General features: G+C 37.4%; 1 protein-coding gene across 3 annotated transcripts; it reads left to right on the forward strand.

Moving 5' to 3' along the window:
• The first annotated feature begins 14,791 nt into the window (after positions 1 to 14,791).
• Positions 14,792 to 437,553, forward strand: Ccn. Of its 3 annotated transcripts, XM_067791186.1 has the most exons (10): positions 14,792 to 15,221; positions 201,898 to 201,969; positions 262,593 to 262,692; positions 262,840 to 262,861; positions 299,476 to 299,555; positions 307,712 to 307,856; positions 317,517 to 317,962; positions 363,383 to 363,538; positions 363,784 to 363,990; positions 432,876 to 437,553. In XM_067791186.1, exons 3-10 carry the CDS (start codon positions 262,597 to 262,599, stop codon positions 434,256 to 434,258), a joined length of 2,535 nt encoding a protein of 844 aa, XP_067647287.1. In that variant the 5' UTR covers positions 14,792 to 15,221; positions 201,898 to 201,969; positions 262,593 to 262,596; the 3' UTR covers positions 434,259 to 437,553. The 3 variants fall into 3 exon arrangements, with proteins under 3 accessions (XP_067647287.1, XP_067647289.1, XP_067647288.1); XM_067791188.1 differs by lacking the exons at positions 14,792 to 15,221; positions 299,476 to 299,555 and having other exon boundaries at positions 201,955 to 201,969; XM_067791187.1 differs by lacking the exons at positions 14,792 to 15,221; positions 201,898 to 201,969; positions 262,593 to 262,692; positions 262,840 to 262,861 and adding an exon at positions 266,057 to 266,113.
• The last annotated feature ends 64,867 nt before the right edge of the window (positions 437,554 to 502,420 follow it).

Consider the following 502,420-nt stretch of genomic DNA (forward strand, 5'->3'; position numbering starts at 1 on the left):
TAATAAGCTTAGTGGATAATTTTGTGGGTGAAATGAGTCGGTAACGAGTAGAAATACTTCAACAATCGGCATGAATATGTACATGAGGATATGCGTCCTTAAGAATTATTTGTGTAACCATTCAGCAGTCGGCTATTATTTTTGATTTTTATGATTATTTTCAATATCAACATTTGCTTCCTGCTCCGTAGGAGATGCGGTAGTGCCGATTTTTGGGTTATGAAAGTTGGGAAGACAGCTCCAGAATGGATAGCGTCTGATTTATTAATAAAAAATGTAGTTTTAGGGGTGTCAAAAAGCTCACTTTAGCGATTTTTAACACAACTCTCTTAAAAGTCTAATACCTAGCACGAACTCGTGCAGACGAACTGAAACTGCCTTCTTATCTCAACCCTATCGAACAGGGAGACCGGTGTAGCCAAAAATTATACTCTGACGCACCGTCTCAGACCTGATCCCAGAGAAGGCAGAAAATTGTACTCTCTCTTATCCTCTTCAACTTAATTGAAAGTAACGCCAAAATGTGTCGATATGTCACAATCCCTGTTCCTGTTTTTACGAAGGTGAGACAGATGCATTGAAAAAGCGCCGCCTTCTCAACCTTCTTAAACAGCAACGTAGGGAGCCAGAAGTTGTAATGCTCACACAAACCATCGTAAATGATTCTAGATAAAGTAGGAAAAAGGCACAGAAATGTTCTATTCAGGAAGATAGTTAGGTATTGCGCTAACTAATAGTAAGATCGGAGAAGTCTGGTGATTTTTACGCCTTATCAAGGATTGTATCTCTCAGCACTGTCACTCGCAGGCCGGTTAGGTAAGATGAAACTGGGCGGACCGTGAGCATCTCACATGGGAAAAGTGCTTTCATAATGTAATGTAGCAGAAGTTTGCTCAAGGATTAAACTGAAAAAACGGTACCAGAAGTTAAGGGGAAGGAATTGTTGCTATACGTTTTTGTTGCCTGCATAATGTAAACTTGACACATTTCTATAATTAAAGGAATTGTAGCTTATTAGACCGTATGAAGACACAATTCAACAAACCAACTAATAGTAGTTCGGAAAATCAGCTATTACATTGAAAGATAGAAACGCGATGCCGCGGAATAAATCAGCCGCTTACTATAGCATATAACGCTATATCGTACTATGCGAAATACTGAAGCCCATAGTCAACAAGCTGGTTGGCACTTATCGGTGGGGCTTTAGACCTGTCATATCTACTATCGACCAGATCACAAAGTGCCAGATCCTGGAGAAAACTCACGATAAGTGAATCGACACTCACTATCTTTTCGTCAACTTCAAAGCGTGAACTTCCTACGCTGGTACGCTGGGAATGATACAATTCGATGGAGCTACCACCCGCCGTCGAATATGAGATTTTAAATGTGCTTTCGTACTTTATGCTGGAACCTGCTGGTGAACATATTAAGTCCGTGCCCATGTCGACCAACTTTTTTCTCGATTATCCTACTGCCTTGTCGCATCTATTGCACTTCCTGTATGACGCTGATGTCAGCCTTTCAGCATTCACGTGGATATCGACTAGCTTGGTTAAAAATAGAACTCTCATTTGAAATCACAAATATCCGTTTACCGAGAATAAAGAGAAACCGTCACAAAGTAAAACCCCGAATGAATTTTCGGACTAAAACATAATAAACGTAAGAAATAGAGCTTTTCATTCAAAAATTGTAAACAAAACTCGAGCGTGCGCAATATTTCCTAGAAGCCAACAACTCGGTAATATTACAACGGCGTAAGTTAGTGCTTTTTGAAAACATGAACAGCTGAATGTTGCACGGTAAAGCAAAGTGAATTCAGTTTGATTTTGACTAACGTCTAAAACGTTTGCGGTCGACGGTTAAACGCTAAATGTGGAACTATAAACTTAAAACATGTAAGCAATTGATTTGTTAGTGCAGAAGTGTGCGTGTAAAATAATACAAAATTACTGAAATCCTAAAACACCGGCTGAAACTAAAAAAATTGATTTGTCAAATAAGATAGGAGAAAACGTTTATATAAAAATTAAAATATTAATGTATTAAAAAAAAAACAATTGTGCTGCAAATAAAATATCTTTTTTTTATTTTCTCATAAATGGTATTAATATGCAATTGTCATTTTCTTGTTTTTTTAATTTCATTGAAGAAAAGTAGGTTAATTGGCTCATGTATACAAACATAAATCGGTGGTACCTGGCAGTTTATGAGTACCCACGCTCCACATGAATAGTACACACCAAAAACAGCACGTGAGTCATATACAAAGTAGTGAGCAGGTGGGTAGCCATGGCACAGTGACGGTGTGCGTTGTGAATGTTTATTATTTCATAGAGTCCTGCACGTTGAATGAATACAAGTGGACTGCGAATGTTTTTAAAGCGCCAATAAACATACAATTGAATAAAAATGATTTGTCAAGTTTATGGGCCTGTGAAAGTAAAAAAGAGTCGATACAAATCTGCCTTTAAAGTTAGTGGTTATTGAATTCTTTGAACAACTATAATTATAGGCAAACATATCCTTACCACCTGAAAAGACGGGTGCCGGTGCGTATGCGTAACATTTTTTTAATTGTAGTCCCACAAAATACAGGTATAAAGCCCGAGTTAAAGTTGACATAGTCATAACCATATTTTTACTTATCCATATCAAATTGGGATCAGTTATTGGTGCCTTAACCTAAAAATCATGAAAATTTCATAAAAATGAAAAAACGAAAAAAATTACAAACTTATACCACGAAAATCTAGTCGCTTAGTCAAAACGTATACAAAACAATAAATAAAATCTAAAAAAAGTTAACAAATATACCAGCTCAAATATTTTTAGGTTATGGATATGGCGAAATATCAAAAACCAATTAGTTGGATATGGTAAGGTTATGGCTTTAGCGTTATGGTATGGCCCCATTAATCGATTACATTGACTTCCATAAGATTGGTTCGATCAGTTTTTATACTCAGCTGAGCAGAGTTTACAGAGTATATTAACTTTGTTCGCATAACGGTAATCCGTAACGGCATAAACTAATCGAGATAGATATAGACTTCTATATATCAAAATGATCTCCGTCCGTCTGTAAACACGATAACATGAGTAACTTTAAAGGTATCTTTATGAAATTTGGTATGTAGATTCCTGGGCACTCATCTCAGATCGCTATTTAAAATGAAAGAAATCGGACTACAACCACGCCCACTTTTGCGATATCGAAAATTTCGAAAAACCGAAAAAGTGCGATAATTCATTACCAAAGACGGACAACGCGATGAAACTTGGTAGGTGCGTTGTCCTTATGACGCAAAATAGAAAATTAGAAAAATTTTGGACAACGGGCGTGGCTCCGCCCACTTTTAAAAGAAGGTAATTTAAAAGTTTTGCAAGCTGTAATTTGGCAGTCGTTGAAGATATCATGATGAAATTAGGCAGGAACGTTACTCCTATTACTATATATGTGCTTAATAAAAATTAGCGAAATCGGATGACAAACACGCCCACTTTTAAAAACAAATTTTTTTTTAAGTAAAATTTTAACAAAAAATTTAATATATTTACAGTATAAAAGTAAATTATGTCAATATTTGACTCCAGTAATGATATGGTGCAACAAATTAAAGATAAAAGAAAATTTCAAAATGGGCGTAACTCCGCCCTTTTTCATTTAATTCGTCTAGAATACTGTTAATGCCATAAGTCGAACAAAATTTTTCCAATCCTTGTGAAATTTAGTAGGGACATAGATCCTATGACGATAACTGTTTTCTGTGGAAATGGGCGAAATCGGTTGAAGCCACGCCCAGTTTTTATACACAGTCGACCGTCTGTCCTTCCGCTCGGCGGTTAACACGATAGCTTGACAAAAATAGATACATCTTTACTAAACTTAGTTCACGTACTTATCTGAATTCACTTTATCTTGGTATAAAATATGGCCGAAATCCGACTATGACCACGCCCACTTTTGCGATATCGAAAATCACGAAAAATGAAAAATATGTCATAATTCTGTACCAAATATGAAAAAAGAGCTGAAACATGGTAATTGGATTGGTTTATTGGCGCAAAATATAACTTTAGAATAAACTTTGTAAAATAGGTGTGACACCTACCATATTAAGTAGAAGAAAATGAAAAAGTTCTGCAGGGCGAAATCAAAAGCCTTTGGAATCTTGGCAGGAATACTGTTCGTGTTATTGTATATATAAATAAATTAGCGATACCCGACAGAAGATGTTCTGGGTCACCCTCGCCCACATTTTGGTCGATATCTCGAAAACTCCTTCACATATACAACTAAGGGCTACTCCCTTTTAAAACCCTCATTAGTACTTTTACTTTGATACCCATATCATACAAACACATTCTAGAGTCACCCCTGGTCCACCCTTATTGCGATATCTCGAAAAGGCGTCCACCTATAGAACTAAGGCCCACTACGTTTTAAATAATCATTAAAACCTTTAATTTGATACAAATGTCATACAAACACATTCCAGGGTTACCCTAGTTTCATTTTGCTCTCAGCTGAGTATGTAATGTTCGGTTACGAACTTAGCTTTCCTTACTTGTTTTATCTTATTATTGTTAAGTCACCCTTAACTGGCCCTTAAGGCTACTCAAAGTATACCTAAAATTTTTGGAAATTTGTTTCTGAAGGCTTCATCTATTTTTTATCTTATAAAACCAAGTGCTATCCATGAGTTAGTCATATGCTTTCTATGACGAAAAGAGGAAAAGTTCTCAAGTTAACGGATACTTTAAAACCTCTTGAAAGTTGTACTTCTTTAAACTAGAATACAATGGATTTAAAACCTATTGTTATTGTAATTAAAGCGCTTAACCATCTAAATGGTTATGACCATCCAACAAGGCGCGCCAGTCGCTCCGCCAACCGGCGCCAATTGAAGGGATGTGTCGAATAATGGTATACGACGAGTTACACCATTTTTCCATAAATCAACTAAATAAAAAGAGCACGATTACATACACATACCATATTAATCTTAGAAAATAATAGTGATATTTAACAAAGATATTAGCTTCATTTATGGAAAAACGGTATAACTCTCTAACAAAATTTTTCAGTAGTGAAGCATCGAAATGGTATGAAAATATATTCAATGTCGTAGACCAGAAAGAACTGAAAAATGATAGAATTGAAGTGGTTTCAAAAAAGACTAAGCAGACAGAGAACTCCATTGTTAAAAATAGAAAAATTTTTAAAATGATAAAAGTAGTAAAAAAAAATTGCTAAAAATAACAAACGGAATTAACAAATAGTTATAAGCACATCTAAATAATATAATATAATGTATTTAACAATGGCTATTAATGTATCTACTATTTTGTTAAATAAAGTACCTCAATCAAAACATTTGTTATTCGATCTATGGAATAACGCTATAACTAAAAAAAAGAAATCATAAATTTTCTAATAAAATTATGTATATATAAAATTTGTTACTTTTTCTTATCAAAGAATCATACTATCTAAAATCCTACCAAGTAGGATTATTATAAATATATTTTTACCAGCATTGTTAAGTTTTTTTTCACTTTTTCTCTTGAGTTATACCGTTATTCCACACATCCCCTCAATTGGTCACCCCAAGGGAGTTTAAATCGTTTTCCACCTGGTCCTTCCAACGGAGTGGGGGCCGCCCTCTACCTCTGCTTCCATAAGCGGGTTCCGATATAAACACTTTCTTGGCCGGAGCATCATATTTCATTCGCATAACATGGCCTAGCCAGCACAGCCGCTGCGTTTTAATTCGCTGGGCTATGTTGATGTCTCGTATAGCTCGTACAGCTCATCAAATCTTCTTGGGTACTCGCCATCGCCAACGCGTAGAGGTCCATAAATCTTTCGAAGAACTTTTCTCTCAAACACTCCCAAAGCCGCTTCATCTGCTGTTGTCATGGTCCATGCTTCTGCCCCATATAGAAGGACGGGTACGAAAAGTGACTTGTAGAGTATGATTTTCGTTCGCCGAGAGAGGACTTTACTTTTCAATTGCCTACCTAGTCCAAAGGAGCATTTATTGGCAAGATTGATTCTTCGCTGGATTCAGTGCTATTTCCCAAAGAAATGAAGCTTAGTATTTCGAAATTATGGCTGCCAACAGTAGCGTGGATGCCAAGGCGCATATGCGCTGACTCTTTGCTCGATGACAGCAGGTACTCCATTTTGTCCTCATTAACCATCAAACCCATCTTTACCGCTTCTTTTTCCAGTTTGCAGTAAGCAGAACTAACAGCGCGGGTGTTTAGGCCGATGATATCAATTTCATCAGCATATGCCAGTAATTGCACGCTTTTATAGAATATTATTCCAGTGCGGTTAAGTTCTGCAGCACGATAGGGGGTCACCCTGTCTGAAACCTCGTTTAGTTTAGAACCGCTAGGAGAGGTCCTTTCCCAATTCTGACTGAGCTGATGGTGTTGCTCAACGTCATTTTGCACAGCCGTATAAGTTTTGCGGGGAAACCAAATTCAGACATAGCGGCATATATGCAGCTCCTTTTCGTGCTGTCGAAGGCGGCTTTAAAATCAACGAAGAGGTGATGTGTTTCGATTCTCTTTTCCGGTTTTTTCCAAGATTTGGCGCATTGTGAAAATCTGGTCGATGGTAGATTTACCAGGTCTGAAGCCGCACTGATAAGGTCCAATCAGCCGGTTCACGGTGGGGTTCAATCTTTCGCACAATGCACTTGAAAGGACCTTATATGCGATATTAAGAAGGCTGATTCCACGATAGTTGATGCATTATGCAGTATCCCCCTTCTTGTTGACTGGGCAAACAACATTTAGATTCCAACCGTCGGGAATGCACTCGTCCTCCCATATTTTGCGAAGGAGCTGCTGCATGCGCCTTACCAACTCCTCGTCGCGTACTTGAATAGCTCCGCAGGCAATCCATCAGCGCCCACGGCCTTGTTGTTTTTCAATCTGGTTATTGCTATTCTAACTTCGTCATAATCGGGCGGGGGGACATATATTCCATCATCATCGATTGCGGGATCGGGTCCGTAATCTCTGCTCGGTGAATCTCGCTGTCTCCTTAGGAGAGCAGAGAAGCGTTCTCTCCATAATCTAAACACTCTCTGGATAACAGTTACAAAGTCGCCGTTTTCGTTCCTACAGGAGTTTGCCCCGGTCTTAAAACCTTGCTTCTGTCGCGATATTTTTTGGTAAAATTTTCGGGCGTTATTCCTGGTGGCTAGCAGCTTAAGCCCCTCGCACTCACGCCTTTCTGCTTCTGCTTGTTTCTTCCTGAAAAGGCGTCCCGCTTCCCTTTTCAACTCACTATAGCGTTCACACACTCCTCTTGTTTCGCTCGCTTTTAACGTACCCCTGTAGGCAGCGTAATTTCTTTCGGTTGCAACGCGGCATTTTTCATCGTACCAGTTGTTTTTTCGTGGCCGCCGCTGCAATAAAGCAATTAAATACAGATAATAATAGTGAACTGCAGAAGTACTGCGTATAAAAGCAGTGCTATTAACCCGATTCAATACTCAGCTCCCGAAGAAGAGAAGCTTGCCGATGAAGAAGTGAAATTCACAAACATGTCCTAGTAATCGACTTTTGCAAACTTTGTAATTTTTTTCTAATATCAATAACAAAATCAATTGTGTTAAGCAATGTGAGCATGTCTCGCTAATTAAAAAAAGCACGTTTCACTTGCTTGCGTGGAACACTAACACGTTACAGTTGTTAGCACTAGAGCGTTCTATTTTCTCGCGTGGAAGACTAACACTGTTCATTAAGGAAAGCTTTGTTATACCTTTCATGAAAACGAAATGGTATATTAATTTCGTCACGAAACCGAAAATTGTAAGTCCTTAAAGGAAAATAGATAGACCCACCATTAAGTATACCGAAATAATCAGGTTGAAGAGCCGAGTTGATTTAGCCATGTCCGTCTGTCCGTCTGTCTGTTTGTATGCAAACTAGTCCCTCAATTTTTGAGATATCTTGATAAAATTTGGTGAGCGAGTGTATTTGGGTGTCCGATTAGACATTTGTCGGAACCGACCGGATCGGACCACTATAGCATATATCCTCCATACAACCGATTTTTCAGAAAAAGAGGATTTTTGTAATATCTTACCCAATTTAACAGATTGAAGCTTCAAACTTCACCATATACTTTCGTATATTGCACATATTGTTGCCTGAAAAAATTTATGAGATCAGTCGTATATATAGTATATATCCCCCACAACCGATTGTTCAGATAATATATAGAGAATATATGATGGTATATATAGTATATATATATAGTATATATATATTTTTTTTACGATTTCGGCCCCATTTTAACAGTTATAAGCTTCAAATTTCACCGATTGCTTACGTATATAGCATATATTGTTGTCTGAAAAAATCATAGAGATCGGTTGTATATATAGTATATATCTCATACAACCGATTGTTCAGATAAGAAACTTTTCGCAATTTCTACCCCATTTTAACAACTAGAAGCTTCGAATTTCACCGATTGCTTACGTATATAGTATGTATTGTTTTGTCAAAAAATCATAGAGATCGGTGATATATATAATATATATATGATGGTATATATAGTATATATATATAGTATATATATTTTTTTTTACGATTTCGGCCCCATTTTAACAGCTAGAAGCTTCAAATTTCACCAAATGCTTACGTATATAGCATATATTGTTGTCTGAAAAAATCATAGAGATCGGTGGTATATATATTATATACTTCATATAAACTGTCATTTTGACCCCTTTTTTACGGCTAGAAGCTTCAAAATTCATCAAATTTCATCAAATAGTTACGTTTACGTCATATATTTTTGAAATACGTGATTCGTAGTCATAGTTTTTACATGCAGACCACAAAAAACGTGAAGCTTTGCATCCTCACACAGATTACTTACCTATTTTTATACTCAGTTGAGCAGAGCTCACAGAGTATATTAAGTTTGATTGGATAACGGTTGGTTGTACATATATAAAGGAATCGAGATAGATAAGACTTCCATATATCAAAATAATCAGGATCGAAAAAAAATTTGATTGAGCCATGTCCGTCCGTCCGTCCGTTCGTCCGTCCGTCCGTCCGTTAACACGATAACTTGAGTAAATTTTGAGTTATCTTGATGAAATTTGGTATGTAGGTTCCTGAGCACTCATCTCAGATCGCTATTTAAAATGAACGATATTGGACTATAACCACGCCCACTTTTTCGATATCGAAAATTTCGAAAAACCGAAAAAGTGCGATAATTCATTACAAAAGACAGATAAAGCGACAAAACTTGGTAGATGAGTTGAACTTATGACGCAAAATAGAAAATTAGTAAGATTTTGGACAATGGGCGTGGCACCGCCCACTTTTAAAAGAAGGTAATTTAAAATTTTTGCAAGCTGTAATTTGGCAGTCGTTGAAGATATTATGATGAAATTTGGCAGGAACGTTACTCCTATTACTATATGTACACTTAATAAAAATTAGCAAAATCGGAGAAGGACCACGCCCACTTTAAAAAAAAAAATTTTTTTAAGTAAAATTTTAACAAAAAATTTAATATCTTTACAGTATATAAGTAAATTACGTCAACATTCAACTCCAGTAATGATATGGTGCAACAAAATACAAAAATAAAAGAAAATTTCAAAAAGGGCGTGGCTCCGCCCTTTTTCATTTAATTTGTCTAGGATACTTTTAACGCCAAAAGTCGAACAAAAATTAACCAATCCTTTTGAAATTTGGTAGGAGCATAGATTTTATGACGTTAATTGTTTTCTGTGAAAATGGGCGAAATCGGTTGATGCCACGCCCAGTTTTTATACACAGTCGTCCGTCTGTCCTTCCGCATGGCCATTAACACGATAACTTGAGCAAAAGTCGACATATCTATAATGAACTTAGTTCACGTGCTTACCTAAACTCACTTTATCTTGGTATGAAAAATGAACGAAATCCGACTATGACCGCGCCCACTTTTTCGATATCGAAAATTACGAAAAATGAAAAAATGCCATAATTCTATACCAAATACGAAAAAAGGGATGAAACATGGTAAGGTAATTGGATTGTTTTATTGACGCGAAATATAACTTTAGAAAAAACTGTATAAAATGGTTGTGACACCTACCATATTAAGTAGAAGAAAATGAAAAATTTATGCAGGGCGAAATAAAAAACCCTTATAATCTTGGCAGGTATTACATATATAAATAAATTAGCGGTACCCAACAGATGATGTTCTGGGTCACCCTGGTACACATTTTGGTCGATATCTGGAAAACGCCTTCATACCACTCCCTTTTAAAACTCTCATTAATACCTTTAATTTGATACCCATATCGTACAAACTCATTCTAGAGTCACTCCTGTTCCACCTTTATTGCGATACCTCGAAAAGGCGTCCACATATAGAACTAAGGCCCACTCCCTTTTAAAATACTCATTAACTCCTTTCGTTTGATACCCATATTGCACAAACGAATTATAGAGTCACCCCTGGCCCACCTTTATGGCGATATCTCGAAACGGCGTCCACCTATGGAACTAAGGATTACCCCTTTTAAAATACTCATTAACACCATTCGTTTGATGCCCATATTGTACAAACAAATTCTAGGGTCACCCCTGCTCCACCTTTGTGGCGATATCTCGTAACGGCGTCCACCTTTGGAACTAAGGATTACTCCCTTTTAAAATACTCATTAACACCTTTCATTTGATACCCATATCGTACAAACGTATTCTAGAGTCAACCCTGATCCACCTTTATGGCTATATCCCTAAATGGCGTCCACCTATAGAACTATGGCCCACTCTCTCATAAAATACTCTTTAATGCCTTTCATTTGATACACATTCCAGGGTTTCCCTCGGTTCATTTTCCTACTTGGTTATTTTCCCTTATGTTGTCACCATAGCTCTCAACTTAGTATGTAATATTCGGTTACACCCGAACTTAGCCTTCCTTACTTGTTTATTTTATATTTATCTTAAAAATCGTTTAGATATGTTCAAATTTCACCAAATGCTTACGTGTATAGCATATATTGTTGTCTGAGGAAATCATAGATACCGGTGGTATATATATTATATACCCCATATAAACTGTAATTTTTGCCCCCTTTTTACGGCTAGAAGCTTCAAAATTCATCAAATTTCATCAAATAGTTACGTTTACGTCATATATTGTTGAAATACGTGATTCGTAGTCATAGTTTTTACACGCAGACCACAAAAAACCTGAAACTTTGCATCCTCACACAAATTACCTACCTGTTTTTTATTTTATATTTATCTTAAAAATAGTTAAGGTATGTAGATCTGTTCACTATATATTTCTTATCTTATACATCCGATTATTCGGAGATTACGAACGGGATAAGATTATTGTTCAGCCCCATTCATGAAAGGTATGAAGTCTTCGGCACAGCCGAAGACAGTCCCGTCCTTACTTGTTTTAGATTTGCAGGGTTATTTTGCTAAGCAAGCAGCACGGTAACACAAAGTTCACAATGGAAACCGAAAAAGACAGAAGTATCAAATATCTAGACCTGACGGTAAATATTGATAAAGTTGCCAATAGATTTGACTATGACATATATAGAAAGCCAACGGCTGCCGACGCAACAATACATAATAACTCAGCGGTACTGACGGATCTATAGGTAGCTGTAATGCAACCTCCGACAATTTGTTAGATACCAAGTTATGCGGCCATTTTCACTTACTTTTAAAAAAGTATTTAATTCAATATAAAAATTTTTATTTAAAGATTGCTTAAAAGCTTAATATTTTTTATAGAAACAATATAAATTTTAAGTCTATCGTGAAGAGTTTCGCCCAGAAGTGCTTCAGGGCAAGTTTGACAAATCTTAGGGCTCTTCAATGCCGAATTGTTTTCGACTTTGGATAAAAAGGGAAATATTCAAAAGATCATTTTCTTTAATTTATATGTATTCAAAATAGTTATACTCCACGAAATTGTTGATGTGTTTTTCTGTAAACCGACATTTTTGAGCCATGCTTATGAAACAATTATGCCGAAGCTGCAAATTTAACCTTATATTCAAATGACATGTAAATATTCTTATTTCTTAGCCGCTTTTCGATTCAGTTGTCCATAGTTTCGGAGAGCGTTTGTGGTGATGGTTTCCAAAAAAGTATAACATCAAACTTTTTGGAATAGCAACCTGTAATATTTTCTGACTTGGAAGCCAGACGCCTTATGTTGTTGGGTTAAAGATTTACGATTTCAAATAAATTTATATAGCATTTGAGTTGGACTTTAGTCCTCTAATAATATGTTGTAATATATTTAGTCATCAGATTCAAATCGTACCTTTTCTCGATGAAAGCCATGGCTCAGCAATTCCGATTCGAATTTTTGAAATGGCCTATTGTTGTTATTGTATTAATGACAAAGACACTCCCCGTTTTGGGGAGTGTTATCGATGTTAATGCTCCTTTGGCATAGATCCGGTACGTTGCGGGCACAAAGCACCATTAAGTTACTAGCCTCACCATCTTGGGAACGATTAATATGGCCACATTAAACCTTCTAGGCTATCCCGCCCCCACCCTCTAGCTGAATATATGTATGATACATTCATATTTGTAACAGGATTTCCCTTGCGTAGGTGAGGTTGACAATGCATTCCGGAAGCTCAGAAGCCACAAAATTTGTAATGCGCTTATAAACCCCTAGAATCTCTTTGAAATGGTCTGCCTATTTAAATACTGCTGCGGAACGTAATTCATCTCTGGAGACACCTCCACCTTAAGAAAGGAAAGGTATATGGTTTAATAAAATAAAGCAAAATTAGGATAAATGATCATATACATAATTTCTTTAATAACAGCATGGGACTAAGTCTACCGAAAATCCGAATGTGGCCATGATTCGGAGGGCAAAAATATGTGGCTATAAAACATATTTTTATAATGCAGTCCCAAAAGGATAGCCACGGACCGACTTAATACATAAGTTTTATTTATTAAGCGATTTCCTTTATGTTAATATTTGGAACTTTGTTTTTCAGGAAAGTTGACTAGGAAATGTCTTATTACTAAAACTTCAATTTGTGGTGCAATCTCTTGCTTACCGATCTCATAATTTTGACAGCTTTTTGAAGTAAACTCCCTGCAGCTTACAATAAGGCCAATGCAACTTATTAATATCAGCAATACTGTGGATGAAGACCATCAGCCAGCTGCTTTGCTTACACAGGAGCAGTAGGACTAATGGCATATTCAGATGTAGTACCATTTACATGTAATGCAAAACCTTCGCTTTATATGATTGTGTCTGCAAGTAGAGAAATTGGAGAGCTAAGTTAATGAATCCCTTTCCCTCTTACAGGTTTCGATGCTTTCAAGGATTCTGCAGGAAAATATCCTAAAGTACTTACATAGATTTTTATTGCACTTGAGCATACTGTGGGTAAAGTGCAATGAAATTGTGCTCAAAATAAAGTAAATTTAATATAAGAATACCGCTTGAAGAGTTTTATTTATTTTACTCTACAAAGAAAACATTAAAAATAAATAATTTGCATTTATTTAGTACGCGCATATGTGAATATTTGAGTTTGATATCAAATATCTCACTTCAGATAAAAACTCGAACTTTTGAAACGCTCGCTTGAAAACCTCTCAAAAATGATTTTACCTGTTCACTGCCACAAAACTCAGCATTCAAATATTTACATAACCCCCCTTTTCAATCTAGCATAATAGTAGGAGTAAAATAATAAATAACAAAGGTAACCCTGACAAGGAAAATGTGAATAAATATAAAATAAAGTGCACAAGCGAATAAATGAACAATATAAAATTTCAAAATCAGCAAATAAAGTGTTTACGAGCAAACGCTCATCAAAAGGCAAAAACAACACAAAAAATACATTAAATAAGAACAAACTAAAAACTTTCGAGGATGTGAACAACGCTGACTACACCAACAGCAGAACAGACAATTGAGTGTAGTGAATCTATAAACAAAATATAAGCTGAAAAAGGATGCAAAAAAATATAAATAAATAAATAAAGTGATAAAAAATACGCCTACAACAACAGGAATTTTAACAAGTCAGAAGTAGCAATACAATTTGTGTGTTTTTAATACTTTCACGAATCAAAAGTAGCAATAAAATGTGATTGTAGTGGTGTACGGCTACGAATATTGAAACACAGCGCTAAAAAGTGAAATTTTTTATGGTGGGGCGCTATTTTGTTTTTTTGCTTTTTTTTTTGTTTAATGGCTTACAATAAAAATCGCACAGATTGAAATAATAAAGCCTACACACCCGCTTAAGGCTAGGGCATACACTAATCACTCATCAACATTTATTATCCGGCACAGAGGCAGCTTCCTGTTCATTTTGCTCCTGCATCGCCTCAGTAGAACACTTTCTTACCGGGTGTCCAATTTTAGAGAGACAACGGCAAAAACACTTTGGTTCTTCAAACCCTTATACTTTTCTAAAAAACGCATCACACGCTAATGTAATCAAAATTTTCGATTTCGTATCAGAATGTTAACTTTTAAAATTCATATGAAACAGCTTTGATATATTCTAACATTAATATACATTCTTATGCACATACTAATTTACTATATACTTATCCAATAATATTATAACTTTATTTAGCTATATAATTTTTACTACTATTTCAAGTCGAGTCGATGGCCATAGCTGCTAGTACTCTATATATATTTAAGTTTTATATTTGTATATATTACTTAATAAATAATAATAATAATAATAAAGCCTACATAAAAACAAGAAAAAAAAACTTGTCGTGAGTATAAAGAGGAAAGCAAAAATAGTGCGAAGTGTGAACATATCTATTAACTGTATAGTAAAACCACATTCAATCACACATCGGCACATTTCTTTATTCAATAATTGTCCTGCCGCCAACTTGAACAGCAATTAACAACAACAGTGGCACTTTGTGTACCAACTTTCCTGTATTCGTATTGTGTAAATAGATTTTTACTTACATCGGTAGTAAATCGTGTGAAATTTTTCTTGTAATTATCGTGAAGTGAAATTTATCAAAAATGTAAAAAAAGTGAGGAAAAAGTCCTAATTGCTGAAACTTTCGAGACGAGAAGCACGAGAATGACCGTGAAACTTAAAAGGAATATGTGCCGCGTACAAAACTTTGTTTAAGAGAAAGAATTGCAATTGACAAAATTGGTAAGTGTTAGACACATTCTCTCTTTATTTATTTATTTACTTAGCCAATCAGTATTTGTCAAATCCTGCGGGCTAAGTAGAGGTATGTAGAGTAGGACTCGATCTAATTGCTAATTAAATGTCGATCATACTCAAGTTTGGATCGCACAAACGCCGAATATAGGAGCCTTAGTATATAAGTACACTGTTCAACAAAAAAATTGTAGATTATGTGATATTCGATTAATCGAATATTCGAATTATTCGAAAGCTGTAATATTTGATTTTCGGAGTTCGATTAGTTAAGATCGAATAATCGTACATCGTCGACTATTTGAATAATTACTGGTTGTCGGTTATCCGAATAATCGCTGCTGAACGATTAATCGAATGTTGAAATATACACGTATGTAGGTAAACTTTAAGCATTTTTCATTTTAAACAAACCTTTGCATTTGCTACTCCAGAGCAGCAGTAGCAACAAAAACCATGCTCTGATTCTGCTCCGGCTGTGAATATGAACATATTATAGACTCGAGACATTGCGTAAAAAGTGATAGCGATGGTCGGGGGATACATATGAGCTACGTCGTATTTTAGAGCGCAGAAAATAGAAAAGTAATAACTACTAAGCTTTTAATAAAAAGTTTTTTTTACCAGAGTTGTAGGATAGGTAGGGGTTTTTCTTCCATAAATATTTCGGGATCATTTTTGTCACTCTCAGAAGATTATTTTTCGTAACCAAATCGATAAAGTATTATGAGTCACACCAGGATGTTTGCAGTGACTTCGCGGGTGAGTTAGGATCTATTTGTGGTAATTTTGTGATGATCTGAGGACTATTTAATGATACTTCCAGGGTCATCTATCCATACATAGTACAGCTGCTGTTTTGTCAAGCGGCTTAGAAATTTTACCTACACTACTTATTTCTTCCAACTTGCAATATTTAAGGCTTTTTTGATCACAAGATATATGAGTTTACAATTCGGTTGTCTCTTACAAAACACAATTGGACTAGTACTGCATACAAGACTCAGCAATGGAGTGTAAATTTTCGTTACTATTTAATGGTAGGTAAGAAATATTTCAAGAAAGATTTATGGAATGGCGGAACTAAATCTTTTCGAAATATTTTCAAAATTTCTAGAAATAATATCGAAATAAAAATCATAAATACTGTCAAAAATGTCTGGTATTTAAACGCCATTAGCATATAATACCGAAAAATCGGAAAAAATATTCCGTAATATCCCAAAATTTATCGAAGTAGACTCGGAAAGTAATCTCGAAAGTAGCGGTGACATATCACTGAAACAAAATGCTTTAGTAGAATGTTATCGGCTATTTAAACTGCCACTCCATGGGACATATATAGTTTCTTGTCACTCAAGCTTGTATTCGTAAAAACCGTCTGAATTTTTGCGATTAATTAGTGGATTTAAATTGAATCCGATGTGCCATGAACAGAGTTATCTAAAATGGAATTTATATACTTTGATAACGTATCCTTGGAACCGATAAGTATACAAATAAGGGATACAATTTTTTGAGTTATGTGGAACCGTGTCTCCTGTAAGCCGATTTTCACTCATCACATCTCAAGATTACTTTTCATCGTAGAAAGATCAGGTATGATACTTTAGAAAAACTCGGATGCCTGTTCTGTTTTTTAAAGCCAAAGGTATTTGCGATGACCACAAAGAGACTCCCAAAAATTTTAAAAATGTAAATGTTTGACTTTCTTACCAAAATATTGATTTCCCCGAAAGTTTTGTATGCTGATATATGTTTTACTTTTCGAAATCGAAAAGTATAAAATATGCTTCTTGTAGGCACAATTTTTGAGATACACCATTCCAAAATTTCAATATCTACTAATCAATAAAATTAACAAAGATTCAATACCGAAGAAATATTTGGTACAAACACTGCATATACGTAACTTTTCATACAAAGTCGAAGTTCTATTTTAAAAATCGAAAATTCGTTGAGTTGCGGTTTTTCGAATAATGTAAAGAAACCAACTACAGGAATAGCGAAATTCAACTAATAAACAAAAATTTAAGATCGAATAATCAAATACTCGATTAATAGAATTATTCGAATATTTTTATGAGCTCTACAAATTAGTAACAAAGCTAGCATGCAATTTTTCTGAAACATGGCAGGGCACAGAAAATATTTTATTAACAAATTTATAGTACAGCTTGCGTACTTTACTTTTACATATTGCAGCATATAAAGGTTATACTGGTCACAAGGTGTTCTTCGGTCATGTGCGCATAATCCTTTAGGGTTTAAGCTTTGGTCTCTAAGGTATTTTGGGCCTTATAAAATAAGTAAAATTTCGTACTTACTTGAAAATACCATCATTTCTCATTGCAGTACTTTTTCCAATTTTTCCCGAAGGTATCAGTAGTTGTAACTTGGTTGGAGCATAGCAATAGGCATCAAAGTTGCACTCTTCGATATTTACTTCAACTTGACCAAAGGAAAGGCGGCTGCCGTGGTGTGATGGTAGCGTGCTCCGCCTACCACACCGAAGATCCTAGGTTCACGCCCCGGGCAAAGCAACCATCAAAATTTTAGAAACAAGGTTTTTCAATTAGAAGAAAATTTTTCTGAGCGGGGTCGCCCCTCGGCGGTGTTTGGAAAGCACTGCGAGTGAATTTCTGCCATGAAAGGCTCTCAGTGAAAACTCATCTGTCTTGCAGATACCGTTTGGAGTCGACATAAAACGAGTAGGTCCCGTCCCGCTAATTTGTAGGAAAACTTTAAAAGGAGCACAACTGAAATTGGAAGAGAAGCTCGACATAAAATCTCTTCGGAAGGTATCGCGCCTTACATTTGTTTTTTATGACCAAAGGAAAGATGTGCCGGACTATAGGAGTGTAATGAGATGTAGGGTCTCAGCAGAATGAATTGACGCAAAATTCCATAGTAGTAAAAATGAGAAAAATTCGGAATTTTTACCTGAGAAGAGCTTTGAGGTCTCCTTATCTGATACAGCCGATTTCAACAAGTTATTATAAAAAAATAATAATAATAAAAATAAAATAAAAACACCTATTACCTCCAATCTGCGTCGTGTTCCTCTTTAATATTTCCTATGAGTTGAAGGCACGGGGTATTTTTGTTTTATGCTGATTCTGCAAGGCAGATGGACTTTGAATAAAAACTTTTCCATAACAGAAATATACTGGGAGTATTTGCCAAGCCACTGCCAAGAGATTACGCTTTGCAAATCTTTTTTCGAGAACACTGAAATGTCAAGTAAAAGTTAGAGAACTGCCGCTTGTATCCATATCAGCTTTAACGTTCATACCAGTTACAAATGCTAAGCCGACGACTTTGTTTCTTGGGATCCAGATTTGACAGTTTAAGTAATGTCACTCGAACTACTGTAGATGTTCTGGTCCAGCTCATATTTCTAGCAAAACTAAATTTGGAAAAGAGGAAGGAATTGGCCTATGCTTATTTGAAAAAATATGCGAGGATTGACTCGCTTTTATTACAAGTTCACCTAGGGCATCAATGCAAGCTTAAATTGAGCAAGGTTTTAGCCCATTTAGCCGAAAGCAGCTAGGTTGAACTCGAACCTTCTGTCTTTTGTTGAATTATACTTAACTCCTTTTACTTATAATCTCAATTTCCTTGCATTTTCCCTATCTACGATCACCATCAAATTCAATGAAAGGGGCAAACTCGTTAAGTTCTTTCATAGAGGTGAGATAGTTCAAAGTTTGTCTTGATCATACTTCCTGGCTTGACTTTATTTAACAGTGGCAATCCAGTGTGATCTTCCGATTTTCTTGTCCGAAGATGTTTGCGAGTTTAACGAAAGATATCTTCCTTTGGTGAAAAACCGTCTGGTACGATCAAACACCAGCTCCCATACGCAGGAGCACGAAATCGTTCATAGACTCTTTTACTTTTTGTTAGATAGGTCAGTATTAAGAACGAAGCAGTTTTTAAGCCTGAAATGGCTTTTAATTGATATTATAGCAGAAACACAAACACTTTAAAATGTATTAATTAATATTTTATCGAATTTATTAAATTTTTAAATCCATTACATAATTACTTTTCAGTTGGGAAAGTAGAAGTATTAATTTAATTATAATGAACATAGCAAAATTGGCGTGACCATATTTCTAGTTACATAACCAAAAACACAGAAAATTAAATCTATGGTAAAATGTACGTAGCATGTGCGTCTCTCAGCAAAATTGTCTAATATGCAAATTTACATATGTATGTGAGTACACTTTACACTAATTGGGGTTACAGAAGAACTTGCAGAGAATATGTATATTAGGGTGGTGTTTAAAAATCCAATATAATAAGTTGTCCAGTTTTATTCATATATAAATATTGTGGTCGTTTGCATACGTTTTGGGTCGCATAGTTCAATATAAGAATTTCTCTGTGAAGACTCCAAATATCAAAATTCATTATTTTGTTTTCTAATACTCAAAATTGATATTACATATACATTTTGATTCCGATTGGAAACGGTTAAGACGTGTTGTACAGGAATCTCAGCTCATATTACCCTATGAGGACTCAATATATTAAAATTATGAACTTTAGCCGCTATGCGATACCACTTAGCCCTTTTTTATCGCATCCAAAATTTATATCGCAACTGTATTTATCTCAATTTCGGGTATTGGAACACAAAACTTCAGTTTAAAATTGTTGAGTTTCCGCTCTTAACCAGCGGTGGGTACCACTAATGTGTTAGTATTTACAAACGCGTAGCGAGCAATAAAGCAAAATATATTATTTATTTAGTTTGATTTTGGTGCTTGTGCAGTGAGCATTAGAGCTTCGGCTAATCGAGCTTTCGATTTTGGTTCTTTGTTTACTTAGATTATTCGAATAATCGCAACTCAACCATTATTCGATTTTCAAAATAGAACTTCGATTTTGTATGAAGTGTTCATACAAAAAAAGTTACGTATACGCAGTGTATGTACCAAATATTTCTTTGCTTTTGAATCTTTGTTGATTGATTAGTAGATAGAAGTAGATGAAGTTTGGAATGGTATGTCTCAAGAATAGTGTCCTCAAGACAAAATTTTCGTATTTTTCGATTCCGACAAGAAAAACATAATAAGCATACAAAACTTTCGAAAAGAATAATACGTTCAAAAATAGAAATCTTTTTGAAAATTTTGAGAATTTTTTTGTCGCCATCGCAAATATCTTTGGCTTTAAAAATAAATAAGGCGTCCGAACTTTTTCAACTCTTTCTAAGATGAAAAGTATGCTCGATATGTGATAAATAATAATCGGCTTACATGAGAGCTTTGAGCACCATATAACTCAAAAAAATTGATCTCATACTTTTATACCTTTTGGCTCCAAGAAATCCTCTTAATTAATCGCAAAAATGCAGACGGTTTTTCCGAATAATTACTTGAGTGACAATAAACTAAATATGGCCCATGGAGTGGCAGTTTAAATAGCCGATAACATTCTACTAATGCATTTTGTTTCAGTGATATGTCACCGCTACTTTCGTGATTACTTGCCGAGTCTTTCGATTAATTCTGCCATGTTATGGAATATTTTGGGGATTTTTCGGTATTACATGCTAATGGCGGTTCAATAACAGACATATTCGGCATTATTTATGATTTATTTTTTTTTAATATTGTTACGAATATTAGCAACACTAAGGGGTGCTGTCATCTCTAAGCGATGCTAAGCAGCGACTTGTATGCACATAAACAAATTAATCATTATGTCTACACATATGTACGTACACGCAGCGGAGAAGGAACGCACAAACCCATGTATATATCTTATCTGAGGTGCTCACAAGACAGGGCAATAATTTGTGCAAGTACTACTCACGCGCATATGAGAAGCCATAAACGTAGTTGTGGCTGGTGATTTTGTAGCTGATAACTAACTAGTAAGTTCTGGAATGGAAAAGCATAGAAGTATGCAACGAGGAAACCAGACAGTATAATAGGCGCAACAGTAGAGGCGCGAGAATCAGTTTCATTTAAGAAGTGACCTTGCGAGCAATAGTAGTGTTGTGAAGTACGTTATATTGTGAAGAAATTTAATAATGGCAATTTGACATTTTTGAATACTGGAGTAATTTATTCAACAGTTCAGTGATTCGAACGTTAGTAGAAGATTGCAAATAAGGGGAATTGCAGTAAATTCGTTACAATTGGTGTCAGAAGGGGAATTGTTGAATAAATTGCAGAGGACAACAAGGACATGGAAAAGTTCAGTGAATTGAAGATCCAGCAACTAAAGAAGGAGTTTGAGAGCCGTGGATTGAATACAACCGGCATTAAACTCGACCTTCAGGCACGACTACGAGAGGCAATGGAAAGAGAAGGAATTAACGTGGAAAAGTATGTCTTTCATCTTGATGTCGACGAGACAACAACAAAAATCGAAGAGAAAAATGAAACATCGCAGACAGTTACGAGCACAGACTTGAACATGATATTGGCCGCAATACCTGCTCAAAAATTGACAGCGGCATCTCAGCTGGAATCGCAGGAGACGCGTTTAACATCCAAGATGGAAGCACAGGAGGCACGCATTTCATCGCCAGAGACACGCATAACATCCAAGATGGAAAAACAACTAGGATGGGAGGAGAACGGTATAAAATCAAAGATTGAAGCACAAGAAACACGTATTTCAGAAATGTCGACACAGATAACAACCAATATGGAAACACAGTTAGCAGATCAGAAGACGTATATGGCTGAGCAGTTGAAAGCACAAGAAACTCGCATATCCTCGCAGCTGCAGGCACAGGAAGCAAGGGTATCATCAACACTTGAATCGCAGGATGAAAATATCGCCCAATTTCAGGCAGAAATCGATGATTTAAAAGGTCGCATGGAGCAATTACAACTAAATCGCCGGCTGTTTCAGCAAGCAATCCAAAGGTAAAGACACCTCCTTTGACGGTTCTGTTCCTTTCCAGGTCTTTAAGCTTCAATTTGAAAAGACATCATATGGATGCACCTGTGGAATATACTGAAAGGGTAGAGATTCAGAGCTTTGTAAATGGCATACGGGACGTCGAAACAAAGCGAGCTATATACGCAAACCCAAAGCCCATATTCGCAGAAACGGTGTCACAAGCTCTGATTCAGGAAATAGCGTCGCTTCTATGTAAGTCAGTTTGCAAAGCACGCCGTGTGGAAGTGGAAAGGCCGGAGTGGGTAGACGTAATATTGGAGGCGCTGAAAGGATCAGAAAAGCGGAGTGAGATACGGGCGCACCTCATTCCTTAATCGGATCTGACTTGGTAAATAGGAGAATAAAACCGTTACCTTGAGCAAGGTTGCGTACGGTCACAGACGAGTGTAACCAAGTCCAGGGAGAAGTGATATGTGAAGACTTAATTGGAAAGGTCATGGTTCTACACAAATTCATTATGGCAGAGATTTTTGATGAATTCATATTGGGAGGGAACTCCTTGGTTGACCATGACATCAAGATCGATATGCATAAAAGAGTGATGCATTATGAGAACCAGGATGTGCCACTTAACTTCAGTTTGGAAAAAGGGTTCAGTATTAATAGAGTACTGGTGTAGAAGAATCGACAAAGACCACAAAGGTCAAAGGCAGCAGATCGGGCAAAGGTTGTTGGGCACAATGGGCTAAATAAAGCGAAATCAAAAGTACCTACGAGAGAAATACTGGCATTGACAAAACCAAAGGTTCGCATGAAAACGAAGGAAAGAATTTCCCAGAAGGAATGCGGGGGTAGTTTCAAGCCAGGGCGCACCACTCTTGTGAAACGTGGGAACGATACTGATTATGCGAAGCCAATCCGTCAAGCGCAAGCTCTGCGAAGTAGTTCTTCATTGGCTAAAGAACAGAGTGTGAGGGAACGGCCCAGGGTTATGAGTAGTAAAGTGACACACTGGCATGACAAGAACTTTAATTCGGAAGGTTTCTTGGAGGGAGATTTGGTACTGCTATACAACCCTCATCGGCGCAAAGGTGTTCCATCCAAATATCGGTGCAGTTAGGAAGGCCCGTACAGAGGTATGAAGAGGATCAGTGATATCATCTACCGCACACAAACAGTTGGGAAACCACGAAATTGAAGGGTGGTTCATTTGGAGAGGCTAACAGCGGTTAGATTGAGAGATTTGTCTGATCGGGACGATTACTCGAATAACATGAGCTCCAGTGGGCATGTGTCACACGCACCCTTTGGTACTTTGTTTCAAAAATGCGAGCGACACTTCCTTGTTGTACGAGCATCGATGACAAACTAAATGAGTTTGTCATTGATTTATACCAAGTTTTCATTGTATTCTCGCTCATTGTGTACATCGTACGTATACCCGCATAGCAGATGCTAAGTTCATGCCAACCCCTTCTCTTACCTCTTAGTGTCATCCCTGAGTGACATTCTTTAACCACCGCCGGTCGGTACTAAAATTTGTATGTTCTATTTTTAACATACACAGGTATTATGATTTACAAGGATAACCCTAATGTAGAGATGTGCTTATATATTTAATACAAATATAACAAAAATAAAGTTAGCATATACGCATATCTTTGGGTGACACCATACATCTGTACTCCAAATTAATAAAGGTTGCGAGATTTAGAAAATTTAGCTAAGTTATACATTTTAATACCCACGTTTGTATACACATGTAAGTGAAAATAAATATACCCACAAGAAAAAGTGATAAGTACTTTCGGAGTAAGACTGAGTTCGATGAAAAGCAATATAAAACAAGTTATGAAATATCACTAAGTGATATAAAATCCTAAAATAACTTGGGGAAAAATCCTTGCAATAATTAAAAGAGCCTTCTGCAATGGCAAAAAAACTATGAGCAGCTTTCAAAACATCGTATAATTTAATCTTCCGAAAATTCCTGATTGTCAAATAGATATCTCTCCTGAAATTAGCTCGAATTGGTAAGAGCATAATCCAGAATAGTCGCGAAGTTTTCAAATTTAGTTCCGAAAACGAAAACAATAACGAAATAGTCCGAAATGGTTTTCAAGTGGTCTCCAAATAACATCATTAAAGGTATTTAATGGTTCCAACATAACTCCGAAATAGTTACGATATAAATCCGCTCACAACTTTGTAGCTAAATAAACCTTAATAATGCCACATATGGCGGCCACCGTGGTGTGATGGTAGCGTGCTCCGCATATCACACCGTATGCCCTGGGTTCAACTCCCGGGCAAAGCAACATCAAAATTTTAGAAATAAGGTTTTTCAATTAGAAGAAAATTTTTCTAAGCGGGGTCGCCCCTCGGCAGTGTTTGGCAAGCGCTCCGGGTGTATTTCTGCCATGAAAAGCTCTCAGTGAAAACTCATCTGCCTTGCAGATGCCGTTCGGAGTCGGCATAAAACATGTAGGTCCCGTCCGGTCAATTTGTAGGGAAAATCAAGAGGAGCACGACGCAAATTGGAAGAGAAGCTCGGCCTTAGATCTCTTCGGAGGTTATCGCGCCTTAAATTTATTTATTTATTAATGCCACATATATTTCGAGTTTATCTCGAAAGAGTTCCCCTATCGTAACAAAAAAGAAACTAGTACCGAAATGTTCAACTCAAATCCGTGCATGCGAAAACGGTAAAGCACTTCGTTAGTCCTGGTAAATAGTGAGTCCATAAACCTTGGTTTGTAGTAGAAAATATGACATTATGAATAAAAGGATTCATGCTTTCAAAGTAATTTATTGTATCTTTCGTGCTATATGTTGCAGAAACCTGGACCATAACAATATCAAATGAGGAGGCTCTGGGAGTGTTCCAGAGAAAAGTTCTTCGAAAGATGTACGAAAGATATACGAACTACTGCGCGTTGGAGACGGCTAGTATCGTCATCGATAATCTATCGAGTGAAGAAGAAGACGACGGCTCACCGATACTAAACCAATATCTTAAAGATAACAATCCGTTTCGATAACATGTCGATAATAAAATAATGTTTTGTCAGTATAGGCTGTTGCAGATGGGAAGCTGACGATGCTCTTCTCAGGAAGACCGAAATAATTTGTTATTTGTTTAGTTTGTTTAAGTTCAACCTCTGGGCGAAGTCTAGTTAACTAAAAAACATACATTCTTGTATTTCTTGAAGCTTGGTAGTACTATTCCACCGTTTCGTACGAAATTTTTAAATATCTCTCTCCGGGCGTCACATATTGTAGTTTCCTTCCTTTTTTATGCATTATCATTGGGTGCTCAATCACGGGTGTATAAAGTTTGTAGCTCAATTGGAAGTACCTCAAAACTTGATCGCAAGATTTCAGTTGAAAAGTTTTTCAAATATAATCCGTGTGAAAGCTAGGGAAATTTTTTGATTTATATGTTATAGTGACCAATGTTTTAATTTCAAGTCTCTAACTCGTCGAGAAGTTACCAAAAACTGATCCTAGGATTTTAAATTTCGTATGCCTTTGCAAAATAACTCGAACCGTGCTCTATCTAACGGAAACAATTTCTACTTTTGTTACATTTTCTCGTTGCTCTGAAAGAAGTATTAAAAATGGCAAATGAAAAAGTGAGATAAAGACTACGATTGTTTTTGTTTATAGAAAAAAAAAAAAAACAACACAATTATTACTATAAATAATATTGTTATAGGCCTTGTGCTCGAATTTGAGCCTGGATCCTTAAAATACTACATTTAGTGAACAGGAAAAAAATTAGCAATATTCTTTTCTTAAGAAAATTCACTTACTTACTTAATTAGCGCTTAACCGTCTAAACGGTTATGGCCGTCCAATAAGGCGCGCCAGTCGCTCCTTCGCTCCGCCAACCGGCGCCAATTGGTCACACCAAGGGAGTTTAAATCGTTTTCCACCCGGTCCTTCCAACGGAGTGGTGGCCGCCCTCTACCTCTGCTTCCATATACGGGTTCCGATAGAAACACTTTTTAACATTTCTCTAAGAAAATTTAGGTTTACTAAAAAACCTTTTCAAATAAGTAAGCGTTAAATTTAGCTATGCCCCGAAGTCATAGCTTTTTAGTTTACATTTCTTGCTCATTTCTCCACACACATAATTTTATTGCTTTATTATAAAAATATAGATTTGTTTTATTTTATTTTAGTATCTTTGCGTAATTTGTTTTTTAATGTGGTAACTCACTACTCTTTTACCGTTGTTTCCACACTCGCAGCTTGTAGTTTGACGAAATTTTTTGCTCAAGGACGCACTTTAATTTCCCTAGAAAGTGTATGATTTATATTCTCACAAGTACTACAGGCACTGTGAAGTACAGCTTTATGTTCTATATAACAAATGCGAGCATATTTACATTTTAATGCTTTCTGTTTTTCTTTTTTAAATCTCTTTTTATACTCAGTTGAGCAGAGCTCACAGAGTATATTAAGTTTGATTGGATAACGGTTGGTTGTACATATATAAAGGAATCGAGATAGATATAGACTTCCATATATCAAAATAATCAGGATCGAAAAAAAATTTGATTGAGCCATGTCCGTCCGTCCGTCCGTCCGTCCGTTAACACGATAACTTGAGTAAATTTTGAGGTATCTTGATGAAATTTGGTATGTAGGTTCCTGAGCACTCATCTCAGATCGCTATTTAAAATGAACGATATCGGACTATAACCACGCCCACTTTTTCGATATCGAAAATTTCGAAAAACCGAAAAAGTGCGATAATTCATTACAAAAGACCGATAAAGCGACGAAACTTGGTAGATGAGTTGAACTTATGACGCAGAATAGAAAATTAGTAAAATTTTGGACAATGGGCGTGGCACCGCCCACTTTTAAAAGAAGGTAATTTAAAACTTTTGCAAGGTGTAATTTGGCAGTCGTTGAAGATATCATGATGAAATTTGTCAGGAACGTTACTACTATTACTATATGTACGTTTAATAAAAATTAGCGAAATCGGGGAAGGACCACGCCCACTTTTAAAAAAATTTTTTTTTTAAAGTAAAATTTTTACAAAAAATTTAATATCTTTACAGTATATAAGTAAATTCTGTCAACATTCAACTCCAGTAATGATATGGTGCAACAAAATACAAAAATAAAAGAAAATTTCAAAATGGGCGTGGCTCCGCCCTTTTTCATTTAATTTGTCTAGGATACTTTTAACGCCATAAGTCGAACAAAAATTAACCAATCCTTTTGAAATTTGGTAGGGGAGTAGATTTTACGACGCTAACTGTTTTCTGTGAAAAAGGGCGAAATCGGTTGAAGCCACGCCCAGTTTTTATACACAGTCCACCGTCTGTCCTTCCGCTCGGCCGTTAACACAATAACTTGAGCAAAAATCGATATATCTTTACTAAACTTAGCACACGTATTTATCTGAACTCACTTTATCACGATATAAAAAATGGCCGAAATCCGACCATAACCACGCCCACTTTATCGATATCGAAAATTACGAAAAATAAAAAAATGCCATAATTCTATACCAAATACGAAAAAAGGGATGAAACATTGTAACTGGATTGGTTTATTGACGCAAAATATAACTTTGGAAAAAACTTTGTAAAATGGGTGTGACGCCTACCATATTAAGTAGAAGAAAATGAAAAAGTTCTACAAGGCGAAATCAACAGCCCTTGGAATCTTGGCAGGAATACTGTTAGTGGTATTCCATATATAAATAAATTAGCAGTACCCGACAGATGATTTTCTGGATCACCTGGTCCACATTTTGGTCGATATCCCGAGAACGCCTTCACATATACATCTAAGGGCCACTCGCTTTTAAAACCCTCATTAATACCTTTAATTTGATATCCATATCGTACAAACACATTCTAGAGTCACCCCTGGCCCACCCTAATGGCGATATCTCGAAAAGGCGTCCACCTATAGACCTAATGCCCACTCCCTATTAAAATGCTCAGTAACACCTTTCGTTTGATACCCATATCGTACAAACATTCTAGAGTCACCCCTGGCCCACCCTAATAGCGATATCTCGAAAAGGCGTCCACCTATAGACCTAATGCCCACTCCCTATTAAAATGCTCAGTAACACCTTTCGTTTGATACCCATATCGTACAAACATTCTAGAGTCACCCCTGGCCCACCCTAATGGCGGTATCTCGAAAAGCCGTCCACCTATAGACCTAATGTCCACTCCCTCTTAAAATGCTCAGTAACACCTTTCGTTTGATACCCATATCGTACAAACATTCTAGAGTCACCCCTGGCCCACCCTAATGGCGATATCTCGAAAAGGCGTCCACCTATAAACCTAATGTCCATTCCCTCTTAAAATGCTCAGTAACACCTTTCGTTTCATACCCATATCGTACAAACATTCTAGAGTCACCCCTGGCCCACCTTAATGGCGATATCTCGAAAAGGCGTCCACCTATATACCTAATGCCCACTCTCTCTTGAAATGCTCAGTAACACCTTTCGTTTGATACCCATATCGTACAAACATTCTAGAGTCACCCTTGGTCCACCTTTATGGCGATATCTCGAAAAGGCGACGACCTATTGAACTAAGGATTACTCCCTTTTAAAATACTCATTACCACCTTTCATTTGATACCCATATCGTACAAACACATTCTAGAGTCACCTCTGGCCCACCCTAATGGCGATATCTCGAAAAGGCGTCCACCTATAGACCTAATGCCCACTCCCTCTTAAAATGCTCAGTAACACCTTTCGTTTGATACCCATATCGTACAAACATTCTAGAGTCACCCCTGGCCCACCCTAATGGCGATTTCTCGAAAAGGCGTCCACCTATAGACCTAATGCCCACTCCCTCTTAAAATGCTCAGTAACACCTTTCGTTTGATACCCATATCGTACAAACACATTCTAGAGTCACCCCTGCCCACCCTAATGACGATATCTCGAAAAGGCGTCCACCTATAGACCTCATGCCCACTCCCTTTTAAAATGCTCAGTAACACCTTTCGTTTGATATGGCGATATCTCGAAACGGCGTCGACCTATGGAACTAAGGATCACTCCTTTTCAAAATACTCATTAACAGCTTTCATTCGATACCCATATCGTACAAACATATTCTAGAGTCACCCCTGGTCCACCTTTATGGCGATTTCTCGAAAAGGCGTTCACCTATAGAACTAAAGCCCATTCCCTTTTAAAATACTCATTACCACCTTTCATTTGATACCCATATCGTACAAACACATTCTAGAGTCACCCCTAGTCCACCTTAATGGCGATATCTCGAAAAGGCGTCCACCGATAGACCTAAGGCCCACTCCCTCTTAAAATGCTCAGTAACACCTTTCATTTGATACCCATATCGTACAAACAAATTCTAGATTCAGCCCTGGTCCACCTTTATGGCGATATCCCTAAATGGCGTCCATCAATAGAACTATGGCCTACTCTCTCTTAAAATACTCTTTAATACCTTCCATTTGATACACATGTCATACAACCACATTCCAGGGTTACCCTAGGTCCATTTTCCTACATGGTGATTTCCCTTATTTTGTCTCCATAGCTCTCAACTGAGTATGTAATGTTCGGTTGCACCCGAACTTAGCCTTCCTTACTTGTTTTTACTTTATTTTACTTTTTTATGCACTTTAATAATATTTAAATGCTCACACAAGCTCTAACAAATTCAAAAATTTTGCTTGCCGCAAAGCAATTTTATGTTTGATGGTACTTCAGTTCCTGACAAATTTCGTTTTATAATTGTTGTAAGATTTCACCTTTTGAGGGTAGAAATATTAAGTCAGTGCTTTGATGTTGAAATATAACTAGAGTACTAAAAAAATTAGTTTTACTTAGCAAAGCACATATGGAGTACAAACCTCATATATCGTATTTAGTAGACAAGTACCTCGAGTATATGTTTTATAGATGGATTAACATAACGAGTTTTGGGGGCCTATACAGATGAGTGAATATAAATACTCAATTTATAAATTTTTGATGGAATGCAGAATGAAGTGTAAGGTAATAATCAAGCAAATAAGCAGAGCTCTTTGCGTATCACTTTTTAAAACAACTTCGTACTTACTTAATTGGCGGCTAACCGTTTCAACAGCTATGGCCGTCCAATAAGACGTAGAGTAGTAGCTTTTTCGTTGGGTTTCATAAAGGAATTTTAAACATGCTTAACCTAGTTTTTCCAGCCAAGTGGGCCCCACTCTCTTCCTCTGCTTCTGTAGGCGGATTCCGATACGAATACCTTTTTAGCCAAACCAAAACCTTTCATTCGTATGACATGGCCTAGCCAGCATAGCTGCTATGTTTTAATTTGCTGGACTACGCTTATGTCTGCATAAAGCTCGTACAGCTCATCATTAAATTATCTTCGATACTCACCGACACGAATGCGTCTTTGGAAGACATTTACTCTCGAACACGACTAGAGAAATCCCATCAGATGTTGGCAGTATTCATGCTGCTGTACCATTTATAAGGACGTTTACGATAAGACTTGTAAAGCATGATTTTAGTTTCGATTTCAAGGCTCTTCACTGGGCTTCGAGGTTGTAATTGTTGTTTGTGTTAATGCTGGTTCACAAAGAATTTGAAGTCTTTTAATATTTTAAAATTATGTATCCCAACAGTGACGCGGTTGCCAAGGCACAAATGCGAAGACTCTTTGTTTAATGACAGCGGGTAACCGTCTACCCTCATTAACTATCCTCATTAACTATTGCACACATCTTTTTCACTTTGTGATTTTAGTTTGGAGTAAGCAGAACTTAAGGCACAGGAGTACAGATCAATGATATCAGCGCTATCAGTGTAGCATGATGATTAAATTTGGAATATTGTATTATTTTCTCTAACATCATATAATGGGTCACCCTGTCTGAAACTGCGTTAATTTTGAAAGGCTCGGAGAGATCCTTCCCAATTCTGACTGAGCCAATGGTGTAGCTCAACATCATTTTGTGCAGCCTTATAAATATTGCGCGGAAACCAAATTCAGACATAGCGGCATATAGACGGTTCTTTTTTGTGCTGCCTCAGATGGATATAAATTCACTTTTCGATGATGTTTTTTCTTCGCCAAGATTTGGCGTATAGTGAAAATCTGGTCAATAGTAGATACACCAGTTTCTAAGCTGCACTTATAAGCTCTAATCAGCCGATTCACGTTAGGCGTAAAAATTTTCCACAATTCAGCTCCCCCCCATTCTGCTCAATGGAACCTGGTTACCAAATTTTGAAAAATATCTTAAAATTTACTCAAGTTTTCGTCTACACAGATAAACGGACGAACAGGCGGACTTGGATAAATGAATTTTGAATTCCACCTGATTGTTTTTGGGTATATAAATCTACATTTATCTTGACTAATTTATGCCATTACAAGTGGGGGACAATTTTAGTCTGCTCTGTGGACATTTGCTCAGCTGGGTACAACCATTCTATGCTGTGTTGTTGTTGTGTTTGTACTCATAAGGACACTGCCTGGAGGTCTAGGGGAGTATTACGGATGTTGACGGTCCCTTGCCGGATGCAGATCCGGTAAGTTCCGGTACCAAGCCTGACCATCTCGGGAGTAATTTGTTATGACCACATGCTACCTTCTAGGCCATTCCGCCCTCCCACCCCTCATATCCATGAGGGGTTCGAGGTCGCCAGAGCCTCGGCTGTTAATGAAACGGGATTCGCCACGGATAGGTGAGGTTGACTGGCTTTGGAGAAGCTATATATTGCGCTGCCAACCTGAAAGGTTTGCGCTACACAAACCCCTAACCCGCTGGGGGATAGTATGTTGTCGCTTGAAAGAATGAAGTCAAGTTCCACAATTTATTGAATAATTTGGGAACATTTTAGACAACGTGACATCAGGACGGACAGCTGTTTCGATTATACCTTTGAACTCTCTTCAAGGCCTTTTCTCCCGGGAGAGGGATTTGAACCCGCACTACTACGATGGTCGAAGTGTTACAAATGTATTCAGCCACGTCAAGCCTAAGTTGTTCTTCCTTGCAGAACCATATAACATCTGACCCTTAAATTTCCTATGTAATCTAACCTTGCAAAAGTAGTATGTGGAACCAAATGATGTGTGGTCGATAAAAATATTTGCTAGGGTTTTCTTTAGATTTTTGTCTTTTGCGGAACACCATTCGCTTTTTCTCCCACTTGCGTATTATTATATTGTGACGAAGATTAGTGACACTAAGTGATACTCACATCACTAGTCTGATGCTAAGTAAATGAAGCCACAACAACAATAAAGCAGACAGTCACTTGTATCTACATAAAGAAATTAATCATTATGTCTAATCATATGTACGTACACGCAGCGGAGAAGCAACGCACAAACACATGCATATATCTGAGGTACTCCCGAAAGTATGCAATAATTCTGCAAGTATTACTCACACATACACGCGCATGGGTATGAGAGTAATTTTATAGCTGATAACTAAGTAGTAAATTCTAGATTAGAAAAGCCTAGAGGTATGCAACGAGGAGGCCAGAGAGTTTAATCAGTTTGATTTAAGACGCTATCTGGCGAGCAATAGTAGTGTTATTGTGAAGTACTTTAATAAAGGCCATTTTGCATTATTGAAAAGTGGAGTTATTTATTCAACAGTTTAGTGATTCGAACGTTCGCAGAAGATTGCAAATTAGAGAAGTTGCACTAAATTCGTTACAATTGGTGTCAGAAGATTGCGAGTACAACTTGGACATGGCAAAGTGGAGTGAATTGAAGATCCAGCAACTGAAGAAGGAGTTGGAGAGCCGTGGATTGAATACAACCGGCAATAAACTCGAATTTCAGGCGCTACTACGAGAGACTATGGAATTGGAAGGAATTAATGTGGACGAGTATGTCTTTTATCCTGATGTGGAAGAATCAACAACAAAAGTTGAAGAAAAAAACGCAACATCGCAGACAGTTACCATCACAGGCTTGAACATGATATTGGCTGCAATATCTGCAGAAACATCGACAGTAACATCAATGTCGTTGCAAATTGCGTCTCAACTGGAATCGCAGGAGACACACATGATGTTCAAGATTGAAGCACAGAAACGCGTATAACAGAAATATTATCACAAATGTCCACAAATATGTCATCACAACTGGAAGAGCAGAATACATATATGGCACCCCAACTGGAAGAGCAAAAGACATATATGATATCTCAGTTGGCTGAGCAGTTGAAAGCACAGGAGGCCCGCATATCCTCGCAGCTAGAGGCACAGAAGATAAGGGTAGCATCGTAGCTGGAGACCCAGGATACAACAATTTTACAGTTTGAGGAAAAAATCGAGGCCGATTTGGATGCTTTGAGAGGACGTATCGAAAGGTTGCACCTAAATCGCCCAGCAGTTTCAACGAGTAATCCAAAGGTAAAAACACTATCCTTTGATGGTTCTGTTCCTTTCCAGGTCTTTAAGCTACATTTTAAGAAGACCGCAACAGTGAACAACTGGAATGCGGAAGGTAAAGCTGCTGCACTGTTCATGGCATTGAAAGGGCCTGCAGCTGAGATTTTACAAACCATTCCAGAGGGCGAACGGAACTGTTATGAAGCGTTGATGGGCGCTCTAGAGAGACGATACGGAACTGAGCATAGGAGACAGATATATCAAGTGGAGTTACTGAACCGCTTCCAGAGGCCTGGTGAAACATTGCAAGAGTTTGCATCGGATGTTGAAAGGCTGGCACATTTAGCGAATACGGATGCACCCGCGGAATACACTGAAAGCGTAAAAATCCAGAGCTTTATAAATGGCATACGGGACGTGGAAACGAAAGGAGCGACATACGCAAACCCAAAACCTACATTCACAGAAACGGTATCACATGCTCTGATTCAGGCAACAGCATCGCTTCTGTGTAAGCCAGCGTTCAAAGCCCGCCGTGTGGAAGTAGAAAGGCCAGAGTGGGTAGACGCAATTTTAGAAGCTTTAAAAGGAACGCAACAGAAGAATAATGGTGCAATCAAATGTTTCAAGTGCGGTAACCCAGGTCACATTGCTCGTCATTGCAGCACCGGTCCTGGTAGTTCCAATTTGGGTAGCCGTACACGCAAAGCTGGAGGATATAAGCAAGAGCGAGCCAGATGTAAAGATCGAAAACTTGCTACAGCTATTAAATGCCCTGTAATATCTGTGTCGCAAATTGGAATGAAATCAAGCAGTCTTACCGTCAGAGGGAATGTGGGTGGCAAAGAACGTGTACTGACTGTAGATTCGGGCGCACCTCTTTCCATGATTCGATCTGATTTTTTCTACAGGAGAGTAAGGCCATTACCTGGAGCAAGGTTGCGTACGGTCACTGGCGAGTCTAACCAAGTCCAGGGAGAAGTGATATGTGAAGTCTTAATTGGAAAGGTCACAGGTTTACACAAATTTGTTGTGGCGGAGATCGTTGATGAAGTCATATTGGGAGTGGACTTCTTGGTTGACCATGACATCAAGATCGATATGCAGAGAAAGGTGTTGCGTTATGAGAATCAGAATGTGCCACTTAACTTCAGTTTGGAAAAAGGGTTCAGGTTTCTAGTGCTGGTGAAAGACATTCGGCAAAAACCACAAAAGTCAAAGGCAAACGTCTGGTGGATCGAATGGGCCAAATAAAGCGAAATGAAAAATACCTGCGAGAGAAACACTGGCATTGACAAAACCAAATGGAGGCACCAAAACAAAGAATAGAATTTTCCAGAAAGAATGCAAGAGTGATTTCAAGCGAGCGCTCTACTGTTGTGAAACGCCAAGATCAAGCTCTGCGAAGTAGTTCTTCATTGGCCAAACAACAGGGTGTGAGGGAATAGCCCAGGGTAATTAGGAGCAAGATGAAACACAGGTACGACAAGAAAAATAATGCGGAAGGTCTCCGGGAGGGAGATTTGGTACTGCTATATAACCCTCACCGGCGGAAAGGTATTCCATACGAATTTTGGTGCAGTTGGGAAGGCCCGTACAGAATTGTGAAGAGGATCAGTGATGTCATCTACCGCATACAAACAATTGGCAAACAACGAAACAGAAGGGCGGTTCATTTGGAGAGGCTAACATCGGTTAGATCGAGAGATTTGTCTGATCGGGACGATCAGACTTAGGTGGAGGGCAGTGTGACGAAGATTAGTGATACTAAGTGATACTCACATCACTAGTCTGATGCTAAGTAAATGATGCCACAACAACAATAAAGCAGGCAGTCACTTGTATCTACATAAACAAATTAATCTTTATGTCTACACATATGTACGTACACGCAGCGGATAAGCAATGCACAACCACATGCATATATCTGAGATACTCCCGAATGTGTGCAACAACTGTGCAAGTATTACTCACATATACACGTGCATGGGTATGAGAGAAGCTATAAAATCATGCATCTATCTGTAGTTACAGCTGAGTAATTTTATAGCTGATAACTAACTAGTATTCTAGAATAAAAAAGCCTAGAGGTATGCAACGAGGAGGTCAGACAGTATAAAAGGCAGCAACAGTAGGGGCACGACAATCAGTTTGATTAAGAAGCTATCTGGCGAGCAATAGTAGTGTTATTGTGAAGTACTTTAATAAAGCCCATTTTGGATTATTGAAAAGTGGAGTTATTTATTCAACAGTTTAGTGACTCGAACGTTAACAGAAGGTTGCAAATAAGAGGAATTGCACTAAATTCGTTACAATATAAAAATGTATATGTGCGTATAAAAATTACTAAGTGATGGGGACGCTGAAATGCAGCTACAGTGTTTGTATGTTTAAAATAATTAATTTACTCTTTTTTAGCTTTGTTTCTCCACATTGATAAAGTATTTTGCATTTTCATGTGTTTTACTTTCCATTCTTACTAAAAATTTCTTTTTCTCTGCTCTTTGAAATGTTTTTATATGTATGGGTGTTTTATTTAAATAAACAGATTTACAAGGTTAACTATAAACAATACTGGATATACAAATATATGATTATAAAACTTTATTAAAAGCAAATTACATAATATCAAATTTCCAACGTTAGTAGGTTTTTTTCTAAAAAAATAAAATTTATTTAATAAGTATATATTATTTCTCAACTAAAACAGTTTCTGTTTATTTCGCTGTACCTGCATTTATACTATTTTTCACAAGTAAATAAATAGTAAACTTATTCCACCATTACAAATTTTTTATACTTTTATAGTTTTTGTTTTTGTTTTTAACATCTCTCATTCATTACACGTTTGAACTCGAAACTCATTTGTTTTTACCCTTGGGTCACATACATTTCTTATTTTCTCATGGTCAACTTCCTGCAATTTGCCGCAACCTTTCTGGTTTCGTTTTGTGTTTTTGTATTATGTGAGAAGTGGCTTAAATTTCTCATTCTGCTTTGCTTTTCATTTTTATTTAGTTTATTCACTATTATGATATGTATGTATATGTGTAAGAGTTTTTCTTCATATGTGAGAAAATAATGATACGGAACCAGGGCTTAAATCATAACACTAAAATAAATATAAGACGCGATAACCTCCGGAGAGATTTTCGGCCGAGCTTCTCTTTCAATTTGCTTCGTGCTCCTCTTAATTTTTCATACAAATTGACGGGATTGGAAGGCAGATGAGTTTTCACTGAGAGATTTTCATGGCAGAAATACACTCGGAGTGTTTGCTTAGAAAATTTTCTTCTAATTGAAAAAACTTGTTTCAAATTTTTTTTTTTATGTTACTTTGCCCGGGACGTGAACCCAGGGTCGTCCGTGTGGATGGCGTAGCACGCTACCATTACACCACCGTGACCGCCTTAACTCATAGGAACTTGCAAATGGCAGATATAATTACATTTCTTTAACTGCTCGCACAATGGTCGAAAACTTAATCGTGGTAATAAGAGAATAATGATTGGCATTATTCAATATAAACTTAATCAGTTTGCTTTGATATACAGACGCGATTCATTTCCTTTGCATTGTGTCTAAATTATCAATTTGGCAAAAAATTTGAAATCTAAAAAGAAGGTTTTCGTAGGAATATACATACATACATACGTATTTCTTTATTACAGAAATAGGTACTACATACCCAGCAAAAATTGGCATAAGCAATTGTGAGCACTAAGGATTGATGGTGCAACTCCTAACAGATAAACCTTTAAATATTGTTACGAATGTTAGCAACACTAAGGGGTACTTCCATCTCTAGGCCTATGCTAAGCAGTGAATTCACATCAATAATTCAATCATTATGTCTACACATACGCTTGCACGCGGCGGAGAAACAGCGCACAAGCACATGCAGATATCTTATCTGAAATGCTCCTAAAGGTATGCAATTGTAATTGTGGAAGTGTCGCTCACACATACAAGCGCATGGGGTATGAGAGAAGCTATAAAAATTATACATCTGTAGTTGTAGCTGAGAAATATATAGCTAACTAGTAATTTCTGGAATTAGAAAGCCTAGAAATATGCAATGAGAAGGTCGGACAGTATAAAAGGGCGACAACAGTGGAGGCGAGAGTCAGTTTCATTTAAACTATCAGTCAGTTTGGTTATTAACTAAGCTAGTTGCAAAGTATAAGTGTTATTGTGAAGTACTTTAATAAAGGCCATTTTTCCATTATTCAATATTGGAGTTATTTATTCAACAGTTTAGTGATTCGAACTTAGCAGAAGATTGCAAATAAGAGCATTTGCAGTAAATTCGTTACAATATGTTAAATATAGTACTTCATAAGCCTTATAGTAATGCCTCACTTTAGGTCTATTTGTGATTAAAAAAACCTTATCATAAGCTTAAAGTAAACAAAACTAGTAAGTTCGTCATGGTTCCTGCCTCAGCGGTGTCTTTCTGCCATGAAAGGCTTCTCAGGGAAAATTCATCTGCACTGCAGACACCGCTCAGAATCGACATTAAATATCTCGGTCCCATTCCATGCCCTTGGGGGGAAATTAAAAAGAAACACGATGCAAACTAAAGGACAAGCCAAACCCATGAAATATATCGCATCCACTTAGCTAAATTATTAGTTGACAAAATCCAATGACACTTGGAATATAATCCTAGGTTGTTAAGGGTATTAAGTAAAATGTGTCCCGCGATAAGCGTGCCTACCGTAAAAAGCGACCTTTCGAACTTCTGAACCAAAAGTGACAGGAATGATTACAGATTAGTCTCGAGTACCCATCTCCGTTGAACTCACTAAGCCTACGGTTAAAACAACAACAACATACTTGGTATAAAAACAATGAAGGTTTTGCTTTATTGGGAAGTTTGCGATTGTTTCGGATCTTTTCAGTGCAATTTCGATATAAAATTATTGTAATTTCAGTGCTTATTACGAATTATCTCTGCATCACGCCCGAAATATTTTGAGAATAGTTGCAGGGTGTGAGGGAATGGCCCAGGGTAATGAGGAGTAAGATGAAACACAGTTACGACAAGAAAAATAATTCGGAAGGTTTCCGGGAGGGGATTTGGTACTTCTATACAGCCCACACCGGCGGAAAGGTGTTCCATCCGAATTTTGGTGCAGTTGGGAAGGCTCGTACAGAGTTGTGAAGAGGATCAGTAATGTCATCTACCGCATACAAAGAATTGGGAAACCATGAAACAGAAGGGTGGTTCATTTGGAGAGGCTAGCAGCGGTTAGATCGAGAGATTTGTCTGATCGGGACGATCAGACTTAGGTGGAGGGCAGTGTGACGAAGATTAGTGATACTAAGTGATACTCACATCACTAGTCTGATGCTAAGTAAATGATGCCACAACAATAATAAAGCAGGCAGTCACTTGTCTACATAAACAAATTAATCATTATGTCTACACATATGTACGTACACGCAGCGGAGAAGCAACGCACAACCACATGCATATATCTGAGATACTCCCGAAAGTGTTCAATAACTGTGCAAGTATTACTCACATATACACGTGCATGGGTATGAGAGAAGCTATAAAATCATGCATCTATAGTTACAGCTGAGTAATTTTATAGCTGATAACTGCCTACGGTTAAAACAACAACAACATACTTGGTATAAAAATAATGAAGATTTTGCTTTATTGGGAAGTTTGCGATTGTTTCGGATCTTTTCAGCGCAATTTCGATATAAAATTATTGTAATTTCAGTGCTTTTTACGAATTATCTCTGCATCACGCCCGAAATATTTTCGGAATAGTTGCAGGGCTATTTGTGATCTTTTTGGGACTCTCTCAGGCTAACTTTAGAATGGTTATTTGGGATGCTATCGGAAATGTACCGAGATAATATAAGGTAATTTTGTGATTGTTTTTGGATGCTTTAGGGGCTCTTCATAAGGGTTGATTGAGGATAATTTTTGTACCTTATTTGTATATTTTTTTAAGATTCGCAGTTGTGACAAAAAGAATATTTGGTATGAAGATTAGATCCACATAAATAAAATAAAATAAATGTAAGGGGCGATACTTCCGAAGAGATCTAAGGCCGAGCTTCTCTTCCAATTTGCGTCGTCCTCCTCTTGATTTTCCCTACAAATTGGCCGGACGGGACCTACACGTTTTTATGCTGACTCTGAACGGCATCTGCAAGGCAGATGAGTTTTCACTGAGAGCTTTTCATGGTAGAAATACACCCGGAGCGCTTTCCGAACACTGCCGAGGGGCGACCCCGCTTAGAAAAATTTTCTTCTGATTGAAAAACCTTATTTCTAAAATTTTGATGTTGCTTTGCCCGGGGTGTTCACCTAGGGCATACGGTGTGGTAGGCGGAGCACGCTACCATCACAGCGCGGTGGCCGTAACTTGATTAGATCTATATAGATCCAAGGAATTTCGCAAACGCTCAACATGTAATTAAAAATTTAATTGCTGTTCAAAAAAGTTTGATATTTTATTTTTGTTCCTAAAGAAGAAGTGGATAAAGTCATAATAATCATATCGCCTTAAAACCTTCTTCCACCAGACCCTACAGTTACTATGTAAAGTGATATACTTAAATCAAAACTTTATCTTGCACTTTAAACTTATTTCAGCAGCATGCAGAAAAATTATCTTAAATCAGTAAAGTTTGCACAATACTAACCGGAGGTTCTTTATAATATCAGATTTTCATACCAAATATTAAGTAAACACAAAGTTTTGTCCCACGTCGCATACGTACCCATTCTTATGCAACATTATTTTAGCCTTCTGCAATTATATAAATAAAGCTCCGAGCACTTTACAGACTATAACTAACAAAAAACAAGTAAGGAAGACTAAGTTCGGGTGTAACCGAACATTACATACTCAGTTGGGAGCTGTGGAGACAAAGTAAGGGAATTCACCATGTTGTAAAAGGAACCTAGGGTAACCCTGGAATGTGTTTGCATGACATGTGTAACAAATGGAAGGTATTAAAGAGTATTTTAAGAGGAAGTAGGCCGTAGATCTATAGATGGACGCCATTTAGGGATATCGCCATAAAGGTGGACCAGGCCTGACTCGAGAATTTTCTTGTACGATATGGGTATCAAATGAAATGTGTTAATGATAATTTTAAAAGGGAGTGGGCCTAAGTTCTATAGGTGGACGTCTTTTCGAGATATCGCCATAAAGGTGGACCAGGGGTGACTATATAATTTGTTTGTACGAAACTTAAGGTATAAATAAGCGTTTTAAAAGGGAGTGGCCCTTAGTTGTATATGTGAAGGCGTTTTCGAGATATCGACCAAAATGTGGACCAGGGTGACCCAGAACATCATATGGCGGGTACCGATAATTTATTTATATATGTAATACCACGAAGAGTATCTCTGCCACGATTCCAAGTGCTTTTGATTTCGCCCTGCAGAACATTTTCATTTTCTACTTAATATGGTAGGTGTCACACCCATTTTACAAAGTTTTTTCTAAAGTTATATCTTGCGTCAATAAACCAATCCAATTACCGTGTTTCATCCCTTCTTTCGTATTTCGTATAGAATTATGTGATTTTTTTTATTTTTCGAAATTTTCGATATCGATAACGTGGGCGTGGTCTTAGTCGGATTTCGGTCATTTTTTTTACCAAGATAAAGTGAGTTCAGGTAAGTATGTGAACTAAGTTTAGTAAAGATATATCGATTTTTGCTAAGGTTATCGTATTAACGGCCGAACAGAAGGATAGACGGGCGAATGTGTATAAAAACTGGGCGTGGCTTCAACCGATTTCGCCCATTTTCACAGAAAACAGTTACCGTCATAGAATATATACCCCTACCAAATTTCACAAGGAGTGGTATATTTTTGTTCGACTTATGGCATTAAATGTATTCTAGACAAATTAAATGATAAAGGGCGAAGCCACGCCCATTTTGAAATTTTATTTTTTGTATTTTGTTGCACCATATCGTTACTGGAGTTTAATTTTGACATAATTTACTTATATATTGTAAAGATATTAAATTTTTTGTTAAAATTCGACTTAAAATTTTTTTTTAATGTGGGCGTGTTCTTCATTTTGCTAGCTTTTATTTATCGCACATACAGTAATAGGAGTAACGTTCCTGCCAAATTTCATCATGATATCTTCAACGACTGCCAAATTACAACTTGCAAAACTTTTAAATTACCTTTTTTTTAAATTGGGTGGTGCCACGCCCATTGTCCAAAATTTTACTAATTTTCTGTTCTGCGTCTTAAGGTCAAGCCACCTACCAAGTTTGATCGCTTTGTCCGTCTTCGGTAATGAATTATCGCACTTTTTTAGTTTTTCGAAATTTTCGATATCGAAAAGTTATAGTCCGATTTCTTTCATTTTAAATGGCGATCTGAGATAAGTGCTCAGGAACCTACATTCCAAATTTCATCAAGATACCTCAAAATTTACTCAAGTTATCGTGTTTACGGACAGACGGACGGACGGACTGACATGGCTAAATGAATTTCTTTTTTCGCCCAGATCATTTTGATGTATAGAAATTTATATCTATCTCGATTAGTTTATGCCATTACGGATTACCGTTATGCGAACAAAGTAAATACACTATGTGAGCTCTGCTCAGCTGAGTATAAAAAATAGAAATAGTATAAAGCGCACGCACACAAGTTAATGTTGGAGTACACAGACATAAGGCACACACCTAAACAATAATTTACATTTCTATGTGTTCGTGCAGAACAATTGCTATTTAAACTTTTGCTTGAAGCGCCATTGCTGCATTACAACTTTGTTTGCGTAGCCATTTTCGTGCTGCAGCAACACAGCTTTTATACAAGATTTTTCTTTTCCCGTTTTTTTTTACGAAATCTTATACATTTTTTAGTAAATATTATATTTTTCCTGTGAATTTGAAATGTGCGACGTCGCCCTTTTGTTTATTCACTGTCATATCTTTTGTGTTGGTGCGCTTGTCTAAGGGAAATGTCGGTGAGTTGCTGCTACAGTAAAATGCAGTCGAGGCGTAATAATCATGTAATCTAACTAACACAACTACAATGAAAAACGGAAGCATTTTACTGGAACTAAAAATGTATGAGTACATGAATAATGTGAAAATGTCAAGGTGAGAGATAGAGATAGATGTGTAAAATTGTTTGAATGTTATTAAAGTGGCGAAAAAGTGGTGGAATAAATAGTCATCACACAGTACTTGGCTTCATAACTCGATCTGACGTAACATAAAAATAGAAAAAGCTTGAGTTTCAAGGAATCATGTGAGTCTTGCACACGTGTATTTAAATGGATTAAATTTTACTACTCGTAAGCTGCTTGTACTCCTCGAAGCTTGATTGGTATTGATATCAGGTTATCGTTAGTGCGACCATATTGACTATACTTAACTTCACTTGACTTGACATACCCTGACTTGACTTGGCTTGACTTGGCCCGACTTGACTTGACTCGACTTAATTTAATATCACACTTACTAGCATTACACTAGAAGATTGATGTTCAAGGGAGATGATAGAAAACTCGACAGTTGTGCAATTATCTAAGTTTTTATTTATACAATGCAATATAAGACATTTTGAGGCGTTAATGATATCCCCAAAGCACGACATACGGAAGCAAATAAGTACCCCTATTGAGCATTACAAACTTACGAGCTATACCCAATGAATGGACATCCCAGGGGGGGAAACTTTATTGGCTTTATGATTTAGCGAGGAAGTGATCTGCGCACATTCTTTTTGAGTGTCGCGCTTTCGCACGTATAACAGACGAAGAACGTCACTTCTTTAAAAAAAGGACAATAATAAAGCAGTCGAATTGTTTATTGAACGCCTCGAGCTAGGACAAATTACAGATTTTACTGTAGACACACGATATAGCGTAGGCAGATTTAATGAACGTCATCATGACAGACTGTCGGGCTGGTTTTAAGGAAACCGACGCTACAAATATCGTAGAAAATATAATATTATAGGCAACCAAGTTATTCGAGTCGTCCAATCTATAGTTCTTGATGGTGTGATATCTGCCATGAAGCAAATTGCTACTGATAGTCTTTTCTGGATGCCTTCCATATATTAATATACCGGAAGCTCGGCCAAACGTAGTTGAGGCTTTTCATTTCTGGAGCAGGCAAACTAGATAAACCACTATAAATATTATAGTTCAAAAGGCCTCCCTTCTTTTACCCTGATATTGAATGCGTTTTTTTAAAAACATCAAACAGTGGTCATCTGTAGAAAAATTGCACCGTATAGAACGCAGGACTCGTTACTTGCATGGATTGATTTTATGCATGGAAGTCTAATCGTTGGCTCAGTTCTTAGCTCAGGCTCCTTATAAAACTTTTTATGCCACCGCATTTATTTTGTGCAGTGCTTTTGCGCTTTGTTATGTCTTTGTTATTTCTGATCAGCTGTTCACCAATGCCTCCCAAACTGTACGTTACTATGCGTATTTGATTACCATTGAAAGAGCATTTATGCCTTTTTTCTCTCTGTGGCTTTTCTTTAATCATCTCGTTCGCCAGTTTGTTCCATCGGTTATTTATATATTTACGGAAACCCCCACTATCGATGCAGAGAACTTGGGATCATCAGCTATACATACGTTCTTTGTCAGTATTTTATGTGTTGCGCTCGGTAACTGGCTCTGCCTTTTGAGGTAGTTGTAATTGCTGCCAGTAAAATCCGCCTCATTTCTCACTTCGGCAGCGTTTGCAGCAAGCTTTCAGTTAGAAAGGCCAAATCGATTATAAAATATCGAAATTTCACGGAATAACTTCCGTCTGTATTGTTCCCCACTCGACGCCACTCGCATGAAGGTCTCACATATTGATGACTTAACCGGATAACTTATAATTGAACTTGAAATTATTATTTTTATTCTCTCTACACTCATACGTCAGTGATATTGGACCTTTCCTCTTCGATCCAATTTGAGTACCGAATAAATGCAACCCAGTTATCGATGTCATACTCCATAAATTGGCGTACATAATACAGGGATCTTTGCATATAGACTTTTTTGACAGGGTTGCTTGGATGTCCGAAACCCTGGAGTGATTGCCATCTTTCATCAGCTTGACGGTATAAGTGCTCTTTCAGCATAAGATTGCATGTGGCACGGCGTTCCTTATCAGAAAATATCTGCCTGGCGTTACCTTGCTTTGCGATTTTTTCTGAAATAAAGCTTCCCTCGATGTATTTATGCTCGGGGACCCATGTAAAGTTTACATGGTTCTGTTGAACCATCGTTTTAGGAGATAAGTTCAAAATTTATCGAGTAAAGACCGTCTGCCTGGTTGGTTCTGAAAATAAAGATTTCTTTGCCGATATAGTATGTTCCTCTCCTAACTGCGGCTTCGATGATGGTTGATATATCTGCTGGAAGACACTACAGTATTCGGGTAGTCTAAAGGCGAAATGAAGGTCTAGGTCCCTTGAATAGTTTCCTGGGGTATATGGAAATACTGCCGTCAGCAGCAGGAAACCAATTCGAATCCGTTCAATCATCCCTGCTAGGTATGTTTTCCATAGGAAGACTCTCTTAAACTCAATGCAACAGTAGAAATTTGATGTTTTTTCCACCTTAAAATAACAGCTAAAATTCCATAGGAAGACTCTCTTAAACTCAATGCAACAGTAGAAATTTGATGTTTTTTCCACCTTAAAATAACAGCTAAAATTTCTTAAATTTTTTTTTTTTGTCTGAGAGCAACATATATTTAAATGTGAATTATATTTTTTCCGTTCAATGGTAACAATTTAAAATAAATTTTCAACATATAATCTAATAATAAGGGTAAAAATGTCACATATTAATTTTGTGATTTACTAACAGTTAAAATAAAATTTATAATCAATTTCTATTTTCTATTTAAAATGTGAATTATGTTATTTTTATCTTATAATGAGATTTAAAATAAAATTTTTAATGTTGTGTCTAAAAAAAAAAGAATTTAAATATGACTAATTTTCCTTCTATCTTCTCATAACAGTAAAAATCGTAGTTATATTATTTTAGTTTATTGATAACAATTTGAGTTTTATTTATATTTTTGCATAAGATAGGAGTTAAAACGTGACATACTGTTATTGTATTTTAATAACAGTTAAACTGAAACTTATATTATTTCTCGTTTATAATGACAGTTCTGTAAGTATTATAATAACCATTAAAATATGGCGTAGATGTTTCTATGTGATAGAAAAACTTCTTCGATAATTTTTCTTGCTCTTTTCATTTTACCTCCCAAAGCATACATCCCTATGTATACCACTCTGCCACCGTGTCGCTAATGATGTTGATACGGCTTCGTTGTCTCGCTCATCGCCTTACTAATTGCAAACGCCAGAGGTCGGTTTACATCATCACAGCATCCAACATTAAAACCACTCAAAGCGCAAGCAGTCACTAAGGACACGACTAACTGTTTTACGCTGTTGTCACTGGCTATGTGATGAAGACTTCAAATCTTCAAAGCCTTAATAATTCGGCGACAGAGTTGTTATTGTTTTTATACCTAACTGCCGAGATTTATATATGTCTTCTATGTGATATTTAGCAGTAAAATCGTAGCGCTAATTAGTATGTCTTTTCAATGTTGTGCTGGTTTAATGTGCCTGCAGCTATGTTAGCTTAAGTTGAGAAAATCTTGGCTTTCAAGGTGGTTTGCATTTTGTATGCATGTATACTTGCACGTGTGTGTGTTTATAAATTTATGATCACACTTTGCTGTGTCATCGTGTCTGTTGATTATACTCATGTTTGTATGTGAGTTAATCTTTCATTATAGTGAAATATATGCTAGTTATATAATGACAAGCCAGCGATGACAGTGCAAGCTGTTTACGATGTTAATAATGATATTTTTGCCGTTGTTGTTGTTGTTATTTTATTAAGCAAACGATATTTGGATTGATGTTGACATCATAGCGCGCTATTGCTGATGATATATTCTTAAGTAGAGATATATACTTACTATTCTTCAAAGCCACTGTCTCTTCCACATCGTTGCAAATGCAAAATTTCGACACACACATACACATGCATAAGCAGTCATCTCACTCTTCTCTCATGCCTTAGATGCTGCTACTTTCATGACCTTCTTTTATATGTAATTCTCACATTTATGATTGTCACGCTAATGTTGATATTTGCCCTGTAGGAGCGTTTAGTCGGAAATTATAATTTAAATATGCCTTTTGCTATACTTAAGTTGATGTATGTGTAGGTTTATTCATTAGAGATTATTAATGTTGAAGTATGCCTTTGTGTTCTTGTGTGTGTGTATGTGCGCATGTTATGCAAGTTGTTTACAGTTGCACGTTTAAAGCAATACTCCTTTGATTGTCATTATATTTTAATGAACATAGTTAAGGTGTAAATGCAAGTGTGCAAGCTGCAGCAATTTCGTGTATTTAGTTGGTTGCGTTCGTGCCGAACAGACGTGTTTTATCTCGCTCTCTATTTTTTATTCTTTTCGTCCAATTTTTATTTATTTATTTTTCCTATTACGATATCTGGTGTAATGGATAAGTATTCTGCCAAGTACGACAAGCATTTTTCGCGTTCGGATACTATTATTGTGCCTTGTGGTGGCTTTTGTAAGAATGTCTACCATCGTTCTTGCTGTGAAGGCAACTTTTCAGAGTACGACGTGAATTTGCTTACGAAGAACCGCCACTTAAGTTATATGTGCGCGGATTGCCTAAATGCCTACGGCAAGCTTTGTAACGCCTATGACGCTGTGTTGGCATCCCATAAAGCTACATTGGAGTCCACAATGCTTGTCTTGGACCTTAAATTTAAGGAATTGTTTGCGGAGATGGCTGATATAAAAAATGTCATCAAAAAACATTTTAAAGATAATGAAAACGACTCTAACAAAAACAATGAAAGGTGTGTGGGGGTGATGGCTGATGGCATAAATAAAATAAAAAATGTTGTCAGCTCTATCAGTAACCCGAACTAGTTGAATAGTGGTAATATTAGTTGCGCGGTCAAACCTCATACTCTATCGATTTCACCTACACTAATGTAGCCATGTATACATTGCCATTTGCTCGCCCGATCAAATGTCTATGCAATTCTAATTTCTGCTGATAACAATAGTGAGCCTTTTTGTGTAAACTCAGCCACCCCCTCGCGTGATTTCAATACACAAATGTGTTATGCTAAACGATTGACAGCACCTGTTAATACTGCTGATATTCCCAATACAACTGTTAACCCCAGTGCAGCTGCTAACATTGCAATGTCTAGTAAAAACAAGACTCCAGCTTCGAAAAACAAAGCGAATGCTGTTGGGAACAGCACTAATTCTGTTAATGCTGATGATTCTGATGCTGTTAATGTTCCTGCTATTCAACCCAATTCTGGTAATGATTCGACTGCTGTAACAACAACCGCATTCGCAGCCGTAATCACAGCCCCTGTTTCTGAATGGGTATCTTTAGAACTTGGTGCTCCTAGGGAGGTGACTGCTGTTATGTCTTATCAAACGTCAATAATATTTCACTGAGCATATTTTATCAGAACGTTAGGGGGTTGAATACCAAACTAACGGAAATTTTTCTACTGAGTCTTGAGAGTTCTTATGATGTACTCGTTTTTACTGAGACTTGGCTAAAACCAACAGTTTTTAATGATGAAGTTTTATCGAGTTCGTTTCAAGTGTTTAGAAAAGACCGACCGGCCAGAGCTGGTGGAGGTGTGTTAATTGCCGTTCACACTAGGTTATCCGCGGAGGAACTTCATTTTCCTGACTTTGAGGATGCTGAGCTTCTTTGTGTGAGAGTAAAACTTTCCTCAACCTACAAATATTTTATAGCCAACTACATTCCCCCACAATCTCACATTTCCTTATATTTGAATCATTACTCAATAGTGAAATCTGTGTGCAGTACTGCCAGGGCCTGTGATTCTGTCACTGTACTTGGCGATTTTAATCTGCCATGTGTGTCATGGAGTCTTATCGACGGGAAGCTAGTCCCTACTTCTTCTCGCGCTATCCACTATGATTTCCTAAACGAGTTTGCAGATGTTGGACTTTTTCAAGTTAACAACATTCAGAATAAATTCGGTAAATGCTTGGATTTAATTTTCTCAGATGTTTCAAATTGTTTTGTAAATCGATGCGATCCCCTTGCCCTGCCTGAAGATGTGTATCATTCTGCTCTCGCGATGTTTATAGAATCTCATAATTTATCTGAGCGTTCCTCCAAGGTAGTGCGAAAGACCCCTCACCGATTTCTGTTTAGAAAAGCCAATAGATCTGAAGTAATACTCGAAGTATCGAGAATAAATTGGCTTGAGTACGACGGGGATATTGATGAGAGTATATCCTATTTTAATAATGTATTATACGGAATATTTAAAAAATGCATATCTACGTTCGAAACCACTGCTATATCATCATCGGCTTGGAGCACTAAAGAATTGAAACGCCTGAAAAATCAGAAGACGCGTTGCTCTTCCTCTCCTTCTAATTATTTCACTTCCGCTTCATCTTTATCTTCTGCCCTTGCTCTTGTTCTTCATTTTGCCCTTGGGCTATTTTTATTTACGTCTCTGTTGCTGTTGCTCCCGCCCTTGATTTTGCTCTTGCTCTTAGTTTTGCGTTTTCTATTTGCCCTTGCTGTTTCTAGTATTCTTGCGCTTGCTTTTGCTTTCCATTTTGATAGTGCCTTGCTTTTTCGCCCTTCCGCTAGCTACTTTTCCATCTCTTGTTCCTCTTCTTTTTGCTCACTTTAATGCTTTTGCGCTTAACCCTGCTCTACTTCTTCCTCTTGCTCTTGCTTGTGCTATTTTCCTTGACCTTCCTGGCACTCTTAGTTTTGCTCTTCTTCTTCCTTTTAATATTAATCTTCCTCTTGCCCTTCCGCTTGCTTTAGCTCTTGCTCTTGCATTTTCCTTTGCTATTGCCGTTCCTCTTCTTCCATTTCCTTTCGCTTCTCATCCCCTTCATGTTCTTCATCTCCCCCTCCTTCTAACTTTACGCTTCATTCTCTTTTTCCATCTAATTTCAAAACATTCAATAAAATATATCTGTTGATACGTACTGCTCAAGCACATTTTATGGTTGGGTTGGGTTGAGTGCCAGCCAGCACCCGCTCTCCAATTCCGATCCGACAGATCTCACTACCCTGAAAGGGGTAGCATCCGTACACCATTTGCAAAGATGCGTTCTACTGCTCTATGTTTACGTGAGCAGCCACAGATTCCCATTAGAACTGTGAATTTCCACATCATCCTCAGTCGCAGATGCTTCATTGTCCTATTGGCTATGCAATTTGAAGTCACACTCTCTTATTGCAGTGGCACTGCAGACTCTTCAACCGCCGTTTGCTTAATCCTATTCCGTCTCTTGGTTGGAAAACTTTACGCTGATCGGAAAGTTTAAACTTATCGCTACCGACAAACAGACTTTCACAAACCTTTCCGTCCAACTTTAGCCCATTCATTCAACTAGTTACCTAACCATCGCCTAAATGAGTCGTTTGATGTTCGTTGCCAAGGTTCAAGGCCAAGGTAGTTGTTTGCATACCAGTTAACATATTGTACCACCCTTTAAATGAACAATATAACTGCATATAAGTGTGCATGCAATCGTGCAGCTTTACTCTTGTTTCACATGCATTATTACCCCCTACACCAACAGCGATGTCCTTGCCACTGTGAAAACAATAAATAAATAAGTAAGTAACAGCTTTGGTGAAAACAATAGCAGCGTTCAGGCGTTGTGGCATTGTCTGCCAGTCATGCGTGTACAGTCAATTGCCTTATTTGTCTTTTTTGTATGTATGTAAAACTTTAATAAACTACCAAATTGTTGTTTATTGAATATTAGTTTTTTTAGGCTGCCGGTAAAATTGCTTCCATATTGCATAACTGCTCGAGTTAATATTGATTAGTTCGATTGATCCGCCATACATTTGCATGAAAATTATATTGAAATTGTTCCTGCGAAAATTTCAAGTTGCTTGTTGTTAAGAAACTACTAAACAAATACAACGAAACAAACAATGTAGATTGAATTCAAAAAAAATTAGGACAGATAAAATAAATTTTTTAGTAGTGATTGTTTTCAATTTGAAAAAGATATATCACTCTAATAAAATCATTAGCAGTAGAATATCTATGTATATATTTAGGCTCGGTGCGTATGCGCCTAAGTTTTAGGTACCTAAAATAATATTCTACTGGAACTTTTCAGCACTGCAATAAGTTTCGAAAAAGCTATAAAAACTGTACCAGTTCATTTGACAACCTAAGTTGTTTATTTCTGTTTGGAAAATAACAATAAAATGGCAAATTTCATAATTTCTACGCTTTTCCAATATCTATGTATGCTTAAACAGAGCAGGATTCAAGGAGGCTGCCGAGGCTTATGGCGGTGGCGCGCAGGCTCGTGACGTTGTGGGTCTTCGCTTAGCAGGAGTGAGCGCGGTCTAAAGCGTTGTAGAGCGGTTAAAACCAGCTTACCCACAATCCTCAAGCCACGGCTTCCTCCTATGAAGGAAACTGTCTCGCGATGGTTAAAACCGATACGCCTTTCAAATGCCCTTCAATTGCTGCTCAGGTGACAATCACAACTTCGCGTCCCGTTAGGTGAGATCCGTTAGCCTCGGTACAGTCACGTTGTGGCGTTTCACTCCGATTCACTTTTACTGCGATTTGCCGACGTACTTCTGCCGCGGTTGACGTTTGGCTGAGCGCGGGATCACGATGCTGTGGTGGACGTTTGCTTACAAGGTAGCGAGCGTGGTCTAAGGCGTTGTAGAGCGGTTAAAACCAGCTTACCCACAATTCTCAGTCAACGACTTTCTCCTATGAAACGCACTGGCTTGCAATGGTTAAAACCGATATGCCTCCAGAACGCTTTAGTAGTAGCTCTAGTCGCAACCACAACCGCGTGCTGACTGACTGTTGTCTTCTTGTGTTACCCTTTTCATAGCTAATACTTTAGATGTTGCTAGCTTAGTTCGTTGCATTGCCTTGGTTACGGTGTTGCTGTGGAGTGTTCCGGCAACTTGTTGTGCTAGTGATGTTTCAGAGACTTTTTTGTGTTTCGTGTTGCGTTGGCTATGTTGCTGATCGTGTTCTTCTGTAGAGCTTTTATTTGTGTTGCGTTCTCTGTGTTACTGATCCTGTGTTGTGTGGCGGTGGTTTTGTGTGGGCCAAATTAATGGTTTATATTTGGTCCTCACACTAGGTAATGCCAACAAGGGATTGCATATGTTAACAATTTTCACAAAATACTAAATCATTTCCTCGGTTTATTCTCAAAACTCTCTATCAGCAAATGCACAGTTTTTCAGGAAAAAAAAAACCATTTGCCAGCTTTACTATAAATTTCTTATAATATGAAGTACTCCATTTGGTCATGGGAAATCCCGTTGTATATTCAGAACAGTTATTTGTTCAAAGCTCTCTTTAATTGAGGTAATAAGAGAGCCTTTTGCTATTCGAACGAAAATTATTTCCATAAAACCATTGCTGATAGCGGAAAGAAAATATTAGAGTTTTTGTATGTAGTGTTTATGTTGAGTGATATTTTAAGCATTGTTGTCTTGATGCCTGTTGTTGTTGTTGTAGCAATATTGACACTCCCCGGGGGCCTTGGGGAATGTTATCGATGTTGATGGTCCTTTGCGGGATGCAGATCCGGTACGTTCCGGTACCACGCCCGACCATATCGGGAACGATCTTTTATGGCCACATGCGACCTTCTGGCCATTTCGCTCTCCCATCCCCTAGATCCATGAGGAGTTCGGGGTCTTCAGAGCCTCGGATGTTGATGAAGCAGGATTCGCCACGGATAGGCGAGGTTGAAAATTGGGTTTGGAGAAGCTATATATTGCGCTGGCAACCTGAAAGGGTTGCGCTACACAATTCCTTGAATAAATTTGGTATTTTAGTCGCTTCTTACGATAGACATATCTACCGCGGGTATATTCTAAGCCCCCTATCCCGCCTCGTTATAGTGGGTAAAGTGCTCCGCCGCCATATCAGAGAACATAGTGTTAATTATAATTATATTGATGATTGGAGCTGAATCAATGATGATGTAGACCGACCTCTTAACACCATGATGCCACAACGTTGTCCGATTGAAGCTTTAATAAAAATGCACAAACATAACAATTATTACTCTTTATCAAAGACGCTGATTTATATCCAAAGCAATCAAAATATTTACTTTATGCAGATCAGCTAGTACTGTATAGAAGAATCACGTGCGCAGGATGATTCAAATTCTTCTGATGAATGGACTAATAAATGTAGGCATAAGAAGTTTTCTAAATCTATGAGTGCTTTTTCGGCAACATACAATAACTCAAGTATAGCTCTTGCTTCGGCTAACGAATTTCGTAATCTTGGCGTAATTATGTATTTGTTAACCATGTTAACTATATGATACCGAATGCTAATGCTAATATGACTTTTTTACGGTCCATCAACTAGGAAAATCGTGTATAATTCTTTAATACAATCTAACTCAGAATATGTATCTGTTATTTGAAATGCCATTTACGCCACGCGCTGGGCAAGAAATTGAATTCATTCGATTTGCTCGCCAACCTCTCTATTTGGATTACTCCTTACCTCCCTATACTATTGGGTGCATGCTTAACAACATTTTGCCACACGAAGACAGATGCTCTGTTCAAAATATAATATTTGTCGTCGACACGAGCCATTCGGGTCGTAATGATGAGAAGCCACATAAACAATTTTTCATGTGAATGCAACAACAACGCTTTGAGTCCGATAAATTCACAAACCAGCATCAAATTTTTAGAAACACGTTTTTCCAATTAGAAGAAAATTTTTCTAAGCGGGGTCGCCTCTCGGCGGAGTTTGGCAAGCACTCGGAATGTATTTCGGCCATAAAAGCTTTCACATAAAACTCATCTGCCTTTCGGAGTCGGCATAAAATAAGTAGGTCCCGTTCCACCAATTTGAAGGAAACATTAAAAGGAGCAGGATACAATTTGGAAGAGGAGCTCGGCCTAAAATCTCTCCGCGTCTCACATAATTTTTTTTTTAAATTTAAATAGTTTGTATAGTTTCTTGCATTTGTTTGGAACACGCTACTTTTATTAAACCGACTTTTTTCAAAATAGATGACACTGACTAACCATTAGCCTTATGTGTGAAGTGAGACGCAACTGCCTATTAAAACGCATATGTACAAAAATTTCAGGTACCCTTCTTCTGAAGTCTCTCAATGATCTCTCCGCTTTTATAATATATTTTACATTCAAGTTCAGAAATTTAATTATCTTAACTTTTCCCCCCTCACTGGAGGGCGTCAAAAGTTTTATACGATATCTAGAAGAACCAGAAAAGGCGATGTCAAGACCCATGTTTAAGTTACGCAAATGTAGTTGTTACATTGACTTAATGAAAATATGAATATGTAAATATGAATATGAAAATTTTTGCTGATATAGAGTTTTGTAAAAATTTAAAAATTTGAAAAAATATTTCATTGCTGATAGTGAAATTTTCAAAAGTACCTTTTGAGCCTGGAATTAATGTCATATATGAAAGGTCAACGATCATTTTGCCACCTAAAACTCATTTTCGCTGAAATTGCTGATGGAAGGTATTGATTATGAGACAAAGATTTTAAAACTAATGAGTTTTGCAAGTAGTCCAACAAAAAACACGGTTAATATTTGTTAAGATATAAGATAAGGCGATCACACATCGCATGCAGAGCTTGAAGTTTTCGACGATTTTCGGAAGGATAATTGGTACGTTTTTATTTGTTATCCTCCTACCCGACTGTGAATGCGTTGGATTTGCCGTACCCCAGGCATTTTCTCAACCATGCAAGCTTTGACTTTCGTGATTGAAATAAAATCCTTAACAAGTCAATTCAAAAAACTATCAAATTTACTAAAATAAACTCCGGGAGAATGGCTATGGTCGAAAACTCTTATAAAAATAATTAAATGTAAGGCGCGATAAACTTCGAAGAGATTTTAGGCCGAGCTACTTTTCCAAATTTCATCGTGCTCCTTTTTTTAGTTTTTACTACAAATTGGCCGACTACAATTATGCCGACTCCGAACGGCATCTACCAGTTTTCACTGAAAAACTCGGAGTACTTGCCTCGGGGCGACTCCGCTTAGAAAACTTTTTTCAAATTAAAAAAACTTGTTTCTAAAATTTTGATGGTGCTTTGTTCAAGGCGAGAACCTAGCATCTTCGTGTGGTAAAAGGAGCACTCTACCGCCAGGGCCCCAAAAACCCCTTTGTCTTGAGCAAAATTTTACTTAAAATGAAATGATTAATCGATCATCTTGCACAATACTGTCAAACTTTCCTCTCCCACTAAACAACTTCAAATTTATTGGCGACCTTTTGTAAATTTTTCTTCGTTGAGTAACAGGTATTAATAGTACAAGTCTTACGTACATGTCTAGCTTTTGCTATAACATTAAGTGAATTATCAATGTCTGCTGCACACGCTTTGTTTACGCTAACGGCACAATGGGTGACCTAAATTTGGAAAATAGAAATAAAAAAAACATATTGCACTCTATCATTTGCTAATATTCAATTTTCATTTGAAAGCGCCTATAGACAGACACAAAGAAATGATAAAAGCGGAAGTTAGAGTAATCGCTTTTTCATTGTAGAATAGATAAAACTGTTGAAAAGTGAGGGAATACAAAATAGAACGTAGAGATTGATCTGCAATATTTATGTAAAACCACTGTGTTATTGACTTGCTCTAGACACCTTTGACATATGCAAGCAAAATCACGTAAATATATATGTACGTAGACATGATATGTACGTACATATATTGGCGTATAATGTGCAAATGAATGTATGTTGAATAAATTGGGAATGCTCGACTTAAATTTTCGTTAGGACGGTGAAATGCATTTAAGCGTTTAGTTTAGTTATTTTTCAAAATTCACTTTTTCCTCTTGCTTGAGTCTCTTTACTAATCGTGAATGGATCGATTTGCAAAAGACTCGTTGATATTTTACTTAACCAGGTATTAGTTTTTCATATAAACTTGCTTTAACCAGGTCCGCAGAAAGAAAACGAGTTGTCAAATTACGTAGAGCTAAAAATTAAAAAAGGTCTTGGTCGAGTCGACTGACAAATAATCCCGTAACAGTTGCGATATGAATCTAAATACAAACTCGAAATTGTCCTAAAAAAATTCAAAATAAGGAAGACTAAGTTCGGGTGTAACCGAAATTTACATACTCAGCTGAGAGCTTTGGAGACAAAATAAGGGAAAATAACCATTTAGCAAAATGAACTCAGGGTACCCCTGGAATGTGTTTGTATGACATTGGTTTCAAATGGAAGGTATTAAAGAGTATTTTAAAAGGGAGTGCACCATAGCTCTATAGGTGGACGCAATTTCAGATTATCGCCACAAAGGTCGACCAGGGGTGGCTCTAGAATGTGCTTGGACGACATGGGTATAAAATGAAAGGTGTTAATGAGTATTTTAAAAGGGAGTGGGCCTTAGTTCTATAGGTGGACGCCTTTTCGAGATAATGCCATAAAGGTGGACCAGGGGTGACTCTAGAATGCGTTTGTACGATATGGGTATCAAATGAAAGGTGCTAATGATTATTTAAAAGGCAGTGGGCCTTAGTTCTACAGGTGGACGACTTTTCGAGATAATGCCATAAAGGTGGACCAGTGCTGACTATATAATGTGTTTGTATGATATGGGTACCAAATTAAAGGTATTAATGAGGGTTTTAAAAGGGAGTGACCCTTAGTTGTATATGTGAAGGCGATTCGAGATATCGAACGAAATATGGATCAGGGTGACCCCGAACATCATCAGCCGGTATCGCTAATTTATTTATATATGTAATACCACGAACAGTAGTCCTGCCAAGATTCCAAGGGCTTTCGATTTCGCCCTGCAGAACTTTTTCATTTTCTTCTCCTTGATATGGTAGGTGTCACAACCATTTTACAAAGTTTTTTCTAAAGTTACATTTTGCGTCAATAAACCAATCCAATTACCATGTTTCATCTCCGTTTTCATATTTGGTATAGAATTATGGCATTTTTTTCATTTTTCGTAATTTTCGATATCGAAAAAGTGGGCGTGGTCATAGTCGGATTTATATAGCAAGATAAAGGAAATTCAGATAAGTACGTGTACTGAGTTTAGTAAAGATACATCAATTTTTGCTCAAGTTATCGTGTTAAGGATCGAGCGGAATGACAGACGGTCGACTGTGTATAAAACTGGGCGTGGCTTCAACCGATTTCGCCCATTGTCACAGAAAACAGTTATCGTCATAGAATCTATGCACACACCAAATTTCACAAGGATTGGTAAATTTTAGTTCGACTTATGGCCTTAAAAGTATTATAGACGAATTAAATGAAAAAGGGCGGAGCCACGCCCATTTTAAAATTTTGTTTTATTTTTTATATTTGGTTGCACCATATCATTATTTGAGTTGAATGTTGGCATAATTTACTTATATAGTGAAAAGATTTTAAATTTTTTGTTAAAATTTGACTTAAAAAAAATATTTTTAAAAGTGGGCGTGTTCGTCATCCGATTTCGCTAATTTTTATTCAGCACAAACATAGTAATAGGAGCAACGCGCCTGCCAAATTTCATTTTGATATCTTCAACGACTGCGAAATGACAGCTTGCAAAACTTTTAAATTACCTTCTTTTAAAATTGGGCGGTGCCACGCCCATTGTCCAAGAATTTACTAATTTTCTGTTTTGCGTCATAAGTTCAACACAGCTACCAAGTTTTATCGCTTTACCCGTCTTTGGTAATGAATTATCGCACTTTTTCGGTTTTTCGAAATTTCGATATCGAAAAAGTGGGCGTGGTTGTAGTCCGATTTCGTTCATTTTAAATAGCAATCTGAGATGAGCGGCCAGGAACCTACATGCCAAATTTCATCAAGATACCTTAAAATTTACTTAAGTTATCGTGTTTACAGACGGACGGACGGACGAACGGACGGACATGGCTATATGAATTTCTTTTTTCACCCAGATCATTTTGATATATAGAAGCCTATATCTATCTCGATTAGTTTATGCCGTTACGGGTTACCGTTATACGAACAAAGCTCTGCTCAGCTGAGTATAAAAATGCGAAAAGCTTCGGTGATAGCCATAAAATGATCCAGAGATGATTCCTAAGTGATAGCAAAATGGTACCGAAACAGTCAAGAAAATATTTGTAAGACTCTACCAAAATAAAATTTAAATCATTGGTGAATGGTTCCGAAAGTCCCGTTTTATTTTTAAATTAACCGGAAATAGCCCAAGGGCATTCGTAAAGCAATACCGAAATTAAATCGAAGTGATCTGTTAAATAATTCCAAAACTATTAAGAAATATTTCTAAACTATTTTTGGTTACGAAATTATGCTGACACAATATCGAAATAATCTCGAAATGGTCACGAAATTATATTAAAAGAGACCCAACACGACTCCAACATATAAACGAAAAACTAAACCAAAACTGCTTGGAATGCTCAAGGGATAATTTGGGTATATTTGGGGATCATTTTGAGACTAATTTAGAAAATTCTCTTGCATGATTTCATAACCATTCTATCTAGGGTTACGAAATTAATCCAACGAAATTTCGACAATATTTCGAAGTAGTCTTGAAATTATAAGTAGTCCCAAATTAATTAATATTATGTATTAGAACAAACCCAAAATTTCTCTGAGATAATTCCAAAAAAGTTCGCTATGATACCGAAAACAATTTAAAAATTATATTGAAATGCACCTACAATTACTACAAAAACCGTTTCATAATAATAAAATTATCTCTAATAGGTCTCGAGAAATTCACTTAACTTTTCCGAAAATAAACTCGAAGCAATCAAGAGTTACTATCGAAATGATATCGAAATATTTACTGCCTTGAATAATTCCGAATTTATCCAGAAAACAATTCCTAAATGGTTCCGAATTCAACTGCTGAATGGAGTATCTCCTTATCTCGGCTGCCATTTGAAAACTCCATGTAAAAAACACTTTTGAAAAACGCCTTCTTTCAAAATTAGTTTCAAAAAACTTCCAATCTCAAAACTTGGTTGAGCAATGCCCTATCCAACGTCAAAATATAAGGAAGTTTTAAATTTGCACAAATATAGGTTTTTGAAAACAATTCTGAGACAGGTGGTTCCGCCATCTAAGTTCGTGCTAGAGTATTGGAAACAAATGTTGAGAAATTGGGTATCCAATTAGCAGGGTCATATTCTACTTTGAAACCAAAATTAACGTGAAATAGTGCAAAAACTGTAGCAAGTACTCTGAGCTGAAGGTCGGTGTTGCAGTTAAACAAAAAATGTTTCCTAATCCAAGCATTCGGATTTGTATGATTCATACTCATTAAAAAAATATCGTTGGCGTGGGTCAAGTAGGTTCAGAGCTATACCGATTTAAAAAATACTGTTGCATGGTACGGTGCAATTTCGCCCAGCTTTACAAAATTAATTAGTTCTCAATTTATGTGACCAATAAACTAAGTATCAAACCTGTGAGCTCATACGCCCAATGTGTCTCCAGTACTGCTTCCGAATCAATAGCCGAACCATTACGAGCTAGAGTATTGTATGTTTAATATATAGCCAGAATTGATACAATCAATGTTGCCAGATGCACATGAAATTAAACATGCTACCAAGCCAGTAATGTTTTACACTCCTTCTTGATGTAAGATATTTCGGACTAAACTGTGCTGGTTTAATGCCGAAGCTTCATAAGTGCGATATTGAGTGAGAGTGTTGCAAATATTTTGGCTCCTACTTAGCCGCTGAGATAAGCATGTTGTGACAACTTGAAGGAGCACTGATTATAAAATGAAGGTAACATTTTCCCAAACCTGTGGAGAGTTTTCTTTTTATTTCGAAGTTTAGTAATTTCGTGCTAGTGGTGAGGGTACTAATCCTGCGATTACGGAATTGACACTTGAATTTAACACTCAGAGATGCTTGCTTAATCAGGTTGGGATTCAAATCAGATTCCAGCAGCACTTTCAAATGCCATTTAATAAAGAATTTCATATTTTTGAGGAGGTATCTATTTAGTTATTTAAAATAAAATATTTACTTACTTACTTACTTAATTGGCGCTTAACCGTCTAAACGGTTATGGCCGTCCAACAAGGCGCGCCAGTCGCTCCTTCGCTCCGCCAACCGGCGCCAATTGGTCACACCAAGGGAGTTTAAATCGTTTTCCACCTGGTCCTTCCAACGGAGTGGGGGCCGCCCTCTACCTCTGCTTCCATAGGCGGGTTCCGATAGAAACACTTTCTTGGCCGGAGCATCATCTTTCATTCGCATAACATGGCCTAGCCAGCGCAGCCGCTGCGTTTTAATTCGCTGGACTATGTTGATGTCTGCGTATAGCTCGTACAGCTCATCATTAAATCTTCTTCGGTACTCGCCATCGCCAACGCGTAGAGGTCCATAAATCTTTCGAAGAACTTTTCTCTCGAACACTCCCAAAGCCGCTTCATCTGCTGTTGTCATGGTCCATGCTTCTGCCCCATATAGCAGGACGGGTACGATAAGTGACTTGTAGAGTATGATTTTCGTTCGCCGAGAGAGGACTTTACTTTTCAATTGCCTACCTAGTACAAAGTAGCATTTATTGGCAAGATTGATTCTTCGCTGGATTTCAGTGCTGATGTTGTTGCTAATGTTGATGCTGGTTCCCAAATAAACGAAGTCTTTTACTATTTCGAAATTATGGCTGCCAACAGTAGCGTGGTTGCCAAGGCGCATATGCGCTGACTCTTTGCTCGATGACAGCAGGTACTTCGTTTTGTCCTCATTCACCATCAAACCCATCTTTACCGCTTCTTTTTCCAGCTTGGAGTAAGCAGAACTAACAGCGTGGGTGTTTAGGCCGATGATATCAATGTCATCAGCATATGCCAGTAATTGCACGCTTTTATAGTATATTGTTCCAGCGCGGTTAAGTTCTGCAGCTAGTATAATTTTCTCCAGCATCAAATTAAAGAAATCGCACGATAGGGGGTCACCCTGTCTGAAACCTCGTTTAGTTTCGAACGGCTAGGAGAGGTCCTTCCCAATTCTGACTGAGCTGATGGTGTTGCTCAACGTCATTTTGCACAGCCGTATAAGTTTTGCGGGGAAACCAAATTCAGACATAGCGGCATATAGGCAGCTCCTTTTCGTGCTGTCGAAGGCGGCTTTAAAGTCGACGAAGAGGTGATGTGTGTCGATTCTCTTTTCACGGGTTTTTTCCAAGATTTGGCGCATTGTGAAAATCAAAAAAATAAAAAATAAAATATTTAGTCTTGTAAAATACAAAATATTGAAATGAAGCGTCGTTGGCCCAACTCACTTTTATCGTAACTCTCAGATATGTGCAACCCTCATCACTGCCTTTTTGCACGACATTACATTAACACATTAACATATACCCACAGCACGTGACCTCAATTTGTAAACAAAATTTTCTTACAGACTTAAATTGTCAGATTGGATAGGTCGATAAATCAAAATTAGTTAAATATAACTCATACGCCATGGGTGGCCCAAAGTGATAAATCTAGTTGTACAAAAGTTACTATGTAACTTATATTTTGCGTACATGTACATAACCCACGTATATATATGTATATGTATATGTCAATAAACAGACTAATAGTTTACATACATGTTTATATGTAAGTATATATTCAAATAAATAGCCGACAAAACGCGTGTGCGTATGTAGTAAAAGGTTAACATATTGTAGTAGTCATAAAACATGTCTTGCCAAGTAAGTATAAATATGTAGCTTTAGTGAAAAATCAATACACTTACATATACACATGCATCGATTTGTAAAACCACAAAATGGCAGGATGGCATTCAAATGCAAAGCAATCAAGTCAAACTGTACATTCAGACAAAAATACATTCGTATATACAAACAAAGTACATACCGAATGCTCATTTGTCTACAAAACAGTTTTTTCTTTGTATTCTTGTGGTTCCTTTGTATGTATATTGGGGTGAGTGGGTATGTATGAGTGAGCTAACAAATAACAAATAAGAAATCATTTCAAACGCTTCATCGTTATCCCTGCCACAATGTTTCAATTCGCTTTTATAGCAAAGCAAAATAGGGATTTTCAAATCAAAAGACTTTAAAAAATAAAGAAGTGTTCTGTACAAATTCCAATGCAAATATGATGATAATGATGTGTAATATGCTAATATTGGATTTGTATGTAGTGGAAGAACTAGTAAATATATTATGCAAGCAAATGTTAATACAACAAGTAAGAAAGTCTAAGTTCGGGTGAAAGCGATTATTATATACCCAGCTGTACACTTGAAATGATGTTGTTGTTTGCTTTGCGTGGTTAATAGTGTTACAAGGCTGCGCAGTAATATATATATGGGTCTATTCTGAACTCATTTTCGTTTAAAAGAAACAAAAAGGATACAGAGGCTACCACTAATACACTAGAGCGGGTAAAATGCAGTTTAAGAGTTGTAGCTATCAACAAAACTTGAATGCCAAATTTCGTTCGGTTTGGAACTTTTGTTCTATATATGGCAATAAAAGTATTTTGTAAAGAGTAACCATAAAAGGGGCAGATCAAGCCCATTTTTGAAATTTGTTTAAGTTTTGTTCTAAGTTCAACCATACTACTACTCAAATAGAATATTAGTCAATTGTAGTTAAATACAATAGAGGTATTGCAAACTTTTTATACTCAGTTGAGCAGAGCTCACAGATTATATTAACTTTGATTGGATAACGGTTGGTTGTACAGGTATAAATGAATCGAGATAGATATATACTTCCATATATCAAAATCATCAGTATCGAAAAAAAATTTGATTGAGCCATGTCCGTCCGTCCATTACCACGATAACTTGAGTAAATTTTGAGGTATATTGATGAAATTTGGTACGTAGGTTCCTGGGCACTCATCTCAGATCGCTGTTTAAAAAGAACGATATCGGATTATAACCACGCCCACTTTTTCGATATCGAAAATTTCTAAAAACCGAAAAAGTGCGATAATTCATTGCCAAAGACGGATAAAGCGATGAAACTTGGTAGGCTGGTTGACCTTATGACGAAAAATAGAAAATTAGTAAAATTTTAGACAATGGACGTGGCACCGCCCACTTTTAAAAGAAGGTAATTTAAAAGTTTTGCAAGCTGTAATTTGGCAGTCATTGAAGATATCATGATGCAATTTGGCAGGAACGTTACTACTATTACTATATATGTGCTTAATAAAAATTAGAAAAATCGGAAGAAGAACACGCCCACTTTAAAAAAAAATGTTTTTAAAGTCATATTTAAACAAAAAATTGAATATCTTTACAGTATGTAAGTAAATTATGTTAACATTCAACTCCAGTAATGATATGGTGCAACAAAATACAAAAATAAAAGAAAATTTCAAAATGGGCGTGGTTTCGCCCTTTTTCATTTAGTTTGCCTAAAATACTTTCAATGCCATAAGTGGAAAAAAAAAATTTACCAATCCTTCTGAAATTTGGTAGAGGCATAGACTCTATGACGGTAACTGTTTTCTGTGAAAATGGGCGAAATCGGTTGAAGCCACGCCCAGTTTTTATACACAGTCGAGCGTACTTATCTGAACTCACTTTATCTTGGTACAAAAAATGGCCGAAATCCGACTATAACCGCGTCCACTTTTTCGAAATCGAAAATTACGAAAATGGAAAAAAACCATAATTCTATACCAAATATGAAAAAGGGATGAAACATGGTAATTTGATTGGTTTATTGACGCAAAAAATAACTTTAGAAAAAACTTTGTAAAATGGGTTTGACGCCTACCATATTAAGTAGAAAAAAATGAAAAAGTTTTGCAGGCCGCAATCAAAAGCCCTTGAAATCTTGGCAGGAATACTGCTCGTGGTATTACATATATAAATAAATTAGCGGTACCCGACAGATAACGTTGTGGGTCACCCTGGTCCACATTTTGGTCGATATCTCGAAAACGCCTTCACATATACAACTAAGGGCCACTTCCTTTTAAAACCCTCTTTAGTACCTTTAATTTGATACCCATATCGTACAAACACATTATAGAGTCACCCCTGGTCCACGTATATGGCGATATCTGGAAAAAGCGTCCACATATAGAACTAAGGCCCACTCCCTTTTAAAATACTCATTAACACCATTCATTTCATACCCATATCGTACAAACACATTCTAGAGTCACCCCTGGTTCATCTTTAGAACTATGGCCGACTCCGTTTTAAAATACTCTTTAATACCTTCCATTGATACCCATGTCATACAAGCACATTCCATGGTTATCCTAGGTTCATTTTCCTACATGGTGATTTGCCCTTATTTTGTCTCCAAAGCTCTCAGCTGGGTATGTAATGTTCGGATACACCCGAACTTAGCCTTGCTTACTTGCTTAAGGTTCGACTTTTAGGAAAAGTGGACACGTTCTTTAATCGATTTTGACTATCTTCACTAAATCTATATAATTTGGTAGTGTCTCTGCCAAATTTCAATGTAATATTTTTAACGACCTTTGATTTACGACTAGTTCAAATTCCAAATTTTCTTCTTCTAACTGTGGGTGGTGCCACGCCCATAGTCCAAAGTTTCTTATGAATTTATATTTTGCGCCATAAAACCAATCCAACTACCAATTTCATTAGCTTCTCCGTATTCGTTTTTGAATTATTTCGTTTTTTCCATTTTTTCTAAATTTTCGATATCGAAAAAGTGGTCGTGGTTATCGTCCGATTTCGCTCACATTTAATAACATCTATATATTCTGGGTCCGGATAAGTCCGTATACCGAATTCGGTGAAGATATCTCAATTTTTGCTCAAGATATTGTGTTAACGGACTGACAGACGGATGGACGGAAATGCTTAACCATTTTTTTTCGATACTGATGATTTTGATATATAGAAGTATATATCTATCTCGATTCCTTTATACCTTTACAGCCAACAGTTATCCAATCAAAGTAGGGACAAGTACAATTGGGTATAAAAATCGTTGAAACTTATTGCGGACTAACAGTGAGCAGATGGAAAGAGATAAGTTGTGTTGTGTGTATAATATTTATGAGGGTCTATAAATTTACTAAATATAATCACAGTTGTGTTGAAGGTACGGATATAAAAAAAATACCCTTTTAGTGATATATATTTATTTGTCTGTGTGAATTTGTTTGAATTTACATATGAGGCAATATTTTATTTACCAATTTATTGAAGTGCTTCTTTTTCAAAAGGTAAATTCCAGTATTGATTTCATGGCTATGAAGTTCTTTTGTTATTGCGAATATAAACAGTTGTGTACAATAACAGTTTTGTATAGAACAAGAAATCCTTACTATTTTTTGAGATGCCTCAACTTGTAAGTTGTAGCCTTTTTTTCAATCGTATTACGTGTGGAAAAAAGTGTTACGTTGTACAGTGAAATTCGCACTGGATTATTTCCAAAAGGAGCATTCATTGCATCACCTTCATTTCTGCGCTCCGATCCATCACGTTTGATATACTAATATCGAAATGGTCGTTTTATTAAATTTCACCCAACTTCAACCGAAGAATACTATTTTTCTCAGTCCCATGCTTCGAGGAAAAAAATCATTGTACATCGTTATAACACTTTGTCCTAGTGAGATATAGTAAGTAGCATTCTGATATCTTGAATTTAAGTTCTCTTCAATGTTGTAAAGCTTATGAATTTGGAAAATACCGCGAACTTCGTAAATATTGGCAAACTCTTCTTCAAGGTATTAGAAACCAAATCAGGCTTCGGAAAAGGCAACTCTTGTGACGTTTGTTTAGCTTAGCCTTGAGAAGATAGTTCCAGCAGTAGATCTCAAACCCAAAACCCATTTACTAGCGGGAAAAGCCTACAAAAGTTGGAGTGTGGTGGACACTGCTTTCCGGCGTTACATGTTTATAAGTAAGGTCTCGTTATAACAGTAGATGTAGGAAGTGCGAGCTGCAAGAGGAAACGGCTGAGAAAGTTGGATGTTCATGTCCTGCTCTCGCCAGGTCAAGGTTCCAGCTATTATGAGCGGCAGACTTACCACGTCTCCAATCAGCAATTAAGCTAGATAGTAGAAATCTTATAGTATTTGCCAAGTGGATGAAGTTATTGTATAACATAAGTCCCACAACTGGATTAGGTTCTTACCTTTGGTTGTCAAACAAATTATCGTAACACTATGGACACATTCAGTCTATGTTAGATCTTTATTGACGGACCAGTTACAATTTACCTAATTTGGCATGTGGTAATGATATTCTGAATCTCTGCCATGCCTGTCTTGGTTAATGTTGCGAAAATATGGGTTCTGCGGAGAACGAGGACAAGAAAAAGTTCTCACTGTTATTAACAGCAGAATCGATATATTTATGCATCTTTATTAGCCACGACGCTGGTGGCGTATATAAAATTGAAACATGTCGATTTAGGAACTAGAACCAAATGCTAGAATGGTGGAAGTTAATGATCCTGCTCTCTTCGAAAATGGTGTGAGTCGGATGAGATATGCATAATATTTTCATATTGCCACTGATTATGTAAAAAAAAACATTAAATTTTGGTGGAGCTTATTTTTAAATCATAATAGCTCTAAAAGGCAAGATCAAATTACTGGCATATGTCAACTAGCGAGTACGATTATTTGGTAGATACATAACTCATATAATTTTTTGAAATAATTTGGTCGCTTGAGTGAAAATGGGTTTCAGTCAGTGATCGTATCACATGAGATGGCGAGAGTAAGTGTAGCAGGGTTAAGATAAAAGAGGTGGCACTAGCAAAAGAGAGAAGGAAAAAAAAAGAGAGGTGAGAGAATAAAAAGCAAGAAAAAGAATTTATAAAGGGGAAAATAGAGAATGAGGATGAGAGAATGCGGGAAGAGGTTAAATGAGAAATTAAGTGGGCGAAAATTCTACGTTGGGAAGAATTCGAATGGGAAACGTAATGAAATTCTAAAGAAGGAAGTATTGCAAGAGAAACATTGGAGGAAGAAATAAGAGCACATAATATTAGCAAAAGGCGGGAACTAGGCCCGGAAGGAAAATTGCAATAGAAAGGAAAAGAATAAAGAAATAAAAAGTAAAAGTAAAATTGGGAGTTAGGAAAAGTGGAATGCGTGTAGAGAAACGGAAAAAACCTTACGAAAGTAGTACGACTTTTTTTTTACATATATTTCCTTGAATTATCTGAAATTGTATAGCCTTTGTAGTAAAGGAATTGAGTATTTTGGCAGTTGCTTAGCAACTTAGTTTTTATATGCATTTATTAAGTTGTCTATTTGGTCTGAGACATAAAGCAACGCTGCTCATTCTATCCCATTTTCAAAACCCGCATTCGTTTTGTACTGAAATCATCACGATATTGCGAATACGGGCAAGGGAATAGCCACGAGACAGGAAAGACCAGAAGGTGAGTAAAAAGGAAAATTAAAAGAAAAACTTAAAAATTCTAACCCAAATGGAGGCACATTTGTTAAGGCTATTTCAAAATAAATTGTTTTTTAGGACAAGCTTAAGAGTTTTACATTTTAATTTAAAATAAGAAAGCAAACTTTCAATTGAATTTATATTAATCTTGACAATATGTTTTATTTTCAGATTTAGGACCACGAAAAGAACAAAGAAAGTTAAAATGCTGCAATTAATACTTTTATGTCATTGGAATATTGTTAAAAATATTGTTTAAAAATTTTTGATATTGCTTTTCCCGGGACTTGAACCCGGGATCCTTGTTGTGTACATAAAAACAGGAACGTTGAATATGCTCCCCTTTTCCGGCAAAACTATAATTCTAAGGTATGAACTACTAGAAAGGTGTTGATATGTCTTCTCAAGGAGAATCTGGCCATCCAACAAGGCGTGCTCCAAGGGGCGCCCTCCTCCTCTGATTCCGTAGGCGTGTTTCGATAAAAATGCTTTCTTAGCCCAAGCATCATCTTCCAGTAACATGACGTAGCCAGCGTAGCCGCGGAGTTTTAATTTGCTAGACTATGTCGATGTATGCATAAAGCTCGCGAAGCTCATCATAAATCTTCTTCGGTACTCGCCGTCGCCAACGCGTAGAAGTACGTAAATCTTTCGAAGACATTTACTCTCGAAGACTCCCAGGGCCGTTTCATCTGATGTTGTTATGGTCCATGCTTCTGCACCATATAGCAGGACGGGTCCGATAAGTGACTTTTGGAGGGAGGAGACTTTACTTTTCAATTGCGAACCTAGTCCAAAGTAGCATCTATTGGCAAGAGTGATTTATCGCTATACTTCAGATCTGATGTTGTTGTTTGCGTCACTGTTTCGTCGTTAGGAGCTTTTATTTCCCCTCATCACTTCGGCGGTCTGCATTCGCTATCGCACAGACGGATTTTCATGATAGGTGAATTGAAAGACATTCTTTTAAGCACTGCAGCTAGTTTGACAGTCCACACTATGTGAAAACGACTTCGGAGCTCAAAAGGCATTCGAAGAAATATGGAGCTCCTTAAGATGATAATGATGGCATATTTATTTTAAGGCCTGGCTGTCGATTAACCAGATTACAATTAAAGGACAATTTCGACGGTAGCAAAATGTATCAAAAGCAACAAATACATATTGTAACGAAAACTAATAACACTAAACAACACATAACCAAATTAATCATTGTGTCTAAGCATATGTCCATACAAGCAGCGGAGAGCAACGCACAAACACATGCATATATCTGATATACTCCCAAAAGTAGGCAATAATTTGTGCAAGTTTCACTCACATATACACGCGCATGTGAGAAGCTATACACGTGCATCTGTAGTTATAATTTTATAGTTGGTAACTAATTAAATTCTGGAAACGACTAGAAGTATGGAACGAGGAAATCGAAGAGTATTAAAGAGCGTAATCTGAGAAATCAGCAATGAGTTTGATTGAAGCAATATATCTGTCGAGAAGTAGTAGTATTTTACTACTTAAGGCCATTTCACATTCTTGAATAGTGGAGTTATTTATTCAACAGTTTAGTGATTCGAACGTTAGTAGACGGTTGCAAATAAGAGGAATTTCAGTAAAATCGTTACAATTGGTGTCAGAAGAGAAATTGTTGAATAAATTCTGGCGATTTCGAATGCAATTTGGACATGGCAAAGTTAAGTGAATTAAGGATCCAGCAACTGAAAAAGGAATTGGAGAACCGTGGATTGAATACAACCGGCAATAAAATCGAACTTCAAGCACGGCTGCGAGAGGTATTGGAGTTGGAAGGAATTAATGTGGACGAGTATGTCTTTTATCCTGATGTGGAAATGCCAGCGACTAAAACGGAAGAGACTCCGAATCCATTGGCAAGTGTAGACACTAACGCGATACTGGCAGTGTTGAAGCAAATGTCGTCACAAATATCAACCGAAATGTCATCTCAACTGGAATAACAGGAGACGTATATGGTATCCCATCTGGAAGCACAGAAGAAACGTATAACATCTCAACTGTAAGAGCAGAAGACTTAGATATATTGGGATGCCATGCTGGAATCACAGGAGACACGTATTTCAGAAATGTCGACACAGATTACATCAAAGATGGAAACACAACTGAAAGAGCAAGAGGTATGCATAACAGTACAACTCGAAGTGCAAGAGGCGCGTATATCATCAAAACTCGGAGCGCGTGTGGAAGAGAAAATAAGGCAGTTTGAGGAAAAAATCGAAGCCGAGGTGGAAGCATTGAGAGGTCTTATACAGGAGTTGCAATTAAATCACCCAGCTGTTTCAGCAAGCAATACGAAGGTAAAAACTCCATCTTTTGACGCTTCTGTTCCTTTCCAGGTCTTTAAGCTACAGTTTGAGAAGACCAGAGCAGTGAACAACTGGAATGTGGAAGATAAAGTTGCTGCACTGTTCATGCCATTGAAAGGGCTTGCACCTGAAATTTTACAAACCATTCCAGAGGGCGAACGGAACTGTTATGAAGCATTGATCGGCGCTCTAGGGAGACGATACGGAACCGAGCATAGGAGACAGATATACCAAACGGAGTTACTGAACCGCTTCCAGAAGCCTGGTGAGATATTGCAAGAGTTTGCGTCGGATGTTGAAAGGCTGGCACATTTAGCGAACGCGGACGCACCCGTGGAATATACCGAAAGGGTAAAAACTCAGAGCTTTATTAATGGAATATGGGATATATAAACGAAGCGAGCGACATACGCAAACCCAAAACCTACATTCACAGAAACGGTATCACATGCTCTGATTCAGGAAACAGCATCGCTTCTGTGTAAGCCAGCGTTCAAAGAATGCCGTGTGGAGGTAGAAAGGCCAGACTGGGTGAACACAATATTGGAGGCGCTGAAAGGATCGCAAAAGCCGAGTGAAAGAGTTATCAAATGTTCAAATGCGGGAAGCCCGATCACATTGCACGCCATTGCGATCTTGATCCTAGTGGTTGCAACAGCATGGGCGGCCTTAATAACAAAGCTGGAGGGGATGAGCAAGAGCGAGTAAGATGGAGAGATCGAGAGCTATCTCCAGCTATTGAATATCCTGTGATATCTGTGTCAGAAATTGGAAGAAAATCAAGCAGTCTTACCGTCAGAGGGAATGTGGATGGCAAAGAACGTGTACTTACTGTAGAAAGGGGAGCATCTCATTCCTTAATCCCATCTAACTTGGTCAAGAGGAGAGTAAAACCGTTACCTGGAGCAAGGTTGCGTTCGGTCACAGGCGAGTATAACCAAGTCCAAGGAGAAGTGCTATGTGAGGTCTTAATTGGAAAGGTCATGGTTCTACACAAACTCATTGTGGCGGAGATTGTTGATGAAGTCATATTGGGAGTGGACTCCTTAGTTGACCATGACATCAGGATCGACATGCAAAGAAGGCATATGCGCTACAAGAAGCAGGATATACCACTTAACTTTAGTTTGGAGAAAGGGTTCAGCAGTAAGCGAGTGCTGGTGGAGGAGGTTCGACAGAGGAAAGTTGATAGGGCAAAGGTTGAAGGAACGAATGTGCCAAACAAATCAAAACCGAAGGTACCTGCGAGAGAAACACTGGCATTGAAAAACCCTAATGGACGCACTAAAATGAACGAAAGAATTTCCCAGAAAGAATGCTAGGGTGATTTCAAACCAGGGCGCACTACTGTTGGGAAAAGTCGGAACGATACTGAAGCCAATCCGTCAAGAGCAAGCTCTACAAAGTAGTCATTGGCCAAACAACAGAGTGTGAGGAAACGAGCCAGGATAATGAGTAGTAAGATGAAATGCATTTACTATAAGAAAAATAATTCCGAAGGTTTCTTGGAGGAAGATTTGGTACTGTTATACAACCCTCACCGGCAGAAATGGGTACCATCCAAATTTCGGTGCAGTTGGGAAGGCCCGTACAAAGTTGTGAAGAAGATCAGTGATACCATCTACCGCATACAAACCATTGGGAAACCACGAAAGAGAAGAGTGATTCATTTGGGGAAGCTAGTGGCGGTTTGATCAAGAAATTTGTCTAGTCGGTGCGATCAGGCTTAGGTGGAGGGCAGTGTGACGAAAACTAGCAACACTAAGGGATACTATTATCTTTAAGCCGATACTGAACAGTGACTTGTATGCACATAACCAAATTAACCATTATGTCTACACATATGTCCATACAAGCATCGGAGAGCAACGCACAAACACATGCATATATCTGAAATACTCCCAAAAGTATGCAATAATTTCTGCAAGTATAACTCACACATACACGCGCATATGTGAGGCTATACACGTGCATCTGTAGTTATAATTTTATAGTCGGTAACTAATTAAATTGGGGAAACGCCTAGAAGTATGTAACGAGGAAATCGAAGAGTATAAAAGAGCGCAATCTGAGCAGTCAGCAATGAGTTTGATTTAAGTACGCTATCTGTCGAGAAGTAGTAGTATTGTAAAGTACTTGAATAAAGGCCATTTCGCGTTCTTGAATAGTGGAGTTATTTATTCAACAGTTTAGTGATTGGAACGTTAGTAAAAGGTTGCAAATAAGTGGAATTTCAGTAAAATCATTACAATATTTTTCCTAGACTCAATCAACATAAGCTCCCAATTTAGCAGATTTCTGCATCTCTTTTAACGACCTATTCTATTAAACCGCCTGTTAGCGGTTTCTTTTCTTACACTTTTTGATCCTTTTTGCATAATTCAGTTCAGATTTCTTTAAGATTTCACACAAAATTGCTATCCCCTTGATTGATTAAAATCTTGAAAAATTTTGTATTTCTTAATTATGAATTTGAAATTATTTAAATTGCTTTAATATTTAAATTTTTACAATATAAAATACAAACAAAACTATTTATCGGTGAAATGCCAATTCATACATTACTTTAGACTTTACACAAATGGTCTTATGTTCATATTCATATACACACATACTTACACATGAACAAGCCATACATATTTATCTATACAATCATCAGACAACAATCGGCGGTGTCAAGCGCCAAGTGTCGCGCAGGCTGTCATTTGACTCGCTGACAAGGATCATTTTTGTTGTTGGCAAATTTACTATTCACGTATAATACCGATATTGACAACATTACCGCAATACATGAGCTTACACACCTTCACATATTTATCTATATGTACATGTGAGAGTAAACACTTGCGTACGATTACATATTTGCGTGCAATTGGGTGTATCGTTTGTCATGTGGGTATGTGTTTTTATGTGTGTACACGCCTTTCCCACCCATTGTGTGGGTGTGTTTGTTTACATTTGCGTATATGTGTCGTGCTTACGCATTGTGTACTCGTATGCAAATTTATGAGACAACTATTTCTATTCGCTTGTCCGTTACTAGAGTTGTGTGCGTCTATCGTTGCCATATCGTGTTACTTCGAAAAATGTAATAAGTACTGGGGTTGGGTATAATAATAGTAATTTGCCGAGTTAAACACGTTTACTTACCATAGAAAATATTTGCTGCTAATACTTGTGTGCTGCTTTGAAATGTTTCTGGTAAATAGGTGAGCTCTACAGTTTTGCTGGCGTCCCTGAACGCAATCTGCTCATGAATTTAAAGATTTGCTTTATACGCATTTAGTCTATGTGAGGTCACATTCAGTCTACGGACCGGCCAGCTCAAACATTGCTTCAAAGTATTGCAAAAACGCACTCGTAGCATGGGTTACCGCTGCCGAGGTGCGAGCCTGTTTCAAAGAACTTTTGACAGACTAGCACTATACCTCCATACTTTTCCATTTACCCGGGTCCTGAAATAAGATACTCCTTAAAATTTCAAAATTATTGGAAAGTGAAACTGCAGAAAAAGGAAGAGAAGAATGGATTTAACGGCGGGTGCAAGGTGAAATGCTGGTAATATTGAAAAAGAACAGGCGAATACAGAGGAGAAAGCCAAAACCCAACCCAAAACTGAAGAAAGATATCCGTTGAGCTTCCTTACAGTTACAATAGCAGATGCCGCTTCAGTTACTGTAACAAATGTTGTTATTTTAACAGCAAAGAAACCATCGACGTTTTCGTCTGATAACTCAAGGGTCGATTTGCCTGTCAGAAAAAGCGTTAAATGTGATCAACTCGTCACCGAATAGGTGCAGCGAAATTTCGATAAAACGTCTATGTTAAAAATTACCATCACTGGCAACCTTTTCTGAAATAAGACAAATGGCAATCGTTTTACAACACAAAGTCGATGCCGCAATTCTCTATATGAGATAGCCCAGCACCTCAATATCAGACTATTGCAAGCGATTATAAAGGTGACGAGCTGGTAAGGAGGGACACGACCTCCACATTCTTCCAAATTTTACAGGTATAGAAATATCTTTTTTTAAGCTCCGAGCGAGCACAAATACTATAAGCAGAACCAAGTGTCTCTGGTCAACACGTTATATAAAAGCGAGATATGAAAGCTAAATTACGTGTGCTCCCCCTACCACACCAAATATCCTGGGTTCAATTCCCGGGCAAAACAACATCAAAAATTAGGGACACTTTATTTAATTAGAAGAAAGTTTTTCTAAGCGGGGTCACCCCTCGGCAGTGATTTGGCAAAGCTCTCAGTTAAAATCATCTGCTTTATAGATGCCGTTCGTTGTTGGCTTAAATCATATAGGTCTAGTTCAGCCAACTTACAGGAAACATTAAAAGGATCACGAGACGAAGTGGAAGAGAAAATCGGCCTAAAATCTCTTCGGAGTTTATCGCACTTTGTATTTATTTATTTTATTTATGAAAAGGGACGCATAAACTTAGTTTTTTCACTAAATAAACCGGAGTTGTCCTTCCTAATAAGGATAATTTTTTCTGATAGCTTCTCACGTTGCTAAGATGAAAATCGGATCCCCCATTACTGTTGCAACAATACGGGTTTAAAGTAATGAAAGTTGGGCATTCTGCGTCAACCGTCTTTCAATGATATTACGAAGAGATCCAAGCGTTAAATTATGGCCTTTTAACCCAAACTTACGGCTGTTGTGAGGGTAATGGTTGGGACTATTTTTTATTTTATGGTTAAAGTGATGAAAATAGTTATTATGGGAAATATTGATTCACCGCGGCATCACGACTACATTTGTTTTTAATAAAACTTCTAAATCTTTTCAATGTCTTTTCTCCAAGGGATGAGATATGATCCGGCATTCCGGCTGTGATTGATTTGTGACAAACACACTCGGTTATCTATAATATTAAAATAAGTCGGGCTTTCCTTCCTGAGGCTATAACTCCAAAACGCACGGTAGTAAGTAGTAGTGCGCAGCTATGGCAGGTTGTCTGAAAAAAAAAAAAAAATTTCTACTTACTATTCCAAAAACAAAATACAATTTTTCTAATTTAGAAAAATTAAAAAATAACAATAATTTTCATTAGAAAAAAATTATTGTTCTGGCCTTGAGCTCGATTCGAACCTTGAATGATTTATCAATAGGCCGATAAAAACAAAAACAATTGACATGAATTAATAATACCCACATATGTATTACGTATGTAAATAGGATACGTCCTATTCGATTTGCCTGAAATTTGGTATACACATTTGCCTATATTAGTATTTACGATGCTTTTTTCAGGGAGTAGACCAGAGACGGACTGGGACTGGGATTAGGACTATTACTGGGACTGGGACTGAGACTGAGACTGAGACTGAGACTCGGGGTGGGACTGTGACTGAGACTCGGAATGGGACTGGAACAAAATACATACCACCCTCTGGGACTGGCAATAAGATATGAAGAAGAATGAGAGAAGAGAAAAGAGAGAAGGAGAAAGAGACTGAGAAAGAGACAGAATGAGACGAAGATGGAGATAGAAAAGACGGAGCGAGGAGCGAATACAAAGACTAGGAAAAAGTGTAGAGGGGAGAGGGCAGGGTTAGACGGAAAAAGCTTATTAAAATGTATGCAGATAGATTAAATTTAGGGCAGAACAACGTCTGCCGGGTCTGCTAGTAGGTTACTATAAAAGAATACGATGACGGTTCGATTACCCTTGAACATCTGTTCCGGCGGCGACCGTGGTGTGATGGTAGCGTGCTCCGACTACCACACCGTATGCCCTGGGTTCACACCCTGGAAAAAGCTACATCAAAATTTTAGAAATAAGACTTTTCAATTAGAAGAAAATTATTCTAAGCGGAGTCGCCCTTCGGCAGTGATTGGCAAGCGCTCCCAGTGTATTTCTGCCATGAAAAGCTCTTAGTGAAAGCTCTTCTGCCTTGCAGATGTTGTTCGGAGTCGGCATAAAACATCTAGGTCCCGTCCGGCCAATTTGTAGGGAAAACAAGAGGAGCACGACGCAAATTGGAAGAGAAGCTCGGCCTTAGATCCTTTCGGAGGCTATCGAGCCTTACATTTTTTTTTTATCTGTGCCGATTATGGATAAGGTAATAGAAGTGGTAACAGGTAGGATAAGATTATAGTTACGGTGAAAGTTATGGTAAATATTATGGTTATAAATATGTTTTATATGGATGTTCTTATAGTTATTCTTGAAGCTACATTTACAGTTTAGGCAACGCTTACAGTAATTATAACTTTTACATCAACGCTGCTCCCATTGTAGCGATTACGATTGTAATCCGATTACGCTTAAATATATGTGACGATTATGGATGGATACAGTAAAGATCGGTGGTAAAGTAATGAGGAGGTTATAGGTTATAGTGAAGATTATGGTATCGGTTATGAATACAGTAATAGTTTTGGTTAATATTGTTATGTTTATGATTGAAGTTGTAATTGTGGATATAGGTTTGATTACGGTGACAGTAATGTTTACAGCTACAGTTATAGTTAAGGTTATCGTAACGCTTATATTTTTTTTATATTGTGGTTACGGTAATGTTTAGTCCTATGGTTGCAATAACAGTTTTGTAATAACTGGAGCTACGTTTGTGGTAACCGCTATGATTACGGTTTAGGTCTCGGATATGTTTAGGATTACGGTTACAGTTAATCTTATGGTTACGATTCGGCTACTACGGCTGTGATTACGGATATGGTCACGGTTATCGTCCTGTTATGTACTGTTTAATACCACTCGAGACATAAATATTAACAAACTTTTACGCAAGGATATTGAGAGCAATAAGAACATGATAGCTAATACATACTTTTACACGAAATGAAGCATTTTCATATCTATGGTTAACAGATGTTAACACTTATTTACTCAGCCATGCATACATCTGGGCTCGCATATGACTAAAGAACTCATTTGTACGTTCACTTGTACGTTGGAGGTTTAACAAATGCGAATAGTTCCATACAAGCACGTCTGAATGAACTTATCTGTAAACAAACGCAAAACTAGAGCTTAGTGCGTCTGCGTCGGGACGCGATCAAAATTCGTGGGTCTATTCAAACAGATATTATTTGAGTCTGTTGTAATTTTCTATGTATATAATCACATACGTATGTGCTATCACACATATAAACGTATAACACAAGCTTAGAAATAATGTACATATATTTGTATTTGTGTTATTTTTTAAAATATGTATTTAAGGTTAGGTTATAATGCTTAAATTGCTTAGATTTGAAATAGAAAAAAGCTGAATAACATTTAATTAGTGAATACTATGGACACATTAAGTCTAAGTGAAGTTCTCGCTGACCGACCATTTTAAATTGGGCACCTTAATAAAAATTCTGAAGTGCACGTTTCAAGATCAATATTAACGGTGTGGTGTCCAAACTCTCCCCTCTCCTTGTACGAAAAGTTGTGTTTTTATTTAGTGGGTACTTGTGTGACCTATACTTGAGCCTCAGATGGCTGTGTAAGACATCAGCCTTCAACAAAATCTACTTCAAAATAACTATGGCACAAGTAGCGGTTACAGTAACGGGTATGAGGACATCTTCGCTGACTGTTGAGTTTAAGTTACTGTCAGAGCAATCTCACCAGTTGTGGTTACGAAATAAAAAGACAGGAAAGGAAAGAAAAAAAGAAGGGAAAAGGAAAAAAAAGAAAAGAAAAGACAAGAAAAGAAAAGAAAAGAAAAGAAAAGAAAAGAAAAGAAAAGAAAAAAAGAAAAGAAAATAAAATAAAAGAAAAGAAAATAAAAGGAAAATAAAGGAAAGAAACGGAAAGGATAAATAGGGATAAACAGAGAGGGAAGAGAAAGGAAAGATTTGTAAAAGCTATCGATTTTTTTAACCAAAAGTTATAGAATTTTTATAGAAATTTACCTATGTGTTATCAAAAATATATCAATTTGTTATCGGGTTGTTACCGATTTATTAACGGTGACTCGATATAGCTACAACATAAAATCGTTGGTGATAACAAGCTGACAACAAACTGAAAATTCGACGAAAAATGTATGGTTATGCCGATAACATCATGCCTACGTTGTAGCTGTACTTATGCTTGATTGGATAACGGTTGGTTGTACAGGTATAAAGGAATCGAGTTAGATATAGATCTACATATATCAAAATCATCAGTATCATCAGAAAAAAATTTGGTTAAGTCATTTCCGTCCGTACGTATGTCCGTCTGTCTATACGTTAACTTGATTACTTGAGAAGATATTGAGATACTTTCACCAAAATTGGTATACGGGCTTATCTAGTCCCACAATAGATTCGTATTGATATCGAAAATTTTCAACCATGGAAAAAATAAGATAGTTGAAAACGAATACCGCTAAGCTAATGAACTTTAATAGGTGGATTGGCTTTATAATGCTAAACATAAATTCCAAAAAATGTTGGAATATGGCCGTGGCACCTCCCACATTTAGAAAAAGAAAATTTGGAAGTTTAACAAGCCGTAAATCAAAATCCGTTAAAAATTTGGCAGAGGCACTATCCTTGCCAAATTTTATAGATTGAGTGAAGATAATTAAAATGGGTTAAAGACCATGCACACTTTTCCTAAAAGTCTAACGTTAACAAAGTTTGCAATAACTATATTGTATTTAACGACATTTGACTAATATTCTATCTGAATAGTGGTATGGTTGAGCTTCGAACAAAACTTAAACAAATTTCAAACATGGGTATGACCTGCTCCTTTTTTTTTACTCTCTTAAAATACTTTTAATGCTGTTTAGGCCACCAGCCTATATATTCACGACCACCCTAACTCAGGTTTATTTGTTATTTATTAGTTATTATTTCTCTTTTTGTTTCTTTTATTTGCGACGCATACCCCGATTTTACCGGGTCCAAATCCCCCCGCAAACAAGTGCCATAAATCGAACAAAAGACCCAATCCGAACAAAATTTTGCAAAAACATATTTTTCATAGCTACAACAGTTAAACTGCATTTTTACCCGCTCAAGTTCATTAGAGGTTGCCTCTGTAACCTTTTTGCTTCTGTTGAATGGAAATAAGTTCAGAATAGGGGCATATATCTATTTTTGCGCAGTGTGGAAACACTATTAACCACACAAAGCAAACAACAACAGCACTTCAAGTGCACAGTTGGGTATGTAATGTTCGGTTTCACTCGAACTTAGACTTTACTACGTATTTTGGTTGTTCTATGTGTCCTCTGATTTTTGGGTTGGAAATTTCGTGACCGATTTTTAATCAAAAGTGTTTGCCTATCACGATGAAGTTCCAAGGCTCATATTCGGCACGATGTATCAAAATGAAAGTCCTCTAAAAACGGAGTCTCGCCTTGCCAGTGGTTTGACGCTTCCTCCGAAAGTATTTCTTGTTGCTTTTTAATCAATTCCTTAAATTTTATGAAAATTCGAAGATAATTCGATTTGGATTTCTGTTTAAGGTTTACCGAGTCATCGATTTGCGTATATATATGCATACACTAACTTCCTTTTCTAACTTTTAGTCTACCTTGCGTTTTGATGCCAACTTTGAAATTTTTTTCCACTTTATTACACGCTCGTGTGCAGCAAAACAGACGCAAAATACAAACACAAAAGAGCAATGAACCGAAAGTATTTTATGTCTCCTTTTAGATACGTTTATATGAATGTTCAGAAAAAAAAGTGTTCCAACATAAAATTGTGTACGTTATAGCCGTAGTTTAACAACTTTGTTCAAAACTGCAGAGCTTGGAAACAGAAAAACTTAGCCTTACTTATATGAGATACGAACAAATTAAAAGAAAAAGTTCTGCTATCAACGATTGAGGAAATTTTTTTGATAAAAATAAATTTTGTTGCAAAATCTACTTTGCAGCTCTAAACATAATTGGATATCATTAGAAGCTTAAAAAATCGGAAGCATATAAGAGAGTTGTTTCAATTAAGTTATTACAATACTACTAAGAACAGGCCCGACGAGAGGCGAGGAGGAATGGGGGTTTTTGCGATCTGAAGAAGTCAACGGAATAATTCGTCGAAGTCATTAAAAGTGTCCTGTTATTTTTCCACGTGATTGTCATGACCAGGCGTTGCCTACCTCGTTGTTAAACAGAATCTTGCCAAATGGAAAGCAAGTGGAGCATGACTGCTTAGTGTTGAGTGCAAGTAGCAATGTTTTTTATTGCCTGCCATTTCGTCTGTTGAGCACCAAACTTAAAATCGACTTAAAATTTGTTGTCCAGGCGGATATTCGAAATTCCGGGTATGGAAGAAGATACGATAAACTACCATCACACGAAAATACTCAAGATCACATTAAATGTTATATTCAATGGCGATATTTACAAAATCTAATTCAAAAGGAGGCTACAATTGATACACTTATCAATGAACAGCTAATCACTGAAACTCAAAAGTGAATAGAAATTTCATATAGAATTTTGGTCACTATTATATTTTTGGGTGAAAGAGGCCTAGCTTTCAAAGGTGAAAGTATATATCTTGGTGAACGAAGCAATGGAAATTTTTTGGGCATTTGAGAACTCATAAGCCATTATGATCCGATACTTAGAGATTTTTTGGAGAAAGTTAGGATTTCACAACAGCAGCACAAACGTTTACAAATTCACTATCTTTCCCCAGACATTCAGAACGAGTTTATAGATATTTGTGCAAAGCACGTGAGGGAAACTAGTCACGATGACTATGGTCATTTTGCGCTAACTCCATTTCAATTCGAAAGCAACAGTTTTGGCTTTCCTGAATTGTAACCAAAAAACTGGTCAGAAAATCACTGATTTAATTTGCCATACTCTAGGTAAACATCAAATCACATTAAAAGATTGTCGTGCACAAGGGTACAATAACGGCGCCAATTGTAAAGAAGCTTACAACGGAGCACTACGTCACATTCTCGACAAAAACTCGAATGCTGATTACTCGCCTTGTGCAACCCGCAGTCTCAATTTATGTGGTGTTGATGCTGCAGAATGTTGTACGGCTACAATTACTTTCTTCAGAGTTGTACAAAAATGTTTTACTGTTTTCAGCAGCAGTCCACAACGATTTGACATCCTCAAAAAAAAAAATTCCTCTTCATAATCTTTCAGACAAAAGCCAAATTTGACTGCGCAAGCATACGGAGATTTTACCGGCATTCTCAAGTACATCAACAAGTTCGACTGTATTTTGCTGTCCTCAATTTGGTTCAAAATACTGACTACCATGAATGAAAGAAACATAGTCCTCCAAGCTAGAAAGGCCAACATAGATGCTAAGGTCCGACATAGATGCCTTATTAGCTGATTTGAAGTTGATCAGGAACCATGGGAGACAATTTTAAACGAATGCAAAACAGTTGCTACTCAATTGAACATCTCGCCAAAGTTTCCAGAATTTCGAAAGGGAAAACCCAAAAACCTTATGAAGATAATTTAAATGAGATGATTACGGATGATTCAGAGTCTGATTTTAAAACCAATACATTCCTGGTGGTTGTTGATTCGGTAATCACTGGCATTACTGAATGATTTTCAGCTATGAGGAATTTGAGCGAGACGTTTTCTTTTTGTGGCAATTTGAAGACATGGATTAAACTACGGTTCGGGCGAGCGCAGCAAAATTTTTCGAAAAATACAAGTCTGACATTTCTCAAAGCTTAGAATGCGAAATAATTCACTTGAAACACATTTACGAAGCAAATTTTGAAAAAGGTCTGCTACCATTGGAATTGCTAAATGCCATCTATGTATGTATGTTCAAAATCTGTATACAAGTTTCCCCAACATTTGTGTTGCTTTACGTATCTTTTTCACTATTCCTGTCACTGTAGCTAGTGCAGAACGTTCTTTCAGCGTCCTTGCAAGAATCAAAAACAATTTTATTTCTACGTTACAATAAATCAGCTTAATAATCAGCTCTTAATCCAAAAATCATTTAGTTGATGTGGTAAAATTTTGTTTATGTAATACATCATCACTGATTCATGAATGAGACGTCATTAATTCAAATTAATCAAATGTATTAATGGATTTTTTATAGGGGGCCCGTAAATTGTTTAGTCCCGAGCCCGGGTTTTCTCTCTACGGCCCTAACTAAGAAGTAATTCTTTGTACTCGAGCAAATTTGGAAATTGTGCAATAAAACAAGCGAAATAGAAATTTGTCAAATCAATTTATTAGGAATTTGTTTGGAGAAAGCTTTTTGTGGTTTTATATTTGATTGACATAGTTTTAAGAAAATACTGGAAATAAATTTACTAAATATTTAACAATTTTATTTAACGGTTAGCTCCCTAACTAAAGCAAGGGTGCCAGGTGTGAGGGCTTAAACGAACTGAACTGAGTGGTAAGCTTCATAGGAGTCGGAACGGCTGTAGCCAAAAACTGCCAACCTCAAAATCAAAAGTGTTATGCAGACCGCGCCGAATAAACGGCTTACAGCCAGGCTGTATTTTCGACTGTACTTGATTAGAGCTTTCCCGGTATCGTGCGGCCTCGAGAAGTAATGGTGGCTAAACCACAACAAAAAGTACTGTATGGAGACGTTTTTTAGTCCCCACCGCTGAGCTCACCTATACACCACATTTGCGACCAAGACTAATGCAGAAATTGCAGAGTTAAGGAAAAGTGAGATTGAAAAGGCGATAGCGGGGGAAGAGGAAATCTTTAATTATTAGGATGCTGATAGTGTGCAGTTAGTGCGCTAATTAAAGCAGCGGTCTGCAAGCTCAGATAAATAACAACAGTTATAACGGGAGCGGGACGTGGATTTTGTGAGAACCCTCTCACAATATCGCTCAGCATTAAGAACTTTGCAGCGCTTGGCTGCAGTTGTTGATCCGAATGACCACTTTAGCAAGCTTTTGGCATGCGTCCTTAAGAGATTGGTTGAATGGCGAAGACAGTTTACTTGCAAAGACTTTGCTACGAGCAATCATAAATTTTTCAAAACGGCGATCGGCGAGACCGACAATATTGCTTTAAGAGGCTGAAGTGCCAACACCACCGTCCCCGAACTAGGCAAAGCAAAGCGAAAAGGAAAGGATATGTACTGAAAAGCCATGTACCTCCAATGTTGAAATGAAAAAAGAGGATTGCAACAATGATATGAGAAGTACAGAAGAAAACATTAATAAGTTAAAGGGGTGTAGCGACCTGATCTCACCTTATTTGGCGATACTAATGGAAAGAAATAAATTGCTACCAGCCTTTGAAATACCTGGACCAATAACGCGATTTTGGGATGGCTGTAGGGATACTTTATCCAGACCTTCAAAAACAAGAAGGCGCAAGATTGAAGATGGTGAAAAGTGAACTGATATCGACTATACCGAAGGCAGAACAAAACCTCAATGGTGATGCAAGTTTTAAAAATAACAGAAAAACAAGTAAGAAAAGCTAAGTTCGGGTGTAACCGAACATTAAATACTCAGCTGAGAGCTTTGGAGACAAAATAAGGGAAAATAACCATGTAGGAAAATGAACCTAGGGTATCCCTGGAATGTGTTTGTATGACATGTGTATCAAATGGAAGGTATTAAAGAGTATTTTAAAAGGGAGTGGGCCATAGTTCTTATAGGTGGACGCCATTTCGGGATATCGCCATAAAGGTGGACCAGGGGTGACTCTAGTTCTGGAACTCTTCTTATTGGCTTTTTTTTTCGGTTTTAAAGATTTTACTATGATTTTTGATGAGGGGAAGGCTAATCATAACTACTCGTGTGCATCTGGCTTAGTCCCGTAGCTTCAGTTGTCGTGGATTCATAAAAAGTAGCTATGATATCCTCATCACTCTAAAAGACCAGTGAGTTTTAATCAGAAAAATTTGTATCCACACTAGGGTTAAACACTATCGCACTGATTTACATTACCGTACTTAGATATTTGTATTCGAAGAAAAAAAAACAAAGGAAACTCTCTGAGATTGGCGGCTATACTCGTGCGTTCTCTTAGCCGCTCTATACCCTCCCTCCATGACTTTTTTTGATGCTCATAAAAGTCCCAAATAAATAAACAACAACTGATTTTCAGACCAAATATGCCTTATTTAACAATTCATTTCTTTATTTAATTATACTGTAGCATACATTTTTCTTATACTTATAATATATTTCCATTTAAATCCAGAGCAAATTAAATTCCTTAACTACTCGTTAAAACAAGGGAGAATCAAAAAAAATTTTTTGCGTTGTAAATGTAAAGAGAGATTCCCATACGTATGTATGTATGTATGTAGAAGAAAAGTCAAAGAGACTCCTCTGATCGCAAATGAATTTCTGAGTAGGCAAATTTCTATAATTCTCAATAAATAAATATATTGCCGGATAGAAAATAAATTCTATGAAAAACAAAACTAGATTTATGTTTAACTAGCCTTTACCCGCGGCCCCGTCCGCAAGGAAAATTTTAAATATATGGGCTATTCGCGTTAGCCTGCTTATTATCTGTTTAAAATTTTGTTTTCTGTCTAATGCATTTTATTTTTGTAATTGAGTAAAAAAAAGAACTAAATGAGCTGATAACCTGATATGATCCCAAATGATCCCGAAATTATCCAGAAAAAGCTACGAAATGACCCCAACGCTATCGCGGACGGATCCCGAAAACCATCCAGAAATGCCCCGAAAGGGTCTCCAAAAGTTCCCCGAATAGTCCCAAAAAAACCCGAAATGAGAGCGACACGATTCTAGACGTATCCAGAGAACCACACAGAAATGATCCCTGAAGGTGTTCCAAAATGATCCCGAAAAGGTTCCGAAATGACCCTGACGGGCTCCCGGGCGGATCTCAAAAACCATCCAGAAAATATCCAGCAAGGATATCCCGACTAACTCCAGAAAAAGTTCCGAAATGGCTCCGAGGGGATCCACGACGGATCGCGAAAACAATACAGAAATGATTCCGGAAGGATTCCAAAATGATCTCGAAATAGTCCGGAATTGACCCAGATGGGATCCCGCACAGATCCAGAAATGATCCCGGAAGGGTGCAAAAACTATCCCGGAAAAGTAACAAAAAATCCCGAAATGACCCTGACGGGCTCCCTGGCGGATCTCAAAAACCATCCAGAAAATATCCAGCAAGGATATCCCGACTAACTCCAGAAAAAGTTCCGAAATGGCTGCGAGGGGATCCACGATGGATCGCGAAAACAATACAGAAATGATTCCGGAAGGATTCCAAAATGATCCCGAAATAGTCCGGAATTGACCCAGATGGGATCCCGCACAGATCCAGAAATGATCCCGGAAGGGTGCAAAAACTATCCCGGAAAAGTAACAAAAAATCCCGAAATGGCTCCTGCGGCATCCCGGACGGATCCAGATATGATCTCGGAAGGGTCCCCAAATGATCCGAAAATGGTCCCGAAATGACCCTGATGGATCCGGCAAACCATCAAGAAATTATGCCGAAAGGGTCCCAAAATGATCCCGAAATAATACAGAAAAAGTCACGAAAGGGCCCCTAGAGGATCCCCAAATGATGCCGTATTAGCCCCGAAAAGGTCCCGAAATAACCCCGACAGGATCCCGGACAAATCCCGAAAACCATCCAGAAATGATGCCGGAAGGAATCCCAAATGATTCCGTAAAAGTCCCGCATTGATTCCGACGGGATCCCGAACGGATACCGAAAATCATCCAGAAGTGATGCCGGAAAAGTCCTCAAATGATCACCTCATAGTCCCGAAATGACCCTTAAGGGGTCATGGACGGATCCCATAAACCATCCAGAAATGATCCCGATATAGTCCCGAAGAAGTCCCGAAATGACCCTGACGGGATCTCGAACGCACCCCTAAATGACCCTGACGGGATCCCGGACAGATCCCGAAATCCATCCAGAAATGATCTTGGGAGGGACCCCAAATGATCCCGAAAAAGTCCCGTAATGATTCTGAGGGGATCCTGATCGGATACCGAAAACCATCAAGAAGCGATGCCGGAAAGGTCCTCAAATGATCACCTAATACCAAAATGACCCTGACGGCATCCCGGACTGATCCCAAAATGCATCCAGAAATGACCTTGGGAAGGCCCCAAAATTATCCCGAAATAGTCTCGGAAAAGTTCAGAAATTACCCTGACGGGTTCCCGGACGAATCCTGAAATGACCCTGACTGGACCCCGAAAGGATCCCGAAAACTATACAGAAATGATGCCGGAAATGTCCTCAAATGATCACCTAATAGTTCCGAAAAGACCCTGACGGGATCCCGAACGGATCCCGACAACTATCTAGAAATGATGCCGAAAGGGCCCGCAAATGATCCCGTATTAGTCGAGAAAAAGTCCCGAAATTAACCCGACGGGATGCCGGACGAATCCCAAAAACCATCCAGAAATGATGCCGGAAGGGACACCAAATGATCCCGAAAAAGTCCCGCAATAATTCCGACGGGATCCTGAGCGGATACCGAAAATCATCCAGAAGTGATGCCGAAAAGGTCCTCAAATGATCACCTAATAGTCCCAAAATGACCCTGACGGCATCCCGGACAGATCCCGAAATCCATCCAGAAATGATCTTGGGAGGGTCCCAAAATTATCCCGAAATAGTCTGGGAAAAGTCCAGAAATTACCCTGACGGATCCCGGACGAATCCTGAAAACCAATCTTAAATGATGCCGAAAAAGTCCCGAAATGAACCTGATGGGACCCGGAAAGGATCCCGAAAAGTAACCAGAAATGATGCCGGAAAGGTTCTCAAATGATCTCCCAATAGTTCCGAAAAGACCCTGACGGGATCCCGAACGGATCCCGACAACTATCCAGAAGTGATACCGAAAGGGCCCGCAAATGATCCGGTATTAGTCGAGAAAAAGTCCCGAAATGACCCCGACGGGATGCCGGACGAATCCCACAAACCATCCAGAAATGATGTCGGAAGGGACCCCAATGATCCCGAAAAAGTCCCGCAATTATTCCGACGGGAATCTGAACGGATACCGAAAACCATCCAGAAGTAATGCCGGAACGGTCCTCAAATGCTCACCTAATAGTCCCAAAATGACCCTGAGGGCATCCCGGACAAATCCCGAAATCCATCCAGAAATGATCTTGGGAAGGTCCCAAAATGATCCCGAAATAGTCTCGGAAAAGTCCAGAAATTACCCTGACGGGTTCCCGAACGAATCCTGAAAGCCATCCTTAAATGATCCCGAAAAAGCCCAGAAATGACCCTGACTGGATCCCGAAAGGATTCCAAAAACTATCCAGAAATGATGCGAAAGGTCCTCAAATGATCCCCTAATAGTTCCGAAATGACCGTGACGGGATCCCGAACGGATCCCGACAACTATCCAGAAATTATGCCGAAAGGGTCCGCAAATGATCCCGTATTAGTCGAGAAAAAGTCCCGAAATGACGATATCCCGGAAGGATCCCGAAAACCATCCAGAAATGATGCCGGAAGAGCCCGCAAATGATCCCGAAAAAGTCCCCAAATGACCCCGACGAGATCCCGCACGGATCCCGAAAACCATCCAGAAATGATGCCGGAAGAGCCCCAAATGATCCCGAAAAAGTCCCCAAATGACCCCGACATACTCCAGAAAAGGTTCCGAAATGGCTCCGAGGGAATCAACGACGGATCGCGAAAACCATACAGAAATGATTCCGGAAGGATCCCAAAATGATCCCGAAATAGTCCGGAAATGACCCAGATGGGATCCCGCACAGATCCAGAAATGATCCCAGAAGGGTCCAAAAACTATCGCGGAAAAGTAACAAAAAATCCCGAAATGGCTCCTACGGCATCCCGGACGGATCCAGAAATGATCTCGGAAGGGTCCCCAAATGATCCCAAAATGGTCCCGAAATGACCCTGATGGATCCGGCAAACCATCAAGAAATTATGCCGGAAGGGTCCCCAAATGATCCCGAAATAAAACAGAAAAAGTCACGAAACGACCCCTAGAGGATCCCCAAATGATCCCGTATTAGCCCCGAAAAAGTCCCAAAATGACCCTGACGGGATCCCGAAAGGATTCCGAAAACAATACAGAAATGATGCCGGAAAGGTCCTCAAATGATCCCCTAATAGTCCCGAAATGACCGTGACGGGATCCCGACAACTATCCAGAAATGATGCCGAAAGGGTCCGCAAATGATCCCGTATTAGTCGAAAAAAGTCCCGAAAGGACCACGACGGGATCCCGGACGAATCCCAAAAACCATCCAGAAATGATGCCGGTAGGTATCCCAAATTATCCCGAAATAGTCCCGAAATGACCTCGTCGGCATCCCGGACGGATCCCGAAAATTATCCAGAAATGATGCCGGAAAGGTTCCCAAATGATCCCCTAATAGTCCCGAAATTACCCTAATGGGATCCCGGACGGATCCCGAAAACCATCCAGAAATGATGCCGAAAGGGTTCCCAAATGATCCCGTATTAGTCGCGAAAAAGTCCCGAAATGGCCCCGACGGGATCCCGGACGTATCCCGAAAACCATCCAGAAATGATGCCGAAAGGGTTCCGAAATGATCCCGTATTAGTTGCGAAAAAGTCCCGAAATGACCCCGACGGGATCCCGGACGGATCCCGAAAACCATCCAGAAATGATGCCGGATGAGCCCCAAAATGATCCCGAAAAAGTCCCCAAATGACCCCGACGAGATCCCGGACGGATCCCGAAAACCATCCAGAAATGATGACGGAAGAGCCCCCAAATGATCCCGAAAAAGTCCCCAAATGACCCCGACGATATCCCGGACGGATCCCGAAAACCATCCAGAAATGATGCCGGAAGAGCCCCCAAATTATCCCGAAAAAGTCCCCATATGACCCCGACGACATCCCGCACGGATCCCGAAAACCATCCAGAAATGATGCCGGAAGGGTCCCCAAATGATCGCGAAATAGTCCCGAAATGATTCCGGAATAGTCCCGAATATGTTCCAAAATAACCCCGACGGGATCCCGGACGGATCCCGTAAACTATACAGAAATGATCCCGGAAGGGTCCCAAAATGATCCCGAAATATTCCCGAAAAAGTCCCGAAATTACTCCGGCGTAATCCCGGACCGATCCCGAAAACCATCCAGAAATGATCCCGGAAGGGTCTCGATATGACCCCTACGGGATTACAAATAAGGTGAAGCTAATTATAAAACCATTTTAATAAGGCAGCAGGCGCATTGGAGCGAATAAAAAGTTAGATAGAAACATACAGGTAAAGCTAATAAAAGCGTGCTAATAAAAACAATTGATGGAGGGCGGATGGCGGGAGTAGAGGAGAGGACCACTGATCGTTCCTCCAAAATTGTCTAGATCTCGTTCTGTATGTACCAGATACCAAAAACTATTGATTTAGGAGAAAATTTATATTGAGTTATAACAATTTATAGATTTTACACCAGAGGGGGAGATAAAGGGGGGTGGGCGGGCGGAGGGTGTCACTGCTTACTTTGTAAGCCCTCGACTTATTTGACCCCTTGAGTCTGTGATATTGGTGAAGGCCAGTATACGTAAAGTTATAATGTGTAAAAATTATTGAAAAATAACTTCTCGAAGGGGTTGTGGGACCCCCACCCCTCTTTCCATGTTCGAAAAAAATTTCGCTAGTAGACTACTGTCTGTGTCCCAAATTTCATCAAAATCCGTGTAGCCATTCTGGCGTGATTCAGTCGCAAAGACGGAAAAATATAATAATTAAAATATAACTGTTCCTAGGGTACGGGGACCACGCCCCTTTTCAAAAATATATAGTTAGTAGATCCTTCTAGACTATTGGCTATATGTGTGCAAAATTTCATCCAAATCGGTCCAGCCGTTCTTGCGTGATTGAGTCACAAAGACAAACGTCTGGACAAACATCCAAACATCCAAACATCCAAACATCTTCACATCCAAACTTTGCCATTTATAATATACTAGCCTTTACCCGCGGCCCCGTCCGCAAGGAGAAATTTAAATATATATGGGCTATTCGCGTTAGCCTGCTTATTATCTGTTTAAAAATTTGTTTTCTGTCTAATGCATTTTATTTTTGTAGTTGAGTAAAAAAAAGAACTAAATGAGCTGATAACCTGATAGGATCCCAAATGATCCCGAAATTATCCAGAAAAAGCTACGAAATGACCCCCACGCTATCGCGGACGGGTCTCCCGAAAGGGTCTCCAAAAGTTCCCCGAATAGTCCCAAAAAACCCGAAATGACAGCGACACGATTCTAGACGTATCCAGAGAACCACACAGAAATGATCCCTGAAGGTGTTCCAAAATGATCCCGAAAAGGTTCCGAAATGACCCTGACGGGCTCCCGGGCGGATCTCAAAAACCGTCCAGAAAATATGCAGGAAGGGTCCCTAAATTATCCCGACATACTCCAGAAAAAGTTCCCAAATGGCTCCGAGGGGATCCACGACGGATCGCGAAAACCATACAGAAATGATTCCGGAAGGATCCCAGAATGATCCCGAAAAAGTCCGGAAATGACCCAGATGGGATCCTGCACAGATCCAGAAATGATCCCGGAAGGGTGCAAAAACTATCCCGGAAAAGTAACAAAAAATCCCGAAATGGCTCCTACGGCATCCCGGACGGATCCAGAAATGATCTCGGAAGGGTCCCCAAATGATCCCAAAATGGTCCCGAAATAACCCTGATGGATCCGGCAAACCATCAAGAAATTATGCCGAAAGGGTCCCAAAATGATCCCGAGTAATACAGAAAAAGTCACGAAACGACCCCTAGAGGATCCCCAAATGATCCCGTATTAGCCCTGAAAAGGTCCCGAAATAACCCCGACAAATCCCGAAAACCATCCAGAAGTGATGCCGGAAAGGTCCTCAAATGATCACCTAATAGTCCCGAAATGACCCTTAGGGGGTCATGGACGGATCCCATAAACCATCCAGAAATGATCCCGATATAGTCCCGAAGAAGTCCCGAAATGACCCTGACGGTATCTCGAACGCATCCCTAAATGACCCTGACGGGATCCCGGACAGATCCCGAAATCCATCCTGAAATGATCTTGTGAGGGTCCCAAAATTATCCCGAAATAGTTTTGGAAAATTCCAGAAATTACCCTGACGGGATCCCGGACGAATCCTGAAAACCAATCTTAAATGATGCCGAAAAAGTCCCGAAATGACCCTGATGGGACCCGGAAAGGATCCCGAAAACTATTCAGAAATGATGCCGGAAAGGTCCTCAAATGATCTCCCAATAGTTCCGAAAAGACCCTGACGGGATCCCGAACGGATCCCGACAACTATCCAGAAATGATACCGAAAGGGCCCGCAAATGATCCCGTATTAGTCGAGAAAAAGTCCCGAAATGACCCCGACGGGATGCCGAACGAATCCCAAAAACCATCCAGAAATGATGCCGGAAGGGACACCAAATGATCCCGAAAAAGTCCCGCAATTACTCTGACGGGATCCTGAACGGATACCGAAAACCATCCAGAAGTGATGCCGGAAAGGTCCTCAAATGATCACCTAATAGTCCCAAAATGACCCTGACGGCATCCCGGACGAATCCTGAAAACCAATCTAAAATGATGCCGAAAAAGCCCCGAAATGACCCTGATGGGACACGGAAAGGCTCCCGAAAACTAACCAGAAATGATGCCGGAAAGGTCCTCAAATGATCTCCCAATAGTTCCGAAAAGACGCTGACGGGATCCCGAACAGATCCCGACAACTATCCAGAAATTATACCGAAAGGGCCCGCAAATTATCCCGTATTAGTCGAGAAAAAGTCCCGAAATGACCCCGACGGGATGCCGGACGAATCCCAAAAACCATCCAGAAATGATGTCGGAAGGGACCCCAATGATCCCGAAAAAGTCCCGAAATTATTCCGACGGGATCCTGAACGGATACCGAAAACCATCCAGAAGTGATGCCGGAAAGGTCCTCAAATGCAAACCTAATAGCCCCAAAATTACCCTGACGGCATCCCGGACAAATCCCGAAATCCACCCAGAAATGATCTTGGGAAGGTCCCAAAATGATCCCGAAATAGTCTCGGAAAAGTCCAGAAATTACCCTGACGGGTTCCCGGACGAATCCTGAAAGACATCCTTAAATGATCCCGAAAAAACCCCGAAATGACCCTGACGGGATCCCGAAAGGATTCCGAAAACTATCCAGAAATGATGCCGGAAAGGTTCTCAAATGACCCCCTAATAGTCCCGAAATGACCGTGACGGGATCCCGAACGGATCCCGGCAACTATCCAGAAATGATGCCGAAAGGGTCCGCAAATGATCCCGTATTAGTCGAGAAAAAGTCCCGAAATAACCCCGACGGGATCCCGGACGAATCCCAAAAACCATCCAGAAATGATACCGGTAGGTATCCCAAATGATCCCGAAATAATCCCGAAACGACCTCGTCTGCATCCCGGACGGATACCGAAAATTATCCAGAAATGATGCCGGAAAGGTCCACAAATGAGCCCTAATATATCCGAAATTACCCTGATGGGATCCCGGACGGATCCCGAAAACTATCCAGAAATGATGTCGAAAGGGTCCCCAAATGATCCCGCATTAGTCGAGAAAAAGTCCCGAAATGACCCCGACGGGATCCCGGACGGATCCCGAAAACCATACAGAAATGATGCCGGAAGAGCCCCCAAATGATCCCGAAAAAGTCCCCAAATGACCCCGACATACTCCAGAAAAAGTTCCGAAATGGCTCCGAGGGAATCAACGACGGATCGCGAAAACCATACAGAAATGATTCCGGAAGGATCCCAAAATGATCCCGAAATAGTCGGGAAATGACCCAGATGGGATCCCGCACAGATCCAGAAATGATTCCGGAAGGATCCCCAAATGATCCCAAAATGGTCCCGAAATGACCCTGATGGATCCAACAAACCATAAAGAAATTATGCCGGAAGGGTCCCCAAATGATCCCGAAATAAAACAGAAAAAGTCACGAAACGACCCCTAGGGGATCCCCAAATGATCCCGTATTAGCCCCGAAATAGTCCCAAAATGACCCTGACGGGATCCCGAAAGGATTCCGAAAACAATCCAGAAATGATGCCGGAAAGGTCCTCAAATGATCCCCTAATAATCCCGAAATGACCGTGACGGGATCCCGACAACTATCCAGAAATGATGCCGAAAGGGTCCGCAAATGATCCCGTATTGGTCGAGAAAAAGTCCCGAAATGACCACGACGGGATCCCGGACGAATCCCAAAAATCATTCAGAAATGATGCCGGTAGGTATCCCAAATGATCCCGAAATAGTCCCGAAATGACCTCGTCGGCATCCCGGACGGATCCCGAAAATTATCCAGAAATGATGCCGGAAAGGTTACCAAATGATCTCCTAATAGTCCCGAAATTACCCTGATGGGATCCCGGACGGATCCCGAAAACCACCCAGAAATGATGCCGAAAGGGTTCCAAAATGATCCCGTATTAGTCGCGAAAAAGTCCCGAAATGACCCCGACGAGATCCCGGACGGATCCCGAAAACCATCCAGAAATGGTGCCGGAAGAGCCCCCAAATGATCCCGAAAAAGTCCCCAAATGACCCTGGCGAGATCCCGGACGGATCCCGAAAACCATCCAGAAATGATGCCGGAAGAGCCCCCAAATGATCCCGAAAAAGTCCTCAAATGACCCCGACGAGATCCCGGACGGATCCCGAAAACCATCCAGAAATGGTGCCGGAAGAGCCCCCAAATGATCCCGAAAAAGTCCCCAAATGACCCCGACGAGATCCCGGACGGATCCCGAAAACCATCCAGAAATGATGCCGAATGATCCCGTATTAGTCGCGAAAAAGTCCCGAAATGACCCCGACGGGATGCCGGACGAATCCCGAGGACCATCCAGAAATGATGCCTAAAGGGACCCAAAATAAACCCGAAAAAGTCCCGTAATGATCCCGGAAACCATCAAGAATTTATCTCTCGAAGTTACGCAAATGATCCCGAAAGTACACCGACGGGATCCCGGACGGATCCCGAAAACCATCCAGAAATGATGTCGGAAGGGTCCCCAAATGATCGCGAAATAGTCCCGAAATGATTCCGGAATAGTCCCGAAAATGTCCCAAAATAACCCCGACGGGATCCCGGACGGATCCCGAAAACTATACAGAAATGATCCCTGAAGGGTCCCAAAATGATCCCCAAATAGTCCCGAAAAAGTCCCGAAATTACCCCGGCGTAATCCCGGACCGATCCCGAAAACCATTAAGAAATCATCCCGGAAGGGTCTCGATATGACCCTTACGGGATTACAAATAAGGTGAAGCTAATTATAAAACCATGTTAATAAGGCAGCAGGAGCAAATAAAAAGTTACATAGAAACATACAGGTAAAGCTAATAAAAGCGTGCTAATAAAAACAATTGATGGAGGGCGGATGGCGGGAGTAGAGGAGAGTACCACTGATCGTTCCTCCAAAATTGTCTAGATCTCGTTCTGTATGTACCAGATATCAAAAACTATTGATTTAGGAGAAAATTTATATTGAGTTATAACAATTTATAGATTTTACACCAGAGGGGGAGATAAAGGGGGCGGGCGGAGGGTGTCACTGCTTACTTTGTAAGCCCTCGACTTATTTGACCCCTTGAGTCTGTGATATTGGTGAAGGCCAGTATACGTAAAGTTATAATGTGTAAAAATATATAATAATGAAAAATAATTTCTCGAAGGGGTCGTGGGACCCCACCCCTCTTTCCATGTTCGAACAAAATTTCGCTAGTAGACTACTGTCTGTGTCCCAAATTTCATCAAAATCCGTGTAGCCATTCTGGCGTGATTCAGTCGCAAAGACGAAAAAATATAATAATTAAATTATAACTGTTCCTAGGGGGCGGAGGCCACGCCCCTTTTGAAAAATATATAGCTAGTAGATCCTTCTAGACTATTGGCTATATGTGTGCAAAATTTCATCCAAATCGGTCCAGCCGTTCTTGCGTGATTGAGTCACAAAGACAAACGTCTGGACAAACATCCAAACATCCAAACATCCAAACATCCAAACATCCAAACATCTAAACATCCAAACATCCAAACATCTTCACATCCAAACTCTGCCATTTATAATATATATTAGATATTAGATATATTAGATTATTATCCAATTGACAGATTAATTAGTTTACACTAGTTATGGAGAAATCGTCGAGAAAAAAAAACATTGCCAACCGAAATACGAAATTATAGCAGGTTTAAATAAATAGAAAAATGATAAAATCACCACAACGACAACGATTAATACTTACAGAGATACTGGATCTGTTGAAGGGCTTCGTAGATTCCGCACACTGTAGATATGCCATTTTAAGCAAGTGGAAATTCGCTTATGTCGATGAGCTTATATTTTTGATAGTAACACCTATTTTGATTTTATCAAGTCGATTAAATTATTCCTGCACATTTAGTTAAAGCAAAAAAACCGCGCACACTGAGTTCTTAATTTCCTCTCGTTTGACCTTTCCCTCTCTCTTTTTTTTCTAAGAATTTATTACAATACTGTATTTACTTATGGAATTTCTTTTAACTTTGATTTTTCTTTTCGTTGATTACACAAAATTTTTCTTATAGTAATAACTTTAGTTTGAGCTCTCTTCTTTTCTGGTTTTTTTTTCTTCTTTTTTTTCTGTGAATACTTAAAATAATTATTTACAGATTTTTTTTTTTCTCATTCAAATACTCTTTTTCTCTATAAACTCATTTTCAACCACGATGGTTGACGTAACTATTTCTTAATATCTTTCCCACTTCACTTTTATTATTATTTAACTATTAATTAATTGATAGTTTAAATTAGGTAAACGCTGTACAGTCAGCTCAAAACTGAAATCTACTGTGTTTTCCAAGTGGTAAAAAAAATACTAAGTGAGTCGTTGGCTGACTCTCAAAATTTTGCAAAAAGTTCTTTCTTTTCTTTTTTTTTTTCTTTGATAGAAATTGTTTTTGTTTTTTTGGAACGTCAAACTGCCTGCATTCTTCAGTGTTCTTTTACTTAAAGAGTTTTCCCAAATACATATATATATAAAAAGTATTTTTATAAGCTAAATTATGCTTGTGGGCTTCCTCCTCTACAGCAAAAATGCTATTTCCGATGAAAATATGCATGGTGGATTATAGGCTCAAGAGCGAAATCCTCCACCTGCCTCCTCCAATATGCATGTTGTACAATTGGTATATTGATTTGATTCACAATAATTGAAACGTATCAGCTTTATTTATATAAAATTTAGTTATTTTAAAACTTTACTTGAGTTAAGTTTAAATTTTGAAAAAAATACTTTATCTCCAGGAATATACTTAAGATGAACTGCTCCTGATGATCGCCAAATCCAAAAAGGACTTTTAGAGCGAAGGAAAATGGCTACAAGCCCAAGTAGATACCTATCTTTGCCCATATAAAGCAACTCTGTTTTCAGCATTTCGCCCCTTTCGCCTAGAGTTGGCGCAAACATTAACATTGGGTTAGACAAGTCTTGAAATCTTTCGCATGATACCAAGCTATCCTACCATTTTCTTTATCTTGCAATTGATACATGTTGTTTCCCTTTTTATTAATAACTTTAGCTTTAATAAAAACTGGGGCAAATTTAGAATTGAATTTTTTTGGACGATCGCTAAGAACAAAGTTTCTACGATAAATATTTTCACCTACCGGAAACGTTTGCGACCTACTTCTGAGGTTGTATCTCTTCGCAGAGTTTTCAAAGCACGTTTGTATATTGTTCATGATTTCAGGGCGCCTATCATCTCGGTTCACTACACTCTAGAATGCGTTTTTTCGATATGGGTATCAAATGAAAGTGTTAATGATTATTTAAAAGGGAGTGGGCCTTAGTTCTATAGGTGGACGCCTTTTCGAGATATCGCCATAAACGTGGACCTAAGGTGACTCTAGAATATGTTTGTATGATATGGGTATGAAATGAATGGTGTTAAAGTGTATTTTAAAAGGGAGTGGCCCTTAGTTGTATATGTGAAGGCGTTTTCGAAATATCGACCAAAATGTGGACCAGTGTGACCCAGAACATCATTTGTCGGGTACCGCTAATTTATTTATATATGTAATACCACGAACAGTATTCCTTCCAAGATTCTAAGGGGTTTTGATTCCGCCATGCAGATCTTTTTCATTTTCTTCTACTTAATATGATAGGTGCCACAGCCATTTTACAAAGTTTTTCCTGAAGTTATATTTTGCGTCAATAAACCAACCCAATTACCATGTTTCATCCCTTCTTTCGTATTTGGTATAGAATTATGCCATTTTTTCTTTTTTCGTAATTTTCGATATCGAAAAAGTGAGCGTGGTCATAGTCAGATTTCGGCCATTTTTCATACCAAGATAAAGTGAGCTCCAATAAGTACTTGAACTAAGTTTAGTAAAGATATATCGATTTTTGCTCAAGTTATCGTGTTAACGGCCGAGCAGAAGGACAGACGGCCGACTGTGTATAAAAACTGGGCGTTACTTCAACCGATTTCGCCCTTTTCACCGAAAATAGTTACCGTCATAGAATCTATGCCCCTACCAAATTTTACAAGGATTGGTTAATTTTTGTTCGACTTATGGCATTAAAATTATCCTAGACAAATTAAATGAAAAAGGGCGGAGCCACGCCCATTTTGAAATTTTCTTTTATTTTTGTATTTTGTTGCACCATATCATTACTGGAGTTGAATGTTGACAAAATTTACTTATATACTGTAAAGATATTAAATTTGTTGTTAAAATTTGACTTTTAAAAATTTTGTTTTTGGGCGTGTTTGGGCGTGTTCTTCTTCCGATTTTGCTAATTTTCGTTTGGAACATATATATTAATAGGAGTAGCGTTCCTGCCAAATTTCATCATGATATCTTCAACTACTGCCAAATTACAGCTTGCAAAACTTTTAAATTACCTTATTTTAAAAGTGGGCGGTGTCACGCCCATTGTCCAAAGTTTTGCCAATTTTCCATTCTGCGTCATAAGTTCAACCCACCTACCAAGTTTCATCACTTTGTCCGTCTTTGGTAATGAATTATCGTATTTTTCCGGTTTTCTAAATTTTCGATATTGAAAAACTGGGCGTGGTTATAGTCCGATATCGTTAATTTTAAATAGCGATTAGATGAGTGCCCAGGAACCTACATACCAAATTTCATCAAGATACCTCAAAATTTACTCAAGTTATTGTGTTAACGGACAGACGGACGGACGGACGTGGCTCAATCAAATTTTTTTTCTATACTGATGATTTTGATATATGGAAGTCTATATCTATCTGGATTCCTCTATACCAGTACAACCAACCGTTATACAATCAAAGTTAATATACTCTGTTTGCAAAGCACGCTGAGTATAATTATAAAATCAAGGGTGTGAAAAGGCAGTAGCAGAAAATTACGGGGGTAAATCCAAAGAGGCCGAGGTGCTGCAAAAGGAAACACAGCTCATTAATGCTAAATCTTACAGCTTAGCCTTCATTGTAGTAAAGTGGCGCCGAGCAAGCTCCTTTTCAGTTTGAAGGAGGGATCGTTTATTGTGGCGCTGATAAAGGTGCCCTTGCTCCTTTCTAAAGAAAAGATTTTTGGACTTAACTCGCGAGGATTCAGCCGGAAAACAGGGCTGGAACTGCAATTGGGGTAAGGAAACACTTATAGTCGTGTACGCTGTCTTACTCCAGCACTGAAGACCTAGCGTTTTTATAGAGGGCGAAAAGAGTTGTCCCTTATCGTAATATAATGGTACGTGGTGCATAATGTGGAAGCCCCACCAGAAAAGTTCAAAAGCTAAAAGATCGGAAAGGGTGCAGTCAACAGCTTGTCAAAATATTATTCGTGAAGAAAATTGAAATCTTGTTATACGATAGGCAAGACATGCAGACAAAAATTTAAAATTTCTATATTTTTCAACATTGCGCTGTGCATTTTAATTTTTTTTTTAATTTTCTTGTTCTTTTAAATACATATGCTTACATACATATATACGTATGTACATAAACATTATTTTCCAGTTATTTTGTGGCTACAACGATGCGTCACTTGCACACTCGTTTACACATTAACGGGTTAATGACTCGGAAGTTCCTACCTGACTTACAACGAAATTCCGTTTGCATGTCACACCCACATAAACCATAAGAGAAGCAGTCTATGCACTATATTGATAGTAAAAACTATACATACTTATAAAAAGTAATTTTACTTAATGCTTCTTTAGTATACTTTTAGCACTAAAGCTTTTATTTTAACTTACAGGACTTTTATACATATTAAAGCTTGTATGTGGGTGTGAAACACATCCTTTTACTCTACCACTAGTGGTCGCATATGTATTTGTATACATATACATATATACCTACGGATCTACCGCCAACTTCTGTTCACATGCTAGGATATATGTATGTATGTATGTGTGTGGGTGCTGGTGTCAACACACCATTTAATCCGCATTTCGCACATAAATCTATATTTTCTTTTCACTTCCATTTCACTTTGGCATACATTTACAGCTTTTTAAGGCTTTCGGCCAAAATAGAAAGTCAAACTATAGATGGCTTAAGCTTTGTTTGCGCTTTCATACCTACATACATATGTCTGTTTATGGTCCAAAGCGTCGTGGGTGTTGATATTTGGCTTTAATTCTTGTCGAAACATTTACTAATTTTATGTTCGTTTTGTGTGTCTTTTTCATTCCATTATTTGCTATATTGCATTTTGTTTGTATTTTGCCGTTGTAGCTAATTTTGAATTTGTTTTTGTATTTTGTTCAACTCGAAGGTAATTTTTTTTTTATCTTCGTTCAGGGCTTCATATGGTTGAGTTTTTTCGGCACCGTTCGAAGCAGAATCGGATTCTACAGCAAATTCGTGAAACGAAGTCGGACACAATTTCGAGCCCTTATCTCCGCTCTTTCCTAATTGTTTGATATAATGAAACCCCTTTTAAGATATGGTATAAATAAAAATTGATGTGTATGTGTTCTATAGAGGCTTTAATTTCTCAACCGATTTTGACAAAGCTGACATGATAACTAAAATTTTTCAAAAGACGGCGGGGCGACAAAGTAAATTTATGCGAAAAAGCGAGGCGGAATGGGAGAGGTAGTGGAACTGAATAGGAGATAGAGGCCGGAAGTGGAAGCGATATGGAGAAAAAATATGAGAATGGGATCGTAAATGAAGAAATAAGAGTAGGACTGGCATACGAAGGAAAAAAGACAAAGTAGAAGATAACGAGAGGCGGAGCGACTAGCGTGAAAGAAAAGGCAAACCAATTTTCGGAGAAGACAACGTTTGTAAGATATGCTGATAGATAAAAAAAGAAAATACGGACAAGGGTCGATCGCTAGCTTATCTCTTCGCCATAGCACTAGCCTCAAAAATTTATATGTGCCTGATCTCCAGTCACGCTCAACTGAGGATATTTTGTTTTCTGATCACAATGGCAACGTATTCGTGTTATCCACAGCAGTGTTATACGTGCTGTCTCTGAAACTGCAGAGACTACTTAATCATTAATCCAAATTTTGTAGGTGGCTTTGAGTCTGTGAGTATCCCTCTATATAGTCAAAATTACTTATGGCATGATGTCGCATCGTATTTATACAAGAGGAACTTCCCTGGAAGCTATATTGCGCTGGAGGCGATTTTTAACCCCGCATGAAAACTTCAATTAAGTTCTTGTGCGCATACACTAAATGTAGTTTTGCTTTAGAGCGAATTCCTGTATGCTCATGCTGGAAACTATTCCCGTAGACCTATGTCGACTAGTTTATGCTACATTTTACATCTTCCTACAAAAAAACTGTTTATTAGAATACCAAAGTGACAAATCAATGGACCGATATCCCTACATTATTTCGTGTCCAATGCCTTCTGCACAGGCAACTTCGAATTTCCCAGAAATGCCGGTAGTCTTATCTAGTCAAAGGACCGCTTATTATAACAAACGGCAATCGGCGTCGTCCAGAGAATAAAGATTTTATCAATGGTAGCAATAGACTGCAGACCATATCTAAATGAACTGGCCTCTTGGTGCATCATAGCGGTGATATTTGTTCCAGATCTTAGAGCAGAACCGGGTAGCTGTGCTGTCTATGAGGTAGTGTGGAAGGCAAGTGAACAGAATGGGGGAATCAGTGGAGTGTCATTGCTTCCTCTATAGCTGCAAAATCTGACTGGTGTCTCTTTTCACGAAGTATGTTAACATAAGATGGACCCTGGAACACACATGTGTGATGTTCAGACAAACTTGGCCCCGCATAAATGAGAATCGAATGTATGTCCGCATTAATCTTAATAGTCTGTCGATATGATTGGGGTCCGTTGATATGAAGGGAAGACAAAAAGTGTTGATTATTTTCTTTGCAGGGGACCTTCTTACCGCTCTAGCCAGGACTCCTAAAAGCTGCATGAAAATACGTTAAGTCTTCTGGTTGGCGGATTTTGGCTGTCACGAAATAAATGGCATTTAGATATTGGCATTTAGATAAATTGGTATCACAATGCGCCAGCCAATTTAATTGTGCTCCTCTGCTTGCTGAGCGGAAACTACTTGAACCTTACCTAACCGTCGCTTCTTGCTTTATATTTATACAGCTATTAAAGTTCACTTACTGGCTTATGCGAATTCCTAATCGGAAATACTTATGCGATTATAATGAGTAAATTATAAAAACAAATAGCCATTTTAAAGGAGAGCGTTTCAAATGTGTTAAGAAATTGTTGCAATGCGTAATATACCCTCTCTGAGCTCTGTGTGCAAGACAATGTTTTGAGCTACCTTGATCCTATAAAAATCCACATTCCAAACACTAATCGATAAATGGAATTGCAAGTTCCTCATTTTCTCTTTTGGGCTCATAAAAGAGTGTAACTTAAAATTTTAGGTAGACCGATTAAGTTTCCTATTCGTGAGAGATCTTTTAATATATTTACTCACTTGCTCATTAAAAGCGTTTTTCAAAGCTGCGCAGGCTCAAATTAAACTTTAAAAAATTTTATGGAAAGTGTGAACCTGATTCAAATGGTGTCTCAAAATAAATTGAGCAACCGCTATGTCCATCTATTACTTACTTACTTACTTACTTAATTGGCGCTTAACCGTCTAAACGGTTATGGCCGTCCAACAAGGCGCGCCAGTCGCTCCTTCGCTCCGCCAACCGGCGCCAATTGGTCACACCAAGGGAGTTTAAATCGCTTTCCACCTGGTCCTTCGAACGGAGTGGGGGCCGCCCTCTACCTCTGCTTCCATAGGCGGGTTCCGATAGAAACACTTTCTTGGCCGGAGCATCATCTTTCATTCGCATAACATGGCCTAGCCAGCGCAGCCGCTGCGTTTTAATTCGCTGGACTATGTTGATGTCTGCGTATAGCTCGTACAGCTCATCATTAAATCTTCTTCGGTACTCGCCATCGCCAACGCGTAGAGGTTCATAAATCTTTCGAAGAACTTTTCTCTCGAACACTCCCAAAGCCGCTTCATCTGCTGTTGTCATGGTCCATGCTTCTGCCCCATATAGCAAGACGGGTACGATAAGTGACTTGTAGAGTATGATTTTCGTTCGCCGAGAGAGGACTTTACTTTTCAATTGCCTACCTAGTCCAAAGTAGCATTTATTGGCAAGATTGATTCTTCGCTGGATTTCAGTGCTGATGTTGTTGCTAATGTTGATGCTGGTTCCCAAATAAACGAAGTCTTTTGCTATTTCGAAATTATGGCTACCAACAGTAGCGTGGTTGCCAAGGGGCGTATGCGCTGACTCTTTGCTCGATGACAGCAGGTACTTCGTTTTGTCCTCATTCACCATCAAACCCATCTTTACCGCTTCTTTTTCCAGCTTGGAGTAAGCAGAACTAACAGCGCGGGTGTTTAGGCCGATGATATCAATGTCATCAGCATATGCCAGTAATTGCACGCTTTTATAGTATATTGTTCCAGTGCGGTTAAGTTCTGCAGCTAGTATAATTTTCTCCAGCATCAAATTAAAGAAATCGCACGATAGGGGGTCACCCTGTCTGAAACCTCGTTTAGTTTCGAACGGCTCGGAGAGGTCCTTCCCAATTCTGACTGAGCTGATGGTGTTGCTCAACGTCAATGTCCATCTATTAATACATTTAAAGAATATATACAACTAGCAAGGTACACGGCGTTGCTCAGGTTGGGCAGATACTAATCTAAATAACAATAATGACCAAACAAAAGTTCTGCACTTAAGTACGTACATGGCGTATGAGTAACTTTTGCTGGCTTACAATATTTTTCGCACCACCCAGTGGCGCACGTGAAATTGAAAAAAAAGCTAAATTTAAAATTCTTAGTTCTGAAATATGAAGAAACTTCGTCTTGATCGAAGGAACCTATAGCCAAAATTTGGGGATGATCGAAGTGTGGGAAATACGTTTCCATAGGGAATACGCACAAACACAGAATTTTTTTTTAATATTATAGATGTATGATCGTCTGTCTGTTCAATGTCAACCTTAACTATAATTTATGCGATTTTGCAGTCGACCACCACGAATTAGCAATTTTCAATTTCGTTGCACACTCAACTGGTTGCCTTTTACTTTTTATCTGCCAAATATCTCAATTGCCCCAAATTATATTTATATCGAAATTTCTGTATTTTTCTGCTTTGGCTTGTTATAAAAGCAACAAAAAATGTGGGGGTAAAGTATCAAGAAAGAAGCCTAAAATGGAGAGCGTAATTGTAAGTATTTATTTTTCTAAACGGAGATCTTATTTTGATTTGAACAAAACCAAAACAAAACTTTTTTTATCACAGAAACTGGTTCAAACTGTAGTCGGTTGGTTGAACTGGCCAAGACTGAAGGTGTCTGCAATGTGGGACCTCCTTCTAACTGAAAAACAGAAATAAAAGCTTGTTAGCCCAATGGCAGACTCGACTTTAAATTGAAATTCAACTAAACATGGCGAGAAGACGAGGTTAGAAGGAAATAATAAACTAAAAAAATTTGCTCCGCTAACATAAAATCCGGTTGAAGAAGAATATGCTGTCATTAATTTATTTTTGACTTTAAAAAGCTTTTTTAAAGAAATTAACTTGGTGCAATCTACCTCCTATAAGTTTTTGGCCGAGGTTCTCTAACAAATAGCGTGATGCTCCTTTTTAGTTTGATTTAAAAATTGGCGGGATGGCAACTACATATTTAAAACCGACTCCCAAATGCAGCTTTGAGGTAGAAGAATTTTCACAGATAACTTTTTAATGGCAGGAATGCACTCGGAGTGTTTACCAAACTACTGAAGAGGGCTGAAAAAGCTTGAAAAAACATCTTCCGCATTTAAAAACTTTCTACTAAACTTTTGATATTGCATTGCCCGGGACTTGAATCCAAAATTTTGGTATGGTGAGCAGAGCACGAGGCGAAGCATAAGACAAAGTTGAGTAAAGACTTGCCTACAAGTTTATCGGCTTAGCGCTACCGTCCAGCGATGGTTGAATGCATCTGACATCATATTACCTTAACTCTTACCTCTGCGATAAGTTACGCATCCAAACGGATTTTTACAAAATGCTTTGGGTTACTGCAATTCTAAATATAAAGGCCTGCTGCTGAAATTTATTGACCATTCCGGTGGACTTTTTTTTTTTGAAACATGTACTTTTCAAGATACGAGTACTTTTTCAGAACTGGGTTTTATAGAACCGGGTAAATTTTTGGAATCCGGTTTTTTAAGCTGGGTAGTTTAGCTTATCCAGGTACTTTTTTATAACCGGATACTTCATCTGGTCACTTTTCTAAACCTCGTCCTTATTCGAATCCGTGTACTTATTATATAAAGCCGGGTACTTTTTTAGTACCAGGTACTTTTTCACAACCGAGTACTTTTGTGGACACGTGTACTTTTTAAGACCGGAACATCTTTGGAAATCGCATACTAACGTACTTAAAATAGGTGGTGTAAACTAGCAGTAATCTGCCACTAGTTCTTAGTCCAAAGAAGTGCTACATACTCACAAACAAACATAAGTATGAAGCTTATACAAATGCTTTAGCATTTCGCTTACGAAGGAGAGTGGACAGTAAACTGTGAAAAAATCGAAATCTGGGAAAAGTATGGTGTGAAGTCATAGTTGCATTATCATTGAATCCTTGGACGTGCCAAACAACACAAAACAACCTTTTGCTTTGCAGACTACGTGGGCTTTACAGAGTGCTATTCGAAGTAATGTAGTGGCTTCTTCGTATAGGGTACTCGGTCAAAGGTTTCCAGGGATATATGGCTTATAAGAAAGTTAGGAAGGGCAGCGTTTATTGTTTCCATAGCGGATATTGCCAGTGGTATCAAAGAATATCGAGTTGTTCATATGAAATCCACATTGGAATAAAGAAAATCTTTGTAGAAAAAGAAGCGGATCAACTTGATTGGATGCCAACAATCGGTAGGGAGCTCGTATTTCGACAAGGTAGTGAAACCTAGAGGCAAAACTAGAATATTTCACAGAGCATAAACGGATAGAACCAAAACCCAAAAAAACGGTTGTCAACTTTACATACGAGACCACAGAAAGAGAAGTGAGGGTGGTTACTTATGAGAAAGAAAATTTTTATGGGAGACTCTTGTACGGTAATAAAACGTGTTAATCCCCCATAATGCCCACAATATGTTCATTAAAGTGATTTAACTTGTTGGAATATAAGATTAAAATGTGTCCCCAAATGTAAACTTTAAAGTCATGGGTAATTAAAAAAAAAATCCGTACAACCTGTAGAAAGAGCGAAATAAGACTTTTAGCAATGTTATTCCTTTCTTATTTACGATTTTTATAAACAGAGATGGTCTTTTTTTACTCAGATCAAAACACACGCATGATATATACATAAATCTCTTTCTACTTAATTTTAAATTTTTTACGTGCATGTATATACATAAGCGACTCCCATTGAATTACTATAAATCTGCTTCTTAGAAATTATTCAATTTAGTTAGGTTGGTTGAATGTTATGAAAAGTCGAACGCTGCCATGTACCAATGCTACAACAACAACAATGCTGTTAATATGAAGCAAATTGGCTTTATAATTTAATTTAAATTAGCAGAGGAAGAAAATTAAAATGTAAGACATTTTACAGGAGTAAAATAAGTTTACAAAATCAAAAAAGCGTAAGATGTCAGCGCGTACATAAATCTGGTGGAAGTCAGAAACGCTTGAATCTTATTAAATCGTAAAATGTGTGTCATTAAGTATTGCCTCCATATCCTTAAACTCCTTTAAATTGTGTGTACGTGCCTCAGCATAGGGCCGTAAGAAGTAACGATGCTACGAAAACGAAATTTGATGCGTAGGTCTGAAAAGATGCTAATTTAATTTTGTGTTAAGCTATAAAACCTAAGCCAAAAATATATGTCATGCGTCAGCATTAATGATAAAAAGCAAGAAATATATATATTTATATGTATGTAGAGATTTGGTAAGAAAGGAAGCTTCAAGTTGCTATCGTTGAATGAAGCAGCTAGCAAGTGAAATGTGATTTTAAGCAACTTAATTTATTACCCTGAAAAAAATTTACATGCTATTGAAGTACGTGATATTTTTGCTTCTAATATCCCTATGTATATAATTTACGGTTTTTATTTATGTCAACACAAATTCTAATATCCATTGTTGTCAAAAATCTGGTTAATGCTGTTATGCACAAAATAGAATTTTCACTGTGGTTTGTGTTGATATTTGTGTGCATATGATTCTACTTGTAGTGGTGCAAGGCAATAAAAGCATAAGTATATGATAAGAATAAAAGCATAGGAAAGCAGCTTTAAGATAAGTCTTAATTATATCACATGTTTATGTTCATTTTGTGTATGCCATGGCGTATACGCAACCGATTTCCATATAGACCTGACATTTTATTCTTTACTGAAATGTTTAATGGAACGTCTCAATCTAATAAAAAAAATAATAAAACTTTTGTCGGATCCGTAGGTCAACATTCCGATCATCGCAGTCATGCGGATGCATGTCTCTCTTCCGGGAGAAAATGCCTTGAAGAGAAGCAAGAGGTATAATCGAAAAGGCGGTCTGATGTCGCTTGTTTAAAATTTTCCCAAAATATTGGCTGGTACAAAAAATTCTGCCAATTGAAAAATACTTATAAGGAGCTAACAGCTACTTTGTTTGCACCTTTTTTTAGTCGCATTGAAACACATATTTAAACGAATGACAGGTAAGAAATTTTGTCATTTTATTCGTTGCTGTTCATATTACCGAACTTTTCTGGAGAGACCCGACATCAAGTTTTGTACAACTGTTTTATCCACTTTCTTTACTTATGTTGAACTGGTTACCTGGAAAGTTTCTTTCTTTCAAGTGCAAAGCCGTTTTGTTATAGCATAGCCCTATAAGTTTTAGCAACTTTGATATTGTGATTATTCGTCCAAATGTACACAATGTTTTTACGTAGCTTTTCCTTCTTACTCATTTTCCTCGTCGTTGACGGCTTGGCTTCAAAAGGTAGTATAGTTTGAAATTGTTGCGAACACCAATTCAGAAATAATGAATTCAAAGCCTACTGCTTCATTGCTGAAAAACTTATAGGGAGCTCTAAGTTTGTAGAGCTTTCTGTAACCGTCCTTATTTTATAAATTAAAATTTAAAAATTGCTTTGTAGTGTTCCTATACATAAAATAAAGCGTACTTTCCATTTAAGAATAGCAAATAATAAGCATATTGTTTCATTAAAAACCAAGCAATTATACACAAACCTTTCTGTACTACCTAAAAAGACGGATAACAGACACTGCATATTATTTTTTTAGGTTTCTATTTTTTATACTACTTGGTAAGGGAAAATGAAATTGGCATTAGCAGTGACCTCTACACTTCAATTTTGGAAGAAAATTAGTTTAAAGTCGGATGAGAGATTCCCCATTTGATTTAAATTTCCTAAACAGCTCAAAACATGCCCCATTTCGCAGAAGTTTTTTTCTTATTTGGCAATAAAGCCGAGATTTAAACATTGATCAAAATTTAAAGTTTAGCGGATAGCTTCTTTAGAACCGATTGCAAGATTCCAACTTTAGTTCGAATACTACCTATGCACCACATTCCCACAGAAGGAAGAATGTACCCGCAGCAGGTATGTCTGTCGTAAGAAGATACTAAAAACCAAATTGATTCTAGAAGTTTTGTGGCGCAACCCTTTCAAGGGTTTACCAGCGCACTTTATAGCTTATCTAACCCAATTCTCAACCTCACGTACCCGTGGCGAATCCTGCTATTCTTTTTAGCAGCCAAGGCTCTGGTGACTGCAATTTCCTCACGGATATAGGGAGTGGGAAGGTGGGATGGCCTAGAAAGTTGCATATGTTAATACTGAATCGTTCCCGAGATGGTCAAGCTACTACTTTCATGGCGCTTGTTACCGGAACGTACCGGATCTGCACAATCAACATCGATAACACTTCCCAAAACCTTCGGGGTGTGTACTAATCGCTACAAGAACCACAACAGCCATGTACCACTTAGAGGGCTACTATTACAACTCGGATTTTAACTAAGCTCTAAGCATATAGTATGTTGCCGAATGGAAATGATTTTGCAAACCAATTGAAAGAATAAACACGCTTGAATAGAAAGTAAGTGAACGAAATAATTTAAACCAAAAAATAAATAAAAACTTGGCGTAATTAACATTCGAGAAGATTAACGCCGAGGTTCGCTTCTAATTAGCGTTGCGAAATTTCTATAGATCGTTTTCAATTATAGTCCGTGCTGGATTTGTTTTTTACTTGTACGTAAATGTAAGGGTTTAACATGGTTAATTGGTGAATTTGAACAAAATAATAGTTACAACTTTGATGTATAAAGATGTTTTGTTCCTCACGGAAAGCTTAACACTTAGTGCTTTACCATTGGTCCTTTCGTTATTAATTTATCCAAGGAATTAAAAAACTCACTTTAAAATACCTTCGGAACAATTGAAATAGGAATGGTAGCATTTCGTTCAGCTGGAATGAAAAGTCAGTCATTTTTTTAAGAAATACTTATTTTATGTGCTTTTTGTAATTTTCTGATTTTGATCAGTTACTAATTTTGTATCTGATTGCCCCAATATCAACACAATGTTAATAATGGATCCCTCATCGGCGCTTATGTATTTTGTCAATTTACCGAAATTAATGTTAGTAAAATATTTTTCTTTTTTTCGCTTTTTTCTGTATTCAGTTTATCACTTTAATATTCAAACCAAAATTTGTTTTATCGTTATGCTGTTTCAGTTGTACTTTTTTCATTCTACCATACTTATCTAATTTCATTGTGTGACGATTGGCGTAATAATTTGATTGGAAGTCAATTCGAAATAATATCCATAGCATGCATAAATGTATATATGTCATAAACTGTGTTAAGTGTAATGGTATTGATGACGAAAATGGCATGTTTGATTTATGATTATCCAAGTATGTGGTCATATTTACGATTTATTTACAAGAATTGGTTATAATTTAAGGCGTAGACCGGAATCATGAGTTTAGATTTGGTAGTCATCAAAAAAGATTTTATTTTATATCCGAATATGAAAGAAGTAAGAAAAGATGGTAATGTAGGTTCATGATGGGTTTTCTGACTGAACACTGCCTTCTGGGGTCACATGCTTTTAAATGTGGCCTTATCTATGACAACTGATGAAGGAAGAGTGGGTTGGAAGAGGAAACGATTGAACACGTTTTGTGATCGTGCCATGCGCTTGTCAGGGTTAGGCGGCCGCTATTAGGAGTTATATAGCTGTCAGATCTAGAAGCAGCAAATGGCAAAGGTCCTAGAAAGCTTATAGAATTTATCAAGAGGACGGCGTTAGTTTATAACATAGGTCCTTGTTATTGAGAGAGTTTTTCAATTTGGTCGTAAAACAAGCTTCTGCTACCACCAGTCTATGTGAGGTCTTCATGGACGGGCCAGTTCAAACTATCATTGCACTATGAGTACTTTGCGTACAAAATTGGACCAGAAGACTGCTTCTCATTTTATATTTTTAAATACGATAAAGTATTGATAAACAAGTAAGGAAGGCTAAGTTCGGGTGTAACCGAACATTACATACTCAGTTGAGAGCTGTGGAGACAAAGTAAGGGAAAATCACCATGTTGTAAAAAGAACCTAGGGTAACCCTGGAATGTGTTGGTATTAAAGAGTATTTTAAGAGGAAGTGGGCCATAGTTTTATAGATGGACCCCATTTAGGGATATCGCCATAAAGGTGGACCAGGCCTGACTCTAGAATTTGTTTGTACGATATGGGTATCAAATGAAAGGTGTTAATGAGTATTTTAATAGGGAGTGGGCCTTAGTTCTATATGTGGAAGCCTTTTCGAGATATCGCCATAAAGGTGGACCAGGGGTGACTCTAGAATTTGTTTTTACGATATGAGTATCAAATGAAATGTGTTAATGATAATTTTAAAAGGGAGTGGGCCTAAGTTCTATAGGTGGACGCCTTTTCGAGATATCGCCATAAAGGTGGACCAGGGGTGACTCTAGAATTTGTTTGTACGATAAGTGTATCAAATGAAAGGTGTTAATGAGTACTTTAAAAGGGCGTGGGCCTAAGTTCTATAGATCGACGCCTTTTCGAGATATCACCATAAAGGTGGACCAGGGGTTACTCTAGAATTTGTTTGTACGATATGAGTATCAAATGAAAGGTGTTAATGAGTATTTTAAGAGGGCGTGGGCCTTAGTTCTATATGTGGACGCCTTTTCGAGATACCGCCATAAAGGTGGACCAGGGGTGACTCTAGAATTTGTTTTTACGATATGAGTATCAAATGAAATGTGTTAATGATAATTTTAAAAGGGAGTGGGCCTAAGTTCTATAGGTGGACGCCTTTTCGAGATATCGCCATAAAGGTGGACCAGGGGTGACTCTAGAATTTGTTTGTACGATATGTGTATCAAATGAAAGGTGCTAATGCGTATTTTAAGAGGGTGTGGGCCTTAGTTCTATATGTGGAAGCCTTTTCGAGATATCGCCATAAAGGTGGACCAGGGGTGACTCTAGAATTTGTTTTTACGATATGAGTATCAAATGAAATGTGTTAATGATAATTTTAAAAGGGAGTGGGCCTAAGTTCTATAGGTGGACGCCTTTTCGAGATATCGCCATAAAGGTGGACCAGGGGTGACTCTAGAATTTATTTTGAACGATATGGGTATCAAATGAAAGGTATTAATGAGTATTTTAAAAGGGCGTGGGCCTAAGTTCTATAGATGGACGCCTTTTCGAGATATCGCCAAAAAGATGGACCAGGGGTGACTCTAGAATTTGTTTTTACGATATGAGTATCAAACGAAAGGTGTTAATGGGTATTTTAAGAGGGCGTGGGCCTTAGTTCTATATGTGGACGCCTTTTCGAGATATCGCCATAAGGGTGAACCAGGGGTGACTCTAGAATTTGTTTGTACTATATGGGTATCAAATGATAGGCGTTAATGAGTATTTTAAAAGGGAGTGGGCCTTAGTTCTATAGGTGGACGCCTTTTCGGAATATCGTTATAAAAGTGGACCAGGGTTGACTCTAGAATGCTTTGTACAATGTGGGCCTTAGTTCAATAGGTGGATGCTTTTTCGAGATATCGCCATAAAGGTGGGCCAGGGGTGACTCTAGAATTTTTTTATACGATATGGGTATCAAATTAAAGGTATTAATGAGGGTTTTATAAGGGAGTGGCCCTTAGTTGTATATGTGAAGGCGTTTTCAAGATATCGACCAAAAGTGGATCAGGGTGATCCAGAACATCATCTGTCGGGTACCGCTAATTTATTTATATATGTAATACCACGAACAGTATTCCTTCCAAGATTCCAAGGGCTTTTGATTTCGCCCTGCAAAACTTTTTCATGTTCTTCTACTTAATATGGCAGGTATCACACCCATTTTACCAAGTTTTTTTTTAAAGTTATATTTTGCTTCAATAGACCAATACAATTACCATGTTTCATCCCTTTTTTCGTATTTGGTATATAATTATGGCATTTTTTCATTTTTCGTAATTTTCGATATCGAAAAAGTGGGCGTGGTTATTGTCCGATATCATTCATTTTAAGTGGCGATCTGAAATGAGTGCCCAGGAACCTACATACCAAATTTCATCAAGATACCTCAAAATTTATTCAAGTTATCGTGTTAACGGACAGACGGACGGACGGACGGACGGACATGGCTCAATCGAATTTTTTTCGATACTGATGATTTTGATATATGGAAGTCTATATCTATCTCGATTCCTTTATACCTGTACAACCAACCGTTATCCAATCAAAGTTAATATACTCTGTGAGCTCTGCTCAACTGAGTATAAAAAGAAATTTGGAACACTTTTCTAGCATCTGTTAATTTGGTTTGAAGATATACATATGTCTAACTTCTAAGCATTAGGTCATCTTCAGTGTACTTTTTTGTTGCCTAACACAGCTTTCGGATATAGAAGAAGCAAGTAGCATAGCTCCCGGAAAGCTCCTAGTGTTTTACAAGAGGACGGAGTTATTTTTAACATAGGTCCTAGTTTCTGATAGAGTTTTTTAGTTTAGTAATGTGGTCTTGGTCCGCTCTTTTCCCTTATTTGAAGGGCTGAATTCTGTTTTTGAGAAATTTAGTATAACAGCTGTTCTCAGAAAAAGAATTCAATCCTTCAAATAAGGGAAAAGAGCGGCACACGACCACATTTTTACTTTTTTAATTTGCTTAACGCGTTAACAAAAAAATAAAATAAAATTTCCAAATGTAGAATTTCTAAGTTAGGAAAACGGAGATACGACTTTTTATACTTAAGCCTCAATCTCCTCAAAAAAGTTGGTTTGGTACAATACCAAGAAAAAGTTGATTGTGTCGCATAGTGTAATTTATTCATACAAATATACAGCATTAGGTGAGTCTTTGAATTTCGATAAATAGAACAAAACAAAATACTTGTATCTTTGAAACCCACCTACAACAAAAAGCATAACTTTGACACATGACAATATCCGAAGTATGTACTTTGCAAAGAAGGCAATTGGGATAAGCTTACAACAACTAAGGCACGACGTGGCTGAATGAGTTTATAATACTTAAATTATCGTATTAGTGCGGGATCGAATTCCACTCTCAGAAGAACAAACTTTCAAGAGATTTAAAATATATAATCGAAACAGCTGCCGCCTAATCCATGCTGATGTCACATTGCCTAAATTGTTTCCAAATTATTAAACAAACTCAAAAGCATTTTCGAAAACATCCGATAATTCGAGCCAATTTTACGAAAATTTCGAAATTTTTAATTGGAGTTCGCTGACGTTTTTTGAGTATGAAGTTTTGAAGCAAAATCAATTTTATTCTAACAAAATAGAAGTAATAGGTCGCTTTAATTTTGCAATGATTCTCGGAAATTTTTTCACGAACTGTGTTTTGGATTTTTCACCATATAGAGTGTGAATTTTTCTTTTTATAATAATCTCAAATTTTCGAATATTTTCAAAACCGTGTTTAAGATACATATGTTGCGTAGTTCAGTTACGAATATGTATGTTTTTTTTTTTTTTTATATTGAAAGTCGTGTTATGTCAACCATATGACTTAACGACTGAAGAAACCGCACACGATCTTCATTAATTTTTCTTAGTAATTTTAAAACCCATTAGGATTGATACTCCGCCGACGTTAACGCAGTCACATTTTTGAATGATTAATGGATGGAAAAGTTTTTGAGATGCAAATTTAAAATTAACAGCGTACTCTTGTGCCAACATGAATTAATAATTTTACCTTTATATAGCTTTACTTATTCATTTATACGTGAGCATACATTTGCGCAACGCGGTTTTGGTAATATCAAATAATAACATCGCTTACGGTACACCATTCACTTTCATTAGCATTTGAGCATAATTTTGAACTTCGAGTGCCATGCAAGTATTTGAATGTGCATACAAGTACTATCAAAGCTCTCTTAACTTATGAATCAATTAGATATTCAAAGTGCGAAATATTTTCATAAATTTTTAGTTTGTTTCAGTATTGGCTTACGATATGTCCGTCCTTTTCCGGGTGTGCTGTAGTTTTCTACATAAAAACATTAATATGTATATGTACAGTCAAAGTTTTTCTGTTTGTAATGGCGCTTTAGCGCTGTAATATGGGTATAACTATATACACTGCTAATATTTTTTTAACCAAATACTTTTTGTTTGCGACTGAAGCAGCAAACTTTTAATATATAAGTTTCTTTTAAACGTAGAGACTAAATAAAGGATAAAATAAAAATTTGCAAAAAGGTAAACACATAATACAAATCAAAAACACTAATCACTTAATTAGTAAATTTTCAAACTAGCTTATAATCGCTATTAACCTCTATTCTCAATTTTTAAGCAGCCTTCATCAACTCATGCAATTTTTTTCCATAGTTAAAAAAAACGCAATTTACCTCGAAGGTAATATACCCAAGCTTTTTATCATACTGCCATTTTAATTTTTCCCCATAATTTGGCGGGATGGGACCTACATGTTTTTCGCCGACTCCAAATGCCATCTGAAAATAAGACGAGATTTCCCTGAGAAGCTTTTAATGGCAGAAATACATTTCGAGTGTTTGCCAATCCATTATTTCTAGAATTATAGGATGTTTTTGGAGCTATAAAAATAATGTAACGAATTTAAGAAAATTATTAATTATTTTGGACTTTTGTTATCGATAGAATTGCTGTATTGTCGAAAAAATAGCTCAAATATTCAACAAACCAAAACTTATTTACCACACTACTTTGGTAGTAGTACTTCACAACTTAATTATTCGCGTAATTCACTTATAACTGGTTAGAATCAAACTGATCAATTATTCCTTAGTTTGCGCTGCTTTTATATTCTCTATTGCCTCGTTCGCATAGTACTCCAAGGGTCTAGACTTTTTACGACATCCTTCTCGAACAGCTGCTTATTTATTTTTCTTATTTCTGCATCAGATATTCCCGTCTGTCTGCTAGTTATATGTGTGAGTAATAACTTTTGCTTTTAGGTGATGACTAAATGATTGTGATCGTGTGGTTGTTTCTTTTTCTTCTTCGGTCTTAGCTGCTAAATTCACGCTTGTAGTGAAATAATCTCTTCGCTTTTTCCCTCGCTGTTTACATGTATATGTGGGTGCTTGCTTTGCTGTTGTTGTGCAGCGTAGTGATGTATCGAAATGCTAATTTCCTCCATAAAATTTTTTTTCTTTTAACTAAATCGAACTCTAGGCTATTTCTATTTGGATTTTAAGTATTAAAATATGTAATGCTGCTGAAAGCAGTCCAACAGTTAGGGGTGTGAATATATTTGGTGCTATTGAATGTAATATTAGAGAGGAAATGCCCAATCGTATTGCATTTATTGAAAGTTGATTTTAATTAGTTGGCCATTAAAAACCATAACTCCTTTGTATTTCATTTATTATTCCCAATATTGCATTGATAGTTGATTACTCATCATTAATTGATTTACTCATCAATATTTATGTACAAAACTACCCACCGTGCAAGGTAAGATTGAACTAGCCAGTCCATGAGGACGTCACATAGACTGAATGAATATATTGTGTTACCAGAAGTTTGATTTAACGACCAAACTGAAAGAGCCTATCAAGCAGTAGGAGCTATGTTATAAAATAACTCCGTCCTCTTGGCAATGAGATTTTTAGAACCTATGTCACTTCCGGCTTCCAGATCTGACAGCTGTATGCCACCTAATGGCTGGAGTCTTACCCTTGGCTAGCGCTTGGCAGAGGACGAGCATAAAACGTACTCGATTGTTTCTTCCTCTAACTCGCACTTCCTACATCTGCTTTGACTGCCCAAGCCTTATTTAAAGGCATTTTACTCCAGAAGGCAGGGACTAGTCAGAATATCCGTCATTAGCCTACAGTTTTTGCTTTTTAATGATGGAAGTTACTTTGTTAATCTAAGGTGGGAGACCTATTAGTGATCGTCGATACTTAACAGCCCCGCGTTTGGACCCACGCCTATCCCGCTTGGTTGATCATGTGCACCTCTCGCCTTCTCTTTGTCCCGCCTAATTTAATTGGGACGTCTACGGCGCAAGCTTCGAGGGATGCGCCCTTTTAGGCTATCGGCTTTTGCATTTGCGTCCTTTCCCATATACACCGGGACCCAGTGAAGGTGTATGTTTCTCCCTGTCTCGATTCCGTCCAGGGACTGCTTACACTTTTAGTTGGCTGTCAAAATAAGAGTAGACATGGCTGCAGTTTAAGCTTTTTTCTTCCAGTGTTTCTACTGCTTAGGTTACGACTACTACTTCCGCCTGAAAAACGCTACATTGATCTGGTAGCTTGCAGGATCTGTTTGTTTCCGGATTAGCACAATATACCGCAACACCTACTCCTTCCATTACTTTGGAACCATCGGTGTATACGTGTATCGCTACGTCCGTTATTTTGGCACCCTTGTGCCAACCATTCACCTCTGCTGTCGCTCTAAGAGCCCCACAGTGCAAACAAGGTGCATTTGCAAATGAAGTGGTTTTGCGACAGAGGCTATTGGCACTAAAATTGGATTGCAGAGGCAATGAAATAAAAACTTCGCTTATGAATAAGTAAACCGTATAACAATAGAGCGGAAGTAACAAACAGAATAGCTACATAGAACAAAGTACCAAAGTTAGCTAAACTAGGGAATGAGAGAAAAGGTAGAAAAAACTGAAAAACAACAGCTGGCGAAAACGGAAATAGAATAAATAGACATTTAATATTTACTTTAGGAGTAAGGAAAAGTCATTACAAAAATGTGAACAACAGCTGGTATTTAGGTACTAGCGGTAGAAAAGAACATCTGTAAGCGAGGAAAAGGGAGATAAAAAGCACAAAATATGTACTAAAGCCACAAATATGTTTGCCATGATGGCGAGCAGGTAGTTAAATGTGTCATGACAGTGCTATTTTTCCCAAAATGAATATAGAACACACACACTAACACATACCAGCAACCACTAAAAGATGCTTAAAGTGTATACACTACGCATATTGTTTTGGTAACGTTTACTACGTGTAACAACATTAAACTACTTGCTCGTATAACAATTTTATGGTTCACAACATTACCACTTTCACACCAACCACAACTTGGTGTCAAGCGTTTCATATTTTTATGCGCCGACTTAATTAGTTTGTATTTATGTATTATTTATGATTACAGCATTATGGGAGAGTGAATTTTTGAAGCGTTGGTAATTAAATGGCGGGTTTTGCGAACAGCCGATGTGTGTGTATTTGTGTTGCTAATGTATACAAAATGTGCGTTAGAGCTGTGTCTGTGTGAAAGTGACCTTTTTACTATTTTCGCAACGGCTTTTAAAAATCACGTATGAGGCACGATTTGAACGCAGATGGTGCATGCGCCAAAAGAGCTTACGTCTATTTTTACTATAATATTAAAATAGACACTTACATCCTAAATATTTATGTTGGTACGATGTAAAGTTTGATGTATCAACAGACTGGCGTACGTCTAGAAAACTTATGCTTTAAGTTAACCAGAGCTCGTCCAAGGGTGGCAATTAAACCAAAACCGGACAACGTTAACAGAAGCAAACAGTTTCATGCTTTTAGAGCTTTTCTAGAGCTTGGTCGACTTTATATCTGTAACAACCAGATGAGCAGATCTCACAGAATATATTAATTTTGTTCGCATAACAGTACCACCTAACGGAATAAACTAATCGGAATAGATATAGACTTCTATACTTCAAAATGATCTGCGCGAAAAAAGAAATACGTTTAGCCATGTCCGTCCATCCGTCTATCCATGAACACGATAACTTGTGTAAATTTTGAGGTATCTTAATGAAATTTGGTATGTAAGTTCCTGGGCACTCATCTCAGATCGCTATTTAAAATTAACGAAATCGAACTATAACCACGCCCACATTTTCGATATCGAAAATTTCGAAAAATCGGAAAAGAGTGATAATTCAGTACCGAAGACGGATAAAGCGATGAAACTTGGTAGGTGGGTTGACCTTATGACGTAGAATAGAAAATTAGTAAAATTTAAATTTAAAAGTTTTGCAAGCTGTAATTTGGCAGTCATTGAAGATATCACACCCACTTCAAAAAAAAAAAAAATTTTAAAGTCAAATTTTAACAAAAAATTTAATATCTTTACTGTATATGTGACCCGGCCTATGAAAAGTTGACTTATGACTAAAAAAAAAAAGTTACAGTTGTTAACAGCTGTTTCTCACAAACAAAAAAAAAAAACCAGCTGTTAACAGCTGTTTCTTGAAATTTTTTATTTTTTTTGAGTCATAAGCCACCTATTCATAGAACGGGTCACATATAAGTAAATTATGTCAACATTCAACTCCAACTTTTGTCTCCAAAGCTCTCAGCTGAGTATGTAATATATGTTACACCTGAACTTAGCCTTCCTTACTTGTTTTACTATGATCTTAATATCGACAACGAACTATTATCGTTCGGTTATCGGTTTGTTATCGGCTTCTTTATGGTTTCTTAGCGGTTTGTTAAAGGATGGGTTACATATGTGTCATCTATTTTATATTGAAGTGTTATCGGTACATGTTTCATAACAAACCGATGAGTCGTCGATATCACGTATATAACAAATAAGTAACACTCTGATAAAAAGTCGATAACCTTTTAATTTTTCATTCATATGAGGTTGTTGATTTGTAACCAGCCTTTCATGATATCCAGCACTTGTGCTACTCTAAACCATCACGACAGTAATTTGGCGTGTGTCTGGCTTTATCGCAAGCCTTCCAACATCGCTGAAAAAACACTTCCCCTTCGAACTTTTCCTTTCAGTACAAGTATTTTCAGTGTACCTATGTCCGCACAGAATTTGGCAAACTTATTATTTTAACTCGCTAAAGCGTCTATTTCTCCATACTCTAACACTTGTGATGAGTTTATCAGTACATCTGCCCCGATGTTCATTTTTTCAGGAGTCTTGCTACAGCCTAAATGATTCCTCACTGCTTTCTTGATTAACTACTTTCATTAGCTCTAACCCTTTTTATGTTCAGCGCTAGAGGATCGAGATGAGTTGGCATAGGAGAGTACAGCATTCAATGAATCGACGGTTGATGTTCCAATCCGTTTGGGAGAAATTAGTATTGCCCAGGAGCTGCATATCATCCATCAACACGTAAAGGGCGTGGAGAGAAGCGCGCGTAAGTTCTACGATATTAGACCGATAAATATGCTTATATCTCTCAAACAGCGAAGCCTTAAGGCTCACAATATTAATTGGACGGTGCCCTCTTGCGTCACATGATAATAAGTTAGGCCTCGTCAGTAAAAGCAGATGTAGAAAGTGCGAGCTGTAGGTAGAAACGGTTGAGCGCGTTCATTGTTAATGTTCTGCGCCCCCAGGTTAAGACTGCAGCAACTAGGAGTGGCAGTGTTGCCTGATATCGAGGCAGATATAAAGCTATGTGCGCGAAAGCTTTCAGTATTCACCAAGGGGATGGAGTTATTTTATAACATAAGCCCTGGTACCTAATTGGAGGCTTTCCTCTAGGTCGTCAAACAAATTATGGTAACAATATGTACAAACTTAGTCTATGTGAGCTGTTTTTTGAGCTGCCAATTCATTCTCACCTAATCTTGATATAGTTCCCGATTACTATGACCTTGAACCATATAAAATATAGAATTGCATGAAAACGCATACAAAGAGCTAATCAACAATACAGAATGTATGAATTTAACCAATACTATCAATTTACGCTTTCAAAGTATCTAACTTAAACCTTTCACCTCGCTTCATTAAAATACCATCCATTATCAGCAAGCCATTCGTTATTCGTTAAACTAAAAGGAATTTCTACATTTACAGTCAAAGTTCACATACAATCTGGTGTGGTATGTTTTGTAAAAGCGTTAAACAAGTTGCAGTTACCACCAAAATTTTTTAAACAAAACCAGCAAACAAAAGTTGATCAGCAGCCATGCCTCAATTGACTACAACTTTTGTTTTAGCTTAAACAAACTCATCCATGTACTTTGGCTCTTTTAAAACAGCTAAAGCACACATGGGCGCATTACAACATACACACATGCTTACAATATACAAAGTTGTATGTGTGCAAATTTACTTTTGGCATTTTTGGTGAAGTCAGAAAATATTTTTTACCAGCGAAATGTTGAAAAGTTTTGCGTTGAATGAAAATGAAATGAGACTTTATTTTCTCCCAAAACTTTTTTCTCTATTTTATGTAAGTCATACACAAAGAAAAAAATGATTTTATGCAGCAGCCCTAAAAAACAACTTTTTTATTCTTTTTTTTTTTTTTGTGCTAAAAAATTTCACACCACACTTTGCATGAATTCTTTTTATACTCAGTTGACCAGAGCTCACAGAGTATATTAAGTTTGATTGGATAACGGTTGGTTGTACATATATAAAGGAATCGAGATAGATATAGACTTCCATATATCAAAATAATCAGGATCGAAAAAAAATTTGATTGAGCCATGTCCGTCCGTCCGTCCGTTAACACGATAACTTGAGTAAATTTTGAGGTATCTTGATGAAATTTGGTATGTATGTTCCTGGGCACTCATCTCAGATCGCTATTTAAAATGAACGATATCGGACTATAACCACGCCCACTTTTTCGATATCGAAAATCTCGAAAAACCGAAAAAGTGCGATAATTCATTACAGAAGACAGCTAAAGCGACGAAACTTGGTAGATGAGTTGAACTTATGACGCAGAATAGAAAATTAGTAAAATTTTGGACAATGGGCGTGGCACCGCCCACTTTTAAAATAAGGTAATTTAAAATTTTGCAAGCTGTAATTTGGCAGTCGTTGAAGATATCATGATGAAATTTGGCAGGAACGTTACTCCTATTACTATATGTACGCCTAATAAAAATTAGCAAAATCGGAGAGTCCTTCTCCACTTTTAAAAAAAAATTTTTTTTTAAGTAAAATTTTAACAAAAAATTTAATATCTTTACAGTATATAAGTAAATTATGTTAACATTCAACTCCAATAATGATATGGTGCAACAAAATACAAAAATAAAAGAAAATTTCAAAATGGGCGTGGCTCCGCCCTTTCTCATTTAATTTGTCTAGGATACTTTTAACGCCATAAGTCGAACAAAAATTAACCAATCCTTTTGAAATTTGGTAGGGGCATAGATTTTATGACGCTAACTGTTTTCTGTGAAAATGGGCGAAATCGGTTGATGCCACGCTCAGTTTTTATACACAGTCGTCCGTCTGTCCTTCCGCATGGCCGTTAACACAATAACTTGAGCAAACATCTATATATCTTTAATGAACTTAGTTCACGTGCTTACTTGAACTCACTTTATCTTGGTATGAAAAATGAACGAAATCCGACTATGACCACGCCCACTTTTTCGATATCGAAAATTACGAAAAATTAAAAAAATGCCATAATTCTATACCAAATACGATAAAAGGGATGAAACATGGTAAGGTAATTGGATTGTTTTATTGACGCGAAATATAACTTTAGAAAAAACTTTATAAAATGATTGTGACACCTACCATATTAAGTAGAAGAAAATGAAAAAGTTCTGCAGGGCGAAATAAAAAACCCTTAAAATCTTGACAGGTATTACATATATAAATAAATTAGCGGTATCCAACAGATGATGTTCTGGGTCACCCTGGTACACATTTTGGTCGATATCTGGAAAACGCCTTCACACCACTCCCTTTTAAAACTCTCATTAACACCTTTCATTTGATACCCATATTGTACAAACAAATTCTAGGGTCGCCCCTGGTACTCCCTTTTAAAATACTCATTAACACCTTTCATTTGATACCCATATTGTACACACGCATTCTAGAGTCAACCCTGATCCACCTTTATGGCTATATCCCTAAATGGCGTCCACCTATAGAACTATGGCCCACTCCCTCATAAAATACTCTTTAATGCCTTTCATTTGATACACATGTCATACAAACACATTCCAGGGTTTCCCTCGGTTCATTTTCCTACATGGTTATTTTCCCTTATGTTGTCACCATAGCTCTCAACTGAGTATGTAATGTTCGGTTACACCCGAACTTAACCTTCCTTACTTGTTTTTTTTATTTTTCTTTCTGAATATTGTTATAAATATGAATAGTCCATAGCATGTTGCTCTTTAAAGTTTCGCCAAAAAAAATCCTCATTTACAAATGGAACAATCGCCAAACAAATCAATCAAAAATGTTAATTTTACATAACTGAGAAGTCACAAAGCCAGTAATTGAATTGCGAAATAATTTATACACATATTTTAATCAATTTCCGGCAGAGCGTGAATTCATCAAAAAATGTTCGAAAGTTATCTACTTTTTCGCACTTTATGGCTTTTTAACTATGAAATAAATAAAATGGTGCAAATAAAACAAAGACAGAAAATGTACATGTAAGTGAAACGGTGGGGATGTATTTTCAACGGTAGAAGTGGGTAAAATTTGTAGCCGATTTGTCGGAAGTAAAATATAATATAATATATTACACAAACTTGATCAGAGGTCCCCCAAACACTCTTGGCAGTTGGATTCTACTAATTTTACCAAGTTAGTATTTACTAAAATATGTCGGCCGATATACTAGCCCCGCGGTAATCGGTATAGATCCAGAAGATGATGATCCGATTCGAGCCGGGTTTATATATTCTAAATTTCAATCCATAGCTATAACATTCCTCTTGTCTGAGTGGTCTGATTTTTGGGAAAAACAGCAACAGTGAGTTACAATTTTTTGTAACTATGTTTAGAATACCATTGTTTTAGCGAAACTTTTCGATAAATAAGGTATAATGCGACAATTTTGGTGTTCTTGTTGTGGGAATGACAAACACATTTCTCGAAAGTTTTCACTAGCGCTGCACAGGGAAAAATCCTTAGTTGGATATGACGTAAATACAAATTGTTCGTTTTAACAAAGGCCTGGTTAAATTTTTTTTGGGAACAAATCAAACATACATATATAATGGAAACATCAAAATATGGACGTATTAGTTTAGCACGGCCCTACTTATGGAAGCCAACACCAAAGATACCCAAATGATGAATCTTTGTAATTAAATGCAGTGAAGGTCCATCGATGTTCACCTAATAGTTAATGTGAAAAAAGTTTTATGACTAAGCAACTTACTATGTTTCGGGAGACATAACTCGAAGAAAAATTAAAAAAAATAAAAATAAATGTAAGGCGCGATAACCTCCGAAGAGATCTAAGGCCGAGCTTCTCTTCCAATTTGCGTCATGCTCCTCTTGCTTTTCCCTACAAATTGGCCGGACGGGACCTACACGATTTTATGCCGACTCCGAACGGCATCTGCAAGGCAGACGAGTTTTCACTGAGAGCTTTTCATGGCAGAAATACACCCGGAGCGCTTGCCAAACACTGCCGAGGGGCGACCCCGCTTAGAAAAATTTTCTTCTAATTAAAAAACCTTATTTCTAAAATTTTTGATGTTGCTTTGCCCGGGGTTTGAACCCAGGGCATCCGGTGTGGTAGGCGGAGCACGCTACCATCACACCACGGTGACCGCCGGAGAAAAATTAACAGATCGTAATAAAATTGGGTATACAAGTTTTCCCTATAGTAGAAAATAGTTCTAGTAAAAATGAACGGGATCGGTTAAAGACCACGGTAACTTATATATAAAACAAGTTTAAAAGGGTCGTAGACTAGAATAATGATATTTCACTTATCAAGCTTTATAGTAAGAGGAAATGGGGAGACATTTTTTTTTTAACGAGCGGTGCCACGTGTTATGTAGAAAAGTAATTTATCTGAAATGAAATGTTATACTGTTCGGTTACACCCGAACTTAGACACCTTTACTTGTTTAATTTGTGTTTTGCATTTTCTTCTTCACCCAAATTAACATATCCAAGTAATTCAGCATTAGGCTCTTTTGGAACAACTAAATGGGGTTCTTTTAACATATTTGTATGAAATTTCTCATTAATTTTCTCTAAAGTTAATTAATCATTTTTTCTGCCATCGATAGAAAATGCAGTTATGTTGGAATCTATGTATCGTTTACGAAGCACTTCATCTCATCTCTAGCTTTAATTTTTTCTCTTGCAACTTTAGATTTAACCATTATGACAAGTTCACCACGAATATCTCGAAAATGTATATCTTCGAAAAGGGCTGTTGCTAAACATGAATCAACTCTATCGGAAACACCGAATCTGGCACACATCATAGCAAAATTTATAGCATCGTATCGTTGAGTATAATGTCGCGTTTCATTGTAACATATACTTCTGCAACTGCTTCATTTGCAATTTGTGCTTCACCTGTTTCTTCCATATCTGTTACAAGTGGTTCGTATGTTCGATCATCACTAACTATTGGCATTGTTGGTATTGTTGTAGGTGTTTCTTCTACAATGTCACACATATATTCAGGTATTGTGAATTGTCTATCATTATGTTGGTCCATAATAAATTCATTTAAATGGTTTGGTATGAAACCACATGAGCATTCTCTTGTTTTTAACTTGCATTTACATTTTCCAATTAAAATAATTCATTTCTTGATTGTACGAATCCTGTAAGTACTTGAACCTTTTATCTGTGTTTAATGCTTTCGTGATATTTTTGAATTAAAACATTTAGTTTTCTTAGAATACTACGTCTACCAATTAGGTGTATATTCAATTTATTACAAATATCAACCAATTTATCAATTACATGAGGAGCTGAATTTTTATGCGAAAATATTTTACTTTGAATTTTAGCATGATCACTTTAAAAAAAAATATATAGTATTAAAATGTCACGACTAGACGGTCAATTCAGATTATTTAATTCACTTGATAAACCGAATGCAATAATATCATGTTCAAGTATATGTGATAAAATGGATTCAGACGATGTAGAAGGATTTGGTTCATCCATTTTAAATTTAAATACAAAAAGGTGTAAAGAAAAAAAATTTTTCATAAGAAATTTGTTAAAAATGACAATATGGTAGTTAAAATTTCATTTTAGTTTAGGATAATTTCTCATAAAATAAGCCTGATATCTCTACTAAAACTCAAAAACACTATAGATATTAATACAGTTTCTGAAATGTACGTAAAATACTTTTAAACTAAGCCCAATATGATATATTTCCTATAATTCTATTAAAAGCCATGAAGATTTTTTGGCCAGACCCTACATTCATATGGCAAAATATCTATTTTGCAACGTGGGGGACTCGAAATCAGACTTAGGGCTATGGTGTCTTCAGCACTTTTTCTTAGAATCATCTGCAGATTACGTTTTTGCTATACTCTTGATGGAAAAAAAATTTGACCCGCTCTAACGGACATGTTATTAAATTTTCTTTTATTTACTCTTAAAATGAATAAGTCAATCTTTTATTGCCAGCCGTTCATCTCATATTCTTTCGACAATGTCTTTCATTCTGAGTTATAAATCACCGTCGAGAGAGGACTTTACTTTTACACGTACAAGTAAGACAATTAGCATACAGGTATTTTCCTAAAACATCATCAAGCTTGCTACAAACGTAAGCTTCCGTCAGCCTACATAAGTTTTATCACCCGGGCACATGAAGGTAAAGGAATATTTCTGTTTTTTATTTTTAAAATTTTATATTTTTTGTAAAAAGGATTTGAAATTCGTATTTAATTATTTAAAAAAAATGGACGTGATTGACTGCGGCGGCTTGTAAAGCTTTGCCGATTTAACTTAAAATATTAATCAGTTGTCACCTGATCTAAAAATACGGCACCAGATCCACCTTATTCTTACAGTGCATTGGAAAAATTGAATAAGTTACCCAAATTCGCCAACAGACGCAAGGTTTAAAGCCAAGGTCCAATTTCTGTCAGAGTGTTGTCCTTGTAAATGGAGGTATGCATCACCCAATGGGGATAAGAAAATTCCACCCACTTGTCATTGTACTACGTGGCTGCCAATGTGGCGCTAAATATGAAATTAACACTAAAACACTTCCTCAGAAGGTTAAAGTTGAAGATATTTAGATATTTGAAATGGGAAATATATCCGCCACTGGAATATGTCAACATATTGTTATTATAGGATTTAAGCGTACTTAAAGTATTTTACCTGTTTAACATTTTGTCGAAATACTCAACTCTTTGGCAACGACAACGCTCAATGCTTGTATTTGGCACTCAGCTGCTCGGAGCTGGTTTTTAGTTCTGAATATTATATTTAAATTAAATTTCAAACAAATTCATGACTTTGTGCTTTAGTAAGAAAAAGTTTTAATAAAATAAACAAGCAAAGTTTTGCTTTTTTTTCGATTAAAGCATTATTTGTCGATAAACAAGTTCTACCCCAACTAAATTAGAAGTGTCAAAGTAGAAAATTTATTTACTACATCCACAACCTTTATATTTATCCGCATACTTACCTACGCACATTTATATATCCTGTGACGCTATTTCTTAGTTTTTGTTTATCCCATTCTTTGTCATCTTTACAGCCAATTTAAATTCTCTTTGAACTTGTGTTTATTTAATAATAAATATTTACCCAAGTTCATGTGAGCCTTTGGAAACACGTGCGCACAACACAAATAAACGCTTATACATATTTCTACCATTGAACATTTATACTCAATTATGCGCTGAAGCAGTCGACTTAAATTGACTAAAATTTTGACATCATCATTTTGCGGTTTAATGCAGTGCTGATGATTTAATGTTCGGAAAAACTTTCACTTTTCATTTTACGCCAAAAGCACCACACTCCTTTGTGTCACTTCTACCTTAATAAGCAATATTCAGCAGCGAGTACTTAGTTCTGTAGCCCTTTTTTACTGACTCACACAAACATATTAACATTCACAAATATATCAAATAATCATAAAATCAATTCATTTATTTAACATCAATGTTCACTTGATGGGCAGAAACTTTCCAAGTATTTGTGGTGTTTGTCGCTATTCAAAGTTGGTTGCTGCTTATAATGCTAATGAGAATGATAATTATGAAGCAGAAAGTTTCCAAAAATGTCACTGATACTATTCGCTACTCAGTTATATAGGCTTATTTCTGTCATTGTACGTAGTTCGATGATGAATGCCTCTTACGGCGCTTAAAAAGTTTTCAAGTAATTTGTAAGTTTCATAGGAAAACTGTTGTCTGCTCAAACGAAGGGTCATATGTGGTATGTTTAGGGTATGTCGAAAAAATTAGTTGACAGTTTGCTTGTTTATGTCGTTAGTAATGAATGATTTTCACGCTATTTTAGATATTTTTTAGAACTAATAAGATGAAATTACCCCATGCCGTATTGAGCACAGACATTTGTATATAAAAAAGGAGTGAGTTCCATGTATTTGTGAAGTCCGGTGTATACAGGATATTAAACCAGTAATGCTCTTAGCTGTTATTGGCTCGCCCAAAGCTAGCTCGTACACTCTATTGAAAAATGAAGGATTGTAGACCAAAGCATTCCAACATTCGTCTTAAAAAGTTTTGTCTGGTTACTGACATTCGCCGTGTTAATCGGAACTAAGTTCTTTCTGACAACAATATTAGAACAATTTTATACCAAAATTATTTCGCCTCTATAAGTGCAGGAGGAGACATTGGAAACATGTTCTTTCCAAAAAATATTGGCTGATCTATTTCGAGATGCCAGTTGCTATGCTGATCGGAATTTAATTGCTTTCCGTTAGCATATATATTAAGACTATATACTTAAGTATTGGAGTAGGGCAGGATTGGAAAGACGTCCTTTCCAAACTGCCTCCTTTCCAACTCTACGACTCATCTTTTGGATTTGCAAATATATGTGTTGTTCGAAAACTCCTGCATTCCGCTAGCTCGAAATTAGAAATAATATTAGTTTTTAAAAATGTATTAATTCACTGTAGTATTTTAAGTCTAAAGCTTTAAAAGCTGTAATAATAGACAAATAAATATATAAATAATGCTTTGAAATTGAAAGAGTTCGCACAGTATTCGAAGTTCAATCAAACAGTAGTTATTATGCGAAACATAATCGAACTAACTTTGCGGAACATCGAACCGTGGTAAAATGTGCGGCCTAGATTCACTTTTATGGCCATTATCTCAAGCAATTTTCAAGGTTTATCTGTCCGATAAGTTTTAATTTCGTTATTTTGAAAAAAAAAAAAAATGTTTTTAACAAAACATTTACGTTCATTAACTTTACGCTTATTAACCTCTCAACATAGCTGTCCTAATGTATAGATCAGAATCATGGATAGCTTCGAAATAAGATGAGATTTTTCTCGGAGTATTCGATAGAAAGGTTGTTATGAATTTTTCCGTGAGGTAAAAAGCGTATATCGGAAGAAATTTATCGATGATGAACTATATGAAATTGATGCAAAATCAACACAGTTCAATGGACGAAAGCACAATGCTTCGGCGTGTGGGGTCATATATGGAAGAAAGAGTCAGGCCCAGACATTTTTTATCGGTTTCGAATTTGCTAGAATGGAAACGGGAAGACCTCCCCTGAGTTGGGAGAAAAAGTATGTGAAAAGGTACCGAGTATCTATTGAAGATCCCATTAGGCATCATTTATTGCGAAATCGATATGGCTGCCGTATCTGTCTGAACAATATAACAATTAGAAATATGTAAAACATTTGTTTTCAGGCATTATTCTTTTTCCTCTCCTCCTTTCATAATTCTAACAACGTGCTAACTCACAGCTTAACTTTAGTTTAAATTTACCAGCAATGACAGAAATTGCTTTGTAAAACATGTCACAAGCAAAGTTTAATTAGATTTTGTTAAACAGTCTACAGTTCGACAGCTCCGACAGTAATCTCTTCTCTTTTCCTTTTCGCGCAAACGTAGCTGATGCTAATTATTTCAAAGTGCTTTATAAACTAAATTCATTTTGCCACCTAAATTACACAGAAGTGAAATAATTTATAAAGTATACGAAAGTGTAACTAACTTTGCCTCAAAATGAAAAAGCATTTATGGTAGACTTTAGAATTTTATGTTGGAAATATTCAAAATTAATTCCGTGAAGACAATAAGCACCTCTCATCATGCACGAAAATTCTTTAGCTGCAATTGTGCTAATTTTATTGAGAATTTGTAGAGGAGGTTTAGATATATGGATACGGTCTTATCTTAGCAATCAAGAAGCTCTGAATTCTTACTAAAATTTTCTCTGTTAAACGAGTCAGATATAAGCCATTAGTCACATGTGAGTCATGACATGTATGTGAGTCATGGGTCACATAGGAGTTTGAATCATATAAGATTCGTATCTCAATGGCGTGTTAAAGCACGATAATCTTAATTAATAAACTTAAGTACATATAATGCAATGTAATTATGGAGTTGTTAGTATGTATAGGTATAATTAAGTATATGAATAAATATGTGCGTGAGTGTTTATATTTATAAAGGAGTGTAAGTTCATTAGCACTTTGGAAAGCTATTTTATTTTGTATTGTATCCTATATTTCATTATAACAACACTTTAAGCTCATTTTAAATTTCTAGGTCATTTGGCACGCAGATAATTGATGCATAAATTCTGATTAATAAATTGCGATTTGTTGCTACAACAGTAATAGATACTTAATGACAAGATCTCAGGAACGACCGCATTGTACTCTTTTGCTGTACATAAAAAAACTCAGCAACTCGTAATTTTACTGAGACCTAAGATCGATCAATAGAAAAGCTGGAGATTAGATTAAAGAAGTAAATTTTTTATTTAAAGAGAAATATCGTTTCTTGGAAATTATCCTCAAAAGGCCATGACTCAGCGAAATCATTATAAATGAGCTTTGCTTGCAAGTCTATTGTTCTGAAAGGACAGATGCACGACAGAAATATAAAGTTTTTAAGTTAGCTTTTCTAGCCTAGGCGATGAACTTAATACATAAGAGAGGTAGTTTTGCCAAATATTTCGGTCTCTTTGAGAAGAGCGCCTCTGGCTTCTTATTGGTATCAACCGATACTGACAAGTTCTAGTTTTATTAACACCTTATTATAGATAGCGAATTACTATCGTAGAGTAACAGGTTTTGTTATCGTCGAGTCATTGGCTTCTAACTAGTTTATCTTTCCGGCTTGTCAAAATACATTTTACCGATGCGTCATCGTTTTAATATTGAAGTTTTATCGGTTTTTGTTTCATAACAATCCGATGAGTTGTCGATAACAAACCGGTAACACTCCTATAAGAAAATGAAAATTTTTGATATCGGATCGATAACTTTTTATAATGAATATACACTTGAAGATAACACATCGATACGTTTTCGATAATTTTTTGATTAATAGTTTAAATTTCTTCAGAAGTAAATGTATAACTTTTCGATAACTTATTGATAATAAGTCGATAAATCTTAGTATCATATCAATAACTTTTTTATAATTAATCGATATCTTTTGGACAAAATAGCGATAACATTTTAAACTAATCGATAAGTTTTTGATAACATATCGATAACTTTTGATAACAAATCGATACATTTCAACATAAATTCAGAAACACATTTTTTCAGAAAACATTAGTCAGAACCCTTTTTGCAGAAAGCCAATATCCAGAAGTTCAGAAACGAAAATTTAGAAATGAAGTCACAATTCGGAAGTAAAATTTCAGAAGTAAAATTTCAGAAGTCAAAACTCATTTGCTCAAAATTTAATGTTTTTTGCTGTCTGACTACTTTCTGAATTTTGACTTCTGAATTTTTTTTTCAGCCTGGAACACAGCAACGTCGAAAGAAGGCATTATATTCAATCGAATTATGGAATATGTATAATATCAGCTAACTGGGTGAAGTCCGTACAAATAATTCCATCGAAAGGTGGCACAACGTCATTCGAAGTGCATTTGGGGACACACCCTAACATATTTAATTGCATAAATAAAATAAAAAAAAAAAAAAAAAACAGGCAATAATAGAAACAAAACTGCAGCAATTTTCAACTGGAGGCGAGCCATATCGGAAACTCAAGAAAATATATAAAGACTTCGTTTTTTTAATACTGAAAATTCAGAAGATCGCGGGTACGAATCGAGCTCAAGCTCTAACAATAATTATTTCATCATTATTATTTTTATGATACATTTTTTCTTAATTGAAAAAATTTTAAATTAGAATATAAGAAAAAAAAATTTAGACAATTGCCAAAGCTCGTTGTATCTGATTTTGTGGGCGGCACCAGTCCTGATATAATCCTTTCAACAATCTCAGAATGGTTTCGAAAAACCAAAAAAACCTCCAGAAAGAGACCGAGAATAATCCAGAAATTTTGTCGAAACAATCCCCAAAGAATAATAAAAAAAAAATAAATGTAAGGCGCGATAACCTCCGAAGAGATCTAAGGCCGAGCTTCTCTTCCAATTTGCGTCGTGCTCCTCTTGATTTTTCCCTACAAATTGGCCGGACGGGACCTACATGTTTTATGCCGACTCCGAACGGCATCTGCAAGGCAGATGACTTTTCACTGAGAGCTTTTCATGGCAGAAATACAATCGGAGCGCTTGCCAGACACTGCCGAGGGGCGACTCCGCTTAGAAAAATTTCTTCTAATTGAAAAATCTTATTTCTGAAATTTTGATGTTGCTTTGCCCGGGAGTTGAACCCAGGGCATACGGTGTGATAGGCGGAGCACGCTACCATCACACCACGGTGGACAATCCCCAAAGATTCTATTAAAAAACAGTCCATTTATTATCCTTAAAATAATTTCAGAATGTGTTTGAAACGAGCTCGAAATTTTGTCTAAATATAATCGGAAAATTATCTTAAAAAAATTATTTTCAAATTATACTTTTTTCAAAATAGTTTCTCAATGTTCCCTAATACAAACATAATATTCTCCAGAAAACTATCATATAATAAGACTGCAAGCAATCAGAAAAGGTTTTAGCAAGAGTGGCCGAAATATTTTCGAAACAGCTATGAAATAGTTCCTAAATTACTCCAAGTTTCTTCCGAAACGGCCCTGAAATCGTTCAAAAACTGTCCCTTAAATAATCTCGTAAAAGTACTAAAACAATCTTAAAAAAGGTCCCTAAATAGACCTGTAAAATAATCCTTCAGAGATCTTTACGCTATATTGAAATTGTCCGGAGATGAGACAAAAATAATATAGAAATTATTGCGAGATGAACGTGCGGCAGACCTGAAGTGAACTCAAAACCTAAATATAATTTTTTCGAAATTCTTTATATGTATTAAACGGATCAGTTTACTCAGAGTTCGAGTGTTTAATTAAATAGTTAAACCCAAAAAATTCCCACTTTTCCCAAAAACGTAGTTAGAAAATAACTTTAGACTATTAGACTATATCTGCGTGCCAATTTCATTCAAATACGAATATTATAATCCCAGATATATACATATGTACCAATGGTTGTTTGCTCATTAAGGCCAAAACACTTACATACAAAAAATATCCAAAAAAAATTCGACAAAATGAAGGCGATAATCACCAGCTAAGCTAGTGAACATGAGTATAATACCAGCAAAAAACAACAACAAACATTTATTATGCGACAAGAATAAGCTGAAATGAAAGAAATAAAATAATAACAAGTAAGAAAGGTTAAGTTCGGGTGTAACCGAACATTACATACTCAGTTGAGAGCTATGGTGACAACATAAGGGAAAATAACCATGTAGGAAAATGAACCGAGGGAAACCCTGGAATGTGTTTGTATGACATTGGTTTCAAATGGAAGGTATTAAAGAGTATTTTATGAGGGAGTGGGCCATAGTTCTATAGGTGGATGCCATTTAGGGATATAGCCATAAAGGTGGATCAGGGTTGACTCTAGAATGCGTTTGTACGATATGGGTATCAAATTAAAGGTATTAATGAGTATTTTAAAAGGGAGTAATCCTTAGTCCCATAGGTGGACGCCGTTTCGAGATATCGCCATAAAGGTGGACCAGGGGTGACTCTAGAATGCGTTTGTACTATATGGGTATCAAATGAAAGGTGTTAATGAGTATTTTAAAAGGGAGTAATCCTTAGTCCCATAGGTGGACGCAGTTTCGAGATATCGCCATAAAGGTGGACCAGGGGTGACTCTAGAATGCGTTTGTACGATATGGGTATCAAATGAAAGGTGTTAATGAGTATTTTAAAAGGGAGTAATCCTTAGTCCCATAGGTGGACGCAGTTTCGAGATATCGCCATAAAGGTGGACCAGGGGTGACTCTAGAATGCGTTTGTACGATATGGGTATCAAATGAAAGGTATTAATGAGTATTTTAAAAGGGAGTAATCCTTAGTCCCATAGGTGGACGCCGTTTCGAGATATCGCCATAAAGGTGGAGCAGGGGTGACTCTAGAATGCGTTTGTACGATATGGGTATCAAATGAAAGGTGTTAATGAGTATTTTAAAAGGGAGTAATCCTTAGTCCCATAGGTGGACGCCGTTTCGAGATATCGCCATAAAGGTGGACCAGGGGTGACTCTAGAATGCGTTTGTACGATATGGGTATCAAATGAAAGGTGTTAATGAGTATTTTAAAAGGGAGTAATCCTTAGTCCCATAGGTGGACGCAGTTTCGAGATATCGCCACAAAGGTGGAACAGGGGTGATCCAAGAATTTGTTTGTACAATATGGGCATCAAACGAATGGTGTTAATGAGTATTTTAAAAGGGAGTGGGCCTTAGTTCTATTGGTGGACGCCGTTTCGAAATATCGCCATAAAGGTGGACCATGGGTGACCCTAGAATTTGTTTGTACAATATGGGCATCAAACGAAAGGTGTTAATGAGTGATTTAAAAGGGAGTGGGCCTTAATTCTATTGGTGGACGCCGTTTCGAAATATCGCCATAAAGGTGGACCAGGGGTGACTCTAGAATGCGTTTGTACGATATGGGTATCAAATGAAAGGTGTTAATGAGTATTTTAAAAGGGAGTAATCCTTAGTCCCATAGGTGGACGCCGTTTCGAGATATCGCCATAAAGGTGGACCATGGGTGACCCTAGAATTTGTTTGTACAATATGGGCATCAAACGAAAGGTGTTAATGAGTATTTTAAAAGGGAGTCGGCCTTAATTCTATTGGTGGACGCCGTTTCGAAATATGGCCTAAAGGTGGACCAGGGGTGACTCTAGAATGTGTTTGTACGACATGGGTATCAAATTAAAGGTATTAATGAGGGTTTTAAAAGGGAGTGGTGGTTGTTGTATAGGTGGTCGCATTTTCGAAATATCGTCATAAAGGTGGGCCAGGGTGACTCTAGAATTCGTTTGTGCAATATGGGTATCAAACGAAAGGAGTAAATGAGTATTTTAAACTACCACGTATATGTGAAGGCGTTTTCCAGATATCGACCAAAATGTGGACCAGGGTGACCCAGAACATCATATGTTGGATACCGCTAATTTATTTATATATGTAATACCTGCCAAGATTTTAAGGGTTTTTTATTTTGCCCTGCAGAAATTTTTCATTTTCTTCTACTTAATATGGTAGGTGTCACAACCATTTTATAAAGTTTTTTCTAAAGTTATATTTCGCTTCAATAAAACAGTCCAATTACCTTACCATGTTTCATCCCTTTTTCGTATTTGGTATAGAATTATGGCATTTTTTTCATTTTTCGTTATTTTCGATATCGAAAAAGTGGGCGTGGTCATAGGCGGATTTCGTTAATTTTTCATACCAAGATAAAGTGAGTTCAAGTAAGCACGTGAACTAAGTTCATTAAAGATATGTCGATTTTTGCTCAAGTTATCGTGTTAACGGCCGTGCGGAAGGACAGACGGACAACTGTGTATAAAAAATGGGCGTGGCATCAACCGATTTCGCCCATTTTCACAGAAAACGTTAACGTCATAAAATCTATGCCCCTACCAAATTTCAAAAGGATTGGTAAATATTTGTTCGACTTATGGCGTTAAAAGTATCCTAGACAAATTAAATGAAAAAGGGCGGAGCCACGCCCATTTTGAAATTTTCTTTTATTTTTGTATTTTGTTGCACTATATCATTACTGGAGTTGAATGTTGACATAATTTACTTATATACTGTAAAGTCATTAAATTTTTTGTTAAAATTTTACTTTAAAAAAATTTTTTTTTTTAAAGTGGGCGTGGTCCTCCCCCAATTTTGCTAATTTTTATTAAGCATACATATAGTAATAGGAGTAACGTTCCTGCCAAATTTCATCATGATATCTTCAACGACTGCCAAATTACAGCTTGCAAAACTTTTAAATTACCTTCTTTTAAAAGTGGGCGGTGCCACGCCCATTGTCCAAAATTTTACTAATTTTCTATTTTGCGTCATAAGTTTAACTCCTCTACCAAGTTTCGTCGCTTTATCTGTCTTTTGTAATGAATTATCGCAATTTTTCGGTTTTTCGAAATTTTCGATATCGAAAAAGTGGGCGTGGTTATAGCCCGATATCGTTCATTTTAAATAGCGATCTGAGATGAGTGCTCAGGAACCTGCATACCGAATTTCATCAAGATACCTCAAAATTTACTCAAGTTATCGTGTTAACGGACGGACGGGCGGACATGGCTCAATCAAATTTTTTTTCGATCCTGATTATTTTGATATATGGAAGTCTATATCTATCTCGATTCCTTTATATATGTACAACCAACCGTTATCCAATCAAACTTAATATACTCTGTGAGCTCTGCTCAACTGAGTATAAAAATTAATTGAAATTAGGTTCGTATTTGCAATAGTTGGCAGCCACGAAGCTGCTTTCACTCTCATTAGCTTTTGGTTAGGCTCACTCGCCACTTAAACTCCCACCCCCCTTTAACCATTGTCTGTTCTCTATCACGCCATAGCAAACTTGAATTCCCGACGATTTTAATGTTATTTATGATGATTACATCGGAAGTGGGCAGACTCTTTTTCTTTTTTTTTGTTTGCCCTTATAGCTTTTGTTGTGGATAATTTTCTGCTGTTGTTGCCATTTTTTGTTGTTTTCGTTAATGTTAATGTTTTGTAGATATTTACTAGATCAATTTGCTTAATTAATAAAAATGTGAGCCTCCGCTTAATCCTGGAATTAACTGCCACAGGCACCCAACCGCCATACTCAGCTAAGTAAAAAAAAAAATTATTTATTCTGTGTAAATACTTTGCAAGTAGATGAATAGTAAGTGCACAAGTAAAATATTTGAATTGATATTTGTAACTTGTACGCCCAGTATTGAGTTGGTTGTTAATATTAAATTTGTGTTGGGTGTTAGCAGGGATTGCAAGTAACTGCTTATTGCCGAAAATTAATCAAAAAAAAAAATATACTGAAGGAATAAAGCCTTCTGCAAGAGAATTTCAACAAAGAGAATTGCCACAAAGACTATCGATAATTTAATTGATTTTTAATTTTTTGTGTTTTAACATTTAAAAAAATAAATAACTAATTTTTGAGTTTTTTATTTCGCTGTGTAAGTAACTAAAAGTTTTTTTTATCATTTCTTCAGTCGGAAAATAAACAATTTTGTTTTGCTAGCAATTTATATTGCTTTGAAATAAAAAAAAATTGTATTTTCACTCAAAAAAAAAAAAAAAAAACAAGAAAAAAAAATTTAACTTGACTTTTTGTTTCGCTTAGAACACAAAAATTATGTTTACAGTTTTTTAGTTCGCTGCTCTAAAAATAGCTTAATGTCTTAAGTTTTTTCCTTTCGGTAAATTGTAATTCCTTTTTTTACTCCTTTTAAATAAAAGATGTTTTGAGTGTTTTATTTCGCTCGAAAAAGACTTAGTTTTTGAGGTTTTCATTTTGTCACAAATAACAACTTTTTGAGTTTTTTTTTTCGATCAGAAATTAAAGTTTTTTAGAGCTTTTTATTTCGCGTGAAAAAAAAAATAATTATTTTAGAACTTTTTTGTTCAGCTCGGAAGATAAAAGATTTATTTTTATTTTTCTATTTCGCTCGTAACTTAGTACTCATATTTCAATTTTTATTTCGTTCGGGTTTTTTTGAGTTTTTAAATTTACTCGCCTAATTACTTTTTGAGTTTTCTATTTCGCTTGGAGTTTTGTTTTCTACCGAAAATTTAAAGTTTTTTGAGTTCTCTATTTCGCCCGGAAAAAGTTTATTTTTTACGTTTTCTATTTCGCCTTAAAAATTATTTTATTTCTTGAATTTTTTATTTCGCTCAAAATAAAATTTTATTAATCAGCCTGCTTTGCACACAGAGTATATTAACTTTGATTGGATATATACCAAAATCATCAGTGTCCAAAAAAAATTTGACTGAGACATGTCCGTCCGTCCGTCCGTCTGCCCGTTAACACGATAACTTGAGCGAATATTGAGATATCTTCACCAAATTTGGTATACTTATCTGGACCCAGAATAGATTGGTATTGAAAATGAGTGAAATCGGATGATAACCACGCCAACTTTTTATATATATAACGTTTTGTAAAACACAAAAAACCTGATTATTTAGTAAATAATACACCTAGAATGTTGGAATTTGACGTGTGAACTGATATTGAGACTCTTGATAGAAATTTGAAAAAAAAAAATATTTAAATGGGCGTGGCACCGCCCACTTGTGGTAAAATCAATTTTACAAATATTATTAATAATAAATCAAAAATCGTTAAACATATCGTAACAAAATTCGGCAGAGAGGTTACCTTAGCTATAAGGAATGCTTTAAAAAAAATTAACGAAATCGGTTAAGGACCACGCCCACTTTTATATAAAAGATTTTTAAATGGGTCGTGGACGAACAAAGTAAGCTTTATCTTTGCAAAAAAGAGCTTTATATCAATGGTTTTTCATTTCCCAAGCGGATTTATAACAAAAAAAGGAAAACTTCAAATTTTAAAAAATGGGCGTGGCACCGCCCCTCTTTGAACCAAGCTATTTTATGTTTTTGGAGCCATAACTCAAAGAAAAATGAACGGATCGTAATAAAATTGGGTACACAAATTTTCCCTATAGCAAAAAAGAGCTCTGTATCAACAGAATTTTACTCTCTAAATTGAATTATAACACTAAATTGGAAAATACTAAATTTTTTGAAAATGGGTGTGGCATTTTCTATATTTCGGGAGCCATAACTCGAAGAAAAATTTACATATCGTAACAAAATTGTGTACACATATTTTCCTTATAGCAGAAAATATTTCTACTAAAAATGGACGGGATCGGTTAAAGACCACGGCAACTTAGATACAAAATAAATTTAAAAGGGTCGTAGACTAGAATGATAAGCTACAACTTAGCAAAAAATCGTTTTGAATTAATGATATTTCACTTATCAAGTTTTATTGTAAGAGGAAATGGGGAGACTTTTTTTTAAACGGGCGGTGCCACGTGTTATGCAGAAAAGTAATTTATCTGATATGAAATGTGCAATTGAAGCTCACGCTGAGTATATAATGATCGGCTACACCCGAACTTAGACACCCTTGCTTGTTTTTTTTTTTTTTAAATTTTTTATTTCGCTCTGAAAACAAAAGTTAATTTTTGAGTATTTTATTTCGTTCGAAAAATACATTTTCCTTATGAATTTTATTTTCGCGACTAAAAAATTTTTTTTAAGTTTTTTTATTTGACTTGAAAAGTTTGGTTTCGCTCGGAAAATAATAAATATTTCTTGAGTTTTGTATTTTACTCTGAAAATATTTAGGCTGTGTGCGAGTTTGCTTAAGTTGCTACCTAAATACACAAAAAAACCTAAATCATTGGAAACTGTCGACAAGGCAGTGCAAAAGAAAAAAATTCGAATTTTTTGAGCATACTTTTCAACCTAAATTGAAATGTCAAACTTGAGCAACAAAATCGAAATTGATTTTTATTTTTATTTATTTTTGTCGATATGCGCTTATGCGTATACCATGGCATGTACCGTATTGTTCGGTGGACGATGGCTGGTGCTTTATTTGGTGTGCCGACTGGGCTTCCAATAGAGTGTGGTGCTGTTGGCGGAGTCTCCAGAAGGGTTTCTGGTGGATGCTGTATTTAGAAGACTGCAAAATGAGGATCAAGCGCACATCACAATCTTCTCACAATGACAAGTGGACCTATAGTGTTAGTGAGATATAGTTCACATGCCGAGTGTAAGCAATATCGTGGTGGACATTCCTCTCCACCAGCTGGTAAAAATATGGACAACTTCCCCGGAACCGCTGAACTTTCTTATTTTCTATCTAGAGGTTATTTACCTGTCATTGGTCGTAGTGCTTCCTACCCTGTGCATGCATAAATATTGCAAACGGAAAAATTTTAAATTTTCTTATCATTTTCCTAGCATAAAAAATAATTTAGGTTGTCATTTTAACTCGCACAGTTCTAAAAGTTTTTAAATAAATTATTGCAGTGCTGGAAAGTTCCAGTGGAATATTAGTTTAGGTACCTAAAATTTAGACGAACTCGCACCCAGCCTTAATATATTTTACAAGTATTTTATTTCGCCTGGAAATTATCGTAATTCTTGCATTTTTAATTTTACTCTGATAATAAAAGTAAATTTTTGAATTTTCTATTTCCCTCTAAGAATAATCTACTTTATATTATAACCTTTTCGGAACCATTTAGACATAACACGGGTCAACACAAAATTTGACTTTGACTTCAAAGCATTAAATTTCAATTCTTTAGGTCATAATATGACGAAAAAAATATATGGCATGAAAAAGTTTGCTCTCCTATTTAGGAAAGAGCTTGAACGAAATTTTTCAAAATCTGTGGTCTTTGTTTTTACTTGAAAATGAAACAATTCGAATTAATATTTTTATTAAGTTTTAATATCGAAATAACTTACAAAAAAGTGGAAAATCATTTAAAAGTGAACACTTTTACTTTTTATTTTAAGTACGCTATCCCTCATTAAACCCCAAATATATCCCCCATCATGTTTTCATTATATTGGTGTTGATAATGTTGTTCGAAGAAGAGCCTAAAAGCTCTGCTTTACTTTTTGGTAAATTTAAAACTCAAATCAAATCATTAAAATCTTCTGTAGTGATGAATTGATGTTTTGGCTATTCTGGTGTCAGTAAAAACTCCTTATAGGCATTGCTTTTATAAGAACTAAGAGGTGAGCCACTTCTCTGCGATAATTTTTTCGATGTCTCTGGTACTGGTCATATCAGATCGTGTGCTACTGGAACGGAAGAATATTCAAGATCAGGGTATTCGATAGTCAGTCTTTAGCGTGGTCTTTTGATTCTCGCCAGATTCTTGGTGTTTCAAATTTCATAGCTCTTTTCTCACCTCGATACCAACCTAAAATATAGAAAGACAAATCATTATGTCTACTTTATTTATTTTACTATTTAAGATCGCGGGTTCGAATCGAGCTCAAGGCCTAACAATAATTTTGTATCATTATTATTGTTATGATAAATTTTTTCTTAATTGAAAAAATTTTTAAATTAGAATAGAAGGAAGAAAAAATTTAGACAACTGCCAAAGCTCGTTTTATAGATCCATTTCGGGAACTGCTAAATTCCTTCATCGGCAACGTTTAGGCGCCGCTGCTATAACCATTCAGCCACCACAGCGGTTTTGTGTTTGTCTTCATTAATCCTACTTCCTAAAATTTTTTCTTTCTTCTATTCTAATTTAAAAATTTTTTTAATTAAGAAAAAATTTATCATAACAATAATAATGATACAAAATTATTGTTAGGCCTTGAGCTCGATTCGAACCCGCGATCTTAAAATCAGTAGGCCGATATAACAACAAAAATTATTTTACTATTTAAATAAAAGTTTCTTACATTCCAAACATCTTTTACAATAACTAAAAGCAACATGTGGAGCCCATGTCTTGTCTTGATTCCAAACAGGACAGCCAAAATATGTTTCGTAGGCTTCACAGAGGATGAGAGATGTATTTAATTCATATTTTATATCTCGAACTTTAATAAATTTCCCACATATATAACAAAAAGCACCAGCTTCATATTTACACTTTCGCGATGACATTTTAGGTTATTCTAGATTTGTACAAAACATCTGTTATTTGTTAAGTTATCACTCTAGCGCGGTGAGCATTGTTAATATAACTATTACGAAAGCAAACCTTATACCGAAAAAATTTGTTAATAGTGTTAGTGATTTGTCCGAACATTTTCGGAGCTATTTCTATAATTCTTTGTATGTTGTTTTGGGATTGTTGATTTCGATACTTCTTCGTCATTGCTTTTGGAATCGTTAAGGGGAATATTTGAAATATTGTTCCGGACTCCAAAAAAATCCATTACAGGAAAGTTTCAGGATTGTATTCAGATTCATTTAAATATGTTTCCGGATTCTAAACGAAGCTATTTCATCACTCTTTTCAAAATCATTGCAAAAATGTTTTTTGAATATTTCGTGACTTTCTTGGGATCAGCTTAAGAACTAATTCAGGGTTCTCCTGAAGTAAATTCAGGTATTTCCAGAATAGCCCAACGAAAAATTTCTAGATCTTTCAGTGTGTATTTTAGGGATCATTTTGGAAATATTTTGGGATTATTTCGGAATAGTTCTGAGGTTAATTTGGGATCATTTAGGAATTATTCTTAGGATTATTTCGGGACTATTTTGATATAATTTTATTATGTGCTACCGGAGGACTACTTCCAAGCGTTCCGAAATTTTTTTCGATAATATCGGAATTCTTTGAAGATATGGCAGAATAATTATTTTAAGGTCCATTAGGGGTTATTCTCCGAACATTTAGGGATTTTTTTATTCACATACATAACTCTGAGGCTACCGTGGTGTGGTCGTGGCGTGCTTCGCCATAAAAAGCTTCTCAGTGAAAATTCATCTGCCTAGCAGATGCCGTTCGGAGTCGGCATACAACATGTAGACGGGACCGCTAATTTGTAGGGGAAATTAAAAAGTAGCACTGTGCAAATTGGAAAAGAAATTTGGCCTAGATTTCATCGGAGGTAAATCGCGCCAGGTATTTATTTGCTTTATTTGTTACTTTCCAAGTGGAAGAAAAAACTCAAAAAATAATTTATAATGATTTAATAACTTTTGCAGTCTCTGATTGTCTATATTGATGAGTTTACTTTCGTTGTCCCATTTTGAACTTTTGTTGTGTTTCTTTGTTTCGTACCTGTAACATTCTGATTTTCATGAAGTCACGCTACAAGTTTTTACATGAATTATTTTATTGATTGTCTTATTTAAATTTTTTTTTTTTTTTGCTTTAGCGTGCGAAAAACTTTCTTCTATAATTATTTTTATACTCAGTTGAGCAGAGCTCACAGAGAATATTAACTTTGATCGGATAACGGTTGGTTGTACAGGTATAAAGGAATCGAGATAGATATAGACTTCCATATATCAAAATCATCAGTATCGAAAAAAAATTTGATTGAGCCATGTCCGTCCGTCCGTCCGTCCGTCTGTCCGTTAACACGATAACTTGAGTAAATTTTGAGGTATCTTGATGAAATTTGGCATATAGGTTCCTGGGCACTCATCTCAGGTCTCTATTTAAAATGAACGATATCGGACTGTAACCACGCCCACTTTTTCGATATCGAATTCATTGCCAAAGACGGACAAAGCAATGAAACTTGGTAGGCGGGTTGAACTTATGACGCAGAATAGAAAATTAGTAAGATTTTGGACAATAGGCGTGGCACCGCTCACTTTTAAAAGAAGGTAATTTAAAAGTTTTGCAAGCTGTAATTTGGCAGTCGTTGAAGGTATCATGATGAAATTTGGCAGGAACGTTACTACTAATACTATATATGTGCTAAATAAAAATTAGCAAAAATCGGTTGAAGAACACGCCCACTTTTTAAAAAAAAATTTTTTAAAAGTGAAATTTTAACAAAAAATTTAATATCTTTACAGTATATAAGTAATTTATGTCAACATTCAACTCCAGTAATGATATGATGCAACAAAATACAAAAAAAAAAGAAAATTTCAAAATGGGCGTGGCTCCGCCCATTTTCATTTAGTGTGTCTAGAATACTTTTAATGCCATAAGTCGAACAAAAATCTACCAATCCTTTTGAAATTTGGTAGAAGCATAGATTCTGCGACGTTAACTGTTCTCTGTGAAAATGGGCGAAATCGGTGGAAGCCACGCCCAGTTTTTATACACAGTCCACCGTCTGTCCTTCCGCTCGGCCGTTAACACGATAACTTGAGCAAAAACCGATATATCTTTATTAAACTTAGTCCACTTACTTACCTGAACCCACTTTATCTTGGTATAAAAAATGGCCGAAATCCGACTATAACCACGCCCACTTTTTCGATATCTAAAATTACGAAAAATGAAAAAAAATCCATAACTCTATACCAAATACGAAAAAAGGGATGAAACATGGTAATTTGATTGGTTTATTGACGCAAAATATAACTTTAGAAAAAACTTTGGAAAATGGGTGTGACACCTACCATATTATATAGAAGAAAATGAAAAAGTTCTGCAGGGCGAAATCAACAGCCCTCGGAATCTTGGCAGGAATACTGTTCGTAGAATTGCATATATAAAAAAATTAGCAGTACCCGACAGATGATTTTCTGGATCACCCTGGTCCACATTTTGGTCGATATCGCGAAAACGCCTTCACATATACATCTCATTAATACCTCTAGTTTGATACCCATATCGCACAAACACATTATAGAGTCACCCCTGGTTCACCTTTATGGCGATATCTGGAAAAGGCGTCCACATATAGAACTAAGGCCCACTCCCTTTTAAAATACTCATTAACACCATTCATTTCACACCCATATCGTACAAACACATTCTAGAGTCATCCCTGGCCCACCTTAATGGCGATATCTCGAAAAGGCGTCCACTTATAGACCTAAGGCCCACTCTCTCTTAAAATGCTAAGTAACACCTTTCGTTTGATAACCATGTCGTACAAACATTCCAGAGTCACCCTTGGTCCACCTTTATGGCGATATCTCGAAACGGCGTCCACCTATGGAACTAAGGATAACTCACTCTCAAAATACTCATTAACACCTTTCATTTGATACCCATATCGTACAAGCATATTCCAAAGTCACCCCTGGTCCACCTTTATGTCCATATCTCGAAAAGGCGTCCACTTATAGACCTATGGTCCACTCCCTCTTAAAATGCTCAGTAACACCTTTCGTTTGATACCCATATCGTACAAACATATTCCAGAGTCACCCCTGGTCCACCTTTATGGCGATGTCTCGAAAAAGCATTCACCTATATAACTAAAGCCCATACCCTTTTAAAATACTCACTAACACCTTTCATTTGATACCCATATCGTACAAACACATTCTGGAGTCACCCCTGGCCCACCTTAATGCGATATCTCGAAAAGGCGTCCACTTATAGACCTAAGGCCCACTCCCTCTTAAAATGCTCAGTAACACCTTTCGTTTGATACCCATATCGTACAAACATTCTAGAGACACCCTTGGTCCATCTTTATGGCGATATCTCGAAACGGCGTCCACCTATGGAACTCCCTCTCAAAACACGCATCAACACCTTTCATTTGATACCCATATCGTACAAACATATTCCAGAGTCACCCCTGGTCCACCTTTATGGCGATATCTCGAAAAAGCGTTCACCTATATAACTAAAGCCCATACCCTTTTAAAACACTCATTAACACCTTTCATTTGATTCCCATATCGTACAAACACATTCTAGAGTCACACGTGGTCCACCTTTATGGCGATATCTCGAAACGGCGTCCACCTATGGAACTATGGCCCACTCCCTTTTAAAATACTCTTTAATACCTTCCATCGGATACACATTTCATACAACCACATTCTAGGGTTACCCTAGGTTCATTTTCCTACATGGTGATTTTCCCTTATTTTGTCTCCATAGCCTTCAACTGAGTATGTAATGTTCGGTTACACCCGAACTTAGCCTTCCTTACTTGTTGCTATTAATTTTCATCGTGGCGCAATCCGCATATTAAACCTCAAACAATCTTTATAAAACATTAACGCTTTAAGTGTGATTCATTAAGATGTTCTCAAACTTTTAGATTTAAGCGCTTTCATAAATTACTTACCTACTTTTCGGCATTTTCCATATAAAAAATACTTTAATTCTTATTATGCGGATTTATTTTCGCATTTCATCTTATGTTTTCTCATGCATGCTAGACACATTATTTACGTTGAGTGCGAGAAAATCAACAAGTTTGCTTAGTTTAAATCACTTACTTAACAAACAAACAAAAACTTCTTCTTGACTTTACTAATAAATAGGTATAAATTTGCCTGGAAGGGAATTATCACACTATTGTCAAAAATTATGTTGGTTGTTTACAGCCCCCAATGTTATATGTAAATTCGATTGCCACAAAAATCAATATACAGCAAGCAGTGCACACGAAAATAGCATTAGCAATTGACCGAATTTCTTTTTTTTATTTTTCATAATTTAAAAAAATCTTCAATAAATTCTAAATTCTGTGGCTTAAACTATACAAACCAATCTCAAAAATGTTTTTAAAAAAGATTGGAAAACTCGAAAAAATTATACTAAAATTTTGAACATCTTATTTGTGGTACTTTGCATTTTTTTGAGTATGCATTTTAGTAGCACTATTTAATTTATTCTGGTTAAGTATAGGTTATCCGTTTCACAAATTTCACATTGTTTTTTTCACAATTTTTTTTCGAAAGATGTTTCAGAATTTCTGCCATATTAAAATCTAGCTTTTTAGCATCCCATCCACCCTACCCTAGCCTTAATTCCGCGCGAGCTTCTGATAGAATATTCTGCTCAACTTGGCCGTCCATCTTGAATCCATCAGCGAACAGGTAGACCAGACTCCCGCCTAATATGAATTACCAATACCATTCCTTCTTTGAGGAAATCCAAATGACAAATCGAGCAACATTAAGAGTAGAGTCGAAATTTCTGAAGTAGGCCACTTTAAAATCGATTGTCTCGGTTTTCATTGATTAATACGGTTTTTAGTAAGTTTGGATGTAAAAACGGAATCTCCAAAATATTTTTGCCAAACTTTTTTTTTTACATTAGTTATTTACAATTACGTGAACGGTTTATCGAAACTCAACCTTTTCTACATCTGAATTCTCGCCAATTAATATACTTTGCCATAAAAAAAATTACAAATTATTATTTTGCTAAAAAAATCCTGCTTGTTTTAAATAATTAAAAATGAATAAAACTTCTCCGCCTGCGAGAAAATTTTGACACATTTCATTCAATTCTACTGTCCCTTAAACAAATGTTGGTGAAAATAAATGTCATTATTTTGCATTAGGTCAAAAGCTATACAAGTTTTTGTGACCGCACTCCTTCCTCCAGCGCTAGAGAGCATGTTTTGACGTTCGCGCGCTGAGTCATCGTGTGACCGAAATTTTGTGATTAAATTATACGGTTGGTAATCACCGGCAATTGAGCAGATGGCTGTGCACATGGGATATCTAGAAAATGGGTGTTAGTTTCAAAACTAAAGGATGTCTTACCGCCCGTCGACCAGCTTCCAACTTCATACCTTAACTATTCCAATGAAGCGGGATCGCTCGAAAGAACCAATCGCGTTTTTGTTCGTTATTATAGAAGCTTTAAAGAATCACTCTTACAAGTTTAAAATACCAAAACCACTACCAGTCGAAGCCACTTTCTGGTAGATGTGAGGTCACTTTTTATCAGAGAAGTTTTCAGTATGCAGGAACAATTTAAATTAAAAAGCAAGGAAGGTTAAGTTCGGGTGTAACCGAACATTACATACTCAGTTGAGAGCTATGGTGACAACATAAGGGAAAATAACCATGTAGGAAAATGAACCGGGGGTAATCCTGGAATGTGTTTGTATGACATGTGTATCAAATGAGAGGTATTAAAGAGTATTTTATGAAGGAGTGGGCCAGAGTTCTATAGGAGGACGCCATTTAGGGATATTGCCATAAAGGTGAATCAGGGTTGACTCTAGAATTTGTTTGTACGATATGGGTATCAAATGAAAGGGGTTAATGAACATTTTAAAAGGGAGTGGGCCTTAGTTCTATAGGTGGACGGCTTTTCGAGATATCACTATAAAGGTGGACCAGGGGTGACTCTAGAATGCGTTTGTACAATATGGGTATCAAACGAAAGGTGTTAATGAGTATTTCAAAAGGGCGTGGGGTTTAGTTCTATAGGTGGTCGCCTTTTCGAGATATCGGCATAAAGGTGGACCAGAGGTGACTCTAGAATGCGTTTGTACAATATTGGTATCAAACGAAAGGTGTTAATGAGTATTTCAAAAGGGCGTGGGGTTTAGTTCTATAGGTGGTCGCCTTTTCGAGATTTCGGCATAAAGGTGGACCAGGGGTGATTCTAGAATTTATTTTGTACGATATGGGTATCAAATGAAAGGTATTAATAAGTATTTTAAAAGGGCGTGGGCCTAAGTTCTATAGATGGACGCCTTTTCGAGATACCGCCATAAAGATGGACCAGGAGTGACTCTAGAATTTGTTTGTACGATATGAGTATCAAATGAAAGGTGTTAATGAGTATTTTAAGACGGCGTGGGCCTTAGTTCTATATATGGACGCCTTTTCGAGATATTGCCATAAAGGTGGACCAGGGGTGACTCTAGAATTTGTTTGTACTATATGGGTATCAAATTAAAGGTGTTAATGAGTGTTTTAAAAGGGAGTGGGCCTTAGTTCTATAGGTGGACGCCTTTTCGGAATATCGTTATAAAAGTGGACCAGGGTTGACTCTAGAATGCGTTTGTACAATATGGGTATCAAACGAAAGGTGTTAATAAGTGTTTTAAAAGGGAGTTGGCCTTAGTTCTATGGGTGGACGTCTTTTCGGGATATCGCCATAAACGTGGACCAGGGGTGACTCTAGAATGCGTTTGTATGATATGGGTATCAAATGAAAGGTGCTAATGAGCATTTTAAAAGGGCGTGGGCCTTAGTTCTATAGGTGGACGCCTTTTCGAGATATCGCCATAAAGGTGGACCAGGGGTGACTCTAGAATTTGTTTGTACGATATGGGTATCAAATGAAAGGTGTTAATACGTATTTTAAAAGGGAGTTGGCCTTAGTTATATAGGTGGGCGCCTTTTCGAGATATCGCCATAAAGGTGGACCAGGGATGACTCTAGAATTTGTTTGTACGATATGGGTATCAAATGAAAGGTGTTAATACGTATTTTAAAAGGGAGTTGGCCTTAGTTATATATGTGGACGCCTTTTCGAGATATCGCCATAAACGTGGACCAGGGGTGATTCTAGAATGTGTTTGTACGATATGGGTATCAAATTAAAGGTATTAATGAGGGTTTTAAAAGGGAGTGGCCCTTAGTTGTATATGTGAATGCGTTTTCGAGATATCGACCAAAATGTGGACCAGGGTGATCCAGAACATCATCTGTCGGGTACCGCTAATTTATTTATATATGTAATACCACGAACAGTATTCCTTCCAAGATTCCAAGGGCTTTTGATTTCGCCCTGCAAAACTTTTTCATTTTCTTCTACTTAATATGGTAGGTGTCACACCCATTTTACCAAGTTTTTTTCTAAAGTTATATTTTGCGTCAATAGACCAACACAATTACCATGTTTCATCCCTTTTTTCGTATTTGGTATATAATTAAGGCATTGTTTTCATTTTTCGTAATTTTCGATATCTAAAAAGTGGGCGTGGTCATGGTCGGATTTCGGCCATTTTTTACACCAATACAAAGTGAGTTCAGATAAGTACGTGAACTGAGTTTAGTAAAGATATATCGATTTTTGCTCAAGTTATCCTGTTAAAGGCGGAGCGGAAGGACAGACGGTCGACTGTGTACAAAAAAAGTGGCTTCAACCGATTTCGCCCTTTTTCACAGAAAACAGTTACCGTCCTAGAATCTAAGCCTCTACCAAATTTCACAAGGATTGGTAAATTTTTGTTCGACTTATGGCATTAAAAGTATCCTAGACAAATTAAATGAAAAAGGGCGGAGCCACGCCCATTTTGAAACTTTCTTTTAATTATGTATTTTGTTGCAACATATCATTACTGGAGTTGAATGTTGACATAATTTACTTATATACTGTAAAGATATTAACTTTTCTTTTAAAATTTGAATTTAAAAAAAAATTTTTGAAAAGTTGGCGTGGTCGTTCTCCGATTTTGCTAGTTTTTATTAACCAGGCATATAGTAATAAGAGTAATGTTCTTGCCAAATTTCATCATGATATCTTCAACGACTGCCAAATTACAGCTTGCAAACTTCTAAATTACCTTCTATTAAAAGTGGGCGATGCCACGCCCGTTGTCCAAAATTTTACTATTTTTCTATTTTACGTCGTAAGTTCAACTCACCTACCAAGTTTCATTGCTTTATCCGTATTTGGTAATGCATTATCGCACTTTTTCGATTTTTCGAAATTTTCGATATCGAAAAAGTGGGCGTGGTTATAGTCCGATATCTTTCATTTTAATTAGCGATCTGAGATGAGTGCCCGAGAACATACATACCAAATTTCATCAAGATACCTCAAAATTTACTCAAGTTATCGTGTTAACGGGCGGACGGACGGACTGGCGGACATGGCTCAATCGAATTTTTTTTCGATACTGATGATTTTGATATATGGAAGTCTATATCTATCTCGATTCCTTTATACCTGTACAACCAACCGTTATCCAATTGTTATGGAATCGCATTTACGTTGGAAGCAGTAAGGAAGGCGGTCGGCATGATGTGGTGGTGCACAGTGACTAGTCATTGTCGGCTGGGGCGGGTCCTTGCCAACCTTACTGTTCCTGCGCCATAAACAGAAAAAAATTCCTATCATGCCTATTCAAATCAATTGTCAAATTCAAAAAAAACCGACAGAAGCGCAGAGACCGACTCAAAACGCTTATAACTTCAAAATGAAACAACATCCGGCCGAACCGGATGTCACGGACAGACCGTTAACATTCAAAAATTTAAAAATTCAAAATTCAAAAAATTTACGCAAAAAAAATTACCGAACCGGACATGGCCGGTTACTAAAGCTGAAAGTCAAAAATCAAAAACGCTGAAAATTAAAAGGAAAAGAGCTGAAAAAGAAAAGGGAAATAGGCCGAATATATAGAGGGGCGCCGCGGGTGGTGTTGCGATGCCCGGTGCTTAGCCCACCCTCAAAATCCATGGCCGTCGGTATTTCGGTGGCCCCTTACCTGTTTCCCTGAGTGCATTCTAAATAAATGGCGATGCCAACATTCCCATTTTAATTACAATTTATTTATACATCTTTAAATTCAAGGCATTACCTAATATAATATACTGTTTCGAACATAAGTATGTCGTTTCAATAAGACCACGGAGCTCGTTTTATTTTCTATCCTTATGTTGACGTTTTTAATTTGGTTACAATAAATTCCATTTCATTTCGCTAATACGTAAGAGAATGCAAAGAAAATTGCCTTTAGTTAAATAAGTCAACTGGAACTACGCTCCAGTAGAGTTCGACTGCAGTGTCCTAAATGCGACAACGCTCGCCCGTGTGCATCAAATTTGTATGTACGCACTATTTATATATATATATATAACGACAATTCCGAAGGTAGCAAAACTAGAAGTAAGGGTTACTGAAGCGCAAGTGGAAGGAAAATAAAAGGAACCCAACCCCTTGGAATGCGAAACTTCTTAACTAAATGTTTAGGTACAACTTACAAATTTTAGTGGTCTAACCTAATCTTAGAATATTATCTGGAACTTCTATGATTGCATTTAAATTGCATACCAATGTTCTATGTTCTGAATGTAATACATACTTTATCTTTTTGCAAGTACAATTGCAGTAAATTCATTTTTATTTGTCTTATTTCAAGTCTATGGAAATTTGAATGCCACACCAATAGAAATGGTCGGGCAAAACTCTCGTAACAATTTAATAAGCTTTTATAGCTTTAGGCTTAGTTGGTACATACCAACTTGTGCCGTGTGATCATATAGAGATCATGCAGTTTATGAATTTTTAGGTAACGTTTCAGTCGCAACAGTATAGTGGAGCAGTAAAAAAATATTTCAAAAAAAATTATAGAACGAGTTTATTGGTTCATGATCACAAAGACATAAATCCTCTATCCCTTGTTGCGACTAGATTCTAATTTCTCGCGGAAAGGCATATGTCGCTAATGTGTAATGCATTACCCATTCACATGGCTTTCGCATGTATATATATATAAAAAAAATTACGGTTCAGAGTGACACATTCAAATATGTAAAGTACTATATATACTGGTGACACTATTCTGTGACTTGACTTGGATGAAATAATACGCAGAACTCGAACTTTTATAATTTTGGCTTTCTACTTCTTGACTGTATTCACTTTTCACAAGCTTTACAGAACAATGCTTCTTACTCGCAAGATTACGGTGTTCGGCTTTACATTGCCCATATCTGACGGGTCAATAGAGTTAAGAGCACCAAAATGTCCGAATTCATATACCGTATTTTCGAATCGAGTTACAGAAAAGGGTCTTTAGGTCCATTAGGTGTGTTTGGAGTGAATTACAAAATTTGAAACGATAATCTGTAAGTGACGAATTTTATCACTTCATATAAATACATACTATAATTTCCCCGAGTTGGAACGGACTCACCCGGTTTCAAACGTTGTTGTTGGTTGTGGTGCGCGGTCTTGGGCGCGCTGTGTTGGTACTGTTGATGGTTGTTGCGCTCTGGTCCGAGGTGATCAAGTGAACCTGGTGGCAATAAAACTTCGTGTTGACTTTTACGACCTGGATGATTTGGTGCTAATTTGGCGTTCATTGTATTTCGCTGCAGCGTACCGCTGGCCCTGGAGGCGGAGGTCTTGGTTTAAGAGTCTTCCAGCAATTTCGCTTGTGCTGGTACTATTATAACAATGGGTACTTGAATTCGGACTTATCGATGCTGTCGTATCAGCAAGATTCGTTAAATGTTTCTTAAATGTCCTTTTTGGTCCGCAGGAAATTGCAAAAACGAAGATTCCAGACTGTTCAATACTAGTTAAAAGCTTCGGCACAATTAGAAGGCGTAAAACTATTCACGAAAATTATTGTGCCAGTGTGCTGACCGGGTAGTTGGTTGATAAGTACGTGGGACTCAGTTAAACAGCAAGCAGTGTGCAATTACTAGGAGCACCTTACAATTCCGCATTGGTGGTTTTCACTGCTGTCGGCTTTATATCTCGTTTCTCTTCCTTTTTTTGGCGAATCAGCTTTTCCCTTTACAAATTAATGTTTCCTTGTCTTCTTCGTTTTTTTAAGCCCGGAAACGCATGGCTAACCTTTCTTTTTTTCTCTCTTTCAAAATTTTACGCATTCTTCTTACTTTTTATGCCGGAAACTCGTGGCATTTTTTCGCTAGTGATCGCCGGTCTTTTTTTTCTTGTTTCTCGATACTTTTGTATCCCAACTTTCGCCCCATCACCAGTCACTAGGTGTGTTCGCACGAAAACGCTCCCAAGTGGACCGTAACCGTAGACCATAATAGCAGATCGTAACAAACCTGCTTCGCTTTGAAGACCTGACGATGAAGCGAACAGGAAACCGGATCATCTGTGGGAAGCCACTGCCAGGGACCTCCGACGACAAGCAACGTGGGGCACGACTCACCCCTAAGATAAGAGTCTCAAAGTCCTACTACGAAGCTAGCCGGGCAACATAGGTCCATCAAAAAAAAATTAAGTCAAGTTGGGAAATAATTCTGTTTCCTAGTTTAAAAGGGCTTTGCGGAAATTAAACATTTGTTATGGAGAACTCGTCAAAACTCCGAAAGATGATTTCTAGTGGTTATCGCCCCCACAGAAAAGCAAAAGAAAAACAAAAAAGTGTAGACATTTTGATATGGAGAACTCGTCCAAACTCCGAAAGGCTAGTCCGACCTAAGCGTGGACTGCCAGGTGGTTCACGGTCCTCGGTGAGTACGCGTGTACATCTTATGAGGTCAATGCTCGGGGAGAATACTGGGCGAGATGTCCCCGACCGCCAAAACGCCCAGACAAAAAAAAAAGTCCGATTGGTAGGTAGATATAAAAAAAAATCAAATTGTAATTTGGCAAAGAAACGTTCTTTCTGGTTCATTGCGGACGAATATCCGAAGCGTGAAAGCGACCTATCAATTTCCCGTTTAGGTCTTCGAGATCATACAGTCCATTGCCTATTTTTCGAAGCACGCGACACTTCAGGTATTTTGGCAGGAATTTGGCGTTAATGCCCTGTTTGAAGTTACTTACGGCAAAGTTTTTCCGAAAAACTTCCTGACCTTCCTTATAGTTGACTTGCCTAGAGCGCTTGTTATAGGTGGTTACTCCCCTATCCTTGGCCTGATCTAAATTTCTACGGATCTGCTCACGAATATTAGTCAACTTGTCAGCTCTGCTTACTACCGTAACCTGGTCTTCCCGAAGGCTGCCGAGTTTCTCTAAAATGTTGTACGTTGAGGCATGTTGGACCATATTTTGGCCATATAATGCAAAGTATGGAGAACACTGAATCGCCGTATGAAAATCACTTCTCAAAACTGATAAAATCTCGGGTATATGCTTATCCCAATCGGTATGGTCAGGTTTATCTTTCAGGAAAATCCTAATCTTCGAAACAATTTCTCTATTAACGCGCTCGGATGCGTTTGCTTGGGGAGAATATAACCCCGTCCTCACGTGCGTCACCCCGTAATTTACAAAAAATTGGTTCATTTCCTTCGAGATAAACTGCTTACCATTGTCACTGTGAATGAACTTAGGGACCCCTACAGCCGGAAAAATTTCTGAAGCGAAGTAATTTATAACGTTAACAGTGGTGGCTCTCTGCATGGGCTTTAGCCAAACGTATTTTGAAAAATGGTCTAGTACTATGAAAAGGAATTGATTTCGCCGCTTAGATCTCGGATATGGCCCTAGAATGTCGCGATATAACCGCTGAAATGGCCTTTCGGATTCAAAGGTACTCCCTATAGATGGTCTCGACTGCTGATTGGTGGGTTTTACAGCTTTGCAGGTGTCACAACGCTGAACGTAGTCCCTGACATCCTTAGCCTGCTGCGGCTAAAAGAACTTCTGCCTAACACGTTCTAAGGTTTTCTGCCACCCGCCATGGTAACTCCGGTTAGCGTCATGTGCTAGTCTCACTGCTTCCTCAGTCAACCCTTTCGGCAACCATAATCGCCACAGCGAGTCTTCTTCCCCTTCCACCCCCTTACGAAATTTAACTCGTTTGAAAATTACCCCGTCCACCACTCGTAAATCCGGAAGCGATTCCTCGTTTTCGGTGACGGTCCGAATCAAGTCTAAATATTCGTTGCTGCTAAATTCGGGAGAGACTAAATCTATTTCCCCGGGTGTGGTAGTGAAAGTCAACTCATCGGCATCAAACCGCGAAAGTGCATCGGGAACTACATTCAGGGTACCCTTACGATGTTCCATTTTAAAATCGTATCTTTACAGTAAGAGCGACCACCTCCCCAACCTGCCGCTCAAGTCCTTTTGAGTCATTAACCACTTGAGACTGGAGTGGTCCGTGATAATCCGAAACGGTAATCCCTCAACATAGGGTCGGAAGCGCTTCACGCTGATTATGGCGGCGATACATTCCAGCTCGGTTACCGTATAATTACGTTGAGCATTATTCAGCTTTTTCGACACAAACGCGATCGGATGCTCAGCGCCCTCGTCATCGACCTAAAACAACACTTCGCCGACACCTATTTTGGAAGCGTCGCATTGTATTACGAATTCTCGGGAAAAATCAGGTTGGGCCAAGACAGGAGCGGAGCTCAAAGCTACTTTTAGTTTTTCGAAGGCCTCTATAGCTTCAGCGGTAAGCTTGTACGGGCCTGATGACTTACGGAGACAGTCCGTAAAGGGACCTGCCAAGTCAGCAAAATTGGTAATAAACGCCCTGTACCAATTCGCCATGCCCACAAACCTACGCACTTGCCGAGGGGATTTAGGGATCGGGAAGTTTTGCATTGCTTCTATTTTTCCCGGATCCACTTTCAAACATCCGCTGTCTATCAGGTACCCTAAGTAGCGTATTTCCTTCTGACAAAATTTGCTTTTCTTCACGTTTATTGTCAACCCTGCCTCGGTTAAGCACTTTGCCACTTCCGCCAGCAACTTCAGGTGATCCTCAAAATTAGTGCTACATACCATCAGGTCGTCCAGGTAGACAAAGACGTTCTCTCGCAGACGCGAAGGGATTGCCTTGTCCATCAGACTACTCATAGTCTGCGGTACATTGCACAGACCAAATGGCATTACCTTGAAGTGGTACAGAGGCCTCCCCGGAACTGCGAATGCTATTTTTTCCTTGGAGGACTCTGTTAATTTGATCTGGAAGAATGCGTCTTTCAGATCAATGCCACTAATAAAATGCGTATCCTTTAGTCTGCTCAATAAGCCGTTTATATGAGGAAGGGGGTATGAGTCCTTCTTAGTCACCGCGTTGACCTTCCTGGAATCTATGCACAGCCTAACTTTGCCTGGTTTCAGAACCAGTACCACAGGACTACACCACGGAGAGTTTGACTCTTCTATAACTCCTAATTCGAGTAACCTGTCTAGTTCGCTGAAAGCTTCGGCTTGCCTCGGTGGCGAAAGAGGGAAATGTTTGCTTTTTATGGGAACGGCGTCACCGGTGTCAATGTGGTGCTCTACTAATTTAGTTTGCCCTAGGCCTAACTTCTCGTACGAAGGAAACGTCTCGATGACCTTTCGTAATTCTAATTTCCGGTCTGGTGACAATTCATGGAGGTTAAGTTCTTCTTCCTTTTCAGGTCTAATCTCTATGCACTCTACGCTTGGTAATATTTCGGGAGCTAACGCAAATGCTCTCCAAAAATCTACCCCGAAGTAGGCTGCTTGGAGAAGTGAAGGGACAAGGTAAAAACGAATAACCTTTGTGATATTTTTAAAGGTGACCGGTAGAGATACTGAGCCAAAAATTGTTTGCTTGTTGCCGCCCGCGGTATATACGAACGCATGTAAGGGCTGATAATCGAAGCCGTTATCCTCTAGGAATTCTAATCCATTTTTTTCTAATATGGAGACGTTGGCTCCCGAGTCCAACAGCCCTACAAGAAAACTATCCTTAATCTTAGCCTTTACGGGGGGCCTTTCATCCTCTGTAAGCGTTAACGTGGTGGCTTGCAGTAGTCTACGCTCCTGTACTCTCCTGTGGTATATATTCCTGCACTTCAAAATATTGTCCGATACCAGGTATTGTTCAAAAATGGTATGTCTTATTTGCTCATACCTATGTTCCCTTTCTTCTAGGTTTGGTGAAAATTGCGTTTGGCAAGCGACATCCCTGTGCTGGCGTCGCAGAATCTTGATCGGCTCGCCCATCGCGGATGAGGACGTTTGACTCTCGGATTCAGAACTATTCGAATTGTCCGTACTGTCAGAGTAAGTTATTATTATGTTTGAGGGTTCTTCTGCCAGGGTACTACTGCACCTCGGAAGCTCACCACCTCCATGCCGAGATTCACCCTCTGGTTCGGTCCACGGGACGACATCTCGAGCACCGGCTGGTGTGGAAGCTATGAAGCCGAACGAGGTTCCCCCGCCTTCTCGCCCGGGTACTGATTTCCCTGCCTGCGATGGTCCCTAGGGCATTTTGGAGTTAATACTCCCCTATGGCCGCATTTGAAACAAAAAGGATTCCTAATGGGTTCCTCGCAGTATATGTATGAGTGGCCCTTTGCCTGGCAATTCCAGCATTGGATTCTCGAATGGTCCGGTCTCCTGTTGCGTCGATATTCCAGCGCCTCTATCTGCGGATCCAATTCGCAATCCTCGCCTTCCATCCTCATGTCCGGGGTTGTAACGCGTGCTTCGTTTACATGCCGTCCTGGGTAAGTGGCTCCCAACAGCTTGCTTTCGTTCAGCACTTGTTCCCCTCTGCGTGCTACATCGCGTAGATCATGAAGGGTCCTTACATCTGTGTTGAAAAGCAACAGCTTAAGGCTACTGTTGACGTTCCTTTTTATAATGTCGATCAATGAACCTCCGACATTGGCTCTCTTAAGCGCGAACTCAAGGAGATTATGTCCAAGTGGAACACGTCATAGCACTCACTTGCTTTTTGCTTCCGCATGGAGATCTCCATCATGATCTCGTGGTCAGTTTTCAAAGTGTCAAACTCTCTTTTCAATGAGTAGCACAAAAAGGCATATGTCGCATTTGGGTTTTGTTTCGTGAACAGCCAGTACCATTCTTCGGCCCGCCCGGAAAGAAACGGGTGGAAACTAGCTATTATGTGTTCGTCCGTGCATTGTGTGCGCTCACACAAGATGTTCAGCTTAAAAAGGAAATCTGCTACGCTCCCAGTGCCGTCGAACGAGATTTTCCACTCCTGTTGTTTCACTACTATGCTGCTCGGAGCAGGGTACATTAGTGGTACTACTGTTTGGAGCGGGTTACGGTCCATCCTATTTGCGTTCCGGTTCTGATGAATTGATTGCTGCGCAGATTCGAGAGCGGCGTTGAGCTGGTCCATATTGTTTCTGATTGACCCCATCTCTCTCCGCATTTCCTCCGAAGCCTGGAACAGCTGGTGTAGCACGTCCACCCACGAGCCTCCACGAGTAGCTTCGTCCTGCATTCCTGGGGTATTCGCCCAGTCCCCTGCAACTTATCTAAAGTTTCCAACTCCTTGTTGTAATGGTAAGGCACCAGCTCCATCCGGTGCATAGGTCGACACATTGGTCATTAGCCCCGAGATATCATGCGCGTTTAATAGGGCGCATTAAGATTACTGATGCTTACAGGTCTGTCCATTTTATCGCGAGGGTCATTCAGGTCCGAGCCCATGTTCATTACCGCGGGATCTCCGTATTGTCCCCCTACTGGGGTGTGCACCACCAAGGGACGCTTGGCTTTGGAGAAAGCCCCCCTATTATTACCGCCACGGTGCTGATTTCCCCGGAAATTCCCTGCACTCCCGAACGGAGTATTCCGGCCCGGATGCCCAAAAGACTGGTCACGCGACATAGTAAAAAAAATACAATTTGTAAAATCCTAGTGTTCAAACCACACTTCTGTTTCCAGACGATGGTTTGTTGAAGAAAAAAAAAATTATATATCTATATAAAAAAAAATGCACGAGACTAACTACAATGATTACTTCGATAAGCGTACCGAATAAAAAAAATTTCCAAAAGCTGAAAAAGGCGGTTATTTATATATATATATATAATATGTAAGCAATGGGAATGCTGGCATCCCCTTCCCTCCAGAAGACACACAGGCTACAGGAAAAAAAAAATTTTAACACAAAAAAAACAACACAAATCCATTCATACTTGTCCCTAGTGCTCCAAACCGCAATGCGAGGCCCCCCTCCGAGACTGGTTTGGGCCACTATGGTCACTCCAGGCACACACGGGTTGGTCTCAACACGCCCAGCCGCAACACAGGGGCAGTCTCCAGTGGCTTGCCCCTGGGACTGGTTGGGGTTGTTGAGGCCTCCCGTCCATTCACCCGGGACACCCCTCCTGCCTCCGCCGCAATGGGTGGGGCGGTTTCGGGACCGCTCCCCAGTCTAGTAAGACAGGAAGGAGTGTCACTCTGAATCCCAGCTCACCCCGTCACAGTCCAGGTGGTATTCTAAGCTACCACCTGGGACGTGGGATGAGCTGGGGTTCTTTCACAGCATACACACACGCACACAAGACAACACAAATTCGGTATAAGAAAACTAAAAAAATATTTTATATTACAAAAAAAATCCAATTAGCGGACAAAATTATTCCAAGCCGACTACGGACAACATCAGGCAAACTAAAGTCCCACTTACAAAAAAACTAAGTGCGTTCAGCACTGCCTCATCGGGTGAATGCAAAAATCCGGAGGACTTGACGTTCAGTCACATGGCTCCCTCGGCCACTGCCCCCGATGACCAGCCCGGACAACCTGGTCCGTCCAACCATCCCACCGAAACGTAGGTGGTAGCTCTTGTGGCTGCTCACTCGGACTGGTGGGATGGTCAACTTCACAGGTTGACCCGACTGACCCTCGCGACCAGCGCCTCAGGCGCCACGTTGGGCGCCATCTGTTATGGAGTCGCATTTACGTTGGAAGCAGTAAGGAAGGCGGTCGGCATGATGTGGTGGTACACAGTGACTAGTCATTGTCGACTGGGGCGGGTCCTTGCCAACCTTACTGTTCCTGCGCCATAAACAGAAAAAAATTCCTATCATGCCTATTCAAATCAATTGTCAAATTCAAAAAAAACCGACAGAAGCGCAGAGACCGACTCAAAACGCTTACAACTTCAAAATGAAACAACATCCGGCCGAACCGGATGTCACGAACAGACCGTTAACATTCAAAAATTTAAAAATTCAAAAAACTGACGCAAAAAAATTACCGAACCGGACATGGCCGGTTACTAAAGCTGAAAGTCAAAAATCAAAAACGCTGAAAATTAAAAGGAAAAGAGCTGAAAAAGAAAAGGAAAATAGGCCGAATATATAGAGGGGCGCCGCGGGTGGTGTTGCGACGCCCGGTGCTTAGCCCACCCTCAAAATCCATGGCCACCGACGCACCTGTATTTCGGTGGCCCCTTACCTGTTTCCCTAAGTGCCTTCTAAATAAATGGCGACGCCAGTATTCCCATTTTAATTACAATTTATTTATACATCTTTAAATTCAAGGCATTACCTAATATAATATACTGTTTCGAACATGAGTGTGTCGTTTCAATAAGGCCACGGAGCTCGTTTTATTTTCTATCCTTATGTTGACGTATTTAATTTGGTTACAATAAATTCCATTTCATTTCGCTAATACGTAAGAGAATGCAAAGAAAATTGCCTTTAGTTAAATAAGTCAACTGGAACTACGCTCCAGTAGAGTTCGACTGCAGTGTCCTAAATGCGACAACGCTCGCCCGTGTGCATCAAATTTGTATGTACGCACTATTTATATATATATATATATATATATAAAGACAATTCCGAAGGTAGCAAAACTAGAAGTAAGGGTTACTAAAGCGCAAGTGGAAGGAAAATAAAAGGAACCCAACCCTTTGGAATGCGAAACTTCTTAACTAAATGTTTAGGTACAACTTACAAATTTTACTGGTCTAACCTAATCTTAGAATATTATCTGGAACTTCTATGATTGCATTTAAATTGCATACCAATGTTCTATGTTCTGAATGTAATACATACTTTATCTTTTTGCAAGTACAATTGCAGTAAATTCATTTTTATTTGTCTTATTTCAAGTCTATGGAAATTTGAATGCCACACCAATAGAAATGGTCGGGCAAAACTCTCGTAACAATTTAATAAGCTTTTATAGCTTTAGGCTTAGTTGGTACATACCAACTTGTGCCGTGTGATCATATAGAGATCATGCAGTTTATGAATTTTTAGGTAACGTTTCAGTCGCAGCAGTATAGTGGAGCAGTAAAAAAATATTTCAAAAAAAATTATAGAACGAGTTAATTGGTTCATGATCACAAAGACATAAATCCTCTATCCCTTGTTGCGACTAGATTCTAATTTCTCGCGGAAAGGCATATGTCGCTAATGTGTAATGCATTACCCATTCACATGGCTTTCGCATGTATATATATATAAAAAAAATTACGGTTCAGAGTGACACATTCAAATATGTAAAGTACTATATATACTGGTGACACTATTCTGTGACTTGACTTGGATGAAATAATACGCAGAACTCGAACTTTTATAATTTTGGCTTTCTACTTCTTGACTGTATTCACTTTTCACAAGCTTTACAGAACAATGCTTCTTACTCGCAAGATTACGGTGTTCGGCTTTACATTGCCCATATCTGACGGGTCAATAGAGTTAAGAGCACCAAAATGTCCGAATTCATATACCGTATTTTCGAATCGAGTTACAGAAAAGGGTCTTTAGGTTTATTAGGTGTGTTTGGAGTGAATTACAAAATTTGAAACGATAATCTGTAAGTGACGAATTTTATCACTTCATATAAATACATACTATAATTTCCCCGAGTTGGAACGGACTCACCTGGTTTCAAACGTTGTTGTTGGTTGTGGTGCGCGGTCTTGGGCGCGCTGTGTTGGTACTGTTGGTGGTTGAGGTGATCGAGTGAACCTGGTGGCAATAAAACTTCGTGTTGACTTTTACGACCTGGATGATTTGGTGCTAATTTGGCGTTCGTTGTATTACGCTGCAGCGTACCGCTGGACCTGGAGGCGGAGGTCTTGGTTTAGGAGTCTTCCAGCAATTTCGCTTGTGCTGGTACTATTATAACAATGGGTACTTGAATTCGGATTTATCGATGCTGTCGTATCAGCAAGATTCGTTAAATGTTTCTTAAATGTCCTTTTTGGTCCGCAGGAAATTGCAAAAACGAAGATTCCACACTGTTCGATACTAGATAAAAGCTTCGCCACAATTAGAAGGCGTAAAACTATTCACGAAAATTATTGTGCCAGTGTGCTGACCGGGTAGTTGGTTGATAAGTACGTGTGACTCAGTTAAACAGCAAGCAGTGTGCAATTAATAGGAGCACCTTACAATTCCGCATTGGTGGTTTTCACTGCTGTCGGCTTTATATCTCGCTTCTCTTCCTTTTTTTTGGTGAATCAGCTTTTCTCTTTACAAATTAATGTTTCCTTGTCTTCTTCGTTTTTTTAAGCCCGGAAACGCATGGCTAACCTTTCTTTTTTTCGTTCTTTAAGAAGTTTACGCCTTCTTCTTACTTTTCATGCCGGACACTCATGGCAGTTTTTCACTAGTGATCGCCGGTCTTTTTTTTTCTTGTTTTTCGATACTTTTATATCGCAACTTTTGCCCCATCACCAGTCACTAGGTGTGTTCGCACGAAAACGCTCCCAAGTGGACCGTAACCGTAGACCATAACAGCAGACCGTAACACAATCAAAGTTAATATACTCTGTGAGCTCTGCTCAACTGAGTATAACAATACTAAATGTGTATGTAGTGTCATATAGTTTTTTATGTGGACGCTTATCGTGTTATACGAAATAATATGACATGATGTGTTGATGCTACCTCACTTGCAAAAGTTTCAAGTAAAAAAAGCTAGTAATGAAATATAATATGCCTATGTGCTCTAAAGTTTGAACATATGTATGCGGATAAGAGCTCGATGAAAAATGTATACCATCCGATATAATGTCACATGTGCGACGTAAAAACATATGTAATGTGATATGAAAAAATATCTTATTAAACGAAATAAGACAGCGCAATGTAGTATACAGTCTTATTTGCAAAAGTTGTAGACACAAAAAAGCTTTGTAGTATCAAATCCAAATATTGTGACGAATACTAGCAACAGTAAGTTATACTATAATCTTTAAGCCGATACTAAGCAGTTACTGGAATGTACATAAACAAATCAATCATTATGTCTACACATATGTACATACAAGCAGCGGAGAGATATGTACAAACACATGCATACATCTGAACTACTCTCAAAAGTATGCAATCATTGGTAGAGGTATTACTCATATATACACGCGCATATTGCTATGCGAGAAGCTATAAACGTGCATCTGTAGTTTATAGCTGGTACGTTTTTAGCTGGTAACCGAGTAGTAAATTCTAGAAGAAGAAACGCCTAGAAGTATGCGAACGAGGAAACGGAAGGGTATAAAAGCAGCGCAAGCTGAGGCATGAGCAATTCTGTTTGTTTTAAACACGCTATCAGTTGCGAAGTGAAGTTTAATTGTGAAGTACTTTCAAAGCAGTCGAATAGGGACCATTTTGTAATACAGAATATTGGAGTGTTTTATTCAACAGTTTAGCGATACGAACATTAGCAGAAGGTTGCAAATAAGCGGAATTTCACTAAATTCGTTACAAAGCTCCAAAACAAAACACAAAATTGTTTAAGTTATACGAGTTTTTATACGGTTTGTTATCTTATGATACGATAAGCTTAACATGATGTGTTGACACTATTTTATTTGCAAAAGTTTTAGACACAAAAGAAGCCGGGCAGATGAAACTTTATGGTGACTAAAGCATGTTGGATCTAAAGGTAGGTGTGTGTATTGATACAAAAAATAGACTACAGTTGTGATGTGATAACGTATGATAAAATATCATATCAGCTGAAATAATAACTTTATATCGCAAATTAGTTTGACAGGCATAAATTTGTCGTGAACCTACTTTTATTTTACATAATATACGTGTGATAATAATAGCACGATATAAGCCCAATTAGATTTAGGCCAAATTTTAGCTCAATTTTTAATATTGCACATGCTTGTTGTACAGCTAAAAATTTCGTATATCGTCCTAAGATGGAGAGATTCCCTTCCAATTTTTTTTGGACTATCTTTTTTTTTTTTTTTTTTTTTTTTTTGTTTTATCTAAAAATTTCAGAGCTCAGTAGTCGGTTCTTGTAAAATCACCGTAATGCATGTTATCGATTTTAAGGTCCAAAAAAACTTACCGGTTCGAGTAACTTTATTGATTTAATATAAAAACCGGTTTCAAAAACGCAATCGGTCTCCGTTAAAATAACCAGTTTCCAGAAATCCAGTTCCGAAACCAATTCTAAGAAAGTAATCGCTTCTCATTACTTATTATATTTCCAATAATGTAGTCAGCTCTACAAAGAATATGTCTGTAATTTCCGATAAAATAACCGGTTCTGAAAAATATCGGGTTCAAAATAACTAGCCTAGTATAAAATAGCACCTCTTTTCAAAATATTAAGAGGTTGTAAAAAATTACCGCTTCCATAAAAGTAACAGATCCCAAAACAAAAACTTGTTCCAAAAAGTAACCGCATACAAAAAGATAGTCGGCTCACAAAAGTAGCCTGTTTCATAAACAAACGGGATCCAACAAATAGCGGTTCGAAAAAGTTATCGCAAAAGTAGCCAGTTCCAAAAAGTACCGAGGTTCCAAAAAAAAATTAAGCAGTTTAAAAAACAACCGGTTCACAGAAAGAACAGGTTTCAACTGCTATCGTTACAGGAACCTGCGAAAGAAATTGCAAATTGTGAGTTGACTCGTTCGGACGTGTTTTGTCTTCGCTCCTAATTTCTTTTTTATAAACTGTATAATTCTAATAAGAAAGTGACTTCTTAAAATTACATTTTGCAACAGTTTGATGCTACCCAGCATTATGAGATAGAGACTCTTTATATCGTCATAAAACAATTAATTAATTCTATTCTATGATATGAAAGAATAAATCATTTCTATTGTTAACAACAAAAATGCCTTGTGTTTGCGGCCATAGAGTTGATAGAAATCAACCGAAAGTGCAGAAAGTGCAGTGTGCAAAGTGCAGTGAACTCTTTCACGTGAGTTGTGTTGGTATTCGTCCGACTGATGTCGAATTTTTGCAAAGCTCTGAGAAATGTTTTTTTTTGCAAAACTTGTGCTGCTCAGCGTCGGAATTCCCTCCGTTCACCTCCTCCACCTATCGCAAAGGAGAAATCATCTACTGCCAATAGTGCTGATATTGGTAATTCTTCTGTATCCAATGCTAAGAGTGACAATGATATTTCTCTTAGAAATGTAGATAACCAACAAGTGTCTTTAAAATCTTTGTTTAAGTTGATGGCATCTCTTCAAGCCGACAATATTCGTGTGTATAATTTGGTAGCTGATCTTAAAGCAGTTAATAACAAATTGGTGTTGGAATCTGCAAATATGAATTCGGCTCTTCAAAACATACATAGCAACCTACTTGAAAAAGATAATATGATTACTTCTCTCACTGCTGAAGTAAAGATACTGCGAGACTCTTTGAATGCCGCTCTTGATAGTTTCAAGCATAGAGCTAACAAGAAAGCTGACTACTCTTTGTTGCCCGCTAATAATTCGTCAACTTATGCTCCTACTACAATATCTGTCGTTGGTACACATTCATACGCACATATTGTCAATCCGAATAAGAGTTTCCCCACACCCACCCTGTCATCTACCATTACAAAATATAATGATGTTACTCATGCAAAAACAACGGATAGTTTAATGCAGTCAACGGTGTCATGCGCTGTGACGTCGACATTAACAGATGTTATTTCGTCGTTTGCTTCATCTCCTGTTCCTAATACTAGTGGTGTTAATGCATGTACGCTGATAGAAAATGCCAATGCTTGCGCTACCTCTACGGCTGCAGTGACTGCAGTACCAGCATCAGCTGCTTCTGTTTCTTCTCATTTGCGCTCCGCTGAGACAAATAATTTCGTTGATAATGCGCAGTGGGAGAAGGTGACGTACAAACGGACTAGCAACAATAATAAAACTCGCGCTGTTACGACTACAGTGACTGCGGCTACATTATCGGATGTTGCTGGTTCTGATATAATTACCGTGGATGATAAGCCCACAAATAATAATAATAATAACAATAATGCGCACGTTCGGATTAGAGGCACTAATGCAAGCACGGACCTGATTGTTGCTGACCGCTACAAATGGCTTCATCTGTCCTCCTTCTCGCCATCTGTCTCTGAAGATGATATCAAAGATTATGTGGCTAAACAAATCGGTTTGGATAAAACGTCATTATCATGCACTAAGCTGGTAAAAAAAGATGCCGTACTCTCATCGTTGCATAAGGTTAATTTCAAGTTGGGAGCCCCTGAGTCCTCCTTTGAAAAATTATTACGCCCGGAAATCTGGCCAACAAATGTTACAGTGAAGCCTTTTTAGAATTTTCGCAAGTCTCTGCGAAAACTATCGCGGACGTAGCTAGTACCAACCACACGCTCATTAATAATGATAATAGCACTAGTGCTATAAATAATAAGTTGTTAAGTATTTATTTTCAAAACATCTCGGGAATGCGTACAAAAGCTAGTGACGTATTTTTAACTTCGTCTCGCTGTGAGTTTGATGTTTATGTTATTGTGGAAACATGGTTGAACAGCAACTTCGCGGATGCTGAATTCTTCGATCCTAATATCTATAATATATATCGAAAAGATAGAGACGCAAATAAAACAAATTGCTTGAGAGGTGGAGGCGTTTTAATTGCGGTGAATCGGATGTTCCGTTCTTTTTCAGTCCATTTAGAAAATGATGATTCTCTCCTCGACCAGTTGTGTGTATGCATCTTTGGAAGTCTCGGTAAATTATTCATTTGTACTTCTTACATTCCACCTTCCAGCCCCGATTCTTTATATGCTGCTCATATAAACAATATTGTGAATCTTTATGAGAATCATGAAGAGTGTCATTTTTGTATTTTGGGTGATTTTAACCTCAATAAAATTGTATGGTCAAATTTACTTGATAATGGTATCTTAACACCAACAAGGGTGAATAGCTCGCACGAAATAAATTTTATAGATAGTCTTTTCAGCATTAACTTAACCCAAATTAATTCATTTTACAATGAGCTTAATAATATTTTAGATCTTATCTTTGTAGATGAAAACTTGATTTTTAGTGTTTCGGAGGCCACTTTCCCTATATGCAGGTGCGATATGCACCATGTCCCACTCTCCTTAACTCTGGAATTTTTTAATTTTGTATCAGGCCCGAGTATAATCTCCACTGCAAAGTTTGATTTTCGTGCCGCCGATTTTAATGCTTTAAATGAAAAAATTTTGGATTTAAATTGGAATTCAATTTTCGCCTCTAAAAGCGTAGCGGAATGTTACGATGCCTTTCTTCTTAATATACTCAAAATTTTCTCTGATAATCTACCCTTACTTCCCACGAGAACGCATAAACTTCCGTGGTATACGAAAAATCTAAAAAAGCTTAAGAATCTTAGAAATAAACATCTTAAACTCTATAAAGCTTCGAAGGATGTCTCCCATAAAGAAAAATATATTTATTATAGTAAAAGCTTTAATGTACTTGACAAATTTTTATACAAGCAATATATTTCTCGGTATGAAGTAGAGATGAAGGAAAACCCTAAGGCGTTCTGGAGATATATACGATCTAAAAAAGGTTGCTCTAATATCCCAAATTGTATGTCCTACGGCGGTATAGCTTCTGAGAGCTTATTGGATACTGTTAATCTTTTCGCAGATTTCTTTAAATCAAACTTCGTAACTAGCAACCCTGCTAATAATTTTTCCGCCGATGTCGAACAAATGGTTGACTTCGGATCCATGTTAGTCTCAGAGGAAGACGTTATGAAAGCCATCCTAGCTCTGGAAACATCTATAAAAAGCGATACTGACGGTCTTTCGTCGTTTATTCTAAAGAAATGTAGCACGTCGTTTTGCGTCCCATTAAGTTACATTTTCAATTTTTCCCTAGCAAGAGGTGAGTTTGTTGATAGGTGGAAAATAGCCTCGATTTCTCCTATCTTTAAATCTGGCAACAAAAACATAGTGACTAACTACAGACCCATCTCTAAACTGCCCACTTGCTCTAAGCTCTTTGAAAAAGTGGTAAAAGAGAAGCTATCCTTTGTAATAAAAGGTTCCATAGATGATTGTCAACACGGGTTTGTCAGTGGTCGCTCCACAGTTTCGAACCTAGCCTCATTTTCTCATTTTTGCATTTCGTCTTTCAAAAATGGACATCAAGTTGATGTTGTATATACTGACTTCGCGAAGGCATTTGATACTGTCACCCATAGCATACTATTAGGCAAGCTTGAACTATTGGGTTTCCATTCTACCTTTTTACGTTGGATTGGGTCCTATCTCACTAATAGAACCTCGTTCGTCGAAATTGAGAATACCAAGTCTTGTTCATTCATTGCCACATCTGGGGTACCTCAGGGTAGTATTCTCGGGCCAATTTTATTTCTTTTTTTTATAAATGATATAGGAACCTGTTTTAGGAGTTCAAAATACCTGCTCTACGCAGATAATCTAAAAGTTTTTAGAACAATTTCGAGCATGTCAGATGTGTGTCTTTTACAAGATGATCTAAATAGATTAGCTAATTGGAGCATTATAAATAATCTACGCCTTAATATAAAGAAATGTTTCTTTATGACGCTTTCGAGAAACCTCAATACGATTAATACCGCGTATTCAATTGCTGATGATAATCTCTCTAGCGTCAGGGAATTCGTTGATCTTGGAGTAATGTTTGACTCTGGTTTTACCTTCGCGAATCATATTAGCTCCATTCTTCCTAAAGCCTATTCCAATTTGGCTTTCCTGCGGCGATATGGGCGAGCTTTCAAAGATCCATACACCAGACAAATTTTATATAATTCTTTAGTTCTCTCAAAGCTGGAATATGCTTCCATAATTTGGAACCCAATTTATTCCTCTCATTCTCAAAGACTGGAAAGAGTACAGAAAAGTTTCACTCGATTCGCACTCCAACCGCTTAATTTTTTAGAACCAATACCTTCTTACCGTGCCCGCTGTGCCCTCATAAACATGAAGTCGCTTGCGGCCAGACGTTATATTCAATCTCTGCTGTTTGTGTATGATCTTATATGTGGTTGGGTTGCCTGCCCGGAAATACTAGCGCAAATTGGCTTGAACGTCCCGAGCAGAACCCTTCGTGCCCAATATCCGTTCCACGTGAAAGTTATCGGAGCTAACTATCACAATTTTGATCCAATCTCTAGGGCCCTCAGTGAATATAACAGGATCTTTTTTAGCCTCGAGCTTGACTTCGCTCTCCCGAGAGCGTCCTTTAGCGCTAAGCTTTACTCGTATTATGTATAAAATAATTTTATTAGCATTTAAGTTGAATGAATGTACATCTAGTCTATAAGATTATGAAATCATAGTCTAAAAAATAAATGAAATGAAAATGAAATGAAAGAAATGAGGTTGTTTTTAAAAGAAACCGGTCCAAAAAAAGTTCCCGCCTCCAAAACCTTACCGGTTACAAAACAATAGCCGGTTTGAAAAAGTACCCGTTCAAAAAAGAATTTCCGAATCCTTAATTTTTATCGGTTTCAAAAAGTTATGCAGTTCCATAAAAGCAACCGGTTAATACCTACTTTAATGGTACTAAATATATGTCTTCTATATATGAATGCTCGAAGACTGAATTTTTTTGCATCTTCTTTTAGTGCTTGTGTGCCCCTCATATCGAGTTGTTCGCTCAAGCGGGGGTTTATTGTATCGCGGCGAGACTGCATTTTGTTATTTATGCTTCGTGTTGATCTTGAAATCATCTAAGTTAAGGAGCCCAAGGACTAGGGCTCCAAAAAGTTAAAGTTGGGGGCCGCCCCGCGGCCCCATTGCAACCTGTAAAGATCCAAATAAAAATGTCTTTAGTCTGCTTAATAATATTTACAATTTATTTAAGTTCAATGTCAAAAACAGACTGACTTTATCATTAACTTAAACTAAGCTCTAAGCTTCTACATTAATCTAAGTGATTTCATAATTGCTGACACTGCACTTCCCACGATTGGCCAAAATAATATTTTACCGCTTGCGTGGCGAATCACACGACTTGCATTTTGTCCGCATATCATATCGCTTACGCTGCAGTTCCCATGGATTGCATTTTGTCTGCTTACGCAATATGATATCGGATCAATTACCTACGTTGGCTTTGCTTGTGTTTGTTGAAGTGTGGTGTCAGCACATTCTTACAAGTAAGTGCGTCTGCCCCCTTGCTAAGTACCCCCCCTTTAAACATCTGCGTCCCGCAGATGAGCTCCTTTTTCAGAAGGATACTTTGCATGGCTTGGCTGGTCCTGATCTGTGGTCTGATTTAGTCTAGGAAAGTTGATTGTAGTAGTGAGTTTTCTCCAGATAATGTAGCATACGGCTGCTAGAATGCCCAAGGCAAGAGCGTCAAAAATTAGCGAAAAGTGAAAATTATTGCCAAGTTGTTTAAGCTGATTAATATTTTCCATACTCAGGCCGTGAATGTAGTTAAAGTTCAATTTTAGTCCTTCGCTCGTGGTGTTTACCAAGGGCGGTGGCAGGGCCTGCGCTGTGCGTACTGATCTGCTGGTGAATGTTTGATTTCCCACCGTGACTGTTTCGTTGTTCAAAATAATGACGTACGTTCCATTTAGGGTTGTGGAGTAGTTCCTCCCTTGTAATAGGCCTTCAAAGTTTGTAACAAATATTGTTGAGTCTGTGATCATCTCGACGGTTTTGGTGTTGTCTGGTTCAAAGCGGCATTTGGCATCGCCACCTTTAACTAGCCTAGCTAGGCACCCGTTTTCCCGAAGTTTAGTCAGGGATTTGGGAGAACAAATTGTTGTATTGCTGATCGAAGGGCAATCCTCGTTCACCCCGAACGTTTCAACTTCGTTTATTAGCATTTTTTTATAGCTGAGGTCAACGTGTTGTCCTTTTATAACAGCGGCCCGTGTTATTAGAAGTCGGTAGCCATCTGGTTTTACCTTTGGCATTGAGAGTACGTACAAAAGTATGCTACCGTTTGAATACACGGAGGCCGACCCGTACTCTATGGCTTCAATGGTGTTCTGATATGGTAGGGAATCTTCCTCCATTATGAGCCTTCCAATCTCGCCTCTATCAAGAAGATTTGTGTTGATTACGCCATATTTTGCCATTTGGCACGCTTGGACGACTTCTGGCACCTGTTCCTTCAAGATAAGGACTTTGCTAAGGTCAAGAAGTTCGATATTCTCCTCGCTAATGTTTTTGCTTATAGCGTTAATGTGGAGCATCGCTTCGTTTGCTTTCTCGATTGCCTCGCGGGTACCGTTGAATAGTTTAGCTTTGACCCGGTACTGGTGATTGTTGTTTATTATAACGTCATTCATGCTTCGAAGAATATAGTCCCAATCCGCTGCATCTGGAGACCCAGCTATCCACTTCCATGCAGAGCCAATCCAGTCAATGGAACGTATCCTTCGTGATTTGCTTATTTGTAGTTCGTCGAGACGCAGCTTAGTTTGATTTAGGTGGAATTGTAACACAGTCCGCACAGCCCTGCTTGTAATATCGTGCTCTGTTGACTCCATCAATTTGACCAAAGCCGTGTTGAAGTAGTTTAGGTCGACCACGTGGACTAAACTGAAGTGTCCGTTCAGGGTCCAACCACGCCCGTGCTCAATAGTTACCAGTGGGGAGCCATAATTGTAGATGTTGAGGCCGTAAACGCCAGATATTAAAAATAAACTGTGTTCCATTATGGAGAGAAAAAACTCATTAGTGGTGGTAAGATTATTATTGACCATTTTTTGTTTTTAGGCACTTTTATTATTTATCCCAGGGGCGGTGAAGTAATAATAAATGGTTACATAATGTAAATCTTGTTTTCTTTTGTTTTTTTTTTCTTTTATTATTATTATTTAAAGAACATTCTATTATATAAAAAAAATCTTTCCACACTAAGAGAAAAATTGAAAAAATTAAATTTTTTGTGTGCTTTTTTGAATTGAACTGCAATTTATTTATGTGTTTTTTGTTGCATTTAAATGTATTCCTATATCCTACCACCGTCCCCGGCTACCCCTCGTGGTACTTGGAATGTCCACAGGATCCGAGAGCATGGATATGAAAGGGAGCTAGTTTGTAATTCTTTACTTTTGTTTGAAAGGTAGCGTTAAAGGTTACTACCCTTGGATCCTGCCGCCTTACAAAAACTCGTGGTAAAGAAGCTGAGGAAAGAGGATAATATTTCTAAGAATTACTGAAATATTTCTTTACTTCTTTAAAGTTTTTTATGTTTTTTTTTTGTTTTTTTTCCAATTTTTTTTTGTTTTGTCTAATTTGTCTTTTTAGTAAGCGCATAATTAGTTTTTTGTTGTGGGCAGATTTCTTCTTAAGAAAAAAATTTTTATTTTTTATTTTGCCTCTTTTATTAAGCGTGTAATTAATTTCTTGTGGGCAGATATTGCTTCATTCAATTTTTTAAACGAAAAATCATTTCCTCTGTTTTTTTTGTATTTTTTTTTTTTTTTGTTTGCAATATTTTATGTTGCCTCTTTAATCGCTTATGTGGTTTGTTATAGAAAAGATCTTTTATCTTGAAATTTGGCGGACCCCTTTTTTGCATCGTCTGTGCTATAGAATTTGAAATCTTTGTGGTCCCTTATTGGGACATCTTTTTGTTGTTGACTTCCCGTGGTGACCTTATTATATATTTTTTTTTATTTTTTTTTTTATTTTTTTTTTGTACCTTATGTTGGCGTATTTTTTATCTGCGCTTTATGAATCCTTTTGCCAGTGTCTGTGAGCAATGTCACTGTATTGTCTTTACCAACCGTTTCCTTTTTGTAAAGTGCCGTTTGTTTTGATTTTATCTGTTTATCCCTGACGTAAATCTCATCTCCTGGCCTAAATTCCTTAGCTCTTTTCCTTTTTTTATTCAATCGGAGATTTCTTAACTCCTTGTTTCTGTTGATTTGTTCCTTGATCTCCATGTGGACCTACTTTTGAAGTTGGTTAGGCCTTGGTAGTTAATTCTTTCGGTTCTGTTGAAAAATATGTCGCTAGGCTTCCTCTTCGTTACAGAGTGTATTCTTGTGTTGTAACGATCGACAGCAATATACACCAATTCCTTTGGTCTAGCGTTATTAATTTCTTTCCGGAGGCACCGATAAATCTCAATAATGGTAGAGTGAAATTTTTCGAGCTGGCCGTTTACTTCACTTCTTTAAATTGGAGTCTGATATAGTTCGATTCCCAAACCTCTTATGTAGTTACATACCAAGGGAGTCATAAATCCCCTCTCATTGTCGGTGACTATCATTTTAGCAGTTGTGAACTTTGGCTAGCTTAGCGCGGAGAGTGACGGATGCTTTATTTTTAATGTGAAAAAGCTTGGCAAATTTTGAAAATTTGTCTATGCAAGATAAAAATTTCTCCCCTTGAATTTCAAAAATGTCCACATGCACTATTTCGCATTGATATTTCGGCACTGGAGTCTCTTTTATCGGTGGTACTGCCGGATGCCTGTCATACTTGTTAGCAAGGCAGGTTTCACAGTTAGAAGTGAAATTTTTTATCTTACTAGCCATTTTGGGAAAATAATACTTTTCCAAGATTTGTTCCCTATTTTCTTTTGAGCTTCTATGGGCCCTCCTATGTTCTGTCTCTATTATACCGCAAATCCTATCCTCGTTGGCCACATCCTCGACCACCCTCTGAGTTATCTTAATTTTGTATAAAAGGAAATGTTCTATATATACTTCTTGTAGGAGTTGTAAGTAACTTTCTGGAATCTTTATTCCATTTATAAATGCCGGGTTTAGACGTTCCTTCAAGGCTTCGGTTAAGCTGGCCTTTTCAATTATATCTAGTCTCACATAATGACGAGTGAATCCTGGATGTGGGTTTTCAACACAAGTCATTGCATTCCCCTCCGTAAAAATTATTTGGTTTCGGAAAACGTTCAAAGGGACTTCTACGTGTGGAATAAGGTCGGAAGAATCCTGTTCAGCACTGTGAGCTGTCCCCTCGTCACTTCTAGCTTCTGTTGGTGCATCGTTGGGTTCCGACGGTACTGTCAAATGGTTTGCCTAGCATGGAATTCTGGAGAGAGCATCCGCCACGGCATTCGATTTACCAGGAGTGTAAATCAATTCGTGGTTATACTCTTCTATTCTAGCCTTCCACCTCTTCAACTTGGCGTTATAGTTTCGACTTTCTAACGCAAAAGTGAGAGGCTGGCGGTCAGGAAAATTCTAACTTTTTTCGCCCCATAGAGGTAGGATCTCAAGTTGTCTAGAGCCCAAACTATAGCCAACATTTCCTTCTCGTTTGTGGCATAGTTTTCCTCTGTTCTATTTAAAGATTTTGAGATGTAGGCAATGGGTCGATTTTCCCTGTTTCTCCTTGGGATAGCACCCCACCAATGGTATAGTTTGAGGCGTCGGTGGTAAGGTGGAATGGTTTTTCGAAATCTGGGAATGCGAGAATATCTGAGGAAACGAGTAGTTTTTTAGGGTATCGAAGGCCTGAAGGGCCTCGGAATTCATTTTGATACGCACTCTTCTAGATTGGTTTGCCTTGACCTGCGAATTCTCACCGCGTGTGAGATTGATCAAGGGTTTAGCAACTTTAGCGTAATCTCGAATGAACTTTCGGTAATACGACGTCATTCCCAAAAAGCTTTTTAGTTCCTTAAACGTTTCTGGGGGTGAGAGGTTCTCTATAGCTTGGACCTTTGAAGGATCTGCCTTCATCCCGTGGGATGTTATTACATATCCCAGAAATTCTACTTCCGTTCTCATAAACTTAGTTTTTTCCAAATTCACTCTCCAATTAGCATCCGCAAGCCGTTTAAACACTATCTCTAAATTTACTAAATGTTCGTCGGTACTTTTTCCAAAGACAATAATGTCGTCGATATACACGTAGCATATCCTCCCTATATACTCTTTAAGGACATCATCAATCATTCGCTGGAATATAGTCGGAGCGTTTTTTAACCCAAAAGGTAATCTCAGGAATTCGTACTTTCCATTCATGGTTGAAAACGCCGTTTTGGGTATATCTGTTTCTTTCATTGTGATTTGGTGAAACCCTGAGGTCAGATCTATGGTTGTAAAATATTTTGCGTTCCCTAAACTGACCAGCGTTGCATTAATATCTGGAATAGGATAGGCGTCCGGCACGGTGACTGCATTCAGACGTTTGAAGTCCACTACCATTCTATACTGCTTTTCACCAGAGGGTTTGGGTTTTTTCGGAACTACCCAAATAGGAGAATTGTACGGGCTTTTGGATGGTCGTCTAATTCCTTCTTCAAGCAACTCAGTAATTTGTTTTTCTACCTCTTCCCTCATGTTTGCAGGATATGGGTAACTTTTCGTGTATATGGGCTCATTCGTGGTAGTCTTTATCTCAGCTCGAACTGTGGTTTTAATATTTGTTTTGATGTTAAGTGGACCGAACAAATGAGAATATTTTTCTATCATGGCTTTTAGGGTTGGGAGAATTGCGTCGGGTATATCGTCAGTTTCGAAAAAATTTAGGCTTCCTACGACTTTGTTTTTGAGCGGAATTCTTATATTGGGATCTATTGTAAGGACATGTTTTTTCCTGTCTATAACGGCACCCAGTTCTTTGAGGGTGTCATCGCCTATTATCCCATCAAACGAGCTTAAACCAGGAAGTACGTAAAAGGTCACCATAGCTTCGTTACCAGCATTTTGGAAAAATCTCCCACTGATTTTTTTGTTTATTACTACAGGTCCTGCTACAGTGGTTACTGAGAAAGGTGGATTGACTGGGACTGTATTAGTTGCCAATTCAGGTCTTATAAAATTTTTATTTGCCCCTGTGTCAACTAAGAACTTTAGGGCTACTTTGTTTGGTGTCAAACAAGTGAGGTAGGGTATACTGGATTGCGCGGTAGTCCTCATATGAAATAGGCTGGTGGCCCGTCTGCCATAAAATTTACCTGCTGGAAGTTGTCTTCTGTCGATTCAGCATACGCCGAAGGTCCGCTTTCTACATCTGCGCTGTTGGCCTCCATGTTGTAGAGCCTCTGCTGTTTGGGCATCTTTTCAATCGATGATGTAGGTCCCCTTTTGAAGGCGTTGTTATTCGTCGGTCGGTTCATGTAGTTCACCTGTCTGGTTTGAACACTGTCGTCGACATCCATTCTTTCCGCAGGTTTTGGGGCTGCGGGTCTACCAGGAAGTTCGTCCCTTGATTGCATTGGAATCTGTTGTAGGATGACCGGCTATTCCCTTGAGTATTGTTCCGATTCGTCCAGTTGTATGTAGACCGTGAACGAGGAGGTAACGGTGGTCTATGAGTAACTTGCGACAGGGTATTGGTGGGGAAAACTACTCTATTTGGATTGTTTGCATGCACTATTGTGTTCCTTACCGTTAGGTTCTGGATGTCAAGGCAGGCCGAGTACGCTTCTGGCAGTGTTTTTGGCTTCTGCACTATAAGCATACGCGACAATTCTGGACTGAGACCCCGTATGAAAACATCGAGTGCCCTGTTACGGTATGTTTCCACAAGGATCGACACGGTTTCCTGGCTATAGTCATCGCACTTGATTTTGTTCACTATTAGAGAAAACTGATGATTGACCGTTGCGTAGAAATCATCTAGTTTTGAACCTCTCTGAGCTAGCTGATTCAGTTGGTGCTCTAAAGTCCTAATGTCCCTTTTGTCTGCGTAATGCAGCGATAATACCCTTTTTATTTCTACCCAATCGCTATCGAAAACATTATACGCTACCAGTGCTGCATCGGCAAAGCCACGGATTTTCTTCCTAATATGTTGCAGGATGGCACGATACAGAGGCCTTTCCTTGACGATATCGTAGTCCGACAGAATTCCTTCAACGCTGTGAACCCATGAGATGTATTGAGAAGGGCTGCCTTCAAAAACTTGCAGCTCCTTCACGCAGTCGGGAAGTCTGCCAATATCCTTTAGGTCTTGCTCCGACAGTGGTGTTCGCACCGCTGCCAATACCCCCTGTGGCTGCGTTCTTACGCCACCCTGTTCTACTCTTCCTAATCGCTCATCGATTCTGGCAAGATTTTGTTCTAAACTCGCGTTATTGCATTCAATTTCCCCTAGCCTAGAGTTCAGAGCAACACCGTTGCTTTCGATACCCCCAAGGCGTGTCTCAAGCCGCCTAATCTGCTCGAGGAGAGCATTGATGCCCCCATTAAGTTCATTAACTTTCGTGGCTAAAGCGTCCATTTCAGATTAAAAAAAAATTTTAGTTTGAGATTAAAAAATATATTTTTAAATTTTAATTTGGCACACGGTGGCTCTTTAAAAATTGTTTTTATTTTTTTTGTGTTACTTACTGGCGTTCGCGATCACCTGACGGGATATTCCTTATAGCACAGACGATTTGTTTGTTTTTTGTTTTAGTTTTAAGGTTGTCCTTACACTTTGCCAGTTTCCTGCAAAGAAAAAAAGGACTTTAGTTACATTTGTGAAACTTTTACCGTGTTCTTATGGCAACGGCGACATGTACCAAGTTGGAGTTTCACAGTACATTAGTCTTTAAATAATTATGGTTTTGGTTAGGGGAGGCTGTGTCATTCCTTTTTAGTCGTCGACAATCAGATTGAAGGCAACGTACTAAGGCACAGTTGCTCCACAACGCTCTGGACATATTGCAAATCTTTAGCGTGTTCTTATGGGTACGCTGAAAGTATCGCAAGTAACGAGTGGCCGTTTCCAGTGTGTGCTGATGTGTACCCTGGAAACTCCACAAAAGGATAAGCCGGCCCAAGTGTGTTCTTATGTGTACGCTCGGGTTAACTTTTAAAGCCGGCCCAAGTGTGTTCTTATGTGTACGCTCGGGTTAACTTTTTCAGAAGGAAATTTTTGCCGTATCCTGATGGGAGCGGCAAGTTGCATATTGCAAAAAAAAAATTTTTGTGTACATGACACGGTCACAGGAGTCGTTAACCATTTTTCGGCCTTTGGTATGGTGAGGTACGTCCTAGAAGTATAGGTATACGGACTCACCCAGCCAGTGTGATTATACGTGTACTTGGAATAGCAATAGTGCAGCCGTAGGATAATTCACTTATAAAATGTTTCAATTTTCTTGTTGAATTTTATTCGCGCGCCAGAGGATCACAGGGGTCACAGGCTCGCTTCTTTTGATATTATTCCTGTATAGCCCTCTAAGGGCTTTTAGGATTGGACGTAGTAATTTATTGCGTGTAGCATCACTTTTCACTCAACTTTTTGCTATTCACTTGTTTTTTTTTTTATTATTCGTTTTACCTCTCCTAGGGAGAGGAGCTTTTATACCCTGGAGGGTCCCGAAGGGAATCGCAGAGTTAAGCTATCATTATAACCGGAGGGTCCCTCGAAGGTGAATCTCGGTTTTGTTATTTTCGTTATTGGCTGTACAAGCCTTAAATTATCTAAGCTGAGGTCTTGCCTCTCTATATATTTTTTTATTCCTTTATCGGTAAAATTTCTATTTTTTTTCTTAGCACTCCACTATCACTATCACTTTGTCACTAATCACTATGGACCTCACATTTAAGGAGGTCCTTTTTGAAGCACTTGCCAGTGGGTCCCTGCTCGGGCGCCAGTTAAGGAACCCAAAGACTAGGGCTCCAAATTGCAACGGCCCCATTGCAACCTGTAAAGATCCAAATAAAAATAGTCTTTAGTCCGCTTAATAATATTTACCATTTATTTCCGCTCAATGTCAAAAACAGACTGACTTTATCATTAACTTAAACTAAGCTCTAAGCTTCTACATTAATCTAAGTGATTTCATAATTGCTGACACTGCACTTCCCACGATTGGCCAAAATAATATTTTATCGCTTGCGTGGCGAATCACACGACTTGCATTTTGTCCGCATATCATATCGCTTACGCTGCAGTTCCCATGGATTGCATTTTGTCTGCTTACGCAATATGATATCGGATCAATTACCTACGTTGGCTTTGCTTGTGTTTGTTGAAGTGTGGTGTCAGCACATTCTTACAAGTAAGTGTGTCTGCCCCCTTGTTAAGTTCTATGATGTTCAATTATATTAGATGCTATCCAAAGGCAGTTGTCTTGCCAGTAATTCGGTTATGTAGAGTTATCTCCTCTTAAATATGCGTAATTTCAATATGATTTTAACGGCAGTCAAGTTCGTCTAATCTACGCCGCGATGTGACCTCATCTATGCCGTGATGTGATATCATACACGCCATAGTATGATTTGATATCCACCTTTTATTTTTTCGCTTGCTTGCCAATAATTTGGCTATGTACAGTTATATACTGTCAAATATGCATGATTTAAGCGCCAGTAAAAATCATGACAGCTACAACGTGATCTCATCTACACCTATACATGATATGATATCATCTACGCTATGATAGTATTTAGTGTCCACATTTTTTTTGTCAAGAAATAAAGTTAAAAAAGTTTATGCAAATAATTTTTTTTTTCTTAAAGCTAAATGTCACAAACAAATCCCTGATTTTGTAATTTGCTAGAGAATTGACCGAAAAAAAATACAACTTTTTGACTTGCCACATTATCCAGTTATAAATTCGAGGAATAGCAAATGATTTTCTGGCCTCAATTAAATTTTTTTTTTTTTTCGAAGAATCATCGCTCACATAGATATTTCCCATTCAAATACATATGTATCTTCGTACTTTTTTGCATTTATTAACTTTTGCTTTCGACAAAGGAAAAAGAAGGAAAACGTACATAAACCTTAAAGCAAAGCGAGAAAATATTGCTTCATTTCTTTTACTTATTGTAGCTCATCATTTAATGCCACGCACGTGCGACTCACTTGCCAGCTTTTGCACAATTTCACTATCTCTCATTGGGCTTCGCTGTACATTTTCTCACACAGCTCGCCGGTCATTAAAGTTGTGTTGCACATGTTTAGAACAAGAAGTACAAAACAAACAAAAAATGCATGTTATCAAAGCACGTTTTGTACAACAAACTGTATTCAGCATTTTTTCGTTTTTGTTTTCTCATCATAATCCTGCATAAATATTCTCGCTGGAATGTTGCGCACCAGTGGGTATGAGTCATATTTTGTTAACATCATAGGCATTTCGCGCACGCTTTACAGCAAAAAGGTGGCAAAAGTATGTGCGAAAATGATAAGAAATCAAAGAATCACCTTGCGGCTATAAGCTATAATAGAAGTAATAAAAGTTTCAATCACACCAATTTTGTTTGTTTTTTCTGTATACTTACATACATCAAAAACCTAAAATAACAGGTGATGAGTATGACGCATGCCGTGGAAATGATGTGCCAAAAAAGTTTCTGTAATAAACTTGATACAAAAACTTGTCTACATATGTTGGCAACTGTTATATCATCAAATATTGTTGTAGATAATGGAATATGTTCTTCTTGAAAGTCAAGCTGAGGCTTTTAATATACATATTTATTTCATGTTGCTATCATTTTTGGGACGGAGGTAATGGCCAAGCATTTGCTTATCTCACTCGTGGTCTATCTTTTATTACTATTATTAATTTTAGGCCTCAATACAATGCGCTCTTTCAGCCTACTAGTTTATGTGGAGGCTTTTAATGTGATTAGGACTCACGCCACCTAGATGGGAAAACCTCTGCCTTGCAAGTGCGACGCATTTGCAGAAAAGATGAACCTGCGTTTCATCCTCCAGCTCACAAAAGTGACAGATTTTTACATCGGATAGATTATTGAGTTGATATCGTAGACTTATGTCTTCCGTTTAGTAGCCACTGGCGTTCGTAGGTCCTCTTTGTAAAGATTAACGAGTTTGGCCGATACTCTCGTTGCTGGGAGTTGCTTGGGCAGTCAATCCAGTAAGACAATATACTACTTTGTTTCGCAGCAAGTTATGGTCTCCAAAGATTGGCTTTGGACTATAGAATGCTATTTGGCTAGGTATACTGCTTCTTTGTTATATTGATGTCCTTATTCCCAGGAACTCATCTCAACACTGCTTCATTTTTGACTCCCATTTAGCACTCCACTGCATTCACCCACCAGCTTAAAGATAGTTGTGTAAAACTGCAAGACACGCAGTGAGCTGGACCTCTGAGCCAGAGTAATGTAGCCCACCTATACAGAAGCAGACTGCAGATAATCAACGGAAAACGAAACATATAATCATAAAATAATTCGATGCAATCGAAGGTGAGTTCAAGCACTATTTGGCTGTCTGAATAGATTTTTAACTCTCTGTCGGTAGTAGCACTGGATCGTATTCCTCCGTCTTTGACGACAGCCACTCCGCAAAGCGCTGAAGTGATCGGCCAGATTATGCTTACGGCTCAACATTGAGCTCTTGATGCAAAATTAAATGGAAGCACAGAGAGAATTATTAGAGAAGCTTGGCCTCAAATCTCTTCGGAGGCAATCGCGCCTTGCACCATGAGAACACAATCTTATGAAGCTAAAAAACACAAGCAGGTCCTCGGTGAACTCCTCAAGCTGGCGTCGGACCTCTATGTCACGGATTGCCCGGTGAATCCTGTACTCAAAGAACAATATCCAAAACTAGTAGAAGAAGAGCTCACTCTTCCTAGGGAAACGCGAGTCACCCTAGCTCAACTTCGATCTATATACTGTAACAGGTTAAGCTATTCCCTATCAAGAATCAACCCCGACGTACAATACATATGTCCTGCTTGTAATGTGTCCCCACATGACACCAACCATCACTTTAACTGTATTGTGGAATCAACGCCTCTAACACCCCTCTCATTATGTTGAAACAGCAAGTTTCCTTGGACTCCCGTTAGAGGATATTGATGACAATTTATGAACGGTCGTACTTACTGGATTGGGCGAAGCAATGCTACAAGAACAAAAACAACAAGACTCGATCGCTTTATCCCATGAGCCGCAATTCCTACATGTGCTATCACTGAGGAATGTGACGTCGGCAGGCAGTGTCCAGACAGTACATCTATCATGAGCTTACCGTTCTCTCTTTACAATTATAATAGTAACTTTGTTTATCTAAGGCTGTAAGACCTGCATATGATTTCCGATACTTTGCAATCGCGCACTTGGATCCGCGCCTTTCCTGCTTGGTCAATAATTGGCACCTCTTGCCTTCTTTTACTTTCGCCCAATCTAATTGGAAAATATAAGATACAAACTTCAAGCGATGCGCCTTGTTTTTTCATTTCCATGTGTTCCCATATGCCCAGGGACTCAATATATATGTATATTTTTCCCTATATAAATCTTTCCATGGATTGCTTACACTTTAGCACACTTCTAGATGTTGTGCTATGAAAGATCATAGCCTTAATTGCTGCTTGGCTGTGAATGTAAAAATTTAAGCGGCTGCTGTTTACGCTATTTTGCTCTAGTGTTTCTACTGCTTTGGGCACAGCTACTTCTCCCGTTTTGTTTATTTCCGGATCTGCTGACAATGCCGACCCTTCTCCTTCCATTATTTTGCCAAACAAACAACATAAATGCATATATCCATAAAGACAAAAATTTCCAATCAATCAACTCAATAAAATTGCAGCACTATTCCTCAACCCACTTAAACACCATACAAATAAAACAAAGTATGATAAAATATCGAATGGATGTGGGCATTTAAGTGAACTGGATTGAAGCTTTAAAACAGTGTGAACAAAAATCTGTGACTAAAGCAAAGCTATCCAAGGTTATACGTAAATGCTTTTGAGTCAACTTTTTAATCGATCGAGCGAACACACAAAAAAGAGCAAAGACAAAAATGCAAATAAGTGCAAAACAATCACTGAAGGATACGTTCGCTATTCAAGGTACTTGGTGTGTATGTGTAGGTGTAGGTCCATGTGTGTGATATGTTTTACTTGTAGAAACAACGCTGCGGGTAACATTTTTTCTTGAACAAAAAAGTGGTGGTCCTAGGTTAAATTTTAAATGCAAAACGAAAAGTGTTGGTTGAGGAAATTGTAAATATATTTAGTCCTGCATACAGTCCATTTGATAGACACTGCCATAGTGAAAGCGAAATTTCAGCAAGAACAGTATTGTATATGTATGTATATAGGCATGTAAAGATTAAAGACGAACGTTGATTGATTGACCGACATGCAGGGGAGAAAATTGTGGAAGAGACATAGATAATTATTGGAGCAGAATTAATTATTGCATACTTTCAGACGCATTGGCATGAAATGCACAGAGAACAAGTACAATTAGCAGCAGAAGAAAAAACTTAAGTGATGGAAAACGACAACGAAAGAGAAGAATAAGAATATTGAAAACAGGAAAACCTAGCAGCCGCACATACATATCTACACTCATCTACAAAAGTCATCATCACTCAGATTTTTCCAGTTTTTACTAAGTTTTGCTTCGGCCTTCATTATTTTCGATATTTTTATAAAAATATGTATTATTATATAACTTTAACAATCCAAATATACACTTAAGACTTTTTGAAAACTCGGGGAATTTTCCTGAATTTTCTAAAAAGTTTTAAGTTTCTATTTGGATATTCAGGCGACTTTTTGGCCGAAGTGTCAGCCGATATCAAAACTATGAAATAAAAGATTTATTTTTATGTGTGTATATCGTTTTTAACAGTAGGGCAATAGGATCACTTAACGTACGTTCTCAGATTTTTAGCACTAAGAAATAATTAACACAGCATTTTAAAACGGAGCCAGACATTGCTAAATTGACAAATAAGCAATTGAATAAGCAGGCCTGATACGTGATAAAAAATAAATAAATACAAATATGTGGCGGTGCAGTTCAAGTTTTCAGAACAAAAGTGTTGCTTAGCAACTAACATTTACATTTTATATTGTTCAACAAGTTTTCATAGTTGAGTCAGTCATTAAATATTTTTCATTGTGAAATAATAAAATACATTTATATTTAAATTTCAATAGGAAATATTTATTCTTTATTTTCCTATATTGGTGACCCCGATAAAAGATGAAGATCAGCTCGTTACCCTTCGCGTAGAAAATGAGGAGCTTCAACGACAAATCGACGAATTACGCCAGCAAGCGCAACAACAACATAACCGTCAATTGCAGCATCAGCAGCAGCAGCAGCCACCATCACCGCAACCACGACAACAGCAGCAGCAGTGGTATTATGATTTTGCCGCTAACTTCGCCGATCATCGCCCTGCAGTCCATCGTGTTTCAGTAAAACTGCGGCCTTTTTGGTCTGAAAAATCAAAATTATGGTTTTCACAGGCTGATTCGCAGTTTACGTTGTCGGATATCACAAATGAGGTAACAAAGATCCATTATGTTGTTTCGCAGCTGGACGCACGTATCGCATTGGAAATCGAGAACGTTATAGAAAATCCTCCTCTGCAGAATCCATACACATTTTTTCGCACAAAATTGATTGATCGTTTGTCTGCGTCTGAGGAACAACGAGTCCGCCAACTTATCAGTGAGGAAGAGCTCGGCGATCGCAACCCATCGCAGTTTCTCCGTCACTTACGCTCTCTCGCTGGTTCAACTACGTGCAGGATAATCTCCTTCGTCAACTCTGGCTTAAACGTCTTCCTTCCAACGTCCAGCCCATTCTGGCGACACAATCCGAATTGCAGCTCGACAACATTGCGGAGCTTGCTGACAAGATTGTCGAAGTCTCACCGAGCACACCGACTATTAAATACTATTGCTGATCTACAAAACAAGTGGCCGAATTGTCTGCTTTTCGTTCGTGCCCCATCATTCCCATAGTTCTTCCAACAGCTCTCGACGTCATAGTAAATCTCAAACTCGAAGCAACTCTAACCAACAAATTTGTTGGTACCAAAAAAAATTTCAGGACAAACAGAAAAAATGTGTAAGTCCCTGTAATTATTTGGAAAACAGAAAAAGCAATCTGTGAATGCGGCATCAGACTGCTTGTCAACCAGTTGCCGCCTTATTGTCACTGATAAGATATGAAAACATCGCTTTCTCGTCGATACTGGTTCTGACTTATGTTGCTTTCCTCGACGTCTATTACGTGATCGTCGTTCTCCTGTCAATTACGACTTGTGTGCTGCAAATGGAAGCAAAATCAAAACATATGGTTTTCTAACCTTGAATCTCAACTTAGGACTTCGTCGTGATTTTCCATGGAGATTTATCGTCGCTGACGTCGATCTACCAATAATTGGATCCGATTTTCTCGCTTATTATCACCTTTTACCGGATTGTCGTACAAAACGCATCGTCGACGTCACAACTGTTAAAGCAGTTCAGGACTCGTCGACTTTCGGTGCTCTTATTTCTCAATTTCCGGAAATTACTCGTCCACCTGGTTTACCTCGTAATATAAAATACGAGACTGTTCATCACATTCGTACAACTCCTGGACCACCGGTGACAAGCAAAGTCCGACGCTTAAATCCTGAGAATTTAAAAATAGCTAAACAAGAATTCGACGCTATGTTACAGGCTGGTACAACTCGTCCATCAGAGAGTTCTTGGTCATCGCCTTTACACTTGGCACTAAAAAGTGATTCAACTTGGCGCCCTTGTGGAGATTTTCGTGCATTGAATGCTCGAACTATCCCAGATCGGTATCCTGTCCGTCACATTCATGACGTCACTCACCATATCGATGGTTGTACAGTATTTTCGAAAATTGATCTTGTTAAAACTTATCAACAAATTCCTGTAGCCGAAGATGACATTTCCAAAACTGCTATTATTACTGCATTTGGCAGTTTTGAATTTCCATTCATGACGTTTGGACTTCGAAACGCTGGCCAGACCTTTCAAAGGTTCATGGATGAAGTTTTGCGAAGTTTAGATTTAGTTTTAGGTTTATATGGATGACATTCTGGTTTTCTCTCGTTCCAAAGAAGAGCACGAACGCCATCTTAAGATCATTTTTGAACGTCTAGCAAAATACGGATTGGTGATCAACGTCAAAAAGTGTACTTTTGGAGTTAATGAAATACCTTTTATTGGTTATATTATCTCTGCTGCTCTCTCAAGCTCCAGAAGAGCGCGTCCGGGTAATCAAGGACTTTCCATTGCCAAAAACAGCACAAGGTCTTCGACGTTTTCTTGGAATGTTGAACTTCTATAGCAGATTCATTCCGCATGTTTCTGAATACGAAGCTCCATTGAATAACGCAATCAGCAACCCACTCCTTAAAGGATCTCAACCAATCAACTGGACGTTTGAACTGGAAGAAGCTTTCAAAACCTGTAAAAACTGTATCTCTTCTGCTTAACTTCTGGTTCATCCTCGCATTGGTGCGCCCCTTGGTTTGTTTACAGATGCTTCGAACCATTCAGTCGGAGCATGTTTACAACAGCTTGTCGATGGTGTGTGGCAACCTCTTGCCTTCTTCTCGGAGAAAATGTCCTCAAAAGAATGCTCTTGGCCTGCTTTCTATCGTGAACTTCTTGCGATCTACGCTGCAATCAAGCACTTTCGTCATTTTTTGGAAGGACATTCATTCACGATTTACACCGATCATAAACCATTGATTTACGCTTGTCAACAAAAACGTGAAAAACTTCCACCGGTTCAACTTAGACAACTCTCGTTCATTGCGGAATTTTCAACTGATATCCAGCACATCAAAGGAGCCGATAATGTCGTTGCTGATACACTCTCACGAGTTGAAGCTGTTTATGCACCGTTGGATTACAAGTTACTGGTTGAATCTCAAGAAGAAGACGATGAACTTAAGAGAATTACTCAAGACAATTCTTCTCTCTGCATCGAGCGTGTGCCAATTCCTGGTTCATCACTTACTGTGTTTTGTGATACATCAACAGGAAAAGCTCGGCCTTTCATCACATCACCGTTTCGTCGTTCTCTTTTTGATCAGCTACATAACCTGAGCCATCCAGGCGCCAATACTTCGCTCAAGCTAATCAGCGGTCGTTTTGTGTGGCCGTCAATGAATAAAGACTGTCGAAATTGGGCTCGTGCTTGTAATGATTGTCAACGATCAAAAATCTCACGCCATGTTCATGCTTCACTTCAAAATTTTGAAACTCCAACAAAGAGATTTTCCCATATTCACATGATCTGATTGGTCCACTTCCACTTGCATGTTCGTTTCGATATTGCTTGACTGTCATCGATCGTTTTACTCGATGACCTGAGGTATATCCTTTGCAGAACATAACTGCAGTTAATGTGACTCATGCACTTTTGGATTGTTGGATATCTCGTTTTGGCGTTCCTGAAATTATAACCTCAGATCGTGGAGCTCAATTTTCTTCTAATCTTTTCGAAATTTTTGTTAAACAATTCGGAATTTGACATAATTTCACTACAAGTTGGCATCCTGCTGCAAATGGTTTAGTCGAACGATTACATCGTCACTTGAAAGCCGCAATCATGGCTCATTCCGACATGGCTTTGCCTCTAGTTCTACTTGGAATTCGCTCAGCTTTTAAAGAAGATATCAAGGCTACTTCCTCTGAAATGGTTTATGGTGAGACGATTCGTTTGCTATGTGAATTTCTTTCTTCGAGTTTTGGACATAAAATTTCCGATGATACAAGCAGTTTTCTTTCAAGTTTACGTGAATTTATGTCGCGCTTACGTCCACTTCCAGCATCAAGACACTGTCAACCTGGAGTTTTTGTTTTCAAGGAACTTTCGAAATGCAGTCACGCCTTTCTCAAAGTTGGACCATTTCTTAAAGCACTCCAGCCTCCATACACCGGGCCGTATGAAATAATTAATCGTGATAAAAAAACAGTCACACTCAAAATTCGAAATCAATCAACTAACGTCTCTACTGATCGTGTAAAACCAGCTTTTGTTATTCAAGATGACATTGTTTCAACACCTATTCCTACTTCTACATCAGATCCTGTTTCAACGTCTGTACCTGCTCCTGTTCCTACAAATGCACCAGTTCCAGAATGCACGACCCGGTCTGGCAGGAAAATTCGATTTCGAGAAATTTTGGATTTGTAGCCAAATTCTCTACCAAGGGGGGTAGTGTGGCGGTGCAGTTCAAGTTTTCAGAACAAAAGTGTTGCTTAGCAACTAACATTTACATTTTATATTGTTCAACAATTTTTCATAGTTGAGTCAGTCATTAAATATTTTTCATTGTGAAATAATAAAATACATTTATATTTAAATTTCAATAGGAAATATTTATTCTTTATTTTCCTATAAATATATACTTGGCGCGATTTATCTCAGAAAATCTTTAGGCTGAGCTTCTCTTCAAGTTTGCATCTTGCACCGTTTTAGTTTTTCCGACAAATATACGGGACGGGCTTTCATTTTTTATGCCGACTCCGAACGGCACCTGGAAGGCAGATCAATTTTCACTGAGAGGGTTCTTAATGGCAGAAACTTATCGGAGTGTTTGCCAAACCACTGTCGAGGGGCGACCCCGCTTAGAAATGCTTTTTTGTTATTGAATGAACTTTTTTCTTAAATTTTGATGTTGCTTTTGTTCGGGTATTGAACCCAGCACCCTAGATGTGGTAGGCTGAGTACGCTACCACTACACCACAGCGCCGCCAGAGTCTTGAACCTGCAAAAGCAATAAGTTAAACTTAAATTCCCGTTAAATAATTATAAGATGGAAATAACAAGTGTCCACTTTGTTTTGGGAAACCCTCATTTTTTATTGATATTGATGAGAAAGTTTATGTTTTTTGAAAAATTTACGCTTATCGTGAACTCTAAACAACCTCTTGGAAAGGATATCTTATTATTCCTTTTTTTTGGGTCGTGTATTGCAAGCTCGTATACAGGTTCTGAAACATTATAAATGTGTCACTTAGGCTAATTCACGACTATTTCTATTAGTCATCTTAGCTGAAAAATACTAAAAGTTTATCCACATTTAAGCAACTCTCCGCATTGTTCGTAAAGTACGACCCTCAACTTTCAAAGAATTTCTGCTGCATTAACCGAATTTCGGACCGGAGGAAGATAGGTTCCATCAACTACTAAGAGCTGCCCAAAGAACTATAGGTTGAATTAATTTTACATATTTTTTATCTTTATGTAGAATTATGTATAGTATAAGTCAGAGCGTGCCACAATTCCCAAAATAATGGAGATTTCCTGGCGTGAATGCATTACTGCTTCCAAATAGTAACACATTAACGCGATGTAGGGACTGAAATTCGCGAAGGCCTATATAAATAATTTTTGTGTGACATTTTAAAAATATTGGTCCTTCTTTTGTTTTTTCAAAAGGAAATTTTGCCCAGAAAAAAGATGTGGTGTGACAACCGTGATCATGAAATAGTGACCAAGGGTGCCAAATTTCAGCGAAGAGTACGCAATTCTTTCTTCAAATACCAGAATGGTACATTTTTTCTGCTGATTTTACCCACAGCGAGACAAACGGAAATTGGAAATGAATATATAGCTAAACCAAAGAGGATAAATATTAGAAGAGCCGACAGTCTGTTACGAGTAGCGAGTAACTCGCTGGAAATTTAAAAAATTGATGCCTAATGTTTTCTATGAGGGACATTCTTATATGGATGGATGATCTTATAGATTACGCATCATAAAAGCTGTGGCAGCCGCTTGCATATTGATGGCATTCAACCATACACACACACACACACACACACACATAAAAAAGACAAGCAAAATCGATTAAGGCGAATAATTTAAAATGTAAGCTAACATTGTGCAAGTAAATAAATAAATTGTTCTACAGGTAACAAAAATTCTTAGTCGTTGTTTTTCTTTTTTTGTTTATGTTGAAATAAATAGAAAAGCAATTGCATGTCTTGAACGAAAATGGAATAAAATTAAAAGAATTAAATGCAAGAATGACATGACCTTCCAATTGTAAATAGCGGAGTGAATTTGCTTGTTAGGTTAATAAAAGGCAAAAGACATAGAAGCAGGAAAAGACGTAGGGCAGGAAACTACTTTCGTACGATTCGATGGATCTTGTGGAATATGTTTTCCCAAAGCGCATGTAAATAAATAAATGAATAAATAAGCAACAACGTCAGATATAAAAGTTACTTTGAAAATACTGTGCCTTGTGGGGGGAGTGTGCAAGTGATGTTAAGGAAAAACTTATTTACAAGGGCGAATTTAAAATAATTTGTTAATCGCATGTTAACAAATTGAGATAAATTCAAATTATAAAATTCAACTCAATTTCGTTTAAGTTAACCCCCATTTAAATATATGAGGAAGGCTAGTTATTGTTCTGTGAAGTGATGAAAATAAGGGCCTGATTCTCTTTTACGAAACGAACATTCGTTTCGCCTCAGAGACAATTCGCTGATGTATTTGCACTATGTGAAACGATGGTAACATATAATTTGACAATTCCTTTGGCCTTCATGTTTGACATGAAGCAAGAAACGTAAAGACCGAATGAAAATGAAAAATAATACCATTGATAGACGAAATCCCTTGGAGGTAAATAGTTCGTCTAAGCTATAGTTTGCCATACAGAATGAAGCCCTAACAAAAATTCTAAACAAAAATTATATGCATTTTTCCCACAACAATAATTTCACCCAACATTAAATTTTGTAATATAGTTTTGTAAATCCCCACCTTAAAGCACAACTGATCAGTAGTGATATTTTGTAGTTGATAGAAATGACAAGTTACACGACTAACGATTAGAAATGTTATTTTTCACTGTTACGCCTTCGTCGCAGCGTTGTTTATACGTAAGTGTGGCCGAACAGTGATATAAGAGCACCTCGCAATCGAACAATAATCGAAATCACAGGTATGATAAAAAGATCTCGTGAAAACAAATCAATAAGTCCATGACTTAAGTTGCCATCTACTGCAAGTTGTCGCACTAACCTGAAATCTCCTACTCGCAGTGGAGGTTCACTATGACATCTAGTCAATTAGTCAGGTAGATTTTCTCAAATCAATAAATATGATATTTGCAAACACTACTATCTGGGTTTTATCTCAGGCCACAAGCGGGCTTTTTAACATCAGTCATTTCAACTTTCAAACTAAGAACTACAAAAAGATAGAGATATTTTTTTTACAACGCGTCCAAACGTTTGGAACACTATAACGTTTCAGTGATCCCAGAGCAATCACTGTCTCTAGTGAAATTGCTACTCTGCACTATTTTTGGTTTGTTGTTTTTGTTGTTGAATTGGTAAAATCACTCCCGAGGCTATAGGGGACCATCCCAATGCAGTGGAATATATACTACGTAGGAAGAAGGAGGTTTGTAGGAAAATACGATTGAGTAAGTTTCAATTCGACGTTAATTACAAACAGTTAAATCAAACAGTGTACCCAAAGTTTTGTATGTGGAAATGCTTTATCCACATTGGTCTTTTTTCATTGTAGTTACGAACAAGTGGCAATGAACTAAATTCCGACTAGTGTCTAATGACTCTACCGTAAAAACAACATTCTAATATACGGCATACTCCATTCCGCGTAAATTTTGACTGGGCTGCTATCACACAAAGTAGTGATATATCTTTAAATTGAATAAAGAGCCACGTTTTCCGCTATGACCTTTCCGAATTGTACTCCCTTCAAGCTTAAAATACCTTAAACTTTTGTATAAAGTCCTCAAGGGGTCAAAAGCAATGCCGAAAAAATACTACATACATTCTGCAACTCTTTACTGCCCCAAGTAATTAAAGCACTTATCGCCCTGGGTCGATGTACGACCCGAAGCATGAGTCAAGGCGCAAACAACAGGGGCTGTAAATGCAATTTATATCTACTTTATCCCAATTGTCAACTTCACTTTCCCGTAGCGAATCCTGTTTATCAACGTACTCATATTAAATCGTTCCCTTTATGGTTACGCTAGTATCTTAGTGGTGCTACTTTTCGGATCATAACGGATCTGTATCCGACTCTCTTTATTGACGCAAGAGGAAGAAAGGTGAAGGTGGATGTGAATATAGTCTTGAAGGTAAGAGTTAGGTTGAGCGATAGGAAGTGGGAGAAAGAGATGACGGAATGAAGAACCGGCAATAGTGAGAGGAAGAGACGGGGGCATAATAAGGTGGAAAGAAAAAATGATTAACAAAAAAAGAGAGAGAGAGAGCGGTAAATGGAAAGAAAGTGGAAGAAAATGTGCTGATCGGAGCTTCATAGTGAGTCCAGTAAATTATTAAAATTCTTCAAAAATTACTTTTTTTCCCAGAAAGTCGACCTTATATCTTTTTTTTTTCAAATAAAAAAAAAATAAAATAAATGTAAGGCGCGATAACCTCCGAAGAGATCTAAGGCCGAGCTTCTCTCCCAATTTGCGTCGTGCTCCTCTTGATTTTTCCCTACAAATTGGCCGGACGGGACCTACATGTTATATGCCGACTCCGAACGGCATCTGCAAGGCAGATGAGTTTTCACTGAGAGCTTTTCATGGCAGAAATACAATCGGAGCGCTTTCCAGATACTGCCGACGGGCGACCCCGATTAGAAAAATTGTCTTCTAATTGAAAAATCTTATTTCTAAAATTTTGATGTTGCTTTGCCGGGAGTTGAACCCAGGGCATACGGTATGATAGGCGGAGCACGCTACCATCACACCACGGTGGCCGCCACCGCCTAAATGCCTAGCATATTATTTAAGTTATTGCTATCGTTGCTGTTAGACGTTTTTCTATCTGAAAAAAGATTTTCCTACATTTAAAAAGTGCTCCGACCTCTTCTTTTTTTCTTCCTTTTCTGCTTCTCACACCTATCTGGTATTTATTTTATCTCTATTCTTTTTATATTCTTTTTCTGCCTCGCGCTCCTATATACATTGACATTCTCACTCACATTCCAAATCCCACTTCCAGTACTACACCTATACGCACACTATCCAACTCAATTTCCACTTCCATTCCCACCCTCACTCTGACTCTTGCTCTGAATAACACTTCCGGCTTTCTTCCACCCCGTTTTCCGCACTTTCGGGTTGGTGAAGCAGAAAGCGTATTAAAAAATATATATTTATGGTACGATTTGGTTGAGGAGTATGGAAGGGAAAAGAAGTAAAAGAGAAGGGTGAGGAAGATGAATAGGATGATCGGAAAATAGAGATGTGATTAAAGTGAGGAAAAATAGGAGGTAAGTTGGTGTAAAGAGTGAAATTGGTTAATAGATTAGGAGTGGAAAACTAAACAATAGAGGCTTTGTGAAATTCTATTATAGTGTTTCTGAGGAGAGTTCAAACACTTTAATCAAAGTTCAATGTAACAAAAATATGTATGTTTTAAGTACAACTGCTTACTGTAATTTATATTTCGCTGCTTAAGTAAGTTTCACAATTGCAGGAAGTCCATCGAAAAAAAAAATGAATATAGAAAATAAATAGGGAATCAATTGCAGTAAGTTTTTATGTTTTTCATGCTCCATTGAAATAAAATTTGTACAACTTATTTTGGAAGCTCATTTATGTTGCATTTGTAGCTAACGGCTTCTGTTTGTGCAACATTTAAATCCTTATGCATTCTGATTGCTGACACAAATTCTTGCACACTTATTTAACAACAACAACAACAACAGGCTTCTTTTTTGGACGGGCTACATTTATGAGCAACAACACACCTAACACTCTTTTACGCTTACACTTTAACACGCTTTAGGCTTTGAGGCTTGCACGTTATTACGTTCTTACGCTTGCACGCTTTCACGCTGCTACGCTTTCACCGACACGCCTTTACAGTAAGCGCTATTGCAATAATGTGTGTTTAATGTTGTGCCCAAATAACTATGCTTCATATCTTGAGTTAATAAGTTCCACTTCCCGCAAACGCTCATCGACAATAATAATGCGTTTATTCGCTGCTACGCTAATATCCTTACACTTTAAAGATTATATCCCTAGGCTTAAAGGCAGTTTGTTCTACTCTAATACCAGTTTACCCTTTTACGTTGATGTTATTAAGCTTTCGCTTTGAATTTGTATTCTTCTAAGAAAAATAACAGTCCAAATTTTTATTAATTTTCGCAGGAAATATACCTGAGACATCCATCGGACAAAAAGTTTCAAAAATCAATGTGAGTTTTTGGAGACCTATTACTTGTACTTTGTGTGACTAAAATTGATTGGACTACAAAACTGCATACTCCACAAAACTGAGAGAAAATTGTTAAAATTTCGAAAAAAATTTCAATTTTCACGAAAACATTTTTGAGGTTGTTTTGTAAAGCTTCAGATATAAACTTCATAGTAGTTTTTTTAAATATATAAAAACTCTACCTTTTTTAATTGAAGATATTTAAATGTAAATGCACAATTATTTTTTTTTTTTTTGCTTGTTGCTGTTTATAATTAAAAATGCTCACCCTTACTACGTAGACTAAGATATTTTAATGTACACCTTACAATTTTTCGAAATGCAAAAGTTTGTCATTAAAAAACTATCTCCAACATTTTAAATAACTCCTTTTCGTATGCATTTCGTAATGTGTGGTTTTAGAAAAGTACGTCAAATTGCACCACACGAAACACCGCACTTAGCTCCATCATATATGAATAGCATATTATCTTCCCTCTAAAAAACCAACCTTCTTATGCTCAATTTTTATATCTCAAGTAAAATAAAATCCTTGCCAATCCCGTAACTATATCCTGGAAGACAAAAGCATGAAACTACTTTTGGGTGCGCCAAAACAAAATTACCCTTTTGCAATGACAATAAGAAATGCCACGTCATCAGTTGCTGTGTTTTCATATGTATGTAATTGTTCATGTACTTATTAATGTAAATTAATCCTGCTCATTCGCTATTCCACGATGTAACAATAATAAATGAGTTGACTGCATATAAAATCATCTCATGCTATTAAAAATATAATAACTCATTAGTGTGTTTAGAAAACAAAGAACAAAATTGGAGTGTGTAATATATTTGATCGTTGTAGGTATGTATGAACACTATACTGCTTCAGGAAATTTATTTAATTTTTAACATGCATATATTATTTTCACTTGTTATAATGTATATATTTTATACCAAACTAGCAGACACGGCAGACATTGCTGTGCACTAGCCTTGGTCTGTCTGCATAACTTTTATACAGTTTTTACATCTTACTCTCAATCCCCCTCTCTACCCATTTTCTCTATCTTTTTATACCCTGTACCCTCTGCTTTTCCCTTTTTATGCGTCTCTTTCTCCCTCTCTTTTCTGCTCCATCTATACATACATATCTCTCTATCTTCGTCCAACTCAGTCTCTTTCTTCTTCCATCTTTTCTCTTCTCTCTAGTTCTTCTTGTTCTTCTCCATCCCTTTTTCCCAGTACCAGTCCCAGTTATAGTTTCAGTTCCTGTCCCAGTTTCGGTTCCAGTTCCAGTCCCATTGCAGTCTAAGACCAGTCTCAGTGCCGGCCCCAGTCCCTTCGCATTCTCTGTCCTTGTCCCAGTTCCAGTCCCAGTCGCTACCTGTTAAATTTCCCGAAAAAAGTGTCATAACTACTAATCTAGGCAAAGAGCGACCTATATGCCAATTTTATGTAAATCGAGCAAAGAACGGAATTTGTTCGAAAAGATCGGTTCTTGGTCCTCTTCCCGAAAAAAGTGTCGTAAATACTAATCTAGGCAAAGGACTACCTATATACCAAATTTCAGCCAAATCAAACTGTGAATAGAATTAGTTCGAATGGATCGGTCCCTTGTCCATTTCCCGGAAAGAAACTTCATAGGAACGCTATCCTATATTTCAAGTTGGATCAAACTGCACACGGTGCGCAAATTTTATTGGAACCGGTTCAGTAGCTTAGGAGTCCTTGCGGACAAACAACGTAACACGAAACTTATATATATTGTAACGAGTTTAGGGAAATTCCGATTATTTTCAACCTTCTACTTACGTTCGTATCGCTAAACTGTTGAATAAAACACTCCAATATTCTGTATTAAAAATTGTCTTTATTAAACTACTTTGAAAGTACTTCGCAATTAAAATTCACTTCGCAACTGTTAGCGTGCTTAAATCAAACTAATTACTGACTACTCACTTATCGCTGCTTTTATAGTATATGCCCAAATATCTAAACGTTTCCCCTGCTAGAAATTTCTACTTGGTTACCAACTATACGCGTCGCGTGTGTACCTGTAGTTTATAGCCTCTCGCATTGTCATATGCGCGTGTACATATATGTGGGTAATACTTCAACTGATGACTGTGTGTGAGTTATCTCTTCATTGCCTTGTATGTGTGTGGGTAAATGATGATTAATGTGTTTATGTAGCTTACTTTAATGTTTTTGTTGTTGTGCATTTACTTAGTACCAGCTTAGAGATGGTAATATTCGTCACACTGCCCTCCACCTAAGTCTGATCGTCTCGATCAGAAATATTTTCCGGTCTACACGCTGCTAGCCTTTCAAAATCAACCGCTTTAATTTTGTTTCGTGGTTTGCCAATGGTTTGTATGCGGTACACTACATCGTTGATTCGTTTTATAACTTTGTATAGGCCTTCCCAATTAAACTGCAATTTCGGGTACAAACCTTTTTTTCGTTGTGGGTTGTATAACGGCACCAAACCTCCTTCATGAAAACCTTCCAAATTAATTGCTTTATCGTAACTGGCTTTCATCTTGTCACTCATAATATTTGTTCGTTGCCTTAGAAGATCGTGTATTTCTCTCAGCTCTTCCTCCAAGACACCAGTGTATTTCTTGAAATTTCTCTCCGCTTCGGCATCTATTCCAAACTTCAAATCAGCTGGCAGTCGAAGGTCATTGCCAAAAATTACCTTTGCGGGAGTTTGGCCCGTTATCTCATGCACTGCCGATCGGTAAGCCATCAAGATTAATGATACGTGTGTATCCCACTTCTTATGGCATTTGTCTATTACTGTCCTTAAATGCTCTTCCAAGGTTCTATTGAAACGTTCCACCATACAATCGGACTGAGGATGCAATGCAGTTGTCCGTATTTTTCGAATGCACAACTTCTTACACATTTCTTGGAACACAGCTGATTCAAAATTTCTCCCTTGGTCAGAATGTAACTCCATTGGTACACCATACCTTGCAACCCAATCGTTTGTAACCACTTCTGCTACTGTTTCCGCTTCTTGGTTTGGGATTGGATATACCTCTGGCCCTTTACTGAAATAATCCATAACCAACAGTACGTATTTGTTTCCGCGGTTGCTAGTAGGAAATGGACCTGCGACGTCCATGGCGATCTTTCAAATGATGCACCTGAAATATACTACTTTATCTGGCCATGACTTCGTGTTTTGGGCCCTTTCGCTCTGTTGCAAACCTCGCAGTTGGCAATCCACTCGGTGACCGACTGAAGGCAACCAACCCAATAGAATCTCTGTTTAATCTTCTCGAGCGTCTTCGTGATTCCAATATGACCTCCGCTTAGACCGTCATGCAGCTCGCTGAGTACGTCAGGAATCCTTTTTCTGGGAACAACTATCAGTTTCTTCTTGCATTGACCATTCTCACTCTCCCGTACTCGTAGCTAGCAACCGGATATCATTTCTAAACTGTTCCACTGTGCTCAATATGAGTTCGCAATGGGACTCTCTTCTATTTGGTCTTTCGTTTCGTTCGATACCTTGCATAACATGTGACAGATCAGTATCATCTAGCTGACACTTCCGTAGTTGTTCCTTGTCACATTCATCCGTACATGTTATAGTCATTAGCCGGATATCTATAATGTTTTCTTTAGCTTTGGCCTTTGAACAGTGCTTGCATTCCAAACTACATGGCCTTCGTGACATTTCATGAGCATTTCCATCGGTACTACCTTTTCGATGCTCAATGGAAAAGTCATAGCTTCGTAGTCGCTCGATCCACCGTGCCAATTGTTCTTCTGGATTACGGAACTGCAAGAGCCATTTTAACTCTGCGTGATCTGTCCTGACGCGGAATCGCTGCTGTTAGAGATACTTGTGAAAATGTTTAATGCACTATACCAAAGCCAACAGCTCTTGCGTGTAACGCAATAGTTCCCCTCTGGTTTCCCAATTGATCGGCTGTAATAGGCAACTACCTTCTTCTGTCCATCGACCAGTTGTGATAAAACGCCTCCGATAGCATATCCGCTCATATACGCCAACATTGTGGCAGTGCACAAACGCTCTTTCAATGTTTGGAAAGCCACTTGTTGCTCCTTCCTCCATTCAAAATCTTTATTTTTTCTTGTAAGCTCGTGGAGGCTATGTGCTACGCTGGCAAAGTTTGGTACAAACCGGCGGTAATATGTGCATAGCCCAAGGAAACTTCTTAATTCATGCTTGTTCTTGTGACCCAAATAATTTACTTCCTTTTCAAACAGCGAACACTTTTTGGGACTTAGTTTCAGACCAGCGCCAGATATTCTCTGGAAAACTTCCTCCAAGTTCTTAAGATGTTCACTAAAGTTCTTGCCCAATACGATGATGTCGTCCAGGTACATCAAGCATGTTTTCCAATGTAATCCTTTCAGTACCTGGTCCATGAGTTTCTAAAAAGTAGCTGGTGCATTACAAAGTCCAGAAGGCATCACTGTAAATTGCCAAAGACCATCACTGATATTGAAGGCTGTTTTCTTTTTGTTTTCCTCCTTCACCTCCACTTGCCAGTAGTCACTTTTCAGTGTGGAAAACCATTTCGTACCAGATAGCGACTCTAGAGTATCGTCAATTTTTGATAATGGGTAGCTATCCTTTTTCGTAACTTCGTTCAACTTTCGATAGTCTACACAACCTCATTTTTCCATCCTTCTTCTTCACAAGTACCACAGGCGAGCTCCGTGGACTAGCTGATGGTTCGATGACGCCGCTGTCGCTTATTTCTTGTACGATTTGGCTCACAACTTCCCGCTTCGCCAGCGGAACACTACGAGGAGCTTGACGTATCGGCCTCGTATCTCCGGTGCCAATTTTATGTTTCACAACGTTGGTGCGGCCTGGTTTGAAGCCATCTTGCTCAAATATGTAGGCGTACTTTAGGAGCAGTTGTTTTTCCTTACTCTGATAGCCTCCGTCCATGCCATGATGTCATCTGAAATATCAATATTGCTAGTTGAGACGTCTTCCTGGAGCTGTTCACAATTGATTACTTCTTCAGCCTCTTGGCATCTTCCCAAAATAGCTCCTCTGAACAGTTTGAGTGGTGACTTGTACTTATTGAATACTCTTACCGGGATACGTCCGCCTTGTTTTGTTACAGCCATGGTTTTTCCTACAAGTACGTTCGTTGTTGATTTGTTTGCTGCTTCGACAACCCACAATTTATTTGTCCCACAATCTCCATCAACCTTTGCCGAGATGACTGCTTCTGATTTGGTGGTATTTTCTGACTCTTTTCCATCAGCACTCGTTTACTCCTGTAGCCTTTTACGTAGCCGAAATTAAGTGGCACATCCATGTTCCCATATCGCATCGCCTTGCTTTGCACATCGATCTTAATGCCTTGGTCGATTAAGAAGTCCACTCCATTTATTATTTCATCAACAATCTCTGCCACTATGAAATTGAGCAGTACCGTGACGTTCCCAACTGTTAATCCGATTGCTACTTCCCCAATTACCTGGGTGTCCTCTCCCGTTGCTGTATGTAATCTTGTTCCAAGCAATGGTCTTATCTTCTTGTTGACTAAATCTGATCGAATGATGGAATGAGATACACCCGCACCTGCAGTCACTAAATGCTCCTTTCCATCCCATGTAAGATTGCTTAACCTTCTTCCAATTTGCGAGATAGAAATTATGGGGCATTCAATTGCGGGAACCAGCTGTCGCTCCTTGCGGCTGACTCGGTTTAGTTTAACGATTGAGAAGATTTGAAGATTTGCTCACCTCCTTCAGCTCTGCGTTTACGGCCACCCACATTGTTGGAACTATTAGGGTTGGTACTGCCATAACGTGTAATGTGCCCTGGCTTTCCACATTTAAAGCAATTTACTGCACCATTATTCTTCTGCTGCGTTCCCTTCAATGCTTTTAAAATTGCGTCTACCGACTCTGGTCTTTCCAATTCCACACGATGGGCTTTCTAAGCTCGTTTACTCAATAGTGAGGCAGTTTCCAGAGTCGATGCATGTGATACCGTTTCTGCGAATGTTGGCTTTGGGCTTGCGTATGTGGCTCGCTTGGTTTCGACGCCATTTATAAAGCTCTGAATTTTTACCTTTTCTGTGTATTCCACGGGTACGTCGGCATTCTCCAAATGTGCAAGCCTTTCGATATCTGACGCAAACTCCTGCAAAGTCACATTAGCTTTTTGGTAGCGGTTTTGCAACTCTATTTGGTATATCTGTTTCCTGTATTCGTTTCCGTATCGCCCCTCTAGAGCGGTCACAGATGTTTCATAATTGTTCCGTTTGTCTGCAAGATTTCAGCTTCAGGTCTTTTCAATGCCACGAACAGTGGATCAACTTTACCTTCAGCATTCCAGTTGTTCACTGCTGTGGTCATCTCGAACTGTAGATTAAAAGCCTGCAAAGGAACAGAACTCGCTGAAGCAGCCGGGCTATTAAGTTGCAATTTCTTTATACGACCTCTAAAAACATCCACCTCTGCCTCGAATTTTTCTTCAAACTGCATTATTTTTTCGTCCATGCGAGCTTCGAGTTTTGATGATATACACACCTCTTTTACTTCTAGTTGTACTGTTATGCGTATCTCTTTTTCTTTCGGTTGAGTTGCCATATATGTCTTTTGTTCTTCCAGCTGTGATGAAATTTGTGTTTCCTGTGCTGAAATCTTGGCTGTTATACGTGTCTCTTTTGATTCCAGTTGGGATGCTATACTTGTCTTCTGATTTTCCAGTTGAGATGACATTCCTTTTGATATTTGTGATGACATTTGCTTCAACACTGCTAGTATCGCGTTAGTGTCAACACTTGCCAATGGATTCGGAGTCTCTATCTTCTCCTCCATTTTAGTCGCTGACTTTTCCACATCAGGATAAAAGACATAATCGTCCACATTAGTTCCTTCCAACTTTATTAATTCACTTAACTTTGCCATATCCAAGTTGTATTCGAAATCTTCCGAATTTATTCAATAATTCCTCTTCTGACACCAATTGTAATGAATTTGGGAAAAATTCCGCTTATTTACAACCTTTTGCTTACGTTCGTATCACTAAACTGTTGAATAAAACACTCCAATATTCTGTATTACAAAATGGTCTTTATTACCACTTTGAAAGTACTTCGCAATTAAACTTCACTTCGCAACTGACAGCGTGCTTAAATCAAACTGATTACTGACTAATCAGATTTCGCTGCTTTTATAGTCTGTGTCCAAATTTCAAGACGTTTCTTCTGCTAGAATTTTCTATTTGGTTACCAACTATACGTGTCGCGTGTGCATCTGTAGTTTATAGCCTCTCGCATAGCCATATGCGCGTGTACATATATGTGAGTAATACTTCAACTGATGACTGTGTGTGATCTGTGTTTGAGTTATCTCTTCGTTGCCTTGTATGTATGTGGGTAAATGATGATTAATGTGTTTATGTAGCTTGCTTTAATGTTTTTGTTGTTTTGCATTTACTTAGTACCAGCTTAGAGATGGTAATATTCGTTACAATAATAAGATAATAATATAAAATGTTACTTATACGCCGTGGTACCCTTTTTTCCGGTGGACCCATGCGCGTAATCGGTTGGTTTTTAATAAGAGTGTATTTATTTTCCAACAATTACAAAAGCTACCTTTTTGTTGAAACTAGTTAACTGTCTAAAAATTTACACGCTGTTGGTTCAATGATAATACTCCGTTACGCTTAAGATAATACCGGATTACATTACTACGCGTATATTGTTAAGTTTGTGGTAGACGTGAATTTTAACTTAATAAGAGATGATTTAAACTTTTGACGAAATTATTTTAAACTTTTTATGAAGTTATCTTAATCGATTTAAGAAGTGATGTTGAACTTTTTTAAAGATTTAATTTTCAACTTTTTAAGAAGTGATTTTAAAGGGCCGTTAATTTCCTGTTAGAGAGTCAGGTAAGCGACGGTGAGATATACTCGGACAGTGAAGCAGTTATGAAAGCGCTAGATGCACCACATACTTACGCTCTCTAAGTGCATTGATAACTGTAAAATGGCGCTACGCAAAGCTGCAAACCTTGCGGATATCAAACTCACTTTTGTAACTGTTCACAGGAGCATTGATGTCAATAAAAACGGATGACTTTGCATCATTTGCCATCTGTGGAGCAGCCACGGTACACCGACCAATTACCATCAAAAAATAGTGACATTTTTACAAATCTCAAGAAAACCGCAACTCGAAATCGGTACATTACGGATATCTGCAAAATCACCATGCAAAAATAACCTAACTACAACCAGAAAGAATATAGACACTGTTACAAGTCAGTGGCCGTTTGACTCACCCGTGGAAGGAGTGGGAGTCTCCTTAAACGACAAGTGCAGGAGATGTAGTGAGGATGATTGTAAGGAAACAATCACCCATTTTAGCTGCGCGTGCCCAACCACAGAGAGAAGTGGTCCCGAACCCTAAGCAATTTTGTGCTGCCTGACCTTGGTAGCATCAAACCAAATGGCTTCAGTAAACACACACAGGATACATTATGTGAGGGGTTCCAGGAAAATATGCATCAATATGGCGCCTAGAGAGCTACTTAGGACTGGTATCTCTGGCCGAAAAGCACATGAATCAACCACGCAGGCATTATATACTTCAAAAAACTTTCGGTGGGGGTGGTATAAAAGAAAATTGTGGGTCTTTACTCTAGAGCGAGGGTAATCAGGATATGGAACTAAACAACAACATTGTCAATAAAAAGTAAAACAACATCCTTCTCGGAAAGATAAAAAATAACTCGAATAAAATTAGTTTTGTTATTCTAAATTGTTTTGATGGTTGTTGGGGCCACTCTGAAGCTAAGTGATGTTGTTGGGAGTCAGACTGCGTACGGAGCCATTGTGATTACAAAATCCTTCTGAGATTAAAGTTAAACTTTACTTTATTGTTAGCTTATCAGAATTTATTTACGAGAATTTGGAGGAATATTTTTATAGAAAAAAGCCAGCCCGTAGACTGAGCGACCGTTACATCTGTGATTGCAAATCTTTGGAAACATAAGCGGAATGAAAATCGCACCCCGTTACAATAACAAAATAATTGCTGATATCTAATATAAATTTTCTTCCAAATTACAAACGGTTAAGGCATGTTGTACAGGGATTCGAACTCAGTTTGCTCCATTAAGAGCATAAAACATATAGTCCCGTCCCGCTAATTTATAGGAAAAATTAAAAAGGGAGCACGACGCAGATTGGAAGAGAAGCCCGGCCTAAAATTTCTTCGGAGGTTATTGCGCCCTGCATTTATTTATTTAATTTTTTAAGTATAGAGTTTTAAGTACCGTGCGATATTTTCGTCCTAGGTATTACCGTTCGAAGGGGTCAGACTGGAATCATAAGGACCACCCTAATTTACGTAGATATGTACGCATATCTCATTGCATGCAATATATAATTATTTCTACTTAAATATAAAGAATTTTTTATCTTGGTTACACCCTTAATAAAAGCTGTTCCATTCTAATTACAACCTTTTTAATGCTTCTTCTATTTTCTTTTTTGCAGCGCTGAGTGTTTAGTTGACTATTCTCATGCAAACTTCATCAAGAGGACGCCATTACACAGAAATATTACAACGTAAGTAATATCAAGTAACTAACGACGTACATTAAAGTAGTCGTGATTTAAGTTCGGTTAGGGTAAATTTTAGTCACGGCCACCGAGGTTGAAGCAGTTCAGTTCAGCAATATGAAGGTGCATGAAATACCTTCATATAGTGCAATCATAAACAGGATAGTGAAGCTCGTAGCGGATAGTGAAGATCGTAGAATTACCTTACTACCCTACTTAGGCTTCTAGATACTTTTCATCTCACATACCGATCAAATTGCTGAAAAAACAGTAAGAAATAACAGAAAAATAAATAACAAATAAAATATATGAAAGGTCAGGATGACATGGAAGCAAGATTCAGAGAGGCAGAGGAAATTAAAAGTCAGTGTTGCAAGAAGAGGTAAAAGCAAAGTGACAGAACATAAGACTGGGATAGGGCACAGTTGGGAAAGGGGTAAGAAGAAGATGGAAAAAGATTGAAGGGAACTATAACATTGATACCAAAAAGAATATAATAAATAGGAAAATTAATTGAATGAAATAGCTAGTCTAGTGGAAATGATGGGCGAGAGCAAAATCAGAGAATAGCGGAAAATTAAATTGAGAGAGGGGAAAACGGTGAATAAAAGGTAGAAGGGAGGGGCAGTTAGAGTTATAAAAAAGCAAAGGAAATTCAAAACAAGTAAAGGTGACTAAATTCGGGCGTAATCGAAAATTATATACTCAGCGTGAGCTTCAATTGTACATTTAATTTCAGGTAAATTACTTTTCTACATAACACGTGGCATCGCCCGTTTAAAAAAAATAGTTCCCCATTTCCTCTTACAATAAAACTTGATAAGTAAAATATCATTGATTCAAAACTATGTTTTGCTAAGTTATAGCTTATTATTTTAGTCTACTACCCTTTTAAACTTATTTTACATCTAAGTTCCCGTGGTCTTTGACCCATCCCGTCCATTTTTACTAGAAATATTTTCTGCTATAAGGAAAATATATATACACAATTTCATTACGATATGTAAATTTTTCTTCGAGTTATGGCTCCCGAAACATAGAAAATTGCTAAGTCATAAAAGGGGCGGTTCCATACCCATTTTCAAAAATTTTTGTGTTTTCCAATTTAATGTTATTTTTCAATTAAAAATTAAAATTCTGTTGATACAAAGCTCTTTTTCGCTAAGATATAGCTTATTGTTTTCATCTACGACCCTTTTAAACATCTTTTATATAAAAGTGTGCATGGTCCTTAACCGATTTCGTTAATTTTTCTTCAAAGCATTACTTATAATAAAGGCAACCTCTGCCGAATTTTTTACGATAGGTTTACCGATTTTTGATTTATGATTAATAATATTTGTAAAATTGATTTTATCACAAGTGGGCGGTGCCACGATCGTTTTAAAATATTTTTGCAAATTTTTATCAAGAGTCTCAATATCAGTCCACACGTCAAATTTCAACTTTCTAGGTGTATTATTTACTAAATAATCAGGTTTTTTGTGTTTTCCAAAATGTTATATATATAAAAATTGGGCGTGGTTTTCATCCGATTTCGCTCATTTTCAATACCAATCTATTCTGAGTCCAGGTAAGCTCGTGTACCGGACATTGCTCAATCAAATTTTTTTTTTCGATACTGATGATTTTGATATATGGAAGTCTATATCTATCTCGATTCCTTTATACCTGTACAACCAACCGATATCTAACCAAAGTTAATATACTCTGTGTGCAAAGCACGCTGAGTATAAAAAATAAAATTGGAAAGGAAATATAGAAATGTAGCGGAGAAATAGAGGAGGAGAGGAAGAAGAAATTATAAGAAGACGAGCAGTGAGTGTAAAGATCAAAGCACGCTGAGTATAAAAAATAAAATTGGAAAGGAAAGATATAAATGTAGCGGAGAAAGAGAGGAGGAGAGGAAGAAGAAATTATAAGAAGACGAGCAATGAGTGTAAAGATCAAATCACGCTGAGTATAAAAAATCAAATTGGAAAGGAAAGATAGAAATGTACCGGAGAAAGACAGGAGGAGAGGAAGAAGAAATTATAAGAAGACGAGCAGTGAGTGTAAAGATGAAAGATGGACGTGGCAAAGGGCAAAATCGATTGATATGATTATTGTGCCAAAACCTGGATTGCGTTAAAACTACTTTTGTACTAGAATAAGCAGAATATATATCTTAATAAATATATCATAAAATAATAGATATCATATTAGCTTAACGGGTGTATTGTGAATACATGTGACAAATCATTTGGAATTGGGAAATTCGACAACAGATAATTAATGTCAAACTTGTAACAGATGAGAGAATATAAGACCTCACATGACAACATATGATATGCATATGATATCGCATTGTTTCAAGGCAATATTAATGGCCAGTATAACGTGTTACAATGAGTAAATGAAAACCATTTTCACTCAAGCGATAACTGTGCAACTGTCAAACTATTTCTAAAAGTTATGATAAGGTATGTATCTAACGAGTACTACCACTAGTTCGCATATGCTATTAATCCGATCCACCATTTCACAGCTATTGTGTTTTAAAAAATGAGTTTCGATCACAGATCGTAACACGCAATACAGTCCAGTATAATTAAGAAACTGGCTATGCATCCAAATAAAAAATGTATTGTTATCATCCTGAAAAATAAAAACACAATTTTAATTTTTGTTTCCGCAAGATATTCATTTACCGTCATATCATACCAAAATACGTCTGTACTTTGACGTACGTAATTTGAAAACTGCAATTTCAAGTCGCATCTTTGCAGTTCGAAAGAGTGTCATTTCAATGTTAAATTTTAAGATTTGAGTTGTTTCCATGGTTTCCAATACAAAATTTGATTAAGCCATAGCACATACGGTGTATAAGAAACCTTGTGAACTGCCTAATTATATAATATTGTAACGAATTTTGGGGATTTCTAATTCTAACGTTCGTATCCCTGAACTATCGACAAATAACTCCAATGTTCAGTATTGCAATATGGTCTTCCTTTAGTCTACTTTGGGAGTAGTACAATTATATTTCGATATCACGTACTTCACAAAAGCGTGTTTAAATTAAACAGATTGCTGATTCCTCAGCTTGCGCTGATTTTATACTCTCTTTTTCTCGTTCACCCATTTCTCCTAAGGTCAAGTCGTTTCGCGAAAATCTGTTCGAGAACAGTTGTATCTCATGCTTGGTTACCAGCTATATACATGTATATTTGTAATTTATGCATTTCTACTAGCCATATGCGTGTGTATGTGTGAGTGACTACTTCAGCTGATGACTACATGTGTGTGTGTGTGAGATATCTCTTCGTTGCCTTGTACATAAGTGTCGCTGCTTGCTGTGTTTTGTTTTGCGATTATTGGCTAACAGCATAGTGATGTCAACATTCGCCACAATATGATATTACATTGTTTCAAAGTATTAATATAAACCTTTAAGAATACTTAAAGCAATAGCCGTATAGCTGAATTCTTAAAGTTACAGCTTTCAGCAACCTTCTGTACCCCTTAAAGTAAGCAACAAGTTTCAAACAATTTGTTCGACAACAAAAATGTTTCCTTAACCAATTTTTGCGCCATCTGGACCCAGCCCACAAACACTGCCATCAAAAAAATTCAAATTATTTAGTCAGTTCCATGCAAATGTCACTTTTAGTGCAATGTTAAAATATATTTTCTAGCGTTAATTTGCAGTTATCTTGAAAACAAGGTTCTGCTCTGCTCCACACATGCATACTTACACACGGCCGATATTTTCGCGCTCAAATGATTTCGTATCCAATATTTTTCATTTGCACAACCAACTCTTCTTCTTTTTTCACGTTTTCATTCATCACAGTGTATCTCGATTTTCTATTTGCTAGCTGCGGGCCATTAGATTGATAGTGCACAGAGTGAAAAAATATTCATGGAATACAACTCACGCTCTCGTGGCTAAGGCTTGCTTTAATGGTTTTCTACTCGCTCCCTCGTTCTTTTTTCCCTTCGAAGTTTTTCGCTGCTTTTGTTTTGCCATCGGAATTATTCCCACACATATTATACAAAAATACTTATATACACTTTTTTGTTTGTTCTATGTCTGTTCATTTGTTTATTTATTTGATTTCTTTTTTTTTTCATTTTCTGTTTTATGGTCACGTTTGGTTCTTTTTGTCTTTTTTTTTGTTTACTTGCATCATTTCAATTCAGTCATTCGTTTCTATTTTTAAATATTTCCACAGCATACCCTTGGCTTTCTCTTTAAATATATGCTTTCTGTAGTTGGTTTGTGTGTGCCCGCTTGTGGCTTTATCTTGTTTAACGTTTTCCCTATAGCGGTGTAACATCTGTTGGTAAATATTTTGTTGTTGTATTATTATACCTTCCATGAACATGAAATGGTATATTAACTTTGGTCCGATGTTTGTAAAGTTGAGAAATATAGAAGATAGACTCACCGTTAAGTATACCGAACTGATCAGGGCGTTGAACTGAGTTGATATAGCCATATCCGTCTGTCCGTCCGTCTGTCTGTTTGAACGCAACCTAGTCCATAAAATTTTGAGATATCTCAATGAAATTTTGCACAAGGATGTATTTTTGTATTATATTAAACATTTGTCGGATCCGGTAGGATCGGACCACTATAACATATATCTCCCATTCAGATAAGACGATTTTTTTTCATTCCTGTCGCAATTTACAAAGTATAAACGTGAAACTCCCTGATATATATTCTAATATACCATAGAAAATATCCCAAAAAAATCACTTTGATCGGGGCTATATATAGTTATATCCCATACAACCGATGGTTCAGATAGAAAGATTTTTGGCCATTTCTCCCTTAATTTAGAAAGTACAAACGTATAAGTCGGTGATATATATTTTAATATATCATTGAAGATTTTCTGTAAAAATAACTTTAATCGGAGCCATATATAGTATATATCCCATACAACCGATCGTTCAGATAGAAAGATTTTTGGCAACTTCTCCCTTAATTTCCAATATAAAACGTTAAACTTGGTGATATTTATTCTAATATATCATAGATTTCATGAAAAAATCATTTCGATCGGAGCTATATAATATATATCCCATACAACCGATCGTTCAGATAGAAAGATTTTTGGCAATTTCTCCCTTAATTTCCAATATAAAGCGTTAAACTTGGTGATATTTATTCTAATATATCATAGATTTCATGAAAAAATCATATCAATCGGAGCTATATATAATATATCCCATTCAACCGATCGTTCAAATAAGGGGGTTTTTTTGCCATTGTTTATTCTATATTTATCTTAAAAATCCTTTAGGTATGTACATCTGTTCACTATATATTTCTTATTTTATACATCGATTATTTAGAGATTACGAATGGGATAAGTTTATTTTTCAGCCCCATTCATGAAAGGTATGAAGTCTTCGGCACAGCCGAAGACAGTCCCGTCCTTACTTGTTTTTATTTGCCTTGCTTGGCTGGAACGCAATGCAGTTATTTATATGAGAATGGTGGTGGAACAAATATGAAAACATTTAAATTCAATGTTATCGCTGCTAAGTCGCCACGACTTGCGATTATCGCACTCTTTTTTAGATTTGTATCCGACTAATTTATTTATTTGCGTTACTGTGATATTTTCTAATTGAGTTTTTGTGATTCTGATCCTTTACCCAAACACTTGGCGAAATTTTGTGTATTTAAAGTATACAAATATTTATATATTTTCATATATTTTTGAGATAGATTCTGAAACTAATTACTTATATATTTGTAATTTGATATATTAACATAATTTGATCCAAAAGATGACTAAAGTTAATCTTTATCTTCAAAGAAATAATACGCTTTGTTCGCTGTATATTCGATTTAGTTAAGTTATGCAAGATTGGGGACGTACATGTACACATATAGATGAAGTTAATACTTCATGAAAAAAGGAAATTCCCTTTATCTCAAAAATATTTCCTAGGAGATATCGAATACATGCTGAGGCTACCTATATAAGTACGTATGAGTGTATGAGGAAGGAAAAAACAATATAAGAGAAGGTAGGAAAAGAGACAAAGAAGTAAAAAAAAGATACTGTATGGAAAGGCTAAGCCAGGTCAGTATTTAAAAAGACTTTGGTGTGATTAACCCAAATTCTTTACATTTATCGTGGAAATACTATTTAAAGTATATACCGATTAAAAGCATAGAGATAATTTTTATGAAGGAGATGATACCATGGGCAAGGTTAAATTGGATTTGAAAAGTTAAATGGAGAAACGAGAAAGCAAAAGGAAGAGGATAGCTGGAGGACAAGAGGGAGAGAAATAGCAAGGTGAAGGGAAGTGGTGCAGCTGGTCACCAGCTTCGTAAAACAAACCGGTTTTGGAAAATAACCGGTTAAAACTAAGAACAGGTTTTGAAAAGTAATTGGTTGAAAATAAAACGCAAGTTTTGAAATGGATATCGGCCCAAACTAAAAGGCAAGTTATGAAAAATAAAAAAATTTAAATAACGAAGCCAAATTCCAAAAAGACTATTGAAATTAAGGATCTATGTTTAAAAGGTAATCGGTAGAAACTAAGAAAATCTAACCGGCACATATTTAGTAGCCGTTAAAAAACTGAAAAGCCAGTTATAAAAAAGTAACCGGCTCAAACTAGGAACTCGGTTTTAAGAAAGTAGCTGTTTGAAATTAAGAAGCCGGTCTTTAAAACGATTGAAAATAACAAAACTATTTATAAAAGTAGCAGATTAAAAGAAATATAACTGGTTCAAATTAAGAAGTCTGTTCTTAAAAGTATTCAGTTCATAAGGAGTCGGTTTTAAATAGCAATCTGGTTTAAAAAATTTATCGTTTCCAAAATATTAGCCGGTCTAAAAACGTTACCCGTATTAGAGAAGAAACCGGCTTCAGAAAAGTATTCGGATTCGGCAGAGTAATTGGTTTGAGTAAGTGGTTTCGAAAAGAAATTAGTTCTATAAAAGTAATCGGTTCCAGAAAAATATTCCGATTCAGCGAAGTAACTGGTTTCGAAATATAACCGGTTTCAAAAATGCTACCTGTTCCAAATAATTGATTGGTTTCGACAAAGTATCCAGATCTAGAAATATAATAGGACCCAGAAAAGTTTCCAGATACAGAAAAGCATACGGATCCAGAGATGTATAAGTTTCGAGAAAAGAAACCGGTTCCAGAAAAGTAACCGGTTTCAGCAAGATATCTAGATCCAGAAACGTAACCTTTTCTAGAAAAGTAATGGGTATAAAAATGTAAAAAAAAATGATCGGGCCCGAAAAATTCATCAGCATGGCTTTAGAAAACTCCATAGCACCACCACCGCGCTAAATGCCATTAGCACCCAGATAAATTGCGAGTTAAATCAAAACCCCCACCATTGAACAGTACTTGTTGCGCTAGACCTATCAAAAGCTTTTGATACTGTAACGAATTTACTGCAATTCCCCTTATTTGCAATCTTCTGCCAACGTTCGTATCATTAAACTGTTGAATAAATAACTCCAATATTGAATAAAGGAAAAATGGCCTTTATTAAAGTACTTCACAATAACACTTATACTTTGCAACTAGCTTGCTTCACAACCAAACTGATTGATAGTTCAAATGAAACTCTACTATTTCCCGCCAGATTGCGTGCTTAATCAATAACTGCTTGATAGCTCAAATCAAACTGAATTCCAGCGCCTCTACATTTGCTGCCTTTCATACTCTCTGATTTCAACGTTCGCATCTTCTATGCGCTTCCAGAATCAACTAGCTCTCAAACTTCTCAGCTGTAACTACAATTACACGATCATATAGCTTCTATCATTGCATACTTTCAGGAGTATCTCAGATATATGCATGTGTTTGTGCATTGATTCTCCGCTGCTCGTATACGTACATGGTACATATGTGTAGACGCAATTATTGTTTCGTTTATGTAGATACATAATGATTGAATTACTGATGTGAATTCACGTCACTGCTTAGCATCGGGTTAGAGATAGCAGCACCCCTTAGTTTTGCTAATATTCGTAACACTGCTCTCCACCTAAGTCTGATCGTCCCGATCAGACAAATCTCTCGATCTATACGCTGCTAGCATCGCCAAATGTACCACTGTTCTATTTCGTGATTTCCCAATTGCTTGTATGCGGTAGATGACATCACTGATCGTCTTCACAACTCTGTACGGGCCTTCCCAACTACACCGATATTTGGATGGAGCAATTTTCCGCCGGTGAGGGTTGTATAGCAGTACCAAATCTCCCTCCCGGAAACCTTCCAAATTATTTTCCTTGTAGTACCTGTGTTTCATCTTACTACTCGTTATCCAGGATCGTTCGCTCGCACTCTGTTGCTTGGCCAATGAACTACTTCGTAGAGCTTGCGCTTGACGGATTGGCTTTGCATAATCAGTATCGTTCCCACGTTTCACAACAGTAGTGCGCTCTGGCTTGAAACTACCCTCGCATTCTTTCTCGGAAATTCGTTGCTTCGTTTTCCTGCGTCTTTTAGGTTTTGTCAATGCCAGTGTTTCTCTCGCAGGTACTTTTGATTTTGCTTTATTTGGCCCATTCGACCTATTAACCTTTGCCTTTGACTTCCGTGGTTTTTGTCGAGTCTTCTCCACCAGTACTCGATTACTACTGAACCTTTCCTGCAAACTGAAGTTAAGTCGTATATCCTGGTTCTTATAACGCATCACCCTTTCCTGCATATCGATCTTGATGTCATGGTCAACCAAGAAGTCCACTCCCAATATGACTTCTTCAACGATCTTCGCCACAACGAATTTGTGTTAAACTGTATCTTTCCAATCAAGACTTCACATATCACTTCTCCCTGGACTTGGTTATACTCGCCAGTGACCGCACGCAACCTTGCTGTAGGTAACGGTTTTACTCTCCTGTTGACCAAGTCAGATCGGATCAAGGAATGAGATGCGCCCGTATCTACAGTCAGTACACGTTCTTTGTCATCCACATTCCCTCTGATGGTAAGACTGCTCCATTTTCTACCAATTTGCGACACAGATATCACAGGACATTCAATAGCTGGGGCAAGTTTTCGTTCTTTACAACTGAGACGCTCTTGCTCATCTCCTCCAACTTTACGTTTACGACCACCCACATTGTTGGAACTATTAGGACCAAGATCACAATGACGTGCATTGTGACCGGACTTCCCGCATTTGAAGCATTTTATAACTTTTTCACTCCGCTTTTGCGATCTTTTCAGCGCCTCCAATATTGCGTCTACGCACTCTGGCCTTTCTTCTTCCGCACGGCGTGCTTTGAAAACTGGCTTACACAGAAGCGACGCCGTTTCCTGAATCAGAGCTTGTGACACCGTTTCTGCGAATGTTGGCTTTGGGTTGGCGTATGTAGCTCGCTTTGTTTCGGCGTCCCGTATGCCATTTATAAAGCTCTGAATCTTTACCCTTTCAGTGTATTCCACGGGTGCGTCCGCATTCGCTAAATGTGCTAGACTTTCAATATCCGACGCAAACTCTTGCAATGTTTCACCAAGCCTGTGGAAGCGGTTCAGCAACTCAATTTGGTATATCTGTCTCCTATGCTCAGTTCCGTATCGTCTCTCTAGAGCGCCCATGAACAGTGCAGCAACTTTATCTTCAGCATTCCATTTGTTCACTGCTGCGGTCTTCTCAAACTGAATCTTAAACACCTGGAAAGGAACAGAGCCGTCAAAAGATGGATCTTACCTTTGAATTACTCGTTGAAACTGCTGTGCGATTTAGTTGCAACTGCTCGATACGTCCTCTCAAAGCATCCACCTCGGCCTCGATTTTTTCTTCGAACTGTAAAATTTTTGTATCTTGTGCCTACAACTTCGAGGAAATACGTCCTTCTTGCTCTTCCAGTGGAGCAGAGATCTGCGATGATATCTGTGCTGAAATTTGCGCCGACATTTCGGATATTCGTGTCTCTTGTGCTTCAATCGTCGCTGTTATTTCAGATGACATTTCTGCAATACGTGAGTCCTGTGATTCCATCTTGGATACCATATATGTCTTCTGTTCCTTCAGTTGAGTTTCCATCTTGGATGTAATCTGTGTCGACATTTCTGACATACGCGTTTCTTGTGCTTCAATCTTCGATGTTATTCGTGCCTCTTGGGATTCCATCTGTAATGACATTGTCGATGTTTGAACAGATATTGCAGCCAAAATCATATTCAAGTCTGTGCTCGTAACTGTCTGCGATGTTTCGTTTTTCTCTTCAATTTTTGTTGTTGCCTTGTCCCCATCAGGATAAAAGACATACTCGTCCACATCAATTCCTTTTCTTCCATTGCCTCTCGTATCCGTGCCTGAAATTCAAGTTTAACGCCGCTTGTATTCAATCAACGGCTCTCCAACTCCTTCTTCAGTTGCTGGATCTTCAATTCACTGAACTTTGCCATGTCCTTGTTGTCCTGTGGAATTTATTCAACAATTCCTCTTCTGACACCAATTGTAACGAATTTACTGCAATTCCTCTTATTTGCAATCTTCTGCCAACGTTCGTGTCGCTAAACTGTTGAATAAATAACTCCAATATTGAATAATGGAAAAATGACCTTTATTAACGTACTTCACAATAACACGTATACTTTGCAACTAGCTTGCTTAACAACCAAACTGATTGATAGTTCAAATGAAACTCTACTATTGCCCGCCAGATTGCGTGCTTAATCAGTAACTGCTTGATAGCTCAAATCAAACTGAATTCCAGCGCCTCTACATTTGCTGCCTTTTATACTCTCGGATTTCAACGCTCGCATCTTCTAGGCGCTTCCAGAATCTACTAGTTACCATCAGCTCTCAAACTTCTCAGCTGTAACTACAATTGCACGATTTTATAGCTTCTCTCATTGCATAATTTCAGGAGTATCTCAGATATATGCATGTGTTTGTGCATTGATTCTCCGCTGCTCGTATACGTACATGGTACATATGTGTAGACGCAATTATTGTTTCGTTTATGTAGATACATAATGATTGAATTATTGATGTGAATTCACGTCACTGCTTAGCATCGGCTTAGAAATAGCACCACCCCTTAGTTTTGCTAATATTCGTAACAAAACTGTCAACCATGGCACGTTACTGCAAGACCTGGAAGGGTTTACCCTTCCCCCATGTCTTAAAAGTTGGACCGAAAATTATCTGGGTGGTCGGCAGGCATCGGTGCAATTTAAGAAAAGAAACATCAAAACCGAGAAGAATTAAATAATGTGTGTCGCAGGGTGGTGTCCTATTCCCACTTTTGTTTAACTTCTACATATCAAACCTACCTCTGCTACCAGAAGCAGTCACTATCGTTTTCTACGCCGATGACTGCACAATAATGGCCGCAGGCCCTGGCCCTAAGACCGATGAGCTTTGAAACAAAATAAACTGCTACCTCCCTGATCTCTCCAGTTTTGTGCCTCGCGAAACCTGGCATTATCACTCCCTAAATCATCCGCGACCTTATTTACAACAATGAGGTCCCAAATGGCGATCATTTTGAACGTCCACGTCGATAGCACTACGCTACCGACTGCCTTACACCCAAAAATCTTGGGTGTGACGTTGGTGAGCATGCAGCCGCAATTGTACCCAAAATACATAGCCGTAAGAAAATCCTCAAATCTCTTTCTGGCAGTATTTGAGGAAAAGATAAATAAACGCTCTTTACCACTTACAAAGTAATTGGCCAGCCGATTGCATGCTACGCGTCCCGGATATGGATGCCAAGCCTAAAGACTACTCACTGGAAGAAGCTACAGGCCTGCCAAAATACTGCCCTGTCTTCTTATGTCCCCAGAACACCATCTACATAATGAGGAGAGAATACTCCTCCTCAGCGAGAGAAATGAAATGCTAACCAAACAGTTCCTGTTGAATACCTAGAAACCTGGGCATCCCAACAGACATCTTATTAATGAGTCTACACCGCCAAGTGGCTTAAGGAGTCATCTTCGTAAGCATTATGAGGAAATACGGCACCTGAGAACCCAGCTGTATGAAGCCAAAAAACACAAGCAGGTCCTCAGTGAACTCCAAAAACAGGCGTCGGATCTCTATGTCAGGAATTGCCCGGTGAATCCTGTACTCAAAGAACAATACCCTAAACTTGCAGAAGGGGAACGCGCCTAGGGAAACGCGAGTCACTCTAGCTCAACTTCGATCTGGATACTGTAACAAGTTAAGCTCTTACCTATCTAGAATCAAACCTGACATACAAAATGCATGTTCTGCTTACAATGTGTCTCCACGTCACACCAACCATCTCTTCAATTGTAATGTGGAACCAACGCCTCTAACACCCTTCTCATTATGGTCCAACCCTGTTGAAACAGCTAGTTTCCTTGGACTCTCGTTAGAGGTTGTTGATGACAATTTGTGATCGGTCACACCTTTTGGATGGGACAAAGCACTGCTACAACAACAACAACAACATAAGCCTTGTAAGGCTCCTGATTAGCATTGAAGCGGAAGGAGAAGCAAAGTATAACAGGGCAAAAAGCCGGGGACGAACACGGAAAGAAATTTAGAGAGGAAATAGTCAAAAAATGAGAGGTCGTAACCTTTAAATAGGTTTAATTGACCCATTCACAGCTACTACACGCATACTAATTGTGTCCATTACGGTGGGCCAAACAAAAATTTTTCGTTTTTGTGTAGTGAACATATAATCCAGAACATCCACGACGACAGTTTGTAAAATGTCAGCTTTTTCATTTAACGTTTTAAGGTACATCAACGTGATTTGGAATTTTCCAAAAAAATCGTTTTGGAAATTTTCTACTTTTTACAAAATGTATACCAAAGCTCGTACTTAGTTCACAAACCACTAGCTATACATACTCTCATACACAAAAAAAATCATTAGAGATTTGTTGCTACGTTGCCTCCTCTGGTAGCTTATCGGATCGAAATTCGATCGTAAATTATACGATTTTACAGGCTATAAATATGGATGTCTGGAAAAAAATATTTTTTTAACCCGTTCTGTTGTCCATAGTATTTGTTATCACGAGTTTGTTTTACCACCAAACGGAAAAACTCTTTAAGAAAGTTATAAAATAACTCTCTTCACCCAGATGCTCACAAATATGAAAGGTGTGTGCGTTGCAAAGATTTAGTTCTGAAAAACCTGACTAAGGCATTACGTTTAAATTAAAGTGGTTCTACGATAACAAACATTTGATCCTTTTGGATCCGTCAGCTCAACCTAACTAAAGAACTTGGATTTAAGATATATCTCACAATTTTTCCAATTGCTGCGAGCACCAAGTAATTATGCTAATGAGCTTTTTTTCTAGTTAAGATTTAAATTTTATTATCAAATACAAATTGAGTTCAGACTTAAATTGCCGCCTTCCCGAAACACGTCTCGAAAAATATCAAATTTTTTCGTCTTCTATTTTAACCAATAAAATTTACGTATTATCGCTAAGCCAAAGCTTATGACAGATAATTAAATAAACAAACCCATAAGTTTTAATCTTTACCAGCCATCAATATTCAAACAAAAACAAATTCTAATATATGTGATACAAGGAAATTAAGCCTTAATTAAATTAATTGAACTTTTGTCGAACTAATCTGTCATGAAAGAATTTGTTGCAAAACTTGTCAACAATAAAAAAAACGGATTTTCAAGCATTGTCACACTTATGTAAAATTATGTATATATTTATTTACATATATATGTGTATGTTGAAGTGTATGACCGTTGTGATAAAGTAATATGGTGCTGGCATCAGATACTTCAAGTTGTGGGTTCAAGTCATATTTACCATAGTAGTTTTGTAATGGGGTGGCCTGCCTACCAAACAGGATATCTTAAGTTCAATTCCCGGGCAAAACAACATCAAAACTTTAGAAAAAAGCTGTTTCAAATGGAAACCCGTTTTTCTAAGTGGCATCGCCCCTCGGCAGTGATTTGGCAAGTACTCCGAGTATATATCTACCATGAAAAGCTTCCCAATGAAAACTTATCTGGCTTGCTGATGCCGTTCGGAGTCGGCATAAAACAAGTAAGTTCCGTCCCGCGAATTTGTAGAAAAAATTAAAGGGAGCACTGGATAGCTCTTTGGTGGCCTTTAGTAAACTTAAACACAGTTTTTTTCCTTTGTATATCAGAAATAAGCAAAAACCTTCTATTTCTCACTAACCTACTCAGAGATTCTCAATACAGCGCATTTTCATCCCAGTTAAACTGTCTCAAACATCTAACCATTACTGTAATTTTAGTAGCAATAGCATTTTAACTTGTTTGCTTCTAAATCTAATGTGCGATGGACTATTAAATTGGATGAAGGATTAGGTGCAGATATTTGATTTTGTGGGTGTGCTTTGCTGATATTTATTTAGGGACGTTGACCTGAAAATAAAATATAAGTAAATTTATGGCGGTTCAATTGTCACATAGGTGAAAAATGATAGATCATTCAAAAGTAATTTTATTTGACGTGATGAAAGTATGCGAAAATGAAAGTAAAATACAAAAATTTATTTATATTATGACAAATGTATGTATGGATGTAGAAAATTATTTTATTTATATCGACTACAATTGTTTTTGTTTTAGCGCCCTATTGATAAATGATTCAAGGTTCGATTCGAGCTCAAGGCCAGAACAATATTTTTTTTCCAATGATAATTATTGTTATATTTTAATTTTTCTATATTTGAAAAATTGTATTTTGTTTTTGGAATAGTAAGCAGAAAAATTTTCATACAACCTGCCATAGCTGCGAAGATAGATCCATTTCGAAGGGTGCTAAGCCTTCATCATCAGTACGCTTTAGGCCCGCTGCGCTAACCATTTAGCTATACAGCGGTGGTTTGTTTGACTGACTAATTGCTACTTCTATTCCTTCGTACCAACTATATTTATTCACCACCTTACTTTTCATAGTTTTGTAGGTAATCTTTTTGAAATCCATGTAACCTCGGCCAAAAAAGTTACAGGCCTTAAAGTTTATACTTACATTATATTTTGCTTTGGTTTATTAGATTCTTTTTATTGCTGTTCATTGGTTTTTTTTAATATCCCGCAATGACATTATCTGTTAGGTCAAGCTGTTTTGTAAAGTTGCCATGCTTTGACTGAATCTGCGATCATTAGGTAAGGTAACTTGCCGATCGGTGAGGACCGTACATAGACTGAAACAGTTCATGTTACTACTTATTTAACTTACTTAATTGGCGCTTAACCCTTTAAAGGGTTATGGCCGTCCAAAGAGGTGCACCAGCCACTTTTTCGCTCTGCCAACTGCCGACAACTGGTCCCACCAAGGGAGTTTAAATCGTTTTCCACCTGGTCCTTCCAGCGGACTGGAGGTCGCCCTTTTCCTCTGCTTCCATAGGCGGGTTCCGATAAAAATACTTTCGTATCCGCAGCATCATTCGCATAACATGACCTAGCCAGCGTAGCCGCTGCGATTCAATTCGCTGGACTATGTTGATATCTGTGTAAAGTTCGTGCAGCTCATCATTAAATCTTCTTCGGTATTTGCCATCGCCATCGCGTAATTTCGAAGAATTTTCGCTCCCAGAGCCACTTCATTTGATGTTGTCATAGTCCATTCTTCTGCACCATATAGCGGGACGGGTGGGATAAGCGACTTTGAGAACATGGTTTTCCTTTTCCGAGCGACGAATTAAATTTTCAATAGCCTACCTAGTCCAGAGTAGCGTTTATTGGTACGAGTGATTTTTGTTGGATTTCAGCTGATGTTGTTGTTGGTGTTAATGCTGGTTCCCAATTAAAACAAGTCTTTTACTTTTTCGAAAGTATGGCTGCTGTTGAGCAGCGTGGTTTCAAAGGCACATATGGGCTGACTCTTTGATCGATGACAGCAGGTACTTCGTTTTGTCTTCATTCACCATCAACCCCATCTTTACAGCTTCTGTTTCATGCTTGGAGTAAGCAGAATTAACGGCGCGGGTGCTTAGGCCGATGATATCAATGTCATTAACATATGCTAATAATTGCATGCTTTTATAGCATATTGTTCGCTTCCCAAGGCCGTCGGTTCTATGTACCGGAGCGACTTGGGATTGTTCCCGATCAAGGACTGCCATTTCAGTGTAACCCCATTTAATTTGTTGCGTCCCTCCCACAAATTGTCATCCTTTCAGCAGCTCCTTGCAGCGGGACTGCTCCATATTCTCTTGCTCCGGGAAGGTATCGAATCCAATCCGGGTCCGTATCCTGACGCCGGTCCTGAGAAATGGTTTTGCTGCATATGCCGGAAAAGAATCTTTTTAGGACGGTCATACTCTGTTCAGTGTGTCTCGTGTAAGGGATGGTTGCACCGAACAGGTTGTTCTGGGCTTGATCACAAAACCCGACGTCCACGTAACTTTTATGAATCTTTGGTGGCTCCTTGGTGTTCACGTCCAAGAGCGTCCCGTAGTCAACGTCTTATCGCCCCCCCCCCCCCACTACCTTCCAGCAGCCCCGCTGCTCAGCAAGCCACAACAAGTACCCGCTGTTGCTCGCGCCCCACGGCGCCCCCAACTCACACGGTTGCTCCCACTCATACCTACAATATCCGTAGTAGAGTCGGGAGCAATGCCGAGCATCAGCCCCTGAGCCCGTCTTCTTCCCCCTCTTTTCCGGCAGCAATTGTGTAGGTCAGGGAAACAGACTCTTAGACCCTACCTCCCTTTGCACCGTTTGTCAGCACAGAATATAAACGTTTGCGACATCCGCACAATGCAGCTCCTGTCATGGACGGTGCCACTTCCCTAGATGTTCTGCCAGGCCGCATACCCAAATACACCGGGTACCCCAATGCCTACCCAAGGACGCCTAGTCCGAGGGCCTCAACAGCAATCGCGTTCTGGATTTCCACAACCCAGGCGTAGTCACCCGTCACTTACTCCCAGAGTGACGACGTCTCCCCCTATGCACTTCAGAATTCTGCAGTTAAACTGTAATGGATTAAGTGGGAAGACCACGGAGATAGTCGACTTCATGAAGCGGCACAAAATCCACATTGCTGCCATTCAAGAGACTAAACTCACAGCAAGATCTGCATTGCAGACCTTTTCTGGGTATAATGTTCACAGAAAAGATCGCGAGAGCGGAAATGGAGGCGGCCTCGCATTTATCATACACCACACTGCAATATCATATATTTGATCCCGACATCGACCGCAGGGACAGTGTCTTAGAACGTCAAGGATTATCTGTCCGGTCGGGCGATGCAAATCTAGAAATCATCAACATCTACATCCCTCCTCTCATCTGTTGCCCCAGTGGGAAAGTGGGATGAATAAAAATTCTATACAGACAACCGCTTTGCTGCCCTCGCTATCCCAACTGAGGCCCGCCAAGGGGGCGTGCTTTCCGCAAGGTCATTAAATCCACCTCGGCTCGTTTCATTCCCGCCGGAAGAATTCCCGAAATTCGGCCCACTTCCTGGCAGAGTCCGCAAGTTTAGCGAGAGAACGTGACCTTATAAGACAGCTCGATCCCAGCGACTCCCAAATAAGGGACATAAACCAACGCATCAGATTGCTTGTGGATGAACACAAGCGGGTGAAATGGGAGGAGCACCTAAGCGGTTGTAACCTCTCTGCCGGTGTAGGTAAACTTTGGTCCACTGTAAAGTCCCTATCGAATCCGTCTAGGCACAATGACAAAGTTTCCATCGCCTTTGGCGACAAAGTGCTGTCGGATGCGAAAAAATGCTCGAGCGCTTTCTGCCGACAATACATAATGCATTCTACGGTCGACAAAAATAGACGGAGGGCCAACAGACGCGCACGTAAACATAAGTTCAGCGTGTCACCAATTACCATCACCGCCAAAGAGGTTGAGGATGTAATCGGTCATGCCAAACCATCCAAAGCAATGGGCCCATGCCGATGCTTAATAGCCTAGGGAAAGAGGGTTTCAAATATTTAGCACATTTCTTCAACCTGTCTCTTTCCAACTTTGTCATACCCGAAAAATGGAAAATGGCCAAGGTGGTCCCGCTACTAAAACCTGGAAAACCAGCTATCATAGGAGAGTCATATCGCCCGATATCTCTCCTATCGCCAGTAGGCAAGACGCCTGAAGCCATTTTGCTCCCCCATTTCAAAGCAAATTTGCAGCTAGCCTGCCATCAGCATGGCTTTAGAAAACTCCATAGCACCACCACCGCGCTAAATGCCACTAGCACCCAGATAAATTGTAGTCTAAATCAGAAGCCGCACCATAGAACAGTACTTGTAGCGATAGACATATCAATAGCTTTTGATACGGTCAACCATGGCACGTTACTGCAAGACTTGGAAGGGTCTACCCTTCCCCCATGTATTAAAAGGTGGACCGCAAATTATCTGGGTGGTCGGCAGGCATCGGTGCAATTCAGAAACGAAATATCAAAGCCAAGAAGAATTAAACAAGTGGTGCCTCAGGGTGGTGTCCTATCCCCACTTTTGTTTAATTTTTACATATCAAAACTATCTTCGCCACCAGAAGGAGTTACTATCGTTTCTTACGCCGATGACTGCACAATAATGGCCACAGGCCTGGGCCAAAGATCTATGAGCTTTGCAACAGAATAAGCGGCTACCTCCCTGATCTCACCATTTTTTCGCCTCGCGAAACCTGGCATTATCACCGACTAAATCATCCGCGACCCTATTTACAACTTGGACGTCCCAAATATCGACCATATTGAACATCCACGTCGATGGCACTACGCAACCGACTGTCCTACACCCCAAAATCTTGGGTGTGACGTTTGATCAGGATCTACATTTTGGTGCGCACGCAGCCGCAAGTGTTCCGAAAATCCAGAGCCATAATAAAATCTTCAAAACCCTTGCGGGCAGTACTTGGGGAAAAGACAAAGAGACAAAGAAACGCTCATTACCACATGCAAAACAATTGGCCAGCCGTTTGCGTGTTGCGCGTCCCCTATATGGTCGCCAAGCCTATAAACTACCCACTACAAGAAGCTACAGGCCTGCCAAAATACTGCGCTCAGGACTGCCACGGGTTGTATTCTAATTTCCCCAGAACACCATCTACATAATGAGGCGAGAATACTCCCCATCATGGAGAGGAATGAGATGCTAACCAAACAGTTCCTGTTGAATACCCAGAAACCTGGGCATCCCAACAGACATTTGATTGATGAGCCAGCACCGCCTAGGGACTTAAGGAGTCATCTCCGTAAGCATTTTGAAGAAATACGGCACCTGAGAACTCAGCCGTATGAAGCAAAATAACACAAGCAGGTCCTCGGTGAACTCCACAAACAGGCGTCGGACCTTTATGCCGGGAATTGCCCGGTAAATCCAGTACTCGGGGACAGTACACAAAACTTGCGGAAGACGAACGCATACTCCCCAGGGAAACGCGAGTCACTCTGGCTCAACTTCGTTCTAGATACTGTAACAGGTGAAACTCTTACATATCCAGAATCAACCCCGACATACAAAATGTATGCCCCGCTTGCAATGTGTCCCCACATGACACCAACCATCTATTTAATTGTAATGTGGAACCAACGCCTCTAACACACCTTTCATTATGGTCCACCCCTGTCGAAACAGCAAGTTTCCTTGGACTTCCGTTAGAGGATATTGATGACAATTTGTGATCGATCGCAGCTATTAGGTGGGGCGAAACATTGTTACAACAACATAGCATATTGTTCCAGAGCGGTTAAGTTCTGCTGGTATAATTTTCTCCAGCATCAAATTAAAGAAATCGCACGATAGGGGGTCGCCCTGTCTGAAACCTCGTCTAATTGCGAACGGCTCCGAAAGGTCCTTACCAATTCTGACTGAGCTGATGGTGTTGCTTAACGTTATTTTGTACAGACTTATTAGTTTTGCGGGGAAACAAAATTCAGATATAGCCGCATATAGGCAGCTCCTTTTCGTCCTATCAAAAGTGAATTTGAAACTGACGAGGAGGTGATGTGTTTAGATTCTTTTGGCACGGTTTTTTCCAAAATTTGACACAATCTGGTATATGGTAGATTTTCGAGGTCTGAAGCCGCACTGATATGGTCCAATCAGCCGATTGACGGTGGGCTTCAGTCTTTCGCACAATACACTTGACAGTACCTTATATGCGATATTAAAAAGGCTTATTCCGCGATAGTTTTTTTTTTTTACTTACGGAGTCCATCTGTTTGTGAGACGGTGCTACGTATGTACTTTCTCGGATAGTCAAGCAGCCCTTATATTGCCTAATGACCCATAAATTTTCTAAGGACGTCGGACGAACTTGCAAAGGCAGGGACACTAGTGGAGGCTATCGAGATGCATCGTCCACTCATATCAATCAAAGGAAGAAACAGATATTCCGATTTCCAGCTACAGATTTGAAATAAATCGATGTCTAGGTTAAAATTTATAGGTAACTGAATACTGCCTGATCTTCGTAAAGTTGTTAAATGCTTCTTCAAAAATATCAGCTGGTTAATTAATGGAACCAAATGATTTGAATGGAGTACGGTAGTCCTAGGAAAATCAGTATCAACTGCTCTGAGTAGGAAGTGCATCAAAATGGTACAAATGGGCAGAATCTCTGAGAAATTACATTTAACACCTAACCTAAATAACAAGGCGTATTATCTACTTGGCCTTGAAGGGCTGTTTAAGGTAATTTTTCATGGAACGGAACAACATTGCAGTATACCTCAATAAACTGAGTTTTATCATTCCTAACTTGGTTTTTTGGAGGTTATTATATATTATTATTATTTTATGCTCTTGTTCACAGAGTTCTCCATCCTTTTATCGCAAAAAGCCTTGTATGTTGTAAGTTTGGTCTTCTTGAGGACGACGTTATATTTTTTATATCTTCAGCCCTTTCCTTACATGCTATACTTTAATGACCTGGAACCGTGGGCAAATTCTCCCTACATTGAAGATTCCTCGAAGTTTTCTGATTATTCCAAACTGTCTTGGCTAAACTATTTGCCGCTACCGTCTCCAACTCTTTAGTAGAATTAAATTTTTGTCCGCAAAGCAGGGATCATATAGGAAATCAAATTGTATAAGTACGTGTGAGCGTTCCCCTCATGCATAAAGTACCAATGAGGCCTCCTCTGTCATCTAAAATAAATGAGGTTTCCCCGATTGAATGTTTAGTATGATTTCTTAATATTTGGTGCTATATTATTTTTTTTTCGAATAACACTTCCTAGATTTAACTCTAGATTCTAGAAACTACTGTATTCGCTAAAACTTCAAAACATTAAAAAAAAGCCACTAAGAAAGTTTGACGCGTGTGCCATAATTTCAAACTCTACAAATCTCTTTTTATCATATAATACTTATTTTGCAAGAATTTCAGTCGTAAAGTTTTTACATTTTTTTTGACACATAGTGTGTTTGTTAAAACAAAAAAAAAAAACAAATGCCATAATGCTTTTACTTGCAGATTCCATATCACAGAAAATTTGTTTGGATCACATTTACTTCTCAAATGCCTCCAAGTGGTTTCACCCCCAAAGATATCTTAATAATTTGGAGTATATAAATAGATGTTGTATTTTGATTGATATTTCAAAATTTGTTCAAACGCAGTGCTTTGATCAATCGATCTCATTTATCACCCACAACGACAATAATCTCAAAAAAAAAAAAAACCTGTGTCTTGTCAAAGCCAACGCCAGAAGAGTTACTACCCTTACCAGAAAATCTCTATATAAACCAGGAGCATATATCTCGAACTAACTTTATTGTCATGGGACAATTGATTGGTTGTCAATTTATGCGCCACTATAAGGTCATATACATATATGTATGGAAATTTTGGTTCGTTTGTATGGGCATCCTGTTGTTTGAAGATATTTAGTTTTGTAAGTATATCGTTCACATAGGTAAAATATTCACAAATTGTTCGCTTTATATGGCAGTCGCATTGGAGTAGGGGTTAGTCAGCAAAAGCAAATAAATTTAAAACTGTCAGTGGTTTGGAGGATCAGTTGAGTGCATTTCAACAAAGAAAAACTACGGGTGCTGGATTTTGACTTCCCTGACTTAAGGCCACTTTAAGTGGGAGAGAAAGCTAGAATGGTAGTGGGAAAGGGAGTGCGAGTGGGAGTTGGAGAAGGAGTTGGAATGGTAGTTTGTTTGAGGTTGGTAAGAGAATGAGATCAGAAGAAATTCATTGTCATAAATTTTCCCTTAACTTATTAAGCAATTTAGGCCTTTCGTATCAAATAAAGGCTGCTTTCAATGTTTATTGATAGCTGGGAGTACCCAGGGGATAAAAAGTGTTGCTTCACCTGCCTCTCGCTACTCATTTAAGGTCTCCCCTCACTCTGCTTTGAAACTGCGCTGTCGATTAAAATAGTTACTTGGCCGGAACGTCTTCGTGAATTCATATAACATGACCTAGCCACTGAAGCTCTTGGGCTTTTACTAGCTGCATTATCTCTATATCAGCGTAAAGCTCAATTAGCTTATCATTATAACTCATTTTCGGCATCATGGACATAAATCTTCCAGAGGACTTTTTTCTTGAACACTTCCGTAGCCATCTTATCATCTCTCAACACCGTCCATGATTCCTCCCGATATATCAGGAAAAGTTTGATGAGCGACTTGTAGGGCGTAATTTGTATGCGTCGAGAGAAGACTTAACTTTTCCATTGCCTTTTTTGTTCAAAGTAGCACTTGTTGGCCAGAGTTATTCTTCATTTGTTTTTTTGTTTTGCTGTTAATTTCTACGCTGTTAATGCTGGCTCCCATATAGACCCCAAATTTATTCCCAATCCTTACGTAGCTGGTGATACTGCTCAACGTCAGACAGAGCATTATTAATATTCCAGGGTGCTTAAGTTATCATGAGTTTTCTTTAGAATATATCACATAGTCAAGATCCGTTCGATAGTTGATTTATCAAGTAAGGTGCAATCAGTTCGCTGACTATGTGCTTGTGCTTGTGCGACTATGTTTGTCTTTCACACAGTATGCTAGATAGAATCTTATACGCGATATTGCTTTTGTTCCCAAATTCATAGTAATTCCTCGTTTAGGTTATAAATATATGCCAAAAACAGCTTCGTATACAACAGGTGATTGGTTGCAGTCATGCCCGGATACTAATAAATGGAGGCCAGTTAGCTCAGGGGGCTACATTTTGATTAAATTTTCATGAATTTATTGATATCCCCATTCTGTCGACAAACAAGCCAATCGGCCCGCTACTCGTGATTATGGCAGTGATCCTAAATATATGTTTTATTAACCAAATTAACAGTTCTCTGCTCTTTAGCTATCGTAAGTGGGCTAAATTTACCTCGTTATCCTGAAAGTGAGTTGTTGATACATACAGAATCCAGCAGTGCCCTTGTTCTTCTGCCTTCTTGTTGCCCGAAATGCTCTTGTGACAAGGAACTCACATTAGCGCTATGTTTTCGTAGCTAGCTGTGCCAATAAGCGAATTCTTGCAGCTACGGCCTTTGATGTAGTGATAGGAGAGATAAGCGTCATGAGGGCTACTTGGAGCGTACTGGCCTTCTCTTTACCCAGAAGATGGTAGCCGAGTCAGAAAAAGAGACTAACAGCGAAACCTTAAGTTACTCAGAGAAGACGCCAACTGCCTCTCTGAAGTACCTATGGGTGTCGTATGTGTAAATCAAAATTACATCTATAATATCCGTTATTAAAAAGCTGTGATAAGAGGGCAAACTCTCAGCTATGATCTGACATGATGCTTTGGACCGATTTTCCTACATACCGACATTAACTGATATATGTACCTTTTTGAGTTGCTATCACCAAGTTAAAGGCGGATTTTTTTGAGGCTCACGAAGGTAATATAAGAGTAATGGGCGCCTCCCAGAGCAAAGTTGAATTAAAATTCGTATATGTGACCCGGTCTATGAAAAGGTGGCTCATGACTAAAAAAAAAAGAAGAGCACAAATGTTCTGAAGAAATGCATTGTTTATCTTTAACAGCTGTTTCTCGCAATTTCTTGTTTGAGTCATAAGCCACCTTTTCATAGACCGGGTCACATATATTTAGTGCAAAGCGGTTGGAATGAACGCAGCTCGGAGCTGTGGAGTACATTCATAAAAGAGGGAGGAAGCATGCGCTTTCTTGGAGATAGACAACGATCCTTTTCAAAGTCACACTCCTGAAAAATTATTGTAGATCATATGTTTACATTATGCAACATAAGATTTACTACATACTAATACTTCTGTGACAGAAGATACACATAAAATCAAGTACGTTCAGTGAAACTGTGCAGCCAGACTTTAAATGATGGTATTAACATCTGAATTTTCTAAACTATTAGATAATATTAATACGGAACAATCAAAAAAATTACAAAAAATATTCTACTAGAAATCTTGGATCTCAATCCTCTCAGTTTTTGTGTTCAAGTACCACATCAGAACTGAAGAAATTTGCAAGAAATTTATTTATTTTAACTTTTTACAAAATGCATACTGTCGCCCTTTCCATAGGTATAGAATTCATAGCAATATTTACATATAAACAAATAAGACGAAATATGTGACAAAAGTTTCGTCAACAAATTTATATTAAAATTGACTTCTATGCACAAAAATTAGATTGAGTACTTGCTAGTTAGTATACTCAGCCAAATGTTTTCAATGTTACACATTACTTTGAAATCAGAATAACGTGCCTTGGCCATATGTATGTATGTAAGCGTATTTCTTATGGAATGGGTTCTAAAAAAGACAACCCTCATCTGCCGAAAATAACTTTAACAATCGAAAGTGTGTAGTTAAACATATCTTATTTAAGTCAGTAAAAAGGTTACTAATACGCCCCGTACCTACACCAATTGACTCCTTTGAAAATATTCACTATTACTTCAACATCAATAAATCATTTTAATGAAAGAGCTCATGACTCACAAGTAATGATGATTTAAAGTGCAAAAAATGCTTTTGTTGACATTATTAACATTGAGGGTAGAATACGAGTAAATTAAAATCTTATAAGTGATCAAACAAGACCATTCTGCAATTCATCCTTTCACACAGTCAACTAAAAAATATGTGACTTATCTTGTTTGGTTGATTTTCCGACAGGGTGGATAAATGATATATATTGGAACGATTTTCCGTCATCCCTTGTCAAATTTGGTTTTGAGACAAACCGGTTTCGGCGTTGTGCGTATGTCATCGCTTGCTAACATAAGCTAATTCATGTTGATTCGCTTTCATCGCAGCTGCTACAAAAACCACTTAAACTTAAATTGAACATAGACTCTCAAGTGGCACATATACATACATACATAAATACTTGCATGTACATAGTACACAATGAGAACAAGTGCAAGTGTTTGAAAAGTGCTACGATGATGGCGTATGAGTAACATATACATAATTGATTTGCATATTCACACATACATATATATGTACACATACATACTGAAATACTAACGCAAATATACACACATTTGTACGTGTCAAACGATTGGCTTTTCATTAAAAAGAAAAATGATGAAGAGGCAGGCAGGCAGCACCAAAAGCAGAATCAGTTATATTGCTTCACTTTGTTCGTTATGCGGAAGAAGTGCCACTCAAAGCTTATGCGAATCACTATGCACACATGCAAATATTTGTTTGTATGTATGCATGCATGTAGTCGTTTATGTATTTGAAAAGTAGAATGCAATAAGCGTTTTGTTAGTAGCTAACTTTTGTCGCTAAATGTTGATTGATTGTGGTTAGCGGTGGGGTAAAAGGTGACCCTTAGGTCACGATGTTGGATTTGTTGAGCAAAGTCTAGCAAGGTAGGTCTTTTAAATACTGACTTTGTTGATAAACCTGACAAAGTCAATTGGCGCAATGGGGTCGATTTGTGTGGAATGTAAGAAGAAAAAGCCTTTGTGCAAAAAGAAAATAACGATGAATAGCACAAAAGTGATTGATTGAAGTGAGCTCACTCGATTGGAAATTAAATTAGAAGAAAGATGTACTCATGAGTTAGCGAGTTTAATAAAAATGTGTTAACTCAATCATTTACTATTTGCTTCGATAAAACGCTAAAATCTGAAATAAGTTAATGGGATATACATAGGCATGAAAGCGCGATACTTATATTGGAACTACTCGTACTTTTTTTAGTACTAGTATAGCCGAAAAACGTCGTGCTTGACTATATTATGCAGTGGCCCTACGAAAACTTACACTGAAGGTGGAGCAATTCCGAAACCTATTTGAATCAAAAACAAATTTGATAAAGATGCCGGAAAATCATTCAGATATACATCAAGCACTCAATATTACTTATATTCCATGCACTACTTTATATTTCCATATCACTTCTTTCCCGGTATACCTCAAACTCCTACTCCAATATATCTTCCACACCCACTTCCAATTATAATTCTGATGTCACTTCCACTCCATTTCCCACTTAGAACCCCTTCTCGAACTCCCGCCCCCACCCTCACTCCCACTACCATTCCCATTCTAATTCCTAATTCAAACCACTCTTACCACAACTCCCTCTACCAATCCAACTCCCACTACCACTTCCACAGCCAATCGCACTCCAACCCCCCTCCACACTCCCGCAACCGGTTCCACTACTTTACTTATTTCCCTTATTATCTCTTGCCAAAGCAAGTGTCGGGTGGTGCAAAAATCCGTCCAACCAATAAACCATATACTTCTCCCTCTATGAACTCAAGTAGCAGCAAAATATCAAATTCCTTTACCTCCGTAAGCTAATTGCTGTTACCTGAAATATTGCAAAGAAAGTTCTTAATAAATCTAGCTCCTAATGTAGTCAGAACACCTATCAGATTACCTATCTACTATCACAAAAAATTGGTATAGACACGCAAAATTCAGTCTGCCTTTCTAGAAGATATCTTTAAGAAGTCAACACAAAGTCCCCCCAAGAAGTCCAGCTGCACCGAAGAAACTAGGAAAACTTTAAAAGGCAGGAACTTCCAGTCTGAATCTATTACCGACAAAGATAACCTTGATATTTAAAGACTTCAGGCTAATTTGTCTTAACTCTTTTCCTAAAAAAACTAGATAGACTTTTGGATGTGTATATTATATATCACATGAACATACGTATCCTTTCCTATTCACAAGGATCTTAGACCAAAAGAAATTTCATTGTAATACCTCTCCACGCTATCACACAAATGATATACGAAGTAATTTCTTTCCCGATGTTCACTTTGATATTGTCTTCTTGAAGACGTAATCGGATTTGCAATACATATGAGGCTATGAAGATCAATCTAAGAGACTCTTCCATGATGAAGCTTCCGCACAAAGGCACTTCAAGGAGATCAGCTGCCGTATTTTCTGTGAAACCTAACTTTCGAAGCTAGAAGGGACTAGTTTTCAAGAATTTTCTCATACGGAAAATAAAGCTGTAGAAGCAATCGTAAAATATTCTCAAGATCAAAGCAAGCTACTGCGTATAGTGCTACTCAGCGCAAAGGCCTGGTCTCGGGTGCCATGAAGCAGCATCTTTCAAGCCATAACTTTAAAATGGGATAAGGCTTCGCCACAGCCAAATACCTTTTGCGCTGTTTGAAACAGTTCGCAAAACTGATGAAAAGATATCAATTACGTATCTACAAGGATCATACCTTCCCACTATAATCCTATAGCAACAGATGGCCAAATGTGGGCTTTATATATACATAACAATTTTTGTCGAAAAAAAAAACATTTTTCTTAAGGACTGTATTAATTCAGTTCCTGCTGAGCTTTACGAAACCATAAAACGCTTTATACGAGGAGGTTCTCCAAATTGGCATTTTTTAACCGGATCTTGCAGAAAAAATTAACTAAGGAGGCACTTACTGACTTCGCAAAGACTCAAATATGGTCATGTGTAACACCAGGTTCCAGAATAAACTTGACCTCAAATTCACTAAATTTGCTGTTTCCAATTTCCGATTCGCCCCTGTAAGAGGTTAAGTATGCAATCAATCTTTAACGTTCTTATGAACAAACGAACGATTTCTCGGGTTCCCCCCACCAAACGGCAATGCTCACGTAAAATACAACGCACATACATTTTGACCCAGATTGGAGATTGTTAAAAACTTCGCACATGGGTTAAATTTAAAATTTCTTTATGGAAGTCCAAAAAATTTAGTTTTTTGTTTTTCTAATACACAAAACTGAAAGTTCTATAGTTGGCGATATCGAAAGCGTATTTTGGTCCTAAAAAGAATCTAAATTTTAGCCGCTGAGCACTCTTAGCGTTAATCGCTACCAATCGGGAACAGAATTTTCTTTTTTGACCTAGGAATTACCATCTGAAAGGGTCAGCCAGAAAAAATCGTTAATTTCGTGTATAAGGACCTTCTTAATGTGTAAAGTTCCTAGAAAGAATTTAAAAAATTTTGTTTGCCACCCTCAACAAAATTGATTTTTGCAAAACGGCTTAAATTCAATGTTGTTGCACTGCCATAAAAATGTCCAAAACTCTCAAAAATAAAACGAAAATTTGGCAAAAAATATACAAAACACAGAAGTGAGAAAATGCACAAACAGAAAAATTTCGCAAACGAATTAAGAAAGCGAAGTTAAAGGGACTGCCAAATGTCATACAATTTAGGCCAATTATATTGAGCACCAATTAAATCTGACAATCAAAAGGCACGGCATGGAAAAAACGTTGAAAACTGTGCCGTAGACTGTAAAAAATTTAACGATAACAAACGCCAAGCACAATGCTGGCCGGGAATTTAATTGACATTGAATGTCATCCATCTGAGCTCATAAAAAGCTTTGAAATTCCAAATAATTGATATTAGAGTAACGAAATTATGGACGGCCAAAGGGGGGCAACTCCAAATATATGCGAATGATATTCGATACACATTGTCGTATGAGGTTGATATACGGTGACACGCACTGAGCAGGCCAACAAACCTAAATTTGCTGAGAATAGTGCAGATATCTGATATGATCAAGATAGTGTTGCTCTAAGGACCAATCGAAGTTTTTCTGATCATATTTTATATCCTGTTCTTGGAGCTGGCAGGATACAAAGCAGCGGAAACGTCAGCCCTGCATTAAATAGAGTCGTGCATTTGGAGTGCTTACACCACAGAATACTTTTCTTCCACAAAGCACAGGCCTCTGTGCAACCAAAATATTTGAGTACAACAGCTTTCTCACAAATGTTCACAGCAGAGATGAATGGAGCGAGTTTGGTCTGTGCTTCGCTGGCAACGGCGGCTCTAAGCTAGACGGCGGGGTTGGAGAAGGGTTTCATTTAAACATGCGATACCTCACACTACCTGATCATTGCAGTGTCTTCTTGGTTGGAGTATCAGTTTTATGAAAGCTGCGGTTTTGATAGGCAAACCCACTATTCGCTAGCAAATTTCAATTTTTAGCGACAGCAAAACAGGTACGAAAAACCCCGAGTTTTACTCTTTCAATTTAGAACTAAAACTAAAGCGTCACCGATCTCTTTATGAGATCACCCAACAGAGACGTGTACACCTCAAATGATCCTCGAGGCATAAGACAACTGTATTGCAGACGAACTTTCTGGCAGCACATGATAAAAAAACTACTTAGGAGCTCCCTTTCTGGATAATGTTCGCCAGGACGTTAAGTACGACATCGAAGACTTGATGGTTTTAAGATTTTTTTTATGCTATCGCAATGTGCCTCGTAATACTTCAACCTTACATAGCCTCATGTGTCTATAGTTTTTACGGTGCATATAACTGTTTCTTCTCGCATCCGGGACATTGCTCAGTCTCATGCTAGCTTGAAACAATTTTAAGTAGTATATTTATTTATTAAATTAGCCGCCGTGGTGTGATGATAGCGTACTTCGCCTGCTATACTTAAGGTCCTGGGTTCACGGTCCGGGCAAAGCAACATCAAAATTTAAGAAACAAAGTTTTTCAATTAAATAAATTTCTAAGCGGGGTCGCCCCTCGGCAGTGTATTTTTGCCAAGCACAGCTCTCAGTGAAAACTCATCTGCCTTACAGACGCCGTTCGGAGTCAGCATAAAACAACTAAGTCCCGTCCCGCCAATTTGTAGCAGAAATTAAAGGGCGCGCGACGCAAATTGGAGGAGAAGCGCCTTACATGTATTTTTATTTATTTAACTTCAGAATTCTTATCCCCCAATAAGCTAGGAGAAAAATTTGGATAAGGATCAGAAAAAGATTTTCTAAGGGTAAGGAAAGATGTCCTCACCGGTGATATCTTCTGTTTTTTCCTGTATAAATAAAGACATTTTCTTAAGTATAGAGGATCTTCAATCGATATTTATGGTCACTTGTCGGTTATTGATCCGGAAAGCTTCTAAAAAAACACCATTAAGGTACTAGTCCGACAATCTTTGAAACGACTTGATCTGATCAAGTTGAACTTTATCGATCCACTAAGGTTATTTCACCGCCTTATTCCATGAGGAATTGACAGAGCCTCATGTGCTGAATGAAGAGCATTCGCAACGACTGGCTGAATTTCACAGTTGCGTTGAATAGGCTATAATTTCTGCTGTTCCTTGAGTGGACCGTATAATACATCAACTTCAATCCTTGTGTTGTGAGATCTATACGTATGACTAATTATTAAAATGATGTGCCCGAATTATACTAACACAGAATGACATCTACTGAACAAACGTATGGAAAGGTTTAAGTTAACCGAAGAAAACATATGTAGTCAAAAAGGAGCCAAAAATTAGGCCTTGTAAAGAGCTTTGACGTTCATTATGAGCTCATTTGGGATACCAACATGAGTGTAAATAACTTCTTGCGGAGGTCATCAGATATGAGCCCAATTTCGTACACCTTATTAGCCTAACTATCCGAAAATTTTTGAGAGGAATAAATTGTGCATGAAATATCGTATGCTTTAATTTAAATTAGTGGATCTGTTTTAAAAGTGAAACGCCCTGGACTCAAACATGTTTTTTTTTATTTCATCTAATAAAGCAACCAATTTATTTCAGGTATTTAAGGGCTTTTAAAACTCAGGCAATATACTTCCTTCCTTAGCCAAAACACAAAGTTATCTACATACAAAAATACAAACAAAAAAGCTATGTACAAATTCACACAAACATACTCGTATACCTCAACTCATTTACTTGCATGACAATAACAATTTTTTTGGATCGAAAGTGCTTTGCCTCACTGCAGGCCAGTGATTGCCCTAAAAAAGGTTAAATGCCTATTTATTTTATATATTTAACTTATGACACAGCAGGCAAAGTACAAATACGTAAACAACAACAATGGCGTCAATAATGCCATAAATGCTTTCTCATCACCCCAATATAGAAAATGAAACTCAAGTTTAGTATACCTTTTTGTTATCGCCTCTTATGTTTTATTGTATTTTTATTTATTTTTTTTTTATTTTTGGCTTTTATTGTGCTATTTTCATATATACTTACATTAATTTACCTTATTTTTACTTAGTTCATATTTGCAAAAATAAACAAATAAACACATTCTAGCGAATAACAATAAATTGCTTTTAGGTGTGTCAAATTTCAGTTTATTTATAAAATGATTAATTAAATATTTCATTAGCTATCAAAGTCTGATAGTATATGTTTATGTACCAATGACCATCTTCATTTTTTATACTCAGCTGAGCAGAGGTCACAGATTATATCAATTTTGTTCGCATAATGGCACCCCGTAACGGCACAAACTAATCGAGATAGATATAGACTTCTTCTATATATCAAAATGATCTGGGCGAAAAAAGAAGTTCATTTAGCCATGTCTGTCCGTCCGTCCGTCTGTCCGTAAACACGATAACTTGAGTAAATTTTGAGGTATCTTAATGAAATTTGGTATGTAAGTTCCTGGGCACCGACCTCACGACGCTGTTTAAAATGAACGAAATCGGACTATAACCACGCCCAATTTTTTGATATCGAAAATTTCGAAAAACGGAAAAAGTGCGTTAGTTCATTACCAAAGACGGATGAAGTGATGAACCTTGGTAGGTGGGTTGACCTTATGACGCAGAATAGAAAATTAGTAAAATTTTGGCCAAGGGGCGTGGCACCGCCGACTTTTAAAAGAAGGTAATTTAAAAGTTTTGCAAGCTGTAATTTGGCAGTCGTTGAAGATATCATGATGAAATTTGGCAGAACCGTTACCTCTATCACTGTGTGTGTGCTAAATAAATTTAGCAAAATCGGATGGCGAAGACGCCCACTTAAAAAAAGAGAAATTTAAAGTAAAATTTTAACAAAAAATTGAATATCCTTACAATATATAAGTAAACTGGAAGACCCGGCAACGTTGTCCTGCCCTAAATTTGGACTATCTGCAAGCAGTTTAATAAGCTTTTTTCGTCTGACTCTGCTCTCCCCCCCCCCTCACACTTTTTCCTAATCCTTTTATTCACTCCTCCCCCGTCTGTTTCGCTTCATCTATTTCCATTTTCATCTCATTCTATCTCTTTCTCAATCTCGTTCTCTCTTTTCTCTTTTCTCAATTTCTTCTCATTCTTCTGCATCCCTTATTGCCTGTCGCAGAGGGTGGTATGTATTTTATTCCAGTCCCAGTCCCAGTCCCACTCCGAGTCTCAGTCCCAGTCCTAGTCCTAATCCTAGTCCCAGTCCGTCTCTGGATAATATATTACTCTGTACTAAAGCACTCATCAACAGCTTTCATTTGATATCCATATTGTATAAACACTGTCTAGGCATTCACTAGCCCACGTTTTGGCCTATATCTCGAGACCTTAGTCACCCAGGGGTATGAAAATTACCCTCTACACAACTAAAGACTCTCCTGAATTAAAAAAATGTCATAGTACCTCTAAATCGCGGGCCCCTCAGAACGTAACATTTTATTATTACGTATAAACAAATAAAAAAAAATTGCAATAAAATAATATTGCGACTATAAACTGAAATATAACCTATCCTGTCTCTCAAGTTAGATCAAACTACACACGGAGTGCAAAACAAATTAAAAATCGGTTCAGTAGTTTTGGAGTCCATCGCGCCCAAAAAGTTTGTGACACGTGTTTTTTATATATTAAGATTATGTCAACATTCAACTCCAGTAATGATAAGGTGCAACACAATACAAAAATAAAAGAAAATTTCAAAATGGGCGTGGCTCCGCCATTTTTCATTTAATTTATCTAGAAAACTTTTAATGCCATAATTCAAAAAAAAATTTACCAATCCTTGTGAAATTTGGTAAGGCATAACCTCCATGACGATAACTGGTTTCTGTGAAAATGGGCGAAATCGGTTTAAGCCGCGCCCAGTTTTTACACACAGTCGACCGCCTGTCCTTCCGCTGGGCCGTTAACACGATAACTTGAGCAGAAAACGATATATCTTTACTAAACTTAGTTCACGTACTTATCTGAACTCAATTTATCTTGGTATTCAAAATGGGCGAAATCCGACTATGACCACGCCCACTTTTTCGATATCGAAACATGGTGATTGCATTGGTTTTTTGACGCAAAATATAACTTTAGAAAAAAACTATGTAAAATATGTGTCACACCTACCATATTAAGTAGAAGAAAATGAAAAAGTTCCGCATGGCGAAATCAAAAGCCCTTGTAATTATGGCAGGAATACTGTTCGTGGTATGACATATATCTATAAATTAGCGGTACCCGACAGATGATGTTCTGGGTTGCTGTGGTCCGCGATTTGGTCGATATCTCGAAAACGCCTACACATATCCAACTAAGGGCCACTCCCTTTTAAAACCCTCTTTAATACTTTTAATTTGATACTCATATCGTACAAACACATTCTGGAGCCACCCCTGATCCACCTTTATGGTGATTTCTCGAAAAGGTGTCCACCTATAGAACTATGGCCCACTCCCGTTTAAAGTACTCACTAATACCTTCCATGTGATACCCATGTTATACAAAAACATTTCAGGGTTACCCTAGGTTCATTTTCCTACTTTGTGATTTTCCCTTATTTTGACTCCAAAGTTCTCAGCTGGGTATGTAATGTTCGGTTACACCCGAACTTAGGCTTCCTTACTTATTTATAACAGTGTCTCTTTCCATCCAATAGGTGCGATCACATTCAATTGTCATCGATATCCTCTAACGCAACTCCAAGGAAATTTTCAATTTCAATATTGTTGCTTGCTTCATAGATGTCAGAGACGTTGGTGCCATTGAAAAGGTGGTTGGTGTCACGTGGAGACACATTACCTGCAGCATATACAATCTGCATATACATTGCATAGTCGGCTTTGATTCTGGATAAGTAAGAAACCACATTTTGTTGTTTCAACTTTCGCGCGGGAAGCTGTTGGACTCTGTGAACTCAGATCCCCCGCCATTTATCGACAAAGGACTTTGCCGACTCATCGCGAACGAAGCCTGTTTATGCCTATCTGATTCAAATAGCTAACTGAATTCATGCATGCCGGATTTCTTTATAGTGTATGAGGAGATGACTCCTTATGTCACTGGGATACGGAGCCTCTGCAATCAGATATTCGTTAGGATACCAGGTTGCTGACTATTTAACAGAAACTCCTTATTCGGCATTTCGTTTACATGCTTATCCCGTCTCACTGTGTAGATGACATTCTGACGACATAAGAAAACAGCCTGTGACACTATTGAGCGTGGTATTTATCTTAAGTTCGGTGACCATACCGGTGATGCATAGCACGGCTGACCTATTGCTGTATAGGTAGCTATAAGAGTTTAGATACTTAAAGATTTTGTTACCACTCCTAACGTTAGGTACAATTGCAGCCGCATAAAAAATAAACTACTGGTCGTTATTGAACATATACACAATATTTTTAGGTACATGATAACTTGCGGCGTAATACCGTCGACCTAAATGTCAATTATTTGCTACATTTGCCATGTTCACGTTGCAAATAAAGTCGACAGGGGCTTTTACTGTAATAGTGCAACGTTACGTGAGGCAAAGTAAACTGAAAACACTAGTGTGATAGTTGTTAATTTAATACCATAGCTCATCAATTGAAGGGTCAGAACATATTTCCATAATCTTGTTAGAAAGGAACTTCGATATGTAAAATAAAACAAAGGTGGGGATATCACACCCCGCTGCGGCATCCCTTGTTAAATTGGATTGGAATGAACCTATAACAGGCAACTGTTTGAAACCGACGTGCTTTCTGGCCAGTGGGGTGCCATAAAGTCAACGGCCAAATGGTCACTTGACGTTATGACTACTTCAAATGGCCATAAGATCAATTGGCCTTAGACCTCTTCGGCTACTTGAGAAAAATTTTTGTTGATTTTAGGACCATTTCGAAAGAGCACAATGGCCATATTGCCAATATCATTGAAGTTTTAACCATTTAAAATTTGACGTTGTGACCATTTCATATGGCCATAACCTCAACTAACTTGCCCTCAATCAACTTTCCTCCCAGACCGCGTGGGAAGACATTTGCTCAGCAACAAACGGCAATAATAAGTTTCCAGAGAGCCACCCGGAGGATGAAAAAATTTGGCAAAATTTTTATACAGGTTTAACACAGAGACTAACGAACTGAGTTATTTGCATTTGTGAAAATGCCAAAACCTTTTCTAATAGACTTGGCTTTTATCTGCTATCAATGATTAGCTTAACAGCAGCATTTCATGACATTCTATAGATCCCGCCTTCAGAGCTAATTGCCCAAAATGTCTAGTCGCAACTTTCGTGCAGGCCTTAAAGCAATAGCAGTATAGCGCCATCTTATATCGGGTAAACGGAATATATGTACCCGTGCCTGAGCTTCGAAAGGGATTTGGGGGCCAGAATTGAGCCCGAAGGTTTGCGTCGGGGCTCAGAAATGACAGAGCATGCTATACACAATAGACCAATGGTCGCAGTGCGATCCTCAATTAATTATCTACTGTACACGTGTATACCAATTGTTTGAAATTTTCGAAAGAGGTCGGGTCTGCTATTTACTATGTCGATCCAGAAATTATTACATTCTTCAGGTTGCCATATTACTGCAGTATCCTTTAGGCGGAAATTATATTCGGGAAGGAAGCATCAGAAATTCTGTAAGAAGCGAGCTTAAGCTGCAGTCGCTTCTGTGTATATATGTTGATGGTCAAGCGGCGATTAAAGTAATAATCTTACACAGTATTAAATCAAGAAGTGTGCTGGAGTGCAAGGGAGCATTGGGAAAACTTTGCTCATGCCGGACCATATATCCGTTCTGCGTTCCCAGTCATAAAGGGATCGAAGCAACGAAGGCTCTAGTTATTAGGGGCGGCATAGTTGACATATCTCAAGCCAGAAATGGAACTTGGTCCTATAAAATTTCCTGTTCTTACGTTTGGTCATCAAACAAATTCTGGTAACACTATGGACATATTCAGTCTACGAGTGGTCTTAATTAACGACCCAGTTAAACCCAACCTAAGCTTTTACCTTTCCACTTTGAGCTACATATATACCATATCTTTCATTGTCGTGCAGCAATAACAGTGGAAGGAGGAACTGAAAATTTCTTTAGACTTCCTTTAGGAGAACAATCTGAAGGCAATCAATGAAAAGGATAAAATAAATACTCAATTTCTGGCGGCCACCGTGGTGTGATGGTAGCGTGCTCCGCCTATAACACCGTATGCCCTGGGTTCAACTCCCGGGCAAAGCAACATCAAAATTTTAGAAATAAGATTTTTCAATTAGAAGAACATTTTTCTAAGCGGGGTCGCCCCTCGGCAGTGTCTGGCAAGCGCTCCGATTGTATTTCTGCCATGAAAAGCTCCCAGTGAAAACTCATCTGCCTTGCAGATGCCGTTCGGAGTCGGCATAAAACATGTAGGTCCCGTCCGGCCAGTTTGTAGGGAAAATCAAGAGGAGCACGACGCAAATTGGAAGAGAAGCTCGGCCTTAGATCTCTTCGGAGGTTATCGCGCCTTACATTTATTTTTTTTTTTTAAATACTCAATTTCTGTCAAGAGAAATTCTTAAAATCAATCGTTTTAATAGATGCTTAAATCTCTAGCTGGAACATCAAATACAAATTTTTTTGAACCTTAAATGCACGCAAGCATAAACCAATATTTATGTAATGGTACATGACTTCATAGCTAAATTTACTTTGAAGAAAGAAAAAAGTATGTAAAAAGATGTGTGCCGAATAGAGCCAATAAAATTTAAGACGAGCACCCGACATTGGTATAAAATATTTAAAAAAAAAATGATATCAGAAAAAGAAATCAAAAATATTTTAAACACGTTTGACCATTTTCAGCCAAAATTAGCATGAGATTTATGTATATTTTCTTCGACCCAAATTCTGTTCCATTACAGAAAACATTTTATCAAAACTGCTTTTAAAATGTTGTACGTGTGCATACGCACACATTTGAACAACTTAAAAGAACTTACCCTAGAATATCTCTGGCTAGTAAGAGCGAAAAAAGAAAAAAAATGCTCTTGTTTGTATGTCGTAGCAACATTACGTTTACTCTAAGCTGTCCAATCAAGCTTCCCAACAAACATTTAGGTTAGAAAACGATTAGAGAGCGAATCGAATTCTAACGTATTTCTCTATGGTAGAAGGTTAGAGGACGATTTGCGAAACTGTCGCGAAAATTAGAATTCTCGACAAAAAGGGAACTTCGATCTCGATATCGAGAAAAGGGTTAGAATTCTAGTCCAATTCTAACGTCAATTTCTAATGAGTTTATATTGAGAATTTTGAAGTGATGCGTAATTAAGTTCAATTATTTAAAATCAGCGGAATTTTCATTGCTTCATTATATCATGTACTTTTATTTGGTTACAAGCTTATGTATTAAGAATGAACATATTTCAAAGCCTTTTTCTATTATACTAAATTAAAACCGTACTTAAAGATTGAGCTCAGCGTTGGTTTGAGGTACGGATGAGGAAGTGTTTTCTTCATGCCATTCAAATAGCCACTTCAATAATCTGCTCGCTTTCATTTTTTATTTATTTTTTTTTTTTCACTTACTAGTGTTGATTATTATAAATAAAAAAATTATTTCGCTACTTATAGTATTTCCACACAACTTTTCACTATTTTTATTTTGTTTGTATAACACTAAGGATAAGTGATTATGTCGTGCAAATAATCGATAACTGTGACAGTGATAATAACATCTCATTTCTAGTGTTATTCGGATCGTTTCACAGTCGAATTCTAACCTAGTTCTCTAACCTAGTTTTCGAATCGAAATACAATAGAGAACTACATTAGAATTCTAATGTAAAATTACAATATTTTTCTAACGTCTGAAACTGTGTGTGCTGGGTTACTATGCTCGGTTTAGAAGTTGACGATTTATTGCTTATTCAAGTTTAATTTTTTTTTCGATGTCATATGGTAAATTCTCACCACAAAAAGTTTTATAATACGAATAAATAAATCATAAAAAGCATAGCATAGAAATACCAAACAAAAAAAAATGTTTGTTGGAAAATATACGGAATAAGAAATTGAAATGCTGAACTCGGTATTATGTTTTCACAACACGCTTTTGCATGTATGTATGTACATTTGAATGTGCGTGTGAATGTGTGCTATGGCAGAAAAATTAAAAAAATATTCCTTCAACCGTACGAATGGTTTATTAAAATACCATCCTTTATGTGTACGCATTTGCATAATTAACCTGTGAGTAGACATGTTGATTTCTCATTATATTTTGGCATAAATATGAATATTAATGTACTGCCAAAGACTGTGTGCTCTATAGATGAACCATCTAAATATACATTAGGCTGGGTCGAAAAGTTTGCCAACAATTCGCCCCCTAAATTTAAAGTTGTATTTTATAGCAGCCTGGATATCCGATATCTAATTTGCAGTGTAATCATTTTCAATTCAATTCAATTTATTTAAACTTTTTAAATACGCAGTTTTAGATGATATGGCTTCTGATATAAACCTTACAGCTATGGTATTATAAGTAATATATGGATTACAAAAAATTGAAGTTGATAAAAGGAAAAAAATCAAGCTTAGGAGAATTTAGCTTAGAAAAAGACCTTAGTAAGTATCATTTGCATCAAAGTTAATACTAACTATAAATACTATTCTTAAATATAGTACGAAGTTAAATTAAATGATAAACTAGGGGTTATTTAGATTGTAAATTAGTGGATTTGTAGATATATCACAGAGACGTTCAAATTTTTCAGTTTCAATACGGTCCGAAACGAGACTGATTTTGTTTCGTGTGTGCAAATTTGTAGTTGAAAAATGCCACGTCAAATCAAACATCATTTTCAACAACTTATTTTATTTAACTTGTATTTTTCTAATGTGCTTCTTGGCATCTGTACCCCAAACTAGGCACCCATATAAGATTATAGATTGAAAAATAACTTTAGCAATTGTGGCCTTATTTTCATTACTGAGCTTAGATTTTCGGTTTATTAACGGATACAGAAGTTTAAAAGCTATACGAATTTGAATATATTGGGTGTGATCTCTAAAAAGTAATTTTGTGTCACGTACAATTCCAAGATACTTGATATTGGTCGACGACTGCACCTCAGTATTGCATAGATTTGGTTGAGAGTTGGGATAGTAACAACAACTCATTTTTCTTGTGAAAAAGAGGGCTTGAGATTTGTTAACGTTGAACTTAACTTTCCATTTACACATAATGTTTAGAGAATATTGTAGTATTTCCTCAGACTTTTGACCGTACTGACGGGAATTAAAAATAACATTGTCATCCGCATACAATGCATAGTTACAACCAGGTAATGTTGGTATATCCGAGCAGTAGATAATATAGAGAATGGGGCCAATAACTGATCCTTGAGGAACCCCAGCAGGAATCATTTCAAGGTCATTAAACTCATTGCCAACTTGTACACAAAAATGTCGATTAGTTAAAGTTAATATTATAGTGAAGCGTGAAAATAAAAATCTATATATATAAAAAGAAAGGCTAAAATGTGTGTTAGTTGGTCGGTGTTTGAAGAGATGCGTCGGTCGATTTTGTTCAAGTTTTCACACAAGTTCCGTATACCTCACGAGGTGGTTATTACATAGCTCTGATTGCGAGCGACGTACAGGGTCTAGAGATATAGGCAGAAAAATAGACCCGGGTACCCCTAGAATGTGTGGGTAATATGGATATCAAATGAAAGCCGCTGCTGAGAGCTCTAAAGTAATTTTCATTGTGATATTCGAATTAGTCGCATCAAACTGTGTGATGAACTGATAAATATGCATGGGAATCCGAAACAAAGACATGAATTAATAATACCCACATACCTATTTACATACGTCTTATGCGATTTGCCTGAAATTTAGTATATAAATTTGCCTATATTAATATTTACGACCCTTTTATCCGGGAAGTAGACCGGAAACGGAATGGGACTGAGACTCGGAGTGGGACTGAGACTGAGAATCGGAGTGGGACTGGGACTGGTACTAGAAAAAAATACATACCACCCTCTGGGACAGGCAATAAGGGATGTAGAAGAATGAGAAGATGAAGCGAAAAAGACACAGGGTCTCGAGATAAAAACGCGGAATCGGTTACCCCTAGAATGTGTGTATATAATATGGATATCAAATGAAAGCTGTTGATGAGTGCTTTAGTAGAGGGTAATTTTCATACCCCTGGGTGACTAGGGTCTGGAAATATAGGCCACAACGAGGATCCGGGTAACCCTGGAATGTGTTTATAGGATATGGATATCAAATGAAAGCTGTTGATGAGTGCTTTAGTAGAGGGTAATTTTCATACCCCTGTGTGACTAGGGTCTCGAAATATAGGCCAAAACGTGGGCCCGTGAACGCCTATATAGTGTTTTTACATTATGGGTATAAAATTGAAGCTGTTGATGAGTGCTTTAGTGCAGAGTAAGTTTTATGCCGCTGGGTGACTAGGGTCTCGAGATATAGGCCAAAACGTGGACCCGGATACACCTAGAATGTGTTTTTACATTATAAGTATCAAATTGAAGCTGCTGATGTGTGCTTTAGTACAGAGTAAGTTTTACACCGCCGGGTGACTAGGGTCTGGAGTATAGGCCAAAACGTGGGCCCAGATACCCCTAGAATGTGTGTGTATTATGGATATCAAATGAAAGCTGTTGCTGAGAGCTTTAAAGTAATTTTCATTGTGATATTCGATTTATTCGCATCAACCTGGCAAAACTGAGAAATATGCATGCGAAGCCGAAATAAAGATTAATAATATCCACATACCTATTTACATACGTCCTATTCGATTTGCCTGAAACTTGGTATATAAATTTGCCTATATTAGTATTTACGATGCTTTTTTCCGGGAAGTAGACCAGAGACGGGCTGGGACTGGGATTAGGACTTGGACTAGGACTGGGACTGAGACTGAGACTGAGACTGAGACTGAGACTGAGATTGAGACTGAGACTAATACTGATACTCGGAGTGGGACTGGAACAAAATATATATCACCCTCTGGGACTGGCAATAAGATATGAAGAAGAATGAGAAACACTTGAGAGAAGAGAAACGAGAAAAGGAGACTGAGAAAGAGATAGAATGAGACGAAGATGGAGATATATGAAGCGAAAAATACGGAGGGAGGAGTGAATATAAAGATTAGGAAAAAGTGTAGAGGGGCGAGGGCAGAGTTAGACGGAAAAAACTTATTAAAATGTATGCAAAGTGATAGCAGATATAGGAAGTATGGGTTGGAGGAGGAAACGATCGAGCACGTTCTGTTCGTGTGCCCTGCACTTGCCAGGCTAAGACTCTAGCTATTAGGAGTGATGCAGCTGTTAGATCTAGAAGTAGCAAGTGGCTAAAGTTCTAGGAAGCTTCTAGTATTTGCCAAGAGGACGGAGTTATTTTATAACATAAGTCCTGGTTTTTGATAGGGTTTTTCAGCTTGGTCGTTAAAACAAACTTCTAGTAACACTACGGACTACAGTTCAACCTAACTTAACCTCAATATCAGTCCACACGTCAATTTTCAACATTATAGGTGTATTATTTACTACCTGATTGGGTTTTTTCTGTTTAGCAAAATGTTATATATATAAAAAGTGGGCGTGGTTATCATTTGATTCCGCTCATTTTCTACACCAATCTATTCTGGGGTCCAGATAAGCTCGCGTACCAAATTTGGTGAAGATATCTCAATATTTACTCAAGTTATCGTGTTAACGGGCGGACGGATGGACGGACATGACTCAATCAAATTTTTTTTCGATACTGATGATTTTGATATATGGAAGTCTATATCTATCTCGATTCCTTTATACCTGTACAACAAACCGTTGTCCAATCAAAGTTAATATACTCTGAGTGGAAAGCACGCTGAGTATAAAAATTTAGTTCCCAACTTGTAGTTCTCTAACTGGACTCAAATGTAAGATTTTACTATAGTATCACGAAAATAAAATAAAATATATAAAACTTAAGATTTTTTAAGAATTAATGAGCTTAACACCGATAAATGATAATTGTTATTCAATTATTATTTTTGGTTTTATTGGTTATTTGGTTTTAGTGGTTAGACGACCTTACTTTGCTATGCTGTTGCATATTTTAGAGACTCTTTTCCTTCATAGTTGAACGGCCTTGCCTGTATATAAGCTTTTCTCAAGTTTTGTTATTCGTAAGCCTTGATACTGCCATTCCAACTATTTCGTAAACGGATGGGAGAACGCATATTCCATGGGAGCTTATGGCAGGCAAAAATCTGTTTAAATATTACATTGCAAACAAATTAAGTTTACTCATCACAAAGTTGCTTTACTTTGTATTTGGCCAATACTTGATGCCTGGTTCATGCATTAGCTCCTGCTCTATCAAACTAGAAAACCAGTAACTTGGCAGGTTTGCACTCTAAGCCGCAGATATGATGTTCGCTGTGACTAAAGGTAGTGGGTTTCAAATGTAATATGACAACTCGGTGACATCGTGCGGTTGAAGATTGGTCTTAGTAAGCAAGTTTGAGTGTGGAAGTGGGAAAGGGTATGGCAGTGCGAACGGCATGGAATAAGGAAGTGAGAGTGAAAATGGGTTAATGCAAGTAGGAAGAAGAAGAAGAATTACAATTTTATTCAGTTAAATTAAATAAGATAAGGGCAGGAATAATAAAAACGGAAAATAAAGTAGACGAGGATGGGATAGAGAGTGAAGGTAGGAACAGAGGACCCCTCTCTTTCTGACAGGACAACGTCTGCCAGGTATGTTATTACTTTTATTATTATTATTTTTTTTTTTAACCTTGCCCTGATGCTGTGGAGGATAGCACCTGACAACAAGGTCCCGTTCTATTTACTAAACCGATACCGTTGCTCAGATTTGAGCTTCATTCCAAAGGACCTTTGCAGGGAACGGCTTAATTGGGGATTTTCTTTGCCCTTTCATCGTGTTTTCTAAATATTTGAGATGTCAACAATATCAACCTCATTGAATAGAACGCTGAAGGGAATATAAATATATCTCGACTGCCATTTCGAAAACAACCTTTCTGAGAAATCGGTTGAGTATCGCCCTATTTCAGAATAACTTCCAAAAACATTCTTTCTTAAGAAAACTGGAAGTTATTAAAGGCTTGATACTTACTAGCGGTTCCAAACCCAGTGCAACATCCGGGTATGGAAATTTGATTTAGGTAGCTTCATACTATTTGAACATCCTACAGCTGTTATAGCCTAGGCATATATAACATGCTGATTTCCACTTTTCTAACGGCTGCATACAAAAATTTCGGTATAATAGCGTTTACAGCATTCACGCTTACTACAAAGAAAATTCTCTATAATATTGTCTCTTTGAATACAAGCGCTAACAACAATCTCTATGTAGTTTACTGGGTACAACTTGCTTAGTGATACTCTGTTTATTTACTTTTTTTGGTTTGCTACATATTTATTTAAAAATAAATTGCAAATTTTTTGTGCACAAGCTGAGAATCGTAAAATCATTAATTTTAATGAGGCAACGACAGATATTGATAATGTTTTGCTACACAGATTTTACGAAACGTTGATGGCCGATGGCACTAATATGTATAATTTAATATTATGAAGCTTTTCATTTCATAGCAGCACATTGCGCAACGTTTTTTTTTTTTTTTTTGATGTCAAACAAATTTTAGTACTTGTCCTTTTATAGCCCAAAAAAAATATATGCATGCCTGTTTTCAAGGAGTGAGTGTGATTTTGTTTGCACACCCAACAGCCGCTAGCAGCTCATTTGCTAGCTTAAATCTCTTGGTAACAGCAAAATTTCATTGGTAGAAATCTTTGAGCCATTAGTCAATATAAGTAAATGGAAAAAGAGCAAGGCAGAAAAAATTTGCGCTGTAAAGATGACATGGAAAAAAATTATTATGCAAAATACCGGAAAAATATAGCATGACGGGTTATAGGATGATGAAGTGTGTAGTGAAAATTGTAACTCATTAAGATCAGCTTAGCTTACAGCAAGAGAAGTTAAACAAATGGAAAAATTCTGCTGCTCATAATAAATAGAAGAGAATATGGTTAGTAAGCAACAAGCGCTGTAATTGTGTATGTTTGTTTGTATTTAAAGCAAAGCTAAAGTCATTTTCTAGAAGAAATAGCAAGTGTAAAGTCAATCATAAACAAGCAAGGAAGTCTGAATTCGAATGAGTTCGATCGTTATATACGCAGGTGTGTGCTTGTCTATATACATATATAAATGCCAATGTCTGTATGTTATTACGTAGACGGAGGAGTAAATAAACGATAAGGAAAGGGGGAGAGAGGGGAAGGAGCGTATGAGGTCAACACTTCTTCAAAATTATGCAGATAGATCTAATGTATAGATCTAATAAATAAATATAAGTAATTCAAGAAAAGATGAGCGTTGTCCTCAGCTGATTTTGCCTAGATTCATTTGTTAAGACGAACAACGTCGCTGCCAAGTTTAAGCATGATAACATCGGTTTCGGGCTTACAGTTTGCACAACTCTTAAAAATCCGGATGAGATATGCAAAAGCAAACCAGATACAAGGATGCAACAATAATTCTGTATCACAAATCTGAAGAGCATCCAGCAATCTTACTCTCGGAGGAATTTGGACGGAAAGGATGCTTACTATGTGTAGATATGTATGCATCTTATTCCGCAATCCGATATTATTTGGTCGACATAAGACTAAAGCCAACGCATGAAGCAAAATTCCATACAGTCACAACCAAGTCTGCGGGGAAGTGGTATGTGAAGTCGTAATAGGGAAAGTCGCGGCTCTACAGAACTGAATCATGTCAGAGATTTTTGGTGAAGTCAAGTGCCGCCAACCTCTTAATCTACCGAGGAGAAATCAAAAAAGGTATAATAATGAGCTCAGAAGTAAACAAGTGCTGGTGGAGAAGAACTGATAAAATCACCAAAATCGGAGACAGTAGACAAAGCAGAAATTTGATAGAAAGTATAGGAGAAACAAATCAAAGCCGAATATACCTACAGGAAAAATACTGGCATTGGCAAAACCAAATGAACAAATCGCAAAGAAAGAAATAACTCCACCAAAAGAAGAAAAGGATATTTCCTAGCCAGGAGGCACTGCTGTTGTGAAATATCCAATGAACACTCATGAGGCAAGGCCACTTCGTCAAGCTCTTAGAAGTATTTCACTATCTGAACGGCAGAGTGTGAGACAATGCACTAGGATCAGGAGTAGTAAAATGGAAGGCAGATACGACAAAGACAAAAATTCAGCAAGCTGACTAGAGGGAAAAGATCCCCTCATAAAAACAATACCCTAGTTAAATTTTGCTCGACTTACGACTTTAAATATCTTTGAGTTTATCGTACTAAAGCCAACCATAGCATTGCTAAAGTCGTATATCCGTAAAATTTTGTCAAGTACTGAAAATAACCTAATTTATTCGTAAGGTTGGCCCTTTAAGTTTTCTCTTTCATTTTTAAAAAACCCCAAACCCTACTTTAGTAGCAAGCACAAAGCACCGGCCAAATATTTTAGAGGGATCTCGATGGATGGATTAACAGCTTGCGAAACTTTCAATTCTCTATTACGAAGCGTGTATCAAACCTGGTACTGGACGGAAGGACAGACGGATGGAGGGACGTGGCTAAATCAACACATTTTGCGACTCTATATCTCCTTCAATTTCATTTTTACCACTTTAATCTATAGCTATCCAATTAGTATGACATTATCTGTTAACAAGTGCAGCTGGGTATAATAATCGTAAATGCAAATCCAATTCTATACTTTCTACTTATGCTATATGGATAATATAAAAACTTCTTTAAGTATGAAAAGCGATAATATTGTTGTTGTTGCGGTAGTGAGCGCCCATACGACAGACTATTACAATAATGACATTCATTGAGCTTCCGTTTTGTAACTAATTTTTTTAGTTCTTCATGCAAACAAATACTGCATGAATATTAACAACAACAAAGCAAACAATAGCAATAATATGCATATCTATGAGGCAAACGAGAACTTTCCAAGTGAAAAAGTGCAGGAGAAACCACTAATAGCAATGATAGTGGATAACAATTAACTTTAGTTTGTGCCAGAGTTGAACGCTGCAGACGAGTTGATTAAAAAGCACTCATCCGCAGTGGTGTACCGCGAAGTGAACGAGACTGCGGTTAGGGAAATGAATGTATGCTAGCAGTAAAAGAAAGGGTGAAAACATGGTTTAACATTTTCATATTTTAATTAAACACAATTTTAATATTAAGTCACATCATTGTGCTCTTGTCAGAGTGATGTTGGGTGCTTTTTTTTTATACTCAGCGTGCTTCGCACACAGAGTATATTAACTTTGATCAGATAACGGTTGGTTGCACAGGTGTAAAGGAATCGAGATAGATATAGACTTCCATATATCAAAATCATCAGTGTCGAAAAAAATTAGATTGAGCCATGTCCGTCCGTCTGTCCGTTAATACGATAACATGAGTAAATATTGAGATATCTTCACCAAATTTGGTACACGAGCTTATCTGGACACAGAATGAATTGGTATTGAAAATGAGCGAAATCGGATGATAACCACGCCCACTTTTTATATATAAACCAAATTGTAAAACACAAAAAACCTGATTATTTAGTAAATAATACACTCAGAATGCTGAAATTTGACGTGTAGACTGATATTGAGACTCCTGATAAAATTTAGAACAAAAAAAAAATATAAAATAGGCATGGCACCGCCCACTTGTGATAAAATCAATTTTACGAATATTATTAATCATAAATCAAAAATCGTTCAACCTATCGAAACAAAATTCGGCGGAGAGGTTGCCTTAACTATTAGGAATGCTTTGAAGAAAAATTAACGAAATCGGTTAAGGACCACGCCCACTTTTATACAAAAGATTTTTAAAAAGGTCGTGGACGAATAAAGTAAGATATATCTTTGCAAAAAAGAGATTTATATCAACGGTATTTCATTTTCCAAGTGGATTTATAACAATAAATAGGAAAAACTTAAAATTAAAAAATGGTCGTGCCACCGCCCCTTTTGTGACTAAGCAATTTTCTATGTTTCGGGAGCCATAACTCGAAGAAAAATTAACGGATCGCAATAAAGTTGGGTACACAAATTTTCCCTATAATAGAAAATATTTCTACTAAAAATGGACGGGATCTTTTAAAGACCACGGCAACTTAGATATAAAACAAATTTCAAAGGGTCGTAGACTAGAACAATAAGTTATAATTTAGCAAAAATAGTTTTGAATCAATGATATTTCACTTATCAAGTTTTATTGTAAGAGGAAATGTGGAGATATTTTTTTTTTTAAACGGGCGGTGCCACGTGTTATGTAGAAAAGTAATTTATCTGAAATTAAATGTGCAATTGAAGCTCACACTGAGTATATATTGTTCGGTTATATCCGAACTTAGACACCTTCACTTGTTTACTGTTTTAATCACTGATAGCACTAAGGATAGCTACCAATAGCATTAACAGATCTAGATAGATATCGACAGCTGTGTTGAGTATCAGCTTATCTCCGCTGTCATAACAAAGAAGTCATATCTCAGAAAACATCAAAGTAACGTTTGCGCCAGATTTTTTTGGTATTTGTTTTGCAATCTTGGAAATTGCACACATTACTCAAAGAAGGCTTTGGAGAAGCTCCGGTATATAAAAGGGGCTATATCTTAATTTATATAAATTTCGTGTCACATTGTTTGTCCTCGATGGACTCCTAAGGTACTTAGCTGATTTCAATCAAATTTGCACACCGTGTGCAGATTTATCCAACTTGAAGATAGGATAGCGTTTCTGTGAAGTTACTTTCCGGTAGGTAGCCCTTTGCCTAGATCAGTATTTACTATACTTTTTTCCAGGAAGAGGACCAGGGACCGATATTTTCGAACAACTTCTGTTCTTGGTTCGATTTACGTGAAATTGGCCATATAGGAAGCTTTTTTTCTAGATAAGTACTTATGACACATTTTTCGGAAAATGGGGCAGGTACCGACTAGGACTAGGACTGGAACTTGGACTGGGAATGGCACTGAGACTGAGATTTAGACTAGGACTGGGACTGAAACTGGGACTGGGACTGGGACTGGGACTGGGGCTGGGACTGGGACTGGGACTGGGACTGGGACTGGGACTGGGACTGGGACTGAGACTGGGACTGGGACTGGGACTGGGACTGGGACTGGGACTGGGACTGGGACTGGGACTGGGACTGGGACTGGGACTGGGACTGGGACTGGGACTGGGACTGGGACTGGGACAAGGACTGGGACTGGGACTGGCAAGAGATAGAGATTAACAAGAAGAACTAGAGAGAAGACAGAAGAGAGAAAGAGGAACAGAAAGAGTTAAATGAATATATAGAGATAGGGATAGATGGAGCGGAATAGAAGTGACGGAAAAGACAGGGAGGGAGAGAGACGCAGAAAAAAAGGCAGAGCGAAGAGTGAATAAAAAGATTAGGAAAAGGGAGAGTGATAGGAAGGGAGAGTAAAAGCTAAAAATTGCTTAAAAGTTATGCAGATAGACCAAAGCTAGAGTAGAGCAGCATCTGACGGGTCTGTTAGTCTTATATATAAATATCTAGTGTCACAGTGTTTGCGGTTGAGCTCCTTCGAAACGGCTCGCTCATTTCTTGTGAAATTTTGTGAGTATATTGAGTAGGTCTGAGAATCAGCCAAAATCAGTTTTTCGTACCCCTCAATGGCAAGGGTGCTACACCTCTTTAACTTTTTTAAAAGAAATTTATTTTTTTTATTTTTTGATGAAACATTATAAAAAATATATACAACCCTCTAGGCATGGAACTGGAGGCCCAACCTACTATAAAAAAAGTAGTTTATGGTGCAGTTTGCTTGAAATTTGGTACAATGTTATAACCTTGACTAGCTTATTATTTTAAAAACTTTAATTCCCTTAAAGTGCACCAAAGCCCGATATATGTACTCTAATGAAAGGTATAAATGATGCGATTTGTTTGGAATTTATAATGAAGGCAGCATAACTAATAGATTAATATTTGGGATACTTATCTTGCCAGGAGATGGATCAGGCCAACCTTTTCTAAAAAGTTCTGTGGATGATCTGATTTTCTTAAAGCTATATGCATCGATAACGTGTTACTTAGGTCAACATTTCGGACTTTTCTTCTAGGAGGTGCACCACGGACCGAGCTATTCCATGGCGTTAGATGCAACATTTATTTATCTAAGGCTGTAAATAACAAATATTGTCAGCACCACTCTCACTCGGATATCTAGTCGCAATAATAATGACAGGAATGAAAAAGCGGATGAACTAACAAATGCCGGTACATCATTTGCCATTGCTGAGCTCTCACGGTCTTCAACCCAATAACATTTATAAAAAGAGGCATACTTACCAATCTTGAAAACCTCGCATTTCCAAATTAGTATACTACAGCCACCTATATTAACAAACCTAGCCTCACTAGAACCAGAAAATAACATGGAATATACTGAGTAAATCTAGAAAAAAATATCTGGGGTCACAGCCGTAATTACCGACACTGACTGCTCGGCTCACATGGGAAAAGACTGGAGATCTCCTTAAAAGAGAGCTGTAGGAGTTGCATCCAAGAGGGATGTAAAGAAACAGTCCTCCATTTCCACTGAAAGTGTCCAGCCTAAGCAAATATTAGGTGAAAATTATAAATAGTTTTCGGTCGCCCAATTTAAGGGTGGCATCGAAATATTTCAACAAATACATCAGCGGTTATATTCATTTTGCTACATGGTTTTAAGTAAATACACGTAGACGGTACTAACCCACTGTATAAATATTTTATTCCAGGAGAAAAAGCATCAACGTGGCTTCTAGAGCGCTAGTTGGGTTCAACCATTAGGTTGTAGGTCTGACTTGTAGACATACAAAAGAGCCGACTTTTCTCCTTTTTGAAAAAAACAGTAAAAAGCATTGCTATGCTTCTTGGGAAAGTCGCTAATATTAAAGGAAAACAAACTGATATACGGTATTTTCTGTACCGTCAAAAAAATCAACTGGCAACTTGCTCCTAAGTGTCTGTCGTATCGTCAGAAAAGTATCACTCACCATTGCATTTCTACGCTCCGCGGTCTTATCTGTACCACAAAAGCGATAAAAGTCACTACGAACTCCTTTAGTCTAAGTTCACTTGGGGAAAGGTTGACTTAGACTGTGATTATTTTTGTGTTATACCGACATCTGATATAGATTTTATAGTGAAAATTCAAAAATCCTTTAGGCTTTTCAGCAGCTGCTTATATGAGTATTCTTCATGCTCTCTAATATCCATCTATCTCTGAGAGGCCTTGCTAGCCAACGCTGGTCAAACTTTCTTGCATGATGCTAAACTGTTAAGTTTTTTTCACATACGTAAGGAGAAATAATGAGCGTTGTTTTACCTAAACTTTTGACGGCTACTGCCGCCTAGGACCAGATATTTCACTCTTATTACATGTGAAGTATTTATGACGTCGTAGGGTGGTATCTGGTACGCGATTCTGATCAAAACATTCCAATTTTGATGTACTTTAAGTTTATTTATCTCAAAGTTCTATTACAAATCATATATTAAAATAACTGATTTTATTTTTGTCGTTCCCAGAGAAGTAAGCCGATTCTTAGTTAATTTTTAAGCCTCGGCCCATCTTGGCTGCCATCACTCTCTCCTCCACGGTCCTCTTTTGCTCGCTTGGCTATCAATTCAGTACTTCCAATGTGAACATATGCACAGGAATGGGATCGTGGTAGGAAATTTGTTGCTATTGGCTAGGCCGCCCTATTTCCCCAAGCAATTTTTCTATATATAAGTTTAGGTCCAACAGCAATTACGAAACTCCATAACCGCCTTGGAGGTTAAGCGCCAATTAATTATGAGTGGTGACTATATTAAAGTTTAAGTAAGAAAAGAGCATCCAAATCGTATTCACCACCCAACAAAAACACATCAGCACTGCAGCGAATCTCATAATTAATGTCTGAATTATTTTTCATTAAACGAATTTGGTAGCTGAGGCCGCTGATTATCCTTGAGTGACTATTTTTCATTTGCAAAGCAAATCTTTTTAAATTAATGCTAACGCATTAAATACTTGCAACGAATGCTGTAATTGTGGTAGTTTGTGTGAACAGAAACACACCAGTTTTTTTATTTATTAACATTTTTTTTAAAGAGCCGCGAAGAAACTGACGCATTGCTAGACTTTTTTTTATTTTTTGTGATTCAAATGTGCATTTTCGTATTTAAATACATTTATATGTATGTGTGTGCGTACCGAGTTCCATTCCACGTTGACCTCATTCATTTGTGTAATTATTTTTTAAATACGTTGTTAACACAGTGTAATTAATTATTGGCAATGTATGAGCGTATTTATGGTTCTATGTGCTGATGAGATGTGCGGCTTAAGTGGTTTAGAGAAGTTATTACAAATATTTACACAGAAGCGCATATTGACATAAGGGTGAGCAGAAGAGCTGTTATGTTATATTATGGTATATTATGTTAAGTTACGTTGTGTTATGATATTTTGTGTTATTATATGTTATGTTATTTTATATTATGCTATGTTACGCTGTGTTAAGTTATGTTGCCGTTTTATAACTTATATTATGTTATGTCACGTTATGTTTTGTTGTGTTACGTTATATTGCGTCATGATAAATTATGTTAAGTTATATTCCCTTATGTTATGTTGTGTTACATTATGTTATGTTTTATGATGTTATGTTATGATGTGTTAAGTTATAGTATGTTATGTTACGTTCTGAAATTTTTTGTTTGTTTTTCTTGGATGTAAGAAATGAAAATGCACTGGCCGGGACATTCATGGCATCACTTCGAGAAATTTCCGAATGTACTACTCCCTTAAGTGCAAACTTCCAAGGGAGGCAAATCCTCGTACCTGGAACCGAATTAAGCATTAGGCACTTCGGGTTTGGGTGCGCAAATCACTCCTCGAAATTTTTTAAGTCCAAGTTCATCTCAAAATGCCTCACTTCTTCAAGCTAAATATATAAAAAAAAAAAAAACAATTTTACTTAAGGGGGAAATTCATTAAACCGAAATTCAGGGCAGAAGCTCGAAATGTTATACTTCAGGAACATCGGGAAGGGACCACCGACTTTGGTGTTTGGAGATATGCCAGTTGTTGTTTTAAATTGTTATTTTGCAGGCTTAAGACTATACAGGAAATAATTTTTTGGTCATTTTAAGACCACTTTGCCACTATTTTGACATACTTTTACATTTACGGAACATTTTTGGGAAAATTCAAGATTTATGCTGCGATCATTTTGGGGCATTCTCCGGATTATTTAAATATCGTTCTTGAGATCGCTTCTGGTATAATTTCGGAACTGTCTTCGATTCACTTTGGGATTGGTCCGGAGACATTTGTGGTGCTTTTTAGACTCTTTCGGCGTAACATTTGGATTATTTTCGAGTATGTTTCTGGGGTATGTCCGAATCATTTTGGTATTCACTCTTTTTATCTGCATTCAGGCAAAAAGTGGATCTGCTGGATACTTTGACCATTAATCGGGTTGAAATATGTTTTTTAACTTTTTCTATATACCAAAATAAACAAACTTACGGTTAATTGAATCGGATAAGTAACTTAAGTGTTACAGAGAAGTCTAGAACCTATAATTTATTTTTACCTGATAGCATAACATAATTGTATATCATGTCGTTTTGTGTTCAAATAAATCAGTATGCATTATCTGAGAACAGGGAACTTCGCTTGTCACCATCCTAATGTAAAGGCATGCAAATAGAAAAATACATATGTGTCAATGTGGTATTTATTGGTATTATACAAATGCTGTGCTAATCGCAAATAAATTTATTCCGTTTAACACTAATATGTTGACTATCCTTAATATGTGAATTGATGGACATACATTTTTCTGTATGTACATAAGAGTGGCCCTTATATTCCAAAGTTTTCCAATTCAACCACGAGAAATATTGAAATAGTCTTAGAATTTGTATGTGCACAATTTTTGGGCAAATCAATAAAGGTTGCGCAAGGAGTTTGAAGTCAGAAAATGGGTACATTTTTTATTTCCTAGATTCACACTAATTCATTTATTTTAAGCGGAATTGTATCTGAGTCAATCCATATAAAAACGTCTAATTCAAAAGCTGGCTAGTCTTGGATTTCGCCCAAACTTTGAGGGACACTTCTCTGGGGTCCTAAGGGAACAAAATGACACACATTATTTTTTATAACCACTGGATCGGGACTGGTCGATTTTCAAAGTTTGAACAACTTAATTTTTAGGCTTACCCTATTATAGCTGTAAAAAGGTTTCTATTAGAGATATCCTTACATTCGATATGGCGTTTTAAAGGTAAAAGACAGTAGTTTGTTCAAGAATAAATAATAATTCATATGGCGAGTGTCTAGAATTAAAAACCTGGTAATGAACATACGTAATTTTTATCCTTTTTTTGTCAACTTTAGCTGGCTCTGGCGTCTTCACTGTTTCAAGTAGCCACTCAAATTTTTTCAGAAATTAAGGGTACATATCCTAGAAGAAAATAACTCATCCATCGGCCAAAAAACCGCACTCCTTATAGATAAATTATTATCTCGAAATTTGTAAGTTTTCAAAAATCGTGTTTTTCAGACTCTAAAAAGAATGTGTTTCTCAAGATATAAAAATACGAATTTCTCATGGACTCCAGTCGTGACCCTTAGCTTTTAATACCTCAACATTTCGTTTTGTTATTTTACTGTTTATACGAACTATGTTTGAAAATTCATTTTATATGAAGTTCTGTGAAATAAAGAGATACTAATTTTCGGTTCTGAATATGTTGTGAATCAGTTTTGTCATTTGAAATCACAGGTTAATATATCGAGTATTCTAATTTCTTAAGTCGACTTAGGATGTTTTGACATGTGACCTCTTTTTTTTTTTTTTTGGAAAACAATGCTGTGATCCATTAAATATCCATAAAACTCCTATCAAAAAGTCACTTAGAGAAATTACCATAACATTTTGTGAAAAAAATGAAAATTTGAAACTCATACCGGGACGAGCAATTTGCTCACGCTGCATTGAAAACTCAAGCAAAGCACATTTTGAAGACATTAATTGTGAAGTGTCATTTGAACCCCCCTATGAGGCACTAAATTGACTGAACAAAATATGTTCAATTCTCGAGGAATCACCGATTCCGCCAATTCAAAAATTAGCTATGCTCCAAAGAAAACGAAAAATCGATGAAAAATTGTATCAAATATCAAGGAATATACGAAACAAGTTACACTCATTTTTTGAGATTGTTAGATGTGAAGAAAAGTTGAAGGCTAGTGACCATGATTGCCACAATTTAGACTATTTGGAGTTGATTGAAGAAATAAAAAATATCAAATTTTAACTTTATTACCAAGGAAGTGGATAATTTCAAAAATAAAGACAGAATTTGGGTTTAGTGAGTATCTCATCAAAAATGCTAAAAAAATTAGAGAAAGGTGCGGAGTATTAGGGAAGCCTCCAAAAAAAGAGAGTGGGCATCAATTGAAAAGTGAAACTGTGGAAAAAGTGAAACAATTTTATGAAGATTACGAAATAAGTAGATTAATGCCGGGACAAAGAGATTGTAAAAATGTACATGACGATAATAATGTAAGGTCTAAGGAACAAAAATGTTTGATCCTATTAAATCTTAAAGAAATATATGCAATATTTAAACAAATACATGCACTGCTAAAGATAGGATTCTCGTCATTTGCTTCACTACGTCCGAAGAACTGTGTATTAGCTGGGGCAAGTGGCACACATTCAGTGTGTGTTTGTTTGATCCATCAAAATATGAAGTTGGTGTTGATGGCATGCAAGGCTAATAAAATTTACAAAGAATTACTTAAAAAAATAGTTTGTGATGAATCGCGTGAAGATTGTATGTTATCTCGTTGTACAATATGCCCAGGCACTGATGTTATTGATTCTGACATATGCGAACAATGTGAACTTTCATCTGAAATACATTTTAAAAAATGGGTAACTACTGATCGCTGCAATTTGGTACCTGTAATAAAAACAACCGAGGAATTTAAGGATGATATAAAGGAACAGTTAATAGCTTTAAAGGCTCATCATTTTATTTAAAATAAACAATCTGAGTACCTAAAGAAACTCAAGAAAAATTTGAAAGATAATACAGAGTGCATAACATTAGTGGACTTTTCTGAAAACTATTCGTTTATGGTACAAGATGAGGTACAATCGTTTCATTGGACAAAAAATCAAGCTACTCTTCACCCTTTTGTGATATATTTTAAAGAAGACGGCGTACTTAAGACACAAACTTTCTGTGTGATAAGTGATTATCTAAACCACCATACTGTGTCTTTTTTTTTCATTGCAAAAATATTTTTGGACCATATTAAAATAAACTATCCACAGTTTAAAAAAATGTATTGCTTCAGTGACGACGTAGCTTCCCAGTACAAAGATAAAAAAAATTTTGTCAATGTGTGCCATTACAACGAGGATTTTGGATTGGAGGCAGAGTGGCATTTCTTCGCTACTCCTCACAGCAAAAGACCGCGTGATGGCGCAGAAGGTACAATCAAACGGACCGTAAGGAAAGCCAGCTTGCAGCGAACTGCAGAAGATCACATACTAACCCCAAAATCAATGTTTGACTTTTGTTCGAACGCAATTCAAGGTATAACATTTTCTTATGTAACTAGTTTGGACGTTGAAGCAGCTGAAATGTTTTTAACTTGTAGATTTAAAAACATTATCAGCATCAAAGACACGAGAAAATATCATAGCTTCGTTCCTTTATCCCAGCGGCAATTAAAATTACGAAAATACTCATATTCAGATAATTTTGATATTGTCATTATATAAATTGCAAATTATAACCGTATTTTCGTAAAAAAACTTAATCAGTTTTGAGTTAAATTATTGAAGTTTTACGAAGAAAATTAGAGATACTATGCCTCAAAAAATCCATCAGCAGCGGCCCTTAGTATGAAAATAACAAAACGAAATATTCAGGCATTAAAATCTAAGGGTCACGACTGGAGTCCGAAACACGTTCGTTTTAGGTCCTGAAAAACACGATTTTTGAAAACTTACAAATTTCGAGATAATAATTTATCTATAAGGAGTGTATTTTTTTGGCCGATGGATGAGTTCTTTTCTTCTAGGATATGTACCCTTAATTTCTGAAAAATTTGAGTGGCTACTTGAAACAGTGAAGACGCCAGAGCCAGCTACTTTTAAAATAACAAAAGTTGGTGAAATAATAGAAAAGTTATAAAATAGAAGAGGTCCCATGACTTCAATTGCACACCAAATTTTCAACTTTTTATTATTAATTTTTAGGAAATTTTTCGACTACGCAGGTTTGTAGCTCATTGAATTTGAATACGTTATCGACTTTTGTTTTATCTTGAGATTTTTTTTTTTTCTTTACCTGTGTTGGTTATTTTTAAACGGTTTTTTCTATACAATGAATGATTAAACACATTTTTTTCATTTTTATTAATATTCAAGGCTGTAAATTTATAACAGAATGAACCGATTTCTAAGATTGTTGTCATTATAAGAAACCAAGGAAATGAAGACATAAAAATTGCATTGAAAATGAGTAAACGTTTCTATGATAAAGGAAATATCTCAAAATCGTCCTTTATCAGGACTTAAAGTTCCTCGCGCAAACCTGTTAATCTTTATAGATTGGCATAAGAATTTGTTTATTTTTGCGCTATTTGCATTTTTCTAGGGTTGAGATCGAAAAATCAACTCTTTTTTTTCTTCTCCATACAACAAAGGCTCAGCCTAATGTACATAGGTAGATGTACATATGTAATACGAAGTAATAAAACGTTCAATTAAAGGGACATTAAATATATTTTTTTCTTTTTCTGGAAAAACAAATTTATGATTTTAGTATAAAAGAAAGTTGCAATCATTTTTGGAGACTTAGTAGTAGAGATTGCAATGGAAAAACCCTCGGCTTAAGCTATGTTCATATTGTTGAAAAAATTTAATATTAATTAAAAATTTTACATAAATGCAGTTTTGATAACCATTTTACCAAAAAGGTACAAAACCAAGTAAATCTATAATGCCACAATAATTTTTCACCAAAATGCACGTCAACAGATTTACTAAAAGCCAAAGCACTTTGTTATGCGAAAAAGTATTATTTTTAAGCAAAAACTCAGGCATTATTTGAAAAACAACAAAGCACAGAGCAAAAACTTCCTCAAAAAAGCTTAAAAATCGTAAATGAATTTCCTCTTGCAAATTGTCACCGACTCATGGCTTTACGGTGAGCCACGGCGTATGAGTGATGCATCGAGTGAATTAATATTCCGTTGAAGCATAAAGGAGCCGCATATTTTTATTTTTGTCCCTTTAAATACATATATGTATGTAAATACTATATACTTCTATGCTTTTCCCATAAATTGCATACAGGTTTTCAATATTCCGATTACACGTTTCCGCCATGTAAGGGACAGAAGTATTGGTCGGACAAAAATGTAATTATTGCTTTCGCTCATATTTATTAATTAAGAGCAAATGGAATGCAGGCTTACGCCAGTAGTTTTACATACGTATACAAATACACATATCTCTTTTACCTTAACAATAAATATTCCATTAATTTTTGTTAATAAATATTGAGAAAGCAGTAACATAAACAATGTCTGCTTACAGTTTCAGAGAAAAATTATACTAAGTTGACAATAAAATATACTTTGAACTAAGAAGCAGATTGAGAGGTAAAGGCTTTCTGCGTCATTCCATCATAAGCTTTTTACTATATGGTGGCGAAATCTGTATATGTACAACAACAGATTATACGATTCTGAAACTAGTACCCAAATGGCGTAAGGGACTAAGAATACTCCCACGGTAGGTGTTCCTGTCACAAGGGGCGATCCGAATGTTTGAAAGGTCAAAAAAGATCGTTCCCGTCGCAGTTGAACGAGAACTGTGGTGTACCGGATTCATATACGGCAAAGGCCAAGACAAGCTTGGGTAATGTTTTTGCAAATACAACGAAAATTCTGGGAGTACTCTTGACAAAAGTTCTATGAAAACGCATGATAGTGCAAAGGGAAAAAAAATATGTGAAAAAAATGAAACAGAGGAAGAGGAAAAAAAGAAGAGTATAATAAAAATATCGGTAGTGAGGCGGTTGAAAACAATGATGCAAGGAAAAAAGGAAATTAAAAGAAACAGTAGAAAGGAAAGAAAAAAGGGAGAGAGCGGAACATAACCGAAACCGAAACTGGGCCGCGTGTTATAAATTTGTTACAGTAATGTAAAAAAAAAGGTTTGTTATCGATAAGAATATAGGTTTTCTATAGACGTGATAAGTGCGTTTCATCCATCACGTAAAGACGAGTTATCGTATTGTAACCAAAGTGTTAAAAACTTGCTATTGATATTAAAAGTGATCGGTTTGTTATCGAAAATATGTCGGTGAATAATCCAAACCTTGTTTTATTGCTTATCGAAAAGAGATCGACATGTTATCTAAATGCTAACGATTCGTTATCGAAAAATTATCGATTTCTTATCAATTTGCTACCAATATGTTATACGCGTGTTATCGAAAAGCTAACGATATGTTACCAAGAACTGCCGATTTGTTATAGAAAATTTATTTATTTATATATCATAAATTCTATAACACTTCAATAATGTTTCGATAACAAACCAATAAGAAACCAACGAGAAACCCAAGATAAGGCAATTACAATCCGATAATATAGATTGATTTTGCCAAAAATATAGATCGATGTCGAAACTACAATTTTTTTTTTTTTTAACTACATAAATTGTCTGGAGAAATGGTCTGGTTTAGCTCGCTTGGAAATCATATCCTTAGACTATGAGTCTTCAAAATTTCAAATTATTGCGCTTTCACATACGCAATGAGAGCACAATTATGCTGCGGAATGAATCCCCCGACCTTAAACATTCAGGGACAATTTTCTTATCCTTTTCTTAATATCTCTCGATGAATTCGGCAATATTTGCGGATTTTCTCCCGATCAACAGGGCTATATTAGAGCATTTCGAAATTGGTGGGAGACCAAGCTTGGCTCAATTAAGCATTGTTTATTAGAATATTTCTGAAAAATTTTGACATAAGGTTTAATGTGGTCATATTAATCATTCCAGGGATGATCGGGCGGTGCTTTGTTACCGGAACGTACCAGATATATGTATATCCGGCAAAGGACCAAAAACATCGCTAACACTCCCCAAAACTTTCAGAGTGTGTCTTTATCGTTAATACAACAAAAACAACATCTTTTTGGGTCTGCTTTATAAAATATTTTGTAATCGAAGCATATCGGGTCAATCATGGTATCTCTTAAGGCTGAATTTCAGAACATTATCTTGATTTGTAGTTTTTTCCGAAATTTTCGTATTTGATGATTTATTTTCTTATTGAGCGCTCGTTCCAAAGATACAATTTTTTGGATATTTTCAGGGCTTTCTCGAGTTCATATCATGATTCGATTTGGGATCTTTTCTGGAGTATTTCGTGATTATCTGCAGGTCATTATTGATCAATTTGAGCTTAACTCGGAAACATTTACATACCGTTTATCTACAGAAACTATTTGGGAGATTTCCCTGGATCTGAAATATTTAGAAAAAACGTTGCAAATTTACTTAGCTAGGATGCTCGTGTTGGGTCCCATTTTTCTTAAATCTTTATAAAAATTGATTTTGGCATTGTATGTTAGTAGCTCCTATAGCAAAATCACATCACATGTAGAATTTAACATCACTAATGAAAATCGAAAGAAAGAAAAGACGTTTTAAGAAGTTAAGGTTAAAGAAAGTTGAAATTCGGAAGTTTAAAACACTAGTTCAAAAGCGATAGCAGTATCTTTAAAGTCAATTCTGTAAAAAAAAATAACATTTAAGCTCTGAAATTTCCCACAAAAACATGGTAATTTCTCCTTTTAGCAGACACTAAAATGTCCTTAATTAAATCCGCAATAACAAACATCAAAATATTTTAAAAAAAATGCGTTTTTACGACACTCATTCTGTTTACTCAAAATGATATGAAAAAGGCATGCATATCCTGCAAGCGAAGAAAATGGTTGACCTTTTTCGACGGCAGCTAACTGATTTATACTCACTACCATTAAAATAAAACTGACGCTTAAACGCTTTTTATTATTATTACATTTAAACAAAAAAAATTCAGCTGTTAATTTTCTTATTTCATTTTTTCCCTTTTTGCCTTTCTGACATTCAGGAAAATGCTGATATTGCTGCCGTTGTTGGTTGTGTTATTCAATGGATTCGCGATAGCGCATGGGGAGGCAAATTTAAGCTTAGAATTTACAGCCACAAGGGTAAGTTTTGGCTAGAATACTTATTTTATCTATATGTGCTTAATTTCGTTTATTAAATTGCTTCTAAAAGTGAAATGTTGAAAAATTTATTATTGATTTAAATGTTGCTTCTTTAACATGACATTTTTCTTATTAACTTAATTGCAGCTTTCAAGGCAACACAATCCAGGTAAATAAATTAAATTATGTGTATGGAATTTGTGTTGCATTGTAAGGGTTTCGTAACCAATACTTAATAAATTGAATGGTAATCTATGTAAAGAAGATGGAACCGCACATGTGGAAGGAAAACGACTGTTTTATAACAATGTCTTTAGTGATAACGTTTTCGAAGTCAAGGCATCCTTAAGTCAAATAAAATAATTAAAAAAATATTTAAGTTAAATGGTTTTATTGAAAACAATATTTACATGAAGTAGTAATAATTAGGTAGGTCCTAGGTACTAGTCATCACAGTCCTTATCAATCTAGGGCCTTGATCAGACAATTAAATAAAAGCGTTGGGCGCGTGAAATGTCTAAAAATGTGAGGCGTGCCATAACCTGATCAAGGTTCAGTTGGTCTTATATATGACTATCAATAGAAATTTAACGCGTCCAACGCTAGATTGATGAGGACTGTGATGATTAGTACCTAGGACCTACCTAACTATTTTCTACCTTTTAGTATTATTATTACTTCATGTAAGTGTTGTTTTCAATAAAACCCTTTAACTTAAAAATTTTTTTTAATTATTTTATTTTCAAGTTTTTAGTCTTTATTTCATTGCCTTTTATTTCTCATTCTATTTAGTTCATTTAGTGATTCATTATTACAAGAACTCTTTCCTGACAATTTTTTACAATCTAAGTGCTCAATACATAATCCTTCCAAATACTTTACTAGACTCAGCGCCACGTATGCTTGCCCTCCTCCAACTCCAAAATATTTTGATGTCACTTCTACCGGACTGTATGTAATATTTGTTCCAAATATGGGCCAAATCGGACATCATAGGTCACTTTCTATTCATGTATGTATTATGTGTTCCAAATATGGACCAAATCGGACCACAAATACGATTTTTTTGAATATTTCAATCCTTGCGCCACCTAGCGGTGATTTTTTTCATAGGTCGCTTTCTATTCATGTATGTATTATGTGTTCCAAATATGATCCAAATCGGACCACAAATACGATTTTTGTGAATATCTCGATCCTTGCGCCACCTAGCGGCGATTTTTTTCATAGGTCGCTTTCTATTCATGTATGTATTATGTGTTCCAAATATGAACCAAATCGGACGACAAATACGATTTTTGTGAATGTATCGATGCTTGCGCCACTTAGCGACGATTTTTTTCATAGGTCACTTTCTATTCTTGTATGTATAATGTGTTCCAAGTATGAGCCAAATCGGACCACAAATACGAATTCTTGATCCGTGCGCTACCTAGCGGTGATTTTTTTCATAGGTCGCTTTCTATTCTTGTATGTATTATGTGTTACAAATATGAGCCAAACCGGACTGCAAATACGATTTTTGTTAATATCTCGATCCTTGCGCCACCTAGCGGCGATCTTTTTCATACATTGCTTTCTATTCTTGTATGTTTTATGTGTTCCAAATATGAGCGAAATCGGACCATAAATACGATTTTTGTGAATATCTCGATCCTTGCGCCACCTAGCGGCGATTTTTTTCTTATTATTCCATTGCCATCGGGTTCTGAACTATATTCCAAGTTTCAAGCTTGTAGCTTATCGGGAAGTTACTTAAATTTCATTACAAAACTCGAGCCGGCCTTCTACCCTGTCAAGTCAAGCTAAATAAAACCGTTTAATAAAAGCAAGAAATTGAAGAAAGAGAAAAGGGAAACAAATACTTTGAAGTCAAAACCAATTATAGTGAGTTATCTATAAGTCATCGGTCTCCTATAGGTCTGTTATCGGCAAGGTAAATACGAGCTATCGATATGTTATTTAATTCTAATAAACTTGCTATCAATAACGATCATTTTCAATGAGTTATTTATTTCTTATAGATGAGCTATCGCTTTTTTTTATAAAAAATTTATCGAATGACTTTCGAAAAGTTATCGTTTAATTATCGATGTGTTAGTAAAATTTATCTAATTGTTTCAAACAAGATATCGATCTACTACTGCAAAGTTTTTGAATTTTTTTATAAGATATCAAAAAATTATCAATTTCCTACCAAAAACAATTTTTTGATTTTAGTTTTGCCACTTTGTTTCCGCATTTTATCGATTTGTAAATGAACAGTTTTTTATAGGAATATTAGCAGTTTATTATCCGCGTTTAATCGGTTTGTTATCAACGCCTCAACGGATTATTATGAAACCGACACCGATAAAACTTCACTATAAAATCGACGACAGATCTGTAACCCGGCTGTAACATACCGATAAGAAACCACTAAGAAGCTGATAACTCGGCGGTAATATTTCTCTATCGATAGTAAGCCGTTAGTTAAATAATAACTTGTTGGTATCGATTGTTACAAATAACAAGCTGAGGAAGCATCTTTCAAAAAGCCCGAAGCTATTTGTTTCTGCTAATGTAGCCTCTGTCTTAGCTCAACTTTAACACTTTGACGAGCTCTTGATAACTTAGAAAATTTTTTTTTCTAGACAAGCGCCTATATGTTCACAGCTCGAACTCAACGAGCGCTTGGTACTTACACCTTTTTTCATTCTTACAAAAATGCTTGCAGTTTTTGTACACTTCTATTTCAATATTGTTTTCAGGATCAGCACCGAACCGTTCGTCATAGTTTCCGAAAACCACAATTTACTCAACGTCACACAATTTCAAAATGATTTCAAAGTGGTGTCAACATAGTCCCAAAATTATGCGATCTGAACCCGATATACATTCCAAAGCTGTCTCAGAGGAGCCAGGGAATCTGCAAAGAAACTTCTCTTTAAGTTCAGCAATCATCGCGCTCACGTTTCCTTAAAAATTAACGTCCCCCGAAATAGTCCAAACGGATTATTAATCTCCAATTAACTTATCCCGAAAATATCTCGAAATCTCCATTTTTCAGCGGAACTGACGCTGACCACATCTGGAGGGGAGTGATACAAAAAAAAAGAGTCGCTATTTCTTTTTCTACATAAAAGAAGCTTACAAATAGCCGATTGGGCCCAATATCAAGGCATCAGCTTGATATCACATTAAACTCCATGCATGTATCAGCTTTAAAAAGATGGGACAAATCAAGCTGAAATCCAGAAAATCTTTTACAGGAAACTTAGGTTACCTGAACAAGCTACCACTGAAGGATAATGGTAGGAATTCAACCACATCGTAACCAAGACGTTATAAAGTTTGTGCAATGAGTCCGGCCATAAAAGTAGATCTCGTAGCAAAGCAAAATTGCTGGTGGAGTAAAACATCAAGGTTTCTTCATAAATAGGTGAGTCATGCTAAAATTATAGGACATTTGAGGACATAAAAACGTAAAGTTGGTAGAGCAAACAAATTCTCATGGAAAACTTACGTATATGACATTAAGTGCTCCTCTATAATAGGCAGGTAAAAAATATTTTCATCTAGGGGCGACAAAGTTCAGGAACTTATAAAAAATATAGTGGGATATGCACTAGAAAAGAGTGGTATGATTGTTGCACAGTTTTTCTGAAAGTAAGATACGTTGGACTGGATATAAGGTACTAACTTTCCAATTCTAGGGCGATTGCCAAGATGCGGGATTCAGGGAGTTGCGTAGCGTAAACCTTTCAAGGGGTTGCCAGCGCTTTGAGCGATTTGAATTCCTCATCGACATAAAAAACAACAACAACTGCAACAGTGCCAAGATAGAGTGGGAGATAACAAACAATTTCAGCTTAAGTCGGTGAATCCAGCTGGAGCATTACTCTTGAGTGGAAGCACTAAAGAATGTATCAAGATAGCCTTTGATGGGTACTTAGGATTGACATATAAGCCGAGGTCTTGCAAGACGAAATGTGTCGCCTCCTATCTCAAAAACTACAGACACACTAACATTGTAATTTTCCTATTCAAAACCCTTGAGCAGCTTATAAATCTAATTATAATGAAGAACATTAAAGAAGTTCTGCTTCTTGAGTAATGAAAGCGGTAGAAGCTGCACGGAATAGGGTAGCAATAATCTTATAGAAAGCCTTGTGATACAAGTACTGCGCCTTTGAAGTATTGCTACTGTCATGGAGCTCAACAGTTTCTCGAAATGTGTCTTAGTATATGGCATGCTAAGTTTCAGAAAGATTATTTCGTAATGATTACGAGATTATGCCGCAAAGCCAGTAAATGGGAGCATTCAGCAAGTCAGAATACTATCATATCTGCTGCGGACGAACGACTGGTTAAATTAACAACATACGCAGATAACGGCTCAATAATAGTTAGTGGAAAATGCCTGACAGCAAAGTATTAATGATAAATCACATGCTTAAGGATAAACTGTCAGGGCATTTTCCATATAAAAGTAAAGGCTAATAATATCGGGTAAAGAAATATATCGAGGTAAAATGGCTTGGGATACCTTCAAATCAAACCGTTCAGCGAAATTTAGAAATAAAGCGTCCTTTAACATTACACTAACAGACAACTTTCCATGTTAGGAAAATTACTAATTCAAAGCTGGTACACTTCTGGTCCATTCGGAACCACTTTTATTTCGCCTATATCTCTTTTCGATGCACTCAAATGAAGAATTTAATATGACGATGTCCTAGGCGGTGGAAGTTGTACCAGCTGAAGTAAAAAAGCGTAAAGTTTACAGATGAGATCTAGTTCTTTTCTTGGTACTATTTCGGTTTCTCCGAACCGGACCAAAATTCTACATGTTGCTTCCAGTATCATAATATCCCCATTTTCGGTAGTTCGGAACCGACGGGAAAGTGTGAGAAAAAGAAGCATACTCTTAGTCGATATCCTTAATGCTGTTAGCATTTTTTTTTTGTTGGTGGGGTATTTCTGCCTATGTTATAACTGTCTATATTATAAATGAAGAAAATCGAGTTACTAACAAAGTAGTATTTAGTGGACAAAGGCAAGTTTCGAGACAGAAATTGTTGTCAATAGTTTTAAATATGTGAATACAAAGGATTGGTTGAAACGCCGATGTGTAGCGTTAAATTGCGATTTTTGTTTGTTACCGAAATCCATTCCTATTTATACAAAAGTTCTTAACCTACACATAAATACTTACATGAATGTTTACATACTAAAAGTGCATGAATTAATAATGAATAATGGTTTGTCAGCAAATTATTGTATTGACCTACATATTGTCAATATGATCCGCGCGTAAGCTGGTTGGTATGACGAATGGTAAATGCTACTGAACTCATGGTGGTTATCTGGGTCAGTTAAATATGAACGATTTTTTGTATGTATATTTTTAACGTTAAGCGCATTCGAAGTGAGGTGAGTTCCACGCAACACTACACCATCGGCCTTTCAAGAGTGAGCGTATATAATTTTGTGGTTAATTATAGACGGTCACTCTGATTTCACTGTTATAAGTGTGCCGTGTTGTTTCATTTTACGTTAAATGACCCAGTCAACTTACTTGCGTGTTACCAAATTTCCAACTTTTGCATTCAGTTGTACTTTGTGTCATAGTGGTAACTTGATATTATAAGTAGTGAATTTTTTGTTTATGTGTTTTCTTGTTGCTTTTATTCGTTTGAATTTGCTTTACATACAGTGCCCGTTATGCTACCTTTCTCTTTTTTCATAACATTTTGACTTTTGTTATTCTTTTTTTGTATATTTATAATGATAACTAATGTTACATATTGAAAGTCGTTTTGCACAGCCGCGTTTAAGTGCATCGACTCACCCAAAAATCGGCTTGTGTTTACAAATTAACGCTTGTAAATTAATGGTAATTCGATACCAATATGAATTTTTAATTGTTTTTTTTTTTTTTGTTTACATTTACTTTACTTATGTATCTATGGTGCTGATTTTTGTTTGGTGAGTGAAGTGGAATGTTTTTGTTGAAATTTTTGTTAAACTATGTGAGTTAATAGCAGATTTTTTTGTTTACATTGGTATTTTCCTATTACGATTTTCTAATCTACTGGAAGTTGGAGTAAAAATATTGTTCCTATTAGTATTTTCTATTCTACTAGGGGCTAAAGAAAAATTTTGTTTCCTATAATTTAAAATTATGACCACAACAAAAAATATTTGTATTTATTTTATTTCCTTAAACTAAATCCGCATATTATTCCTATTAAATAAAAGGTGTTTTTTTTTTTTATTTATTTAGTTAAATCTGTAACTAATTGCATAGACATGAAATATTTGACTACAAACTTTTTCATTGTTTATTAAGTTCTATTAAGCTAAGAACATATAAAGCGAGAAATTTTTAATTAATTATACATTGAATTTAGGGGGTGTAATTGATGGAAGGGCTAGTGAGCGGAAGGAAGGTACAGTGGATGCAAACATTTTTCTATCCTTGAATTTTCTTTTCATATTTTTCAGCAGTATTTTTTTGATCTTATATGTCACGCGATTTCTGCGGCGACCACCAGAATCGTCATGATATTAATGAAAAATTATTTTTAGTTTTTACAGGGATTGTCCCACGCACAACCTCTTGGGATTATGCAATTATTAGATCATAGAGAACGTGGGTACCATTTTATTACAATTAAATTTGCTTTCTCTTGTAAAATTATATAATTTTTCACCAATTTGTCCCTCAGGACAACTGTGTTATTCGTTATGAATTTCAAGTCCTGGTTTGCTGGCATTTTTTGTATGCCTGATCGAATATTGTCCTAAGTCAATAACTTCCTCAACAATCTGGTTACTTGAAATCCTTTGTTTTCACATATTTCATGGCATATTCTTTTTTTCTAAAATAAAAATTCCTTTAGACTTTAACATTAAAAGTTTTTTCAATAAGACATTTTAATATTTCCTTTACTTATTTCACATTTTTCTTTAAATTTTAGTAAAACATAATTGGCTTAATTTAATAATTTGGGAAAAATTTAAACAACGGGACACAGGACGGACAAGGGGACAGCTGTTTCGATTATACCTCGTAAATCTCTTCAAAGCCTTTTCTCCTGGGGTGGGAGTCGAACCCGCACTCCTACGATAGTTGAAATGGTTACAAACGCATTCAGCTACGTCATGCCTTAGTTGTTTTAAAGTTTTTCCCAATTGTCTTCTTTCACATATATTATATTCTACACATCACATACTTCGTATGTAGTAATGTGTTGAAGTTATGCATGTTTGTAAGGCGGTTTTCAGAGAAACTTGCTATTGTTGCTGTTTTTGTTCTATCTATAGAACTACAACGAATTAACTAAATTTTGTCTACTTATATGAGTTAACCCCGGATTTTCCGTATCGCTTTAAATGTATGGAAACATTTATTTCAAGCAATTTTTAATTTTATAATTTATTTAGTAATTTAGGAAAAATTTAAACAACGTGACATCAGGACGGACAAGGCGACAGCTCCTTCGATTATACCTTGTAAATCTCTTCAAAATCTTTTCTCCCGGAGGTGGGAGTCAAAACCGCACCCCTACGATGGTTGAAATAGTTACATATATTATCTTCTACACATCACATACTTCGTATGTAGTTATGTGTTGAAATTATGCATGTTTGTAAGGCGGTTTTCGGAGAAACTTGCTATTGTTGCTCTTTTTATTATATCTATAGAACTACAACGAATTAACCAAATGTTGTCTACTTATATGAGTTAACCGGGGATTGCCCGTATCGCGTAAGCTGGTTGGTATGAAGAATCAATATATTGGGCGGTTTGGCAAATGCCAATGAACTCATGGTGGTTATCTGGGTCAGTTAAATATGAACGTTTGTTTGCATGTATATTTTTAACGTTAAGCGCATTCGAAGTGAGGTGAATTCCACGCAACACTACAAGTTACTGAATTCCCTTCAGGGTGATTAAATGCCTGCGCTGTGCTTTCAATAATTCTATCCAATTCTAACCTACCTAATGTAACAAAATATTTGAAAAATTGCTCTATATGGAAATCTCTCTATCATCATTAAATATGCATTAACTGTTCAAAAAAGCAAATGTTTGGCAATACTATAAAAGCAAAAATATTTAATAAACAGTTTTGGCAAAACATTGAAAGTACTACCACAGTACAAATGCAAACACACAAAAAAAATGCCAGCCATAATAACTTTAATAGTTAAATATTCAAAAATTTGCCAAACTAATATAATATTATAAAATTTGCATGAACACGTTAATTTAAATGAGCACTCGAGCGCACATAAATAAACGAAAATTCATATGCAGCATCATCCTTATACACGATTCAGATTGTACTCTAGAGTACACTCGTTTTTATATTTACCCTTGACCCGCTATATAAAAGTACGTGAGTTGTTTAAGCGGTCAGAAAAAAAACACCGAAATAAATATTTTGATTATGAAAACGAAATAAAATTTGCATGCAAAGTAAATCAACTCTAATTGTGGGTTTTTTATTTAAGTAAGTAAAAGTTGCTGAACTAAATTTTTTGTAATATTACTGATATTTTATGTGTGTTTGCAAACATATGTGCTTTACATAAGTGCGCAACTTTACTTATTTAATTTATTTCTTTTCATGGCCACTTGAGGTTGTGCAATTGTTGAAAATTAAAGAGGAGTACTGTTCTGTCAAGTTTGGTGCTATATGTATGGATTAATTTATATGCAGACTACAGCAACGCTGACTTACATCAGAATTTAAATTTAATTGTGAGTTTGATGAGTATTCATCTTTTTATATATAATTAAAATTGACTGAGTTATTCACATTTTTATGAAAACCAAATTGGAAAAATATATATATATATATAATTATATCGAAACGACTCAGAAATGTTTAATTTGCAATTGTTATCTTATATGACTGTAACATATGTAGTTTTTAACCGATTTTAACTTTTTTACCAGTTTTGTATAGAAAAGCCATTAGTCTTTAACCTTTTAGGATATATTATGATATTCGCGTGTAACAACCAGACAAACCACTTAAAACAAATTTGGTTTGTTGAGTGAATACTCACAAATCCAAACATATTCTAAAAAGTGTGTACAACATTTTAAGGAATCAATATAATTGTATAACCAAAACTGGTGAAAAACTTAAAATCGATTGAGAACTTCTTAAGTGACAGTTAACAATTGCCAAGTAAACATTTGTGAGTCGTTTCGATACAATTTTATATATATATATTTTTTTAAGTTTTGTTTTCATGAATGCAGTTTTCAATATATTTAAAATAAAATAATACTCATTGAACTCCCGAAATGCTTGCCAAATCACTGCCGATGGACTTTATTATAATTAAAAAACGTGTTTCAAGAATTTTTATGGCGCTTAGTCCGGGGTTTGAACCCAGAATCTTCGGTTTGGTAGGCGGAGCACGCTACCATCACACCACAGCGGCCGCAGTCCTGTAAAATTAACTATAAATAAATGCGAATTTTTAAATATCTTTGATTAAAAACAAAAATTTTTCGATAGCCCTTTTAGCTATGTAGAATGTTCTTTACCTTTAGTTAATGTAATTGAACTACAAACTGCTTACGTCTAAAATTCTGCTATATAAACAATAAAATTATAGGGGATATGTGCTTAAATATTCCAATTTTATTGAAGTTAAAAAATAGTTAATAAAATACTCTCTAAATTTTATGGGGATATCACAATAAATTAAGCAACTATGCAAAACTTAAGATATAACTTTACCTAAGCAGCTTGTATTTCCAATCTATTCAGCAAGGTTATTAGGTCCGATGGTGTTGCGATATCTCTCTGACTGGAATATACCGTTTCTACATCACAGCTCTTAACTTGACTAATATAAACCAATGATAAGAGGCTAAAATTGTTCAAAATTCCGATGGTAAACCCGTCACAGTATATTCATACCGTTGAGTTTAAGTATTTGAGAAGCTACCTAGTGATGGCAAGAAAAACTGGTTTCCAAGAAACTCTCTTCTCTTTTTGCCACTAATCTGGACCATAACACAATAGTAACGCCACCGTTTTAACAGTATCCGATGACTGCAATTGCAAAGGGTGTATTATATTCCACTCTCATCAGTGTAGGCAGGAAATTTATTACAAATCACATTCAAAAGTTTTGAGGGCGGGACTTTACCTAACTTATACTTGAACCACAGACAGATCGTTAAACTTTCCCTTAATAAAAATAATATCAATATAATGATACGTGGAATAATTTCTTAGCAAACCCATGATACAAGCTTTGGTCTAAAAACATGCTCGTAGCGGATAGTAGATCTCTATCATGCTCCACATTTAGCTTCCAACTCTGCACAAGTATGAGGAGAACTTTTAGCGAATCAGCCCTATTTGAAGGACTTAGCTCTTGACCATTATAAAAGGTTTATTAAAACTAAACTTTCCTAATAAAATAAAGAGTTCTGTTCTTGAATGTCTCACGTTAAGTTCTAACCTCTTCGTTGCCCTGTAATTTATGCACAATTCCGCTGATTACGTCAGAACACAAATCTGATACCATATACTAGTAACAAGTCTTCATCGTTTGCCTTTTTAACTTGAACGAGCTTACTGGCTACACCGAAAAGCCAGAGAGTTGTAAACTCCACAGTCTCCATTGTCGTGCTTATTAGCTCTCAGGTCAGATTAGCGCTGTTTATTCTGACCGATGGATCTATCCAAAGCAACTCAAAGTAATATCTTTAGCATTTAAGTCATAGAGCACAATTCGTATTGCTTCTAGTATAATAATATTAAATACATCTCTATTGCGTGAAAACCTTCACGTCGCACTTAAAAACAAATTATTCTTAAATAACCTTCTGGCCAGTTTGTTGAACTAATACCTTCGTTGATTATGTTGAGGAATTCAAAACGTATAAAATGGATACTGAAAGGAACTACCACGACCAGAAAATGACTGTTTAACAGCTTTACAGTTTCAGCCAAGGCAAATTCAGTGCCAGATGTTTCCAGCTGATTGTTCTTCTTGATTCTTTTCCATACAACAATATGTGAGTTAATCGAAATCAATGAAAATTATCTTTCACCTTGACATTCTTCTGCACGGCGAATTGGTTGAATTCGCTTTGCCAACACCTTATATAAATTCGCCTTGGTTTCAACGGTACATACGCTATCTAACTGTCTCTTTCAGCACCAGTTTCCCATAAAAATAAAGAAAAAGTCGTTGATTTGTTTACACTTGAGCTTCCTTCTTGGAAGTAAAAAACAACAAATTAATTTCGAATAAATAAATAAATATCGAAGTAGGACGATTTTTTTTGTTTCAATTTCTTATCGGGTTTCAGTTTTTCGGCTTTGAGTATTTGAAAAGTTTGCAATCTTATCCTTTTTGAGACTTTGTAAGACGTAAATATTTGCATTTTCGGTTTGAGTAAACGACGACCGTAAGTCAGTTGCTTTAAAAAAATGCAAATATTTTCTTATGATAAATTTAAGCTCGAATGTATAATAATTTACATTTTAGTTTTATTGTATGGGGCGTTTATAACATTATATTAGGCTATAACGTTTTCTCCTTTTATTAGTACCTAAAATTAAATTGAATATTGTTTAGGTTACTCAATTTTAACCATTGACATTTTTTTTCACCTATTTTAGGTTATTCCTTGATTTTGATACGAAACTAAGTTTCTCATAGCAGCTGTAACTAATAGGCGGAAAGTCATATGTCTCAGATTTTTGGAAGTAGTCAATAAGACTTTACTTTTCAGAACACCACATATGGGGGAGAGACCGAAGTCCAGACATCTCCGAAAGTTCAACAATTTTATTACGAGTTTCTAGAATACCTAGATACATGCACCACACGGCGGATCTCCTTTAGAGTTCGAAAAGATTTTTTAAAAAACTTGGATGATCCAGTTCATGCTGTGAGTTTCACGATCAGAGAACTCATGGGGCGAGGTGTCACCTTTGTTCGTTAGATCGTTTTAAGACTTCTTCTTTACTGTTTCGAGAACATTCCGGGTTAGCTTCAGAAATACTTGAAAAATATTTGAGAGTAATTTCAAAACTATTTCAAGATCACTTCTGGACTATGTTTGAAATCTTTCCAGAATATTTCGCGACAAATTTGGATCACATTTACGATTATTTCGGCTTTGTTTTAAAATTAGAATATTTCGAAACAATTTTAGGACTGCTGTATGATTCCTTCATGGCCATTTCCCAATTTTTAGTAGTTTCCTGATCAACTCAGGACTATTTTTCATGTATATCATTTCGAGAAACTTCTGGCTCATCTCGTGAATTTGTTCGAGATAATTTCTGCAGCGATTTGGGACTTTTTAAAATCACTTCAAACTTTCAATCATTACGGGACTATCTCGTGACCATCTTAGGACCGTTATAGAACCATTTCAGGGTTATTTTTGGTGTCATTTCAGGAAGTTTCAGCATTATTTTCAGAATATTTTGAAGTTGTCTCAAATGCTCCCTAAAATTACATAGAAGTGCTCGTATAGCAATTATAAAATGGTTCCGATGTGCCTCTGAGGTCATTCCGATACGTTGACGAAAAACTCTTAAAGTTGACCCACAATTTTCAATAAAAATTAAAACAAACTCAGCCGTATAAAATCACTGTGGAGCAGAGACCGCCGTGGTGTGATGGTAGCGTGCTCCACCTACCACACCGATGATCCTGGGCTCACGCCCCAGGCAAAGCAACATCAAAATTTAAGAAACAAGTTTTTTTTAATTAGAACAAATTTTTCTAAGCGGGGTCGCCTCTCTGCAGTATTTGGCAAGTACTTGTGTATTTCTGCCATGAAAAGCTCTCAGTGAAAATTAATATACTTTGCAGATGCCGCCCCTAGTCGGCATAAAACAAGTAGATGGAGAAGCTCTTTGGATCTTTCCTTTATTTAATATTTATCAGATTTTGTAATCACACCGATTGTAAGACCTATCCTTTTTTAAAGAGTCCTCATTTCAGCGATCAGTTTAATCTAAATTTTAGTCAATATTAATCATTGATCGATTTATAACTAAAAAGTACAACGACAAAAATGACAATATATAATAACAAACATCTTAAATTTCATAGGTTAAAAGTCAAGTTGTTAAATGAACTGTTCACTGTTCCCAGCGCACGTGAGGTCAAAACAAAATATCAACATAAGGATATCAAGTAAAAGTTTTGAAAGAACAATTGAAACTACGAAGCAATAGCGCAATAAACTGTGGCCCAAAATCGCAATGCAACAAGAGCATCTAGATAAATGAACATAAACACAAATGTATGCATATATATGTATGCCCTTCCACAAGAATAACAGCATATGTGTAATCATACATAGCTTTGCATGCCATAATATTTTATGAAATTTATATGAAAGCCTTTGGGGTGAAGAAGTTTTGTGCGCACGCAGGAAGGCAGCAGTTAAAGTTGTGTTGGCTTTTATGTTTTTGCAATTATGGAAAGACCATTACAATTATTTGCATCGTCATATAGTTTTGCAACAAATAATAAACTGCAATTTAACATTTGAAAACCTTGTAAAATTATGAGATTAATGAGTGAGATAAAAAGATTATAGGAAGCTGCAAATTATAATATTTTTGTTTATGAAAACCTACGATCTTTGCGATTGTTTTTCTAAGTACTTTCCTGAGGAGCTAAGGTCATTATAAGGAACGAATTTCAGGACTTGATGGCAGTGCAAAAAGAAAATTAAATAATTTCCTAGCTGACGCGCGGACTGTGGTGTATTGCAAGAAACTTCTCCCTATGCTGCCACCATTTATCGGCTCAGCAGTATTGCACAACATAAAGCTGCGAGAAAGCCAACTTAATTGATCTATCTGTTTTCAAGGCCTTGAAATATTTGGGTCAAAAGGGTATTATTCCTACGCAACTCGAAATATGTCTGAACATTTTCTGCCATTAGGTAATCAGATACTTGAGGAACTTGCTTAAGACACATTAAAAAAAACGTTTAAATAAATGCGCAATAAAATTCCGCGGAGATTAAGGCCAAGCTTCACTTACTATTAGCGTCGAACTTATTTTTAATTTATTTAAAATTATTATTAAAGCATATATACTTTTACTGAAAATGCCTATCATTTTCTGTGAAATTTCTCTGGCAAAATCTTAATCTAAAAATTCTTTCTACTTCGTCCTTTTCCGTAAATGCTTTTATGTGCATACAAATCAATAATTTGCTATTTTCGGATTATTTCTTTTGAAATTGAATGGCGAAAATCTCATTTCGTTAATGCTTATAAATTTGGCTTGCATTTCATGGGTTGACAGCGCGTATGAGTTACCAAAGTGCAGACACAAAATTACATTTACAGCAATACGTTTAAGCACATATATACATGGATGTATCTATTTAACACACATACATATGTACACATGTCAGTGCGGTTACAAACACCTTGCCTACTAACATTGATATAACCACGCTATTATATAATTCTCTGACACACATGTATACATATTGACATAATATCATGACTTAATACACACACATATATACTTATATAAAAATGCAATTTTCTAAATACATAGCAAAGAACTTTTATTCCAATTACTTTCACCTTGTCAGTTTTTTTTTTTTTACTTTTTCTTTTTTTGTCTTATTTTTTATTTACCAACTTTGTCACACTACTTTTTTCCAATGCATATTTGATCTACGTATGTGTATTCGTGTGCGCACATCGACATCCGCACATATGCACATCAAAACAAAAATTGCATTTAAAAATTTAGGAACAATTTTTTCTGAAGAAGAACGATTTTATATAATGGTTTAATATTTTTAGGATTGCTATGAAAATTAAAAACATTTGACTGTTATCTGAAGCATTTAAAAAACGTCTTCTGCTACGTCTGCAAGATATATTTTCTTCAAAGCAAATGCAACCGCTACAGCAATTTGGACGAAAAAGTGTATAGTTTCACTTCAATTGATCAAAAATCTTAATTAGTTTGTATTGCTTCCTAAAGCCGATGCTTTTTATCCTTAAGCTATGGGAATGAACAATGAAACGCGAACCCTTTTAAAGCGTAATTCAAATGACGTCTTAGACAAATCGATGTAAATATAACTCGCTAGATCATAAATTCAATTGATTGGTGAACACAGGGCTTGGCCACAACATGCTAAATACAAACTCCTCTGTTTAGGAAATTACTAAGTTGTTCTTTCATTTGCTATTTCCAAAAAAAAAAATTTATTTTAATAAAAAATTTCCTGAATATAAGATGTTATGTTCAAAATGAATTTAATTCTGTTATTTTTCAGAAAACTGTAATGCCTATCAGTTCTGCAGTTAGGGTCAAACAAAAAACAAGCCCGACGAAAATGTTTCCCAGGTTACGGCATTTTTACCGTCATTACAGCTGCGTAAAGAAACTTTTTAGTTCTTTAACATGCCTAAACTAATTAAACTAATTAGATTGTTAAGGTAATAAAGTTAGAAATTCCCTAGCAGTTTTCGTGAAAGCAACAATATTTCATAATATTAACAGTTTTATCCTTGAAGAAAAAATTTACGTAATTGCATTCAAAGGACAAATCACGCAAAATATGGAGCTGAACATTACAATGAATTATCCCTAAGGAGATATTGGATGAAATATATGTGGGCGACCACGAAACGCCATTGAACGCGTTGATAGGAACATCGTCATCAAACCTATTATGCATACATTTAAAACTGACTTAATAACTCCCGCGGAATTGGTCGATAGTATAAACATGAAATTAGTTTGATTGGTTCACCGTCATTTGAGGTAAAATTATTACATGGTCCCTAACTAGAACCAACTTGTTACCAAAAAAAACCGTCCACAACTAAGTTGGAACTGCGAAAACAGAAACTGGCCTCAGAACGACTCTCTAATTGGCTACCTTATAAACATTTCGCAAAAACGAACATTGCGATATACAGCCATTTAAGATCAACACAAAAACAAAAAACTTCCGAAGATTAGGTTTGACGCTTAGTTGAATATATTTCTCTTATATCTAGGGAATCGTGATCGGCCTAGCTTTTCGTCCAATTTCGCGCTTTGATAAAACCAGAATAACGAATAAAAATCTCTACCTTCCATTTAAATAACTTTATCTTATTTTAAAGAAATCCACACCGAACCAGTATTTTGACAATAAAAATATTGAATTATAGAAAAAAAGTGCTAATTTTTATGAAAAATTTTCTCTAAGCTTAAAAGCCGGAAAGGGTTTCCCGTGCTATTAATTTTCGCAATCCTTAGGAAAAAATTTATTAAGGACTTCAACCCGTTTTTTTATACTCAGTTGAGCAGAGCTCACAGAGTATATTAAGTTTGATTGGATAACGGTTGGTTGTACATATATAAAGGAATCGAGATAGATATAGACTTCCATATATCAAAATAATCAGGATCGAAAAAAAATTTGATTGAGCCATGTCCGTCCGTCCGTCCGTTAACACGATAACTTGAGTAAATTTTGAGGTATCTTGATGAAATTTGGTATGTACGTTCCTGAGCACTCATCTCAGATCGCTATTTAAAACGAACGATATCGGACTATAACCACGCCCACTTTTTCGATATCGAAAATTTCGAAAAACAGAAAAAGTGCGATAATTCATTACCAAAGACAGATACAGCAACGAAACTTGGTAGATGAGTTGAAACTATGACGCAGAATAGAAAATTAGTAAAATTTTGGACAATGGGCGTGGCACCGCCCACTTTTAAAAGAAGGTAACTTAAAACTTTTGCAAGCTGTAATTTGTCAGTCGTTGAAGATATCATGATGAAATTTGGCAGGGACGTTACTCCTATTACTATATGTACGCCTAATAAAAATTAGCAAGATCTGAGAAGGACCACGCCCACTTTTAAAAAAATTTTTTTATAAAGTAAAATTTTAACAAAAAATTTAATATCTTTACAGTATATAAGTAAATTATGTCAACATTCAACTACAGTAATGATATGGTGCAACAAAATACAAAAATAAAAGAAAATTTCAAAATGGGCGTGGCTCCGCCCTTTTTCATTTAATTTGTCTAGGATACTTTTAACGCCATAAGGCGAACAAAAATTAACCAATCCTTTTGAAATTTGGTAGGGGCATAGATTTTATGACATTAATCGGTTGATGCCACGCCCAGTTTTTATACACAGTCGTCCGTCTGTCCTTCCGCATGGCCGTTAACACGATAACTTGAGCAAAAAGCGACATATCTTTAATGAACTTAGTTCACGTGCTTACTTGAACTCACTTTATCTTGGTATGAAGAATGAACGAAATCCGCCTATGACCACGCCCACTTTTTCGATATCGAAAATTACGAAAAATGAAAAAAATTCCATAATTCTATACCAAATACGAAAAAGGGATGAAACATGGTAAGGTAATTGGACTGTTTTATTGAAGCGAAATATAACTTTAGAAAAAACTTTATAAAATGGTCGTGACACCTACCATATTAAGTAGAAGAAAATGAAAAATTTCTGCAGGGCGAAATAAAAAACCCTTAAAATCTTGGCAGGTATTACATATATAAATAAATTAGCGGTATCCAACAGATGATGTTCTGGGTCACCCTGGTCCACATTTTGGTCGATATCTGGAAAACGCCTTCACATATACAACTACCACCACTCCCTTTTAAAACTCTCATTAATACCTTTAATTTGATACCCATATCGTACAAACACATTCTAGAGTCACCCCTGGTCCACCTTTATGGCGATATTTCGAAACGGCGCCCACCTATAAAACTAAGGCCCATTCCCTTTTAAAATACTCATTAACACCTTTCGTTTGATGCCCATATTGTACAAACAAATTCTAGGGTCACCCCTGGTCCACCTTTATGGCGATATCTCGAAACGGCGTCCACCTATGGAACTAAGTATTACTCGCTTTTAAAATACTCATTAACACCTTTCATTTGATACCCATATCGCACAAACGCATTCTAGAGTCAACCCTGATCCATCTTTATGGCTATATCCCTAAATGGCGTCCACCTATAGAACTATGGCCCACTACCTCATAAAATAATCTTTAACACCTTTCATTTGATACCCATATTGTACAAACAAATTCTAGAGTCAACCCGGATCCACCTTTATGGCGATATCCCTAAATGGCATCCACCTATAGAACTATGGCCCACTCCTTCATAAAATACTCTTTAATGCCTTTCATTTGATACAAATGTCATACAAACACATTCCAGGGTTTCCCTCGGTTCATTTTTCTACATGGTTATTTTCCCTTATGTTGTCACCATCGCTCTCAACTGAGTATGTTATGTTCGGTTACACCCGAACTTAACCTTCCTTACTTGTTTTTATCTCTTTTCTAAGCACCTTAAACTCAAACCAAATAACACAACGAAACTTAAAATGTATGAAAACCTTAAAATGGGTGCACGACAAAAGCAAGAGCCTTTAAAGAATCCCCGTCACTACTGCACATATTGCACTTCTGGCCAAAAATATTACCACATGCTAATTCTCGTAAATCTGGCTGATATTGCTGAGGTCAATACACGACGCTTAGTTAGACTCACAAACTCAACGAAGTGGTTTGATTAGGAGCGTAGGAATAAATCCGTGTGGTTTCACAATGGGCATATAAAGGCCTAGGAGTGCCGCTCCGAAGCGGACGGCAGCCACTTGAACTTAACCTAATATAACCCAACCTAATTATCCAATATTTGAGAAGCTCCACCAAAAGTTTCATTGCCCAATCGGTCAGACACTCTGAAATTTCTTCATTTAAAAATATCTGAAGTTAGATGCTTTTGTTAAAGCAGAACAAATTTTAACGTATGAAAAAAAAATATGTGTTATAATTTCAGAGGACTTAAGTCCAAGTTACGTGGTTTTGTTGTGGCATGAAAAATTATTTTATATCAAATTCCAAAAACATGTCATTATCTAGGTGCTTAACTGTATATTTTAATAAATTAATCCAAAGCTAGGAATGAAAAATGTTAGCCCCTATACATAGAAAGCTCTAAAGTTTAGGCTATCCAAACAGATAAACGTCTTTGAAATAGATTGATATTTGTGAAAGATGGGGACTTCTACGCAAATCCCTAATTTCCCACAATGTTCCAAAATATAGTTGCATGTTTTTGTTTTATCACGGGAGAGTTTTTCTCATCTCAGAGAGGACATCATTAAATTAGTTTTTATCAATATTTTCACAGGAAAAGGAACGCCTCATCGAAACATTTGAAAAAAGAAAAATCGTTTCTCCAACAGTTGGTAAAATTGTAATACGGGGGATTGCTAATCAAAATAATTGACTTTATGACCACTTGAAAAAAAAAACAGTCAACTTTGTGACCATTTCGGAAAATCAGTACGGTCGTAAACCAATATTGTTGACAAGTGAGTCCAAATTCTGTACATTATTGGCATCAATGTAATGATGTCAGCTGGTTTGATATCTCTATGTAGACAGGCTTCTTTTCAGCTCTACTTTGTATACCGTCCCACTTAATAGTTACCCACATATTTACAAGTAAGACATTTTCGTGAAAGCGAAGAAAACTAACCGAACAACTTATTTGCGTATTATAAAAATAAGTAAATGCACGGCGCGATAACCTGCGAAATGATTTTGGGCCGAACTTTGCTTCCAATTTGAGTTGCGCTTTCGCTACGCTTTTCGTAGCAGAAATACACTTGAAGGGCTTGTTAAATCACTTACGTGGGTGCCTACCCCGCTTAGAAAAACTTTCTTTTAATTTAAATAACTTGTTTCTAAATTTTGATGTTGCTTTTCGCGGAGCGTGAACCCAGGGCGTTCGGTGTGATAGACAAAGCACCTTAACACCACAGCGACCATCACAACTTCCTCATTACTTACAAAAAAAGTAGGTAAGTGGTAAATGAAAGAGATTCAAAATATAAAGATAACTAATTTTGACAAACTGACAATCACTTCTCCTTTAGCGATACCTGTTGAGTGTTTTTACAAAAAAAAATCATTTTTCTCAAAAATTGTGATTATGAGGTTAACGAATAAACGGTCCAGTACGATCCAAGCGAAAGGCTCTAACACAAATTATAGTGAAGGAAAGCTGTCACTTCAATATTTTGTATATTATTTTGAACTCACAATCCATACGTGGAGTTTGGCAGCTCCAATATCAAAGCCAATTAATAAGAACTCCAAATCACATCGATATTTCAATTGGTTTTGAAGTTACGCCCAGGTTATGCTTCTACAATGCGCGAAGTAAAAAAAAATTCGAATGTTTCTTTAAGCTTCAAAATTTCTTCTTAGTTAAAATATAGCTTAAAACAGAAAACTATGACCGCTTCGCATTTATATATTTTAAAGGTTTCATTGCTTGTTTTGGTACTATAGGTTCCATCAAAATTCAGTACCTATGAGGAAGTTGATGAAATTTTAAGAGAAATTGGGAAGAAAGTGAAAAACTTAACACATAATAGATAAAATCAAACCGTTTGATAACACAAATCTGTTTTCGCATATTATTGACGTATAGAGTATTGATATTTTTGAAATAGTTACTCAAACGGTACCTTCAACCTAGGTTGCAATAAAGAGGGCGTATTCCTACTTCAATTTATAAAATTGGAGGAGCCTCGAAAAAATGTGAAAAAAATATTATTAACCGTCCGTGGTTTTTGTACATGTTGCTACTGGATTACTAAAAAATATATGTATAAACATTTTCGAACCATTGAACCGAACCGAAAAGCCGATTGAAAGTGCAAAATAAACGCTTCGAAGGACCAATTTTGGAAGTACAAAAACGGTTTGAACCACTGAATGTAACCGATTATATTTAACGCCATAAATGTGGATCAGGGCTGACTCCAGAATTTGTTTGTACGATATGGGTATCAAATTAAATGTGTTCACGAGTATTTTAAAAGGGCGTGGGCCTTAGTTCCATAGGCGTACGTCTTTTCGAGATATCGCCATAAAGGTGGACCAGGGGTGACTCTAGAACATCATCTGTCGGGTACCGCTAATTTATTTATATATGTAATACCACGAACAGTATTCCTGCAAAGATTCCAAGGGCTTTTGATTTCGCCCTGCAGAACTTTTTCATTTTCTTCTACTTAATATGATAGGTGTCGCACCCATTTTGCAAAGTTTTTTTCTAAAGTTATATTTTGCGTCAAAAAACCAACCCAATTACCATGTTTCATCCCTTCTTTCGTAATTGGTACAGAATTATGGCATTTTTTGTAATTTTTCTTAACTTTCGATATCGGAAAAGTGGGCGTGGTCATCGGATTTCGGCCATTTTTTACACCAAGATAAAGTGACTTCAGATAAGTACTTGAACTAAGTTTAGTTAAGATATATCGATTTTTGCTCAAGTTATCCTGTTAAAGGCCGAGCGGAAGGACAGACGGTCGACTGTGTATAAAAACTGGGCGTGACTTCAACCGATTTCGCCCTTTGTCACAGAAAACAGTTATCGGCCTAGAATCTAAGCCTCTACCAAATTTCAAAAGGATTGGTAAATTTTTGTTCGACTTATGGCATTAAACGTATTTTAGACAAATTAAATGAAAAAGGGCGGAGCCACGCCCATTTTGAAATTTTCTTTTATTTTTGTATTTTGTTGCACCATATCATTACTGTAGTTGAATGTTGACATAATTTACTTATATACTGTAAAGATATTAAATTTTTTGTTAAAATTTTACTTAAAAAAAAAAAATTTTTAAAAGTGGGCGTGGTCCTTCTCCGATTTTGCTAATTTTTATTAGGCGTACATATAGTAATAGGAGTAACGTCCCTGCCAAATTTCATCATGATATCTTCAACAACTGACAAATTACAGATTGCAAAAGTTTTAAATTACCTTCTTTTAAAAGTGGGCGGTGCCACGCCCATTGTCCAAAATTTTACTAATTTTCTATTCTGCTTCATAATTTCAACTCATCTACCAAGTTTCGTCGCTTTATCTGTCTTTGGTAATGAATTATCGCACTTTTTCTGTTTTTCGAAATTTTCGATATCGAAAAAGTGGGCGTGGTTATAGTCCGATATCGTTCGTTTTAAATAGCGATCTGAGATGAGTGCTCAGGAACTTACATACCAAATTTCATCAAGATACCTCAAAATTTACTCAAGTTATCGTGTTAACGGACGGACGGACGGACATGGCTCAATCAAATTTTTTTTCGATCCTGATTATTTTTATATATGGAAATCTATATATATCTCGATTTCTTTATACCTGTACAACCAACCGTTATCCAATTAAAGTTAATATACTCTGTGAGCTCTGCTCGACTGAGTATAAAAATACTTCCACTACAAGTATAATACTTTCGAAACTTTGTGCGAATTTAAGTAAAAGTTTGTAACAGCATACGATGAGCAATGTCTTGCGGTGTTTGAAATGCAGTTTTATGCCTGTATGCGTTATTGTATGGGAATTCATTTTCTTTTCCTTTTTCAATTTGTACACTTTTTTTACCTTCGCGTAAATTGAATGAGTGTTTAATTAAGCTTAAGCAAAAGTTACTTTTTAAGTACTCGCTTTGTGTGAAATTGTAATTTTAATGAAAAACAATTTATGAAAAATAACGACAAAAGTAATATGAAAGAAATTCTTTCGTTTTTGGTGTTATTGTAATCGCAAAAGCGTTTTTCTAAAGCTTGTGTCAGTGAAATATGTAGGTGGTTCTTTTCCGATTGCCTAGGGTGTGATTTTTTTTACGAAATGCTATTTGTTCCTGGGGAATACTAACAGAAATATTGCTATTCACCACATTGAATTACTCTTATGGTTCCTTTCTAGTATTCACATATAAAACAAAAATACAATAGCCACTGTAAATATAAAAACTAAACAGAAGGAGTTGGAAGAACGAATCCAAGAAAAACAAGCTTACAATATCACAACAACAATGTCTAGATATAAAACTGTTATAAGTGAAGAATAAAATACTGACTACAAACAAACCTTTAAAATAAGCTAACGGTATAACAAAAACACGACGAAAAACAATAATAATAACAAAATTTGTACGTTGTTTTTGGGCGTATGTTGTTTTTGAATGCACTTTTATGATTTGTTGTTAAACTTGGTATCAGTGGCGGATCTAGGATTGGACTTCGGGGAGGGTTTTTACTTTATTATTTTATGTCGCATATTTGAATGTACCATAATTTAGCCAGGGTGCATTTATTGAGATATGTAATGTATTTAAAAAAAATTCTTTATTTAACTTTAATATTAAATAATATAAAAATGTATTATTGATAAAACTCGATACACAACAAATATATCGAGCCTTTACCGCCAAATTGGTGTAAGGGACAAATAACAAATTATACAGGACGAGGTTTTTTTTTAATTATCTCTGTTAATAAGCAAAGAATTTGAACTAAATTTTGTACATGGCCCTAGTTGTGCTCTAAATACATAACGCAATCAATTTCAGTAGCTAAAATAAGTCACTCACCACCTGCTGCTGAAATGTTATGCTACTTACATCAAAATAATCATAAAGCTTTTTCACATATAAACTTTTATTTCATTCAAAGAACGTTACAGTATATTTTATAAAATTAAGAATAGTTCATTAAACGTAATTTAAGCATATCAGGAACCGTAAATAACAATTGCTAGCTAAAATTAAACCAAAAATCTGAAATTCACAAATTAACTTATTATTTGTTATTTAAAACCTAAAATGTATGTTCCTCGTCAGTTTCAGGTAACTCATCTGTAATTGTTGCGCTTTGTTGCATATTTAAAAACTCATTGTGAAACTGTTTTGGTATAGCGCCTTTTTCACAAAGTTTATTTAAATCGTTAAACTTTTTTAAAGAAATTTTCAAGGGCTTATCATACAGAGAAAGGGGTCCTTCGTTTCTAATGGAAATATTGCGTTTGGATTGGCGCATTGAAGCTAGATTGTATTCTTTATTGCAGTATCCATGCTTTAAAGTCATAAGAGAGGAATCCTTTTGGAACATAGCAGATCGAAGAGAGTTAAATTCTATTTTGGTTGAGGTAGGGAACATAGTACGCGCAAAGTTTTTCCAGTCTTTTAAATCGGAATATTCCATTATTATACACTCGTCATTTTTTGGGTTAGTTCTCGCATTGGAAATAACGGTATACCATTCGCTGGGAGCCCAAATATTTCTTTGGCGCGTAAATGAGTCTATCGTACTATGAATAGAGTGGACTGGCAAAATGGTATGGCAGAAAGGTTATTTTTAGGGTTTTTATATTTGTACAGGATTTAAAAAAAAGCGAACATAGCAAGCATGGCTCTGTTTCGATTTTGGCCTGCACAACTGTCACAGTAAAGGCTAATAGAGATATACGTTCCTTTTTTATCAAGGAGTTTTAAGTACTTAAAAATTACTGTGCATATCTCATTACATCCCCGTTTTCCATCCTTTTCGCCCACAAAAAGCAATAACCATTTCTTGTAACACTTTCATAAATGTTTTCATTGTAGTAGGCGTATTTTCTCGAGTAAAACAAATTTACACTTTTTGAATGGGGCGTATTAAGAACCTTTTGTAAATCAAAGCTCGCTAATAAGAATGAAGAATTTGTTCGACTTTGCTTTTGGTCATTTAAAAATACTTGTTTTGACGTTTCTTCATCCTTAAGGTGCTTTTGAAATTCTTCAGTTTGCCTTAAAAGAATCTGAGTTTCACTGTCCGAGTTCTTAAATTTTTCACATAAAGCACATTTATCCTTTTGGGCATATGGAAGCCAATGTGAAAGTCGGTATTAAAAATTTTTCTAAACACTCTTAAAGATAACTTAGATGATTCCTTATTAATGTGACTTAAATGACTTAAATAATACTTATACATAGTTGATATGTTTTGGAATTCTGATGGTAAATAAAGTTTACTGCTTTTATTACGACAGTAATGTGAAGGCACAGCAGGCAACTGGGTAATAAAAGATTTAAAAAGTGCTACTTTATTTTCATCAGACTTATTGTGTGGTTTTAATTTTTTTGTTAGCTTCTTTGGTTGTTTGTAGACACTGTGCATTATTTCTAGTATAGATTAGCATGTTTTGAGATACATTGAGAGTGTGAAGCAAAAACTTTTGGCATACTTTTGCTTTTATATTATTAAAACTTATTGTGTACTCAAAACTCCACTTCCTTTTAGTACTTTCGGATTTTCTTCTTTTAATACATTTACGTGTTGTACATGAAAGTATCCAGTCCCGCTGCCTTATTTTATTCCCCATACCCCAGAAGTGCTCGTTTATTGCCACACGATCTGATCCCGTAAATTTGTCCGCACATGAGTTTCCACAATTTAAATTCAAACAGGGGTTCGGTTTAATGCCAGTGGATTTCCTACTTTTGTTTTGCGGTTTTTTTCGGATAACTTTTGACTTTTTAAAGCCCCTATTACCAATACACCACTCATCATCAATGGAAATATTGGACTCACTTCCACTATAGGGGTCGAGAGCATGTAAACTAAAGAAAACAACGATAAACTCATTTATTACTAAGCCCTAAAAAGAAAGGTATAAATTTTCCTTTTGCTTGTAGCCAAAATAATTACCTCTGGTTCAAAAGCTTCCATTATTCGCACAAAGAACTATTTATTATGTTACTTTATATATAACTTATCTCCGTGAAGCGCATTTAGTTTATTAGAATTAAATATTTTTTGCTGCAAGCAACAAAGCACACTAGATATTTTTGTTGTAAGTAACAATGTGCGGTCATGGGAAAATATAAACAAAGTGTATTACGCATTTACACCAAAATTGTTTCTGCTATAACTTTATAACGGTAAAACATAGAACTATGGGATTTTCGAAGATGACAGATCAGGACAAACACTATCGACTCCGATAATAAAAAAAATCGATATTTTGTCCATTACACCAATTCGGCGGTAAAGGCTCGATATGTTATCTGCCTAAACCACAGAGCAGCGCTCAGCCTGCTTTATAACTGTATACTATGTATTCTGCTTTAAACGTCAGAGTTATCTTGAAGATGGCGCTTATTGTAAACATTGTGTAGCCTACGGAAATTTCCCGGTGGGGTAACTGGTGCAAAGTTGGGTCCACTTGTAACCAAACCATTTTGCAAATGGAAAAATGCGAAAGAAGTTTCCTTGACCAACATGAAAAAATACTACCATCAAAACCCCATGGTTGGAATCGAAAATTTAAGATCCATCACAGATGGCAAAACGAAAGCTGTGAACGACAAACTTGATTGTCAAAAAGAGAACGATTTGAAAGAATTTCAATTGAAATCAAAACCCATCGTTGGTACCATTCTTCTATGCCGGCGTCAAGGAATCGGTCTTCGAGGACACAGAGATGACGGATCTTTATTTGAAACAGGAGAAATAACGGAAAAATCTGGCAATCACCAATACCACAATGAGAGAAATTTTTGAGCAATTTTACGCTTCCGTGCAGAAAGCGACAATTGCTTAAAACAAAGTCTGATGCCCTCGACCAAAAATGCAAGTCACATCAGCAAGACGACCCAAAACGAAATTATCAATATTTTCCATTATTTGATTATATAAAAAATTTTAAATAGAGTGAACGAAGCAAAGTGTTTTGCTGACTTGGCAAAGGGTACCACAGATTCTGCTGGGATTTATCAATTATCGATTTGCGTCCGGTATGTGGATTTTTCAACAAATAAGCTTCGGGAGGACTTTTTGGGATTGGTAGAACTTCAAAACGCTTCTGGGAAAGATCTTGCAAAAACCATTAAAAAGTATCGTTTGGAAGTAGGTTTACATTGCTCTTATTTTAATGGCAAAATTATGATGGAGCTCCAGCGATGAGTGGAGAATTTCATGGTGCACAAGCATACATTCAATTGGACTGTGCGGTACATAGTTTTAATTTAGGGGTAAATGCATCTTGTGATGTAGCAAAACGTTTTCCAGAAAAAAATGTCGATTATACAAAAAGAAAGTTGAAGAAAAAAATTGCAAAGCATCTGTTCAACAGGATGGGCTCAATGTCATGAAGCGGTATTCACTTACATTGAACTCCAGCCAGCAATCTTCGAAGCCTTTGAAGAGATATCAGAAGGGAAAAAAAACTTCAGCACAAGCTTCACAGTTTCAGGCTGCTATTTCTGCCGCGCATTTCCAAAAGTCTTGCTATATAATGCAGTCTGCCATCATTTCGTCGTTTTGCCTTTGAGTAAGCAATTGCAATCAAAAATTTAAAATTTGTCCGAGGTCCTGAATTGTGCAAAACATGCTATCCTCAATTTCAAGAAATGGGATAAAACCTAGTAATATATTTTCACGAGGTTTTCGGGTTTGAACCCGAAACCCCTCCCATAAATCTGCCTGGTATTTTCCTTTTGAAGCGTATTACCCGGCTATTTTAGCAAAGTTGGCTTGTTTTCGAAAAGAAATCAATTAACTATCGAACCATTACCAATTATTCATAGGAAACTTATCGATATGTTATACAAAATTTATTGATTTTTTATCAAAAACTTATAGAATTTGTATGAAAAATTTATCGATTTGGTATCGAAAATCTATCAATTATTCATTAAAAAGTAAATTTTTATCACAATGTTCATCAATTTTAATCAAAAATTTATCGAACATTTATAGATTTTTCATAAAAATGTAAATGTTCGGTGTAAAGTTACCAATTATTTATCGGAGTGTTACCAATTGGTCATCGGCGTGCTATCGTATTGTTATCGACGACTCATGGGTTTGTTATGTAACAGATACTAATAAAACATAATAAAATAAAAAATAATATCAGTGACACATTTTTGACCCTTTCTTTAACAAGTCAATAAGAAAGTAATAAGAAGCCGATGAATCGGCCGTAATAAGCCGATAGCAAACCAAAAACTTGACAATAGTTCTCCACTATCGACAGTAAAACAGTAACTTTTCGCTATCGGTTATTATCGATAATAACCCGGAGAAGCTCTCCTCGAGAGGCCCGGAGTTACAACTGTTGTGGTTTAATTTGCAAGCTCTAGTTATCTTAAAAACATAAGCTTTCTAAACGTAAACGTCCATATTGACACATTGAGCTTCGGAGTATGCTGAAACAGGTAAACGCTTCTTACAGCTTACTTAATGGAACAGTCTATTTTTTGTACATTTCATGAAAATGAAATGGTATATTAGGTTTGTCACGAATCTCAAAACTGTAAATCATTAGAGGAGAAGAGAAAAGCCCACCATTAAGTATACCGAATTGATAAGGTTGACAATCTGGTTTGATTTTGCGGTGTGTGTCTGCCCGTCTGTCTATTCGAATGCAAACTTGTACGTCAATTTTTGAGTATCGTAATCAGCGTATAAATTTTAGTATCCCCATTAAAAGCAATTTTCCAAAAAGAAGGTTTTGTAGTATCTTCCTCAATTCATCAGCTAGAAGCCTTAAAGTTAACCAAATGCTTTCGTTTATGGTACGTATTGTTGTCTGCAAAAATCATAGCTATCGGTGGTATATATAACATATATCCCATACAACCGATTGTTCCGAAGAATTATTTTGTCCTTTCTGCATCATTATAGCAAACTTTTTTTTACTGTGTCTAAAATCGGCTTCTTTGGTGAAACTGGTTGCTGTTTTAGAACCGGATTCTTGCTAAGCAAACCCTTCCTTTTTCTGAAGGAGCTATTTTTCGGTTTATCTGTTGTTTGTTGAAACAATTTGCTGTATTTGAACCGGCTTATTTTATGAAACAGGTTAAGTTTTTTTAACCAGTTACTTTTTCGGAATTTCTTTGTCTTTTGGAGCAGGTTACTTCTTTGGAACTGGTTGTTTTTTTTTTTTAATTTTACTCTTTTACAACCCTAATTTTTAATATTTAGAACAGGTGACCTTTTTTGGGCGGCAAACTTTGAGAACCTGAACTTCTTGAAATAATATGACTAAGAAATTTGTAATATATGTAATGGTTTCAAAAACAATATATGTAATATAAATTAGAAAAATAAAAAGAAAGCAAAATTCGTCTCTTCGCAAACCAAAAATCTTCACTTAGGAGAATTTTTTTATCAAAACAATAAAAATCAAACAACAAAATAACTATTAAAATGTTTCATCGATTTAAGCACATGAAAACCTATATACAAACAAGTATTTCAAGCACGGGTAAAAATGTGTTACTCACAAATTTGCACGAAAACGTGAAAATTTGTATCCTCTCCCAAAGTAAAAATCTATTGTTAAACGGTTTCATTTAGCTTGACTTTGTGCAGCGGCCGGTCAGCCGTTGCTTACGAATTTTGTAGTTAAAAATTCAGAAACTTCGCGATAAGCTACAACCTTGAAACGTGGAATATAGTTCAGAACCCAATGACAATGCAATAATAAGAAAAAACTCCGATAAGTGGCGCATGGATCGAAATATTTCAAAAAATCGTATTTGTGGTCCGATTTGGCTTATATTTGGAACACATATTACATACAGAAATAGAAATCACTTCATGAAAAAAATCCCGCTAGATGCGGCAAGGATCGAGATATTAATAAAATAATTAAAAAAAACTTTTTAAGTTAAACGGCTTTATTGAAAACAATACTTACATGAAGTAATAATAGCTGTGTTTTTTAACACGCGTATACGTTTCGTTTGCGCGTGAAAAAAAACGCCTATCCTCGCTTAGATAATGCTTAGGAGACCCATCTAGCGGCTGTGGTTAAACAACTAGCTAGAGCAACAGGGTGTACCAAAAAGCGGAGACACAACCTCTGTTGTATTTCTGTGTATAACATATAGCTGGATCAGTTGTGATAAATAGTGGACGCGCATAGAATACATGGAATTAGTGCAGAGGGTGAAACATGGACACATATTTCAGTTACATCTGAGTATAATGCGTATTGAAATTTAGTAGTAGTAATTTTATACGTAGCAATTTCAGACGTGTATTTAAAGTTTGCCGCTTAGCAGTCCATATAAAGTTTAAGCGTAAACGTATATAGATGAGAAAAAAAAATACAGCTAATAATACTAAAAGCTATAAAATAATTCGGTAGGTCCTAGGTACTAGCCATCACACTCCTCATCAATCTAGGGCGTTGATCAGACAATCAAATAAAAGCGTTGGGCGCGTGAAATTTCTAAAAATGTGAGGCGTAGCATAACCTGATTAAGGTTCAGTTGGTCTTATATATGATTATCAATAGAAATTTGACACGTCCAACGCTTTTATTTAATTGTCTGATCAATGCCTTAGACTGATGAGGAGTATGATGACTAGTATTTAGGATCTACCTAATTAACAAAACCGGACCACAAATACAATTTTTTTCAATATCTGAGTCTTTGCGCCACCTAGCGGCGATTTTTTTTTGCATAGGTCGCTTTCTATTCTTGTATGTATTATTTGTTCCAAATATGAGCCAAATCGGACCACAAATACGTTTTTTGCGAATGTCTTGATCCTTGCGCCACCTAGTGGCGATTTTTTTCTTTTTATTGCATTGTCATCGGATTCTGAATTATATTCCAAGTTTCAAGCTTGTAGCTTATCGGAAAGTGACTTAAATTTCACTTACAAAATTCGTGCCAGCCAGCCACCAGCCTGTCAAGTCAAGCTAAATGAAACCGTTTAATAAAAATACTCGTATGTGGTCAGATTTGTCTCATATTTGGAACAAATATTACATATGGTCTGGTAGAAGTGACATCAAAATACTTTGGAGGTCGAGGAGGGACAAGAATACGTGGCGCTGAGTCGAGTAAAGCCTTTGGAAGGATTATGTATTGAGGACTTAGATTATAACAAATTGTCAGGAAAGAGTCCCTGTAATAATGAGTCACTAAATGAACTAAATAGAATGATGAATGAAATAATAGGCAATTAAATATAGACTAAAAACTTGAAAATAAAACAATTTAAAAAATTTTTTTAAGTTAAACGGTTTTATTGAAAACAATACATACATGAAGTAATAATAATACTAAAAGCTACAAAATAATTAGGTAGGTCCTAGGTACTAGTCATCACACACACTGACGAATGTTTTTAGTTATAAATGTTGTTGTTCCATGTTGTGTGTTGTTTACACCTTAATTTAATACTTTTTATGTAAGTTTGTCACCAATGTTTTATAGTGATTTATGTATGTATGTATGTTTTCAAAAAAATTAATTTTCTGCTTGTTTTTGTTGAAAATAAAGATTATGCCCCTGAGGGTGCCAAGGAGCTTGGCGAACGTAGGGTGATATTTTTTAGAAAAAGTACGAGTTTTTACTTGGACTAACTTGACCAGCAAAGCCTAATAAAATTCAACTTTTTAAATGGTTAATCGATATAAGCACATGAAAATCTATATACAAACAAATATTTCAAAAAAAAAAAAAGTAAATGTAAGGCGCGATAACTTCCGAAGAGATCTAAGGCCGAGCTTCTCTTCCAATTTGCGTCGTGCTCCTCTTGAATTTCCCTACAAATTGGCCGGACGGGACCTACATGTTTTACGCCGACTCCGAATGGCATCTGCAAGGCAGATGAGTTTTCACTGAGAGCTTTTCATGGCAGAAATACACCCGGAGCGCTTGCCAAACACTGCCGAGGGGCGAACTCGCTTTCTAATTTAAAAACCTTATTTTTAAAATTTTGATGTTGCTTTGCCCGGGGTGCGAACCCAGGACATACGGTGTGGTAAGTGGATCACGCTACCATCACACCACGGTGGCCGCCAAATATTTCAAGCACGGGTAAAAATGTGGCACTCACAAATGTTCACGAACTGCCTAAAGGCATAAATTGTACTACAATGTATTGCAACGAACTATAAAAGCGTAATGTTACATGTTAAACGAGATGGTGGCTAAAACGAATACACTTATATCAGTCGTAAAAACACATTTAAAGTCCAATATGCGATTGTTAATGCACTGTAAAATTTTGAAGTATTTTTAAAAGTAAGCAGTTACTTGAAGGATTTTTCAAAAGTCATATGAACTTAAGATAGTACATATGAATACATGCATATATATGTATATATTTTAAAACAGTTTTCTCTTATACATACATGTATAAAAGTGGGTATTCGTGTATACACGACTAAATTAAGGTGTTCTTGAAAAAGTGCTTTTCGGTCGCCGGATATGTGGCAACACATGATTTTTTTTTTTACCTTTTTTGTTGTTTTTTTTATTTCTTTAAAGTCACCTCAATTCACTCACAATTCACCACTCGCCATGGTTATTACATTTCAATGCTAACGTAAGTCTATAACGTGTAATAGTGAAGTGGCAGACAAGACCATACAGTTACCAAGTCAATTAGCCAGAACAAGTAGCAAAAGCTTAAGCTTAGACACAAAGAAATATATTCAACTAAGTAACTAACAAAGCAATATATACGAGTATATAAAAAAGTAGTGATGAAGAAAGTGAAAAGAAGAGTAGGGTAGCGGCATACTTAGGAACGAAAATAATGTAATGGTTTAGGAAAACATTGAGTTGTTAAGATAGTTTTGCAGTGGGCGATTGCAGGCCTTAGAAGACGAAGAAATTAAAAACATAAAGGTGAGTGCACATAAACACATATATACATATACCTTTAGAGAGTATCTATATTTACTATTTGGAGTTATTTATGAGGTATCGAAGTGAATGGTTTTACTGCTGATTGTCTTCAAACGTCTGAAGTCGCTTTGAATAAAAAGTTGACAATGATGGCTTTTGATATTGACGGAAGTAACAGTTTTCCAGATTATGGGATTGGTACAAATATCTTATCAAAATTAAAGAGGCGAACTGGAGAAACAAAAGGTTTTGGAGCTCAAACTACGAATCGAAAGGTTAATCTCTGCTCCCTTTTGGTAAAAACAACTGACTAAAGAGCCCACTTTTGCAATGCGCAAATTGAAAACTTTTGACTATTATTTCTATAGTTCGAAAACCCTGAATTGAATGTGTGTCAAGCAGCAAGCAAATATATATAAGATCAAAATAATCAATATTCAGTGAATATCTAAAGTACTTAAATGCTTCGGACAACTTCTCTAGGGAAGATGTTGTCACAAGGTGACCAAGCATTTCCAAGGTTAACACTTTAAAGCCAAAGTAAAATAAAGAAGTTACTTACTGCACTGTCAATTACTTAGTTACAGTTTGACCTTATTCGAAAGGAAATTGATCTTTTTATGAAAGTTAAGCAATCTCTCGACCAACAAAACTCACGCTTTACAAGTCGCTCATCATACGCATGCTGATGTATGGCTCAGAATTGTGAACGGTGTCGAGAGGAGATCAAATAGCTCTTGAAAAAAGGTTTTCCTTAAGATTTGTGGTCCAGTCCGTGATGCCTACAGTGAATATCGATGCTGGTATAATAATGAATTTGATGAATATATTAAGAAAGTCCAGCAAATAAAAGGCCAAAGGCTTCGCTGACTAAGTCGTGTTATGAGAATGGATGAACACGCTTTGGCCAAGCAACTACTTCAGTCAGGACCGAAGCTCGAAAGAAAATGTAGTGCAGAGTTTCAGTTAGCTAATAGAAGCAGTTGTTGGTATTACCAATCGATTTCATTTATTGCGGAATAAGGATAGCTGGCGTTATTTGCTCAGAAACGACCAACCCTACCATTTAGCTGAGAACCGTTGGTGTGTTTGGAAATAACAAACAGACAATTATTCCTGCTTTAATAACTATTATAAGTTTGCTGTCTGCAACCGTTGTGGTAGCACAGCGGTCGGTTCTTCGGAATTATTGAAGATAGTTCCAAAATCGTACAAAATAGCCACTGCTCATTGCAATTCACTCTCTTAGACCTCGCCCTAATATACTCACCACGCAAAAATTAATCCTCTAAGTCATACCTTCAGAGTTTTACCAATTTATAAAAAGGTTTCTTATGGGAAGATATGGGAGGGGGCGCAACTGCCCACTTTTTCACAAACTGATTTGACTGCAAGCTGTTTTACTATGAAACAAACTTTAATTATTCCAAATAAAGCGACTTTAAAAAAATACTGGAAGGTGGTTGCTCCAGTAGCAAGCATTATTCGTTTTTACAAAATTTCTTAGGCTAGGACAAACATATATACTTGATATCATTGATCTAGGTCATAGTTGATATCATTGATCTAGGTCATAGTTATAATGACTATTAAATAATCTAAAAACTACCGTTCCTAGGGACATAAGACCCATCCTCCTTTTTCTAAGTTAATAAGCAGTACACTCTTTCACGCTATTCATATGCTTTTCTAAATCTTGTCATATAAATCCGTTGAAAAAATATGAAGTGTTGAATGAAAGGAAGTTGCAGTCAAAAATTACATATTAATCGTAGTAATTATTTTTCCAATCAACAAGCCTTGATTGTTTAATTCCAACTACACTAAATTTCTAACGCAATCTGCCTACGTATGCTTGAAATAAGGCTTAAGTTTTGATTTATTTCCTCACAAAACAGTAAACCAGCTAAGCTGAAAAAATAATAAAATAAAATTTTACTTTATTGCTCCCTTGACATGCAACTGTGATCAATATTGTAAAGTTGTATGGGGTTGCAGCCACCGCCATAAGTAAACATTCAAATATAAGCAAAAAATGAATAAATTTAAAAAACAAACGTAGATATACAAATTTGCAATAGAAATGGATACACAAATGCAATGCAACACAATTTCATTTCGTTTTTGATAACAATGCAACAACTAGCACCAATGAACATTTTTATATTCAGTTGAGCAGAGCTCACAGAGCATATTAAGTTTGATTGGATAACGGTTGGTTGTACATATATAAAGGAATCGAGATAGATATAGACTTCCATATATCAAAATAATCAGGATCGAAAAAAAATTTGATTGAGCCATGTCCGTCCGTCCGTCCGTCCGTTAACACGATAACTTGAGTAAATTTTGAGGTATCTTGATAAAATTTGGTATGCAGGTTCCTGAGCACTCTTCTCAGTTAAAATCGAGATATCTTTAATGAACTTAGTTCACGTACTTACTTGAACTCACTTTATCTTGGTATGAAAAATGAACGAAATCCGACTATGACCACGCCCACTTTTTCGATATCGAAAATTACGAAAAATGAAAAAAATGCCATAATTCTATACCAAATACGAAAAAAGGGATGAAACATGGTAAGGTAATAGGATTGTTTTATTGACGCGAAATATAACTTTAGAAAAAACTTTATAAAATGGTTGTGACACCTACCATACTAAGTAGAAGAAAATTAAAAAGTTCTGCAGGGCGAAATAAAAAACCCTTAAAATCTTGGCAGGTATTACATATATAAATAAATTAGCGGTATCCAACAAATGATGTTCTGGGTCACCCTGCTCCACATTTTGGTCGATATCTGGAAAACGCCTTCACATATACAACTACCACCACTCCCTTTTAAAACTCTCATTAATACCTTTAATTTGATACCCATATCGTACAAACTCATTCTAGAGTCACCCCTGGTCCACCTTTATGGCGATATCTCGAAAAGGCGTCCATCTATAGAACTAAGCCCCACGCCCTTTTAAAATACTCATTAACACCTTTCATTTGATACCCATATCGTACAAACATATTCTAAAGTCATCCCTGGTCCACCTTTGTGGCGATATCTCGAAAAGGCGAACACCTATAGAACGAAGGCCCTCTCCCTTTTAAAAATACTCATTAACACCTTTCATTTGATATCCATATCGTACAAACAAAGTCTAGAGTCACCCCTGGTCCACCTTTGTTGCGATATCTCGACAAGGCGTCCACCTATAGCACTAAGGCCCACTCCCTTTGAAAATACTCATTAACTCCTTTCGTTTGATACCCATATTGCACAAACGAATCCCGAAACGAGTCACCCCTGCTCCACCTTTATGGCGATATCTCGAAACGGCGTCCACCTATGGAACTAAGGATTACTCCCTTTTAAAATACTCATTAACACCTTTCATTTGATACCCACATCGTACAAACGCATTCTAGAGTCACCCCTGGTCCACCTTTATGGCGTTATTTCGAAACGGCGTCCACCTATAGAACTAAGGCCAACTCCCTTTTAAAATACTCATTAGCACCTTTCGTTTGATGCCCATATTGTAGAAACAAATTCTAGGGTCACCCCTGGTCCACCTTTATGGTGATATCTCGAAACGGCGTCCACCTATGGAACTAAGGATTACTCCCTTTTAAAATACTCATTAACACCTTTCATTTGATACCCATATCGTACAAACACAATCTAGAGTCAACCCTGATCCACTTTTATGGCTATATCCCTAAATGGCGTTCACCTATAGAACTATGACCCACTCCCTCATAAAATACTCTTTAATGCCTTTCATTTGATACACATGTCATACAAACACATTCCAGGGTTTCCCTCGGTTCATTTTCCTACATGGTTATTTTCCCTTATGTTGTCACCATAGCTCTCAACTGAGTATGTAATGTTCGGTTACACCCGAACTTAACCTTCCTTACTTGTTTATATTTAAAATGTAGCAATTGTTGGTTCATTTTATTCACAACATCTTTAATACATATAAACATATGTACATTGTTGTTATGCTGAAAATCGAAAAACAAAAACTATACTTACTTTAGCATATATCTTCATTTGTTGTTATAAATTTCCTTTAACCTTTTTTTGCAACAATTCTCTATGCAACAACTCAACTCAACTGCGTCACTTCGCCCGCATGCACAAAATCGCACCAACGTCAACAAAATATCAACCAACAACAACTATAATGTTGTTTAACTCTTGTGGCTATCGCATTTGTATAACAGCAAATTGTACTGTTGGCAATACAACATATATACATGGACAGACATTTAAATTGGATTGTAAAACACAATGTGTCTGCGAGGTAAGTTAACGACGACAGAAAAAAATGCACAGAAATCACTGAAAAGGTTAAATATTTAAGAGGTGTCGAGTTTTGAAATTACAAAAAAATGGGTACAGAAATTTCTAAATTTGCAAACTTTGGAAGAAACCCAGTAAACCAATGTACATTGTGAGGTTTTCTTATTAATGCAACAGATATCTGTTTTTGAAATGTATATACTATATACGAAATGATCTTTGTAATATTTAGTCACGCAATTTAACTCCGCGATTGTTACAATTTTTTAAGTTAGGTTATCATGTAGCAGACCATAGATTTCGAAAAATTCTACGACGATTTCATTTTATTATATTTATTTTTTTATTTTATTTTATTTTATTTTTTCATTTTGTTCTATAATATATCATTTTATTTTACTTTATTTTATTTTATCTAAATTTATTTTGTTTTATTTTATTTTATTTTTATTTATTTTATTTTGATTTATTTTGTTTTTTATTTCATTTCATTTTATTTTATTTTAATTTATTTTGTTTTATTTTAATTTATTTTGTTTAATTTTATTTTATTTCGTTTAATTTAATTTAATTTTATTTTCTTTTGGTTTTTATTTAATTTTTGTATAATTTAGTTTTCTATTTTAAATTATTTTATTAAAATGTCTTTTCGTTTAATTTAATTTTATTTATTTTATTTTTTTTTTCACTTTTATTTTATTTATTTATTTTTTTTTTTTTATTAAATTTTTTTTTTTATATCTTGTTTTATTTTATTTTATGTTATTTTATTGTATTTTTAACTATTTTTTTGTTTTAATTAATTTTTTTTTCATTTCATTCTATTAAATTTAATTTTTTTTTTATTCTTTTTTTTTAATTATTTTACGTTTTATTTTTTTATTTTGTAAAATTTTTTTCATTTTACAAATTTTTTTTTTCATTTATTTTTATACTTATTTTATTTTAATTTGTTTTTGTGTTACATTCAAAAATTATTATTTTTTTTTTGTTTTGTCCTCTCGATGAACATTTCTCTCCTGTGATATCGTGCATTTGTGCATATGCCATAACACATCCTTCACTATCTATCTATGCATGTAGTGGAAAGAACAAATACCAAAGCATATTAGACTAAATTGAATTTATGTGACAATAGAATTTGCTTTTTATGTTTATGTTGTCGTATTTTATTTAAGGTGTTCATAGAGGTTATCTTAGATGTTAGAGTTGTGCGGGTGTATGTGAATGCTATGACGTCAAGTAAAAATAAATTGCATTGGGAAATGTTAAACTTCCATTTATCCAGTTAATAATAAAAAAATTCTAAGGTATTCGAACGAATTCATCAGGTAACACAATTTTATATTGTCACCAGGAATATTGCAAAAACGTTTGTGGCAAAGAACAAAATAAATGCATTCTTCTATATGAAAATATTTGGTGTGCAGGCTTATTTGAATAAACGAAAGAATGCTTATGGAGGTGCCTGCGTAAATATGTTGATTTATCGTTTTATGCTATAAGCCCAGGCAGACTAAGTTTTTGCAATTTTTCATTTAGTGATTTTTGCACTCGAAGCAAAAATGGCACTGATTTAAATAGATTTTTTTTTTAAAGATGTTGATAACACAATTTCATTAAATTTACCTTCTTCTCAGAATTCCATTTCGTAATTGTTTATAATAATTACTTTAATCTTCTGAACCACAACAAAATTATACTTATTTCATTCACTTTCACATCTCAAAATAATATCTACTATACCCCGTTTGGGACAGCACTGTGGTCTTACTCCCTTTACTTCAAGGCAAGTTCTTATCATGTTTTACTTCTTTTTCAAACACGATATATGCTCTCCTGTTAACCCTGCACCATCGTCTGACCGTCTTTTCTTCGATATTTTATAGTCCTATAACCTCCGGCTAATCTTTTCAAGTACCTTCCTCAATTTAGAGGAAATCGATCTTGTTACTGCTGCAACAATATCGTACCCATAAACTATTACCTTTATTTAACTTTTTCTACTTACTACGAAGAGTATCCTTTAAGATAGCCCACAATGGTGGAAAAAAACCGCACTTCAAGCATGATCCCTCATACAAGAGTACGGTATGTTGTCAGCGAACCCGTTTTAGCTTTAAAAATGCTCCCCTCCAGCGTCGATTGCATCCAATACCTTAAAAGGTTGTTAAGTTCTGCCTTCTGAAGAGCTTTGTTCTGACATCTTTTAAAATGAGCGCTCTTTTTCATAAAGAGTAAAGCCAAATACCACCTCACTACGTCTTTTTAAGGTGTTTATAATTTCTTGAAGTACATTTTAGGCTGACTTGCCTTTCATGTACGTGTTCTCTTATTGTTGACTTTTTGTCCAAAAGCGAGTCCAGAGTATGAAGGATGAATATATATATTTGACCTGCAATCATGAAATGGACCTATTTTGCGAAAGAAAGTTTTCGAGAAGAACACGTTTAAAATTATTGTTTAGCTTGACTCTATGTAGCGGCCGGCCGTTGTGAACGAATTTTGTAATAAAAATTTAAGTAACTTCCCGATAAGCTACAAGCTTGCAACTTTGAATATAGTTCATAACCCGATGACAATGCAATAAGAAGAAAAAAACTCCGATAGGTGGCGCATGGATCGAAATATTTCAAAAAATCGTATTTGTTGTCCCGGATTTAAAATCCAATTCGTGAAAAAATTCGATTGTGAAAAAATTAAGAAAGATAGAAAACTGCGGTTTGTTCCATAGGAAAGAGCGTTAAATTTCCTATAAGAATCAGTCAAAAAGTGACGAACGGTATTTTCGCACAATAGGTCCCTTTCATGATTCCAATCTATATATAATATATAGCTTTAGTTAATCTGTCCTTAGTAGGAATATTGCTGCAACTGTCTGCTAGCCCTGCAGCATGTACAATGGAATGATATTCGTTGTTTGGGCCGTTTACAGTCAGATAATCCAGTTTGGGAGCTTCATAAAAGAAATACTTCATTTCGTAACTCATCTTTTCCAAAGTTATTATAAACGTGTTCTATCCAATGCAGCTCCTGTGTGTTGATGCTGCCAGTCTAGGGCTCGGTTACACATTTGTAACATTAACTACTTCTCGCTTTCTGTAGCGAAGGGATCAACAAGAATCATCCACTTTAACTGAAAAAGATCCAGGAGTGGTCCCATAGAGAGGTTCAGTGCCAAATAGTTTATGGTTCGTTTTGTAGTGATCAGAATGAAAACAATTCAAATGGCATAGAGAAAGATTTCACAGCAATTTGCAACGCTATCACTTCACAGGCTCTCTAAACCGCTTTTTGGAACTCCATCACAACTAGGTCCTTTAGAGTAACCTGCATGAGACCACTTCGCTAACCCGCTTATTGAACTTCGTACTCCTCGGCTGGATCTATACCGCGTAAGAAGCGTATTTAAACATCTCCAGGGCCCACCACAACGGTATAATGACACAAGTAAGAATAATCTCAGGCCTCCAGTATTTGGTCTCGGTTTGAAAGTCCGTATCCATTCACTGACATAAGAAGTACTCTGTTTACCGAGAGGAAATATTAAAATAAAAGGCGCTAAGCCATAATCAAATCCAACGTTTAGGCATCGGGCCCAGGAAATTACTACTACTACATTTTCTTCTTCTTTTTCTTGTTCTTCTTTTTTGTCTCCTTCCTCTTGTAAAAGAAGACTCGCAGAAGGTTTTGATGGAATTTAATTGATATTGATGATTTTTGTTGGATTCAGATCCAGTACGTTGAGAAAAAGCACCACCCGACCATCTCAAAATCGATTTAATAGGACCATGCTAAACTTTTAGGTTAACCCAACCCCTACCCTTCTGTGCTTATCAAAGAAGAGTCACCTACTTAAAAAAGAAGATTCGTATCTTAGCAGGTTTGCTTTGCGATTTCCAAATTCTGGACTTGTACCCTTTCTACATCTAAGATTGGATTACTTCCACGAAGCTGACAAAATAATGAAGAACCAGTCCATGAGCAGCCAAGAAGTGTTAGGCAAAGAAAGTTGGCAGACACGGCAAAGGTGGCTAAAAGCAAATCTTCCCCACAGTTTAAACCACCTCTTGAGATTTTGGGTGAAATTGTGGGAGGCATCAGTAAGGATGAAAGGTAAAAATAAATCTTTTGCACATGGTCGTGGGTTATTATTACGACATCATCATTACCAATTCCTTATCGATTAGCTGCCTAATCGACTTCGAGCGTTTCGTAACGAGTCAATACAGCTTTCACTGACTGGACCACTAGTGGAGGTCAAGCTTTCCTCCACCAGCCTCTCTTAACTCAGTTGAAGGCCACCCCTTCCTCTATTTCCAAACTATGTTGGTGATTGATATACTTTCCTGGCCGGAGTGCCTTATTCCATTCGCATAAAATTACCTAGCCAGCTTCGCCGTCGGATTCACGGAAAAGATCATAAATCTTACTGAGAACTTTTCTCATCTTCCCTCGACACCGTCCATGATTCTGAGCCATAAATAGCGGGGCGACCCTGCTTAGAAAAGTTTTCTTCTAATTGAAAAAAACTTGTTTCTATAATTTTTGATGTTGCTTTACCCGGGGCATCTTCGGTGTGGTAGGTGGAGCACGCTACCATCACACCATGGCGGCCGCCTAGCAGTAAAACGCCATCTAATACCGGGCAAATAGAATATAGAGTCCTGTTACTGAGCTTTGAAAGAGATCTTGGTGCCACAATTGAGCCGGAGGGTTTATGGCAGGGTGCAGAAATGGCAGACCATACTAAAAACGTGTATAATTAACTGAAGGTGCTGGGCCTGCTATTTACTGTAACGATCAAAAAATAAGTAGATCCTGCCAGATTAATGCAGCATCTTTCAGACGGGAATTATACCCGTGAAGAAAGCGGTAGAAGCATGCTTGAGCTGCAGTCGCGTCAAGACATATATTGATTGTAAGTCGGCGATTAATGCAATAATCTCACACATTACTTGATCAAGAAGTATTCTGGAATGCAACGAAGCGTTGGAAAACTGCGCTCTGTTCGGAACATGCATCTACATATACTGGGTTCCCAGTCATAAAAGGATAGAATGTAACGAAACTACCCTTGATTTGGTAAAGGAGGGCGTAACACTCGCTGAATCGACCATAGACGTCCCAATCCCGTTTGGGAGAAATGAAGAGAAGAGAGGAGTTGCATGTGATGCAATAGACAGAGAAGCGTGGACACAAATGCGGAGCCAAAAAATTTCTAAGAAAATGAGAGAAGACTTAAGGCCCACGATGGGCATACTAACTGGATGCTATCTTCTAGCGTCACATGCTTATAAGTTAAGTCTCTTTAGTAGGAGCAGATTAAGGAAGTCTGAGCTGCAGGAAGAAATGGTTGAGCACGATCTGTGTTTATGTTCTGCGATTGCCAGGTCATGGCTCCAGTTATTAGGGGCGGCAGAGTTGCCAGATCGCGAGGCATTAATTGAGCTTCCAATATTTGCCAAGAGGATGGAGTTATTCTATAACAAAAACCCTGCCACATGATTGAGGTTCTTCGTTTTGGTTTTCAAACAAATTCTGGTAACACTGTGGACACATTCAGTCTATTTAATGTATTTAGTGATTCGTCGAGAGAGGACGTTACTTTCCAATTGCCCACTCAGTCCAAGCCGACTAGTGATGGGTCCAATGCAGAAAATTGCTTTCTTTCATAAAAACACTAGTATATATTAATGGTGAATTATTAAAATTATTAAAATGTGGCATAACGTAAGAATTTTCCAACTTATTCATATATACAAACGTACAGTAAACTACTAAATACTTTCGATATCAATTAACAGTTAAATATTGCTGTAATACATTATTAATAAAAACATATTTTCCATATTTATGTAATAACTGCAGGCATTTTCAATGAAAACATTATAAATGCAACCAACTCAACCAATTATTTTATTTACTTTTACTTTCGTTATTTGCATTGTCGCTTGATTTAACTCTATGGTCGCCAATGCGACCAATTCTTTTACAAGAGCTATTGTTAAAGTTTTTAATCAAAATTCAACAAGACTATGTCTTTATTAAAGGAAAAATTGCCTTCTATTATTTGGTCCATTTATATAAAGGTAGTCCTTAAAATTTTTTTATCATCTTTTTATACGCAGAGCTCACAGAGTATATTAATAAAATATATTTGTTCGCATAACGGCAATCCGTGACGGCATAAACTAATGGAGATGGATATAGACTTCTATATATCAAAATGATCTGGGCGGAAAACGAAATTTATTTAGCCATGTCCGTCCGTTCGTCCGTAGACACGATAACTTGAGTAAATTTTGAGATATCTTGATGAAATTTGGTATGTAGGTTCCTGGGCACTCATCTCAGATCGCTATTTAAAATTTTCGAAATCGGACTTTAACCACGCCCACTTTTTCGATATCGAAAATTTCAAAAAATCCAAAAAGTGCGATAATTCATTACCAGTGACGGATAAAGCGATGAAACTTGATAGGTGGGTTGACCTTATGACGAAGAATAGAAAACTAGTAAAGTTTTGGACAACGGGCGTGGCACCGCCAACTTTTACAAGAAGGTAATTTGAAAGTTTTGCAAGCCGTAATTTGGCAGTCGTTGAAGATAACAAGATGAAATTTGGCAGAAGCGTTACTACTGTTAGTGTATAAATGCTAAGTATAAATTAGCAAAATGGGATAAAGAACATGCCCACTGTACAGTATATAAGTAGCTTATGTCAACATTCAACACCAGTAATTATATGGTGCATCAAAATACAAAAATAAAAGAAAATTCCAAAATGGGCGTGGCTCCGCCCTTTTTCATTTAATTTGTCTAGAATACTTTTAATGCCATACGTCAAAAATCAGCCAATCCTTGAGAAAGTTGGTAAGAGCATAGACTCTATGACGGTAATTGTTTCCTGTGAAAATGGGCGAAATCGGTTCAAGCCACGCCCAGTTTTTATACACAGTCGACCGTCTGTCCTTCCGCTCGGCTCTTAACACGATAACTTGAACAAAAATCGATATATCTTTATTAAACTTAGTTCACGTACTTATCTGAACTCACTTCATCTTGGCATAAAAAATGGCCGAAATCCGATTATGACCACGCCCACTTTTTCGATATCGAAAATTACGAAAAATGAAAAAAATGCCATAATTCTATACCAGATATGAAAAAAGGGATGAAACATTGTAATTCGATTGGTTTATTGACGCAAAATATAACTTTAGGAAAAACTTTGTAAAATGGGTGTGACACCTCCCATATTATAAGTAGAATATAATGAAAAAGTTCTGCAGGGCGAAATCAAAAGCCCTTGGAATCTTGGCAGGAATACTGTTGGTGGTATTACACATAAAAATAAGTTAGCGGTACCCGAAAGATGATGTTCTGGGTCACCCTGGTCCACATTTTGGTCGATATCTCGAAAACGCTTTCACATGTACAACAACCCTCATTAATACCTTTAGTTTGATACCCATATCGTACAAACACATTCCAGAGTCACGCCTGGTAAACCTTTATGGCATTATCTCAAAAAGGCGTCGACCTATAGAACTATGGCGCACTCCCTTTTAAAATACTCTTTAATACCTTCCATTTGATATCAATTTCATACAAACACCTTCCAGGGTTACCCAAGGTTCATCTTCCTACATGGTGATTTTTCCTTATTTTGTCTCCAAAGCTCTCAGCTGAGTATGTAATGTTCTGTTAAACCCGAACTTAGCCTTCCTTACTTGTTCCATTTAATATTCCTTCATTTCACTTAAATACAAAACAATTATTTAATGCTTTTTCCTTTAATTATCTTTATTTGTTTACACTTCATTTAGTTACACGGCATTTATGTATATGTTTTTCCTTTTATATGTATGTGTACATAATAATCCTTCAATGTTTTAGCGCACAGACCCTTTTTATTCACTTCATTCTCCTCTTACACACAGTTCGTGCTCGTTATTAACCTTGATTTTACAAACATTTTCAGCTGCACTTGGAATAATCTTCACTCCTCTGTTTTCTTACATAGGAGATAATTGTCATTTTCGCTTATTATTCATTTCTTTCGCTTTTACATCATAATTTTGCCTCGTTAAGTAAATTTCACATAAGCATACTTACGTTGAGTGCTTCCGTTTGTTTTCTTTCATCTTACAGAATGGTCGTCATGCCTGCTCATCATTGTGTCCAAAGGAGCAATTGCCTGCGCCGGAGGATACGATTTCTTGCAGATCACCACGTCTGGTGGAGGTGCCAGGCCATTGCTGCAAAATGTGGCTGTGTGAGAATCCCACAGCTGATGGTAAGTGCTTTCATGGTTCATCAATGAAATTCATTGTGTTATTTGTTATTTAGGTGCAAATTATGAATAATGAAGCGTTTTTAATAAGTCGTTTTTTTCTTGTTAACAAAAATTCGTATAAAAGTATTCATTCACTCACTAAAGTACGACTGTAAACTTGAGAGCCTTACTGAATGTGAGGCCGAATGTAGGTCCTAAGTTGTTGTGATTTTGACGCTATACCAATACTCACAACTTTTTAGAATACATTATCAAATAGAGAGTGAATTAGAACATATCAAATATTTGTTTTTCATTGTAAAGAAAAAATTAATTGAACAACAGATGATTTGGCTGACCAACGCTGATGAGTAGCGTTGGATAGAAATTTGTTAATTGTCTTTATTGACGACATTCATTATTAATTATACGAAAGTTCTTAACCTATACATATATACATAAAAAAAAAAAAAAAAAAACATATATACATACTTACATTAATATTTACATACTAGAGGTGCAGGAATGCTTTGTCAGCGAATTATTATATTGACCTACATATTGTCAATATGATTCCTGCTTGAGCAGTTTGGTATGACGCATTAATACTGTTACGAATATTAGCAGCACTAAGGGGTATTGCCATCTCTAAGCTCATGCTAAACAGTGATTTGTACGCACATCAATAATTCAATCATTATGTCTACACATATGTACGTACACGCAGCGGAAAAGAGATGCACAAACCCATGCAGATATCTTATCTGAGATGCTCCCAAAAGTATGCAATTGTAATTGTGGAAGTTTCGCTCACAAATACACGCGCATCTGAGAAGCTATACACGTGCATCTGTAGTTATAATTATATGGCAGTAAATAAGTAAATTCTGGAAGCGCCTAGAAGATGCACGAGGAAATCATAGAGTATAAAAGCACCAACGGTAGAGACGCGGTAAGCAGTTTCAGTTAAGCAAGCTCTCTGTCGGGCAATAGATCAGTTTCATTTAAGCTATCAGTCAGTTTGGTAATTGTAAAGTATAAGTGTGATTGTGAAGTACTTTAAGAAAGGCCATTTTTCCATTATTCAATATTGGAGTTATTTATTCAACAGTTTAGTGATTCCAACCTTAGTAGAAGATTACAAATAAGGGAAATTGGAAGTAAATTTGTTACAATACATTAGGCGACTTGGCAAACGCGAATGAACTCATGGTAGTTATCTGGGTCAATGAACGAATGTTTGTAATGTTAAGCGTGTTTGAAGTGAGGTGAATTTCACGCGATACTACATCATTTACATAGGAGATAAACTAAATTCACAGTTATTTTGGTCCAAGAATAAAATGGATGGGAGGAAACCCGAAAAGAAAATTTGAAGGAGAGTCATACGGGAAATGGTAAAGGCAGATCTCAGAGGGAAAAAGGTAGGAAAAGAGAGAGAGTAAATACAAATAATATTACTAGGAAGATTCAAATCAACGATTTACATTGAAACATAGTAGCGTTCATACTCCTTATTCCTATCATATGTGGGATGCAAATATAGTAGTATTTTGAACAGTGATTATTATCACACATAAAAAATCACTGTTATTCAAAAACCAAAATTATTGTGACTTCTTTGTGATGGATGTTAATAAAATGATCGTTATCGAAGATTTTTTCATAGTGATTATCAAATCACCGTTTTTCACAGCGATTGAAATTGAGTATACGTTCAAAACCTTCTAATTCTTAACATATGTGACAATTAAAAAGGAATTTATTATACAGTGATTTTTATCAGCCATATAAGTAACAGGATTTTAAAATCACATCAGCAATCGGCCGCGATGTAATGAAGATGACATTTTTCTGATAGGTGTTCATCGTTATCGATGATCTCTTCTCAGCGAGTTTCTAATCACCGGTCTTACCAGCGGTTACAATTAAGGAGCGAATTGTGTATAATGTAACGGGGCATGTTTTTCTCTTGTGAATAAAAAATACTGCCATATAAGAGCATTCATTCACTTCAGTGAGTGACAGTAAACCTGAATGCCTTGAAGTTTTGGTATTATACGGTGGCGACTGTGAATACGAGGGACTGAGACGCAAAGGGTGACGACGTCATACATATTTGTATATAAGAAGCTACGCATAGGCTTCAAATTTTTATCATATGAGACATTAAAGTTAGGGCTGTTTTTAACAGTTAATCGTATCACCCATATAAACCACTGAGATTTGAAAATTTCACTAGTAATCGACTGCGACGTAATAATGATTACACTGGTATGACAGATGTTGACAAAATGTTCGTTCTTGGTTATTTGTTCACAGCAATTTTCAAATCACCATTCTTCAATGCTGAGTAAGCGGTCATAGAATTTTAGTATTTCTTTCATATGTCACATGTAAGCTAGGCATCTTTTAAATCAGTGACTCTTATCACCCATAAAAATCACTGTGATTTGAAAATCTCACCACCAATTGACAAAAATTAAATGATTATGACACTGTTGTGATAGGTGTCAACATTTATTAAACCATTTTTTTTCTCACCAATAGTAGTGATGACAATATTGTTGTTTAAAGGGTTGTCAATATTAATGATGACACTAATGATGGTAAGAATAAGTCCGCTGCCCCAATATTATATTTTTCTATTTTCCTCAGCAGATAACCCATCGAAGATTGGACAGAGTTTATAACCTTGTTTTTATCCATTTCGGAACCTTTTCAGCCTATTTCATTAAAAAATGAGTTCCATTCAATATTACCGTGCCCAGGGTACCATCAAAATGAAGCATTGAGACGAAGAAGGCAAATTGAACGAGCTTTTAGACAGTATGAAACTCACATAGACTAGAAACTTATCTACTTGAGTTTCAAGCAGTTAGTTTGATGCCAGGATCATTTCTGGGGTCAAAAACTTGCGCTCCGTTTCACTTAGTTATAAGTGGCCACTTTCTCATATGAGTGTTAAGGCTTATCCCCCGATAAACACAATTTTTGGGAATACAATTCATATTTATAGGGAAGATAAATTTTAAAGATCACACGAGAAAAGGGCTCTAAGTGAAGTGTTCTAAATACCCCTATCCACATTTTCCTTTTAAACAAACTTCACTATATACTTATACAAACTCTATCCATCTTTGCTTTTTTACCAAAAGACCGACAAAAACTCCTAATACCGACGGTGGTATCATGTTAATTTCCCTTAACTATTAACTACGTAAATGTCAACTCAATGGACATTGTGTGCTTAACAATAATAACGGCAACCAACAACAATAGCAATAAGATTCCTCCCAAAACACCATTCGTAGCAAAACCAAGTACAGCAACCGTTGAGGCGATCGTCTTGACTGCTTGAGGAGCAATAGTATGTACTGGCTTACCAAAGACAGCTGGGTAGGAATTTGTCTAAGGAACTGTGTAGCAGCTTAATGATTTTTAAAACGAATTAACAAGAGATATATGAATGTGTTTATGAGCACAAGACAGTTGCGAATAAATTTCGGCACTTCATCAGAAGAAAACATAACGGCATTGAGTGCAGATAAAACAAAAAACGAAAATGATAAAAGAAGCAGTAATTATTTATGCAAGGATAAGAGAATGAAACATGGCACAGTGATAAAAGCATACAAAGAAAAAAATTAATGGCCAACAAAATATTTCATTCAGAAGAAAAAAAAAGAAATCTACATTAATTTGATGAAAGCTGAAGATGATGACATGAATGGTCGTTGTTCGCTACTTTTTATAGAACAATATTCTAAAGTATAGTGTTTTATCGCGCTTAAAATAACTAATAATATTGTTGATAATAATTTAATCTTTAAGAGCCAAGATAGGCCGAAAAATTGCTAACAGTGTTGGAGGGAAAAATTGTTGTCAGCTAATAGGCTTTCGTATTTACCATCGCCAAAAATAAAAACAAAATTTCGTCACCTAATAATATACTTGATCTGATGATGACAACAAAGGTATCATTACGAAGAGCTTCGAATGATAACAGATAAAACTCATATCCAAATAATGGATATGACGATCGGATATCCGTCAAAGCGTATCTGTATAATAAAAAAATTTGATGGACTTAAAACCACCACCGAAGCATATTTTTTCAGTCGAAAATAGAACATTTCATTTATTTTTTCTATTTACTTAATTGGCATCTAACCGCTTAAACGATTATGGCTGTCAAGCAAAGCGCGCCAGTCGCTTCTTTCTTGGGTTAAAAATTTACTAGTATTAATTTCCAAAGGGACAGCAGCAGGCCAAAAACATTAGAACTTTCAGTATAATACCGCCCTTGTTGAAATATTTTAAAAGACTTATTGAACTTCGAAAGCGGTCTTGATATTACATCCCTTATTTCTGCATCAGCATTTCCACTATATAAAGAAATTAGTTGAGACGGGTTTATTCAACTTAGTTGGTCTTTATATTGATCAAGGCAAAATATGGATAAGCAAAGCCAAGCTGCGGACACCAAAGACGTTAGAGAAAATTTGGTAATGCTAATAACCTCTATCTCGATATTGAAAAATATAAGACCCGAGTGAATATGCTTTTTGAAAAAAGTTCTTAACTTGCCCCAACTCACTCTTATTATTCCCTAAAATAAAGAAAAACGTTTGGGCTCGCACAGTAACAATAGAGACCAGCATACCAATCATAGTCATATATACTGATATCTCTACTCCCAATATTTTTGGTAATTTTTATAGCCTTATACGTTTATGTTGTGTTAATTTTATGAGCTTGTAAAATAAAACACAATGTTTGATTTTGCATTGGGTTTTATTTTGTCGATATTTCGGCTTCAATCTGAAGTCATCTTCAGGAACATGTGATAATGCAATTTTAAACATTGTGTTTTATTTTACCTACTCCCAACAGCCATAAACAACCAATAAGCGAAGTTACTTATTTCCAAATTTGTGACAGGATATGCATAAGATTTATTCTAAAAACCTCTCGGAGTTTGAGAAATGTTCTTCATGTCTTCGACGGTATGCAGTGTACGAAACAACAAGATTCAGTTGAATTTAGAAAGAAAAAAGTATGGTCAAAAGAGAGAGCGGTGAGAGCCAATTACTCTCGAACCTTGATGTGTTAGATAGTTGTTTTATTTTGAAAAATAAGGAAGGTATATAAAATATCCGTAACGAAGGCATAAATTAAACGGTCGCTATTACCGTAACCATAAATATAAAGTTAGTGCTGTGGTAACCATCAACAAAAGTAACCATAACCGAATTCTTAACTATAAGCGTCAATATAAATATCCACCAATATAAATATCACCAAAAAATACGATTGGACCATCATTTGCCTTGCAACTTCGGTTAAAAACTCAACTTGTGTAAAAGAGTTTTGCCGCTCGACATAACACTACGGGGATTCACGGCCAAAGCTATCAACGATCCCATAAAAATAACAGTATTTCTACCTTTAGCGATGAAAGTAATGTGTAAAAGCAATTATACCTTAACCAAGGATTAAACCATAGTACCACTGACCGTCAATGCAACCGTAGCCCAGATGGCGATATGCCTCTTATGTTCTTATCAGTTTCATCATCTACTACTTTATGCCAGTCTTCATCTCCTGAATTATTTTCGTCATCATGAGCGTCTTCATTACTATATTCATCATAATTTTTATCATCACTATTATTAGCCTTATTCTATCTCGACCATCTTCTTTGATATTTTCTTTTCTGTTAATTTTCATTCTGCATTTCTTTTCTTAGTCCTCTATTTTTGCATCTCTTTTCTATAATAAGCTCAGGTTACGTGTATTATCATACTTACTGCAGGCCATTCAAATAGTGCAGATGTTGCCATCGATCATCTTCTATACTGCTCAAGTGTACACTGCTCTAGCAAAGCCTTGAAGTCGTAGACTTTATTGACAACATACGGCACAGAATACCGTTCGCAGAACTGCTACGGGATATTGCTTTATGTCGCCAAAAAATATCATCTACATAGGAAAGCACGGCGTAAAACAATTATGCCGACGGGGTTAGGATTAGAGTACATCCGCGAGTAAAATCCATCTTAATCCGTCCTCGACTTTGGGTTGGCAGTGTGCCTTCTTTCATTATCTCTTATCCTGTCTTAAGATCGGGTTCTTAGTCCTATTGTCAGATAATCAAGGGTTCTGTCAACGGACGAACATCTGCGTTTATGATACTGAGAAATATTTTTCGGTTTATATGTACGTTAAAATGACAAAAAACATTAAAAACAACATGACAACGGTACAGTGGACGCTTTGAACTTTTGTTTTCAAGTTTCACTTTGTAGTTCTCACCAGAAAAGGCGTACCTCTTGGACTCTCGCTGAATTTAGTGCGCCTCATGCTGAAAAGAGATTTCGTAATTTTCTCCAGCAGAGTGAAAAAAATACAACAAATCAGATGGCAGCTACTGCGTTAAAAGCAAGATTAATAGTATAAGTTAGTCCCGGAACAAAAACGAATTGCCAGAATTTGTTGAACTTGTCTAAAATCGTCTAAACGCCTATACGAAATGTGAATAAGTTATTTAAATGCAAACAAAATTGCATAATTGTGATAGCTCTATCAATAAGAATCATAAACCTAAATCCAATGAAAAAAATTTCGTATTAATTTTAAATATTTTTTCTTATTGAATTATTTTCTTCCGATCAGTATGACATATGTGGAGATTAAGTTTCCTTTAATCTATTCTGATCTATTTCGTTGTAGTGCGAATAAAAACAAGGTTTATTCCACCTTACGGCCCAACGTTTCGCCAAATTTCCTTGGCATCATCAGGGGCGTGATATTCTATTTATTATTATATAAAATAAAAACAACAAGAAATGCAAAAAGTTACAATACTAAAATTTTTAGGTGCTTATGAATATACATATATCCACAGACAAAACTCAGCGAAACAGATGACAAATACAACATACTTTTGAAAATCAACTTACTTCAGATGTGGCGGTAGACAAAATTACAAGATGAAAATAAATAAAATTTACAAAGACAACAACTATTTCACCTACAACGACAAAATATACACACAAACACATGGAATGCCGATGGGCAACCCCTCTCTCCAACCATCGCAGATATAGTCATGGACGATTTACTTAACTACACACACAAGAACTCACAGAACTCCAAAAACAATACAACATACAAATAAAGTTCCTTATAAAATACGTTGATGACATACTCGCCATAATCAAAAGAAAAGACGCAAATATAATTTTAAATACATTGAACAAATACCACAACAAATTGAAATCGACCATAGAAAAAGAAGAAAACGGCAGTAGGTATCCCTTTCTTAGACACCCGAATATATAGAAATAACAACGTTTTAATATTAGATTGGTATTCCAAACCAACTGCTTCTGGGCGCCTAATAAATTATTTTTCATCGCAACCTTTAAAATATAAAATAAATACTGCCAAGAACCTCATAAGCAAAATATTGACAATCAGCCATCAAACATTTCACGACGCTAATATAAGAAAAATCAAAATGACACTTAGAAAGAATAATTACCTCGACTACTTGATATCAAGCCTAATCATGCAAAAACAAATTGACATCAAAAATACTAGACTTCAAACAACAAACACAGGCAACAACAACCAAACAAAGCAATACTTCAGTGTCACGTATATTCCTAGGCTCACAGAAAACTTCGCGCGAGATCTTATAAAAACATCAAAGACATTGGCTTTTAAATCAAATTGCACTTTGGCGACTTATTTTAAAAAAACAAAAAGCCCTGTAGATCTACAACAACAAAGCAACGTAGTGTATCAAATACAATGCAAAGGAAACGACGAAGAAAAATGCAACAAAGTGTACATCGGGACGACAAAACGAGCTTTAGGCAAAGACAATAAATACAATAAGAGCCGTCACTCGTTATTTTGTGGCGAGTATCTCGCTGGAAATTGAAAAAATTGATGCCGAATGTTTTCTGAGAGGGACATTTTTAATTGTCTCGCATTTATCCATGCCGTGTAGGCCCCATGTGCAACTATGATTTTTGGAAATAGAATTAAATAAATTAATTAAATACAGTCGAAAAATAAACACAAATACCCCACGAGAATGTATAGAATACATTTATAAACATCTCGCCAAAAAAAAAGTAGCGACTACCTCTCAGTATACATCGAGTTAATGCCAAAAAAATAACGAGTAACGGCTCTTATTGTATTTATCCTCTTTGCTTTAGGTACGCGACTATCTGAACATGAAGCCGATATACGAAAAAAAAAACAAAGCACCGCATTAGCGCAGCATGCAATAACAAATAATCACAGAGCTGAATTTGCAGGCGCGAAAGTTTTAGAAAAAGAAATGAGAGAAAGAAAACGATACACTTTAGAGAGCCTACGAATACTGCAAAATAGAGAAAAGACAATCGACAGGAAGGAAGATACTGACAATATTGCCGCAGCTTATTTATTATGTTTATAGTGTTTAATGTGACAAAGTATACCACAACTCGATGGTATCGATTTTATATGTAATTAATGGTGTAATTTTTGTAAATTTTATTCATTTTCATCTTGTAATTTTGTCTACCGCCACATCTAAAGTAAGTTGGTTTTCAGAAGTATGTTGTATTTGGTCATCTATTTCGCTGAGTTTTGTCTGTGGATATATGTATATTCATAAGCATTTAAAAATTTTAGAATTGTAACTTTTTGCATTTCTTGTTGTTTTTATTTTATATAATAATAAATAGAATATCACGCCCCTGATGATGCCAAGGAAATTTGGCGAAACGTTGGGCGTAAGGTAGAATAAACCTTGTTTTTATTCGCACTACAACGAAATAGATCAGAATAGTTTAAAGGAAACTTAATCTCCACATATTTATTCTTAAGTTAATATACTGACTATTTTTTAATTATAAATTATGCTGGTATTTCAAGTTGTGTTTTTAATTGCCAAAAATCATGATTTTTATTTCATTTATCAATTTCCTTAAAAAAAAGCGCTTGCTCGAATAAGCTTCCTTTAAATTTAATAGCAAGACCTAAAGATTAATCGGTCATCATTAATAAAGTTATGTCTAAAAAATTATTGCGAGTAAAAAAACACGCGAAAGCTATGAAATTATATTTTTAAAATATTTTATACACACCACGTGGCCCTTATAAATGCCTCTCACCACTTCAAACGAAATATAAAACATATAAAATTTAATCCCGATTATAGGTGATTAAAGGCACATCGAAAAGGACCAGATTTCGCTTTTGGAACCAAACATTTCAAAGTTATTTGTTAGTTTATCATATACCCAAAATTCTTTACACTCTAGTTAAAACAAATTACATATCAATTTTGATCTAGATTGAAGTTGCTCTGCTTCGAATAATCTACACTTTTATCCCTATCCGACCAGCGCCAACCGTGGCTAAGAAGATTCAAAATATACTAGTGATATCCTTGATATTATTTTTGCCGTTTGAAGGAGTGCAACTAAATGAAAACCTTATTTTAATTTTATTTAAGGACCACCATAATGTACCTACATACGTATATACTAACAATCACCACTTCTTGAGTACTAACTACAATTTGATTACTTTACACTCTAAACAAAGTAAATTTCTTCTCTTTTCTTTATTTACATACATACATGCATACATACATCGATACTATGCCAGTATACGCCACCTGCCATAATGCCTCAACGAGTCCATGGACACCGTGCTCACAGCCCTGTGGCCTTGGCGTTTCGACGCGCTACACCAACACAAACACTGGCTGTCGGCAATTGAGCAGTTTGCGACTGTGTGAAAATCGCAAATGTGATCAAGACAATAACAGTAATAGCCATAGCAAATACAATAACAACAACAATAATAATAGTGCAAACAATAACACTAATAACGCTAACAACAACAGCAACTATTTACGAACACAAAATTCAACACTCAAACAGAAAACCACAGCAGCGCAACAACACCAAAAAAGCGCGCATGAACAATTACAACAAAAATTAATTAGCCATAATGCTGCAAACAATTTAGTTGTAAGTGAGCCTAAGGATATTAAGGATATAACAAATTACCATGCATCATTATACGAACACGAGGAGCATCGAATACGCGTAAGTTGAACAAAAATATTTAATTAATTTAATTTAATTAATTAATGAGTTATTGATTTAATAAATATATTGCACTGGAAAGAGTTAAGAAATATTTAAAGTTTTATACGTAAATGTACTTAAGAATTTGCTTAAATTTACCAACGGCAACAACCCGTCCCTATATAAATTCATTTTCTCAACCCTTGCTTAATACATACATAGATATGTATATAACAAGTAAAGTAGGCTAATTTCGGGTGTAGCCGAACATAACATACTCAGCTGAGAGCTTTGGATACCAAATAAGGGAAAATCACCATGTAGGAAAATGAACCTAGGGTAACCCTGGAATGTGTTGTTTGTACGATATGGGTATCAAATGAAAGGTGTTAATGAGTATTTTAAACGCGCGTGGGCCTTAGTTCTATAGGGGGACGCCTTTTCGAGATATCGTTATAAAGGTGGACCGGGGTTGACTCTAGAATGCGTTTGTACAGTATGGGTATCAAACGAAAGGTGTTAATGAGTATTTTAAAAGGGAGTGGGCCTTGGATCTATAGGTGGACGCCTTTTCGATATATCGCCATAAAGGTGGACCAGGGGTGACTACAACTTGTTTGTACGATATGGGTATCAAATGAAAGGTGATAATGAGTATTTTAAAAGGGAGTGGGCCTTAGATCTATGGGTGGACGCCTTTTCGAGATATCGCCATAAAGGTGGTCCAGGGGTGACTCTAGACTTTGTTTGTACGATATGGGTCTCAAATGAAAGGTGTTAATGAGTATTTTAAACGCGCGTGGGCCTTAGTTCTATAGGGGGACGCCTTTTCGAGATATCGTTATAAAGGTGGACCAGGGTTGACTCTAGAATGCGTTTGTACAGTATGGGTATCAAACGAAAGGTGTTAATGAGTATTTTAAAAGGGAGTGGGCTTTGGATCTATAGGTGGACACCTTTTCGAGATATCGCCATAAAGGTGGGCCAGGGGTGACTTCAACTTGTTTGTACAATATGGGTATCAAATGAAAGGTGATAATGAGTATTTTAAAAGGGAACCTTTTCGAGATATCGCCATAAAGGTGAACCAGGGGTGACTCTAGAATTTGTTTGTACGATATGGGTCTCAAATGAAAGGTGTTAATGAGTATTTTAAACGCGTCCTTAGTTGTACATGTGAAGGCGTTTTCGAGATATCGAACCAAATGTGGACCAGGGTAACCCAGAACATCATCTGTCGGGTACCGCTAATTTATTTATATATGTAATACCACGAACAGTATTCCTGCCAAGATTCCAAGGGCTTTTGATTTCGCCATGCAGAACTTTTTTATTTTCTTCTACTTAGTATGGTAGGTATCACAACCATTTTACAAAGTTTTTTCTACATTTATATTTTGCGTCAATAATCCCATCCAATTACCATGTTTCATACCTTTTTTCGTATTTGGTAAAGAATTATGGCATTTTTTTCATTTTTCGTAATTTTCGATATCGAAAAAGTGGGCGTGGTCATAGTCGGATTTCGACCATTTTTTACAACAATACAAAGTGAGTCCAGATAAGTATGTGAACTGAGTTTAGTAAAGATATATCTATTTTTGCTCAAGTTATCGTGTTAACAGCCGAGCGGAAGGACAGACGGTCGACTGCGTATAAAAACTGGGCGTGGCTTTATAAGATATCTACGGTTATCTTCTGCTACCCAAGAATTAGGTGGAGATTCATGCCGTACCCGGCCATGCACACACAAATATGATGGAAAAATAAGTGGGGTTACCTTCTACCCTTTAGGTTAGCGCGGAGGGCGCCGCCTCCAAACTGTTGGTTCTGTAGAGTTTATGATGATTGTCTAGGCGGTCTTTTCCACCAGGTACACATTAGAAATTAATTAAAACTCTACTTTTTTATTTTAAAATGTTAATTCACGTTTATTTAATAAACTTTTTGTGAGCACGTCCGACACGTATATTTGCCAAATTTATAATGATGGCGGTGAAACATGAAAGTGTCGATGTCACTCTTGCCAATCGTTTTTCATGTTTCACCCCACATATATCTGGTTCATTCTTACATACTACATTACAATATCTCATGACGTATTATGTTTATGTTTTATTCATTCTGTTTTAATATTCACAATTAAATATCATTGTGAGTAACAATGTTGAGATGTTGCCAGATGATTATTAAAAAGTTAATTCGGGGGATTTTATCCTTACATCACCCTTTTTGGGGAAAAGAAGAATTGACAAAGTGATCAATTTTGTCACATTCTTCTTTTGCCATAACATATAAAAATTGTTGCGAACAAACGAATATATAGTTATATTAGGGTGTACCTCCCCTTTTTAATTCGTTGGTTCGGAACCATTTTTATGACTGATTATTACAAATGAATGAATTTGATTTTAGTTTATTAAATTATGTTGTTTGTTCTTCTTTTTGTTGTAGATATTTACATTTTAATATATTTTAAATTTGTTAAAGTTTTACATTTTTAATCTTTGCTGCTTTTGAAATATGTTTTTTTCTGTTTTGTTTTTTTTTTTTTTGTTTGAACTTAAGAAATACGAACAATTTTCATGAAATAGGTTTTTTTGAATATACAAAATGTGTGTTATTTTACTTTTTTTTGTTTTAACAGTTTTTAAGCCCTCGTGGCTGCTTAAATGCTAGTAAGTAAATTTTGGATTTGTTTTTTTTTTTTTTCATCAAATTTAAAGTAAACGAATTGGAGTAATGTTAATTTACTTTACTTAGGCGGTTTTTGTGTACCACTTTTTCTTTGTTTTTGACTTCATCGAAAATAGTTACGTTAGGTTCGTTAATTTGAGTAATGATGAACGGATCTTGATAAATATTTTCGTGCTTATGATGTGGTTCTTTTTGTAAAAGTACTCTATCTCCGATTTTTACAATTAAAGGTCGTGCCGTTTTATCGTACAGATTTTTACTTTGTAATTTATTTTTATTAATTAGGTTTTGTGCCATTTTGTCCGTTTTCTGCATCCTAAACTTAACTTCTTTGGCGTAGTTTTCGACACTATAATTTGGGTCAATTATTTCTTTTGTCAATTCACTAGGCAAAGTTGCCTTTTTCTCAAAGAGTAATTCGTAAGGCGAAAATTGATTGTCGAAAACTGTGCTACTCGTAGTATTGTGTAGGAAAGTAAAGTATTTTAAATAAAACATCCCAATCAGAAAAATTGTCTTTTAAATATGCACGCAAGTATTCATTAAAAACTCTATGATTACGTTCAATCCTGCCAACAGTTTCATGATGGTATGAAGTTGAAAAATTATGTTGGATATTTAAAAGTTTAGTTAATTCTTCAAATAACACGTTTTTAAATTCAGTACCTAAATCTGATTTTATGGCATTCATTGTGCCGTATGTTAAAATGAATCCTTCAAAAATAGCTGAAGCGACTGTTTTTGCCGATTTGTCTGGTACAGCGACTGTTACCAGATATTTAGTCATGTCGCAAATCATGGTAATTGCGAACTTGTTACCATATTTGGACTCAGGTAGGGGTCCTATTGTGTCAATTACTAATATATCAAATGGTTTACAAGGAGTTGGTGTTAAAACAAGTTTTTCTTTTGTTTTAGGTTTAACCTTGTTTAAAAGAAAATCCTTACAATCTTTGATATATTTCGATATATCACGAGTCATGTTCTTCCAATAAAATTTTGTTCGCAATTTTGCGTAAAGTCTTTTCATTCCGCAATGTCCACCGGAAATGGGATCATTATGGTAGATTTTCATAAGTTTTAATTTTGTATCTTCATCTGTTACTGTCTCCACTGGATCTGTTAACATAATTTCTAAAGATTTTAAAATTTTATTTCCAATATTTTTGAAATTTGTAATTGTGTAATGTTCGAACATAATATCGTTTTTAGGCCATTCAATGTGCTTAATTTTGCGTTTGCCGGCTTCTGATTCAAGCCTCGAAAGTAATTTCTCTAAAGTCGTTATTTCGTTAACAAGCTCAAAACTAAGTAACTCGAGTTTCTTATGTTTAATATGCGCAAAGATTCTTAAATTTGTTGTTTTATTATTTTTATCGTACGTAATTGCAGATCTTATTCGTGGGACATTTTTCGAAAAATTAAATGAAAACTTGTCATAGACATGTAAAGTAAGTTGTTTTTCGTCGGTTTTGTCTGTTTTTCTATGTAAATTTTTGTCGCTTGCCTTTTTTGTCATGGATCTTGTCTGTACTGCCAAAATTTGTTTGTTAGCTTCTTTAATCTCATCGATTGTTATACGTGATAGTGCATCAGCACAAACGTTTGATTTACCTTTTATATATACAATAGTAAAGTTATATTCAGATAGTTCCAGTCTTATTCTTGAAAGTTTTGAAGATGAGTCTTTCATGTTGAATAAGTATACTAGAGGTCTATGGTCTGATTTTACAATGAAATGGGTACCATACACATATGGTCGAAATTGCTTGATTGCAAAGTAAATAGCTAAAAGCTCTAATTCTATAATAGGCTTTTTCTGTTCAGCTTTATTAAATGCTTTAGAAGCGAACCAAATTGGTAAATCACTACCTTGTTGTTCTTGACTCAAAATAGCGCCACATCCAGTTGTGGAAGCATCAACTGTAATAATGAATTGTTTAGTAAAATCTGGACATTGAAGTAATTTTGGTGAAAGTAACGCTGCTTTCAAAGATAAAAATGCTCTTTCGCACTCTACATCCCATACAAATTCAACTCTTTTTCTGCTTAATCGGTTCAGAGGCGCTGCCAGAGACGCAAAGTTAGGTATAAACCATCTGTAATAGTTTGCAAACGCGACGAATCGTCGTACCGCGTCTTTGTCAGTCGGTTTCGTATACTTTTTAATTGCGTTTATCTTAGAGTCATCTGGCAACAAACCTTTGGCTGAGCATTTATGACTTAAAAATGTAACTTCTGGTCGTAAAAAGTTGCATTTATTTGGGTTAAGTTTGAGATTAAAAGATCTACAAGTATCGAAGACTTTTGAAAGATTTTTAATGTGGTGTGCTTCGCTACATCCGACGACGATAATATCGTTCCCCCAGCGGGTTAGGGGACGTCAGAATATACCCGCGGTAGGTATGCCTGTCGTAAGAGGCGACTAAAATACCAGATTCAAGGGGCTGTGTAGCGCAACCCTACAGGATGCCAGCGCAACATATAGCTTCTCCAAACCCAATTGTCAACCTCACCTATCCGCGGCGAATCCTGTTTCACTAACAGACGAGGCTCTGGCGACCCTAAGCTCCTTATGGAACTTGGGGTTTGGGGAGGGAGGGGATGGCCTGAAGGTTTAATGTGGCCACATAAATCGAGATGGTCGGGCCAGCACCTTAATGGTGCTGTGGCACCGGAGCGTACCGGATCTGTATCCGGCAAAGGACCAGCACATCGATAACACTCCCCAAAGCCTTCGGGGAGCAACCTTATCGCTACAACAACAACAACAACAACGATAATATCATCGACGTACAAAAATGCGACATTGGGTGGTATACCCGAAAAAGCTATCGTCATCATTCGCGAGAATGAATTAGGTGCTATATTTAAGCCAAATGGAAGCACTTTCCATCTAAATGCGCCACCGTCAGTGCTGAAAGACGTAATGTCCCGAGAATCAGGATACAAGGGGATTTGATGAAATCCTGAAAAAAGATCTAATGTGGAAAAATATTTTGCTCTACCGAGATTGTCTAAAATATCGTCAACTCTAGGTAGTGGGAATTTATCAGCAATGAGTTTTTTGTTTACCGCGCGAAAATCTACGCACATACTATAAGCTTTTTGACCATTAGTATCTTTCTTTGGGACTACAATCAAAGGACTATTGTAATTCGAATAACTAGGTTCAATCAAATCATTGTCTAACAATTTATTTACTTGTCGATTTATTTCTTCGCGTTGAGAGTATGGCAATCTATAGTTTTTAACATATACCGGATCGTTGTCTGTCAATCTTAGTTTTTGCTCGTAAAAGTTATTTAAAGTCATTTTGTCCGTGTCAAGAGCGCAAATGTCGGCATAATCTATGCAAAGGTCAATTAATTTACTATGAGCATGTTGAGGTATTTGATTTTTTAAAATCGAAGTTAGTTTTTTCGTACGTTTGTCTTCTGTTTCTGTTTGTTAATTGTATAGACATTGTAGTTTGAAAGTTTTTCTATCCGAATACTTTTTCTTTTGACATACTTTATATCATCCGTGGTATTTATAACTTTAATAATTGGGTTACTGGAATTAACAATGCACCTAGCTGTGAAAACACCTTTTTCGATTTCCTGCGAGTCCACGAAAAGTGGCTCGGGTGAATCTCCTAAATCAAAAAGTCTGAATATTTCGCATCTTGGTGGAATGATACAACTGTCGCTTTCTGTTGCGTGTAGGATTGGTATCGCGACTTTTTCATTACCTACCCAAAAGGAAATACTATTTCTTTCATAATTAATAATGCATTTGTTAATTTTCAGAAAATCTTTACCCAGTATGCCATCGGATGGAACATTAAAGTCTTCATTCACTACATGTAAAGTATTTTTAATAGAAAAGTTTGAAAAATTTAAATTTGCTGTAATTTTACCTAAAGTAGAAACTGAATTGGAAGTGACACCGGTAATGTTAATAATGTCGTTCGTGTTTAAGGAAATATTTCTGTCTAGACATGATATTTTTATTAAAGAAATGTCGGCTTGAGTGTCTACTAGGAAAGAACAAAATTTTTGTGACTCGTTCAATTGTAATTCTATAAAATCAGAGTAATTTAAATTTAAACAATAGATGCCTATTGGTGAGGGAAGTTCGCTTACTGGCTTGGTTCGTCCTCCCTCAGTGTTCGCTCCTGAGGGGCGCTGGCGTTTAAAGCGCGAACGTTTGCGTTTCCACCTCTACCGTTTGAGGATCTTGAATTGTTGTTTCTATTGTTACTATTGTTTGGATTAGGGTTGGTATTTGGACGCGTATTATTATTGTGATTATTCTGATATCTATTTCCGTTATAATACCTATATCTTTGATTATTGTTACCGTTATAGTTACTATTGTATGAAAATGAATTATTGTTTCTATAACCAGTATAGCCACGGTTTGGGTAAAAACCTCGATAACTACCACGGGAATTTCTAAATGTACTGTTACCACGTGATCGAAAAGCTAAAACCTGACGCTCAGTTACTTCATTGTTTTGTTCTACAATTAATTTTGCTACTACGTCTTTCGGATCAGTAAATGCTGTTGAGGCTAGAATGGTTTTTACTAAATTTGATTTTGCATTTAGACGACACACGTTAACAGTTTGTTCGACTGCCATTTCATGAGCTTTCGCTTGAGTGATCCCTTCAATAATAAGAGACCGCTCAAGTGAGTCAGCTAAATCTTCAACTTGTTTGGCAAAATCTGTATAATTGTTTCCGTTAATATGTAACGCTGCAATTCTCCCTGCTACAACTTTCGAGTTGTCTGGTTTGATCCTATTACGTAGAGCTGTTTTAATTTCGTTGACTGAAGCTACTTGTGTTGGTATTGCTTCACGAGCTTTACCCTCTAATTTTGATTTTAAGAACGCTAAAAAAGTATCGGTTAAATCTGCAGTAGCGAATTATTCAAGTAATGCAATTTTGTCTATAAAAGAATCAAGTGCTAGTGGATCACCACTGTAGTTTTCTCTAATAGAATTAGCACATGTGTTAATAAAAATTCTTTTATCCTCTGGAGTTGCCATGACTTGATCGTTAAGATCTGGAGCTGAATTAGCAGAAGATGAGGGCACGTTTGTACTAATTGGATCGTTAAGATCTGATTTTAAAATAGAAGAAGTTAAAATTTCACTATTTGAATCGTTAAGATTTGAAACCAAATAAGAAGTTGGATTTTTAATGGAAGAATTTTCGAATCCTGGAAAATCTGTTGATAAAGAGAATCTAGTTTTCTGGTTTGTGACTTTTTCGGTCGAAGATGAAGCTAAACTTTCGTAGCTTGAGCCTGATTTATCTGAATCGGATTCTGAATCTGAAGTTTTTTGCACTTGTCTACCACTTCTAAGGTTGTACGTATGAAATTACTAAAGCACTTGTTTGAATGTTGAATTTATATTCGAGGTTAAATTGTTGAGGAAAAAGAGCGAAGGAAAAAGTTAAAGAAATATTTAACAATTTATTAGGAGAATTAATTGAAACTGCAGTAAATTTTTATGAAAAATTTGTCAAAAGTAATTTAATTCAAAATGGCTCAAAAGTATGTAAGTTTTAATTGGTAAAAGTCTTAAAATGTACTCACGGACGCACCGCTTTATTCAAAAAAATCTCTATTTGGTTTTTCACGGAACCACCGCATGTAATAAAAATTGAATTGGCTTTTCACGGAACCACCGCATGTAATAAAAAAAATTTGGTTTTTAACGGAACCACCGCATATTGTCAAAAAAAAATTACTTGGTTTTTAACGGAACCACCGCATGCACCGAAAAATTGATTGGTTTTTCCGAAAACCTCCGTATCTATCAAAAAAATTGATTGGTTTTTCTAACAAACCACCGTTTATCAAAATCCAAAATTTATATTGAATGCGAAATTAATTTAATTGGAATACGGAGACACCAAATTTAATATGAAATTTTAATTTTTAATACACATACATCTATAATTTTAAAGAAAAAGTACCCGTGGGCAAAAGAAATGTTTAATACATATAAGTATACTTATATTTGGTCACTGCTGCTGCTGCGCTGGCAGACCTGAATCGCTGCTGGTATTGTTGCTGCTGGTGTTGTTGCTGCTGCTGGCATGTGTCTTCGATGTTGTTGTTTTACGTCTTAAAGTTGGTGGTGGAAAATTTTGGGTGCCGTTAATTTCGCCGTTATGCGTGGCGTAGTGCGAGTGCCGTTTTGTAAAATTTATAGAATTTGTAAAATTTTGAGTTAAATTTTCATTATTAAATTGTATTTTAATTTTGTTGAATTTTGCTTTTGTTAAATGTTGATTAATAAAATTGTTCTTGTGGTTTATTAAATTCAATGTAGAAAATTTGTACTGCCGTTTATAAATTTAGTTTATAAAATTGAATCGTAGAATTGTTTAAAGTTGTATTAGAAAAACAGCTTGTAGATTTGTTAAATTTTATTTTAAGAAATTATATCGTAGTTTAGTAGAATTTTATTTAGAAAATTTTATATTTAGGTTTTATTGAATTTTACTTAGAAAATTGCATGGTAGTTTATTAAAAATTTATATTAAAAAATTATGTATTGGAATTTAGTTGAATTTTATTTAGAAAATTATATCGTAGATTAGTAAAATTTTAGTTAGCAAATTGGGTATTGTATTGCATTTTTATATATGTATTAGAATCTCATAATTTATTAGAAAATTGTATTATTAAATTTTGCACATTTTTCGCACCACACTCACTTTTACTTTTTTTCTCTTCTCCAAAAATACTGCTGTCCTCCGAAAAAAAAAAATTTTCCACTCACCGCTGCTGATGTGAGAACGTCCGGTTCGTTGCGTTGCCAAATTGAAAAACAAAGAACGAGACTCCAGACTCACGGTCGCCATATAAGATAACTACGGCTATCTTCTGCTACCCAAGAATTAGGTGGAGATTCATGCCGTACCCGGCCATGCACACACAAATATGATGGAAAAATAAGTGGGGTTACCTTCTACCCTTTAGGTTAGCGCGGAGGGCGCCGCCTCCAAACTGTTGGTTCTGTAGAGTTTATGATGATTGTCTGGGCGGTCTTTTCCGCCAGGTACACATTAGAAATTAATTAAAACTCTACTTTTTTATTTTAAAATGTTAATTCACGTTTATTTAGTAAACTTTTTGTGAGCACGTCCGACACGTATATTTGCCAAATTTATAATGTTGGCGGTGAAACATGAAAGTGTCGATGTCACTCTTGCCAATCGTTTTTCATGTTTCACCCCACATATATCTGGTTCATTCTTACATACTACATTACAATATCTCATGACGTATTATGTTTATGTTTTATTCATTCTGTTTTAATATTCACAATTAAATATCATTGTGAGAAACAATGTTGAGATGTTGCCAGATGATTATTAAAAAGTTAATTCGGGGGATTTTATCCTTACAGCTCCAACCGATTTCGCCCTTTTTCACAAAAAACAGTTCTCGCCGTAGAGTCTAAGCCCCAACCAAATTTCACAAGGATTGATAAATTTTTGTTCGACTTATGGCATTAAAAGTATCCTACGCCCATTTTGAAATTTTCTTTTATTTTTGTATTTGGTTGCACCATATCACTACTGGAGTTGAATGTTGACATAATTTACTTATATACTGTAAAGATATTAAATTTTTTGTTAAAATTCGACTTTAAACAATTTTTTTTTAAGTGGGCGTGGTCGTCCTCCGATTTTGCTAATTTTTATTAAGCATACATATAGTAATAAGAGTAATGTTCCTGCCAAATTTCATCATGATATCTTCAACGACTGCCAAATTACAGCTTGCAAAACTTTTAAATTACCTTCTTTTAAAAGTGGGCGGTGCCACGCCCATTGTCCAAAATTTTACAAACTTTCTATTCTGCACTTTATCCGTCTTTGATAATGAATTATCGCACTTTTTGGGTTTTTCCAAATTTTAGATATCGAAAAAGTGGGCGTGGTTATAGTCCGATTTCGTTCATTTTAAATAGCGATCTGAGATGAGTGCCCAGGAACCTACATAGCAAATTTCATCAAGATACCTCAAAAGTTACTCAAGTTAACACGATATAACGGGCGGACGGACGGACATTGCTCAATCAAATTTTTTTTCGATACTTATGATTTTGATATATGGAAGTCTATATCTACCTCGTTTCCTTTATACCTATACAACCAACCGTTATCTAATCAAAGTTATTATACTCTGTGAGCTCTGCTCAACTGAGTATAAAAGCAAACAGCGGCGAACACAAAAATACCAATGTCAATTTTTATCAAATTCCGTCGACTAAGTTCATCTTTTTTTATTTTGGACAAATTAGGAGAAAATTTTCCTGAATTTCGTAAAAAAAAGCTATGCAAATTAATGAAGAAAACGTTTTCGAAACAATTCAAAAAAATTTTCGAAAATTTCGAAGTTTTTATATAGATTTTAACTTTTCTTTTAAATAATGCATTTTTATGGCCCAATCAATTTTATCCCAAAAAAGGACAAGTTAAATATCCCTCGAAATTTGTATTGATTTTTGACCATTTTTTTTTCTCAAGGGAGTTTTAAATTTTCTTGCGTTTGTAATTCGCACAGCTTAATCTTTTATAAGAAAGAATATCGGAAACTTACTTACTAACTTAATTGGCGCTTAACCGTTTAAACGATCATGACCGTCGAACAAGGGGCGCCAGTCGCTTCTTCGCTCTGCTAACTGGCGGCAAATGGTCACACCAAGCGATTTTGAATCATTTTCCACCTGGTCCTTGCAGCGGAGTGGGAGCCGACCTCTTCCTTTGCTTCCATAGATGGGTTCCATTCTTATCGGAACTTTTTTAGCCGGAGCGTAATTTTTCATTCTCTTAACTAGGGCTAGCCGCTGGTCGTACAGCTCATTATGAAATCTTCTTCAGTACTCGCCGCCGCCTACGCGTAGATGTCCATAATTTTTTCGAAGAACCTTTCTGCTTCTGCGCCATATAGCAAAGCAGGTACGATAATGCAGAGTATGATTTTGGCTTGCATAGAGAGAAATTTACTTTTCAATTGCCTACCTAGTCCAAGGTAGCATTTATTGGCAAAAGTGACTCTTCGCTGGATTTCAGAGCTGATGTTGCTGTTTATGTTAATTTACAATCTAAAACACCTTTTAGAAAAAAAAAACTGACTGACTGGCGAGCATGGAATAACTTATGTACTTTGTTAGGTTAAATTAATTGGGCAACAAATCTGCATACTCGAAAGATTTAGAAATTTTCAGGGCAGAGGGAGCGAGGGCAGTGGCCTACGCCAACGACTTAGTGATTTGATCGCAGGAATACTCCTTCCAACGAATAGGGAGCTCACAGAAATGACATATTGCAGCATTTTGCAATGCGCAGGACAAAACGTGCTGGGGAAAGATCCAACAAAAACAGAACTTATTCTGTACACGTGGAAAATAAAAACGCCACTCTAAACTAAGCGAGGCTACAAAACGACACAACAATAAATCTCTATGTTGAAGCCAAATATCTTTGCCTGGTACTCCAAATTAAACTGGTAAAATACCATGGATGTGCGACCAAAGAAAGTTATGACAGCATACTACACCCATAAAGGGCCTTTCGCTAAAAACTGAGTACTGTCACCCCATATTACAATACAGTCATTCGACCGATACTAACGTATAAATCTCATGTTTGGTGGAAGGCGCTGGATCAACAGATCAATCAACATACCCCAGCGGGTTAGGGGTTTAGAATATACCCACGGTAGGTATTCCTGTCGTAATAGGCGACTAAAATACCAAATAGATTCAAGGAGTCAGCGCAATATATAGCTTCTCCAAACCCAATTGTCAACTCACCTATCCGAGACGAATCCTGTTTCATTAATAGACGAGACCCTAGCCAACCCGGACTCCTCATGGATCTAAGAGTGGGAGGGTGGTATGGCCTAGAAGGTCGCATGCGGTTATAACAAATCGTTCCCGAGATGGTCGGGCTTGGTACCGGAACGTACCGGATCTGCATCCGGCAAAGAACCATCAACATCGATAACACTCGCCAAAGCCCTCGGTGAGTGTCCTTATCGCTACAACAACAAAAACAAGAACATCAATCAATATAGGGTTTGGAAGGTGCAAAGGCTAGCATGCCTGGGAATGTCAGGCGCAGCTAGCAGCGCACTTGATGCCTCTACAAGTATTCGTGGTTTTGTGAGAGGATCCTATATGTGGGAATCCATTAAATAAGGGCATGTAACGATATTAGATGGTATGGAAAGGGGACGATAAAACGGAGATATACCTGACCTTAGTTCCGACAACGACCATATCACGTCAGTTTTTTACTTTCTGGTGGAGAATATGCCATTCTATAGGGGAACGGGCGGAAGGCCTAGACAGAGGTAGGGCCATTACAATCTATACGGACGACACGAAAATGGAAAAGGTACTCAAACTGGAATGTACTCAAAGCAACTTCAGGTGAAACAATGGTACCAACTTCCAGCGTCGTGCAGAATCTTCCAAACGGAGGTGTCTCAAAGTCTCTCTTAGTTGGGTCCCTGGGCACACCGATGTCTGAACGAATTTGCAGATAAGATGGCTAGATAGGGTTCCAAAATGAGCATAAGCTAGGCAAACAGTTTCATACAACCCGCGCTGAGTTATCTCCTGCTGGGTTATCTTCTGCGAAAAATTGGGAAGTATGAGATTAGGCCAACAGACTTTCTGTGGACCAATCATGTTGAGTGTGAGGTATCAAGATCATTATAATAGGCATAGAATAAGCTTTGTTTTCAAGCTAAATATTTTTGCAATGTGAGTACTTATGGGTGTCTTCAGAGATCACTGCGCTATTGCAACGATGCTCCTATGGTATGCGCATAACTCCCTTTGCATAAGCTGTCAGGATGAGGAGTTAATTTCATAATTTCTCTGCCCATGTTCAGTACTGCAAACTGGACGATACAAATTTCTGGGCGCCCAGTTTCTCGACAGTCTGGCAGGGGTTAAGAAGGTGGATCTTTCATTCGTTCTTAAATTCATCAAAGAAAGCGAGTGGTTCGTTCGGACTACTAGGCAGTAATCTGGTGGAACGAATGTGCCCCTATCCGCCACTTACTAAGGGTATTTACAATGGATACCTTCATTTCTTAAACTATCCTAAATTAACCTTTAACATTTTTTAAAATTGTTCTGGTTTTTTATTCTTAAATGATGGAAAATAAAAAACATACGAAAAGATTTTACCGTTAATCATTGTTTGGGAAAAACTTGAAATAGCTCGACATCAGGACGTATAAGATAACAGCTGTTTCGATTAAACCTGGTAAATCTCTCCAAAGCTATTTCTCCCGGGAGTGGGACTCGAAACCGCACTCCTGCGGTTAAAATTTAAATAATTGCTTGCAAACAAATGCGTGAGTGGATTTAAAAGCAAATGACCAGTCCCCGTTTTGCAATAACAACTAACTATCATGGGATACAAGGGGTTGATAAGCGCAATATAAAGCTTAATGGCTTCCACAACCCAATTGTGAACCTCACCTAATCGAGGGGAATCCTGTTACAAATATGAATGTATCATACACATATTAAGCAGGCGAGACTCTGGCGACCCCAAGTTCCTCATGGAACTAGGGGGTGGGGGCGGGATGGCCTACATGTTATGGTATATATGTGGTCATAAAAACCGTTACCGAGATGGTCGTGCTAGTACGTTAATGGTGCTTTGTTACCAGAACGTAAAGGATAGATATACGTCAAAGAACCATCAACATCGATAACCCTCTCCAAACTTTCGGGGAATGTCTTTGTCGTTAACACAAAAACAACAACAACTAACTATCATAGCTAGTTGTTTTTGCTCCTTCTCAAAAAAAAAAAGGACGTGTGGCACTCGGGGACTGCCGCGGTAAAGCTTTGCATATTATCAACTTATGCAATTATAATATTTATGCAACATTTTGTTTTTGCATATTAATTCAAGTTTTGTCTTTGATATTAATTCAAGTTAACCTTTTTAAGCGTGGTGACCCATAAGAAAACGAATTTTTTACTTTTATTGAATAAATGAGATGTTAATATATAACTTACACTTTAACTTTAACTTTAACTTTAACTGTAACTTTAACTTTAAATTTAACTTTAACTTTAACCTTAACTTTAACTTTAACTTTAACTTTAACTTTAACCTTAACTTTAACTTTAACATTAACTTTAACTTTAACTTTAACTTTAACTTTAACTTTAACTTTAACTTTAACTTTAACTTTAACTTTAACTTTAACTTTAACTTTAACTTTAACTTTAACTTTAACTTTAACTTTAACTTTAACTTTAACTTTAACTTTAACTTTAACTTTAACTTTAACATTAACTTTAACTTTAACTTTATGATCCGGGGTGGGCGTGAGCTTAGCACCTGGTAACAAGCCAACCTAATATAAACGCATGCATGTCATTTTCTGTCAAAAATGTCTCATGCACATACAACTTGTATGAGAGCAACTCAAATTGAATTTGCTGCGTGAAAACCTAACTCGATTTCCAATTTTTGTTCTGTGTGACATTTAGATTTGGCGTTTGCCCACATGCTTTACATTGTCACAACGCAGGCTTATTTGGGTTAGGGCAAAAAACGCCGGTTGTTTGCGTGCGCTAAAAAACGCAGTGCGGTTTTATTAGGTTGGCTTGTAAGCGACCATATATGTATACGATAAGCGATAGCACAATGGCTACTTCGAGAAAATCAACGACAGCTCTTTTAGTTTGATTTCGATGGTCGTACGGTGAGGAAGTGTCGCACGCGCGCTTAAAACAGACCAAAAAAGTGCGCGTGACACGTGCTCACAGTTCAAGCATTTAAATCAAACTAAATAAATAATTGATTTTGCTTTCATGCTCGCTACGCGTTCGTGTTTACTAACACATTCTCAATTTGGAAACCTGCCCACCGCTGATTATGATAGAGATCCAATATTATTTATTTGGCCTGTTGCTAACACCGAACCTTTACGAACCTTTTCGAATCTTTTCGAACCTTTTCGAGCCTTTTCGGATCTTTTTTGACAAATATCCGTTACGGTTTTTTTTGATTTAGTCGCCAAGCCCGCGATAAAATCTATGCAATAGCTAAAAAATTTTAATTGCCGAAATTTGATTACAATTGCCACTGCTATTTTCGTGTTAGCTACTGTATATATTTGCTTTACTTCATATTAAAAATATTTCCTTATATACTCAACTTCCTTAACAAAACAACAATAATAATAAAACAAAAGCTACCACAAGATAACAAATAAAATGAAACAAATTATTTCCCCAACTTATAAACAAAGAAATGGAAAAAGTTAGGCTATAGTCCTCTTTGTCTGGTACTCCCTCTCGTCTTTGGTCATAACATCCTGCTTGCTTACCAAATGTTTTCTTCTTCGGTCATAGCTTTATAGTCTTAAATTATTTTACTATGTATATATTTGTGTACTTATACAAAAGGTATGTATGTTTACGTTTGTCTTAAAAAATTTTTTGTATATTTCCCTGTTGGATATTTAGTTTATCCTTCTTTGAAAAACAAAGCATTGTAAGCACTTTAATCTTGTTGTTTTTGCATATCTTGAACATTGTCCACCAGTTGTGGTTGTTACTTTTTCTTGCTGATACTCCTTAAATTTGAGTACATTTTAATTCTTCAAAATTCCCTCAGGACAAAGCTGCATCAGATTAAAATAAATGAATTTAAGGTGATTTCGGAAAGAGAAAAATTTGTGAAAAAAACTATAAATATGTAGAACAGATATAAATTGTCATAAATAAAGGAGCACCAATCTTAGTAGCCCTAACATTAGCATATGCAGCGATCCTACTCAGATTGTTAGTGAACCTTTAAAACCTGGAACACAAAAATGAGCAAGACCATTTTTTTTTTAATTGAAAGTTGTGATAGCGCACTACTCTAACCCTTTCGCCGTGGAAACGAGGTTAGTGAAACATTACGTGTTCTACGCTTTCCCATTCGGAGGGACATTGTGGACCGAAAGGATCCTCCTCTATCCCACACTTATATAGATATTTCTTGAAGCCGCCGTACCCGCTCGATATCTCTGTGTGGTAGTAATTTAAATAGCCGTGTTTTCGTTCGTACCATTCCCCTATATTCCGAACTAACATGAAGGTCTGGCGCCCTTTTCTGGATTCTTCCCATCGTCCTTCCCACCTAACTATTGTTCGTGATAGTTGTTGTTGTTGTTGTTGCAGCAGTGCTTCGCCCCACCTAATAGTTGCGACCGATCACAAATTGTCATCAATATCCTCAAAGGGGAGTCCAAGGAAACTTGCTGTTTCAACAGGGATGGACCGTAATGAAAGGCGTGTTAGAGGCGTTGGTTCCACATTACAATTAAAGAGATGGTTGGTGTCACGTGGGGACACATTGCAAGTGGGGCATGCATTTTGTATGTCGGAGCTGATTCTGAATAGCTAAGAGTTTAACCTGTTACAGTATCCAGAACGAAGTTGAGCTAGAGTGACTCGCGTTTCCCTGTGGAGTATGCGTTCCTCTTCCGCAAGTTTGGGTACTGTTCTTTGAGTACTGGATTCACCGGGCAATTCCTGGCACAAAGGTCCGACGCCTGTTTGCGGAGTTCACCGAGGACCTTTTTGCTTCATACGGCTGAGTTCTCAGGTGCCGTTTTTCTTCAAAATGCTTACGGATGTGACTCCTTAAGTCTCTAGATGGCTGTTGGGATGCCCAGGTTTCTGGGTATTCAACAGGAACTGTTTTGTTAGCATCTCATTTCTCCCCTGATGGAGAGTATTCTCGCCCCATTATGTAGATGGTGTTCTGGGGACATAAGAAGACAGCCCGTGGCGGTTCTGAGAGCAGTATTTTCGCAGGCCTGTAGCTTCTTCCAGTGGGTAATTTTTAAGGTTGGCGACCATATAGAGGACGCATAGCACGCAATCGGCTGGCCAATTGTTTTGTATGTAGTAATGAGCGTTTCTTTGCCTTTCCCCAAGTACTGCCAGCAAGGGATTTGAGGACTTTATTACGGCTCTGGATTTTCGGAACAATTCCGGCTGCGTGCTCACCAAAATGTAGAGCCTGATAAAACGTCCCACCCAAGATCTGGGGTGTAGGACAGTCTGTAGCGTAGTGTCATCGACGTGGATGTTCAAAATGGTGGACATTTGGGACGTCCATGTTGTAAATAAGGTCGCGGAGGATTTAGTCGGTGATAATGCCAGGTTTCGCGAGGCGAAAAAACTGGAGAGATCAGAGAGGTAGCCGTTTATTCTGTTGCAAAGCCCATCGTTCTGTGGGCCTGGGCCTGTGGCCATTATTGTGCAGTCATCGGCGTAGGAAACGATAGTAGCGGGACCACCTTGGCCATTTTCCATTTTTCAGGTATGACAAAGGTGGAAAGAGACAGGTTGAAGACATGTTATAAATATTTGAAACCCTCTTTCCCTAGGCTTTTAAGCATCGGCATGGCTATGCCATCTGGGCCCACTGCTTTGGATGGTTAAGCATGACCGATGGCATCTTCGACCTCTTTGGTGGTAATGGTAAATAGTGATGCGCTGAATTTATGTTTATGTGTGTGTCTGTTGGCCCTCCGTCTAGCTTTGTCGACCGTATAATGCATTATATATTGTCGGCAGAAAGCGCTCGCGCATTTTTTCGCATCCAACAGCACTTTATCGCCAAAGGCGATGGAGACTTTGTCTTTGTGCCTAGACGGATTCGATAGGGACTTTGCGGTGCACCAAAGTTTACCCGCACCGGCAGAGAGGTTACAATCGCTAAGGTGCTCCTCCCATTTCGCCCGCTTGTGTTCATCTACAAGCAATCTGATGCGTTGGTTTATATACCTTATTTGGGGGTCGCCGGGATCGATCTGTCTTATAAGGTCACATTCTCTAGCTAAATTTGCGGCCTCCGCAGGGAAGTGGACCGAATTCCGGGAATTCTATCGGCAGGAATGAAACGTTCCGAGGCGGATTCAATGACCTTGCGGAAAGCGCGCTCCCCTTGGCGGGCATCAGTCGGGATAGGGAAGGCAGCAAAGCGGTTGTCTGTAAAGGATTTGTATTCGTCCCACTTTCCTTTTTTTAAATTTATGAAAGTGCGTTTTTCTGTGATGATGAAGTCGGCGGTACGTTCGAGCGAAATAAGCATAGGCAGGTGGTCGGATGCCAATGTTACCATCGGCTGCCAGTTGACGCAGTTTACGAGTTCTGCGCTCACGATTGAATTGTCCGGCGAACTGTGACAGCTTCCTACCATACGTGTGGGGGCGTCTCCGTTTATTGTGCAGAACGTCGTTTCTTCTATTTGATGCGCCAATATCTCACCCTTATTGTCCGCCCGCAAGTTTGAATGCCAAAGATCGCGATGGGCATTGAAATCGTCTAAGATAATGCGATTGCTGCTAGTGAGTAAGGCGCTGATATTAAGACGGTATCCACTGGGGCAACAGGTGGAAGGAGGGATGTAGATATTGGTGATTTCTAGGTTTGCATCGCCTGAACGGGCAGATAAGCCTTGACGCTCTAAGACTCTGTCCCTGCGGTCGATGCCGGTATCAAATATATGATATTGCACAGAGTGGTGTATGATAAACGCGAGGCCGCCTCCATTTCCGCTATCGCGATCTTTTCTGTGGACATTATACCCAGATCAGGTCTGCAGTGCAGATCTTGCTGTGAGTTTAATCTCTTGAATCGCAGCAATGCGAATGTTGTGCCGCTTCATGAAATCGACTATCTCCGTGATCTTCCCAGTTAATCCGTTAAAGTTTAACTGCATAATTCTGAAGTACATGGGGGGAGACGTCGCCACTCTGGGAGTAAATGACGGGTAACTACGCCTGGTTTGTGGAAGGCTAGGACGCAACTGCTATTGTGGCCCTGGGACTGGACGTCCTTGGGTAAGCATTGGGGTACCCGGTGTATTTGGGTATGCGGTCTGGCAACGTGGCGCAATGAAACCCGTCGGGGGTTGGCTTCGCGGAGACCAGAACATCTAGAAAAGTGGCACAGACCATGGCAGGAGCTGCATTGGGCGGGTGTCGCAAACATATATATTCTGTACTGGAAAAACGGTGCAAACGGAGGTAGGGACTAAGAGTTCATTTCCCTGACCTACACAATTGCTACCGGAAAAGAGGGGGGGGGGGGGGGAGAATACGGGGGCAGGGGTTGATGCTCGGCATTGCTCCCAACTCTACTACGGAGATTGTAGGTATGAGTTGTAATGTAACTGCCTGGTGCGGGAGAGGAGGAGTGGCGGGTTGGCATGGTAATAGCCCGGCTGCTGCTCGCCGGCTTTGAGGCGTGGTTCTTACCACTTCTCCTTTCCCAACCAGGCAGTTACATAGCAATGGCGCCCAACGTGGGGCCCTCTAGTTTTTACTTCATTTCCCATAACTTTCACTTATAACTCTTTTTTTTTCCTTTTAGCTGACTTTCCTATCAATCTATCTAACTTATCTTATTAATTTAATCCTATTAATCGTTCTTTTTTTATTTCCATGTTTCCGGACAGATTTAGGGTCATGAAAGCAACATCGCTTAATGTCAGCATTATGCGATATGTGCTTGAGTGACAACACTTTGGGGGAGTACTGGCTACGATTTCGGGGTTCCTTTCAAGAACTCCAACGTTTGTCAAAGTGGTATCCGAGATCTTTGTCAGCACTTTGAATCATGTATTTAGTTTTTATTGTTTGTTGATGCAACGTAAGCTACTATGCGTATGGTCCGGCACGGTACACATATGAGGCTTTTGTTTTTTTTTTGCATCGGGGGTAGATTTTTGTTTTTTTTTCGGTAAGGGAGATTTATGGCAGCCACTTCTTGAGCCAGAACATAAGATCATGTAGTGCCACATCTCGTAAAACAGGGATTAGTTGACTTAGACCTCGGACAGAAGACACTCCAACAACACTCAACTCACTGAGGCATTCAGGCGAGACAACACCCAGCAGGCACCAACAGTTAAACACATTTGATTAAAAAGGTATTTTTTGTCGCAGTTTAATTCAAACTCGTAAAGTTTCAAGGGTTATGCATTTTGGTTTGAATATAAAATTTCGATCGTTACACATATAAAAACGAATCGTAAAACGAATAAAAAATTTTGTTCTTGAACACACACCTTGAATTTGCTCCATTGCATTTAAGAATTGAATAAAACCTTGTTTTTATTTACCAATATATTTTATGTTTAATTTTTATGTTGAAATTTTTGAATTATTATATGCATACGTTTATATATAGGTATATTTAGCTATTATTACTATTTTTTTTGTGGTGAATTTTTCGATTCCTTTATTTTTGATTTGCACATATATTTTTTAAGTTACATACATACATGTTTTAGTTATCATTATTATTTTGTTGTTTTGAATTTTTTAATTCTCTGATAATTTTTAATTTAAATATATACACCCATTACTATAGTTTTTATTATTATTATTTTTTTTTTTTATGAAGTTTATTTGGCCTTGGATTTCTGCGATTTTTTGCGCATTTTTGTTGTGGATTTATATTTTTTTTTTTCAACATTTTATTAAAATTTTTTTTGTATAATTTCCACACATTCATGTTTATACATTAGCGCATTTAGTTAATATTAGTATATTTTAGTGGGGAATTTTTCAACTTTGTTATTTTTTTTGGAATTTGATCAAACATTGTTTCGGTAACTGATGAAGATGTTTTATTTACGATTTTAATTTCTTTTTTATTATTAGCGTTGTTTATCCATACGCACATTTTATCATTATTTAAATTTTTTGTTGTGAATTTTTCGATTCCGCTATACTTTTAATTTACATACGTACATACATATATTACATATGCAAATTTATTTAGAATTATTACTTTAGTTGTGTATTTTTAAACTTTTAAAATTTTTTGTTTGGATTCTCATACTTTTATATTGATACTTTGGTGTTATAATCTTATTTATTTTTGCTGAATTTTATTTGTCTTTTGGATTCTTATAATTTGCGTATTTTGTTGTCAAATTTTTTTTTTCCAAGTTCCTGCCAAATTTTTTTTTGGTTGTCAAGAACTTTTTAGGTTTCTGCGTCGCGGATTCCCTTTTGTTATTAGCCGTTTATTTTATGGAGAGTTTCAGGAATCAGGAAGCGATTCCAAAGCCAGGTCTGGGAATTTTAAATAATAATAGACGAGTTACCCGTAATTACGCTAGGCAGATAGAAAACCAGGTAGCAGGATCCTTGTTCACCCAAATAGATACCGGCATTGAACATCCAGTTGATTTCATCCCTATAGACCTCTTGAACCAGTGCACGGCTAGAGTTTTCGGTCAAAGACAGGAGTTCAGTCAGGGACTACTGCGGGCAGGGCTAAGAGCATTACAGCACCGCTGGCGGATATAATTGAGCAGCTGGGCCTGATGATGGAGGTGATGATGCAACAGAATGCAGAGATGACAGCTCATATGAATGAGGTGCGTAAGATGAGAGCTGATGTATCCAAATTGATCAATCGCGTTGCTGGCGTGGAAAATTCGATGCACAATCAAGCTGCACCACCCCCTCAAGCCGCGACGTCGACACCAGGGCAGATAAGGGAAAGTACGACAAACCATCGTAATATCAACAACAGTCATTCCCAAAGAGAAGGAGGATCGCACAACTACGCGCCAAGGAAGAAAATTGACCTAGACAAATGGCATCTCAAATTTGATGGATCGGCGAAGGGTATGACGGTGGAGAGCTTTGTCTTCCGCTTAGGGCGTATGCGAGTCCAACATAAACTTTCATTCGAACAAATTATCTCAAATTTTCATTGCCTAGTGACAGGCCCAGCTCTTAAGTGGTATTGGTAAATACTGGAGGACCATGCCGACGACGAGGATTTTGATTACTTCGGTTTAAAAAGGGAGATGTTTGCCCAATTCAAATCGGCAGGATCAGATTACGAGGTAATCCGGGAGATTATGGAGAGGAAGCAGCTGCCGCAGGAAAGTTTCGAGGAGTTCTACGCTGACGTCCACGATCTCACGTTTCGCCTCCGCAATAAGATAGCTGAGAAGGAGTTGGTGAAAATAATTAAGGGTAATCTTAAACCATATTTGGCGAACCTCACTTTTGCCACAAAGACCGACACATTAGCCGATTTGAAGTTAGAATGTAAGAGGGCTGAAAAGTTAATGAAAGATAATAGGTCAAGGGCAAGGCCAGTGAGCGAGGTAGGGGTCAATGGGGAGCCATGGGCAGAGTGCCAGGAAGAGGTAGTGCTGGAAGCCTTCAGCAAGGATAAGAACCGACCAGTTGCTCCAGGCACGCGAGACCAGCCAGAACCCACAGTTCCAACCCTTTCCAATCGTCCTAGTGTAGGTGTTTCATCTAATGTCCCTAATAAAAGTGTTAACCCCATCCAAAACCAAATGTTTTGTCCTTCCCCTTTCCACCTAATGTTGTGTTTTTCCTGTGGAATGCCGGTGGACTTTTACAGCAATAACCCGGCAGAAGCAGCGAATGACACTAAGTGTACATCGTCCTTCCACTTCATGAAATGTTTCGTGTGTGGCGGGGACTCGTCGTTTTGTGTCTTTAAGCCTGAAGCGGGAAACCGGGCACTGGCAGAGATGACCGGGCACTCTGTTCAGACTCTAAATCACCCGGGGGACGTTTAGATGGAGATAAGAATTTGACAATTTTAAAGAGAGATAGAGAGGTGAATTTGAGTGATGCAATTGTAAAGAAACGTGAGCCTGTAGGTGAAAGTCTACATGTGCGAAAAATTAAATATGATGAGGCACGTAGACGAATATTTTGCGAAGGGATTAAGGCTAGGAACAGTAATGGAAAGAATTTCAAAAAAATACAGAAAATGAGGGAAGAACATAAAAGGTTTCAACGTATACGACAGAAAATTATTGAAACTATTGTGACGATTAAGGGAGACAACAGGTTTTTTGCGAAAACAGAGATTGGTGGAAAGGAAGTGCTAGCGCTCTTAGATTCCGTGGCCGGGGCAAGCTGCTTCGGGAAGAATTCCGATAAGATCTTAGCAGGAAAGGAGCATTTGATTCTGCCGATTCAGGGACAAAATGTGAAGACAGCCAACGGTGGTGAAACCGCAGTCATAGGGGTTGTCAGTCTTCCAGTGTTGTGGGACAATGCCACTAAAGAGCTGGAGTTCCTTATAGTGCCTGGGCTACAACAGGAGGTCTACCTAGGGATCGACTTCTGGCAAGCCTTTCAGCTGAACGTAGTCAGCAGATGTCCGAGTATTACGTCTAATGGGTTGGTCATGTCAGAGCTTGCACCCGCCGAAGGGGACTTGTCATTCGATGCGGTGCAACGTGTGTTAAATTTTGATGAAACAACGACTTTAGACCGAGTTAAAGCGCAGTTCCCCTCATTCGCAGTCCTTGGGTTAGGTAAAATGGATGTCGAGCAGCATATCATCGAGGTTACGGATGAAAACCTTCCGGTTAAGCAGCGGCATTATCCGATTTCTCCGGCTATACAAAAGTTGATCTACGCAGAGTTGGACAGGATGTTGGAAATGGGCGTGATCAAAGAAAGCAACAGCTGCTGGAATTCCCCCGTCTCACTTGTAACTAAAGGAACGAAGAACCGATTGTGTTTGGATGCCAGAAAGTTAAATGAACGAACTATTAAAGATGCCTACCCCCCCCTAACATCGATGGAATACTAAGCCGTCTTCAGAATACCAGGTACATATCTGCCATTGATTTGAAGGACGCGTTTTGGCAGATACCCTTAGAGAGAAAGTCCAGGGAGAAAACTGCTTTCACTGTACCTGGTAGACCCTTGTATCATTTCACAGTCATGCCATTCGAGCTGTGCAACGCTGCACAGCGAATGTGCAGACTGATGGATAAGATGATACCTGCTTCCCTTCGAGAGTCTGTGTTCGTTTACTTAGATGATTTACTCGTATGCTCCGATGATATTTCGTCTCATTTGTATTTGTTGTCGGTGGTAGCCAAATGTCTTCGTGATACAAAATTGACGATAAACGTTGAAAAGAGCAAATTTTGTTTTAAGGAAGTGCGTTATCTCGGATACGTGGTTGGAGATGGATGCATCCGCACGGATGATAGCAAGGTGGCGGCAATGCGAGACTTTCCCGAACCACGAACCCCGAAACAGCTCAGAAGGTTCCTAGGGATGACAGGATGGTATAGACGTTTCATTCAGGATTATGCCACCATCGCAGCGCCCCTACACGACCGACTGACGAAAGACAACATAAAGAAATTTACGATGACAGAAGACGCCAGAAAGGCACTCGAGGCTTTGAAACAAAAGCTGATATCGGCACCAGTACTAGTGCATCCGGACTTTGACAGACATTTGTACATACAATGTGACGCATCAACGGACGGAGTGAGAGGAGTACTTTTCCAACTCGACGACGAAGGTAACGAACGACCAATTTCCTATCTTTCAGCCAAACTTAATAAAGCTCAGGAGAATTATAGTATAAAACTGAGCTAGAGTGTTACGCGGCTGTAATCAGTATAGAACGGTTCAGGCCTTATGTGGAGGGTCTACCCTTTACGGTGATAACGGATCACGCAAGCCTGAAGTGGTTTATGAACCAGAAGGATCTGGCTGGTCGACTGGCGAGATGGAGCTTGAAGCTACAAGGGTATAATTTCACGATCCAACACCGTAAAGGAACCTAAAACATAGTGCCTGACGTGCTATCAAGGATGAACATGGATGAGATTCTAACTGATGACGGAATGTTAGACATTGACCTTAAATCACCTTACTTCGAATCTGACGAATACGTTAAACTGCGGAAGACAGTGATAGACAACAAAGACCGATTACCAGAACTTTGCGAATCGGACGGATACGTGTACAAACGCTCACAGTTCAACAAAGGAGATGAGTTTCAAGAAGACCATGCCTGGAAACTCTGTGTTCCGACTGAGCTGCGGAGGGGTCTAATAGAAGCGTGTCATTCATCACCGTCTGCGGGTCACGGAGGCATCCATAAGACCCTGTCACATATTCGAGACAAATATTATTGGCCAGGCATGGTGGCTGACGTACTCGCGTATCTTAAAACGTGCAAAATATGTAAAGGCAACAAGATACAAAATGCCTTCAACAAGCCCAAAATGGGAAACCAACGTATCACTGAACGCCCTTTTCAACGTTTGTTCGTCGATTTTATGGGTCCTTACCCACGTACTCGTGATGGTAATGTTTATGTGTTTGTATGTGTCGATCATTTTTCTAAGTTTGTGTTTCTTAAGCCGATGCGAAAAGCCACGTCAGCAGATGTTGTAAAATATCTAGAAAGAGACGTATTTCACATTTTTGGAGTTCCCGAATATGTCCATTCGGGAGAAGTATGGCACAACACACGTTCGAACGGCATTTTATACACCACAAGCGAATGAGGCCGAAAGGGTTAACCGCTCCGTGTTGCAGATAGTTCGGTCATATATAAAGGAAAACCAAAAGAATTGGGACAGGTATGTGAGCGACGCTGCCTTTGCTCTACGCAGTGTGGCCCATGCTGCGATAAACCCTTCACCATATGCGGCAGTAATTGGTTTACCGATGATGCAACACGGAGCATCGTATGAACTGAGCCGGAAAATAAGCGTGCTGAAGGATGCAGATTACGAAGTAGTGCCAAGGGAAGATAGGCTGTAGATGCTCCGAAACAAGATCATGGTAGAATTGAAGTTAGCACACGAGAGAAGTCGAAAGATTTACGATACGCGAGCCAAGGATGTGGTTTTCAAAGTTGGTCAAACTGTTTGCCTGCGCAACTTCAAGCAGAGCTCGAAAATGGATAACTTCAACGCGAAACTGGCACCGAAGCAGGTGAAATGTATTGTATTGAAAGCGATAGGGAATGCTATGTACTAGCTCGGTGACGTCAATGGCAAGAAAATAGGGATATACCACGCCAAGGACTTGTTCGCATCGTAGCTGCATGTTATGTGTAGTCCTTGTCCTAGATGTTAAGTGTTGCGATTCCGTCGTTGCGTATATTGGGTACGGTTGTTTAGACGACCTACGATGTAGTGATGCATGCTTGATTATTTAGTAGACTTGACTATTGGATTTTCTTTTTGTAATTTATTGTTAATTTATTTTTTTTATTTATTTTGTTGATTTTATTTTCTTTTATTTTTTTATTTTTTTTTTGTAATTATACCAACCTTGTTTTTTTTGTGTACCCTTATTGACTAAATAACCTTTTGTTTTTTTACAAGTATCTGTGATATAGGTTTAGGAACAATAAACTGTGATATTAGCATTATAGTTATAGAAGATCTGTGATATTAGCGTAGTAAGCGACAACCCAGTGATAGATTTTAGCCCATTGACAGTGGTAAGTTCAAAATGTGTTAAATGTTAAGTGTGTTGCAAAAAAAAAAAAACAAAACAAAAACAATGCAGGAAGAGGATAAAGAAGCCCGGCTTAGGGAGTGGGTCGAGGCCACACGTGGGCCCAAAATACGCAAAACCAAACCCAAGGCTGCGTTATGAATTTCTTTTACGCACACGCTCCATGATGCAGGCACCATCGGCGGATGCGAGCCTGTAACGACATTCCTTTGTAGTCAACCCTAACGTTTATTTTTATTTTTATTTTTTTTTTACACAACCGGGTATATGAACAGGTGGTATGCAACGGCATACAGTAATTGTTCCCCTTTTTAGTTTTTAGCTTACACACACTTCGCCAAATACGCGCATATATTAGTGGTTGATTAGTTGGATACATATACGTGCATAGGTGCACCCGCTATGACGCCGATCACGATTAAGTTTGACCGTGGCTGGAAGGCTTTGCTGAACGGTGACCAGGAAAATGCCGCAAGGTAAAAAGGCATATAAAAGGGGGTCCGCTTCATAGTTTAATCATTAAAGTCGAAAGTCGCGGTCTGTGCTGCTTGCACCAAGTTAAAGTGTGTAAAGTGAAAAGTGCCAAGTGCCCAGGCAAAAGTGCGCGTTTTAAACTCGATTGTGTACAACAAAAAGTTTAAAGTTTTATTTTAAAGTGCGTGGTTTTCGAAAAGTTTCGCGTGGATAAAATTCAGTGGATAATCTAAATCCCTGGGAATTCTCCCTAAAGGATTACCGCCACCCTGCTGGCGCAACGAGCGCACCGAAGGAACGAACTGGTTGTCAGGTGAAATCAGGTAAGCCACTGTGTGTTTATTGTAATAAAAGAAGATGTTTTAAATGATTGGTGGTCGGTAGTGGGAAATGTGAGAATGGGGGCTTCTTAGAAGAATAGTTCTCGCATTTCCTACCATACAATTAAAAGAATGTGTTGGCCTAAGCGTGTCGACATGCTCATCGAGTTATCTGGCTAAGGACTATGTAGTTAGGTCAGATTCAGCTTTGTTTTGTTTATGTAATAAAGTAAACGCATATGACCACGTAACCAGATAACCTGATGAACACGCCGACGTGAATAGTGCACATATTTGTAGACATTTTTTTATTAGCTTTCCTTTATATTTGATGGGAAACATATTTTTAATATTTCAGATACCCGAGGCAGCCATGGGCCGCGACAAGTACAAAGAAGAAAAAAAGTTAAAGTTAACGGCAACTACAACAATTACCACAACGAGTAACAACAAAAATTCACGACAACACAGTTTCACATTATCGAAAGGATCCACATAACCTGGCACGAAATCCCACAACAACAACAGCAACTGAGCTAAAGGGTTGGGAATTGGAGGAGCTGCATCTGTGCTTTTTTTGCGTCCACTCAAGGATCAACAAAACAAAAAAAAAGGTATTTCTTCTGGGGCAGTAAATACAATAACCAACAAACACAACAATATTCGGCTGAACGAGAATACAACGAGTAGTCACCAATACACACGCACATACACCAAGGTAAAAGAAAACCCGAAACTAACACTACACACATTATCCACGAACCCGTACACACACACGCTACAAGGCAACATTTTTGGCAAACAATTTTGGCAACACACACAATCTAGCAACATTGGTAGGCAACACGCCACAAGAAACCTCAGTAGTCAAACATCCACCACACAGAATAATTTATACACGCAACACAACTCCCCAGAAACATCCGCCACGAAAGAGATCGTTAGCAACATCCACTAAGTGAGCGACCGGGAGAGTCGCTATCGTCGTTTTAGTTCTTGAGATGGCAGCTAGGCTCGGTCTGCTCGCACTCACTCTTAATTCCCGATATAACGTTATTTTCAGATAGCCTTCAGTCGACCGCTGCTGGATGGAGAGTTATAGGGGACCTCACCGAGAGCGGACACAAATACACCACTTTCCACCTGAACGATCACGTTCAAAGGCATCACATTGACATGGGCGCATCCAAGAGCGGTGCTGCCATGATTTGCACATCGTTAAGACGGAAAGCTAACAGCACCGAAGCAGCGGATGAGGGCGTTGAACAGACAACCGACAACTGTTGAAGCAACCAAATCGCGGCAAAAAATAAGCCCCAGACTGGCGAACCGTTCGCGTTGCTAGCCTGAGGATCTCGAAAAGTAGGAAGTAGACAAGTGAAAGAGTCTTTATTCAAGCTCTTTCGGGTTGTCAGGATTTCTGGATTCCGATTAAATAAAAACGCCGATTTATGTACATTAGCACATTATAACTAACAATTCATGTTTATTAAAGTTTAAAGTTAAATATATGAAAATATGTGTGTTTAAATGAAATTAGTTAAATGGTTTAATTTAATGAAAGTAAAATGAGTATTATAATGATTTCTCTGCCCGTGGCCGAACCGACGTCGTTCACGGCGCGTTGTTCAAATCTAAACTGCCCTTTTGTCGCTGACATTGAGTAAGGGTTGCCAATTGATTATTATTCCGTTCATGTGCAGAGATGATGTATTTCGTATGATTAATTATTATGATTACACCGTGGTGTGATGGTAGCGTGCTCCGCCTATCACACCGTATGCCCTGGGTTCAACTCCCGGGCAAACCAACATCAAAATTTTAGAAATAAGATTTTTCAATTAGAAGAAAATTTTTCTAAGCGGGGTCGCCCCTCGGCAGTGTCTGGCAAGCGCTCCGATTGTATTTCTGCCATGAAAAGCTCTCAGTGAAAACTGATATGCCTTGCAGATGCCGTTCGGAGTCGGCATAAAACATGTAGGTCCCGTCCGGCCAATTTGTAGGGAAAAATCAAGAGGAGCACGACGCAAATTGGAAGAAAAGCTCGGCCTTAGATCTCTTCGGAGGTTATCGCGCCTTACATTTATTTTTTTTTTTTTAATTACTAAGGTAGGGTCAGCCTAACCGTTGTATTATATTGACCATAGATTAGGTTGCCTTTATATTATATTGCTCGTATTCTTAGGATGACCTTACATTCGGCCAATCCTGATTACTGGAGTCGCCCTCGGCTCCGTCGTCGTCGTCGTCAAAACCATCAAAATTGGGTAAACTACACCATGGCTTCAAATTATCTGATGCAAAAATTTAAGTATAATGTCGCTGTTTACGTTTCGATCCAGGTATGTCTTCAATGAGATACCGGTCTTTACCTATAACCTTTGTTATCAAAAACGGCCCTTTGTACAGTGGCTCCAATTTGCGAGAACCACCAGTGCTCACCTATTCATTTTCGGCGAGAACAAGATCACCGACGTTGTACTGTGTTGGCTTACGATGTCTTTCGTCAAATTTAGATTTTGCCTTCTCTCTTTGCTGATTTATGCGATGCACGGCATCTGTTTGTATCTCTTTCATCTCGTCGTTGTTGATAGTTTTATCTTCATGTAATGCTAATATCAATTTGTTTTGTAAAATATCTCTAGGCTTATAACTGAATAAAAGTTCTTGGGGTGTTCGTTGTGTTGCTTTATTCTTCATCGTGTTAATAGCCCACTGTATACTTTGAATTTGTTCATCCCAGTTTTTGTCGTTTTCAGTTGATGGAAGTAACATACCAATAATAGTTCGATTTGTACGCTCGGCATGTCCATTTGCCCGTGGAGTTCGAACTGCGTTTAAAATCTGCTTGATGTCGTGATTGTTACAATAATTCTTAAAGTCATTTGATGTGAATGCTGTCCCTCGATCTGTTATGATACGTGTAGGTACTCCAAAATAACTTCTCACCTCATTCAATAGCGTCAATACATGTCGGGTTGTAGTACTCTTAACTGCTCGTACTACCGTAAATTTAGTAAAAGAATCTACTAAAACTATAATATGCTTTTCCCTTTTTATTACGGGGAAAAGGTCCAAGATGATCAATATGTATTGTTTTAAATGGTACAGGATCGATTTCATCGTAATGGTACGCCCCTTCTGTTTTACCACCCCGCTGCTTATTGTATGCACACTCGACGCATGATTGTATAAAAGATTTTATCAAATTTCGCATACGTGGAAACCAAAAGTATTTCTGTGTTTCTTCTAAAGTTTTCTCCGTGCTAAGGTGTTTAACTTTCTCATGTACGCTAGCTATAATTTTGTAACGCATTGATTTTGGTACTAACCATAATTTATTACTTTTCTGTTTTCGGTAAACCCGCCCATTTTCGATCTTATATTCTTCATTTGTAATTTTGTCACCTCTTTCTAATTTCTCAATAATAGAACGAATATTATTGTCTTGCTGTTGCATACTGTACATCCAATCTCCCATTTCTATTGTTGTTTTTGAAATTTTTAAAGATGCTGTATCTATATCTACGCTTTTTTCGTTTGGTGTTCTGCTTAGGAAATCAACATGTTCCATCCTTTTGCCTGGTCGATGTTCTAACTTAACAATAAAGTCCTGGATACGTAGCCACCAACGTGCAATTCTTGGTATCAACTCACGCTTCTGCATTGCTGTAGTAACTGCATTACAATCAGTCACCACTACAATTTCTTTACCTTGTACATAATATCTAAAACGCTCTAGACTACTAACCACTGCTAAAACTTCGAGTTCATAGCTGTGAAAATTACGTTCGCTATCTGTTGTGGATCTGCTATAATACGCAACTGGTTTCCAGTCACTGCCTTCTCGCTGTAAGAGCACACCTGCAATGCCAACAGAACTGGCATCGGTATGTATTTGATGATCTGCTTCAACGCGATAACCTGCCATCACCGGCTTCGATGTTAACGCTGTCTTCAACATCAAAAATGCTTTCTCTTGCCTATCAGTCCATTTAAACTGTTGATCTTTTCATAATAATTCACGCAATGGCTCACTTATAATCGAGTACCCTGGCACGAAGCGTCTAAAATATCCTCTAAGACCTAGAAAACGTCTTATATCGGTTATGGATTTTGGCACTGAAAAATTATTTACTGCCGCTGTCTTTATATTTCCTGGACTTACACTACCGGGGTGAAGTTCATGTCCTAAAAATTCTATTGTCTGCTTCATAAATTCGCATTTGTTGATATTTAAAGTAAGATTAAGTTGGCGTAAAGCTTCAAATACTCAATTCAACTTTTCGTACATATCGGATATATTGTTACTACCAACCAATATATCATCCATATAGTGAATTATGTCACCAGGTTGAGTCCTATCTTTAATGTTTTGCATTAAACGCTGGAATACCGCCGGCGCATTTCTAAGCCCGAATGGCATTCGCTTAAATTCAAATAAACCGTCTGTTGTTATGAACGCAGTGTATTTTCGAAACTCTTCTTCGATTGGTACCTGATAGTAACCACTATTTAAATCTAAGACTTAAAAATATTTGTATCTCATGGCTTCGCTCAGCCTTTCTTCTATGTTTGGTGTAGGGTAAATTTCTTTAGTTGTAAACTGGTTTAGTCGCCTGTAGTCAACGCAGAGGCGTTCACCGCCGTTTTTCTTCTTAACCAAAATAATTGGACTTGCGTATTCCGATTTCGATGGGCTAATTATGTGGCATGACAAAAGCTCATTAATCATTTCTGTTACAAAATGCTTTTTCGGCTCTGCAACCCTGTATGGTTTTTGAGCAATCGGTGTATTCGTTGTCAGTTCAATTCTCATTTTCGTCGCATTAGTTAAGCCGATGTCACAAAGCTTTTCTGCGAAAACGTCCCTATTATCTTCCAATAACGCCTGCAAATTTGAATTCTCGTCGTCTATAATACAATTAATGTTACTAAATTCGTTACTGGATTTTCCACGACTACCTTTTTCACCTGCGTAGAAAATGTAAAGTTGTCCGCTTTTATTTCTGCTACCATGCCGTCATTTCTAAAAATATCTTGGCCCAAAAGTACGTCCGTCGTTAAAATATCGTCATCGACCACAAATAAATTTGCTTTTAAATTTATCTCATCAACTGTCATGCATACGTTGACCTTATGCTTTAATGTACGTTTTCCACCGCATATACCTACTATTTCTGCAGCGCATGGATATATTTGGATTTTCAACTTTTCTACAGCTGATCGCTGGATCATACTACATTCACTTCCAGTGTCTACGAAAGCTACTAATGACTTACCATTTACAATGACTGGTTTTTGACAAAAATTTGTTGATTCTTGTAACTGAGAACGCTTGACAACAACTGCTTTTTTCCCGCAATTTTCTGCTTCATTATTTGGATGAAGTTTATTACAGTCTTTACATTTACGTTTCTGCTTCAATTTCGGACAACTTCGCGCGATATGTCCACCTTCTTTGCAATTGTAATATGTTACGCTTTTCGTTTCGACCGCGCTTCGATTCATATCTTTAGCACTTTCCTTATTGCGATTGTTTATGTATTCGTTTTTAAACTGTTTTGTTACCGACATATTTTGTATATAATCTTCAATTGTTTCGCGCATATCTTTAAGAGAATTAAACTTAATTGGAGCTATTGCTATTTGCAACTCACGATGCTTTAAACCGTCGCGAATGTATTTTATAATGGTACTTTCAGTCAAGCCATACCGTCGACCTAGTCCGCTCATTCGAAAACAATATTCATTAACTTTTTCATTTTGCATTCGCGTTGAACTTGCCATTTTATAATGAATTTGTGCGTCATTCAATTCAAAACTAAATTCACTTTTTAACGCACTTGCCAAATCAGGCCAATTAGAGTAAAATGTTGGTGCAGCATCTAACCACATTCGTGCAGCACCTTTTAATTTGCTGTACACTGCCAAAAGTAAACATTTCTCATCCCATTCGTATGCACTTATTGCACTGTCCACCCTATTAACAAATTGTGTCACTGTTAGAGAGCTTTCGTTCGTTGGGTTAAATTCTGGTATTGTCTCAGCAATTTCTTTTACACTGACATTTCTGCCCACCACTCTTATTGAACTTTGGGGTGACACAACTATACGCTCTTCATTTACACTAGAGCCACTATCATTCACTTCTTGTGCATTTGTCTGTTGACTTGGAACCAAACTTTGTATTTTTGTCATCATAATTTCCATCATTGCTCTTAAATCATTTACTTGCGTTTGTAAATTTATTTCAGAATTCTCGATTTGGATTTCATCACTACCTAAGAAATCACACAATCGTAACACTAGTTCAGCTTTTGTTCCCGTAGTTGAAAGATCATTATTACGCAGCTGCTCTTTCAGCTCGTCTACTTTCAACGTTGACACTTTTATTTTCATTTTGCTATTTTGTTTATTTCTTTTAAAACGAGTATTCTAATTAGAATTTGTTTATTTATTTATTTTGCTTCACTCGTCCTTTCGTTTGAGTTTTATGACACGTTGTCTCTTTTGTCTATTTATATTTTCATACACACGAATGGTCGCGTAAGCGAGATCGACACTTTGAAATTATTACAACAATGACATTAACGAACATTGTCGTATTCTTTACTCGTTAACTCGCATGCTCTACACGCAGACCGCAGAGTTAATAAAAAAAAATATTGTATTTATTACTTCAAATACAAAGTTCTGATTTCTATTTTCTATGTTCATCAACCGTTCGTACATTCGTACGCCCGATAAAACTATACTTTTTGCCACAATTATATTCGTACGCATATATGTAATTCACATTAATTTCTGCTTTCGTGCTTTTGCCTTTTTTCCCCCGCAAACCGCTCGTCCATACGTACGCGCGATAGGCAACAAATTTTGGGCAACAACTACAACACGTAATTTGAAATCAACCACCGAAATTCACTTGCTCTGTCTTACTTTTTATGTATCACCGACCGATCGTCCATTCGTACGCTCGTAGGCAAACACAACAACAAAACATATGTATGTACATCAACTTTCGGTTTGTGTCTTATGTACAGACTTTGAACATGTCCACACTTGTCAGAATGTTGCATGTATTCTGATGCAATCTTCCTGAAACGAACGAATCTTCTCAAGCATTCATTGTGTTACACACACACATATTTTGTTCTATTATATTTCAATATATGTAATTCACACTGTCACTGTGAGGCTATGCGGAGCATCTCACTTCTGAACTGAAAGAGTCTTTATTCAAGCTCTTTTGGGTTGTCAGGATTTCTGGATTCCGATTAAATAAAAACGCTGCCGATTTATGCACATTAGCACATTATAACTAACAATTCATGTTTATTAAAGTTTAAAGTTAAATATATGAAAATATGTGTGTTTAAATGAAATTAGTTAAATGGTTTAATTTAATGAAAGTAAAATGAGTATTATAATGATTTCTCTGCCCGTTGCCGAACCGACGTCGTTCACGGCGCGCTGTTCAAATCTAAACTGCCCTTTTGTCGCTGACATTGAGTAAGGGTTGCCAATTGATTATTATTCCGTTCATGTGCAGAGATGATGTATTTCGTAGGATTAATTACTAAGGTAGGGTCAGCCTAACCGTTGTATTATATTGACCATAGATTAGGTTGCCTTTATATTATATTGCTCGTATTCTTAGGATGACCTTACACAAGGTAGCTAAAAGAGTTCACAGTGTTGCCATTACGCAAACTAAACTTATTTACTCAAAGGCACTTTGCGAGGAAGTGGGTCACTATCCCTGGGGCTAAGGGTATAAAATTAAAAAAAGAAGTTCCATACACCAAATTGCTGAGCAGTGGTAACGTTCCCTTTCACGCCCAACCACCCGAGAGGATTTGCACGCTGCATTAAAAGACCGCCACGTGGTAGTATTCTATGAAGAAGAGCATAAAAGTTCCCTAAGCACTTTGAAACATGGAAAATAACCAGGGCCGTACGCTGGGATTCAAGGGGTTGTGTAGGGCAATATATAGCTTCTCCAACCCAATTTTCAACCTCACCTTCGAGCGGCGAATCCCGTTTCACTAACAGATGAGGCTCTGGCGACCCCAAGCTCCTTATGGAACTTGGGGGTGGGGAGGGAGGGATGGCCTGAAGGTTCAGTGTGGCCATATAAACCGTTCCCGAGATGGTAGGGCCAGCACCTTAATGGTGCTGTGTTACCGGAGCGTATCGGATCTGTATCCGACAAAGGACCATCACATCGATAACACTCCCCAAAGCCTTCAGGGAGAAACCTAATCGCTACAACAACAACAACAACAGGGCCGTACGCTTTACACGCAGAGGAAATAAAACTAGCTGCAAATTTCAGCCCAGAGCTAATGCTGCACACATGAAACAAATGCCGCCAAGAAGCACTTGCCCTACTAGATAATGTCACAGATACAGGGTGCTTCAAAAAATTCGTCAAAGTCGAAAATTTTTAGAAAAATGCAAAAACAAAATGTTTTCAGTAAAAAAATAAAAAAAAAATTAAATGAGATTTGTCTTATAATGACGTATTTAAGCATTAAATAAGATAACCTAATGATTTTGATAAGATAGCGTGGCACTACCCACTTATGATAAAAAGGTGTATCTAAGTAGTCACGTAATCAATAACTACCAAAATCGATAGACGTATTGATTTCTATAAAAATTTAATACTCGTTTGAAGGCGAAATGCCTAAGCTTTAAAATAAATTTGATAAACTTTAGATAAATGCAATAACGAAAAGTATATATTTATAAATTACTAAATTAATTAATTCTTTTATTTGAAATAAAAAATTAACTTGCACATATATATTTTATTTTTCAATAAAGTAACAAAATTTATTAGTAAATCTCTTTTTCATTGTTGTGATTAGAAGTGAGAAACTTATTTTATCTTAACATAGTCATCGTCACTGGAACATATATCTAACAAAGCAACCATTCCTGAGCTATACGCATCTGTAAAATCTTTTTGTGTTCTTACATACCACATAGATGATATGACTGGATCAGAAGAGATAGCTAACATGTTGAAAAAGTCTTCGCTTTGTCTAACTCGTGATACTTTGAAGGTGTTCATACATCTATATCTTTTGTAGTCCTTGTTCTTAAATTCTTCAGCTTCTTCAGACAATTCTCCTAATGGTAAGCACTGGTACCCTATTAAATCTTTTCCATGTGCTAAAATTTTATGTACCGTTGGTGTAAGTTTCTTCTCAGGATACTTTTGATTCCGCAACTCTATAGTTTTAGATGCATATTCTCCAAATTTGGGTCCATTAACTGCTTCATGGCAGTTTAAAATATTTAAAACTACTCCCAATCTTTTCACAATATCACTATCAACTCCTGTTATGCGGCCAGTCACTTCATCGTTTTCAAAAAATCTTCTTGAGGAGTTACCATCATTTGTATTTCCATATCCATGCTTTGGACAGTCAACTCTTTATAGAATGCATCCTGAATTATTTTTTTTTTCTCCTGTTTTGTTTCTCCTTGCATGTTGTATTGTCGTCGAAAACTTCTCCTGGTTGTGGTAGTGTATAAGTCAGCTTCAAAACAAATTCCATACATCTTATCCTAGCATGCAAAGGAGATATTTCATACTCATAATTTAGTTCGTCAGTTATTGAATCATCAAGATTTTCAAAGTCCTTTTGGCTTTTCTTACAAATTGGACATTTCATTGTAGATGTCGTATTTGTTATTAAGTTCAAAACTTTTCATCGACCATTGTTAGAAGAAAATCATACTTTATTGTAATAACATTCCCTCTTCAATTTCAATTATTGTTGATTCTAATTTGGCAAACTGATTTTTTATATCACTCACTGTAGCTTTTATGAGTTCCGAAGACTCCTTCTCGTATTTAAATAATATCGGGCGGCACAATATAGTTCATGACAGACGCGGATTTTTCCAATATTCTGAAGCTTCATCTTTTAGTCGTAATGGAACAATAGAAGCCATAAACATATTACTATCTCTAATTCTTTCATCGTCTCCATTCATTCTTTGTTTATATGCGCTTTGTCCTGATGATCCATCACAGCCCCACTTAGTTATCAATGCTAGCTCCTTTGGCAGTCATTTCAACTTTTCTTCAGTAAAACTTTGAAGGAGTCATGTAGACGTTTGATCCATTAGGTTTTGTAGCTCAATTTCAGCTGATACTTCGGTTATTTTTGGGACGTAGAGGAACTGCTTCTTTCTTGGCTTGAGTAATTTTTTTGTATCCAGGTAAAATATCGGCATCACGTTGCAGTAATGACTTACGCAATATAATATTTTTTTATACTCAGTTGAGCAGAGCTCACAGAGTATATTAACTTTGATTGGATAACGGTTGGTTGTACAGGTATAAAGGAATCGAGATAGATATAGACTTCCATATATCAAAATCATCAGTATCGAAAAAAAATTTGATTGAGCCATATCCGTCCGTCCGTCCGTCTGTCCGTTAACACGATAACTTGAGTAAATTTTGAGGTATCTTGATGAAATTTGGTATGTAGGTTCCTGGGCACTCATCTCAGATCGCTATTTAAAATGAACGATATCGGACAATAACCACGCCCACTTTTTCGATATCGAAAATTTCGAAACACCGAAAAAATGCGATAATTCATTGCCAAAAGCGGTTAAAGCGATGAAGCTTGGTAGATTGGTTGACGTTATGACGCAGAATAGAAAATTAGTAAGATTTTGGACAATGGGCGTGGCACCGCCCACTTTTACAAGAAGGTAATTTAAAAGTTTTGCAAGCTGTAATTTGGCAGTCGTTGAAGATATCATGATGAAATTTGGCAGAACCGTTACTACTATTACTATATATGTGCTAAATAAAAATTAACAAAATTGGATGAAGAACACGCCCACTTTTTAAAAAAAAAATTTTTTTAATTCAAATTTTAACAAAAAATGTAATATCTTTACTGTATATAAGTAAATTAAGTCAAAATTCAACTCCAGTAATGGTATGATGCAACAAAATACAAAAATAAAAGAAAATTTCAAAATGGGCGTGGCTACGCCCATTTTCATTTAGTTTGTCTAGAATACTTTTAATGCCATAAGTCGAACAAAAATTTACCAATTCTTCTCAAATTTGGTAGTGGCATAGATTCTATGACGGTAACTGTTCTCTGTGAAAATGGGCAAAAACGGTGGAAGCCACGCCCAGTTTTTATACACAGTCCACCGTCTGTCCTTCCGCTCGGCCGTTAACACAATAACTTGAGCAAAAACCTTTATATCTTTACTAAACTTAGCACGCGTATTTATCTGAACTCACTTTATCTTGGTATAAAAAATGGCCGAAATCCGACCATAACCACGCCCACTTTATCGATATCGAAAATTACGAAAAATGAAAAAAATGCCATAATTCTATACCAAATACGAAAAAAGGGATGAAACATGGTAACTGGATTGGTTTATTGACGCAAAATATAACTTTGGAAAAAACTTTGTAAAAAGGGTGTGACACCTACCATATTAAGTAGAAGAAAATGAAAAAGTTCTACAAGCCGAAATCAACAGCCCTTGGAATCTTGGCAGGAATACTGTTAGTGGTATTGCATATATAAATTAATTAGCAGTACCCGACAGATGATTTTCTGGATCACCTGGTCCACATTTTGGTCGATATCGCGAGAACGCCTTCACATATACATCTAAGGGCCACTCGCTTTTAATACCTTTAATTTGATATCCATATCGTACAAACACATTCTAGAGTCACCCCTGGCCCACCCTAATGGCGATATCTCGAAAAGGCGTCCACCTATAGACCTAATGCCCACTCCCTCTTAAAATGCTCAGTAACACCTTTCGTTTGATACCCATATCGTACAAACATTCTAGAGTCACCCCTGGCCCACCCTAATGGCGACATCTCGAAAAGGCGTCCACCTATAGACCTAATGCCCACTCCCTCTTAAAATGCTCAGTAACACCTTTCGTTTGATACCCATATCGTACAAACATTCTAGAGTCACCCCTGGCCCACCCTAATGGCGATATCTCGAAAGGCGTCCACCTATAGACCTAACGTCCACTCCCTCTTAAAATGCTCAGTAACACATTTCGTTTGATACCCATATCGTACAAACATTCTAGAGTCACCCCTGGCCCACCCTAATGGCGATATCTCGAAAAGGCGTCTACCTATAAACCTAATGCCCACTCCCTCTTAAAATGCTCAGTAACACCTTTCGTTTGATGCCCATATCGTACAAACATTCTAGAGTCACCCTTGGTCCACCTTTATGGCGATATCTCGAAAAGGCGTCCACCTATAGAACAAAGGATTACTCCCTTTTAAAATACTCATTTCCACCTTTCATTTGATACCCATATCGTACAAACACATTCTAGAGTCACCCTGGCCCACCCTAATGGCGATATCTCGAAAAGGCGTCCACCTATAGAACTAGGGATTACTCCCTTTTAAAATACTCATTACCACCTTTCGTTTGATAAACATATCGTACAAACACATTCTAGAGTCACCCTGGCCCACCCTAATGGCGATATCTCGAAAAGGCGTCCACCTATAGACCTAATGCCCACTCCCTCTTAAAATGCTCAGTAACACCTTTCGTTTGATACCCATATCGTACAAACATTCTAGAGTCACCCCTGGCCCACCCTAATGGCGATATCTCGAAAAGGCGTCCACCTATAGACCTAATGCCCACTCTCTCTTAAAATGCTCAGGAACACCTTTCGTTTGATACCCATATCGTACAAACATTCTAGAGTCACCCTTGGTCCACCTTTATGGCGATATCTCGAAAAGGCGTCCACCTATAGAACTAAGGATTACTCCCTTTTAAAATACTCATTACCACCTTTCGTTTGATAAACATATCGTACAAACACATTCTAGAGTCACCCTGGCCCACCCTAATGGCGATATCTCGAAAAGGCGTCCACCTATAGAACTAGGGATTACTCCCTTTTAAAATACTCATTACCACCTTTCGTTTGATAAACACATCGTACAAACACATTCTAGAGTCACCCTGGCCCACCCTAATGGCGATATCTCGAAAAGGCGTCCACCTATAGACCTAATGCCCACTCCCTCTTAAAATGCTCAGTAACACCTTTCGTTTGATACCCATATCGTACAAACATTCTAGAGTCACCCCTGGCCCACCCTAATGGCGATATCTCGAAAAGGCGTCCACCTATAGACCTAATGCCCACTCCCTCTTAAAATGCTCAGTAACACCTTTCGTTTGATACCCATATCGTACAAACATTCTAGAGTCACCCCTGGCCCACCCTAATGGCGATATCTCGAAAAGGCGTCCACCTATAGACCTAATGCCCACTCTCTCTTAAAATGCTCAGTTACACCTTTCGTTTGATACCCATATCGTACAAACATTCTAGAGTCACCCTTGGTCCACCTTTATGGCGATATCTCGAAAAGGCGTCCACCTATAGAACTAAGGATTACTCCCTTTTAAAATACTCATTACCACCTTTCGTTTGATAAACATATCGTACAAACACATTCTAGAGTCACCCTGGCCCACCCTAATGGCGATATCTCGAAAAGGCGTCCACCTATAGACCTAATGCCCACTCCCTCTTAAAATGCTCAGTAACACCTTTCGTTTGATACCCATATCGTACAAACATTCTAGAGTCACCCCTGGCCCACCCTAATGGCGACATCTCGAAAAGGCGTCCACCTATAGACCTAATGCCCACTCCCTCTTAAAATGCTCAGTAACACCTTTCGTTTGATACCCATATCGTACAAACACATTCTAGAGTCACCCCTGGTCCCCCTTATCCCTAAATGGCGTCCATCCATAGAACTATGGCCTACTCTCTCTTAAAATACTCTTTAATACCTTCCATTTGATACACATGTCATACAACCACATTCCAGGGTTACCCTAGGTTCATTTTCCTACATGGTGATTTTCCTTATTTTGTCTCCATAGCTCTCAACTGAGTATGTAATGTTCGGTTACACCCGAACTTAGCCTTCCTTACTTGTTTTTCTTTAAACCGAGATCTATAAACAGCGCCAAAGCTTCTTCGGGAGTGTATTTCCTAGGTAGCACATTTGGTGGTGTGGGAATGCTGTTTTTGATGCTCATCAGTCGCACTGGACTTGCTACCACAACTGCTTCTGTTATATGAGACTTCACGTTTTCTTCGTCTTTTTTATATTTAATAGCCAGTGCTTCTGAAAGATGAGTCGTGGCCATAGCTTTTGTGGTATCAGACAGCTTTCTTTTCCTTGCGTAGGTAGAACACTCTTCTATGGGTTTTGTTGGTCTACCTCTAGTTGGATTGGTTGACCTGCTAGGCGTTTCTTCGTCCAAAGAAGTTTTGTCAGCTAGCCACTTTTCATGCTTACTTAGAACTTTTGAATTGTTACGATAGACGTCCTTCCATTTTCTTTCTATCATAATGTATTGTAAACCAATTTTTTCTTCCAGGCCTTCCTTTTCTTTAATGCTTGTTTCACTCGCTAATTCTCTCATAATAGCCTCAACGAAGTCCCGTCTTGACTTTGTAGATTTAAGCACCGCAAATATTTTCGAGTTTTCTAGATACATATTAGAATTCGCTTCGAGTGTATCTGACTTAATATTAAACTGTGAACTATATTTGAAAATACTATTCACTTTATTTAAGTAAACAGAATACTTAGTTCCTTAATCTCCAAAAGACGAAAGATAATGTAAATTGTATGATGGATAGCTTTATATACCTACTCAAATTATTAAAATGAATTTCAGGTATATAATTCGTAACTAAAAAAATGTACGTTGTTAACAAGTTCCAACAGGCATGCTTAACCAACGAACCGATATCATTTCGTTACGATAATTAACGTTAATAAACGAAACAAAGTCATTTCGTTTCGTTTATTAACGTTAAGAACGTCAAATTAACGAAATGATTTCTTTACGTTATCTGCCATATCAAAACGAAATCAAATCGTTTATGTTGATTATTAAATTCAAACTATGCTGGCAAAGCTGATTGATGGCGGAGTCATTAAAGGTGAAAGCATTAGCCAAGCTGATTGCAACTTTTCTCATGAATTTTGACAGTACGAACATTTCTCAGAGTATTTTTGACATTACCACCAACGAATTACACAAACAAATTACATGGAGTTTGTGTGTGTATGTGCGCTCGTTGTTACCACCTTACGGCTTCACCATGGCTATAGCATTGCCAGCACAATTCAAACATAAAGTATCAAGTTTTTGTTAAGGTTTTTAACGTTAACGAAAGCTTTTAGTTTCGGTTAAAAACGAGATACAATTTATCTTGATAATTTCTTTATCGATAATATTTCGAAGTGTTTCAACGGAAACGGTGGAAATTTTTTGATAAACGATTAGCTTAACGTTAAGGTGCATCCCTGAGTTCCAATAACAAAAACGACCTTACGGCCGTACTGAATTATATATACCTGCTCAGGCGCGTATTTATGCCCAAGGTTGTTTAACTTTATTTGATGTAAAAAGTGAAGTTGCAGCTGGACGCAGGTAGACTTTATGAATTTAGGTAACGGAATATTTCACAAATAACTACTGTTAATTTGACGGAGCACATATTTTAACATTTTTTTATTTTTTCCATCAAAGTTTTAAAAGGGGCCTAAAAATAGGCATTTCGAAAAACAGGTATATCCGCCAACTTTTACAAAAAAAAACTATTTTTTTTATGTTTCAATCCTAAATTAAATTATCTTTAATAGCTATACAAGAAAACGACAACCGGCCTCCTTCTTTACTCACAAAACCATTTTAATTACAACGAAAAAAAGAAAATTTTCAAATTTTTCCCAATGTTGAAAATTGGTCAACTTTGAGCGGCTCTACCTGGTAAACTATAATTTTCTGTAAAAAAACAGTTGTATATTTATGTGTATTTGAAGTGTGTAACCATATGCGTGTGTATATGTGAGTACTACTTCGCTGATGATGACATGCGTTTCTTGTTATGTATGTGTTATGTATCTGTTATGTATGTGTGTACATGATGATTAATGTATTTAAGTAGTTTGCTTTAAGGTTTTTGTTATTGTGCATTTATTTAGTGATGTGAATATTCGTCACAATACTAAGCAATTTGGCTGGCTTCTGACTATGGAATACAAAAAAAATAATTAACATAATTATTTACTTCACTCCTCTGAGATGAATTGGAAATCGTTTTATCCCGCCCAAAAAACAACAAGCTGGTTAGAAACGACGGTGGCGAAGAGACGGTAAAGAGCAAGTTTGTAAGATGCTGGAGGTAAAGGCTTTCCTTCGTCGTCCGCATAATCTAGTACAAACATTTTCGAACCCTTTTTCATAAATTTGTTTGCAACGTTTCTTTATTTTACATCATTCTGAACCACCAAAAAATTACTGGACGAATGGCTTCTTCCTTTCCAAACACTTCACTTAATTCCAAAGATTTCTCCTTACGATGTATATTGGTGCGATTTTCCGTCATCCCCAAAAAGGACGCTGATGATGGCGCAACGCTGAAACCGTTTTGTCTCAAAACCAAATTTGGCAAAAGGATGACAGAAAATAGTTGAAATAAACAGCGGTCACACACCCTGTCGGAAAATCAACGAATCAAAACTAATCAGTTTCTCCATATTCCTTTTTCCACTCTATCCACTGTATTTTCCTCTACTCTTTTCCACATTTTTGTTGTTGCTGTTGTAGCGATAGGGACACTCCCTTAAGGTTTTGTGGAGTGTTATCGATATTCCCGTAACAGGCACCATTAACCACGACCATCTCGGGAACGATTTAGTAAGACCACATTAGACCATCAAGGCCACACCGCCCTTTTACCCCCTAGATCAAGAGGAACTTGGGGTGGCCAGTGCCGCAACTATTAAAGAAACACGATTCTCCACGCGTAGGTGAGGTTGACAGTTGGATTGAATAAGCTTCAAATTGCGCTGGCAACCCCTTGAAAGGGTTGCGCTTCACAATCTCTTGAATCAATCAAAACAGTGGCATTTTACACATCATATTGTAGTCTCTGCAAAAAAAAAATACAAAAAAACGTTTACTTCCTGCCTCTTCTCTCCATATTTAATCCTTGTCTCTCCTCCGTATCTACGCTATTTAGCCTTCTCGATGTTTCTCTCTTTTCTCCCACTTTCCTTCTTCTTCCACTATTCTACTTCATCTCAAGTAAATCGCAAGCAATCAAGTTTCTCAACTATAGTATTTGTCGAAGAACTACCCCTGTACCAAATTTCAAGCGAGTGTCACCACAAATAAGATTTTTTAGAATAGGTCGGCCCCTAGTCCATTTCCCGAATTGAGAAGTTCATCAAATATTATGTTTGTCAAATAGGTAACCCTGTACAGAATTTCAAACGATCCAAACCATAGATAACATATTGGAACAGGTCGGTCTCTGGTCCACTTTCCGGAAAGAAACCAAGCCTATTACCGTTCTGAGGGTAAAATACACGTCTGTGCGGGGTTCCATTTATATACAGAGATAATTATTTTAAAAGTATGCAAAAAAATCAAAAGTCATCCTTTTTATTTTTTATTAACAGAAAGGCCACGAATGTCGAAATATCCAACGTCTAGGCCCAGCGCGAGTTCGCTTAGGTGCGTGCATATCGAAAAAGCTTTATCGGCCGAAATTATGTGGACGATGCCATCAACATTCGGGCAAATGTTGTACCCCCTCCGTATCTACAACTATACAGGTAAACTTTATAAGTATCTGAGTTACAAGCTTAGTATTCCTACCAATGCGATTCGCTTCACAAGCCAACTTAAACTTAAAAACCAATCCTAAATGCCTAAGAATGCCAACATAACAACCCATTGATATCACCAAAAAATAGTAACAGTCAAATAAAACTATTTTCAATCAACTTACAACAATTACAAAATAAATAACAGAATGCTATTATATTTCCTTTAACCACTTCTATTCTCTTTTTAATAGGTGGAATTACTTTGTCCACTGAACGCTGATGATCCCATTAGCTTTGCTGAACAGCAACAACGGTCGGAAGGCCAAGCACCACTACAACTGTGGGATTCGCTATCACTTGAGCCAATCGATCAGGAATTTTTGCAATCACATCAAATACAAATTGAAAATAAATTCATTGCCGTTGAATGGATATTAAAGTGCGAGTGCAGCAAAGATGTGAGTATAACAAAAAATAGAAACTAGAAATAATACAGATTATGCTACTACAGTATTGAATGGGAGATTTTGAAGTAGGAAAACAAATTTCAAGCAGAGCATAACAAATATAATAGCCCATTGTGTTTTATTTGAATTTTTCCATTTACTAATGCACTCACCTATGGTTCTGTGATACTTGTTCATTCATTTAGAGAAATATTACAAGGATTCCAATTTAGAAATTGATGAATTTTCAGTGGGATGAATTGTTCCTAGGGTACTTATTGTGCGAAACTACCCATAGTCAAATAAAGGTTGAGATATAAGGCGGAGCAACCTAGAGTTCGGTATTAGGACCCGATCTCTGCACCATTACATACGAAACTCTTCTTTGATTGGACATGCCAGAAGGTATATTCCTAGCTGCCTTCGCGGAGGGCATATCACTGTCATAACAGCACGAATCTGCAAGCTGGCACAGCTTAAACTAAAGCAAGTCATGCCCAGTGTAAATAGATGGAGGGTTGATCACCGTGTTGAACTGGCAACCGCAAAAATAAAGGTCGTCATCCTTAATAATATTCGTATCATTAACATGACGGTAGGGGACCTTCAAATAGATATACGCGCTTCAACGAAATATCTAGGGGTGGAGCTGGACAGTAAGCTTACCTTCGTGGAGCACAGCCAGCGCAAGGGCTGTGCTCACAATAGCGAATTTGATTAAAAGGTAAACACAGGCGGTCAAAAGCTATGTACAAGGAAGCCTAGATCCATACCCCTTATGAAGTACAGAAATCTGGGCATACACAATGAAATACTGAAACAACCGAATCGTTTTTACCTCAGTCCAACGCAGAGGAGTGCTGCGACTTACCACACGGTCTCGTCGAAAGCATATACATATTTTCTCGCTTAGAAAAGAATATCGATATACGGCAGCAGATCGAAAGCGAGTAGAGCTGCTGTTGCCATACAGAAACAAGAAGAATCAATTCGACGCTGACAAGAATTACCGTAGGAAAGTCAACCAGGGAACTTATTTTAAACGGAGAGGTCGACATTTACTTGACCCTTTTTCTAAGCGGACACGGTTAATTCCTCAATTATCTTCATGGAATGGACAGTGTGAGGGGTAGAAGGGTACTTGTCGACCTATACATGGGTATTGTCATCAATAACCTGACCTGCGGAAGCGAAAGTCTAGATACGGTAACCACAAATGTAAGGCACATACTTTTCACAAAAAATCGATGTTCGCCTAGTCCATTTACGTGAGAGTAGTTATGGAACTCACGTCGCCGCACCCGCGATTCGATATATACAAAAAGTCGATAAGTTACCGGTATCAATTGTTACCGACAAATAGCAGACAAAGCCTTCGCCAAAATTATTGAACTACAGTTGTAATATCTGAAACAAAATTTTATTTTCCTGAAATTCTATTGTAGTTTTTAAATTTTAGCATTTATTTTCTGGACCACGGCTATAATTTCGTGAAATCTTGTTGAAACTTGCGTCATTTAGATTATCTGAAATTCAGTTGTAATTTCCTGAGCCTTGGTTGTATTTTTCTGAAACTCAGTAGTAATTTTGTGAATTTCGTTTGTTTTGTTTCTGAATTTGAGTTGTAAATTTTTGATAAACCCCATTGTAATTTTCTGAGTTTCATTACGAAGTTTCCTAAAACTCGGTTGTAATACTCTGAGCTTTAGTTTTAATTTTCAGAAATTCACTTGTATTTTCTGAACTTCAGTTGTGTTTCCTATCTTCAATTTTTTTTTTCAAGAGCTTCTGTTAGAATTTTCTGAAATTTTGTTGTAATTTTCTGAAACTCCGTTCTATTTTTCTAAATTTCAGCAGTTAGTTTCTGAAATTCAGTATTAATTTTCTGGAACTCGATTGTAATTTTCTGAAATTCGGTTATAGATCCTCAACTTCTGTTAGAACTTCCAGAATTAATTTGTAGTTTTCTTCACTTTAGTGGCATTTTTGTGAGTTTTAATTGCAACTTTCCTAACTTCGGTTATGATTTTCTTAGCTTCAGTTGTATTTTAAGATTTTTTTTTGCATATTTCTAAATTTAAGATATTAATGTTTTAAATCTCGGTTTTAATTTCACAAAAATTTTATTTTAGTTTTTGTAACTTTAATATCTTACAATTCCTTCACCCTTATAAAAGAGTATATGCTACTATTATCCTTTATCCCTCAATTGATTTATTGTTGTTGAAATTGTTTTTTCTTGTCATTTTAATCGCTTTTGCTTGACCCTAATGCCATCTGCAAACGCATTTCTAATTTCTCCTTGCTTTTTAATACTCATTCATTCATTCACCCTTTCAGCAATTCCGTATTGTTTTTAAAACATTCACATACGACTACAAGCATTTCTTTCACACAATTGCATTGGCTTTTCCATTTAGTATATACATATGTAGGTGAGATTTTTATTGTTTTGCTGTTGTTACGAGTATTATTGTTGATTTTTTTTTTCTCCAAAGTCTTTTTTCTTTTTTAATTCTCTTTTCATTTCATTCCCTTCCAAGCGTTTGTTTTGTGCGTTGCACACAGAGTATATTAATTTTGATTGGATAACGGTTGGTTGTAGAGGTATAAAGGAATCGAGATAGATATAGACTTCCATATATCAAAATAATCAGTATCGAAAAAAAATTTGATTGAGCCATGTCCGACCGTCCGTCCGCCTGTCCGTCTGTCCGTTAACACGATAACTTGAGTAAATATTGAGATATCTATTATATATATATGGATATATAAATGGATCTAGAATAGATTGGTATTGAAAATGATCAAAATCGGATGCAACCACGCCCACTTTTTATATATATAACATTTTGGAAAACACAAAAGACCTGATGATTTAGTAAATAATACACCGAGAATGATGGACTGATATTGAGACTCTTGATAAAAATTTTAAAAATTTGTTCAAAATGGGCGTGGCACCGCCCACTTGTGATAAAATCAACTTTACAAATATTATTAGCCATAGATCAAAAATCGTTAAACCTATCGTAACAAAATTCGGCAGAGAGGTTGCCTTTACTATAAGGAATGCTTGGAAGAAAAATTTACGAAATCGGTTAAGGACCGCTCCCACTTTTATATAAAAGATTTTTAAAAGGGTCGTGGACGAATAAAATAAGCTATATCTTTGCAAAAAAGAGCTTTATATCAATGGTATTTCATTTCCCAAGCGGATTTATAACAAAAAAAAAAGGAAAACTTCAAATTTTAAAAAATGGGCGTGGCACCGCCCCTCTTTGAACTAAGCTATTTTATATGTTTTTGGAGCCATAACTCGAAGAAAAATTAACGGATCGTAATAAAATTGGGTACACAAATTTTGCCTATAGCAGGAAATATTTCTAGGAAAAATGGACGAGATCGGTTAAAGACCACGGCAACTTAGATATAAAACAAGTTTAAAAGAGCCGTAGACTAGAATCATAAGCTATAACTTAGCAAATTTTTAGTTTTGAATCAATGATATTTCACTTATCAAGTTTTATTGTAAGACGAAATGTGGAGACATTTTTTTCTCAAACGTATTATTTAGAAAAGTAATTTATCTGAAATGAAATGTGCAACTGAGGCTCACGCTGAGTATATAATGTTCGATTACACCCGAACTTAGACACCTTTACTTGTTTTATTGTTTCTTTTTATACTCAGCTGAGCAGAGCTCACAGGGTATATTAATTTTGTTCGCATAATGGTACCCCGTAACGGCATAAACTAATCTAGATAGATAAAGACTTCTATATATTAAAATGATCTAGGCGAAAAAAGAAATTCATTTAGCCATGTCAGTCCGTCCGTCCGTTCGTCTGTTTCTCCTTGGACACGATAACTGGAGTAAATTTGGAGGAATCTTAATGAAATTTGGTATGTACCTTCCTGGGCAAGTCAAATTTTAACAAAAATTTAATATCTTTTTAGTATATAATTATGTCAACATTCAACTTTAGTAATGACATGGTGCAACAAAATACAAAAATAAAGGAAAATTTCAAAATGGGCGTGGCTCCGCCATTTTTCATTTAATTTGTCTAGAATACTTTTAATGCAATAAATCGAACAAAAATTTACCAATCCTTGTGAAATTTGATAGGGGCATAGATCCTATGACGATATATGTTTTCTGTGAAAATGGGCGAAATCGGTTGAAGCCACGCCCAGTGTTTATACACAGTCCACCGTCTGTCCTCCCATCGGCCGTGAACACGATAACTTGGGCAAAAATCGATATATCTTCACTAAACTCAATTCACGTGGTTATCTGAACTCACTTTATCTTGGTATTAAAAATGGACTAAATTCGAATATGACCACGCCCACTTTTTCGATATCGAATATTACGAAAATGAAAAAAATGCCATAATTCTATACCAAATATGAAAAAGGGATCAAACATGGTAATTGGATTGGTTTATTGACGCAAAATATAACTTTAGAAAAAACTTTGTAAAATGGATGTGACACCTACCATATTAAGTAGATGAAAATGAAAAAGTTTTGCAGAGCGAAATCAAAAGCCCTTGGAATATTGGAAGGAATACTGTTCGTGGTATGACATGTGCCAGTCCCTTTTAAAACACTCATTAATACCTTTAATTTTTATTTATTTATTTATTTAATTCATTCAGTCGCTTACAGACTAGTTAAAAATGGAAAACAATTCAAGCTTAAACTTATATAAGCTGTTATTAAAATTAAGAACACTACTGAATTGATTTGCTAGATGTATAGTCCTAGTTATAGGTTCATTAATAGCATAATTCGTTTTATTAGTTATTTAGATAAATAATATATTATGCCGAAGATCACGCATTGGAATATATGGAACGAACAAATTAGATAAATCGGGGCAATTCGTGCTAACATTTATTACATTATAGGCAAGCATGAGTGAGATTCAAGTTTTTCTGTCATGCAAAGCCTGAAGACCAAGCAATTTGCGCCTGCTGGTATACGATGGGAGGTCGTCTGTCCAGTGGAACATTCGTAAAGCAATTTTCGTAAAAACTTTTTGAGTTGTCTCGATTTTGTAGGAGTTAGATTCATAGAAAGGATTCCATATTATTGAATAATATTCAAGGCGACTTCTGACCAAGGTGTGCCTTCAACGTTATAAGGTCCTTAAAGTCACTGGTGTTTCGTGTAATGAACCCAACCATTGCAAATGACTTTGCAACAATGAAGTCAATATGACTGGAAAAAGAGAGTTTGGAGTCAAAAATTACACCCAAATCTTTAATCTCTTGACAACAATTAAGAGATTTAGTTAATAGTTAAAATATGTCGCAGTTGTCTTTTTGGAAGAAGACGCAACGCAACATTTGTTTGTATTTAAAAATATTTTATTGTCTGCGCACCAACCGGCAAAAGAGTCCAGATTAGATTGCTAGTTAGTGCAGTTAGAGCTATTACGGATCGTCAGAAATAGTTTGACATCGTCCGCAAACATCAAAAATTTTACGAATTTGAATTTCTGGGGCAAATCATTTATGAAAATTAAGAATAATAGAGGACCACAATGGGTACCTTGCGGAATACCTGACCAGGCGTTAATATGTAGAGATGACTTGTCGGCTCCAATTGCCACATTGAGCTTTCTGTTCCATAGAAAACTCATGAAGAATTTCAACAAGTTTCCATTGATTCCATACTTGGCTAATTTGCGTACTAGAATAGTATGATCAACCTTGTCAAATGCTTTCAAGAAGTCAGTGTATATGACGTCAAGTTGCTCAGAGTTCTCTAAAGCACTCACGATTTGATTAGTAACTAAAGCTAAATTTGTGGAAGTAGACCTACCTGGGAAAAATCCATGCTGACACTCCACTATAGCCTTGCCTACGTAATCGAACAATTTACGTTGAATTACATGTTCGAATATTTTTGCCAGAGTACTCTGTTTAACAATCGGTCTATAGTTGCAAATGTCATTGCGGTTACCAGACTTAAATATGGGATTTATGGAGCATAATTTCCACGAGTCCAAAAAAATTCCGCTGTTCAAGTAATTTTGAAAGAGATGAGCTAAGGGTTCTGCAAATGGAGTTTGCGCATATTTTGAAAAATATCGGAGAAAACCCCACAGTATCTGATTTTGCACTACTTGTCAATTTAGAGATTGACAGAAGAACATCATCTGCGGTAACAATGAAATTAGAAATTTAGCATTGGTACCCAGAGTGAAATATAGGATTAGGTGAAGAGGCCCACTCCCCTTTAAAATACTCATTAACACTTTTCGTTTGATACACATATCGTAAAAACAAATTCTATAGTCACCCCAGGTCCATCTTTATGTCGATATCTCGAAAAGGCGTCCACCTATAAAACTAAGGCCAACTCCCTTTTAAAATACTCATTAACACCTTTTATTTGATTCCCATATCGTACAAGCACATTCTAGATTCACCCCTGGTCTACCTTTGTGGCGATATCTCGAAAAGGCGTTCACGTACAGAACTAAGGCCCACGCCCTTTTAAAATAATCATTAACACCTTTCGTTTGATAACTATATCGTACAAACGCATTCTAGAGTCATCCCTGGTCCACCTTTATGGCGATATCTCGAAAAGGCGTCCACCTATAGAACTATGGCCCCTACCTTTTAAAATACTCTTTAATACCTTCCATTTGATACCCATGTCATACCAACACATTCCAGGATTACCCTAGGTTCATTTTCCTACATGGTGAGTTTCCCTTATTTTGTCTCCAAAGCAGGGACGGGAAATAATTCTTTTTTTTTCGGAGCGGAAAAAGTCCTTGTCAAAAAATTGTCCTAGGTGAAAATGTTCGAGTTCCCACGTATCCCTATAGAAGTATCATGTCGAATCATGCATCCTTTTTATTTTTCGAACTTTTTCCATAAAAGTCCACATATAAAAGTAAAATCTGTATTTTTATTTTTTGAGTCCGATTGAACTAGCGAAACTCGGAATTTTAAAAATAAAAGTCCGGAAATAAAAGTTAAATCCGGACTTTTATTTTTTAAGGCCAAAATAAAAGTTCGGCTTGATAGCAAAGAAACGGCTTATCCGAATTAAATTTTTTTTATTTATTTCTCTGTTATCAAGCCAGACTTTTGTTTTGGCCTTAAAAAATAAAAGTCCGGATTTAACTTTTATTTCCGGATTTTTTTGATTAAAAGTCCGAGTTAACTAATCCTATCGGACTCAGGTAATAAAAATCCGAAAATAACTTTTATCGTGATCCAAATATATTAAAAGTCCAAAATTAATAGTTTTGCAAGGAATTATGTTATAAAAGGAATAACAGTTTCTGCTCAAAGCTCTCATAATATTTCCTTACTTGTTTTATGTCATTTTAATTTTGTTGGTATTGCTAAGTTTGAAATTTTCATTTAAGTAACAATGTTTGTACTACGACTAAGTCACTAAGGTTGCCACCTTCTACGAGTGTACTTACCTATATGGGAACATATGTATTTATGTAGGTACAAAGTTTGTTACAAAATTATAAAACGTTACAAAAATGAAAAAAAAAATTAGTATTTTTGACACTTTATTCACATAAATGAATACGAACATTAAGATACCTCTGCCGTGAAATCCACGGCAACTCTATTTACGGCGTGGAAGGAACAATTGACGCAAATATTGGTCGTTCACGTCGATGGTGTTATGCTACCGACTGTCAGACACCAAAAGATATTAAGAGTGACTTTCGATAATACCCTCATCTTCAAGTCGCATGCCAACAAAATTGTATCCAAAACACAAAACCGCAACAAAATTCTCAAGTCGCGTGCCAGCAGCACTTGGGGAAAAAATAAAAAAAAAAGATTGCTAACCACGTATAAAGCAATTGACAGGCCGCTCGTATGCCCTTCGTCATCAACTTGCTCGCCTCATCTCAGAAACACATTCTGGAAAAGGCTGCAGGCCTGCCAAAATTCTGCGCTCAGAACTGTCACGGGATGTCTTGTTAGGACCCCTGAATAGCTATGTAGGTGAGGCCAAAGGGCTCAACATTAAAGAGGGCAACGAAATGCTGAATAGGCAGTTTTTGCTAAATCGTCATAAACCAGGACATCCTAGCAAACAACTGCTTGATCTAGCAACGCCTCCAAGAGGGTCAAGGGAATATCTCCCTAAACACTATGATGAGATCCGGCACCTGCCAACACAGACAAGCAAAAGCAGGCCTTAGAAAATCCACACAGAAGCGGTAAACAACTTTACCAGGATGCGTCCGATTATCAATATACAATATCCTACTCTTGCAGAAGAAAAATGTACACTACCAAAGGTGACACAAAGGTTAAACTTTTACTTGTCCAAAATCAATCCCGACATAAGTAACGTATGTCCTACATACGATGTGTCCCCACATAATACCAAATATCTTTTCAGTTGTAATGTGGAGCCTGAAAAGTCCACCGGTGTTGAAACAGCTAGTTTCTTGAACTTCCGTTAGAGATATTTGATGACAATTTGTGGGTGTTCGCACTCATTGAACGGGGCGAATTACTGCAAACACAACAACAACAAGAGGATATCTCTGCATAAAATTGTTGCATTTTTATACTCAACTTTATATACAACATAGAGTAGATAAATCTAGTTACTTGGTATCTCTGAAAATATTTTCGAAATTCGAAAAAATTAAAAACTCTATAAAATAAAGAAAAGAATATATTTTCTTTCTTTCTTTTTTTGCTTAACAATTAAAACAGTTTTGTTCTTTGCTTCTCAATAAAAATTTGTTTACAATTGCTTATGTTTTATCGGCCTATTGATAAAGGATTCAAGGCTCGCTTCGAGCTCAAAGCCATTTCCAATTACTCTTGCAAAAGCAAAACACAATTTTCAATTATAGAAAAATTAAAAAAAAAAAAAACAATTATCATTAAAAAAAATTATTTCTGGCCTTTTTATTTTTTAGTTTTCAATAAAATATATAAATATATATTTTTTTTTTGTCGAACAAAGTTTATAGCGAGTAATCCGTTAAAAAAATGTCTTTTGTCATATTTCTTAAATTGCTCATCTTGAATCGGCGTATTAAGAAATACGGAAAAATTTCATGAATTATAATTGATTGAATGAAAATTTGTTCAAACAAGTTCGAATTCTCGAATAGGCTAATGCGCAGATTTATAGCAGAGAACAGAAAAAATTGCAAATATTAAATTTCTTTTTATTTATTTTCGATATTTTACAAAATAGCTTCTACGAATCAAGTAACAAAACTATCCCAACCAATCTCAAAAACTTTTTTAAAAAAATTCAAAAGTTAGAGAAAATTTTCAAATATTTCGAGCTTTTTATTTGGAGTTCTCTGAATTTTTTCGAGTATGCAGTTTTGTTACCCAATCAATTTTAGTGATTGTTGAGATTGACTTGCATAGTTTCAGATAGAAACTTCATAGAATTTTTTTTTTTCAATATCGAAAAATTAAAAAGAAGAATTTAGTTGATAAATTTAAAAAAAAAATGTTTCCACTACAAATTTTCTGTTCGCTGTGTTGGATCTTGTTACATGAAATCTTTGATAGGCCACTTACGTACGTGCCTCGTCGTTTTGCCCAGCAGTAGTGGACAATTACATACGGGCATATCTATTTCCAATTCAACGTTTATGTATTTTATTTGTTACTTTATGTGGGCTAATACTTATTATTTATGCTCGAAATTTTCATCAAGAAGAAATTGATATTGCAATAACATTTTTATTGCTTATGTTTTCGATCTTCTTATAACGGGAATTCCCAAGAGTATGGAGTGGGTTTTTTATTGATATGATGGTAAAAATACCTACATACATATAATGAGAATTTGGTGTATTTGATATTTGAAATATCTGCAAACTGCTACAACAACAACAACAACAAGATATCTACAAGTTCAGGAAAAAAACCAATGAAATGGGACATGATTTCCGAGGGCTATATTCATTTGCATACGAACTGCCGAGAATTTGAAGTTATATTAGCTCCGCTTGAACATAGAACCCAGCAAAGACCAACTAAGCGGGTTAGGCAAAAGATTAAAGGCTTCTGATCTACAAATGCATAGGCTGGAATGAATAAAGATAGTGGGTTAACAATCGAGTGACGCCCAATCAAATCCTTCACTGAAGATAAACGTGAAAACAGTAGAGAAATCGTCTTGGCCGATCGAAAGCTGACTGAGAGTTATGTAGCTACGGCCACGGGTATGTCATATAGCAATACTTAATCGTTGCTAACCAATTAAATGTTAACCAACAAACAAAATGACATAAATTTCAATGAATTCCTATCCCATGATATCTTGCATCTGATGTGGTATGGTGGTAGCGTGCTTCGCCTACCCTACCGAAGATTCTGGGTTCAGGCCCCGGGCAAAGTAACAACGAAAATTAAGAAAAACGTTTTCTCAATTCGAAACATGTTTTCCTAAGCGCGATCGGCCCTCGAAAACACACTGACTGTATTTCTGTCACGAAAAGCTTCACAGTGAAAATTCATTAGCCTTCCAGATGCCGTTTGGAGTCAGCATAAAACCTGTACCTCTCGTCCCACCAATTTGTAGGAAAAATTAAGAGGAGCTCGACGATAATTTGGAAGAGAAGCTCGTTGCAAAATCACTTTGGAGGTTATGGCGCCTTGCATTTATTTATCTGGCAATATACAAGAAAGTCATAATGTAGCTGCATTTGTTGTAGTCACCTTTGCGGTGAGTCATTGGTTTATAAATTGAAGATTAGAAAATCTTGCTGATGTATGCAAAAGCCAAAACTAGTTTTATAAGCTGCGTAATTGCAGTGCTTAGCACTTCAAAGCTACAGCTTATAATCGAGTAAATTAGATGGATTGCAAATTGAGCAGTGATTTGATTAGAGAAATAAAGAGACTTGCTGATTTGCGTGAACGACAACTTGCATATCGGTTAAATGCATTTATTTTACCCAACATAAAATTGTGTGACTAGTCGCTAGCGTAAAATAAGTGTAAACTATTTATATAGCTGAACACAGAAAGTTATTCAGCTTTAGCTTGACTGTAAATAAAAATTGTATTTCTCTTGTTTTTAAGTGTGTTTCGCTTCCATAAGAGTGGCATTTTAAAGACACAGGGCTCATTTTGTATTTGAAAAAGAAACCAATTAGGCTTTTTGTAAAACAAACTTAAATAAAAGTGAGCTTTTAATTTAAGACGATATATAAAGCAAAGTTATTCTTTATTATCTTTAGTAATTATTTTCGGATGCTTCCCGCGTTCATTGCATTATTTACTGGGTAGTTACGCTTTATGGTATAATTAGTGTAATCAGCTATCCACGCACATACAAAGTTCGCATATCAACATTTGAAATGAACTTAGATTTCAGAAGTGAATAATGCGATTGTCATATCCGATAGCGTGTGCACATTTGCTGTGATTTCACTTTTGCGCTTTATAAACTTAACTTTTTCTTTGGCTTTATTAACTGAGGCAATCACAAATTGGAGTAAAATTTAACTACATAATTTTGATGGTAGGATTATAAAATAGGTAAATGTAGCGTTAGCCACTCGTTAAAGATATTTAATTTTTTACTATAATTGATGTGTAATCTGTTTTCCTGTAGCATGTGTATGAAAAATTTCAGAATTTATGTAAGCGTTTTCGGTGCGCTGAAATCGACGCAAAAATACAAGTATGTTATTCGCGTCAGTGTTGGCAGTGTATTTTGTTTTTGCAAACTGTGTTTAAAACTTAAACAGGTAAGCTGTAACTATGATCACCTGAATTTCCCAATTATAAGAAAATATTTGTAAACATTGAAATATTACAGAAACACAATAAAATGGCCTAACATTTGTTTAAATGAAATCAAGTTTCTTAATATTACTTTATACTCATTGTAGAATTTACAAAAATATTTAAATCCTTCGGCTTCTAAGTAAAATATCAATACCTCAGCTACCGTTTCGAAAATGGTCTAACTCAGAGATCTGTTGAAAACGCCTTCGCAAACAATGGCTCACCTCAGATTTTCGTTTAAAAATACCCCATTTCAGACGTCACTGCAAAAAAGTCCGATATGAGTATAAATCTGATACATTTGGAAGTTATATAGGGCATTTATCAACAAATTTTTAGATAGGGCTTTCTTCAAAACTAATGATTGCTCATAAAAAAGGAAATCGCACTCAAGTTATCTTATTTTTTTTATTTATTTATTTACTTGTTTTAAATATACACACTTACTTAACCGTTTAAACAGTTACGGTCCAAAAGGTCGCACCAGTCACTTCTTTTCTAGGTTAACTGGCGCCAACTGGTCACACCAAGTGAATTTAAGCTTTATTCGCGGTTGATATTCAAATACACCGAAGTGGGTGCCGCCCTCTTCCTTTGCTTCTATAGGTGGGTTCCGGTAAAGATAATTTCTTAGTCGGAGCGTCATCTTTCATTCGCCTAACATGACCTTGCCGGCGTAGCTATTGCATTAAAATTCGCTGATCTATGTTGACGTCAGCGAAATGCTCGTATAGCTAATCATTTAATCTTCTAAGATACACGCCGTCGCCAACGCGTAGAGGTCCGTCCGTAAATCTCTCGAATAACTTTTCTCTCGAAAACTGCCACAGCCGCTTCTTCTGATGTTGTCATGGTCCATTTCTGCACCATATAGCAGGACGGGCTATCGTACCCGTGACTTGTAGAGCATGACTTGTAGCTTGTAGAGAATCTTTTTCGTTTGCCGAGAGAGGCTTTTACTATTAATTTCCTACCTTAGGCCAAGTAGCATTTCGCTGGATTTCACAGCTGATGTTGTTGTTTGTGTTAATGCTGGTTCCCAGATATACATTCTTTAGAAGTAAAATATAATTTATATAAAAGTATTTTTTCGCAAAGGCAAAGATAATTCTATTCATCTGCGAACCTTTGAATACTCTTCGACATGGTCTTTATAATATTTCATTCAGCTTTTCCAGACTTATCCTTGTGGCAAGGTTAATTTATTTACCAAAGTTTGTGATGTTAACTTAACCTGCTCTTGATTTACCAATAATATAAATTAATTTTGTCAAACAACGGGTGGTGCCACGCCCCTTTTCAAAGTAAAAAAAAAATAATTAGTAGAGAATAATAATTCCAAACTTTGGTTATTATGGCTGCATTTTTTTTAATAGTCACGGTTTAACTATTTTCGAAAACTGTATGTACATATCTATAATATAAAAACAAGTAAGGACGAGACTGTCTTCGGCTGTGCCGAAGATTTCATACCTTTCATGAATGGGGCTGAACAATAATCTTATCCCGTTCGTAATATCCAAATAATCGGATGCATAATATAAGAAATATATAGTGAACAGATGTACATACCTAAACGATTTTTAAGAATAAACATAAAACAAAAAATGGCAAAAAACCCCCTATTTTGAACGATCGGTTGGTTGGGATATATACCATATATAGCTCCGATCGAAATGATTTTTACAGGAAATCTTCTATGATATATTTAACTATATATCACCGACTTTCACGTTTCTACTTTCTAAATTGCGGCAGGAATGACCAAAATCGACTTATCTGAACGATCGGTTGTATGGGAGATATATGCTATAGTGGTCCGATCTTACCGGATCCGACAAATATGTAATATAATTCAAAAATACATCCTTGTGCCAAATTTCATTGAGATATCTCAAAATTTGTGGGACTAGGTTGCGTTCAAACAGACAGACGGACGGACATGGCTATATCAACTCAGTTCGTCGCCCTGATCAATTCGGTATACTTAATGGTGAGTCCATCGTCTATATTTCTCAACGTTACAAGCATCGGACCAAAGTTAATATACAATTTCATGTTCATGAAAGATATAATAAGTCGGGTTTTCCTTCCCGACGCTATAAATCCAGAACGCAAGAACCGATTTCCACGGCTTTGCATTCGTTGGAAAGATCTCGAGCTCCGTGAGCCTTATAGCAGAAACTTCGGGATCGACGCACAGGGTCTCGAGATATAGGCCAAAACGTGAACCCGTGTACCCCTAGAATGTGTTTATAGAATATGGATAACAAATGAAATCTGTTGATGAGTGCTTTAGTAGAGCGTCATTTTCATACCCCTGGGTGACTAAGGTCTCGAAATGCAGGCCAAAATGTGGACCCGGTTCCCCTAGAATGTGATTATAGAATATGGATAACAAATGAAAGCTGTTGATCAGTGCTTTAGTACGGGGTAATTTTCATACCTATTGGTGACTAGGTGTTTTCCCTTTATATAAAGACACAAATCGCATTGAATATACTTATATTTTTTATTAATACAAATTCGCTCCGTGTACAACCGTCTCGATACGCAGTTCGCTCAATACTGACTTCACTCGCTTGAACATCCTCCGGCCTTGAAACTAGATGCCGATCGAGACTCAATAAGTTCTACGGACATTACCCATCTCCTTTGAACTAGAACGTTAATATGGATATTGCCGCTCCAAAGTGTCACTATGCGGCTTAGCCCATTCCTATCTAGATGCAAAGCCGTGACTCGAACAATTTTCGATAATGTCGTTGGTAAAGAGTCGGTTTTCGAAACCCCATGTCGCCTACCCCGGTGTTTTGTCTGATTGGTAGCCAGTTTTGACGCTGTTGCAAATCACCGATATCAATACTACTCTAAAGCCACTGCTTGGTTTTTTTGAAGAAATTTCCAATAGATGAGTCGGATCTGCGGCCATTCCACTGACATTAGAGTCAGCCAATATTCCTTTAATTTACCTTCATTGATTCTCCCAAACCCCGACGACACCACTGTGCAGGTAATTGGCGCCAGGAGACCATCATTGTACAGAGACATCTAGCATAATAAAGAGACATTTAGCGCATAAATGACTTTAAGTCGCCGCATCTCTGCTGATCATGGATACTTGCGTACCATAGGTACACTCAATATTATTCCTGTACTATTAAAAAACGCGCCTGAAATGTGCATATCAAGTTCTGTTTCAAATATGTGACTACGCCCTTGGTAGTGGTCGGTTGTGTATTATCGGCAAACTGTGATGAAAAGACAATGCTGAAAGCCATGCAGGCTTTGTTGTAATTCATTAACTGCTATTGCTGCTCTCCTTCTACGTCCTCTGTTACTGTAGCTAAAGTCAATGGGCGTGGGACCCTTTTGCCATTCGTTAATAGCTTTGAACCAATAACGCTGTTGTGAGGTCAGCTTGTACATCTTTGACAACCTTTGGCTAGGCAACTTTACACAATGTGCCCAATTTTCAAGTTGTTCTGGCAGAGTCCTAATTAGATAATCGATTTCAGCATTTCGTTTAATTCCAGGTCACCGATCGATGGCATGATCTGACGGACAATAAAATCAGGGATGATATTTGGATATCGCTGAACAGTTTATCCTTATACGTTGACTCATTTGTTGTCTTAAAACCATACGCATACCGTTGCGCGTAACTTTCAACATATTCCTAATTAATGCATGATTGAATTTTGGCCAAATGAGCAAGCTATAAATCGCAGAGCAATGTGCGGCGTGTCACCAATACTAATGATATGATGATATGCTGGGAACCATGTTTTCCAGCCCTCGACAAAGCTCTCTTCTCGTTAAGGCCAATAGCCCATGGCCATAGCAGCATCTTTTTTTACACAGCTTTGTAGGCGCCGGAGTCGTTGTAAGTTCGTGAGATGTGTATTTTGAAAAACATCCGCCGTAAAAATATCCCTGAATCCATTTTTTATGAGCGCCGCAAAAAATTGGTAATCGATCTGCTAAAGGCAGTTCTGCGAACTGCCGCTTATCTTTTGGCATAGCTCTGCGCGAACTACCACGTAAATATCTTCAACCCCTTGAGAGGCCTGGCTATCTATGGTATCGTCTACAGATGGCTCTACACTAATTGCCTGCCTGTCGCCTAGCATATCCATCTCCTGCCTTTCACCTGAAATATACAGAGAAATTTTACGGATTTTAAACCAGCATAATAGAATCTGTAAATCTTCTAATTCCATCAATATATCTTCTATCGCCAATACTAAATGTTTGTGCCAACGTTTATGAAAGTTACGGATCGGCAAACTACATTCGCTCAATTATCTTAAAACTGCGCTGAAATCTCCCATCGCAAATCTCTAATCGCAGAAACTCTTCACAGTCGCAGAAGTATCCATAACCGAAACACCCATACCACCGCATTTATTTATACATATACATATATACTTTATTAAAATAAGTCGCAGATAATTCCCTAATTCATCCCTCAACTTACATCTTCGACAAATCTAATAATAATTACAATTTACTATTTATTAATTATAACTTAGTTTTTACAATTAATTGTGCTCCATGTATAAGCAATGCATCTCCTCCAAAACTACATCAAGCCGCTGTTTCGCTTTGCATACGTGTTTAAAATTACGCCGAAAGTCGCAGCTTTACTCCAAAAGTTATATAGCTAATTCCAAAAATATATATATGATTCCACACCTATGCGCCGCTTATGTACGTGACAAGAAGTCACAGGTAAATTTTTATAACTATGCGCAATACATATAACACTATGAATATGTTAATAAACTTATCGCTGTGTCATGCAAACCTTTATACTCGGAAAACATATTACAAACATTCACAAATCGGTTTAATACAAGCGCCCAGATTCGGAGATATTTTGCAAATCTCACCTTAATTTCCTATACTTTGCCTAACTAGAACTAATCACGCACCATTGTGGTTTACTTCTTGTTTTTAATTTAGCGCTACGGGCCGTCGTTTTTTCCCTAAAACATACCAATAAAAGTTATGGCTTTTAAACCAGCATATTGGAATATGTAAGCCATGTAGTTCAACTCCTAAAAACTCTCTGCTTCGAAATGTATGCAACATACATGATCGTTGATAACACTGGCTAAATGTTCTTAACTTTGCTCTAATACCTTCGAGAACTTACTTCCCAATACAATTGTATTCTTACAAAAAAAGGTAATGTGCATAAGCAATTAACGGAATGTATAATCTTTTTTACGACAAGTCGCTGTTGTAAGTTAATTTCATATTTGCGATACCGCCTTAGGAAAGATGACGCTTGATTCACTGCCTCTTCCTCGTAGAATGGTCATACGCCGAAATCATTTATACCCTTATAATTATTTGTGAAACATAGTAAACATAACCTAAAGTCGCAGACAATTTCCTTATGGCGCTTGGCATACGAATATATTTGCTACCTAGGACTACGCTCACACCATTTTTCCAACTTTTTATTCCTTCCCTCCGTTCACTGTCGCGTTGCAGCTTTTTCTCGTCCTTTGACACTGGCCTCCTCTTCCCCGTTTCCATCAACTTCAGCATCCCTTTTAGACAATCAAAGGACTGCAAAAAATTCGCAGTTGATTACTGTTCTATTAATAGAATGATATTTTACAAATTTATGTCCGCTGAATGCGCAATTTTATGTCTTGAATGAACACGCTCCGAATGCCAATACTTGTCTGTATACCACGAGAATAAATATCTAGCATTAAGCAGACTTCGCTTTTAATTGACAAGCAAAATACGAGAACTAACGCATTTTTTTGTGAACAATTTCTATGGCCGCGCATTTTAATAAAATAGCCAACCATAATTATTGATTATTAGAATAAAACCTTGAGCATGGAATATTAAGCCGGAGTCATTGGTGCCGTATGTCGTATCGCTGTATCCGTATCCCTAACGTAAGCAGCTGTTTATCGTTACGACGGTAAACCAAAACCCAATTGGTTGGCTACGATACGGTTACGATCTTAGCGGCACCAATTTCTCCAGCTTTACTCAATGATAAACCAGAAGAAAATTTTCTGTCGCCGTTCAACGTATTTGCGCTCTGATTCCCTTTGTTGGAATAAGATCATCACATACAATACAACCAAAGCATACACAGCTGAAAATATTCTCAAGTTAATTAAGCCGGAATAGAAAGAGAATTCAGAATTGGCTCAACAGAGCAACAGCCATCACAAGAGGCAAACAAACACTGTGGCAAAGCAGTCATGTTGAGCTTTGTACAAAGCGCCACAATAAAACGCATACTACTCAAATGAAGAAACCGTCGATGTGTCGATTTTGTACGTATTCATCGCTGAGTTTTGTATAATAGTCTTCATTCTCATTTTCCCATATTAAGGAAGCGTCGCTGAAATGCTTTTATGTCGCCTAAGAGAAGAGCGTGCTGCTCAGATGAACGAATCGAGAACTATAATCTACATACTGTGTATGTATAATGCAACATTCGCCGATTTTTACCCAATTTTGCTGTTTTACTTTTTTCGAAGTAAGTCGCTCAAATATTCCAATTCTCCAAATAATTACAAAATAAAGCTCAACTACGCCTACTAAAGCCCAGCAACGCTGCGATGCTTACAAGTCACCGAAGTGATGAGCATCCTGCTCAAACAGTTAAACTGATGACCGGGACGGGTTAATCTGTATGCATAACACTCAACAGTACCCGCTGAGTTTTATACATGCTACCGTTTAGGTCCTATCCGACAAGTACAAACACAAGTCACAGTCACCTATATATCACCGAAGAGATGAGAGTACCGTTCGATTATCAAATTTCGCTGGATTAAATTCACCAAATGAACGCAAAATAATAAGTAATAACGCCGACGAAAGGGGGAGAATTTCAGCGGTTCTCATGAGTCAGCGATGTGATGAGCGCGCTGCACAACCGAATGCATGGAATATATATGTTCAAGTCGCTAATTGATTTACCCCAAAAAACTTAAAATTATTCCAAGGAATAGGGAGGCCTGAACTGAGAATGACTCGCTTAATTCATGAAAGTACTGCTCATATGACTGAACTGACAACTAAAATATCTACGTGCATATATCTCGCCGAATTCTGGCTGATTCTTTTTCTCAAAACAAACAACCCAAATTGCTATTACGCCGAAACAAAAGCACGAATTTATGAGCGCACTGCTCAAATACCGTAATTATCCCACACAAAATAATGGCGCAGCTACGCCGAAGAAAAGGCAGCAACGCTGCCTTGCTTTTAGATCACCCAAGCAATGAGCGCACTGCTCTAACGAATAACCCGACAACTGAAATATATAAGACACGCCGAATTAAATACCGAAATTCTAGCTTATTTTCCAAAATAAACACATACCAAAATCGCAACTACGCCATAGTAAAAGCAACACTGTTGAAATGCTTTTCTGTAACCGGAGCCATGAGCACACTACTCAAAAACACAATTCTCGCTGTTTTACTCTCCAAATACAAAATAATATCGCAACCTCACCGAAAAGAAGCCAGCTTGTAAATTGCCGAAGCTGTGAGCGCACTGCCAAACCGTCGCAATTTTCTTTGTTTATTTCTTTCAAAATTAAAACACACAAAATAATGTCGGGACTACGCCGAAGAAAACACAGCAACGCTACGCTGCTTGTAAGCCACTGAAGCTATTAATGGGCTGCTCAAATTCCGCAGTTCTCACTGCTTATTTATCCAAAATACAACAATGTCGCAGTCACGCCGAAGAAAAGACAGAACTTTGCGCCGCTCACAAGTCACCGAAGCTATGAGCGCACTGCTCAAATGCCAGTTTTTGCTGTCTATGTCCTTCAAATACAAACACGCAAAATAATGTCGCAACTACGTCGAAGAAAAGACAGCAACGCTACGATGCTTGTAAGTCGCGGAAGCTATGAGGACTCTGCTCAAATTCCACAGTACTCGGTGCTTATTTCTCGAAAATGCAAAACACAAAATAATGTCGCAACTACGACGCAGAAAAGGAAGCAACGCTACGCTGCTTGTAAGTCGCCGATGAGCGCTCTGCTCAAACTCCACAGGATAGGATAGGTTAGGTGGTAGCTTCCCTGATAAGGATAGCTCACTTGGACAACACGAAGGTCCGTTGTGATACCACATACACCAAAAATAACGGTGACCTAGATCCAGCTACTTAGAGAATCGTTGGGTAGCAACGATAAAGCTCCGAATGATACCGATCTCAACTTTGGATATATCCTCGGGAGATCCAAGTGAGTCGCGACCGAAGTACTTTCGCCTAATTCTGGCAAAAGCTGGACAATCAAGCATAAAGTGATTTGGTGATTCCACCTCATCATCCTCCATACAGCTGCAGCAGGATGGAGTTTCCAGTATATTGAGACGTACCGCATGGATACCCATGGGACAGTGCCCTGTCAAAACCCCAATGACCATTGATAGGTGAGCCTTAGTGAACCCAATTATTTCAGCAGACCTCCTGCCATCCACTTTCGGCCAGAAAGATCTTGCTACCCTGCAAGACGTGGTATCCGCCCAACGTTTGCTGAGCTGATTCGAGGCCCAGCTATGGAGGAGCAATCCACAGGTGGCCAGCGGGATCCCGAAGTCCCTACAGCCATCTTCATCCGGTTCAGTTGTACCGATGCGGGCTAAGAGATCCGCTTGACAGTTACCCGGGATATCACTATGGCCCGGGACCCAGATAATCTTAATTGTAAAATAATTCGATGCAATCGCAAGCGAGGTCAGGCACTCCCAGACCACCCTCGATCGCACTGTAGTTGAGCTCAAGGCCTTGATAGCCGATTGGCTATCAGAGTAGATGTTAAATTCCCTAACCGTGGTAGCACTGGATAGCATTCCATCCACCGCATCCTTAATCGCAGCAATTTCCGCTTGGAATACACTGCAGTGATCAGCCAACTTAAACTTGCGGCTTAAATTTAGCTCTTGACAAAAGACCCCCCCACCAACCTTTCCATCCAGCTTTGACCCATCCGTGAACAAGTTAACCGGTCCCATGCCCCAGATAATTCCTCTTCCCCAATCCTCTCTCTGGAATAACTGGGGTGAAGGTTGTATAGGGAGCTGTTATCGGCATACAGTAGTCCGTTCTGTCCGGGATGAAGTCGAAACTGGTAAGAAGGCTAGAGTGTCCGCGGTCAGAAAGTCTATATCCCATATCACGAAGCCTGACCAACGACCTTGCCGCGGCCGCCTTTCCCGCAATATCTACTGGGTATATGTTCAGCATGACGTTCAGTGCCAAGGTAGGCGTTGTTCTGAGAGCGCCACTGATACCGATCAGCGCCGTCCGTTGCACTGACACTAACATTTTGGAGGTGCTCGCCGTGTCCAGTGCTTTCCACCAGACCAGCACCCCATATAGCAGAATCGGTTTGACCACCATCTCATAAAGCCAGTGTACTATTCTTGGCGAGAGTCCCCATCTCTTTCCGATAGCTCCTCTGCAGCAGTACAAGGCAATGGCGGCCTTCCTGGCCCGATCTTCCGCATTGGGTCTCCAGGACAGTTTCTTGTCCAAAACAATCCCCAAATATTTAACCCTATCAGAAAGTACCAACGGTACCCCTGCAATCGAGGGAGTTCTGAAATCGGGCACCTTATATCTTCTTGTGAAAAGGACCAATTCCGTTTTTCCCGGGTTGACCGCCAATCCACATGATTCAGCCCACCTAGCCACAGTATCCAGGTAGCCCTGAAGAACATCGCGCAGGGCGCCCAGAAATTTGCCTCTGACTAGGATAGCGAGGTCATCTGCATAGGCAACCACCCGACAACCATTGGCTTCCAGCTCCACAAGAAGCTCGTTGACTACCACAACCCAGAGGAGAGGAGATAGGACACCCCCCTGTGGCGTGCCCCTGCACACCTTCCTCTTAATTATGGCCCCTCCCCACTCCGCTGCGACAATTCTGCCGCATAGAAGTTTGCTAATAAATTCAACCAGAGCCGCCTCGACTCCTAAACCCACCAGAGCTCTTTCGATTGACCCCGGTAAGACATTGTTAAAAGCTCCCTCAATGTCTAGAAAGGCACCCAGAGCATACTCTTTGTGTTCTAGGGACCCCTCTATTTGCTTTACAATCGAATGGAGAGCCGTTTCCGTCGATCTGCCCTTGCAGTACGCATGTTGTGAAGCCGACAGTAACCCCCGAGGTATCCTTTCCCGTAGGTACAGGTCAATCAACCGCTCAAACGTCTTAAGAAGAAACGACGAGAGACTGATTGGCCTGAAATCCTTAGGTGATACATGAGAGCTTCTGCCGGCCTTCGGAATGAAAATAACCCTAACCGTGTGCCAAGACTTCGGGATATAGTTAAGCCTGAGGCAGTTAGTATATATGATGGCCAACCAGCGGCAGGAAATCCCCAAAGACCTTTGAAGCTGCGCAGGAATGATTCCATCCGGGCCCGGAGACTTATAGGGCTTGAACGACCCTATAGCCCAGGTTATCTGACTTTCCCGTATTGGAATGGCAGGCACACACTCCACAGTACTCGCTGCATGTTTCTTCAAAATGCAAAACACAAAATAATATCGCAGATACGCCGAAGAAAAGACAGAACTTTGCGCTGCTGATAAATCGCCGAAGCTATGAGCGCCTGCACAAATGCCAGTTTTCGCTGTTAATTTCTTCGAGATATAAACACACAACGTAATATTGCAGCTACGCCGACGATAAGACAACACCGCCGAGCTGCTCACACTTCGCCGAAGTAATGAGCGCACTGCTAAAACTAACCAGCTGCCAATCAGCATGTGAACAATATTTACATACATACATATGTAAACGCACAGAAACATTGTCTCAATTTTATCTGAAAAACGACGCGGAATTGCTCACAATACGCCGAAGTAACGAGCGCATCCTTCGTGTGAACCAACTGAGTGATTGTATATACATATGTATGTATAACGCACAGAAGCATTCGCTAAACTTTGCATATTAATTTTTACTTTTCACATTTTAATTACTATTACTTTTTAATTTCGCTAAAATATAAGAAGCCCCACAGGACAGAATAAATGTACATAACGCGATGTAGCCATGAGCTTGCCGCTCGGCTGAACAAACTTCGCCTGCAATTTCTATAATACAATCTATAAATTTTTATTTGCGAAATGAACAGCTTTATGGATTTAATGAACAAGTTCAGAATGCGAAAAAAACTCATTGGTACATTAAAATGAAATATCGAATGCAAATCAAATTCGCTTTTAATTAGTATAACATGAACAATCTCAAATGGATGTGCATGTGCACATATACATATATTCTTGCTCTATTCTGTAGAATTCATTAGATTTGCGAATATCTCCGCTGAATATTATGACTCATACTTTCCTGAATTCTAGAATGTTCTTTACTCAGTGTAAAATGCAATGAAATTGAAAACACAACTCAATTTTATTCCTTCTCTTACAACTCTTCTTCTCAATAAGATCATCGCTCACAATTATACCCAATGGATACACGGCTGAAAATATACACAAACCAAAGTCGCCGCAACGCTGAAATATAAAGCAAACTCAGCAAATACAAAACACAACCCCACCAAAGTCGCAAGGCTCCGATGTAATTTATTAATTCAGAACAACATGCAAGTTGCCGAAGTGATGAGCGCACTGTTCAAGTGAGCTGACCAAATTCGCCGAAATGCTGAAATGTATAGTAAACGCAGAGCTGAGTGCAGCAAATACAAACACAACACAACAAAAGTCGCAAGGCGTCGTCGAGTTAGCTTTGCTGCCAACAGAAGTGTTCGCAATATTCGCCGCAATATAGAGTCAACTACGATGACGCAAACCAGCAACACAGAATAACGTGTAATTCGCCGACGTTATAAGCAATACGCTAAATGAGTGAACTTTGCTGACAACTGAACCGTGTATCTTCGGCTGTAAAAACACTCAATCTATTCGCCGAATTTTGCTATTACACTTTTTGCACATACATATGTATATATATAGCAATACACGCCGAATTTTACACCACAACTTTTTCTATTTTATGTTCCAAATTCACTGCCGATAGCGAGAAAAAAGTGTTTTGTAAGTACTAAACCCTTCGGCTCGTAGGACCAAATTATGTTTTCCCTTTATATAAAGACACAAATCGCATTGAATATACTTATATTTTTTCGATACGCAGTTCGCTCAATACTGACTTCACTCGCTTGAACACTAGGGTCTCGAGATATAGGCCAAAACGTGGACCCGTATAGATACACCTACAATGTGTTTTTACATTAATTACAAATTGAAGCTGTTGATGTGTGCTTTAGTACAGAGTAAGTTTTACACCGCTGGGTGACTAGGGTCTCGAGATATAGGCCAAAACATGGACCCGGATACTCCTAAAATGTGTTTTTACATTACGGGTATCAAAATTGAAGCTGTTGCTGTATGCTTTAGTACAGAGTAAGTTTTACACCGCTGGGTGACTAGAGTTTCGAGATATAGGCTAAAACATGGACCCCGATACACCTAGAATGTGTTTTTACATTATAGGTATCAAACTGAAACTGTTGATGTGTGCCTTAGCACAGAGTAAGTTTTACACCGCTGGGTGACTAGGATCTCGAGATATAGGCCAAGACATGGACCCGGATACCCCTAGAATGTTAGTGTATTATGGGTATCAAATGAAAGCTGTTGCTGAGAGCTTTAAAGTAATTTTCATTGCGATATTCGATTTAGTCTCATCAACCTGGCAAAACTGATACATATGCATGCGAAGCCGAAATAAAGACATGAACTAATAATACCCGCATACCTATTTACATACATCCTATTATATTTGCCTGAAATTTGGTATATACATTGGCCTATATTAGTATTATGATGCTTTTTTCCGGGAAGTAGACCAGAGACGGATTGGGACTGGGATTAGGACTAGGACTAGTACTGAGACTGAGACTGAGACTCGGAGTGTGACTCTGGGACTGGCAATAAGATATGAAGAAGAGTGAGCTTCCCAAGGCAGTCGGTTCTATGTACCGGAGCGACTCGGGATTTTTCCCGACCAAGGACTGTCATTTCAGTGTGACCCCATTTAATTTGTTTCGTCCCTCCCACAAATTGTCATCCTCCCAGCAGCTCCTTGCAGCAGGACTGCTACATATTCTCTTACTGCGGGAAGGTATCGAACCCAATCCGGGTCCGTCTCCTGACCCCGGTCCTGAGAAATGATTTTGCTGCATTTGCCAGAAAAGAATCTTTTTAGGACGGTAATACTCTGTTCAGTGTGTCTCGTGCAAGGGATGGTTGCATCGGACAGGTTGTTCTGGGCTTGATCCCAAAACCCGACGTCCACGTAACTTTTATAAATCTTTTGTGGCTCCTTGCTGCTCACGCCCAAGGGCGTCCCGTAGTCTACGCCTAAGCGTATCCCCACTACCTTCCAGCAGCTTCGCTGCTCAGCAAGCCACAACTAGTACCCGCTGCTGCTCGCGCCCCACGGCGCCAACAACTCAAACAGCTGATACCACTCATAACTATTACCTTCGTAGTAGAGCTGGTAGCAATGCTGAGCATCAGCCCCTGCCCCCGTCTTCTTCTCCCCCCCTCTTTTCTGGCAGCAATCGTGCAGGTCAGGGAAACAGACTCTTAGTCCCCGCCTCCGTTTGCACCGTCTGCCAGCACAGAATATATAGGTTTGCGACATCCGCTCAATGCAGCTCCTGCCTTGGGTGGTGCCACTTTCCTAGATGTTCTGGTCTCCGCGACGGCAACCCCTCGACGGGTTTCATCGCGCCATGTTGCCAGGTCGCAAACCCAAATCATCCGGGTACCCCAATGCTTGCCCAAGGGCGCCCAGTCCCAAGGCCACAACAGCAATTGCGTCCTGGCCTTCCAGAACCTAGGCGTAGTCACCCCTCACTTACCCCTAGAGTGGCGGCGTCACCCCTCATGCACTTCAGAATTCTGCAGTTCAACTGTAATGGACTAACTGGGAAGATTACGGAGATAGTCGATTTCATGAAGCGGCACAACATCCGCATTCCTGCGATTCAAGAGACTAAACTCACAGCAAGATCTGCATTGCAGACCTGCTCTGGTTATAATGTCCACAGGAAAGACCGCGAGAGCGGAAATGGAGGCGGCCTCGCGTTTATTATACACCACTCTGTGCAATATCATATATTTGATCCTGGCATCGACCGCAGTGACAATGTCTTAGAACGTCAAGGCCTATCTGTCCGGTCAGGCGATGCAAATCTAGAAATCATCAACATCTACATCCCTCCTGTCACCTGTTGCCCCAGTGGATACCGCCCTAATATCGAGGCCTTACTCACTGGCAACAATCGCATTATCTTAGGCGATTTCAATGCCCATCACGACCTATGGCATTCAAACTTGCGGGCGGACAGTAGGGGTGAGATGTTGGCGGATCAAATAGACGAAACGACGTTCTGCACAATAAACGGAGACGCCCCCACACGTATGGTAGGAAGCTGTCATAGCTCGCCAGATATCTCAATCGTGAGCGCAGAACTCGTAAACTGCGTCAACTGGCAGCCGATGGTAACATTGGCATCCGACCACCTGCCCATACTTACTTCGTTCGAGCGTACCGCCGACTTCATCGTCACCGAAAAACGCACTTTCATAAACTTCAAAAAAGGAAAGTGGGAAGAATATAAATCTGCAACAGACAGCAGCTTTGCTGCCCTCCCTATCCCGACTGATGCCCGCCAAGGGGAGCGTGCCTTCCGTAAGGTCATTGAATCCGCCTCGGCACATTTCATTCCCGCCGGGAGAATTCCCGAAATCCGGCCCCACTTCCCGGCGGAGGCCGCGAGCTTAGCGAGGGAACGCGACGTTATAAGACAGCTTGATCCAGGCGACCCCCAAATAAGGGATATAAACCAACGCATCAGATTGCTTGTGGACGAACACAAACGGTGTAGGTAAACTTTGGTCCACCGTAAAGACCCTATCGAATCCGACTAAGCACAAAGACAAAGTTTCCATCGCCTTTGGCGATAAGGTGCTGTCGGATGCGAAAAAATGCGCGAGCGCTTTCTGCCGACAATATATAATGCATCCTACGGTCGATAAAGATAGACGGAGAGCCAATAGACACGCACATAAACACAAACTCAGCGCGTCACCAATTACCATCACCGCTAGAGAGGTTGAGGACGCCATTGGTCGCGCTAAACCATCCAAAGCAGTGGGCCCAGACGGCATAGCCATGCCGATGCTTAAAAACCTAGGGAAAGAGGGTTTCAAATATTTAGCGCATGTCTTCAACCTGTCTCTTTCCACCTTTGTCATACCCGAGAAATGGAAAATGGCCAAGGTGGTCCCGCTACTAAAGCCTGGGAAACCAGCTAACGTAGGTGAGTCATATCGTCCGATATCTCTCCTATCGCCAGTGGCAAAGACGCTTGAAGCCATTTTGCTCCCTTATTTCCAAGCACATTTGCAGCTAGCCCCTCATCAGCATGGCTTCAGAAAACTCCATAGCACTACCTCCGCGCTAAATGTCATTAGCACACAGATAAATTGCGGTTTGAATCAATATCCCCACCATAGAACAGTACTCGTAGCGTTAGACCTATCAAAAGCTTTTGATACGGTCAACCATGGCTCGTTACTGCAAGACCTGGAAGGGTCTACCCTTCCCCCATGTCTTAAAAGGTGGACCGCAAATTATCTGGGTGGTCGGCAGGCATCGGTGAAATTCAGAAACGAAACATCAAAACAAAGGAGAATTAAATAAGGGGTGCCACAGGGTGGTGTCCTGTCCCCGCTTTTGTTTAATTTCTACATATCTAAGCTACCTTCACCACCGGAAGGAGTCACAATCGTTTCCTACGCCGATGACTGCACAATAATGGCCACAGGCCCAGGCCCAAAGATCGATGAGCTATGCAATAAAATAAACGGCTATCTCCCTGATCTCTCCAGTGTTTTCGCCTCGCGAAACCTGGCATTGTCACCGACTAAATCTTCCGCGACCTTATTTACAACATGGACGCCCCAAATGTCGACCATATTGAACATCCACGTCGATGGCACTACGCTACCGACTGTCCTACAACCCAAAATCTTGGGTGTGACGTTTGATCAGGATCTACATTTTGGTACGCACGCAACCGCAATTGTTCCAAGAATTCAGAGCCGTAATAAAATCCTCAAATCCCTTGCTGGCAGTACCTGGGGAAAAGATAAAGAAACGCTCTTGACCACATACAAAGCAATTAGCCAGCCGATTACGTGCTACGCGTCACCCATATGGTCGCCAAGCCTAAAAACCACCCACTGGAAGAAACTACAGGCCTGCCAAAATACTGCTCTCAGAATCGCCACGGGCTGTCTTCTTATGTCCCCAGAACACCATCTGCATAATGAGGCGAGAATACTCCCCATCAGGGAGAGAAATGAGATGCTGACCAAACAGTTTCTGTTGAATACCCAGAAACCTGGGCATCCCAACAGACATCTGATTGACGAACCAGCACCGCCTAGGGGCCTAAGGAGTCATCTCCGTAAGCATTTTGAGGAAATACGGCACCTGAGAACCCAGCCGTATGAAGCGGAAAAACACAAGCAGGTCCTTGGTGAACTCCATAGACAGGCGTCGGACCTTTATGTCGGGAATTGCCCGGTGAATCCAGTACTTGAAGAAAAATATCCAGAACTCGCAGAAGAGGAACGCATACTCCCCAGGGAAACGCGTGTCACTCTTGCTCAACTTCGTTCTGGATACTGTAACAGGTTAAACTCTTACCTATCCAGAATCAACCCCGACATACAAAATGTATGCCCTGCTTGCAATGTGTCCCCACATGACACCAACCATCTCTTTAATTGTAATGTGGAACCAACGCCTCTAACACCCCTTTCCTTATGGTCCACCCCTGTTGAAACGGCAAGTTTCCTTGGACTCCCGTTAGAGGATATTGATGACAATTTGTGATCGGTCGCGGCTATTAGGTGGGGCGAGCATTGCTACAACAACAACAACAACAAGAGTGAGAAAAACTTGAGAGAAGAGAAAAGAGAGAAGGAGACTGAGAAAGAGATAGTATGAGACGAAGATGAAGATAGATGAAGCGAAAAATACGGAGGACGGAGTGAATACAAAGATTAGGAAAAAGTGTAGAGGGGCGAGGGCAGAGTTAGACGGAAAAAGCTTATTAAAATATGTGCACATAGACCAAATTTAGGGCAGATCAACGTCTGACGGGTCTGCTAGTATATTTATATAAAGTGGTAATCGGAGATGACTGCCAATGAACCCACGTACGAAACTTCAAGAAGATATCTCAAAATTAACTGAAGCTATCGGGTTCACAGAGGGAAGGGTGGTCGTACGAACGAACATGGCTTAGTAAATTTTCACCCTGCTCATGTTGATCTATGGAAGCGTTAATATATCTGGATATCGGTCGCTCACAAACAAATGATCTTTGCCCTAATGCTGACTCCTGCCTATACTTATGAACATATACATATATTGAAGTAGATGCCGGATTAATCTACATCGTTTGCGTTAAATTTTATGATTCAAAGTTGTTACCCTACCAAATCCCCCTTTCTTACCCTTCTAGCTATGCCTTATAACTTATCAAATCGAGGTTTCACAAAAAGCTGACTTTTTCATATGGATCAATGGAGTCTTAAAGAAAGAGATGGAAACAATGAACAAAATTCTAAAATTTTTAAAACCACCTACAGACGTTATTATTTATTATATATAAAGATAACTTTCCAGTTCTCGTTCCCAATTCCTCTCTTTTGCCTTTTGATTTCCCTTCCACACTTACTATTAATTTTCGCTTTTCCAAAACCTTACACTTTTCCTTCTTTCTAACCATAAAATCCTTTTTGAAAAAGTGGTACTTGGGGAAGTCTTTTGATATACAGAATCCCAACTGATGCCTAAAGTTGTAAAATTTTATGTATTTTGGTTACTAAATACCTAAATACCGTAAACATATGTACATAATGCAAAGCGTGGAAACTGAGGTCAGAGAGAAAATATAATGTGTTCACATTGTAGATATGGCCAATCAATTTTTATGGTCCGTATGAGGATATACACAACGGTGCACAAGTACTTAGTGCATACATATTTAATTAAGAACAAGATACTTAAATTTGAATGATAGGTATAATTTTATACTCAGCGTGCTTTGCACACAGAGTATATTAACTTTGATTGGATAACGGTTGGTTGTACAGGTATAAAGGAATCGAGATATATATAGACTTCCATATATCAAAATTATCAGTATTGAAAAAAAATTTGATTGAGCCTTGTCCCTCCGTCCGTCCGTCCTTCCGTCTGTCCGTTAACACGATAACTAGAGTAAATTTTGAGGTATCCTGATGAAATTGTGTATGTAGGTTCCTGCGCACTCTTCTCAGATTGCTATTTAAAATGAACGATATCGGACTATAACCATGCCCACTTTTTCGATATCGAAAATTTTTAAAAACCGAAAAAGTGCAATAATTCATTACCAAAGACGAATAAAGCGATGAAACTTGGTAGGTGAGTTGAACTTATGACGCAGAATAAAAAATTAATAAAATTTTGGACAATGGGCGTGGAACCGCCCACTTTTAAAAGAAGGTAATTTAAATGTTTTGCAAGCTGTAATTTGGCAGTCGTTGAAGATATCATGATGAAATTTGGCAGGAACCTTACCACTATTACTGTATATGTGCTAAATGAAAATTAGCAACATCGGATGAAGAGCACGCCCAATTTAAAAAGTTTTTAAAAGTCAAATTTTAACAAAAAATTTAATATCTTTACAGTATATAAGTAAACTATATCAAGATTCAACTCCAGTAATGAAATGGTGCAATGAAATACAAAAATAAAAGAAATTTTTAAAATTGGCGTGGCTCCGCCCTTTTTTATTTAATTTGTCTAGAATACTTTAATGCCATAAGTCGAACAAACATTTACCAATTCTTTTGAAATTTGGTAGGGGTATAGATTCTATGACGATAACAGTTTTCTGTGAAAATGGGCGAAATCGGTTTGAAGCCACCCCAGTTTTTATACACAGTCGACCGTCTGTCCTTCCGCTCGGCCGTTAACACGATAACTTGAGCAAAAATCGATATATCTTTACTAAACTTAGTTCACGTACTTATCTGAACTGACTTTATCTTGGCATAAAAAATGGCCGAAATCTGACTATGACCACGCCCACTTTTTCGATATCGAAAATCACGAAAAATTAAAAAATGCCATAATTCTATACGAAATAAGAAAAAAGGGATAAAACATGGTAATTGGATTGGTTTATTGACGCAAAATATAACTTTAGAAAAAACTTTGCAAAATGGGCGTGAAAGTCGTCCGCCTATTAACTAGAAGAAAATGGAAAAGTTCTGGAGGGTGAAATCAAAAGCCCTTGGAATCTTGGCAGGAATAGTGTTCGTGGTATTACATATATAAATAAATTAGCGGTACCCGACAGATGAAGATCTGGATCACCCCGGTCCACATTTTGGTCGATATCTCGAAAACGACTTCACACATACAACTAAGGGCCATTCCCTTTCAAAACTCTCATTAATACCTTTAATTTGATACCCATATCGTACAAACACATTATAGAGTCACCCCTGGTCCACCTTAATGGCGATATCTCGAAAAGGCGTCCACCTATAGAACTAAGGGTCACTCCCTCTTAAATTACTCATTACCACCTTGGATTTGATACCCATATCCTACAAACACATTCTACCGTCACCCCTGGTCCAACTTTATGGCGACATCCTGAAATGACGTCCACCTATAAGAACTATGGCCCACTCCCTTTTAAAATACTCTTTAATACCTTCCATTTGATACCCATGTCATACAAACACATTCCAGGGTTATCCTAGGTTAATTTTCCTACATGGTGATTTTCCCTTATTTTGTCTCTAAAACTCTCAGTTGAGTATGTAGCATTTGGTTACACCCGAACTTAGCTTTCCTTACTTGATTCTTTTTATATTGGCCGCGTGGAATTTCCAAGCCATAGGGCTGCATTGAGAAAACTTGAAAGGATTTGAGGGAAACAAAAGCAAAGGCGGGGGCAGAGGCTGAAAATGAAGATTAAAGGAGGGAGGAAATAGAAAGACTTATAGTAAAGTGAGAAACGAAATCAAGAGTTAAAAAAAATAATGTTGTAAGTAAAAAAAAGCACACACACAAAATACAACCAGTTATGAAACCACTGAAAGGGAAAATGTCCAATAGAGCAAAGAAAATAGACACTAATAAACAATTAGAGAAAAAGAGTAGAGACGGAGCGCGAGACTTATAGTTCGTAGTAGAAGGCACGGTTGCCACTTTGGTCCATTTGGACCAAACATGGTCTTTTCCAACCCTATTTGGTCCGCTGGTCCATTTTTTTTTTTTCAATTTTGGTCCTTTTTAGGCTGTAATCAAGATTTTGGTACTTTTGCTTTTTTTACTGAGGTAAAAATGTTCAACACTGCACACAAAATTTTCTACGCCTTCATTAACCCTCATATAATTTTCAATTTACCTCAGTGGATTTCTTACGAAAAAACTGCTGTCATTGAAATGCACCAGAACAATGGCAATTCACCTAGCAGATAGTTTAGAAAAATGTTGGATCTTGAAGCAAACCAATTTTCATTAATTGTTGATGAAACAAGCGGCCAATCAAAAAATCTTGTTTTGGTGGCTAATTATTTCGATGGGTTATCAAACATTTTTCGTGATAGATATTTGTCACTTCTTGAGCTTAAAACAAGTAAGAACGGGACTGTCTTCGGCTGTGCCGAAGACTTCATACCTTTCATGAATGGGGCTGAACAATAATCTTATCCCGTTCGTAATCTCCGAATAATCGGATGTATAAGATAAGAAATATATAGTGAACAGATCTACATACCTCAACGATTTTTAAGATAAATATAAAATAAAAAACAGGTAGGTAATTTGTGTGAGGATGCAAAGTTTCAGGTTTTTTGTGGTCTGCGTGTAAAAACTATGACTACGAATCACGTATTTCAACAATATATAACGTAAACGTAACTATTTGATGAAATTTGATGAATTTTGAAGCTTCTAGCCGTAAAAAAGGGGTCAAAATGACAGTTTATATGAAGTATATAATATATATACCACCGATCTCTATGATTTTTTCAGACAACAATATATGCTATATACGTAACCATTTTGTGAAATTTGAAGCTTCTAGCTGTTAAAATAGGGCCGAAATCGTAAAAAAAATATATATACTATATATATATACTATATATACCATCATATATATATTATATATATCACCGATCTCTATGATTTTTTGACAAAACAATACATACTATATACGTAAGCAATCGGTGAAATTTGAAGCTTATAGCTGTTAAAATGGGGTAGAAATTGTGAAAAGTTTCTTATCTGAACAATCGGTTGTATGAGATATATACTATATATACAACCGATCTCTATGATTTTTTCAGACATCAATATATGCTATATACGTAAGTATTCGGTGAAATTTGAAGCTTCTAGCTGTTAAAATGGGGCTAAAATTTGCGAAAATATATATATATATATACTATATATATATACTATATATACCACCATATATATACTATATATACCACCGCTCTTTATGAATTTTTCAGACATCAATATATGCTATATATGTAAGCATTCGTTGAAATTTGAAGCCTCTAGCTCTTAAAATAGGGCAGTAATTACGAAAAGTTCCTTATCTGAACAATCGGTTGTGGGGGATATATACTATATATACGACCGATCTCATAAATTTTTTCAGGCAACAATATGTGCAATATACAAAAGTATATGGTGAAGTTTGAAGCTTCAATCTGTTAAATTGGGTAAGATATTACAAAAATCCTCTTTTTCTGAAAAATCGGTTGTATGGAGGATATATGCTATAGTGGTCCGATCCGGTCGATTCCGACAAATGTCTAATCGGACACCCAAATACACCCGCTCACCAAATTTTATCAAGATATCTCAAAAATTGAGGGACTAGTTTGCATACAAACCGACAGACGAACAGACGGATAGACGGACAGACGGACATGGCTAAATCAACTCAGCTCTTCAACCTGATTATTTCGGTATACTTAATGGTGGGTCTATCTATTTTCCTTTAAGGACTTACAATTTTCGGTTTCGTGACGAAATTAATATACCATTTCATTTTCATGAAATGTATAAAAAATAGGTAGGTAATCTGTGTGGGGATGCAAAGCTTCACGTTTTTTGTGGTCTGCATGTAAAAACTATGACTACGAATCACGTCTTTCAAAAATATATGACGTAAACGTAACTATTTGATGAAATTTGATGAATTTTGAAACTTCTAGCCGTAAAAAAGGGGCAAAAATGACAGTTTATATGAAGTATATAATATATATACCACCGATCTCTATGATTTTTTCAGACAACAATATATGCTATATACGTAAGCATTTTGTGAAATTTGAAGCTTCTAGCTGTTCAAACGGGGCAGAAATTGCGCAAAGTTTCTTATCTGAACAATCGGTTGTATGAGATATATACTATATATACAACCGATCTCTATGATTTTTTCAGACAACAATGTATGCTATATACGTAAGCAATCGGTGAAATTTGAAGCTTATAGCTGTTAAAATGGGGTAGAAATTGCGAAAAGTTTCTTATCTGAACAATCGGTTGTATGAGATATATACTACATATACAACCGATCTCTATGATTTTTTTAGACAACAATATATGCTATATACGTAAGCAATCGGTGAAATTTGAAGCTTATAGCTGTTAAAATGGGGTAGAAATTGCGAAAAGTTTCTTATCTGAACAATCGGTTGTATGAGATATATACTATATATACAACCGATCTCTATGATTTTTTCAGACAACAATGTATGCTATATACGTAAGCAATCGGTGAAATTTGAAGCTTATAGCTGTTAAAATGGGGTAGAAATTGCGAAAAGTTTCTTATCTGAACAATCGGTTGTATGAGATATATACTACATATATAACCGATCTCTATGATTTTTTTAGACAACAATATATGCTATATACGTAAGCAGTCGGTGAAATTTGAAGCTTATAGCTGTTAAAGTGGGGTAGAAATTGCGAAAAGTTTCTTATCTGAACAATCGGTTGTATGAGATATATACTATATATACAACCGATCTCTATGATTTTTTCAGACAACAATATATGCTATATACGTAAGTATTCTGTGAAATTTAAAGCTTCTAGCTGTTAAAATGGGGCTAAAATTTGCAAAAAAAAATATATATATATATATATACTTAATATATATACTATATATACCACCGTATATAAACTATATATACCACCATATATAAACTATATATACCTCCGATCTTTATGATTTTTTCAGACAACAATATATGCTATATATGTAAGCATTCGTTGAAATTTGAAGCCTCTAGCTCTTAAAATAGGGCAGTAATTACGAAAAGTTCCTTATCTGAACAATCGGTTGTGGGGGATATATACTATATATACGACCGATCTCATAAATTTTTTCAGGCAACAATATGTGCAATATACGAAAGTATATGGTGAAGTTTGAAGCTTCAATCTGTTAAATTGGGTAAGATATTACAAAAATCCTCTTTTTCTGAAAAATCGGTTGTATGGAGGATATATGCTATAGTGGTCCGATCCGGTCGGTTCCGACAAATGTCTAATCGGACACCCAAATACACCCGCTCACCAAATTTTATCAAGATATCTCAAAAATTGAGGGACTAGTTTGCATACAAACAGACAGACGGACAGACGGACAGACGGACAGACGGACATGGCTAAATCAACTCAGCTCTTCAACCTGATTATTTCGGTATACTTAATGGTGGGTCTATCTATTTTCCTTTAAGGACTTACAATTTTCGGTTTCGTGACGAAATTAATATACCATTTCATTTTCATGAAAGGTATAAAAACTTGATACATATGTACGAGCACCTCAAAGAAACTTGTCCGAGTTTACCACTGATGAAGCTATTCTTAAAATGAAAATTAAATCAAAGCATGAAACTAATTTTTTTATATAGTGCAAAGATTCCGATAAGTATTGATAGTTTGTGAAACAATATGTCGATACATGCATTAAAAAATGTGTACAAAGAAATCCTATGTAAAAATTTTGAAAGTGTTACTTTTCGTTTGAGATGTCAATATTTATATTTTTCTTACACAGCACAAAACAAACCAATGAATTTAAAGAATTCCAAGACTATTGCGTAAAGTGTCTTCATGCGCTGGAATTTAATGGCGTTTCTGCTATACACCTCTCATATTCAATATCAGTCACTGCATTAAAAGTTTATATATATTGTTATGAATATTAGCAACAGAAAGGGGTACTGCCATCTCCAGGCCGATGCTAAGCAGTGACGTGAATTCACATCAATAATTCAATCATTATGTATCTACATAAACGTATCAATAATTGCGTCTACACATATGTACGTATACGAGCAGCGGAGAACCAATGCACAAACACATGCATATATATTATCTGAGTTGTCATAAGAGAGGGCAATAATTTGTGCAAGTATTACTCAAACGAGAAGTTATAAACGTAGTTGTGGCTGGCGATTTTGTAGCTGAAACTAACTAGTAAGTTCTGGAATGGAAAAGCCTGGAAGTATGCAATGAGAAATCAAAAAGTATAAAAGTCGCGACAGTAGAGGCTAAGGGAGAGTTTTATTTGAGCTATCAATCAGTTTGGTTATTAAGCAAGCTATTCGTTGCAAAGTTTGAGTGTTATTGTGAAGTACTTTAATAAATGCCATTTTCCATTATTAAATATTGGAGTTATTTATTCAACAGTTTAGTGATTCGAACTTAGCAGAGGGTTGCAAATACGAGGATTTGCAAGTAAATTCGTTACAATATATTTCCGGCCTGTGCTAAAGAGTTAAATCAGAAAAAGTTTGGCTGTCGATATTATACCATCAATATGAAGCAAATTTTAACTAATTTTAGGCACAATGATTATATCCAAATATTTGATATTTAAAAAATTTCAGTGGACATAATTCTAGTATTCTATACTAAGTATTTTAACCAAAGGAATGTTTTTATTGGAAGTAAAGCAGAAATATATTTTGAAAGCGTTAACTTTACAAAGGCTCAACGTAAATCTGATATAAACGCTTTGTGCCAAATTATTCTCGTACCTAGAAAAATCTGATCAAAATTTCAATACTAGAGAGTTGATACTTTTAATGGTTAATCTGAGGACTGCGGCTAGATTCAATAAATGCGAGAAATCTACATTTTCCTCGAACACAAATTGTATGGAAAAAGGTGTACATTTGAAAATTCGCACTTACTGAATCTAGGCCATAGATGAGAAAACTGAAGCGCGAGGGTGCATTGGTAAACGGAAGCGTAAAGAATTAAATTAAAAAAAAAATTGGAACACCCAGCTTTTGGAAATATTTTTTCTAAGCTATTGCATAGATTTTATCGCGGGCTTGGCGACTAAATAAAAAAAACCGTAACGGATATTTGTCAAAAAAGTTTCGAAAAGGTTCGAAAAAGTTTCGGTGTTAGCAATAGGCCAAATACATAAAATTGGATTTCTATCATATAGTTAAAGTTAAAGTTATAGTTAAAGTTAAAGTTAAAGTTGAAGTTAAAGTTAAATTTAAAGTTAAAGTTAAAGTTAAAGTTTTAAAGTTAAAGTTAAAGTTAAGGTTAAAGTTAAAGTTAAAGTTAAAGCTAAAGTTAAATTTAAAGTTAAGTTAAAGTGAAAGTTAAAGTTAAAGTTAAAGCTAAAGTTAAATTTAAAGTTAAGTTAAAGTTAAAGTTAAAGTTAAATTTAAAGTTAAAGTTAAAGTTAAAGTTTTAAAGTTAAAGTTAAAGTTAAAGTTAAAGTTAAGGTTAAAGTTAAAGTTAAAGCTAAAGTTAAATATAAAGTTAAGTTAAAGTGAAAGTTAAAGTTAAAGCTAAAGTTAAATTTAAATTTAAGTTAAAGTGAAAGTTAAAGTTAAAGTTAAAGCTAAAGTTAAATTTAAAGTTAAGTTAAAGTTAAAGTGAAAGTTAAAGTTAAAGTTAAAGATAAAGTTAAATTTAAAGTTAAGTTAAAGTTAAAGTTAAAGTTTTAAAGTTAAGGTTTAAGTTAAAGTTAAAGTTAAAGTTAAGGTTAAAGTTAAAGTTAAAGTTAAAGCTAAAGTTAAATTTAAAGTTAAGTTAAAGTGAAAGTTAAAGGTTAAAGCTAAAGTCAAATTTAAAGTTAAGTTAAAGTTAAAGTTAAAGTTAAATTTAAAGTTAAAGTTAAAGTTTTAAAGTTAAAGTTAAAGTTAAAGTAAAAGTTAAAGTTTAAGTTAAAGTTTAAGTTAAAGTTAAGGTTAAAGTTAAAGTTAAAGCTAAAGTTAAATTTAAAGTTAAGTTAAAGTGAAAGTTAAAGTTAAAGTTTAAGTTAAAATTAAAGTTAAAGCTAAAGTTAAAGTTAAAGTTAAGTTAAAGTTAAAGTTAAAGTTAAAGGTCAAGTTAAAGTTAAATTTTTTTTTTTTTTGTTTCGTGGAAGGAGGAAATGCTTTATGCACTGACCGGGATATTTAAGCCTCACTGCGAGACTCTCCGAGTGTAGGACTCCCTTCTTCCATGAAGGCCTACCCACTAAAACCTAACCTCCCACGGCCCGCGCAAATCCCCGTACCTGGGACCGCGTTTAGCAATACTTCGGGTACGGGTGCGCGCTACGTGAGCTCTATGGCTACTCTCACGCTAATGGGCTAGGCATCCGTCTTCTCGTTTACTGGTAAGTATATGCCTCACATATGTGCTGACCGTATCCCATCTGTCTCTTCGACAGGTCATGTTATTAATGACACTGCCCGGGGATAGGTCGCCAAGTACCTCTTCTACCCTCCTTCGCTGATGGGAGAAGTGCATGCATTCGAAGAAGGTGTGGCGTACATCGTCTATTTTCCCACAGTACAGGCAGCTCGGGCTATTAACCTTACCAATTCTGTGTAGGTATTTGCGGAAGTAACCGTGTCCCGTTAGAAACTGGGCCAGGTAAAAGTCTACCTCTCCTTGCGGTCGCTTCAACCATGGATTCAGTTCAGGGATTAGTTCCCTAGTCCACTTTCCTACGATGCTGTTGCTCCACTGATCTTGCCAGCGTCGGATCGATTCTTCTCGCGCCTGCATGGCAACAGCAACTCTACTTGATTGCGATCCGTTGTCATATATTGTTTTTCTTTCCTCAACGAGAAGATATATCGGTATGGTTCCCGCAACGACCAGGACAGCTTCAGCTGATACCGTGCGGTAAGCCGAAGATATTCGCAGCGCCCCTCTGCGTTGGACCGAGGTGAGGGCGGCTCGGTTCTTCAGGTATTTCATTGCGTTCGCCCAAAATTCTGCACCATATAAGAGTATAGAATCCGAGGCTGGTGCAAGCAACTTCCTTGTGCATGGCTTTGGGCCACCTGTGTTTGCCATTAATCTGCTCAACTGCGCTATTATGCGCGCAGCTCTTTCGCAGGCTCCTCGTATGTGATCCGAGAAGTTGAGTTTGCTGTCTAACCTCACTCCAAGATATTTCGTTGAAGCGAGTGTTTCTATTGGCTGGTCCCCAACCATCATGTTCCTGGTAGTGGGAATACGTCTCTTTGTGAGGATGACGATCTCCGTTTTGGCTGTTGCTAACTGGAGACCGTGCTCAGCCATCCACATACATTACGCATGACCTGGTTTAATTTTAGCTGTGCCAGCTCGCAGCTTGGTGCTGTTATCACAGCTGCCGCGTCGTCTGCAAAGGCAACGAAGAAGGTGCTTTCTGGCATGTCTAATCGAAGAAGACTGTCGTAAGTTATATTTCAGAGATCGGGACCTAGTACCGAACCCTGGGCTGCTCCACCTGTTATCTTTACCTTTTTTTGACCGTGAGTACTTTCATATATTAGATACCTCTCTCTTAGGTAGTCCCTTAAAATTTCTAACAAATATTGCGGTACTTTGAAAGTGCTTTCTAGTGCCTCAAGCATGTCCTCCCACCTAGCTGAGTTAAAAGCGTTTTTGACGTCCAGCGTGACCAGCAACACTATAGGTCTTGCTCTGTGGCACGCTGTCTCAGCTTTCTTGACTGCGTCTATAACTTCTTCTATGGCATCGATTGTGGAGTGCCCTCTCCGAAAACCATGCTGTCTGGGCGACAGTCCTCCGGCGTCCTGTAACGCTCTGGTGAGGCGTTGCTTCAGGAGACTCTCCATCAATTTCCCTGCTGTGTCCAACATACATAGGGGAAGGTAGGATGATGGAAAGTTGGGATCTCCTTTCCCTTTTGGAATGAGAACCAGTCGTGCTGTCTTCCATATGGTGGGGAAAGTTCTTTCTTCTAGACATTTGTTGTACATGTGCAACATAAGTTCTGGGCAGTTTTTTGCAGCTAGCCTAATTGCCTCCGCGTGTATTCCGTCGGGCCCAGATGCGTTCCTAGGTTTCATAGTTCGCACGGCAGTTTTAAGCTCTTCTTCTTGGAATGGTTCCACGTTGCGATCTTCATGGGTAACGTACCCGCCCTCCCTAGGCAGTTGGGTGGGAAACAGACCATCCACAATGTTCCTTATTTGGTTTTCGTCCATCAGCTGGTTTGGCGGACGGAACTTCTTCATTACTATCTTATATCCCTGCCCCCCGGGGTCTCGATCCACTTCCTCGCAAAGCGCTTTCCAGCACTTAAGCTTGCTTTGCTTAATGGCAGCACTAAGAGCTTTCTTCGCTCCTTTATACGCTTCCGACTTTTCTAGAGCCTCAGGCCTGCCGCGCGCGCGAGTTGCTAGCCTTCGCATCCTGTGGCATATTTTCCGCAGCTCCGCGATTTCACTATTCCACCAGTATACCTGCTTTTTACCCCTCCACACTCCCCTTCGTGGCATAGAAAGGTTGCAAGCGTGGCGAAGACAGCTCATTGTCTTTTCAACCGTCTCTTCCGTCGGACTGAAGTTGTTGATTATCCGTCGGGCGTCCCCCAGTACTGATGCGGAGAACGTGGCAGAGTCGACCTTGGATGCGTCCCATGCTTTTGTTCTACGTGGCCCGTTCGGAATCTGCCTCTGACCGGGATCGTTTAAAGTTAAAGTTTAAGTTAAAGTTAAAGTTAAAGTTAAAGTTTTAAAGTTAAAGTTAAAGTTAAACTTAAAGTTAAATTTTAAAGTTAAAATTAAAGTTAAAGTTAAAGTTAAAGTTAAAGTTAAGGTTAAAGATAAAGTTAAAGTTAAAGTTAAAGTTAAATTTTAAAGTTAAAATTAAAGTTAAAGTTAAAAATAAAATTAAAGTTAAATTTTAAGACAAAACTTGAATTAATATCAAAGAAAACAAAACGTTGCATAAATATTATAATTGCATAAGTTGATAATATGCAATAGCTTTACCGCGACAGTCCCCGAGTGCCACACGTCCTTTTTTTCTTAACTTTTAGGACTGAAGTTATGATAAATTGATACAACCGAGCTCTGGAGAAATTTATTTTAAAAATAAGATTTTTTATGTCAATAAAACCGAACTAGTTTGGCTTGTGGTACGGGTTTTCCTTTAAGGTTTTTTGTTAAAATTAAAGTGTTTGGGACATTGCGTGATATTTACCACAACCTGAAATTAAATATTTTACAACGAGACATTTGTGAATTACCGAAGCCATTTAAATAATACAAAAATTTGGCCATTTCTTTTAGATTTGGTCCATTTTTCGATCAATTTTGGTCCCAAATGAAAATATGGTGTGGAAACCGTGCTAGAAGGTAGACATATGGATGTATAAAAGCAAAAAAAAACAAGTAATGAAGGCTAAGTTCGGGTGTAACCGAACATTACATACTCAGTTGAGAGCTGTGGAGACAAAGTAAGGGAAATCACCATGTTGTAAAAGGAACCTAGGGTAACCCTGGAATGTGTTTGTATGACATGTGTATCAAATGGAAGGTATTAAAGAGTATTTTAAGAGGAAGTGGGCCATAGATCTATAGATGGACGCCATTTAGGGATATTGCCATAAAGGTGGACCAGGCCTGACTCGAGAATTTATTTGTACGATATGGGTATCAAATGAAATGTGTTAATGATAATTTTAAAAGGGAGTGGGCCTAAGTTCTATAGGTGGACGTCTTTTCGAGATATCGCCATAAATGTGGACCAGGGGTGACTCTAGAATTTATTTTGTACGATATGGGTATCAAGTAAAAGGTATTAATGAGTACTAGTATCGCCCGTGGTCGAAATTCGACCAACTTATATTTTTTTCAACTGTGTTGGGGTAGTGCAATAATGCGGTAATAGTTGAGCAGTGAGTGGAAATATAGCAAACTGATCTATCTTACTTAAAGTTCTCATTAAAATTTTGAATTTGACCTAAGACGTTATAATCTTTGATTGTATTTTCTTAAATTTTCTACAAACTTTTCAAATGTAACTATAAGTTTTGGTATGGAGCTCCTTAAAAAAATATAACAAATATGTAAAATCAAATGAAATTTACATAGAATTGTGGTGAAATTACTTGAAATTGAATTGAAAATTTGCTTTTTCCACACCACCCGGGAGATACGCCGCTGGCGCCCTACCGAAGTTAGTTTTGGGTGCTCGGTTCCCCAGTAGGTCTATATCACCAATATAAACTACATATACATATATCGCCCATTTACTTCAAAAACACGAATTTTTAGTTAAGAACGAAGAAATGTGCTAAAGGAATTTTACCTATTTCACACCACCGGTTAGGTATGCAATCGGTGCTTTACTTTTACATATGTATTTATAATTAATTAAATAAAATTATAATTAATTAAATTAATTATAAATACATATTTAATATGTAAACGAAAACGCAATTTCGAATAGAATAGAGGATACCTTCATAAAAAATAAAATAAAAATATAAAAAAAGTATGTAATGGAAAACAAAAGCAGAGTTTTCTAAACAAATTTAAAATAAAAGCAAAAAAATAAAGTACTTAAAGTGCAAAAAAATTAAATGAAGGGAATAAGCAGTTCCATATCAAAACGCAATAAATGCACTTACATTTTTTCCGCGATTTAATGTTATCATTGTGGGAATATGAAGATTCCAATGCTCGGATATTTAATGTGAGAATTCCAATGTGGGGATGTCTAATTTGCAGATAGTAATATTGAGATGTTTTCTGATATTTTATTTTATTTTATTTTTAAAACCAAATGGTCTTACCTACTTAAAGTTTCCATTAAAAATTTGGTTTTGACCTAAGGCGTTATACTTTTTGATTGTATTTCCTTAAATTACATTTCAAATGTAATAATTACGTTTTGGTATGGAACTCCTTAAACAATTAAAAAATATGTAAAATCAAATGAAATTGACATTGAATTATGGTGAAATGCCTTGAAATTAAATTGAAAATTTGCTTTTTCCACACCACCCGGGAGGTACGCAGTTGGCGCGTTACCGAAGTTAGTTTTGGGTGCTCGGTTCCCCAGTAGGCCTATATCACCCATATAAACTACATATAAATATAATATATATATATATATATATATATATATATATATATATATGTGGGAATCGATAACCGCACAACCCGTAGTGGACAGACGTACTAGTACAGGATCGCACCTAACATACTTGCCAATACAACCCTGACGAATGACAACTAAAGAGACTAAGTGGAACGGACGAGAAATAATTCGGCCGCTAAGCTAAGAATCGGACGCTTGACCAATTTTGACCGCGACTAAATAATTTATTATTAATTAAAACTATTATATTACATGTTAACCGGTGTTGTTTTATTTACCAAACGGAGTAGAACCCACAAATTGGTGTCAGAAGCGGTGTGACTTCGCAGTGATTTATTTTTGCAGTAGTTATTTCATTAAAAAGAACACTTTGCAAAAGAAAAGTGCGTGCATATTCATACACATGCGGAGACGTGCATTTGAAAAAATTTAAAAGGCAATTGGCCAAACGAAAAAACATCGAAGTAAAAAATTTGAACTGCCCGAACATTAAATAGCAGAAATAAGTTATCGAAATAACAAAGTGCATAATTGGCGTAGCGAAAAGCAAGCTTTCAGTATATTATTTTATTTTATTTATCGTGACAGCAGCGAAGTTCGGAAACGGCTGAGCAGTAGCAAGCAGCGAAGTTGAAGACATCACAGCTAAGTTTTTATGTCTTGTATGTATTCATTTTGTTCAGATTTTTTTTTTGCAATATTAAAACAGTTTGATATTTGCACACAGTAGTGGCGGCGAAAAAAGGACACTTAAAAAAAACCAATTTCATACACTAATAGCTAATCAAAAATTTGCTTGAATATATATTGCTAGACATTGTCAAACTACAATAATAAAATTTTGAATTGTTATTTAATTTCGTTTGATAATCAAATAGTGTTCGCCACTGAGTTTAGATATAGACGTATATAATAATATTAATTCATATTTCATATACCATAATATTTTAAATAACCTTTTGTATCAAATCGTAAGACCATGAACCGCGAACAGATACTAGGCTTGACCGTAGACGGACTAAAAGAAACATTAGAAGAACTTGGGTTGGCGACTACTGGACGGAAGGCTACACTACAGGATAGGTTGTTGGAACACTTCGGCCTGAACTCTAACGAAGATTATGATGTCGAATCCGATGACGCAGGTAGTAGACGCAGTGCCCATTTTCCTATTACCGAGCGTTCAATATTTACTCTACGCGACGTTGAAGACTCTATGACGCAATTCAGCGGATCAGGGCACCCTAGTGTTGAGCAGTGGGTCCAGGATTTTGAAGAGAATGCAATAGCAGTACAATGGAGTGAGCTGCAAAAATACATCTATGCCAAGCAGTTACTAAAGGGAGCTGCGAAAATGTTCATACGAAGCCAGACAGGTGTTAGCAATTGGGGCTCACTCAAGGCAGCGCTGAAAGAAGAGTTCGGAACTGCAGTGTCATCTATCGAGGTAGATCGGGCCCTGAGAAATCGTCGTAAGCGTCATGGAGAAGACCTACGCGAATATTTGTATAGCTTGATGGAAATCGGGAAATGTATAAGCTTGGATGACCACAGCCTAATACAGTATTTTATCGACGGCATACCGGATGCGAAATCAAACAAAATCAACTTGTATCAAGCGAAGTCCATAGATGATCTCAAGTATCAAATTAAAGTTTACGAAAAGAGTTCAGCAAGGAAAACCTCAACCCTTTGCTCCCAGCTCGGTGCAGCCATCGTCATCAAACAAGGCAGTACCGAGTTACAGCTCCGGTGGGAGGAAATGTTTCCGATGCGGCGACAGTTCGCATATCGCCAGAAATTGTAAGCGTAGCAAAGTAAAATGTTTTAAATGCGGTGAAGAGGGCCACCGTGCAGCGGAATGCAAACCAGATGTAAAAGTGAAGTCGGACAAGGATAGTGTTAACACGATGACAGGTATCAGGGGTGGTCTGGTTTTTAAAGATTTGGTTTTCACGGCGCCGAATATGATGCCCCAAACTATGTCAGCGTTAATAGATACTGGTTCGGATTTGTGTCTAATGCGACATGATATGTTGGTGATGCTACGGTTGGACGTCGATCTAACTAAAGAAAAGCGGCGATTAGTAGGCATAGGCAACAGCGAGCTAGTAACCATAGGTAGTTTCACGCAACTTATGATCATTGACGATATTCCCTTGCACATAACATTCCACGTAGCCAATGAGCGAGATCTGGGTTATGCTATTGTGGTTGGCAACGATGTTCTTAAACAAGTTAACTTGACCGTTACAGAAGAAGGCGTTGAGTTTCACAGGAAGGGGTCTAAGCAGGAGAAGTTAACGACGGAATTGGTTGCGCAGCCACAGGTATGCGCACATACATCGGGCGACTCACGCGAAGAGCAGACCGAAGGGGCAGTAGGAGGGCATCAGCCGACCATATTGAAGCTCGCGAATGCAGTTGGTGAACTGCGTGGACACAGCCAGATGTCGGCATGTGTTGCGAAGAAAGGCAACGTGGGCGCTAGGGTGCGCGCGAATGCAGTTAGTGAACTGCGTGGGCACAGTCGTGTGTCAGTAACTGCTGCAGAGAAGGGCAGCGTAAGCGCTATGGCGCGCATGAATGAAGTTGGTGAACTGCTTGGGCAGAAGCAGGTGTCAGCATATGATTTGAAGAAGGGCGGCGTGAGCGCCGCGGAGCGCAGGTTTATTAAGTCAACAGTGACAGAGCGTCCTAGCGACGGGACGGCCGAACCCATATCATCGTCATCAAACAAAGATATCGGGGCAGGCGAAGCAGTTGCGGAGGAAAATGGTAATACACGCGATCAGGGAGAAGATAAAAACAGGATTCCTGAGCTGATAAGGGAGTTTGGCGACATGTGCCTGACGGTAGATGCGAGCAAATTATCCGTAGCAGAATTATCTCACCTTAGTAGCAACCAAGCAAGCAAGGTCAGACAACTAATAGATGCATACAAGCCAATGCGCGACGCTAAGGCGCCAGTTGAGATGAAAATAATCATGAAGGACGATGAGCCGGTGTATGAGCGACCAAGGCGAATGTCTTATGCGGATCAGTGTTTGGTGCAGGAGAAGGTAACTCAGTGGTTAAAGGAGGGGGTCATTAAACCCAGTACCTCAGAATATGCCTCACCAATTGTCCTCGTATCCAAGAAAAATGGCGAAAAAAGACTCTGTTTTGATTACAGAAGATTGAATGCCAAAATCGTGCGAGATAATTTTCCGATGCCAGTTATGGATGACGTCCTCGAACGCTTGCAGGGAGCCAAGGTTTTCACGACGCTTGACCTGAAAAACGGTTTCTTCCATGTCCCTTTAAATACAGAGTCCCGCAAATACACCGCATTCGTCACTTGGAGTGGTCAATTTGAGTTTTTATACGCGCCGTTCGGCATCTGTAATTCGCCGGCTGCATTTTCAAGATTTATATTTGCCGTTCTGAGAGATTTAATTACAGATGGAGTAGTCATAGCCTACATGGATGACTTAGTAATTCCCTCCAAGGATGAAACTGAAGGTATTCAAAAGTTGGAGTTGGTGTTGAAGACGGCTGCAGCAAATGGCTTGGAAATTCAGTGGAACAAGTGTCAATTTCTTTTACGTAGAGTCGAATTTCTGGGATACGTCATCGAGAACAATACGATTAAACCATCCGAGGTAAAAACGAACGCCATTAAGCATTTCCCTCTGCCTCGCGATCGCAAGTCTATGCAACGTTTTCTCGGCTTGACGTCCTATTTCAGAAGATTCATCGAAGGTTACGCAAACATAGCAAGGCCACTTTCAGATACGCTGAAGCAAGATGTAAGGTTCGCGTTGGGCGACGAACAGCTAGCTGCATTCCAGCAGCTCAAAGCCGCTCTAGTTAACGCACCAGTGCTAACATTGTACGACCCGAAAGCTGTGACTGAGGTGCACACAGACGCTTCCAAGCATGGATATGGTGCCGTGCTTTTGCAGAGAAACCCGGACGATCAACAGTTTCACCCTGTCCAATTTATGAGCAGGAAGACGAAACCGAGCGAGGAAACTTATCACTCTTACGAGCTAGAAGCGCTAGCCATCGTAGAAGCCCTAAAGAAATGGCGAGTGTACTTGATGGGCATCAAGTTCAAAATCATTACGGACTGCAATGCCTTTGCAATGACGATGAGAAAACGAGACGTACCAGTGAGAGTTTCTCGATGGGCAATGTACTTACAAGATTTCGACTACGAAATCGAACACAGAAGTGGCACCAAGATGAGGCATGTAGACGCCTTGAGCAGAGTTTCCTGTTTGCTTATGGAAGACGCATTGCACCATCGGTTAAAGCAAGCCCAAGAAAAAGACGATTGGGTAAGAGCTGTGCGTAAGATCCTTGAAAAGGACGAGTACGAAGATTTTTATATGAAGCATGGCGTGGTACACAAGGATCCCGTCAAGGAGTTGATTGTTGTCCCATCGCTCATGGAACAGGAGATAATCCGAACAGCACACAAGCAAGGTCATTTTTCCAGTAAAAGGACTCAAGAATTAGTTGAGAAATCGTTTTTTATTCCACAGCTAAAGTCAAAAGCAGCACGCGTTGTCGAAAGTTGTATTGTGTGCATCGTAACGGATAGTAAGATGGGGAAAAAGGAAGGGTTTCTTAAACCTATTAAAAAGGAAGACCGCCCTTTAGGTACATACCACATAGACCACGTCGGGCCCATGGAGCTGACAAACAAAGCGTACAACTACATATTGGTAATCGTGGACGCTTTTTCTAAATTCGTTTGGCTCTACGCGACTAAAAATACAGGTGCAGATGCGGTCGTCGACAGGCTTAGAAAACAATCAGCAGTATTTGGGAACCCTAAGCGTATCATCACCGACAGAGGCGCAGCTTTCACATCGAATCTCTTCAAAGAATATTGTGAAGGCGAAAGTATCCAGCATCTAATGATTGCTACAGGTGTACCGAGAGGGAATGGCCAGGTGGAGCGCATGCACAAAATCGTAGTTCCTATGATATCTAAACTCTGTAGTGAGAGTCCTGGTAGTTGGTATAAGCAGTTAGATCGAGTACAACAAACGATTAACAACACTCCACCCCGCAGTACAAAAATATCACCATTCAAAATTCTTACCGGGTTAGATATGCTCGTAAACGGTATTCCAGAACTTCAAGAACTCTTAGAAGATGTTGCCATAGAAGAAATCAATTCGGATCGCGAGCAAAGCCGCCATCAAGTGAGAGAAAATATTGCTACGATCCAGGACGAAAACCGAAGAACATATAACGCCAGTCGCAAAGCTGAAGTAGAGTACAACGCAAACGAGCTGGTAGCGATTAAACGTACACAGTATGGTTCTGGTCTAAAATTGAAGCCGAAGTACCTCGGACCTTATAAAATATTGGAAAAACTTGAACATGGCAGATATGAGGTTGCGAAAGTCGGAGATCACGAGGGGCCTGGACGAACTACTACAGTCGCGGAATTCATGAAGAAATGGGACCCTTCATTCGGGTCGAATGAACGCGCAGAATGGCCGAATGTGGGAATCGATAACCGCACAACCCGTAGTGGACAGACGTACTAGTACAGGATCGCACCTAACATACTTGCCAATACAACCCTGACGAATGACAACTAAAGAGACTAAGTGGAACGGACGAGAAATAATTCGGCCGCTAAGCTAAGAATCGGACGCTTGACCAATTTTGACCGCGACTAAATAATTTAGTGCTAATTAAAACTATTATATTACATGTTAACCGGTGTTGTTTTATTTACCAAACGGAGTAGAACCCACATATATATATATATATATATATATATATATATATATGACAAACATTTTAAATAAAATATTCCAGGTAAAATAAAGTGTAACAGGTAATTCACAAATAATAAAATAAGTAAATATAAATAAATTAAAAACTTAACACAACAACAAATATATACATATTTAACATTACTGGTCTCTTTTCGTCAGCATGATTATCAATTTATTTGTTTAAAAATTATTTGCGAAAAATATAACCACATAAGCAAATAACCTGATAAGCACGCTTTCGTGAATAGACCAAATGTAATTAAATAAAATTTTTAAGTGCATATATACACTTATCACCATGCCATATATAACTGCAATATGAAAAATTTAAAATATAATTTTACACAGTATTGAAGAATATCTTGATTTTAACTAACCTCGAGTACTGCCCATTTCGCAAGAATAAAAGGGAAAAAGAGTAAAGGAGAGACGCCATAAATCTATACTTAGATACATTACTTCGTCTACATGCAAATGTTTTAAAAACTTTTCTCAGTTAACGCGAATTTAAATTCATGGATTTGCAATGCTTACATTTAGCAGTTTGGATTTATAACTTCGGGGAAAACAATATTTTTCGTGAATACCCTTTCATCGCCAGCTAAGTGACCTTGATTATTATGTTCGCTTACATAAAACTTTAGACTGTCAAAGGACCTGACTCTACTTGCAGCTACGTATAATTGCCCATGTGTAAATACAGGCCGCCTCAACAAAATTCCAACTTTTTCAAACGTTTGACCTTGCGAATTATTTATGGTCATTGCGAAAGATGGTATTACTGGAAACTGGGTCCGTTGGAAATTAAAGGGTAATATGGTTCCTGAATAAGTTAGTTTGATGCGCGGAATAAGAATTCGTTTGCCTTTTGAATATCCGGTTAAAACTTCACAATCAATGGCGTTGTTGTGAAGGCACTTAACCCTCATTCGTGTCCCGTTCACTAAGGCATCCTTTGTTTTAAGGTTTCGAATGAGCAGCACGACGCAATTAAGCTTCAGTGAAAGCTTATGCGGTGGAAGTCCGCTCACATTGAGGGAATTCAGAAACTCAGTGAGATAATTATTGACTTCTCTTTCATCGTCGCAAATAATTTTATCAAAACTATTATATGTTTTGAATGAACCAGGTATGCGATTAAGTATATCATTATTAACCAGGGAGCAGTCCTCATTGGTTGCTGCTAAAATTACAGAACTCACAACTTGATCTGACAATAAATTTTCTTCAATATTTCCAAATACGTCAGCAATTAGGTCATCTTCATTTCCCACTAATTGCTGTGGTATTTCAATGACATTATCTCCAAACTGTGGATATAAAGGTGTTTGACCATCACCAATTTGCTTTAAAAATTCTACAAACTGCAGCTCATGTGGTAATGCTCTCATGTTTTGGTTTAATGTTTCATGATGAAAAGAAGCAAATTCATTCCAACTAGTAATACAGTTTTCAACCAAAACAGCACGTGATCCATGAGGAACAGCGGGTAGAATTTGTCTAAAATCGCCACAAAAAAGTATTGTTTTCCCAGCAAACAGCTTGCATTTATCATTTTCATCGGAACACAAATCACGCAGTAGTCTATCTATAGCTTTCAAAATTAAAAGTGGGCACATGGAAATTTCGTCAATTATTATCAGCGCAGCTGAATTTATATATCTTCCTTGAGCACTGTTTAGGGTGATATTCGGTACAGAATTTTCGACAACAGGAATGGGTAATTTAAACACATTGTGCACTGTTCTTCCACCAATCAAAAGAGTTGATGCTATGCCACTAAAAGCAGTCGCAATGCATGGAAGATTAAGTGAATTCAACCTGTGAATTAAAGCAGTTTGCATAAAAGTTTTACCGCAACCTGCATGAGCAGTAACGCAGAACACATTAGAACCAGTATCATGAGACTGTATTTCCTGGATAACGCGGTCTATTATTGTACGTTGCTCGTTGTTTGCTCGTGAGTAATAGTCTTCAAATAAAATTAGCTCATTTTCAGATTGAGGAACATCTGCATTTGTTACAGCCGGATTTGCTGTGGGCACTGGTAATCCAAGGCTGTGACATGTCACGTTATGACTAAGTAGCACATCTTCGATTTCTAATAGTGCACGATTAAATGAAAATGGTTCATCGCTTTCTCTCAGGAAATCTTCAGAAAGTGAATTTTTAAACTCATTCCACAGCGCCAAAGCATTTGCTGGAACATTTAGCGCACATATCACAGCAAATAAGTGACGCATTTGTTTAGGAGAATGAAATTGTCGCACTTCTTCTAAGCACTCGCGCCATTCGTTATCATTTGAGGCGATTCCCCTAGCACGACACGCTTCCAAAAATGTATTATATATAACCCCATTATATGTTCGAACGTCCACAAATGATTTTGGCCCAGTTACATGTAAAACGAGCAAACGTAAATGGAAGAGTTCAATATCCTTCGGCGACACTACATACATGCGAGCAATAGTTTTATCACCGCCTCGCTGTCTTTTTTTCCATTTCTTGGTTTTATCTTCCCAAGTATAATGCAATGGAATTTCTAAATATTTATATGAATTTGCCGAAGGATCTTCAATATTCAAATGAAAAAATGCCAACAACCTGGTTTTTCTCAAATTCTGAACAGCTCGTTGTGCCTGACCATTAGTAAACACAACGTTTTGTCTTTGCGGTAAGTGAACGTCAAGTCGCGTTATTGAATGGGACTGACAGTGCATAGGAATTGGAAAATTCGCCAAGCCGCTTCAGTGGAACCAACGTAACGTCCATTCAAAAAGTTTTGAATCTCGTCACAATTGTCTACTTCACCAGCATTAATGTGTTCAGTAGCTAACCTGACAGTTGCACTGTCATATCCTTTATATACATATTTATAAATGTATTTCACACTTCTAACCGTTGAGCAAACCACCACATTAATGTGGCAAGCAAATATGGATTATATGGTACAACATAACGGTTATCAAGAGACGCACCACGAATATCAACACTAACACCATTACCACGTCTTCTATACATTGGAAACCCATTCACCTCTGCTCGTGTGGACTCGCAAAAATTTTTGGGAAAACTCTTGGAACAATTACCATTTCTCATGCAAACTGCGTTAACATTCAAAGCACCACATGGCCCATGCATCATATGTTTCGAAACGTATACATGCAATTTTGGGGCTTATTTCAATGTCAGGAATTTCCGCACATACGGCTTTGTCTATATCACTAACACCTTCAAGTGTATCCCTTTCATGTAATGTTAGCAATATGTGCGCATGAGGCAAACCTCTCTTTTGAAATTCTATTGTATAAATATAAGCAGCAACAGTACCGAAAACTTTTTTTGTAGTTATTGTGCTTATTAAATCAAATAGTTTCGCACTGAACACGCGCACTATAATTTCTGGGTGATAATTTGGTGTTTCATTGAAATCAACACTCCTGGTAATTTCTGACCAATTTGGATTGCATGTCATTGTAATAAACAGAGATGGTTTACCAAAATGGCGGACTATATTCATAGCGTCGAAATAGTTTTGGTACATGTTTCTGGGAGAGCCGGTGAAAGAAGATGGCAGAATAATTCTTCTTCCAATATTTTCATGTCCATTACTATGAGGATTTGTGATCAGATAATCTGTTATGTTATACAAAACATCACACCTCAGGTTTTCTTATTAAGCCTTAAAAAGTTAAGTCTCGAACATACATATCTACAATCCACTGAAGATAAATCTTTTTAGAATGATGCAGAAGACTGAATTCGTCTCTGATCGCAAGTCGAAATGACGCGAACTCAAGCATAGTAGTTTTAATTCTAGCTCGACTTGAAGTGGACGTACTTCGTCTGCTATGCAATATATCAGGATGCCATCCCGCGTTTCCATTGGGAAATAGTAGTGGATAGGCCAGCGGATCCAAAGATGAATCTAAAACGGAAATATTCTTTACCGTACCACTCCTTTTATAAAATGATACCATCCTTTTTCAAATGGAGGTTCACCATCTGTTGTACTAAATATCACGGCAACATCTGTTGCAAGAGCATCATTAAATCTACCCATCTCTATATTCGGCATCTCACGATTAACCGTAATGAGTAAACACATTTCCTTATATATATTTTCGTGTCTACTACAGTGTTCTTTCATGGAAATAAAAGACCGAACAAAAGGGTTAACTTGATTCAATTGGGCAGATATTTCTGTCATCAAGCCTCTATCGCATAATGCATTTGATGGTTCTCTCAGTCTAAAAGTATTTGCGGTATCAACATCATAGAAATATAACTGAGCATAGCAGGGATTCGACCTAGCATTTTGCTCATGCGTTAAAGGGCCAGCTCTATGATAAAAGATATTGTGAATTTTAAAATAATAAGCACCTTGCGTAACATTCTCTGCTATTTCTGCGTCAGAACTAACCATCGCAAAAGATGAATTGAAACTACGTATATTTTCAAAGTAATTTGTTGATCTACGCTTTAAAACCAGGTTATTGGAGCGTAAACCCTCATATAAATTATTGAAAAACTGATTTTGTGTTAACGGTGCCAAAGTTACTTTTCCCTTTTGACAACACAACGAAAAGGAGTTTCTGCTTCTTGCAGTAATTTCTTTCTCGAAATGCATTGCATTACAATGCTCACAACGTAAATCCATATTTCCAATATCAAAGCTAATAAAATTAGGAGGTACATCGTTCAAAGCACCCTTAAAACTATCAACCAATGCGAGAGATGTGTTAACATTAGGACGTCTCTCCCTATTACTATCCCTGTCTCTTCTTCTTGTAAGTCGTGGCATTATATATGACTGAAAATAAATTAAGAAACAAAATTAATTTCAAAATGCCCATGAAAATATTTCAGAAATGATCATGAAAATAATTTCAAATAATCCGGTAATAATTGTTGAAAAACACAGTTCTATAATGGAGCCTAATCTGCAAAGGTAGTGAAAATTTTTACATGCTTCAGTTTTTAGTAATGCATTTATGAAAAATTCCATTCTTGGTAATGCATTCAAGTTATTTGAAAACATAATAATAAACATTTTCTAAAGCCTTTTTACTTGCCCTAGGATACGAACCTGGGATGTTGTTCCTGTAACAAAAAAAATTATTCCCCGAAGGTAGGCCTTTACCGAATACGAATCTGGTACGATCCGATACTTGCACCTTCTGGAATTAGGCAGGCGGGAACGAATTTTGGCCCCTTGAACCTACGGGTCTGTGGATTTTAGTAGCCTCTTACGACAGGCATGCCTGCCGCGGAAATTTTCTGAGCCCCTTAGCCCTCAGGGGGACGAACCTGGTATCTTCGGCCAGGGTTGTTGTTGTAACAACAAAACTTACTCCCGACATTTTACGGGAGTTTTACGTATACGGTACTTGCTCCTTCTGGTATTAGCCAGGCGGGAACGAATTTTTACCCCTTGATCCTCCGCGAAGGTTTAGGAGAGTTTTATGGATATGGGCAGGTCTTCTCTGGTATTAGCCCACTGGGAGTGGGAGCAGATATGGGCAGGTCTTTTTCGAATACGAATACGGTACACTCTAGTACTTGCTCCCTCTGGTATTAGCCCACTGGGAGTGGGAGTGGGGGTGATAGTGAGTGGGAATAATTGTAGAAGTGGGGGTGGGAGTTAGCAGTATAAGAAGGAATAGTAGTCATAAAGGAGGGGTGGGGCAGTAGTGGGAGCGCCCACATATGTACAAATATTTTAAATAAAAACAAATTTAAAAAATGCATGTGTATATAGATATAATGAAAATTCAACTTATATATGTAGGTATAAACCGGGTTGCATCCTAACGGTTTTACCGGTAGTTAGAGTAGAAGTAGGAATGGAAGTGGGGATAAAGAAAGGGGTGGCGGCAGTAGTTGGAGCGCCCATATAAACGTTTTAACCGATTATAAAGTGGGAGTGTGAAAAGGAGTAAAAGTGGGTGTGGCAGTGGCTAGGGGGGTGATAGAGTGGGGTAGGATTGGAATTGGGAGTGGGAGTAGCAGGAGTAGGAGTTGGAATAGTAGTAGGAGTGGGAGTGGGGGGTTGGTGTGGGGATGGGGGTAGTAGTAGTAGCAGTAGCAGGAGTGGGAGTGGGATTGGGAGTAGGAGTAGCAGGTATGGAAGGGAAATAGGAGTGGGGTAGGAATAGGAATAGGAGTTGGAGTAGCAGGATTGGTAGTAGAAATGTTAGTAGGAGTGGGAGTTTGATTGCGAGTAGGAGTAGAAGGGGGTGGGCATGGTAGTGAGAGTAGCAGGAGTTGCAGTTGGAGTGACGGTAGGAGTTCGAGTAGGAGTATAAGTGGTGATAAAGGAAGGGTGGGGCAGTAGTGGGAGCGCCCGTATATGTACAAATATTAAAAAAAAACACACACATTTAAAAAATGCATGTGCATATAGATATAATTGGTAGTGCTATTGGGAATGGGAGTAGAAGTGGTAGTAAGAGTGGGAATAGGAGTATCAGGAGTGGGAGTGGGGGTAGGAATAGGAGTGGGATTGGGAGAGGAACAGGAGTAGGAGTGGAGTGGGAGTAGGAGTAGCAGGAGTGGTAGTAGGAGTGGGATTGTAAGTGGGAGTAGGAGTACACGAAGTGGTAGGGGAATTGGAGTGGGGATAGGAGTGGGAGCAGAATAGGTGTAGTAAGAGTGGGAGTGGTGGTGAGGGTGAGAGTGGGGGTGGAAAAGAGTGGGAGTGGGAATAGGATTAGGAGTAGTGTGGGCAGGAGTGGGTGTTGTCAGGGCAAAGTAGGAGTATCATGGGATTAGCAGTGGGGGTAGGAGAGGAAGTAGCAATAGAAGTAGTAGTAGTTGTAGGAGTAGAAGTAGGAGGGAGTGGAATTGGGAGTTGGAGTAGCAGAAGTGGGAGGAGAATAGGAATGGGGGTAGGAGTGGGAGTGGGGATGGGAGTAGCAATAGTGGTAGAAGAAGTGGGGGAGTGGGAATAAGAGTGGGAGTGGGATTGGGAGTAGGAGTAGCGTGGGGTGGGCATGGTAGTGAGAGCAGCAGGAGTTGCACTGGGAGTGGCGGTGGGAGTGGGAGTTAGAGTAGGAATATAAGTGGGGCAGTAGTGGTAGCGCCCATATATGTCCAAATTAAAAAAATGCATGTGCATATAAATATAATTAAAATTCAACTTATGTGTGTAGGTATAAATCGGGTTGCATCCTAAACAGTTTGACCGATCATAAATTGGGAGTGGACAGCGAGTGGGTGTGAGAGTGGAAAAAGGAGTTGGAGTGGGGGTGGTATTGGGATTGGGAGTAGGAGTAGCAGGAGTTGGAGTGGGAAAAAGAGTGGGAGTGGGGTGGGATTGAGAGTCGAAATAGAAGTAGCAGAAGTTGGAGTTGGACTGGGAGTGTGATTCAGGAGGTAGGAGTAGGGGTAGTAGTATCAGGAGTGTGGGTAGTAGTGGGAGGAGGAATATGAATAGGAGTAGCAGGAGTGGTAGTAGGGATGGGAGTGGGATTGGGAGTAGGAGTAGCAGGGGATGGGCATGGTAGCGAGAATAGCAGGAGTTGCAGTGGGAGTGGCGGTGGGAGTGGGAGTTTGAGTAGGAGTATAAGTTGCGATAAAAAAGGGGTGGGGCAGTAGTGTGGGCGCCCGTATATATACAAATATTTTAAATAAAAACAAATTTAAAAAATGCAATTTTGAACCCGACCCCTTTAGAATTGACAGAAAGTTTTTCTTCTTTTTCTAGCTTATGAAAGACGTTTTTCAGAAGTTTTTAAAATTTTTTCATCCAACTCAAAAAAAGTTATGAATTTAAAAAAAAAACACCGTTTTTGTTTTCAAAATGCTATAACTTTTTCAAAAATTGACCGTTGTGGATCTTTTTTTTTTTTTTTTAATTTGTTTTTAAATGTACTTTTCGGAAAAAATTCCAAAAAATTTTAAAAGTTTTTTTTTTGTAATTTTTCAGTTTTTCGAGATTTTTCGAATTTCGCCCTTTTTTCTCATAAAAAACTTCAATCAATTCTGCAATCATCCCCACTAATCCCGGAGTGGGCCGAAAATTTTTTTTTTTTTTTATTTATTTAATAATTTGGGAAAAATTTAAACAACGTGACATCAGGACGGACAAGGCGACAGCTGTTTCGATTATACCTTGTAAATCTCTTCAAAGCCTTTTCTCCCGGGAGTGGGAGTCGAACTCGCACCCCTACGATAGTTGAAATGGTTGTAAACGCATTCAGCTACGTCATGCCTGTTGTGATGTCTTTCCCAATTGCCTTCTTTTTGCATATTTTAATCTTTTACACATTGCATACTTCGTATGCAATTATGTGTTAAAGCTATGCTTGGTACGGCGGTTTTCAAAGAAACTTTGGTTTTGTTGCTGTTTTCGTTCTATTTATAGAACTACAACGAATTAACCAATTTTGTCTGTATGTATGATTTTTTTTTTTTTTTTTTTTTTTTTTTTTTTTTAATAATCGGGGATTGCCCATATTGCTTTTTTTAAATGTATGAAAACATTTATTTGAAGCAATTTTTTAATTTTATAATTTATTTAATAATTTGGGAAAAATTTAAACAACGTGACATCAGGACGGACAAGGCGACAGCTGTTTCGATTATACCTTGTAAATCTCTTCAAAGCCTTTTCTCCCGGGAGTGGGAGTCGAACTCGCACCCCTACGATAGTTGAAATGGTTGTAAACGCATTCAGCTACGTCATGCCTGTTGTGAAGTCTTTCCCAATTGCCTTCTTTTTGCATATTTTAATCTTTTACACATTGCATACTTCGTATGCAATTATGTGTTAAAGCTATGCTTGGTACGGCGGTTTTCAAAGAAACTTTGGTTTTGTTGCTGTTTTCGTTCTATTTATAGAACTACAACGAATTAACCAATTTTGTCTGTATGTATGATTTTTTTTTTTTTTTTTTTAATAATCGGGGATTGCCCATATTGCTTTTTTTAAATGTATGAAAACATTTATTTGAAGCAATTTTTTAATTTTATAATTTATTTAATAATTTGGGAAAAATTTAAACAACGTGACATCAGGACGGACAAGGCCGAAAAGTACATTTAAAAACACATTTAAAAAAAATAAAAAATGATCCCAAATGGTAAATTTTTGAAAAAGCTATAGAATTTTGAAAAAAACACCGTTTTCCAACTCAAAATAAGTTTTAAATATTTTGAAAAAAAGGTATTTTTTCCAAATTCCTACAACTTTTTCAAAAATTGACCGTTTGGGATAATTTTTTTTTTTAAATATGTTTTTAAATGTACTTTTCGGAAAAAATACAAAAAAAAATTTAAAGTTTTTTTTTCAATTAAATAAAAAACAAAAAATTCTCGGCCCACTCTGGGATTAGTGGGGATGATTCCAGAATTGATTGAAGTTTTTTATGAGAAAAAAAGGGCGAAATTCGAAAAATCTCGAAAATCTGAAAAATTACAAAAAAAAAATTTTTAAAATTTTTTGGAATTTTTTCCGAAAAGTACATTTAAAAACAAATTTAAAAAAAAAAGATCCCAAACGGTCAATTTTTGAAAAAGTTATAGCATTTTGAAAACAAAAACGGTGTTTTTTTAAAAATTCATAACTTTTTTTGAGTTGGATGAAAAAATTTTAAAAACTTCTGAAAAACGTCTTTCATAAGCTAGAAAAAGAAGAAAAACTTGCAGTCAATTCTAAAGGGGTCGAGTTCAAAATTGGTCGAAATGGGATGGAATACCCCATATATATAATTGGTAGTGGTATTGGGAGTGGGAGTAGAAGTGGTAGTAAGAGTAGGAGTGGGGGTAGGAATGGGAGTGGGATTGGGAGAGGAACAGGAGTGGGGTGGCATTGAGAGTAGGAGTATCAAGGGAAAGGAGTGGGAGTAGGAGTAACAGGAGTGGGAGTAGGAATCGGAGTGGGAGGGGTGGGAGTAGGAGTGATAAAAGGAGTGGTAGTGGGAATAGGAGTATGGAGTGATGATAAGAGTGGGAGTTGGGGTGGTTTCCAATGTAAGTTGTTTGAACGGGTGGGATAAAATATAAACTTACCTGATGTTGATGATAATATAAATGATATAGAATAATGTATGCGTGTGTGATGTGCTTTTTTTTGCTTATCCTGAAAATATAAAAATTTTAAATTTTAAATTTCATTTAAATTTTTCAATATTTTACTTTCTTTTTACTCCTTCTCCTGGCACGAACTTTTTCGAAGTGAGGCAGCGGATGACGAAGGCCATAATTTAGCCGTTTATTTCATATTTTGAGTGTAACTCTCTCTTTATCACTTAAAACTCAGTAACGATATAGTTGAGTACTTTTAAATAAGTAAAAACCCAACATTCGTGTTGCCACCCCTTAAGATTTCGTAGAATATTTGATACTTTTGGGGGTCATAAAAGAACGCGGAATTTTTTGGTCTAATAGCACATCTCCACCTAGAGCTTTAACTCAGAAAATTAAATAAATCTCCTATTTAAACCTCCAATGTCTCCACTGTAGTTTTAAATTCCGTTTTTTTTTCGAATTAAAATTTATAAAGTGGGGCCACGTATACAGTTTCAACTTTTGTGAATTTTTTCAGCCAAAAATTTTACATTTTCGAATCAATGTAATGGGCATATTTTCGAATCAATGTAATGGGCATATTATAATCGAACAAAGTTAACCTAATAATAAATATAGTAGAGTAATATACGGCCTATGCAATATTTCGACCTAAAATCGAAAACGTTTTTGGGTTGTTTTTTTTTCGTTTAATATACAACGTGAAATTTTCCGATTCAATCAAGTTGCATTTAAATAATAATAAACTAAGTTGAAATAAAAGATAATATAATAAAATAAAATAAGAAATATTAAAATAAATTAGCATAAAAGACAATATACAAATTTTAATGTAATATCTTTGTAGCAAATTTAATATACAATGTGATAAAAGATAATACAATAAAATAAAATAAGAAATATCAAAATAAATTAGCATAAAAGACAATATACAAATTTTAATGTAATATCTTTGTAGCAAATTTATTTATTTTTTGTTCACTATAAGAGGTGCTATATCTAAAAAGAGTATAAAATATGGAAATGCAAAAAACATTTGGGTCAAATTTGCAATTAATTGTTATAAATAAATAAATTTAGTGAGTTTGAAGAAAAGTTGACTCATTATTTCTGATTTATTTTTTTTTAAAGCACCTAAAATGAAAAACAAAGAATCTGTTAAATAAAGACCTATGCTTTTACGTGTAAGTACAATTTGTCCAAAAAAATAGGCCGGTTAAGTTATTACTTCTCTTTAAAGTTTTTTTGTGAGCTAACAATTATTTTAGAACAATTTTTTAAAGATTTTGGTATAAACCAATATAGGTAATTGGAAACAATGGGAAACAATATTTTATTTCAACAGAAAATGAGCGAAGCAATAGTTCTCTCACTGTTTGGCGTGTACAAATATATAAATATGTAGAGATAAAACATTTGAGCAACGGAACAATTGAGAATTTGGAACTTGTACTCAGGGGGTTTGTGAACATAATGCGTCCTACAGATGGCAATTTCGATAGTTGCACAGATTTGCGAATTTACAAAAAACTTTTTCTATTAATTATAAACAAATAGAGTAATATTTGTTAACAAAAATAGGCCTAAGCACTGCGGCTGATCAATACGAATCAATTCATATAACTTTTATATGATTTTACGTATGCTAAGTATGCGAAACAGACTGTCAATTGATTGTATGGAAATTTTGTTAGCGTATTAATATATAGATTTTAAAAGAGCGTGGGCCTAAGTTCTATAGATGTACGCCTTTTCGAGATATCGCCATAAAGATGAACCAGGGGTGACTCTAGAATTTGTTTGTACGATATGAGTATCAAATGAAAGGTGTTAATGAGTATTTTAAGAGGGCGTGGGCCTTAGTTCTATATGTGGACGCCTTTTCGAGATATCGCCATAAAAGTGGACCAGGGGTGACTATAGAATTTGTTTGTACTATATGGGTATCAAATGAAAGGTGTTAATGAGTATTTTAAAAGGGAGTGGGCCTAAGTTCTATAGGTGGACGCATTTCGGAATATCGTTATAAAAGTGGACCTGGGTTGAGTCTAGAATGCGTTTGTACAATATGGGTGTCAAACGAAAAGTGTAATAAGTGTTTTAAAAGGGAGTGGGCCTTTGTTCTATGGGTGGACGCCTTTTCGGGATATCGCCATAAACGTGGACCAGGGGTGACTCTAGAATGCGTTTGTACAATATGGGTATCAAATGAAAGGTGCTAATGAGTATTTTGAAAGGGTGTGGGCCGTAGTTCTATAGGTTGACGCCTTTTCGAGATATCGCCATAAAGGTGGACCAGGGGTGACTATAGAATTTGTTTGTACTATATGGGTATCAAATGAAAGGTGTTAATGAGTATTTTAAAAGGGAGTGGGCCTAAGTGCTATAGGTGGACGCATTTCGGAATATCGTTATAAAAGTGGACCTGGGTTGACTCTAGAATGCGTTTGTACAATATGGGTGTCAAACGAAAAGTGTAATAAGTGTTTTAAAAGGGAGTGGGCCTTTGTTCTATGGGTGGACGCCTTTTCGGGATATCGCCATAAACGTGGACCAGGGGTGACTCTAGAATGCGTTTGTACAATATGGGTATCAAATGAAAGGTGTTAATGAGTATTTTAAAATGGCGTGGGTCTTAGTTCTATAGGTGGAAGCCTTTTCGAGATATCTCCATAAAGGTAGACCAGAGTGACTTTAGAATTTGTTTGTACGATATGGGTATCAAATGAAAGGTGTTAATGAGTATTTTAAGAAGGAGTGGGCCTGAGATCTATAGGTGGATGCCCTTTCGAGATATCGCCATAAAGGTGGGCCAGGGGTGACTCTAGAATTTTTGTGTACGATATGGGTATCAAATGAAAGGTGTTAATGAGTATTTTAAAAGGGTGTGGGCCTTAGTTCTATAGGTGGACGCCTTTTCGAGATATGGACATGAAGGTGGACCAGGGGTGACTCTAGAATTTGTTCGTATGATATGGATATCAAATGAAAGGTGTTAATGAGTATTTTAAAAAGGAGTGGGCCTTAGTTCTATATGTGGATGCCTTTTCGAGATATCGCCATAAACGTGGACCAGGGGTGACTCTAGAATGTGTTTGTACGATATGGGTATCAAATTAAAGGTATTAATGAGGGTTTTAAAAGGGAGTGGCCCTTAGTTGTATATGAGAAGGCGTTTTCGAGATATCTACCAAAATGTGGACCATGGTGATCCAGAACATCATCTGTCGAGTGCCGCAAATTGTGTATCAAATGAAAGGCATTAAAGAGTATTTTATGAAGGAGTGGGCCATAGTTCTATAGGTGGACGCCATTTAGGGATATCGCTATAAAGGTGGATCAGGGTTGACTCTAGAATTTGTTTGTACAATATGGGTATCAAATTAAAGGTGTTAAAGAGTATTTTATGAGGGAGTGGGCCATAGTTCTATAGGTGGACGCCATTTAGGGATATAGCCATAAAGGTGGATCAGGGTTGACTCTAGAATGTGTTTGTACGATATGGGTATCAAATGAAAGGTGTTAATGAGTATTTTAAAAGGGAGTAATCCTTAGTTCCATAGGTGGACGCCGTTTCGAGATATCGCCATAAAGGTGGACCAGGGGTGACCCTAGAATTTGTTTGTACGTTACGGGTATCAAATTAAAGGTATTAAGGAGGGTTTTAAAAGGGAGTGGTGGTAGTTATATAAAAAAAAAAAAAAATAAATGTAAGGCGCGATAACCTCCGAAGAGATCTAAGGCCGAGCTTCTCTTCCAATTTGCGTCGTGCTCCTCTTGATTTTTCCCTACAAATTGGCCGGACGGAACCTACATGTTTTATGCCGACTCCGAACGGCATCTGCAAGGCAGATGAGTTTTCACTGAGAGCTTTTCATGGCAGAAATACAATCGGAGCGCTTGCCAGACACTGCCGAGGGGCGACCCCGCTTAGAAAAATTTTCTTCTAATTGAAAAATCTTATTTCTAAAATTTTGATGTTGCTTTGCCCGGGAGTTGAACCCAGGGCATACGGCGTGATAGGCGGAGCACGCTACCATCACACCACGGTGGCCGCCTTTTCGAGATATCGCCATAAAGGTGGACCAGGGGTGGCTCTAGAATGCGTTTGTACAATATGGGTATCAAAAGAAAGGTGTTAATGAGTATTTTAAAAGGGAGTGATGCTTAGTTCCATAGGTGGACGCCGTTTCGAGATATCGCGATAAAGGTGGACAGGGGTGACCCTAGAATTTGTTTGTACAATATGGGTATCAAAAGAAAGGTGTTAATGAGTATTTTAAAAGGGAGTGATGCTTAGTTCTATAGGTGGACGCCGTTTCGAGATATCGCCATAAAGGTGGACCAGGGGTGACCCTAGAATTTGTTTGTACAATACGTGTATAAAACGAAAGATGCTAATGAGTATTTTAGTTCCATAGGTGGACGCCGTTTCGAGATATCGCCATAAATGTGGAATAGGGGTGACCCTAGAATTTGTTTGTACAATATGGGTATCAAAAGAAAGGTGTTAATGAGTATTTTAAAAGGGAGTGATGCTTAGTTCCACAGGAGGACGCCGTTTCGAGATATCGCCATAAAGGTGGACCAGGTGTGACCCTAGAATTTGTTTGTACAACATGGGTATCAAAAGAAAGGTGTTAATGAGGATTTTAAAAGGGAGTGGGCTTTAGTTCTATAGGTGGACGACGTTTCGAAATATCGCCATAAAGGTGGACCAGGGGTGACTCTAGAATGTGTTTGTACGATATGGGTATCAAACTAAAGGTATTAATGAGGGTTTTAAAAGGGAGTGGTGGTTGTTGTATAGGTGGTCGCCTTTTCGAGATATCGCCATAAAGGTGGACCAGGGGTGACCCTAGAATTTGTTTCTACAATATGGGTTTCAAAAGAAAGGTGTTAATGATTATTTTAAAAGGGAGTAATCCTTAGTTCCATAGATGGACGCCGTTTCGAGATATCGCCATAAAGGGGGACCAGGGGTGACCCTAGAATTTGTTTGTGCAATATGGGCATCAAACGAAAGGTGTTAATAAGTATTTTAAAAGGGAGTGGGCCTTAGTTCTATAGGTGGACGCCGTTTCGAAATATCGCCATAAGGGTGGACCAGGGGTGACTCTAGAATGTGTTTGTACGATATGGGTATCAAATTAAAGGCATTAATGAGAGTTTTAAAAGGGAGCGGTGGTAGTTGTATATGTGAAGGCGTTTTCCAGATATCGACCAAAATGTGGACCAGGGTGACCCAGAACATCATCTGTTGGATACCGCTAATTTATTTATATATATAATACCTGCCAAGATTTTAAGGGTTTTTTTATTTCGCCCTGCACAACTTTTTCAATTTTATAAAGTTTTTTCTAAAGTTATATTTCGCGTCAATAAACCAATCCAATTACCTCACCATGTTTCATCCCTTTTTTCGTATTTGGTATAGAATTATGGCATTTTTTTCATTTTTCGTAATTTTCGATATCGAAAAAGTGGGCGTGGTCATTGTCGAATTTCGTTCATTTTTCATACCAAGATAAAGTGAGTTCAAGTAAGTGCGTGAGCTAAGTTCATTAAAGATATGTCGATTTTTGCTCAAGTTATCGTGTTAACGGCCATGCGGAAGGACAGACGAAAGACTGTGTATAAAAACTGGGCGTAGCATCAACCGATTTCGCCCGTTTTCACAGAAAACAGTTAACATCATAAAATCTATGCCCCTACTAAATTTCAAAAGGATTGGTTAATTTTTGTTCGACTTATGGCGTTAAAAGTAGCCTAGACAAACTAAATGAAAAAGTGCGGAGCTACGCCCATTTTGAAATTGTCTTTTATTTTTGCATTTTGTTGCACCATATCATTACTGGAGTTGAATGTTGACATTATTTACTTATATACTGTAAAGATATTAAATTTTTTGTTAAAATTTTACTTTAAAAAAATTTTTTTTTTTAAAATGGGCGTGGTCCTTCTCCGATTTTGCTAATTTTTATTAGGCGTACATATCGTAATAGGAGTAACGTCCCTGCCAAATTTCATCATGATATCTTCAACGACTGACAAATTACAGCTTGGAAAAATTTTAAATTACCTTCTTTTAAAAGTGGGCGGTGCCACGCCCATTGTCCAAAATTTTACTAATTTTCTATTCTGCGTCATAAATTCAAGTCATCTACCAAGTTTCGTCGCTTTATCTGTCTTTTGTAATGAATATCGCACTTTTTCGGTTTTTCGAAATTTTCGATATCGAAAAAGTGGGCGTGGTTATAGTCCGATATCGTTCATTTTATATAGCGATCTGAGATGAGTGCTCAGGAACCCACGTACCAAATTTCATCAAGAATCAGTTACTGAATCTAATGGTATTAGGAGTTAGAAAAAGAAAGGCGATGAAAACAGAAAGATGTAAATAGGCCCTACGATAATATTAAGAATTTTGGAGCTATTTAGGGTAGATATATAATCAGCCCGAGCGACGCCTCTCACTATGGTTCACCCCTGTTGAAACTGCAAGTTTCCTTGAACTCACGTTAAAAGATATTGATGACAATTTGTGATCGGCGCGCCTATTGGATGGGGCGGAGCACTACTACAAGACAACAATAACTCCAAGTACCCTAATAACCTCATCTTATCTCATGAAAATTTGGATGCGAAGATGCTCGGACGTTTGTCTTCGAAGCACAATCACGTCCTTCAGATTCAATTACGATCCGCTGGCGAGGATTTGACGCGTTTGTAAGCAGCTATGAATTAGAGTCAATTTGTAAAGCGCTTCCTCATAGAAAATTGTTTAAATCAATATAATTCTGAGTTGCTGCTAGCTAGACTAATAATATTTACTATCTAGTCATATGATATCATAGTGATATCTAGGCAATTTTGGAAAAGTGAGCAGATCCAGCCGCTTTCCAATAGGAAGGGACATTCGGGGCTATTTTGAATGTGTTTAAGATTCATCACTTTTTAAACATTTCGGCATTGTTTTAAACATCGTATCGTTTTATATCCGTTCATTTCAGGATAAAATTGGGACTAATGGGATTTTTCTCGGGACTCTTTCAGAACTTTTTTCGAATGATTTTGGATAGTCTTTAAAATCATCTTGGGATTATTTTTGGTTATCGCCGGTATTATAAAAGGACTTTGAGGATTGATTGCGGAGGGATATCCTGATGATATCGGGCTTGGTTTTAAAACTATTTCAACATTATTTGTGTCTGTTTCCAAGTTATTTTCGGGATCATTTTAGAACTATTTTAAGCCATTTATAGGGCATTTCAATATGTTTTGCAGGATAGTTTTTGAGCTATTTGGACATCAGTTCTGTAGTGTTTCGGGATGATTTCGGGACTATCATGATACAATTTCCGAATAATTTAGATAATTTTTGAAAGACGTTTCGGGATTGTATTTCAGATAATTTTGGGACTATTTTTGAATAGTTCGGAAACAGTTTCGGAATGATCCTTCGAATTTCGATCCCATTAATGGAGGTATTTCAGGAATGCTTTAGGGATCATATAGTGTAATTTTTAAACCCTGTTGGGATTGCAATCTTAATGAATTCGATATTGTTTTGGGACTATTATGGGAATATTTTGGAGTAATTTCATTAGTATTTCTGGATTAACCCGGTATTGTTTTAAAATAATCTCGGGACCGCTTCGAATAATTTTAGGGCCATTACGGAAAATTTTTATACTCAGTTGAGCAGAGCTCACAGAGTATATTAACTTTGATTGGATAACGGTTGGTTGTACAGGATATAAATTTCCATATATCAAAATCATCAGTATCGAAAAAAAATTTGATTGAGCCATGTCCGTCCGTCCGTCCGTCCGTCTGCCCGTTAACACGATAACTTGAGTAAATTTTAAGGTATCTTGACGAAATTTGGTATATAGATTCCTGGGCACTCAACTCAGATCGCTATTTAAAATGAACGATATCGGACTATAACCACGCCCACTTTTTCGACATCGAAAATTTCGAAAAACCGAAAAAATGCGATAATTCATTGCCAAAGGCGGTTAAAGCGATGAAACTTGGTAGATGGGTTGACGTTATGACGCAGAATAGAAAATTAGTAAGATTTTGGACAATGGGCGTGGCACCGCCCACTTTTACAAGAAGGTAATTTAAAAGTTTTGCAGGCTGTAATTTGGCAGTCGTTGAAGACATCATGATGAAATTTGGCAGGAACGTTACTACTATTACTATATATGTGCTAAATAAAAATTTGCAAAATTGGATGAAGAACACGCCCACTTTTAAAAAAAAATTTTTTTTTTAATTTAAATTTTAACAAAAAATTTAATATCTTTACTGTATATAAGTAAATTAAGTCAAAATTCAACTCCAGTAATGATATGATGCAACAAAATACAAAAATAAAAGAAAATTTCAAAATGGGCGTGGCTCCGCCCATTTTCATTTAGTTTGTCTAGAATACTTTTAATGCCATAAGTCGAACAAAAATTTACCAATCCTTCTCAAATTTGGTAGGGGCATAGATTCTGTGACGGTAACTGTTCTCTGTGAAAATGGCCGAAATCGGTGGAAGCCACGCCCAGTTTTTATACACAGTCCACCGTCTGTCCTTCCGCTCGGCCTTTAACACATTAACTTGAGCAAAAACCGATATATCTTTACTAAACTTAGCCCACGTACTTATCTGAACTCACTTTATCTTGGCATAAAAAATGGCCGAAATCTGACCATAACCACGCCCACTTTATCGATATCGAAAATTACGAAAAATGAAAAAAAAAACCCATAATTATATACCAAATACGAAAAAAGGGATGAAACATGGTAACTGGATTGGTTTATTGACGCAAAATATAACTTTGGAAAAAACTTTGTAAAATGGGTGTGCTACCTACCATATTAAGTAGAAGAAAATGAAAAAGTTCTACAAGGCAAAATCAACAGCCCTTGGAATCTTGGCAGGAATACTGTTAGTGGTACTGCATATATTAGCAGTACCCGACAGATGATTTTCTGTATCACCTGGTCCACATTTTGGTCGATATCGCGAGAACGCCTTCACATATACATCTAAGGGCCACTCGCTTTTAAAACCCTCATTAATACCTTTAATTTGATATCCATATCGTACAAACACATTCTAGAGTCACCCCTGGCCCACCCTAATGGCGATATCTCGAAAAGGCGTCCACCTATAGACCTAATGCCCACTCCCTCTTAAAATGCTCAGTAACACCTTTTAATTTGATTCCCATATCGTACAAACAAATTCTAGAATCAACCCTGATCCACCTTTATGGCGATATCCCTAAATGGCGTCCATCCATAGAACTATGGCCTACTCTCTCTTAAAATACTATTTAATACCTTCCATTTGATACACATGTCATACAAACACATTCCAGGGTTTCCCTCGGTTCATTTTCCTACATGGTTATTTTCCCTTATGTTGTAACCATAGCTCTCAACTGAGTATGTAATGTTCGGTTACACCCGAACTTAGCCTTCCTTACTTGTTTGGATTGTCTCTGAATCATTTCGGCGTGTGTTTTTGGAATGAATTTAAGGACAATTTCGGGATTGTTTCAAATAGTTTTCAGGACTATATCGGGATTATTTCTTGGAAAATATCTGCCAAAAATATATACAAAAGAGTAACATATTTAATATAGAATAACTCTTTTTTCTAAACAATTTTTTTTCTTTCTATACTTTTCTCTTTTCTGGTTTCTATTGTCGCCACATTTTGGGTTGCCACAGGAAAATTGCAAGAATCAACAAAAATACAATACAACACCAACCATGATCAGCAACAGAATGGGCAATAATGGCAGTAACGGATACTATCATAACAATGTCACACATCAAAACAACAACAACAATAAAGCCAACAATAGTAACAAGTATAACAACAACAATAACGCGATCAACATCAATTGGTTTACAAGTACCACTATAGACAACCACAACAATAATACAAATCCGGCGACAAACATTATCAGCAACGCTGAACACAACTACAATCGAAATGCGTACAGCAACAACAACAATGATTATATAAGCAGTCAAAACAATAACAATGCAGACAGCAATAATGGCAAAGCATATAACGAGAAAAACATTTTCATGGACGATGACAGCGATAATCGCTATGTACGATTACAAAAGCAACAACAGGAAATAGTGCAACAGCAACAACAATCGTATATAATGGCATCGGGTGAATTGCAGCCTGACATAATACCTTATCCGACAATGTTGGCACAGCGCGGCAATAATCGATTTGAGGAAAAAAGTGCAACGAGGCAAGCGAGTGACGACAACAACAACAAGAGCAATAACAAGAAAAGGAGCAACCATGATGACCGGAAAATATTCGAGGAAACTAGCGATGATGACGATATACATGCAAGCACTGAGAGTGACAGTAACTATAATAACAACAATAATATGAAAAGTGTAAAAAGTGCTGTGATGTCGAATAAAAATAATTTTGTTGCTGGTTTTCGTTTTTACGGCCATGAAGAAGCTGATGGTAACAATAATGTTTACGAGAGCTCAACCGAAAGCGACGATTATGCGAAAAAATACGGAAGCGTACAGTGGAAGCAAGAGCTTGACACAGTTGCTAGGCACGAACAGGACGAAGAGGAGGAAGACGAAAAGATGGAGCAAGCAGAAGAGCAAATGGAAGAAGCAGCGCGTAAGCAACAACTGCGACAGCAACAACAACAACAGCAGCATCAAGAGTGGGAATTTGAGAAAAATTTGCATTATCAGCAGCTGCAAGAAACAACAACAACAGCTGCAGATACAATATCCACAGCAGCGACACCATTTAGATCACTTTCGCAACAGCAGCCACACTGGCATTATGAGCTTAAAAAACCTGAAGAACATGAAAGAGAAGAACAAATTTACTATCATCACCATCAACAGCACCACAATCACCAGCACATAAAAAATCATCACCATCAAAGACATCATCAACATCAACATCATTCACACCAACATCCTTTGCCACATCCGGTACAGGAACACCATCATTTGCTTCAGCAGATACGACAGCGTCATCAGCAACATGAAGAACAACAAGAGAAACAAAACGAACAGCACGCATCACAACAACGCCGACGCACATAGCAACGTAGACGTGCACCACAAACGCATCACCAATGTTGGCCGCCACTCAACGGACGAGGCAAAAGGAAAAAGAGCAAAGGCACAAAAGAGCGCATCAACAGCACGATAGCGGCAAAAATAGCAACAACAACAACAAAATATAGAATAGATGCTGATGGCAGTGAGGCGATGTCGATTTATGCCGTACAATAAGCGTTTACTTCATAAACAAATAAATGCGACAAACTGATAAAAAGAGTCAACGGTGTCAAAGGAACATAAATATGCAAGAGAAATGATAAAGCCGTGAAAAAAGTAACGCAGAAAGATAGGACTTTTTTATAGTAAAAGGCATAGCTTTTCCATAATGGAATCAAATTATTATGTTATTGTGTTATATTTTGTACATTAGGGTGACTTTTTTTTAACAATTTGTTTCACTCACCATCTAGCAGTGTTCTGAAGCGAATTTTTTTCCTGAAAATTTTGAACAAAACTTAAATGAAAAGAAACAGATTGGGTCCACTTAGCCCGATATTCTTTCAAATTTTTTTACCATAAAAATTTCCATAAACGTCCCTTTCAAGACTCAGCCGCATTCCACAATGATAAAAACAACCATATATATTCTTCAAACCTGAAGTGGGAGGTGTTTCCCATACAAAACCTTATCAGAGAGTACCAACGGTACCTCCAATCGGGGGAGTTCTAAGAGCGGGCATCTTATATCTCCTTGTAAATACAACCAGTTCCGTTTTTCTCGGATTGACTGCCAGTCCACATGATTCAGCCCACCTAGCCACAGTATCCCGGAAGCCCTGCAGATCATCACTCAGGGTGCCCAGAAATTTTCCCGCGACTATCATTATCAGGTTATCTGAGTAGGCAACCTCACGACAGTCATTGGCTTCCAGCTTCACAAGAAACTTTTTGACTACTACAATCCAGAACAGATGAGATATAACACCCCATACCCCTTCACACAATCCTGTCGATTACGGTCCCTCCCCGCTGCGTTGTGACAGCTCTGCTGAAGAGAAATTTGTTAATGAAATCAACCATAGCCGCTTTGACTACTAAACCAATCCGGGCCTCTTAGATGGCCCCAGGTAACAAGTGTTTAACCCTGCCTTCATGTCTTGAAAGGCACCCAGAGCAAACCCTTTTTGTCTAGAGTCCCCTCTATTTGCTTTATAATCGAATGGAGAGCCGCTTCCGTTAATCTGCCTTTCCCGTTATTACAGATCAATCAACATTTTAAGAAGACACGACGAGAGACTGCTTGGCCTGCAATCCTTAGGTAATACACGAGATCTTCTGCCGGAGTTTGGAATGAAGATAACCATGACCGTGTTCCAAAACTTAGAAATATAGCTAAGCGTAAGGCAGTTAGTGAAAATGATGGCCAACCAGCGGCAGAAAATCCCTAAAGAACATTGAAATTGCACAGAAATGATGATGATCCGGGCCTGGCGACTTACAGTGCTTGAACAAATTGATGGCACAAGCAATTTGACTTTCTCGTAGGGCAATGGGAGGCACTACTGCACAGTTAACAATTGTCAACAGTGCAGGCGAGGATTCCTGCGCAGCTGGGACAACGAGAAAAAGATTGTCCAATAGAAACTTTAGGCATTTCTCGCTATTCATCAACCAACACTCATTATCATTCTTTAGACACCCTATAGGGGCAGGATTCCTTCAGAGTATTTTTCTAAGCCTCGCCGCAATTAAGTAACATAAGTAACAGAATAGTCACTGCTGCATAAAAAACTTGGCGTGGTAGGGAAAAGGGGTACCGATGGGAGCTGGGGAATCAGGTTGTAAGGGGAGAAAACCTGACCTACCAGGTGTCACCACGAGAAGGCTCCAACCCAACATGTGAAGTAGGGTACAAGCACCTATGAAACGACGTTTTGTAATGACGCCGGTGTGGGCAAGGCGGGATATCCCCATTCTAGACAATGAAACAAAATGGACTGACTGTGCATGGATCGATTAGGTATACCATAATCATAAATTTTTTGAAAGAATCATTTATTGCAAATTTTTTAAAATGAAAACCAGTGATTAGAAGACGTGTTGGAATACACGAAGTAAAATTATTATAATATACAAAATTAGTATATTTTGTTACACAAATGTGAACGTGATAGTTCAGAATAATTAGAATCTAAACGAAATGTGGATAATTTAAGTATGAAGAAGGAAAACCCAAAACTATGTGAAAATAAACTTTAAAGGAGAAATTAAAATAAAAATTTTGGGTAAAAAAACTAAATTTGATATTAAGAAAAGTGCAAAAAAAAAATAGGAAGATAAATAAAAATATTTTTGCGAGCAAATATATACATGAAAAGTTATTGAAAAAGAACATACATACAAAATAAAAACTTTTTTAGAAAATATTTCTGCATTAAAAACACAATAAGGAACTAACGCATAAATTAACAAAAGGAATTATGTATTTAATTGAATAACAAAAATAAGATTAATTTGCAGATATTATATCTCTAGGCTAAATAATAGGAAAATAGCCTAAGCAGTTAAAAAAATTTTTGAAAAATTATAAAAATAAAATAATTTCTTTCTAGAACGCAAACAATTTGGATCTAAAAAAACCAGCACAAAGTGGATTGGCCTAATAGCTCGAACGTAAAAATATCTAAATTGTGAAAATAAAAAAAAAAAAATAAAAATTGTACATGCACGTAAACATAAACAAAAATCGCTGCTAAAAATAGTGTATAAATATTACTTAATAAAAATATATGTAATATATATTAATAAGCATTATAAATGAAAATTTGTATTGTGCAAATCAGCACTGAGGGCTTAATTTATGACATGTGAATTATACAAACACACAAAATATTTTACCCTAAGAAATACACAGCAGCGGAAAATTTGCGAAAAAATTTTGCATTCGAATATCATAAATATAAGTGGAATTCGTTAACAGTTCATCTAGAATGCTATGTATTTACATACATACATACATATGTATGTTTTACAACAAAATCTAAACTGCTACATATCTACGTATACATATTCTATATAATATATCTGTGTATTTATGTGTACTAACGGAATGCTTGGCATTCACATAGCGATTTTCGAATTTCATACGACCTAAAATAATGTACTTTTTAGTAAGAGAACATGCGATTTAAAAACTAAAAATTTGTGTTGTCTTTTGTATGCTTAAAAAATGCTTTACAATACCGCACAAAATTATTTGACAAAATATTATTTTCACTGTAGTTCACTTCTTTATATTTATTTGAGAAATTGTTAATAAATATTATAAAGTCAATAAAATTATTAAAAACATACATATATATTTTAAACTAAAAAAAACTTTTTTATTATTATACAAGTAAAAGTCTGTCAACAAGCGTAGAGGTAAGTAAGTAAAACCGTGGTACACTTAAATATTAGGGTGCCACCCCCTCGGGAGTGATAGTTGGAGTGGAAGTAAGAGTAGGAGTGGAAGTAGATGTCACGGGAATAGAAGATGATATCGGAAAAGGAACACGACTTCTTAAATTTAGAAAAAACAAGTAAGGAAGTCTAAGTTCGGGTGAAACCGAACATCACAAACCCAGCTGTACACTTGAAATGCTGTTGTTGTTTGTTTGTTTTGTGTGCTTAATGTTACAGCGCTGCGCAATATAATATATACATATTGTGCTATTCTGAACTTATTTTCGTACAAAAGAAGCAAAATGGATACAGAGGCGCTAACACCAATGACCTTGAACGGGTAATAATGCAGTTTTCCATCAGATATGTGGATTTCCCTACTGTTTACAGGTAAGTATATACAAAAAAAAAGTATAAAAGGGGCAGGGTTATTAACGAAATTTTCCAACTTTTACTATAAATAGCTTATTACATGCATGTACACATTTTTGCAAAATCTTTTATATAAAAGAAGGCGATTTAATCGATTTAGTCCATTTTTTTCCATTAAGTTAGGTGGTAGCTGCCCTGATAAGGAAACCTAACTTGAACAACACGAAGGTCCGTTGTAATACCACATACACCTAAAATAACGGTGACTTAGATCTAGCTACTAAGAGAATCATTAGGTAGCAACGATAAAGCTCCGAAAGATACCGATCTCAACTTTGGATAAATCTTCGGGAGATGCAAGTGAAGTACTTTCGCCTAGCTCTGGCAAAAGCTGGGCAATCAAGCATAAAATGATTTGGTGATTCCACCTCATCATCCTCCATACAGCTGCAGCAGGATGGAGTTTCCAGTATATTGAGACGAACCGCATGGATACCCATGGGACAGTGCCCTGTCAAAATCCCAATAACCATTGATAGGAGAGCCTTAGTGAACCCAATTATTTCAGCAGACCTCCTGCCATCCACATTCGGGCAGACAGATCTTGCTACCCTGCAAGAGCAAGACGTGGTGTCCGCCCAACCTTGGAGGAGCAATCCACAGGTGGCCAGCGGAATCCCGAAAGCCCTACAGCCATCTTCATCCGGTTCAGTTGTACCGATGCGGGCTAAGAGATCCGCTTGACAGTTACCCGGGATATCACTATGGCCCGGGACTCAGATAATCTTAATTGTAAAATAATTCGATGCAATCGCAAGCGAGGTCAGGCAAGGCATCAAGGCCTTGATAGCCGCTTGGTTATCAGAGTAGATGTTTAATTCCCTAACCGTAGTAGCACTGGATAGCATTTCATCCACCGCATCCTTAATCGCAGCAACTTCCGCTTGGAATACACTGCAGTGATCAGCCAACTTAAACTTGCGGCTTACATTTAGCTCTTGACAAAAGAGACCCCCCACCAACCTTTCCACCCAACTTCGACCCATCCGTGAACAAGTTAACCGGTCCCATGCCCCAGATAATTCCTCTTCCCCACTCCTCTCTCGATGGAATGGCTGGGGTGAAGGTTGTATAGGGAGCAGTTATCGGCATACAATAGTCCGTTCTGTCCGGTACAAAGTCGAAACTGGTAAGAAGTATAGAGTGTCCGAAGTCAGAAAGCCTATAGCCCATATCACGAAGCCTGACCAACGACCGGGCCGCAGCCGCCTTTCCTGCAATGTCTACTGGATATATGTTCAGCATTACGTTCAGTGCCAAGGTAGGTGTTGTTCTGAGAACGCCACTGATACCGATAGTAATGACAAATTTGATGTCGGCACGTTATCGATCGTTTATCAGTTTCTTATTAAAAATGTATAGGTTTGTTATCGACAGTGATTGATTTTTATCAAAAAGCTATCGATTTGTTATTGAAATGCTATCAATTATTTATCGAAAAAGTATCAGTATATTGTCAAAAAATTATCTATCTATTATCGAAAAGTTTTCGATTTGTTATCGGTTTATCGAGTTCTTAACGGAGTGCTATCGGCTCTAACGATCAGTATAAAATCGATGACACATTTTCAGCTCGTCGATAATAAGACAAAAAGAAACCAATAAGAATGGAACGACAAACCCATCAATAATATTTCGCCGGAATAATAAGCCGATAATAAAACCGTAACTTGGGCGTATCGGTTGTTGCCGATCAGAAGGCCCTCTCAACGGCCCAAAATTGTTTATAGTAAACTTACCTCTGTTTTGGTTTACACACTGGACGAGCTGTAATAACCTTGAGAATAATACCTTTAAAAATACGCGTCTTTGCACATAAGATTTAAAGACTCAATATATGTATGAATATATGAACTCTTTCTACTGTGCGGCACCCGTGAACTCAAATCGCGACAAAAACCAATGTGTGATTATTGGTGATTCCGGTCAATTTTCTTAAATTTATTGGAGTTAAGTAGGCTATTTGACCTATTTTGGTTTTCAGTGCAAATAAAACAATTTTACTTCACTGTCGCAGCTCGACGTTTCGTTAGTCACCCTAGCATCTTCAGGAGCGGGATCTATATTCAACAACAAAACCATTATACATATATTGCATTACGTTTTAAATTTTAACAATTAAACATTGAGTTATGGGCGTATGATTAATTTCTACTCCTCTCAACCCCTTAACTATAAAATAAACACTGCTAAAAACTTCATAAGTAAGGTTTTGTCCCTAAGCCATGAAAAGTTCCATAACAGCAACATCCACAAAATAATACAAACACTTAAAAGCAACAACTACCCTGATAGCACAATATCAAGTTTATTACAACAACAAACTATGAAAATAAACCAAAACCAACATCAAAAACAAACTGAAAACAAAACAAAGCAATATCACAGCGTAACATAAATACCGAAATTCACCGAACACATTCGCAAAAATATTTTAAAAAACAAAGAAAACATTGCTCTCGTATATAAATCGAACCACACTCTATCCAATATCTTCACACAAACAAAAAGCCCCATCGAACCCCTACAACAAAGCAACGTCATATACCAAATAACTTGCAAAGGAAAAGAGAACGAGGAATATAATAAGCTATACATCGGCACGCCTCGAAGGTCACTGAAAGTACGACTAGCAGAGCACAGAAAAACAAAAGCAACACCGCATTATCACAACACACAACAACCAGTGGACACACAGCTGATCTAACAAACACAAAAATATTGGACAAAAACAAACGAGGGAGAGCGAGATACACTTTGGAAAGCTTACGAATATTGCAACAAAGGGAAAACACAGTCAATAAAAAGGAAGATACAGCTGACATTGCCTCTGCGTACCTACTATGCCTATAAGCACTTTAGTATGACAATGATACCCAATGCGCGCGGTACTAATAATTAGTTAATTTTTTAGTTAATAATATAAACAAATAATGTAAGTTTTTTAGTTTTTGTTTTTTGTCATATGTAACTCAATGTTTAATTGTTAAAATTTAAAATGTAATGCAATATATGTATAATGATTTTGTTGTTGAATATAGATCCCGCTCCTGAAGATGCTAGGGTGACTAGCGAAACGTCGAGCTGCGACAGTGAAGTAAAATTGTTTTATTTGCACTGAAAACCAAAATAGGTCAAATAGCCTACTTAACTCCAATGTGTGATATTTTTTCCTTAGAATTACCATTGCTTAATATTATTCATCCCTGAATCTTTTCCCCCTTCTCAAATCAACAGCTAAGCGCAACAAATATTTTTCGCTCTTAGAAAAGTTAAGTCATTTTCCGTTTGGCTTCCTTAAGCTTCTCATTAATAATCTTTTTTGCCACCATTAATTTATCTAGCCACCCAATAAATAATTTTTATCTGCGAATATAATCTTGCCTAATGACATTTCATTTTAATTGACGTTTCGATTTATTTACTTTTACTTTTTGCTTCTCTCCTACATTCACGTGCTGGTTACATACTTAGATACATATACAAAAACCTTGGCCATTACTAATGCGATTTATTTGTGATAATTTCTTACCAAAACTTATTAAATATTAAGTAATGAAGTGGCAATGGGCAGCTTCTCTATTATGCGCTCTTCTTCTTCTACCACAATTTTGCACTTGTAATAAGGAAAATCCTCCTGATGTCCTTGTCAATCATTTCTCATTACAATTATTTTGCTTTGTGCGTATTTACATGGACCATTCAGTCATGCAATGTCCTTTCTGCCAGCCAATCTCTCCAACTCTATGCTGGTATCTAATCATTTATATTGGCAAATCATTACTTTGGCTTAGCAAATAATTTCCGTAGTTTCACTATTTAGAGACACTCGATATAAAGTTGGCATAGCCACAGTAAGTACGTAAGAACATAGCATAGCAATTCACATAATATTTTGTCGAACTAAACAAATATTTGCAGAGATTTTTATGTTCAGCAGACAATTCTTACTATAACAAAGCCAAACGCAATAAAAGTGAGTATAAAAGAAGGAGGCAACTGTGAGGTAAATGAGCCGAGCTAAGCAGGATAAGTACGGTGAATGGGTAAAGCAAATGACAAACAAAAGTGAGTTTACTGAGTGAATAATTGTTAAAGTAGTAATGGTCAATAAAGTAAATGAAATGTAGTCGAATGATATTTATTATGATGAATTGCTGACATCTTACTTATTTAGATTAATCAATCTAAACCTAGTAAATTGCTTAGTGAAAGCATTTAAGGTGAAATAATTGCAAGTATAATTTTCTTACAATTGGAAAGTGGGGAAAGCGTAAAATGCGTGATTAACAAGCGCTTTTCTAGTTGTTGTTGTTGTTATGATCGATGGCAATTTCAAATGTGTCAAATGTGGATTTCTCCCCTTCACCCTATATGAATTCGGCACACTCCAATAGCAGCACCTACTGGAACTAGCCCGACTTCTACGGCAACGATTTCTTGACACCTCAACTCTTGGATCTATGAGTCTGGATAAAATGCAAATAAAAGCTCTAGACTCTGATTCGGCTGTAAACTCTTGTATACCACAAAATTCGATTATAGAGAATGGACATTGTCCTTTGAATTCGCCAGCAAATTACCACTCTCGGAAAAATATTCGCATTTGCATTTAAACTCCCCTGCATTTAAGCTCCACGGGAAATTCTCAGACATCCTCACATCCTTTGCTGATTCATGCAAAAACTCGCTTTCAAATCCTACCCAAATATAGTTTAAGAATTTGGTTCTAAACGTCTTCCCTAAATTCGTAGACCAAATACTTTTAACTTTTTTTAGCAAATATGTAAATTTTTAATTAATTTCGTGAGTTACTAAGGCAAAATTGAAGGTGGAGCTAATGTCTTATGGAGCATTTCCAAAAATTCCGCTTCGAATTGGTTAAAACTTGTCTCCTCCTGCTTGCTTAACAACTCTTTTTCATACTCACTTATACCTTGGCCTTTTCCGTAAAATCCTTCGCACTGGTTTTTAAGCTCGCTTCCTTCCTTCTCCTTTGCATTTTCTTTTTCGGAAAAGGTTTAGAATCACCGTACAACCCCGACCATTTTGGTTACGATTTAATATGACCACTTTGAACTTTTCATGTCATCCACCGTCCCCCACCTCCCTACTGGAATCGCCACAACCTCGCCTGCGAAATATGTGTATGATACATACTTACGGTGAGGTTGACATATTAGTTTTAGACCCAATTTCGTTGTCCCTTCATTTTTCGATTTGGGTTTATGTTTGGTTTGTTTTTGATTTTAGTTTCGGTTCCATTTCCGTTCAGCTGTCGGTTTCCATTGGCGGCCACCGTGATTTGATGATAGCGTGCTTCGCCTACCACACCGCATGCCCTGGGTTCACACCCCGGGCAAAGCAACATCAAAAAATTTTAGAAATAAGGTTTTTCAGTTAGAAGAAAAATTTTCCAAGCGGAGTCGGCCCTCGGCAGTGTTTGACAAGCGCTGCGGGTGTATTTCTGCCATGAAAAGCTCTCAGTGAAAACTCATCTGCTTGCAGATGCCGTTCGGAGTCGGCATAAAATATGTAGGTCCCGTCCGGCGAATTTGTAGGGAAAATCAAGAGGAGCACGACGCAAATTGGAAGAGAAGCTTGGCTTTACATCTCTTCGGAGGTTATCGCGCCTTACTTTTATTTTTTTTTTTTTGTTGTCGGTTTCCATTTTTTCTGCAATTCCTGTATTGGTCTTGTGCCAATATCAATTTTGTTTGTGATTTGCATTCCCAACACTTTTGTGGTTGACCATATGCCTTCGGTTTTCATTCTCATTTCACCGCCCTTGTATCAGTTCCTTTTCCGATTTCTGTAGCCGCTTCAGCTCCAGTTCAAATTCGATTTGTGGCTTCTCTTTCGTATCTAATAGCGTTTATGGGTTTGGTTACGATTCCGTTTTAGGTGCAGTATTCTGTTTCGAACTCGGTTCGGTGTGTGCCAGTTTCTGCTTTGACTTTAGTCCCCATATCGATTATAGTTTTGGTATTTGTATTATTGTATTGGATAAGGGTGCTTCCTTAACTTTTTAATACAAAAGTTAATTTTTACGGAATATTTTTAGATAAAGTCAACAACTTTTTAATCACAGCAATTCGTGGATAACATGCTTCGGGACCCACATTTTCTTCATGAGACGGCTTTTGGGTACCCTTTAGTTAAGTTTCTGGACTTGGTTTAATAGTCTGATATTATAGCTTTGGTTCTGAACTTTGATTCTGATGTCGGTTCTGGTCTCAGTCCTGTTTCATCTCCTCTTCAAATTTGGACTCTTACTATGGTTCCGGTTTCGATTCCACCTCCGATCTAGGTTCCGTTTTCGGCCTCAATTTTATTTTGATTTAAGTTTGCTCCGGGGCGGCGGCGGGGCCGGCGAAAAAATCTAAACTGAATGGCTGGACTTCAGATTATAACATTGTCAACAACTAATGAATATGGAAACATACTGCAGACGTCAATGGTATGTTTGACAATTTGGAACAGTATCATAAAGTTGCGGATGAGTATCTGGGAGGCTTATAATAAGGCTTTGCTTATATGTATTTAAGGAAATCGACGTTTCGGCCATTGCGGAAAGATCCGGGGGTTTTGCCTCAAGATCTCGCGGATTGTTCAAAAAATTTCAGGATTAGCTCCTTTCGGAGGGAGGGAGAAATGTTTAAAATGGTCCCACTTTGTAGCGTAACCAAAGAGGATAAATACAATAAGAGCCGTCACTCGTTATTTTGTGGCGAGTCTGCCGAATGTTTTCTGAGAGGGATATTTTTAATTGTCTCGCATTTATCCATGCCGTGTAGGCCCCTTGTGCAACTGTGTTTTTGGAAAGAGAATTAAATAAATTAATTAAATACAGTCGAAAAATAAACACAAATACCCCACGAAAATGTATAGAAGACATTTATAAACATCTCGCCCAAAAAAAAAGTAGCGACTACCTCTCAGTATACATCGAGTAAATGCCAAAAAAATAACGAGTGACGGCTCTTATTGTATTTATCCTCTTTGGCGTAACTCTAATACTCGTTGTCGGCACGATTTCGTTAAATCATTTGAGGCTCCATGCTTGTCCCGCACGAAGGCGAATTGCTGTTGCTATCAATTATCTACTATTATTCATGACTCTCGTAGCACAGTTTTAATGATTAGCATCAATGCTGGCTTATTATTGATCGCGCCAAAGGGCGCCTCCAGTTTTTTCGGCTGTTTTTAAGAGCTACAATTCCCGACGTGCGAACAGTAGCAATCCCAACCACCAGTCCCTACCACGCCTCCTGGCTCTCAAACCATATGCATGCACAGAAGCTATAGGACTGCGACTTCGAACTCATATCTTCGTCAACGTCACTTTTCTAGAAGCTCTAGGTGTAGCTCCGAAAACTTTCTGGCTGAAAATCGTATAATCCTTTGCCCATCTAAAAAATTTAAACTTTATAAGGACCGTGGATAAAATTTTTAAAATGTAGACCAAAATTTGCAGACGTTTGTGTTCGAAACATTGACTTCAATAGTCAATTCCGGCCTTATGATATAATCGCCTTCAGTTCTCAGACTAGTTCGACTATATCCTAAGTTAGGTTATTAGAACACCCGGTTATTTGTTCGACTCTCTTGGGAAAGCTTGTGCTTCACCACTTTGAGTGTTCTTGCGAAGGACAAAGCCGAACCTTGTCAAAATATGTGCCTAGGTATTCACATTTGTAGCAGGAGCCGTAATGTGTAGGTGATATTTAAACACGGTTGATAGGCTATATCCAATGTGATTCACCCCAAGGGACTATTTGGTGGTAGGGCCGCCAACTTTAGGAAATGTTAAACCGGGAAATTTGGGTTTTGAATGATGAACTGTGAAAATCAAAATTAACATTTCAGACGCTATTTTGTAGTTAAGCAAATAAAGTGATTTTTCAAGCCCTTCTCATGCGTGCATATATCCTCAACTTAAGTATGAGCTGAGAATCATTTTAAAGGAGTATTTAAACCCCTGGAGCCTACTAAAGGATTTTTCATCACTAATTTCGCTTATTCTATCAGCCAATCGAGATATAGAATTTTCGAAAAAATCGGCACCTTTTTCGGGTAACTTGCTTTTTTTAACACCTTGAGGACAATTTTAAAACATGTTCCACTTATTTTAATTTATTAAAAATCATTTTTCTGTAATAACTTTTTGAAAAAATTATGCAAGGTGAGCATTTAAATTTATTATATAACTTTATTTTTTAAGTTGTAAAAACTTAGTGAATTCAGTGATGCAAAATCCGTATTAGCTGGCATTGAAAGCGCCTGTTTTATCAAATAACTTTTGAGCGGTAACAAAGTGTTAAATTTCACAATTAGATTTCATATATGTGGCAGTGATGTGCATCCCTTGATACCCATTTCGACCATATCGATATTTTTGACATTCGGCGGCGACGGCGTTTATCGGCGGTGTATATCTCTACCGCAAATAAACCAAAAATAAAGTAAAATATTTATTTGCTCAGCCAACAATTCGTCCATCCAATAAAAAAGCTCCTATCAAAACTTTATAACCCAATCAATGCATACAGGATTGTGAGTAAAATTTCTTGGTCACATACATACTTCCATAAATACATTTATTGCAATACAATGTTGGCGATGCTTTAACGATTAACGATTTCCGCATAACGATCGTTTGAAATGTCATAAAGAAAAATCTTGCAATAAAAAATTGAGAAATACCGAGTAATAACCTGTTGTACGAGGACCATTTTCCGCTTGACAAGCGCCACATTTACGCCCCGATTCTGAGCCTTACCGGTAAAATAGTACCCACAACATTATGTAACCAAATATCGTTACCAGTTCTTTTATCCGCAATTCTGGCCCAAGCGGTAACACTGTCATCACCGAAAAACTCATCAGTGTCTGTGGAGAAATTTGAAAGGTAGTTTTCTTCGCTTTCACGGTTGCCACTTTTGTCCATTTGGACCAAAAATGGTCCCTTCCAACCCCATTTGGTTCGCTGGTCCCTTTTCTTCTAATTTGGTCTTTTTTAGGCAGTAGCCACGATTGGTACTTTTCTTTCTTTTTCACTCAGGTAAAAATTCACAATATTGCCCAAAAATTCGCCGCACTTTCGTTAGCCCCCATATAATTTTGAATTTACTTCAATGGAACTCTGACCATAAAAAATTGATCAGTCAATAAAATGTACCAGAACAATAAAATTTCACCTAGGATATAATTTATGCCAGGGATTGTGTTGGCAAACACATTGTCGTTAATTGTTGATGAAATAACCGAATAATCAAAAAAAAAAAAAAAAGTAAGGAAGGCTAAGTTCGGGTGTAACCGAACATTGCATACTCAGTTGAGAGCTATGGAGACAAAATAAGGAAAATCACCATGTAGGAAAATGAACCTAGGGTAAACCTGGAATGTGGTTGTATGACATGTGTATCAAATGGAAGGTATTAAATAGTATTTTAAGAGAGAGTGGGCCATAGTTCTATGGATGGACGCCATTTAGGGATATCGCCATAAAGGTGGACCAGGGCTGACTCTAGAATTTGTTTGTACGATATGGGTGTCAAATGAAAGGTGTTACTGAGCATTTTAAGAGGGAGTGGGCCTTAGGTCTATCGGTGGACGCCTTTTCGAGATATCGCCATTAAGGTGGACCAGGGGTGACTCTAGAATGTGTTTGTACGATATGGGTATCAAACGAAATGTGGTAATGAGTATTTTAAAAGGGAGTAATCCTTAGTTCTATAGGTGGACGCCTTTTCGAGATATCGCCATAAAGGTGGACCAAGGGTGACTCTAGAATTTGTTTGTACGATATGGGCATCAAATGAAAGGTGTTACTGAGCATTTTAAGAGGGAGTGGGCCTTAGGTCTATCGGTGGACGCCTTTTCGAGATATCGCCATAAAGGTGGACCAGGGGTGACTCTAGAATGTGTTTGTACGATATGGGTATCAAATGAAAGGTGTTACTAAGCATTTTAAGAGGGAGTGGGCCTTAGGTCTATCGGTGGACGCCTTTTCGAGATATCGCCATTAAGGTGGACCAGGGCTGACTCTAGAATTTGTTTGTACGATATGGGTATCAAATGAAAGGTGTTACTGAGCATTTTAAGAGGGAGTGGGCCTTAGGTCTATCGGTGGACGCCTTTTCAAGATATCGCCATAAAGGTGGACCAAGGGTGACTCTAGAATATTTGTACGATATGGGTATCAAAGAAAAGGTGTTACTGAGCATTTTAAGAGGGAGTGGGCATTAGGTCTATAGGTGGACGCCTTTTCGAGATATCGCCATTAGGGTGGGCCAGGGTGACTCTAGAATTTGTTTGTACGATATGGGTATCAAATGAAAGGTGGTAATGAGTATTTTAAAAGGGAGTAATCCTTAGTTCTATAGGTGGACGCCTTTTCGAGATATCGCCATAAAGGTGGACCAAGGGTGACTCTAGAATGTTTGTACGATATGGGTATCAAACAAAAGGTGTTACTGAGCATTTTAAGATGGAGTGGGCATTAGGTCTATAGGTGGACGCCTTTTCGAGATATCGCCATTAGGGTGGGCCAGGGGTGACTCTAGAATGTTTGTACGATATGGGTATCAAACGAAAGGTGTTACTGAGCATTTTAAGAGGGAGTGGGCATTAGGTCTATAGGTGGACGCCTTTTCGAGATATCGCCATTAGGGTGGGCCAGGGGTGACTCTAGAATGTTTGTACGATATGGGTATCAAACGAAAGGTGTTACTGAGCATTTTAAGAGGGAGTGGACATTAGGTCTATAGGTGGATGCCTTTTCGAGATATCGCAATTAGGGTGGGCCAGGGGTGACTCTAGAATGTTTGTACGATATGGGTATCAAACGAAAGGTGTTACTGAGCATTTTAAGAGGGAGTGGGCATTAGGTCTATAGGTGGACGCCTTTTCGAGATATCGCCATTAGGGTGGGCCAGAGGGTGACTCTAGAACGTGTTTGTACGATATGCATATCAAATTAAAGGTATTAATGAGGGTTTTAAAAGCGAGTGGCCCTTAGATGTATATGTGAAGGCGTTCTCGCGATATCGACCAAAATGTGGACCAGGTGATCCAGAAAATCATCTGTCGGGTACTGCTAATTTATTTATATATGCAATACCACTAACAGTATTCCTGCCAAGATTCCAAGGGCTGTTGATTTCGGCTTGTAGAACTTTTTCATTTTCTTCTACTTAATATGGTAGGTGTCACACCCATTTTACAAAGTTTTTTCCAAAGTTATATTTTGCGTCAATAAACCAATCCAGTTACCATGTTTCATCCCTTTTTTCGTATTTGGTATAGAATTATGGCATTTTTTTTCATTTTTCGTAATTTTCGATATCGATAAAGTGGGCGTGGTTATGGTCGGATTTCGGCCAGTTTTTACACCAAGATAAAGTGAGTTCAGATAATTACGTGGGCTAAGTTTAGTAAAGATATATCAGTTTTTGCTCAAGTTATTGTGTTAACGGCCGAGCGGAAGGACAGACGGTGGACTGTGTATAAACACTGGGCGTGGCTTCCACCGATTTCGCCCATTTTCACAAGGAACAGTTACCGTCGTAGAATCTATGCCCCTACCAAATTTGAGAAGGATTGGTAAATTTTTGTTCGACTTATGGCATTAAAAGTATTCTAGACAAACTAAATGAAAATGGGCGGAGCCACGCCCATTTTGAAATTTTCTTCTATTTTTGTATTTTGTTGCATCATATCATTACCGCAGTTGAATTTTGACTTAATTTACTTTTATACAGTAAAGATATTAAATTTTTTGTTAAAATTTGAATTAAAAAAAATTTTTTTATTTAGCACATATATAGTAATAGTAGTAACGTTCCTGCCAAATTTCATCATGATATCTTCAACGACTGCCAAATTACAGCTTGCAAAACTTTTAAATTACCTTCTTGTAAAAGTGGGCGGTTCCACGCCCATTGTCCAAAATCTTACTAATTTTCTATTCTTCGTCATAACGTTAACCCATCTACCAAGTTTCATCGCTTTAACCGCCTTTGGAAATTAATTATCGCATTTTTTCGGTTTTTCGAAATTTTCGATATCGAAAAAGTGGGGTGGTTATAGTCCGATATCGTTCATTTTAAATAGCGATCTGAGATGAGTGCCCAGGAATCTACATACCAAATTTCATCAAGATACCTCAAAATTTACTCAAGTTACCGTGTTAACGGACAGACGGACGGACGGACGGACGGACATGGCTCAATCAAATTTTTTTTTCGATACTGATGATTTTGATATATGGAAGTCTATATCTATCTCGATTCCTTTATACCTGTACAACCAACCGTTATCCAATCAAAGTTAATATACTCTGTGAGCTCTGCTCAACTGAGTATAAAAATTGTTTTATAATAATATTAATAACGGCTAGATATTCCGATCGATTATATAGCACTATGTAAAATATATGAAAATAAAAGTTTCTTCTCGCCTAGCATAGCTTATAGGGAGCACTCTGCCGTGAGCCTAACACTTTCAAAACTTAGACAAAGAAATTCTATACATTACTTCTCGTTTGGTACGTTGATATTTAAATCTTTCTCACCGAGCTCAATGAGTTCAAGGAATTCCAGGACTATTGTGGTGTTAAGCCACGCAAGGTAATTGAAAACTAAGTACCTTGGCACAAGAAATATTTTAACTCGAAACAGAAGGATGCAAATGCAAAAGAGATTTGATTTCGGAAGAAATGTTTTGTATAAAATTATTCCCGTAGGTGCTAGCGGAATCCCTGGGGCTTGGGATCAAAACTCATACTTTCTGAATCTAGGCTCTGATATGAAGTTTGAACGTTAAGGGAAAGAGTAAGAATCTATAAAAATAGCACTAGCAAAATGGCGTAGTTTCATTTATGATTTACTGAGTTTCCCACATACATAGTTCGGCAACACCAGAACGCAAATTTTGAACCGTTTCTTACTAAAACCTAACGGTAATATACATTTTATTTCATTGAAATCAACAATATAATGCTAGAAAAAAGAGCTTTGTGACCAAAACTAGGTGCACAACGTTTGGTTGGTGAAAGACATAGACTTATCCTATGTCAAAATATAGTACCATTTTTGGCTGCATGCACATATATTTGTTTGTTCAGCTTGAATTAAAGGAGTATTCACTATGTGGAAACAGCTTAAAATTTTGTATTTTATACTAATAAAATAAAACAAAAATTTGGTCCTTTTTTCGATAAATTTTGGTCCCAAATGAAAACATGGTGTGGCAACCGTGCTCGCTTTACCTAAATGTTTCACTTGTAGATACGAGGTTAGCGAATAAACGAGACGATGTGTGTATGCATATTATGCATGATAAGTCTATGTAGAAACTTATTATACATTCAAGGTTCGAATCGAACTCAAGGCCAGAACAATAAACAATTTTCAAATTTAGAAAAATTAAAAAATAACAACAATTATCATTAGAAAAAAATTATTGTTCTGGCCTTGAGCTCGATTCGAACCTTGAATGGTTTATTAATAGGCCGATAAAAACAAAAACAATTGAAACTTATTATATATTGTAATTTATTCTTTAAAAGTACATAATGTAAACAAATATGTATAGCAAGAGGCAACACTTGTTTACTGTTATCTTTACTTATTTGCGCTTACAATTGTTTATTTTTCAAATTTGCCTTTTTCTAAACAACAGCTGTTGTGTGATTATTTCGATGTAACCACCTACTTTTATGGGTAAAAAAATATCCGGCTACTTTCGCGGGTAGAATACCAAAAGGGTGTAAAAGTTGTCACATGATTTCGTTACCGTGGTGAAGAATGTTTTTACCACACTAGAATCGGGCCGTTAATATCAATAATAATAAATACGCAGAATGTCATACCATTTGTTATTGCAATTATATGCTCCTTCTCTCTTTATTACACAACATTTGTTCGAAGTTTTTACGTCACGTTCATATGCGCACACACATATATGATATAGTTGCATGTGTATGTTCATAGCATGTGTAGGACCAGCCGAAATACAAACACGAAACGAAGTGTTTTAGTTGACAGTCATGCGGCAGTTACCCACCGACGTGTGCCGTACGTACGGACGTTTGTCGTACGAAACACGTTTGACCGAACCCTCAAGCCCGTAGGATTCAATGTGTGCGTCTGTGTACATGTACATAACATATTTGTGTGTGTATTGTTTACAGATAAGCACTGTTGCCATTGACCATTTTGCATGCATGCTTATGGTAACTTTTGCAATTTAATTTTTGATATTGTAAAAGGCCGGAATAAATATTAAATAAGTATAAATAGATTACATATTTATAATCTGCACTTTTACATAATTATTTCGAATTGTTTTCACAATTTTTCAAACTTTAATTAGGCGTTTTTGCATAAAAGTGCAAACGGTCAAAAATTAGCGCAAAAAAGTTGACTAGGCAACTCTGTCTAGTGAGAGAGCGATCAGCTGACACGTTCTTACGGAAAAAATCAAAATTGTTTTGATTTCTACGTTCCGGGCTACGTACGTACGGGCGTTGCACGTCGGTGAGTTTTCGTTTACATTGCACACTCATAAGATAGGTCGTGTCAGCTGACACGTTTTTTCTACGTACGTTCGTGAGTAACCACGGCTTCAAATAAAATCTGAATCTTTATTTTCAAATTCGGCTTTTAGTTGCCTGCGTCGTAACGATAATATTTCTCTCTATGTATTTCATGCAACATTTTGTTGCTTGCAAAATCTTCGTTCAACCGTCTATACATATGTGTTATATTATGACTCGCTCGGTGATACGAAATCTTGTGTACATTTATATTTATATGCGCAAGTGTGTGTTACTTATATTCTTACGACTAGGAAAGGGAAACATTTGTGAGTATATATCAGGCATTTGACGATCTTAACGTTAATAAACGAAACGAAGTGACTTCGTTCCGTTTATTAGCGTTGATTATCGTAACGAAATGATATCGTTTCGTTCGTTAAGCATGCCTGGTATATATATAATAAGTTCGGTAATTCTTTTGAGCATGCTTATTCGTACATGTGAGCGAGTTAACACCTTTAGACCCTAAGTAGATAGATATATACATATATACATATATACATACCAAACACACACATAATTATTGTTTACGAATTAAAATATCTGTAAGCAATAGCAATAACAATAACCTTTTTCCCTTCAAGAGGTAATGAAGAACAAATAAAGAAACATAATCTTGTTTGTCTCATAAGTAACAAAGCATTTTCATAACATTCACCCCTATTCTGCATTTCGATTACGTTCCCGTTCTACGCTCCGCTTTAATCGAAGTTTGGTATCCTGCATTACGACGGAATCGTAAAGAGAAGAGGAAGACCAAATGATTTTTCGAAATCAGCTGTTGGTACGGAATGTGTGAACATTGGAACAAAATAAATTAAAGAAAATTTGTAAAAAATGCTAAAAAAACGTTTATATTTTATTATCAACGCCATTTTGTACAAAAAAAAGCAATAGAAAATATTGCCGCAGTGTTATATTTTTTTGAGTGAAGTGCTTTCATAATTGTAAGTGTGTTTTTGTCGTTCTTTTGGCCAATTCCCTGCCGTGGCCACCAAGTTTTGTTAAACGGATTCCTGAACGAATATAGTTGACATTTTCTGAATTTTAAGGATGCTAATTTCATTGCACTGGCCTAAAATACTTTATAAAGGTTTATTTATTCTTTCCGCAAGGATTGTTTACGTTTTCGCTTCACCTTCCTCTACGCCGGCAGCTTGCTTTGGCATATAACTGGACCCAACGAACAGACACAAATTATAGCTGTCTATTATAATGGAATCAATAGCCGCGGCATTATTTATGGAGTTGGAAAGCAACGCATACGAAAACTGCCAGGCGAGAATGGAAAGGCAAATATTGCGAAATTTGTGTAATCCATTTGAGATGAGTGACGAATTGTAAGAAATTGAACTTAAAAGTGGTAAAGTTTAATGACTTATTTTCTTATTTAGGTTCAAAAAAACTTCCGACTTAACAAGGATGCTTTCAAGTATGTGATAGATACTTTTGCGGGGCAAATACGTCCAAGGACTTCGACATCGACATGTTGTTTTTGACCTGGAAACATATAAAAAAAACAATCATCATCAAGCCTTCTACGTTTCTTAACAAGTTTTACTTACATTTTTGTTAAAATTCTGTTACAAATTAATAAAAAAATAAAAAGAAAATATTTTTCCGCCAACTAATTTTCAACTTAGAAAAACGGAACTACGATCGAAATGCAGAATACAAAAAATCGAACGATTCGAAGTTGGATCGAAAGAGATTGGAACACAGAATACCAAAATTGCCAAATCGAAAAAATTCCAATCCAAGTCGAAATGCAGAATAGGGCTGATTATACTTAACATGTAAACATCTTTCGAATAACAACCTTGTCAATGAACAAACAATATTTAGAATTAGTATAAATAGAAGTAAACACAAAAATGTAGTCAGTTCTGAAAATAAACGAAGATTGAAAGAAGCTTCTGCTTATATTTTTATTTCAGCTTCCAACACGGACTCATAACTGGGGGCTCAACCGAACCTTAAGCCTTTTTTCTATTGAAAAAATCAATCCACGAGAAGAAAGACTTCCAACAGTCGTTTATTGAAAAAAGTGGATAAATAATAATAATAATAAAAAAAAAAAAAAGTCTCGGAAAAATTGAGACAAAAAAGGGAAGTGAAAATCTGGATACTTTACGGAGACTTCGGAGCGGAAAAAAGCAAAAATCCTACGACGAGCACAGAAACATAAATAAGTGTACAATGGAACAACAACTGGCCCAACTAAGTGCCCAGTTCACCGTACTGACGAACCAAATGCAACAACAAAAAACGGAATTCATGGAGAAAATTGCCTCACTAGAACAACGAAACGCTCCGGAAGCATTGGTTTTGTACGAAGAGGTAAAACTAAATATTACTGACGCCAAGGATATCGACCTTGAGCTTTTCAAATCCCTACCAAAATTTGACGGGGATATGGAACAATACCGATCATGGAGATCGCAAGTGTGGACATTCATGGAAGCTATAAAGATCTTACAAGACCACCCCAAATATTACAGTGCTCTGGGAATAATGCGCACAAAAATTACTGGACCCGCTGCTAACGTTCTGACGAACACAACACCCAATTGAATTTTTATTCAATCATTAATAGATTGGATTATACATATGCAGACCAACGCCCACTATATGTGCTTCTGGATGAAATGAAGCGAATCACACAGGGTAGAAAAACCCTTGCAGAATTCCATAGCGATGTTTCTAAGGCACTTAATTTAGCCCTATCAAAAAATGAGATGTCCAATGATCACAAGGGAATGATAGCATACGCTAATCAGGAGGCAATAAGGACGTTTATTCTTGGGTTAAACTCCAAATATACAAGCGGTACATTGTACAGCCATAACCCAGAAAATTTGGAATCGGCATATGCGATAGCTTCTTCCATTTTTCACGACAATGAGAATGCGGAATTCGAGACACGGCCCAGACTAGAAAGTAACAGCAGACGGCATCAAGACAGCACAAACCGAAACACCTACTCACAACATAAAGAGGAAAGATATTACAAGCCAAACGTAAGGATGCAGAATCACAACTACCAGGCAAGTAGTTTTAATCAACAACACCAACAACAACCACCACAGCGACAACAACAACCCACACCTACTACAATGGACATAGACCAATCCAGACAATTCACGCAGACAACCAAGTACAATAATGCCGTAAGTCAAAATCCTTTTAAATCAAACCATGTATATAAAAGAGATAGGGCATCTAGCTGCAATAACGCCACTTCTCCGCCAGATAGGAAGTTCCAAAGAATTAACCAATTAAATAGAGAAGATCTAGAGTCAGTGGATGTACCTAATTATGAGGAACAATTTGAAACAGGTAGTACTTTTTTAGGCGAATAAACGGGTTGCCTTGCTTACAAACAAAATGCGGCCTAACCGGCACACCCGTTACCTTATTAATTGACACAGGCTCCACTAACAATTACATTAATATAAATTGTAATATAGGAAAATCTATTAAATTAAAACCATTTAAAACCAAAACCTTACATGGTTACTCAATTGTAAATTCTAAAAAAGTTATAACGATGTACGGGCATCATTTAACGTTCTATGAAATAAGGGAACTAAACGACTTTGACATGATACTCGGAGAAGAGGGATTACGCCAAATGAATGCAGAAGTTAGGTTATTTGACTATAGCTTGAAGTATCAGAAGAAGAAGATCCTGGCAGCAGAACCAAGGATTAATTATACAATAAATAACGAAAAATTTAAAGATCAGGTGGAAGAGCTAATGAATAGAAATAATAATACAAATGGTAAATTGCCTTTTACAACCACAATACAAGCAGCTATCAAGACCGAATCGGAAGACCCTATATAGACAAAACAATACCCATATCCCATGTCCGATCACGACTTTGTCAAGAAAGTAATTGAGAAACTCTTAAACGACGGTATAATACAACCAAGCAAAAGCCCATATAATTCACCTATATGGACTGTACCAAAAAAGGGCACCGATGGCCAAGGCAAGCCCAAACGGAGAATGGTTGTTGACTTCCAAAAGATAAATTCTCATAGGATTACTGACAGATATCCAATTCCAGATATTAATATGACAATACAAAACCTCGGAAAAGCCAAGATTTTTTCGACAATAGATTTAGAAGCAGGGTTTCACCAGATTTTAATTAAAGAACCTGATCGAGAAAATACAGCATTCTCTGTCAACGGCGCAAAGTATGAATTTATCAGAATGCCATTCGGGTTAAAGAATTCACCCTCCATATTTCAACGATGCGTTGACGACATCCTTAGAGAGTATATCGGAAAGTTCGCGTATGTTTATATTGATGATGTACTAATTTATTCATCTACACCAGAAGAACACATGGAACACATCCGGATTATAATTAACGCACTTCATAATGCTAACATGAAAATTTCTGACGAAAAGTCAAATGTTTTCCAGGATTCAGTTGAATACCTTGGACACATTATAAAACATAATAGAATTACGGTAGACCCAAAAAAAATCGAAACTATAAAGAAATACCCAAAACCAAAAAATTTGAAAGAATTGAGATCTTTCCTAGGACTTGCTAGTTACTACAGGAAGTTTATAAAGGATTTTGCTAAAATCACGAAACCTTTAACGATTAATTTGAGAGGAGAATTAGGAATGGTATCAAAAAATCAAATTGCTAAAATACCAATACAATTAGATACAGCAGCCGAAGAAGCCTTGGAAAAAATAAAAAACGCTCTACAAGAGCAAGTTAAACTTTTCCAGCCTGATTTCTCTAAACCATTTAGTCTAACAACCGATGCTAGTAATTTCGCTATCGGGGCAGTTCTGTCACAAAATCGTCACCCGATCGCATTCATTTCACGCACTCTAAGTGAAACAGAACAAAACTATAGTACCAATGAAAAAGAACTACTAGCAATCGTTTGGTCCTTGCAAAAACTTAGAAATTATTTGTATGGTGTGGCAAACTTGACAATTTACACGGACCACCAATCGCTAATATTTTCAATTTCCGAAAAAAATCCGAATGCGAAATTAAAGTGTTGGAAAAACCTAATTGAAGAATACGGTGCCAAACTTGTATATAAACCTGGACACCAGAATGTCGTTGCAAATGCGCTTTCGCGACAACAAATAAATACTTCAACGAATTGTTCCGACCATTCGCAACAAAGTTCTCCTGTAGAAATTATGAAGAAAGTTAAACAACCACTTAACGCTTTCAGAAATCAAATAATTGTGTTACAAGATAATGAAAGGAATGAAGTCCTCAGTCAAACAATATTTCCTGGCCGATTTAGACATGCAATATTTTATAGAGAAACCCCGGACTTACTATCTAAACTAAAAGATGTACTTAACCCAAAAGTTACTAATGCGATAAAGATAGATGAGGAAATACTGTTTCACCTAAAACAAGAAATTGTCTCCGCCTTCCCTAATTATAACCTAGTGCTAGCCCAAAATAAGTTAAACGACGTAACTTCTCCAAACGAACAAAGAGAAATCATCACAAAAATACATAAACGTGCGCATAGGAACTACAAAAATAACACGCAAGAAATATTGTTGACTCAATACTGGCCCAATATTAAAGAAATGTGCCGTAAACTAGCAGTAGACTGTGAAATATGTCTACAGCATAAATACGAAAGACAACCAAATAAACAACCTATTGGAAAAAGTCCAATACCAACACAAGTAGGAGAGTATATACAGATGGATATTTTCCATATCAACAACAAACAATACCTTAGTTCTACAGGTATATATTCCAAATACTTCTTCTTACGAAAATTGGACAAAAAGACAAACTGCCACGAATACATAGAAGAAGTACTCACACAAGTCTACCCAAATGCCAAGTACCTCATGACTGATAACGAAAGTATATTTAAGAGCAACATAACGAAATTCTAGTACAACCGGCTACAAATAACACACCCAGTTACGCCTGTACATCATTCAACATCAAACGCTCAAGTTGAACGGATACATAGCACTCTAATTGAACTTTGCCAAAGTTTAGCTGCAGAAAATAATACTGCTCCCGGTGACGAATTATTCAACGCAGTTCGCCAATACAATAGGACGATACACTCCACAACAGGATATAAACCCGAAGAGGTTTTTTACAACCGAGACAAATATCCTAATATCAAGGACATACTTGTGGATAAACAAGAGAAACTCCTCAGGCACCATAATAAACAAGTAAGGAAGGCTAAGTTCGGGTGTAACCGAACATTACATACTCAGTTGAGAGCTATGGAGACAAAATAAGGAAAATCACCATGTAGGAAAATGAACCTAGGGTAACCTTGGAATGTGGTTGTATGACATGTGTATCAAATGGAAGGTATTAAAGAGTATTTTAAGAGAGAGTAGGCCATAGTTCTATGGATGGACGCCATTTAGGAATATCGCCATAAAGGTGGACCAGGGCTGACTCTAGAATTTGTTTGTACGATATGGGTATCAAATGAAAGGTGTTACTGAGCATTTTAAGAGGGAGTGGGCCTTAGGTCTATAGGTGGACGCCTTTTCGAGATATTGCCATTAGGGTGGGCCAGGGGTGACTCTAGAATGTTTGTACGATATGGGTATAAAACGAAAAGTGTTACTGAGCATTTTAAGAGGGAGTGGGCTTTAGTTCTATAGGTGAACGCCTTTTCGAGAAATCGCCATAAAGGTGGACCAGGGGTGACTCTAGAATATGTTTGTACGATATGGGTATCAAAGGAAAGCTGTTAATGAGTATTTTGAAAAGGAGTGATCCTTAGTCCATAGGTGGCCGCCGTTTCGAGATATCGCCATAAAGGTGGACCAGGGGTGTCTCTAGAATGTGTTTGTACGATATGGGAATCAAATGAAAGGTGTTACTGAGCATTTTAAGAGGGAGTGGGCATTAGGTCTATAGGTGGACGCCTTTTCGAGATATTGCCATTAGGGTGGGCCAGGGGTGACTCTAGAATGTTTGTACGATATGGGTATAAAACGAAAAGTGTTACTGAGCATTTTAAGAGGGAGTGGGCAATAGGTCTATAGGTGGACGCCTTTTCGAAATGTCGCCATTAGGGTGGGCCAGGGGTGACTCTAGAATGTGTTTGTATGATATGGGTATCAAATGAAAGATGGTAATGAGTATCTTAAAAGGGAGTAATCCTTAGTTCTATAGGTGGACGCCTTTTCGATATATCGCCATAAAGGTGGACCAAGGGTGACTCTAGAATGTTTGTAAGATATGGGTATCAAACGAAAGGTGTTACTGAGCATTTTAAGAGGGAGTGGGCATTAGGTCTATAAGTGGACGCCTTTTCGAGATATCGTCATTAGGGTGGGCCAGGGGTGACTCTAGAATGTGTTTGTACGATATGGGTATCAAACGAAAGGTGTTACTGAGCATTTTAAGAGGGAGTGGGCATTAGGTCTATAGGTGGACGTCTTTTCGAGATATCGCCATTAGTGTGGGCCAGGGGTGACTCTATAATGTTTGTGCGATATGGGTATCAAACGAAAGGTGTTACTGAGCATTTTAAGAGGGAGTGGGCATTAGGTCTATAGGTGGACGCCTTTTCGAGATATCGCCATTAGGGTGGGCCAGGGGTGACTCTAGAATGTGTTTGTACGATATGGGTATCAAATGAAAGGTGGTAATGAGTATTTTAAAAGGGAGTAATCCTTAGTTCTATATGTGGACGCCTTTTCGAGATATCGCCATAAAGGTGGACCAAGGGTGACTCTAGAATGTTTGTACGATATGGGTATCAAACGAAAGGTGTTACTGAGCATTTTAAGAGGGAGTGGGCATTAGGTCTATAGGTGGACGCCTTTTCGAGATATCGCCATAAAGGTGGACCAAGGGTGACTCTAGAATGTTTGTACGATATGGGTATCAAACGAAAGGTGTGACTGAGCATTTTAAGAGGGAGTGGGCATTAGGTCTATAGGTGGACGCCTTTTCGAGATATCGCCATTAGGGTGGGCCAGGGGGACTCTAGAATGTTTGTACGATATGGGTATCAAACGAAATGTGTTACTGAGCATTTTAAGAGGGAGTGGGCATTAGGTCTATAGGTGGCCTTTTCGAGACATCGCCAATAGGGTGGGCCAGGGGTGACTCTAGAATGTTTGTACGATATGGGTATCAAACGAAAGGTGTTACTGAGCATTTTAAGAGGGAGTGGACATTAGGTCTATAGGTGGACGCCTTTTCGAGATATCGCCATTAGGGTGGGCCAGAGGTGACTCTAGAATGTTTGTACGATATGGGTATCAAACGAAAGGTGTTACTGAGCATTTTAAGAGGGAGTGGGCATTAGGTCTATAGGTGGACGCCTTTTCGAGATATCGCCATTAGGGTGGGCCAGGGGTGACTCTAGAATGTGTTTGTACGATATGGATATCAAATTAAAGGTATTAATGAGGGTTTTAAAAGCGAGTGGCCCTTAGATGTATATGTGAAGGTGTTCTCGCGATATCGACCAAAATGTGGACCAGGTGATCCAGAAAATCATCTGTCGGGTACTGCTAATTTATTTATATATGCAATACCACTAACAGTATTCCTGCCAAGATTCCAAGGGCTGTTGATTTTGCCTTGTAGAACTTTTTCATTTTCTTCTACTTAATATGGTAGGTGTCACACCCATTTTACAAAATTTTTTCCAAAGTTATATTTTGCGTCAATAAACCAATCCAGTTACCATGTTTCATCCCTTTTTTCGTATTTGGTATAGAATTATGGCATTTTTTTCATTTTTCGTAATTTTCGATATCGATAAAGTGGGCGTGGTTATGGTCGGATTTCGGCTATTTTTTATACCGAGATAAAGTGAGTTCAGATAAGTAGGTGGGCTAAGTTTAGTAAAGATATATCGGTTTTTGCTCAAGTTATTGTGTTAACAGCCGAGCGGAAGGACAGACGGTGGACTGTGTATAAAAACTGGGCGTGGCTTCCACCGATTTCGGCCATTTTCACAGAGAACAGTTACCGTCATAGAATCTATGTACCTACCAAATTTGAGAAGGATTGGTAAATTTTTGTTCGACTTATGGCATTAAAAGTATTCTAGACAAACTAAATGAAAATGGGCGGAGCCACGCCCATTTTGAAATTTTCTTTTATTTTTGTATTTTGTTGCATCATATCATTACAGGAGTTGAATTTTGACTTAATTTACTTATATACAGTAAAGATATTAAATTTTTTGTTAAAATTTGAATTAAAAAAAATTTTTTTTTAAAAAGTGGGCGTGTTCTTCATCCAATTTTGCTAATTTTTATTTAGCACATATATAGTAATAGTAGCAGCGTTCCTGCCAAATTTCATCATGATATCTTCAACGACTGCCAAATTACAGCTTGCGAAACTTTTAAATTACCTTCTTGTAAAAGTGGGCGGTGCCACGCCCATTGTCCAAAATCTTACTAATTTTCTATTCTGCGTCATAACGTCAACCCATCTGCCAAGTTTCATCGCTTTAATTGCCTTTGGCAATGAATTATCGCATTTTTTCGGTTTTTCGAAATTTTCGATATCGAAAAAGTGGGCGTGGTTATAGTCCGATATCGTTCATTTTAAATAGCGATCTGAGATGAGTGCCCAGGAATCTACATACCAAATTTCATCAAGATAGCTCAAAATTTACTCAAGTTATCGTGTTAACGGACGGACGGACGGACATGGCTCAATCAAATTTTTTTTCGATCCTGATTATTTTGATATATGGAAGTCTATATCTATCTCGATTCCTTTATATATGTACAACCAACCGTTATCCAATCAAACTTAATATACTCTGTGAGCTCTGCTCAACTGAGTATAAAAAAGGAAAACAATTATATATAAACCAGGTGATACAATTTATAGCCGAACAGATCGGCGTAATAAACTTGCAACAAAGTGCAATAAACACAAAGTAAAAGAAGATCGTGGGGACACAATCCTAACAGCGAGGGGAAAAATCATTCACAAGGACAGTATACGGAAAACTAGTACACCATGCAACGAATAGGCTTCCTTGTTAAGAATATGTTCTTACAGAGTTAGATAGTGTATATACCTACGAGAGTTCATCCTACCTTTGCCATATATCGAACTTATCTATAATATTAGAACCGTATGAAAAAATTGTGCTAACTAGTTACGACTCAACTCAAAACGAAGAAAAAAATATATTAATTGAAAAAATAGAAGCTTTGAAGTCACAGTTAAAACCATCCGAGTATCGTGCCAAACGTGCCATATATTTTTTAGGATCAGTATTAAAATTTGTAACAGGAATACCAGATCATGATGATCTTGTATAAATTAAAACAGGACTTAACCAGCTTATTGAAAATAATAATCAGCAAAGGAAAATAAATTCCAGGTTTGAAAAAATTTTAGCAACACTAAATCCAGAATTAATTTTTGATCAGTCAGTACTTACAGAAATATATAACGAATTATTAAATATTACAAATACCATTAACTTTGGGAAAACAGGAAATTTCTTCTCTGGTACACTTAACTTTAGAGATATACAGCAAGTAATAAAAAACGAAATATATGATATTCCCATAATAAATGTACAAATATCCTGTAATAACCGAAAAATGTAAAATGTATAATCTTACTCCATTAGCCTTTAAATATGGAAAATATCAGCTTTATAATAGAATTGCTTTATGTAATAATAAATTCACCAACTTATCAAAATGTAAAAATTATTTAGGGACTTATATTTGTAAAAAAGAACCAAATTGTACCATTCCTTTATTATTAAAACAAAAAGCACATTGTAATATAATTCAAGAAAATAATATTCCCTTACAAGTAATAGACGACGGTAACATTATTATCGACTATGAACACACGTGGAACGGACTTAAAATAAATGGTCCACATTTAATCCAATTTAATTTAATAAAACGTATGTTAACCACAAACAAGAAATAAAAAATGCAATACATGCTCACCAGGATGAAATGGTCAATGTACTAAGAATTCTAAATTTCGAAACAGATTATAAGTTTACTAACATACAAAAAATGTATAAATTATTAATGCCAATTGAGGAACATCCTTGGAAATTTACTTTATATATGACCATAGCAGTATTTATATTAATTTTAATTACGTGCTCAATTATAAAATTTTATGCTTATCGGCAATTGCAATTAAATATTAACCGCCAAAGAAACCTCGAATTAGCTTATCTAACCGAATTACAACGAATACGAAACCTAAGCTGTTGAAATGAGGACATTTCATTTTCAACACAGGGGAGAGTTAACACCGTTAGACCCTAAGTAGATAGATATATACATATATACATATCAAACACACACATAATTATTGTTTACGAATTAGAATATCTGTAAGCAATAACAATAACAATAACCTTTTTCCCTTCAAGAGATAATGAAGAACAAACAAAGAAACATAATCTTGTTTGTCTCATAAGTAACAAAGCATTTTCATAACATTATACTTAACATGTAAACATCTTTCGAATAACAACCTTGTCAATAAACAAAAAATATTTAGAATTAGTATAAATAGAAGTAAACACAAAAATGTAGTCAGTTCTGAAAATAAACGAAGATTGAAAGAAGCTTCTGCTTATATTTTTATTTCAACTTCCAACACGGACTCATAACTAGCGCAACTTATATTCTTACACACTAGAGAGAACGAGCATTATATTGTCTATTCGTGAGTGGTGCGTCCTTTACGCTTTTATATATTTATATACAATTTTATATACATTGTTTACATGAGCATGAAAAGGAACGAACATGCTATCGTTTTTCTTAAATATATGTTGTGGAGCGGCACTTGCGCTTTTATATACATATGTGGTCTTAAATGGAGGGATTGGTGTGTAGGTATACATATTCATAGCTAACGGATAATTGTAATTATGTTTGCATACTTAGGCGAGTATGAACTTGCGCACATAGAAACGGCGCACGCCAAATTGGCTAATGCAATAACCCATGACGCCAATATATGTATTTACAAAGTTCAGCTGACCACAAATACAGTACACGCCGGTATGGCAGAGCCTTACTTTACAGTATGCGCTGCCATACAACGGACACTGCTATAATTCGGCCATCCTGACAAATGTGATCTCCCGATCACACGCTACATCTTGGGCTTTATTTGAGCTTTGAAAACAATCGAACCATGGTTTTAAATTTTCAACAGCCCACACACCTTTGTATGGTATTCGGGCTTGTTGGAATCCTTCTACATCTTCTAACACATACCTATCATTTCGTTATCGCTTTACTATTTTATATGGTCCCTTAAATTTGGGAATCAACTTCTTGTTTACGCCTGCAGTAGAATCAAAATTTTTAACCATAACATAATCATCTACCTCATACTCGATAGCTTTACGCCTTTTGCTATTTACATACTTTTCATTGTATATTTGTAATTGTTTTTCATTTTCAGACGCTTGCATACCTATTTCCTGGTGTGTTTTTATGGGTAAATTGTGCTCAACATCTGATACAAGTTTTTCCAATGAAATTTCCTCACCACCTTGCTTAATACCAAATAACATCACACTAGGGTATTGCTTTATGCTTCTGTGAATCGTGTTGTTTATGACGAACTCTACTTTTTCTAACACATTAAACCACTGAGTGCAGTTTTCTTGACTAGCTAGCTTTGCTATCATTGGTCCTAATGTTCTGTTGACCCTTTCAACTTGGCCATTCGCCTGAGGTGAGCCTGTTTCTATCTTCATATGGATGATATTATTTTCGCTTGTAAACTGTTCAAAGTCATTTGACGTGAAACAACTACCCCTGTCGGAAATAATAAACTTTGGTCGGCGATAACTTCTAAAATAATCTTTTAATGCTGCTATTACTTCTTTTGTATTTGTGGTTTTTGCAGCATACAGCCGCACAAATTTTGTGCACGCATCTATAATAACAATAATATGCTTTTTAGAACCTGAATTGCTTACTGGTCCAAAATGGCCGATATGTATCGTATGAAAAGGATTGTTATCTTTCGGTATATTGTGTAGAAGCCCCTCTTCTTTTCCGTGTTTCGAAGAATAAACTATACATTTCAAACAATTTTTTATGTGATGTGTAACCTTTTCCTTCATTTTCGGAAACCAATAGCTTTTTGATATTAAGTCTAACATCTTATCAGTCCCTACATGACCCATCTCATCGTGAAATTTATACATAATATGGCTTTCCATGCTTGTAGGTACATAGAATAAAATATTACCGTTCTTGTTTTTTCTGTAAACTATACCATTGCGCATTTCAAAAAAACTATGTTCATTATTTTGCATCATGTCCCTTAATTTTTGGATTTCCTCATCTTTACCTTGACATATTATGAGATTTTCCTCAAATGTATTAGAATCGACTATTAAAACGTTATTTCTGCTTAAAGAGTCGACATGCTGCATTCGTGTACCTGCCCTATGTTCTAATACATAAACGAAATTCTGCAACTCTAGAGCCCACCGTGCAATCCTAGGGTTAATTTCTTTTTTATTTAGGGTCAGAGTTGAAGAATTACAATCTGTAACTATTTTAAAATGTAAGCCTTGTAAGTAAATTCTAAATCTTTTAAGAGCATAAACTATCGCCAATGTCTCAAGCTCAAAACTGTGATAATTTGTTTCCGCTTTTGTTGTTCTTTTTGTAAAGTAAAAAATCGGATGCCATTTTTTATCCGACTTTTTCTGCAATAATATGGCACCAAGCCTTAATATACTTGCATCGCAATGCATTCCGTTTCGTTGTTCATATCATAAATTGCTAAAGTTGGTGCTTCTAATAATTTTTCTTTTAAGGTTTCGAAACATTTTAGTTTATCCGGCCTTTCCTATCTTTTTTGGTTTAACCATAAAGTGGTTTTGCTACAATAGAAAAATTTTTTATGAAACGTCGAAAATAGGAACATAGTCCAAGGAAACTTTGAACTGATCGCTACTAAACCTTTTTCATCTGCACTTATTCCTTCTTTCGTGATAGTGTAACCTAAATATTTAATAGTTGACTGTAAAAACTCACACTTATCTATTCTAAGTTCCAAATTGTTTTCTACTAATTTTTTAAAAACTTCACGTAAAATATCAAAATGCTCACTTAAAGTTTCTGTCGCAATCATTATATCATCTAGATATATTATAACTTTTTGTTCTCTAATCATGTCTGAAAATATTTTGTTAACAAATCTTTGGAATGCAGACGGTGCATTGCTTAGTCCAAACGGCATTCTCAAAAATTCGAATTGTCCAAGGGGAGTGACAAATGATTTATATTTTATGGAATCTGGATGCATAAAAACGTGAATAAACCCATTCTTTAAGTCTAATTTCGTAAAAAGGTGTTTGTTTGCTAATCTATCAAGTAAGTCGTCGATTAGCGGAATCGGGTAATTATCTTTTGCCGTGTATTTGTTAAGTGTGCGAAAATCTACCCACATTCTCAAATCATCCGTTTTTTTCTTCACAAGAACAATCGGCGAAGCGTATTCAGAATCACTTGGTCTAATGTAATTCTTCCTAAGATACTCGTCTAACAAAATTCGTAACTTATTTTTCTCGGTATATGATAACCGCCTAGATGGACAACTGAATGGCTTAACTTTTTCCAAAATTAATTTCATTTCAAACTTCAATTTTGGTTCGACACTCTTACTAGAGCTCAAATAAAACTTATCGAATAAACCATTTAGAAAGCGCCTATCTGCTTGCTTAATATCATCGCCCATTTTCAGATCAGAATCATTAACGTTTTCTAGTGTACAGAGGTTATGGTTACCTTGTTCATTTAAAAAACTATATGTTTCGCCGGCCTTTGATATGTGCGCATTTTCATTAAATATTTCAATTTTACTTTTTTCCCCACAATTTGATGTAATATTTTCAATTTCATTTTCTTCTTTGCTTTTGTACAAACTTTTGCTTTCTTCTCTTTCAGACAATATACTATGATTTAAAATTTTCATTTTCATTTCATCTTCTCTAACTAATTTATACTTACACATATCTAAAAAATTTCTTCCTAGAATAGCATTATAAGACATAGTTTTATCGTCAACGACAATGAATTTGATGTGAAACATTTTATTATCCAATATAATATTACATGCAGTTTTACCCAATGTGAGAACTTGTGTATTATTAATACCAAAATAAAAAGAATTTTTCAAATTTTCGATTTTTGTATTATGTGGCAAACACGACCTTTTTACTAAACTGACTGGACTTCCTGTGTCTATAATGCATTCTAGAGAGATAGAAATATATTTACTACCTGTGTAAAAACTAAAATAAAAAAATCTTACGTAATCATTTTTTGGTGCAAGTTTCCGTTCCGGACACTGTTAAACACGGTGTGATGTACTGCCACAAGCATAGCACGCACCCGGCTCACGTTTCGGTTTCGTACATTGATTGGCATAATGTCCCTTTGAATTGCAATTGTAGCACTTGTCTTCCGTTTTTATTGGTCTTGGTGACTTCAGCTGTATTTTGTTGAACGCCTTTAAAATGTCTGGCACTGAATTGAAACATTGAAGGTTTGCCTGCACTTTCTGCTGTTCGTCTGGTATTCCATCAATGATGTATTCTAACATTTCAGCGTCGTCGATTTGCAGTGGCATAGCAAGTATTTTTTTGTCGTTCACATAGTCTGCAAACATTTCACCTGCTGTCCACTTTCAGCTTTCAAAGTTTTTACGCATTACCAATTTGTTTTCATTTGTTTTGAACGTTGTGAGTAGTTCTGAGACTAGGTTTTGAATACCTATTACTGCAAAATCGGCTTTGGCATGCAGCCACGTAGCTGCTCTACCTTTCATCTTATTCGTAAATAGCACTAACTTCATTTTTTCGTCGACATCATAAGTTTGGGTGACCCTTTGAAATTGGCTTACCCACAACTCGCAGTTTGTGGTACCATCGAAATCGGTCAGCATGCTTTTTACCATGTCAATTGGTGGATTTACAGATAGGGTTGCACTTGACTGGGGTGACATAATCTGCGAGTTATTATCTTTGAGCTCCATCTGTGCCGTTTTCTTCAACAACTTGTTCTCTCTGCATAGCAGCTCCTTTTCACGTTGTAGCACAGCTATTTCGCGTTGAAGCAGTGTGATATGTCGTATATTCTCTGGCTCGCCTTCCGGTACCATCTGAAGCGCATCTTCGTCGTCCATACTTTCGTCGTCGTTTTCTTTCTGCAACGGATCTGGGGAGTTACTGAGTATACCCCCTGGACATTCGCCACGTTCACTCGGTGGCGCACTATTTAGGCGACAGATAAGCGAAGCTTTGGTACCACTTGTTGGTAAACCAAGTTGCCGCAACCATTCACGAAACTGTGTACCATTATAATCGTTCACTGACAACATTGTTTCTTTCAGTTTTTTTTCAGTTCTTTAATATCTTATATTTCTTACTTTTCACGCACTTTTCATTCTTACTTTTTTACACACTTTTATTTCGTACCTTTAATTGTCTTTCACATTAATTTATCAATATTTTTGGAAAAATAAAAAAAATCGGGTATTTTTTTCCACAAACGCGGCGCGCAACCCCACTTCTGAGGTGTAGAACTAGCCGAAATACAAAAATGAAACGAAGTGTCTTAGTTGACAGTCAAATAAAATCTGAATCTTTATTTTCAAATTCGGCTTTTAGTTGCCTGCGTCGTAACGATAATATTTCTCTCTATGTATTTCATGCAACATTTTGTTGCTTGCAAAATCTTTGTTCAACCGTCTATACATATGTGTTATATTATGACTCGCTCGGTGATACGAAATCTTGTGTACATTTATATTTATATGCGCAAGTGTGTGTTACTTATATTCTTACGACTTGGAAAGGGAAACATTTGTGAGTATATATATATAATAAGTTCGGTAATTCTTATGAGCATGCTTATTCGTACATGTGAGCGCAACTTATATTCTTACATACTAGAGAGAACGAACATTATATTGTCTATTCGTGAGTGGCCCGTCGTTTGCGCTTTTATATATTTATATACAATTTTATATACATTGTTTACATGAGCATGAAAAGGAACGAACATGCTATCGTTTTTCTTAAATATATGTTGTGGAGCGGCACTTGCGCTTTTATATACATATGTGGTCTTAAATGGAGGGATCGGTGTGTAGGTATACATATTCATAGCTAACGGATAACTGTAATTATGTTTGCATACTAAGGCGAGTATGAACTTGCGCACATAGAAACGGCGCACGCCAAATTGGCTAATGCAATAACCCATGACGCCAATATATGAATTTACAAAGTACAGCTGACCACAAATACAGTACACGCCAGTATGGCAGAACCTTATTTTACAGTATGCGCTGCCATACAACGGACACTGCTATACATGTATGTATGGTGCGTGCCAACAAATGGACATAAACTCATTTTTATGAGTCACATGCGTACAAATTCATGGACATACATTTTCACATTCATAAATTTTGATACTTGAAAGCTTAAAAGAGAGACATTCGTTGTTGTTATGTGCTACATAAACTTCGTTACTCGCGTACACGTTCAAGCGAGAAAACGGGCATGCAACAACAATTTTAAATGAACGAATGAATGTCTGTGACGGTAAATGTAGCTTTAACGTTTGTTGGGATGTTCTCTGGAGTTATTTGCGTTTATATTCTCATGTCATCAATCATACATAAAAGCGCTTTCTTTCCTTAAAAAAAAACTGAAGTTCTGTGAAAGACGAAAAAAAGTAAGTTAGAGCTTCAAAAAAACAAACAATTTTAAAACGTAATTATGGATTCCGCAAGGTTTGCCTCAGACGTAACTGCCATGTTTTAACCAAATTTTATATAACCGCCAAAATAGGGGGACTTTGCAATGAGCTGCGTGAATGCCTAATGTGTGATATGCCAAAAACTTTGCTCAAGATAAAGGGGAATCCTGAATGTAATCGTAAGGTGGATATGTGGAGAAGGTAAATACAGGCGTAGTGTATGGTATTGGTATGCTGTATGGGGTAGGAAAGGAAAGAAAAGGAAAGGAAGGAAAGGAAAGGAAGGGCAAAGAAAGAAAAGGAATCAACCTGAACCTGGAACCAAACCCGAGCCCGGAACCGAATCCGAAACTGGAACAAAACCTCAATCCGAACCGTAAACCAAAACCTGGCCAGGGCCAAATCCGTAACCTAACACGTAAGCGAAATCGGAACCGAAATCGGACAGCGTTTTATCAATTTTTTTATTTTTTGGCATTTTTTATTGATAATCGGTATCGGTTTGTTGTAGGCGTGCTATCGACGAAGATGTACGAGTTATCAATTAGTTATTGAAAAATTATCGATAAGCTTAAAAGGTGTAATCGATTTTTTATCGAAAATTTATGTTTTTGTAATCGATAAGTTATCGTAATGGTCCCAACTAGTGCGTCATTGACTTGTTATCGACAAATCATCGAATTTTTATCAAAAAATTATAGACTATTATCGAAAAGTTATCAATTTACTATCGAGAAGTTAAAGAAAATTAATCGAAAAGTATCGATTTTTTTCGAAAAGTTATTTACAAGTTTAAAAAAGTAATCAATTTTTTATCGAAAAGTTATGTTTGTGCAATCGAAAGGCTGTCGTTATTGACTTGTTATCGAAAAATTACTGATTTGTTATCAAAAAGTTATTGAATTTTTATTGGGGTGATACCAATTTACTATCGATGTGTAATCTAATTAGACGATGTCTCGGCGAAAACAATAATTTGTCGATGTTGGTTATTGCAGATAATAGGCCGCCAAATCTCCTTTCAAAAGTGATGGACTCACAATAATTCTAACTTCAAAAAAAAATCGAAAATCAAAATAATTCGCAACTCGGAAACAGTAACATTATTTAACTCAACCCACAACAATTATAACTACGAAAAAAAAAATTGGAAGATCTTAAATTCTCGAACTTTCAAAATAACTCGCTGCTCCTCAACATTTTTCAAAATCTTCGAAGAGTTAAAATTATTGAGTTTTAAATCCATGGACAAATTAATTCGATACAGAATTTTTGAATTGTAAAAAATTATGGACACATTATAATTACTAGAGTTCCCCCAGTGGTTGAAATTCAACCACATAAGCAGTTAAAATAATATATACAATTTTTATTGTTCATACTTAACGATATTTACCTTAGTAAGAAAAGGAGTTATTTAAAAACGTTAACATTTTTTTCAATATTAATATATCGCTAAATTTAACAATTTCAATACTGAACAAAACTTAAAAAACGATTACATTCAAAACTAACTAAAATTTTAATTTTTATTTATTTATTTATTCTAAGATGGCTTTAAAGTAGTTTTTGAACGTAATGTTTAAAAATATAAGAAACTACAGCTATTGATATCTAAGAAGCTATTTGTACTTATAACAAGTAAGGAAGGTTAAATTCGGGTGTAACCGAACATTACATACTCAGTTGAGAGCTATGGTGGCAACATAAGGGAAAATAACCATGTAGGAAAATGAACCGAGGGTAACCCTGGAATGTGTTTGTATGACATGTGTATCAAATGAAAGGTATTAAAGAGTATTTTAAGAGGGAGTGGGCCATAGTTCTGTAGGTGGACGCCATTAAGGATATCGCCATAAAGGTGGATCAGGGTTGACTCTAGAATTTGTTTGTACGATATGGGTATCAAACGAAAGGTATTAATGAGTATTTTAAGAGGGCGTGGGCCTTAGTTCTATACGTGGACGCCTTTTCGAGATATCGCCATAAAGGTGGACCAGGGGTGACTCTAGAATTTGTTTGTACGATATGGGTATCAAATGAAAGGTGTTAATTAGTATTTTAAAAGGGAGTGGGCCTTAGTTCTATAGGTGGACGCCTTTTCGGAATATCGTTATAAAAGTGGACCAGGGTATACTCTAGAATGCATTTGTACAATATGGGTATCAAACGAAAGGTGTTAATAAGTGTTTTAAAAGGGAGTGGGCCTTAGTTCTATGGGTGGACGCCTTTTCGGGATATCGCCATAAAGGTGGACCAGGGGTGACTCTAGAATATGTTTGTACGATATGGGTATCAAATGAAAGGTGCTAATGAGTATTTTAAAAGAGCGATGGCCTTAGTTCTATAGGTGGACGCCTTTTCGAGATATCGCCATAAAGGTGGACCAGGGGTGACTCTAGAATTTGTTTGTTCGATATGGGTATCAAATGAAAGGTGTTAATGAGTATTTTAAAAGGGAGTGGGCCTTAGTTCCATAGGTGGATGCCTTTTCGAGATATCGCCATAAAGGTGGGCCAGGGGTGACTCTAGAATTCTTTTGTACAATATGGGTATCAAATGAAAGGTGTTCATCAGTATTGTAAAAATGAGTGGGCCTTACTTCTATATGTGGACGCGTTTTCGAGATATCGCCATAAACGTGGACCAGGGGTGACTCTAGAATGTGTTTGTACGATATGGGTATCAAATTAAAGGTATTAATGAGGGTTTTAAAAGGGAGCGGTGGTAGTTGTATACGTGGTCACCTTTTCCAGATATCGACCAAAATGTGGACCAGGGTGACCCAGAACATCATCTGTTGGATACCGCTAATTTATTTATATATGTAATACCTGCCAAGATTTCAAGGGTTTTTATTTCGCCCTGCAGAACTTTTTCATTTTCTTCTACTTAATATGGTAGGTGTCACAACCATTTTACAAAGTTTTTTCTAAAGTTATATTTCGCGTCAATAAACCATCCAATTACCATGTTTCATCCCTTTTTTCGTATTTGGTATAGAATTATGGCATTTTTTCCATTTTTCGTAATATTCGATATCGAAAAAGTGGGCATGGTCATACTCGGATTTCGTTCATTTTTTATACCAAGATAAAGTGAGTTCAGATAAGTACGTGAACTAAGTTCAGTAAAGATATGTCGATTTTTGCTCAAGTTATCGTGTTAAAGGCCGAGCGGAAGGACAGACGGTCGACTGTGTATAAAAACTGGGCGCGGCTTCAACCGATTTCGCCCTTTTTCACAGAAAATAGTTATCGTCCTAGAATATAAGCCTCTACCAAATTTCACAAGGATTGGTAAATTTTTGTTCGACTTATGGCATTAAAAGTATCCTAGACAAATTAAATGAAAAAGGGCAGATCCACGCCCATTTTGAAATTTTCTTTTATTTTTGTATTTTGTTGCACCATATCATTACTGGAGTTGAATGTTGGCATAATTTACTTATATACTGTAAAGATATTAACTTTTCTTTTAAAATTTGAATTAAAAAAAATTTTTTTAAAAAGTGGGCGTAGTCGTTCTCCGATTATGCTATTTTTTAGTAAGCAGACATATAGTAATAAGAGTAACGTTCCTGCCAAAGGTCATCATGATATCTTCAACGACTGCCAAATAACATCTTGCAAAACTTCTAAATTACCTTCTTTTAAAAATGGGCAGTGCCACGCCCATTGTCCAAAATTTTACCATTTTTCTATTCTGCGTCATAAGTTCAAATAACTTACCAAGTTTCATCGCTTAATCCGTATTTGGTAATGAATTATCGCACTTTTTCGATTTTTCGAAATTTTCGATATCGAAAAAGTGGGCGTGGTTATTGTCCGATATCGTTCATTTTAAATAGCGATCTGAGATGAGTGTCCAGGAACCTAAATACAAAATTTCATCAAGATACCTCAAAATTTACTCAAGTTATCGTGTTAACGGGCAGACGGCCGGACGGACGGACGGACGGACATTTTTTTTCGATACTGATGATTTTGATATATGGAAGTCTATATCTATCTCGATTCCTTTATACCTGTACAACCAACCGTTATCCAATCAAAGTTAATATACTCTGTGAGCTCTGCTCAACTGAGTATAAAATGGTAACATTGCAAACCAAAATTCTCAAAAATACTACGGCTACTCTGAAAAAAAAAAATATTCCAACTTTGTTTGTAGCTAATAAAATGCTTAATGACTACGTAGAACTTCTTTATATACAATATTTTTTTATTATTATTTATATATTTTAATATAATTTGTCGTTTTAATATAATAATAGGAACATTCGATGGGTAATATAATGAATAAATAAGCTCAAATTAGGGAAATTTTATATTGCTCTGGCAGGAAGGGTATGATTTAATCAATCTGCTTCTCGTAAACAAAAGGTAGGAAAAGAAAAGGAAAGGTAAGGAAAGGAAAAGAAATTAAAGAAAAGAAAAGTAGAGGAAAGGAAGGAATATGAATGGAGGAGAAACGAAAGCAAAAGAAAGGAAATAAAAAGAAAATTAAAAGGAAGGAAAGAAAAATAAAGAAAAGGAAAGGAAAGGAAAGGAAAAGAAATGAAAGAAAAGAAAATTAGAGGAATGGAAAGGAAAGGAAAGGAAAAGAAAGGAAAGGAAAGGAAAAGAAAGGAAAAGTGTTGGAGACATGAGCTCCAATTTAATTGAATTATAATTTATCAATAAACACACTTACATACATACATATTTACACAAACAATGAATTACACACATATATATATATGTGAGATGGTTACCCTGAACACCGGTTCAAGCTGGCATCACCAAGCCAACTGTCAGTAGTAACTCGTGGGAAGAGAGACATTAGCTGAAGAAAAGTTGACAGAGACAGCCGCAAGTTTAACATCCACCTTCGTTAATTCATTTTTATATTCATTTTATAATTGAAATACATTTTCTTTATTAATTGAATCATTCTAATCAATATAAGCAATATTGAATACCAATATACTATTCATTGTTTACATATATATATATATATATATATTGATTAAAATACTCACCTTTGCTAAAATATTTACCTAATGAAATACCCTGCAAATGTGTTAAAATACTTACCTTAATGAACCACCCTGTAAACAAAGAATTTATAAATTTTTGCTTATTGTAATTACCGTGCACTCAGCTTGGTACATTACTTTTACACACATACTTACATATAAATAGTTACCGTTTCCTAGCTGCGAAGGAGGTCGAAAAATTTAGAGCTTAAGAATTAAGTTAGTTCGTTATCAACTACCGTCCGCTAATGTACATCATTTTAGTTCGAATTTTTTGGAGTGAAGTTATTAAAGTTCAATAAAGTAATTTTTTGGTAAAAAACAGTGCGTCTTCCTTTAAAAAAAGAGGGACAAAAAAATGAGGTGCAATTAGCGCCATAGATCCCCAAAACCCTACTTACCCGTTCTTATACATGGTCCATTGCGGCCATCAGTGAATCAGTGACCTATAAGAAAAAATAGAAAAACTTAAAACCTTAAATGCGAGGAAAAAAAGTGGAAAAAATAATAAGTGGAAAAAACCCCTAAGATATAAAAATATTGCAAAATATAAAAATTTATAAAATACTTACTTGCGAAAAAAGACCAAATAGTTCTTACTTACCTTAATACAAGTGTATACTTATGTACCTATGCTAGTGCAAAAAAAAAAAAAACAAAAAATAAAATTTCAAAAAACTAAAAGTAAAGTCAAATACTTACCCGGTACGTGCGCGCTAAAACAAACTGCAAATAAATAGAAACAAACAAAAAGGTGCAAATTGTAGAAAAAAATTACATTTACTTACTTAAAAATTACAAAGTGCTGAGAATAAAACAGGTTTAAAGTAAATAAAAATTGGAAAAAATTACCCGAAGAGCGAAAAATTTTGGAAAACAAGGTGCTGAAAAGAAAAGAAACAAATACAAAGTGCGGAAAGTGATACAAGTGCTAAGAAATAGAAATAAAAGAAATTTATATTGAAAATTAAACAAAAGGAATTTACCTAAAAAGAAAAAAATTATTATTAAAAAAAACGGTACACCCTAGTGAAAAAATTGTTTAGCATAATACGTGCAAAGTGTCAAAGTATATTTACAACAAATTTCAAATAAAAATTTGTTAAAATATATTTATTTTCTCCACGAGCAGTATACCTGCATAAGTGGACCAACAACAACAACATTTACAAAAACACTGTAGCAAACCTCCAACAACACAGGAAAATCGCCAGCACAGGAAAAGCAACAACATTATACGCAATCACGATAAAACAGGTGGTAATAAAACATAAACGGAATGCCAAAGTGAGTACATCCTGCACAAATAATTATACGTATATATCGATAAGTACAGCAAACTCCAAGCACCCCAATATCAGTACATTATACCCGTTGGTACAAAACACCAGAATCTGGATAAAAACCAAGTACAGTCTCGTCTAAACCCAGTAGTTCGTACATAGGTATATAGTTTAAAGCCCATAGCGGTTTCCCTCAAAAAGCTGTACTTATACCCATAATATATTTCACAAAAACGTATATATTACTTACCCATACCACATACACTCTCCCGTTAAATCACTTTCACTCAAAGTTAGTTGCTACCCAAAAAATTGCATTTGCATATATTTTTGCAACAAAAAAAAAAAAAAAAAAACGTTAAGAACTTCATTTATGTACTGGCTTATATAAGCTCCGCCCACATTTTTGCACTTTGCCTAACTCAGAACGCAATAAAACTAGTAAACCTTTTGACCCATGAAAATCCATACTAAAAATTGCACACCCTAATACCCAATTATTTAAAGCTGGACCTTTTCACTCAACACTCACTGAAAAGCAATTATAACTCCACCCACTTCTTTTTCTATTTTCCACTGTGATACTCTTTATACTTACACACACACTGGTACTTAGAAGCGCTAAGCCAAGTGAGATCCCAATCTCAATACAAAAGCCGGTCGTCACCACTTGTGTGAAACAAATTCCGCTACCCAAAATAGCACAGTGGGCCTGAGTTGATAAAATTACGAATAAAATTACAGTGGAATAAACACATAGAATCGCAGCAAATTTTATATTAAAAATTTTAATATGACTGAGAAACAGGAGAAACCCAAAACCCTACTGCCCCTGCCAGGAGTAATCACCCGGTCAAGATCACTGTCGGAAGGAGAACTCGGGCCTTTTGTGTAAAAGGTCTTCTTCGAGGTGACAAAATTACACAAATTCTGCGAGAAATGGTGGAACGTGACGGAGGCAGACCACTCCGAAACTAGTCTAAAAATATGTCTCGATGATCTAACCAAACGTGTAGACGCGGTGGAAACTGCATATGAAGAGGCACACTTCAACGTCACCGAGGAAAGGTCCAAGGCAGCGTGTGAGCAAGCATAAGACGGGGAAGTCTTAGTCCCCGCATGCGACACCGAGGTCTTCTGCGGTGGATATGAAGACTGGCCGTCGTTCCGAGATATGTTTACTGCCGTCTACATAAACCACCCTAAATTATCTCAGGCACAGAAACTTTATCACCTGAAAGCAAAAACCCGAGGCAATGCAGCTCTGGTCATTAAAAAATACCTCCTCAATGATCAAAATTTCGAATTTGCATGGGGAGCACTCAAATCCTGCTACGAGAATCGCAGGATTCTCGTAGATAATCAATTAAAGACTTTGTTTAATATGCAAGCAATTTTTTCGGAAAATAGTGAAAGAATTCAAGATGTTCAAACCACAATTAACAACTGCATCTCTATCTTAAATGCGAACGATATCTCAACCGCGAACTGGGACCCAATCCTCGTATATTTATGCTCCTCCAAACTCCCTGATGACCCTAGCTCTCTGGGAGTAGTCTCTAGACTCTAGAAAAGAACTCCCACTTTGGTCAGAAATGGACAAATTTCTCACCACACGATACGAAGTGGTAGAACTACTCGGAACATGTAGACCCAATAAACTCCGCAACCCTAAAACTAGCTTTGCTCAAAGATCGTCTACGCCCCAAAACCCATTTACGAATAAGACCCAAGCATTCCATGTAAACTCGAGACACCAATTCTCGTGTTAACTCTGCATTTCCAACCACTCGTTGATGAGTTGTATAAAATTCAGAGATCTATCGACCCAAGACCGAAACAAATTTGTGAGAGACAATAATTATTGCACAAATTGTTTAGCTTGCTCACATTTGGAAAAAGATTGTCGTAGCGATTTCACTTGTGTTTATTGCCAAAAGCGACACCACTCTCTACTCCATTTCCAATCAAAACCCTACAACCAAACTCAGCACAGCGGCCACAAAGGAGCAAGGCGTACACCACACCACACGTTGAAGACCCAGACACACCATCAACTTCAATGGATGCCAGTCGAACCCAATCAACACAAAACTCCAGCGTACATAACACAACATCGACCCACTTTGCGAGTAGTTCGGAAACTACTCTTTTACCAACCGCTTTAGTCACAGTGGCGGCTAACGGCGAATACCACACAGTTCGTGCGCTGATAGAACAAGGCTCCCAAAAAAACCTTTGTAGCCTCTAGGATACAAGCACTCTTGCAACTACCGACCAAAGATAGTCATTATAAAATATCCGGGATGGGTGGTTCGGTAGTTGAAAACTCAAACTTGCGAAATAACAATTTGCTCGTCTGATCGGAAAACACAAATTAATACCCATGTGATTTTACTGCCCAAGTTGACCCACTTCCCGCCGAGTTTTAAAGTTACGAACGTGATTTTAACGGAATTGTCAACATTGCCACTAGCTGACCCGCAATGCATGAGCCCCTCTAAAATCGACATGGTAATAGGCAGTGATCTAACTATATACCAATGTGAGTGGTTCCTTATTAGCCCAAAATACGATATTTGGGTGGATACTCAGCGGACCCGTTAAAGAGCAAGTGAACGCATTCCCTACCCACGTTCTCGAAAACTCCGACGATAACCTCAGCACATTGCTGCAGCAGTTTTGGCAACAAGAGGAATTACCCAGCACCCATGCCCTATCAGAAGAAGACAAAATTTGCGAGGAACCCTACTCCGAAATCACACACCGCCAGGAAGATGGCAGATATGTGGTATAATTGCCCTTTAAAACGGAATTTCCTGATACCCTTGCCCTTGAACACTCAAGAACAACAACAATACATCAGCTTAGGGAGATCCCTGGAAAGAAACCCCCACCTACGAGAAAAAAAACTCAGAAGTTCTGGAAGAATATATACCCCTAAATCATATGGAAGCAGCTTCATCTTGCGAAGTCATCGATAAGGGAAAATACCTTTCGTTTTATCTGCCTCACCATGCTGTCCTAAAACCGGACAGCAAAACAACAAAGGTGCGAGTAGTATTTAACGCATCTCGAACTACTCACTCGGGAAACTCCTTGAACGATGTTCTACACACAGGCCCCATACTCCAGAATGATTTAATGCTCGTTCTGCTAAAATGGCGATATCGAAAAGATGTACCGCCAAATACTCGTTTACCCGGAAGATCAGGGCCCCACATCTGCCCGATGGAGGATTTTAAATTGAAGACTGTCACTTTTGGCGTCAACTGTGCTCCGTATCTCGCCATACGCACACTACACCAAATCGCACAAGACACCATATCCACCCACCCCCGCGCCCATGACATATTACTACGAGAAACTTACGTAGACGATATACTTTCCGGCGAACATAATTTACAGTCCGCTGTAAGCTCTCTGCATCAAGTTATCGAAGCGTTAAAAACAGCCAGTTTTCCCCTTAAGAAAATTACGGAAAATCACCCTGGTACTCTGAAATTAGTCCCAAAATCTGATCTGTTTGATGAAGATGTCCTCAAATTCCACGACTCCAGTTCAAAAAAGACCCTCGGCATAAAATGGAACGCGATAACCGACTCTTTTTCTTACTCATATGACCCTCTTCCAGCAGCAAACTCAAATACAAAGCATCAGATATTATCGGCGGTTGCGAAATTGTTTGACCCGGCAGGATGGCTATCGCCAATAATGATATTAGCCAAGACTCTACTGCAGCAACTCTGGCTGGAAGGAACAGATTGGGATGAACAAGTGAAACCCGGCGCCTTCAGCAGATGAAACACGTTTCGCGAAAATCTCTCCGCGATAAACGAAATAAAAATTCCCCGATGGATAAATTTCTCCCCTGATAAACCCTTTCAGATGCACGGATTCTCAGATGCCTCAGAGAAAGCGTTCTGCGCATGTGTAAACCTGCGAGTGCGGAATAGTGAAAGCACTTTCTTCACTCATCTATTAGTGACAAAGAGCAAAGTCGCTCCTCTGTAACCCGTCTGGAACTTTGCGGAGCGGTATTACTCACCAAACTGATAAAGCAAATACGATCGCACTTAAATCTTACCCCCCATGAACTCTATCTCTGGTCAGACTCCGCCATCGTGCTAGCATGGCTGGAAAAACCCGCTCACACATGGAAGACCTACGTGGCAAATAGGACTTCGCAAATTTTGGAAAACGTTGGCAACGCCACCTGGCGTCATGTACCCGGTGTAGAAAATCCGGCAGATATCGGCACCCGTGGATGTACACCAAAGGATCTAGCAGACTGCCCCCTATGGTGGAAGGGCCCGGAGTGGTTATCGAAACTTTCGACGTCCTGGCCGAAAATTGTGAACCAAACCACAACTCCACCGGAGCAAAAGCGTACACAAGCATTCCATACTTTAGAAGCCCCAGATTTATTGGACCGTTTTACTTCATATCCCAGAGCTCTTCGAGTAGTGGCGTATCTGTACAGATTTATAAATAGAGCGAAGGAAGGTAATGTCCCAACAGCACTTACCCTAACATAAGAGGAAGTTCACCAGGCAAAGGTTCGTCTAATCGTGTTGACCCAGCTCAGATTTTACTCGGCTGAAATTGCGGACCTTCAATCGGGCAAAACCATTAGCAGGAAAAGTCCACTCTTGTCTCAGAACCCTAGGCTCAAGGAAACCGGTATAATGCGCGTCAATGGTGGGCTTGCATACGCCATTCTTACCTATAACGAGCGCTACCCTATTATTATTCCCGAGAGCTCGCATTTTTGCTCCCTTCTCCTTAATTTTATCCACTCAGAATTTTTGCATGCAGAAAAGCAGTTGATGATCCGCATAATACAACAAAAGTAATATGTCCCTCGACACAAGCAAAAGGTGAAGAAGTGCATCTTCCATTGTAAACCTTGCACTATATATAAGCAACAGGCCAAGTCTCAAATAATGGCCGCACTCCCCTATGAAAGGGCCACCTTTACTCTACCATCTTACACTACCGGCGTCGACTTTGCTGGACCTTTCTTAGTCAAAACCTCCATTCTCCGAAAAGCATCGTATGCAAAGGCATATGTCTGCGTGTTTGCCTGTTTTTCGACAAGAGCAGTACATCTCGAACTCTGTTCAGATTTGACGACAGCCATTTTCAAAGCAGCATTCTCGCGGTTTGGAAGTCGTCGTTGACTACCACATAAAGTTATGTCAGACAATGGCAAAACCTTCATTGGTGCCAGCCGCACAATTCAGAAGGAGCTCACGGCGGATCGAAGCAGTTCTCAACTCGGGACCACTTTCTCCAATGTGAGACGATCCAAATGATTTACTCGCTCTTACCCCTGGGCATTTTCTCCGTGGCGCTCCGTTACTCTCCCTACCTGAACCCAACTCTGAAAATCTGTCACTCACAAACAAATGGCAGAAACTGCAAATCCTACATCATCAGTTTAGTACGCGTTGGAAAAATGAATATCTTAAAGAATTCCATAAGCGCACCAAATGAAAGACTCAGCAGACAAACGTCAGAGAAGGTGATCTAGTTGTCGTCAACGATGTCCTTCTTCCGCCCAATGAATAGCGACTTGGACGCATCATTCGTCTCCACCCTGGCTCGGACGTTCGAGTAGTAGAGTCTGAACTCAAGACGGAATATGCAAACGCTGCCAGAAGCACTCGTTGCGGTATTGCCCCGCCTTTATGGCCATGACGCCGGAACAGCGATATGAGTCCGTTCGGGCTCATAAATACTGTATTAATTGTCTGGCAACCTCGCATGCCACAGGTGCACGTAATTCGCGTGACAGTTGCCAGCGATGCGGCCTTGCGCATCACACACTTATCCATAGGGAACAACAACGAGAAGCTCGCCCAAAGAATAGCATTCGACGTATGTCATCGAGGAAAAATGAGGTTTCCACCAATCGACGAGTCATCGTCAAACCGAAAGAGAGACGCCACAAACCTAAAGATACCCAGCGACGCTTGCGTGATCTTTTTTCAAAAGCAGCGAATACTTTCGAAGAGATGCAGGAGCTACTGCTTCCGCCATCGGAGCAGGCCAGCCGCCATGTTGGAGACATGAGCTCCAATTTAATTGAATTAATTTACACAAACAATGAATTACACACATATATATATATATATATATATATATATATATATATATATATATATATATATGTATTCAAAAATACTTACTATAATATATTATTACACTTACCCTTGATTAAAATACTCACCTTTGCTAAAATACTTACCTAACGAAATACCCTGCAAATGTGTTAAAATACTTACCTTAATGAACCACCCTGTAAACAAAGAATTTATAAATTTTTGCTTATTGTAATTACCGTGCACTCAACTTTGTACATTACTTTTACATACATACTTACATATAAATAGTTACCGTTTCCTAGCTGCGAAGGAGGCTGAAAAATTTAGAGCTTAAGAGTTAAGTTAGTTCGTTATCAACTACCGTCCGCTAATGTACATCATTTTAGTTCGAATTTTTTTGAGTGAAGTTATTAAAGTTCAATAAAGTAATTTTTCAGTAAAAAACAGTGCGTTTGAAAAAAAAAGGGACAAAAAAGTGAGGTGCAAGTAGCGCCACAGATCCCCAAAAACCCTACTTACCCGTTCTTATACAAAAAGAAAAGAAAGAAAAGAAAAGTAGAGTAATGGAAAGGAAAGGAAGGAAATAAAAAGAAAATTAAAAGAAAGGAAAGGAAAATAAAGAAAAGGAAAGGAAAGGAAAAGAAATGAACGAAAAGAAAAGTAGAGGATTGGAAAGGAAAGAAAGGAAAGGAAAATAAATGAAAGAAAAGAAAAGTAGAGGAATGGAAAGGAAAGCAAAGGAAAAGAAAGGAAAGGAAAGGAAAGAAAAGGAAAGGAAATCAAAGGAAAGGAAAGGAAAAGAAATGAAAGCAAAGAAAAGTAGAGGAATGGAAAGGAAAGGAAAGGAAAGGAAAGGAAAGGAAAGGAAAGGAAAGGAAAGGAAGGAAATAAAAAGAAAATTAAAAGAAAGGAAAGGAAAATAAAGAAAAGGGAAGGAAAGGAAATGAAAGGAAAGGAAAGGAAATGAAAGAAAAGAAAAGTAGAGTAATGGAAAGAAAAGGAAAGGAAAGGAAAGAAAGAAAGGAAAGGAGAGGAAAGGAAAGGAAAGGAAAGGAAAGGAAAGGAAAGGAAAGGAAAAGAAAGAAAGGGAAAGGAAAGGCAAGGAAAGTAAACAAAGGGAACGAAAATAAAAGAATAGAATGGAAAAGAAAGGAAAGCGAAGGAAAGAAAAGAAATAGAAAGCAAAGGATATCTGGACTTAATGCAAAGACATTAATGAAAATCACAAATTTTAATATAATAATTAAGAAATATTTTACTTACCTTCTGTAAACAGAATTATGACAGTTTTATTTTTAATTAAATTTTACTAACAAGACTTATAGCTTAAGTAAATCCTCGTTTTGTTTAATGTACTATTTACAGAGAGATAAAAGAGGATTGCACTTTGGCACACGTATCGGTAAACTAATTAAATAAGTTAATCTAAAGTGAAAGAACGTCAAAACCCCCTTTTGGTGCTGACAGTATAAAGTTGTGAAAAAATAGCAACAAAAATACAGTAATTTTTCGAATATATAGAAAACATACAAAACCAAAAACAAAGGCTACATTCGTACGCCGTTATTCTCTTGGAAATGATTTCGCTTTACTCATTCTCAATATAGGGTATACAAAAACAATACTAACTCCTACTTTCAGCATTTTCACCAACAATAAATTAGCATGCTTACTTTGTTTTGTTTTTATAAACACTTGATGCTTAATCAGCTATGTATTTTTGTTTCATTTTTATTGTTGTTTAATTATTCCCTACAAAGCAACTCCTCGGCCATGCTCACGATTCAGCATAGTACACAAAAAGCAAGTACACACACACACTGCATGTCTATAGTATGAATAAGTGCATGTGTAGTGGGGTGACTTTTACGTTAAATTTTTTATATTAAAATGATTTTGAAAATTTTTAACCTCTAAAAGAAGTTTCGAAATTTAAATATAATTCGTGCCTCGAAAACTGTTTGATTGCTTTACGTCTAATGAAATTTTTTTTCGAACACTTTTTGAAGTATGACCCACCTTCCGATTTCACAAAAACGATTTCTCAAATAACGAATTTACAAACAAAGCACAAACAAAACCAACAGTAAGAACATTAAAATGGAATTTACCTGACCAAAGCAATTTATGCCAATCATTAACGACATCAATACCGCTGCTTTTGATATTTTCCCATTCATTTCACCCATTCAACTTTCGTTGCTCTTGCATTTGTTCTTTCGAACTACAGTTCAACGTTTTTGTGATATGTCATCAAAATTGTACACTCCGCTGCAGCGAGTACTGAAAACATTGCTTTGCTTCGCCCATTGACATGCGCTTAGCTGTCAAGTGTCATTTACACCGCTTATCTAATAGTTGACACTAGAATTCAACATCATTATTTGTCCAACCCAAACATTTCGAATTTTCCTATTTGCTTGCCAAAGTCACAGCTTTTATCGAGTTTCAACTTTGAACTTTGCTGATCTGGACATTTACTGACACTTCAAACAATCAATAAATGCTTTAACGATTGTCGCCGCATTTTAAGCCTGATGAATTTCTATATGTATGTATGACTGTGTATGTGCAATGTATATATGTACATAGATGTGTCGCTAACATGGAACTCGCTACATTTTTGAATATAGTTGTTTGTCCACTGTGAATGCCCTCGTTGAGTTCCAGGGCTAGTTACATTCGAACAACCAAATTACTTTCTCATTTGAACTTATGCAGCGGTGAAAACTCCTTTCTGTAACCTGTGTAAGCCTATCGAAAAAATGGCTGCCCCCATCTTGACCACTCATGGAAAGGGAATTAATTAGTATATGCCATCGTTGAAGCAACGGCGGAAGACAACGGTAACAATATGATACTTATAAGTACTCCACCCGTATATTTGTTTAGTTAGGGAAGGTGTACCCTTTTTTCCTAACCCAACATGGACAACACAATCATTCTAGAAATTTGGTTGTTATAATAGTACATACCTTGATTTTCCTCACGAAATAAACTAGTTAAGATGGTTCGGTGATACCAGCGTCGTTTGCGTCCATTCCTGTACATATTATCAGCAAATGAATTCCATAGAATTTTTGATAATAATTAACAGGATTAAAATATCTTTAATCCAGCTCGCACGTCAATAATTACATTGGGATCTAAGACAGTACTGTCCTAAAGCAGTTTTGGCGTTATCGTTTTCTCCCTAGCAGACTTGCAGTGCAAGAGCCGAAGGTGTTGGTAAAACTGACTAGCCATCATACGATTGGATTACAGCTCAGGCTCAGCTCCCTCCTACAATTCTCAGCACCCTATGTAGACTATATCGCATCTACCACCATGTTAGCGGCTGTCCCACTCAAACCTAGAAGAATATGTAATGTTCTGTATTCGGAAATCTACAACATTCATGACTTATTAGGTGTCAGACGTAAATCTATTTTAAATAAATAAATAAATGTAAGGCGCGATAACCTCCAAAAAGTTTTTTAGGCCGATCTTCTTCCAATTTTCGTCGGGCTCCCTTTGTTTTTTCCTACAAATTGGCGGGACAGGACCTACTTGTTTTATGCCGACTCCGAACGGCATCTGCAAAGCAGATGAGTTTTCACTGGCTTTTCATGGCAGAAATACCCTCGGAGTGCTCTTCAACTACTACCGAGGGGCGACCCCGCTTAGAAAAAAGTTCTTCTAATTGAAAAAACTTCTTTATAAAATTTTGTTGTTGCTTCTCTCGGGACGTGAACCCAGGTTCTTCGGTGTGGATCGCCGAGCACGTTACCATCACACCACGGCGGCTGTCTATTTTAACATCATATAATACGCCTCTTGTAAAATCTTCTCCTCCTCTCTATTGTTCCTTGACCCTAGTTGACTGAAATTGTATTCGCTTAGTTCAAGAGCCTCCTTTGTGACCAAACCATGCGCGAACTCTTGCAGAGACATCAAGTGACGCGTGACATTTTACCCATTCACAAGACTAGATCGCCATCCGTTATTATCGGCCGAATAACTAGTATTGTACTTACCACAGCTATAGCAATAGTTCTTCCCTGATCCCATTCTACTACTGGCCATAGTTCTAAATCCACGCAACTTAAATTCCATGTCATTCGAGGCCATCTGGAGGACCCCCGTTTTAATATTATTGCGGCCACCTCCAACGATTGTTCGATGACGATAAATAAAAGGAAGAAATCTTTCCACTGTTAATAACAGCAATAACAAGAAATCTTTTTCGAGCTTGAGCCAGTATTTCACAGTTCCTAATAGCAATGTGTGGAACTTTATCCTACTCTGCATTCACGGATACTCTTTCATTCATTAGTTGTTGCTTTAGCGCCTAGGTCAATATGTCCGCCTATTAAGGGACCGAAGGAAGCTTAACTCTTTCTCCGCGTGCTACACCCTACTCATGGAAGGTATACTGCTCAGATGTATTTTGAACTCAATATCACCCAGTCGAGTTCTAACTATTCTGAGCCGCAGAGCAGACCGTACCCAGTTCGCAATATTTTCTTCAATTCACAGTTCATAAAAAGAGCATTATTTTGCTTCCATCCTGTGGGGAAAAGCTCTAGCTCAAAACAAGTGTGCTTCTAGTGCATTCCGAACTACTTTTAGTTCGCCCTTTTTCTCTTTTACTTGCTCTCAACTGGCGAATATACCATGGTGATGTACTAGCAATTTTTTGTTGGTGACCTATTTCTCAAATACTTACGATTTAATAACTGGATTAAATATAGCTACTAACGAACTAGTACTTATTTGGCACTTTAGGTTTAGTTCCGAACCAGAAATTTGTAAAAGTAGTTGCTGACTTTCCGTCAGGGCAGCTAGACATTATTGAAGGCCTCACTTTATCCAAGAACGAACTGTGAGAAAATAGCGAGAGAATGCAAGGCCCAGGAAAGAAAATATTTCAGTAGATTCACCCCTCGACACTGGTTTGGGAAACACTCCGAGTGTATTTCTGCTACGAAAAGCCTCTCGGCGAAAATTGATCTGCTTACAGATGCCTTTTGGAGTTGACATAAAACATGAAGATAGAAACAAGTGATAAGGAGTACGACTCAAATTGGAAAAGAAGCTCGGCTTTGATCTCCATCGACGGCCGCATCACCAAACGCTGTAGTGGAAATAACATCAAGGTTAAGTTATTGGTAAACAAAAACTAAAAACTAAAATTTTTAATTAGACGCAAAACGGTCTCTGCTTCAACTATAAAATCAAAATGGTTATTAAGAACGTTTTTAAACATCACTTTTACCAAATTATTAGTTCACGTAACGCTTACTGCACATTAAGTTACGAAAATTTTAAAAAATTTAACACACGCATGATCTCTCTCATTTAATTAATAACAGTCAAATACATTGATTGGCAGTGACATGAAACCTTTAAGTGCAGGCAACAAAATTTCATTAACAACAATATTATTATCATTACCAAACACATTAAATTACATAATAATTACCAACACATGCGTAGGTAAAGGACACGTGCATCATTCAAGTTTAGTGCCATGTAAGTGTGTTGACATTCACCCATCAACTATGTTTGTTTGCATGTGATGTAGCAATGCTTTTGGGGACAAATGGTCTGACGCGTCGCTACCAATGATGATTTTATCATGCGATAAATATCTTACGTTGCGTTCGTGGCTTAATTAAAGCGCGATTAAATGACGGCTTGGTAATGGTCTTTGCCATGGGGTATATGCAACAATAAATGCAGTTATACACACACATACAAGCGCATATATATATGAGTTACATAGTATAGAGCTTCTACGTGCACAAGCGCATGATGCTATGGTTACTTACATGCATTGTATCAAATGTTACGTATACGCAATGGGCATTTTATCATTAAATTTTAATTACTGTGGTCCAGACTACTTCCGAATTCTCTTTAAGCTCGTATAACTTAAATATTAATAATTACAAATTAATTTCTATTGATTTTTTTTTTTTTTTTGATATAAAAAGAGATTATCAGTCCATGAACAATGCCATTTTTTTTTACCACGGCTAGCGTTACAAACCTGAGCGGTTAAACGCTCTGCGTCTACTTCATTGCGCTTCATACGAAGGCGGCGGGATATCGGTGATCACATGATTTTTCGTCAGGGTTTATAATCGGTTTTTATGTGAACGGAACTCCTCCCTACCAAACTAACCCTGAAAGTCACGATGCCTTTTACCACGCTGTTGTTGCTGTTGCTTGTAGGTTGCTGTAAATTGCTGGGCTGTGATCACAAAATAGATGACAAGAAAGGATCAAACCAAAATTTATAACGGAGAAACTGCACAGGCCAAGCTTATTCATGAAATAGAGAAGTGTGCCAGTTAAACAAAGAGAGTTCGTGCTTTGCATGCACCCGCGATGTGCTGAATACAGATGCAGTAACCCAATTCAATAGGAAGAGGCCAAGGGCGGAAAGAAGATGTGTCGATTTGTTGAAGTAGACTTGCATTAGACCATTTGAAGGGGGAAAGCAAATAACTAGTTGCAGGACCATGATGTTCGCCAAGGTGAGTAATCTGCCTCGAAAGCTGCAGGTAAGGAGAACTATTGTGCCTCAAAAGATGAATGCCGATTAGGACGGGGATATGATGAGTGGTAATAACGCAAAAGAACCCAACGTCGGCATTCTTCTCTTCATAGAGGAGCCAAGCGACAGTATCACTACGCCTACGATATTCCGCGAGAGGATGAGAGGCATCACAAATTATGATATTTTTACATATAGAAGCTGCTTGGTGTCATGATCGAGAATATTTGGAACGAAGCGGGTAAACCGACTACATCTGCAATTTAGCGGGGCAGCATAATGGGCTTAAGCTGGTAAGGTTCTAATATATTGTGACCTATGGAGGAAAACTCGCGTTAATGGATGGAAGGCAACGGCATATGTATGTCAGTGGCATTTATGATGATTATTTTGATCGCTAAATAAACTTCTGGTAACATTACTGACTCATTCAGTCTACATGAGGTCCTCGTGGACCGGCCAGTTCAACCTAACCTACTATAGGGCTTTTCTAGAGTGGACCATTGTAATTGTTGGTTATTTGTTGGTACGGAATTCTTTCACAAGGGAAGGTTGGACAGGCTAATATTGCAGCTACTTTTTTTCCACTAAAAACTGGTCAGTCATGGTCAAGTTGATAGTGCACTCGACCTGCATTTGCACTAATGTCTTATGTTGGCATGTAGCAACCCCCGCATAGGCTTTGGGATAGCGACTCTTACTGGGAATGTACTTAAGAAGGGATAATATGATTAGCAACAAGGGAAACCGAGGGCAATAAGCGACAGAGAATGATCGAGTCAACAAATAGGGAGGCGCAAACTGCTCAGGCAACGTTGGTATAAGGGACCTCTTTTTCAACGGACGAAGAAAAGAGGCGTTGAAATGTATAGCTTGAGCCAACCGAACAGAACTGAAGTACTTCTAAGGAGCCAAAATTACCCGCATACTTGACGTGGAGCGAAGGGACATGAGAACTGGGTGTACAGAAAGTTCTGCATACTCAATATTATCCACCAAATTGCAGAAAGCGGGCTAGCATTTGGGAAGCAAGAAGGAAGCGGCCTCTTACAGGAAACAGCAGCGGAAAGTAGGAGTTGTTTACCTGCGAACAGGTTTGGAGGAGTAAGTGAGTGATTTCGTAATCTGTACATGGATTTGTAAATACTGAAGCTCTACAGCGGTAAGCTATCCGTGTAGAACTGCGCAAATCACTGTGACAAATGGCGGATTCGAGACGGATGAGCACGATGTCGATGGTAAATACCTTTCTTAAAAGAGATATTTTGAATGCGCTTCTGAAAAAGAAGAGACGGGAGGTGATAAGGTTGCACAGAGAAAGTTGAGCCTAAATGGGTCGATTTACATCACGTCGAGATGGTGGATAGGAGCTAAAAATATGGGATAATTTCTAGCGGAAAGTAGAACCTTGTGGCCAATACTATATTTCCGGCGTGAAGTTTGGTGTGTTTAGTGTGCGTCCGAGGTCGTTTTCTTTCATTGTCCAGCGTTCATTTAGCACAGGAACATTTGAAATGTATGCAGGCAGATGGCTGTTAGGACTTTGGAACAACGCTTACTACTTAGAGGTTACTCTTAAAACGATGGGCTAGGAACAGTTTAGCAAACGCAGGTACGACTCCACCCCTTGCCAGGTGTGGATTTCCTCTAGCCAGCTGTTGCCTTCAAGCACTCAGCAGAATTAATGCCCACTAAGGTCCATCTTCCAATGGTGATTAGAGTGTTTATTGGATACTGTTCGTTGGGACCCTACGCGATGCGGGCCAATTTTCTGAGCAATCCCATCTTATAGGGCAAGAGCCCGTGACTGCCAAACCTTCGTCATTTTATAAAAGCTGAAATTTCGTCTGTGCATACTTCCAACTGAAGCAGGATCGTTGGTCTATTATAAAGTCATAGTGGCTTTAACAGATATCGTGCAAAAATTTTGCAGAAAAATAGACCTTTCTTTCGTCATTTTATAAAGACTGATTTTCATATATGGTCTTCGTCACGATATAAGAAGCCACTAGCCTCATTGCCAGACACTTTCCATAGTGGCTTTGATTAGCCAGACACTTTAAATCCTTCTAAACTTCAAAAAACATCAAATCAATTTTATAATAAAATTCGAATAAAAAATCTTTAAAACAAAAACTTTTGAAATTTTGTTTGCCGTAAAAAACTTTCAGCTTATGAAAAAGTACAGTTTGCATTACAAAAAGTGTCTGGCTGGACAAAGCCAATAATGAAAATGTCTGGCAATGTGGCTAGTTGCTTCTTATATCGTGACGAAGACCATATATGAAAATCAGTCTTTATAAAATGAAAGATCCCTATTTTTCTCAAAATTGTTGCATGATATTTGTTAAAGCCCCTATGACTCAAGTCTTATAATACACCAACTATCCTGCATCAGTTGGAAGTATGCACTGACGAAATTTCAACTTTTATAAAATGACAAAGGTCTGGCAGTCACGGGCTCTTAGACTATTATATATGTAAATCATCAGCAAAGCAAAATGTTAAAATAAAAATTAAAAATTTTTAACTAAATATGCAGCACTTTTTTGTAGGAAAATAAGAACACTTCAAAAAAGGCATGCATGCCTATATATTGACGACAATTGACCTATACATACATACGTACTGCAATATTACTATTTACACACAAATATATATACATATAAGTTACACGCATAGGTACCATAATACGGCACACCCTACGATCACGTTGCTAAGCATGTGACTTATTTAGTTCAACAGAATAAAGTCGCTGACGCGGCACACGCGCAACCATCGATCAGGTCACCTTACATTAGTTATGGGAATCGCACGCTAAGCATTTCCTGTTTACACAAGCGAGCAGTTCTGGGTAAAGCATGGGAACTGCAATGTAAACATTTTAGTTAATCTAAGAAGTTATTTAAGTAAGTTACAACGTATGTTTAGCGCAGTAGTTAATTAGCGTGCAAGTGGCACGAATAAAGAAGTTGTGACGTTAATCTGAAATCGTTCTTTCTTTCTTTTCACAAGTATCGGAGGACAGTGAGTTCCTCCGCACCTTTAATTTTTTTACATCTCCCACGAGACGGGAGATAACTGGCGCCCGAGCTTCGGAATACAGGGTTCGCGTCGCGTGTGTTAAGTGAAAAGTGCAAGAAAAATAGAGAAAATTGAAAATTCCCAATCTAACAGGGAAAAGTGAAAGATAAAAAAAAAAAAAATTTTAAAATTCTCCAATCTAACAGTGAAAAGTGCAAGAAAAAATTGGAAATTCCCCAATCTAACAGGGAAAAGTGAAAGAGAAAGAGAGAAAATTGAAAATTCTCCAATCTAACAGTGAAAAGCGCAAGAAAAATAGAGAAAATTGAAAATTCCCCAATCTAACAGGGAAAAGTGAAAGAGGAAGAGAGAAAATTGAGAATTCTCCAATCTAAACGCGACAAGAATCCTCAAATGAGACATTGGATTGTCATGAACGCCGACGAAATGAAGAAGTCGCTGACTGAAATGAATGGCGCCGTGAACGCCATCCTCTCCCAGCTGTGGAGATTCGAGGAACGCCTCAAAATCGTAGAATCGACGAACGCTGACGAGTCCATACAAGGACTTAGCCAAACCCTAGAGAGACTAGAAAGTAGGGTAGAAGAGGTTCATCGGCAATCTGTCGATAGTGAGGCAACACCAGTAGAAGAGCCTCTTGTGACTCCTCAGACGGAGGAGGACCTCAAAGAAATAGCAAGGTTACCAGATTGTGTGAAAGAACTTCAAGTGTTTGATGGATCTCGGGAGCACTATACCTCCTGGATCTATAGTGTAGAGCAGGTTTTAAGTGATTATAAGCCCGTTCGGCAAAAGCCAATATATAGGGCAATTTTAAGGCACATAAGATGCAAGATTAGGGGAGCGGCAGATGCCGCCTTGGTGTCTCACAATATTTTAGATTCGGATTGGAAGAAAATCAAGGAGATTCTCTCCTTGCATTATGCGGACGTTAGGGATATCGAAACCCTTGATCAGCAACTTACCCTCATGACCCAGGGGCGGCAAAAGTTGTCCGAATTCTATGCCCAAATAAACAAACAATTGTCACTCATGATAAATACAATAAGCACTGATAAATATGTGCACACAGAAACGGTTAAGGCATTGGCCGAGGCACATAGACGAAGAGCCTTGGATGTCTTCATCAGGGGGCTAAACGGCGACTTGCCGACCTTGCTTCTTATGCAGAAGCCAAAATCCTTACCTGAGGCATATTCGTCATGCCTCACGTTCATGAACGTGGATCGGCGAAACGCTATTTACCGCCCCCCACAGGTATTAAACAGAAGTGGCCGAATGTTCGGCGATTCGTACCAAATTCCATCACAGCGTTATTTTCCTCGCGGCAGCACAGACTACTCTGGCACACCGCAGAATCCAGCCCCGAACAATTCAAGGTACAATAATGCAACCCACTCCAATGGGAGCCTTATAGACCGACATCAAAATCAGAGGGGATTCAACTCCCCATACGCCAGGTCAGGGCAAACCAGGAATAGCCACCAATCTGCGCAAAGCTGGCGCAATAACAGTGACCCCCCCACGGCTTTAAGAGCGGATGCCGGTGCATCCTCTCAAACCCGCCAGACAGGAAATTCCAGGTTCTCTAGGTACGAAGGGCCAAGGAAAAGTCAGTTTCCAACAAAATTTTCAAACAACGAAACAAACAAGAAACAAAAATTGTTTCATCTGGTGGCCGTAGACGAAAAGGAGGGAGAAGATGCCTCCAATGAACAAAAAGATTCGACAATTGACCAACTAAATTTTACAATGGGAGCCTCGTGTCCGGCGTACCATATTTAGAGTACGTCACTCAGGGTCAAGGTATATTAGAGTTCTTAGTTGACACCGGCGCAAATAAAAACTACATTAGCGAGCGCGTAGCCTTAAACACTACCCCAGTGGAAAAACCATTCCATGTAATCTCGGCGGGGGGTAGAATCAAAATCGACAAGAAGGTTTGCGGAAACTTTTTTCAGTTTGTTGGTAGGGATCTGCCGACTACATTCTTTGTCCTTCCCGGTCTAGAATCATTTGACGGGATAATAGGGGATGATACTCTCTCAGAAATTAAAGCGGTGTTAGATAGGGAACTCAATACCCTCATCCTTAAACCAGACATCCTTCTGCCTCTTAAGCGAAAGACTGCGCAACAAGTTAACTCCATTAATATAGTCATCCCCCTTGACAACTATGTCACCGAACATACGAAAAGCAAGCTGTATGGAATACTAGAAAAGTACGAAACTTTATTCGGTCCAGTCGACCAATCCACGGAAATTCAAACCAACCTCCAAGCTGAGATAAAAACAGTAACCGAAAACCCCATCTACACCAAAAGCTATCCCTACCCCGTCAATATGCGTGGAGAGGTCGAAAGACAAATTCAAGAACTGCTTTCACAAGGCATCATCCGTCCGTCAAAGAGTCCCTATAACTCCCCCCTATGGATTGTCCCAAAGAAATCCGGCTCGGATGAAGAAAAGAAATACCGGATGGTCATTGATTTTAAAAGGTTAAACGCCGTAACGATTCCCGATACATATCCCATCCCGGACATCAACGGGACTATTGCCAGCCTTGGCGAAGCCAAATATTTTACCACACTGGATTTAACGTCAGGATTCCATCAAATCCCAATGAAAAAGTGTGACATCCCTAAAACGGCATTTTCCACCATGAATGGAAAATATGAATTCCTGCGACTTCCTTTCGGGCTAAAGAATGCGCCCCTATCTTCCAAAGAATGATAGACGATGTCCTCAAAGAATTTATAGGTCGAATTTGTTTTGTATATATCGACGATATAATTATCTTCAGCAAGGACGAGGCCACCCATTTGGAGGACATCGAAACAATTCTTTTTAGACTACTAGACGCGGGACTCAAAGTTAACCTCAAAAAAACACAGTTTTTAAAAAGAAGCGTTGAATTTCTGGGTTATATAATAACCTCCGAAGGAATCCTGCCAGATCCTAAGAAAATAAATTCGATAAAAAATCTGTTGCCACCCTCAAATCTAAAAGCGCTCAAAAGTTTTTTAGGTTTAACTTCTTACTATAGGAAATTTATTCGGGACTACGCCAAAATCGCGAAACCGCTCACTAACCTCACAAGGGGTGAACACGCACAAGTTAAGGCTACGCAGTCCAAAAAAGTGCCAATATCACTAGACAGGGACGCCCTTAGGGCATTCGATGACCTTAAGGAAATGTTGACAACCTCAGAAGTCCTAACACTTCCCAACTTCGAAAAAATCTTTAACTTAACAACAGACGCCTCAGACTACGCTATTGGCGCGGTATTGTCGCAGGACTATGATGGTAGAGACAAGCCAATTGCGTTTATATCGAGAAGCTTAACAACCGCAGAGGAAGGGTACGCTACAAATGAAAAAGAGATGCTCGCCATCGTTTGGGCGTTAGACAATCTGCGAAATTACTTGTATGGTGCCAGGAAAATACGTATATTCACCGACCACCAACCACTAACTTTCTCCCTCAGCAATCGCAACTACAATGCTAAGCTAAAGCGATGGAAAGCCCGGATCGAAGAGTACAATTATGAACTTATCTACAAACCCGGAAAATCTAACGTCGTGGCTTTTAGACGAGAAAGGGCATCTCTCGTCTAAAAACCCAAGTAAACCAATTGACGGATTCAATGCCGCCCACATTCGAGGTCGGTAGTCAGAATGCAACCATGGGATCAGATCCCGATACAGTCCATAGCGCAGAACAGGACAACACAGACCTGATCCCCTTCGTGGAAGTACCACTAAATGTTTTCAGAAACCAAATTGTGTTCGGGGGCAGACTTCAAATCTACGAAGAACCGCACCCTGGACACTCACGCCACTACGTAGGGATAGAAAACATTAGTGAAAACGAACTAATTAGCATCTTGAAAGAAAAACTGAGCCCAAATGTCATCAATGGTATCAAAATACCGGAAGATCAGTTAGGTCTATTACAGAGAGTTTATTTAGACCATTTTACCAACTACAAGGTACGAATAGCGCAAACCCTTGTGGAGGACTTAAGAAATCCAGATAGTGTGTGTGAAGCAATAGCAAAGGAGCACAAGAGGGCTCACCGTAATGCCACGGAGAATAGGAAACAACTTCTTGAGCGTTGCTATTTTCCCAAGATGAGCAGTCAAATTAGGAAATATGTACTGGCTTGTGAGACGTGTAGACTCAGTAAGTACGACAGGCACCCCCATAGGCCAGAATTACAGGCTACACCAATCCCATCACGACCATGCGAGATCCTTCACTTAGATATATTCGAAATTCAAGGGGAAAAATTTTTAAGTTGCATCGATAAATTTTCTAAATTCGCAAAGCTTTTTCACATCAGAAACAAAGGAACCCTGCACCTTAGGCAAAAAATAGTGAAACTTCTGCACTATTTCACCACCCCTAGAATTTTAGTCACTGATAACGAACGCGGATTGATTAGCCCTGTTATACAAAGCTTGTTAGAATCTCTAGGAATTCAGCTTTACCGCACCCCAACTCAGAGGAGCGAGGTGAACGGCCAAATCGAGAGATTTCACTCTACGTTACTTGAAATTTTTAGATGCCTAAAGGCGGAGACTGAAGCCCTCAGGACCAAGGAACTTGTTATCATAGCTGTAGATCGCTATAATAATTCAGTCTACTCGGTAACGAACAAAAGACCAACAGACATATTTTTTAATCGCTCACAAGCCTCCAACTTCCAAGAACTCCTTGACCAGAGCAGAAAAATGAATAGCCAAATTAAAGCACTATTGAGGGAAAAGCTAATGGCTCAGATAAAAAGACACAATAAAAAAAGGATGCTACCGGAGCGTTATGACGAAAATGACGTCATATACGTGAAGGATAAGCAAATAAAGGGGAAGCAAAAACCTCTATACAAGAAAGAAATCGTTTCAAAAGACAATAAAGTTTCAGTCACCACACTTAGTGGGAAAAAAATTCATAAACTCCACATTAAAAATATAAAAAGAAGGGGACAAACTGCCCCCACACAATAAAACAAACAAACATACAAAAAACATGAAAAGAAATCATAAAAGATCTGGCACCAAGAGGGAGTCTATCTAACAAGAGCGGGCTTGTAAGTGGGACAAATCGTGCCGTAGTAGGCTCGTAGTGCCATCGAATTTGACAAATGGCTACACTACTTCCAAACGGGATTCTGGCGATCTCCCCATAGCTGGTTCGAGAAATGTTAACACCTCTGGTCCAGGAGAAAAAAAGAAAAATTTGAGCTTATGCGCCTAATCCGCTAAGCAAATATTTATTTAATTCTCTGCGCCTAATCCGTAGATGAAACAGGAAAAAATTTGAGCTTATGCGCCTAATCCGCTAAGCAAATATTTATTTAATTCTCTGCGCCTAATCCGTAGATGAAAAAGAAAAATTTGAGCTTATGCGCCTAATCCGCTAAGCAAATGAATATTTAATTCAAAAAAAAAAAAAAAAAAAAAAAAAAACCTAAGCTTATGCGCCTAATCCGCTAAGCAGAAATAAAACAAAATTTTTTGTTTTTTTTAACAAAACCAAATAAAAATAAAATTAAAATATTAATCCAATGAAAAAGGATACAAAAAAAAGACAACCAAAATTTTTCACCTTTTAATTTTCCTAATTTTTTGTTCCCTTTTTATTTTTGCAACCCTTTGTAATAACAGTATAAAGCAAAACTTTAAATTTTATTTTAATCTTCCCCACTAATCATAATTTGTAACCCACCGACACATTAACAAATTAACATCGCTAGAAAGGCGAAAATCCTAAACTAAAACAGTAACGCTAGTTTAATGATAATCAATCTAATCTTATGAATTCCGCTTACTAATAATACTTTCCTACTATCAATAACATTTTTTTCTTTTTTATTAAATAGATAACCGTAACTTAGTACTTAGAACATAGCAACTACTAACTACATTAAATTAGAATTAACATCTTGCGTTGCAGATTCCCACTGCTGGCATCAGCCATCAGCGCACTACACATATTCAACTACAAGGCCCCAATAATAACCATCCAGAGCGGGGATGGGTGGATCATAGGGGGCTCATTCAAACTCATACACGTCATCGACCTACAAAAGTACACCACGATGGTGACTCAAATGGATAAATTAGCAAGTAATCTAATCAAACGAACCGACGAGCAACTCTTAGCCCAGCACTACATCAACCAAACACTCGAACGACTCGAAGAGTTGATGGGAAGCACAAGCAAGACTAGAGTCACCCGATCCATTGACTGGATTGGGTCAGCATGGAAATGGCTGGCAGGATCGCCTGACGCAACAGATTGGAATAACATCCTCCACAGCCAAAACCAGATAATAGCGAACAACAACCATCAATATAAGGTCAATAGAAAGCTATTCACAACCACCGAAGAAGTATTGAAACGAATTGAAGAAGTGGTGAACCGCACCAACTACGTAGTAAAAGAAACAGAAGGAATCGAATTCGAGCAAAGCGCACTTCGCAACATTGTCCTCATTCGTGAAGAGGTCAATGAATTTGTGCGAGCATGTCAATTGGCAAAGCGAGGAATTGTTAATACCAACTTGCTAGACATAGACGAAGTGAACCAAATCCTATCCGAAACAGAAACCCTCCCATACCAGAATGTAATTGAGGCAATCGAATATGGCCAACCATCGGTCCTCACAAACGGGACACTTCTACTTTACGTCCTATCGATGCCGAAAGTGACGGCCAGTAAATACAATCTTCTGATTACCCGCGCTGGAATCTACGCTGGTAAACAAGTGGACTTACCGTTCGAGAGAATGCTGGTCAATCAAGAGGAGACATACGGGTTGACGAAGGATTGCTTGGTTATCGGCTCATCCACAGTATGCAGCTCCGAGTCCTTGATTGCGCTGGAAGAAAACAGCTGCCTGCCACGACTCTTAAAAGGTGGGGCTGCTAGTTGTCAATTTATTAGACGAAACGGATCCCGTATAGAGCTGGTAAACGAAAACACCATTTTCATTTCAAACTACCAGGGCATAATAAGGAGCAACAATGCCACAATTACTATTAATGGCACATACGTAATTCAATTCAACAACGAGTCAATCAAGATTGGCGATCAGGAATTTTCCAGCAATGAAGCTGTTACCGCACACGCCCTCCCAGCCGTACTTTCTAACATAAAAAACCATACCATGAAAGTCAACTTGGAGTACATCCACGACATCACAATGGAGAATGTTAAGTATCTAGGCTATGTCAATGAAAAAATCAATTTTTCTATCGTTACAGAAGCTATCTCGATTTGCGCAATAGCCCTTATTGCCGGAACACTGTGGAGATGTTACACAAAGAAACTAGACCTTCCACCGGTTCAAATTCCAACGCATTGGACGGGAAACATTAGCATAAATAGGACCCCCAAAGGCAAATCTGCACCTGAATTTTATCGCTCAGATCCTAGCCTGCCAGTCACAAGCGTCAGTACTAAATCATCACCAGAAGACCGCAATCACTCCTTACAAAATTTCTCCCCCTCACGCTTTTCGACATTTGATCTACGAGACGCAGATCTTTAAAGGGGGAGGAGTTACACGCATAGGTACCATAATACGGCACACCCTACGATCACGTTGCTAAGCATGTGACTTATTTAGTTCAACAGAATAAAGTCGCTGACGCGGCACACGCGCAACCATCGATCAGGTCACCTTACATTAGTTATGGGAATCGCACGCTAAGCATTTCCTGTTTACACAAGCGAGCAGTTCTGGGTAAAGCATGGGAACTGCAATGTAAACATTTTAGTTAATCTAAGAAGTTATTTAAGTAAGTTACAACGTATGTTTAGCGCAGTAGTTAATTAGCGTGCAAGTGGCACGAATAAAGAAGTTGTGACGTTAATCTGAAATCGTTCTTTCTTTCTTTTCACAAGTATCGGAGGACAGTGAGTTCTTCCGCACCTTTAATTTTTTTACATCTCCCACGAGACGGGAGATAACTTATATGTTATTAAGTTTATCTTAGTTATACTTTCCGTTTCTCAAATCTAATTTAAGGAATATTCACCCAATCCATAGACCATTCTACATACATCAACCAACATTGAAGATGCATATTATGTACATACATACATACACAAATGCATATCCATACTTACAACCATATATGCAGTTATTGTTTAACTATGTATATTTGCATCTTAGTAATATGGTTATTCACCCATATAGTGTAAATGAAAGCAAACATGGTCTGGACTCTGGTCAATCGTTCATATCGTCTCTAAGCAAACTCAAAAGGCCACATGTTTGGTCAATATTTGAATTTTCAGAATAACTCAAAGCTACAAACACTTTCACTGCACTTTAATAAATACATTCATACTCGTGTATATGGGGCAAAGTATGATCCAGCGGGCGGCCGCCGTGGTGTGGTGATAGAGTGCTTCGCCTGCCACACCGAAAATTCTGGGTTCAAGCCCCGAGACCAAATTTTTCAAGTAGAAAAACGTTTTTCTAAGTGGGGTCGCCCCTCGGCAGTGATTTGACAGTCACCCCGAGTGTATTTCTGCCATGAAAAGCTTCTCAGTGAAAATTTATCTTCCGTCCCGCCAATTTTGTAGGAGAAATTAAAGGGACCACCACACATTGGAAGAGAAGCTTGGCCTAAAGATTGTACGGAGGTTATCACGCTTGCATATTTATATATTTATATTTATGACCATATACAGAACCGAATGCAATTTATTGATTTCTTCAATTGAATGCATTTTATTAAGTTTTTGTAAAATATTCACTATAAACCTGGGACGCTAGAGCTTTCTATTATAACGTGTGAGAATTTCAAATTAAAGCCGCATGTTTTTCCCAAATTATGTGAACTTTTTCAAAAAATTTTAATTAAATTGTTAAGATTTGGGTTTTTTGAATTGAAAATTTCTTAATCTTCAGAAGTTGGATTTAGGTTTGGTGAAATGAAACATGCAACAAAAACAGTAAAAACAAAGCGCATGTAAACATATGTGTATATTGATAAAAGTACGTGTATTGAATCTGCCCAGTCAAATAGAAGAGAGCAATAACCCTCTCATTCCAAACGGCAAAGGAGACCCCAACTCTCCGTCGTCTCTCCATCCAATGTGTATGCTATACACTGATCGTCTCAAGAGCTAAATGTAAGCCGCAAGTTTAAGTTGGCTGATCACTGCAGTGTATTCCAAGCGGAAGTTGCTGCTATTAAGGATGCGGTGCACGAAATGCTATTCAGAGCTACTACGGTTAGGGAATTTAATATCTACTCTGTTAGCCAAGCGGCTATCAAGACCTTGAGTTCAACTACACTATACACGGAACTTTATCGTTGCTATGCAACGACTCTCTAAGTAGCTACAGCTACGTCACCATTAATTTATTATATGTGGCATCGCAACGGAACTTCATGTTGTCCAATTCAGCTTCTCCTATCAGGGCAGCTACCACCTAACCTAACCTAATAAAGTTTAACATGCGTAGAAATAAAACGCTTCGAACCACGCTGGCAACTTCTTGAGATGGCAACTCCTTTTAAATATGAAAAGAGTCTAGAAACAAATTCTCAAAAGGGCAAGAGGCAAAGGAGGAGGACCGTCAGAGCGACTGTGCGTTTACGGAGAGGGCACTTCATAAGTGATGTAATAAAAACAGCTATTGATGCGCTAAAGAAAGCCGGGTAAAGCGGATCGCAAGCACGGAAGTGTTTATTGTTCTCGTTGAATATCTAAAATGCTTATAACTCAGTCAGGTGAGAAGACATGTTGGGGACATTAAAGCGCTCTTTCAGAACATCGAAAATCTGCTTTGTATCAGAGAAACCGGTATCCAAGGTACGAAACAACCCACGTCCAATAAAAGATGAATATATTAGGCGGAGCTAGACTGGGCTATAGCGTGATCTCTGAAATGTTACTTATAACCGTCTATT

This window comes from Eurosta solidaginis, chromosome 5, assembly GCF_040869045.1.
Source record: "Eurosta solidaginis isolate ZX-2024a chromosome 5, ASM4086904v1, whole genome shotgun sequence".
NCBI lineage: Eukaryota > Metazoa > Arthropoda > Insecta > Diptera > Tephritidae > Eurosta > Eurosta solidaginis.

Excerpts from the sequence above, each read along its gene's own strand:
- Ccn (XM_067791186.1), top strand. The coding sequence starts at position 262,597 with ATGCTGATATTGCTGCCGTTGTTGGTTGTGTTATTCAATGGATTCGCG. Across the intron at positions 262,693-262,839 it reads TAGAATTTACAGCCACAAGG|CTTTCAAGGCAACACAATCC; the intron begins GTAAGTTTTGGC and ends ACTTAATTGCAG. Across the intron at positions 363,539-363,783 it reads CCGTATCTACAACTATACAG|GTGGAATTACTTTGTCCACT; the intron begins GTAAACTTTATA and ends TCTTTTTAATAG.